The 462,840-nt window shown below is 33.1% G+C and overlaps 16 protein-coding genes and 1 long non-coding RNA gene across 24 annotated transcripts; 7 read left to right on the top strand and 10 right to left on the bottom strand.

The window, feature by feature from the left end:
* The first annotated feature begins 3,079 nt into the window (after window positions 1-3,079).
* On the top strand, window positions 3,080-139,200 carry LOC115885781 (TGF-beta-activated kinase 1 and MAP3K7-binding protein 2). Of its 3 annotated transcripts, XM_030904800.1 has the most exons (8): window positions 3,081-3,291; window positions 61,400-61,617; window positions 66,791-67,727; window positions 112,124-112,245; window positions 114,697-114,802; window positions 124,017-124,256; window positions 130,784-130,840; window positions 139,057-139,200. In XM_030904800.1, the coding sequence occupies exons 2-8, from the start codon at window positions 61,420-61,422 to the stop codon at window positions 139,080-139,082; spliced, it is 1,686 nt and encodes a 561-aa protein (XP_030760660.1). In that variant the 5' UTR covers window positions 3,081-3,291; window positions 61,400-61,419; the 3' UTR covers window positions 139,083-139,200. The 3 variants fall into 3 exon arrangements, with proteins under 3 accessions (XP_030760659.1, XP_030760658.1, XP_030760660.1); XM_030904799.1 differs by lacking the exons at window positions 130,784-130,840; window positions 139,057-139,200 and having other exon boundaries at window positions 3,080-3,271; window positions 124,017-125,143; XM_030904798.1 differs by lacking the exons at window positions 130,784-130,840; window positions 139,057-139,200 and having other exon boundaries at window positions 3,080-3,291; window positions 124,017-125,142.
* On the bottom strand, window positions 24,738-25,280 carry LOC115885711. The gene has a single exon (XM_030904698.1). It carries the CDS (start codon window positions 25,278-25,280, stop codon window positions 24,738-24,740), a length of 543 nt encoding a protein of 180 aa, XP_030760558.1.
* A 4,948-nt stretch (window positions 139,201-144,148) lies between the features above and the next one.
* On the bottom strand, window positions 144,149-145,176 carry LOC115885792 (pre-mRNA-splicing factor Syf2). Its single transcript, XM_030904815.1, has 3 exons — window positions 144,850-145,176; window positions 144,650-144,785; window positions 144,149-144,543 (listed from the first exon to the last, which is right to left on the bottom strand). The coding sequence occupies exons 1-3, from the start codon at window positions 145,067-145,069 to the stop codon at window positions 144,219-144,221; spliced, it is 681 nt and encodes a 226-aa protein (XP_030760675.1). The 5' UTR covers window positions 145,070-145,176; the 3' UTR covers window positions 144,149-144,218.
* Window positions 145,177-146,104: 928 nt separating this feature from the next.
* Window positions 146,105-199,913, top strand: LOC115885669 (centrosomal protein of 162 kDa). Its single transcript, XM_030904650.1, has 7 exons — window positions 146,105-146,728; window positions 146,823-147,286; window positions 169,202-169,688; window positions 177,933-178,437; window positions 181,337-181,547; window positions 183,617-183,892; window positions 199,423-199,913. Exons 1-7 carry the CDS (start codon window positions 146,239-146,241, stop codon window positions 199,603-199,605), a joined length of 2,616 nt encoding a protein of 871 aa, XP_030760510.1. The 5' UTR covers window positions 146,105-146,238; the 3' UTR covers window positions 199,606-199,913.
* LOC115885670 (carboxypeptidase B-like) lies at window positions 147,443-161,507 on the bottom strand. The gene is made up of 7 exons (XM_030904651.1): window positions 161,348-161,507; window positions 157,901-158,175; window positions 156,421-156,606; window positions 153,934-154,119; window positions 152,245-152,476; window positions 148,467-148,756; window positions 147,443-147,927 (listed from the first exon to the last, which is right to left on the bottom strand). The coding sequence occupies exons 1-7, from the start codon at window positions 161,434-161,436 to the stop codon at window positions 147,731-147,733; spliced, it is 1,455 nt and encodes a 484-aa protein (XP_030760511.1). The 5' UTR covers window positions 161,437-161,507; the 3' UTR covers window positions 147,443-147,730.
* A 13,349-nt stretch (window positions 199,914-213,262) lies between the features above and the next one.
* LOC115885766 (probable multidrug resistance-associated protein lethal(2)03659) lies at window positions 213,263-256,671 on the top strand. Its single transcript, XM_030904777.1, has 14 exons — window positions 213,263-213,518; window positions 213,571-213,804; window positions 217,208-217,416; window positions 221,698-221,919; window positions 225,488-225,644; window positions 225,724-226,060; window positions 230,255-230,573; window positions 230,631-231,189; window positions 241,563-241,905; window positions 242,033-242,183; window positions 246,620-246,850; window positions 247,010-247,155; window positions 250,655-250,961; window positions 256,155-256,671. Exons 1-14 carry the CDS (start codon window positions 213,442-213,444, stop codon window positions 256,607-256,609), a joined length of 3,747 nt encoding a protein of 1,248 aa, XP_030760637.1. The 5' UTR covers window positions 213,263-213,441; the 3' UTR covers window positions 256,610-256,671.
* Window positions 256,672-256,905: 234 nt separating this feature from the next.
* LOC115885710 lies at window positions 256,906-258,907 on the bottom strand. The gene is made up of 3 exons (XM_030904696.1): window positions 258,860-258,907; window positions 257,084-257,406; window positions 256,906-256,956 (listed from the first exon to the last, which is right to left on the bottom strand). The coding sequence occupies exons 1-3, from the start codon at window positions 258,897-258,899 to the stop codon at window positions 256,906-256,908; spliced, it is 414 nt and encodes a 137-aa protein (XP_030760556.1). The 5' UTR covers window positions 258,900-258,907.
* A 4,125-nt stretch (window positions 258,908-263,032) lies between these two features.
* On the bottom strand, window positions 263,033-278,703 carry LOC115885762 (UPF0193 protein EVG1 homolog). Its single transcript, XM_030904772.1, has 4 exons — window positions 278,510-278,703; window positions 269,819-270,027; window positions 263,433-263,583; window positions 263,033-263,227 (listed from the first exon to the last, which is right to left on the bottom strand). The coding sequence occupies exons 1-4, from the start codon at window positions 278,598-278,600 to the stop codon at window positions 263,082-263,084; spliced, it is 597 nt and encodes a 198-aa protein (XP_030760632.1). The 5' UTR covers window positions 278,601-278,703; the 3' UTR covers window positions 263,033-263,081.
* Window positions 278,704-292,696: 13,993 nt separating this feature from the next.
* LOC115885776 (sorting nexin-8-like) lies at window positions 292,697-319,260 on the top strand. The gene is made up of 9 exons (XM_030904790.1): window positions 292,697-292,859; window positions 292,926-293,039; window positions 293,162-293,428; window positions 296,941-297,211; window positions 302,919-303,159; window positions 309,550-309,794; window positions 309,853-310,069; window positions 313,407-313,595; window positions 319,177-319,260. Exons 2-9 carry the CDS (start codon window positions 293,018-293,020, stop codon window positions 319,249-319,251), a joined length of 1,527 nt encoding a protein of 508 aa, XP_030760650.1. The 5' UTR covers window positions 292,697-292,859; window positions 292,926-293,017; the 3' UTR covers window positions 319,252-319,260.
* Window positions 319,261-328,868: 9,608 nt separating this feature from the next.
* On the bottom strand, window positions 328,869-359,905 carry LOC115885728 (arginyl-tRNA--protein transferase 1). Of its 5 annotated transcripts, none has more exons than XM_030904718.1 (9): window positions 359,483-359,905; window positions 359,302-359,428; window positions 351,249-351,397; window positions 351,023-351,190; window positions 350,729-350,964; window positions 345,580-345,741; window positions 345,174-345,314; window positions 333,652-333,836; window positions 328,869-329,532 (listed from the first exon to the last, which is right to left on the bottom strand). In XM_030904718.1, the coding sequence occupies exons 1-9, from the start codon at window positions 359,583-359,585 to the stop codon at window positions 329,133-329,135; spliced, it is 1,671 nt and encodes a 556-aa protein (XP_030760578.1). In that variant the 5' UTR covers window positions 359,586-359,905; the 3' UTR covers window positions 328,869-329,132. The 5 variants fall into 5 exon arrangements, with proteins under 5 accessions (XP_030760578.1, XP_030760579.1, XP_030760580.1 ...); XM_030904719.1 differs by having other exon boundaries at window positions 350,729-350,961; XM_030904720.1 differs by having other exon boundaries at window positions 359,302-359,438; window positions 359,483-359,802.
* Window positions 359,906-361,464: 1,559 nt separating this feature from the next.
* LOC115885727 (THO complex subunit 1) lies at window positions 361,465-389,560 on the top strand. Its single transcript, XM_030904717.1, has 10 exons — window positions 361,465-362,022; window positions 362,135-362,600; window positions 365,539-365,744; window positions 370,221-370,432; window positions 371,987-372,159; window positions 373,102-373,219; window positions 378,682-378,854; window positions 378,932-379,080; window positions 388,945-389,143; window positions 389,199-389,560. Exons 1-10 carry the CDS (start codon window positions 361,969-361,971, stop codon window positions 389,396-389,398), a joined length of 1,950 nt encoding a protein of 649 aa, XP_030760577.1. The 5' UTR covers window positions 361,465-361,968; the 3' UTR covers window positions 389,399-389,560.
* Window positions 389,561-389,873: 313 nt separating this feature from the next.
* On the bottom strand, window positions 389,874-390,753 carry LOC115885729 (BLOC-1-related complex subunit 8 homolog). The gene is made up of 3 exons (XM_030904723.1): window positions 390,466-390,753; window positions 390,234-390,411; window positions 389,874-390,177 (listed from the first exon to the last, which is right to left on the bottom strand). The coding sequence occupies exons 1-3, from the start codon at window positions 390,509-390,511 to the stop codon at window positions 389,916-389,918; spliced, it is 486 nt and encodes a 161-aa protein (XP_030760583.1). The 5' UTR covers window positions 390,512-390,753; the 3' UTR covers window positions 389,874-389,915.
* A 1,213-nt stretch (window positions 390,754-391,966) lies between these two features.
* On the bottom strand, window positions 391,967-392,820 carry LOC115885709 (BLOC-1-related complex subunit 8 homolog). The gene is made up of 3 exons (XM_030904695.1): window positions 392,528-392,820; window positions 392,297-392,474; window positions 391,967-392,240 (listed from the first exon to the last, which is right to left on the bottom strand). The coding sequence occupies exons 1-3, from the start codon at window positions 392,571-392,573 to the stop codon at window positions 391,967-391,969; spliced, it is 498 nt and encodes a 165-aa protein (XP_030760555.1). The 5' UTR covers window positions 392,574-392,820.
* Window positions 392,821-393,252: 432 nt separating this feature from the next.
* LOC115885726 (ragulator complex protein LAMTOR2 homolog) lies at window positions 393,253-398,551 on the top strand. Its single transcript, XM_030904716.1, has 3 exons — window positions 393,253-393,549; window positions 394,769-394,878; window positions 398,198-398,551. The coding sequence occupies exons 1-3, from the start codon at window positions 393,482-393,484 to the stop codon at window positions 398,395-398,397; spliced, it is 378 nt and encodes a 125-aa protein (XP_030760576.1). The 5' UTR covers window positions 393,253-393,481; the 3' UTR covers window positions 398,398-398,551.
* A 5,162-nt stretch (window positions 398,552-403,713) lies between these two features.
* Window positions 403,714-407,406, bottom strand: LOC115885725 (BTB/POZ domain-containing protein KCTD5). Its single transcript, XM_030904714.1, has 3 exons — window positions 407,153-407,406; window positions 406,447-406,704; window positions 403,714-404,844 (listed from the first exon to the last, which is right to left on the bottom strand). The coding sequence occupies exons 1-3, from the start codon at window positions 407,345-407,347 to the stop codon at window positions 404,647-404,649; spliced, it is 651 nt and encodes a 216-aa protein (XP_030760574.1). The 5' UTR covers window positions 407,348-407,406; the 3' UTR covers window positions 403,714-404,646.
* A 20,448-nt stretch (window positions 407,407-427,854) lies between these two features.
* LOC115885797 lies at window positions 427,855-432,579 on the bottom strand. Of its 2 annotated transcripts, XM_030904820.1 has the most exons (3): window positions 432,424-432,579; window positions 430,725-430,772; window positions 427,855-428,264 (listed from the first exon to the last, which is right to left on the bottom strand). In XM_030904820.1, exons 1-3 carry the CDS (start codon window positions 432,424-432,426, stop codon window positions 427,935-427,937), a joined length of 381 nt encoding a protein of 126 aa, XP_030760680.1. In that variant the 5' UTR covers window positions 432,427-432,579; the 3' UTR covers window positions 427,855-427,934. The 2 variants fall into 2 exon arrangements, with proteins under 2 accessions (XP_030760680.1, XP_030760681.1); XM_030904821.1 differs by lacking the exon at window positions 430,725-430,772 and having other exon boundaries at window positions 432,424-432,573.
* Window positions 432,580-443,113: 10,534 nt separating this feature from the next.
* Window positions 443,114-443,453, top strand: LOC115885693. Its single transcript, XR_004050778.1, has 3 exons — window positions 443,114-443,193; window positions 443,256-443,354; window positions 443,415-443,453. It is a non-coding gene; the product is annotated as an uncharacterized LOC115885693 (long non-coding RNA).
* The last annotated feature ends 19,387 nt before the right edge of the window (window positions 443,454-462,840 follow it).

The following is a 462,840-nucleotide window of genomic DNA, read 5'->3' as shown; positions in this document are numbered from 1 at the left end:
GAAATGACTATAACTTTTAATTTTTAAACGGCACCCTCGGAATATTTCTACTTTATTCGATAGAAAATGACACTATGAATGGAATGACATATCATATGTCAACTTTTGACATTTTCGCATATGGTTTAATTGTAATTGTAACACGCGGTTCATAACGACAATTTGACTCGAAATACCAAGTGTGTGGTATCAATATATTCATAAAAAATCCTTTTTCCAAATATGCTAATGAGTCACCCTTGTTCCATTTGAAAAAATTGACATATGTATGATTAAAAAATACGATTTGTACATCTTTTAACCGGCCCAGACAAGACACGAAACCTATTAGACGATCAAAACTATTTTTCCAAGGCTCCTTGATTAAAACTTAGTGGATTGAAAAAAACTGGATTGAAATTTAAAATAGGATAAGTTTTTAAGCGACAATGTCAAAAGTTGACATATGATATGTCATTCTATTCAGAGTGTCATTTTTATCGAATAAAGTAGCAATATACCGAGGGTGCCTTTAAAAATCAAAAGATGTAATCATTTCGGTGAAACAGGAAGAGACCAAAAACAATTGAATACGTCTATAAATCCTAATTTATGTCATATACCTACTAACATACAAATCTGTTTTTTTATCTGAAAAAATAAAAAAGTTATAGTGGTGAGCCACTTTTGAGACGAACCCGGTATATTAAAAAATATTGTTTCATAATGTAATATCATTTTAAAATTCTTGTATGTTATTTTAGATTCTGAAGATAATTTTAGAATAAACCGGAATATATTTTTAATAAAAACATTATTAATTATTAACAGGGTTATAATTATGATTTTGTTACAATGTAAGTAAGTAAATAATGTAATGTAAAAGAAAAAATTCAGATTTTACATTTTACTAAAATATTATCTAAATAAGCGCCTTTCTACAACAACGCCACTGACTCCTAATGGGTAAATTGAGAGTTGCCTACCGGTCGAAAGTCGTTTCAAGGCTTAAATGGATTATTTAAGTCAAATTTCTTGCAAATTTTTCGATCATATTTTATAGTTCTTGAACAGAAAAAGTCAATAAAATAAACAGTTAAGAACTACAAGCTAAGAAAATGCATTAATACAGCCGGGGACATAGCGGCAACAAAGCTTTACCGCACACGTGCGACGCGTACTACAAGGTAATAAATGAATGAATAGGCTCCCTCGCCTCTAATCGGTGTTGTCATATTGTAAAGAACTTATCCTTATTAAACAGTATCCGACTTATAATTTAGTAGTATAAGGACTATTTAATACATCTATGGAATATTAAAACCTACTTTATTAAACTGTAGTATTAATATCTCAATATATGTGTATAACAAGAAAAAAAATATTGATAATATTAAAGACGTGACAACATAGGCTGGATGAGGAAGGCTCGGTCGACTGTACCCAGAAGTAAACATGTGTACAAAAAAGATTGTTTGTCCGCGTTGAGATGTAAATAGTGTAGTCTATATTTTATTTTAAGTCTATGGTACCAACTCTGTCTAGATAATAACGGGCAGTAGTCTGAACATTTAATGTAGTCTTTGTGTTTATATTTTTTAGTTATATATTAACTGAGAAGCCCGATTGAAGTAACCTCTTCAGTTTATATTAAAATATGTTTTTTTGTTTCTGTCACACTTATTTTTTATTTGCTTCGTTTTCAATTTTATTTAATTGCTAATTTATGCATTCGGCTCCGAGGACATTATTATATTGATTTTCTTCACGCGGTTTTTGAAAAGATCCAAAATTGATTAAACTATCTTCTAACCTTTTAAAAATGGCTGGGTTTGGTTGCTCGTGCTCTGGATACCGCTCAAATTTTTTTTCAAAAAAAAATTAATTTGCTTATGTTTGTTAGACTCAATATAACATTTCTATACCAAACATATTATATTTCTCAAAATTTACTCATTTTTTATTATTTAAAATACACACACTTCAATCTGTTGAAATGAAATGTCCCGCATCCGTCAAAGGTATGTTCCGATCGCCATAACATAAACTTTGTTACTCGGCGCGGCCTACTATCTGCTAAGTGGATATTTTATGAAAAATTTGAAATGTTGAGGTTAATAGTGAAAATAAATATAGAGTGTTATATATTTTCGAGAAGCCCATGACAAGCTCAACAAGAACATTTAAAAATATACAGCGGGTTCTATTTAAAAAAACATAAGTATAGTTAATATCTCAAAAAATATTTTTTTCGAAAAAGTCTGACTACGCCACTGCATTCTACACAGAAAAGTGCCTTTAGAATGTATAATTCATTTTTCCGTGGTTGGCTGAAATCAACAAACTATCGAACATCTTCAAAAAGTACAAATTTTGATAATCCCCCTGTAGCTTCGAAACCGATCAAGATATTCACGATCCGTTTGCGCCATTGTAATTTTTTCAAAAAAAGAACCCGAGACTGCAGTATCAAAATTTGAATATTTCTCACGGTTTCCTAGATACCCTATAGAAACAACCAAAATGGTCCAACTGTACACCCGTTCGACTTGTGGCTCGAGCCGCAGGCAAGAAACTGTCGAAAACTGTGCAAAACGTCATTTTCGAAACTCGTTGTTTAATATACTATTTTTTAAGCACAAATGTTTGAAGTTGACATATGATATGTCGTTCTATTCAGAATGTCATTTTCTATCCAGGAAAAATCGAGGGTACCTACTACTTAAAAACCAAAAGTTGTAGCAAAGGTTGTAGTCATTTCCGGTAAAACCGGAAGTGACCAAAACTAATTGTTTGCAACAATCAATCTTGATTTATGTCATATATTAACATATCGAATCCTGTTTTTTTGTCTCAAAAAAATAAAAAAGTTCTAGGGGTGTTAATTATTATTTATTTTATTATGTAATTATAATCATTAGAATCTGTGTGCACAGTATCATATAATTGAAATAATGGCGAATGCGCCAGGATAAGCCAATAAAGCTCAGCACAATCGAACACTGGGCATTTAAGTAAAGTTGTATTTTCAGCAAGTTAACAGATGGCTCTGAACTACAACACTTTCACATCCACGTGACGCTTCATATCTATTTGTGTCTGATCTTTCAGTTTTCAACAACACACGAAATAAAAGGTTGCCATGAATTTAAGTTAAAGCAAAATCTCCGGTTTTCACGCAGCAAAACGATTTGTCGCCTTCCTTTTTCGTACCCTTGTGTCGTGTGATAGTGTTGTGAGTGACAGAGTGACTGAATTGGATAAATCTAACCAGAAACCTCCATAAAACCATGTACGTTATGTGATTTCTAGGTACGTCTATGATGGTTTTGTAATTTTTCTAATAAATGTGTTTTTTTACGGTGTGTGATCGTGGTGGCTGGGTATGTCGATTCCGTTTCGGCGTTTGTTATCTAAAATAACGGCAAGACAAGTGAAAATCGCCCACTGTCGCGTATGTGGTATGGCAAACGTCAAAAGTGACGTCAATTTTTGACGCCCCCGCTTACACCGAAAAGAATAAAGGCAAATTTTTCGAATTGATGTGTTTTTTATCTTGCCAATATTTAAAATCGTACATATTTACCGATTGTTCGACTTTATTTTTCTAACAGGCGGCGTTGTTTTATTGGTAGAGCAGTAAACTTGATTTATTTAATGTGTTTTCGTTTTGTTCTTGAAGTTAATGCTCTTTCTTCTACATGTATAGTAGAGAGATAGGTATATCAAGTTCGAATTGCGTATTTTCAAACTAAACGAGATAAGAGGATGTTTTAAAAACATCTACTGATATATTAAGTATACAACTCTACAGTTATGATGCAATTAAAATAAAATTACGATGTATGTATAGTCACAAAGGAATAGTAAAACAATTATGTACCTACATGGATATGGCAGATAATGTTTGGCCGTTCTTTATTTTTCTGATAATTATAAGAAGAGCTGAAACGAGCGAACTTTCCTTACTTTTTTATCATAAGTTTCAGATTACGAAATTAATTTACAAAATTCCATATAGTTTATTTTTCAATAACCTAACAAAGTCATTAATTCTGAAATTTCTGGCATATGTTTATATTTATATTTGGATATTGACATATTTTGTAACCATCGAAAACTTACTCGATCATGAGATTTGTTTAATGTAGGCTTTCTTTATACTAAATATGTGAAATATTAACTATACTATATCTTTTATTATCACAATTTCAGACGAAAAATTCGAAAAATCTCAGATAAACTTCATAATTATAAATAAAGAATTAAATATTTGAAATAACTGTAACTTGAAGGACAATAGGTAAGTTTCAAATATAAATAACGTAGGCGAAATGAAAATGAATTCACTTTAGTTAATTTTATTATGCATCTATCTAATGCGGCTAAAATATTGACCCCGAACCCTCTTAAATACTTAAATTTAGTAGGTAATAGACCAGGTAATAGAGTACGAAAATAAAGAAATATAGTTGATGAAATTTGGAATAGGATCAAGAATATCGAAAAGATTATTCTTATACCTATATCCTCTAATACTCTAGTTCCCACCTAATGTAAGTACTTATTTAAGTATTCATGAGATCAATGTGTACTACCAGTCAACTATGCATGCGAAACCTGGACACTTAAAACGGACATTATAAGGAAACTGCAGGTCGCACAACGCTCGATGGAACGAAATATACTGTGAATAACAAATAATGACCGTGCAAAAATAAAGTGGATACAATAAAAGACCCAGATAATAGATGTCATCCACAAAATCAAATCCTTCGAGTGGCAATGGACAAGATATCTGGCTAGAAGGACCAACAACCATATGGGCCACAACAGTGGTATCCATGGTGTCCACAAGGAATTAAGAGACCAAACCTAAGATAGGGCCATGATATTATGAAGTTAGCAGAGATAACTTGGATCTGCATAGCCAACAATAGACCACAATGAACCCATATACAAACAGCGAGACAAAGACATTATCTAAATATGTGGGGGAGGCTCGAGGGGAGGTATAATATAGATTATAATTCAAAATGGTTGAATATGCTGAGAATGATGATGATGATACGAAAATATCAGTATTTATGACTTCAGAATAAAAAAAAATATGTCTTCAGTATTTATGCCTTCAGAATATACTAAACTACTAGAAAGTAGTTACTCTTACTGTATAGTATTACTTACTTAAACTAGTAATAGACAAAGAACAAATCGTTATGTGGCCATCTTCATAGACGGAGGTCAATTCTAGACTAGTGCGGGACTGAGTTTAGACGAACGTAGCAATATTACCTATTCAGGGGTTAGGGTACCAGGGCACGAGAGTCACAAGGGTAACGAAAAGGCACGCAAGGCTTATCAATGCCCATTCCCCAAGGCCCAGAACCCTTCTGTGGCGTTCCAAAGGCGGTCACGAAAATGGCCACGGAACGATGGGTGGCCAACAAATCTCTAGAATGGTGGACAAACTCACCAGGGCAGAGGCAGACGAAAAAGTTCATTGTAGAACATTTGCCAAAATTCACGGTAGACCTGATAAGCAAGGACGGAAAAACAGTCAAAACTGTAGTGGGTCTACTAACAGGGCATTGTAAGCTATCTAAAGCTATAAGGCATCTAAAGCTGATGGGACTGACAGACGAAGCTATGTGTAGGTTCTGCTAATCTAAAGAAGAAACGACACCTTTTATGTCGGTGCGACAGCCTGGTAAATGTGCGGTTCTCTGTAATCTCCCTGGCAATGATAGGCCATTGCCACGGAGCTACATGGAATCTAAGGATCAGAAGAGGATCACAATAATTCTGAGAAGGTCGCAGTGAATCAGGCCAAGAGCCATTTCTAGGAATCTAATCTAATCTAATCTAGTAAGAGTAATAATTAACAGAACGAAAATTCATAGATAGTCTGAAGTTTTCATGTCTGTCTTTTCCAAACAAAATGTTCTCAATTTATTTGCGGACATCTGGAAAGGCGATCACGAAGAACAAATATTTTCGATACTTGGTTGTTGTTTGGGTGATTCGATGTAATGGTTGTTCTGAAGATGGAGAAAATCGAGTGATGAGCAGTTATCAAATAATGTTTTTGAAAGGTAATACTATTAATAATACTGCTAAGGTGCAAACGAAGCACTCTTGAAGTCTCTCTTGATGTAGATGGAGAGGTCCTCGGCGAGGTCATACAAGATGAAGTTTAAATATTTGATGATAAATCTGTTTAAGATGATTAAGGCATCACGACGTTGAAGCGAAAGTAAAAGAACAATTGTCAAGGGCGTCGAGAGTAGCAAATTGTTTGAACCACTCCATTTGTAACATCAAAAACATGAATACCCAAGTTTACCAATTGAGGAAACTCAAATAACATCGATACGAAAATGAAAATACTTAGAAGAATTGATGGCAGAACCTTATGACACAGAGAAGAGCGAAGACCTAAGACCAACGGGACTTATTGTCAACGGGAGCTTCGGTGGGAGAAATGTGGATTCGCAAGAAGATAATGTAGGATGTTTTTTATGATAGATTAGAAAATTATCCGATTACATGTGAGCTAAAGACGAGCAGGACTTATAACCAAGCAATCTCTGATGAAAAAGTTAATAAAAATTTCCATGACAATGTTTATATTTTATCGTACAATGTATACGCTTAAGCATTAAAATTTTTGATCGTATCATCGTATCAGCTTCTTTGGTTCCACAGAATTATAATTTTCTGTAACTAAAGATTCTGAAACAATTACTTACAATAAATTTATTATGTATTATGATGACTCCATTTGCACAAAAGATTAACTGATATTTTATCTTATTAATAAACCGAGTAATAAACTATCATATCATTATAGATAGAAGTCATAAAATTTTCATGCATATAATCTGTATATGAGTTTTATCAGAGAACTAAATACCACCAGAAAATTAAACAATGGTTATGAAGAATAGAAAAACTGCTGTGGTTGATGATTCGATTGAATTTGAATTCTGATAAAACATTTTGGTAGCGGGACAAAAATTGGCTACACAAGTTATTCAACGCTTGCCGTAAAAAAAACAAATGCCAAAACTTTGGAGAGGATAAAAAAGTAGTGACTCTTCTCAAAATAAGAAAAAATCGGGAGTCTCCCAAATAGCTGCCATTTACTAGGCGATAAACGAGCAATCCGATCGAGCGATCTAGTCGCTTTCGATCAAATTGTCGAAAGATCTCCAGATTAGTGCGTCATTTCAATCAGATTGAAAGCGATATTGTGATTGCCAAGCAATCTTTTGATTTACAGTGCGGAAGGTGAATCGGGTTGCAATTGCTAGCAATTTAAAAAGGTTGTACGATGATCGCCCAATCAGTGGACGTCGGCAACCAGGTTGCTCAACTATATTTATTATTTAGTACGTGACCAGGAGAGTGTCGGAAATTCTCGATTTGGGTAATTTGAATTTCACAGCCAAATTGCTTGAATGTCGCCTTATAAATGGTCCGTTCGAAGAAGGTTCCAAGCAACCAAAAAATTTAGAAGCAATTTTATCGCTCAACTTGGTTGCTACAAAATCGCCCAGTGAATATGACCTATATCCTTACTGTACTACTGTCTCATCTTTTTACGTTGTATGGCAGGTTAATCTATCATAAAATCAAAAACATTGTGGATTCCGAACAAGTTACACGCCAAGCTAGTTTTACACCTAAGAAATCTTTAATTCGCACAGGGCAGTGTACTGGCCTTTCAACTTTCACGCAAGCAATCAACCTTTACACACGAAAATTCTAAAACGTTTGTTTATGCTGATGACTTAGCGGTAACAATGAAAGGTAAATGCTTCCATGCTGACATCAAGGAAAAGCCAAAATCCGCATAATGTCGGATTATTTTAATAAGCCTAGCGTTTGAAACCCAAAACTTAGGTCTTTGCATTCCCTCTTAAATCTCGCATTCCCTCTTAATCGAAAACTTAAACATGGGACCGATCATAGGACGGTATACATCTAGGGTAAACAGTATACTGTACATCTTATAGCGTCATCCTAGACAGAACACTGACCGACAAGTACTAATACTAAATCACACGAAATCAAAGCACTATTAAGAAACCTAACAGCCCGTAAATGGTGTTCAAAACCATGCGTAATACCAGACTTTGGTAATACGAACCAATGTTCGAGCTTTGTGTATCTTTTGAAACAGCTGAATCTGGTCTCTCGCATATGATCCATATCTAATCATGTTAAGTAATCAGAATCTGTATCACTGAGACTTGTAGGATAGAATGGTAGAATATAAAATGAGTGTGAGGGGGGTTGATCACCTCGACCTTAAAGATCTATTGTGTTCCCTTTTCTTGAGTTATAACTCCTCATGCAGCCTATAATTTATCATACATTGGAATTTTCCTGTTGTAGGGGGGACCGGGGTGTTTTTCACAGGTGGAAGCCAAGTATGTTAGGAATGAATAGCTGCCAAGTATCATATTTCTCCTATCAAGTTATCTAGTTCGAATGTAGATATATCGGAATCGAGATCGGAATGTTCATCCGTGTTAAGATTTGACACTCTTATTTAACAATTTACAGATTACAAAGTAAAAGTTACTCTGCATTTTATGCAAGTAATTGAAAAAAAATCCCAAAAGAAAATGCATATACCAGTCTCTCATAAAGTTAGCTATCATTAATTTAAGTTAAGCAACGATAGACGTTCTGGGATTTAGATGGGTGAACGATAGGAAAACTCAGTCGTGCTCTTTTTTAAGGCAAGAGTGTAAGAATATGCAGTGTTGAAATGCACTTCTCTCACGCATGTTATCAGCCGAAGGAGATCGGATATCTTGTAAGTAAGCTTTTTTTTACAATTTAGATACTCGCTAAGTTAGTATAGTTAGTGAGAATTTTTACAAATTATACTTCCTAACACTTTTAGAATAATTAAATAATAATTTTTTCTTATTCTCGATATTATTAAGTACTAGTTGCTTACGAAATTCTCCGATGGTAGCAGCACCGGCGGAGAATGCACCAAGCCTATATAAAACTGTGTCTTGTATGGAAAGAGTATTGGTATGGAGAGAGAATATATACTTAGTCTCCCAGCTTAAACTCCTATGATTTTTGATATAGCTGCTGTAGAATTAATGAAAACAAATTTGTAAACATCTCATCTAATACGGAACCAGTGTACAATTCTGTAATTGCTATATATACACATTTTCAATCCTACAAATGAATTGCCTCTAATTTGTCGGGGTTCAAACAAAGGAAACACTGAAGTTTTTGGATAACTGCCAAATCCGGTAGAAAATGCCGGATAAAAAAACAGAGTTTATATTTAAGAATCTGTATTTTTTTATTAGCAAGAATTTTATTTTTAAATATGTAGTTACAACCGTGGTGAAAATATATTTTAAAAATGTTGCCTGTCGCAATATAAATTTCATTTAACTAAAGATTTACAAAATTAAAAGTGTCTAGAAATATCGAGGGAATAATGATGGTACAAGCTATTTCTATTGAGTCTTAACGGATACAGGTGTTACGTGTTCTAAGCTTATAAATAATGTTTATACCGGTTATATTATATTGTGGCGGGTTGATTTCTTGGAAATAGCCTGGGTATGTTGCCACTGAAGGAGAAATCTAAAAAATGAAAAAAAGTATTTTTTGTAAAATACCACTGTGTATAGAATCCAATCGGAACCCAGTTTGTCAATAACTTTTATTACTCATAAAACAAATTTGCTAAACCTACAATAAATGTTTAACTTTTCAAGGAATATATCTACCCCCATAATAAAGCATAAAACATAAAAAAATTAAGAAAAAAGCTATTTAAAATGTCTAATTATGATGTCTATTCAGAGAGCACTTTTTAGCAGATACGTGTTTTAAAACCACTGACGTTCTATAAAGTGACATTACATCAAACTTCACATTAAGAATTACTACTTAAAAATTATTATATTAAAAATTATATTATTGATTAAAGTGTATAATGTATAGTAGGTTCGCCACTTTTAACTTTTAACTAGTATAGGCTTTAGACGCCTTATTGATGATCTGCCCCTAACGGAACTCGAAAACATAATTTTCCAGCAAGACGAGGCACCGCCTCAGAACGTTGAAGGTATCAGCTACTTTTGCAGCTAATTTTGAGAATAATTGATTAGCTAACCATGATCCCAGCCGTTGGCCGTCGAGGCCGCCGGACTTAATATATTAGATTTTTATCTTTAGATTTTTTTTATCTTTAGACCTATAGATTTTTATCTTTGCGAAAGAATAAAGGTTCTTATTTTTAAATTGCCTGTATAATCTAGTTAAGAATTAGAAGTACTTAGCGGTTATGCGAGAGTATCTTTCACCTCCAATGAGTTAATGAATTCCGCGAGAAATGTTCAAAAATGGTCCCGTCTGTCCATAAGAGTAGACGGTCGACATGTCGAACACCTGTAGCAAAATTCCATGTCTTGGTTTGCTATTAATTTTATTGTTATTAGATACAGTTTAAATGTGTTGATGTTGTTAAATATAGTTTAAATTGTTATAGAATTCTAAATATCTCATTGTAAATATTATTTTCGTTTTAATTGCTGCTCACAGCTCCAATTTTTTTGCATTACAGCCGGCGCGGTTCAAAGCCTACTTATTCAAAGTGGGCAAATTTTTAAAAACTCTATATCTCGAAGAGGAATCGGGCAAAATATCAAGTATGTTATATTTTTGGAAAAGTAATTTTAAATTCTTCGATGAATTAAAAATATACAGGGTGTTCCATATAAAACATCAAATTTTCTGTCGATAATTCTTAAATTATTAATTTAAAAAAAAAATATACTTAAGCCATTAAATTCTACATAAAAAGGTGCTTTAGAAATGTTTGCATAAAAATACAACATTTTCCATAGCGAAAAAGTTACAGCGATTTGTTAAAAATGCACATTTTTGAAAAAAAACTCCGTAACTCATAAACAGTAACAGATATCGACGTGCGGGTTTCACCATCATGTTTCTGATAAAAATTGAGCTCCAGATACCGACATTAGCTTTCGTCTACCTCCTATAGAAAAGAATGTTTCCCTTTAATGCAACCTTATCGATAGATTGCGTCCCCCTTTCTTGAGTTATAACTCATCAGACAGTCTCGTCAGACGCGCTTTAACAAAAGCCAGTATCTGAGCCGGTTTTTCAGAGGTTAGTTCTCCATCTCCGATATCAGTCCTATTAAAGTACTCTTGGCGCACTCAGTGATGGTGGTGTTCTGGTGTTTCCCCATTTTCCCCACAGAATCTGCATTCACCGTTGTTTCTTAGTTTCAATCTACTGAGGTGTTTGTTGCTCTTAAATTATTAATTTTAAAAAATATATACTTAAACCATTAAATTTTTCGTAAAAAGGTGCTTTGGAAATGTTTTCCTAGAAATACAAAATTTTCCATAGCAAAAAAGTTATAGCGATTTGTTAAAAGTGCATATTTTTGAAAAACACCCCGTAACTCCGAAACGGTAACAGATATCGATATGCGGTTTTCACCATCATGTTTTTGACAAAATTGAGCTCCAGACACCGGTATTAGTTTTCGTCTATCTCCTATAGAAAAGGGTGTTTCCATTTAAAAGCATCGAATTTGACCCACCCTGTACAGTCGTTAATAAACACCGCCAGGAATAGAGAAGCGATGGAAAATGTTATCGCAAACATCCATTAATGGATTCGCACTAGAAGAAGAAGAAAGGATATTTCCGATTGTCATTTTTCAAATTATTACTCTGCATACCGGGGCAGTATGAATTACCTACATTTGATAGGTATTATTTATTATATTACTAAATATCTGTAAACTGTGTTCGAAATTTTTGCAGCAAAGTGCAAGTGGATTTTATTAACAAAAGTATCGATTAGAAAACATTAATATCGTCTAGATATCATTTTCCTAAAACTTAATCCTGATTTCCCATCCAAAATTAAAAGAAAATTATGTAATGTTTGTAAGTTTCCACCACTACGCCAGACCAAAAATTGTAATATAAATTATAAGTTCAATTCCATGGCTTTTGTGTTTGGACGTCTCTTCTAAATATAGGTTGGGAACATAAATAACAGCCAGTTTTAATGAAATAACCTGCGATCTTTTATTGAAGAGAAATCTCAATTAAAATTATTCTCTTTTTGAATGGGTCTGAAAATGGAATTTATACCTGACTTAGGTCAAGTATTCTAATGGTCAAGGTCAGTTATAATGATAATGATATTTAATAGGAATTTAAAAAGATTGTGAGCTATCAAATTAGAGTTAATTTGTAATGAAATTTTTATATGGTTTATTATAATTGAACCGCAATCCGAACTCTTAAACATCCGCTTAGTGAATTTAAGTAATATCTTGTTTATATATTCTTACATATATAAGGGTAATATACTCGTATATATGTAATTGATAAGAATGTCTTTAAAGTGTAAAAACATACCTATATAAATAAAATATCAACAATGTTAACCATGAGCTCGACCAGTAGGTATTCATCGTCATCATCATTCTCAGCTTATTCAACCACTTCCAATTATGGTGTAGCCTCCCTCACATATTTAGATACTCTCTTTGTAGATGGGTCTATTGGTTGTCTATTGTTAGCTATGCGGGCCCAAGTTATCCCTGCTAATTTCCTAATATCATGGTCTTATCTCAGGTTTGGTCTTCCTCTAGGTCTCTTATTTCCTCGTGCTGTAATTTTTGTGGTCCATCCTTCTTGCCAGGTGTCCTGCCCGAACAAAACCAAACCAATTGAGGGATTTGATTCTATATCTATTACCTGGGTCTTTTGTCGTATCCACTCTATTCTTTTACGGTATTTCTTGGTTATTCCCAGCATATTTCGTTCCAGAGCGTTGTGCGAATCTGCAGTTTCCTGTATAATGTCCGTTTTAAGTGTCCAGATTGAGGACCCTGGAATACTCCATCCGTAACCTCGAATAGGAGCACTCCAACGGTCTAAGACACCTCTAAAGTTCCTCAGAACTTACGACCGAGAAAAATCAAAGATTTTCTTTGATTTAAGTAAGAACAATCTTTGGATTGTCACGGGGTTTCTAACAGGACGCTGCTCCTCGACGAACACCTCATTAGGCTGAAGCTGAGAAACAACGGCGAATGCAGATTCTGTGGGGAAAATGGGGAAACACCAAAACACCTTACCACTGAGTGCGTCGCGTCGAGACGACGACCGTTTGTGCCATGAACTTTGGTACGGCTGCTGTCGTGGATGGAGAGCTGGCCTCTGAGGAGCCGTCTCAGATACTGGCTTTTGTTAAAGCCCTGAGACTGTATGATGAGTTATAACTCGTTATAACTCAAGAAAGCGGAACACACAATAGATATGTAAGGTCGCGGTGATTAACTCCCCTCCTAAACATTCTACAAGTGTCCAGGTTTCGCATGCATAGGTCATGAGTAGTAGTACACATTGGTCGAATGTTTTCTTGTTTAGAAAAAAGGACATGAATTTCATTTTGCATAAATTATATATGTACAGGGTGGGTCAAATTCGACGCTTTTAAATGGAAACACCTTTTTCTATAGGAGATAGACGAAAACTAATATCGGTGTCTGGAGCTCAATTTTTATCAAAAACATGATGGTGAAAACCGCACATCAATATCTGTTACCGTTTCGGAGTTACGGGGTGTTTTTCAAAAATGTGCATTTTTAACAAATCGCTGTAACTTTTTTGCTATGGAAAATTTTGTATTTCTATGAAAACTTTTCCAAAGCACCTTTTTACGTAGAATTTAATGGTTTAAGTATAATTTTTTTAAAATTAATAATTTATGAGTTATCAACAGAAAAATTGATTTTTTATTTAGGACACCCTCTATATTTTTAATTAACTGAAAAGAATTTAAAATTACCTTTCCAAAAATATAGCATACTTGATATTTTGTTATAATCCCTTCCGAAATACAGAATTTTTAAAATTTTTCAGCCACTTTTAACTAGTAGGCTTTGGATCCCTTATTGATGATATGCTTTTAATGGAACTCGAAAACATATTTTTCCAGCAAGACGACGCACTGCCTCTGAACGCTGAAGTTATCAGCAAATTTTTGCAGCCAATTTCAAGAATAATTGAATAGATAACCTAGATCCCAGCCGTTGGCCGTCGAGGCCGCCTTGGATCTAATCCTATGGATATATTTGTGGAAGAATAAAGGTTCCTTATTCTTCCGTATAATCTAGACAAGAATTAGAAATACTTAGCAGTTATGAGAGGGTATCTTTTACCCCCACTAAGTTGAATTCCGCGAGAAATGTTCAAAAACTGTCCCGTCTGTCCATAACAGAAGACGGTCGATATGTCGAACACCTGTAGCAAAATCTCATGTCTTGGTTTGCTATTTATTTTTATTGTTATTAGATATAGTTTAAATATGTTGATGTTGGTTAAATATATTTTAAATTGTTATAAAATTCTGCATCTCTCATAGCAAATATTATTTTCGTTTTAATTGATGCTCACAGCTAGAATTTTTTTGCAATACAGCCGGTGCCGTTCAAAGCCTACTTACTTAAAGCGGGCGAGTTTTTATATACTCTATATCTCGAAGAGGAATCGAGCAAAATTTTAAGTGTGTTATATTTCTGGAAAGGTAATTTTATATTCTTTTCAATAAATTAAAAATATACAGGGTGTCCCATATAAAAAATCAAATTTTCTGTTGATAATTCTTAAATTATTAATTTAAATAAAATTATACTTAAACCATTAAATTCTACGTAAAAATGTGATTTGGAAATGTTTTCATAAAAATACAAAATTTTCTATAGCAAAAAAGTTACAGCGATTTGTTAAAAATGCATATTTTTGAAAAACACCCCGTAACTCCGAAACGGTAACAGAGATCGATATGCGGTTTTCACCATCATGCTTTTGACAAAAATTGAGCTCCAGATACCGATATTAGTTTTTGTCTATCTCCTATAGAAAAGGGTGTTTCCATTTAAAAGCGTCGAATTTGACCCACCCTGTACATTTTTTTATGATTTAATGAGTAGGTACAAGATACATAAATATCATATTTAGTTAATATAGGCAAGTTCTATAAAGATGGTTAAGCCGACAATTAAGCAATATTTAAATTAATAAAAATCTCGATAAAAAGATTTAGTTTCATAATTTCTTTGAACCTATATTCTTCTAAACGTAAAATTTAGTCACTAGATATAGATATTTTTATATAAGTTTCTATAAGTCATTTGTAGATCCGCATTAGTTTATAAGATCCGAGTGGTAATCTAAAGACATGTTTTCGACCTCCAAAATATTTTTGATACCGTATTTTATAAATAATTAATTAATTTTATTGTTAACAATAACATACAATTAGTATATATATATTAGATATATTTGTTAATACCGCAGTGCACTAGATACGTAAATCTACCAGAAATTTTAGCTGGCATATTAAAATTTCTATAGCCTTTTTTAGTGTGTCCTTTTACACTTTTAAATCTAAGGCTACCTGTTTTTACCGTAATTTGCTACCCACAATTTATGAGTAGAACCGGGGACTTTCCACCAAAAATACTTTTGTCACCTTCACCAAAGTCATGTACAAAATTAATTATTGGCCAAATATTTTTTCTCGTTAGTAATAACAAGATAAATAATATTTTATCTTAATATTAATTTTTATATATATAATATTTATTAAATTTAATACATAACCTACCTCTTAACGTAATACCGCTTTTGGATTTAATTTTACTTTGCTTATTATTTACTGTTCTTTAAAATGCTATTAAGTAAAATATAAAAAAATGTGTTGAATTAGTTGTTCTATTATATCCTTGTGGATATCTAATATATATTTAGTAACATTCCTGTAATACGAAATATGTTCACCAGCGTATAATAATATAACAGAGAGATATCGTATGAACAATTTTTTTTCAACATTGTTTTGCGATTTTCCTGAAGTGAAGATGAACGAAACTGGCTATACCTTGCAGGTTTATGAACATTGCACCTTGCTTTGAGATGTTTCGACAATGTTGCTGCATTAAAATATTGCTTGCTGGAATACATTCTATGTCTTCCACCAGCCCTATTTTCTGCATGTGTGATGTCTGCCTACAGTTGCCTGTTTAAGGTTGATTCTCACTATACCTTCCATATCAGCTCCGTTCCGTTTACATAAAATATTATATCACGTAAATGAATAGGACAATGTACACTATCCGTTCCGTTTCCCTTCCGTTCCATATCCTTTCCTTCCATACATTTTTTTAAGGACGGACTGAAGCATATCGGAAACAGCGTTGACATCTTCTTTCATTTGTACCAGCTCTGTTAACATTTTGCTGATATTTATTTGTTCTGTCACCTCTTAATTAAATCTATTACCTTTTTCAAAAGTTACAAATTTTTAAAATAAAACTTTCGTTATGATATAAATTGTACAATAAAAAGTATGGAACTGATACGGAACGGAAGCTTACGTATAGCGACAATACAATAAAAAATACGGAACGGATATGGAATGGATATGGAATGCAAACGGAAGGTATAGTGAGAATCAACCTTTATTCTGCAACTCGTTCTCTGGACTAAGTATACTCGGACTGGAAAAAGGTGCCCATGTAGAAGGTAGAATGTTTAGGAGGAGAGTTAATCACCGCGACCTTATAGATCTATTATATGTTCCCCTTTCTTGAGTTTTAACGAGTTATAACACATCATACAGTCTCAGAGTCTTAACAAAAGCCAGTATCTGAGACGGCTCCACGGAGGACAGCTCTCCATCCTCGACATCAGCCGTACCAAAGTTCATGGCACGAACGGTCGTTGCGTCGTCTCGGTGCACTCAGTGGGAAGGTGTTCTGGTGTTTTCCCATTTTTCCCACAGAATCTGCATTCGCCGTTGTTCCTCAGCTTCAATCTACTGAGGTGTTCGTTGAGGAGACAGTGTCCTGTTAGAAACCCAGTGACAATCCGAAGATTATTTTTACAAAAGATTATTTTTTTAAATCAAGGAAAATCTTTGATTTTTCTCGGTCGTAAGTTCTGCGGAACTTTTTTGTGTGTTTTAGACCGTTGGAGGACTCCCATTCCAGGTTACGGATGGTGTCTTCCAGGTTTTTCAGTTCCACCTTTAGTTGATTTCGCTTGAAAAACAGAACATTGCTCGTCCAGTTAGTAGAGCGTTTGCTCCTTTTCTAGCTAGATCATTTGCTTTTTCATTGCCTTATACCCCTTGCTGAGCGGGCACCCAGGGTAGGAGGACTTTATTCTTTTCTGCCTGAAGGATGCTGGGGTAGAAATCTACGCTATCGAAAGATGCATACAATTTATCTTGGGACAAAACTATCGGGAACAAGAAATAGCCATCTTGTCCGAAAGTCAAGCAGCACTAAACGCGGTCAACTCAGTAACCATCAATTCGAAGTTGGTAAAAGAATGTCTAGAGAATCTGAACAAATTACGCAAAGAAAATAAAGTCCTCTTACTATGGGTGTCCGCTCACCAAGGGATAGAAGCAATAAGAAAAGGTGTACCCATTCAGGCTGAGGCAACCTAGTTTACAGACGGCTCAAGAATGTCGGAAGGCGTAGGAACTGGAATAGTAGGATTGAAACAAGGAATATCTTTCCACGTAAGCCTACCTAAGGATGTCACAATTTTTCAGGCAGAAATAACGGCAATCCACTATTGTGTAGAAAAAATAATAAGGCACCAAAGAACACACGTTCAGTAGTCATCTTCGCAGACAGCCAAGCAGCGCTAACGGCACTCGGTTCCACGGGAGTTAATTCTAGACTAGTGTGGGATTGTGTGCGTGCTCAAAAATCATTTAGGGAAGCGTAGCATTGTTACGTTAGTCTGGGTACCAGGGCACGAATGTCACAAGGGTAGCGAAAAGTCAGATGAAATAGCCAAGCAAAACTCATGAGAACCATTCATAGGCCCAGGCGTTGCAAAAGCAATCACGAGATAATAGCCACTTAACAATAGGTGGAAAATACTCGAGAATGGTGGTGAAATTTACCAGGGCAGAAACAGGCGAAAAAGTTTATAGTAGAACATTCGCCAAAATTCGGGATATAAATTAACAGCATTGAAGCTGAAACCATTTTTAGAATTATTTATCCATTAGAATTGTTATTTATAAATTTCCTAAGACACTGAGAGAGCTATAGAGTATTATATTCACATAATTTGAAGACAATCATATCTATTATGGACATTATAGATATGGATTCGTCGTCGTCTAAAGCTTGATTTTCATGCATCCGTTGTCCGACGATACGATATTGATTTTATTGGTTGAATTTAAAGACTTCGATTGGATAACCGTTTCTAACCATTTGAAGTCTTTAAAGTCAACCAATAAAATTAATATAGGACCATCGTATCAACGGATAACGGACGCATGAAAATCAAGCTTTAGTCCGTACGTTGCAGCGTCGCGTATGACGTGTAGTGGCTCTGGTTCTGGCTCTAAGGACCTGACGGCCGCACGCTCCGCCCGTCTCCAATTTTCTCTGTTTTCTGTTCTTCGAACGGCACCGTCCAGGTTGGTATTCATAAGTTTTCAGCCATGTCCACCCACCTGGTTGGCGATCTTCCTCGGCGCCGGGATCCTGCAGGTCTTCCCTGCACTACAAGTCTCTCCATATGCCCGCTCCTGTTGACGTGACCGAAGAAGGAAAGGATGCGTTTATAGACAGTGATGGAAAGTCTTTATGGTAATTGGATTGCATTAATGACCGACACATCCTCCTCCAGCACCACATCTCGAAAGCGTCAATGCGTCGTCTGTCGGCTGCCAACAATGTCCATGTCTCAGAAGCAGAAAGCATAACCGGAAAGACAAGACTATTTACAAGATTGATTTTTGTCGATTGTGTTATGTGACTGTTCGACCAAACTTTCGTGAGCTGCGTCATAGCGTTACGGCCCAGTTGAATTCTGCGGCGTATTTCCATTTCGCAACTACCGGTATTAGATATAAGTTGCACAACTTCGCAGCGATCTATGTTTGTGATGTCTGGGCAGTTGTTGTTTTCGCGATTTACGATCATCACCTTAGTCTTTCTGTAATTGATGCGAAGGCCGAACTCTCTACTGGTAGTTTCCAATCTTGCTAGAATTGTCCTCAGTTCCAGCTGGTTTGCGGTTACCAATATCGTAGATATGGATTACTCGATCACAATACCAATATTCAGGCATACTTCTAAAAGAAAGGACGTCGTTTACCTAGAACATTAAAAATATAGCAATTATTTATAATACTCACAATTTTGGCATAAGTCCTAAAATTAATAAACCTTAATAATACACACCTTGTGTGTCTTTTTTCTTATTTTTTTTAATTGTTATTCCTAAAGAGGTTTTATAAAAAACAGATGTTTTATATTTAGAAACTATAATCGTTTCTTGATCGTCTAGCTGTCTATATTGGAGGCTTGATGAATCAACTTACATTTTCGATTGTTGTGCTTTGAATAATTTAATATAAATATTCTGGTTATTCACCAGGTCTAGAATAACACAAAAGAACATATAAAAATGAATGTTAATTAGTTTCTTGTTGTATTTTTAATATAGCTGTCGAACCAGCAACAACTTTCTCTATTAAGCAGGTACGATGTTATACACAAATTAATAGTATACTTAATTTTAAATATTTCTATTATTTCTTTTATATTCTTTATTCACTTATAGTTATTTAGTTGTTTATTTTTCTTACTTTACATACATTACATAAGGTTACACGGGTTATAAGACGACTCGTGTATAGCATTGGCCTACACCGAAGCCTACAGGGTCCGGCATCTGCAGTGTCCTATAACCTAAAGAAAAACGCTAAAACCTAAAAAAAGTGCAAACCTAATGTATTAGGATGTATTTTAGGAAACTATTTTAACTTCAACAGTGTGGCTCAAAAATGTCAGTGGATCGGGATGATTTTTTTTAATGGAATACACTGTATATTATTGCATTTTTGCTTCCTTCCTGATCATTAAAAAAAACATTTTTTCAGCCTTTTTAAAAAATATATTAAAAAAACAATAAATTTTCTGAAATAAAAACTATACGTTACATGCTTTAGGTTTGCACTTATACAAAATGTTGTTTATGATATATATTATAAAAGCTACAGATGGCCCGGACTCACTATCGCCGGATACGCCAGGGTATGTTAATAACAAATGGTTTGCCAAATGCATACGAGTCGTCTGAGCCCGGACATAGAAGAGCAGAACAATGATGATGATACTTTATTTTATATTTTAATCTTAGCCATATATTTTGTCATGGCCGTAGCTAGGTTTTGACTCAGGATGGAGAAAAATGTTAAAAGTCGGTACCAAAATACGCTGTATCTTATATTTTACTCAAAAAAATAGTATCTTGATTTTAAAAGTAATCTGCAAGGGCTCTGCTAAATCTTATATAAAGTTTGAATTCAAATTATTTTTTCTCTTCTTATACCAATTTTCTTTTCTTCTACAAGATTTAGGATATGATTATTTTGGACTCGATGTTGGAGCTGTGATAAATGATAAAAGTAAAGGTTCTAGAATTTTTAACTCTATGGCTTCTAGTTTCGGTACTAGTGTACGGAATAGAATGTTTCAATGTATGTGTTTGAAGCGGTAAGTAGTTCCACTCCTTTTTGTGGGCCAGCGATGAGAGTAGACAAAAACAAATGTTTATATTTCTATGCTTTTATTGAATCCATTTTTCATACGTTCCAAATAATATAAAAATATTTAAAAGTAATACCACAGATCATAGATTATAAACTTATCGTCAACAGCATTGTTTTTCGTGGTTCCAATTTTTGGAGTCGCGCACTAGTTAGGTTACTAGTTTGCGCACAAGCACGCCCACTTATGACCTCTAAAAAGGTGCAGAGCGCCTGACCGGCCTTGTGACCGGCCCAGTTATTATGCTGTTTAAACGGGACTTTATTTTTGCGCACAAGAAAATTTACTCGTTTGCTCATCGTCATAAAAAACAATTTTCGTACCACGAATTAGGGACAAGATTTTTATCTGTATCCTTATAGGATACCTAATCTGTTTAATACCTTGTATTAGAGGTGGGCAAAGATTGAACGAGTCGTTCATTTGAACGAGTATTAAAAATGAATCGTGAGAATTGATTCATTGCTTACAATACGGTTCTTTCAATTGAATCGTGGCCAGCAAGGATCCATAAGATTTGAACGACGAGCCGTAAAAAACAATCGTAAGAATTGAATCGGATCACAATGAATCGTGGCCAGTACGGATCCATAGGATTTGAGCGATGAGCCGTAAAAAAGAATTGTGAGAATTGAATCGGATCACAATGCCATCGCTCTTTCCGGCGCGCGACGGCGCCGGCGGCGCACAGTGTTCAAATTTTGCGAAAAACCGATCGAAATTGAAAATTTTTAGTTTATTTGAGAATCGTCAAATTTATGTACATGTTTCTTTACCTCATTTTACAACTTTTAATGACTGAATATCTTTATGAGCAAAAGCTAAAAAAATAATAATAATTTTATACAGCATATTTTGGCATTAAAATGTTTTCTTTTTTAGCCGCTGCAAGTCAAATTTTTCATGGAAATGTAATTATATCAGAAAAAAGTACATATTTTAAGGATTTAAATAACCTAAATACTACAATGAAGGTCGCTTTTCCTCTCAGGCATAATTCGCTGCCTATAACCCACTACAGTTTTTTGAAGAAATGTCATTTTATTGGTCTTTTATGTTTATTGCTAGTCCTTGCTCATCAATAAATTATACATTAGATAAAAGCCTATAAGTCTAAGGAATTTAGGAACATTTTGTTTTACCTGCGCAAGGTGCGCATCAGGCTTTTGTGATTCGGATTCATTTGCGCTGAGTTCTAAACATGTTTACACGCGACCGGGCGGCCAGTATTTAGTTTTTTATTATATGGTGTTCAGTGTAGTCACAAGTTTAGTTTATGTTATTTTGCGGTGTAGTAAGTCAAGAAATATATTGTTTTAAAGTGTGTTGGTTTATTTTTGGCATTTATTCATGATGGCAATTACACGTCTGCATCTACATGAGAAAATGATGGAAATACCTGGCCATGATTTCTCTGTGAAGAAAATTCATGTTTTGGACTTTTTAAAAGATCATTTTGAAACAAACGGAGATGAAATTGCAACTAACGCTCTCAATAACTTCATGAGGCAATCGTTTTTCCGTAATATTTAACAAAATGGAAAGCTGCTCGGAGGAAAGACAGAAATTTCTTGTCTAGGTATGCAGATTGGCTATACACACTATACAGGTTGATGTTATTTTTCCCGATGAAGTGTTTCATTGTCAACGACAACTTACGGTTCCTGGTTATTCTGCATCTACACGTGGAGGTAAATATGCAAAATAATTATTTATCTATAGGGATAAATTCTAACATTTTATATTATTATAGCAGGTCGGCCGTCAAAAACATTTGTAGAAAGTTCGGACGTAGAAATACTGAAAAAATTCGACGGCAAAATACAGCAGCCGAGTTATCATTTGCTGCGTTCATGAAATTGCGTGAAGAGGGAAACGTCTCTGCTTCAAAATTGGTAACAGAGGCAACTATGACCACGCCCACAAGAGCAACTAAAATTCTATAATGTTCACACAACAAAAATCAGCCCAGCTAAAATTAATGAGGATTTGTTCAAAAGACCTATATTGAGCTCGGTTAGGTTATCCACTCCTGAGTTCATTTCATTTCTCCAAAAAAGTTCATAGGAAAATAGACCAAAGCATGCTTCCTTTGCTGGACCTTACAGAGGAGGAGAAACATGAACTCAAAATTGATGAGCATAATGACAATGAAGATAATGATGGGCGAGAACAATATGAGGATTGGGATGATTAGTTTTTATACTATTAGAATTGATATATGACTGCTATAGACTATTTGCAATAAAACCTGTCAAAAATTAAGGAAAAAGTCGTTTAAATTGGCGCAATAGGGTTTACAGTTTGCACGTAATCAATTTTGATCAAGTTTTCATCAATTTTGAACACTGTGCGGCGGTGATATAGGCATACATGCAGGCACCAATATTTAGACTTGAACAAAAGCCCTAAACAAACATCATGGGCATAAAATGCAAACGATAAGAACGTTATTTACAAGAAAAAAATATTAATTCTCTGCTTAGTACAGGAGTATCTGTAAGGTATTTAATTTTCACGTTATATCACGTATTATAACAAAGTTATTGAATAGTTGCTTTCATAGACACTAAAGCTTCAATCAGAACCTCGCAATTAGTGGAATAAATTAATAGTTTCAATTAGCGTAGAAGTTTGTTCCTTTAATATCAACGTCAAAATTAGGGGTAGACATTTCCAATTAGTACAAAAGGTTATCAAACTTTTAACTTTTCCATTAATCATACTTCAAAATATGTCATATGAATATTATTTTAGCCTTTGAGTATCATCCGTCAAGAGAAATTGTTGTTATAAATCAAAAGTGTTTTATTTTATAAGGTAAATAAGGTAAATATTAGACATTCTCTATGGATACAACTCACTATCTCAAGCTGTTACTAGGATATCCTATTAATTTTAATTGTGTTTTTTAGACATTGTGAATGATCGTAAAGTAAAAAGTATAAAGCTTCATTCAGAACCTCCCAATTAGTGGAATAAATTAGTGGTTTCAATTGCACTTTATACTTTTTAGTTTACGATCATTCACAATGTCTAAAAACACAATTAAAATTAATAAAATATCCTAGCAACAGCTTGCGGTAGTCTGTTATATCCATAGAGAAAGCATAATATTTATCTTATAAAACAATAAACTTTAAAGAAAAAAATTTCTTGGCGGGTGATAATCAACGGCCAAAATGACATTCCTCGCAAATTTTGAAGCATAATTAGTGGAAAAGTCAAAAGTTTGTTAACTTCTTCCACTAACTGAAAATTACTACCACTAATTATGACGTTCTGAATGCTTACATTAAAATTAGGTGCACAAACTTCTACGACTAATTGAAACTACTAATTTATTCCACTGATTTCGAGGTTCTGAATGAGGCTTAACTAAAATAACTAACTGTTTTATATGAGATATTACAACTTTTTGTAGCGAAACAACTGTATTGAGAGACTTGGCATTTCTTTTCATTTTATGTTTTTGATGGAATTTTAATTTTCTTTTTTCCCCGCAAATTTCTTTTAATCGTTGATTTAGTATTACTAGCGAATAAATTGTCAATATTATATAGTTGGCAGAACGGGCGATCGTAAAAATATCTCGTATCAATATAAAAAGTAAAACTCCTCCTAAACACAAGTTATTTACGTCGTTTTCGAATCGCACTTTGTGCCACGAGACTTCGACCACCTGAATGCCGTCCGTTGCCAACTTTCGCAGTCCAGTGGCGTGGGTTAGCGCATGTAGATTCAGAAAGACAAAAAAGCTCATACACGTGCCTACGTCACGGTTGTACGCTTGAAACTTTATATATCCATTTCTTTTAATATGACGTCCGCATCTAAAAATATTCTTATTGTAAATATCGAGCGTTGAGGGTGTGGCTCCGTCGATCAACGACCAAAGGCAAGTTTATAAAAAGGAATTTATTATTACCAATGTGTTCTGTTCGCCGTACTAAAGTTGCGCTCTTCACTTTATCAATGAATTCACTTTCAGAGAGATATAATATGCGTATATTGAATTAATTTATTCTAGAATTTTCTTCTTCTTCTTCCTACTCTATATTAGGCAGATTGCCTGTTCATTCTTCACATCATGCCTACAGTTTGAATCGATGGTAAGGATATCACACCATCTTTTTCTTGGCCTTCCCGTGCTTCTTCTTCCCAGTGGTGATTTGTCTCGAGCTGACCTTACTATTCTTCCCTCGTCCATTCGGCCTATATGTTCATTCCATTCGCGTCTTCTGCTCAATACCCATTCATTAATGCTACCCACCTTGCATGTTTGCTTTATATTGTCGCTTCGTTCTCTATCTAGCAGCGTTTTACCTGCGATTTTGCGGAGGATTTTCATCTCGCCTGTTTCCAAGGATTTTCTTGTTTTTGCTGTAGCCGATCTGGTTTCTGCTGTGTAGGTCATTATGGGTCTGACGACAGCCTTGTATATTCTTGACTTGACCTTGACACCTATGTATTTATTTTTCCATATGTTGTCGTTCAGATATCCAGCCACTCTCATTGCTTTTGTTGGTTGTTGTCTGACCTCTGTTTCGATATCACCATAACCGGATAACTCTATACAGACATATTTAAATTTCATTTCTTGCTGTATTATTGTGGTATCTACGACAATCTTGCATCTGATAGGTATTTTTTATGTTGTCAGGCTCTTTATTTTGGATGCAGAGATTATCATGTTATAAGATTTTGCTACTAGATTGAAGCAATACACTAGTCTTTGGAGGTCGTCCTCATTTTCTGCGAATAGCAAAGCGTCGTCGGCATAACACAGAATTGTAATATTGGGATCTCCCATTTTGCATCCATTTAAATGGCGCACTTGTTTTATTATTTCGTCCATGATTACATTAAAAAAAGTGGGCTTAATGAATCGCCTGGTCGTATGCCTTTCTCTACAGGTATTATTGATTCAGTAAGATCCCCGTGGATATTAGCCTGGATTTTGTTAGCACTGTATATATTTTCTATGACTTTAATTAAGTTATGGGGTATTTGTCTGTCATAAAATAATCGGACATCTTCCAACTGAACCCGATCAAATGCTTTCTGCAGATCTATGAAACACATACATATAAGCTGGTCTGTTGTACTCAATCGATTTTTCTGCAATCTGTCTTATAACAAAGACCGCATCAGTGCATGGTCTACCCGTTCTAAATCCTGGTTGCTCATCTGATAGAGATATAATGCTGTTTAATTTGTTTGTTATTATTTTTGTTTTTAGTTTCAATGTTATGCTGAGTAGATTTATGCCTCTATAGTTTTCTGGCCTTTCTTTATCCCCCTTCTTAAACATAAGGATAGTGGTACTTGTTCACCATTCATCGGATATTCTGGTAGACAAAGATAGGTAGAGAAAGACTGGTAGACTGGTCGACAACTGGTAGAGAAAGATAGGTTTAATCAGTTTAGTTAGTTGTGGATTAGGTATTATCCTCCATTCTTAAGTAGTTCATTCGGAATGTTGTCTTGTCCAGGACTTTTTCTGTTTTTTAATTGTCGGAGTGCCATATCTATATCTTCACTTTCTATTTGTATGTTTTCGTTAGTGGTTATCTCTGGGGTATCATTCTGCTTGATTGCATCTTGCTTTTTGCTGTAGAGCCTTGTGAAGTAGTCAATCCAATTATCCTTTGTCCAAATAGTCCAATTAGTTCGTTAGTCTCCTTCTTTTTATTTCTAATTAATCCCCAGATTTGTTTTTGGAGGCCGTAAAAGTCTCCTTCCATTCTTCTTGAGAAAACTTCCCAGTGGTCGGCCTTAATTTTTCTTAGTAGTGCTCTCGTCTCATTGCGAATTGCCTTATATTGTACATATGCTTCTGGTGTCCGCAGTGTTCGATAGCTTAGATTTCTTCTTTTCTTCGCTTTTATTTTTGATTTCTTGATAGAACCATGGTGTTTTTGACTATTCTAGAATTTTGTATAGTTTAAAGTTTTATAGTATTTTATGGGTACTGGTAGGGTAAATATGCCAGTGGTCGGACAGTTTAGGAAAAACCGAAGGAAAAACTGAGTTTAAATTGTTGATTAAATTTTCTTTATTGGTTGCATGGAAATTAATTTTTATGAAATAGATAGTGTGGTTATTAGGCTTCACGATAAATATAATAGTTTTTTTCATAAACCTACCAATGATTTTAATGATTTTTTTAAGTGATAAAAGTGCTGTTTTGTCAGTAGTCGGACAGTGCTTGCCAGTGTCCGGCCGGGTAGTTACAATAAGGCGGACATTTTGTAATTGGCTGATTCTGCACAGGCCCATATTTAATATATGTATAATTTTAAAGCAAATTTAATCTTGAACATTATATACCGTTTATTGCCGTATGTTATCTATATAAAAAAATAATATCTAAACGATACCAACGCGGTTCATAAAACCATGCTTCCATTAGTTTTCATCGTATTCAATTTTTCTTCTAGATACAATTTTTTCAACTGTATTTAGTAACATCTGTTTTTTATTGCAAATCCACAAACGGTTCAGTTTTCAATCCAGATAATTTTTAATGCAATCAGACAACATTCAAAGCACAATCCAGCAACAGCTCATTTGCACAATTCAAAGGCAATATGACGTCGAAAAGGTGCTACTGTCCGACCTCTCAAATATATTAAATTTAGCGTTGACCAGTCGTCTGACAACTTTTATTTCCTTCGATCTGCGTTTGTGTTAAGTTTTTGCTGTCCGACCATTAAATACTACCAAAAACTCATGTTTCATTATATTTCAAACGAAAAAGACAGTAGATATTACATATCAAGTACCAAGAAAAATACTAAAACAAAAGAATTATTTTTCAAGTAGTCGGACACTCGTCCGACGACTGGACTTAAAACAAAATTATATACGAGTTTATCGGACACCTAAATTTAACATTAAAATATTAAAAAGTAATCTTTTTTGTTATTTGAAATAAAAGTTTAGACCATTCTACATACACGTAAAGTTGTAAGTACTTCATAAATTAGATACAAAATTTGTCGGGTCTACGATGCTGACACCAACTCTGGCAGCTTTTCGATTTCCCGTCGAGTGTTATAGACTTATCTTGACTTTGCCATAATCATTAAATTATGTTGGACGCAACAAAATTTTTAACTTACCTTACAAACTATCTCACCTCCATCAACAGGCAAAAATTAGAAAGCACAAACATGTGGTCACTTTCCCGAATTTTTAATGGTTTCAGGGTGACAATTTAGGCAAAGAAAATATTATAGAACATAGCGTGCGGAAGAATTGGTAGAATTGGATTTTTAATTATTTGAAGCAATACAAACCCATTTCCCAATAAATACGTTTTGTCCGACCATGGCGTATTCACCCTAACTGGTATGATCTCGGGTATGATTAATTTTTTGCATCTCTGGTATTTAGCCGCCTTCATACCAGGCCTGTCACAAAGTAATTTTTGATTGTGTAACACTTAACCATGAAAATATGTAGCATTTTGCACCCGTCCATGACTGTAAATTTTCAATAAGATGCACGTTCTCCAAATTTTAGATCACGATTAATATGAATAATCAGCAAATCAGCTGACTTTTTTGCTTTTGAGTTATCTAAGCTGGCATTTAAATGAGTACGCTAAAAGAGGTCGAAAGCGTACCTTAAACTTTGGATAAATATCATTTTCCATCATCAATGTTCAGAAAAGTGCGCCAGAGTATGAATTGGATCATGGGCCAAAAACGGTAAATAGAATTGCTTAATCCCATAATACGTAGGTTAGTCAAATTTTACTGCCTTATTACGTCACCATTGTTTTAAGTCCCACTTCCACTCGTGGTATTGTTCAATTCCCTATTTCACTCCCTCTCATGGCAGCAAGGACTGTAATCGAGTGAATGTCGATGCCTCGAAAATTCGGTGAATTCGGTGAATTAAACCATTTCTTTCATCCTCATTGCAGTTGGGTCAACCAAGTTGAACGTGTGTCTGAGTAGGCCGCTGATGACCAGTTTTTTTGCATAAAAACAAAACAATTCTAGCAAGAGTATATTTTGAGTGAAAATACGCCTCTCTGATTTTTTTGTTTCTAAGAAACCATAAGTACTTGAAAAATTTAAACTTTATTTTCAAAACGCTATTTCAAAGTCTATTTCGGACACTTGACCTAAGAGAGAATTGTATTATTTTTATCCATAATGTCTCTGTTTGCGTCTAATATATTTAAAGAAAAACACATACACACATCTAAAAAAGAATTCATATAAAAAGTAAGTTTAGTGTTTTTGATCTATTCTTTGTTCAAATCTTTATGATTTAAAGGCTAATGATTAAAGTAACCAGAATTTAATTCACCAATGGATAGGCATTCATGAACACGCAAAAACCGGTGGTGGACTCCAGGCAAAATGCTTAAATTATTTTTCAAGCATTTATTTAAGTTGGCGTGTAGTATGTTTAATGTGAAGGGTGAGCCCTGCGAGTTGCAAATTCAATTTGAATCACTTCCCAACATTTGATTGAGCTGAAATTTGTTATACCTGCATATTTTCGAATCTTGATCTTACAGAAAACACAGGACCAGAAATTTTGAAAGAAGAGACAACCGGGAAGACCTCCGAAAAGATGGAAAGACAGTTCGCAGTCCATCTCCCAAGAACTCCTACAGAGGCAACCTTAAAATTAACAGATCGAAAGATCACAAATAAGTAAAAGAAGAAGAAGAAGATAGGAATTTCATCTGGCTTGCTGGCTTTACCGGTCTTAGTATATTTTGTCATAGAATCTATGACAAAATATACTAAGACCGGTATAGCCAGCAATCCAGATGAAATTCCTATCTTTCGATCTGTTAATTTTAAGGTTGCCTCTGTAGGAGTTCTTGGGAGATGGACTGCCAACTGTCTTTCCATCTTTTTGGAGGTCTTCCCGGCAGTCTCTTACCCATGGGTTTCCCCATTGTCTTTTTCTTTGCCTACCCCATCTCACTACGTCCTGTATTCCACATTGTTGTCTGATATTTGTATTTCTAATTCTGTCTCTTGTAGTCTTCCCCATTATGGTTCTTAGGTTCTTCATTTCAGCGAATCTTAACATGCTGTAGGTCTTGTTTGTTTCCTCTCGGATTTCTATGCCATATGTAATTATTGGTCTGGTGCAGGTCTTATAAATTTTAATTTTGCTGTCTGCTCGCATGAAGGGGTTTGTCCACAATTCCTATCGAACTCCTAAAACTAATTGATGACGACTCAATTGACATCATTGTAGACTTCATAACACTGCCCAAAAAACCGAATGCTAGATACTGCGCTAATTACAGAACGATTTCACTAATGAGTCATACTCTGAAGGTTCTATTACGTATTATTCACAACAGGATATAATCAAAATTACATTTGGATATAAGCGATTCCCAGCTGGGATTTAGAAAGGGAATGGACACAAGGAAAGCGCTCTTAGGTTTAAATGTTCTTACGCAAAGATGTTTAGATATAAATCAAAATGTATACATTGGTTTTATAGACTTCGAGAAGGCTTCGACAGAGTTGAATTTACAAGCTAATCGAAATATTACAAAGGAAGAATATTGATAGTCGAGACATAAGATTGATAGCGAACCTGTATTGAGACAGACCGCTAAGATCAGATTAGATGATGGTTTTTCTGAAAATATACAAATACAACGAGGTGTACGTCAGGAACGCATCTTGTCTCCCCTTATTTTCAATATATATAGTGAGGCCATCTTTCAAGAAGCTTTAGCAAAGGGAGATGAGGGAATCAAAGTGAACGGTCAACGAATCAAGAATATCAGATACTCTGACGATGCAGTAGTAATGACACACAATAGTGAAGATCCGCAGAACCTACCTCAAAGAATAAATGTAACCTGCAAACAATATGGGCTGAATATGAATTTGAAGAATACAAAATTTATGATTATTACAGAAGACCAAAATGTAAATACTTCAATATCAATAGACAGCACGCCAATAGAAAAAGTGCAACACTACAAAAAATACTTGGGCACAATAATAACTGAAACTGCCGAACAATTGCAAGAAATAAAGTCCGGGATTGAGGTTGCCAGAAATTATTTTTTAAAACAAAAGAAATTTCTTTGCAGGAGAGAAATAAACTTAGATTTAAGAATAAAAATGCTACGTGTTTTCGACCTTATTGTATGGTGCCAAAGCGTGGACACTTAAAACAACCGAAATTATCAAACTGTTGGCTTTCAAAAGGTGGTGTTATCGTCGCATGTTACGAATTAATAAACTATATCGGTTACTATTGATAAACAGAAATTATCTTAAAAAATGTCTATATCTATGTGGCGGATTCATCTTTCCAAAAAAATCCTGTATGGGTATTTCGCCACTGCTGCAAGAAAATCTCTATTGATTTAAAAATAACAATTTTTAACAGAACGTCAACGGTTTCTTGTAGACGTATCTGTTTTAAAAAAAGTAAAGTGTTCTCGAATAGTTGAATTTAAATATTTTAAATAGTTTTTTTCTTTATTCTTTGTATTTTTTTGCTTCCGACGACGGAAAGAGATAACTTTCCGAAACGTTAAGCATTTTTTTTGCTTTGTTAGGCAAATTTGTATTACCGTAAACATAATTTCTGACAAGCAGCATCCGTTTAGGTTTAACGCAGAAGTGTTTACAAAAAATAATTATTTTATTTTGTAGATTTTCTTGCAGCAGTGGCGAAATACCCATACAGGATTTTAGGAAAGAAATTATCTTATCTATTGTCGAAAATAAGGTCTACATTGAATAAACGACTCTCAAAATTTGATTAGAATAAACGAAGTTGTGAAATCCTCTATACAACGAATAATTTCTGATATTTTCGTTCATCTGGATTAACGCATTCAAAGTAATTCTGTGAACGCGTAAATATATTATACCTATAGATCAATAAAACACTTGTGAATATTATGTTTACTGGTGCCAATGGTTTCTAAAAATTTTCTCTTGATCGTTTTCCAAAAATACTTTGCTTAATGACATTAAATTTAGAACTTTTAGTATATATAGCTTAAAATTTTATTTTATTTGCTATACCATTTATGTTTGCAGTTCCATTATAAAAAGTATACTATTGCAAAATGGAAAGGAATATATTCAAAAACAAACTTCTATTTTATATACAGGGTGTCCCAATATTCCGTGGACGTAGAACTACTACGTAATTTTGGAATCAAAATAAGTTCATTAGACACAATTTACCTCTATACAAAAACAAAAGTGCTTCGTTTGTCTGTTGGTAGAGGGCATCAAACTTTAAAAAATAAACACATCTTTTTAGATATTTTAAGAGTTATTATTTTAAGTTATTCCGGTTTGAATGAGATTTTTGGTGACTATGTTTTGCTAAGTAGTTTAACATTTTACTTTCACAAAAATCAAGAAAAAGTACGGGAAGGACGAAAACTACCCCCACCCCATGAATTTTAGTGTAAATATTTTTCAACTCCACCAATAACAGATTTTCTTTTCGTAAAATGGTCCCTCTAGTATTTACTACATATTTTGTCTCTTGTAAAAAAAAACGCCACATCGCAGAGTTTTTGAGAAAAACATTTTTGGAGAATTTTTTTTTCTAAACCAGACCTACATACCGGGTGTTGCATCGTCGAGCGGGACATAGAAAATCCCATGTAAATTTTAATGGGGTCAATTATTGGCTTCCCTAATTATTTTAGAGAATAATTCTATTCAGGTTTATTGAAGAGCACTAAAACCCACATTCAAAAGAATAACTTTAGATATTTTTGATTAGCCCGTTTACGAGTTATCGCCGATTTCTTTTTAAATATTTCTCCTTTCTTATGACCCTGTATTTACTTATGAGCACCTGTCAAGGTAAAAGTTAACTGTCAAATGAATTTGTCATTTCAGAAATTTATCTATTTAGTGCTTTATTATTATTATTAAAAACTACCTACTTATTATTAAAATACCTACATCGAAAATATTAGCTATGAATTACACTACCGAAGAAAAAGTATGATGATTAAATGGTATTATCAAGGAAATAGTTATCAAAAGGTGTCGGACATGTTTGCTGCTCTGTATCCGAATAGAATACCGATACCTGGAAAATCTACAATCGCAAGGAATATCCAGAGATTTGAGACCAAATGTCCCTTATAAATAAGTGCAGATGTGAAGCAAGGCAGGAACAAAGAGAAGATGCAAGGAATGATACCGACTTGGAAGTTTTATTGTGCGTGGTAGAGAACGATGGAAAGATCAGCACAAGGAAACTTGAGGATGAAATAGGAATAGATCACACTACAGCGTTTCGAATTTTGAAACGACATAAATACTATTCCTTCAAATATGAAAAGCAACAAGAGCTACGAGATGAGGACGAAATACGGCGGCAGGCGTTTTGTTTTGATATGATGGAAAGAACAAACACGGATAGGGAATTTTTAAAAAACATATGTTTCACTGACGAATGCACGTTTACCTTAAATAATGAACCCAATGTTCAAAATTATCGATATTGGAACAAAGAAAACCAACACAGGTTTGTCGAAACAAGGACGCAATATCCACAGAAAGTAAATGTTTGGGCAGGGATATTCGGACACAATATTATCGGGCCATTATTTCTTACGCGAAATTTAAATGCATAATATTATTTGGAATTTTCTCGAAAATCATATTTAACCTGCTTTACATGATGCCGCTAGGGAAAATCAGGAAGTTTGGTACCAAATGGATGGCTGCCCGGCACATAGTACCCTGGCTGTTCGGGAATATTTAGACAATAGCTTTAACGGAAACGTTATTGGCCTAAATCATACAGTAAATTGGCCAGCAAGGTCTCCTGATATTTCGCCAAATGATTTCTTTCTCTGGGGCCATTTAAAAAACAGGATATACAAGGATAAAAAATACCCAAATCTAGACGAGTTAAAAAATGCTATTTCTGCCGTATGCAATAGAATTTCAGTTTACCAACTAGTGTATGTAAGGAGAGAATTTTATGATCGCCTGCGTTATTGTCTAGCAGTCGATGGAGGAATATTTGAACATCTTCTTAAATAAGTTCTAAAGTCCTAACAATTTAATAGTACCTAAATTAATAAGTTATTGAATATTGTAATAATACTATAATTAACCTTGTAATTGATTGCTTTATTTTACTCTAATTCATATTAATTTGTATTTATAAATACATCTTTAAGATTTCCGATGTAGGAATGAGTTTTCAATAATAATAAAGCACTAAATATGTAAATTTCATAAATGACAACTTCATTTGACAGTTATCTTTTACCTTGACTGGTGCTCATAAGTAAATACAAGGCCATAAGAAAGGAGAAATATTTAAAAAGAAATCGGGCGATAACTCATAAACGAGCTAATCAAAAATATCTAAAGTTATTCTTTTGAATGTGGGTTTTAGTGCTCTTCAATAAACCTAAATAGAATTATTCTCTAAAATAATTAGGGAAGTCAATAATTGACCGCTTTAAAATTTACATGGGATTTCCATGTAAATCCGTAATTTTTTAGTCAAAATACTTAAGTTAATTGCGCATGATTTGCTTTTATACAAAAGTGCTTCGTTTGTCCGCTAGAGGGCATCAATAAAAAATAAACCCGAACGTTAATTAATTTAAAATTTATTAATTTTTTTAAGCTTTTTATGAAGCTTATTGTCAGATATAATTTGTGATGCTAGCATAAAATTCCATATTTTTGCCAACTAGATTATTAGAGCAATAAATTTTATGCGCCTCCATAGACAGTCTCAGCTTCGGAAAAATATTTTTTTTCCTCAAAAAGAATGCGCGGTGGTTTTTTTGCAAGAGACAAAAAATATAGTAAATACCAGAAGGACCATTTTACGAAAAAAAATCGGTCGTCGGTTGAGTTGGAAAATATTTATAGTAAAATTCATGTAGGAGTGGGGGTAGTTTTCACCCTTCTCCTATCTTTTCTTGATTTTTGTGAAAGTCAAGTGTTAAAGCCCTTAGCAAAACATATACCTACACCCAAAATTTCATTCAAATAGGAATAACGGTTCTTAAAATATCTGTAAAAATGTGTTTATTTTTTTAAACTTTGATGCCCTCTAGCTGACAAACGAGGCACTTTTGTATAGAGGTAAATTGTGTCCAATGAACATATTTTGATTTCAAAAATTTGTAGTAGTTCCACGGTATATTGAGACACCCTGTATACTTAAAATAAATATCCATACACAATAAGTTAATAATCTCATCGATCAATCACTTTTCAAAAAAAAGATTCATTCCTTTTTTCATTTTGCTAATTTTCAGACAAATTTTGTAATATAAAAAATACCTTTAACGTCATAAGAGAGGTTTAAAATAAACCCTATTTTGAAACATAATGAACATTTTTTATCAACTCATTTATTATAGTCAGAATATAGCTGTCAATGTTATCATTTACATGCCAACAAGTCAGTATATTAGCCAATATTTAAAATAGTTTGATACTTACGTACGTAACGCAACAAAGTAGATGTTTGAATACAATTTACAAACAATAGTTAAATAAGTCAATATTTTCTTTTTATAAAAACTGCATTATTTTAAGTTTTTTATCCTAAACAAAATTTCAAAAAATTCAAAATTCGTTTAATGAATTTCTATTGTATTTATGCATACTTAAATAGAGTAGAAATGAGAAAAAATGTAAGTATCTCTGATTCCATAACTACAACTAAAACCCCATACTCACTATGCGCTGATGCGGTTCGCCAATGCGTCGATGTGACGGATTGCGCGGCGGTTCAACCATATGTTGGATTTTGGGCGAACCATCAAAAGAAATATCACGAACACAATGGACGAATTTCGAAACGAACTAACGAATCGCATCGACACGCCACATCATACTATGCATATGCATGCATGGACACATGAACGCATCAGCGCATAGAGGTGTGCATCTGGGGCGTAACGCGTTCATTGGTGCAATAACAAGCAACATAACGATTTTGAAAGTATTTTTTACTACTATGTACAGCGTGGGTCAAATTCGACGCTTTTAAAGAGAAATGCCCTTTCCTATAAGGAGATAGACGAAAACCAATGTTGGTGTCTGGACCTCAATTTTTAGTAAAAACATGATGGTGAAAACCGCACATCGATATCTGTTACCGTTTATGAGTTACGGGGTGTTTTTTAAAAATGTGCATTTTTAACAGATCGCCATAACTTTTTTGCCATGGAAAATTTTGTATTTTTGTGAAAACATTTCCTAATCACCTTTTTACGTATTTAATGGTTTTTAAATTAATAATTTAAGAACGCCTGTAGCAAAATCTCATGTCTTGGTTTGCTATTATTTTTTAATTGTTATTAGATATACAGTTCACACCAAAGGTTCACACCAAATAAACTTTTAGTCACGTGATTAAGCTTGGCCGGCACAGCGTTGCCCACTTTTATATATTTTCTTTTAATCAAAATATTTTAGAAAACAAAAATAAATTAATAATTATAAATATATAAACAGTTATTATTTACATCAACAAAACTCACATTTTTAACAGCACTTAAGCGACATAAAGGTTTCCCGTTCAGAATATTCTAATAAAGTTGCGATGATTTTTTTACTATTATTAAGGTATCTTGTACACTTCGCACTAAAAGAGGTTATAAAAAGAACAATGTCGACTGCTAGTAAACATTTTCAAGCTTAAATAAGTAACACTATTTATTTAAACCAAAAACTCGTAATACAAAACTAAAGTGTCAAAACGAATGACAATGTCAGGAAATACATAAATAATTGTGGCAACTTGACATTTTTTACAGCAGAGCTACCACCTGAATCCACAGCGCGAAATTTAAATTCCAGTTAGTGAGCATGGCGCCGAATATTCCCATGGTTGGCAACAATGAATTTAAAAATCGTGCTCTCGATTACGTAACTAAAAGTTTAATTGATATGAAATATAGTTTAATGTGTTGATGTTAAATATAATTATAAAATTGTTATAAAATTCTTCCTATTACAGCCGGCGCCGTTCAAAGCCTACTTATTCAAAGTGGGCGATTTTTACGTAGAAAATAGCTAAAATATGTAGTTTTTTCCTTAGTAATGTAATACAAGTATGAACAAAAAGTTGTTACCCTTCAAACCAGTTAAAAAACAAGTGTGTATCCTATAAGACGACCCCTACAAGTAGGAATCATATTGATATTGAAATCAAATTTGTCATATCAAATAACAGCCATACACCAATTTTAATAGAAATCGACGTTAATTCAGATATTATTTGGAAAAAATCCAAATAAAAGCGAAACTTCTACACCCTGTATCTCCGAAACGAAGCTGAGTTTAGGATTTAAATTTATACGAACTTTTTTACTTATTTTTATGCCAAAGTTTCCCAAATACAATTTGGACCACCCTGTATATGTATATAAAATCAGAACCTACCTTTACTTCTACGCTACCTAGTTAAATCTCAGATCTGCGGTGCAAACCAAAGTTCAAACCTTTTTAGAAATGTATTTTCTGCATACTATATGCGGTACTATAGCAGAGGTTAGTGATGTTAATATTTCGGAAATTTTTGATTGTTGCAGGAAATTTCCGAAACTTTCAGAAATTTATGAAATTTTACAATTTTACGTATTTTTTGTTGATACAATAAAGGAATAAATTAGATAGGCATTTGATACCAACATGTAAGTGAAAAAAAAACAATAAACATAGTTAAAAAAAACATAAACATTAGTTGTTATATTTTTAATAAACAATACATAACTCATAAAAGTCATAAACATAACACATAACAAAAATCATTTGGTAACATTTGTACTTTGTAAAACTATGAACTATAACTATGAACTTAAAAAAAAGCAGAAGAGCACGAAATATAAATTTAAAAAACGTAAAACACAAATAACTGAATATTCTATTCCGGAATACTTTCAGGCGCCGAGCTGGTCCCATCTTCATAGGGTATTATAGTAGTAGTAGTACTGTCTTCGTCAGTTTCTATTTCCAAATCAGATATATTTGATGTATCATCTGGTTCTGATTCTGAAGGATGGACCTCTACCTCTACGGGTTCTAGTGGTTCTGGAGGAGTTTCATGTTGAATATCATGCTCCATATCCACTTTTTGTTTTTGTAGTAATAATTTATTGTTATGAGCTAAGAACATTATTTTGCCGGCTCTTTGTGCAGTTAAGCGATTCCTTTTTTTAGTATGGATAAAACTGTAAGTACTGAAACTTCTCTCAGTGGCTGCAGATGATGTTGGTAAAGACAGCAGAGCAACAGCTAAATATTTCAACTGAGTATTTTTATACACTTACGATAACGACTTAAGATTTGGCGCAATAATTTGTTACATCTGTAAAAACGGCTTCTTTATTATTGACAAACTGAGGATGTTTGTTGGTGATATTGTTGATACGTTGATAAATTCCATAAGCCATGTGTTCTTCATTGTTAAGGTGCTCTCCCAGGAAACAGGGGTCCAAGAGATTCGTGGCAAAATGCATTGGTTTAAGACCCATACCTTTTCTATTTTGTACGGCGGAGAAGCATTGTTTTTCTTCTGCTTTAAGAATAGGCATACTTTTCATTAAATTTTTAGTAAACCAAATTTCTTGCAAAATTCAGATTTTTGCGAATATTCGCGATTTTGTGACCGAATATTTCGGAAATTTCTGAAATTTCCTGCAAAATTCGAATGGAAATATTCGCTACCAACATCACTAGCAGAGGTAACATATATTCTATGTTATCTGTGCTAATAGGTATGTGGTATGCATTTGTAAATAAGAAATCCACTTGTATCGTAAGTTTATAAATCGAATTAGTGTATAAAGCGATAAAAACACACAGTAAATATAAAGTTAACCGGTTAGTTTATTTTCATTCATTTTATTTAATCAATTAAATAATTTAGCTGAGCAGTTCTGGCAACAAACCAAAATAAAACCGTCAATTTATGACAGGATCAAGGACATGGTATTAAAATGCGAGGAGCACATCGAAAATGAGATAAGCTAAATAATTTTGTAACGTCGGCGTCGACGTGTATTAAAACAGCAAGATAACAACTCAAATACATTGTTTGACGCATTCTTATACGGGGTGACCCACTGTTCCAAAGAAGTTCGATATCAGGTTTCTTGTTAATATTTTCAGCTTACGTATTTTTGGCAAAACGTTTAATTAAACAAAAATATCAAAATTGTAAAATGAATATTTTTGGAGCTTACTCAACCAGGTCTCACAATGCAAATTCACCTCAATATTCATTTAGTTGATCCTTGATAAGCAGACTCTCATTATACATGAAAATATCAAAACAAACATTTACTGATAAGGATAAAATTGACCATGACATTATTATACAACATGTCATTCCATATCTACCATCTCATTCAACTATTATTCGCATCTATTGGAACAACGCAAGTAAAAGTACGTCCATAGTGCACCGGCATTCCGCTTTTCGATGCCCAGCTTATAGTCTAAGAGCTAGCAACGTTTTCGAGAAAGTATTTTAAGACGCCTGGCTCTTTGATATACATATCTTTTCTGTGCTCTCTAGAACATCATGCGGCCCGTCTGGCTGCCGATACCCGTTGCGTTCACTACTCCGCATCGGAAGAAGATTCTATATTTTTTTTTAATTTAGTCCTATATATTCTAGTATTGAATATAAATCGAACATGTCTCCATAGCGCAGTGCGTTAGAGTTTCCGACTACGAACCGAGGATTCAGAGTTCGAATCCGGGTCAGAGCAAAGACTTTTTTATTTAATTTTATATTCTGATAGTAAAGTATTAAATAATTCTGGTGATTCAAGAAAAAACATATATTTAATACTTTACTAAATTTGTATCAGAATATAAACGAAAATAAAATTAAAAAAGTCTTTGCCCTGACCCGGATTCGAACTCTGAATCCTCGGTTCGTCGGAAACTCGCACTGCGCTATGGAGACATGTTCGATTTATATTCAATACTAGAATTTAAAGGACTAATAAAAATATAGGATCTTCTTTCAATGCGCAGTAGGGAACGCAACGTTTACCGGCAGCCAGACGGGCCACATGCTGTTCTAGAGAGCATAGTAAAAGATATATCAAAGAGCCTTTAAATCTTTTCTCTTAAAATACTTGTTTTTTCGACGTTGCTAGCTCTCGTTACTTATCTCGAGGCAGGTCTCATCGCTTTGTTAATCTGCGCAATTGAAGCAGGTAGTGGCCGTTAACAACCGCTTGCAGGAAGCGTGTATGTCTCAAGAACAGTTAACCTAATAGGACTGCTCATTCAGCCGGAAGTGTCTGCCAAGTGCATGCGAAAACTCCTCGCTTTGAGACGTCATTGTAGTCCTTGTCATGATAGTGTGTGTATTATTGGTTGCCGTATGCAAAATATTCATTACTTAGTTTGTTTATTTAAACACCTTATATGTATGCAATATAGAAAATTAACTGTATAAATCGTATTAAATACTCGGATAATACATTTTTAAGAACAGCAGTTCCCAGCATCACCTTCTGCAGGCATTCTTAGTTATATACATACTTAGTAAGTACTTAGTCACAATCTCCAACACAAAATGAACGTATTTATACCATTCTATAACTCTAAAAACTTTAAAAACATCTTTGTCATATTTGAAATCGACAAAATAATTAACTCAAAATTTCTCAGCTGTTATTTATATACGTTTACTATAGGCAACCAATAATACAGACTACCATGACAAGGACTACAATGACGTCACAAGTGTCTGCTGATGCGCGGGAAGGGACGAACGTACGTCTCGTAGTTTGCCGTTCTTGGGTATGTCTCATTTCGTTGAGAGTACAGTTATGTCTTTTATTAGCTAGATATCATATTTATATTAAACTGAAACAAAAAATAAAAACTCACGATCATTTTCAGCTTATTCAACAATTTTCGATTATGATGTAGCCTCCCTCACATATTAAGGTGCTCTCTTTGTAGTGGGGCCCATTGTTGTCTATTGTTAGCTATGCGAGCCCAAGTTATCCCTGCTAATTTCCTAATATCATGTCCTATCTCAGGTTGGATTTTCTTCTAGGTGTTTATTCGTGAGTACCATTCTGTAATTTTTGTGGCCCATGTGTTGTCCGTCCTTCTTACCAGGTGCCCTGACCATTGCCGCTTCAGGGATTTGACTCTATGGTATGACATCTATTACCTGGGTCTTTTGTCGTATCCACTGTTGCGTTGTGCGACCTGCAGTTTCCTTATAATATCCGTTTTAAGGTTGATCCTCGCTGCATATTTGGAATATGTACCTTACCACAACGTCCCTTCATGATGAGTTCGTGTATATTATCAAAAACAAAAAATGCACAGTGTACTTCATTAAAGTATACCTTTGCCTAACATTTGTGATCGGTTGGCATCGGGTGTTCTTTCAATTGCAGGTTTATGGGCGCGTAGGTATTTTAAAACATACTCGATTGCAACATTCCACTACATAGATACGGGGGTTATTTTTGTTCCCTCATTTTTACTCGCTGGAATATTTTGTTTACGTTTCATCATATTTTGTCAACATGTAGTATTGTTTGTTTGAGTTACTTATGTGTTTCAGTTCGGATAAGTTTAGAAATAAATAGTTTTAATGCAAAAACGGTAAATAAAGTGCAAAGGTGAAACAAAAGTGTATATTACGAAGTGATAACTTCATAAGCCTAAAGCAACCCAAAGATACACGTTATAAGACTAGAGTGAAATTACCCATCCATAGAATTTCAGCGATAATTCATATAAACGCTCGGACGGCCTAATACCTTTTCATTGGCTAGAATGCCTACTGCATATTTAAGTTTTTATTTTAACAAAGGGTTTTGACAGAATGAAGATGGTATGTACACTCTTCTCATGTTCAATGTTCCTGAAAAGTTCTGAAAAAGTTAGGAATATTTCTAAAATTAACGATTTCGAGTACAGTGTGGAATCAGTGGCAAGTTCAAATACTTTTTACAGGGTCATGATCGATGTAGTCATTTGCGACTGTGAGGCTGGAAAACGTGGAAGATTTTGCACACCTATGTGACATTGAATAAAAGTTCGGGGTAGTATTTCCCAATTCTTCTCGTCTACCTATACAGGATAGAATGTTACTAGCAAGAATTGCAATGAGGGATGACATAAACGAAGCTTTCTTCATGAATATGAAATTAGATGAAACACAGAACAACAATTTGGGCATTTCACAGTGCTCTTCCATACAAGAACCATCGCTGCAGCAAACACAGCATGATGCCAATCCTTCGTCATATTCACAAGAAATTACTATAGAATTTCCGGATCAATACAAAAATGTAGTTGCAGAGTTCAAAACTGAAATTCAACGCTTCACACACTTGTTTGAAATGAACCCCACTTTTCACAATCTAAGAGCTCTTACAAACTTTACAAAAATAATTAAAAAAATAAATACATCAGAGCAAGGACAACCAAATCTAGGATCAAGGTGGGCGGCCATCTAACACAGAACGAAGAACTCTTGGAAAATCTACAAGTAAGAAACGGAAGCATAACCTAGGACAGAATATTGAAATGAATGTCCCTAATGCACGCTAAATTGAAATTAGGTTTTATTTAGGTTAAAACTTGTTTTTGTTCTTTTAGTTTTTATTTCATATTACAAAAATTTCTTTTGCAAAAACGCTTCTTTATTATCCTCATGTCAACGCTCTTAATCCTTATAATAGCTCGATCTACCCCTATAGCGTAATTGCAACTCTGAAGTCACAAGCGGGTATATTATAGTAGTTCAGAATTGCACAATGCGCTGCTTGAAATTATACCCCACAAAAATGTTGCAATGAGGTATATTTTGAAAACCTATCCGCGGCATTGCATATTTTTATTGTATACACGAACTCAACACGAAGGGACGTTGTGGTAAGGTATGTATTCCAAATATGCATCCTCGCTATACCTTCCGTTTCCATTCCATATCCGTTCCGTATTTTTTATTGTATTGACGCTATACGTAAGCTTCCGTTCCGTATCAGTTCCATACTTTTTATTGTAGAATTTATATCATTACGAAAGTTTTATTTTAAAAAATTGTATCTTTTGAAAAATGTAATATATTTAATTAAGAGGTGAAAGAATAAATAAATATCAGCAAAATGTTAACAGAGCTGGTACAAATGTAAGAACTTGACAACGCTGTTTCCGATACGCTTCAGTCCGTCCGCCAAAAAAAGGTAAGGAAGGAAAGGATATGGAACGGAAGGGAATCGGAACGGAAAGTGTGCATTGTCCTATTCATTTACAGGATATAATATTTTATGTAAACAGAAGGGAAATGGAAGGAAGCTGATACGGAAGGTATAGTGAGGATCAACCCTTAAGTGTCCAGGTTTCGCATGCATAGGTCATCACTTGAGTTATGTATTTTATTGTAACTAACTTGTTTTTAAAAAATTTATTTTATTCAAGAAAATTACAATTTAATAATTTGACAATATAAAGTAACTGCGTACTGTACGAAAGTTAATCATAAAGTGAATAGGTATACCTAATATTCAATAACATGAAATATAATGTCAGCAAATTAATTGTTTGCAATACCAAATATGTTACAATATTATTCTTCTTTTATTTCCAGTGATTTGTTATTTATTAGAATGTCTTTTCTGCCCACTAGTTCGTTGTACATTACGCAGTTTTTTTAGTTTTTGCTAAGCTCATTTTGAGACCCACTTTATTGCTGGCTGTATTTAGTTCGTTAAATCCTGCTTGTGCTTCTTCAGGGCTTCAGGGTTTTTCACGGCTTCTTTAACACACACGTTCCCAATTTACACATTAAAACAACACTGAAGAATATGAACGTGTGTGTGGATTGACTTTAATAATTGTATTTTGTCTGATGATGCTCGTATAAGCTTAATATAAACGTTGAAACCGAGACTTTGAGTCTTTTTTCTTCTTATTTTTAATTTAAACCATTTGTCACTTTGAGAAGAATGGGTGCCTTCTTTATATTGCTATATATATCATAGTATTTTTAAACTGTACACTTCAATTCCATGTTTATTTTTTAAAAAAATCAATGAAAATACCAAATAGTAGACCTGATAGGGAGCTATTTCGGAACTCTGGGTCACCCTGTATAGATAGCCTAGGTAAATGCTGTAATAATAGAAAGTTAATGACAAAAGCATTACGTTGGAGCGAGGAATTATTGCCTCACGTTAAAACTTTGTTTCTCGACATTGGTTACACCTGGTTTTAAGTTAGAAATTAAACGATGCTGTCTATTAATAATTTTAAAAACAAACGTTGTATAAAATATTTTATATGTATAATAAGGGAACTAAAAATAGGATAGCTACTTTTACATGTGTTGATATTAACAATTAAGAATTCAAATTTATTCCGATTTCTTGGAATTCAATGTGAGTTTTTAAATTTCAATTTGATATTTCCATATACATTTTATCATAAGTACGGTATGATCGAATAAAAACGGCGTCAGCTATGGCTATGAAATGACAATCGATGACATTTCCCATATAAATTTACATATAAAATGACAGCGATCTTCATCACTATTTTTTAAGAAACTGCCTCTTTGACTATAAGTGTTATTTACCAATATATGTTATTAAATTAGAGTATATCTACATAACTACAATGAAATACAATTTCTTGTTTTATCAGATAACACAGAATGTACTTAAGTATGTCACTTGAAAAGTAACAAGTCTAGTCAAAACCACACGCACATTGTTCATAATTTATCTTCTGTTTGCTTATGTTGTTTCAAATTCCAGTGAATCTAAATTAAGTATACTATTTTTAATGGCTTTGCTTTAATAGGTTTATTATTGAAATTAGTATTGTGAAATACTCATCTATAAATTTACTAGTAAGTCTAATTGGAGGAGGGAAAACAGAGGAAAAATATGATAAGCGTCATTATACTAACTTTACAGGGGAACCAGAAAACGCTTCAGAACATAATAATGTGACAACTACTATACCCGTAATAATTATGTTTTTTAGGTTTACCAAATACACTAACAGGAAATGAAATAACTGAAAATCCTGAAAATCTGAAAAAAATTTAATGAAAATGTGAACGTCTAACAAATTAAAATATGTTTTCAAAATACACTCAGATAATAGGCAGTGTAGATCTTCAAGGGTACTTTCGGGAACTTACAGTTACATTAACTTGTTAACATACAGTTATATTAACATTGGACATAGTCTCCAGAAAGCTCACGGCTTGACATAACGATAAAAAAACTCTAATAGCTGCACAAAGCACGCCTAAAACAACTCAACAACAAGATTATGTCATTTTCCATTTCAATCACCAAAACAACACAACAAAACCACCAAAAAGAATAAGTAAAATATTTTTTGAAGGCGTCCTGCCACTACATAATACCAGCAAACATGTGATTCTCCCACTCCATCCAAAAAGCACCACAAGTATAATATAGTCGTATAAATAATACAATCGTTGGAAACACGATAGCATATTATTAAACAAAATTTGTTGCGTTCGGTGCAAACCTGCGTTATATTTTATATGACAGTTAAATAATTGATTCATTGCAAGGTAAAATGTGCTAAACTATATGTTTAATCGTTGTAATGGACAATGTTTTGCTGGAAAAAGAGCCTCTCCACTTGCAACAATGATATTAAAATGTCCCTGCAAAATATGTAATACTAGCATTAACTATTAAGTACATTACATTTAATTAGAGGGATGTTTTAATAAAATGTTCAATTTTAACAATATGTCTATATTTAAACTAAAATGATTATAATAGTTCTGCTAATTGCACTATTTTTGTATGAATGGGTTTGCTCTCAATAATAAGACTATTGTTGAAAATACCTTATTGTTTTTTCTGTGTAGCCATGCGGAGGTTTTTTGGAAATTAAATAAAATTTAGAGAATACTTTGGACATTCTGCAGAACTTTTCCAATATTTGTTGAGTTTTTTAAAGGACAACATTTCTAGACCCCATACGTATTGTTTTTCAATCCGATAAGAACATTTTTTTCATCATAATTATTTAATATAAAAATTCTTGATATTATATGAAAATACATATACAGACCAGACCACCGTAGTAGTAACATAGGCAGAACCGGACGAATTAGCGTATACCCGTCCGCCGGATAAAAAGCAGGCGAAAAAATGCGATAAAATAAAAATAGGTAGATATGTGATAAGAATGTTTCATTTGTATTTATTTGTGTTTTAATAGCCAAAACGAATACATAGATTCTCGCTACAGCTCTCGTGTAAAATATATTTTTAAGGAAAATAATGGATATTTACGAAGTTCGTGAGAAAATTCAAATTGTAAATTGTAAAATGGTATTTCCAAAATAGGTCTTATCGGGATATACAAACAATATTCCCACAAACTTTTGTAAACAGGCCAATTCCATCTTTATCTACTATATCAGGAGTTATTAATAATTATGAAACATAGGTGCGTGTCTCCACAAAAACACAAAAAGCCTGATGTCTTGATTAATGAAGAACAGGAGTTAAAGCAAGTGTTTGGGGTGATTTTGTAGGAGAGCATATGATTGGTCCATTTTTTATAGAGGGTAATTTAACTGTTGCAAAGTATTTGGACTTGTTACAGCAGCAGATTGTCCCTAAAATTTGTGAGTTATTGGGAGAAAGATTCCACAATGTCTGGTTTCAACAAGATGGTTGCCCTGCCCACAATGCCCGTATTGTTCAAGAATATTTGAACAATACTTTTCCCAGCCGTTTAATTAGTGGATATGGAACTATTTTGTGGCCCGCTAGATCACCAGATCTTTCTCCCAATGATTTCTTTTTGTGGGGTTATGTAAGATCCAAAGTGTATGGTCATAATAGGGCTAATAATCTGGATGAGCTTCAAGTAAAAATACGGGAGGCTTTCCAAACTATTAGCCCTAATATGTTAGCCAATGTCAGACGGGGATTTTACGACCGCCTAGGCTTCTGTCTAGCACAAGAAGGTGGTCTTTTTGAACACGTGTTATAACTTTTTTTTTATTTAAAGTAATATTTTAGTATTTTTTCGGGTTTAGAGAATTTATTTATTTTTAATTTTGGCTTGTAAACACACTCAAATAATAAATATTTAAGTATTTTTATTTTAAATGTTACCTTGAGTGAAGGTAAACACTTAAAATGAAAATAATAAATACTCGGCACTCCTCGCGTCGTATTCCTAGTGTCACGACCGACCCGTCCAAGCACAACTGCAACTGCGTACTGCCTGACCAGCCGAGTAGCCGGCATCGGCAGGGAATCTCTAGTACGAACGCAAATCGGGTAAACGTAAATTCGTCCGGCAACTTGCTATGTTACTAGTAGCCTGGTCTTCTCTGTATGATATTTACAACAAAATATAACGTAATAACAGAATACAAAACACGCTAAACGCTGCACAACCACGAGAACAACCAGGCTTCAGAAGCGGCTTCAGCACGATTGATCACATACATACACTAAGAGAAGCGATCAGCCGAACAAAGAGTATACGAACTTCCACCAGGCATAGCCTTTGTACACTTTGAGAAGGCTTTTGACTCGATATATCCTAAGGCAATAATAGAAGCCCTAGCGAAACAGGTATTGATAGGCCTTATATAGAAACTCTCGCTAATACCTATATACAAAGAAGCCAAAGCAAGAGTAATATACATAAAACAACCCCAGATTTCCCAACTGGCAAAGGAGTACGACAGGGACGCGATATCCCCAAAGCTGTTTACAGCAACATTCGAAGAAATCTTCCATCAACTGGACTCGACCAACAAAGGATTAAAAATAGATGGAGAATATTGTAGCATTTTCATTTTCCAAATGCTACTTTGTTTTATTATAGACTGTATTTTATTATTGTATCGATATTCTTTTTACATTTCTACAACACATAAATTTCGCTCTCTATCGAAAATATTGGATCGTACCCTGGTGTATCGACAAGACGGGAAACGTCAAAATCGTCACCTCGGATTTGGCCGTTACCGAGGTCACTGTGCTATTTTGAGAATTAAATTTATTTGGCTAATATTTTTCACAATATGGGAAAAATATTGTGATTTTGTTGTCCTATAGATGGATGAAGGTCCCATATAGATTTTGATTGTTGAGATTTTAATGGATCTATAGTTTTGGTAAGATTTTCTTTGACATTCCATTCGGTAGAAAAAATCTTCCCATGCCTTTCTTTTAGATTCCATTTTTTTTGATGAGAAGTGTCCAGCCCTTATTTGAGAAGAAATGTTAAATAATTATTGATTGTGTGCCTTCACAATGAGGTAAATTAATACCTTCGTAAATTTTTCGAATTTTTTAAAATGTACTGTTAACTAATACCGTGCATTTCTTTTTAGGTTTTTCTACAGATTTTTCTCAACGTTTTTCTCAGCATTTTTCCACGTATTTTTCTTCAAGTATTTCTAGACATTTTTCTAGACGTTTTTCTGCCAGTTGTTCTGCATATTTTTCTAGAAGTTTGTGCCAAGTTTTTCCACAAGTTTTTCCACAAGTTTTCTTACGTGTTCAGTCACCGAAGTAATCAGTAGCAGCCTATTCGGTTAGATTTCAGCCCTGCACCCCTCTGAGAAGAAGTTGAATGCTGTGATGTTTTTTTATGATTAAGAAGATCCTTTTTTAGTATAATTTGGTATACAAGGCCAGTATATTTTTTATAGTAAACTAAAATTTTATTAATTTGATTTTAAATAATCATTAGTGTGTTAAGAAATAAACTATTCTTAGCATTTTACATTTAACTGGTTAAGTACTTGCCTTCAGCATTACTTTAACCCTTAATTTATAAAATTTAACATTCTGTTACATTTTATATATATTTTTTTAACACATAAGTATTTGCCTTCAGCATTGCTTAAATTTTACTTGTATTTGATTATTAAAATAATCATGTTATATTGATTGATTATTCAGATTTAACATCTATTTATGTTCTACCTTTTATATCATTACGATGTTTGACCTGTAAGGGCAATCTTGGGTACAGATTTTAATCTTTTTCCCTTTAACTATATATAAACAAAAAGATTCATGAATCTTCGTAATAAGTCAAGTCAAATTTAAATATTTATTATTCGAATATAACCAAGACCGTCTCTAAAAAGTATTCCTTTTATATTATAATTGTTTGAATAATATTTGAAAAGATATAATTTGATTTTAAACAAGTTTTAAGATAGAGTTTCTTAAATATAATTCTTGTATATTAATGTACATAACTGCTGTGCCGAATAGGTACCGAATATTTCTAACAAGTAATAAATCTTATTTTTTTGGGTATTTGAATTGTTTCATTGGTTGATCCGGTCTCTCAAAATATTTAATAGCTATACTAATTTTAGTTTCTATTCAATTAATACACTTGTACAAATTTTCTTATTTCAGTTTGTACTATCCTTTGTAAGTATTAGCATCTTTTTGAAATAAGTGGCGCACTTTGGTATACAGTGTAAGGTATAGGTGGGTATCATATTTTTAGTCAAGTGCAGAAGCAAAAGCTTGTTCCCTCTACCTCCGATATAAGAGTAGCCGTTCGCAATATTTTGACTTAAATTTTCAATAAAAGGAAAGTTTACGTCACAATATCTTAACCATCTAAGATTCGCTGATGACATAGTTTCCTAATTGCCAATAGTCCTGAAGACCTACAAGCACAAATTAATGAACTAAATACAGTCAGCAATAATGTGGATCTCAAAACGAATTTAGCAAAAACTAAAGTAATGTACAACGAACTAGTGGAAAGAAAAGACATTCTAACAAATAACACGACACTGGAAATAGTAGATGAATTTATATATTTGGAACAACTAGTACACAGCTCGGGATCTCTACTACCAGAAATCAACAGAATAATTAAGTTAGCATAGAGTACTTATGGAGGAAACTCAATCATATTCAAATCTAGAATGCCACTCTATCTAAAGAAGAAAACATTCGACTAATGTGTACTACCAGTCATGACCTATGCATGCGAAACCTGAACACTTAAAACGGACATCATAAGGAAACTGCAGGTCGCACAATGCTCAATGGAACGAAATGGTCTGGAAATAATCTAGAGAGACCGTAAAATAATAGAGTGGATACGTCAAAAAAGATCCAGGTAATAGATGTAATCCACAGAGAATCCCTCAAATAGCAATGAGCAGGACACCTGGCAAGATGAACAGACAATAGATGGACCACAAAAATTACAGCATGGTACCCTCGAGGAACTAAGAGGTCTAAAGGAAGACCGAACTTGAGATGGGACCATGATATTAGGAAATTAGCAGGGATAACTTGGGCCCGCATAGCCAAGCATAGACAACAATGGGCCCATCTACAAAGAGATTATGTGAGGGAGGTTACACCATAATCGGAAATGGTTGAATAAGCTAAAAATGATGATGATGATATGAAAATACTTGTGGAGTGCATTTTTCCGTTGGTTTTAATAAAAAATACATATTTTTTTATAATTTGCCAAATATTTTGACAGCGATATTTATCATCTTAAATTCGATAACTTGGACAAACTGCCCACAAGTCCCCGGCTTATAGATTACAGTTTATTTTCATCTCAGTATTTGAAAGATTTAAAAATAGGATTCGTTTTGAAATAAAATTTGAATAGGCGTCTAATACATATTGAGTTTCAAAACATCTTGATATTTACAACAGAAGTTTAACGTACCAAACAAAATACTAAATTTTTACAGACACATAATTTAACCTTTTCTCGGATTGCGTAAAGTCATTGTTTTTCCTAGAAAGCAATGTTGTTTGTTACTCCTGTCCTTTACAATGTACTACCTGGCCCGACAAACTTCATACCGCCTAATAGTATCAGTCGTTGAAAAAGCTAGCTACTAGAGCGCTGAAATCATAGTTAGCGTTGGAAATCACGTATCGAGCTTTTTAGTCACAGACAAACTCATAAAAGAAAGTGCCTTGCGTAACCATCTTCTGATGCATGTCAAATATACGTCAGCGGGTAATGGCAGTAAGTAAGTAAGTGTTAAAAATTGCAACGATGGACGTCCCGTTAATTTCCTGATAAAACATCACCATAGGTTTTTACAAAAAATGTACTATACTATCTCCGATTTATTTTTATTTGCTTAACCTCCGGTCATTTTCATAAAAACCGAAACCGAAGGCGCTAGTACCGGTCAAATAATTAGTAGAATATCTGATGTCAACGTCATTTTGAACTGTTTTATATATTTATTATGCCCTCAAAACAGATATTTAATTCTATTTTTTTTTTAATTTTTACTTTTGATTTCTTAATTTTACGACAGACAATGAATGATGTGCGACTTATTATATTAAATAAAATTTTCTAAATATGTGGATAATGGATTATACTGGAGAACATCACAGAACATTCTGATTATGAGAATTTCAATAGTTTATTAGGTTTACCACTCAAAAAAAATTGACTATACGATTTCAATCTAGTAATTAAAGCTTTCGTCTTTCATAGCATTTACTTTTAAAAAGGATGAAATCAGTTTCAATTTTGCAATTATTAATGTTGTAGAATGTAGTAGAAGAGTGTCCTCCTTTCTTAGGTTATAACTCGTCATACATGGGAATCTTTCTGTTATAGGGGGGACATCTACCTCCTACGAGAGTATACAATACACCCTTCCACGGTTGGGCTTAAGCCCTCCGTGCTCTTCCTAGTCGAGGAACTTATCCCCGACTAAGGTACCCATGAGGTGGAGCTAAGATGATCTGTCTCCATTTTCTCCATACCTCTTTAACTTGGTCTCTGCTTAGACCTAATACTGGTGTTGTCCCGGATCTATAATAGAGGATATATCTCTCTTTCTCTATTGCCTCCTTGGATTTGAGGTTCCAATTCCTATTGTGAGAGCATAGTCAGGTTACTATGGCCCTCCTTGAGTTGATGACTCGCCAACTCGATGCCCTTGGATTTCTGGCAAAGCTGGTGATATGTCCCTACTTGCTTCCCGGTGCTGGAGGGCTTTCCATACTGGCTTCTTCTCTCCTTGTCGCAGTAGAGGTGAGAGGTTCTCGTTTTCTCTCTTGCCCTTTGGTGGAGATGCGCCAGGCTGTTTTTTGGTCCCTTTACTTTTCCCTTTTTCGAGGACTGTTCGCTTTTGCTTCCCCTGGAACAAATCTTTCGTTCAGCTGTCGGAAGTGACTCCTGCTTCGCTAAGATCTACTCTCAGGCTAAAGAACCGCTGAAGAGTTTCAGCGGTTCGTCTAGTCCGCCTGGTCCCACGCCGGATAGAGGATACGGTAGCGTGTGTACCCCGTTAGGTCTAGATGTAGGCTCCCGACCCTTACTAGAGGAGGTGGTAGCTTGTGTACCACTTGTGGGGGCTGGTGTCGCGCAAGTGTCAGCTGCCTCTTCTGTAGTTCCATTTGGTGTTTTACCCTTGGAACTTGCACTGTTAATGTTCTCAATGTTGCTAGGGGATTCCCGTACAAATTCACCGCAAAGGTTGTAGTTGGCTTTTATAGAGCCCCGCATGTAGAAATAAAGGGTAAATACAATGAGGTATCCACTGATGCCTCGAAGGTTGAGAGACTTTATTAGAGACTTTTTTCTTTCTAGCCACGCATCCCGTTGATCTGGTCCCGCCATCGTAGAATTTAGGTTTTTGGTGAGGTTGTCTCTTCTTAATCCGGGCGGTCAAGCCAAGACCCCCACACCCTCTGCCCATGTGACCATGACTAGAGTCAGTAGAGGGAGCCTAGTATGACGGACAGGGTAGTCCCATCCGGCATCGTTCTATATCTTCGTGCAATTCCCTGGCCACGACACTACATCCAGGGACAAGAGCTCCTTAAACCCAGCCAAAGTGCTAGAGGGGATTCCCCCTAGCACCTGACTAGGAGCTTCACCATCAACGAGAAGGTCTTGCATCTCCTAGAGGAAGAATTATTAATGTTAGAAAGTTGACTACTAATTATTTTATAAATATTTTTTATAATTTATAAACTGGACGTATTATTTGGATACAGTTTTGCTTTCAGGTCTATTAATTTATATTTATAAAACTTTTATACAATAAGTTTTTGACTGATATTTTCTTTGTTTTAATCGAAGTATCATTTTTGTGTTCCATTCCCAGTAGTATTTTTTTTCTATACTATTATTCCCTATACTATTAATTTCTAAGATTATTTTATAAGTTAATACATTGGTGTAAAAGTCAATTTAGACATTGGCTTGTCGTTTGGCTGAAGACTGCAATTTAAAATATTTTATAGGGAAAACAAGACCATCATCACCATATAGATACTTAAATGTCGTAAATAACATGAGGTATTAATATTAAATTTTATTCGCTGAGTTTATTATTACTTTACAGCAGATATTTAAATAATGTAACAATAAAGAGTTAATTATCATTGATTTTCTAGTAGCATAATTAAACTACTAACAATTCAATGACAATTATAAAAAACACATGTTAATTGCTAATTAACTTATTAACGCTAATTTGAAGCGTTTTTCAATATTATGTGGCGAGTTCATTGTGTTCTCTAAGGTCCTTTGATCTTTTACAACTAAAAATTTGCAGAGAACATGTTTATACAAAAAATTGTGTGGGCACTATGTGCGCATATCTGAAGTGAATCTTCTTACTAACAGCTATTAAATTGAAGGACATGTTTGAAAAAGTGTAGTTTGAAATGTTGAAAAAGTATACTTGTATTCATTTAAAACTTCCCAATATGGCGGACTTCAGTATGGGAGGCTTAAAAAACGAAAATCTCTAGACTGAAATCGACTGTAGTTCAAATTGATTATCTGTGGTAAATCTAATTGAACTCTGACAATTGGCTGACATTGACGTTTACGGTTCCTTTTTCTAAATCATTATTTTTTGAGTTTTTATTCACAAATTCTACTTGATTTTGTTCTTTTATTTAACCTGCAGCCTGCAGTACTAATTATATAGTTATAAATAATCTTTTCACCGATCAAGAACTGAGGAATAGGCTGGAAGATATTCAAAATGTGTAAAATGCTTAAAAACGTATTAGAAAACATTGACTCGTCCACAAATTCGTGAAAATAAGTTAGTCCAAATGTTTCTAAAAAGGTCTCTATTTATTTTGAGAAGTTTCCTCGTATCAGTAATTTTCAGGTTTGTAATATGTATATGATAATAAATAGATTAAAACTTATTATTCAGGAAACAGGGCGGGCATTACAGATTGTTGTAAATCAGTTTTAAAATATAAAGAAGGTTTAAAACAGGTTTAAAAGTTGAGTTAGCAGAGAAGACCTAAATAAGGTAATGTTGGTAATGGGTAATGGGACCAAAGATCAAATAACACTTGAAATATATAATATGTATAATAATTGTAAGTAGTTTTTATGAATCTGTTTGATATCTATTGCATTGTTTTTATACTTCTTGAAATATATATTTTTTTACTTTACAGGATACACAAAGAATAATAAAAAATACAGTTACTCACTAAAAGCACTTAAGGTTTGTAATAGATGTAGTTAGAATATCAAACACCAAATCAAACCAAAAATTATGTTTTATTTTACTGGTATTCCTCACATATGAAAGGAAATTCATTTCATAAATAAGCAGAAGGACATCATATAGTACACTCTATATTAATAATTCTTTTTTATCCTATACTTGTTAGTTGACGCATCACTTACTAAGTATAAAATTTAGTACTGATTCCAAACCTATAGTTGTGGTTGTGACATATTCTGATGTGTTTCTGGCAATTTAAAAGAAGTTAATATTTAAACAAAACTTTATTAATTTTGAACACAAATTTAATAAAGGTATAATGTGGATAATGTTCTGATTATTACAGTTTGCATGGATGACTGTTTTTGTACAGTACGTCTGTCCGTTCTATAGCTACGGGGTATCCGTGAGATGGGAAACGATAAAGACTTTGTAGTTGATACGTGTGCTGTTGCGACGTTGCCGATACGCCTTTTCCTATCAAGTAAAGTAAAATCACGATCGGAAACCGCTTATTTTTAAAAGACTTTTTTTTCAAGAGAATTATAAGGATATCGTTAGGGTGTCAATTTTTTTTAACGAGAAAACGTCAGTAATCACGATAATTTAAAAACTCAACTTTTTAACACATAACAGGCCATAACTCAAGAACCACTTTAGATATTGAAACTTTTTTTTATTTTCAAGATCGGATATTTTACAATATGTTTACATAAGAAAAATTCGATAAGGTTGTTCTTTCCATTCAGAAATTGTCAACAATCCATCCATTTACTTTTAGAGCATAGCAATTTTCAGCAATCGTGTAATTTTTTTATTGATAAAGATTTTCACATACTGTCTACAAAGAAAATACAGCAGAAATATTAACAAAGTTCTTGAAAAAACTACAATCTATTATTTATTAATAGATTTCGAGATATCGATTTTTGAATTCAGAGTTCTAATAGCGCGACCACTATCGAACACCCACTCAATTCCACTTATTTTTACCAAAAATGCAAGTGTTTCTAGCTTGCACTTAAAAAAATTCAAGCTATAGAGAAAATTACAACGACTCGTTAATAAATAAACAAATTAAGTATCACGAGACGTAATTAAATCGTGAAGCTGAACGCATGATGTACACCTTTCCCTAGAACTTTAAGTACTGACAGAGGTATTGATTGGGTCGACCGGTCAACTGCAAAAAATCTGCTATATCCCCTTGCACGTCTCTTAGCGATGTGCACAGTTTCTCGGTTTATTTCATATGTTTGACACAGTGTTGCCAGAACTACGGATTAATCCGTAGATTGACGGATTTCGGATATATTCTACGGACGTACGGATTTTTTTCCAATAATACGGATTTTCAGTTATTGAACAATTTAACATAATATTATATGTTTAAAAAAAACAGCGTCACAGTTGCCTTGGAAATGAAGATCACTGTTATTTCATATGTAAAATGATATGGTAAATGTTCATTTATCATATCACCATGCCTACTAAACGACTTTTATCATACGAAATATGTAGTACCTATACCCATATAAAGTAAACGCCACGAATGTTTGGGAGTGATTCATCGGTCGCTACCATGTGAACTAATCTGTTTAAGGTCACATAAAACTTAATTCCAGTGCCATGGTGTTTCAAGTCATATAATAATCAATATATAATCTGTTGTAATTTGTTGTTTTAACTGTCAAAGTCCTGTCAAAACATACATTTGGTTATAAATATAAACTGGAATGCCCCATTGTTCGCACTGCAAGCACACCAATGGACTGACGCACAAAAATGAATCAATCAAAGAAACGCGATATAGTATCGTCTTTGTCAATCACGCTAACATTTTAGAATAAGTAGGAGGAGCGCAGGCAGATGATTAGACCGGGCCTTTAAAAACCTACGTCTGCGGTAAAAATTTACGTTTTTAATGTAAAAATGATAGCGCGCATGTCGATTCTAACTTCATCAAGCGATTAATCACTCCCAAACATTCGTGGCGTTTACTATACCCATAAAAGAATATTTGCAAATTAAAAATTTTATCTATTACCATCGACTAATTGACAATCATACAAAGAAATAATAACTGATATTATTTGCCTGTCGGATCATATTTTTGTAATAATAAAAAATTGTATTGGTTTGCAATACTTGTTTGTCTCATCTATTCTTGTCCATGTAATACTACGTAGCTAGTACGTTGATATTGAGAAGTAGTAATGTTTTGTCATTTTTAAGATGTTTATTTTTGATATTTACTTTATGTTTAACATGAATTAATGATCAATAAAATACAGGTGTGTCTTAAATAAGTACAATTATTTTCAGGGGTGGTAGATCTCGATAACGTATTTTCTCTTAACGTTTTTTTCTATATTTGCACCCCTATGTATCGTGACTATGTAAGCGTAACCATATCAGAGATTATGAAATTTTTAAAAAATATACTATTTTTATCATATTTTTATGTGAAAAAACCTCATAGACGTGTTCCTGGGGTCGAAATATACCATCCCTGAAAATATTTGCACTTATTCAAGACTCACCCTGTATAAATACGGATTTTTTTATTCATCTACGGATATTTCGACCAACGAAATACGGATATTACATATTTTCATCTGGCAACACTGGCTTGACAACGTGTTTACTGTCCTCTCTTTGTTCAGTACATTATAAACGCATTGTACTCTTCTTACATACGGAAATCTCAACCCAAGACTAACCTTTGCCAGCTTCCTGCCAGCCTTTACTGTACTTCAAAATACTAAAATCACCGTAAAATAAGAAGAATTAAAGTGAAAACCAGAATATCTAAAATAAAAATCATCTGACTGATTAATTGGCTACCTCAATGTGTTTATATAAATCGTAGTATGTTGGCGCCAGAACGGATATACTAAATCAAAATTCTTTTGACAACAGAAATAAGACTTACAAATCGTATCCCACCAAACTTGATACATATATTTGATGCAAGCAAATATCAAGAGCAAGAACGATACTCCTAGGTAATATATTCAAAGTTAAAGCTGTCAGTTATAACACTCTCTGACAAAAATAAACTCTCTCGTTTCGTAAAAATTTCTTTACGTAGGTCGCCACCTAACTCTAAACAGGAGGTTGTTTACATTTTTTAAATAAATACAACGTGACGTCCGCCTCACCTAAAAATATACAATTTTTATATACGACAGAAAATATTTCATAGGGTTTTTATAATCGACGAGACAAGGTCGTAACTTGTATTATTATCATCTTGGCTAATAATAGATTTTATCTCTGTCGCCGTTACATACACCGCGAACAAATAAAAATATGAAATCAGAAATTAATTTTATTATTTAAAAAAATAAATTTATTTTAATACATATTGGTTTAAAGGGGTTGGTTGGTTGAAGTGGCGAATTCGACCACTTGTCGAACTTGTAGAACTTCGATCTAGTCCAATACTCTTACTTAAATATCTCCATCCCACATATCCCAATGTGTAATTGTGCAAATAAGTACTAATTTCAAAGCAAAAGTTTTTGTATGTTTGTGTATTAATATTATCAAATTATTCTTGATTGAATTATTTTTATTTTACTTTATTATTTTCTATAGTTAGCCTTGAAGATTAGTTAGTCCTGTAGCGTAGTTAGCCTTGAAGAGTAGTTAGCCCCGTAGTGTAGTTTGACTATTAACTTGTGTATTTTTTAGCCTGTGTGGCATTTTGATAGCCTGTGTGGCTTGTTTTTTAGCCTGTGTGGCATTTGATAGCCTGTGTGGCATATTTTTTTATAGTCTGTGTGACTAGCCTGTGTGGCCATTTTATTATTTTATTTAAACTTATATTTTTTGGTTGGACTATTAATAAATTATTCAAGTACCTGTTTAATTTTAAATTCACTTTATTTTAATAATAACTGGTAATATTGTTGCTCACACCAGGTTTTTGCTTTAATTGCAGGTAGGGCATCTCGGTAGCCAGGTCATACAAGACTTGTTGCTATACAACATTTGTCCATTTGCAGCGCCCAGATCAAAGTTCGCTATTACCGTTAGTAACGTACCATCTATTAGTATTGTTTTTATTTTATATTATTAGTTGTATTTTATTATACAATATTTACGCCCTTTAAATTTCTTTTATGGTTTTTATTTTTAAGTTTGAGTTGACCGCTTGAAAAAAAACTTTTTGGCCCTTACAGTAGGATGGAGATATTAAGATAAGGGTATTCGAGTAAATGGTAAACTTTTTAACTCTAAATTTTGACGCTATCTTTTCAAGCTATAGCATCAAAAAAGGAAATAACTTTTCAAGCTATAGCGTCAATAGATGACCCAATTAATCAATATTTCTAGGATTTATTCAAAAATCATATTTTGCCATCAAAATTGTCATCTCCACCCAGAAACCCTATAAAAAGACGTATTGCACTTGTTATAATGATTATCTTTTTATTAAAATAATGATGTCGTTGTGCGGCGCGGGCTCGGCGCACCGCGCGTTTTATGTTATTTTCGGGCCGTCTGTCGGCGTCGTTCTACTTTTTTAACATTGAATAACTTGCTGTACCTCCATTTTGATCTGGAATTCGGGATCCTTATCCATAAAAACATATAAATCGATGTACGACACGTTAATATTGAAAAAATATAAAAACCAACCCCTTTAAAACACCCCCCACTTCTCCAAAACGCACCCAAAAATATTTTTAACTAAAAATTTAAATTCAGAAGGAAGAAGTTTAGAAACCCTAAAATCGATGTGCTAGATGCCTATATTTCTAAAAAAAAATATTTTTTTATTTTTTGTATAGACATTTTTGGGCGCCATCTTGAATTTCTCAAAATGCTCAAGGGTGACAGAGTGGCATCAATCGGATTCTTAAAATAGACCTACTTAGTGACCTAAAACCGCAAAAAAAAAATTCACCGTACCTTACTTCCAGCATTTTCGTCTGGCTTCCAGACTAATACTAAAACACTAGGTACAGTCTGACAAACGGATCTGAAACAACGAGGCAACGGCAAGGGGATCGCAATTTTCTAAAATCATGATCGATTTCATTTATAAAATATCCACGAGCGTGCGGTGTTTCATAAAAATATATCAGGAATTTTTATAATATTTTCCAGTAATGTTTATAATATTATTTTACTTTAAATGTACCTACATTCTGTTTAGTCATTTGCCAAATATAGTAATATTTGTTAAAACGCGTGTACTAATTACAATAAACACAAATCAAGTTAAAGATATAAAACACAATACAATAACACCGCCACTGGATTTTTCAATAGTAGTGACTGTTTCTACTATTCCTAGAGAAAGGCATAAAGTTGGGGGTAATGGCGACAAGACGTGCGAGAATCTCGACCAATCAGACTGGTTGAATCCGGGATGCCATGATGAATTTTGTCAGCGTTGCCAGCTTACCCGAAGCAGATGTTATCTTAAGGAAATACTTTACCTTTTATAATAGGCAGAATGAACGAAATCAGTTAATTAGATAAATATACATTATTACAATAAGAACTACGTCAACATATTAGCATATATATAATTATATATGCTGAAATGAACTAAAATATATTCAATTTTTAGGTAATATCGAGCAACTTTGCTTTTCTATAATTAAACGTGACACCATCGACTTTTTTTGCCCGAATTCCTTCCGTTGTTTTAGATTCGTTTGTCAGATAATACTTGTAGCACAACTTCACTTTTATTTATATAAATAATTAAATATTTTTTATGACTTTTATTTGAGCCACTCTCTATTCTCGTTACGTTCCTTACGTATTTTTGGTAGTTTTGACGTCATGCCTGTACAAAAACTACGAAATTTAAAAATATATTGTTATGATGTAAATGTCACTATATTTTATGTTGTATTTTAATATGTATTTTAGCATGTTATATAATATCCAATAACTTTTCCAAACTTCCACACATGATAAAATATATATCTAAAGGCCAACTATAAAATATAAATTTTAATTTAAGGTGATATTTTTATAAAACATAACAGTTCTAAAGGTGTATGTTTTATTTTTGACTCTGTAAGTGGAATAACTATAGCTTCGTTCCAACTTCGACTAAAACCGTTCAATGTACGGTCACGGTCAAGCGCACTGGGTTAAGGGTAGTTACTTTTAAATGCATCAGCGGCCACTTGAGCGAAACTAAACGAAAATATATGAACGAAGATTCAAATCGTAGGTTAGTTTCGCTCGTTTTAGTTCGTGACAGGTTCCAGCGAATTTTTCGCAGCGATTAATTCTATGATAGCAGAGACACAATACCAAAACGCAGCTAACTTAGCTGACTACTAAGCATAAATCGTTCCCAGTGGCCGATGAAACTTATTTTCGTTTAGTTACCGTTTCTTTATATATTCTTAGCTTAGTTTAGTTTCGCTTTGTAGTATTTTATCGTAAGTTTAAATTAGTAGACCCACGGAATCCGTAACAATATGAATTTATACAATTCTTATATATATATATATATATATAATATTTGTACAACGCCCAAGAAGATGTTTTATTGTTAAGATATGTATTAAATAAATTTACGGACAACTTTCCAATTCAATAGTTAATCTTAAAAATAAAAGTATTTTAGTATAGTAAACGCCACGAATGTTTGGGAGTGATTCATCGCTTGATGAAGTTAGAATCGACACGCGCGCTATCGTTTTTGCATTAAAAACGTAAATTTTACCGCAGACTTAGGTTTTTAAAGGCCCGGTCTAATCATCTGCCTGCGCTCCTCCTACTTATTCTAAAATGTTAGCGTGATTGACAAAGACGATACCATATCGCGTTTCTTTGATTGATTCGTTTTTGTGCGTTAGTCCATTGTTGTGCTTGCAGTGCGACCAATGGGGCATTCCATTTTATATTTATAACCAAATATATGTTTTGACAAGACTTTGACAGTTAAAACAACAAATTACAACAGATTATATATTGATTATTATATGACTTGAAACACCACGGCACTTCAATTAAGATTTATGTGACCTTGAACAGATAAGCGACCAATAAATCACTCCCAAACATTCGTGGCGTTTACTATATTTGAGTAAGTTAAATTCCGATATTTTCAAAGTACCTACTATTATACCTATAGGACATATGAATTGATTTAACTTTTTTTAATAAGAATTATACTAAAGCGAATGATTTCTCTTGTTTCAGACTCACCATAATGGCCGGTAATGTTTGCCGGGACAAAACGGAGATCATCCAACGTTCGTGTCATGCAGATATTCCATGAGTTAAAAGCACAATTCCCTACCATTCCCGACCACATCCTTACCTCCTGTATTACGTCCTATGTCAGCTCAAATTCCAAAGAAAATCTCTACGATCTACTAGCCATACACCAAAATCAGATGGGACGTGCTTCACTTCAGGTAATTTTATGTATGGCAAAAGTATTTCTGCTTGATTTTTAATGTGTTTAGACAGGATATACCAAAAAATTTCTAACCAATACATTTTTTTTATTATCGACCCATTGGAAAGGAGTTTATGCGATATTTTTTCAGCAAACTCTATAACAATCTATTTAGTTCAATGCGGAAAAGCTGATTATAAATTTTGTGCCTCTTTAAGATTTTAAAATGAAGGAAAGCCACGGTGGAGCAAAGTGGGGTGATTGCTTTCCGCCCCAGCTTTCTGGCTCATGCATAATTATACAGTAGTTTGGTAGTTTCTTGTAGTTTAAATCAATATGCAATTTAATAGAAATTTTAATACTAAAAGATAACATATAATTTGAGTTGTCTGTCAATTCGATAAAATAATGAGTGGAGCACATTGTTATTGAGTTTAAAAAGAATAATATATGTGTTAAAAAGCAGAGGCGTGCGGTGAAATTTTAAGTTAGGGAGGAGATTTTTAGAAACTTACCTATTTGTAATGTAATTCGATTCTTTGATCACTTTTTGCAGATTCGTCACTTACGTCATCATAAAAACGTAGATGCTCCGACATGTTTTGGAGAAGATTATTTTCGATGGACAACTTGCGAAAGTTTCTCCTGACCCGTTAAATTTCTCACCAAATTTTTTATACGTTTAAGTGTTGAAAAATTGCGTTCTACTGATGAGCTTGTGGCAGGTATTATCAATACTCCAATTTCGACACTTGTCGGTGTAAGCATCTCCTAGCTCCTTGTCTTTTAAAAATTGCATTAGTTATCTAGCGTTATTTTTTTGCAATAATTTCATCAGTTTCGTAAACCACTTTTAGTTTAGATCGCAGTAACATTCGGTCGAAGAACTGGCATAATGAAAAAGAAGAGATTTAAACGCATCTTCTGGAAAGTTTTTCCTTTATATGCATCAAAATTGCAGAGCTCGAGGAATTTAAAATCATTTAAACCGTTAAATTTACAGTTTATTTGTTGCTGAATATCTGTCCGAGAAAACAAACGACATCGATAAGTCTTTTTAATATTTGCCTATTTTTATCGACTAATTCATTGTGTTGGCTGTGACTAATTTCCAAGTGCTTATTAAGGGCTTTTTAATTCTGGTTTTGCCAAAGACTTTTTCTTTTATGACGGCCTGTAAATGTACTTTGGACATAATGTCTCTTTTACAGCTCTACGGAAAATGTTTAAATTGGAAAAAACTAGTTTTATTCGAGAGATCCTTTTCGTTTTTAAATAATATTCAAGTTCTTATTGTTTTTCGGGATAAAAATGTGTAATACAATTTTTCATTTTTGTGATTAAATTTTTCATAGGCGGTTTTGCCCTATTTTTATTCATGTTCAAACGAAGTTTAATGTTGAAAATCGCTTTATTATTAGGACATACACCACACACTCTTCTTTAATTCTCCAACACTTTCAACGCTATTCCCGACACCCGAAGTTGGCGGTATTTGCATGTCCATGTCCATATTATTGTCTTCCATATTGCACGAGGAACTACGCACGTACGTATTACACAACAAACGGATAACCGACAACCATTCCAACAAAGAACCTATTCTAATGATAGCTTCCACGCCCGCTTACCGCACGCGACTCCGTGGCGGGGACCGGTGGGAGGTTCAATTGCCTCTCGATGCATATGATATGATAATATAAAGTAAAAGAGATGTCATTTCCATAGTCAAAAGTAGGCAACACGTTTAACCAGGACCGATAGTAGCGCACCCTTGAGCCCTAACTGAACTAATGGAAATATGACGTAATTGGTAAAATAGGTATCTGCATTGCCTACCACGAAAAAGGCGGCCAGTTTAAATGTGAATATAAAATTTTATATATTTTTAAAAATATTACGAAATTAAAACTGCCGAAAATATAAAGAAAATTTATTTTTAAAAACGGAATATTTGAAAAGTATAAACTATTGTACACTTTTCAAATGCTTACAGTTAAATGCGAAATTAAATTTGATAATATAAAACATATATGCTGAATTAACCTCGAGGGGAAACCGCTGACAAATTTCTGTACGCTAATGCCAAAGTAACGCCAAAAAATAACAGTAATGCCAAATAATTTCGTACTAATCCCAATAATACCACGAAAAAACCAAAAATGCCAACATCTTGTACACCAAAATACACCAGCGGTTTATCCCTCGATTAACCTATAGTAGTATAAAACGTATTTAACAACGCCCCTAACACAGCATAATATAAGATCGCAGGGTTTGCAATCTATGCTATTATAACAGATAAAGATTTAAATAAAACATCATCAAAAAAATTCACCTTTAAGTTAGATTTATAAACTCAGCAGTTGAAGTTCAGTTGAGGTAGCAAATGTTCAACACAATGAAATGAAGGCGCGAATTTATAGTCAGTTCGTTTTACGTTCACGGAGTTCAGAGATGGACAATGTCTTTATATATCGAACTTGCTTTGCATGATACCCTTTCCTGGATCGTGTGCAAATCACATCATCGGCTGAACAAAATATTACATTATGACGGCAAACACATAGCACAAAACATAAAGTTCAAATAATAGAGAAATAATATAAGGTCTCTGGTTCCTCGGAACTTCCTCCATAATTTCTGTACGCACAAACAAAAAACAAACAAACAACGAATATGCTACAAAAAATAATGACGAAATTCCAAAATTCAAAGTAAAATACAAATAATTTGCTGTCATGTCACTTGTCAATCTTGTCATGACATGTGACAGGTAGCAGGTGGCGACGCTTTGGAGCTCTAACTGAACTATGCAACATTATGTCCTAGTTAGACAACCTTTCAAACACTCTTTTATTTTAGTTACTTTATTGGCTCCAGATTCTATAGAATTTTCTACTGTTGCTCGGTCGAAGTCAAGGCCGCATTTGTTATGGGCTTGATAGTTAAGATAATGTTTTAACATTTTTAATATAAACCGTATTAATTGTTCCATATTTCAAAAATTAGATTACATTTTAGAAGATGATGTTTTTTAATTTGTTTAGAGGAAGCACTGCTTCCCTTGCTTCTATGGACTACGTGTTGGCAGTACGACGGTGTTTATGTTGGAATTCTGATAAAATATAAAAATATACTTTTAAAGCAACGAATTAAAGTTCATTTTGTATGCAAGTGTGTATAATGAAGATGTGAGTACTTCGGTACTTTTTTGTAGCCGATTGATGAGAGACAGCAAATAACAAATGTTTAGATTTCTTTACTTTTATCTCTGGAATTTTATATACTTCCAGACGAAAAAAGAAAGTCCTAAAAGCTCAATCTCAGTACAATGCAGAATATAGAATAATTTTTCAAGTTTCTGATTCATTGTGTAAGTGTATAAAAAATATATGGAGATGGAGAAAAAATTGTAGCATGAAAATTCACTTGGCATCATTAGCAATCTGTGTTTACATGAATATAAGAGAGGATCAAAAATATGATCTATTGTCGAGCCAAGTTTTTGTATAAACATTTCAGATAATTGGTTTGGAAGCTACAAAGTCTTCATATAATTGCATAGATTATGAGAGAATCACTTTTACTAATCTAAATATCTTTAGCGCATTTATACATCACTTAAGTTATTAAACTCATGTCTCTTACCTTAGAAAACATGGTGAGTTGGTCACTGGACATGATTGTTTTCAAGCCTACTTCAATAGATTTAAACTGGAAGGTACACCGAAATGGGTCTACTGCGGGGCTTTTGATGATGCAGAGCATACATTTTTCCAATGCTTCCAAAGAAATTTATTTTTAAAAAAGGTATTTCTAAACCAAACCATCTACCACAGAAGTGCAAAGTGCCAATAGGAGAAAAGATGATATTCCTGATATCTCCTTAGGCTCATGCTGTCAAGCGAAGACCACTGGAAGCTTATCTCTGATATGGCGAAAAAAGTAATCTCACAAAAAGAGCAGAACAGACTGGAGAGCAGGCAACGCAGCTAAGACAATGGCCAGAGAGTGAGAAGTAATACCACAGATTAGGTACACTATATGTATACAGATAAAAATCTTGTCCCTAATTCGTGGTACGAAAATTGTTTTTTATGACGATGAGCAAACGAGTAAAATTTCCTGTGCGCAAAAATCAACTCGCGTTTAAACAGCGTAATAACTGGGCCGGTCAGACTTAGTAAGTAGCCGGTAGATTGCTGTGTACAATTTTAGAGGCCATAAGTGGGCGTGCTATGTGCGCAAACTAGTAACCTAACTAGTGCGCGACTCCGAAAATTGGAACCACGAAAAACAATGCTTTTGACGATAATTTTATAATCTGTATAATCTGTGGTAGTACCTACCGGTGGTTCCTCACTCAACTGGCAGAACGAAACTAAAGGCAGTTTTTGAGTGGGTAAAAATCCCACACTTACAGCACGTCTGTCCGTTCTGTGACTACGGGGTATCCGTGAGAGGGGAAACGATATTCTCTCGATGTTTTTCGTAAAAAATAGACGACGCGTCCCATCAACAAAAAATCGACACATTTGCAAGTAGCCAATAAAATGAGTGGGCGGAGCGATTTGCGGTGACGTACTCGTCAAGTCGACGTATAAAATATATTGCTGTTTATTTAAATGTTTTTTGTCCGCATTCCTTTCATAGACACAGATCCAGCAGACGAACTGTACATTGTAGTGCATTTTACTGCAGTGCAATTCCTAACTGGTAGAAACGAGCAATCGGTGTCACATAGGAGGCATTGTAAATGTGTATATGGTACATAGGCTGTTCCATTAAAAAAAAGTTTATATTAACTGTAATATTTGACAGGGTATACCATTTTTAGTAATGTAACATCGAGTTATACATTCTATAATTATTTTTTTTTAATAAATGTACTCAAAGTAAAAAAATAAAAAAAAGGTAGTTAATGCCTTAAAATTGTGACAAAATAAAATGCTAACATTGTATACTGTATTTACTAAAGTTAAATTTGTGGTTAACTATAGCTATTAAATTTACATGTATACATATAATGCTTTCAAATATTTCTAAATCGACAAAATATCGTAATCCAATATATTATAGTTTACAGTAACTAATCTAATTATCCTAAACTTATTTTCTCACACGAATTGATATGGATTTTTTAGGAATGTAAATTTTTAAAACTCATTTTGTGTTGAACTTTTCAGCTAGAAACATCCCCTTTCGTCCCAACCCCCACAACGGAACATCACCCAATCGAGCTCGAAGAGGCCACCACGCCGGACTCAGAAGGCAGCCGCGGAGACTTCGAACGACTCCGAATCGGCGATATGAACGACAGTGTGAGTGACAACAACCACAATATAGTGAAAAAAGGTGACGCGCACAGTGATAACAAATTCGCAGCGAAACGCGCAGACAGCGTAACGGCCAAACGACCCAACACGCTAAACATCAAACCATCGGGCGCGAACGACAAAGAACGAAAGCTCCAATTATCGGGAAAATGTCCTGACGTGCACAAGTTACTCAATTCGCCGGTACTGGCTGACAAACCGCCTCGATCACCCGTCGGTGCGAAACGATTTTCCGTTAAGACACCCTCAAAGACCAGTTCCCCCACCTCAATCGTCCCGCTCAAAAAAGAAACGGTTTCCACACCGACCCAAACGACTGACACATTAGTTAATAACGCGGTTAGCCCTCAAGTCAATTTGTCCTTGAACGTAAACTGTCAAATGGGATTGGTACAGAGCCCCACCACCAAACCGAAATGTACCGCGAACGTGGAACTGACCCCTACGCAGCCCTGGTTGAGCTCCAATCCCTTCCTGAACGATCCCGCTACCTCGCCGCGGAGTTATACCAGTGTGAGCTTGACTTTAAGGCCGCCCTCGGCCATTCCGCAGGATCCCATAGACATTACTTCGCAGAATTCGAGTCTGACATATTCAACGAGTAGTTTCGATAAGCAAAAGGGGTTGCAAAGTAGGCTTCAAATTACCGTAGGACCTGGGAATGCGAGTAGCGTATCATCTATCAGGACGAGGCCGAGGAGTTTTCATATGGCGGAGAGTCCTACCGAGACTGCGCCAGTGAGGGCTGCTGGTTCCCTTAATGATTTAGCTGTAGTTACTTCCGAACGTAAGTAGATATTTTGTTTTGCATTGCTATTTGAATAGTAAAATAAAATTATTTTGAGTTAAATTCTACTTTTTGCTGCCAAGGCTAGCCGTTAGGGTTTCCGGAACAGGAGCTATTTTTCGGAACCATTAATTTCGGTACCACGCCTCTAAGGAACCGAAATTTCCCGGCTTTCTCGGCATTTTCAATACCAGTTAATTTTTACTCAATTTGTCAATTGGTGCAGTTTGTCAATCAGCAAGCAAGTGATGGTTTTGAAAAGCAAAATCGATAAAAATTTATTTATTAAAATAATATCAAATAATTAAATAATCAGTTTTGAGAAAAATGAAAAAAGATGAACCAGGGGCAGAAACAGGAATTCATTTTAGGGAGGGGAAGGGCCAAAATAAAAAATAATGTAGACTATGCTTCTTAGGACGTCATTTTTAACCAAAAGCATAATATTTAACACAATTTACAGATTTTAGGGGGGGGGGGGGCGGGTCCCATGGGCACCCCCTCTGAGATGAACACAAACGAAGAAAAAACATAGGTAACTTAAAATTCACACAACATAAACTAACTTTAAACTCAAATTTAATAAATTTGAATTAAAAATGCAAATGCTTATAAAAACATATCATAAAATATAAATAATGCATTGAACAATATTATGCTAAATAAATATCATATTTAAACTTCAATAATTGGTAATGAACATTATAGAAACTTCAAAAGTGAAAAGAAGTAAGCACAATAAGGAATAGGATCACTAGAATATTTAGAAGAGATGTTTTCCTCTTTGTAGTAAGATCTGTACTACTACTACTGTCATTACTCGCTGACGAGTATTTGGCACGCATCAGAAGATGGTTACGCAAGGCGTTTTCTTTCATGAGCTTTTCTGTGACTGAAAAGCCCGATACGTGATGTTATCTCTCTTCCGCACTCCGGGCATTCAAAAATCTCATTACTTTGTTGCCTCTTTACTTTTTGGTTGTCGTTGTTAACTGAGTTTGCAATTCTCCTCCATTGCGTTCTATTGTGCGCTGCTTCCTCCCACTGATACTGCATACTTATCCCCTTTAAGTTTTCATGAAAATATCTTTGTATCTTTTGAGTTGTCCACCCGGTTTCCTCTTACCCTCTAGAAGCTCACCGTAACGAAGAGATTTCGGTAGGCGGTTTTCTTGCATTCTGCATACGTGGCCAGCCCATCTTAAGCGGGATTTAGTAATAATGGCTTCAGCGCTCTCGCAGCTGGCTTTTTCAAGGACTGATAGTTTGAGACATGGTGGTACCATTTGATTCTTAACAGTGGTCTAAGGCGTCTCTGTTGCAACTTGTTTAATGCGCTCGTGTGTCGGCGGTACGGCACCCAGGTTTCGCTTCCATATTGCTCTGAAATTGAGCACAAAAACGAAACTTGCAGTGTACCGACCAATAATAATAATTTGTGCACGCATGATCTTAGTTTTATCGATGTTCAGCTTAAGGCCTAAGTCTCGTATGCCCAGATATATGTGTTCAGCATTTCCTGTAATTGCTGTAATGTTTTTGCAACTAGAGCGCAGTCATCAGCGTATTGAAGTTCTGTGATAAATTTTATCAAAATAAAAACACTAAATCACCACAATACACCAAAACACTTTTACTTTTACACTGGACGCGCGTTTCGCTAACCGTGTTAGCATCATCAGCAGATGATTATAAACTATTACTAGTTTATAATCATATATTATGGATATTAGCATCATCAGCAGATGATTATAAACTATTACTAGTTTATAATCATATATTATGGATACTAGCATCATCAGTAGATGATTATAAACTATTATGAGTTTATAATCATCTGCTGATGATGCTAACATGGTTAGCGAAACGCGCGTCCAGTGTAAAAGTAAATGTGTTTTGGTGTATTGTAGTGATTTAGTGTTTTTATTTTGCTGTGTAACACCAAAGGTTCCAACCCTCAACTGTAATAAATTTTATACTTGTTTTTGCCCTGAGTCTTTTTATGTTGAACAGACCGCCGCAGAGTGTAACGAAATCGAGAAACGCGGGACATTAGCCCAAAAAACAATAAATTTAATTCATCAAGTTTTTATATAGATGGATAAAGGACATCCCAGAGCTCCACCATGTGAGATATTCCTTGAGTTGACCTCTTAGTCGGGGAGTTATAGCGGGTTAAAGTTATGGTTTCCTTAATTTACCAAATCTGTACAAAAATTTCATACAATGAAATTTATTATTTTCAGAAGTTTCCTTGTGTTGTTCAATTCCAACAATTTTTTCCGTAAAGAGAGGTCTTTTACCAACAACAAATCTGAAAAAAATGTCCCAATTTTTTTCAAGTCTAGTTTCTACATGTTTATTAGATATGACTTTCAAAAAAAAGCTTACATTCGCGCAAGGTTATATATACAAAATATCATAGAGTGAACCTTCTAGTATACTGTCACATATAAATTTGATCCACCTAGATCTGAACCTGGAAGAAAAAAATTAATTTCTTCGGCAATAATTACGTTTTCCATTGATTCGACCGTAGTTTGGTGACATGAAAGAGACAGCAGAACTATTTGTTTCCCTTTACGGTTGGTATTATATGCCTTCAAGCATTCATATGCTTTTAATTCATAGTGCAGATATCTGTGAACGTTTTCAATTTATACCCATCGGCAAAATGTCCGAAGAAGCATCTGAATCAAGAAACAAAGAATTTCGATCGTTCCGCCAAAATTTTTCCAGGAAGAGTGGTCGTAAGGAAACTATTGAAGATATATTGCACAACTTATTGATATATTCAGATCCTCTACTTTCACATCTGCGACCAAAGCACTCTAAAAATAAAAAAGTAGACTTGTTTCCGGAAGCGAAAGAGCTCTTATATATGGATGGAGAAGAAATTGACAATGATTTTTAAGCATGTTTTATGTAAGTGCCTTACATATTATGTTATTTTGGAATAATATACACCCCGCATAAATTATCGCATCACTTATTAATTTGGAAAACTGCAAAGTAGTCTTAAATTCTCTTAGTTAACAATAATCTCAAAAGTTATTTGCATTAATAGCAACTTGTTAAGGAATGGAAAGTATATCATAACTCAGGCAGATCTTAGATTTAAGTTTTTCACATAAAAATGTTTGAAGCGTTTCAAGAATAAATACTACGAAAAATATAAGTATTGCGAAATTTTTTGTGAGGTGTGTATTATGGTTTCCTTTGTTGAAGTTGAATACGTTTTTTTCGCATATTATCATATTATTTAATACTGTTAAAAGATATTTGCCACTTGTGTCGTTCTCTTTGAGTTTTGCAGTCTTATTTAATTTATCCCTGATTATTTGAATATTTAGGAATGTTGATTGAGTTTTGACATATTAGCGGGAGATAAATGATTGTTCGACAGTAATTTGATAACGTTTTTGGTCCATTAGAGCTATAAACTCTTGGTAAAAAAAATATACCTGTAAAGTCCTTTTATAAAACTTCGTATTTTTTTTGAGCTTCCATTATGCGTTTTTTACTCTTTTCGCCCTATAGCAAAAATTCCTAGTCGTATTATTTAATTTCTGTCAAAAAATTTCAGCAAGAATAGTGATAACTGAAGAAAAATGCCAATGTCCCACTATTTTAGTTTTCGTTACACTGTGCGCCGCCCCGTCGTATCTGTATCTAATGCCCAATCCTCTCTCCTGCAGTTTGCTGTCCACTATAATAGAGAGCGCTGCCATGAATATGTCGACACTCTCGACTTGTTGTTATGGAGACTTTTACACACTGTAAGAAATTTGTTGGGTACTCCTAACTTTTGCATAATTGCCCAAAGTATATCTCTGTTTACGCAGAGTCGAAGGCTTTGGTCGATGAATGCAACATAAAGTTTACTCTGCTGTTCCTTTACTTTTTCCTGTAGTTGGCGGACGGAGTAGAGAGAATATGGAATCAACGGTACCGCGGTTAGTGCGAAAGCCCGTTTGCGATTCTGGGAGGATTTTTCTATATGTGGGTGAAGGCGGTTTGACATAATTTTTGCGAGAACTTTTCCTCCGATAGCCAGTAGCGAAATTCCCCGGTAGTTTTCGCAATCTGTTGCACTGCCTTTGTTCTTAAATATATTCTCTATATTCGTGTTGCGAAAGTCCTAATATGACATCGAATAGAGCCTTAAGGTGGCCAATAAGTTCTTTACTTGCACACTTATAGATTTCCGCTGGAATCGCGTCACAGCCAGCCGATTTGTTGTTTTATGGAGGCCTTTATTTCCTGTTCCGTTATTGGGACGTATTTTTTTAATGAAATACAAATAAAAATAAAAAAAAAAACTTATTTTTAATTGACTATAGATTACTTTTAAATTAATAAAATTATTACAACGAATATATCATGTATAACTATCTAAAATGGGATTTTTTATTAGCTGGCTAATACTCGAAAAATAGTTTGAGCTTTCTAAAACACATTTCCTTGTTTTGATTCGTTAGTGTAAACGAAATATGTAGTAGGTTAATCATTACGTTTGTCTTTGAACATTTCATTCAGTTGCATTATCATTTTGAATTACCTTATAATCAATGTATATTTGTTAATTTTTAAACCTTTGTCGTAACATGATGTTTTTTATTGATTAAGCAAGATTTATTTGGCATTAATGATCCATTGTAGATTATAGATTGTATGGGAGAGTTGAAGTTAATCACTGCGATCTTATAGATATATTGTGTCCCCCGATTCTTCAGTTATAACTCATCATACAGTCCTGCCAGAATCTGAGACGGTTTTATAGAGGTTAGTTCTCCATCTCCGATATCAGTTGTATCAAAGTTTATGGCACGAACTAGTTGAAGCCTGGCGCATCCGCCACGACATCAGGACAAAATGCTTTTTAATATTTTTTACGACTAGCCTAGAAAATGCAGTTTGACACAAGGAAAACTCGATCTGAAATTGGCGTTTTGCAAACTGTTATGTGCTAAGGATTTAGCCATAGACAAACAAATAGAAAGAGACTGATAAATCCCATGGTAAAGAGTGGGACCGCGTTCCCGTAGTGCAACTCAGAATAACAATTTTGAAACCAATTAGCAGGACCATGGCAGGACGTACGTCTTTATTGCTATCTTTCTTTTTTATGTGTGCTTTATATGAAAAACAAAGAGATAGGGCTGGCGGAAAATTTAAATTAGCCAGTATTAGTAGTATTATATAATTCTGAAACTGAAAATTTTCACTTAAACTGATTTATTCCCTATACCACGTAACGGGAACGTGGTGTAGGGAATAAATCAGTGTAAGTGAAAATTTGCAGTCTCTTTCAGAACGAAAGAATACTACTATTATAAGGGAAATTATAAAAAAAGCAAAAATTGTACTGTTTTATAAACATATTTGTTTATACATAAAAATAAATAAACTTTTTATAATATAATAGCAAAAAATAACAGTGTTTATTCCACCCACCTACCAATTTTAAATGCAGAAGAACTGACTGTTGCAGGAAATGATCGGCCAATTTTTTTAAAGGGCATTAAAAATCTCATTTTCGAAAAAACTGCCTAATTGCAATAACAAAGTGAATATCCAAGCAAAGAAGACTTTACGAGAATCATGATCCTGAACATTTTCAAGTTCAGTTTTAATCCTAAAACAAAAGTAAAATAGGGATATTAATAAAGTTTCTGGTTACTATAAACCAGCTATAAACTACCTACCCAAAAAATGAAAAAAATTACTTGTATTAATTTGTTATATTAAGAGAGGTTCGAAATATTTTTGACACTACTACTTCTACTTTTTTCTTAATAAGATGATAAATATAACTACTTACTTTTATTTTACCGGGTGTCTTTAACATATCTATCAGAGAAAGGGGGCACCAATACATATCAAAAATAAATGATACTGGCTCCTGCAGCAAATAAAATGACAAATAGTATAACCTAAAATTATAAGTAACAAAATATAAATACCTATATGGAACAAAGGAATTTGTTCCCTATCCATATTCATAAGTCAATAAAATGGAGAGTTTAGAAAAAAAGGTAAATCACCAAAAGAAAAATTAACAAACATGTCAAATTGTCATGATGTTGTCATCTTGGTTGTCATGTTGACGAAAACGAAAGGCGATTGTTCTAATTTCTATTTAGAAATGACGTTTTATATGGAGGCTTCTTTCTCTCTTGTTATATTAGAATGAGATAGTTGTCCCAATAGACGCAATGCGCAGATCAACATAAATAGAACGAAATTTTGCGTTCTGAGTTGCGCTACGGGAACGTTGTCCCTCTCTTTGCCATTTAATTTGCCAGTCTCTTTTTATTTCTTTGTCTATGGATTTAGCGCACGACATGTGTCATTTTGCAAATGACGTGCAAATTTTAACACTTTTAACCTCCAATGTTTAGCTCAAACGCCAAACGCAACGCAGCCGTCAGAGAAGTGTCATCATTGCGTCATAGATAAATGCAACAAGTTTAGATTGGAAAGCCCGTAAAAATTTTGGGTCGCGAAATAATTTTGGGTCGCGACCGTTATACGCGATCTGGCGCTGCTATAGCGGTCGCTAAGAACAACGGCAAACAAAAACAGAAATCATTTTCTCTTGTCAAAGTCAGAATCTTTAAAAATCATAAAATGATCTTTCAAAATCTAAACCGTTCTCATTAAATAAATTCCGATAAGTGTTTATAGCGTCCATTTTCAAAGTAATTATTGCTATCTTGTGAGTTTAATTCAAGTTTTATTTACTCCAACCGGTGATAATTGTGAAAAAGTGGCATTAAAAACTTAAAAAGCTGTGCTGTAAACTGTGAACTGCAAAAACCATCGTGGATCGTGGCATAACGTCGGTTTCCAATGTTTCATAGGTATTTCATACATGCGTCCTTATATAAAATAAAGTTTCTTGTATGCAACACACTGTATTTTATTTATAAAATTAAACGAAAATAATAATAAATTTGAATAAACAATATTTGGCGATATAATTCCGGAAAAAGCCGAACCGCTCCGAAATTTTCAAAAGTTTTGGGTCGCGACCGTTGCAAGAATAGCGCAAAATAGTGTTTACATTGTCCTTATGGGTACTTTCCAATCTAAACTTGTTTCGTTTATCTATGTCATTGCATCGCAAATTATTTCACAAAAAAGAGTCAATTAACTATCTTTTAGTAAAAATAGCAACTTTCTAGAGCAAGTCGTTACTTCAGTAGAGACGACACAGATAAACATTAGCATTTTATATATGTACCTATGTAGATAATTGTCGTCTCGGCGCACTTAGTGATGAGATGCTCTGGGGTTTCTCCATTTTCCCCCACAGAATCTGCATTCGCCGTTGTTTCTTAACATCAATCTACTAAGGTAGGTATTCTTTAAGGAGACAGTGTCATGTTAAAAACCCCGTGACAATCCGAAGATTGTTCTTACTTCAATCTTCCAGGATCTTAGTTCTGCTTTAAGATGGTTTCCACTTATGAAGCAGACCGGTTCTGATCCAGTTAGTGGAGTGTTCGCTCCTTTTCTAGCTAGATCGTTTGCTTTTTCATTGCCTTCTATCACTTAGCTAGAACCCTTGGTGGGCTGACACCCAGAATAGGAGGACTTTATTTTCTTTGCTTAATTTGTTCAGCTTCTCTAGGCATTTTTTGGCCAACTTTGTATTGTTGGTTACTGAGTTGATCAATGTTAAGGCCGCTTCATCACTTCGATTAATGTCTCTTCCTACTAACTCTTCCTTCCTTATTTATATTTGAATCCGTTTGCCTAACGTAAACATGTATCAGCTTCTCAAGAAAGGTCATCTCACACTTATCCACTCAGGAACGCGGAGCAAGATCTTTATCTACATACCCCACGCTCAGAGTTAGTTAAAAGTTCGAAAAATAACTCGAATTACAACTCGAAAAAAATGTACAATCACCTGCCATATGAAATCAAATCCATAACATCATTTTCTTCATCTCGCAAAGCATTGAACACTTATTTACTAGACAAGGCTTTCTATGCCGTAAATGAATTATATTTTGATAATCGAATTTGATCTTGTAAACACTGGTCTAATATTTGCTATTGCTATATTTACCAATAACACCGAAATAAATTTATTTAGAAGTCATTAATATTTACTATAAACTAACTAAATATTTATGAATATTATTTTTATTTTTTTTTATTCTTTGACATTGTAAACATTTATAAATGTTTATTTTAAACAATAAGACTGACGATACTATTTGTATAATGTTTTGTATTATCTTTTGTTTGTTTGTTTGTGTACCTTGTTTGTTTACTTTGTTTGTTTACTTTACCTTTGTCTACAAATTGTAAAATTTTTTGACAATAAAGGCATTTATTTACTGTTAAACATCACTGCTAAGGATGGCTATTTCTTATTTCCGAAAGTTCCTATCTAAGATAAATTGAACGCATCTTTCAATAGCGTAAGGGTGTTAGAGTAGTAAGTTCCTATTGGTTCGGAGTATTTAGTTTTCGGCCTAAGTACTCCTATCCTTGATTTTGGGAGCATTACTTTACCGCGTTATGGTATGGTCTGATGCTGAGCAAACGTTTCTCTCTTCCAATTATTTTTGTTGCTCAATACTACAGAGAGGTGTTTCTCAAAGTTGTTCATTTTTGGTATGTCATGCACTGGAAGTTGGAGGAGTGGAAATTTCCTTTTGAGGGTGTTCCAAGTTCTTGAGCTGATCCTTTACTGAAGTATAAAAATTATGTACCCTTATTTCTAATTAAGAATATAATCAGTTTTTTTTCCACAAAATATTGCGAAAAGGAAAATTAATCCTCATCCTCTACTAGTAATAGAAACGGAAATTCTAAGGATTAATTGCATGACACAAGGGGAATAGCGAAACCGAATATTTAAATTGACTATTTGCCAAGTTTAAAATAAATAAGAAAAGTCGAATAGACGCTACTCAATTCATATAAAAATATCCAAATTAACACGAAAAGTTAGTAACAACCTGAGATATATAATAAGAATGATAAAAGAATGATAGATACTTAACTGTTCAGTATATAAATCATATAAATATTTAGTAAAATTGTAATTAAGAAGTCGATTAAAAATAACAGTTTTCAGTATAACGCAAATTTTAGTATATCATCGCAATGTCAAGTTCAGCATTTCAAGATTTGTTCATAATAGGTAACGTTTAGAAAAACTTCAGGGGGTGATTCCTTGTTCAAAATAAAGGGTAGTTTGCTTCATAAACGTTGGGTCAAAAGTCAACCATTAGGGAGATATTGCGGTACAAAGATGGCGGAAAAATAATGTTTTTATTTTTTATCTTGAAAACGAAAAGAGATAGACTAATAAAATTTTATGGAAGAATTACTGTTACTAAAACACACTTTCTGGTAATTTTTTCACTTTTTTAAAATGAGTGGAAGGGGTTGAAATAAACTACCCCTATCATTCTTGTTAACGAAATTTAAAGAAAAATCTTATCAAACACATGCAAAAAAATTAATTTGGATAGTTTAGTTTGTTTAGAAACTTTTTTATCTCTCGTATTTTTTTTATAAAACTCACCGATTTGAAATTAAAAAATAAAATGTAAAGCATTACATGTCAGGACTAAAAATATTTTTAGATTAAGAATTTAGTGATAATAATGATAATAATAATAATCTAGATAATAACGTATTGCAGTAGGGTAATGTCAAATAAAACAATATTAGAAACATCCTAAAAAGTGACAGCGGCCGACTAGATTTTTTTCCTAAAAAAATTACAGCTGCCCACTAGATTCTTTATCTAAAAATGTTTTTTGTCCTGACATGTAATGCTTTACATTTTATTTTTTAATTTCAAATCGGTGAGTTTTATCAAAAAAACACAAGAGATAAAAAAGTTTCTAAATAAATTAAACTATCAAAATTAATTTTTTTGCATGTGTTTGATAAGATTTTTCTTTAAATTTCATTAACAAGAATGATAGGGGCAGTTTATTTCAACCCCTTCCACTCATTTTAAAAAAGTGAAAAATTACCAGAAAGTGTGTTTTCATAACAATGTGCTTCCGTAAACTTCATTAGTCTATCTCTTTTCGTTTTCAAGATAAAAAATAAAAACATTATTTTTCCGCCATCTTTGTACCGCGATATCTCCCTAATGGTTGACTTTTGACCCAACGTTTATAAAGCAAACTACCCTTTATTTTGAACAAGGAATCACCCCCTGAAGTTTTTCGCATTTGTTTTGAAACACCCTGTATATTTGGGTATAGTTTACACTATTAACAAACAAGTGTTGCACCTAATAAAACTATTATAAATATCAGATAGGTTTTGTTAAGTGTAAAGTGGAAATATATACTCCTAGTTTATGGTTTTCTGGATATCGTTTACTTTACTGACCACAGTGTACTACCTTAACCACAGAGATTACCTACTTAGTAATATTGCACTATACATATCATTAAACTAATCAATAGATACTTACCTCTTTGCTGCCATTATCCGCTGACGAGTAGTAACACGCATCAGAAGATGGTTATGCAAGGCGTTTTCGTTCATGAGCTTTTCTGTGAATGAAAAGCCCGATACGTGATGTTATCTTTCTTCCGCACTCCGGACATTCAATAATCTCATTACTTTGTTGCCTCTTTACTTTTTGATTGTCAATTTGTCAATTTTTCTCCATTGCGTTCTATTGTGCGCTGCTTCCTCCCACTGATGCTGCATGCTTATTCCCTTTAAGTTTTCATGGAAAACATCATTGTACCTTTTAAGTCGTCCACCCGGTTTCCTATTATCGGCTACAAGCTCATCATAAAGAAGAGATTTCGGTAGGCGGTTTTCTTCCATCCTGCATACGTGACCGGCCCATCTTAAGCGGTATTTAGTAATCATGACTTCAGCGCTCTCGCAACTAGCTTTTTCAAGGACTGATACGTTTGAGACACGGTGGTACCCTTTGATTCTTAACTAAGGTGTCGTCTATTCCGGAAACTTCAGCAGCATATTCTGCAGATAAAAATAAGTAAAAAAGTTCGTATAAATGTATGTTCTAAAATGCTTAGTTTGGGGGATACAGGGTGTAGAAATTTCATTTTTATTTCGATTTTTTCCAAATAATTTCTGAAGTAACCTAAATATTTGGATGAAAAATGGTGTCTGGGAGTTTTTTGACACGAGAAATTTGATTTTGATGTTAATATGACTCTTATTTGTAGAGGGCGCCACCTACATGTGTTTTAACTGTTTTGAAGAGTAATAACTTTTCGTCCGTACTTGTATAAAACTACTGAGTAAAAAAATATACATTTCCATGATTTTCTACGTAAAAAAAGTCTCTTGGAAAAAATCGCTTCGAGCAACCATTCTCAAGATATTTAGAATGGAAGCAGTCAATTCATGTCATTATTGACAAAAAATAAACATGTTGAGTAGATAGTTATTTGACTAAAAAGATAAATTTGGGAACTTTTTATTTTTTTAAATTAATCATAAATTTTTCGATAAAATGATGATAAAACAAGTTCTGTTGAACTTTTGGCACAAAAACAATTCAAATTTATGATTTCAGTCTAATAACTATTTAGTCAACAACAATGTTCAATTTATGTCAATCATGACAGGTATTGATAATTTCGATTCCAAATATCTCGAGAACCATTCTTCGTAGCGATTTTTTCCATGAGACTTTTTTACGTAAAAAACATCGAAAATGTATATTTTTTTACTTAGTAGTTTTATACAGGTACGAACGAAAAGTTATTACTCTTCAAATCAGTTAAAAATATGTAGGTGGCGCCCTCTACAAGTAGGAGTCATATTGACCTCAAAATCAAATTTCTCATGTCAAAAAACTCCCAGACACCAATTTTCATCCACATATTGACGTTACTTCAGAAATTATTTGGAAAAAATCGAAATAAAAATGAAACTTCAACACCCTGTAATTTTTCCGAAACTAAGCATTTTAGGACATACATTTATACGAACTTTTTTACTTATTTTTATCTGCAGAATATACTGCCGAAGTTTCTGATATACAATTCGGACCACCCTGTATATATGCACTTGTTCTAAAAGTATGTTATTAATGATTAAATTACCACTTAGTACTAGGTCTGTCACATTGTGTCTTTTGAATATGTATTTTTAATTATCTGATTATTACTACAAATTAAGTGCCTATATTAACTCCCTAATAAATTTTGATATAATTGTACATATTGTATGTAGAAATATGCATAATTCAAAAAACCGCGTATATTGAATATTAAACTAATTTTAGTGTTATTTCAACGATTGTATTTAATATAAATTAATTTTCTGATTCCTTATGTATTACTAATTAATCGATTTTGCTAATGTGATCGACATATTTAGCATACCGACTTTTATGATCAGCTAAATTTATTCATTTTCGTTTATTATCATAAGATGCAGACGAAACATCAAAACGTTTTTGTTAAATAGGATGCAGTTCGGCGAATGCATTTTATTATTAGTTTATTTAATTTATATATGCATCTAATGAACCGTGTACGTTTTTACTATAGATTATTCATAAATATTTAAGGGGATTACCTGGACTTAAGGAATTAAAAATACCTAATAAATATAAACTAATCAAAACGAATTAGCGATCACATATAGTGTATCTGTATTTACTATATTTATAGACCGATCTCCGTATATTTATAGCAGCATTTCATCAGAACAATTTTGTTTATTTTCATGCATAAATTGATACAAAAACTAAATTCTTTCCCGTCAAAAAAAAATAAAAATAAAGACGCACTTGAAAACGCATAAATTCCATAAAATCAATTTTTAATTTAGGCTGTATTCCGTTGCAAAACCAGGCGAACCAGACCGGTAAACTACGGTAAAGAGCGGTTCCTGAAAAACATCGGTTTGATACGGAACGGTTTGGTAAAATACTGGAAACGTCAAATGTTGACGTTTTCTAAATTTCAATACCTCTATTATAAAATTTATCTTTTATGCATTTTTAATGTACTTATTCTCTGCTTTTACGTTTGCATCTTCTTTTCGATGGAATTTAATATTGAAAAGTACTTTATTAATAAACTGTTAAACTCGTTCGACAGCTCAAGTGAAGATTTGCAGGTCCAATATTAAAAACATCAATAATAAATAAACAAATCTAATCAATATTTATATTTTTATAGCTTACAAAACATTCACGGTTACTTGTTGTCTCGTTTTTCATGTTTTCTTTAAATGTTCTTGACTTTAAGAAACAATGGCTGCATGATAAGTTTAAATAGTCCTAAAAGGTCATTTTATTTAGTTAATGAAATTTATTTACGTTTACTGCCTACCTCCATTGCTGTTGGGGTAATTAGGCAGTATAGGTGTTTTTCGTATTTTTAGAGATCTCTCAAAAATTCTTTTTTTACGTGAATCTAGAGACCAAATACAACAGAAATCCGTGTGCGCACGTTGAAATTTTTTTTTATATAATTTATAATTTACATATTTATTATGAAAAAATTATACTTACGGGACGGGGGAGAAAAAAGGGGTGTTTGCGCGGGGTACTGCAGAAGGCCGCCGGGAGACACTGAAAAAAGGATTCCACGTCACTAAGGACACTAAATCACTATAAAAATGTGCAAAAAAATTCTTAAAATATGGCAAATTTGAAAGTAATAAATTCAAAACGACATTTCGTCCGCCATCAATCAATTGACATTTGACTGTGACATTTGATACTTTGACACCGTCTCACAACTAAAAACCAATGTTGCCAAACGTTGATCTATCCCGTAAAATACAGTGACAAGCGCTACAGGTTCTAACACGCTTTCGTAGGTCAGCAGGTTTTTTCTCCCTTTTCCTTGATGTCCGTGACTGATGGGGCCATCGCTTCGTGAGCGAATGGTCCGTGGTTCTCACGCCGCGCCGAACCAGAAATTTGTTATATTTTTTTTTGCTATAAGCATTGAAATTTGATACTTTGACACCGTCTCACAACTGAAAATCAATGTTGCCAAACGTTGATTTATCCCGTAAAATATAAATAAGGGAGCATAGCATAAAAAAAAATATTATAATGCATTGGTTTCGCTCTTTTTGGTTAGATTGGTTTAGTTATTTGGCGGGTTGGTTAGCGTGGTTATTTGGAAGGTGTTAATTTCCTTAATAACGTTGCAAACCCAACCATATGAGCGGGGGAGTATTTGACATTTGCACCTAGCGGCAAATTTAATGTACAATTCCATCGCGCGACGTTTAACCAACTAACCAATGAATCAACACCCTCCAAATAACCACGCTAACCAACCTGCCAAATAACTAAACCAATCCAACCAAAAAGAGTGAAACCAATGCATTATAATATTTTTTTTTATGCTATGCTCCCTTCTTTATATTTTACGGGATAGATCAAGGTTTGGCAACATTGGTTTTCAGTTGTGAGACGGTGTCAAAGTATCAAATGTCACAGTCAACTGTCAATTGATTGATGGCGGACGAAATGTTGTTTTGAATTTATTACTTTCAAATATGCCATATTTTAACTATTTTTTAGCAAATGTTTATAGTGATTTAGTGTCCTTAGTGACGTGGAATCCTCTTTTCAGTGTCTCCCGGCGGCCTTCTGCAGTACCTCGCCCAAACACCCCTTTTTTCTCCCCCGTCCCGTAAGTATCAATTTTTTTATAATAAATATTATGTAAATTATAAATTATCTAAAAAAAATTAAATGAGAATTTCACTCGAACTTCCAATATTTGCTTGATTTCTGTTACATAAATGACATTGATTGACAAACCAAACCAGAAAAACCAGCCTTCTCGCGCTGGTTAGTTTGGTGACAGTTATAACCGAATTTTTCAGGAACCGTGTTCCGTAATAAGAAAACTTTCAGGAAACCGATAGAAACGGAACATAAAACCATAACCAAGGTAAGCAACGGAATACGCCCTAGTGTGATTTTGCCTTCTTGAGGTCTGTTCTCAGAAGAATCCCTGACTAATAAGCGCGTTTCTTATTGGTTGAAATGTGTAGAAACCAGACTAACAATCAGGTTTCTACGCATTTTAACCAATGAGAAACGTGCCGACTAGTGAGGGATTCTTCTGAGAACAAACCTTTGATCGTCAAAATTGGTGTCAAATATGACAAATTTTTAATGTTTTGGGAAGACCAAACGGCGTTAGAAGGCGTTTAAATACTGAAGAAGTCATCAGCGCTACAACTTTATTGCAGGAGGGTCGGTCGCAACGATACGTGTCGCAGCTTTTTCATGTTACACAATCGGTCATTTCCAGACTATGGAATCGACACAGAGAATATAGTTTTGATGTCCGCAGACCATATCCTCAACGAGTAGGGCGGGAAATTCAGTATCTTGTTCAAGTCACTCTTCCTAAAAGAATACTTACCGCAAGGAACTTACAAAATCTTCTTACGATCGCCAGAGGAACTAGAATTTCAAATCAGACTATAAGAAATAGACTGCATGAAGTTAACATTCGAGGCAAGCAGTTGTTATGCCGCATTTAACTGCTAACCACTAACCATCGTAGGGGACGAATGATATTTGCTTAAGAACATCTTCACTGGGTCGCGGATCAGTTTACGGACGAGTCCCGTTTTCGACTAAATCATAATGAAGCCTGGCGGAGAGTTTAGAAAATACCGAATAAACGGTATCTGGACACAACAGTCAGAGAAGCGATTCATTTTGGTGGAGGTTCCGTCATGGTATGATGATGTATATAACTTTAAATGGGCTGGCGTACGGACTTGCATGTGTTTCTAGACAGCATAATTAATCCTGAACGATACAAAGATGAGATTCTTGATGTTATTCCATTTGCAGTTCAGCATGGTTCAGAATTCATCTTACAACAGGATAATGCCAGGCCTCATAATGCAAGAGTAGTTACTCGATACCTTGAAAAGTCCAATATCACAATTATGGATTGGCCTGCTAATAGCCCTGATTTCAGTCCTATTGAGCACCTTTGGGACCTACTAAAGGAAAAACTACAAAGTCGTCCACAAGCACCAGTTCTTCAAACTTTGGGAGAAAATCTTCAAGAGGAGTGGAACGCCTTTCCTCATGAGATTATTCGGAGCCTCATTTAGTCTACGACAAATCGGTGTGCAGAAGTGCTTAGAAACCGCGGAGGACACACCCATTATTAGGAAAAAAAATATTTCCGTTGACAATTAAGATGAAAATTATTTAGCATTGTTTTCGATACGTATTGTAGTCATTAATAACCTAATAAAAATACAATTTTCAGCAGTTTGACAACTGTTTTCGTGATGAACACTAAAGTGCATACACTACATTCAAACTTAATTCCTAAGGAACATATTGCTAAATGAATATTTTTAAATAAATATGTGATGTATAAATAAAAGTAAGCCTGATAACATTCTATATTTGTTTATGAGCAGGATATTTATCAAACTGATCCCTAATTCGTTTTGACTAGTTTAGTTAGATAGTTTAAAAGAAAAAATATGATATTAAATAATGGTGTATAGGCGCTTCTGCATTTATTATCAGCATATCCAACAAAATGCTGTTACATCAACTGATTCTACGTACTTAAATATTACTAACTAACTAAACTAACTAAATTAAACTAACTATTCCAACGTACTTAAATATCTCTATAATCATTTGAACTATTCATTTGAAATAGATGTAACACCCTATATAATATATGAAGATTTCAACTAAACCTATTATTATATATTATTATAGTATAAGAAAAGGTTCAATTCTTATTCTATTCTTCTTATCATCAGTTTTTATTATTTATTTATTTATTATTATTCCAACTGTAAACCAATTTACATTCATAAATCCAAAAAGTAAAAAATACAAATATAAAGTAAAAAAATAAAATAATATAGACACTTCAACACTCTTAAAAACATTCAAAACTGTATGCAACAAGATATAATACATATACTTTTAAGACAAGAAAAATATACTTTTACACATTGCACTCCCAATCTGGTTCTAAATTTATTTAAGGGCACCCCCCAAAAGTCAAGGTCTTCATTGGCATTGACATATGAAATAAACCGATTAAGAGGCATATTCTGGGAATGCCTCGTGTTAAATCTACCACTAGCCAACACATCATTATGCCTAAAATTTCTTGGGTAAGCTGCAAAGTTTATTCGCTGTAGTAAGTGAGGAGAAATTATAATATTATTTAACAATTTGAACATAAAACACATATCTAAAAACACTCTCCTATCCTCCAACGAACTCAACCCAAAGTGCTCTCTCAATGCACCCACCCCCATGTCTGAATGTCCTGGCCCACATCTAGAATGTAGAATGTTTAGGAGGGGAGTTAGTCACCGCGACCTTAAAGATCTATTGTGTGTTCCCCTTTCTTGAGCTATAACCAGTTATAACTCATCATACAGTCTCAAGGCTTTAACAAAAGCCAGTATCTGAGACGGCTCCACAGAGGCCAGCTCTCCATCCTCGACATCAGCCGTAACAAAGTTCATGGCACGAATGGTCGTCGTCTCGGCGCACTCAGTGATGAGGTGTTCTGGTGTTTCCCCATATTCCCGACAGAATCTGCATTCGCCGTTGTTTCTCAGCTTCAGCCTACTGAGGTGTTCGTTGAGGAGACAGTGTCCTGTTAGGAACCCCGTGACAATCCGAAGATTGTTTTTACTTAAATCAAGGAAAACCTTTGATTTTTCTCGGTCGTAGGTTCTGAGGAACTTTTTCGAGTGTCTTAGACCGTTGGAGGACACCCATTCCAAGTTGCGGTTGGAGTCTTCCAGATTCTTCAGTTTTTTCCGCTTGGAAAACAGAACGGTTCTGGTCCAGTTAATGGAGTGTTCGCTCCTTTCCTAGCTAGATCATTTGCTTTTTCATTGCCTTCTATCCCTTGGTGAGCAGGCACCCAGAGTAGGAGGACTTTATTTTCTTTGCCCAACTTGTTGAGCTTCTCTAGGTATTCTTTGACCAACTTCAAATTGATGGTTACTGAGTTGAGCGCGTTTAGTGCTGCATGACTATCGGATAGGATGGCAATTTCCTGTTTTCGATAGTTCCTATCTAAGATAAATTGTACACATCTTTCGATAGCGTAAATTTCTGCCTGAAGAAAATGGCCCACATCTATATCGAAGATGTCTCAGAAACCTGTTCTGCACGGCCTCAATGCGGTTTTTATGTTATATGCTTTTACTTAGTTTTACTTAGTTTAACTTCTCAACAATAAATCTCAAAATACGAACGTCATTTTGAGGGTTCATATCTCGGGCTTCGACATTTTCTAAATGTGATCATGTCAGATATTTGGATATTATTGAAACCGGCCACTACAATCAAATATCATTATTTTCCTTCTCATTTTTCATAAATAGAATGCAATTTGTGGATAAATTATTTTTTATTATAATATTTGATGAAAATAACTAAAGTTTCATATGAAATTCCGTCAAGTACTAACAAACCCACTTTATATTGTTATTTTGATACCAACCTGACGTTCTTAGTTTACTTTGAATCATCTACTAGTAATAAGTTTATAGGATGTATTTGTATCAAAACCCTTTTCAAATCTATTAATAGAACATTCAAAATATTTGCAAATCTAAAATAAGAGCATAAATTTCTATATTTAAAGATTTGAATAATTCTACCGAGAAATTCAATCAGTGTAATTCACAATTGCTTACGCAACGTAAACCTCTTAAAATAAGTTAATTTAAAGCTAATTAATGGGAACGTTGCTACTATATGCTAACCTGGTTAGCAAAACTTACTTTAAGAATTTAAAATGAATTGTTTTAGTGCCGGTGTTAGTATAATACTGTAAATTAGTTTTATTTCACACACCCTTTCTTGAGTTATCACGAGTTATAACTCATCATACAGTCTCAGGGCCTTGACAAAAACCAATATCCGAGACGGCCCTACAGAGGCTAGTTCTCCATCTCCGATATCAGTCGTAACAAATTTTATAGCACCAATGGTTGTCATCTCGGTGCACTCAGTGTGATGAGGCGTTCTGGGGTTTCTCCATTTTCCCCACAGAATCTGCATTCGCCGTTGTTTCTTAGCTTCAATCTACTGAAGTGTTCGTTGAGGAGTCAAAAAAGAGTCGACAGTTCGAAAACCGTGACAGTTCGAAGATTGTTCTTAACTTAAATCAAGGAAAATCTTTGATTTTTCTCGGTCGTAAGTTCTGAGAAATTTCTTCAAGTGTCTTAGACCGTTGGAGGATTCCCATTCCAGGTTACGGATGGAGTGTTCCACGTTCTTGGATTCCGCTTTAAATTGGTTTCCACTTGGGAAGCAAAACGGTTCTGGTCTGGTTTAGTTCTGGTCTGCTTTAGTGTTCGCTCTTTTTCTATATAGCTAGAGCGTTTGCTTCTTGATTGCTTTCTATCCCTAGGTGAGCTGGCACCCAGATTAGGAGGACTTTATTTTGTTTTGCCTCATTTGTTCAGCTCCTCTATGCCCATTGATTCGGAGTATTTAATTTTCAGCCTAAACACTCCTATCCCTGTCCTTGATTTGGTTTTGGAAGCAACAGTTTACCACGTTGTGGTATGGTCTTTTACCCGCTGAGCAAATGTTTCTCTCTTCCAATCCTTTTTATTACTCAATACTACAGTGAGGTGCTTCTCAAAGTTGTACATTCTTGGTATGTCATCCACTGGTAGTTGGAGGAGTTTTTTTTTGTTTTGATTTGAGAGGTGAAGGGGGAAACCTGCAACAGGTACTCGCCTGGGAAAATCTACTATATGCCAGACGAGTTATGTGGGATTTTTACCTCACTAAAACCTAACCTACACCACTGTCCTCTCTCCAGGAACGTTCTTTCCCCGGCGGCACTAAAAAAAAAAAAAAAAAAAAAAAAAAAAAAAAAAAAAATAATAATAAAAAAAAAAAATGTAAATATATGTAAATACTACTTCGCCGGGGAGTAGGAGGAGTGGAATTTTCCTTTTGAGGGTGTTTTCCTTTAGTGAATTTTCAGCCATGACGGTACCTTAATTTGATTAAAAAAATATTTCAGGATCTATTAATTATTACAGTTATTAATTATGTTAGATATATTTTTTTTAAAAATGGTTATTTGAATAGTTGGTAAACCTAAAATGTGGTTTGTATACCGTGTGGTGCATCGGGACGCGGGACATAAGAAATCCCATATAAATTTTGAAGAGATCAAATATTATCTCCCCAGTTGATTTTATACAAAAATTGTATTAGACTATTTTGAAGAGGCGTTAAAGTTGTACTGTCGATGTCGTCTAGAATTTCGTTTTATTTGCAATAGGCATCTAAAAGTTATTTGCAAAAGTCTACCTTCACATTACTAATAATTTATAATACGGCCAAGAGAAATCTACAATTAAAATATCAACAAAATTATGATTTCTTCATTGTCAAATTCGATGTCACATTTTTTTACAAGAATTTATGTGGTTTGAAAAGGTGATCATTTTTTTCTGAATTGAAATGATCATCCACAAAAGAATTAGTTGAACTGAGAATAATATTCGCGGTATATGACTTGTTTGCTGTTCATTACTCGATCACTCGCCGGCCTTGCTTATACTACATACATCCACAATAATTTATCAAATAGAAGAAATATTTGTAACTAAAGGAACTTTATTAAACTATACTAAAATTAATCTAATGTTTACATAATCCCTCATTCACAGCCAAACACTACCCCAAATGATTGTGAAATTCACGCCTCCAATACAACTGTTCAGAGGGGAATCTTTAGCATTCCACAGAGGTGTCGTTCTAAGTTCATCTAAATTTCTGGATTTAATATGCCCATAAAGATGGTTTTTGAGTGTGTTCCGCAGGGAACTACTATCCAAGAGTAATCCAAAAACTCTAATAGCAGGAACAGCACCCAGTCTGGAAAAAGAAGATAATAATTTCGATAATAGAATTCTATTTAAAATAAGCTAAAATTTATAATTCTGGCAAAGCCTATATTTATGATATTTTTAAATTTTAAATAGGTTTTGCTGTTTTACTTTAAATTACATGTATTATGTGACAAAACTTTTGCAAATAAATGCATTTAAGCATTTTCATTGTTACCTCAAGGTATTTCAAGATTTCTTGACAAAAAATCTTGGTATTGACTTAAAATTTCTTGTGTGTGTCTTGTCTGGATATTTAAAATTACTTCTTGTCTTGAAATCAAGATAAGATCTTGAAATTTTCAAGAACTTGGCGACCCCTAGAAACAAGTAAACCTCGAAAATTTGAGTACTTTTAACTATTACAATTGAGGGTTGGAACCTTTGGCGTTACAACAGCAAAATAAAACACTAATTCACTAGAATACACCAAAACACTCTACTTTTGCACTGGACGCGCGTTTCGCTGACCATGTTAGCATCTTCAGCAAAAGTAAAGTCTCTTGGTGTATTGGGATGAATTAGTGTTTTATTTTGCTCCACTTATAATTAGATTGTCCATAAATCTTTTCTGCTCAGAAAAAAATAGTAATGTACAGGGTGGCGCCTCTCATACGCCGCGGAGGCTCCAAGGAGAACGGAAGTTTGTATGGAAATGAAATTTTGTGAACATATGTAGGTTAATTCAGCGCACTTTTTAAAAATATAGAGAGTTTTACACGGTGTCCCCAAAAAGTTACATACCAAAGTTGTCTTTTTTGTAATGGAACACCCTATATATTAATTGATTTTCGGATTCTGGGAGAAAAATAAAGGTGAGTTTTATAAGAGAAGTGTATGACTAAAATGTAAGGTTTTTGACATATTTAACATTTTCTAGAAATAAAGAACAATTTTTATATTACAATAAAAGCTACCTAAATTGGAATTTACCCGGTATAGCCTAATATGTAGTTAAATTAACTATTGTACTTTAAATCAAATTAAAACTTGATCCAAAAAGTTATACAGGGTGAGATCAAATTAATATTGAACATTGGTCACCTTTAAAAGCATGTTAGTCTTATATTTTAAATGGAACACCCAGTATATTATTCCGATATTCAATGGAGAATTCATGTCTCTTCAAAATACTATTAAGGTTGTCTACCCCTCAAACAAAGATTTTCCTAGATATTTTAATTTACATGATTTGATCAGAGTAGATCTTTATTATTTGATAAAATCTAGGTGGCTGTGATATGTCTGACGTTACTTCAACATATCTGTCTAATTGGTCCAGCTTTAACAACTAGTTATCATTTTGTGTCAGTTAAAACAAACAAAAAATTCTCAGAAATTTGCCGAAATCGCAAACCTATCCTACATCAGAGATAATTGATATGATTCTATTAGTTGGTGAATGCAGTGTGCGTTCACCAATTAATAGAATATTTAAATGCTGCTGATTTTATCTAGTCTGTTTTTTTTATGGGGATATGTTAAAGACAGTGTTTACAAAACTCGTCCAACTATTGTCAACAACATGAGAGAAATTATTGTAGCTGCTTCTCGACGTAGAAGTCCACATATGCCTTTTAAAATGAAAAGATCATGAAAAGATCCTTTTGAAAAGACAATCATTTCACGCAGTTAACAGGAATGAGCATTTGATTTCATATCGCTAATTTTTGCCACATAATTATAGGTTTATCTCTAGTTTTAATTCTGTAATAATTAAAAATATGTTTTAAACGTGTATCTTTTTATTACCGTTGAGTATTTTACTCTACAGTCTTTAATTTTTGTTAAATTAACAAAAGATATATCACACAGCCACCCCCCCCATTTTTTCAAATAATAAAGATCTACTAACGCAAAATCATAAAAATTAAAATATCTAGGAAAATCTTTGTCTGAGGGGTAGGCAACCTTAATAGTATTTTGAAGATATATAAGTTCCCCATTGAACACCGGAAAAATATACTGGGTGTTCCATTTAAAATAAAGGAGTAACTTGCTTTTTAAAGGGACTAATGTTCCATTTTAATTTTATCTCACCCTGTTTAACTTTTCGGGTCAAATTTCAATTTGGTTTAACATACAATGGTTACTGTAATTAAATATCACGCTATACAAGGTCAACTAAAATTTAGTTAGCTGTTATTGAAATTTCAAATTTATTCTTCATTTTCACAAAATGTGAAATATGTCAAAATCCTTAGATTTTAGGTATATGCTTCTTTAATAAAACTCACCTTTATTTTTTTCCTAGAATACGAAAATCAATTAATATATAGGGTGTTCCATTAGAAAAAACAAAACTTTGATGTGTAACTTTTTTTGGGGACACCCTGTATAATTCTATATATTTTTATAAAATGCTTTCAGTTAACCTACATATGCTGCCAAAATTTCATTTTAATAAAAACTACCGTTCTCCTTGGAGCTTCCGCGGCGTATGAGAGGCGCCACCCTGTATATACCGGGTGCATCTCAAAAGTGGCTCACCCCTATAACTTTTTTACTTTTTCAGATAAAAAATCGATATTTGGTATATTAACATATAACATAAATTAGGATTGATTGACGTATTCGATTGTTTTCTGTCACTTCCTGTTTCACCGGAAATGACTACAACTTTTGATTTTTAAATGGTACCCTCGGTATTTTTTTACTTTGTTTGATAGAAAATGTCACTCTGAATAGAATGACATATCGTATGTCAACTTTTGACATTTTCGAATATGGTTTATTTGAAATTGCAACATGCTATTCATAACGACAATTTAACTCAAAATACCAAGTGTGTGGTACCAAATTATTCGCAAAAAAATACTTTTTCCAAATATGCTAATAAGCCACCCTCGTTCCATTTGAAAAAATTTAGATATGATTAAAAATACGATTTGGGCATCTTTTAACAGGCCAGGAGAAGACACGAATAACATCAGACGATCAAATCTATTTTTCCAAGGCTCCTTGATTAAAAATTAGAGTTTTTAACACAGACACTCTAGATTGAAATTTAAAATGCAATTTTGTTTTAAGCAAAAATTTCAAAACTTGACATCAGATATGTAATTCTATTCAGAATGTCATTTTCTATCGAATAAAGTAAAAAAATACCAAGGGTGCCATTTAAAAATCAAAAGTTGTAGTCATTTCCGGTGAAACAAGAAGTGACCGAAAAGAATTGAATACGACAATCAATCCTAATTTATGTCATATACTAACATACCAAATCTCGTTTTTTTATCTGATAAAATAAAAAAGTTATAGGGGTGAGCCACTTTTGAGACGCACCCTGTATACTGAATATACAATAATTTAGTAATCTAAATGATAAATTCAAAATTATTTTTATGAAATATAGAACAACTTTAATTACAGCTATATAATTAAAATAAATACCTTATGATTCATCGTATATGTAGATCGGTTTCATTTAATTTAATCTCTCAAGAATAAACGTCAAAATAGATTTTTAAAAGTATACATTTAGATTTCTTTTACACCTCAATATACATAAACTAACGGTGTTTAATAAATTTTAAACTTTATGATGCTAAACTGTTTTTATTTTTTTTTAATATTAACACGCCTACAACTAGAATAATTCTAGTTGTAGCCTAACTAATATACTAATTTGGTTTTACTAGATATAAACTAATTATTAGTTTATATGTAGTAAACCCAAATTAAAAAATTATATTATTAAAAAAATGTACTATTTCATTAGCGTAGCTCGTAGTTCGTTAAAAAGATTGAAGTTTAAAATGTAAATAACCTCTGTATGAGTCATGTAATTGAAGGAAGTTGTGGTTACCTGTATGTATTGTTTTATTTTTATAGTACTGTTAATGGTGACTAGTAGAAGTAAATATACTTAATACTTAAATGCTATTAATTGTCATGTTATTATAGTACGCGGTTAAATGTAAGGAAATTACATTCCAGTATTGATAATGCTTGTGCAATCTTACCTGACTTCGGCTTTGGCAACTCCTAGCCAGGGTTGGACTGGCCATATAGTCAGGCTAGCGATTACCAGCTGGGCTCCTGTCTTAGGACCTACATGGAAAAAATCGAAATAAAAATTATACTTGTACACCCTGTACCTGCGAAACGAAGCATTTTAGGACATACATTTATACGAACTTTTTTACTTATTTTTATCTGCAGAATATGCTGCCGAAGTTTCCGGAATACAGTTCGGACCACCCTGTATACCGGGTACGTCTCAAAAGTTACTCACCCCTATTACTTTTTTATTTTTTCAGATAAAAAAACAAGATTTGGTATGTAAGTATATTATATTAATTAGGATTGATTGACGTATTCAATTGTTTTTAGTCACTTCCTGTTTCATCGGAAATGACTACAACCTTTGATTTTTAAATTGCACTCTCAGTATGTTTTTACTTTATTCGATAGAAAATGACATTCTGAATAGAATGACATACCATATGTCAACTTTTGATATTCTCGCTTAAAACAAAATTAAATTTTAAAATTCAATCTAGAGTGCCATGATTATGTTAAATTACACTAATTCTTAGTCAAGGAGCCTTAGAAAAATAGATTTGATCGTCTAATGTTTTTAGTGTCTTGTCCTGGCCAGTTAGAAAATGCTCAAATCGTATTTTTAGTCATATCTCAATTTTTTCAAATGGAACGAGGGTGGCTCATTAGCATATTTGGAAAAACCATTTTTGTACGAACAATTTAGTACCACACACTTGGTATTTCGAGTCAAATTTTCGTTGCGTACCGCAAATTATTATTTCAAATAAACCATATACGAAAATATCAAAAGTTGACATATGATATGTCATTCTATTCAGAGTGTTAGTTTCTATCGAAGAAATTATTGTCAATTCAATCTGTCATTTCCGGTGAAACAGGAAGTGACCGAAAACAATTGAATATGCCAATCAATCCTAATTTATGTCATATACTAACATAACAAATCTCGATTTTTTAACTGTAAAAATAACAAAGTTATAGGGGTGAGCCACTTTTGAGACGCACCCGGTATACATTGTTCCTATATTTGTAATTCCCTGATTTCAAACAGTAATATCAAATCAGTAGGAAAAAATTGACCCAAACGTAAAGCGAAAAAATACGCAAAAAAAACACCCGAGCCCCTCTGGATCAGTCCGACTCTGCTCCTAGCCATATTGTAAGAGAAGTATCTAGGAAACTATGCTATCCCGTAATAGCGAAGAGCATCATCTACTTATGATAATCAATAAAATAATCACTCATAAAGATCCTCCATGCATAATACCTGAAACTGGAGTAACATTAGAGCTGAATAACCTCATCGTCAAGACACCTGACCCGAAATATACCGACATTTCCAGAAAATCCTAGATTAATATAAAGGCAATCATTTATACCGATGACTCCAAAAACTCCTGCCGAGTGTGCGAATATTATCAACGGATCAGCCTTCCAATGGACTTTGAGACATGAAACAGCTTCATAGCAGCAACAAACATCAGTTTTTGTTGCAGTGAAAAGGGAAGTTGTGTTTTCGGACTTAAAACTTAAGATCTAAGTCTTTTTGTAAATGACTTGTTGCAGCTCTGGATGCATACAAGTCTAAACACTGTGTAAACTTAAAAAATTAGAGGCAATGTCAGTTCAAGAAGATGTTTCATGATTCACCATTGTTTACCACTTCCAGAATAAAGATGAAACAAGTTGTTAATTTTCTTGGGAACTACCAATTTATAATAAACATAAATATAGTTTTAACTAAGCACGTAAAGATTTGTTCTCCATACGATAAAATTATTTTCCTTTCAGAAGTAAAGTTTTCCACATGAAGGCGGATTTTAGGTATGTAGGTGGCAATAAATAATTAATGTCGAACATTGAGGTGTTAATTAAATGCGCGTAGGTTATATATTACATTCATTATCCAAATATAATATAGATATATTTATATTTACTTATTCCTTCGCTTATGAAGATAATCGCTTAATGCTTAATGACTAACTCAATTCCAGATGTTATCTCTTAAGTTAATTTCACGTGTGGTTAGGACTAGTTTAGTTTGGTTGGTTACCAACTTTTTATCTATACCTAAACTAGTGCAAGCAAAGACTCTATTTTTTAAGGATTCTATCATCCCCCGTAATTCTAATAATAGAGCAATCAAATTTATTATATCATAATATTATAATGCATTGTCATTGAAAATAAAATAAAAGATAATTTTTATAGAAACTTGAAACAAAAAACTAAAATAAAAATTTTTAACGTCACAAAAGAATTAATTTTTGCGACCTGATTGACGCGGACCGGATGGAGCGGAGCGTCCGCGACGGACCGTCCGCGACTTCGGGCAAGTACCATGAGTTTATATGAACAATTTCACATGGGTCGCGTATGCTCCGTCCGGATGAATTCGTCAACGGCTATCTTGAAAAAATATCCGCGCGGACGGTCCGCTCCATCTGAAAGAGCTGTAATCGTCAAACGTACAGCCTCGTCACAAAAAGTGTCATTTTTACTCCTAATAAAACAATATATACTATTTTCTGTTGCTATAATTTAATTGTGTTGCACTAGTTTTGTCATAATTATTTATATACTCAAGAACTATTTTTGTATAACCCGGAGGTTCACAAGGTTTATTGACATTATCTATACCATATTAAACATGTTGTACAAGGTTCTCAGAGTACAAGGTTAAGTTTACTTCCCACGTTTGCGTAATAATATCGTAATTCCATGAAAAATTCTGAGAAATAATCAAACTAATTTTACGCAAATAATAATAATCGTTAAAATTGAAGACGTGTATAAAGTTTAATATTTAAATATTTTCTTATTGTATGTATTTCGTCCGAATTTGGTTAAACTTATCATTAAAATTCAATAATGCAAAGGGTGACTATTTAAAATGTAACAATCGAAAATAAATGTAATAATCGAGTCCAAGTAGCAAAATAAGCGTTCGGCATTTAACAATTTATGGAAAACTGGCTAGGTATTTTTACACAAATGAAGAGAAAAATTAAAGATAAAGGATTATACTGTATCCGTATTGTAGCACATTTTTGATGGTTGTCACATCAACAAAATATTCTTTATGTTTGGACTAAATTTTCTCGAAAATAAAGACATAATTTAAAATTCCGTTACAACACGGAAATAGATGGAAGTTTTGTGATTACAGTGATATATAATTTATATAGTTTTGTAACAAATTGCTCGCTATTTTATGACAAATGCTGAAGCTCTGCAAACCTCAATCAAGCCTTAATCAAAGTACGTGTGTTTGGAATTTTGGGTGTGGCTTAACACGACAGGATCGGGCTAAGCCTTAGGCAGATTTTTGAAATACACACTCAGATGCAAAATAAAACTCAACGGAGAAATTTTTGGTCAAATTTAAACTGTTATATCTTTGTTATTTTTAGCTCTATTTTCATGAATATTTTAGCAAGTTGACTATAATTATATCAACTTTAATTCGTAAACTCAGTTTTTTAACCCTGTACAGGGTGAGTCAACGATAGAGTAAAGTCCATTATCTCATTTGTTTCAAGGTTTACAAAAAAATGTTTAATATAAAAGTTATAGGGATGGTTAAGATACACATTTTATAATTATTATAGACTGTACAAGGTGCTTCAAAAAAGTGTGGCGGCTATAACATATGTTTTTATAAATACAACACCCTATTTTTTATTTTATTTTTATATTATGCGTAAAATTCCATAACTTTTTTATATATAATGTTATATACCTAAAATTAATAGTTTTTGTAATATTTCAATTTATTTAAACAAATGTTTAATTGCAGTGTGGTAAAAAATTGTCAGTGGTGCTATTGTTTCTGATGTTGGAGTACCAATATTTGGTAGGAGAGTTTTATAGAGATGAAAAAAAAGATATATGTAAAGATATTTTAGTTAAATGATACAGGGTGTTCAAAATATTTTTCTGAATTTCAACTACTTAAAATTAAAAAATCTCAATTTTTTTAAATGGGACACCCTATATATTATCATTTTTTCTGATAGATTTTACAAAACTCTTCAACTTTTTTTTTTTAAGTATGTCATATACCTATTTTTAATTGTTTGCGATTTATTCCCATTTTTTCTATTTTTACCCATATTTTTAATACAATTACCCTATATAATCATAGTTGCCATGACAAAACAAAACTCTTTATTGCTTGCCTTTAACAAGTAGCTTCATAATTAGTTACAATTCCTGGTATTAGTTAAAATTAATTAACTTTACTCAAATAGACTAAATCGCAGTAGTGAATTTCTTGTGTATTTCTATATTATGATAAATGACACTTGGGATTTTTCGTCGAGGCGAATAGCCACAGATTAGCGTAATACTAGATTACCTAATTGCTAAAGACTACTGATATAGGAATTTTCTTCGACATACAGTAAAGTTTCTTCTCGTAGTAATTCTGGTTTATAAATTTGGTAAAGCCAATTTACTACTGCCGCAAAACCGTTCCATTACACACTGAAGATGTTTTCTAGATAATATACATCTATTCTTATAGTAGTTAGCAAAGTACTATATAATATGTAGTACTGAACCAAAAAATGTGGTTTTCTAGGCTTGTCCGTGTATATCAGTCACATTGACTAATTCATTTGAAGAAAATCTGTAACTATTATCTCTACCATTTATACTTATTACAAAAAATTAAACTAAAATTCAAATTTTGTTCTTAACTTGCTTAACGGACATGAAATTGTGATAATTATTACTTTTAGTCATGGCAACTATGTTGTTATAGCGCAATTGTATTAAAAATATGGGTAAAAATAGAAAAAATTGGAATAAATCGCAAACTAATAAAAATAGGTATATGACATACTTAATAAAAGTTGAAGAGTTTTGTAAAATCTATCAGAAAAAATGATAATATATAGGGTGTACCATTTAAAAAAATTGAAATTTCTTAATTTTAAGTAGTTGAAATTCATAAATATATTTTGCACACCCTGTAGCATTTAACTAAAATATCTTAACATATATCTTCTTTTTAATCTCTATAGAACTATCATACCAAGTTTTGGTATTCCAACTTCAGAAACAATGGTACTACTGGCAATTTTTTACCACACTGCAATTTAACATTTGTTTAAACAAATTTAAATATTTCAAAAGCTGTTAATTTTAGGTATATAACATATATAAAAAAGTTATAAAATTTTACGCAGAATCTAAAAATAAAATAAAAAATAGGGTGTTGCCTATAAAAAAACATAGTTATATCCGCCACACTTTTTTGAAGCACCCTGTATACTCTGTAATAATTTTAAAATGTGTATCTTAACCTTCCCTATAACTTTTATGTTAAACATTTTTTTGTAAACCTCGAAACAAATGAGATAATGGACTTTACTCTATCGTTGACTCACCCTGTAAAATATGACAAATACTAAAGTTTATAAAAAACTTAGGTTACAATTTAAAGTTGATATAATTATATACAGTTTGCTAAAAAATTCTGGAAAATACGACAAAAAATAACAAAAATATAACACTTTAAATTTGACCAACATTTTCTCCGTTGCGTTTTTTCTTTACATCTGAGTGTATATTTCCTTCGGCCACACACCCGCTTTACGCGACCCCTGAGACCGACCCGAACAGTACGTGTTAACTATAATATTCTTTGGTACAGCGTAATAGACTCTTAAGGCGGAGATTGTCTTGAGCCGAGCGCTGAAAAGGTGCGTCCAGACTTGAGCATTTTAGACCGAACGAACAGAAAGAACCGAGGGCGCAGGAACCAGCAGAACAAATAAGCTGAGGAATTCTGATTTGCCGACACGGTCCGGAAAACGTTTGGCGCAATCGGTTCGGCTCGGGGACAGGTCCAGATTTAGCGAATTCTACTCTGCGCCTTAGGTTCGTTCTACTCGTTCGGGCTAACATGCTCAAGCCTGGACGCACCTTTTACAGTTAATGAAGCCGAAGATTACTTTAGAATGGACTGTGAAACACCATTACCTTCTCATAATGGTACGGAAACTGAATCTTGCATAGGAATATTTCTTTCACGTGTGCTCTTGTTTCATTCCGATTATCACTCCAGGCCAGAAATTAAGCAGGTTGGAACGTCTCACTCCAGGCCAGGCGCGATTTAAAGGAATATCATCCCAGAAGTGCCGAAAAACTGTACGTGAAGGGCCCGCTTTTGGTATAAATGGATAAAGGGGCTCATATTTTACAAATTGAAGGATACAAGCAGTACATGCTCTTACATACTAATTTGTCAAAATATGGCAATGATTGATAAATAACAATAACACACACACACACACATAAAATAGTTCGTGAATTACTGGAAAGTAAATAATACATATCGCATACTGGAAATTCCCCTGATTTTCTAAAATGGACTAAAAAACTAAGAGGAATATTTCTGTATAAAATAATTTTACAAAACGAATTATAGGTAAGCAAAACCGCTCCATAAGTTTACATTCACTTGTCAAACACGTTTTATAGCATATTTATTTCTAATTACTTCATTCAATATGTGATTCACTGTTTGCAAGTAGAAAATTGAACTGGCATGTATGATATATAATTATGTATACCTTTCGATTATCTGGAATATCCAAATTTGATTTACATTGAAGTTTATATAATAGATCTAGTTAAATCTGGTTAAATTGGCGGATTTAATATATTTAAAACAACTGTGAACCAACCAAAACTATCAAACAATCAAGAAAAGCGTAAGAAATGAGTCTACATAGAAACTACATTACGTCGATTCATTTGTCCAAATTTTTATATTATTTATCTTGGTTAAATGAATGAGATGTGAAAAATTAAATGAAAAAAAAAATAAAATCAAACGTTCAAATGTAAACAGTGGCTGATACAGTGGGGGGGCATGGGGCCCGGGCCCCCCCCTAAAATTGATAAATTGGGTTAGATATTAGGCTTTTGGGTTAAAAATGGCGACCTAAAAGGCATATTCTACATTACTTTTTATTTGGGCCCCCCCCCCTAAAATAAATTCCTGTATCCCGCCCCTGAATGTAAATGTTATATATTACGAATTTCTATTTTCAAAGCATTGTTTATCTGAAATAATGAATTTATATAGTATTTTATTGTTTAATGGCGATGTGTAAATTAAGCAACTTGATAAAGTATTAAATAAATAAAATTATTTAGAAACTATATATATATATATTTTTCGATTTTTACTTTACGAATTTACGATTTATATTTTAATATAGTAAAAAATACTAAATTTAAAAAAGTAGGCAGCTGTTAATTTACATTTTGATCCAGCGAACTATTAAGAGTTTTTGATTTAATGTGAATTTATTATACAATATATAGAGTAAATTTCTGAAATATGTTAGAGCATTCACTAAAGTAAAATCTATATTAAATTCTATTCTGTCTTTTGGAACTATCCCCTGTTACCTTGTCACATTCGTTATATATTTCAGGGGTAATTTTAAATTATATATTTAATTATTACTTACTATAATTAATATTTTTTCATAAGTGTGTCATCAAATTGCAGTTCAAAGATAATAAAAACTGCATTACCTTGAACAGTGATTTATTCATATATTCTAGAAGTTTGTAAGAAATAATTATATTTTTCAGTAAATGGAATGCTAGTAATATACATTGTATAGTTATATCGTGTATACAGCGTTATAATATATCATATATTAAATTCTTTTTTATTTATATTAAATGCTTTTTAAACTTAGATAACATTTTATTGTAACAAACAGCATAATAAATAGAACGTTTTACTGACATAAAAAATTTGAACCGAAAACTAATAATTTATTTTATTGAAATCGTGGTGTATAAATATGAGCTTTTCTGCAGTTTCAGAACTTAGTCTGCACCTATTATTAACTTATACCGTGCTGGCAACTGTTACTCTTGGGTCGGTATTTACATGTGTGGAAGTAAACCGCATAGAGATCTTATTAAGTCAGAGTGAGAGAAATGCGACGGAGTGTTGTTGCGGCGTTGCCGGTACGCCTTTCCCTATCAAGTAAAGTAAAATCACGATCGCAAACCGCTTATTTTTAAAAGACTTGTTTTTCGAAAAGATAACTAGATAAAATCATTAGAAATGTTTCTGAGCATCTGAAATGGAATTATAAGGATATCTTTAAGGTGTCATTTTTTTATAACGAGAAAACGTCAGTAATCGCGATATTTTAAAATCTCAACTTTTTAACACATAACACGCCATAACTCAAGAAAGACTTTAGATATTGATTTTTTTTTTTATTTTGAAGATAGGATCTTTTACAATATGTTTACATAAGAAAAATTCGATAAGGTTTTTTTTTTCATTCGAAAATTGAAAGCAACCCATCTATTTACTTTTAGAGCATAGCAATTTTCAGGAGTCGTGTAATTTTTTTTATTGATAAAGATTTTCACTTACTGTCTACGAAGAAAATACAGCAGAAATATTCAGAAAGTTTTGGAAAAAACTACAATCAATTATTTCTAATAGTTTTCGAGGTATCGATTTTTGAATTCAGAGTTCTAATAGTCCGACCACTGTCGAAAACCAACTCGATTCCACTTATTTTTACCAAAAATGCAAGTGTTTCTAGCTTGCACTTAAAAATTTTCAAGCTCTAGGGAAAATTACAACGACTCGTTAATAAATAACAAATAAAACAAAGTATCACGAGACGTAATTAAACCGTGAAGCTGAACGCATGATGTACACCTTTCCCTAGAACTTTAAGTACTGACAGAGGTACTTATTGGGTCGACGCGACCGGTCAACTGCAACAAATCTGCTATATCCCCTTCCACGTCTCGCAATGTGCACAGTTTCTCGATTCATTTCATACGTTTGGCAACGTGTTTACTGTTCTCTCTTTATTCAGTACATTATAAACGCATTGTACTCTTCTTACATACGGAAATCTCGACCCAAGACTAACCTTTGCCAGCCCTTAGTATGTTACCAATTTCCTGAAATAGTATTTCTGAATACACACAATTTGCAGAGCTAGGTAGAAACTGCCTAACTATATTAATTAGACCAGGAAATGTTTAATGATGTAGTGTCCACTCAGTAGTGTTTGAATTTTTATTAATAATTGGCATTCCATATGTATATGTTGGAGGCAGATGCCGACTTCGGCCTATGTCCGAAATAATTAGACATATGGCTATTTGTCCATACTAAACTTGCCAGATGCGACTTCGTGGTTATAAATAGCCTTTATATAACTCCTTTGCGGAGGGGGTTAATCTTTTTTTGGTATAATATAACAACAAAAGATAGAAAATAAATGCAATCAAATCTCTTCCGCGTAACTTTGTGGATATAGGTAGGTATATTTAATTATAATCGCCATATGTCTAATTATATTATTTCGGACATAGGCCGAATTCGGCATCTGCCTCCAACATATACAGGGTGTTTCAAAACAAATGCGAAAAACTTCAGGGGGTGATTCCTTGTTCAAAATAAAGGGTAGTTTGCTTCATAAACGTTGGGTCAAAAGTCAACCATTAGGGAGATATTGCGGTACAAAGATGGCGATTTTTATTTTTTATCTTGAAAACGAAAAGAGATAGACTAATAAAATTTTATGGAAGCATTACTGTTATGAAAACACACTTTCTGGTAATTTTTCACTTTTTTAAAATGAGTGGAAGGGGTTGAAATAAACTACTTTTGGGTTTGGAGTACTTCCATTCCAAGTTACGGATGGAGTCATCTAGGTTGTTGATTCCTGTTTTAAGTTGATTTTCACTTTCCACGGGAAGCAGAACGGCATTCTGCATCAGTTAGTGGAGTGTTAGTCCTTTTCTAGCTAGATCGTTTGCATTTTTATTACCTTCTATCCCTTGATGGGCTGGCACCCAGAGAGTAGGGACCTTATTTTCTTTGCCTAATTTGTTCAACTTCTCAATGCCATTCTTTGACCAAAAATAAGATGGACCCGATATATACCCGAGCCCACTGAAATTCCTGCCTTCGATCCGGCTAGCAGCCAGTACATCCTTAGTAAGGTGTGTTTACATCGATTTATAGCTCATCACCCTGTGAAAAACTGATACCATACATCACAAATACAAATGCTGACTCTGAATACATGCGAAACATGATCATCTAAGCTAGAGGTGTGTAGTTCGTGAACGAACTAGTTCCAACGAACTATTCCGACCCCGAAATGAAAGGAACTAGTTTCCGGTTTCTCAAAGAACTAGTTCCTCAGGACCTATTCCGGGATCAAAACTGTGAGCGATATAATAATATGCGATGGCGACGGATCGGCCAGCGCGATCTTAGCCCGATGCTAGGCAGGAGTGGGGAGTGCCAGCAGTATATTATCGGATCCGGACCTAGAGGAACTAAATTAAAAGACTAGTTTACGTCCGAATCGGTCAGTACAATCGTAGCCCAATGCTAGACAGGAGTAAGGAGTGCCACTAACTAAGTAAAAGACTAGTTCACGGGAATCTATTCATTCGGCAGATCCGTGATTTAAAGAAAGCGACAACGATGAATTCGGCCTTTTCTATTGCCACAACCGGCGTAATTACCACAGAAAATTGTCGTGGATATTTTTTTTTGATTTTTAGTTTGTTCACTTTAGGTCAATAAAATTACAAAAAACTTGAAGTGAGGAAAAATGCATTTTTTCGTAAAAAATTTCATATTATTTCCTCCAATTAATTTGTGATATAGTTTTTTAAACTCTGATTTGAGTTTCTTTTTTATTTTTTTATCTGCATTAAAACTTACCTATATGTTTTTAACATACGCAATTACACGTCTCGTTATATTTTGTACATTATAAAAATTATACAGATCATACTGTGCATAGTTCTGACTGACAACAAAACCCAACAGCAAGCAACGGGATATCAGTGTTAGTCGGGAACTAATGTGAACTAAAGACCGAGTTCAAGGAAATATTCCTCTGGAGGAACTAAGGAACTAGTTAATCCTAAGGAACTAAAACTCCCACCTCTAATCTGAGCTTTGTGTAGGAAATGGCTCTCGAAGATCAGTTAGATCAGATGATTTTAAATCATATGATAATAGTAGATGGTAATATGTTTGATGAAGCGCGCGCCCAGAATTGAAAGTAAAGTGTCTTGGTGATATTATGGTGAACTTTGTGGTTTTAATTTGTGATGAGTACTTTACTCGAATTGATGTTGATATAGAATGTTTAGGTAGTTGGTGATCAGTTAGAGTAGATGATTTTAGATGTTAGGTGCCAAGAAGATCAGTTAGAGCAGATGATCTTAAATCATATGATGATAGTAGTACTTCACTCGAATTGATGTTCATGTAGAATGTTTAGGTGGCGGGTTAATCACCGCGACCTCACAGATCTATTGTGTGTTCCCCTTTCTTCAGTTATAACGAGTTATAGCTCATCATACAGTTTTAAGGCTTTTATCAAAAGCTAGTATCTGACCCGGCTCCACAGAAGCCAGCTCTCCATCTTCGCACTCGAATTGCTATGGTGTGTATCTTCACCACAAACAAATACCAACATGGGATATGGGAAGGGCCAGATTTTGCACATATATCTTGCCTTTTTAGGATTGAACATTGTTCCGGCCGCATGGATCCCCGTATTGATTGCGGTCGTTACGGTTTAACACGCCAGCGGCGGCAACGTCTTCGCGGTCCGTTAGAGCGGGCGAATGCAGTTAATTTCGCACCTCGCAGCCTTGTCCATACAAAAATAGTGGAACGCGCATTGAGTGGGTGAGCGCGTCGTTTATTTTCGGATGCTCCGCAGTGGCTGCGGCGCTATAAACACCTGCAACTATAGACACGATCGGAGAAGCCACCGTTGCCCGCATACCTGTAAAAAATATAATACCGACTCGATAGTCCGGGCTCAAAACCGCATCAAAAACTTCTTCTTCCGATGTACTGCACGTCTTGAGGCGTTGGCGATCTCTTCTTGAATCATGAAACAGCATTTTCACTCGGGGGTTTGAAGCTGGATTTATAAACTCAGGAGTTGGCGTTCACTTGAGGTTCAGTTGCAGTTGGATGTTCGCGGCAGTAGTTGAGGTTCAATATTTTTGCATTTATAAACTGTCAGTTTCGGTTGTAGGTTAGGTTTGGAATAAGGTTAGGTTGGAATCTTGATAAGCAAGGACAGAAAGACAGTCAAAGCTGTAGTAGGTCTACTAACATGGCATTGTAAGCTAAATAGGCATCTAAAGCTGATGGGATTGACAGACGAAGCTATGTGTAGGTTCTACCAATCTGAAGAAGAAACGTCAGAACACATTTTATGTCGGTGTGACAGCCTGGCAAATGTGCGGTTCCCGGTAATAGGCAATGATAGGCCATTGCCAAGGAGCTACATGGAGGGTTCAGTCTCCAAGTTGCTAAACTTTGTGAAAAGGATTGGACTGGAGAATGTAATCTAAGGATCAGAAGAGGACCACAATAGATCTGAGAAGGTCGCAGTGGATCAGGCCGAAAGCTACCCATCATCTAATCTAATCTAGGTTTGGAATTGTGAAAATTTCGAACGGTTTTCTTTCGATTTAAAAATACTGTTCATATTTGTCAAAGTTCAAACACCAGTAATCCAAGATTACGCAAAATATAAACGTTACATTAACAGAAATAATGAAACAACAATAAGGGTCATTTTCCAATGCATCGGCGTCGCCTCTCTTTACCGTGTTTCACGTTATCGACAGACGCTTGGGCTCATTCATTGGCTGTCGCCGAATGACGCGAATGGCCGCCAACCATGATACAAAGAATACAAGGTATGATATTGCGCAGGTTAGTCACTACGTCAGAGGTGATAAACGGCACCATTGGTCGGCAAGCCCCGCGCGCCAATTTCAAATTATCAAACAGATGACACATAATAAATGTGAAAATAATTTTTCACATTTATTACTCCGCTGAACCTAAAACGAACTGCCAACTTTTCGACCAACTGACTTTATGAATGCGCGCGTTTATTTCATAGTGTTCGGTCCTTTTCTAGCTAGATCGTTTGCATTTTTATTACCTTTTATACCATGGTGGGTCGACACCCAGAGAGTAGGGACCTTATTTATAAAATGAACTGCCAACTTTTCGACCAACTGACTTTATGAATGCGCGCGTTTATTTCATAGTGTTTAACGTTGTGAACCTCAACTGAACTTCAACTGCCAAGATCTGGATTTTTTGAAGTGAAACTTGGGAGCACGTTGGGAGTAAAAATTCAAAGCCGTTTCACTCGGCCTTGAATGATGGCCGCGGGACGGCCCTGAGGCGAGAGGAAAAGTGATAGCGGCAGTGTTGCCCCAGCTACCTCATTCGGGGTAGATCTACCACTTTGTAAAACAATTTAACCCCGCTATCTCGTGATAATCTACCCCGATGAAAAATAAGCTTGTGGCAGCACTGGCTAACGATCTGTGCCATACGCAGCTAAGAAAATCACTATAATAAACTTAATATTGTAACAACCTTTTGTGCTAGGAAGTAAATTTTCATGCATATTTTCATCGATAGGTTTGTAGCTTCTGAATAACGGTCTAGATAAAGTGTCTAGCTCATTTGCCAGCTCAGAATTAGAATTTAGAGTTAGTAACTCGCATTTTCATTCGAGGACACTGTCATATTTATGTCAACCCAATAATCAGCGAGAATATTCGTATAATTTAATAGAATTACTGTAAATCACTATAAATAATGAATAGTTTGAAATCGAACTGTAAATGATGGAGATAAACAATTGTGATTGATTAAAATTTTATTTTAAGATGAAACTTTTGTTAACAACATTCTGAGAATTCGAATATTGAATTCTTCTTCTTCTTTCTTCTCAAACTCTCCTTTTCAGGAGAGAGTTGCGTTGCCTAGGCTGCCAGGACCATTCTGGCAAAGTACTTTTCTGCTTTTCTTTTTTCTGGGGGGTCACGTTTTATGAACCCTCACCGATTTATCTTTCTTAACGACTAATAATTATTGTGGCTATTAAACAGGTTGCTTTAAGCTCTGCAACTATTCAGTTAAGTATGCATTCTACGAGTACTAAGCAGCTCTAAGTCCCAATAATTACTGTGCATTTCAAGAAAATGTGATTATGACATTTTAAATTTGCGGCTATTTTATTTTCTTTATTATAAAGTTAATGTTAGGCTTGTTATTAGTAAATATTTAGAGTTTTAAATTACTAACATTAAAAAACAAAGCGATTTGTTTTATGTGTTCTGTCTTGTTGAATTTGAAAAGGATGTCATGCAGGGAAATCGGTTTTTGCTCTACCTCATTGTCGAAATAGGAATATAAGATTTTTTCGTGATTATAATTATGTGGACAAGCAATTATCAAATGAAAAACATCAGCAACCTCTCCACACTGACACAAATTATCTCTATTAATTCTGATTTTATAGAGATGTGACGGGTATAAGCAATGGTTTGATCTGAGTCGACACATGGTGGTTATTTGTTGCTTTGTCAAGGATTTATATTGTTTGAAGCATGGAGTCCTGTATGGCAGCTGAACTGTAGTGCAATATTCTTTCCCTTTCGTTCTACCAATCACTACAAATCTTGCTTTCCATTTATTATATATGAATTCTTTCATTTTTGGTATAAAAGTTTTATAATCTACTAGTTTATTATTAGTATTAGTGTTAGTGTGGGAGGTAAGAGCCGTCCAGCGTTGACCAACTTATCTGCTTCCTCATTTCCATGAATGTTGGTATGACTTGGTATCCATGCTAATTATACGTCCCTTTTGTTTATTAATTTCCTTCTTGTGACCAGTGTTAGTTCGTCCGTTTCAGCGTCTATTCCAGTTTTGCTTATCTTCTTTAGAGCACTTGATGAATCAGAGAATATAATATAATAATATAAATATAACTGCCTTGGCGATGTCATATTGTTCTATTTTAAGTAGGGCAATGTATATAGCATAAACTTCTGAAGAACAGATATGAAAGTCTGACATTCGACCTGAGTGTCTCAGTTCGCTGACTTCTGAGAATACCCCCACTCCAACCTTTCCGTCTTGATCTTTTAAGCCATCTGTATAAATAAATACACTGTTTGGCCATTTCTCCTTTGCAAGATTTATAAAACTTTGTTTATTGTTAGTCTCCTTTCTTAAATTCATATATTCGACCTTAATAGGTGTAATGTGATCTTCCAGAGTGAATAAATAACAAGGAAGATTTGGGTGAACTCTTACTTACTCTTACTTTGGGAGAACTCAAACCAATATTTGAGTAGCATAATCTAGTGCTTTTACAAGAAGAGGGGTTGTCTTCCAACTGTCTGGAGCTTCATTATATCTTGCATACAGTTGTATGAGCATGTTTCCAATCGGATTTTCATACGATAAAACTTTCAAAGCCTGCTTGGTTCCCAGGGCCTCTGTTCTCAGATCTAACGGCAATTCTCGACTTTCAGATAAAAGGATGATAGTAGGGGTTGGCCGCATCATTCCCAGTGCTATCCTTAGGGCCTGAAATTGTATCTTATCCAGTTGATTTAGATCTTTTTTATTGACTCAGCTCAACAGGCAACTTCCGTAATCCAAATGCGACCTTGCCGTTGCCTTATAAATCATTAGCTGGCTTAAGGGATCCGCTCCCCACCACGTTTTACGTAATGCCCTCATGATATTGATTCCTTTTTGCACCTTGTTACATATATGTATTTTATATGACTTGTCCATTTCAGATTGCGATCCAGTACAAATCCTAGATGCTTGACTTCAGACTTCCATTCTATATTCAAATTATTCCATTCAATAGATCTCATGGGGTTCCTGCTAGAACGTCTAGTGAAAAATATAGCTGATGACTTCCCTGGAGAGATTGACATTTCGTGACCCGTTAGCCAGGTGGAAATGTTTCTTAAGGTTGCGTTTATTAGATCAATGTTGGTTTCAGTGTCCTCACCCATGATACAAAGAATACAAGGTATGATATTGCGCAGGTTGGTCACTACGTCACTGGTGATAAACGACACCATTGGTTGGCAAACTCCGCGCGCCAATTTCAAATTCTCAAACAGATGACACAATAAATGTGAAAATAATTTTTCAAATGTCAAACTCGACGATTTGACACAACTTTTGGGGTTATGTCCTAATTCTTCCGTATTTTAGGTCTTTTTTTATTAGTGGCAATTGAACAATATGGAAATTTTTTTGTATGACGCATGACGTCACAGGTGGTATGCGCAAACTTAACGAAATTGGAGCCGCTATCGATCATACCTTGTTTTCTTTGTACCATGGTCCTCACCCATACATAGTGTCATCTGCATACTGAATAATGAATTGAATAATGACAAGTGGCATCTGTCTAAAAAAGACAGCGATTTAGGGCGACAATTTGGTTATGAAAAATTTAGTGACAATTTTGATTATGCAAAAGAAATACAGATTCTATGAGTTTGCCTAACGATTCACATTAATTTAAAAATAAATTCCCAACATGAATAATGAACAAAACATTTAAACAAAAACAGACCACAAAACAAATTGTTGGTTAATAACAGTTAGAGGGTGGTAGTTAGAGATATAGATGTAGTAGCATTTTGGTTTAGTGGCCACAGCTGCCAGGCTATCCGGCCGAGTGATACAATTATTGTTTTTTAATAAAAATTAAAAAAACATTATAAAATTATAAAGCTAGAATCTTCGATGGTAGACAGTTTTATACTAGTTTTTTTGAAGTTTATAAAAAGCATTCGTAGAAAAATATATGTATATCCTTGAAATCCTTCAATTTAATAGCTGTTAGTAAGAAGTTTCACTTCAATTTTTTTTTAATTCGCTATTCAATGTTTTTACTTATCCAATACTTTTGATACTGGTTTTGAAAGATTCTATATAGTGCTATTCTCCTTTTTTACTATCATCTGACATTTTGACATTTGACGTTGTTGCCAATCTGATATTCATCTGATATTTCACCATTTCCCTTGGTAACCCAGAAAATGCGAGTCGGTTGGAGCGTCACTCCCCAAAGTGTTTATAACTAAAATCATATTGCTTCCCGCTTGCACCAAATCCACTTATTAAACAATGTTAGTTTCCTTATCTATAATATAAGGTATAATAATAGATTATTTAATAAACATATTAACTCAAACGGATTGAATATCATCATATTTAATTTTAGAATTGCGATATTAATTTTATGTTATAATCTGTAATCTTTACCGCAACTAGTCATTACGATGTGCGTGTAATTCTTTAAGCTGATACATATTTGCTAACAGAGTTATATTTTCATATTATTTAGCTTGATTTAAATAAGATATTGCATAAAAAATAAATGATGGAAGCTTTTACGACTTATTAATTAGTAGAAAACTATGTTTGCAGGTAATAACGCCTGTAAGATTTTTTTTATAGATTTAAAATATTAGTAGTCTAGTCAATAATAATATTACACAAAACAATAAGGTTAACGGTTCCCGATAGATTACCGAAGTTAAGCGACGTTAGATGAAGCGAGTGGATGGATGGGTGATCGTCTGGAAAGTCTGTCGTGCTCTTGTTCCATGGCATGAGTGTAAAATCTATTGACTCACACTGCTCATTCACGCAGCGCCGCGCCGCGCCTGTTCGAGGGCGTATGAGATTGGGATATCTCGTAGTGATGGGCATTACGATTCTTTTTAGTGAATCGAATCACACGATTCAATTTCTCATATTGAATCGGCTCCTACGATTCGTTCATTTGAACGAGCCACATGCACAATTTACCTTTCATAAAAACAAAAATTGTAACTGGCACTATCGGCAATAATTTGGTCGGACAATTACTTAAGGGGTCAGAAAAAGAAATATACAGTTCTTTCATTTGTTTTTCAACAGATTATTGATAGTTTACCAACAACAATTACAATACTGGCGTAATAGGATTGATTATTTTACCAATAATATTAAATTTTCAATCCAATTCATATATACTATTTATTAAAAACTTCTTAATACCAATTTAATATTTTTAGAGCCATATTTTAATTCTGATTTAATAATCATAATAAATAATATATAATACCGCATGATCGAAAAAAAAATGGCGTCCAGTAGGCTTGGAACATCGATGACGGAACATCGAAACATCGGAACATCGATGGCATTCCCATATTCCTATATAATTTTACATATAAAATGACAGCGATCTTCATTTTATAACTATCGCTGACGCCGTTTTTTACCATATTGAGCAGAGGCCAACAATATTTATTTATGTGTTTTAGTCCGACATTTAATGGTTTATAGCCGGTAATATTATTTTAACAAAAATATTAACGTAATAATATTAACCTTACAGATACTCCTGTACTAAGCACAGTGTGAGGTTCAAGTTAACGTCTCCTTTCTGATGCAATGGCTAAACTGGACGGGACCTACTTGTTTACGCGGAATCCGAACCGCGGTCCTCGGCCATATCATGGTCAATGGCCTACCGACTTAGGAAGTGTCTAAATTAACTCTTACTCACGAGATATCCGATCTCATCCGGCCTTGAACCGGCGTGAATGAGCAGTGTGTATCAATAGATTTTACACTTTTCCCTTTTTGGACAACAGCACGATGCAAAGTTTCGAACCGGTCACCCGTCCATCCACTAGCATCGCCTTACGTCGCTTAACTTCGGTGTTCTAATGGGAACCGGTGTTTCGACGTAGCTGGGCCGTTGCCCATACTAAGCACAGTATAAGTAAGTTTTTTTCTTGTAAATAACTTTCTTATCGTTTGCATTTTATGCCCATGATGTTTGTTTAGGGCTTTTGTTCAAGTCTAAATATTGGTGCCTGTCTCTATGCCTATATCACCGCCGCGCAGCGCCGTTGAAACGAACGATCGCATTGTGATCCGATTCAATTCTCACGATTCTTTTTTAAGGCTCATTGTTCAAATCTTATGGATTCGTGCTGGCCACGATTCAATTGAACGAACCTTATTGTAAGCAATGAATCAACTCTCACGATTCTTTGAACGAACGATCGCATTGTGATCCGATTCAATTCTCACGATTCTTTTTTACGGCTCATCGTTCAAATCTTATGGATCCGTGCTGGCTACGATTCAATTGAAAGAAAGAAAGAAAGAAATTGCTTTATTGTCATAAAAAATTTTACAATTTTGTTGACAAAGCTTAAAAAAAAGAATATAAAAAACATACAAAAAAAATTGAACGAACCGTATTCTATATTCTTGCAGTGAATCGAATCTCACGATTCATTTTTAATACTCCTTCAGATGAACGACTCATTCAATCTTTGTCTACCTCTAATATCTCTATCGTGATTAAGAGTCGATTTTTAAACTCGCCAAGTCCGTAGGCCATTGATAATGATATGGCCGGGGACCACAGTTTGGATTCCGCGTAAACGAAGTAGGCCCCGTCCAGATTAGCCTTAGCAGCAAAAAGGAGACATAACTTTAAATACTTTTACTTGTTTTACAAAGCAATATTATATAGTTATTTATTCTGTTCTAGCTCCAACGTTATTTAAACAACAAGCTCGGATAGATAGAATGCGAATAGAACTGACAACAGCAAATGCAAAATTAGTGATACTTAGACAAGAAGTAAATGAATTGGAACAAAATACGTTGCAGGTAAGGTTAATACATTGTCATTTTTTTTTAAAAGCACACAAAAATTGTATTGCTAGAAAGCGTTTGGACGTTGACTATCCACTATTTCTTATATTAAAAATAAAAGTCCTGAGCAGCAAAAAAATTAATACTAAAGGTTTATTTAAAATTTTCTACGGTCAAAATATTCGTAAGTGGGAATCACGTCCAAATGTGTACAGGGTGGGTCAAATTCGACGCTTTTAAATGGAAACACCCTTTTCTATATTAGATAGACTAAGACTAATATCGGTGTCTGGAGCTCAATTTTCATCAAAAACATGATGGTGAAAACCGCACATCAATATCTATTACCGTTTCGGAGTTACGGGGTGTTTTTCAAAAATGTGCATTTTTAACAAATCGCTGTAACTTTTTTGCTATGGAAAATGTTGTATTTCTATGAAAACATTTCCAAAGCGCCTTTTTACGTAGAATTTAATGGTTTAAGTATAATTTTTTTAAAATTAATAATTTAAGAGTTATCAACAGAAAAATTGATTTTTTATTTGGGACACCCTCTATATTTTTAATTAACTGAAAAGAATTTAAAATTACCTTTCCAAAAATAAAGCACACTTGATATTTTGTTATAATCCCCTTCGAAATACAGAATTTTTAAAAGTTCGCCACTAGTAGGCTTTTTAAGGCCCTTATTGATGATATGCCCTTAATGGAACTCGAAAACATATTTTTCCAGCAAGACGACGCACCGCCTCTAAACTTTGAAGTTATCAGCAAATTTTTGCATCCAATTTCAAGAATAATTGAATAGCTAACCAAGATTCCAGCCGTTGGCCGTCGAGGCCGCCTGACTTAGTGCCCATGAATCTAATCCTATGGATATATTTGCGACAAGGATATATAATCTATGGATATATAATCTAGACAAGAATTAGAAATACTTAGCAGTTATGAGAAGATATCTTTCACCCCCACTGAGTTAATGAATTCTGCGAGAAATGTTCAAAAATTGCCCCGTCTGTCCATAATAGAAAATGGTCGATATGTCGAACACCTGTAGCAAAATCTCATGTCTTGGTTTCCTATTTATTTTTATTGTTATTAGATATGGTTTAAATGTGTGTTGATGTTGGTTAAATATATTTTAAATAGTTATACAATTCTGCATCTCTCATAGCAAATATTATTTTCGTTTTAATTGATGCTCACAGCTAGATTTTTTTGCATTACAGCCGGTGCCGTTCAAAGCCTACTCATTTAAAGCGGGTGAATTTTTATATACTCTATATCTCAAAGAGGAATCGAGCAAAATATCAAGTGTGTTATATTTTTGGAAAGGTAATTTTAAATTCTTTGCAATAAATTAAAAATATACAGGGTGTCCCATATAAAAGATCAAATTTTCTGTTGATAATTCTTAAATTATTAATTTTAAAAAAATATACTTAAACTATTAAATTCTACGTAAAAAGGTGCTTTGGAAATGTTTTCATAAAAATACAAAACTTTCCATAGCAAAAAAGTTACAGCGATTTGTTAAAAGTGCATATTTTTGAAAAACACCCCGTAACTCCGAAACGGTAACAGATATCGATATGCGGTTTTCACCATCATGTTTTTGACAAAAACTGAGCTCCAGACACCGATATTAGTTTTCGTCTATCTCCCATAGAAAATGGTGTTTCCCTTTAAAAGCGTCGAATTTGACCCACCCTGTACATACAGGCTTCCACAAATTCGAGGAATGAGCACTGGTGTCTCTAACGTAATAGATACGAACATGGTTAAATTGGGGCAAAGTTGCGCATTTTTTACAGATTTAAAAATTTCAAAGATTGCCAAGTTTTTTGGAAAAAACGGATTTTTTTGAAAATCAATTTACTTTTTTCCTGTCGTTACTTTTCAGAAAATCAAAAAACTAACTGCACACTTTCATAATAATAATATAATATGAGATACCGGCTTAGATAATTCATGAGATACCGGCTTAACTGTTTAAATACGAACCTGCATTTTTTATTTCAGGTTTTGAAAGCACTCGGTCTCCTGAGTACAATAATATGCCACATTTTATTTTTTTTTTGTTTCGGACATTTGAACACAATTTATTTAAACTAATTTCAAGTCCGGCTCTGTTTTTTTAACATTTAATCTATTCATCGTTACAATATTGATGAGCTTTAAAACTTCACAATGACGTGGGGTAAAACATTAAATACGGAGATTTCAAATTTAAAAAGGGCTCAAGAGGTTCAATTTATTCCTCAGTTTGCTGCATACGATAACTATTCAACTTTTTAATTTCCCAGTTGTGGATTAAAATTTCCCTTTTCCCTCTGGATCTCGAAATTTCCCACGAATCGGGAAATTTCCAACGGATTGGCATCACTGGCTTGGACTGAATTCTCCCTCAACAATTTTGATACTACAATACGTACATTAACAATATTTTTTTAAATTTCTCCTTAGGTTGCACGAAGAAAAACCGAGGAAGAATTGGAAAAGCAATTAAAACTAGAAATTAAACACATGACAGTTCAATGTGAACAATTAGCTGAATTATTTGCTGACAAAGGTAAGTTTTGATATTTCTCAACTTTAACTATCATTAAATATTTACTTTTACCCACAGAAACTGAAGACATATTCAAATCTTATCACCATTAATTATACAGACTTTAAAATTATCTGATTAACAATCAAATACAGTAAGATCAAAGTATACTTTGACTATACCATTTAAAAAAATATATGTAATTTCCCATAAGAATTATTTATCTGTAATCAAATAAAGCATGCTTGATCATTACACTTTTTGATCGTATGGCATATGTAAGATATCTGTTGGCTGTAAATTGTTATGAATTTCAACAATAGACATAGTATACGTACCTCGAAGTCAAATATTATTTTTAACGTATATGCCTGTGATATACAGGGTCATACGCCGCGGAAGCTCCAAAGAGAACGGTAGTTCATATCGAAATGAAATTTTGGCAGCTTATGTAGGTTATCTGAAAGCATTTTTTAAAAATATATAGAATTATACAAGGTGTCCCCAAAAAAAGTTACACATCAAAGTTGTTTTTTCTAATGGAACACCCTATATATTAATTGATTTTCGGATTCTAGGAACAAAATAAAGGGGAGTTTTATTAAAGAAACATATACCTAAAATCATTAGTTAGTTACATATTTCAAATTTTGTGAAAACGATGAGTATATTTTAAATTTCGATAATAGCTACCTAAATTTTAGTTGACCTTGTCTAGCCTGATATTTAATTACAGTAACCATTGTATGTTAAACCAAATTGAAATTTGACCAGAAAAGTTATACAGGATGAGACAAAATTAATATGGAACATTAGTCACTTTTAAAAGCAAGTTACTCATTTATTTTAAATGGAACACCCAGTATATTATTCCGGTGTTCAATGAGGAATTTATATATCTTCAAAATATTATTAAGGTTGCCTACCCCTCAGACAAAAATTTTCCTAGATATTTTAATTTGTATGATTTTGCGGCAGTGATCTTTATTATTTGAAAAAATCTAGGTGGCTATGTACCTTTTTGTTAATTTAACAAAAATTCAAGATTGTAGAGTAAAATACTCAACGCTAAGAAAAAGATACACGTTTAAAACATATTTCAATTATTACACAATTAAAACAAGATATAAACCTATTATAAAATTAGCTAGTTGAAATCAAATGCTCAAAATGTTTCCTTTCCTGTTAACTGAATAAACTGATTGTCTTTTCAAAAGGATCTTTTCATTTTCAAAGGCATATGTGGAGTTCTACTTCGAAAAGCAGCTACAATAATTTCTCTCATGTTGTTGACAATAGTTGGTCGAGTTTTTTAAACACTGTCTTTAACATATCCCCATAAAAAAAACGATATCAGGAGCATTTAAGTATTCTATTAATTGGTGAATGCACACTTCATTCGCCAACTAATAGAATCATATCCAGTTCTCTCTGATGTAGGATAAGTTTGCATTTTCGGCAAATTTCTGAGAAATTTTAACCTGCATATGCTCACAAAATTTCATTTTAATACAAACTGTCGTTCTCCTTGGGGCCTCCGCGGCGTTTGAAAAGCGCCACCGTGTATGACCATATCACCATATACTTAGCGAAAAAGTATTTTAAATCTGTTTTGGTTTACATAAATAAAATAAAACTAATGAAATAGAAAATAAATAAATAATTAAATATCTATAGAAAGTGAATCAACAAACACATCACTGAATGTACAGGGTGGGTCAAATTCAACGCTTTTAAATGGAAACACCCTTTTCTAGAGGAGATAGACAAAAACTAATATCGGTGTCTGGAGCTCAATTTTTATCAAATACATGATCGTGAAAACCGCATATCGATATCTGTTACCGTTTTGGATTTACGGGGTGTTTTTCAAAAATATGCATTTTTAACAAATCGCTGTAACTTTTTTGCTATGGAAAATTTTGTATTTTTATAAACATTTCCAAAGCACCTTTTTACGTAGAATTTAATAGTTTAAGTATAATTTTTTTAAAATTAATAATTTAAAAATTATCAACAGAAAATTTGATTTTTTATATAGGACACCCCGTATATTTTTAATTAACTGAAAAAAATTTAAAAATACCTTTCCAAAAATATAACACACTTGATATTTTGCTCGATTTCTCTTCGAGATATAGAGTATATAAAAATTCGCCCGCTTTAAATAAGTAGGCTTTGAACGGCACCGGCTGTAATGCAAAAAAAAATCTAGCTGTGAGCATCAATTAAAACGAAAAAAATATTTGCTATGAGAGATGCAGAATTTTATAACAATTTAAAATATATTTAACCAACATCAACACATTTAAACTATATCTGATAACAATAAAAATAAATAGCAAACCAAAACATGAGATTTTGCTACAGGTGTTCGACATATCGACCGTCTTCTGTTATGGACATACAGAAGACGGTATGGTATAAGAAGACTCTTATAACTGCTAAGTATTGCTAATTCTTGTCTAGATTATACGGAAGAATAAGGAACCTTTTTGCAAATATATCTAAAGGATTAAATCCATGGGCACTAAGTCAGGCGGCCTCGACGGCCAACGACTGGGATCTTGGTTAGCTATTCAATTATTTTTGAAATTGGCTGCAAAAATTTGCTGATAACTTCAGCGTTCAGAGGCGGTGCGTCGTCTTGCTGGAAAAATATGTTTTCGAGTTCCATTAAGGGCATATAATCAATAAGGAGTCCAAAGCCTACTAGTTAAGTGGCGAACTTTTAAACATTCTGTATTTCGAAGGGGATTATAACAAAATATCAAGTGTGCTATATTTTTGGAAAGGTAATTTTAAATTCTTTTCAGTTAATTAAAAATATAAAGGGTGTCCCAAATAAAAAATCAAGTTTTCTGTTGATAACTCTTAAATTATTAATTTTAAAAAAATTATACTTAAACCATTAAATTCTACGTAAAAAAGTGCTTTGGAAATGTTTTCATAGAAATACAAAATTTTCCATAGCAAAAAAGTTACAGCGATTTGTTAAAAATGCACATTTTTGAAAAACACCCCGTAACTCCGAAACGGTAACAGATATTGACGTGCGGTTTTCACCATCATGTTTTTGATGAAAATTGGGCTCCAGACACCGATTAGTTTTCGTCTATCTCCTATAGAAAAGGGTGTTTCCATTTAAAAGCGTCGAATTTGACCCACCCTGTACACATCATTTTAGCGTAAATATACGGTATAAAATATTCATATTGTTTATATTTAGAAATAAAAATGATCCAATGTTATTACCGCTGCTCATGTATAAATAGACAATATTTAATTAAAAGTGGAAAAGGTGCGTCTGAATATTTTTATTGGTAACTTCTTTAAATCATTCGGAATCTCTATAACACTTAATTATTTATCGGAGACTATGAGGTTATTAGGTATAATTATTTATGATATACAGGGTGGTCCGAACTGTATTCCGGAAACTTCGGCAACATATTTTTCAGATAAAAATAAGTAAAAAAAGTTCGTATAAATGTATCTCCTAAAATGCTTAATTTCGGATATACAGGGTATAGAGGTTTCGTTTTTACTTCGATTTTATCCAAAAAAATTCTGAAATAACGTCAATATTTGGATGAAAATTGGTGTCTGGGAGTTTTTTGACATGAGAAATTTAATTTTGATGTCAATATAACTCCTACTTGTAGAGGGCGCCACTTACATATTTTTAACTGATTTGAAGAATAATAACTTTTCGTCCGTACCTTTATAAAACTACTGAGTAAAAAATATACATTTACGACGTTTTTTACGTAATTTTTTACGTTTCTCGGGATATTTGGATTCGAAATTATCAATACCTGTCGTCATTGACATACATTAAACATGTTGACCATAGATAAAAGAAAATAATCTACTATTAAGATGTTGACTAAACAGTTTGAAATATTTTTGTGCCAAAAGTTCCACAGAAACTGTTTTTTCATCATTTTTTCGGAGAAAAATGTATAATTAATTTAAAAATTAAAAGTTCCCAAATTTATCATTTCAGTCAAATAACTATCTAGTCAACATGTTACTTTTTTGTCAATCATGACATGTATTGACTATTTCCGTTCTAAAGATCTTGAGAACGGTTGTTCGTGGCGGTTTTAACTAAGAGCCATTTTTTAAGTAAAAAATCACGGAAATGTAAATTTTTTACCCAGTAGTTTTATACTGGTACGGACGAAAAGTTATTATTCTTCTAAACAGTTAAAACACATGTAGGTAGCGTGAAATCGAAATAAAAATGAAACTTCTACACCCTGTATCTCCGAAACTAAGCCTTTTAGGTCATACATTTATACGAACTTTTTACTTATTTGTAACTGCAGAACATGCTGCCGAAGTTTCCGGAATACAGTTCGGACCACTCTGTATAATTGAATTGATTGATTGTGTTATAAGTTTTGTCAAAACTGATGTCGAAACATTTCCCCAAACAATTCCAATAACAATAAAAAACAAACAACCAATTACGGCTGGTCTCGGTCGATTTCGATCTGTTTCGGAGTTTGCGACTGAGACAAGCCAAGATTCCCGACAACTAAAGAAAGCATTGAGTTTATTTTCTAAAGTATTTCGAGAAATGCTTCTCAAAATGTTTCACCAAATATTTCCAGAAATATTTCGTAAAACATTTCGGGCATAGTGTAGAGGGTGTTTTAGATATCCGATGCATTGATGTAAAAATATTGACAAAAGTGTGAAACCTAAAAAGTATAGTATGCGTGTTTTCACATAACCAACTCTACCTCTAGTATGTAATTCAAGCCCACCCACGTTAAAAATCTCACATAAAAACAACAATTATTAAGTACACCGACATTAGAATGGTTATTTTTATCCGAAAAAACAGAGGTAATAAGTTTTTCAACGCTCTTTTTGCTACTGAAAGTTTTTCAACAAATACAAAATGTTGCGCGCGGTGTATAGCTTTAAAATTAGTTGCGGACTGATATGAATATGTTGAACAAATTTGAATTATAATTTTAAACTTAATATGTTTTATATATTATAGTTTCAATATGTAGTTAATTTAACAATTCAGGGTTCAAGATATTTGGACTCATATTGGAAAGAATATTTTGAAGTTTCTCAGAATTTTTTAATGGATTGCATTAAGTGCAAATCAACAAGACGTATTTAATTAAGAGAGCAACGCTCTTTTCAACTGTTACTATTGACATATTATCCAGGGTTAATGGAGGGGTTGTTTTTTTACCCTAACTTTAGAACACCCTGTGCAATAATTTCGTGTGTAATTTTCCTAAAATATAATTTTACCGTCAGAACCATGTCTCCTGAGCATTCTGTTTTTAGATCATGTCAATACATGCCTTGGCTAATTTTTAAGAGCCTCCAACAATCTGCAATTTTTTCAATTATCATTTCTTTTTAAAGTTATTTTTCAATATGACAAGGCGTCTTTGGTGATTATTGTGAACTATATACTACTACTAGCGTGTACCAGCGACTTCGTTCGAATTAATCATTTGTAATGGTGATGATAAAGCAAAGCAAGAATTTCCATTGACATACAAACTGGATAAAATTTTCTCACATTTATGTCAGCATGAGAAAAAACAATATGGCGATATTATTATATAGCTTGGTAATATTTGGGGGGTAGTTTCGTCTCGTTGGAATTTGACTTTCGAAAAATCCGTTTGCCAAAAATAAGCTTTTTACGTCAAGCAGTTTAAGCAGAATCGTGGTTAAGAAATTACCCAACTTTTTGGAACACCCTGTATGATTTTATAAAAAAATTCAAAATATGTAAAAAACCAAATAAATTATGCTTGTCCAAGCGTTTTCCCGAAAGACTAACTGTTTTTTAAATGACAAATATTCTACTATTTGAGGGGCGTTTTCACCCTCTTGGAATTTGAGATTTGAGAAACCCCTCCTTATCGAACCTCTACATCCCACAGTCAATCCGTTTGCCAAAAATCAGCTTTAAACGTCAAGCAGTTTAAGCAGAATCGTGATTACTCAATGGTCATATTTTATGAAACACCCTGTATAAATTTATAAAAAATCTTAAAATATGTAAAACAACAAAATAAAATATACGTGTTTAAGAGTTTTTCCGAAAAACTCACCGATTTTTAAATAAAAAATATTTTAATATTTGAGGGATAGTTTCACCCCCTTAGAATTTGAGTTTCGAAAAATCTCTTTTTATCGAACCTCTACACCCTAAAGTCAATCTGTTTTCCAAAAATCAGCTTTTTACGTCAAGCGCTTTAAGCAGGATCGTGATTAATCAATGACCAGATTTTTCGAAACACCCTGTATACATTTTTAAAAAATCTTAAAATATGTAAAAAAACAAAATAAAATATACGTGTTTAAGCGTTTTTTCGGAAACTTGACCGTTTTTTCAATAAAAAATATTGTAATATTTGAGGGGTGGTTTCACCCGGATGTCGGTTCTGATCCCCTGCTATTTTGATGTGTAAAGTTCTTGATAGAAAAGTTTAATAGAGTGTAGGATTTCCTGTTTGTGTGTTACTATGTTGCCTGCATATCCTTGATCTTTTGTATTTCTTTTCTTCCCATTGTACTATTTCTCAATATCTTCAAACTTTGATTTTTATTAAACTTTTCTATCAAGAACTTTACACATCAAAACAGCAGGGGATCAGAACCGACATCCGAAAGGTAATAAATCAGGGGTCGGAAGAAATTCCAGAAATAACCGAGGAAGAAATTATCAGTGCCCTTAGAGATATGAAAAACAATAGAGCTGCCGGCGACTGGTAATAGAGTCAATCCAAGAAGGAGGACCAGAAATCATCAAAGCTTTAAATGTCCTATTTAATAAATGCATTGAAGAAGAAATAACCCCATCACAGTGGAACAACGCAACCATCATTATTGTACACAAGAAAGGTGACGTTACAGACCTTAAAAACTATAGGCCCATCAGCCTTCTTAGCCACGTATACAAATTATTTACTAAAATACTCACCAAGCGTTTGACAAATAAAATAGACTTTTTTCTTTCGAGCGAACAAGCAGGTTTCCGATCAGGTTACGGAACAAATGACCATCTTCTAACAGTCAAGGTCCTTATCGAGAAATGCATTGAGTATAATAGACCACTAATGCTTGTCTTCGTGGATTTCGAGAAGGCCTTCGATTCGGTAGACCAGCGGAAGCTTCTAGAGACACTAAGTGAGAGTCGCATCGATCATCGATACTCCTCAATCATAAGACATATATATGATAATGCCACGGCAAACGTCAGAATATCGACAAATCAATGCACAGATAAATTCAATATCGATCGAGGGGTAAGACAAGGCGACACACTGTCCCCTAAACTATTCGTTGCTGTGCTAGAAAGTATGCTAAAAATGATAAACTGGGATTCAACAGGAATTAACATCGATGGCAAATTGATAAATCATCTCTGTTTTGCAGATGACATTATTTTAATAACAGACAACATACAGGAGGCACAGAATATGCTGGATATGCTGAATGATGCTTCGGAAAAAGTCGGTTTGAAAATTAACTTGTCAAAGACACAATACATGACAAACCTAGTACTAAGTGGAAATTTAAACATTAATAACATACCTTTGGAACAAGTGCATATATATAAATACTTAGGGCATGAGATCGGTATTAGAAGGGATAATCAGACCCACGAAATTCTACGAAGAATAGGTTTGTCGTGGGCGGCATTTGGCAAACTAAGGCATATACTGAGATCTGATATTCCCATATGTTTAAGAAGAAAGACCTTTAACCAGTGTGTCTTGCCGGTCCTCACGTATGGAGCTGAAACGCTTACTTTGACAAAAAAGAACATACATAGAATACAGGTCATGCAACGGAAAATGGAAAGGTCTATGTTGTGAGTTACAGTCAGAGATAAAATACCCAATCATACAATACGAAATCGAACAGGAGTAAGAGATGCGGTGATATCTGTCTTACATCTTAAATGGAATTGGGCAGGACATGTGGCTAGGATGACAGATGGACGGTGGACAAAGAGACTTGTGGAATGGAGACCGAGACACGAGGCCTATAGAAGCAGAGGACGACCTCCTAGTCGATGGACAGATGACATTAAGAGGGTGGCTGGAAACTGGATTCAAGTGGCACAAAATAGAAGGAAATGGCTAGAGTTAAGGGAGGCTTTTGTTCAGCAGTGGACGGTATTAGCTAAATGATGATGATGATGATGATGGTTTCACCCTCTTGGAACTGGAATTTTGAAAAATCCGTTCTTATCGAACCTCTACATCCTAGAATCAACCTGTATGCCAAAATTGAGCTTCTTACGTTGAGTGGTTTGAGCAGGATCGTGATTAATCAGTATGTCAGTCATTTAAGGATTTTATATATTAGTATAGATGAACTGCCCATCATGTTTGACGTTTGGGAAGTGTTTGGCAGGAGAATTAGAGGTTGCGAAGCAGTACGAGCTTCATTAAATGAACCGCCTGATTCTTAAAGAAGAATGGAAAAGCATAACGCAATATGATATATGCAGGCTCAATGGCAGTATGAACGTATACACTACACTCACTACAAGCAGTAATAGCAGCCAAGGGAGGCAATACAAAATAATAGGGTATTTTTTAAAATTTTTTTTGTTTGTATAATTTAGTATTACAGATGTTTTCTTTAATATCGTTAGTTCTGTTATCGTTATTAATGTTTATTAAAACCAGGACTGTATCGTTAGTCTTTATCGTTTTTTTTTTTAATTTAGTATAGAGTATCCAATGCAGCATATTATGACGTTACGACAATAGTCACCAAAACCATCTAGTCATATTAAAAAAAATACATCAAAAAGCAATGATAATTGGAAAAATTGCAAATTAATTGTGATCATTTCATTATGCTCTTAAAAATTAACCAAAGCATATATTGACATGAATCAAAAAACAAAATGCTCAGGACTCAAATGCTCTGACCGTAAAATTTTAAATTAGGAAAATTTACACACAATCTTATTGCACAGGGTGTTTTAAAGTTAAGGTAAAAAACACCCTCCCGATTAACCCTGTATAATATGCCAAATACTAAAGTTAATAAAAAAACTTAGTTTGCAAATTAAAGTTGATATAATTATATACAGTTTTCTAAAAAATCATGAAAATAGGGCTAAAACTAACAAAAATATAACAGTTTAAATTTGACCAAAAATTTCTCCTTTGCGTTTTTTTTTGCATCTGAGTGTAATTAAATTTGTTTTTTTTTGTAGAGTTTTACAACAACATCTACACGGGACCAACGGGTCCACTGCTGACGCTCCCCCCCTCCCCCCAATTTTCACGGCGCCCGCCGCCCCGACGGCCACCGCCCAACCGACTGTTGTACCAAGCGCCGGCCCTACCCTTCCAGGAAGTGGAAGACCCCAAATGGAACTGTTCCGTTTGCACATTCCTAAACCATCCCGACCTGGACAAATGCGAACAGTGCGAGATGCCTCGGATCTATCACGGTAGGAGCAATCCCGGTTTGACGTTGGACGCGCTACGAAACATACCTAACCCCGCCGACTTCGACGTTGACTTTGACATGTTCCGGAAGTCGGCCAGCGCTCTCCAGAAAACGGTCAACAGACAACCGGTGGCCGGCGGCTTGCCAGTTTTAAGGCCCAGCAATTCGATGCCCGCGGGCGATATGATTCGAAGACTGCAGCTTAACAATAACAATAACAGCTCTAAAGACAATAACCGCTTTGCCGTAGTTCCTAGCGTGTCCGCGCCTAGCGTTATTGCGTTCTCCGCTAACCAAGACATTAACTCCAGCAGCGATGCTTAACATTTTACTTTAACATAGTGAACGTTTGAAACGTGTGTTGTGAAAATATCTAGTGTCGTTCGTTTGCTTAACACTTTTTTGTGGCAATTAAAGAAATTATAGATTAGTTTATAATTTATCTCTCCAAAAAAAGTTCTATGGGGATTTCGCTACTGCAAAGGCGCATTCTCACGACTCGTGTAATTGACAGACATTTGCAATGGGTATATAGGGTATACACGGTGCGTCGGGCATCTATACAGAAAGATATTTATTATAAGAACTATACCGCACTCCCGTCAGACGCTGTAGGCCAATAAAAAAATACTTGCCAAGTACACGAGTCGTGAGAACGCGCCATAATGCTGGAAGAACACACTCGCCGAGGCGACCCGAGGCGCGACAAAAAAATTAACAATATATACATTGTTATTGGCTAGGACCGTCCTTTTTTGTCGCGCCTCGGGTCGCCTCGGCGAGTGTATTTCTACCAGCATAAGAAAATCTACAAAATAAAATTGTTATTTTTTTTAAAACTGCTGCGTTAATCCAACCGAGACTAATTGTCTGCAGTGGTTTACTAATAAACAAATTTGCCTAATGGAAAAAAAATGCTTAACGTTTCGGAAAATATATCTCTTTCCATCGTCGGAAGCAAAAAAATACAAAGAAAAAAAATATATTTAAAATATCTAAATGCAACTATTCGAGAACACTTTAGTTTTTTACCAAACCAAACCAAAAAAGATGTCTACAAAAACCGTTGGCGTTCTGTTAAAATGACATTATATCAAGTTAAACTTCAAAATTAACAATTACTACCTGAGAACAAGTACTTAATAAGATAAAACCAAAAAGCTTCAAACTTTCTCTATGATTATTTTTAATTTTTACGTATGTTAGGTTTATTTATGTTATGTTCTTTAAAATCAAAGTAGCAATTGCCATACATTACTAACATCTACAGATGCATGAACAATACATTTATTTTATTAGATTGTATAAAAACAAATTAAAAAAGCCTCTCTTTTTTTTAGCGACTATTGCTTCTTTCATTATAATTTTTGCATTGTTAAAATCTATTTTGTGGCTTGTGTTCCATGAATGCTGACAAATCTTAGATTTTTGATAGTCGCCCTTTCTTAAATAATCTATATCTTCTTTAATTCGAACATTTAAGGGTCTAGATGTTTAGATATTACATTTTTTATTTGTCGTTCAGTGTTCATTGGTTTAGTGTGTATTCAAATGTGTATTTTGTATTTTGAAAGATGTTCGTATGTTATATTGTTTTCTTATCCTTTTTATTTATATATTACTTATTTTAGCTTCTTCTTTTTTTTTCTTTTTAAATAAGAAGGACAGGAAAATATATAACATACGAACATCTTTCAAAACACAAAATACACATAGATCCATTTTAACACACACCAAACCAATGAACAATGAACAACAAACAAAAAATGTAATATACAAAATACCAGGTGAATGTGATAAATTTTATATTGGTAAAACATTTAAACCCTTAAAAGATTATTTAAGAAAGGGCGACTTTCACAAATCTAAGATTTGTCAGCATTCATGGGACACAGGGCACAGAATAGATTTTAACAATGCAAATATTATAATGAAAGAAGCAATAGTCTCTAAAAGAAAAATAAAAGGGGGCTTTTTTATTACAATCTAATAAAAATAAGTCTATTGTTCATGCATCTGTAGATGTTAGTAATGTATGGCATACTTGATGTATGGCTTCTTTGATTTTAAAGAACATAACATACGTAAAAATTTAAAATAATCGTAAGCTTTTTGGTTTTACCTTATTAAGTAATTGTTATTAGGTAGTTAATTGTTAATTTTGAAGTTTAACTTGATATAATGTCATTTTAACAGAACGTCAACGATTTTTGTAGACGTATCTGTTTTAAAAAACACTAAAGTGTTCTCGAATAGTTCCATTTAGATATTTTAAATAGTTTTTTTCTTTGTTCTTTGTATTTTTTTTTTGCTTCCGACGACGGAAAGAGATATACTTTCCGAAATGTTAAGCATTTTTCCCGTTAGGCAAATTTGTCTATTAGTAAGGCACTGCTGACAGTTAGTTTCCGTTGGATTAACGCAGCAGTGTTTACAAAAATAACTATTTTATTTTGTAGATTTTCTTACAGTGGCGAAATACCCATAGAACTTTTTTTGAAGAGATAAATCCAACACAGAGGTATAGAGATTTTTTTATATTTATCAATAGGCCATCATGCACACTATTGAATTACAATTAAGGCCTACTTTACATGGACTCGATATTGGGCGATTTAAATCACATCATTTATAAACTACTTTTGTAATTCTACCAGATAGATTTTGGCTATGAATATTGTAGTTTATAATTTTCAACTCCTCAGATCTCCTTCTACCTGTAACCAGTAAATATTTTTTGCAATCTGCTCTATGTGTTACAACTGGACTTCTATCTAGGGTTTATCTTGCCATTCGCTACTTTGCATTCTTTGCACCTAATTCTTTACAATTTAACAAAACAGGATACTCATTTTGATTTCATCAATGTTCGCAAAACTGCTTATTTCTGATTTTCTCTTGTAATCTTGCCTTCAATTCAATTTTCAACTCTCTATTTTTAGATATCTGTTCAGATAGACAGTCAGATAGAAAAAATAGATATACAGGGTAAGTTTTCTACGATGTTCTCTATGGGTATCTCGGAAACTACTGGAGATAGAGAGTCGGTTAAATGCGGAAAGAGTTGCAGTTTTGTGGGGTCATAATCAGATTTTTGAAAAAGTTCATGGCTTACTAGATATTTCAAAAAAACAAATTTTGGCTATTTTAAAAATTGTCCCTAATTCGATTATAATCTATTTTAGACAAAAAGTTTTCAAATAAAAGTTGTAGATAATCACATCCCTAATGAGTTTATTTTCTCCGATTTTTTCTAAAGCCTGTCATTTTTGAAAGATGACTCAGACATATGTTTTTTTTTAAATGGAAACCATAATTGAGCCATGACTTCATAAAAAACGCCATTTTTTCAGCGATATAAGCTGTAATATGCTTTTTTCGAAAAATTACAGAGTTATGGCCAATTCTTATCTTATTTCACTTAGTTGGCGTTGTATTCTTATTCTATTATGATTTAAAACCGAGGGGTGTCACTATTGGAATTACATGTATATTTTCTTGGCAGTCGCTGGCAGTCATTGGCAGTCTTACGGCAGTCGCCTATAATAATTACATGGCAGTCATAGGCAGTCTTCTTCATAGTCATTGGCAGTCGCTTAGCAGTGAAAGGATATTTTGGCAGTACGTGTATTTTTTTTACCCGAGTGAGACACCCCTCGTTTAAAACTTATATAAAGACAGAATATGATATTAAACGGTTCTTTACAATTTACATTAAACAAATTAAAACTTAAAAAACGAATATCACCACATACACTTTAAGTTATTTTAGAAAATGTTCAAAAATCCGCCATTGTTTTGAGTTCATAAATGCATCTTCTTAAAACTGAATTACTAGCTATTCCCATAGAACGACCGACTTAATGAAAGTTCTCCCGTACCGCCTCTTCGTGTGCGTCTGTTAATTCATAAGTTTTTTTGTAAATCTTGTTGTTAACCATACCGTATAAAAAAATCTAAAATGGATAGGGTTAGGTGATCGAGGAGGCCCATGCAATTGGTCCACCTCTTCCTATCCCTGAGTTTGCATAATTATGATATAAATAAATTTTAACATTCCTTTCATTATGGGGAGGGGGTCATAATGAAGGTCATGTAGAACCACTCTATTGATGCGCGAATATCTAAATTTAACTTTTCTAACATGTCTTGAAAACCGTCCTCTAAAAAACGTAAGTTCACCGGTCAACGTATCATCAAAAATGTATGGTCAAGAAAAGTTGAACCAAAATAATCCCACACGCTGTTCTTCATCTGATTTATATTTATTGAAATTCATATTTACAATTTTTGTTTATTTTAAAATACAAAGTTTGGATGTGACAGTTTCACATTTCTGAGAGCAACGACGATTGAACTTGTTTCCATGGCTAACTAAGTAAAATTGTTTAAAAATGATAAGAATTGGCTATAACTCAGTAATTTTTCGGAAAAAAAACATATTATAGCTTATATCGCTGAAAAGCTTAAAAAATTGCACTTTTTATGAAGTCATGGCCAACTATGGTTTCCATTTAAAAAACATATGTTTGTATCATATGTCAAAAATAACAGGCTTTAGAATAAACGGAGGACACAATCTCATTAAAAATATGATTATCTACAACTTTTATCTGAAAATTTTTTGTCTAAAATAGATTATAATGGAATTAGGGGTAATTTTTAAAACAGCCGAAATTTGTATTTTTTTCGAAATATCTAGTAAGCCATGAACTTTCTCAAAAATCTTAAAGGCGCATATTTATGACCCCACAAAACTGCAATTTTTTTCCCATTTAACTCCCATACCCATAGAGAACACCGTAGAAAACTTACCCTGTTTAACCCTCTCAGACGTATATTCTGCCACTATTAGCTTGTTTTGCTAAAAAAAAATTCTGCTTCCTTGTTACCCATAACCATGTATTTAGATTTTCATTCATATATACAAAGGCCTTATTTTCTGAATTATTATCAGTAGTTTTAATTGATGAATCGAACGAGAACTCAACATAGTAATCTCTGTTGTTGATTTTTTTAAAACCAAACCAAACAAAACAAACATTTTGCTGCCAACTTAAACTAAAAATGTCTGTCATATTTATAAATAATTTTGTTAGAATTATCACGGTCTTTCGATTACTACTTTTGTCTTACTCGAGTTCCATGTAAACTAGGCTCAATAAATACACAAATTATCTTATAGATATTTTTAAGTCATTAAATTTTTATCGTGCAACCTGAAAAAAAGATGAAGTATATAAATTAATAATTATATTACAATTGGGAGTTAGAATTAAACACTAATTCTCCACAATACACCAAAACATTTTAAATTTGCAATGGACGCGCGTTTCGCTAACCATATTAGCGTCACCAACAGATGATTCGAACTAATTAGTAGTTAGCATTTTTTTTCACATTTAGTTTGAATCATCTGATGTGATAATAAAATCAGAGCAAAAGTAAAGTGTTTTGGTGTATTATGGTGAATTAGTGTTTTATTTTGCTGAATATAATTATTATAAACACTATTATTACAATATTCAACGTGTGTGTGTGTGTGTGTTAATAATTGTAGTATGTAGTACTTAATTAGGGTATATTTATAATAATTTCGTAATTGATTTTATCAGTTTATTTCTAATTACTATGTACAATTTTTTGTACGAGCAAATATTCCATAGTTAAGCAGTAACAACTGTGATTTTTGTGTGTGATATAGTATAAAACTATGGACTAATTAGTTAAACATTAATGTTTTATATATGTACTATAAAAAGTGAACTTATGAAGTGAACGTCAATATTATACCGATTTGGTCATTTAAGGAAGTATGGTCTGGATTTTAACGTGTAATAAAGAGATAAAATTTGGGTTGATACATTTCTTCTATGCCGTATTGCCGGATTTTGCATCAAAAATTCAAACCGCACAAGTAGGCGTTTATGAAAAATGTAGCATCTAGGGCTGGAACCTTATTTTTCACAATTAGTTACTTATTTTACTACAGATGTAATAGATTATATTTAGCTTAGATATATTATCTTCATTTCAGTAGTATACATGAAAGTTTTTAAAAGAGTTTATTTTTTTTCCTACACAACCATACTTTCACAACCAAACCAAACGTGAAAACCAGCAACACTGTATGCGGCTTTTGATTTTGTCTCTCTATCTGTCAACCGGTCAACCAGATATTATTCTCTGTCTTACACGTTAAAATCCAGACCACACTTCTAAAATGACCAAATCGGTATATAAATATAATATATGTATAATAAAATAACCACAAATAAAATAGTAAATTAAATATACCTACTATTTTATTTGTTAAAAAATAAAATAATATAAAATATTAACAAAAAGTTTTATGAGGGTGTTTTAACACTTGAAAATGACCTAAAATACTATTAACTGTCCAAGTCAAAGCACGCTCTTTAAAACTTTTTGATCCTACAGTACATGACGTTTTTTATTGTAATATGAACATATTTTTTTGAAGTCAAAAATAAAATCAAATTACAATATTTATTCTTTTCTTTTTAGTATCAGCTGCTCCCGGAGATAATATCCACATACACGTAACACCAAGACTGTCTAGACGTAAGACATACTTAGATGTATATGTGTGATTTTCGTTTTGTGAACATTTTTATATAATTTCGTTTGATAATACCGTAATATTTTGCTTCAAATGGCTGATGCTTCTTACTAATCCTTTATTATAAAGCAGCATCGACTACCATTACTTTTTGAACCGTTACTAAATAATAACAGTTAGTAGCCCAGAATTATGAAAGTTTAAGAAAATCAAATAAAAAAGCATGAAACTAATAACGTTTCGACCTTTTCTACCAAACGAAAATTTCAATCATACAGGGTCCGGCAATAATGCGTCGGGCATCTGTACTCCTATAATAAAAAAGTTAGAAATTTCATTTAAGTGCAAACTTAAAGTATGTATTAAAACATATTTCAGGAAAATATTTTAACTTCTACAAGGTAGCTCAAAAAAGTGTGAGTGGATCGGGATGATTTTTTTTTAAATATTTTTCAGGCTTAAAAAAATATTACAAATGTAAGAACTGCCCTGAAATCAAAACTATATCAGGTATTTACTTTGCTATAAATATCGTAATATTAAATCATACAGGGTGTCCTGGGGGCATCCGTAAGGGGGAAAACGATGTTTCTCTTCATGTTTATCGTAAAAAATTAGACGACGCATCCTATCAATAAAAATTCGACAAATTTGCAAGTAGCCAATAAAATAAGTGGGCGGAGTGGCGGAGTGTATTGCTGTTTATTTAAATGTTTTTGTCTGCACTCCTTTCATAGACACAGATCCAGTAGACGTACTTTACTGTTTTTATCTTGTATATCTTGTACCTAACCTAACTACCGATCGATACAGCAGCTGACTGAGACATTTAATTTATAGATTACCAATTCCCAGGCCAATACGTGCGCCAGCATATTGGCTAAAACACTGACCAACGTGCCCCTCTACAGGTTGGCCTTTACATTGACGCCAAGCCAACACAGAGGTCAGCGAAATAAAGATATAACGATATAACGAAATAAAGCGACAAAAAGCTAGTTATAACACGAGCGGGCATTCTGAAAACGTCACAATTAAGGTTGGTTCTCACTATACATTCCGTTTCCGTTCCGTATCCGTTCCGTATAATTTGAATGTACAGGATAGCGCCGCTCATACGCCGCGGAAGCTCCAAGGAGAACGGTAGTTTATATCGAAATGAAATTTTGGCAGCATATGTAGGTTAACTAAAAGCATTTTATAAAAATATATAGAATTATACAGGGTGTTTCCAAAAAAAGTTACACATCAAAGTTTTGTTTTTTCTAATGGACCTAAAAACACCCTATATATTAATTGATTTTCGGATTCTAGGAAAAAAATAAAGGTGAGTTTTATTAAGGAAGCATATATACCTAAAATCTAAGGATTTTGACATAGGTATTTCACATTTTGTGAAAATGAAGAGTAAATTTTAAATTTCGATAACAGCTTCCTAAATTTTAGTTGACCTTGTATAGCCTGATATTTAATTACAGTAACCATTGTATGTATGTTAAACCAAATTTAAATTTGACCCGAAAAGTTATACAGGGTGAAATAAAATTAATATGGAACATTAGTACCTTTTAAAAGCAAGTTACTCCTTTATTTTAAATGGAACCTAGTATATTTTTCCAGTGTTCAATGGGGAATTTATATATCTTCAAAATATTATTAAAGTTGCCTACCCCTCAGACAAAGATTTTGCTAGATATTTTAATTTTTATGATTTTGCGTGAGTAGATTTTTATTATTGAAAAAATCTAGGTGTGTGATATACCTTTTGTTAATTTAACAAAAATTAAAGATTGTAGAGTAAAATAGTCAACGGTAATAAAAAGATACACGTTTAAAACATATTTTAATTATTACAGTATTAAAACTAGATATAAACCTATAATAATGTGACAAAAATTAGCTAGATAAAATCAAATGCTCAAAATGCTTACTTGCCTGTTAACTGCATAAAATGATTATCTTTTCAAAAAGATCTTTTCATTTTAAAAGGCACATGTTGAGTTCTACCTCGAAAAGCAGCTACAATAATTTCTCTCATGTTGTCGGCAATAGTTGGTCGAGTTTTGTAAACACTGTCTTTAACATATCCCCATAAAAGAAAAGCAGACTAGATAAAATCAGGAGCATTTAAGTATTCTAATAAATGGTGAATGCACACTGCATTCACCAACTAATAGAAGCGTATCAATTCTCTCTGATGTAGGATAAATTTGCATTTTCGGCAAATTTCTGAGAATTTTTTTTTGTTTTAACTGACACATCATGATAACAAGTTGTTAAAGTTGGACTAATTAGACAGCTAAACATAACTGTCTGATTAGTAACGTCAGGCATATCACAGTCACCTAGATTTTATCAAATAATAAAGATCTACTCAGATTAAATCATGTAAATGAACATATCTAGGAAAATCTTTGTTTGAGGGGTGGGCAACCTTAATAGTATTTTGAAGAGACTTGAATTCTCCATTGAATATCGGAATAATATACTGGGTGTTCCATTTAAAATTAAAGAGTGACATGCTTTTAACGGTGACCAATGTTCAATATTAATTTTGTCTCACCCTGTATAACTTTTTGGATCAAGTTTCAATTTGTTTGTTTTTTAAAGTACAATAGTTAATTTAACTATATATTAGGCTATACCGGGTAAAGTCCAATTTAAGTGGCTTTTATTCTAATTTAAAACTTGTTCTTTATTTCTAGAAAATGTTAAATATGTCAAAAACCTTACATTTTAGTTCTCTTATAAACTCACACTTTATTTTTCTCCCAGAATCCGAAAATCAATTAATATATAGGGTGTTCCATTACAAAAAACACAACTTTGATAATATGTAACTTTTTTGGGGGACACCCTGTAGAACTCTCTATATTTTTAAAAAGTGCTCTGAATTAACCTACATACGCTTACAAAATTTAATTTCAATACAAACTATCGTTCTCCTTGGAGCCTCCGCGGCGTATGAGAGGGGTCACCCTGTATATAAAATGTAACAATGGAAACGGTACAAATAATGTGCATAATTCTATTCATTTAAATGATAATATAATACCGTATGATCGAAAAAAACGGCGTTCGCGATGACTGTGAAATGAAGACCGCTGTCATTTTATAAGTAAATTTAACAAACTAAAAACACTAAATCACCACAATACACCAAAACACTTTTACTTTTACACTGGACGCGCGTTTCGCTAACCATGTTAGCATCATCAGCAGATGATTATAAACTAAAGTACAATCTACAAGTTGAGCGTTTATATACTCGCCCAGTGGACACCGAGTGGGCGTGGCAAAATTTAGCCAACCGAGTCAGAGCCCACTGAGCGTAACAGTTAAGGCGGGTCCTCACTTGTCAGTTTCGCTGACGCAGTCTGACTGATTCATTATCAATGAAAAATAAAAAACAACGATTGTATTCACACGTTTCATGTTTTGCTACATTCAGTATTCAGTTGGTCCAAACATTTTAACATGGCGATTTCGTAGACATGAAAATGGTTAAAACAAAATTGAAACCAGGTGTTCGCGAAGTTTGTTTACAATTAGCAAATGAATTACAGAATATTCTGGTGAATCAGAAAAGAAGAAAACGTCGCGCGTCGTAGGTGGTGGGTCAGGTCCTGGGTATTGCGAAGAAATAAACGGGGTGCTAGTGAAACTAGATTTAAAGAATTGGCTTTGGAAGATTGTGATTCATATCGAAACCACTTAAGAATGAGCGAAGTCAAATTTCAAGAGATTATGAAAAAATTGCCCCAAAAATACAAAAAAACCATACCGTCATGAGAGAGGCTTTACCGGCTAAACTAAAACTACAAATAACACTTCGGTATTTAGCAACAGGCGATTGTTTTTCAAAACTGGTAAACTGAACAAATTACGAAAATGTAGTTCTCACGCTTCAGTTTCTATTCATTATTCGATAATGATCAGTCAAAAATGAAAATAAGTAGAACTGGTTTTCACTTTAACTGAAAGTACGAATGTACTGATCATTTAACATCAAAATGTGTTCTGACGTTCATTATTTGTTCAGTATCACTGAATCAGTTGGACTGAATCAACGAAACTGACAAGTGAGAACCCGCCTTTAGATTTCCGCCACTAGAGTAGTAGGAACAAAGAACTTGAAGGAATTGGACCGTTGACTCTGTTCATACTATCTTTACATTTATTAATTCTGATGCTTTCATATGCATCTAAGTGCCTGTAATTTGAGTCTTACACTTGCACGAATGAGTAACACCATTGCTTTTCTTTATTTATTCAGTACATCTTATTGTACTGAGCGTATTGACTGTTCTCTTCGTAAACACAAAAATCGGCACCCAAAGCCAGTGATGCCGACCCGCTATAATAAAAGAAAGGATAAATCTGAGACACTGAAAGGACTCAGACGTTCAAAATATATTAACGCAAGTTGCTTAATGTTATTCAAAGAACCACTAAAGTGTTAACCGAATTATAGCATTTTAGATGTAACTAGGAAGCGTAGGTTGGAATATCGATTGTTATGTATGGTAAACTACAACGTTCTTTTATAATTTCCAATTAAAATTTTATCAGTGAAAGAATTCATCGAGTTTTCATACTTGAAACAAAATGAATACAACTATTAGCTATTCAAAAATAAAATATCAAGCGGCTCTCGTTTTATCATTGCCTGCATTTATTGTATCCTGTAATATACAAGGTGTCCCAGAAATAAGTGCAAGTATTTTAACTGGTAGTATAGTTCAATCTCAGAAACACGCCTATGAGATTTTTTTCGAGAAAAAAAAGTGAAAATTCAGAATTTTTATAAAAAAAATTTGATTTTTTTTTAGTTTTTAGTTAATCAACATAATTTCTTGATAATATGGCAACATAGGTAGGTAATAGATTAAATTTACTAGAAAGAAAATCCAGAAAATATCCAGTGGTGCACAAAATTTTAGCAGAAATCATTTTTTTGTGAAATTTCCAAAGTAAAATAACTCCGTTATCCATTATTTTGGACTTATTTGAAAAACGATAATGAGAAAATATGTTTCTGTTATCGAGATCTACCACCCCTTAAAATACTTGCACTTATTTCTGGGACACCCTTTATAAATATCCGAATATTGTTTGCTTGGAATAAAAATTTAAGAGAACCCCAAATTTCAATGTTTATGCTTTAAACTTTTGATTTTCGATATTAAAAATCATATTTAGACGTCTTTCAATAATGAATAGATATCATTTTCATAATAGGTATTAATATACCTACAACCTTTATTGTCGTTGGCAATAAACTGTCAAGAAAAATACAATCTGACAGAATGCATGCTGTTAACGACCAAAATTTTAGGTTGCTGTTTTGTTTTTGTCTTGTTAGTTTGATATGGACCGGAAATAAAACGAACACAATATTCTGAAAAGCAGAAGACAAAGTAGAAAATAATGTTGAAATAATACCCTTTTTAGTTATTTAAGCAAAGATGTAAAAGTTGGCGATTGAAAAAAATCGATTAAAAATGTAAACAGTTAAAAATTGTAAACTTAGCTTTCTTTAAAATTTCACGGTGGTATTTGAAATACCCCTCCCTATAGGCGACGTCCTTGCATGCCATCGATGGTAAGCATCGATATTTTGCTATTGAATCATAGATGTGAAACATCTCTATTTTCAATGGAAAAAATTTAGTTCGAAATGTCGTTTTTTGTGTACTTACCACTAACAATTTTTCTTTATCTAACAGAAGTAGTTAAATAGAGACACTGCATTGTCTAGTTTCATAAACTCCACATTTGTAATTTTGATATTAACATCTACAGTTCACCACATACGACACGGAGTATTGTAGCTAAACGATTAGATTTTTACAAACTGTAAATTTTGGGTTCGTTGAAGGACTATAGAGCTACAATTTAAAAATATTTTTACAAGATACAGAGTGTCCCAAATAAATAAAAAATAACAAAGTTGTATTTTTTTAAATGGAACACCCTGTATATTATTACATTTTGTGTTTCTACAATTAAAATAAAGGTAAATTTGATAAATGTTTATTACACTTAAACATTACCGTTTTTGAAATATTTTCAATTTTGTGAAATTGCAGTTAAAATTTTAAGGCTTCATTTCTCCAAGGGTATCAAGTTTTTAATACTAAATATTTACTGAAGTTTATTTATTGATCAGTTATTGTATTGCAATAATAAAAATTATGCTACCTTATACAGAGTGTCTAAAATTTTATTTTAAATAATTACTAACTATAAACGGCAATAACGTGTTTAATTTAAATGGAACACCCTGTATATTTTATGAGAATCAGATGCACAATTTAATTAGCTATCAAATTGTATTATACCATTTTTTACCTATCTCATCAAGCTTCCGTAGAAAATGCATGTTCTTGTAATTTAGAACTCATTTATCAATATGGACCCATGGACATTTTAAATTATTTTTAAAGATGTACCAAATTTTTAAAGAATACAGATACTAATATTGTCGATAAAGTTTGTTTATTTCATTAAAAAATAAAAAAAAAAACTGTTTAAATATTTTTGTTAAAGAGGACCAATTAATATGATTCCAGTATTCAAACTACATTAATTGACTGTTTGCGTTGATTAATAATAATTGCTCCAAGAACTAAAAAACTGAATTTTGTATGTGTATTAGACAGTGTGGTAAAAAGTAACACCTTAAAAATGATATTTTATTGTTTGACAAATGCTTATTTATAACAGAGACATTCGTTTTCATAACTTATTATTATATTGATTTCTGATTCAAATGCACATGTATTTAGAATAATTTATTAACGATCATAATTAAGTATGTAATTAATTAGTATTTGGGCGGAAATAATGGTGGTATATTTAATTAATGGTATACTCTTTTATAAAGATTTAAATAGTTTTCTTTTTGCATACAAATGGGCTAGTAATATTATCATTTTGCTAAAAACGATAATATTATTAGCCTATACATTTTGTACATTTGTTGCTTTAAAAATAATCTAAAATGTCAATATTCCATGGGTATAAATGAGGTCTAAATTATAATAAAATATATTTTCTACGAAAACTTATTATGGCAACACAATAACTGATCAACAAATAGACTTCAGTAAATATTTAGTATTAAACGTTTTGATACCCTTGGAGAAATGAACCCTTAAAATTTTGACTGCAATTTCACAAAATTGAAAATATTTCAAAAACGGTAAGGTTTAAGTGTAGTAAACCTTAATCAAATTTTCCCTTTATTTTAATCGCAACCATTTTAAAAAATACAACTTTGATATTTTTTTTTTGGACACTTTGTATCTTCACTCCAAAATGTCAATAAATGAATATTACACATTAAATCTTAAAATATATACAGGGTGTTCCTTAATGACATGCTAATACTTAAGGTGATTCTTGAACCTATTCTAAGAAAAAATCTTCATATGAATGTATGTCCTAAACCTCTTAACTTTTTAGGTACAGGGTGGTAACATATTCTATTTTTTTTTCAAAATATCTTTGATGTTATATTTAATACACGTTTTCCATGAATCAAAATGCATATTTTATTATACAAAAAAAGTTTTTTTATTTCCTAATTTCCTTCCAGTCGATGCGCAAACAATTTACAACAGTCACCGTATCAGATTTTCAACGGTTTAACCCTGAATTAAACGGACTTTAATTTTTTTTGACGAAAAATATCGATATACTCGAAATAATCGAAAAAAAGATATAAAAATTGTTAAGAAATGAATGGATTTTTTAAATCATTTTTATTTTAAGAGAAGTCAGTGATGTACCAATTTTTTCTTCAAAAATATTCAATATAAAACCCGTATGGACGGCACTGGTCGTAATAAATAAAATTGTTTGTAAATCAATAAAGGTATTTTGATTCATAGAAGAAATGTATTAAGTTAAAGATATATGTCCAATAAAATCAGAGTTATTATGAAAAAAATATATTTTTTTAGGAAATTTTACCACCCTGTATCTCAGAAATTAAGATGTTTAGAACATACATTCATATGAGGTTTTTTTTCTTAGAATAGATCCAAGAACCACCCCCTTAAATATTAGCATGTCATTAAGGAACAACCTGTATAATTATGCTTAATTTTTTTTGTCAGTCAGGGAGATCTAGTTCCTTTTGAATCCTTTCCGGATCATCCCATTGCCTGTTTTTTTTAATAACGTATTTCAAATGTATTTTTCTTTTCAGATATTGCTCACTCTTGGATTCTATGAAACTGAGATATAAGAATGAATCTTCGTACTAAATAATTTACTCGAATGCTCATTAATGTAAGCAACTTGTAACATAGCGGTTTCTTTTTCATTTTAAGTGTATTAAATGTAAATATTGTATTATTATTTATTTATTTTCAATAAAAGCTTATTTTGATAGTAAATATTTTTGGTTTGATTTATATTTAGGTTGGCGAGTAGAGGAATGTAGATGTAGATTGTGTAGGAGGGGGAATGTTAATCACCGCGACCTATTAGATCTTATGTCCTCCTTTCTAAAATATTAATCATCAGTCATACAGTCTAAGGACTTTGACAAAAGCCAGTATCTAAGACGATTTTACAGAGGTTAGTTCTCCATCTCCGATATCAGTCGTACCACAGTTTATGGCACGAATGGTTCAATCACTTAGTAATGAAGTATTCTGGTGTTTCCCCATTTTCCCCACAGACTCTGCATTCGCCTTTGTTTCTTAGCTTCAATATACTGAGGTATTGATTGAAGAGACAGTGCCCTGTTAAAAAAACCGTAACAATACGAAGATTATGTTTTTACTTAAACCAAGAAAAACCTTTGATTTTTCTTGCCCGTAAGTTCTGAAAAATTTCTTCAGAATGCTAAACCATTAAAAGATTTCCATTCCAGGTTACAAATGGAGTCATCCAAGCTTTTGAGTTTAACAAGTAAAAAAAATATATACCGGGTGCGTCTCACAAGTGGCTCACCCCCTATAACTTTTTTATTTTTTCAGATAAAAAAACGAGATTTGATATGTTAGTATATGACATAAATTAATTAGTATTCAATTGTTTTTGCCTTTTGGTCACTTCCTGTTTCACCGGAAATGACTACAACTTTTGATTTTTAAATGACACCCTCGGTATATTTCTACTTTATTTGATAGATAAAGATAATGACACTCTGAATAGAATAACATATTTATCATAAGGCAACTTTTGACATTTTTACATATGGTTTATTTGAAATTGTAACATGCGGTTCATAATTAAACTTCATAAAACGACAATTTGACTCGAAATACCAAGTGTGTGGTACCAAATTATTCGTAAAAATGCATTTTCCAAATATTATGATGTTGAGCCATCCTCGTTACATTTGAAAAAATTGAGATATGATTAGAAATATGATTTGGGCATCTTTTATCCGGCCAGGACAAGACACGAAAAACATTAGACGATCAAAACTATTTTTCAAATGCTCCTTGATTAAACATTAGTCGTTTTAACACAGCCATGACACTCTAGATTGAAATATAAAATACGATTTTTGTAAACAAAAGTGTCAAAAGTTGACATATGATACATCATTCTATTCAGAGTGTCATTTTCTATCGAATAAAGTAGAAATATACCGAGGGCGTTATTTAAAAATCAAAAGTTGTAGTCATTTCCGGTGAAACAGGAAGTAACCAAAAGTAATTGGTTACGTCAATCAATCGTAATTTATGTCATATACTATCATACCAAATCTCGTTTTTTTATCTGAAAAAAAAAGTTATCGGGGTAAGACACTTTCGAGACGCACCCAGTATAATGAACCTTTTTACAGGGGAATTAGGGAAAGTCCATTAATTGAGTGAGGAGATCATGGAAGGGGTCAAGTCGAATCTCACTAAATGTCACGTGAGGAGGAAGGAGGTTTCGGAAAATATTACGTAGTTCTTTTCGGGCAAATATTGTGTACAAATTACAAATGTGAATAAATCAGATTAATTTCAAGTACAACTTTAAAGTAGAGATGCACAGAATAGCATTGCCGAGCTAGATTTGCCGAATAGCCGAATACCCAATATTCGGCGGATCTAATGTGCCAATTACCGAATAGTCAACTATTCAACCGAGGATAATAGTGGCGAGGTGTACAATCCAAGAGGGGGGCTCAGACAAAGATAATAAAGTAATTGACCAGCATTTCAGTTATTTGTCACAGTGGATACGAATCGTGGAAAAGTATCTCCCGTATGGAAATATGTTTGATCATCTAATGTTTTTTTTGTGTCTTTTATATATTCTACTAGATACCCAAATCGTATTTTTAATCATAACTCAATTTTTTTCAAATGGAACGAGGGCGGGCTTATTAACATATTTGGAAAAAACATTTTTTAAGAATAATTTCGTACCACATACTTGGTATTTCGAGTCACGATAATAATAATTAAAATACTACCGCATGATCGAAAAAAGGGCGTCAACGATGGCTATAAAATAAAGATCGCTGTCATTTTATATGTAAAATTATATGGGGTTATAACTATATAATATTATTTCGATGTTCATTTCCAAGCCAACTGGAGGCCGTTTTTTATATCATACGGTATATTTTTAAGCGAAAATGACAAAAATTGACATATATGTCATTCTATTCTGAATAACCATTTTCTATCAAATAAAGTAAAAAAATACTGAAGGTACCATTTAAAAATCATAAGTTGTAGTCTAGGGAATGTAATCCCGCACCAAAATCTCAATCCCGCAAACCCGCGGGATTAAAGCAATCAATCCCGCGGATCCGCAAAATTGCGGGATTGTAAACAATAAATGCTCTTCTTTTCTCTCTTTGATTTTGGGATGCGGTTTGGACCAGGTTTTAGACGCATCTATTGTGATTAAGATGCTATGTGGTTTTCGAAAATATATTTAGCGAATTCTCGTATACAGGGTGTACAAATTTGATCAAGAATTTTTTTTACCGAAAATTTACAATTTTTGAAGAATCGAAATTTTAACTATGTACGACTAATCTGTATTGAAATTAGAAAAAACAATTTGGTGTTTTTTTTTAGTTTTTTGTTTTAAGATAAATACGAGTTTTTTTCGAAAAATATGCATTTATAGTCCTAAATAATACATTTGGTCCTAAATGGTATAAAAGGCATTGTACATTTTGCATAGGCCCACAATATAATTGATATAGCGTGTATTTTCTAGCTGTACAGAAATTTGGACCGATGTATACAGGGTGTTAAAAAAATATATTTAATATTAAATAAACTTAAATTTGATTATAATTTATCTACTTATTTTATAAATAAAAATATTATTCTGATGTTGAAGATTTTTTTCAACTTGTGTTAGTTATCTGCTTTTAGATACACTCTATATTAATATTTTTTTGGCATATGCAAAATGTACAAAGCTATTTCTACCAATTAGGACCATCGTATGACTAAAAATGCATATTTTCCGAAAAAACATCGTATTTTTCTTAAAACAAAAAATAAATAAAAACCCGATCAAATTGTTTTTTCTAATTTCAATACAGATTAGTCGTACTTGGTAAAAATTTCGATTTTTTAAAAATTGTAAATTTGCGGTAAAAAAGATTCTTGACCAAATTTTCACACTCTTATAAAACACCCTGTATACGAGAATTCGCTAAATATTTTTTCGAAAACCACATAGTATCTTAATCACAATATATGCATCTAAAACCTGGTCCAAACCGCATCCCAAAATCTTTTTTAGTTCAAGAGATATTCAACTTTAAATTTACCCCAAAACTTTGCTTGTCCCGATAATTATGTCCGGCAGTTTATTTGACGAAATTGTCCACAAGTAGGTACTAGTTAAACGCTTTTCTTCACTTACGCACGCCAGAAAGAAATCTAACAACTAACCTGTTTGTTTCACTTATTTTTAATGGCCAAGCCGTAAGGGGAATCCCCTGGTGTCGATCCCGCAGATCCCGCACGGTAAATCCCGCAAATTCGATCCCGCGGAATCACAGAGGGATCCCGCGGAATCACAGAGGGATCCCGCGGAATCACAGAGGGATCCCGCATTTGCGGGATTGCATTCCCTATTGTAGTCATTTTCGGTGAAACAGGATATGACACAATCTAATTGACATAATCCTCATTTATGTCATATACTAACATACCTAATTTCGTTTTTTACCTGAAAAACTAAAAAAGTTATAGGGGTGAGCCACTTTTGAAAAACACCCGGTATAGTGAACGACTTTTTTCAGAAACTTATATGAAGATTGGGAAGCATATGAAGACAAGAAAAACAGATGTTTTTTTTTTTTTTTTTTTCTAATACAGAAAAACTTGTATTTCTTCATCATAATTTACCATTAATAAATTTCGAATACAATAATTAAAGAAAGAAGTAAAAAATTGATATGAATTAAGCTAATTTATTTCATTTATAGTAATTATAAATTTTTATAATTTAGAGTTTTATGGGCATTTTCTTAATTTAGTTCAGGGTAATTCTCAGGAGACCGAGTTTTTCAAAACCTGAAATAAAAAATGTACATAGGTCCGTATTTAAAAAAATTAAAAAAGAAGAAGAAAAAAGACTCAAAGTCTCCATTTCAACGTTTATATAATGTTAAACAGTGACAAGTGTTTCGCTCACATATGTTCACATTTTACATATTAAAACACAATTTTTTTTAATTGTATTTGTCTGATGACGCTCGTATGAGCAAAACACGTGTCACTGTTTAACATTATATAAATGTTGAGACAGAGACTTTGAGCCTTTTTTCTACTTCTTTTTTAATTTGAACCAGGACTCTTTGAGAAGAATGGACGCCTTCTTTGAATTTTAAAAAAATGAAGTTGGCCTCTGTATCTCACAAATTATCAGCCAATTTGAACTGCCGATGAGAATGTGCAATTAGTTTTTTGATTTTCTAAAAAGTAAGACAGGAAAAAATAAAATTGATATTCAAAAAAATCTTTTTTTCCAAAAAACTCAGTAATCCTTGAAATTTTTAAAACTTTCGATTGATAACTCTTGGTGAATATCCCAAAGCGGAACTTTGCCCCAATTTAACTATGTTCGTATCTATTACGGTTACCGAGATACCAATGCTCGAACCCGAATTTTTAACACCCTATATAGTCTTATCCAGCAACAAAACTATATTATGACACTGGAAACTGAGAGTAACAATTGTCTGTCAAAATAATATATTCTGTTACCGGAGAGACTATAGGTTATACATATATGTTCACACTGTATTTTGGTAACTAATGTTTATAAAGAAATTTGACTTAGCCAATAAAGCAATAAGCAAAAAATAATTCATAAATAAGCATAAAATTATATTATAAATCACACTTACAGAAAATAGTAACAAAGAATAAAAATGTGTGTCTAAACAGCGGTTCCCCTTTCAAGATTTTGTTTAATCTCTGCTGTATGTTCTCCATAAAACCTATCCAGTTTCTTATTAAACTTGGAGTTTCTCTCGTTAATGTAGTCGATATCTGCATCATCGTTATGCATTCTCCTTCTTGAATATTTGCTTCTTTTGGCAATTTGATCTTCAACACTTTTAACCAAATTATCAACAGCCTCTGGACGATCTTCATGTAAACCGTGAACAATTGTATTTGGACCTGCATAAAAAGCATCTCCGTACTTCTCCTTTTGCTCCTCATATCTTTCCATATCTTTTGGAGCCATAGTCTTGACTAACCTATTAAAATATATGTTAAATATACAATAACTGGTATACCCAATAACTTGACACATCACTACACAAAAGATCATTCAGCAAACAAGTAACAAGTATAACAGCTTACCGATTATATTGTCGAACTGTAGCAGCTTCAAAATCGGAAAACCCAGTGTCAGGGTTCTTTTTCTTTTTCTTCTTCTCTAACCTATCTGCGTCCAATGCAGTTACATTCAACAATTTTAATCGATCATAATCTTCACCTTCAAATATAAACAGAATTATTTTAAAATGCTGAAACATTTTCAATTTTAATTTATTACTAACCCTTTTGACTGGCTTCTTCGCGATCTTTTTGATCGTTTAAAATCCACTCCGCTCTACGCTTTCGAGCCTCCCAATTCTGAGGCATCTTATTTCTTGCATCTTCCGCAATAACTTCCTGATGGTTATGTGTTCTCGCTTCGTTTCTCAATCTGTGAAGTTCACGGAGTTTCTTCATCCGTTCTTTTTGTTGTTCGGCAAAGCTGGTTGTAGCTGTACTCATTTTCACGCAAAGTTTAATAAAAACAGATAAAAAGCAACTTTAAAAACAAAATTTCCCATTTATCAAACAGATTTTGTAAATATGGGATATGGGTGACAGTGACAACTGACAACTGACAAAACTGACAGATGTCAAAGATTAGAGACCATTGACAAGCCTGGATTATAATGAAGCAGCAAAAAAGAAGTTTTATTGGTTGCCTCCTTAGAAAACAACTGCAAAATCCAGGCGTCTGTTAAAGGAACTGAATTTGTAAAAAAGAAAGAAAATGTGTGGTAATTTTATTCTACACATTCTTTTAACTTACAAATTTATTATCTGCTGTTTAGAATGTATTAGATATGACCGCTGTGGCTGTGACATACAACATACAACCAGGGTTCGGAAGTAGTTAATTAAGACGTAATTTACCTGATTAACTACGTGTAGTTTTTCTTCAAAACTACGTCTTTTCCAGTTCATTAACTACATGAAAACTACGTTAATAAACTATGTATTGATATTATGAATAATTTTCCTTTGTATGAGGTGCAATAGAGATAATATGATGAAAATATTATATTTAAAGCCATATTTCTTCCGTTTTCTTAAATACATTATGTGTTTTTAAAGCTTCAACTTCTTATAACCTCACCTCAAACCTTTGATATTTGAAAGTTACATACATAGGTTACATAAACTACACCCTCTACATAAACTACATTAACTACATGTAATGTAGTTTATGTAGTTTTTAAAAGTAACATGTAGTTTTCCGAACCCTGCATACAACTCTCGCGTATATCTAAGAATACCTAATATACGAGTTTAATTGTTTTAAAAAGTCATTTTAAAAGTTGGTTTGTACTTGGCGTCTGAAGAATTTTGGTATACCGTTATTATACGTAGCAATCAACCTGTTAATAATTTAAAAAAGTTTTGTGCAATCATGTAAACACAGTGTAAACATATAAAATATATTTGTATCTATTTGATGCTTATGATTTATGGTCAAAATTAAACTTTTGCCGTTTGATCTGTGGTCCATATTGGTCCATATAGAAAAGTAATTAAACAGCTGTCAGTTTTTAAATAAAAAATTAAAGTTTGTTTATTCGATAAAACTAATTATATTTTACACTTTAGTAAATTGAGGGTGTTTCCTCGCACCTAAGTTAATCAATAGGAAAATGGAAACAAATAAATTTTGGTGGATAAAAACACCACAAAAGAGTAGCAATGACTCGCCAAAAGAATCCTTGATTGTACCCAAGCTTGATCTCCAAAGTCTTCATTCATCGGACATTTTAAGTGATTTTCTGAGAAAAGAAGCTCAATCAAACGAAAAAGAAGATATTGATGTTGGTAGTATAATTGAAGAAATAAATCGTGTTGCCGCACAAAGTCCTCTCGGTCCTTTTGAGAGAAGTGTCGGCGAACGTAGTATCGACGATATAATGAGAGAAGCAGAGAAAATTTATATGGAAAGTTCAAAAAGTTTTGAACAACTGAGTCAGAGATCTAAAACTTCACAGAATATATCAGATCTGATGTCTACAAATTCTAAGGCTTCCACTCCGACTCCTAAAAGTATTAGTCCATTGCCAATTGATTCGGATGGTAAAAGTGATTACAGTTCATATAGTGAAGATTTTTCACAGGAAAGCAAAATAGAATCAGGTAGTTTCTTAGAACATATAACTTGTTAAATAATTTTGCACTTTATAGAAAAAGTTCAAAAAAACTTCTTAACACAGGTATTTAATGTTTTTAGAACAGTCATCTAAGGAATCATCAAAACTTGAGCATTCAGGGCAGGAGTCAGGTAAAGTTGATGAAAGTCAGTTAAAGCTACCAGATTCTCCAAGAGATTACCAAAACTCTTTAGATACACCATCATCAAGGAGTGCAAAGTCTATCAGTTTAGTAAAAAATTCTTATAAACTATCGCCATCTTTACCAGTGCATGTACCTGTATCTCCTAAATATTTAGTAAATGATCAGGATATAGCTATAGTTCAAAAAAGAAATCAAGATGATAATGAAATAGTGAGTCAGGCTCCAATACTTGGTAGCTCAAGTAGCATTAAAAATCAACAGGAAAATGAAAAAAATGGGATGAATTCTTCTGATGAGGAAGTGCAACATTTGCATCAGGAGATCAGTCTTCGAAATGGAATCATTCAAACTTTAGAGGAAGATAATAATATTCTCAAACATGACATTCAGACAATGAGGGTAAGTTTTTACTGTTTTTTAATAGTTTCATAGAATATTTAGCATTGGATTTAATATGTTTATAAATTTGAATTTAATGAGACATATAATTTAAATATTCTTTATTGACATACAATAATTGATATAAACTTATAATATAAAAAATATATTTTTAAAAGTTTAATATAAACTGCTAGATAGAAAAATAATTGACTTATACATTTGTATGCTGTAATATAAGTAAGTCTGATAATATTTTCTTAACATAAATATATAGATAAAATATGAATATATTTTTAATGAAAAACTTCTATCAAGTTTGATGTAAAATAGAAAATTGATTTTATAATTACCTATACATTAAAAGCTATATCTAGAATTACTTAATAAATAATATCATAGTAAGTAAATAAATATGAGTATCACCACAAATAAATACATTTAAATATAGTATTAACACAGGTATTAAGCTTTATTGGCTGCTTCAGCAATTACTCTAATTGCTGCTAGTGCTTCTTTGGCTGTAGGTTGTATGTAGCTAGCGGGGAGGACAAAACCATACCTGCCATTATCTCTTAATTCAATTGTGTATGCATATTTTATTTTCATTGTTCCTTTGGCCCAATCATCTGAACCACCAGCAGCTGGGTATAGAGTGTTTCCTAAAATGATTAGGCACTTGAGTGTCAAGCAAATATCCATGTTCAATATACAAGGTGGTACAGTGTTCTCAAAAATCTCAATATCGATCTTCCTATTGGATATTTTCACTCCATCTAGTTTACAAAATATGCAGGCATTTGTAGCACCCATTTTAAAAATATTTGTTATAAATATACAGGATAATTCAAGTTTAATTTCATACTGAAGTTATACTTTTTTAAATGCAATGCTATGCATGTCCCCGGATTGCCCTTTACAAGAGGAAAAGTTTTTTATTACTGACATCTTTAGAAAAATGCATTCTTCATAAAAATGTTGGCTTGTTCTGAAATGGTGAATCCCGTTTATACTTTTCCAAATTTCCATAACGTTTTAGAGAAAATTATTAAAATCATGAAAATTTGGTTTAATTTTTAAAAATCGCGCCCTCGATTACGTAACTAAAAGTTTAATTGTTATCGCTTTGTATTATGTAGCTTTAACAACTTTTTTTTTTCGTTGGTTAGATAAAGTACATATAATAATAAATGTCAGTTACCTGCCGGCCCTACAGTATATGCTGGACCTCCAGCGTTTCGTATAGCTTGAGCCATCTTCTGCCCCACTTCTTCCAGTTCTTTATAATCCGGTGGCACGACCCTGTTATAACCCCAGGGATACAGTATGTATTGGCCATAAGAATGGAACGAGATATACGCTTTCCATTTGGCGTCTGAGTCACTAATGAACCGTTGAATAGCCATCGTTTCCGGCTCTGAGAACGGTCCTGAGCCCCCGTATGTTTCGGCACATGGATTTTTGGAAGAGCCTTGACCACCCCAGCGATATCTAAAAATGATATTATTTAAACATTAGAAGAATAGACCTTTATTAATTTTTCAACAATTATTTTTTGAAACCATAACAAAATCTCACACTTAAAGTTGTTGAAGTTATTTTTATCTACAGGCTTGGTCTCGGGCTTGGTGTACTTCAGTCGATTTTTTAAAATTTCGACAGCATCGCTCGGTACGGCAGAAATCAGAACTTTCCGGCTCTTTATTTCACGCAGTCTTGATTACCGTTCATGTTGATCGTTTTGAAATAATATTAAAAACGGGGCTTTGTCATATATTTTAAATATTTTAGTTTTTACTAGTGCAATTACTGAAACCATGATATTCTCAGGTACTATAAGTAGGGTTCCTTGTACCAAGTTTCAGGTAGTAAAAATTAAAACACATGAAAAAGAACCCAAACTGGGCGACTCGTTATGTTGTGAGAATTTCAAATGTCAACACGTAAACGATAGCATAATTGCGTGGTTGATGGGTGCAATAACACTCAATACAACTCTCCCGGAACAATATTTTACAACTTTTGATCCGATTTGATGAAAAATGAATTCAGGAAGTTCGACGAAACAAGTAACAAACAAAATGGCCATTATTCATAATCAAAAAATTAAATAGCATATATACTATGAGGATAAAATATAATTTTTAGTGATGGGAAAAACCGATTAATTTCAGTAATCGTAATACTCGAGTTTCAAGCGATTGCAATAACCGAGTGATCGCTCGAGCGAAATATCACTCGTATTTAAAAATACGGGTTTTCATCCGTCACTTGTTGTAAGTACTCGTTCTCGTTAACGCCAAGCGCCAAGCAGTAAGTTGCGTGCGCAGGGCACATATTCTTTCGGTGACGAATGGCAAGTAGCAAGCGGCGAGCGATTCGCTTGATCGCTTGATTTAGTTCAATTCAAAGCATTGTCGATGTAGGTCGTAAAATTTTGACCCTCAGATACGCAACGGATAAATATATATAATGCGTCGTATAAATTTGCTACCTGCAATGTATGTAGAAAATTTGCTCGGCTTTTTATCGAGTATGTCACCTTAAAATCGGATTTCAATTTATTTCACTCTAGGATCGCTTCCGCTTGTAACTCGTCACTTACATCGCTCGTTCATAATCGAGTGGTTCCATCCAGTGTTGGATATAGGCCTCTTCTAGGTTTTTCCATGCTTTGCGATCTCTAGCCAATCTTATCCATGGTCTTCCTGCCACTGTTCTGACGTCATCTTTTTTTTGGTCGGTCCACACTTCTTGTTGTTCCCATAGGTCTCAATAGAATTACTTTTGGGGCCATCGGTCTGGATCCTGTCTTGCCACATGTCCGATCCATTGTCACTTCAGATTTGCCACTCTTTTAACTACATCTATTAGTTTTTTTTGACGTATGTGGACTCCTAACATGATTCTTTCCATGGCTCTTTGTGTAACTCGTAGTTGTTCTGCTGTTTTTCGGGTAATTGCCATAGTCTCTAGTCCATACATAAGCACATGTAGAATGCAGCTGTCGTAAACCATTTTCTTTAGGTTGATGGGCATCTTTTTATCCCTGAAGATATCGTTCATATTTCCAAATGCTACCCATGCCAAATGGATCCTGCGTTTGATCTCCGCATTTTGGTTCTCTTTACCCACCTTGATTTTATGACCTAAATATAATGGTCTACGTTTTCAATAACAACGGTGTCTACGGTAATGTTATGGCTATTGTTGCTCATTATCTTGGTCTTCTTCGAGTTCATTTTAAGGCCAACTTTCTGGGATTGGTCATTTAGCTCCTTTAGCATGGTGTTCAGTTCTTGAATGTCGGTGCTCACCAAGACAATATCGTCTGCGAATTTTAAGATGGCTAAGGTGTATTTCATTGATGTTTAGACCTCTATTTTCCCATTCTAATTTCTTAAAGACATTTTTCAAAGTACATTAGCTTCGTTAAGAATAAGCAAGACTCATTTGAATGTTTGCACTTTTCTAATTTTATTTTATGTTGTTTCTTGCGTACTTTATTATTGGATTTATGTGCAAAGTATATAAATCTGGATAGACATTGTGTCAGTGCCTCTGTCAAATTACTTAGTCGATATGAGTCTCCTGGGGGAGGATCCATAAGAGTTCCAATGGCCAACAAATCTCTAGAATGATAGAGAAATTCACCAGGGCAGAGCCCAGGCGAAAAGTTCATAGTAGAACATTCGCCAAAATTCGCTGAAGACCTGATAAGCGAAGACAGAAAGATAGATAGTCAACGCAGTAGTGGGTAATAGGGCCTTGTAAGCATGTAAGCATCTAAAGCTGATGGGATTGACGGACGAAGCCGTGTGTATATAGGTTCTGCCAATCGGAAGAAGAAACGATAGAACCCTAGATCATAAATATATACTTACGTCGATAAATCAACGCCATAAGTTTAGCATTAAAAATTACGTCTCCAACATCACGACATGTCATTTTCAAACCTCCTTTATTGCACTTAAGAAACGTTCAGTAGGTTCGTCTTCCGAGAACCTTACTTTACGCATGCGCATTAAAAGTTGCACGTAGTTCCAAAATAATCACAATTTTATACGGTTTAGAAAGTACAAATTATACATTGTTATGTAAACCAACTTTTTATTGTCATAATTTTGGTCATAATCTTGTCGATCTTGTCCAATCTTGTCATAATGTTATTCCCATTGTGTAACGACGCTTGTTTTTTGCGTTTTTTATTTTAAAAATTGTATTAATTACTCTTTTATCGACCGCTTTTATATAGCCAAGAATGCAAGTGTGTTCGGTGAGAAATTAATTTTAAGTTTGTGCAATTATATTTATACTTTTTTTCATTGGACTTTCTAAATACTCGAAAAAAAAATAGAAAGTGGTGTGTGGAAGTTCTAATATCTAAGGTCCCCGATTATCTTTTTATAGGCAAGTAAAGTATTCAGTTGTTCTTTTATTTATATTAAACCACATGCATATTTTCTCGTTAGATTTTCTAACAACATTGATATTCGTACGGAGTGGCTAAATTTATTTTTTGTGACAGTAAACATTCAATTTATTGTTCAAATATTTGCATTTTACAAATTAAATTTTTAAAATTAATATTCAAATTTGGCGCGTGGACGATAGGTTCTCGACAAGGATAGATAGAGTAGAAGCACCGCGTGTGCAACAAAAAACGAACATAAATGGAAGTCGTTCATATGTTTGCAACAGTTCCCATCGTGATTTACTTATCCACGTAAGTATATATGATCTAGAGACAGAACACATTTTATGTCGGTGCGACAGTCTGGCAAGGGTGCAAGGGTGTGTTTTTTTGTATTAGGCAATGATAGTCCATTGACAAAGAGCTATATAGAGGGTTCAGTCTTCAAGTTGCTAGACTTTTTGAAAAGGATTAGGACTGAATAATGTAACATAAGGATGATCAAAAGGGGACCATAATAGAGCTGAAAAGGTCGCAGTGGAACCAGGAAAAAAACATATCTTACCCAAAGTTTCGGTTGAGGTCTGTGCCTGAACATCTTCCAGCTCCTCTTCTATTTTTACGCCACAGTCTATCAACAGTGTGCGTGTATTCGTAGCCATCAGGGTTTAGTAACGGAGCAATATACCAGTCGATATTTTGCACGTACTTTGGTTCATTTTCCCAATTACTGACGAAGTTATTGATTATAAAAGTTACAGTAGCAGGAGTAATCCATTCTCTAGCATGAATACCACCTGAAAAAAATATTTTATAATTTATGGAATAGATGAAACTTATCTTTTTCTTTTTTAATATTTTTATTTTTATAAATGATCCGGCAATAGTGCGTTGGGCAATTTTGTTTAAGTGCAAACCCATAATGCAAACCTAAAATGTGTGCTAGGACGTATTTCAGGAAAATATTTTAACTTCTATAGGGTGGCTCAAAGAAGTGTGAGTGGATCGGGATGATTTTCTTTATATGGAACACCCTGTATATTATTGCATTTTTGGCTTCCTTTCAGATCACTTTACATAATTCTCAGGTATGAGTAAATATATTTCGATAATTTTAGAGATATTAATAATTAAATAAAAATTATATATTTTCCAGCTTTTCTTAAAAAAATTATTAATAATACAAGAACTGTTCTGAAATCAAAACTATATTAGGTATTTTCTTTGGATGGTCTGTTCTTACTTTGCTATAAATATGGAAATCGTAAATCATACACAATGTTCAAAATTCTACGCCAAACTGTCGAAAATTAAAATAATTTTTCTTGTTTTTTTTTAATGGAACACCCTGTATATTATTTTTTCAATAGATGGAGAATTAAAAATGAACATTTTTTGCGTTTAGAGTATTTCAACATTTTTAACTGTTTCGCAGATATTCCCTATTTTATATTTCATATGGCATTTTTCACAGTAAATTGTTATGAAAGCCACACAGTGATAATTTTTTCTCTCGTATTTTACCATTGAAAGCACCATATGAAATAATACTGCGTGTAGCGTGTATCTGCAAAACTATTAAAAATTTTAAAATACTTTAAACACAAAAAATGTTCATTTTCTAACTCTCCATCTAATAAAAAAATAATATACGGGGTGTTAACAATTTTTAAAAATAAAGAAAAAATATTTTATATTTTAGAAAGTTTGGCTTAGAATATTGAACATCCTGTATGATTTACGATTACCTACCATATTTATAGAAAAGTAAGAACAGACCATATAAAATAAATACCTGTATAGTTTTGGTTTCAGAACAGTTCTTGTATTTAATTTTTTAAGAAGGGCAAAAAAATATATATTTTTGATTTATTTGTTAATATCTCTGAAACTATCAAAATATATTTACTCATATCTTAGGATTATGTAAAGTGATCTGAAAGGAAGCCAAAAATGCAATAATATACATGGTATACCATTTAAAAAAAGTCATCCAGATACACTCATACTTTTTTGAGACACCCTATAGAAGTTAAAATATTGTCCTGAAATACATCCTTGTACATGCTTTAGGTTTGTACAGAAACAAAATTCTCAAGTTTTTTATTCTAGGGGCTACCGATGCTCGACTCACTATTGCCGGACCTGTATAATTCTTTAACTGGCTGGTTAGATTAAAGAGTGAACTTTGTTTTTTATCTATTTTCTTATCAACCGGTGTATTTTTTGGTGTAAGGCACTAGTTTTACATTACCGTCAATCCAAACAGCTTTATTTCCACTTTGGCCATTGGATATTTTTAATAATTTTATTGGACGGCCTCCAACGGAACGGCCAATTTCTTGGAGCGTGATTAAATCAGGATAAGTTTCGACCAAGTGATCAAAATAGTCATGAATGTCTTCCAAGCGATGGTAAGCTTGCCATGTAAGACGATGACCTAAGAAAAAGACATAATAATTTAGGCGTTGATTGAAAAAAATAAGACGTGCAACTTTATATGTCAATCAGCCTAGCCTGTCCAAGAATTCCGATATTTAGTTTACCTCTGCACCGCCGCGCCGCCGCTGCGCGCTGATTGTCGTTTACAACGCAGCGGATAAAAAATACTGTACCATAGTTCTGCTTTTCAGCGGATAAAAAATACTGTACCATAGTTCTGCTTTTAGTCGACAGAGTGGTTGCCGGAGACAGTGTTGCCAGAACTACGGATTAATCCGTAGATTTACGGATTTTGTGTACAGTATGTTAATAATACGGATTTTCTATCATTAAACAATTTAATATAATATTATATGATTAGAAAAAGAACGGCGTCAGAGTTGGATTGGAAATGATGATCGCTGTTAATTCATATGTAAAATATTATGGTAAATGTCAATACTTCGTCATTTCCAAGCTAAATAAACGACTTTTTTTCGATCGTACGAAATATTCAGTACCTGAAAAGAATTTTTATTCTTGTTGTTTATTCTATGTTTAACACGAATACATTTTCAATGCCTACATAAACGCGGATTTTTCATCCAAAGATATTTTCGTCAAACGTATTACAGATATTACACTTTTAATATGGCAACACTGTCGTTTTCAGTTCCACACCGTTTACGATATGCTTGCGCTGGCTGAATTAGAGAAAATAAATGTTTTATGCGTTGACTGCAAAACGAGTAGAGGCTCCACCGTGCAGCACTTGAGACGTAAGGGGAAATCAAATTATCCTTGTCACGAATTTGCCCATCAGGTTGCGTATCCTCCCAATTCTTTCGATCAACGATTTAGGTTTATTATTTCAAACTGGCTAAATTACCGGCGGTATAAACAATTATAATACCGGCGGTTTTACATATTTATCACGTAGCATACCGCCGAACCACAAAGTAAATTTTTCCGCGGTTGTTGCTAAACGAAGTTAAAGTACCGCAGTTGTTGCTAAATATATAAAAAATACCGATACAAATACAAATACCGCCCTTATTTTACCAAATTTTATAATATTCTTTTCCCAACGTAAATTCCGCGATTAGGTACTGTTATCAAAATAAAACTATATTTTATTGCATACAAAAATAAACATTTTTGACATGTTAGATGCAAAATAACAGAGCAAACACTAGACTTGCAAGAATGCAAAAATTAAAGTTATTCTGTCATTTCGAAATGAGTTTGAATAAGTTCGGTTTTTGTCTAGCTATAGTGATTTCTTGAATATTTTTCATCAAAGTCATATTCATCTAAATACAATATCAAATATAGAATTTTTATTTGTGCAATAATAGAAAAAAATTACAAATAAGAAAAAAGTAAATAAAATTGAAAAAAAAAGGAGATTAATACACGGTTGTTATTATTACTAACAATTTCATCCGTATTTTTAAAAGATATAAATGTACCAGATGAAATTGAAGATGATTATTGATAGGATTGAATATGGTGTTATTTAAAACAATAACGAATATACATTTCAAGATCAATCAAAGTCAGAAGAGTCAATCAAAGAGAAACAATCAAAGATTGAAGAAGAAAATCACACATTAACATGCTCGTCATGCTTTTACATACTCTCGTATTTTTTACGGACCCCAATTAGCACTGGGCCGTAGATCCAGACGGTTTTGCGCAGATACAAGGCCTCTCCATACTAAATAATATCTAAAGGCCAGTTTTTTAGCTAAAAAATATGTATATATAAATATTTTAGCATTGGACACAGCTATTTTGAAATATTTCATATTCTAATAAAAAGCTTTTTTAACGTTTTGGTAATAGCATCGCCCTGTATATTTACAAAAATAAATTTAAAAGTGGACAGTATTTTTCCGTAATTTTATAAAAAAATATCAGACAATAAATCTGATATACAAGGTGGTAAAAATACTGTAATAAATTTATGTCCTAAAATGCTTTGATTCGGAGATACACAGTATTGTAGAAGTTTTATTATATCATTTTTTTAGAATATGATATGTCATTCTATTCAGAATGTCATTTTCTATCGAATAATGTAAAAAAATACCGAGGGTGCCATTTAAAAATCAAAAGTTGTAGTCATTTCCGGTGAAACAGGAAGTGACCAAAAACAACTGAATAGGTCAATCAATCCTAATTTATGTCATATACTAACATACCAATCCTCGTTTTTTTATCTGATAAAATAAAAAAGTTATAGGGGTGAGCCACTTTTGAGACGCACCCGGTATAGGTATAAAATTTTGAAAACATGTTTGCGTTACATTCTTACCATTCCTGTTGTCAAAGTCCTCCTCTTCTAATGGAGGATTTTCATCGTCTATAGCTTGTTGAAGATCGTCAATAGTCACGTAAAATTTAATATTCTTTTCGCTTAAGGCATTCCTAACTTTTTTGATCGAATCTGACTTGACCAAGATATCAATGGACGACGAATTACCTCCCCACATTGTTATATCTAAAAATTAAATTAAAATCTAATAAGATAATGTATATAGGGCGAGTTTTCTACGATGTTCTCTATGGGTAGACGGTAGACTGTTATTTTACTCTAAGTTGGAAATTACTGGAATTAGAGTGTCGGTTAAAGGGGAAAAGAATTGCAGTTTTGTGAGGACAAACATATATGGCGCCTTTCGGAGTTTTGAAAAGAAATGCTCCCTAATTTCATTACAATGTATATCAGACAAAAAAATTTTCAGATAAAAGTTGTAGATAACCACGTCTTTAATGAGATTGTGTTCGAAAAAAAATATACAGGATGGTCTAAACTGTATTCCGGAAGTTACAGGGTGTAGAAGTTTCATTTTTATTTCGATTTTTTTCAAATAATTTCTGAAGTAACGTGAATATTTGGATGAAAATTAGTGTATGGGAGTTTTTGACATGAGAAATTTGATTTTGATGTCAATATGACTCTATTTGTAGGGGGCGCCACCTATATATTTTTTAACTGGTTTGAAGACTAATAACTTTTCGTCCGTACCTGTATAAAACTACTGAGTAAAAAATATATATTTACGACGTTTTTTACGTAAAAAATGTCTCTTGGTAAAAATCGCTACGAGTTTTTGTTCACGAGATATTTAAAATCAAAATTATGAATACCTGTTATCATTGACATAAATTAAACATGTTGACTAAAGAGTTGTCAGACTGAAATCATAAATTTGAAATGTTTTTGTGTCAAAAGTTCAACAGAAACTGTTTTATCATCATTTTTTCGCAGAAAAATATATGATTAATTTAAAAAAAAATTTCCCAAATTTATTATTCCAGTCAAATAATTATGCCGAAGTTTCCGGAATAACAGTTTGGTTTGGTTTGGATCACCCTGTATTATAGCTTATATCGCTGGAGAGCTTAAAAAATGGCGTTTTTTATGAAGTCATGGCCAATTATAGTTTCCATTTAAAAAAACATATGTTTATGTCATATGTCAAAAATGACAGGCTTTAGAAGAAAAAAAACGGAGAACACAATCTCATTAAGGTATGATTATCTACAACTTTTATTTTAAAATTTTTATCTAAAATTAATTATACAGGGTGAGTTTTTAATAAGTACAAGTATTTTTAGGGGTAGTATTATTTCACTCGCAGAAACACGAGAGGTTTATGAGTTTTTTTTAAAATTGAAAATTTTGGAATTTTTTTGAAAAAAATTTTGGATTATTTAACTTTTTTGAAGAGATGTTTTATAAATTATTGTGGTTACAGCCATGTAACGAACAAAAGGAATATACATATTACCTTGTTCCTCTCTTAACTTGGCCAATACGTCAATTTTGTCCTCATTATCCACAATTGTTTTCCACAATTGGCTGCCTGTATAAAATACTCGGCCTTGGGGAAGTTCGTCTTCAATGGTATCATTATTGAAGGCAATTGCTTTTGTTAAGCCTTTGTCTATCGACTGATCGGTTTCTGTTTGTTCGGTACCATCGAAAATGTCCTCAATTTGGAACGTTGATTCCGATAATGGATTTTCGTTTTTCTGTAGAGGGACACTTTCTTCTGTGGTTAAGCTATAACAATACCAATAAAAGATTAATATAATATATCGTTTTTGCTGCATACTCTGTGCGCCAAAAAGTTGGCAAAAAATATTAATTTATTATACAATGTGGTACCGAGGATACTCAAAGTTTTGCATTGATTATACAACTCTATGTATATTTTTCCTATATAGAAGGATGTGATTAATAAGTGATAATCATTTAAGTGATTATTGCTTAGTGGCCATATTGCAATTGTCATTTTTTGAAATATTAATTCAGAAGTTATTTCTGTCAGTTCCACAAAATATACCGTCAATTCTTATTACAAAATGGCAAAATAAGAAGGATATACATATGTATGTACTTTATTTCGTTGTATAATCTTTTGAATACAACTCGATGTTTCGGGATTACTTAGCCCGCGGTTACATTGGACGCGGGTCCGTGCGTTTTTTTAAACGTGCGGGCACTGACGAAATTTACTCGCACGACTATTTTATTTTAGTGGTTACATTAGATGCGCGTTCATGGTGTCATGTGTGTCGAGTTTGTCAAAATGGACTCCACTACTTTGATGCTGTCTGAGAATTTAATGTTAAAATAACTACTTATAAACAGAAGAAAATGTTAGATAAATGATTTATATACAAGAAAAGGGGAAGACAATGAATATGTAAAATATTTGGTGAATTAAAATAGGAACCGGTCAAATTTTTTGAACGTTTTAGAATGTTTCCAGCAACATTAATATATCTAAAATAAAAATAAACCTGGTATTCAAAAATATTCAAATTTTTAAGGAATGTATTGGGACCAGAGATATGAAAATTCGAACGCTCGGACGTGCACGTATTAAAAAAACAAACCAGTTTGTTTTCATCCGACCAACGGAAATTGACGTACGTGCACGGACGCGCAAACTCCGATGCAATGTAACCGCCTGCGTAGATACCGTTTGTTTGTTTTTTGCTGCGTGCACGTCCGAGCACCTACGACCAAAAAACGTACGGACACGCATCCAATGTAACCACGGGCTAATACTTTTGCCTGACACTCAATGCGATACCGGCAACACTACGACTCCGAAGGAGGAGGGTAAAGGTTGATTCTCACTATACGTTCCGTTTCCATTCCATGTCAATTCCATATTCGTTCCAAATTTTTATTGTATTGACGCTATACATAAGCTTCCGTTCCGTATCAGCTCCATACTTTTTATTGTACAATTTATATCATTATGAAATTTTATTTTAAAAATTTGTATCCTTTGAAAAATGTAATAGGTTTGATTAAGAGGTGGAATGTCAGCAAACTGTTAACAGAGCTGGTAGAAATATAAGAACTTGACAACCCTGTTTCCGATATGCTTCAGTCCGTCCGCCAAAAAAAATGTATGGAAGGAAAGGATATGGAACGGAAGGGAAACGGAATTCCCTTCACACACACATTTACATGATATAATATATTTTACGGAAACGGAAGGGAGCTGATACGGAAGGTATAGTGAGAATCAACCTTAACACATTTCATGTCAGGTAAAAGTATTATTCGGTAATCCCGAAACATCTTGTTGTATTACATTCGATAATAAAAATGCTAACGGATGGACTAATAAGGCAGCTATACAGGGTGGTCCAAGGTTTATTCTTCGGCAGTATATTCTGCAGATAAAAATAAGTAAAGGGATCCGTATAAATATATGTTCTAAAATGCTTCGTTTTGGAGATACAGGGTGTAGAAGATTCACTTTTATTTCGATTTTTTCCAAACAATTTCTGAACTAATATCGATATTTGGATGAAAATTGGTGTCTGGTAGTTTTTTGACATGGGAAATCTGATTTTGATGTCAATATAACTCCTACTTGTAGAGGGCGCTACCTACATATTTTTTAACTGGTTTGAAGAATACCTAATAACTTTTCGTCCATAACTGTATTAAACTACTGAGGAAAAAAAGAATATTTCCGCTGTTTTTTACGTAAAAAAGGCCTCTTGGTAAAAATCGCTACGAGTTATGTGGCTAGTTATTCCGATTTGAATGAGATTTGGGGTGCCTATGTTTTGCTAAGTGCTTTAATATTTGACTTTCACAAAAATCAAAAAAATGTACGGAAAAGCTGGAAACTATCCTCACCCCTACATAAGTTTTACTATAAATATTTTCCAAGTCAACTAACAACTAAAGACCGATTTTTTTTCGTAAAATTGTCCTTCTAGTATTTACTACATTTTTATCTTTTGTAAAAAACGCCACATCACATAGTTGTTGAGAAAAATATTCCGTGGACATAGAACAAATACGAATTTTTTGAATCAAAGTAAGTTAATTGCACATAATTTACTTTTATACAAAAGTGCTTCGTTTTTGTCCGTTAAAGGGCATCAATAAAAAATAAACACGTTAATATAATTAATTTAAAATTTATTAATTTTTTTAAGCTGTTTATGAAGCTTATTGTCAAATATAATTTGTCGTACTAACATAAAATTCCATATTTTCGCCAACTAGATTATTAGAGCATAATAGATTTTATTCGCCTCCATAAATTAATCTGACAAAAATATTCTTTGAAAGTCACCCACAGAAATATATTTTTTTCCTCAAAAAGTATGACGAGAGACAAAAAATGTAGTAAGTACTAGAAGGACCATTTTACGAGAAAAAATTAGTCATCGGTTGAGTTTAAAAATATTTTTTGTACTAAAATTTATGAAGGGGTGGGAGTACTTTTCACCCTTCCCGTACTTTTTCTTGATTTTTGTGAAAGTCAAATATTTCAGCACTTAGCAAAACATATCAATCTCATTCCAATATAATTCTTAAAATATCTTAAAAAATATGTTTATTTTTTCAAAGATTGATGTGCTCTAGCGGACAAACAAAGCACTTTTGTATAGAGGTAAATTGTGTTTAATGAACTTATTTTGATTTCAAAAATATGTAGTAGTTCTATGTCCACGGAATATTGGCACACCCTGTATATTAGTATTTTTATCGTTTTGTTCTGACATTATTTCATATTGTTTTTTTTTAATAAAGAAAATTTATCATCTATCTATTATTAAAATAATTACGTTCATTGTACTGCTTCAAAGAATTAAAATGTCATAAAGTCTTAAAAATTGAAAATTTGCCCTGAAAACCCTGTTTTCGCTTATTGCTTTTAAAACGTGGAAAATCTTAACAGCAACTTTACCTGTCAATTTCGCGTACATTTCTGGAAGAAACTTGTCCAAGCCATGCCAGCGCCACGACGAGCACCACCGAAACAACCGCCTTCGACATTTTCGAATGGGAACCACGCGAACGGTCGCCCCGGTTTTATATCGATTATACCGCCTGACCTGGATGGAACCAACGGTACCGCTAGTAAAAGCCGAAATGGTCGTAAATCTTGGACTTAGCGCCGGTTCCTCGTTTATTATTATTTCTTTTCCGTTGTTTGTTGTTGGTGTTGGTGAACGAGTGGGCGAATCGACTGGCCCCTATTTATGGCTTCCTTCGGACGATTTTCTCTTAAGGTTTGTCGTTAATTTGCAACGATGATGTACGGTATGGTCGATCTAGTTTTGCAGTTATACACTGAAAAAATTAATTTGTGAATTTAATAACAATATTAAGGGGTTATTTCTTGCCATAGATTATTGTAGTAAATTTTAGCACCCGTTCTTTAGTTTTACAACTCGTTTGTAAAATCACTGTACCCTGAAAAAATTAATTTGTGAATTTAATAACAATATTGATGGTTATTTCTTGCTACAGATTATTGTAGTAAATTTACCATTTGTTTTTTAGTTTTAAAACACGTTTGTAAAATCGCTGTATGGCTAATTTGTAGCATGTATGTAAATATGTTACAGTGGCTTAACTATCGACGTGCCGTGTGTGAGGCCCGAGCCGCCATTCCCATATCTATCACATGCTATCGCGAATCAAGCAGAATCGGGCGATCCCGAACTAAGTTCTTATCTATCACATGTCTTCTTAACTAGCACACGCTATCACTAAAATAACTTATTACTTTACACTTGTTCTTGTGCAATTTTGTAACTGTGTTTTCCTTTTTATTTTGCAAAATAAAAATAACTGGAAATATGTGATTTTTCATTAGAGCATTAAATTTGACAAAAAAAGGAAATTTGTTGTATTGTCACTGGATTTCATGTATCATCGAATAGAAATAGAACTAAGCTCGTTGTAGCATCAAAAAGGGCATGAAAAATTATACTGGCCAAACTAGTTAACTCAAAATCACAAAAACTCTAGTTATCTAATGGTTGTATTAAGGGGACACTAAGACAGCTGAATTACGGGAGGTGCCCGAAACTGCCACTTTTTTTGGCTATTATTTCAGTAGAAAATGAAGTTAGTTGTACAATAGATATTGGTAATATTGTGTCAACTTTCGCCCATGCTAAAGCAAGGAAAAAAGAATTTTAACATGTTCATGTTCTTATTTACATTGTTTATTTTAATTTAGTTAGTTTTGTTGTTGTTTTTTGTTTTGTTTTTATTTATTTTTTTATTTATTTGATATTTTATATGTTTTGGGTTACATATTCTGTGTTGCAGTAATAAATAATACTATATAAAAATTAATTTGATAATATTATTTCTAACCTAAAATATGAGTGCATATTATTCAGATTAGTACATAAGTATCGAAATATGTAGGTGTAATAGGAGGCCCGGTAAAATTTTTGCACACAGACCCTGACTCCGTTGTTACGCCACTGATATGTGATATTGTATATTTGCCAATATTCTTTGTGAATTTATGTAAAAAATATCTATCTCGTAATAAATTTACTTATTCATTGTAAATTTATCTTTTAAAATCGCCAACTTTTTTTTACTATTACTATAGAGTAACAACAAATTTAAACATTTTATTATAGTGAATTTACAATTACTATTGTAAATCCACCAAGCAAATAGTTAATAAATATTAATAAATTTAATAAAACACGTGTTTATAATTATAATATTTATTATAAAGGTTAATAAAAAGTCACAAAACAGAAATTATGTATGTAAGATTAGGCCATAACAAAGGGCCGTCCTCTGCCGGAAACACTGCGACCTGTGAGGCCTATTGTGTTTGTCCCCTTTCTATATCTGCGCCCATTCTCCTATCCCTGTGCCCTTCAGTAGCTTATGCAGGTCCTTGATAGGATGGGAGCATAGTTCCTCTGGTTCTAGCCTAGCTTTCCCAAATAAAAAGTGTCGTTTGCGATCCAGAGCCTCGCAATGACATATTATGTGCCCCGCTGTTTCAGGATCTTTATCGCTGAGTCTGCAGCAAAGACTTCCTTGATACAGGTTGAGCTTGTTCAGGTAACACTTGACAGCCATGTGTCCTGTCAAGAGGCCTGTTGTAATCCGCACTTTATTCCTGCTAAGCATTAGCAGTTCTTTTGCGATTTTAGAGCTAGGTCCTTGGATAAAAGTCTTGCTGTGCCTATGCCCCTCTCTGTTTCTCCAATGGACATTCTGCCTTTCCCTGATCCAGAGTTTTAGTGCCCTACGGGCCATACATTTGGGTATTCCCAGTACTGGCTCTGGACCAAGATAGGATCCTGATCCCTGCCTAGCTAGCTCATCAGCTTTATCGTTGCCTTGGATGCCCCTGTGGCCCGGCACCCAGAATAATTTAATTCCGTTCCTTCGTGCCAGAGCTCCCAGTTTACCCAGGCATTCCCAGACGGTCTCGACGATACCTTTGGGCTCATAAGCGCCCCAAGTGCCGCCTGACTGTCTGAGCATATATTGATGAGCTTACCTGAATAAGCTCTTCTATTGTTTTCTCTCGCACATTGTAGAATGGCGAGGATTTCTGCCTGGAATACGGTTGAGTGTTTACCCAAGGAAAGGGATAAGCTTGCCCTTGGTCTTTCCCCAAATACTCCAGCTCCTGTTCCTTTAGCGGTATGTATGTAAGACACTCATTGCCATCTTTTCTTGTCTAGAAGAAACTTACTGGAATTCTGCGCCTAACTAAAATAGGAACAACATTGCCATTGGATAGGTTTGACTCTGACCTCTACTCCGGTCCTCTAGAAAATTTGTCCCCCGAAACACAGTCTGAAAGAGTAAATAATACTTAGAGATATGTTTCTATAAAGAGATCATGGAACATTTATGTTAAAAAATGTCTATACCTATGTGGCGGATTCATCTCTTCAAAAAAATCCGCTACTGCAAAAAAATCTACAAAATAAAATAGTTAATCCAACGGAAACTACTTCCGTACGATTCTGTAAACAAATTTCCTGTTTAGTGACTCATCAATCGTATACAAATAACATAGGCTAGGCAAGAAATTTCTTGCTACGGAGCTTACATAATCCCACTGCTTGTCAGCAGTTAGGTTTACTGATTAACAAATTTGCCTAACGAACAAAAAACTGCTTAACGTTTCGGAAAGTTTATCTCTTTCCGTCGTCGGAAGCAAAAAAAAATTGGAGTGTTTTGTGAGAGATAAACTTTCCGAAACGTTTAGAATTTTTTTGTTCGTTAGGCAAATTTATTTATAAGTAATCCTAACTGCTGATAAGTAGTTTCCGTTGGATTAACGCCAGCAGTGTTTACAGAAAATAACTACTACTATTTGTAGTTAAGAGTAGGTGCTTTGTCGAAATTAATTCAAAGTATAAGAAAACTTTTTTTTTACTTTTTAGTTAGGCATCGCTTATACAGTGTGGCGCACATCATTCGCCTCGGTTGATTATACGAAAACGAAAAAACGTAGAAACTGTTTTATGGGTATATGTAGAGAGGCAATGTGTATAATTTAAAATTATTTTCAAATATACAGGGTGTGTCAGACTAAGATCCATACCAAAGTTATATTTTTTCTTATGGAACACACCCGGTATTTTATTTCATTTTGGATTCTTGGACACAAAATAAGGCATTTATTATAAGGGTTAAATATATTTAAATGCTTTGGTTTTTAAGATATATAAAGATATTTAAATATGCATGCTATAATAAAAAAGTTTGAAGTTTGTCAACACCCTATACTTTATTTTTCAGAGTTAATTCTTGTGCTGACTTTGAAGCCAGAGAAATAACTGTTATAAATTTAAATAAAGTCCATAAATTAATGTCGCCGATACGCCGTTCCGCTTTTTCTAGGATGATGTGGATGCACCCTCAGCTTCACAAGAAGTCACGTGACATGGCGTCATTTTGGCGTATTTCTGATTTAAGTTTAATTTTTAAACTCAAAAAACTCCTTGTGAAAATAATATGGTTTAGTAATTTAATAATCATTTTGTAAAATCGCTGATTTCTGGGGCTTACTCAACTGGGTCTCACAATGCAAATTCACTCCAAATATCCATTTAGTTGGTCATTGGCAAGTACTCTCTCATTGTAGATGAAAATGACAAAACAAACATTTACTAATCTGGATAAAATTGATAGTTAAATAGTAAAACTACCCCGGAGGTACTCCGCCCCCTAGCCACTGACATCACTAACATTCTATTTAATATATCCCATTCCATATCTTCCATCTAATTCAAATATTATTCGGATCTATTGGTTAATAATCTTAAACTAGCTAGTTTCACCTGAAATAGTATAGGGGCTTCCCGCGGACGCAAATCTGCCGCTAAACAGATTCGCATCCCAATCGAATAGGCTAATTGGGGTACCTCACTACCCCAACGCCGCATCGTCAATCGAAAAGACATTATGGAGACCTCAAACTCTCAAGACCAACTCGAAGGCAGGACGTCACAAGAGGTTTTCTTCTTGTGGTCAAACGACCGCGTTGCCTTACAGTCAAACGACTCGCAACTATGATAGTCAAAAGACTCGCAACCCTCAATTGTCAGCTCTGTGACAAAACACAACACAACACAACAGCCGGCCGGCCCGTCTACTTCTGCCTCGCCGCCGTGTTTTTCCGAAGAAATGCATATTCTTTATTAGAATAGTGAATAAATAAAAGCATTATTATGACGAACTTATTTTCCAAGTTTTACAATTTAATATTAATAAAAAAAAATTATTTATTATTAGTTTTGCAAAATTACATTTTTTTATGAAGCTATTCAAAAATATCTTATTTTTACAAATTTCTTATTAAAAGTACTCTTTATTTGTAAAATTACTTATATTTTTTCAGTCCACATAAAGTTTTGTTTATTTATCGCTTAATAATAAAATTATTTGTTGGAAACTTTTTTGCGAGCACCTCTACCGTCGCTATAATATAATTGATTACATTAATTATGGAAAAGGCTGAAGAGACACCTATCAAGACATCCAATCACGTTTCTCATACACATACTCATTTGCATACAAATGCAAATGTTCAAAAGAAAGTTTGCGTTTTTAATGACCTTCTTTCTCCAGTTCGTTTAAGTTTTTATTATGGTGTATTGTTGTTTTAGATATACAGGATGTCCCAGTTCAAACGAAACAAGGCAATTTAAAGGCATTTCTGGTGTGAAAAGGACAAGGAAATAAGCTATTTTTGAAGCCCTTAATTCAAAATCCACGCGGGGGTGACATCCACCCTTAAAATTTTAAATGTAGAGATATTATAACTTTTACCCTTAAAATTTCATGCGAATAGTCTTGGTGCATTCTCCACCGGTGCTGCCACCTTCGGAGAATATTGTAAACAACTAGTACTTAGAAATACACGGGTTTAAATAGCGAGAATACTAAAAATGTATTATTTAATTATTCTAAAAGTGTTAGGAAGTATAATTTGTGAAAATTCTAAAAATAAAAATAAAAAAGTAAATATTTTGATATCTTCAGAAGGTCTAACCTGTATTAAAATTTATTATTCCAGTTAAAAAACTTTTTAGATGAGTTCAACTACGGTAGCGAGCATAGTTTTAATCACCGGTTTTGCTAGTGGGACATAATTGGGGCAAAGATTGGGGCTATTTCGGCTATAACGAAATTTTTTAAAGGTACATAATTATAATTTTAGAAGATGTTCATAAAACATTTAATCACTAGTTGATTAAAAAAAGTATACGATTTTAATATTGCAAATTATATTTTATCTCATAGTATATGTCTATTTAATTTTTTGACTATGTAAGGAGCACTTGGTTTACTCACTTGTTTCGTCGAACTGCTTGAATCCATTTTTGCTTTTAATCTAATCGGTGTGAGAAACTATGAAGCTATAAAATGTTGTTTCGGGAGATTTGAATATCCGGGAAAGTTGAGTTGTTGAATGTTGTTGCACCCAACAACGCCCTCATTACGCTCTCCTTTAGGTACCGTAGTTTGGGGCGAAATTGATAACCGGCGGCGAAATTGATAAAATTTTAATTTTAGTTAATTAATTTTAACCGCATTTTTTGCAAAAAATAGATAAAAAATGGCACACCCGACTAAACAAGACTGACGCACACCACTGCTTCTAGTTGCATAAATTTGGCGCTAAATTTAAAAATGTGACTAAACCATATAATTATCAATTTCGCCCCCGGTTATCAATTTCGCCCCAAACTACGGTACGCATTAACATTTTTTCGGCAATTTATTAACATTTGAAATTGTCACAACACGATTTTACTACCCGAAACAGCGTTACATCACACAAACCTCGTAACCAAGTGTTTTATATGCTGCCCTCCATTCGCGAATTCCAAGTTCCAGAGCTTTACGCCCTGGGGCGCTATTCTGTAAAATCGTCGGTATCGGTAAGTTACGACAGCTCTCGATACGTATTTGTATATAGTAAAAATGTGTTAATTGTTGTTGTCATAGTTGCCGATCGGTCCTATGGCAGATATCGCAAATTTGTACCGACGAAAATCGGTATCTCTACCGTGCCCTTGTCATGGGGCGCCGAATACGCCCCTGGGCTACTCAGAACGGTTCTGAAAGGAGCTGTGCGCGATAGCCTGGTGCCTCCATATGGCGCGGAACAGTTCTGAACTTTATGACTCGATTGAATGAAGTGAGAGTATCGCGTTCTTGAACAGTTCAGAGCTCCACAACTGCGTAAATGGAGGGCAGTAATAGTCTCAATAACTGCACTAGCAAAAAAACTAAAACACGTATTATGATAAAACCACGATTATTTTAATGCGATCAACATGACGACACGCTGCGGCGTGAAATAGGTACTGACAATTTCTGATTTTTGCCGTTGAAGCGCTGCGGTCGGAATTTGTTGAAATCAACTGAAATGCACTAAGTCTACCGGGTGCGTCTCAAATGTGGCTCACCCCTAAACTTTTTTTTTCAGATAAAAAAAAACGAGATCTGATATGTTAGTATATGACACAAAATAGGATTGATTGACGTATTCAATTGTTTTTAGTTACTTCCTGTTTCACCGGAAATGACTACAACTTTTTATTTTTAAATGGCACCCTCGGTATATTTCTACTTTATTCAATAGAAAATGGCACTCTGAATAGAATGACATTTCATATGTCAACTTTTGACATTTTCGCAAATGGTTTATTTGAAATTGTAACATGGAGTTCATAACGACAACTTGACTTGAAATACCAAATGTGTGGTACCAAATTATTTGTAAAAAATTGCTTTTCTCAAATATGCTAATGAGCCACCCTCGTTCCATTTGAAAAAATTGAGATATTATTAAAAAGACGATTTGGGCATCTTTTGGCACCCAGGACAAGACACGAAAAATACTAGACGTTCAAAACTATTCTTCCAAGGCTCCTTTACTAAAAATTAGTGTTTTTAGCATAGTCATGGCACTCTAAATTGAAATTTAAAATACGATTTTGTTTAAAGCGAAAATAGAATGTCATTTTCTATCGAATAAAGTAAAAAATATCGAGGGTGCCATTTAAAAATCAAAAGTTGTAGTCATTTCCGATGAAACAGTAAGTGGCCAAAAACAATTAAATAGATCAATCAATCCTAATTTATGTCATATACTAACATACCAAATCTCGTTTTTTTATCTGAAAAAATAAAAAAGTTATAGAGGAGAGCCATTTTTGAATCGCACCCGGTATAGTGAACTTAAAAATTATTTTAATTGTGAACCAATTCAAACAATTTCACTAACTTTCTGTTTCAGACTGATCTTCAGAATACTCAGACTCTACTTGAAAAACTGAAAAAGGAACTTAACACAAAAGTTCTTCAATCGCCTGTTTTAAACATCGAACTAGAAAAAGCTCTGGAAGATTTAAAGGATACCAAAGAGATTAACACGTCCTTGCAATTGCAGCTCGACACCGTCAATAAAACTCATCAGCTGCTTAAAAGTTCGTACGAGGATCTCGTCTCTTCCAACAAGAATCTAGAAAGAAAAGTTGTTGAACTCGATTCCACGTTAGGCAAGTACAAGGGTGAACTGTTGAACGCCCAGCAAGTGAAGAGCAAACTTATCGAAAACGAAATCAACTTAAATAAGCTACTAGAAATAGAAAAATTACAAACGAAAAGTTTAAAATTACAAAACGAAAAGGATTCCAAATGTATTCAGGATCTGAATAGGCAAATCAAAGAGATGGAAAGAATTATTGCTAGAAAACATCCTGATTCTGTGTCGGCTTTAATAGGTAAGCATAATATACTTGGCAGTTGTAATACTTGGCAATAATAAATAGTAGAGTTGAGCAAAAAATATCAAACTGCGATTCACTCACAGCGATTTTAAAATAACAATCGCAACCTGCGATTGGCTCTCATAGGAAACTGCTATTGCGATTTCTTCTATTTGCGAGTTTCAATTTAGGCAACCAGTTTACCTGCAAAATACTTTACTTATCAGAATATAAACGAAAATCAAATAAAAAAGTCTTTGACCTGACCCGGATTCGAACTCTGAATCATCGGTTCGTGGTCGGAAACTCTATGCACTGCGCTATGGAGACATTTTCGATTTATATTCAATACTAGAATTTATAGGACTAAGTTAATAAAAATATAGATCTTCTTCCGATGCGCAGTAGTAAACGCAACGGGTATCGGCAGCCAGACGGGCCGCATGCTGTTCCAAAGAGCATAGTGAAAGATATACCAAAGAGCCAGACGTCTTAAAATACTTTCTCGAAAACGTCGCTAGCTCTTAGACTACGTTGGAAAAATAAATTCGATCGTCTATTGTTTTTCGCGTCTTATCCTGGCAAGTTAAAAGATGCCCAAATCGTATTTTAATCATGTCTCAATTTTTTTCAAATGGAACAAGAGTGGCTCATTGACATATTTAGAAAAGGCATTTTTATACGAATAATTTGGTTTGGTAAATATTAAAATCGCAATCGCAAGTTACAGTCACCACTGCGATTTAAAAATTGCAATTGCAGTTTAAATTGCGATTGGAGAAGTTTTGCTCATTTCTAATAAATAGTACGTGGCAATTGTACGGTATGATATTCTACTAAATAAATTACTTTATTCTTAAGAGCACTGTTTAGATTTACTAAGTAATTTAAATGGTAGATTATTCTTTTATAATTATGGCGTCGTGCAGTTGGCAAGTTATTATAATTTATATACAAGGTGTCAAAAAAATAGTGTATCTAACTTCGGTGGGTGAATCTACAGGGGTAAAAATAAAACAAAAAGTTCCTATGAACACATCCCTAAAATGCTTCCCGAAGAAGTTACAGCCCTCGAAAAGGTAAATAAAAATAATATATTTTGTTTATTTTTAAGAACAATGGGAAACCGTTTTTCTTGAAATTTGGTACTTTTAAGCCGCGGCCAAGCTAGGCGAACAAAACGTTCGCGGACATAATATAATTAACACAGATATTAAAAAAGCCAACAAGTACAGCCAGCCTAGGCCTATTAGGAGCGCGGAGCGCCGAACGGCTAGCTTGTACGCCAGTTATTGACTGGGATCGTGAAAAACATTTACAACTAATTTGTTTATACAAAGAAAAGATTTTATAATTTTAATTTTATTGTTGGTTGAGTGTGAATAGCTATGTAACTAGATTTTGTCCATCGTTCATTTTTGTTAATAAAGACCTTTATGATTATTTTTATTTCAAACCGGAATTATGGGATTCTGAAATTAAAAATTCGATTTGGGCATCTTTTAAGCGGTCATGAAAGGATACGATCAAATATATGTTTCCAAAGTTCTTTGATTACAAATTAAGAGTTTTAACACAGTCTTGGCACTCTAGATTGAAATTTAAAATGCTATTTTTATTTAAAATGTAAATAAAAATAACCAATATTTTAAATTGAAAATGTCTAAAATTAACGTATAATATGTCACTTTATTCAGAATGTCATTTTCTATCAAATAAAGTAAAAAAGTACTGAGGATACAATCTAAAAATCCAAAGTGGTAGTCATTTCCGGTCAAACAGGAAACGACCGAAGGTAATTGAATACGTCAATCAATCCCGATTTATGTCATATACTAACAAACCAAATTTCGTTGTAATATCTGGAAAAATAAAAAAGTAAAAAAGGTGAGCCCCTTTTGAGAAACACCTGGTAGAATCGGCTGAAAATGAATACAGGTCTTAAAAATACACTATAACGAATAATCTACCAAAAGACCCTTGATTCTTCAACGACAAAAGTTCTTAAACTGTTTACCGGTTAAGTTATTTAATAAAATGCTTGCACTGTAGTTTTCTCGGCTTTGCATCAATTTTGTTTTGCTACAGAGTTTCTTTTTTTGTCTTTTTTTTTGCAAGCATCAGCCAATACAATAAAAGCAGCTGCCGCAATTTTCACGTTGTCATCCATATTTATTTTTTCAACTCACATTAAGCCGGGCACTCGAAAAAACAGCAACTATAGTCTGTGAAACGAATAACTTTGAATTTGACAGTTCCCGCGCGCTTTTCTAGTGTTAATTTTATTAGGTTAGCAACTTGCGGCCATGCTGACGCAATGCCGTCTCTAATAGAACAGCCCCGGAGTGAGATTTATGACGTCACGCTAGTTAAATACTACGGATTAATAAATATGTTGTAGAATACATGGAAAAAATTTCCTCGTATTTTTGGTTCGTATTTTAAAACTGATATAGTTTACATGAAATATACATAATATACAGTTAATAACTTTTTTAATAATATTAATTCATTATTATTTATTGTTTTTGTTTATTTTTAATATTTTGTTTATTTTTTAAAATTATTATTCTTAACACTAACTATCTACATTGACTATGGCTGAAATCGTACTCCATCCTAACCTAAATCCCAAGAAAATCAAAAATTTTAGAATAATTTTACATATAAAATGACAGCGATCTTTATTTTATAGCCATCGCTGACGCCTTTTTTCTATGATATTGTATTATTTGCAAATATAATTTTTCGAACATTGATACTTGCAAAATATACATATAAATTTTGTGAATGCAAATAATAATACATCACTATTAGTAGATATTGAATGTTTTTTGTTAAATTAGATCGATTTTCAAACACCAAAATTTAAAATATATTTTACATTTTACCCATTATCTTACGTACCTATTCATTATTTGTATATTGTAAAACATTTGCTGCATTTGTATGGTTTATAATTTATTTGCCAAAGTATTTATTACTATAAAGAGGTATATATATTGTATTTATTAACTGTATATTATATATATTTCATGTAAACTATATCATTTTTAAAATACAAACCAAAAATACGAGGAATAATTATGTTTTCCATGTATTTTACAACATATTTATTAATCCTTAGTATCTAATTAGCGTGACGTCATAAATCTCGCTCCGTGGCTGTTCTATTAGAGACGGCATTGGTTTGATATTTAGAAATGTCAAACGCTGATGACATTTTACTTTTGGCAATTATGACATTTCGGGTTGATTTTTGCAGAAGAGGAAGAACTGTCACTTGTTTTATTATTTTCCTTTTCTATTTCACGAAAGTAAAAAGAGTTACCTATCTGATTCGTTCAGGTACTCAATTTAAAGAATATCAGTAACTTTTTTGACAGAGGGATTTTATATTTGCCATATTGGTAAAAAATAACGGTCAAAATTCAAAGTTATTCATTTTATAGACTATACCTAAACGCATCCTACTCGTAGATCTATAGAGTGAACTGGTTGTCGCATTCTTCCCCGCACCTCAGTCCTCGGTACCGATGGGCTGTGCTGTCGTTTACGACTTGCTGCTATATAGTATCAATTATATATATGTTCACGAACGTTTTGTTCGCTTAGCTCGTACGTGGCTTTACACACATTTTAATGTCGGAATGAATGGCGACTGTGTAAAATTTCGTAACAGCCCTGAAAGGGTACGGTACTTTCCATTAGGGCAGATATTACTACTGGTGGTACTTCTTTTATCCTTATAGATACAGTAATTTTAACAAGTGACATAAAAACCTAGGTCTTTTTTACAAGAAGGTAAAAAAAATCTTCGGCATTAAAATGTGTATAAGTGTACCAAATTTCAAGAAAAACGGTTTACCAATGTTCTTAAAAATAAACAAAATACATTATTTTTATTTACCTTTTCGAGGGCTTAAACTGTTTACCGGTTAAGTTATTTAATAACATGCTTGCACTGTAATTTTCTCGGCTTTGCATCAATTTTGTTTTGCTACAGAGTTTCTTTTTTTTGTCTTTTTTTGCAAGCATCAGCCAATACAATAAAAGCAGCTGCCGCAATTTTTACGTTGTCATCCATATTTATTTTTTCAACTCACATTAAGCCGGGCACTCGAAAAAACAGCCACTACCTAAACGCATCCTACTCGTAGATCTATAGAGTGAACTGGTTGTCGCATTCTTCCCCGCACCTCAGTCCTCGGTACCGATGGGCTGTGCTGTCGTTTACGACTTGCTGCTATATAGTATCAATTATATATATCTTCGTGAACGTTTTGTTCGCTTACCTCGTACGTGGCTTTACACACATTATAATGCCGGAGAGAATGGCGACTGTGTAAAATTTCGTAACAGCCCTGAAAAGGTACGGTACTTTCCATTAGGGCAGATATTACTATTGGTGGTACTTCTTTTATCCTTATAGATACAGTAATTTTAACAAGTGACATAAAAAGCTAGGTCTTTTTTACAAGAAGGTAAAAAAAATCTTCGGCATTAAAATGTGTATAAGTGTACCAAATTTCAAGAAAAACGGTTTACCAATGTTCTTAAAAATAAACAAAATACATTATTTTTATTTACCTTTTCGAGGGCTGTAACTTCTTCGGGGAGCATTTTAGGGCATATGTTCATAGGAACTTTTTGTTTTATTTTTATCTGTAGAATCATCCACCGAAGTTAGATACACTATTTTTTGACAAACTGTATATAATTTATACAAGGTGTTCCTTATTGACATGCTAATATTTAAGGGGGTAATTCTTGGACCTATTCTAAGAAAAAAACTTCATATGAATGTAAGTCCTAAACATCTTAGTTTCTGAGATGCAAGGTGCTAAAATTTTCTAAAAAAAAAATATTTTCATAATAATATTTTATTATAGATACCTTTATGGGGGGAAACTTTATACACGTCTTCTATGCATCAAAATACCTTTTTTGGTGTACAAAGAATTTTATTTATTTCAACCAGTGCCATATTTTAGGAGAAAAAAGTGGTACACCACTGACTTCTCTTAAAATAAAAATTATTTTCAAAATCTCCATTAATTTGTAAACATTTTTTATCTGATGATTTTTTTCTTCCGGCGCATAGTTTTTGCTTAAAAAATTAACGTCAGTTTACTTCAGGGCCATTACTTCATCGCTGAAAATCTGATGCGGTGACTGTTGTGTGAAATAATTTTTGCATCGGCTAGAAGGAAATTAAGAAATAAAACAGTTTTTGTTTATACAGAGTTGTTCACCATACACGACACGGAGAATTGCAACTAAAGGATTAGATTTTTACAAATTGTAAGTTTTGGGTTCGTTGAAGGACTATTACAGCTACAATTTAAAAATATTTTTACCAGATACAGAATGTCCCAAATAAGTAGAACATATTATAGTTTTTTTTAAATAGAACATTCTGTATTTGATTCTATTTTTAGATTCTACGATTGAAATAAAGGTAAATTTGATTAAGGTTTATCACACTTAAACCTTACCGTTTTTGAAGTATTTTCAATTTTATGAAATTGCAGTAAAAATTTTAAGGCTTCATTTCTTCAAGGGTATCAAAGTTTTTAATACTAAATGTTTATTGAAGATTATTTATTGATCAGATTTTGTGTTGCAATAATAAAAAATATACTACCTTATACAGAGTGTCCAAAAATTTATATTTAATAATAATTACTAGCTTTAAACGGCAATAACTTGTTTAATTTAAATGGAACTTCCTGTATTTTTTAGGTGAATCAAATGCACAATTTAATTGTCTATCAAATTTTATTATACCATTTTTTACTTATCTCTTCAAGTTTTCGTAGAAAATTCATTTTCTTATAATTTAGACCTTATTTATCACTATACTATGGAATATTGACATTTTAGATTTCTTTTAAAGCTGTTAAGCTGCTTTAAAAAAAATGTACAAAATGTACAGGTGGTAAAAATAAAAATTTTGCATGCCTATTTGTTTACAAAAAGAAAACTAAGTATTTAAATCTTTGTAAAAGAGCATGGGCGCCGGACAGGGGGGGCAAGAGGGAGCATTTGCCCCTCCCCCCCTGGACACTGAAACAGTAAAAATAAAAGCTATCTTTTTACATCCATCTGTAAAAAAATAATCATTATTATGAAATTTTGGTAATTATTGGGAAAACTGGAAATCGTCAGATTTTCACCAAAATTGGTATACACCCTATTTTGAGGTCGTAGATTACGAATCTGAAGTTTTTTCTTGGCGGTCTCTTACCGGTTTTCAGAAAAACGGAAAATTATTTCAACATCGAATTTTTCTTAATTTCTCATATTTTTAAGGTTTTCTAGCACATATTTTGTTAGGTATTCAATAAACAATGATGTTATTGCTATTTTCTGTTACTTTTTTAACCAATTCTATGCATAATAGAGGAAAATTTGCTAAAATAAATTTGTAAACAATCTGAAAATGTTGAGTTATGTGTTTCTGGCATTTAAAGCAACGTTGCCAATGCTAAACCTAAATTTAGCGTGATTTTTTCGCTCATTCTGGGATTACGAAAGGCGGTCGCCAGAAGAACGGCTCCTTCCCATAATTGCTATTTTACCAACGAGAACTGACTATTTATAACCACGAAGTTGCACGAAAGAGATTTGATTGCATTGCTTACAACTTCCATGCGGAGGGTGTTAATCTTTTCTTGTTATATTATATCAAAAAAAGATTAACCCCCTCCGCAAAGAAGTTAAAACCAATGCAATCAAAACCCTTTCGTGCAACTTCGTGGTTATGAATAATATAATATAACAAAAAAAAATTAACCCCCTCCACATAGAAGTTGAAACCAATGCAATCAAAACTCTTCCGCGTAACTTTGTGGATATAGGTAGGTATATTTAATTATTTGTCGATGTCATAATAGGAAATTTATTTAAAATCCCTAATCACCCGAAAAATAGAAGATATGGCAACGTTGTAAATTTTCAAATTTCTAGATTAGGTTTAGAATATAGTTGTCTCTCTCATTACATAGGAGAGCGAAAGAAGGATATATCAAATGTCAAACTTCCGTCTGGTCTCAATTTTCTTTGTTATTTTGTTAAGAAAAGTGTTTTTCAGTAAAATTTTGGACATTTTTCTATCCCCAATCAAGTGCAGCTTTTAGATAAACTATAATATAACGGAAATATAGTGAAATTATTACTTTATAGGGTCGAAATAAAGAAAAATTCAATGTTGAAATAATTTTCCGTTTTTCTGAAAAACGGTAAGAGACCGCCAAGAAACAAGTTCAGATTCGTAATCTACGACCTCAAAATAGTGTGTATACCAATTTTGATGAAAATCGGACGATTTCCAGTTTTCCCAATAATTACCGAAATTTTTAGGTGTTACCTGTAAAATAATAAAAAATGTATTTCAATTTTTTATTTATTTTTACCTTGCCCCCCCCCCCCTAAACTTCATTCTTCCGGCGCCCATGTAAAAGAGTATACCAATTAAATATACCACCATTAACTCCGCCGAAAAATTAGTTAATTACATTGGTACTGAATCGTTTTACTTAATAAATTATTCTAAATAAATTGTGGATTTGACTCAGAAATCAATATAAAATTGAAAATTTGTTACATCTTTAAAAATAATCTAAAATGTCGATATTCAAGAAAATGCAAATTTCTACAAAAACTTGAAAAGATAGGTAAAAAATGGTATAATACAATTTGATAGACAACTAAATTGTGTATCTGATTCTCGTAAAATATATAGAGTGTTCCATTTAAATTAAACAAGTTATTGCCGTTTAAAGCTAGTAATTATTTAATATAAATTTTTAGACACTCTGTATAAGGTAGCATTTTGTTTATTATTGCAATACAATATCTGATCAATAAATAAACTTCAGTAAATATTTATATTTACTTTTATTATTAAAAGAGTGTGATAAACCTTAATCAAATTTACCTTTATTTTAATCCTGGAATCTAATAATAGAATAATATACAGGGTGTTCCATTTAAAAAAAATACAACTATAATATTTTTTACTTATTTGGGACACTCTGTATATTGTAAAAATATTTTGTAAATTGTAGCTCCAATAGTCCTTCAATAAATCCAAAACTTACAATTTGTAAAAATATAATCGTTTAGCTACAATACTCCGTGTTGTACGTGGTGAACAACCCTGTATATGAAAATAGGGATTTTAATGCATGGAAGACGTGTATCAAATCGTGTATCATCAGAGATATTTTGAAAAAAATCTGTTTTAAATTGCAGTAGCAGCAAAGGAGGATGCCGTGGATACGAATCTTTCAGCCAGGCGACTGCTCGAAGATAGAATCAAAACATTAGAACAGGAAGTTTCCAATAGGGATTCCCAGTCATCTAGAGTTTTCTTAGATATTCAAGAGAAGTTTAACCAAATGAAAAATAAATACGAGAGTCACATCGAAGACCTCGAACTTCACGTCAGCGATTTAAAAGCCCAATTAAAGACGAAATCGGATACTTACGATGTTTACACACAAACGTTTCTTGAAGATAAACTTCCCCAAAAGGAAACATTCAGCGTTGCAATACAGACAGTTGCTGTGACAACTAAGCCGAAAAATGTGATGGCAAAGAAAACGTCTGATAGGGAGTCTATCAAAGAAGATGCGCATTTACTAGCGACAATTAGAGGTTTACAAACAGATTTGTCCAATAAAGAAAAGGTCATCGTTAAGCTCCAAAAAGAACTTGAAGAAAGTAAGAAAACAAACCGAAGGTTGCAAAAAGAAAGGTAATGTATTCTCCGCAGGGTTGGGTAACGACGCGTAGAGAATTAATTTTCTACGTGTATTTAGAAAAGTGCGTAGAAAATGTAGAATATTAAGTGGAAAATGTATAAAATCTGAAGAGGTACAAAATTAATTTTATATATTTAAAACGTTTTTTTTTTACTTTTCAAGTTTCTTTCTTGGTATTTTCTTTAAATTCTATAAGTGTTAAAACTCTAATATGTGCGCGCGTATCTACCTATCTCTCTATTCTGTGACGGTACTAACTCCCTCAAGATAAGAGACACTAATCGATCTGAAGACTATTAGAATTTTTTTTATTTAATCTAAAGACCATACAGAAAAGTCTAATTTTTTCAAAGGCTCACCCCTATAACTTTTTTACTTTTTCAAATAACATAACGAGATTTGGTACGTTAGTATATATGATTTAAATTAGGATTGATTGACGTATTCAATTGTTTTTGGTCACTTCCTGTTTCCCCCGAAATGACTACAACTTTTGATTTTTAAATGGCACCTATGATATATATTTTTACTTTATTCGATAAAAAATGACACTCTGAATAGAATGTCATATCATATGTCAACTTTTGACATTTTCGCTTAAAAACATATATTTTAATTTTCAATTTAGAGTGCCATGGCTGCCTTAATCACACTATTTTTTAATCAAGTAGCCTTGGAAAAATATATATGTTCATCTAATGTTTTTCGTGTCTTGTCCTGGCCGATTAAAAGATGCCGAAATCTATGCCTTACTATTGAAAACTTTTTTGTTAAATGTTAAACATACTATAGCAAAGTTTATAGAATTAAAAATATCTGTAAACTTCGACTATAGTGTATCTAACAAGTCAGGGAAGATTTCGACAGACAACATCCAAAAAATTACAGAAAATACGATATGCCTGTAAATTATAATAACACAATTGTCACTGTCACGAATTCTTCCATTGTAGGTGCATATCTATTTAAAATAATATGGAACTTAATAGTTAAGCTTTTTTTAACATACTATACAGGGTGCTACAAATTCGAGGTACGAGCATTGGTATCGCGGTAACCGTAATAGATACAAATACGGTTAAATTGGGGCAAAGTTGCGCTTTGGGATGTTAATACTAAAATACTGTCAAAAAAGTTTGAAAAATTTTAAGGATTGCTGAGTTTTTTGGAAAAACGGATTTTTTGAAAATCAATTTTATTTTTTCCTGTCGTTACATTTTAGAAAATCAAAAAAATAATGGCAAATTCTCATAGCCACTTTATAGGGCTATCTGATGGTATTTTTAGATTTTCAAATTGGCTAATAATTTGTGAGATACAGAGGCCAACTTAATTTTTTTAAATACGGACCTGCATTTTTATTTGAGGTTTTGAAAGAACTCGGTCTCCTGAGTACAGTGATATACCACACTTAATACTTTTTTGTTTTTGACATTTGAACACAATTTATTTAAACTAATTTCAAGTCCGGCTCTGTTTTTTAAATATTTAATCTATTCATCGTTACAATATTGTGAAGCTGTCAAACTTAACAATGACGTGGAGTAAAAATGAAATCAATACATTTCAACATTTAGAGTACAAAAACAATTAACGAGCAATAAAGGACAGCTAAAGCATTATTACAAAATGCATTCGGAAGTATAAGAAGAAGATATGTTCAAAGAGCTATAAATAAAATTGAACGAAAAATAAATTTGTGCATTATGGAGAGTGGTAACCCTGTCGAACATGTAGAGCATTAGAAACTAGTTTGTAGAAGTTGATTTATTTATAATAATTACGATTAATATTATGCATATTATAAGATCGTACACTGAGATTTCAAATTCACAATAGAAAAAGTTAAAAATAAAATCTTTAATAAATTGTACTGAAGCTGTGATTGGTTCCTTGTGAAACATCGTTGAAATATTAGTATTTTAATAAAGCACGCTTTTAGATGTTTCAAAAAACTAAGTTTAGAGCTAGTTTAGTGGCTAGTTTTTTGAAACATCTAAAAGCGTGCTTTATTAAAATACTAATAAAATCTTTAAATTGCTGACCTGGATATTAATTATTTGAATCTTTCAATTGGCTTGATTTTCCTTATTCAATGTTAATTAGCGCAGATCGATAATTCAAAAACCAGAGTCGGACTTGAAATTATTTTAAATAACAATTAAATAGATTTGTTATTGTTAAACTACCCAAAACAAAAAAAGTATCAAGTGTAGCATATCATTGTACTCAGGAGACCAAGTTCTTTCAAAACATGATATAAAAAATGCAGGTCCGTATTTAAAAAAATTAAGTTGGCCTCTGTATCCCACAAATTATCAGCTAATTTGAAAATCTAAATATACCATCAGATAGCCCTAATAAAGTGGCTATGAGAATGTGCAATTAGTTTTTTGATTTTCTAAAAAATAACGACAGGAAAAAATAAAATTGATTTTCAAAAAAAAATCGTTTTTTTCCGAAAAACTCCGAAATTGTAAAAACTTTTTTGATTGCATCTTGGTAAACATGCCAAGAAACAACTTTGCCCCTTGATCTTCGTATCTATTACGGTTTCCGAGATACCAATGCTCGTACCCCGAATTTGTAGCACCCTGTATACTATCTATATATTTATTAAATTGGCTATATATTTGCTACATAATAAATAACGATTAGAGATATCATTATTAGTTTGTTTCTTGTACAAATCGATTAAAGTATTTGAAATAAATACAAACTCAAAAAACAGCTTACAATATACACAACCAATTTTCTACGTCTGGACATGTAAAAAATGTAGAAAATTAGCTGGTGTAGAAAATACGGTAGAATATATCAAATTTTCTACCTCCCCAACCCTAGCTCTCCGTGATTTTATCTGCTGAATTTCACAGTCATTTTTATTTTCAGAGAGGGCAGTTTAAGAAACTTAAGTGAGAGAAAGGACTTCAGAAGCTATCCGGAAAAATTGGCATCCCAATCTATGAGATCAGAAAGTATACAAGATTTTCGGAAGGAGGAAGAAATACAACAAATGAAATTAGAGAGAGATCGATTGAAACACCAACTTGCCAAGCTAGAGGAAGATTATCAGTCATTAAAAAAGAAGAGATTAGATGATGTAAGTTTTGCTTAATATTATTTCTATGGTTTCCATACGTCCGGATTTACCCGGACATGTCGGAGATTTTAAGGTGTCCAGTGAAACAACTTAGCCTTGTTGAATATTTTAGGAACAGAAAACTTAAAAAATATTTATGATTTCGTTTTACGATCTCGTTTCTGCCGATGTCATTTATTTTTTTAAGTATACACAATGTAGTAACAATTTCGATGCTCAACATTGGCATCTCTGAAACTACGAGAGATACGAAATCGGTTTAAATGGGACAAAAGTTGCGTAATTAGAAGTTTGACAAACACCCCTGTATCTTGATTAGTTTCGGATTTATGCCAAAAAAATGAAAATAATACGTTTATTTTAAATAAATGAGAATATCTTCAGAACTATTGTATCTGTTGCAACGTAAGTTGGTAGTTTTATATTTTTGACCTAGGCCAATTAAATGCCGTTTTCAGAAAATTTCTAAGCCTTCTAGATTTCGCACAACAGTCAAGTTCTTGTTTTCTTATGGCCGCCATTTTGGATTATTATATTATTAGATAGAGCAAAAAATAATCTATACCGTGGTATCTAATATTTATACATTATTATGTAAATTCACCAAAAAAATTAGATTTTTTTAAAAATTCGCTCAAAAGATCAAGTCTGCCTTGGAAATCCAATTGACACTTTATATGACATCAAATTAATTTTTGTTTACTCTATTAAGAGTCAAATCTGGACACAAAAAATTATAGTAGATAGTGTAAAGTGTATTAACAGTCAACAAAATATTCACAAGTGAGGAAACACGAGCAATTCCGATATGGCATGCGCAAATTATAGTCCTGAAGGACACAGCCTCATCGTAATATTTTCGCAAGGATTTCAAGAAATTTAGCAGTTGCCGGTAGCTTTAAAAAACAAGAGGGCTATATTTTAAAAGGCTTAATGATATTAATGTGCCAGCTCAGATTAAAATAAATCCGGAAACTTCTAGCCATAAAATAAGTCGCGAGTGTTGTATAAGTGATTCTTATGTAGGGAAAATTATCAAAAAGCATAAATATCGCAACTTTTAATTTAAATGTGTACCAAGTTTACATTTTTTACATGCTGGTGATCACGAGAGGCGATTACAACTTTGCAAATGGTTTCGGGAAAGTATTCAAGTATTCATTTCCCTTTTTTCTAGAAAAATATTATGGACGGATGAATCTTTAGCTCAATTCGGGTTTCTCTTATTACCGATTCTGAACCGTCCTAGAATTGTGATGCGTATGCGCAGAAGGAAATATGAAGACATTATTTCATTTACGCATGCGCTGTAGAGTTCTAGGACAGTTCTGAATCGGTAATAACAAGAACCCGAACAAAGCTTTTATTTACAAATTCTGGTACATTTAGCAGAAAAAAAAATTACATCCAGATCACAAATAAGATATTCTTTGGGCATCTGGGCTGGCATTCTTGGCAATAAAATTTTAGGTTCTGTATTAACCTGTATTGAGCTCTGCTATACAATTTTTGTGCGTCGAGAATTGACAATTAATAGAATAAACAAAAAATAACTTGCTGACATATAAAGTGTCAACTGGATTTCCAAGCCAGACTTGATCTTGCGAATTTTTAATAGAACTATTTTTTAGTGAATTTACATAATAATATGAATAAAAATTAGATACCACCGTATAAACTTTTTTTCGCTCTATCTAATAGTTTAAAAATACAAAATGGCGACCATAAGAAACCAATAACTTCACTGTTGTTGTGCAAAATCTAGAAGGTTTAGAAATTTTCTGAACACGACATTTAATTGGCCGAGGTCAAAAATATAAAACTACCAACTTACGTTGCGATAGATATTCTGAAGATATTCTCATTTAAAATAAGCGTATTATTTTCGTTTTTTAGGATAAATCCGAAACTAATCAAGATACCGGGGTTTTCTTCATAGGTGTTTGTCAAACTTCTAATTACGCTACTTTTGTCCCATTTAACCGATTTCGTATCTCTCTTACTTCCTGAGATGCCAATGTTGAGCATCGAAATTGTCGCCACCCTGTATACCTCTCTATTTTTTGTAGTTAACTGCTCTTCAAGAAGCCCACGAACGAGAAATAGCTAACTATATGACAAGTGTTACGCCTCTGAGGGAACAACTCGAATTACAACAAGTTACTATAAATACTTTACAGACGCAGTTAACAAAAGCCAAAGAAGAATTGGCCGTTATTAACGTAGAAAGAGATCACTTGAACAATCGCCTCTACAGTTCTGTTCACGACAGCAAAATGTATATGAAAAATGCCCCTGAACGTGTAGAGCAAGATAATGTGGAAATCGACGCTTTATTAAAAAAGGTATGTAAAATTTTAAAAATATAATATTCCGGGTGCGTCTCAAAAGTGACTCACACCTATAACTTTTTTATTTTTTCAGATAAAAAACGAGATTTGGTAGGTTAGTATATTACACAAATTAGGATTGATTGGTGTATTCAATTGTTGTTGGTCACTTCCTGTTTCACCGGATATTACTACAACTTTTGATTTTTAAATTGCACCCTCGGCATATTTCTTCTACTTTATCGGATAGAAAATGATACTCTGAAATAGAATGGCATATCGTATGTCAACTTTTGACATTTTTGCATATGGTTGTATTTGAAATTGTAACGTGCGGTTCATAACGACAATTTGACTCGAAATACCAAGTGTGTGGTACCAAATTATTCATAAAAAATGCTTTTTCCAAATACGCTAGTGTGCCACCCTTGTCCCATTTGAAAAAAATGAGATATTATTAAAAATACGATTTGGGCATCTTTTAACCCGCCAGGACAGGACACGAAAAACATTAGACGATCAAATCTATTTTTCCAAGGCTCCATGATTAAAAATGAATGTTTTAGCACAGCCATGGCACTGTAGATTGAAATTTAAAATACGATTTTTTTAAAGCGAAAATATCAAAAGTTGACATATGATATGTCATTCTATTCAGGGTGTCATTTTCTATCGAATAAAGTAAAAAAATACCGAGGGTGTCATTTAAAAATCAAAAGTTGTACCTAGCCATTTCCGATAAAACAGTAAGTGACCAAAAACAATTGAATACGTCAATTAATCCTAATTTATGTCATATACGAACATAGCAAATCTCGTTTTTTTATCTGAAAAACTAAAAAAAGTTATAGAGGTGAGCCACTTTCGAGACGCGCCCGGTAGACCTAGATATACGGTTATAGAATTTTGATTTGATTGTTTTATATAATTTTTATTATTTTTTTTTATTTAATAATGTTGATTGTTTGAGATTTTTTGTTTAAAAATATACTACTTCAGTTTTTAGATATTCTCTAGTAGTCTAGTTACGCGGAATCCGAACCGCGGTCCTCAGCCATATTATTGTCAATGGCTTACCGACTCGGCGAATGTCTAAATCGTCTCTTACTCACGAGATATCCGGCCTCATCCAGGAATCGAACCGCCCAAACAGGCGTGAATGAGCAGTGTGTGTCAATAGATTTTACACTTTTGCCATGGAACAACAGCACGACAGAGTCTCTAGACGGACACCCGTCTATCCACTCGCATCGCCTAACGTTGCTTAACTTCGGTGATCTATCGGGAACCGGTGTTTCAACGTAGCTCGCCCGTTGCTCCTCTAAAATTTGAATAGCATAGGGCGCGGTGGGGTAAAAATGGGACATTTTACATATCTTTTTATTTTTTTCCCATTAAAAAAACCTTAAAGTAAATAAAAAAATACCTAAAGTGGGTAAAATTTCACGGGAAATTACATTATATTCACCAAATGTCATAAAAACAAGTATTTCTTTAATAAAAAAAAATAAATCTCTGTCTCATTTTTTTCCTGTCGTTGGGGCAAAAATAAGACATGCTTGGAAAAAAATGAGACAGGGTGTAAAACGAAGGTTTCCATCATATTATTCGATCTGGGGAAAGACTGATACAGGTAAGTATAAAAATAAGACACACAACATTTTGTGAATTATTAATTTGTACTGTTTTAATTTCAAAAAATGGGAAAAATCTCATAATACTGTTTAACAAAACAAGTCAAAGTAAACTAATAAGTAAATTCTACTTAAAAAATAGAACGTAGGGTAAGTATAATAAAACATTTAGCTAATTAACAGAAAACTTTTGAAAGTCTATCGGAAAAGCAAGCTTTTGGGACATTCTAGCGGTTCCTCCTTGGCAACTAGGGGAGGGTAATTTCATTACAATATCGTCTTTGTCCACATTATAATTTTCAGGCACGGTGGGAAATACAAATTTGTTCACTTGTCGACGCATATACGATACGCAGTACTCACTTCCCTTGATATTTTCTACTAACGCAACGTAATGTACCAGTTTCTTTTTTGTAGCAAACTTTATTAAAACATAGTCTCCGGAATGTATCTCATTTGAGCAGGTGTCAAATTCGTTATCTGAATTGGATTCAACTAGATCAGCTAACGTCATATCATCCACATCACTTTCGTCTTGAAGAATAATGCCTTCGGCTTCACTTTCTGAGGAAGAACTTGGAACTCGATCTATTTTTTGAATATTTTTCTTTTGTACCTTTTTTGTTTGAACTCTACCTTTTTGAATGACTTCTTTTTGTTTAATGCTTTCTAAATATTCAGCACTCGTAAGAACCGCAGAGTTTGAATTAATCTTACGTCTTGTCTTAGTCTCAGGATTTGTTTTATTGATTTTGGCAAGCAAAATTTCTTCGAACGTGGTGGACGATGAAGCTGTGCCCGCGATTGAAATATTTGATGTGGATGCCAAATTAATTTCATTTATTATCTGGTTTTCCTCGGGTTCTGTTATCTTTTCTTCTCCCTCTCTGTGTTTATCTTCTCTATTAGGTTCTTCAACTGTTTCAATTTCAGCCTCTTCGGCATTTAAATTATACATACTACTATTTAGTACAGTATCTCGTTGTGCACATTCGTTATATCTTTTTAGCTTCACTTCATTAAGTCTTTCTTTTGGGTATTTTTCCTTAGAACAGGGATACAGACCAGTAGTTTCAAACGATCGTTTTATGACATCTCGTGAAATTCCCTCATTCCATAGTTCACAGATCATATTTGCAAACTCACATTTGGTGAGCTTCCTTTGGTTTAATCTTTGCCACTCTATAAGTTTTTGATTCCATTTTAATTTTAAAGGTCCAAAACAGCATTTGTCTAATGGTTGCAAAAGGTTAGTCGCATGTGGTGGTAGTTTAAATAAGGTAATGTTATTCTGGATGGCAAGCTCTATGGTCCCTGTATCCAAGTGAGAAACATGCCCGTCCATTATAACAAGAAGGGGTCTTTGCTGGACCATCTTGCAGAACTTTTGAAACCAAGAATTAAAAACCGCTGTTGTCATCCATCCCTTGTCGGATACAGCATAGCATGTATTTTCAATGTCTTGCGTTCCTTTCCAAGTGCTCCATAAATTTTGTTCTTCATATATTATTAAGGGCGGCAAGAGATCTCCGTTTGCCGAAATGCAGGCCATTGTTGTAACATTTTCTTTTCCGGAACCTTCGATACTCCGATGAACCCTTTGTCCTATCCAAAACAAGTGGATTAGATTAAAAAATAGTTTAAGTATTACAATCCTAACTTACCTATCGCTGAGACGCCCTTTACTCTACCGGGATCTAAATTAAAACTAGTTTCGTCTAGATTAAATATATGTGAGGGTTTATCTTGTTATCCCAGTTTCTTAATTGTTTCCCCAAGTTTATCATAAAAGGAATAGATGATAAAGGGGTCACTGGTTGCAGTTCTTCGGCACTTTTCCAACTGTTCCATCTTTTTTTGACTTAGTCCATTTCTTTTGCAGAACGTCCGAAACCAGTCATCTCCGGGTTTTCCATTATTAAAAACGGGTTTTAAATTATTTTCATTGACGTAAGTTTGAACAACACGATTAATTTCTTCTTTGGATAGAGCAAATCCCCATTTAGCCATCACGGTGATCTTTTGGGTTAGATCCATAAAATAATTAACTAGAAAGAAGTGTCAACTCTGTGTTAAATCGCGGAAACATGATACGCCACCGAAAGCCTTCGTTGTCGTCTGGAGAACTAATTTTCCAATTGACAGGTTGACATGATAAGGACATGATGGCTTAATTCTCATTTCCGTTTCCGGTTATACAATGGCGGGTCCTCTTTCAGTTCAAATGTATTTTGTATTTTTTCTTTTCATAAATAAAACCAAAAAATTATTTATTCACATCTATTTATTTGAAATATGGAACAACGTGACTAAATAAATATAAAAATATAGAGGATTGTATTGTTTCAATACCAATTAGTTAATTATATGTACTTTTAACGTAAATTAGTTAAGGTATAAGCATGACTTACAGTAATTTGTAAATAAACACACGTATTCGCAGACTTCAAGGGCAGAAAACGGACACAGGAACATGAAAACGGGAGCCTTATACAAAAACCTGAAAACAGAAAAACAATTTTTTATATACTAAAATTAACAATGTAAAAATATCAATAGGTATAAAATATAAATATACTGTTTAAAAAAGCGTCCATTATTCCCAAAGAGGCCTGGCTTATTAATCAAAAAGAAGCAAAAAGAGACTTTTAGTCGGATAACATAATCAGATTATCAGTCCGATTTATTGCATTATTGACGATAAATCGCACATACTGGAGATAACTAATGTTGGCTATAGTTAAAAATGATCTTACCTTGCTGTAAATTGCTTCCATTTTCAGAAAAATCGCCGATCAAAGATATTATAACACCATTTTCTTGCATCTAAAAAATGTAAAAACAGTGTTTATTTACTACCTATTTTTCATATACATGGGACATACCTACTACTGCAGAAACGTCATTTTCTCCAGGATTCTTTATGTAATATATATTATATATACTTTATTACCATTATATTTATAAATTTCAGCCGAAATATTAAATTGAACTTCCAAAACGAAACTAAACGGAATGAATTAAAATGGCGTCGAATATTTTCGAATTTGTTCTAGAACAAATCTGAAGTTGTCTCTGAAACTGAAATCTGTCAATTCTAAACTGTGAAGTTAGACAATAGTTAGACAAAAACAATGCTGTCCTTGTCTAGGCGGCCATACTTGTCGTGAGGAGAATGACAGGAATGACACTAATGACTGTTTCCAATTTTCCTATTTCACTGTCACCCCCCTGGTTAGATCAGCTTCTTGATCCACTGATAAGGCTTGCTTTCTACCTTGTTTCGACTTATTTTTGTTGTAAAGCGACCTACTAAGCTTGGACTTGTCGATTCTAAATTGTCGTGCTGCCTCTCTTACCCCAAGCTTCCCTTGTTTAACAAGATTTATGGCTTCTTCTAAGTCTTTTGCTGTATATTTTTTTAATTTAGGAACGTATGTTCTAGGCATTTTGAAAACAATTCCAGTTATCCTAGAATAATAATAAGTTACTAGTAGAAAACGCAAATTTTACCTGTCTCATTTTTACTCCAACAGGTGTCTCACATTTACCCCCACACAAGTCTCAATTTTACCCCAGTATAATTTTACGAGCGCTCGGGTCAGGTATCAAAGAAAGACTGTTGCACATGGTTCCAACGCATCACAAGACAAACACATGGTACAAAGAATACAAGGTATGATATTGCGCAGGTTGGTCGCTACGTCACAGGTGATAACAGGCGCTATTGGTCAGCACTCTCCGCGCGCCAGTTCAAATCGTCAAGATATTGTTATAAACCTGTTTTTTTGTTTATATACCGTCATTGAATTATCGCTAAGCAAGTTACTGTGGAGCAGTGCGTAAGGAGTCGGGCTAGGAAGCGAGAGACCGGAGTTCGATTCTCGGCCAGGACATAACTTTTTATTTATTTTTTAAATACTGTTGTATTCTATAGTTTATTTTTGTAGTATAAAAAAAAGAACTATTTATTCTGTTATTTTTTAATCTCCGGTATTAATATAAATTGATTGTTGGTACAATACCTCATTTAATATAAAATAATATTCTACTTTTTGAAATGTATCGGGCCCTAATTGTACCTAAAAGTAATATATTTTTTAGTGATATACCATATTGTAAACTATTTAATATTTCAGTCACTTAAAAAGTTAATTTGCATTGAATAATTGCCTACCATTAAAGGAAATTTGAGCTATATAATCCTTGATGGGCATATTCTGAGTATGCAAATACTTCTTCTAAATTTTGGGTTTCGTTCAACCGATTTATTCTCAAAACCTGAAACATCTACATATAAAAAGAAGCACAGGTCACTAATTACTTCCACTAATTATAATAAACTTCACCCTTGGAATTACTTCTATCAGAATTACAATACATTCAACTGCATTGGCATTTTCTACTTTTTGATGGGAAACTTCAACTTCCCAACATATTTTAAATGATGTAACAATTCCTCTTGTGGTTACTTTTCCATAGATATCCTCATCTCTGTCCTCATGTGAATTCAGAGGCAATGAACATGAAAATTATTTACCATAAACATCGCAAACTAAAAACCTAATAAACAATTTTATACCGAATATAGAAATAAATTTAGTATTCTTACCTATTATTATCGTCCAAATCCATGTTAATAGATAATTATTTTTAAATATATTTCTGCTGGTTTTAGTAATTATTAAATTAAACGAACTAAAAAGTCTTAAAAATAAACAATTCTTAACCATAACCCCAAAAATGCAGATCTCCTGTCAACTTTCTTTATTTTTTATTTATTCATTATTTTCCTAGTGACGTCACAGGTGGTATGGGCGAACTGAACGAAATTGGAGCCGCTATCGATCATACCTTGTATTCTTTGTACCATGTGTTTGTCTCATAGGAAAATGAGGAATAAATAAAAAATAAAGAAAGTTGACAGGAGATCTGCATTTTTTGGGGTTATGGTTAAGAATTGTTTATTTTTAAGACTTTTTAGTTCGTTTAATTTAATAATTACTAAAACCAGCAGTTCCAAAAAAATATATTTAAAAATAATAATTATCTATTAACATGGATTTGGACTTTGGACCATAATAGGTAAGAATACTAAATTTATTTCTATATTCGGTACCTATAAAATTGTTTATTAGGTTTCTAGTTTGCGATGTTTATGGTAAATAATTTTCATGTTCATTGCCTCTGATTTCACATGAGGACAGAGATGAGGATATATATGGAAAAGTAACCACAAGAGGAATTGTTACATCATTTAAAAAAATGTTGGGAATTTTATTGTTTCCCATCGAAAAGTAGAAAATGCCAATGCAGATGAATGTATTGTAATTGTGATAGAAGTAATTCCAAGGGTGAAGTTTATTATAATTAGTGGAAGTAATTCCAAGGGTGAAGTTTATTATAATTAGTAACCTGTGCTTCTTTTTATATGTAGATGTTTCAGGTTTTGAGAATAAATCGGTTGAACGAAACCCAAAATTTAGAGGAAGTATTTGCATACCCAGAATTTGCCCAAGCTCAATTGCCCAGCTCAAATTTCCTTTAATGGTAGGCAATTATTCAATGCAAATTAACTTTTTAAGTGACTGAAATATTAAATAGTTTACAATATGGTATATCATTAAAAATATATTACATTTAGGTACAATTAGGGCCCGATACATTTCAAAAAGTAGAATATTATTTTATATTAAATGAGGTATTGTACCAACAATCAATTTATATTAATACCGGAGATTAAAAAATAAATAGAATAAGGATAAATAGTTCTTTTTTTTTATACTACAAAAATAAACTATAGAATACAACAGTATTTAAAAAAATAAATAACAAGTTATGTCCCGGCCGAGATTCGAACTCCGGTCTCTCGCTTCCTAGCCCGACTCCTTACGCACTGCTCCACAGTAACTTGCTTAGCGATAATTCAATGACGGTATATAAACAAAAAAACAGGTTTATAACAATATCTTGACGATTTGAACTGGCGCGCGGAGCGTACTGACCAATAGCGCCTGTTATCACCTGTGACGTAGCGACCAACCTGCGCAATATCGTACCTTGTATTCTTTGTACCATGAGACAAACACAACAATATTCCGACTTTAAACGAGTCGCTCCGACAATTTAGGCTGCCGTGGCGGGAAAAGTTGGCGCCTTTTATTTGAAAGTTTTGCGAGTGTTTTTTGTGATTCCTTCAAATACATCATGTTTGATATTTTCTGTGCCATAATTGTTTAAATTTAATATAGGCATGCTCAACTTAAAAGAAGACTTAACGTTTTTACTTAATCAGAGTTTAGAAAAAGATGTTTAATAATAGAAAAAACTCACTGTCTCATTTTTACCTCAAATTTTTACTGTCTCATTTTTGCACCGCCGGCGCCATGCCCTATAGTTTTTTTTTAAATTAGAAACTTGGTATTGGCTACAGTTATATAACTCATCCTGTGTAAAATGTTTAACAACCGACTGACTAAAAGAACAACAGACTTGTCCAAGCATTTTTTTAACATATGACCATTATTGATTATAGTATTATCTTATTTGGCTGATACTAAGTTTTCTTATAGGGTTGGTGCATTCATTCTCTGCCGATGCTCCCACCATCGGAGAATATCGTAAAACTAGTACTTACATATACACGGGTTTAAATAGCGAGAATACGAATAATTTATTATTTAATTATATAAAAGTGTTAGGAAGTATAATTTTAGGCCAGTCGGTACGTCGTTTTAAATAGACCTAGGTGGAAATAATTAGGGGCAAGCTGAATTATTTTTTATTTTCTTTGTTTTGATGTGCTGAATGATATATTCATTTTGCACGGTCTGTCGATCCCGGATTTGCCCGCCATTTTGAAAAAGTCGATATAAAAACTACATTTTTACGGATTTTTTAAAATATCTCGGTCTAGGTGCATTGTAGAAAAAAATATAGGTAACCAAAGATAAAGCAAATTAAATTCTCTACAATAAACGTTCTATTAATTATTCTTGTAAACTTATCAGTTCTAAAGTTATAGCATTTAACATATAAGGCTTATTAGCCGACTATACTAACAGCTAGGTATGGTAGGCTATTAAGATCGGCAAAAAAAAGTTTTTTTAATTTCACTCAAAATGAGTTATTTGGGTCATAAATAACCTAAATACAAAATATTTTTATGGTGTCTGTCTGTCTGTCCGTCTGTAACACGATAACTCAAAAACCGCTAAACCCATTTTAACCACATTTGGTACAAAAATACTGTGGCACCCGAGAATCTGGCCATTAGATTTTGGTGGGGGTGGGGGGTTGGTAAGGGGGTATGGGAGGGGGTTAGAAATTTAAAAAAATCGTAACTCCAAAATTACAGTAGCTAGTGAAACGCGGTTTTCAATTTCAGATTAGGAATAATATTTACAACAAAATTTGTATTAACATCAAAATCAGTCAAAGTCGCAGTTTTTTAGATATTCCGTCTTTCCGTAGTCCTTTTTTGAAAAAATCCGTGTGGAGAACTCCAAACTCCCATCGGACGCGACCCCAGGTGGCGGATAGGGGAAATAACCGCGGACTAAAATTGGAAAAATTCCATTACTTTGAAACTAAAAGAACTGCCTACCAACTTTTTATTAACATATTTTAATACGTGCCTCCCGGCGCCAATTTCTTTTAAATACATCTTAATGTGCGCTAACGTTAAATTTGATACTTGATCTATTCGACAACAGCGCGAGACGGCAGCCGGGGTGCGGTCAATTACGCAAACCAGTTCGGGCGACTTTTAGTTTTAGTGTTTCATTATATCATTATACTATTCCGAAGTAAGACACAAAGATTAGGATTAGGCCTATAGGGGAAACCACTAAAAAAAGTGCGCCGAGTGCTCTACCACCAGGTAGTGTGGAAACGAGCACAAGAAAAACATAAATTTGTACTGGCAAATTATTCAAATTTACATAGAATCAGTTTCTCATATTAAATAAACCACTAGAAAATATATGTGGTGAATAAAAACGCACAACGGCAACGTCGCTTCATTTCCTTGTGACGCGTGCAACACCCCTCCACCGTCGGCGACCAGCACCGAAAGACGAAGACGAAGAAGCCGCGGCCATTCCATTACACATTCGCCTCTACTGTCAGACAGGGCGCATCATTTCATATTACTTATTTACGTAATTAGTTTTATATTGTTGAATATATTATTAATAAAACCACACACAAAAATCAGCGTTTTAGTACGCAACAATATGCTTTGTATTTAAGCGCTTGTATCTTGTTAACCTGTTCATGGACGAAATCTGTGAATAGGACATTTTTGTAGAGAATTTAAATAGCTTTCTTTTTGGTCTCTTTCAAATTTTCTGTACAGTGCACCCAGACCGAGTTATTTAAAAAAAAACATAAAAATGTCATAATTTGACAGTATTTTCCAATATGGCGGCCAAATCCGGGATCGATAGACCGTGCAAATTTAGTAGAGTATTCAACAAAGCAAAACAAAGAGAATAAGTGTTATTGCAGCTTGCCCCTAATTATTTCCACCTAAAACCACTTGTCGACTGGTCTATTTGTGAAAATTTGAAAAAAAAAATAAAAACTAAATATTTTGATATCTTCATAGTTGTTTCAAGTTGTTTCCAGTTAAAAAAACTTTTTAGATGTGTTCAACTACGGTAGCGAGCATCGTTTTAATCACCTGCCAGTGGGGCATAATTAGAGGTATTTTGGCTATAACGAAATTTTTTAAAGGTACATAATTATGATTTTAGAAGATGTTCATAAAACGTTTATTATATAAGCCTATTCATACCAACTTTATTTAAAATAAACTCACCAACTTTGATTGCCTTATTGACATACAGGCCTGGTCATGCTATTACTGTGTATAGGATTTTAACGTGTAAGACAGAGAATAATATAAATGACCGGTTGACAGACAGAGAGACAGCATCAAAAGGGGCCGGTGAGGGGCCGGTGCGACCGATACAGTGTTGCCGGTATTTACGGGTGTGGGCAAGGTAAAGCATAAGTATGGTGGGAGTACGCATTGAGAGGGGCGGTGCTTTATGTTAAGGTTTGTATTCACTATCCGAAAGAACAAAGGAATGAAATTCGGTATATTTGGACAGCAAACCGAATGCATGCGGCCGTTCGCCATTCGGTTCGCTCCATCATCCGTTTCCAGTCGGTATATCAGAGACGTTCGCAAACGAATGAGAATTTGTTGGATAGTAGCATTCGTTCGTTCGGATAGTGACTACGCACCTTTATGTAGATGAAAAGGTGGGGAAAGGAAATAGATCACCTGAGATCCAAACTATTTTTGCATCATTCTTTTCACCTAGCTGTTTCGGTGTGTACGTTAAGTGTTTCAAAAATGGCTATTTATACGACCGAAGAGAAAGTGCATATCGTTAAATGGTTTTACATTTCCTCAAGTGTGGAAGAGCGATTTGTGTTCACCTTTCAAGAGCGCCCTGTGCCTTGTGCCACAACTGTACGCAACATTGTCCATAAATTTGAGCAAACAGGCTGCATTGCGGCGTGCAGAAATTGTGACAATAAGGAAGGCGCAGAGAAGGTGATTCCCGACGAGGAAATTAATATTTGTGCCGCGGTCGAAACAAGCGAACCTTGTTCAAGCCGAAATATAGCCGAACAAGTTGGTTGCAATGCTCGAACGGTGCGCAGGGTTTTAAAAAAGCATGGATACAAGTCCTACAAAATCAGTACCACGCAAGAAATTTTTCCCGCAGATTGTAACAGACGTCTGGAGTTTTACGAGGCTGTAAGAGAAAGAGGCAATCGGAATAATTTATTTTTGGAAAATATATTATTCTGAGATGAAAGCTCGTTTCCCTTACATGGCTACCACAATCCTTCGATAGTACGTTATTGGTCTCGAGAAAATAAGCACCTTAGTATGGCACTGCGGACACAATATCCACAAAAACTAAATGTTTGAGCTGGCATGCTGCAAAATCATATCATTGGGCCTTTTTTATTGATGGTATGTTAACAGCTGCCAAATATTTGGATATGCTACAAAACCAAATTGTACCAGCAGTTCAAAATTTGCCAATCAATTTTGAGGAAGTGTGGTTTCAGCAGGATAGCTGTCTTGCGCATAACGCGCGGAACGTAAATCTGTTCCTTCAAACCACATTTCCCAATCGGCTAATTTCCACACAAGGCACAATTAATTGGCCACCACGTTCTCCTGATTTGTCGCCCAATGACTTCTTTCTGTGTGCATAACCATGAACGACCCATGAATATGGACGAGCTGCGATTAAAAATCGTTCAGTCGTTAAGAAATATCCCCGTTGTTATGTTAGCTAAAGTTAGGTCAGAGTTTTATAACCGTCTTGGCTATTGCGAAGCACAACAGGAAGGCATTTTTGAACCTTTGATTTAAATTATTTTTTATAATTATTTTGCTAATTGTCCTTTTTTAAAGTTGATTTTTAGTCATTTTTTTATTGCTTGTTTTAACTTATGCTGAAACAGCAACAAAAACATGAGCAGTGTAGATACAACCGGACGTTTAATTATTTTTATTGTTAAAAGATTAAACGTCTCGAGATGTATGGATAACCTTCAAAATCGTAAATATATTGTAGAATGATGTACACCCAACCCCTTTCAAAATCCGACTGATTTGATAAATTTGTGAAAGTATGTCTACCGTTCTACGACTTCGATACTATCAGTGTTGCCATATGAAGTTTTGAAAATTTCCCGAAGCCTGGTTGGCACGGTCAATCTACCAACAAAAAATATTCTTTTAAAATATTTATCTGATGATACTTTTAGAAATGCCAAGTTTGAGAAAACAAATTAAATACACACACTAAATTGTGTCCAAAAATATGCTTTCTAAAAATGTATTTCCTCGAAAGAAACCTTAATGTTAGGGAATATTTCCTAGACCTGGCATCTATGGCCATATTCTTTCCCACCACTTGATTTTTCTTAGCTGATTGGTCTCACCCCGCCTCTAAAATTTGGAAGCCATGCATTTCTCTTCGCCACGTGTCGGCACCAAACCAAACCAAACTCTGGAGTCATAGGCGTACTAATATTTTATTTCCATTTAGATTTAGTATTACAGCCAATTTTAGTTTAAAAGTTTTGCTTATGAATTCTGGAAAATTTAATTTATTAGAATTTTTATAAGAATATTTTTATGACAGCTGACAATGTTTAAGATGGGAACAGTGGAACAACGCCTTCACCACGCTGCTTCTTAAGCCCCATACATACTCAATATAAAAAAAACTCATCGACATGATCAAAAAATTTTATGATCAAGCGGGTTTTGTATCATAAATAAAAACAGATAAACAATTTTTATGTAAAACGACCTTTAAAATTAACATTATAAACATTATAAAACTGTTAATTGTGCTACCCTTTAAGGGGTGTGAAATAAATTACTTATTTATAATAATACTGAATTTATGCGGGGTGGTATAACTAGTGTTATAACGGTTGTAGCTATAGTATTACGGGCAACCAACGGTCCAGCTACGTCGAAACACCGGTTACCATTAGAACACCGAAGTTAAGCGACGTAAGGCAATACTAGTGGATAGACGGGTGACCAGTTCGAAACTCTGTATCGTGCTGTTGTCCAATAAAGGCAAAAGTGTAAAATCTATTGACACACACTGCCCATTCACGCCGCGCCGGTTCGAGGCCGGATGAGATCGGATATCTCGTGAGTTAGAGTCGATTTAGACACTTGCTCACTTGTTTAGGACCGCGGTTCGGATTCCGGGTAAACAAAGTAGGCCCCGTCCAGATTAGCCCTGGCAGCAAAAAGGAGACGTTAACTTCAAATCTTTTACTTTACTTTATAGTATTACATTATAACATTATCATGTCATAATATTATGAAATAATATTTTCTACTACCAATTTTTTTAATATTGGTACAGCAAACTTATCAGTATAAAGTTTTACTTATCTTTATCTTTTTTATTGCTATTTGTAATTCTGAATACGAGGATAAGAAATTTTAGTTTTTTTAGTTTTAAGTACGCCTATGACCGAAAGCGAACGTCTACCTCCCGCTTCTAATCAGCGGCCATAATTGGATGGAATCAGGGATGAGTAAATATAAAGGACCCTAAAATTAATAAATTTTGCTTGTCTGCTCTGTTCAAACACGTAAGAAATATTTATTGATGGATCATAGCAGAGAAGTAATAAAAAGGCCGTTTTTATGAATAACAAAATGGTATTTGAACATCATATTATAATCGAATTGAATTGACAATAGATTAATTTATAAGCTATCCGCAGAAAATTGACAATAATAATAAAAACATGACACATGGCAATTAATATAATTCCAAATTAAAAATCGATAAGAGTTCTCATTCATAATAGTAATAGAGATATATTTCAAAGAACTTTACTTAAAATTAACTTTTTTAATTTTGTACTAGTTTATAGCACTTGGTGGTATAACTTAACAAAATAATATCAATCATTAAATAAAGCATAAACGAACCAATAAATAAACAAAAAGGTTAATTTATTTAATAAAACGTACAACGTACGGCTTTGGATGCCGATTGTCGTGTGTATGAAGAATACAGTCAACGTGTGTTCAGTACAGTACGATATACTGAAAGAGAAAAGACTATAAAATACGGGAGAAAAATGAGAAGTTTATTACCTATCCACTTAATCCGGATCGGTCGACAATAGAATTTGTGATATTTACAACATTATGTAATTAATTGATTATCGGTCCTATTATGTAACTGAGGATGATAACTACGTAATAGAGCATATCTTTTGGTTAGTTTATTTAATGAAGCGTACACACGGCTTTGGTTGCTGATTCTCGTGTTGGTAATTTTCGTGTTCAGTATAATACGATATACTGAGAGAGATGCTGATGCTCTATTACGTAGACACGTACATCCCTAGTTGCATAATAAGACAGATAATCTATTAATTACAAACCGTACTAAAAGCGCAAATTCTGTTGTCAAACGCTGTAATCAGTATAAGATTATGTATTAGATAATTATGGAGGTGCATATGAATCATTAAACGAGTCATCATTGTGTTTGGTTTAACAAAAAGATCAATCATTTAATGTCTCACTTCACACTGTCTCACTCCATTATTATTTAATACTGATTAGAATGGTCGACAATAGAATTTGCACTATTTACTACGTAATACAGCATATTTTTTGGTTAGTTTATTTAATGATATAACCGATAATGTACACACGGCTTTGGGTGCCGATTGTCGTGCACAGAGTCTATAGACTCTGTGATTGTATAAATGAACAAAGAGAAAAGAGCAAGAACTTTCCCAAGCGCATAAAGTTGAGGTCCGGATTAAGTGGATAGGTAATAATTTTCTCTCCCCGACTTACAAGATTGCCATAGCGATTCACTTCTAGACATGTAGGTAAATGATGCCTAAAATAAATGACCCAAGATTTTCTCTTGCCTACTGAAATGAAGATAATATATCTAAGCTAAATGTAATCTATTACAGTTGTAGTAAAATGAGTAACTAATTGTCGAAAATCCAGATCCAACCCTGATGCAACATTTTTTTGAAAGGTCTACTTATGCGGTTTGAAATTTTGATGCAAAATCCGGCAATACCGCTCAGAAGAAATGTACCCACCCATACCCACCCAACTTTTTTCTCTTTTTAATACATTTGATTTGCCATTAAGCTGTCTACATCACTGTCTTACACGTTAAAATCTTGACCTGTCCCGATCGGTATAGGGTTTTGCTATATTCGGAAAAGTCACGTGAGAAGAACTTTAGAGTGTGTTTAAGTGGCTATAAGGCTTTTACTAGTTTAGCTAAGTGGTAGTATATAATATGGTGTTTAGATTTACAATATTTGATTGGTGTTGTTTTTTGTTTCTAGATTGCTTTTTTGGAGAAACGGTACGAAGACAGAGAACATCGTTTGAAAGCAGTAATCCAAAGTATAACACAGAATCCCATGACCAGTCAAAGTTGCGATCAGTGCGCTGAACGGCAGAGAGAATTAGTGGGGTATAAAATTGAATTGGACCAGCTTTTAGCAGCTGTTAGAGCTTTAAAATAGACTTATTGGTCTATTATTTGACAAAGAATAATTTCAGTGATATTACAATTTACTTGAAACCTAGTCATTCCAAATTTACATTTCCTAATTTTTAGTTTGCTGTTGTAAATTAGATTAAGATATAGTTGAGTATAAAATATTGCTTAATTTACATAAATTTGACATGTTACAAGATCTGTATATATTTAGAAATTGAGTGAATATTGGTAAAGAAGTGTTAAGTAGAGATAGCAGTTTCCGTCCTTAAATTTTTATATTTCACTTATTTATTGTACTGTTTATTGAAGAAATTAAACTTGTTTTATCTATTTTCTTTTAGTTTTCTTTTAAATAACCAGCTTCGCAACCAGACCAGAGCTGTATAATAATTATACATAATTCTAATTATAATATTTATATATAATATATTATATATAATTCTAATTATAATTCGAATTAATCAATAATTTGAACTGAACAATACTCATAGAGAAAAGCAACGATACAACACTGCATTGTGCCTGAGCCGCGTTAAGGTGATTTGGTACTCTAGGTACCATTGATTTTGCCTGCCCGTTCGACTAATAAAAATTCAAGTAAAATTCATGGAGTTTTAAAAAAAGTTGATGTTTTTTTTTAAATGGCATATGTTATGGAATATGGAATAACTGTCATGCAAATTCAGAAAGCCCCCTTTAGTAAAATATGTATTTTCTTACAGTGTTTTAATAACTTTGAAACTAAGAATTCATATTCATTATTCAGGCATTCGGACGGAAACTTCGGCAGCATATATTCTGCAGATAAAAATAAATAAAAAAGTTCGTATAAATATATATCCTAAAATGCTTCTTTTCAGAGATACAGGGTTGTAGAAGTTTTATATTTATTTCGATTTTTCCAAATCATTTCTAAACCGACGTCGCCCTAAACTAACGTCAATCTTTGGATGAAAATTGGTGTCTGGGAGTTTGTTGGCATGAAAAAATTGATTTTGATGTCAATATGACTCCTATTGTAAAGTTTCTGTCCGTACCGGTATAAATATACTGATCGAATCGATTACGAATCGAAATTATCAATACCTGTCATCATTGGCATAAATTAAACATGTTGACTAAATAGTTATTAGACTGAAATCATAAATTTGAAATGTTATTGTGCCAAAAGTTTAACAGAAACTGGTTTTATCATCATTTTTTCGAAGAAAAAATTATAATTAATTTTAAAAAAATTAAAAGTTTCCAAATTTATCATTTAAGTCAAATAACTCATGTTTATTTTTTTGTCAATAAAGACTTGTATCGACTATTTCCATTCTAAATATCTTGAGAACGGTTAGACGTAGCGATTTTTACCAAGAGACATTTTTTACATAAAAAATCACGGAATTGTACATTTTTTCACTCAGTAGTTTTATATAGGTACGAATGAAAAGTTATTAAAGGATATCACTCTTCAAAACAGTTAAAACAAATGTAGGTGGCGCCCCCTACAATTAGGAGTCATATTGACATCAAAATCCAATTTTTTCATGTCAAAAAACTCCCAGACACCAATTTTCATCCAAATATTGATGTTACTTCAGAAATTATTTGAAAAAAATCGAAATAAAAATGAAACTTCTACACCCTGTATCGCCGAAACTAAGCATTTTAGGACATACGTTTATACGAACTTTTTTACTTATTTTTATCTGCAGAATATGCTGGCGAAGTTTCCGGAATACAGTTCGGACCACCCTGTATGTAATTTTTAGTAGTGGCAAAGAGCTTAAATATGGCGACCTTCTTATTAAGATATGTTTACCTCATACACATTAAATACATCATTTTTAGGAGGCACACTTAGTAGAAGCTCATGTCTACGTCTATATTTACTAAAAATTAAAAGTAATTAAATTGTCACATTTTAGACTTCATTTTGTTTATTATCCATTGTTATAGTTTATTTTAGCAGAAATATTTAAAAAATAAAGATAATGTAGATATGTACCGGGTGTCCCACTAAGAATAGCTCTCGGCTGTATCTCGGAAAGTATTAGCCGTAGGGGCTGCGGAAAAAAATATTTATAACTAAAGAGGCTATGAGAAATTGCTGGAAATTATTTTCAAGTTTGTAGAACGACCGGTAGGGGGCGCAACTGCAACAAAAAATATGAAAATGGAGTTTTAACACAATTTTGCCTAGATAAGGTGTACTATAAGTAAGAACTTCATAATCTTCAGTAAATTTTGAATATTTTTTGTTAGAGCCATTTTTCTCTATCTACCAAAATAAAGTGGTGAGGGAAGGTTAGATCTGTTTTTATTTATATATTAATAACTCTGGACTGGATGATCGAAATCCAACAAGCAAGGGCTCGTTTAAAAGAGCGTTTCTTGCTCTATATTATGCCATATAAACAATAATAATAAGCTTTTGAACGTAGACGCTAGGGGGCGTTGTCTTACAATTTAACAAACATTGCGCGTAATGCAATAGTATATGTAATTTTAGCTGATCGTAAAGAGTAGTAAAAGCAAACCGAAGATATTAGCAAAATTATAATAAATACCAAAAAATAAGCCTTTAATTAGCTTATTTTTACAACACGGTATCAGTAGCCCTCTTGATTATGCCCATTCTAACAAAAAATAAGATAGAAACAGTTAGTTTATTTTAAAATCGACGAAATACCAGAATACCATAATACCAGAGGTTGTATATATCTAATAATTAAGATATTAATGTGGACAAGAAACGATGATTCAGTGAAGTCATGGTAGGCTTTGGAAAAAAGTTGCTTTTGACGTAAGAGTATAAACGTCAAATTGTTATTAGATCAACATTTTGATAGCCTTAGCAGCGTTTTTTATTGCCTTTATTATTTGAAGTAGTTGAAGTTTTTGGCATTTTGAAAAAGCAATCAAAAGATAACAAACGCTGCTATGACTATCAAAATGTTGATCTAATAACAATTTGACGTTTATACTATTACGTCCAAAGCAACTTTTTTTCAAAGCCTACCATGACTTCACTGAATCATCGTTTCTTGTCCACTGTTATTAATATCTTAATTATTAGATATTAATACCTATGGTATTATGGTATTCTGGTATTTCGTCGATTTCAAAATAAACTAACTGTTTCTATCTTATTTTTTGTTAGAATGGGCATAATCAAGAGGGCTACTGATACCATGTTGTAAAAATAAGGTAATTAAAGGCTTATTTTTTTGGTATTTATTATAATTTTGCTAATATCTTCGGTTTGAAAGAAGATATCAAGATGCGGTTTTCGTTGACTTTTTAAGCTTTTACTACTCTTTATGATCAGCTAAAATTAAATATATATTGCATTTAATTTTTTTGAAAAAACGCGCAATGTTTGTTAAATTGTAAGACAACGCCCCCTAGCGTCTACGTTCAAAAGCTTATTATTATTGTTTATATTGTATAATATAGAGCATGAAACGCTCTTATAAACGAGCCCTCGCTTGTTGAATTCCGATCATCCAGTCCAGAGTTACAATGGCGAACAAAAGTATTGAAACATTTTATAAACCTTTAATATTGTACATAATATGTATATTATTATGTTTTTTTTTATAAAATACTATTTTTAATTTAAGGGACGGGGTATAAAATATCATACATTAAAAATATAAGTATACACTTAAAAATATTTAGAAAATAAATTTTTATTAAAAAAAATGGTTAACAAAAGTATGGAAACATTTCTAAAGCATACACAAAAAAAAAATATTATTCAATCAATAATTGAAATATTTTTTTAATATTTAGTCGGCCATCCCTTGGCTTTAATGACTGCTTGACATCTTCTCCCCATCGAGTCTATTAGCTTTGCACAATAATCAATTAAAATTTTATGCCACTCTTCCTGCAAAACTACCCATAAATCTTCTCGGTTTGTGATTTGTCTTTTTCTGATTTGCTTTTCTAACTGCATCCAAAGATTCTCGATGGGACTTAAATCGGGCGATTGAGAAGGCCAATCCAAAACCCGAATTTTTTCCCTTGAAAGCCAATTCTTCACAAGTCGAGAGGTATGCTTAGGATCATTATCCTGTTGGAAAATCCATGACAAAGGCAGATCATCTTCGTATGGCAACAAGTTTTTCTCCAATATCTCAACATACTTTTGAGCATCCATACGCCTTTCTGACCAACCCAATTCTGACTAACGGACCAGTACCAGATCGTCTAAAACATCCCCACACTATCAGATTTCCTCCACCATGTTTGACAGTTGGAATTAAATACTTCAGGTTAAATCTTTGACCAGGAGGCCTTCTCACATATCCTGTAGAACCACTTCCAAATAAATTAAACTTGCTTTCATCACTGAAAACTACTGAAGCCCACTGATCTTGTGTCCAGTCTTTGTGATCTCTAGCAAACTTTAATCTTGCTATTCTGTGGCGCTTCGTTAACAAGGGCTTTTTGGCGCGTCTACCATAAAGGTTCTCCTTTAGTAGGCGCCGTCTAACAGTCATGTCAGAAACGTTTACATCTGGGTATTCCTCCCTAAGTTCCTTGTTAATATCAACGGCACTTTTTTTTGGGTCGCTTCTGGCTTTTCTTAAAATTATGTGGTCCATTTTTAAGGAAGTTTTTCGCGGTCTTCCACTTTTAACTGCGGGATCTACAGTCCCTCTTTGTAAATAACGCTTAATAATCTTACTTACTGTACCCCTTCTGATGTCCAACCGCCTAGAAATATCAATTTGCTTCACACCCTTTTGATATAATGCAACTATCTTCTGTTTAAAGTCAGAGGCATAATACTTGCATTTCGGCATTGTATTTGAAAATAGTACTATTACACCAAGTCACTAAGGCAGACCACTAACTAAAGTAATTTTAAATAAAAATATTTAAAATGTTTCCATACTTTTGTAAACAACCAAATACCAAAACACCATTATAATCGACAAAACCTTGTCAAATGTTTTTTTATATTTTATCAGTAAAATTCTTGAGGTTAATCAAGAATAGATAAAATACAGTGTTACCAGCAAGTGAGATATTCCTAAGAAATAGTATAAATTAAAATGTTTCCATACTTTTGTTCGAGACTGTAATAGTATTTAAATAAAAACAGATCTAACCTTCCCCCACCACTTTATTTTGGTAGATAGGGAAAAATGGCTTTAACAAAAAATATTCAAAATTTACTGAAGATTATGAAGCTATTACTTATAGTACACCTTATCTAGGCAAAATTGTGTAAAAACTCCATTTTCTTATTTTTTGTTGCAGTTGCGCCCCCTAGCGGTCGTTCTACAAACTTGAAAATAATTTCCAGCAATTTCTCATAGCCTCTTTAGTTATAAATATTTTTTTCCGCAGCCCCTACGGCTAATACTTTCCGAGATACAGCCGAGAGCTATTCTTAGTGGGACACCCTGTACATAAAATATGATTAATAAAACTAAATAAGTAAGTATAACTACTAATAAAGTAGGTAATTAAATGTGTACTACAATGGGTATAGTCTTAAGATAATTTTCGTATGTTATAACACATTATTAACATAAAGGAAATGATCTCTTGCAATATTTATTAATTTATGTTTGAGCTTAATGTAATGCACTGTTAGATAAGTAATTTTTTTAGTAATAAATGATTTATTGTTCAGCACAATATAAATACAATACATATTTGTGTTGCCAAAAAATAATATATAAATTGTTAAACAAAAGACCTTTAAGTGCAAAGGTCTCAATCAATAGTTGAGAGTCTGTTTGGATTGGCTGTTCTGTAAAATAATGCTTCTAGTATTTACTACATTTTTTATCTCTTGTAGAAAAACGCTACATCGCATAGTTTTTCAGAAAAAAATTTTGGAGAATTTATTTTTCCAGCAGACCTATAAAATATACAGGGAGTTCTAGGGGCCATATTCCGTAGACATAGAACAATTACGTATTTTTTGGATTAAAATAAGTTAATTGCCCATAATTTACCTTTATACAAAAGTGCTTTGTTTGTCCGTTAGAGGGCATCAGTAAAATAACCTGAACGTTAATTAATTTAAAAACTATTATTTTTTTAAGCTTTTTATGAAGCTTATTGTCAAATATAATTTGTGATACTAACATAAAATTCTTTATTTACGCCAACTAGATTATTAGAGCATAATAGATTTTATGCGCTACCATAGATCGATGCGACAAAAAACATTTTTTTTAAGTTAGCTTTGGAAAAATATTTGCACAGTGGCGTTTTTTTACAAGAGACAATATAGTAAATACTAGAGGGACTATTTAAAAAAAATAAAATCGGCCGTGGGCGGAGTTGGAAAAAGATTATACTAAAATTTATGTAAGGGTGGGGGTAGTTTTCACCCTTCCCGTACTTTTTGTTGAATTTTGTGAAAGCCAAATGTTAGAGCACTTAGCAAAACATAGACACCCAAAATCTCGTTCAAATCGAAATAACGGTTCTCAAAATATCTGAAAAAATGTGTTTATTTCTTTAAAGTTTGATGCCATCTAGAAGACAAACGAAGCACTTTTGTATAGAGCTAAATCATGTCCAATGAACTTCTTTCGATTCTAAAAATACGTAGTAGTTCAATATCCACGAAATATTGGGATACCCTGTATGCATAATAAGCTGCTAGATAAAGCGATCGGTTAGTTTTATATTCCCATACTAGTTGAAGCCTGGAGCATCCGCCACGACATCAGGAAAACAAATACTTTTTTTAATTAAATGAAAAACAAAAAATCCGGCGACGACAGTTTTTAGAAGAGCCAGTTAGCTATCTTTTAGTAAAAAAAAGCAACTTTCTAGAGCAAGTCGTTACTTCAGTAGCGACGACACAGATGAACATTAGCATTTGATGTAGATTCTACACAATTTGACATGTCCGGTATAATGTCTCATTAATCAATTAAATAAAATACTCCTAGTTCTTTATCATTAATAAATAACAGTATCATCAATACAATTAAAAATATCTGTAACGTATTTAGGTCTTCCCTTGAAACAATTAACTATACCTATTTGTGTAAAATGCATAATAATTGATAACAAAGGCCTTAATTAACTCAGATTTATCAGTAATATTTCAACCGCCAACATGTTTTCATTATACAATGAATAACTATACATATACTACGAGAGAAGTTAATCCAAGAGAAAAAGCAAACGTTTTAAGTTTATTGACATTTTCGTAAGTAATGCATGTGTAATTATGTAAGAGTAATTATGAAAGTAAAGCAAGAGATCAAAAATTAATAATTCCATCTAAATAGGCGGTGTTTCCTTATGTAGTGTAAAAAAAATTAGGGTGATTTTTCATGTTTTTAAGAAAAGTAATCGTTTTTCTTTTCTGATCTACAGGGTGTTAAAAAAAGTAAAAATTCGAGTTCTTCGCAATATTTCGGAAACTACTTACATATTTTCTTCAATTTTGGTACATGGTGTTCATGTATAAAGGTAATTTATTTCTATTAACTATTGTTTACATAATTGAACCACTGACTTTCCTATGCCACTCCGTTTTTTCGAAAAAAAATTTTGTTTTTCTTGATCGTCAATACTTTTTTAATAAAATTGATCTCTTGAGTTTTTCTTGTACAGGGTGTCCCATTTTGGTTGAAATCATGCGGTATCTCCGTTATTCGTGAAGATACAGTTTGACAAATATAGGAAGAGACTTGGGGATAGCACCGGTCGCGCACACGATAGAGAGAGAACGCATTCGGCGGAAGAGAGATGCAGTTACGCTACGACAAATCTGATTAAAACAAATTTGTGTGCTGTCCACTGCGCATCAAGGGGCGTCTAGCTCTTATTTTATATTTCTCACGTCTCTAGATATACTTGTTAAGTTGTAGAAGGGTACGGTTTGCACACCTGTGCCACTTTTTTGTCAAACCAAAGGTGCCATAAACAAAATTTTTAAAGCCCTCTTCGTTTCTGAGCTACTTTTTGAAAATTTTGCAATTCTGGACATCCCCTGTATCTCTGTTATTGTTAAAGGTATCGAGAAGGTGAAAACTGTTTATTGTAGAACTTTTTACGTAATACAGTGGCGTAGTATGTTATTCTACGAAAAGAACATTTTTAAAGATATGAACTAAAGTTATGTTTTCTTAAATGGAACACCCTGTATATTTATAAATTATATGATCTGGCTTGCAATAAGCTTCTCAAAAATGTATATCACTCTATATTTATTTTCAATATTTAAAAAATATATTAAAAGATAATATTTATTAGTAGGCCATGATTGATAATAAAAGGAACTAAAGAATTATTAAAGTATACTGCTACTTAAATTATTAAAGTATACTGCTACTTTCAGCCCCAAGATGGAACTCCCATTCACAACTTAACTTACAACGAAAATATTAGAATTTTGTTAAATTATTATTTCTCAAATCAAAGAATAATTGGGGGGAACCAATGGACCCATATTATGGCCTCTCTGAGTCCTGGATTTGTTTTTTCTCGATTTCTGATTTTGGGGATTTTTGAAATATGAAATATATCGTGGCAACTAACACATGGCGAACACCTGGAAAATTTTTTAATACTGCAATCTTTTAGATATTTTTTGCAAAACCATCCCGTTATAATAAATTTCGTTAAAAAAAAGAAAAATATATTCAAACGGCCTACATAACACACGTAACGATTTATCGTACTGCGCGTTGAACTGCAGATCGTAAAGAAAATCGTACGGCTTGCAGTACAGCCATTTTTTGTACACACGATGCAACACATTATACTGCCGCAGTTCAGATTATTCACTTTTCGTCGAGAAGGGCTACTGTTATGTCGAGAATTTCAAAGAAAAAAGCTGCCGTGCTTGTAGCTGCGGTATTGCTGATAGATGAAGATGATGAACAAAAAGAAATCAGAAAGCGAAAATGGTGTAAAAAGTCCCATAGGCATCTATTTTCTCTATATAAATCAATAAAGTCTTCCCAGAACGTCTTATTTTTTAAATCCATAATATTGATTAAACCAAAAATAAAGAAAAATTATATCTTAACTAGCGTGTACCAGCGACTTCGTTCACGTCGAATTAATCATTTGTAATGGTGATGATAAAGCAAAGCAAGAATTTCCATTAACATACAAACTGGATAAAATGTTCTCACATTTATGTCAGCATGAGAAAAAACAATATGGCGATATTGTTATATAACTTAATATTATTATATATTTTGGTAATATTTGCGGGGTAGTTTCATCTCGTTGGAATTTGAGTTTCGAAAAATCCGTTTGCCAAAAATAAGCTTTTTACGTCAAGCAGTTTAAGCAGAATCGTTGTTAAGAAATTACCCAACTTTTTGGAACACCCTGTATGATTTTTTAAAAAACTTCAAAATATGTAAAAAAAAACAAATAAATTATGCTTGTCCAAGCGTTTTCCCCAAAGCCTAACCGTTTTTTAAATAACAAATATTGTAATATTTGAGGGGCCTTTTCACCCTCTTGGAATTTGAGATTCGAGAAACCCCTCCTTACCAAACCTCTACATCCCACAGTCAATCAGCCCCAAACGTCAAGCAGTTTAAGCAGAATCGTGACTACTCAATGGTCATATTTTATGAAACACCCTGTATAAATTTATAACAAATCTTAAAATATGTAAAACAACAAAATAAAATATACGTGTTTGAGAGTTTTTCCGAAAAATTCACCGGTTTTTATATAAAAATTATTTTAATATTTGAGGGATAGTTTCACCCCCTTAGAATTCTAGTTTCGAAAAATCCCTTCTTATCGAACCTCTACACCCTAGAATCAACCTGTATGCCAAGATTCAGCTTCTTACGTTGAGTGGTTTGAGCAGGATCGTGATTAATCAGTATGTCAGTCACTTAAGGATTTTATATATTAGTATAGACTGCGCGCTGCGGCAGGGAATACACTCCACACGTTCAGAGTTGCGTTCAAACCCCACCCCAGACACGACCCGTTAATACGATATTTTACGGAGGCTCCGTACTGCAAACGATTTGACGACTGCATACTGCAAACCATCCAATTTCCCTACACACGCTACGATTTATCGTTAATGCGGCAATTTCGATGGATATCGTACTGCATGCAGTACGATAAATCGTTACGTGTGTAGGCCGTTCCAGAAATTAAGTGATAACAGTTCAAAAGTAAAATATATCAATTCCAAACAAAATATTAATAAGTGTATGACTATTTTAGTAAATACCATTTTGATTTTTTGTTATTTATCACGACCTACTTATAAGAAAATGATATATTTTAAATATTGCCGTAAATTGTGAAAATAAATATAGAGTGATATATATTTTTGAGAAGCTCATAGCAAGGCGGATCATACGATTTATAAATATACAGGGTGCTCCATTTGAAAAAACATAAGTTTAGTTCATATTTTCAAAAATATCTTTTTTTGTAGAAAATAGACTACGTCGCTGTATTCTACCTAAAAAGTTCTAGAAGAATCAGTTTTTACCTTGTTGACAGCATCTTCCGTTTGACAAAAAAGTGGCACAGGTTTGTGCAAACCGCATCCTCCTATCTTTACTAATAACGGAGATACTGTATGATTTCAACCAAAACGGGACACCCTGTACATCGAACAGTTACGGGCATACATGAATATCAAGGCGGGCTATATTTTATTTTTTCTCTAAAACCGTTCGATGTACAGAAACATTTAGGAGATCCATTTTGTTTAAAAAGGATAGACAATCAAGAAAAAAAAGTTCTCTCGAAATAAGCATTGGGTACCATTAATGTTACAACCAAATTCAAATGAAATAATCTAGGGTGTGAACGTAAGGACAAACTGGTTCAAATAGGTTAATGGAAAGAAACTGCCTTTGTACCTGAACACCACTTGAAAATCAAAACCACCAAAATTGAAAAAGATATCTAAAGTTGTTTTCGACATTTTTTTTTTATTATTAGGTTTTCGTGTATTATAACAAAATATAATAATGTACTGACCCATGTTTTTGCGCTAAGTGAAGGGAACACAAGATGTCACCTTTAACTTGTGTTGCAAAAGCATATATCTGAGTTTAAAGATGGCGAGTTTCAAGCGGGAGCGAAGACAGGCAAGACGGACATATTGCAAGAAATTCTATTTTTTTTTTTTATTTTTCAACACCCAAACCAAAAAGAAGTACCTACTTGAGGTCTAATGTTCTTATAAACTTTTTTTCTTAAAAACATAATTTTAGAGTACTTATGAAAGACCCTATATTCGTTAGTTAGGTACTTCATTGCCACCAGTTCATAGAATATTTTTTAACATATTTGTTGTGTTTTGTGTAACTTGAAATATAGGATTCAAAAATTTGTATATTAATAAAACAGTTACCTTAATCCGCAGTGATCTAAATACTTCCTTTCTATTTGTATTTCATTTTTATAATTAAAACTATTGATTTTTTTAGAGTAATTATTCTATTATTTTATTTTTTTATCCCCTTGCATACACCTGTATTAATATTAGACATACAAAATTACTTGAATACATATTTACTTTCTGAATATAGTCGCCGACGATAAATTACATACAAAGATAATATTAGCCAAGTTAAAAGTCTTTTGTTTAATTGTTTTCCGACTTTGGTGCAACTTTTTGCGGAGTATAGAAATTTGTGTTTCATAATGTTATCCTGAATTCTCAAGAATTACATACAGGGTCGCTTATTAGGTAAAATATACAAGGTACCGCAAAAAGTCAAATACAAAAATTATAGGGTTTTTAAATGTCTATTTGCGAGTAACAAAATTTATGTATACAGGGTCGGTCATAAAGTCGTGGCACCTCAAAGTTTCATTTTTTAAATAGAACCCACTGTATATTATTGCATATTTCAATTCTTCCTTCAATTCTAAGAAAAAATGGAAATAAACACAATGTACCTCAAACCAACCGTTTCCGAGTTATTGACTTTTGAACATATCACTCAAACAATTTGATTTAATTCATTTCGATATGTTTATTTAATGATGCCATTCTGCCGAAATTGTGATATTATTGTAATGGGGTTTTAAATACCTATTAGCTACTAGTAAATTTAAGTATACAGGGTAGGTCATAAACTTGTGGCACATCAAACTTTATATTTTTAAATGAAACCGCCTGTATATTATTGCATATTTCAATTCTTCCTTCAATTTTAAGCAATAATCGTAATACACAATAAACATAAATTGAAGAATTGAAATGTTAAACGAAAATTTTGTAATTTCCAGACTTGATATAATCTCATTTTATACATCTATAAATGCTAACTTGAGAACTAATGTCAAATATTATTAAGTATCACAGTTTCGGCAGAATGGCATCGTTAAATGAAACTGAACATCGAAATTAATTAAATCAAATTGTTTAAGTGATATTTTCAAAAGTCAACTTGGAAACGGTTGGTTTGAGGTACATTATGTGTATCTCGATTTTTGCTTAGAATTGAAGGAAGAACCGAAATATGCAATAATATACATGGGGTTCTATTTAAAAAAATGAAACTTTGAGGTGCCACGACTTTATTACCGTCCCTGTATATTTAAATTTATTACTCGCTAATAGATATTTAAAAATCCTATAACTTCTGTATTTAACTTTTTGCGCTACCTCCTATATTTTACCTAATAATCGAGCGTTTCCATACTTGACAGCGACCCTGTATATCCTGATCATTATACAGGTGGAAACATATATATAGATGTCTTTATCATTAAAATTTAACGTAAAAACAACATATATTTGTTTACCCTTAAGGGTAAACAAATATATGTTGCTTTAGGAATGCACTTATTTCTGAGACACCCTGTATAAATATATGATCCAGGAATTTCTCGAAAATGTGTGTCTATTCTTCTATATGCTCGAATGAACTGGAATATTCAACGGACTTCCAACAACGGGCTAGCCATTGATACATTTGGACATGAGACATTTCATCACTCTACTGTTTATGATCGTCGACAAATCTTAAGTAATTGATAACAGATATAAAATTTATGTTATTCAAAAGTCCTGCAAAAATCTTTTTTATTTCAAATTTTTGTATCTATAGTAAAAAGAAAATCTACTACGAACGTCATGTCTATACACGGGTCCACTCTGAACATTGGCTACCTTTTACTTTTACCCATTCTCTATGCATTCAATATATAGGTTTTAACACTTTTTATGTCATTTCCCCAACTTGGTCTTTCTTTATTTCGGAAAGCTTCGGATCTCGGACGCTAGAATGGGGTATCTTATAATGTCTTGTAAGTCATCTTTAAACTACATCTCAAATAAGACGTTCAAAATACATAGAAGCGCTCCTATTTTATCCATAATTATTAAAATGTAACACTGTCATTTTATAATCCAAGGAAACAAATAAAGTTATAAGCATGACTAGCATATTGAAGAAGCTACTTGTAACAATTTCTTAGCATAATACCATATATAACAGAGTAAATATTATGATTTAAAAATGACTCGACTTACTTTGAGTAAAAATCTGCAAGCCACCGGTTACCTGCGGATATAGAATCGACAGAAAAATTAGCAATATCTTTTCTAAAACAATGTAATCGTCTAGATAGATTACTTTAGTAAACCTTCTACAATATCATATATTCGGCATATTTACATTGTTATTACTAGCTTTATTGCTTTATTCTTTAAAGGTTTAGCTTACCAAGTGGCAGAATTAGTTTAACTTAGTCCCCCATTCTTTCAAGTAGTTAATAATAGTATTAGACGGTAGGCGCAAAAAGACAATTTAATTTAATAAAATAAGCAATGCGCGAGGTTTCCTGATACAAAAATATCTTTAATTTAAATAAATACATTGTAATTAGGTCAAGACATTGACATAGTTATTAAATTATGAACAATTACGATCATGTTTCCAGAAAAATCAATCCCCGAGAAAATGCTAATGTGTTGAGTTTAATAACATTTTCGTAAGTACCTTATTTTATTCTAAGCGTGTTTCTTTTAAAAAAAATGGTTTAGGTACACAGGGGGATTATTTAAAAAAGCAATAAAACGGGATCTTGAAGAAGAAGATATATACGAGGTGGTCGATAGTTGCAGATCCGACTCAAACGGAGATAGATTCGAAAGATCATGGAGCGTAGAAAAGGAAACAAAAGAAAAAGTTTCTCTGACCAAATTATTGTGGAAATGTTTTGGTTTAAAATTCTTATTTCTGGGTTGCATTCACTTAACTTGGAAGATTATAAGCAGGTAAGTCAGAAAAAAGCATGCAAAAAAACAATAAAGTCGTAAAGTTTAAATAGTTTTTTTTCCAATAACATAAGATAGATAAATACTTAAAGATGTTACTTTGAATGTGGTAGACAGTGATCCAGTATTAAAACTAAAAGAGTTTCGGACTTTCATTGTCTTTATTGATTTTGCTTACATAACGTTCCGGTCAGAAGTAGAATGTAGAATGAGTGAGAGGGGGGGTTAATCACTTCGACCTTAAAGATCTATTGTGCCACCCTTCATTGAGTTATCACACAGTCTATAACCCATCATACCTCTGTTGTAGAAGAGACAGGGTATTTCCCATCCTCCTCTGACAACAGATGTTCTTCCTCCGAGGGTACACACCCTTCTACGATTGGAGTTTGGCCCTCCGTGTCCTTCACAGTTGAGGTACCCGTGAGGTGTAGGCTGGAGGAACTGTCTCCATTTTCTCCGCCTCTTTAACTTGGTCTCTCCTTAGACCTGATACCGGTGTTGTCCTGTATCTATAATAGAGGATATGTCCCTCTGTCTCTATTGCCTCCTTGGATTTGAGGTCAATCCTATTGTAAGGACTTGACCATGATCCTCCTCCCTCGAGTTGATGACTCGCCAACTCAATGTCCTTACATTGAAATTCTGACCCTGGATATTGAGATTCTTGAGATACACAATCTATGAGGATCATGACCACCCGAAAGTGTATCCCTGCAAAACGCAACTGACCCACATTTTGTAGATCGTGGTGTTGCGATCCGATCGCCACTACTTCGTCCAGTATAGCTTCTTCGTTTGCTGGTCAGTGGTCAGAGCAACCTCTGGGAAATCATTTGGCAGCACCGCCATTTTCACTTGTCCAGCAATAGCAGCAAAGCTGGTGATATGTCCCTGCTTGCCTTCCGATGTTGGACGGCTTTCCATCCTGGCTCTTTTCTCTCCCTGCCGGAGAAGAGGTGAGGGGTTTTCGCTCCCTCTCTTGCCTTTTGATGGAGATGAGTCAGGTTGTTTCTTGGTTTCTTTTCTTCCCTTTTGCCTTTTCGGAGGAGTGTTTTCGCTTTTGCTTCCTCTGGAGCAAGTCCTTCGTGGAGCAGTTGGAGGTATCTCCGTGCTTCTGCTCCGCTAAGACCTACTCTCAGAGGATCGTCTAGCCCGCCTGGTTGACCCAGGCCGGGTAGACGAAACGGTAACTTGTGTTGCTTATTGGGTCTAAAGCTCCCGACCCTTGCTGGAGAAGGTGGTAGCTTGTGTGCCACTTGTGGAGGATGATGATCTCAAGCAAGTGTCAGCCGCCCTTCTTGTAGTTTCCTTTGGATTTGGTCCCTTGGAACTTTCATTGGTAATGTTCCCAGTGTCGCTAGGGGCTTCCCCACAGCTTAACCGATGGTGTTTTTAATACTAGATCTTATAGTGTTCCCGCGAGTTGCTAGGGATAATCGGTCCACTTCTACAGAGCCCAGCATGTAGAAGTAAGAGGTAAATACAATAGGGTACCCCTGGTGCCCCAAGGTTCACAAGGTTGAGACCAGTAAAGGCTAGTCTTCTATCTAGCCACGCCTCCCTTTGACCCGGTCCCGCCATCTTAGGATTTAGGTCTTTGGTGAGGTTGTCTCCTCTTGGTCCGGGCGGTAAAGCCAAGACTCCCCCACACCCTCTACCCGTGAGACATGACCACAGACAGTAGAGGGTGCCTGGTATGACGGACAGGATAGCCAGGTCCGGCATCGTTATATGTCTTGGTGCAATTCCCTGGCCACGACACTACAGCCAGGGACAAGACAATGAGATGCTTCTTAGACCAAGATAAAGTGCTAGAGGAGACTCCTCCAGCACCTGACAAGGACCTTCCCCACCAACGACAATGTCTTCCATCTCCTAGGGGAAGGATCACTGACCGTTATCAAGTGTGTACTAAACTAAATCCTAAAACTACTAAGCTTATAAACTACAGCCATATATTCATCCGTGAATTTGTTGGGTGCAATCAAGCATGACGTTTTCCACTAAGAACACCTACATTGGAGCGTTTTATGTGCGGTTGCTTTATTGTTGAAATTTCCATACTTAGATTGCTAAAGATTTTATTATTGTTAGAAATGAATACGGCCTCTTTTTAAATTTACGCTTTTTCCAATCGGGCTCTTTGTGGACAACCCGGGCTTCCGACTATTTTATGTTGTGGTGCTTGGACCACACATGATCTGTAATGTCCTACTTTATTGTTTCACCTCCTTGCGTATGTTTTTTCATGTTCGTCAAGTCGTACATGTAGAGGACGTTTTGTCGCTCCAATATACGACTCACCGCACTCGCAAGGTACCTGGTAGATGCACTTTTCTCTTGGTTCGATGATTCAAGTTTTGTTTTTGTTAGGACACTTGTTAGAGAAACAAAAATCTTCTTGAATACTATTTTAACAATATATTAATGCAATATTTATTCATTTCTTATTTAAAAAAAAAATAAAACATATACCGACTGAGTCTCAAAAGTGGCCCACCCCTAAACTTTTTTATCTTTTCAGATAAAAAACGGGATTTGGTGTGTTTAATATAAATTAGGATTGATTGACTTTATTCAATTGTTTTTGATCACTTCTTGTTTCACCGGAAATGACAATACGGAATACAAATGGTGATTTTTAAATGGCACCCTCTGTATTTTTTATTTTATTCGACAGAAAATGACACTCTAAATAAAATGACATAACGTATGTCAACTTTTGACATTTTCTCTTTCAAAAAATTGTATTTTAAATTTCAATCTAGAGTACCATGGCTGTGTTTAATTTAAAACATTAGTTTTTAATTAAAGAGCCTTGGAAAAATAGATTTGATCATCCAATGTCTTATATTTTGTCATGGCCGGTTAAAAGATGCCAAATCGTGTTTTTAATCATATCTCATTTTCTTCAAATGAAACGAGAGTGGCTCTTTAGCATATTGGAAAAAAGCATTTTTTTATGAATAATTTGATACTACACACTGGATATTTCGAGTCAAATTGTCGTTATGAACCGCATGTTACAATTTTCAATAAACTATATGAGAAAATGTCAATAATTGACATATGATATTATGTCATTCTATTCAGAGTGTCATTTTCTATCGAATAAAGTAAAAAAACTAGAGTGCCATTTAGAAATCAAAAGTTGTTTCGGGTGTAACAGGTAGTGACCAAAAACGCCGTGACCAAAAATAATTGAATACGTCAATCAATCCTAATTTATTTCACCAACATACCAAATCTCGTTCTGTAATCTGAAAAAATAAAAATGTTATAGAGGTGAGCCACTTTCGAGTCGCACCCGGTATAATACACATATATTTTGAAAATATCTTTATAATAATTTATTATATTATATAGGTTATAACTAGTTAATATAATCTATTTCTTTCAGCATTTACGAACCAGAAGCTATAGGAAAACTGGTTTCTTACTTTGTTCCTAATCAAACCAAGCTTACGTTACAAGATGCTATTTATTATGGATGTTTAATGATCGGTTTGAAATTTGCCCAAGCGTTATACTTGCAGAACTATCACATATACTTGCAACAACTTGCCATTCAAATACGAACTTCATTTTGTTCGTTAATTTATAGGAAAGGTAAACCACCGGTGATGAGAAACTTTTTTTGTTTAAAATTTGTATTTGATGTGTATCAGTATAATAACCAAATTTAGAACTACTGTTATGAAAAGAGACTTACTTCTTCCTTATTTAAATAATGATTCGAATGCAGTTTTTCAATTATTAGGACGAAAAAAATTAATTATAAATTATAAATACCTATGCAATAATATAATAAAATACATGTATCCACTGAGCTGAGCGCAAACTAGACTTGCGCAAGTTTCGGAATTAAAAATTGAAACTTTCTTGAAACCCGCAAAAATCTAGATACTTACGTATATAGTTCATATCAAATAAACTTTTAGTCACGTGATTTAGCTTGACCGGCACAGCGTTGTCCACTTTTACATATTTTCTTTTAATCAAAATATTTTAGGAAACAAAAATAAATTAATTATAAATATATAAACAGTTATTATTTGCATTAACAAATCTCACCTTCTTAACAGCACTTAGGGGACCTAAAGAACCATTACTACCGCTTTCCCGGTCAATATATTCTAATAAAGTTGCGATGAGTTTTTTACGGCTATTAAGCTATCTCGTACACTCACAGTAAAAGAGGTTCTAAAAAGAACAATGGTCGACTGCATGCAAGGTCTCCTAATAAAATTTTTTAAGCTTAAAGTATCACAACATAATTTATTTAAACCAAAAACTCGTAGTACAAATATAAAAGTCAAAACGCATGACAATGTCAGGAAATAAATAAATAAATGCGGCAACTTGGCATTTTTTACAGTAGAGCTACCACCTGAATCCCCAGCGGGAAATTTATATTCCAACTAGTCAGTCCGGCGCCGAATATGTTTATTATTGGCAACAATGAATTAAAAAATCGCGCCCTCGATTACGTAACTAAAAGATTAATTGGTATCAAATACAGGGTGAGTTTCCTACGATGTTCTCTATGGGTATCTCGGAAACTACTGAAGATAGAGAGTCGGTTAAATGGGCAAAGAATTGCAGTTTTGTGGGGTCATAAATATGCGCCTTTCAGGTTTATGAAAAAGTTCATGGCTTACTAGATATTTCGAAAAAAACAAATTTCGGCTATTTTAAAAATTGTTCCTAATTCCATTATAAGCTATTTTAGACAAAAAGTTTTCAGATAAAAGTTGTAGATAATCACATCCTTAATGAGACTGTGTCCTCCGCTTTTTTCTAAAGCCTGTCATTTTTGACATATGATACAAACATATGTTTTTTTTAAATTAATTTAAATTTAAAATAGTTGGCCATGACTTCATAAAAAGCGCCAATTTTTAAGCTTTTTAGCGATATAAGCTAAAATATGTTTTCTTCGAAAACTTACTGAGTTATAGCCAATTCTTGACATTTTTAAACAATTTCACTTAGTTAGTCATGGAAACAAGTTCAATCGCCGTTGCTCTCAGGAATGTTAAGCTGTCACATCCAAACTTTGTAAATTAAAATAAACAAAAATTGTAAATATGAATTTTTCAAATGAAGAAAAGCGTGTAGATACTCGCGCTTCAATAGAGTGGTTCCAACATGAGTTTCATTATACCCCCCATAAGTGAAAGAAATGTTAAAAATTATTTATATCACAATTATGCAAACTCAGGGATAGGAAGAGGTGGACTAATTGCATGGGTCCCCTCGATCACCTGACCTATCCATTTTAGATTTTTTTTTATGCGGTATGGTTAACAATAAGGTTCACAAAAGAACTTATGAATTAAGAGAGGCACTCGAAGTGGCGGTACGAGAGAAGTTTAATTAAGTGGACCGGTCCTTCTGTAAGAATAGGTAGTAATTCAGTTTTAAAAGTATGTAACTCAAAACAATGGCGGATTTTTTGAACATTTTCTAAAATAACTTAAAGTGTATGTAGTGATATATTTTTTTAAGTTTTAGTTTGTGTAATGTAAAGTGTAAAGAACAATTTTAGTAATATATTCTGACTTTTTATAAGTTATAAAATTTATAACAGAATAAGAATACCATGCAATCTAAGTGAAATTAGTCAAGGAAGATAAGAAATGGCTATAGCTAAATTTAACTTTTCTAACATGTCTTGAAAACCGTTCTCTAAAAAACGTAACATTCACTTGTCAACGTATCCTTGAAAATGTATGGTCAAGAAAAGTTGAACCAATAATCCTACACGCTTTTCTTCATTTGAAAAATTCATATTTACAATTTTTGATTATTTTAATTTACAAAGTTTGGATGTGGCAGTTTCACATTTCTGAGAGCAACGACGATTGAACTTGTTCCCATGGCTAACTAAGGGAAATTGTTTAAAAATGTTAAGAATTGGCTATAACTCGGTAAGTTTTCGAAGAAAACATATTATAGCTTATATCTCTAAAAAGCTTAAAAATGGCGCTTTTTATGAAGTCATGGCCAACTATGGTTTCCATATAAAAAAACATATGTTTGTATCATATGTCAAAAATGACAGGCTTTAGAAAAAAACGGAGGACACAGTCTCATTAAGGATGTGATTATCTACAACTTTTATCTGAAAACTTTTTGTCTAAAATAGCTTATAATGGAATTAGGGACAATTTTTAAAATAGCCGAAATTTGTTTTTTTCGAATTATCTAGTAAGCTATAAACTTTTTCAAAAATCTGAAAGGCGCATATTTATGACCCCACAAAACTGCAATTCTTTGTCCATTTAACCGACTCTCTATCTTCAGTAATTTCCGAGATACCCATAGAGAACATCGTAGGAAACTCACACTGTATACGTGCGTATACGTGCTCCCACACACGTTCTAATATACTTGTGCAAGACCTGTTTCTGCAAGTATACTGGAACTTATGCGGTAGGCATTAAAATGATCCGCTAATGGGATAATAGTATATTATTCAACGAGCATATAATGGCGGCTGTTATTCACGCGGATGAAGTTTATGAATAATAATAATAATAATTAAATTATATAAATCATTCAAGTGAATAACAGTCATTATATGCGAGTAGAATACTATACTTTATCCAGGACTATGAAAAAAATTAGATAATATTAATATAAGTTTTTATTTTTAATGTCAAAAAAATATTGAACGAGTATAACGAGTAAGTAACATGGAAACAAAACATTGAAATTTTCTTTAACTAGGTAGCTAACTAATTTAGCTTTAACTAATTAAAACAAAAATTATTTATTTACATTAATGGTAATGTTTGACAGCTCTTGTTTGGAGTTTGGATCGAGATATCCGTGGAAGCGGTGAATGATGAATTTTTAAGTGTATACTTTCTTGATTATGCGGTAACAGAGGACGTGGAATTATCTGAGATCCGGGCACCAATCCATAATTTGGATTTTTTTTTTGTTGCCATAATTTTTTTAAAGTTTCAAAATTAAATAACTCGGTTTATTTTCAATTTATTTTAAAAATGGTAAAGAGAAAATATGTTTCTTTTGACCAAATTTACCACCCCTTAAAACATCTGCATTTATTACTGGAACACCATGTAAATAAATAATTATTTATATTTTGTAGGTTAAATGCATTATTATATACAGGGTGTCCCAGAAATAAGTGCAAGTGTTTTAAGGGATCTAAGGGTTTTAAGGGTGTTTTAAGATCTCGATAAAAGAAACATATTTTCTCTTTATCGTTTTTTAAAAAGTCCAAAATAACGGAGTTATTTTACTTTGAAAATTTCCAAAAAATATATTTTTTGCTAAAATTTTGAGGACCACTGGATCTTTTCTGGATTTTCTTTCTTGTAAATTTAATCTACTACAGTACGTCTGTTCGTTCTGTAGCTACGGGGTATCCGTGAGAGGGGAAACGATATTCTCTCCATGTTTTTCGTAAAAAATTAAACGACGCGTCCCATCAATAAATATTCGACAAATTTGCAAGTAGCCAATAAAATGAGTGGGCGGAGCGATTTGCGGTGACGTACTCGTCAAGTCGACGTATAAAATACGACGTTGTTTATTTAAATGTTTTTTTGTCCGCATTCCTTTTATAGACACAGATCCAGCAGACGTACTGTACCTATGTTGCCGTATGCTCAAGAAATTATGTTTTTTAACTAAAAACTAAAAAAAAATCCTATTTTTTTTTCAAAAAATTCCGAATTTTCAAATTTTTTTTCGCGAAAAAAAACCTCATTGACGTGTTTCTGGGGTTGAACTATACTCCCAGATAAAATACTTGCACTTATTTCTGGGACACCCTGTATATTCATATTTATTATTTACTGAATCCATTATAATATATTTTTGTTCATATTGATTTTTTCTGTTTATTTTTAGCATTAAGACTTACCCCATCAGCTATGAACGAAATTAGCCTTGGAAATATAATAACAGTTATAACAAAAGACGTGGTAGCGTTTGAAGGAACCCTCATGCTATTTAGTGATCTATGGGTAGAAAGTATTAAATTATTTGTAACTTGTTACCTGATCTACAATAAAATGGGACCAGCCGGATTTGTAGGAATTGGTTGTCTTTGCTCGGTACTTCCTGCCCAAGGTAAGTATAAGTATAGCCCAAGTGGCACAAATGTGCTTAAAATGGTTATATAGAGTGTTATATAACAATTCATGATAAATATGTACTATTTTTCAAGTGCTTTATAAACCCTAATACGATAGTTATAAACACGAAATAGGCGCAGGTTTATAAAACAATATACTTATTTAGAAGTACGTTAAAAACTCTCCGATAACGCTTACAAAATAATATTGAGTACATTACAAAATATTTATAAAACTGTTTTATAAAAGATTTATAAATATTTTAAAAATAACATATTTGTCTCAGTTAAAATATTTTTGTAGCATGCATCTGCATTTTTATTTTTTTAGTTATCAAGAATAAAATTATAATATCGTGTATTTATAGTGACCAAGACAAAACTGATTTTAAAAATGGCAAAGTACACATATATTCTATTTAAATGACAAATATGGCTAATTTAAAGAAATATGTAAATTGTATAAAAAGTAATATCTCCTAAAACGCTCCAGGAGTTAAATTTTCCTGCGGAGTAAATTTTACTGATATTATATATTCATATTTGTGGAAATATTTTAAGGCGCATTCGTTTTAATAAGATTTTGCAGTTATAATAAATATTTAATTTTTAGGAAATTACTGCAATGTTACCTGTAAACTGAAAAATCGACATTATCCAATATCCGATATTATTGTAAACTGATTGGTTTCTTATAAGTACGTTTATTTTGAATTAAATTTCGATTATTTTGTTTTGCAAATCCCGAGTCGGTAAAATGGCCGACATACAGTCGTCCAAATTCAACATAAAATCATGGCGTCGACTAACAAAACATTTTTGTTGCTCAGGGAGCAGTTATATAATTAACTTGTTTTACAATGATGCTATACGGAACATATTGGTTTTATTACTTAAAATAATGTCGGCAAAATAAATTAAATTTGTCTATATATTCCTGTGCTGTCACATTTACAACAATAAAATTATGGACGTGTGTTTTTAAATTCGCAGTAGGTTCATCAATACTTAAAACATAGGAAGACATTTAAAAAAAATTAAATTTTCATCGATTTTTCTACGGCAAATAATTGGAAAAAATACATAATTAAACACAAATTTGACTTTCAATTATACTTGCAGACTTTATTTTTATTCTGGCAACATTGGATGACTTTCTTTCCTTCACCTTTTTGATACGAACGCCACAGAATAATAACGTAGAAATGGGTCTCACTACTATGTAGTCGAACCGGGTTTTAATATAGCAGTATTGTTGCACTTCACGTGTTATCCCGCTATTTCAAAACCTGATTATTTTTTATTCATTTTGCTTATGTTATTTATTTTTTGTTAGCTACACTTAAACACAAATATGTTTAATATCAAAAATAAAATCTTCTAGTTGTTTCTTGAGGTTAGTGCTATAGTATGTTTATAAGGTTTCCTAAATAACATTTTTGTATTTAGGGAAACACTTTTGTTTTTTAATCGCTTTATAAGTATTTAAATTCGTTTCTTTAACAGCAATTATAAAATTGTTTTCTTAGAGTAGCGGTCGCGACTAAATTATTGCGAAGATCAAATTTTTTTATAAATCAGTCGTAAAAACAGCTATAAAACATGTCGATAATGTTTTAATAAACTAAAATGCATATTTTTATAGCTCTTTTGTAAATATTTAATAATTGTTTTAAATTATATTATAAATCAATTATAAAATATATCTAGCTCAAGCATAAATAGTTGTATAATATTTGTTATATAAACGTTCCTGAGCATATTAACGAATATGTTTATAAAAATGTTTTATAAATTAGTCGCCAAAACATCTATATAACAAAATAATAAAACACATTTGTCTCTATGATAAATTTGTGTTCTTTGCGTTTATTATATAACAATTCAGTGTACGAGATCGCTTTAATAAATCGTATATAAAACACTTCACGCTCATAATAATTTATTGTGCTACTTGGGAGAGAATAAGAGTGTTGATAAATAATAATAAAGGTGTCAAGATAAACAAAATAAAACACTGGATTACCACTATAGGTATACCAAAACACTTATCAAAACGTCTTTTTAACACGCCTTGGCCCCGTGGGCCCCTCTCTATATCCGCCATTGGTTGTCCATAAATGTTGATTTTGTTTCTAAAATTATGTTTTACCCTACATTTTTAATACAACCTCCAAAATACCGTGTGAATTACCTGTATATTTATTCTAAATCCTAATGGTTTTCATGTTTTCTTGGTTCATAATTTCGAGGTTAATGTCATATGTCATAATAAAGCAAATGACGTTTGACGATAAATTAATAAATATAATAATGTACTGATAATTTAAATATTTATATACTAATTCAACATGTTTCACGTTTGTAAATTACATAATTTTTAATTTAATATCATCCTAAATAAAAGGAAATATGAAATATATTTCGATAAAACGTTTGACAACGGCGCAAACAAAGTTTTGTAGTGACATCTGTGCGGTAGAGGTGAAACCTAAACAATTACGAAAGTATTCTGCAATCAACCTAGTTTATTTCAAAACTTGAGTGATTTCGGGTCCACAATTTTTAACGCGTAAGGAGCCATCTGGTATACTCTGTGATAAAATTTTAAAATACATAAAAAATTCAAGGTGCCCGTTTTTCATGCCGGTGAATGTATAAATGCCATATACTTATAAACTTTACTTTATAAATATACAGGGTCTGACAATAGTGCGTCGGGCATGTATACCTCCTAAAATAAAAAAAAACTTAGCAATTTTGTTTAAGTGTAAACCTAAAGTATGGTATTAGGATGTATTTCAGGAAAATAATTTAACCTCTACAGGGTGACTCAAAAAAGTGTGAGTGGATGAGGATGATTTTTTTTAAATGGAACACCCTGTATATTAGTATATTTTTGGCTTCCTTTCTGATAACTTTACATAATTTTAAGATATTTTTAAATAAGTTTTGATAGCTTCAGAGATATTAATAAATAAATAAAAAAATATTTTTTTCAGCCTTTTTAAAAAAATTATTAAAAATACAAGAACTGTCCTGAAATCGAAACTATATTAGGTGTTTACTTTAGATGGTCTGTACCTACTTTGCTATAAATATCGTAATCTTAAATCATACAGGGTGTTCAAAATTCTACGCCACACTTTCTAAAATATAAAATAATTTTTCTTCGTTATTTTAAACGGAACACCCTGTATATCATTCTTTTAATAGATAGAGAATTAAAAAATGAACATTTTTTGTATTAAGAGTATTTCAAAATTTTTAACGGTTTCGCAGATACCACTCACACTTTTTTGAGCCACCCTTCAGAAGTTAAAATATTTTCCTGAAATACATTCTAGTACATACTTTAGGTTAGCACTTAAAAAAAACTTCCAAGTTTTTTATTCTAGGAGCTACAGATGCCAGACGCACTATTGCCGGACCCTGTAGGATGAATACAGTCGCCCCTAATTAGTAAAGTTATCGAGACTCTACGGTAATAAGAAAAAAAATCAATTTGACCCTATGGATTGTTGCAATGGACGAACTTAAAGAAACTACAATTTTAATTTCTAGTGTATGTTGGCAAACTTATAAGAAACTTAAGATTGGACTTGGGAAAGAAAACAGATGAACGGTTACAAGCTACTCAAGAGACTCTATCTGCCATAAAAATAATAAAAATGTACACATGGGAAACAGTATTTTCGAAAAAAGTTGAAAGTAAACGTGTGTAAGTAATATTAAGTTATTATTTGTGAAATACGATTATGAAATATTCGTCTAGGTAACTAATTCAAATTATCTTCCAGAAAGGAAATGGGATATCTTATGAAATCATTTTACTTAAGATCAATGAACTTCATGGTTGGCATATTTACGTCAAAAATTGGTTTGTACGCCTTGATGATGACTTACATTGCCGTCAATGAGGTAGCTGACGCCGAAGTAATTTTCTATGTTATGAAGTGCTTCAAAGATTTAAAGCATTCGATTAGTATATTAATTCCTATTGGACTGGGAAGAGGTGCAGAACTTCTAGCATCTGCTAAACGGATTAGTAGAATCCTCAACAGCGACGAAATCGAAAACGACGACGACTACATGAATAAGAAGTCAAAGGTTAAAGCTAGTAATGTCAATGTCAAAGTAAGCTATATACAAATATTAGACTTCATAGTATATTTTTATACAATATGATCGAAAAAAAAACGGGCGTCAGCGAAGGCTATGAAATGAAGTTCGCTGTCATTTTATATGTAAAATTATATGGGGAATGTAATCGATCGTCATTTTCAAGCTAACTGGACGCCGTTTTTTCGATTATACGGTATTTTAGTGCTAATTAGACAAACATAAAGTTATGTACAGGGTGGCCCGCATTATAATCGAGAAACTTCGACAAACTTCAACTGTTTTGAAGAGTAAGAACTTTGTGTCCGTGCTTGCACTACTGAAAGGAAAATATATATTCTCGCTATCTTTCGTATTGTCGATGTATTGATTATTTCGACTCCAAATATCTTGAAAACGATTGCGTGGGGATTTTCCTATTTTAGGGGGGACGGGGTATTCTGACAACAGATGTTCTTCCTCCGAGGGTATACACCCTTCGACGGTCGAAGAGCTTGCCTCCGGCTGAGGTACCCGTGAGGTGGAGGCTCTCTCTCCATCTTAATCTATCTCCATTAACTCCGTCTCTCTCGATTTTCTCCACCTGTTTAACTTGGTCTCTCCATAGACCTGATACCGGTGGTATTCCGAATCTATAATAGAGGATATATCTACCTCCTCTATTACCTATATTGGAGGTCAATTCCCTCCTCCCTCGAGTTGATGACTCGCCAACTCCATGTCCTTAAATTGGAGTTCTGGGCCTGGATAAAAAAAAAAGGCTCAGCAGGTCAACTCAGACCATCGAGTCCACACCCCAACTTTGGGATAGCCAACCGTGTAATGTTTGGCAGGACTTCTCTCAGTTCAGTCAGAGCCTCCCACAGATTGAGATACCTTTTGGTGACCCTACGTATTAGGTGACCCTACCCTACGATCGTAGCATCGGAGATATAAACTTGAATATAATTTATATTTGGTGACCAGGTCGAAGTTGTGTCTCGTTTGACCCTGTGCATTGTCGGTTAGTCTCGAGACGCTTCCTACGAGTATATCCGGATCCTGTTGATCCTGGAATATATCCTGATCCTGAATATTCTGAGAAGCTAATTAGAGTTGCAATTCTTGGTATATCCAGCTCCAAAAAGGATAGGATATCCATCTCATAGGATATTTCATAGTCTCAAGACAGATCTTTATGATACTGATTTTGTAACATTGATCTGACAGGATGTAAATCTCTATGGTGTAAATGAATAAGTGCTTAAAATTTTGGGACATGGACTGCTAATTTAAAGGATTAAAGAATGTTTTCCAAATGTTTATTGTGATCGGTTTTCGAAAAAGGTTACAAATTTGTGATTTTATTTCACCCTATACAAACAAAATATCTTTATGGGGAAGGACGAAATCAGAAATTTTTGTTTGGAAAAACTTTTGTATTTTCAAAAAAAAAATAACTTGATTTGCAATTATTGATTTCAGTTCTCTTGATTGGCAGTTGTGTCTGTAATTTTAATTTACATATAAATATAATTTTTTGTTATTTTTCATCTGTCAAAATCTTCCATGACTCATTGAACAGACAGATTATGCAAGGTGTCCCATTTTCGTGTCCGTTTTTTATTGTTAAGAATTTTATAACATTTTTTGTGTTATTCTATATTTTATAATTTAGAACACATTGACATTGTACAGGATGTCCCATTTTCATGTGTTTTGCGAGGTTTCTCTTTTATCGATAGAGCTACAAAGATACGGTTTTCACATTACTTTGCTACTTTTTTATTAATATATCAATGACCCCCTTCGTATCTTGTTTTTTTTATATCTAATCAAAAAGATGAAAACTAAATCCGTAGATTTTTTGCGTAGACTCCAGGGGTGTAACTAGTTTTTCGCTGTGAGCTGCCATTTTCGAAAAATGACTCACCCTACCAGTATTTTTTGTATTTTTGCACCAGAATATCATAGTTAATACAACTCATACTTATTTTTTTATGGAACAGCCTGTATATTATTTTTTTAATTTTATTTGTTTTGTTATGACATTTCTAAAAATATAATACACTCTATACTTATTTTTATAAATAAGGTAAAGGTATGCATTATTTACTTTTACATAAATCTACCTAGTTTAAAAGAGTATTATTATTTTATTTTATTTAATTTAAACAGACAATTTTGCTTTTCATCGTGCGTTCAGCGTTATCTTAATAAACTGCACTGAAAATGAACTTCCGCTACTTTTGAATAATACGCTGTACAGGGTGGGTCAAATTCGACGCTTTTAAATGGAAACAACCTTTTCTATAGGAGATAGACGAAAACTAATATCGGTGTCTGGAGCTCAATTTTCATCAAAAACATGATGGTGAAAACCGCACATCAATATCTGTTACCGTTTCGGAGTTACGGGGTGTTTTTCAAAAATGTGCATTTTTAACAAATCGCTGTAACTTTTTTGCTAAGGAAAATTTTGTATTTCTATGAAAACATTTCCAAAGCACCTTTTTACGTAGAATTTAATGTTTTAAGTATAATTTTTCTAAAATTAATAATTTAAGAGTTATCAACAGAAAAATTAATTTTTTATTTGGGACACCCTCTATATTTTTAATTAACTGAGAAGAATTTAAAATTACCTTTCCAAAAATATAGCACACTTGATATTTTGTTATAATCCCCTTCGAAATACAGAATTTTTAAAAGTTCCCCACTTTTAACTAGTAGGCTTTGGACCCCTTATTGATGGTATGCCCTTAATGGAACTCGAAAACATATTTTTCCAGCAAGACGACGCACCGTCTCTGAACACTGAAGTTATCAGCAAAATTTTGCAGCCAATTTCAAGAATAATTGAATAGCCAACGAAGATCCCAGCCGTTGGCCGTCGAGGCCGCCTGACTTAGTGCCCCATTGATCTAATCCTATGGATATATTTGCTGAAGAATAAAGGTTCCTTATTCTTCCGTATAATCTAGACAAAAATTAGAAATACTTAGCAGTTATGGGAGGGTATCTTTCACCCCCACTGATTTAATGAATTCCGCGAGAAATGTCCAAAAACTGCCCCGTCTGTCCATAACAGAAGACGATCGAGATGTCGAACACCTGTAGCAAAATCTCATGTCTTGGTTTGCTATTTATTTTTATTGTTATTAGATATAGTTTAAATGTGTTGATATTGGTTAAATTTATTTTAAATTGTTATAAAATTCTGCATCTCTCATAGCAAATATTATTTTCGTTTTAATTGATGCTCACAGCTAGATTTATTTTGCAATACAGCCGGTGCCGTTCAAAGCCTACTTATTTAAAGCGGACGGATTTTTATATACTCTATATCTCGAAGGGGAATCGAGCAAAATATCAAGTGTGTTATATTTTTAGAAAGGTAATTTTAAATTCTTTTCAATAAATTAATAATATACAGGGTGTCCCATATAAAAAATCAAATTTTCTGTTGATAATTCTTAAATTATTAATTTTAAAAAAATTATACTTAAACCATTAAATTCTACGTAAGGTGCTTTGGAAATGTTTTCATAAAAATACAAAATTTCCATAGCAAAAAAGTTACAGCGATTTGTTAAAAATGCAAGATTGAGCTCCAGACACCGATATTAGTTTTTGTCTATCTCCTATAGAAAAGGGTGTTTCCATTTAAAAGCGTCGAATTTGACCCCCCCCCTGCTTTTTATAGTTTTTTTTGTACATCCGAGTTATTGATATTTTAACCAATATTTGACGTCGAATAAATTATTCCATTGTTTTTATTATCTAATTTATACCGGCCGCCTATGTTAAAAAGTTAAATAATGCATTTTTGTACCTTGTTTATGAAAAGAAGTATAGATTATATTATATTTTTAGAAAGCCTCATAAACACGGCAAATAAACAAAAAAATAATATACAGGGTATCCCATTAAAAAAAAAGCAGCATAAGTTTGGGTCATATTTGGATATTGGAAGTTATAGGATAACCGAGATACAAAAAGTGTCGATAAATGCAACATTTTCGACAGTTCGCCCAGTATATATCTATATGTAGCATCTTTAGTTTCGTAAAAAAAAGTAGCACGTGATGTGAAAACCGCATCTTTGTACCTGTACTCAAAAACGGAGAAACCCTGTAAACACACGAAAAAGGGACACTCTATACCTGAAAAATATTCAAATGGCATTGAAATTTTATTGAAATATTACAAACCACCATTAAATTTCAGATTAAAGACCGTGATATCCTGAAGAATATTTCGACTGAAATTAAACCAGGACTTACAGTTGTGACCGGGCCTCTGGGATGTGGAAAAAGTTCCCTTCTGAAATTATTTTTAAGAGATCTACCGGTATCTGACGGAAAGCTTGTTAGCGAAGGTTCCTTTTCATATTCCTCACAAGATCCGTGGCTATTCCCTTCATCCATTAAACAAAACATCTTGTTTGGAGAAACTTATGACCCAGTTAGGTATAATCAAGTGGTCAAGGTATGCGCCTTGGAGTATGATTTCGAGTTGTTCGAACAAGGAGACGAGACTATAGTAGGTATAACATAATTTGACAATGATTGTCGTAGAATTGTAACTTATAATATATTTTTAGCTGACGGAGGTAAAAATCTTAGCGGTGGACAACAAGCTAGAATAAATTTAGCGCGGGCAGTGTACAAAAAAAGTCACGTGTATCTATTGGACGACCCTCTACACGCTTTAGACCCCAACGTTCAGGATTTTGTTTATCAAAATTGCATTAAAGACTTTTTAAAATACGAATACTGCGTCTTGGTTACACACAATGTTAAGCATCGGCAAGGCGCTGATAACTTGATCCTCATGAAGGAAGGTTCCATAAAATTTGACGGTAAAGGAACAGATAATAAAGCAGATTTATTGCGAGAAACAAGTTTAGAGCCGGAGATATTGAGTTCAGATTTCCAAGAAGACATTGGAGATATAAACGAAACTACACAGCTTATTAATGACGAGAGAACTAACCAAAAGAAAGTGTACAGTGAAGTGAAGAAAATAGGAAAAGTAGACTTCTCTGTATATAAAAAGTATTTCTCATTTGGAGGTGGAATTTTTATGTTTATGGTCATATTTTTCCTGTTTATGATTACGGAAACGTCAGAAAGTTACTCTGCTAGATTACTAACAAACTGGTATGATATTACATCTTCTACAGGATACTACAAATTCGAGATACGAGCATTGGTATCTCGGAAACCTTAATAGATACGAAGATGGTTGAATCGGGGCAAAGTTGCGCCTTCGGATGTTCGCCAACAAGCTATCAAAAAAGTTTTAAAAATTTTAAGGATCCCTGAGTTTTTTGAAAAAAAAACGATTACCGAATTTTATTTTTACCTGCCGTTACTTTTAACAAAATCAAAAAACTAATTGCACTTTCTCATAGCCTTTTTAACTTTACTAGATACAGAAGCCAACTTAATTTTTTTAAATACGGATCTGCATTTTTTATTTCAGGTTTTGAAAGAACTCGGCCTCCGGAGTACAATGATATGCCACACTTTATACTTTTTTTTGTTTTGGGTACCTTAACAACAACAAAACTATTATTTAAAATAATTTCAAGTCCGACTCTGGTTTTTTAAATTATTTAATCTGATTATATTCATCGCAACAGTATTAATCAACACTAATTAACATTGAATAAGGAAAATCGAGCCAATTGAAAGATTGAAATATATAATATCAGCGATTTAAAGATATTATTTTCGAGGGGTAAACACATAGGGCAAAAAGTGTACACCTACATCCTCTATCCTTAGTACATCCCCTACATCCTCCAGTACATCCTCGGTACATCCCCTACATCTTCGTACATCCCCTAGTACATCCCCTACATCCTCGGTACATCCACTACATCCCCGGTACATCCTCGGTACATCCCCTACATCCTCTGTACATCCACTACATCCTGGGTACATCCCCGGTACATCCTTTTAGTTCTTATTCATATTATTATCAATCATATAGGTATAGATATCAATCAGAATACCGGGTATTGCAACGGCAGACCGTCTATAGGAAATCCCCTGTAAATTTGAAAGTCTCAGAATATTATCTCCCCCGTTTATTTTAGTGCAAAATTGTATTGCAACACTTTTATGAAGGTCCATATATGATAGACGTACATAAAAAATATGTACCTGTAGCTTACATCGAGGTTTACATTTAGCAGATTAAGATATATTTGGAAACGAAGTTCCCTCAAATTTGTGAAATTTGTAAAATTAAATGTCAATAACGATGTTGTAAAATCATTTGACATATTATTTGTATTCAAATTTCACAAATTTTAGAGGACTTTTTTCCAAAAATATCTTAAACTGCTCATGCTAATGGAAACTATCCATATTTTGTAATTTAATCTGCTGATCTATTATATTTTTTTTTAAAGTAATATAATAAAATCATTGCTAAAAAGTTAGGTGGCACAATTATTGTACTTTTTTCATAGTGATGACGATATCCATTTCTCGATATCCTTCAGGAGATTAATTTTAAACTACTAGTTTTTATCCTAGCTTTTTTATAGCAAAGGTACCTATTATCAATGATTTAACACGCATTGATATTAATATTCTGTATAGGACCAGTGATGATGTTATATGAACGGTGTTCATATGGGATTTACTCAAGGATTTACTGGTGACAATGTTGTGGAGTAACATCATCTTGCTCAAAGCTCATAAATAAGGTAGACTTAGTTTCAAATATGATTGCTTTATTAGATATAAAAAAATCGACACATTGATGTGTTTTTAAATATTTTAAAATATTTTCTTACACAATGTCCCTACACCTACAAAAACTGAAAAACAAGTAAACCTAGATATAAATACAATTTACAAAATATGCAAGTTAAACATTTGGAGTTACATATTTCTTTGTATATATAATAATATTTTACACTATTATGATATTATGCAAAACTAGGTACAGTGAGATGCATTACAATTTCGACACGTGTTTTTGAATACCCGTCGTGAAATAATGTCAAACAATAAATTTTTGAAACATGAATTGTGTCGAAATTCTGACATAAATGAAATCAGTGGTAAGAGCATTAACTTTCTATTTTGTTTATAGTTTATATAATTCTGTCTTGTTATTCTGTTAATCATATTATTCTGTTCAGTTCTAATTCATATTTTAAAGTTCTGGGATTGCTGTGGTATTATGATTATGTAGTAGAGATACGCGGCACCTCGCGCGGCACTGTATTTGACTGAATTGTTTATTGATTAGGATTTGTACTTAATACCGATTGTTATTAAAAACATGTGTCCGAATTGTAATGCTTTTCAGTGTATACACTCATTATGTAAATTAACAAAAGTAAATCATATTACCTAGGAACAATAACGTAACAAACTCAGTCTTATACTCGTACAATGAATAAAAAAGAAAAACATTTAAAAATCCTTGAAAGGAATACAAAAACCTCGATTAAAAAAAACAAAAAGTTAACATTGTTCTCTTTTCAAAAAAAAAAATTATCCTAGGAGGGCTACTTCTTTTGAGAATAGGCAAAAGATATATTTTGATAATCATCATTTTTTAACTGCAAATTCCCGTCCAAATCAGGCGATAAACAAACAGGGCCGAAAAAAATAAACTCTTTTTCGACCTCCGCTGTGTCTGCTTTTTTGGGCCAATAAAAGAAACCCCCATTTTTTTTTTCTTTGAGAAATTTCATTCTGAAAGTTTTTCCCATTTTTGCTTCGATCTCGCCGATGAACCACCCTGAATCGTAGTAAACCGCATAAAATTTGTTCAATTCAACTTCTGGCTCAAGTCTGGAGTCTTGATCTCCATCTTGATCTTGATTTTTTGAGTCTTGGTCCGATCAATGACTGCTGTTATTGCAAAAACTCTCAGTATCACTACTGTCATCATATTGAATATGAGTATCATCCTCCGAAGATGTTTCAGATGAAGAAATTCTTCTACCTCCCTTTTTTTTGTTTTGCCTGGCAATTTCTCTTTTTTTATTATTTTTCGACTGCACTCTGACGATTTTTTTTGTTTTTTTGACACGAGTGTTGTCCGCTTTAGGATTATTTAAAATAAATCGTCTTAGGCGATCCACACTGATTTTTTTTTTCGTCAAGGAGCCAACACAATGAGGATTTTTTTATAACTGCAGATTTATTTCCTATGGTTACCCGAACCATGGGTCCCTGCTCATTTATACCCGCATTATTTCCCTCGACAAACTTCGCTGAAAAATCTTTCATCACAAGTTCTTCTCCTATTCCTGCCGATGAAATGTTGCATAAATCTATAAATAAGCTACTTTCTTGATTATCCAGGTTATCTGAGTTTCCTGACTCAACTGGTAGGGCACTAAGAATGTTTGGTACAGTTTCTTCGTCTACGAAAGTTGCCATATCACTTACCGGGTCCCCGACAACTTCTTCTGTTTGATTGTCGCTTTCATTTTCATCGGTAGGGTTTTTTAATACAGGTATAGATATGATATTCCAACTGTTATCAACAACTTCAATTCCCAAGTCGCACGTAGTTTGTATTGCATCATTTAGAGCATTTAAACTACATTTTATAAACAAGAGTCAGAAAGATCTTGAAATTGTGAGTGTGATTCAGTAGATATTTTTGCCCTTTCTCGAGGAAAAATCACATCTTTAAGATCATTTAAGATATTGTTTACTGCCTTGATCCTTGATCCTTGAGAAAGTGATTGATCTTGTAGCCCGAAACATCTTCTCGCACGTTTGACTAGAAAATAAAGAAGGAAGAAACATGTCTTGCGTAAGAGTGGTATTTTCACGGAAATTGCAAACTAGGTTAATTAATGCATGAGCATTAAGCTCTAAGCAATTATAACAATTGGCTGTTATGAAATTAGCTTCAATTTTATAGTTTGGATGATTTTCAAGCCAGTTTCGCCAAATCCTGAGAAAAAAAACAACATACCAGATATTATATATTCTTCTCTTTATGTCAGAGCCCGTATCTAGATAAGACGATATGGCTAGATGCATTATATTGAAGTAGGCTCGGGTACCTTCACTACCAGCAACATTTTCAAGCAATTTGATTACTTGTAGAGAACATATTTTTTCGGCAGCGGAGAAGTTCATCTTATCCTCAGCTTTTAGGTCTGACATTGACAGTAAATGTTTGTCTTTTGAAAAATCTTCAATTAAACGTTTAAGATGATCCGGGGATGCAACAAAATTACCTATGGGTAAAATAATATTATGCTTTAAAAACCTCGTTCTTAAAATTCTAAATATTTTCCATGTAAGTGCTGTACCCAAATCCAAGCTTTTTGGAGTTATTCTTATTTAAAAATTAGAAAGTGAAAAAAAACATCAGAAAAAAAACTTTTTTAAGAGGATACCGAGGAGGATACCTTCTGGAAAAAGTATTCAAAAGTCAACCCACAAATTTGGATGACTTGAAACATCGCATTCGGCGAACTACGCCCCAAATAATTCGAAATACATCCCCGGTAAATCCTCGGTACATCCTCTACATCCTCTAGTACATCCTCAGTACATCCCCTACATTCTCGGTACATCCCCTACATCCTCTAGTACATCCTCGGTACATCCCCTACATCCTCGGTACATCCCCTACATCCTCGGTACATCCCCTACATCCTCTAGTACATCCTTGGTACATCCACTACATCCTCGGTACATCCCCTGGAAATCCTCTCATGTGTACACCATAAATCCCTAAGTGTTCACCCCTCGATTATTTTTAACTTTTTTTATTGTGAATTTGAAATCTAATTGTGCGATCTAATAATATGCATAATAATCGTAGTTGTTAAAAATAAATCAACTTCTAGTAATCAACTAGTTTCTGCTCTACATGTTCGAAAGGGTTACTACCTTCCCTATTGCACAAATTTTATTTATAGCTCTTTGAACATATCTTCTTATACTTCAGAATGCATTTTGTACTCTTTATTATAAATATTGAAAAATATTGATTTCTTTTATTTTACAAATGACGTCAAGTAATGCCCCTTCCCCTCCCCTCCCCTTGGCGACAGGTCCAGGAACCTCGCTGGCCATTATACTGCTCTATCATTTCCAATCCATTTTTCGTGGAAATGATTTGATTGTTTATATTATATTTATATTATTTATTTTATCTTATTTTTTATTATTTTATTGCATTTGATTTTCCGTATTCAATGTTTTACCCGGCGTCATTGTTAAGTTTGAAGGTTTATCAATATTGTAACGATGAATAGATTAAATATTTAAAAAAAAAACGAGCCGGACTTGAAATTAGTTTAAATAAATTGTGTTTAAATGTCTGAAACAAAAAAAAATTAAGTGTAGCACATCTTTGTACAGGGTGTCCCATTTTGGTTGAAATCATACGGTATCTCCGTTATTAGTGAAGATAGAAGGGTGCGGTTTGCACAAACCTGTCTTACTTTTTTGTCAAACGGAAGATGCCGTAAACAAAATTTTCATAGCCCTCTTCGTTTCCGAGCTACAGGGTCTTTTTGAAAGTTTTGCAATTTAGGACACCTCCTGTATCTCTGTTATTGTTAAAGCTATCGAGAAGGTGAAAATTGTTTATTGTAGAACTTTTTACGTAGAATACATTGGCGTAGTCTGTTTTTCTACCAAAACAATATTTTTGAAAATATGAACTAAAGTTATGTTTTTTTAAATGGAGCACCCTGTATATTTATAAATCATATGATCTGTCTTGCCATAAGCTTCTCAAAAATATATATCACTCTATATTTATTTTCACTATTTACTGCAATATTTAAAAGTTTTTATTAAAACATCATATTTATTAGTAGGCCATGATTGATAATAAAAGAAACTAAAGAATTATTATAAGTATACTGCTATCTGTCTCTTATTTTATTTTGGGAGCCGCTAATAAATTCTTTATATATTAGGGAAACTTAACTCTCTACCGCTATTTTTAAATCTTGGAATACGTGTATACATAAGAATAATCTATCGTATCGGAAATTTTAGATATTCCTTTAGCTAATTTACGTGAAATATACTTTCAGCAAGATGGGGAACATTCCCCCTCATAACTATGGAAATATTAGAATACTGTTAAATTATTATTTTTCAAATCAATGAATTGGTACCAATGAACGCATATTGATAGCCTCCTCGATTCCCGGATTTCGCCGTTCTCGATTTCTGATTTTGGGAATTTTTGAAATACGAAATATATCGCAGGCACTACAACAATGTCGAACACTTGAAAAATGCTTTAATAATTCAAGAATTTGCAAACCCGTCCCGTTATAAAAAAAAGAAAAATATATTCACAGTTTCAGTGGTAACAGTTATTTCAAAAGTAAAATATATCAATCCCAAATAAATTTTAATATGTGTATGACTATTTTAATAAATACCATTTTGATTTTTTGTTATTTATCACGGCCTACTAATCAGAAAAAGATATATTTTAAATATTGCAGTAAATAGTGAAAATACATATAGAGTGATATATATTTTTGAGAAGCTCATAGCAAGACAGATCATATGATTTATAAATATACAGGGTGTTCCATTTGAAAAAACCGAGGAAAAAACATAACTTTAGTCGAGGGGTAAACCGCAGAGGAATTATGGTGTACACTATGAAGGAATTCTATAGGAATTCCAAGGAATCACGAGGAATTCCAAGGAATTCCATAGGAATTACTAGGAATTCCAATTATTTCCGTAAGAATTCCAATGAATTCCAAGGAATTTCTTAGAAATTTAGAGGAATTCCACAGGAATAAAGGGGAATTACAAGCAACTTTATAAAAAATTAACGAACATTAGTAAACCATGAATACTATAATAGGTAGTACTAAATTTAAAGAAAAACGTTTGCAGGCGATTTTTTACTATCCGTTTTTCGTTTTCGAATCGCTTCCAAAATTTCCCAATATCAAATATCTACAGGTTAGATATTCTTTTAATTTAATATTGTACCCTCGATTATATATCTAAAATATATTCCAATAGTACGGCCGAACCACCCCCGAGAGATTACTTATAACGTTCCCTGATTTCGCCATTTTAAAGAAATCCTCATAAGATTTTTTTATTCAGTACTCAGAAAGTGTAAAGTTGATTTTTTCATTTCCTCGGAATAATAGGTACCTATATACTATAGGGAAATTAATACAACTTTGGGTGCACTTCATCAATGATACCATGCGTAATCTTATGAAATTTGCTGGTGATCGTATTATGACGTGCAACTGAAGTTTTATTAATTTCCTTTCCTATAGATACGAGTATACTAGGTACCTATCATTTTCAAAAAATCTCGAGAAAAAATAATTTTAATAAGTAAGTTCCGACATATTTCCAGTATTTTCACCTCATGATCCCCTATTAATCCTAAAATTTAACTAAGAAAAACGTAAATCTCGTAAGAGTACTTTTTATTGTTAGATCTAGTACTTATAGAGACATTAGACATTTATAAAAATCACCAGAAAATTCATAGCGGAACTGCGAAACCGAGGTGGCAACGCTGGTTCAGACTGAAAGAGTTACCGAGTTCGTATCAAGGAATTCCAAGGAAGACCTTGAATGATTTGCCTTGACCTTGAAGACCAGGAATTCCAAGGAATTCCTGAGGAATTACGAGGAATTCTGAGGAATTATTTGAGTAAAAGGAATTACGGTGTACACTTTTCCCTCTGCGGTTTACCCCTCGACTTTAGTTCATATTTTCAAAAATATTTTTTTGGTAGAAAAACAGACTACGCCACTGTATTCTACGTAAAAAGTTCTACAATAAGCAGTTTTCGTCTTCTCGATACCTTTAACAATAACAGAGATACAGGGGGTGTCCCAAATTGCAAAATTTTCGAAAAGACCCTGTAGCTCAGAAACTAAGAGGGCTATGAAAATTTTGTTTGCAGCATCTTCCGTTTGACGAAAAAGTGGGACAGGTTTGTGAAAACCGCACCCTTCTATCTTCACTAATAACGGAGATACCCTATGATTTCAACCAAAATGGGACACACTGTACTCAGGAGACCGAGCTCTTTAAAAGCCTGAAATTAAAAATGCAGGTCCGTATTTAAAATAATTAAGTGGGCCTCTGTATCTCACAAATTATCATCTAATTTGTAAATCTAGAAATACTATCAGATAGCCCTAATAAAGTGGCTATGAAAATGTGCAATTAGTTTTTTGATTATCTATAAAGTAACGATAGGAAAAAATAAACTTGATATTCAAAAAAATCCGTTTTTTTTGCAAAAAACTCAGCTAACCTTGAAAATTTGAAAACATTTTTGATGGCATCTTGGTGAACATCCCAAAGACGCAACTTTGCTCCAATTTATCTCTGTTCGTATCTATTACGGTTACCGAGATACCAATACTCGTACCCGGAATTTGTACCACCCTGTATATTTTACGCTAAGTAAATAAGGGGCTGGGAGTGAAAAATCAAGATCGTGACACACAAGCTAGCTAGATTATAAGATATATTGGTAGAGGTAGTATATTTTGACCTCATAAATACGTTTGAAATTTTTCGCGATTTTTTTTTGAAAGTTTGGATTTATTAAGAAAACAATCTGTGGATACCTAATATGACAACATTAGGTAGTAGATTAAATTTACAAAAAAGAAAACCCAGAATAGATCCAGGATCAAAATTCAAACAAAAAATCATTTTTTTTTCAATTTTCGAAAGTAAAATAACTCGGTTATTTTGGACTTATTTGAAAACAGTAAGGATAAAATAATGTTTCTTTCATCGAGGTCTACCAACACTGAAAATATTTGCACTTATTTAAGACTCACACTGTATAATAACATAAAAGTTGTAGATAATCACATCCCTAATGAATTTGTATTGTCCAATTTTTTCTAAGGCCTGTCATTTTTGACATATGACTTAAACAATAAACATATGTTTTTTTAAATGGAAACCATAGTTGGTCATGACGTTATAAAAAGCGCCAGTTTTTAAGCTTTTCAGCGATATAAGCTATAATATTTTTTTTTCAAAAAATTAGTGAGTTATATATATATATATATATATATATATATATATATATATATATATATATATTATAGCCAATTCTTATCTTTTTTTGGCTAATATTTATGCGTATCTAACTTTATGCGTATAGGTTAAAAATCACCCTGTATAGATAAAAGTAATTACTAGCTATTTCTCACAGAACGACTGGTCCACTTAATTAAACTTCTCCCGTACCGCCTCTTCGTATGCCTCTCTTAATTCATAAGTTCTTTTGTAAACCTTGTTGTTAACCACACCCCATAAAAAAAATCTAAAATGGATAGGTTAGGTGATAGAGGAGGCCCATGCAATTGGCCCACCTCTTCCTATCCCTTCCTTAACATTCCTTTCATATTGGAGGAGGGGGTGTCATAATGACGGTTGTGTTGGAACCACTCTATTGATGCGCGAATATCTAAATTTAACTTTTCTAACATGTCTTGAAAACCGTTCTCTAAAAAACGTAAAGTTCACCGGTAAGTAAGTAAGTAAGTAACGTTCACCGGTCAACGTATCCTCAAAAATGTATCGCCAATGTACATATTATGTAAAAAAACATATTATAGCTTATATCGCGGAAAAGCTTTAAAAATTGCGCTTTTTATGAAATCATATCCAACTATATGATTTCCATTAAAATAACATTTGTTTGGGTCATATGTCAAAAATGACAGACTTTAGAAAAAACGGAGGACACAATCTCATTAAGGATATGAGTATCTACAACTTTTATGTGAAAACTTTTTGTCTAAAATAGATTATAATGGAATTAGGGACAATTTTTAAAAGATGCGAAATTTGTTTTTTTTTCGAAATATCTAGTAAGCCATGAACTTTTTCAAAAATCTGAAAGGCGCATATTGATGACCCTACAAAACTGCAATTCTTTCCCCATTTAACCGACTTTCTATCTCCAGTAGTTTTTGAGATAGGTACCCATAGAGAACATCGTAGAAAACTCACCCTGTATATCTGTAAATGCCGGTGGAAAATTGAATTAATTTGACGTAAACGACGGCATGCGTAACCTGGTAGGTAAATGCCGTCCAACAACGGCATATCGTATTATAAACATCAAATGCCGCCGAAATCATAACATGAATTGAGCTGTCGTTGATATTTGATAATTGTAAAAAAATCAGTTTTAATATAAAATTATTCAAAGCAATCAAATGCACATTAATCAAAAAGAGAGGAAAAAAAGACAAAAGGGTGAAATCAAAGCAATCAAAACCCGCTGTAAAGGTTAAAAAAATAAAAATAAAAGGCCACTGATATAAACCGGAATTCAAGTCAGCCATATTATTAAAATACCGTCTCGGTCACGCCCATTTTGCTGATCGCGAATTTTGCCTCCTTAGTATTTCTGTTCAATGATTTTATTTACTCAAAGTTTATTTTTTAAAAATATCAATTAAAACAACAAATAAAAAAACTAATCTCAGAAGCCGATCTTTTAGATGTTAACTAAATATAATATCTTTTTCAGGATAAACATACAGCAAAATATTTCTGTACTAAAATTAGGACAGCAACCTGTTAGTAATGCCACTGTGTTTGTTACAATGGAAAATACGGCAAGTTGGACATTAAAATTGTATACTGGAATGATCGTGTCATCTTTAATACTGGATTTAATAAACCAGTTTATTTTCATAAATTTCTTTAGAAAAGCTTCCGTCAATCTACACAATACTATGATTGAAAGATTAACTACAGCGGCCATGCCATTTTATGATAACTACTTCATTGGTAATATCTTAAATAGATTTTCGCAAGATTTAGGAATTGTTGATGAACACTTACCACACACAGTAAACATGTTCATGATGGTAAGTTGAAAGTAATTTTTAATACGTTTAGCTATTTTTTTAATAATATATTAATGTAACAAGTGTTGAAAAACATATTACGCTCGAATGGAAAAGTTGCTGTGTATTGTCTCCTATTTCATTTAAGGTGTTTTTTGCCTGCATCGGAATTGTTGCACTAGTAACTTCAGTAAGCTGGACATTTTTGGTACCAGCTGGTGTTTTGATTGCTATAATGTTTTTGTTAAGAATAATTTATATGCCAACGGCAAGAAGCTTAAAAAGATTGGAATCAGCAAGTAAGTAAAAAAAATGAAATATATTTATCATATTTTTATAACATTATTTATATCATTATTTATAATTTACATAACGTTTTTGGTGCATAAGGTTTATGGTTTATAGTCTAAGAGCTGGCTACATAAAAAACCTTATCACCGTTACATGGCTAATTTTTTTGTGCTAGGTATCCTTTTGTGTAGCGGGGGCGGCCAATCAAAAGGGTGAAATTTAGACACTAAAAATATTATAAGGTACACGAGTTATAATTGCGAAAATAGCTTTTATTTATTATTAAGAAACGCGGAAAATTGTCGACAGACATTTTTCTGGTCGCTAAAATGCCGACAGACAACGCGAAAGAGGTATGAAATTTTAAAAATGATCTCGAAAATTATTAAAAAATTAAATTTGGAGAATGAAAAAAAAATATGGCATACTTGCATGCCTATTGGTGGAATACCATATTTCTTTATTTTAAAAGCCCTATGCAAAAGGGCAGACAAAAATATCGTGGCTAAATCAGCTGCAGATAGTTATCACACACACACACACACACACAAAAGCGCTATATTACTCTAGCGCTGTCAGGACCTCATCCATTTAAGTATAGATAAATCATGTATACGATTATAATATTATAAATATATTTTTTTATTATTTCAAAACAGATATCATACATTTACTATTCTGTCTCACTATTTGTATCTGACTCATCGTAGTGCAGATCCCCGCTCTCACAAACGAGTCTTCCCCTGAGTCGATATCTGCACCGTAAATTTTTTATAGACTTACAGGTATTATGTTTCAATTGATAACGCGGCCAGCGTTTCCTGAATACGCTTATACAGGGTGAGTCTTAAATAAGTGAAAATACTTTTAAGGGTGATATATTTCGACCCCAGGAACACGTCTATGTGTAGAAAATCGTGCATTATTTTTAATTTTTCCTGTATATATTTTAGAAAACTTTTTAGAACTGCCGGTTCACTGCAAATTACAACGGTATAATTATTTCTTAACCTAGCATGCTTACGGCTTTACTCTATGGCTACGACACTAAAATAATGGATGCAAGTACAGAAAAAAACAGGTGTCTCACAAAATTATTTAAAAATAAATCAATTTCTTTTTAAATTTTCAAACTTGAATAACTCAGTTATTTTGGACTTATTTGGAAAACGGTAAAAAGAAAATATGTATCTTTTATAGAGATCTACCAGCTCTGAAAATATTTGCACTTATTTAAGATTCACCCTCTAGAGTAATATTGCGTTTTTTATAACTGTCTACCGCTGATTGAGCCACGATTTTTTTGTTTGTCCTTTTGCATACGGCTTTTGAAATAAGTAAACATGACATTCCACCAATTGACATGCATGTATGCGATGGGTTTTTTTTGTCAAATTCCATGCCTCTTTCGGGTTGTCTGCCGGCATTTTAGCCACGAGAAAAATGCCTCTCAACAGTTTTACACGTTTCTTAATAATAAATAAAGGCTATTTTCGCAATTATAACACCGTGTACCTTAAAATATTTTTAATGTCAAAATTTCACCCTTTCAATTGGCCGGCCCCGCTTTAAGCCCCGGGATCGCGCTGGCAGACATGACTATTTCATAATGGCTACACAAAAGGATACTTCACTTCATGTAAGGTTTTTTATGTAGCCAGCTCTCCGTCTATTATGCGTTAGAAATAACAAATCAAACTCCACCGAAACACTTGTTTTATAAGAATACGTGTCATCACACTCTTTACAGCTATAAAAACCAGATATTCTATGTAGTAAAAAAATTGAACACACAAAAATCTGCGAGACTGAAAACCTTTTCAAGAAAAGGTTTTCAAGAAAAGGTTTTAACTTAGGCTATGCGCTGACATGCAATTTTCGGTCAGCCGACTATTTAGTTGCAGATGTATTCTTATGGACCCGCGCTCACATGCAATCAAATAATCGGCCGATCGGCTCCATAACAATATATTGCTTTCACTTTTGCAACTACTTTGCCACCGCGAATTTTGCGTTTTAATTTTTTTTTATTCTAGCTGAAATAAATTCATCTGTAAAAATAGTGTTAAAATCAAATAATTATTACCAGGTTTTCTTATTTCTATGTCACTTCATATAGGCTTGGTGCATTCTTCGGCAGTGCTGCCACAATCGGAGAATATCGAAAACAACTAGTATATACAATTTCACGGGTTTAAATAGCCATATACAATTACACGGGTTCAAATATATGAAAAAAAATTATATAATTATTCTAAAAGGGTTAGGAAGTATAATTTGTGAAAATTCTAAAAATAAAAATAAAAAAGTACATATTTTGACATCTTCAGAAGGTCTAACTTGTATTATAATTTATTATTCCAGCTAAAAAAAACTTTTTAGATGAGTTCAAATACAGTAGCGAGCTTAGTTTTACGCGCCGGTTTTGCCAGTGGGGTCTTATTGGAGGCTATTTCGACTATAACGATTTTTTTTAAAGTACAATTATAATTTTAGAAGAAGATGTTGATAAAACATTTAGTCACTAGTCGATTCAAAAAAATATACCATTAATACTGCAAAATTTTATCCTCTCATAGTATATATATTTATGTCTATTTAATTATTTATTTGATTGTGTAACGAGCACTTTGTTTACTCACTTGTTTTGTCGAACTGCTTGAATCCATTTTTGCTTCTGATCAAATCGATGTGAGAAACTAAGAAGCTATAAAATGTTGTTTCGAGAAAGTTGAATATCCAGAATGCTTAAATATTATGACAAAGCCACGATTTCAATATTACTTTAATTTTTAATTCGATTAACTGCGATTATTTCCTTCATCGTGAAATGGACCAATCAGATAATCTAATTTTTCGAATAAATTTTCTTTAGATAAGTGATTAAATCCCAAGACCAGTTTAACCGCGATTATTTTTTCGGCTTCCTTTTGGGTTTTCTTTTTGTCGTTTATCACTAATTCTGAGAGATTTTAGCTACAGTTCATTTAAAAACATTGATTTACAACTTATATGTATGACTTAATAACGATTTTAATCGGTGAAACCTCCTTATTCGATATTATTTTGAACAAATAAGCATAGATAAATGAAACAAGTTTAGATTGGAAAGTGTTCATAAGGACAATGTAAACACTATTTGGCGCTATTCTTGCAACGGTCGCGACCCAAAGCTTTTGAAAATTTCGGAGCGGTTCGGCTTTTTCCGGAATTATACCGCCAAATATTATTTATTTAAATTTATTATTATTATTTTCTTTTAATTTAATAAATAAAGTAAAGTGTGTTGCATACAAGAAGCTTTCTTTTATATAAAGACATGTATAAAATACCTATGAAACATTGAAAACCGACGTTATGCCACGATCCACGATGGTTTTTGCAATTCACAGTTTACAGTATAGCTTTTTAAAAGTTTTTAATGCCACTTTTTCACAATTATCACGGGTTTAAGTAAATAAAACTTAAACTCACAAGACAGCAATAATTACTTTGAAAATGGACTTTTAAAGATTTTTCGGAATTTTTTCAATGAGAGCGGTTTAGAATTTGATTTGAGCGGTTAAGATTTTATTTTTTTTTTGAAGATTCTGATATTGACAAGAGATATGGACAAGAGAAAATTATTTCTGTTTTTGTTTGCGGTTGTTCTTAGCAACCGCTATAGCAGCGCAGCGCCAGATCGCGTACAACGGTCGCGATCCAAAACAATTTCGCGATCCAAAATTTTGACGGGCATTCCAATCTAAATTTATTTCCTTTATCTATGCAAATAAGTGGAGAAAAATACGTCAGAATTTGATATGTTGACATGCGAAACGGTCCTCGATGCTCTGCTCGATGCATTGTTGGGATGCGTAACCAAGGTAGCAGAAGCACAAACATTACTTACGAGACATTTTGAAACGTCTTTAAATTTTATTTACCGCTGTGGTGAGAATGAAATTTGTTGTTTGTAAAAAAAATGTTGTCCGAAAATGTTAAATTTTATAGTTAATAAAATTCTTATAGTTATTTGCTTCATTCCTAAGTCATTCAGGAAATAATCTAGCCGTATATCACTCAACATATAAATTTAATTGATTAAACTACCCAAATAATTTTTTGCATGATTTTGCTTTTTAGAAAATAGTTTCATGCACAATAATTTTAGAATAAAAACGCTCGGTCTCGGGTTTTTACTAAATTATTGTGCATTCAACTATTTTCCAAGCAAAATCACGTGCAAAATATATTTGAATAGTTTAATCGATTAAATTTATAGGTCTCGTGATATAATATATGATTAACTGCGTAACCAGGACGGCGCGTGAAATACATACTGATAATTTCTGGTTTCCGCCGTTGAAGCGCTGCGGTCGGAATTTTTTGAAATCAACTGAAATGCACCAAACCTATAAACTATAATTATGTATATGTTTACATAAAATGACTTATATTTCAGCCCGTAGTCCGCTAATTGGTCATTTAAATGCATCAATGGAAGGAGTAACAACTATAAGAGCCAGCAGAGCAGAGAAAATATTAGTTCAGGAATTCGACCGACATCAAGACCTTTATACTTCAGCTCATTATATGACATTTTGCATCAGAAGGGCGTTTGCGTTCTTTATGGACATATTATCGGCTACATTTTTAAGTCTCATTGTTGGAAGATTCCTGTTCTTTGCTTCAGGTAGCTAATAATATGGAATATTTTAATTCTATAACTAATATAGAACAAATTGACAAAAATGGTCATAAGCTATTATGACCTACCTTATAATTTAAGTATCTAATAATATCGTGTAATAAAATATTGCTTTAGTCCAACTTTATAATACATAAATTTTAGAACAAGCTTCAGGAGATGTGGGTTTGGCCATTACAAAAGCTGCAACATTAGCAAGTTTAGTTCAATGGGCATTGTTGCAGTGGTCAGACCTGGAGAATGATATGACTTCTGTTGAAAGAGTACTAGAATATACTGAAGTGCCACAGGTAAAGAATATGACTGATTATCGAGTAACTATATTGGCTAACGTCCTATATAGTACATACACATATTCACAAAATTATTGCATATCCATAAATAGAGCATCTTTGTATATTTAGAAGTAAATATTCAGTATGTAGGTATTGTTCACATGTTTTGCACAAACTTTAACAAAAAGTAAAGATAAGAAATGTTAACTTATATTTCATTAGAATTTATAAATTTCCTGCTGTGCGGATTAGTAGTATAGCTCTCCTGCGTAGTAACTTTGCTACAACAAAGTCTATCACCAAAAGTGGCAGAAATTATAGGTATCAATCAAAGTGATGTTTTAAGAATTAATAAAAAGTTTCGCGAAACCAATGATGTTAAGGACCGACTAAGAAGAGGTCGCAAAAAGCTCACTACTGCAGCACAAGATCGTCAGTTGCTAGTCAATAATTGCTAGAAGGAACCCATTAAGTACCGGGTGGCCAACTAAATGAGAATGGACGTCGCATCGGCTGTATCTCAGAAACTACTTATAGTATAACTTTGGAAAAAAAATTCTAATAAGTAAATCGACCAAGAGAAATCGAAGGAAATCATTTTCAAGTTCGAAAAATGTCCGCTAGGGGGCGCTTTTCTGATAGCCAATCAGAAAACAGGGTTTTTTTCAAAAATATGCAGGTGAACAGGTATTTTAAATATTATTATTGTAATCATCGAGAAATTTGTATTTTTTTATATAGAGTATTTTGCTCTATCTCGTAAAATAAAGTGGTGGGGGAAGGTTAAACTTGCTTTTATTAAAATAAGGATAACTCTGATTTAGGTTAGCCGATTTAAACAAACTAGGACTCGTTTAAAAGAGCTTTTCTTCCTTAATGATCGCCAGTATAAATTTTTTTTCCGTAGATTTTTTCGTGGTAGCTAGAGGGCGCTGTTTGACATCATAACAGTTATTGCGCTTTTGCGTAAAAAATTAAATAGGAGGCTATATTTCTCTTTGCACAGTTAAATAGAGCACAAAATTTCCAAAATATCAACGCCAAACCGCAACTTTCTATTTTCTCTCTAATCGGGGATATTAAGAGAACAAATCATGTTAGGCTGCCGCTTAGTAATAGGCTAGGAAACAAAAAAAAGTTAATTGGTTATGTAAAAATATCAAAATGTTTAAATTTAGATTGCATGCATCCGAATTTTTGGCGTTTTCTTAAAAAAAATACGTCATAAATTTTTGAACGTGTTTACGTAACATTATCATCCATCCATATAATTTTTACGAATTTCTTCATTAATTATAGGTAGGTTAGGTTAGGTCAGATTAAAATGTCCGAAAGTCGACAAGAAGGACAATCAATAATTTTATTAAAATTTCTAGGGATTTTGTGCCGCCATATTGCTTTTAACAGAGAACGGCCGAATTTCGTATAGCCGAAAACTAGGGGTTTATTTCATGTAACGTAATTTAGTTATTAATCCAAGTTCGTCCTTGATTTCACTTGTTTTCGTGTTTTACCTGTTATTTGTGTTATTTATTATATTATACAGTTTTTGTCGAATAGGTCACTTTTCATGTAGCACTGAATATGCGAATCTTAACAAACTATGGTCCAAATCTACCCTTGATACAAGTAGTTCAGCACCAAGACCGTTAGTCAGTAAATGTTTAGGCAGGAATTCTAGCATTTGACTTTTATTAATTATCGAAATGAAACGACCTATCCATAATTTGTAAGAGATGAATTGCCAATTCTGTTAGGGGATCCATCATGATGAAATTGCATTTGTTGCAATTTCATCAGCATGATGGTGCAGTTGTGCCGCTTATTTTGCTATGAATGTGTGGGGCTTCTTGGATACCACTTACTTTAGTAGACAGAGACGCTTGAGCGGCATATTTCTATGGCCAGCTTGGTCATCGTATTCTATATACCTGGGTTTTTATTTATGGGGCCGAATCAAGAACGAACATGGATAAATAACAAGTAAAGAGTTAAATTTAAATAATAACACCCTGTATAGAGCTTGCACGGCTTAGGACAATTATATCAAGACAAACTGTATCATGTATCACGTCGATTAAGGTCTTAATTTTCCATTATTTATTAAATTTAGTTACAATAAAAGTGTATAATACAGAAATAGCTTTTTCATGTAGGCCAAACTAACTCATGATTAACTTTATAAATTTATATTTCCTGGAAAGTCTTTTGATTTTACCATACATTGATATGCAATAATTTTGGACATTGTGTGTATGTGCTTGCTTCACCAAAACTATCACCAAAATAATGTCTTCAAACTTATTTTTATTACCTCTTCATCATTTATGATAATTCCGAAATTCCCTATCTTAACCTATTTGAACATATTATATACCAAAATATTGGAAACTTAGGGAAATGATTGGGAGTACATTTTCTGATTATTATACTTTACCTAATGGCGATTTGGTTGTCAATAACTTTATAATATGGTTATATCTACTAATGGGATAATTCAAATTAAAATTCATTCATAATTCGATTATAAGAATAATCATCATCGGATTATCGAAAAATAATTCGATTTTTTTAATGAATGATGAAAAAATATAATCTACTTATTCGCAATGACTCACGAACACAAGAGATCCATATATTTTTCTTTATCGTTCTTAAGAAACTAATAGAGGGTGAAAAAGACAAACAACCCTATTCCCGATGAATAATTCTCGTGTTTTACCCTGTCTCAACTAATGTGGTGATGACTACACTGCCAATACTGCCAATTCGAGTGATGAATGATGGGATGACATACTTGCGATGTTGCAAATGCGATCTTTATACTTATTATAGTATGAGTGATTAATCATTCGAATTATAATTTGATTTTTGAAATTACTCCGTAACCTGATAATTTTATTATTGAAATAAGTCATCATATAAGCATAACCATCACGATAATCTACTAACAACACACACTACGCACTACTCGAAAGAACACCATAAGGTTTGTTCTAAAGCGGCCCATACATTATCAAACAAATTGAGCAACAAAGCGATGCGCAACGTTGTGTTGCACAACTGCATCACCCGTGCTCTTCGTAAAATTTTGATCAAACTTTTTATTAAAAGTTGTGCATTGTTCGAGAAATAATCATGTCTTCATCTGGCATTGCGTTAATTATTATCGTACATGCCCTAGATGATGTCGATGATACCAAAAAACGAAAAAGAAAACAAAGAATTTGGATAAAAGAACTAAAATATTGCACAACGAAGCGCAACACACATATACACTACACAACGCGTTGCGCAAACAGTCCTGTTGCACAAAAGAATTTAAAAATTATTGAAACTTATCAAACAATTGTGCAACGCATCAAACAGGACCATACATTGGCAACTCGTTGCGCAACAGCCTGTGTTGCGCAATTTGTTTGATAATGTATGAGCCGCTTTAGTCTTTTCTTGTAGCAAATATATTACAATATAATTTGCATTTTATTTGCGAATATTTATTTTGATTTTTAAGGAGGACTATGAAGGCCAGGAATTACAACACTGGCCGACTAAGGGCGAAGTAGTTTTCGAGAATGTCTCTTTAACTTACAAGCTTGAAAAGGTCTTGAAAGGCATAAGTTTCAGAGTGAAACCCAAAAACAAAATTGGCATTGTCGGAAGAACCGGAGCCGGAAAATCGTCCATTATTTCTGTGCTGTTCAGGTTATATAATTACGAAGGAACCATTTTAGTTGACGGTGTCAATATTCGAAATCTATCGCTGAAGTTCCTGCGTAAACAAATATCTATTATTCCCCAGGATCCTATGCTCTTTCAAGGTAAGGTTTACTTGGGAACTATGTAATAATATAAATAACTACAGCTACAGTTCATACCAAATAAACTTTTAGTCACGTGATTAATCTTGACCGGCGCGGCACAGCATTGCCCACTTTTATATATTTTTTTTAATCAAAATATTTCAGGAAACAAAAATAACTCAATTATAGATATACAGGGTGGCGCACCTCATTCGCCTCGGTTGATTATACGAAAACGGAAAGATTCAGAAACAAAATATTTTATGGGTATATGTGGGAAGACAATATGCACAATTTAAAATTATTTTGAAATATACAGGGTATTTTAGAACTAAGATCCATACCAAAGTTATATTTTTTCTTACGGAAGACCCGGTATTTTATTTCATTTTTAGATTCTTGTGTCCAAAAAAGGGCATTTATTATAAGGGTTAAATATGTTTAAAATTTTTATTTTTTGAGATATTTAAAGATATTTAAATTTCCATGCTAGAATAGCATAGACTATTAACACCCTGTACATTACTTTTCAGAATTAATTCTTATGCTGAGTTTAAAGGTAGAAAAATAAACTTTACTGAAAAATGGTATTGGTTCCTTAAATTTATACAGGGCTATCAAAAGTTGATAGCCCTGACAAGCTGATTTATTTAAAGAATATATTTTATATAAAAACTTCGTTATTTCAAATGCAACACCCTATATTTTTTAAATAAATCGTAGCAGATTCAAATGCTCTTTCAAACTATATTAGGGTATCCTATACTTATTTAGCTCAGATTTTGAATAAAGAGCGATTTCTAAATAAAATTGCAATCAAGATGGCTGGTGTCGCCATGACAATTTTCTAGTAACAGTTAGTAACTATTTTCAAAGTCGACATTAGTTTATGGACATTATTATTTATAATTTATAACAGTTTACTTAAATTTACCTACAGTAGTTTAATAAGTAAGTATTCATTATTTTATCAAGAAAAATAAAGCAGTATCTGCTGGCGGAATGAATAAATATGTTACTAGTGATATTATTTTGTGAGGAAAATTGCTTCTTGACCTCAAGGGCTTATGCTCAAAGATATACAAATAGGAATCTTCCTGATAAGCGTTTCTTTGAAAAACTTCTTGTCCTATTTCGCAGAGCTGGTAATGTGATTTATAAAAAAACCTATTAGTATATACCTATTAGTAACCCTGTATACATTTAAGGAAGAAATAACATTGTTCTGTAAAGTTTATTTCTCTACCTTTAAACTCAGGACAAGAACTAATTTTGAAAAGTAATGTACAGGGTGTTAATAACCTATTCTATTGTAGCATGCAAATTTAAATAACTTTAAATATCTCAAAAACCAAAAATTTTAAACATATTTAACCCTTATAATAAATACCAAAAGCCCAAGAATCCAAAAATGAAATAAAATACCGGGTGTTCCATAAGAAAAAATATAACTTTGGTATGGATCTTAGTTCTGAAACACCCTGTACATTTCAAAATAATTTTAAATTGTGCACATTACCTCCCCACATATACCCATAAAATATTTTGGTTCTACATCTTTCCGTTTTCGTATAATAAACCGAGGCGAATGAGGTGCGCCACCCTCTATATCTATAATTGAGTTATTTTTGTTTCCTGAAATATTTTGATTAAAAAAATATATAAAAGTGGGCAATGAGGTGCGCCACCTTGTATAAACAGTTTTTATTTACATCAACTAAACTCACCTTCTTAATAGCACTTAAGAGAAATAAAGGGTCATTACTACCGCTTTCCCGTTCAAAATATTCTAATAAAGTTGCAGTAAGTAACACAACCATCATGGCACTCTGATTGAAATTTAAAATATGATTTTTCAAGCGAGAATGTTAAAAGTTGACATATGATATTATGTCGTTCTATTCAGTGTCATTTTCCAATTTTTGTAAATATAAAATTTGTCAGCATTCATGGGACACAGGGCACAGAGTATAATTTAACAATGGAAAAATTATAAAAGATATTTAAAAAAGTCTCTATAAGATATAAAAGATACTTAAAAAACTGTCATTTGTTTATTGTTTAGAGGATATTAGTTCGTTTATTATAATTTTTGCATCATTAAAATCTACTCTGTGTCCTATGTTCCATGAATGTTGACAAATCTTAGATTCAGATAAAAACGTTTCTTTTAAATAATCTTTGTGTTCTTTAATTCAAATCATTAACGATCATAGGTAAGTATATACAAAAATATGATAAATAAAAGTAGTTCTCTAAAAGAGAATAACATTATCACGTGTTGTATTTAAAATTAAAGAAATTCTGCTACTCTTCTAATGAATCGACAATAACGCAATTGAAGGGGTGGCTACAATAATCAGCTCCATTTCAAGAAATTAAAAAAAACTTGCTAAAAACAGCTCCAGGAGCTACCCTGGTTCCTGCATCAAACCAAAAGCCAGGCAGCTCCAAATAACGTTGTGTACTGTTAAATGGAGGTATCTGATTGTTGCAGGGAACGATTGGACTATTTTTTAGAGGGCAATTCGGTAAAGATCTCAGTTTCGCAGAAAAGTGGAGCTGCTTGGTTTTTGCAGCCACTACTTCAATTCTGAAAAAAAATTTGAAGTCGGCGAAACAGATGTATTATAATCTAAATTAAATAATAAATCCACAAATAATAATCTAAATTTAAAATAATAAATCCACAAATATCATCCGATCTCCATAAACGACTAATCTACTACCAAGCGTACATCACCCTTAAGAATTAAATATTTTATTTTTTATAATAAATGTTTATTATCTACAGGGCTCTTCGCCATATTCGATACGGAGTATTGTTGGCTGGGAAATGACGATCGATGACATTCCGACATTCCCCATATAAATTTACATATAAAATGACAGCGATCTTCATTTCATAGCCATCGCTGATGCCGTTTTTTCTCGATCATACGGTAGCTAAACGATTGCATTTTTAAAAATTGTAAGCTTTGGGTTGCTTTATATTTTTACAAGTTCCAGAGTGTCCCAAATAAGTAAAAAATATTATAGTTTTATTTTGTTAAATGGAACACCCTGTATATTATTCTATTTTTAGATTCTACGATTGAAATAAAGGTAAATTTGATTAAGGTTTATCACACTTAAACCTTACCGTTTTTGAAATATTTTCAATTTTGTGAAATTGCAGTAAAACATTTAGGCTTCATTTCTCCAAGGGTATCAAAGTTTTTAATTCTAAATATTTACTGAAGTTTAATAATTATTAATTAGATATTGTGTTGCTATAATAAAAATACCTTACACAGAGTGTCTAAAAATTTATTTTAAATAATTACTAGATTTAAACGGCAATAACTTGTTTAATTTAAATGAAACACCCTGTATGTTTTAGGGAAATCAGATGCACAATTTAATTGTCTATCAAATTGTATTAGACCATCTTTACCTATCTCTTCAAGTTTTCGTAGAAAATTGATTTTCTTATAATTTAGCCCACATTTATCAATATACCCATAGAATATTGACATTTTCGATTTTTTTAAAGTAACAAATGTACAAAATGTACGGGTGCTAAAAACGATAATATTACTAGCCCATTTGTTTACAAAAGGAAAACTATTAAAAAACTTTATAGAAGAGTATACCATTAATTAAATATACCACCATTATTTCCGCCCAAATATTACTTAATAACATACTTAATTTTGTTAGTTAATAAATTATTTTAAATAAATCTTCATTCAGAACCTCCCAATTAGTGGAATAAATTAGTGGTTTCAATTAGCGTAGAAGTTTGGTCACCCATTTCTAATGTAAGCATTCAGAACGTCATAATTAGTGGTACTAATTTTCAAATAGTCGAAAAAGTTAACAAACTTTTGACTTTTCCACTAATTATACTTCAAAATTTGCGAGGAATATCATTTTGGCCTTTGATTATCATCTGCCAAGAAATATTTTGATTAGAAATCAAAAGTTTATTGTTTTATAAGCTAAATATTATGCTTTCTCTATGGATACAACAGACTACCGCAAGCTGTTGTTAGGATATTTTATTAATTTTAATTGTATTTTAACATTGTGAATCATCGTAAACTAAAAAGTATAAAGTAAAATGCAACCACTAATCTATTCCACTAATTGGGAGGTTCTGAACGAAGCTTTAATGTGGATTTCAATTAGAAATCAATATAATAATAAGTTATGAAAATGAACGTCTCTGTTGTTATAAATAAGCATTCGTCAAAAAATTAAATACATTTTTTAAGGTGTTACTTTTTATTATTTAGTTACTTGTCTAATACCACAAACTAATTTAGAGTAGTTTGTGCTAATACACATACAAAATTCAGTTTTTTAGCATTTGGAGCAATTATTATTAATCAACGCTGTTTGCGTCAATTGATGTAGTTTGAATACTGGAATAATATTAATTGGTTAACAAATATTTAAACAGTTTTTTTAAGGAAATAAACGAACTATATCGACAATATTAGTATCTGTACTCTTTGAAATTTGTTACATCTTTAAAAATAATCTAAAATGTCAATAGTCTAGAGGTATATTGATAAATGAGGTCTAAATTATAAGAAAATCAATTTTCTACAAAAAACTTGAAGGAATAGATAAAAAATGGTATAATACCATTTGAGAAACAATTATATTGTGCATCTGATTCTCATAAAATATACAAGGTGTTCCGTTTAAATTAAACAAGTTATTGCCGTTTAAAGCTAGTAATAATTTGAAATAAATTTTTAGACATTCTGTATCAGGTAGTATTATTTTTATTATTGCAACACAATAAGTGATCAATAAATAAACTTCAGTAAATATTTAGTATTAAAAACTTTGATACCCTTGGAGAAATCTTAATCGAAGTGAGAAATGAAGCCTTAAAATTTTTACTGTAATTTTACAAAATTGAATATATTTCAAAAACGGGAAGGTTTAAGTGTGATAAACCTTAATCAAATTTACCTTTATTTCAATCGTAGAATCTAAAAATAGAATAATATACAGGGTGTTCCATTAAAAAAAATAAAACTATAGGTAATATTTTTTACTTATTTTGGACACTCTGTATGTTGCAAAAATATTTTTAAATTGTAGCTCTAATAGTCCTTCAACGAACCCAAAACTTACAATTTGTAAAAATCTAATCGTTTAGCTACAATACTCCGTGTCGTACCTGGTGAACAACCCTGTATATCATTTTAGGAACTATCCGCCAGAACATCGATCCTTTAAATCAATTTTCCGACAAGGAAATCTGGGACACTATAGGAAAGGTCCATATGACTGGTAATATTCCAACTCTAGATCTTTTAATCACCGACCACGGTTCTAATTTCTCTACCGGCCAGAGACAATTGATCTGCCTAGCCAGAGCTATTATCAGAGAGAACAAAGTGGTGGTTTTGGACGAGGCCACGGCAAACATGGACCCCGAAACCGAATTCCTCGTGCAAAAGACGATCGCCGATAATTTTGCCAGTTGTACAGTGTTCATCATCGCTCACAGATTGAAATCCGTTTTGGACTGCGACAAAATTCTTGTTATGGAGAAGGGAGAAGTTGCCGAGTTCGACGAGCCCCACGTTTTAATGCAGAACGAGAACAGTTTCTTTGCACAAATGATAGCAACGGATAGTAGCCATTTATTCGAGGAATAAGCTGTGATATTTATTGTATTTAGTTATGTGTTTCTTACGGTTGCGATATATTTTAAGAAGAACTAGGCTCTGATTCTAAGTCTTTTCAACGGTCGATTTATTTAATTAGCGTATGGCGTACATAGATTTAATTACACCCCATCAAATGTATATATTCATACACAATATAACATGTAAACAGATTGTCACAAATTGTAAAAATAAAACTAGAAGTCTAAAAATTTATAAAAAAGTTATACATAAAACATATTACAAAAAGTACACTTAAATTTTAAAATCGAGGCTATTGATCCAGTTCAACAAGGTGTCTGTGGCTTCAAAGAAATCACTCGCTTCTCCTGCATATGCTATAAGAGGGCATTCAGTTACAATGTGATGAACAGTTTGACGTGGTTCTCCGCAGTCACAAGTCGGTGACCCCGTCAGTCCCCATTTATAAAAAGAATCACGACATATGCCATGAGACGTTCTTACCCTGTTGAGTACCTTCCACTCGTTGCGGGGCAGCTCCATCCCTGGTAGAGCTGCTGTAGGGTCGATGACATAAGCTGCTTGATCTGGTTTTAAAGAGTCCCAGTACTCCCTCCATTTATCATTTATACTGAAGTTTTCTCCCAAAAGTTGTTCTGCTAATAGTAGTGGGCGGGATCTAGACTTCAGTCTCCGCAGACGAGTATCTGGCAAGTCATTGTGGACTGGAAGGTGGTGATTTGAGAATATTTTCTGATATTCCTTAACGAGTCTTTCCTGTCTTCGAATATTGCGAGGTGCAATATGACTCAGAGTGGGCAGCCAAGGTCCATACAGCACACTTCGTCCCAGGGACGTACATTTTATGTCTATTTTACGTCGGTACGTCCCGGGACCAATTAGGGACGTACTATTTAAGTACATTGTAGGACTTCACTACGGACGTACATGCGAGTACGTACTACGGACGTACATGCGAGTACGTACTACGGACGTACATATGAGTACGTACTACGTACGTATCTTCAAAATTTTTGAAAACGCATTACAAAATGTTATTTAATTTTAATATCATAACTGGATTATTTTGGTCAGACATACCCAATAATAATGAATGGACTGGATCAGTGGATCTTTTCTAGGCTAACGTTCCGAGTTACCTCTACTTCTTTTATTAATAAATCTAACCCGACCGCTATAAAAAATGATTTCCTAAATTATCCAATGACCATAATGCATGACAGCCTTTGAAGAAATCTGATGGGTTAAAAATGCAATATATTATGCATATTATGCATTCAAGCCTAACAGGAAAATTATACAGTCCTATGTTTAAATTTCCCGCTAAGTTATTCGTTCACATTCGAGTCTTGTCGGAATCGGAAGTCGGGCGTTTCTAATGGCGTTTTCGATTGGCAGAGCTAGAGCGCACGTGCGCACTAAGTGTAGTTCCATCTTTTATTAATCAACGTAAAAAATAAAAACAACAATACACTGTGTGCGCACCTACTCCGATCCAGTTTTCGATTGTGTTGTGTGTCATGGTGGCCGTAGGTTGTTTGGCTTCCACCTTGTTTTCTTTTGTTGTTGCCTTCGTTGCTCGTTGTTTCAAGGTAAGTTAAAGTGTAATAATATAATGTGACTATTTCACCTAGCACAGTCACAACCTCGAATGATTGAGAATCGGCTCATTCAATTTTTTCAAAACAGAGGCAAGAATTAGATATTTGAATGCTTAGTTTTCTTTTTGTATTTTTTAGTTAGAAGCAGTTCGAGAATAAAAAAATAAAATATCTCTCAACATCCAATAAAAGACAGAGTGCGCTAAGGGTGTAGTTGCCGGACCGAAGCCAGACTCACGGATGTATCAAGACATAAGGGATGACCCTGTACCTGAGTTTTTATATTAATAAATATTTTAAGCTGACTTCCATTGAATTATTTCTAATTAAATTGCTAGGTCGTATACGTCGTTGAAAAATGTACGTCCATAGTATGTACATTGTACGTCCATAGTACGTACATTGTACGTATTTTCGATCATTTTACGTCCAGTTTTGGTCCGGAACAAAACATAAAATATACGTACCTGGAATGTACGTACATGCGACGTACATAGTACGTACTTTACCACATCCCAGGGACGTACATAGCGTTGGAAAATGTACGTCCCTAGTACGTACACAGTACGTACCTGTACGTACTTGTATGTACCAGGGACCTGACGTTCGTCCCAACATTACGTACCAGGTACGTACATAGTACGTACCGTGGCTGTATGTAGAGGTGTGCTTTTTAAACAGCCACTAACTATTCTCATAGTCTCATTAAGTTTGGTGTCAATTATCTTGGCAGCTGTTTAGCCAAACTGGAGCGCAATATTCAGCAACTGAGTAAACTAGGCTGAGAGCTGATGTTTTAAGAGTGGATGCGTTTGCGCCCCAAGTAGTACCGCAAAGTTTGTGTATTATATTATTTCTAGTATTTATTTTAGCTGCGGTATTCTCTAGATGCCTTTTATACGAGAGTGTTCGGTCAATTGTTACTACTAGATATTATGGATGAGGATTATAACGTAGCAGGCTGTTATTGAAGTATACTCGGGGCTCCAGGCGTGATTGTTTATTATTGAGATGAAAGCACGACACTTCAGTTTTATTCATATTTGGGATTAGTCTCCAGTTTGCGAAATATTTTCCCAGTACAGACAGGTCTTCTGATAGTAGGCTAATGAGCTTCCTCTGTAGTTTTACTGCGGATGGCAAGAGCTATATCGTCAGCATACCCAAATTTTGTTGACGTTGTATGTGGAATGTCGGATATATATACATTAAACAGTACCGGTGCGAGTACCGATCCTTGAGGGAGCCCATTATTAAGGGGTCTTATTTTACTCCTGCTTTTTCAACGGTCGAAATAATTCGAAGGAAGTGATCAATTTATTCAAAATAAGAAGAAAATTCATCAAAATAAAATTTTAAAAAGTAATTGATTGCATTTCCAACCTATTTTCTTTTATAGACCTTCTCTTTCTTTAAGATGCCAGAGCCATCAGACATAACTTATTTTCACAAGGATTAAACCTTAGGCTCTCAGTAGTGCCACAGTTTAAAGTATATATACGTAGTGCTCTCATGTGCTTTGAATATCGGTGTGTTTGTGGGGTTCACCCTGTGACACCTTGGCAGATACCAGGTGGTAACTTAAAGATAGAAAGGTAACTAAAAGAAATAAATGACTTTTACTTATTTTGACATGTCTGATTTTTACATCTTATTAAGACAGCTATTATAAAGTTATATTTAATCAGTCAGACAGATTGTAATGACCAAACATCCTCTAAACACAAAAATTATTCAGCCGTGACTATGAGCGTGGGAGAACTACCTATGCGTTTCCGAGTAAAGTATTTAAATATTTTAAAAATACTTACTGCTTTCGATTTAATATTTTTGCATCTCTATTTAAACTCTATTTAAATAAGATTAGTTGTAAAAGTGAAAACAATACATACTTATATAGCCGATCGGCCGACTATTTGATTGCATGTGAGCACGGCTCCATAAGAATTATATTGGTTACCAATCTGCAACTAAATAGTTGGCCGACTATGAATTGCATGTCACCCCCAGGCTTATTTTCCAATATTTTCTCTTACAGTATCCAAACTATTTAAAAACGTAAGTCAGAGAATTCAAGGTGTCTTGTTTTTCAAATTAATATTTTTTTTAGAAGATATGCGATAATTGTTTTGAGTAGTTTATATGCAATAAATTAATTTAGTTTATTAATTATTACTTTAATAAAAAAAGCTCATCTTATTTAAATAGAGATGCAAGAATATTAAATCGAAAGCAGTAAGTATTTTTAAAATATTTAAATACTTTACTGGGAAGCGCATCTCCCGCGCTCATAGTCACGGCTAAATAATTTTTGTGTTTAGAGTATGTTTGGTCATTACAATCTGTCTGACTGATTAAATATAACTTTATAATAGCTATCTTAATAACATATATGTAAAAATCAGACATTTAAAAATAAGTCAAGTTATTTATTTCTCTTACCTTTCTCACCTGGTATCTGCTAAGGTGTCACAGGGTGAACCCCACAAACACACCGCGCCGGTATTCAAAGCATATGAGAGTACTATTGAGAGCTTCATCCTTCTAAAAAAAAGTTATGTCTGATCGCTCTGTGATCTTGGACCATTATGTTTACTTACAGTTGCAATATATTTTAAGAAGAACTAGGATTGTAAGTCTTTTCAACGGTCGAAATAATTCGCGAAGGAATTGATCAATTTATTCAAAATAAGAAAATTCATCAAAATAAAATTTAAAAAAATAATTGATTGCATTTCCAACCTATTTTTTTGCACTAGTTAGTACAGTTAATCTGGCACTTTAACTCGGCACTTAGCTTAAATTCAAAAATTCTTAACCTAACCCCACCGTTTTTGAGGAAAAAAAATTGGATTAAATTTTCTGGCTGAACCGTAGATCCCACAAATTTTATGGAACAAAAAATGAAGAGAATTAAATTCTCTACATTTTCATCTCTAAGTAACAAACCTCTAAAACCTACGAGGACCAAGTTAGAGGGCGCCAAAGTCACTCAAGCCATCACTATAGTCGCAGTTTTTTGTATTTTTCCGGGTGACACCATTTTTTTACTGTCGCAAAGTTTTTAAAAGTAAAGAGCATAAAAAACCTATCAAATTGATGTGTAACTTTTTTTCAAGTTTTACTGTTTACGAGATATATTGCATTCATTCCCGCGATGTGTATGCAACTTTCATGAAATCAATGACGGTCGATAGGGCACTGCAAGTTATAGACCGAGAGCTGGCTACATAAAAAACCTTATCGTTACATGGCTAATTTTTTGTGTGCAGTATCCTTTTGTGTAGCCATTGTGAAATAGTCATGTCTGCCAGCGCGATCCCGGGGTTTAAAGCGGGGGCGGCCAATCGAAAGGGTGAAATTTTGACACTAAAAATATTATAAGGTACACGAGTTATAATTGCCAAATAGCTTTTATTTTTTATTAGGAAACGTGTAAAATTGTTGACAGACATTTTTCTCGTGGCTAAAATGCCGGCAGACAACGTGAAAGAGGCATAGAATTTTGACAAAAGAAAATCATCGCATACATGCATGTCGGTTGGTGGAATGTCATGTTTATTGTTAATTAATTTAAAAAGTCGTATGCAAAAGGGCAGACAAAAAAATCGTTATTGAAATAATAAAAAAATACATTTATAATATAATCGTATATTATATGATTTATCTATACTTCAATGGGTGAGGCGGCCAGCGTTCTCTGAATAAAGGGCTAGAGTAATATCGCGCTTTTGATAACTGTCTGCAGCTGATTGAGCCACGATCTTTTTGTCTGCCCTTTTGCATACGGCTTTTAAAATAAATAAATATGACATTCCACCAATCGGCAGCAAATATGCAATGATTTTTTTCATTCTTCAAATTTCATTTTTCAATAATTTTTAAAATTTCATGCCTCTTTAGCGTTGTCTGTCGGCATTTTAGCGACTAGAAAAATGTCTGCCAACAATTTTCCACGTTCCTTAATAATAAATAAAAGCTATTTTCGCAATTATAACTCATGTATCTTATAATATTTTTAGTGTCAAAATTTCACCCTTTCGATTGGCCGCCCCCGTTTTAAGCCCCGGGATCGCGCTGGCGGACATGACTATTTCATAATGGCTATACAAAAGGATACTTCACACAAAAAATTAGCCATGTAACGATGATAAGGTTTTTTATGTAGCCAGCTCTTAGACTATTACCATCGCGTGGATTACGATGTTCACTTGAACTGAAGATCGTTATAACATTCTCTGATCGTTTTTGGATACACTGAAGGTCGGTAGCGTTTTTGAGAAACTGAAAAAAAATTTTGTATTCTATTTTCAGGCTAAAAAGAAAATTTGATAGAACAGAAAATGGAGAGAATTCAATTCTCTACAATTCTATTTTTCAGTAGCAAAGCTGTAAAACCTACCGGCATAAAGTTTTTATTCCGCACACGAAAAAAATGCTTACTACGTCAAAACCATGTCAAAACCCTCGCATCTACACTGCCGAAAGACGTCAGCTGATCGACTAGTTAGTACTGGAATGCGGACCAGAGGTACTGGAATGCGGACACGACAATAGATCGAGCGGCATGCAGCTGCGCCCTCCAAGCTCGCGCAGTAGCCCGCGACATTAGCAACGTTATATCTCATAAACAGTGAAACGTAAAAAACATTATATATCAGTTTGGTAATATAATAATGGTAGAGTCAAATGAGGTGTTTTTTTTTACTCTGTAAGAATCCGACATTACCTCGACAACTAAACACCAGTCGTGATGCCTTTGCAAGATTTTTGCCCTCCAACAGAAGACAAGATAACCAGACATATTACTAAAATAAAATATCTTTGATAATTTTCATAATATATTTAGATATAAAATCATAAAAGTTACGATGGCAATATTAGTCCAAAGCAGATAATTTTAATCTATCCATTTCCCGAACTTTATTCTGAATCTGCTGTTCAATGATCAATTTATATTTGTTACCTTCGCCCAGCTCATCCATTTCTTTCAACCATTCTTCTCTTTCCTTGATTTCTTGCACCACTGAAAAGAATAAAACTTGACTAATCTATTTATTTCATGCTGTAAAAATACCACTTCATACACATGGTGAATAAAATCAAAATTATGAGTATGAGATTATTTATGCATTTTACTTAAAAATTTTACTTCAAACTTAAACTCAGTGATATTTTCATTAATATTGTATGTAAAGTTTTAATAATGTCTTAATCCATTAATAACTCACGTTGATCAAATCGATTTGCAGCAAGCTCGACCTTTTCTTTTTCTAATTTCTTTAATACTTTTGATTTTGTAACATGTACGTCTTCTCTATAAGCCATTTTGTTTGCCAGTTTTTCAATTTCTCGTTCTCTGTCCATACCTGGTTTAATTGGCTAAAATTCAATAATATATTAAAAAAAAAGTTATACAGAGTGTTTCAAAAAACGTGTCATCTCTCGTGCGGAGATTCCTCACGTATAAATAAGTTTTATTTTTTATACCAACATAGGGCCGATTATGCTTTGTTTCGTAGCTACAATGGGTTTAAATCTCTACTCATAAATGAGAAACCCCATAAAACACATAAAAATTGGACACCCTGTACAAAAGACATGAAGACAATTTACGAGAAATAATGACAATTGATGGCACAGGGCCGACAAAAGAGGACGATAATAGCACAGTTTAAGGAAGTATAAACTGTGATAATAGTAAACGCAGCAGACTCACGAAAAGTTGTTAAGTTCTCACGACTCGTGTGCTTGACAAACATTTGTTATTGGAATATACTCGCCATGTCGTCAGAACGGTTTCCTTGTGTAATTATTTGTCACTCGTCGCGTTCTCACTCTCTGTCGGTAAACCTAGCCCGAGTCAAAGCATCACAATTATTCGGACAAAGTGTAGTCTTAGCTATACTTGCCGAGACGCTCAAACGACTGCGCACATAATTGTACTGTTATAGCGTATGTCCCGTTTATTTCCAGATCGTAGTGTTTTTCGAGTTAATTGCGGATATTTAAAACGTTAAAATAATAATAGATTATATAATATTAAATTTACATTTATAACTTCGAGATTGGCAACATACCTAAATCGTTCCTTCAGCAATAAATGGAGTGGACAAATGAAGGCTCCACGGGAAAAACCAGATATGTCACATTTTTATGGAAATTAAGATAGCGATACAACTTTCTAGGCAAATGTCAGCGTCATTCGAGAAAAAAACAAAACAATAACACGCTTAGTCCCAGAGACATTACAGCTTGGTTATTTGCTAGACAAGGGAAAAACCAGATAGTCGACGCGTAAATGGCAAAAACCAGAGATGTCCTTACGCATGAGCGACAAGCATCGGCACCGACGAAATATCAAGCCCATCCTCCTGTGACGTAAACGATGCGTGACGTCATCAACTGGAGGCGTAACTTTAGCAGCGTTGATAATTACCAGATAAAAGTTCAAATTGGGGATCTTTTTCACTCAGCTATTATATTTCGAAGTTTTAAAATGCTTTTATCCGAGTTTTTAAAATTATGATATTGTAGTATATAAAAATAAATTATTATTACTTTTTTATATTTTTTGAAAATATAACTAATTGTCACTAATAAACTTGCCATGACGACACTAACCCTCTTGGTTGCCATTTTATTTAAAAATCGCTTTTTATTCAAAACCTGAACTAGATAGGTATAGGAAACCTTAATATAGTTTGAAAGAGCATTTGAATCTGATTTGAATCTGAAGCTACTAACTGTCACTAGAAACTTGCCATGATGACACTAACCCTCTTGGTTGCCATTTTATTTAAAAATCGCTTTTTATTCAAAACCTGAATTAGATAGGTATAGGAAACCTTAATATAGTTTGAAAGAGCATTTGAATCTGCTTCGATTTATTTTAAAATATACAAGGTGTTGCATTTAAAATAAGGAAGTTTTTATATAAAATAAATCAGCAGTTAATAGTTAAATAATCAGCAGTTTTTGATACCCCCGTATAAATTAAGGAAAACAGTACAATTTTTCAGTAAAGTTTATTTCTCTGACTTTAAACTCAGCATAAGAATTAATTCAGAAAACTAATGTACAAGGTGTTAATAATATATTCTATTGTAGCATGCAAATTTAAATATCTGTAAATATCTGAAAAACCAAAAATTTTAAACATAATTAATCCTTATATTATAATAAATGCCTTTTTAGGCCCAAGAATACAAAAATTAAATAAAATACCGGGTTTTCTATAAGAAAAAATATAACTTTGGTATGGATCTTAGTTCTGAAACACCCTGTATATTTCAAAATAATTTTAAATTGTGCACATTGCCTCTCCCATATACCCATAAAATATGTTGTTTCTACATCTTTCCGTTTTCGTATAATCAACCGAGGCGAATGAGGTGCGCCACCCTGTATAGACCCATAGTGTAACATGTATCATATAAATGCGTAGTGTGTTGTCGCGATCTCTGCGTATCTTTTTAGCAGCCGCAAAAAAGCGCAGTGTACCACCGGACTAAACTATACTGCGCCGGCGCCGCGGCATCAGTGCTGCGACAAAAAAGCATAGTGTGCCATGTCTCATATATAAAGTCATGTGTTGTGGCCATCTCTGCAACAGTGTACACTGTGCGTTTACATATATATTAGCAGTCGCTAATATATAAATTTTAAACTTCAACTAGCGTGGTGGGTACCTAACCAAAACCAAACCAGACCCCAAGCACTATTTAAACCTCTGTAAGATGTTTACGTTTAAGAATTAGGCCTCGCGCGCCATTTACCTTTAAGTTAGAGTACCAATATGCAACTGTTAAAGATGCATTTGATTTTATCAAGTATCGTTCCTACCAGCGCAGCGGAAGCTAAAGCTTCATGGGGTCTGTGTGGCACCACCACGCCAAGAGTGATTCATTATTAGGATAGTGCGTAGTCTAAAAAGTGTGCCTCGCTGGGACGCTAATTTTGAGAAAGCATTAATTGATTGGTTTGATGAACTTAAAGAGGCTTAAGTGAGATGAAGATTATCGAGACATTGATTTTTCTCCGAAGAGTAACCTTAACTCCGATTCTGAATCTGTTATTTATAGAAGAGAGAAAATTGAACAATCAATATCAGAAGAGGAAAAGATATGGTATATGTCAACCATATCTCAACCAAGAAATGACAAAAAACAAAAATTTCATGAATCAAATGTGTACGATCCATGTGCGGCAAATGCAGATCCTATATTAGCATGAACTGTATTTGAAAAAGTGATGTACATTCAAGGTTTGCAGTTTTGTTGAAAATAATTTATGTTTATTACTTTAGCTTCACATTTCAGTTGTTTGTATTTTTAATAATAATAAAATATATATGTTTTTAATTTCTATGGGTTTCCTAGCCAAGTTATATTTCCCCATACAGCCACGGTACGTACTATGTACGTACCTGGTATGTAATGGCGGGACGAACGTCAGGTCCCTGGTACGTACAAGTACGTACAAGTACGTACAGGTACGTACTATGTACGTACCGGGGACGTACATTTTCCAACGCTCTGTACGTCTCCGGTACGTCTCTGGGACGTGGCAATGTACGTACTATGTACGTCGCATGTACGTACATTCCAGGTACGTACATTTTATGTTTTGTTCCGGACCAAAACTGGACGTAAAATGATCGAAAGTACGTACAACGTACGTACTATGGACGTACAATGTACGTACTATGGACGTACATTTTTCAACGACGTATACGACCTAGGAATTTAATTAGAAATAATTTAATGGAAGTCACCTTAAAAAATTTATTAATATAAAAACTCAGGTACAGGGTCATCCCTTATGTCTTGATACACCCGTGAGTCTGGCCTGCTTCTAACTAAAAAATACAAAAAGAAAACTAAGTATTCAAATATCTAATTCTTGCCTCTGTTTTGAAAAAATTGAATGAGCTGATTCTCAATCATTCGAGGTTGTGACTGTGCTAGGTGAAATAGTCAGATTATATTATTACACTTTCACTTACCTTGAAACAACGAGCAACGAAGGCAACGACAAAAGAAAACAAGGTGAAAGCTGTGGTGAAAGCCAAACAACCTACGGCCACCATGACACACAACACAATCGAAAACTGGATCGGTGTAGGTGCGCACTCAGTGTATTGTTGTTTTTATTTTTTACGTTGATTAATAAAAGATGGAACTACACTGAGTGCGCACGTGCGCTCTAGCTCTGCCAATCGAAAACGTCATTAGAAACCGCCCGACTTCCGATTCCGACAAGACTCGAATGTGAACGAATAACTTAGCGGGAAATCTAAACATAGGACTGCATAATATTCCTTTTTCGTCATACTATATTGTTATATTATTATAACATAAGCAAAATCAGAATGGAAAAGATGCATATAACGTCCGCCGGACGTTATCATAACGGCCGGCGGCCGTTAAGTTTCTAAGGTAATCGTAACGTCTGTCACCTGCAACAATGACTATTTATTGTCAGTTGGACTTTTCAAAAATTGGGAAAATAGACCATAGCGAGATGTCGCGAGAAATTTCGTTGGAAATACAGGAGGAAGCGGCTGCGGCTACTCAAAATTTACTTCCGACTATAACCAGAGAGAGATATCAGCAGGAATATGACAATTTTTTGAAGTGGCGGCAGGATAGAAGTATAAACAGCGTAAATGAAGCGGTATTGCTGGCTTATGCTAAAAAGAATGTCTGAAATGTATTCTCCTACATCACTGTGGACAAAGATATCCATGCTGAAGCTTGCGTTGAGAGTATATGAAAACATCGACATATCAAGGTAAAAAAGCCATTATATTCTTCGATATTTAATCATACTCATCTAAATTATATTTGTTCATAGATTTGGTAAACTGTTCATGTTTCTGAGGCGCAAAAACGAAGGTTATTCACCAAAAAAGCCAAAGTTCTGTCGGAGAATGACATAAATAATTTTCTACTGGATGCCGATGATTACACCTGGTTACTCGAAAAAAATTGTATTGGTGCTTGGTATTCTTGAGCTTGTAGGCGCAGCGAGCTTTGGTCACTCACAGTTGATGATTTCGAAGATTCGGAGAAAAATATTCTTGTCTCATTAAGAAATACTAAAAATAAGAAAGATAGGAAATTTCTTATTCCAAAAACGGGCCTTTCGTTTGATGCCTATGGTTTATACAAAAAATACATCAACCTGCGTCCTCGTAACTTTGACAATCCAAAATTTTTCATTGGTTACAAGAAAGGCAAGTGTGTTAAGCAAATCGTCGGTATACATACCATCAGGGGAGCGTACCGCAGAAAATTGCAAAATTTTTGAACTTGGAGAATCCAGAACGTTATACAGGGCATTCATTTCGTAGATCATCAGCAACCATGCTCGCCGAAAATGGTGGTGATTTACTATCGCTAAAGGAGCTAGGAGGATGGGAGTCTTCAACAGTGGCAGAAACTTACATAGAAAAATCAGTTTCCAAAGAATGAAAATAACAAATCAACTTTTTTCATGATAGCTCCAAAAATAATGTGTCTTTAGTGGATACAAATATTTGCCATTCTTCAGTAGCATCATCTTCTTCTATAAAATCTGTAAATCCCTGGGAAGGATTACAGATTTCTAAGAACAACAAGTGCACTTTTAATTTCCATGTTCATTATCATGAAAAATGAATTTTAGTATAAGACATTATGTATTTTTTATCCTTACTTGTGTTATTGTTCAATAAAATTTGTTATTAAATAGTAGTGTTTATTGCTCTAAAAAATCTGCAGTATGACGAAAAATCTAGAACGCAACACGGCCGATAACAAATAACGGCCTTGGCTGCTTATGATCCTCGGCTATCGCCTCGGATCACAAACTTCAGCCCGGCCGTTATTTGTTGTTTATCGGCCTTATTACGTTAATAACTATAGGCTTGATTACATAATATATTGCATTTTTAACCCATCAGATTTCTTCAAAGGCTGTCATGCATTATGGTCATTGGACAATTTAGGAAATCATTTTTTATAGCGGTCGGGTTAGATTTATTAATAAAAGAAGTAGAGGTAGGTGAGGTTAGAGTGACTTGAATTAACGTTAGCCTAGAAAAGATCCACTGATCCAATCCATTCATTATTATTGGGTATATCTGACCAAAATAATCCAGTCATGATATTAAAATTAAATAACATTTTGTTAACAACACATGTACGTCCGTAGTACGTACTCGCATGTACGTCAGTAGTACGTACTCGCATGTACGTCCGTAGTACGTACTCGCATGTACGTCCGTAGTGATGTCCTACAATGTACGTAAATAGTACGTACATGGGGCACGTACTATGTACGTATACTTTTGTACGTACATAGTACGTCCCTAATAGGTCCCGGGACGTACCGACGTAAAATGGACATAAAATGTACGTCCCTGGGACGAAGTGTGCTGTATGGGTCTGTTGTCAAAAATTCCTAAAAAATGCGTTTTACTTAATTTTTGTGTCCGTTCTTATTAATTTGTTGAAAATTAATGAAATTGTTTGTTCACAAAAAAAATTGGGGTCCGTCGGATCCCAGCACGCCATAAGCGGTACAAAAATTCACCACGAGAAAATTCACCACCAGTTAAGTTAAATCTTACCCTAAATATGTCTTTCTCGTATGCCCCAGATAAAAGAATAGCTTCTCTGGATCTCCTTTTGGAAGAGCCTGGTCGTATAGTAACCTCTGGTATGTTGTTTTTTGGCCGCGACATTTTTCTTTGTAAAGGTGGCAAGGGTTCCCCATTCCGTAATATATAGTCTACCTTTCGTCTTTGCATCGCTGACATTCTACTTTCTTCCATCAAAACTATTAAAAGTAGATATTTAGATTTCGAAGATTATCATAACAGTTATTTTTTTAGAGTATTAAACGAATAAATATTTAGAGGCCGGTAGACCTAAGTTAGGTTGATGTCTATTTATAGCTCGAGCAAACAAAAGCAATTTTTTTACCAAAGCAATCAAAACATGCTATGAGTGTGTTTTGATTGCTTTGGTTTCATTCTTTTGTTATTTTTCTTTTTTATCTGTTAACAAAAATTTTACAGATGATTCAGTGAACATAGCAACTTTGTCTTTCCTACTGTCTCTGTCATGTCAAATCATGAGTTAATAATTCTCTATTACGTCAAATATACATCAAATAGTATCAATATTAAATTAAAATACTTTGAAATTCAGTGTATAATCAATTTAAAATTTTTGATAAAATAAAAATGCAAATATCCTGTGTCTGTGTGGATAGTTCATTGGACCCAATTTTATATACAGGGTGTTTCAAAAAACATGTGCCATCTCTCGTGGGGAGATAAATAGCTACAGGGTGGTACAGTTTTAATAATCTTTCGATTTATTATATAATTTTCTTCCAAGTACTTTTTCTGATTCGAATGAAATTTTGAGGGTAAAAATTACTATAAGTCCTACATATTTTAATGTTAAAATAGTGTCGATTAATTCATCAGGGACGAGCATATAAAACGGCCAAAAAAAAACCTGTGCGCCACTGATTTTTTGTCTTTTGATATCAGAATTGTGTAGTCCCTTTAATGCCATTTAAATGTTATCTCTTGATATTTTGTCGAATTCGGCCTCGTTGATGAGATAAACGCAATTTTATTATCACAATTAATAAAATTAAAATAAAAATAAAATTTATAAATTATATATTTTATCTCATTTATTATTAAATATTATTACTATTAGTTATTATTACTATTAGTCCAACCTACAGCAATTTCAAATAAAAAAATAATGGTATTTAAGATAATTACAAAAAAACGAATTTTAAAAAGTTTTAACATCCTGTAACTCTAAAACTATGCATTTCCATACCCATATTTATAGGAACTTTTTTGCATATTTTTTGATGGGGAATCAATAAGTACTTATTTAAAACTTTCGCAAGTTAATGATATTGTTGCGGGCCGGTGTGGACTCGACCTAACCTCACAATATGGCCCGCCCTCGGATGACCTTAACATCGCATAGACACCGCAATGATTCATTCGTTCGAGAAGAATCGAGTCCCACTGGAATGGACTAGTACATACGAGAACATTCGAAAACCTTCTCTACGCACCTAACGATCTATGGACAATTCTAGAGTTCTTTACCTGTCGGTATAAAAGCCGGCGGCGGTGGCCTACAGGGGGCAGTTATAAATATACCAGTGCAGTTGACGCGCTAAAATTCAAAATAAATTCGTAGTTATAAATCGTTTGTAAATAGTTCTATAAGTCTTTTATCGTTATTGTTTTTGTTAATTAGTGTTAAATAAATAGTGTTTAAATAAATGGTGACTTTCTATCCACACGGAACCGACGAAAAACGTAACAAATGGTGACAAGTGTGGCGTGTGTGATAGACAAGAAAAATAAAAAGACTGACCATGGCTCTGAAAAAATTGTTGAAAGACTTGAAAGTGTCCGAACTGAAATGTATATTGGAAGAGAGAGAGTGCGAGACAGATGGAAAGAAAAGCATTTTGCAAGCTAGACTGAGAGACGTTTTGGTGGAGGAAGGTGAGGATCCTGACACATTTTGCTTTGAGTTGGAAGGTGACCTTGACTCGTGCCTACAAAATTAGAAAATAAAATGACAGAGAATTCTCAAAAATTAGACGACAACTTGAACAATTTGAATAGTAAAATGATTAATTGGAAGAGAATTTGAATGATAAAATGACAGAGAATTCTCAAAATTAGACGACAACTTGAACAATTTGAATAGTAAAATAATTGACTTGGAAGTTAATTTAGAAGAGAAAATCAGTGATAAAATTAATATTTTGGAAGATAAGATCGCAGAAAATTCTAAAGACATACAGGCCAGCTTTAATAATAAAATACTTAATTTAGAAGAAAAGATAACAGAAAATTCCAGGGAATTAGAAGAAAAGATTATAGAGAATTCTACGGAGCTACAAGACAAAATAACACTTCAATAATAAAATATTGAATTTAGAACAAAGTTTATACAACAAGATAACAGAAAACTCCAGGGACTTAGAAGAAAAGATAATAGATACACAAGACAAAATAGCACAGATTGAGGACGATGTAAATAAAAAAATCGAAATTTTAAAACAAGAAATAGAAAAGGCCAATTCACCAAAATGTCAAGAAACATCAGAGGCACCGAAACTAGTCGAAAATAAGTATATCTCAAAGTCAGTTATTAAGCCTCCACAGTTTGACGGAAAAACCGCTTGGGCCAATTATTTTTGCCAGTTTGAGGCCGCTGCGAGCGAACGGATGGACAATCGCTGAAAAGGCTACCGCTTTGACTGTCGCACTGCGAGAGATGCGACTGATATTCTGCAGACATTGTCACCATCGGAACAGGGAGATTATCAGCAATTGGTACGACATTTAGAAATGAGGTACGGCCAAGCTCATTTGGAACATGTCTATCATTCACAGCTAAAAAATCGCATTCAAAAGTCAAATGAGTCTCTGCAGGAGTTTGAAGCCGACGTAGCCCGCCTGGTTCGCCTTGCGTATCCTGCTACGCCCGAGAATGTTATGGAGCGGTTGGCAGTACAGACATTCTCCGATGGCTTACGTGACAGGGAGACAAGGCAAGCGCTTCTTCTAGCCCACCCAACGCGCTTGGTGGATGCTTTAGCACGTGCCCTAGAATTTGAGGCCGCGAAACAGTTCTCGGTCTCTAGTGAGAGTACGGGCGGTCAACCAATGTTCCGACAAATCCGTGGAAAGCATTGTACGGAAAGTCATGGAGGAGTACATGGGCAAGAAAGGACCGACTTGTTGCTGGAATTGCGGCCAGGCAGGACACGTAAGAAGTCACTGTCAAGAAAAAGACGTGGACTCGGTTTCGCCAAGTGTCGAATCAAAGGGACACATATGGAGCAGTACCCAACAGGTTCCAACGAAAACTGTTCAAGTCGCATCGCTACAACACAAGTTCAACAGCATTTTTGTGGCTAGTTTCGTGGATGGAGAGTTACGGACCATGCTGTTGGATACGGGTGCGACCAAAACGATCATCAGGCCGGATATCCTTAAAACATCAAAAAGGATTAAAACAACACAATGGCGACTACGTACAGCTACAGGAAGCTGCGCTCTCATCCATGGAGAGGTAGATCTTAATTTTGTTATCGGAAGCACCTGTTTTAATCATCGAGTGTTAGTAGCAGACATCGAAGATGAACTTATTCTCGGAATGGACATCGTGACCACTAGAGGTTTTGAACTAAACCTCAAACAAGAAATTTTGAAAATAAATGAAGAAGAAGTGGTTCTACATCGAAAATGTGAGGAGACGCTTCGCGTGGTAGTAGCAGAAGATGTTTCGATCCCTGAGCGCTGTGAGATATTTTTGGATGGTCGCCTGGAAGGTAAAACGAATAATGGGAGTATTATTCTGTTGGAGCCAAGGAACCATGACAGCGAAATAGGACGAGGGGTCGCTGTTGGAAAACCCCTGCTACGAGCGAAGAAGTCTGTACCGGTAAGAGTAATGAACACGAATTATCATTCTGTATCCTTGAAGAAGGGAACCCTGTTAGGGTACTGTTGTTCGGCCTCCTCAGTCATTCGAAGCGTGGAAGCCTCCAAAGTTTCGATTTCAAAAATTCCGGACAAAATGGTTAAGGAGTTAGTAAACGTTAAGGGATTATTTCCCGAAGATAGTAGAAAATTGAGAAACCTGATAATCAAGTATCAAGATGTGTTTGATAAAGGAGAAGCAGGACATAGAGGTCGTACCAATTTAGTACAACATAAAATTGACACCGGAGATGCACGACCAATCAAACAAAATCCGAGTAGACTGCCGCTCGCCAAACGTGAAGAAGCTGACAAAATCCTTCGAGAAATGAAAGAAGAGGGTGTCATCGAACCATCTAACAGCCCGTGGACATCGCCGGTAGTACTAGTAAAGAAGAAAGACGGTACCACCACGTTCTGTGTTGATTATCGGCAGCTCAATAATGTTACAAAGAAGGATAGCTATCCCCTGCCGAGGATAGACGATACTCTAGACACGCTGGCGGGGTCGACGATATTCTCTACTTTGGATCTGAAGATATTGGCAAGTCGACATGGCGCCAAGACAGAGAGGAAACAGCGTTCTCGGTGGGCTCCGGACTGTGGCAATTTACTGTCATGCCTTTTGGATTGTGCAACGCGCCAGCTACCTTTAAGAGACTAATGGAGTCTGTGTTAAAGGGACTATCCTGGACTACCTGTTTCGTGTACCTGGATGACATCATAGTGGTTGGGAAATCCTTTGACGATCATCTGAAGAATTTGGAAGAAGTTTTCAAGCGACTAGGGAGCTCTGGTTTGAAACTTAGCCCCAAGAAATGTCATCTGTGTCAAGAAAAGGTACACACTACTTGGGCCATGTAGTCTCCTCCCAGGGAGTTGCGGTAGATCCACAGAAGACCAAGACAGTGGAAGAGTGGCCGATACCCAAAGACAAACATGAACTACGAAGCTTTTTGGGACTATGCACATACTATCGCCGCTATGTACAAGGTTACGCCACCATCGCAAAACCATTGACCAGACTTACCGAAGACGAAAGGCGTTTCTCTTGGGACTCAGATTCTGACGAGGCATTCCGAAGATTGAAGGCCCTGACTAGTGCGCCCATACTTAGCTATCCTCTTGGCAACGGAAACTTTATATTGGATACCGACGCTAGCAATGTTGGGTTAGGCGCCGTTCTGTCTCAGATCCAGGATGGTCAAGAAAAAGTAATTGGTTATTTTAGTAAGACCTTGTCAAAACCGGAAAGGAACTACTGTGTAACCAGACGAGAATTACTAGCAGTAGTTAAAGCAGTGGAACACTTCTACAAGTATCTCTATGGAAGAAGTTCTTGTTAAGAACAGACCATGCTGCTTTGAAATGGCTGTTGCAGTTTAAGAATCCTGAAGGGCAGGTAGCTAGATGGATTGAACGATTACAAGAATTTGACTTCGACACAGAACATCGAGCTGGGACCTCTTTTCCGTGCCTCTGATTATTCGCTCGCTCATTGTGTGGCTCGAGATTTGCGGATGTCCAGAGGAATCGCTGCGACGTTCAATGAGAAGTTTGGGCGGTGATCGAGGAGAACTACGCCGACAGGATCAGAGGTTGGAAGCACGTCTTGAGGCTAACCGACAATGCACATGGTCAAGCAAGACACATCTTCTACCTGGTCACCAAGGAATGGTCCCCGAGTAAGCCGACTTATCTCAATCTATGGAAGACCCTGATTGTGAACTGAGAAGCCCTGCTAAACAACAACTTGCACGATTAGCCATTCCGAAGCTGGCGTGTGGACTCGATGGTTTTGAGGATTGTACAATCCGGAACATGATTGAAGTCTTGTTCAGATTTACGGGAATCCGAATCCTCGTTTGCTGCTCCAACCCAAAGCTGAGATCGAGGAGAGAAAAACTGTAGACTGCTATTTCTACCAGACTTCACCAATGTACCAGGGGCCAGCTTTGCAAATACCTTCATTCACCAAGCCATCTCGGGACAGTATTGCCCCTAAGAAGGGGGCAGTGTTGCGGGCCGGTGTGGACTCATTGCCTCACAATATGGCCCGCCACTCGGATGACCTTAACATCGCACAGACACCGCAATGATTCATTCGTTCGAGAATCGAGTCCCACTGGAGTGGACTAGTACAAACGAGAACGTTGAAACCTTCTCTACGCACCTAACGATCTATAGATAATTCTAGAGTTCTTTACCTGTCGGTATAAAACCGGCAGCGGTGGCCTACAGGGCAGTTATAAATATACCAGTGCAGTTGACGCGCTAAAATTCAAAATAAATTCGTAGTTATAAATCGTTTGTAAATAGTTCTATAAGTCTTTTATCGTTATTGTTTTTGTTAATTAGTGTTAAATAAATAGTGTTTAAATAAATGGTGACTTTCGATCCACACGGAACCGACGAAAAACGTAACAATATTATTTTTTTTAATGGTTGCTATTAGACTTGGATCAAGGCAAATTAATAAAATTGCATTTATTTCATCAAGGAGGCCGAAATCCACAAAATATCAAGAGATAACTTTTAGTCGGCATTAAACCCCTTACACTATTTCGCTAACAAGAGAAAAAAAGTCAGTGGTGTACAAGCTTTTTTTTAGAAAAATATTCTAGTGATAACTCATATGCACCTCCCTGGTGAATATGTCGACACTTTTTTAGCTTTAAAATATGTCGCATTTATAGTAACTCTTACCCTCAAAATTTCATTCGAAACGCTAAAAGTACTTGGAAGAAAATTAATAATAAATATTATATATAATAAATCGAAAAAATATTAAGACTTCCAACACCCGGTAGTTACGTAACAAAGCAAAATCGGACCTATGTTGATATGAAAAAAAAATCATATTTTTACGTGAGGAATCTCCCGTGGGAATCTCCCCATTTTTTGAAACACCTTGTTAATAAATATAAAATGACAGCACGGTATATGTTCAGTCAATTTCGGACGAGTCAGAGAAGATTTCGACAGCCAACATCCAAAAAATTACAGCAAATCAGGGGTGGATGGGGAAGTGGAAACCGACCCGGGAATAACAGGCAACCGGCCCGAATCCACAAACAAAATGATCATAACGAAGAAACATATTTGATTTATTAATATACAGGGTGTCCCAGAAATAAGTGCAAGTATTTTATCTGGTAGTATATTTCGGCCTCAGAAACACGCCTATCAGTTTTTTTTGCGAAAATTTGGAATTTTTTGAAGAAATTTTTGGAAATTTTTTTTGTTTCAAGTTAAGGAAACATAATTTCTTGATAAACTGGCAACATAGGTAGTAGATTAAATTTACATGAATGAAAATAGAGAAAAGATCCAGTGGTTCTGAAAATTTAAGTAAAAAATCATTTTTTGTTTAAATTTTCAAAGTAAAATAACTCGGTTATTTTGGACCATAAAGAGAAAAAATGTTCCTTTTAGCCAAATCTACCCCCCTTAAAATACTTGCACTTATTTCTGGGACACCCTGGATAAGGGTCAAATCACCCCAAGTAAGGGTGATTTTCGCTCGGGCGAAAAAATCTCTTTTGCCTCCGATTTTTTGAAAATATTGAAATTGTCTTGATCAAAATTTTTATAAAAATCAATATCGGGTCGGCCATGACTGAATTTTTACTAGAAAATCACTCAGTTTCACAGGGTTCTACCTACTGTTTTATTTCCATTATCGATAACGGTAATTAATTTGATCTTGAATATGCTACGATTTTCAATCACGGTTTTGAGAAACTTTAAGACTTCCTGATTCATTCAGTTCAGCTGGCCCAATGTTGCTGGCCCCAAGCAAGCTGTGAAATACATTATTTTTAGCTTTTCAGGTATATACTTTCTTACAGATTGTAGAAAGAAATTCTCTCTTTTCTCGTACAGCAGCAGCTTCGTCATGTATACGTGTTTTAATTTTGGTATAATTCTCATCGCGTAACTTTTCCTAATTTCTACATTTGGCATCTTGTATGATAATGCCATGACTCAAACGAAAAAAAAATAGGCAATACCTAAGCAGTGGATATAAATGTGTTTTAATAAAAGAATAGTGGTAAAACTATACAGAATGAGTCTTAAATAAGTGCAAATATTTTCAGGGGTGGTATATTTCGACCACAGGAACACGTCTATGATTTTTTTTTGTAAAAAGAGATGTTGAAAATCGTGCTTTTTCGTTTAAATTTTCCTGTATATTTTAGAAAAAATTTTAGATACTTCCTGTTCACCGCAAATTTTCCCACGATATAGTTTCTTAATATTTGATATTACGGCACAAAAAGAGATGCAAATACAGAAAGATTTAGGTGGCAAAACTTTTTAAAAATTTTAAAAATAAATCAGTTTTTTTTAAATTCAAACTTTAATAACTCGGTTATTTTGGACTTATTTGAAACACGGTATAGAGAATATATTATGTTTCTTTTATTTATCTCTACCAGCCCTGAAAATATTTGCACAAACAGCACAAATAAGGTGCACTTATAGACTCACCTTGTATAATAAAACATTTTAAATGGAAGAACAAACAACAGATGTTTATTAAAATTATGTGTCTCAGAGGAAGACATCTAACAATAGTTATTTTACAAATTGATGTTTATGTGTTTAAAAGCAAGTAACGATTATATTGATGCAAATTGATTAGTTAGTTAGTCAGTCACTAAGAATCTTACTTAATTTTAGTTAGAAACGCAAACAATGACATATAAATTCGATGGAAAAGTAAATAGTTATTCACCAAACTTAAAATTTTATAATAATGAAGCATACCTTTAAGAAAGTTGTGTGTTTCTGGACTATAGCTAGCTCTGGGCGGTTGTAAAATACCCCCTTGAGGTACATTTTTACTCTGCCACTGCATTTCAATTGAAAATATTTAATAAAGTTTATTTAATAGGTAGGAATATATAAATGTGACACATGAGTATTTAACCAGAGATTTAACTGTTAAATCGTAACAAACGTCATAGCAACTTCAAACTCACCGTTTGAGAGGGAAGCGATAGTTCCTAAGGTAACAGATCAATAAAAATAAAACTGAATAAAACTACAAAACTACTAACTCATACTTGCTCACTTCGCTGTGCACAAACATTTGGAAAGATACCATATACGATCGAAAAAAACGGCGACAAAGACGGGTGGAGAAAGACAATCGATGATAATTTTGGCAAGGTCAGTCTCTAGACGTCATTTGCTAAAAACTGACATAAAATTTGTCAAAAATTAGCACTAACTATAGAAAGATTGAAAATAGATAAAACGTTTCCAGACATACAAATCTATTTCCAAAAAAATATATTTTTTCTCGAATTTTAAACTACACAATTTACAACTCATTTTTACTAAAAAATGTAAAAATAAATTACACAACCTTCTTAAGACCAAGTGGAAGTACGGGTCAAGTAATGATGTCTAGGGCTTGACCTCGTCAAAATTATCATCGATTGTCATTCCCCAGTCATCTTTGACGCCTTTTTTTCTATCCTATACTATCTCTTGCAGTATTGGTATAGAGTAGGGATGTTCGATTTAAATCGATTCTTCAGAAAATCGATCTTTTGACATGCGATTCCCAATTTTTTGAATCGATTAATCCAAAACCGATTTTTTATAGAATCGATTCTAGAGATCGAGATTAGATTGAGATCGAATTTTTTAATTTATTGCTAAGAAGGAAAATTCGAAGTCTAAAATTGAATTAAAATAATAGATCGATTCTCACTAAGATCGATTTTTTCGCTTGCGATTTTTCTTGTATCGCGATGATTCGATCTAGATCGATCCAAAAAATCGATTCTTTTATCGCACATCCCTAGTATGGAGGGTAATTCATGGAAAATTTAAATATTACAGTACCTATTGAGGACCCAAAAATCAACATAAAAGCTTATACAGGGTGTCCCAGAAATAAGTGCAAGTATTTTGAAGAGTGGTAGATCTCGATAAAAGAAACATATTTTCTCTTTATCGTTTTTCAAATGAGTTATTTTACTTTAAAAATTTCCAAAAAAAAAATATTTTTGCTAAAATTTTGAGAACCGCTGGATCTTTTCTGGATCTTCTTTCTTATAAATTTAATCTACTACCTATGTTGCCACATTATCAAGAAATTGTGTTTTTTAACTAAAAATTAAAAAAAAATTCCAAAAAATTTTTCAAAAAAATCCAAATTTTAAAATATTTTTTTTTCGTGAAAAAAACCTCATGCGCGTGTTTCTGGGGTTCAACTTTACTACCAGTTAAAATACTTGCACTTATTTCTGGGACACCCTGTATAATAGCCTACTATAAGCGATACCAAATATTATCTACTATAATATACCGGGTGCGTCTCAAAAGTGGCTCACCCCTATAACTTTTTTATTTTTAAAAAAACGAGATTTGGTATGTTAGTATATGACATAAATTAGGATTGATTGGTGTTTTTGGTCACTTCCTGTTTCACCTGAAATGACTACAACTTTTGATTTTTAAATGGCACCCTCGGTATTTTTTTTACTTTATTCGATAGAAAATGACATTCTGAATGACATATCAAATGTCAACTTTTGACATTCTCGCTTAATAAAAAATTGTTTTTTAAAATTCAATCTAGAGTGCCATGTGTATGTTAAAAACACTAATTCTTCATCAAGGAGCCTTGGAAAAATAGATTTGATCGTCTAATGTTTCTAGTGTCTTGTCCTGGCCAGTTAGAAAATGCTCAAATCGTATTTTTAATTGTATCTCAATTTTTTCAAATGGAACGAGGGTGGCACATTAGCATATTTGGAAAAAGCATTTTTTTACGAATAATTTGATACCACACACTTGGTATTTCAAGTCAAATTTTCGTTACGAACCGCAAGTTATAATTTCAAATAAACCATATGCGAAAATGTCAAACGTGGACATCTATTCAGAGTGGCATTTTCTATCGAATAAAGTAAAAAAATACCGGGGGTGCCATTTAAAAATCAAAAGTTGTAGTCATTTCCGGTGAAACCGGAAGTGACCTAAAACAATTGAATACGTCAATCAATCCTAATTTATGTTATATACTAACATACCAAATCTCGTTTTTTTTTCACTAAAAAAATAAAAAATTTGGAGGGGTGAGCCACTTTTGAGACGCACCCGGTATACCAATTTTAGTTGAGTCATCGAGGGCGCGATAATTAAATTCATTGTTGCCAACCATGGACATATTCGGCGCCGAGCTGACTAACTGGAATTTAAATTTCCCGCTAGCGATTCAGGTGGTAGCTCTGCTGTAAAAAATGTCAAGTTGTCACATTTATTTATTTATTCCTGACATTTTGATTCGTTTTGACACTTTAGTTTTGTGTTACAAGTTTTTGGTTCAAGTGAATTATGTTATGAAACTTAACGATATAGAACCGGTCGTAATACGAAGTGTACAAGATGCCGAGCAGCTTAACAGCCGTTGCAAAAAACTCATCGCAACATTATTAGAATAGTTTGAACGGGAAAGCGCTAATAATGGCGCTTTATGTCCTTTAAGTTGTTAAGGAGGTGAATTTTGTTGATGTAAATAATAACTCTTTATATATTTATAATTAATTCATTTTTTTCCTAAAATATTTTGTTTAAAAGAAAATACGTAAAAGTCGGCAACGTCGGTCAAGCGTAGTCACGGGACTAAAAGTGTAATTGGTATGATCTATACCTAGTTTAACACGTTCAATTCTTGTTAATGATGACATGTATTGATTATTTTGATTCTAAATACCTCGACAGGGGCGTATACAGGTATTTATTTTAGGAGTGGAGCCAAATCAAAAGTAATATAGAATTTGCTTTTCAGGGAACCATTTTTAACCCAAAAGCATAATATCCTTGTTTATATATTCTTAAAGTTGTTCAACCGACTAGACAAAATGTGCTGCTAACTGGAGGACAAATCGTGAACCTTTCGGGGCGGAGTCAAAAATATCGATTATTTTCGTTATTTTCCTCAGAGTAATGTAATAATATAGCCCCGGGTTTCTGCAAACTTTAATAATGATCAGCTGATTAAGAAATTTAAACGAAACTTTTATTTTATTGTAAATTGTGGATTATTTTTGCCTGTTATTTTAAGAATTCTAAATCGTATTAACAAAGAAATTATTATTTCGATATGTTGGTACATTATTTATAATTTATGATAATGCTAATTGCTGTTAATATTTAAAAAAAAAGTTACATACCTATTTTAATTTGATTTAATGCAGGTTTATAAAAGAATCATTTCATTCTTAGATTATTTGATTCTAAATTGAGTGCTTTACGAATTTTACGATATTTTTTTTTGAAAACATAAAACTTTTTACATTTTTTATGCCAACTTATTGGCATGGTATTATTGGTATGGGAATTATCCAAGAAAGAAAAGAATTGGCTATAACTTGTAATTTTTCGGAAAAAAAAACATATTATACCTATATCGCTGAATAGCTTAAAGAATGGCGGTTTTTATGAAGTCATTGCCAACTAGGATTTCCATTAAAAAAAACATAATGTTTGTGTCATATGTCAAAAATGACAGGCTTTAGAAAAAAAACAGAAAACACAAACTCATTAGGTATGTGATTATCTACAACTTTTATCTGAAAACTTTTTGTCTAAAATACCGTATGATCGAATAAAAACGGCGTCAGCGATGGCTATGAAATGACGATCTATGATATTTCCCATATAATTTACATATAAAATGACAACGATCTTCATTTCATAGCCATCGTTGACGCCTTTTTTATTCGATCATACGGTAGATTATAATGGAATTAGAGACAAGTTTTAAAATAGCCAAAATTTGTTTTTTTCGAAATATCTAGTAAGCCTTGAACTTCTCCGAAAAATCCGAAAGGCGCATATTTATGACCCCACAAAACTGCAATTCTTTCCCCATTTAACCGACTCTCTATCTCCAGTAGTTTCCGAGATACCCATAAAGAACATCGTAGGAAACTCATCCTGTATAGTATTTAGAAACTTTAGATTAATTTTATTAATAAGACTCGATTAATTTAATTTAAAATAAATTTGATCAGATTTTTTTTTCGTATATTCTACTACCAGAAAACCAAAATTATGTGATAACGCACTTTTCAACGAAGTTGAAGGAATATATATAGCGTATCTATCACAATACTTAATAGAATTACTACAATTAGAAGAAAAACAAAACGAAAAAATACTCAAATACCTTCACCTACTACTCATCTACAAAATAAACAAATATAATCTCTTATAAAAACACTACACAACTACTACTTGTATTTTACACTGAAAAAATTATAAACTTACTAATTAATCAAACAAAAAGAAAAAATACTTAACTACAAAATAAATAAACTATAAAAACACTACTAAACTATTTCTGGTATTCTACACTAAACATTATAATTAAACTTAATAAAATTAATCTAATTTTACACTACAACTATAAAGAAATAAGAACATTTTTTAAAACTAGAAGAAACAGAACTTCGATACTCGATACGTGCGACCAGTATAATAGATCAAGCGGACAAAGAATATAAAATACTTTAAAAATGTGCATTCAGAAAGAAAAAATATCTCGAAAATTATCTAAACAAACATTTTTTTTCTTATCAGTGAAAAGCATCGGCCTCGTCGGCCTTGCGGAATTTGTCGGGTATTTACAATGGTCGAATTGTATAATTACCAGCTTTTATAGCATATCTAATAGATAAAAGTATCTGGTCGATTAGTAACCAATTGGCACAGTCCGAAAATTATCGATTTTTATTTTCTCTGTTTTTATTGGTCGCTTCAAAATTCAGAGTAACAAAAAATATTTTTCTGTAGTAAAAGACTGTGAAATACGCCCCGCCATCTGGTGCTTTACATCCATAAACGTCTTAGGTTGAGCTACTTTAAAAATTCATATACAAGGATAATATTTAACCCAATTTACAGTTTTTAGGGGGGGGGGGCGGAGCACCATGGGCCCCTTCTGTATCCGCCACTGTATCTCGAGAACCATTTAGTCGTTGCAATTTTTACCAAGATACCTTTTTTACGTAAAAAGGCGGAAATGTATTTTTTCACTCAGTGGTTTTATACAGGTACAGACGAAAAGTCATTACTCTTAAAACTAATTATGTGTCCGCAATTCGCAACGCCTTCGTTTTTGAAATACAGGGTGTTAAAAGTTTAGTTTAATTTTTCTATGTAAAAGATAACTCAACTCTTCACTCCACATCTTTCGTGCTAAGATCCGTTTAAATTTATTATTTTCACTAAATAGCAATGGTATGAGAATGCCCATAATGGACAAATTAACAAACGTTTAAAATTTTCCGAAAAAAATCATAATACAGGGTAGTCCGAATTGTATTCTGGAAATTTCACCAGCATATTCTGCTGATATAAGTACGGAGTCGTTTCGGAGATACAGGGTGTTGAAATTTCATTTTTATTTCAATTTTTCCAAATAATTTCAGAACTAACGCCGAGATTTAGATGAAAATTGGTTGTGACCTACCCTAAGATTTTGGCAGAATTTAAGCGATTTATTACATTATATTATTTACTATTAAATCCTATAAAAAATGTTCAACGTTCTGATTTAACAAACTTGTTATATTGATACATTTCCAACTTCCAAACCATTTAATAATGATTTAACAAACAAAACATGTTATTGACCAACATAAATTAATGAATAAATTGCAGGTGTTAATAATAAATATAATAATTTCGATTATAAAATAATTTAAGGAGAATAATCCTGGAAATATATTTCCAGAGGCTTTCAAATTGTTTGTTTTGTTTGTTACTATACCATTTACAAGTACTTGGGTTGAGAGACATTTTTCATGTTTGAAATGCATTAAAATTTATAGTAGAGATTCCATGAAAAATAAAGGTTTATCGCCACATGCCTTACTTTCAATCTAAAAAGATCTGTTCACAGCTCTTCAACAATCTAATGATTTTACTGATATAATAATAAATAACTTTCCTTTATTAAGAGACCGACTCATCAATTTAATATATAAAACATAATTATTCTTTCCCGCAATATTACCAATAATTTTTAAGTTTGCGTAAATAAATAAAAATAAAATAAAATTCTATGTTGTACTCCACAGTGAATCCATAGTAATAGACAAAAAAAATAATAGATAAAATAGATTAATAAAAGCTATACTTGTACATTATGTCAATCATTATGTCATTACGTTGAACGCTGTTATTTTTGCTTTAGTTTTGTCCTAAATATTTTTGAGCTTTGTTTTTAACCCAGAGATAACCAGGGGCGGCCTGTCCTATGAGACAGATGAGGCAGTGCCTCACCAATACATTTGAAGAATTACACGTATTAATCGATACATCTTTAATCACAATTTTATATTTTTTTCCCTATTTGCATCAATAATAATTGTATTTTTTATCCGTCATTCTACAATAAATTACGTCGATGGCATTCCTTTAAACGCGCTTCCTTTCCCATATGCGACAAACTCGACGATATATATATCCATCTCATTTGTTCTTTAAGAAGTATATGTGCAGAGGTTTGCCTCTCGCCTTTCCTTGTCTAACGTATTGTGGTATATCGCATTGACGGAGCGACAGCGTTCACTGGAATCTTAAATCTATAGAATGATGAAAAGAAAAGCATAGGCAAAACCTTTAGTTGAAGAGAGATAAAATGTATGGAGTAGTAGCGCGTAAAAGGCCGTATTGAGGCGAGCCTCAAATGTAAATTTAAACCTTAAAAGCCGTTCGTTAAAAATATGTATCACTTCCCGATCAGCCCGAGAGATTTTAGGCGACAGGCTGAAAATGCAGAATTGCATTATTTGGGAATTTGTATTAGTTTGAATCACAGTTTGAATTAACTCTGCCGGTTATTGCACTGTTTTGTCTCTAATTGATTAATATATACGTTTTTTAATGTGAATTGCATGTTTAATTACTCGTCTTACTGATTACAACGTATTAAGTTAATACCTAAAAAGTGGGCAGTGACTTGTTGATTGATATGATGATTTAGAGGGACCATGCATCATCAGAGGACTTCCCCAGGTAAAGTTTTTCGAATTCGAATCATTTCTAGATAAATTGTGTACTCGTATAGTCAAAAAGTAAAGCAACCTGTTACAGAGATTTCATTTTGTTTTATTTTTATAGGATGGGTAGAAAAAAAAATTTACCATACAGAGTAAAATATAAGACAAAATATCCTGAGATCGCTTTGATAAAAATTTACTGTTGCAATAGCCCTATGTAATAGGTACCATATGATCGAAAAAAAACGGCGTCCAGTTGGCTTGAAAATGACGATCAATGACATTTTCCATATAATTTTACATATAAAATGACAGCAATCTTCATTTCATAGCCATCGCTGACGCCGTTTTTATTCGATCATACGGTATAATACTGCGAATTATATTACATAAGGCTTAAGGCAACTGCTAAAAATTTAGAAATATTTTAAATACAAAAATGTGCGCTTTTTAAGTCTGTAGGGTATCTAAAATATATTAAAAATAATATACAGTGTGTATTGCATTTAAAAAAATTGAGATATAGCATTATAATATTGCAATGTTGGCCGTGCCATAAAAAATCCCTGTATAAAATAATGTAAATTTTTCTTGGATTTCCTCTCTCTTTTGTCCTACATACCTCGCTATATACCGTATGATCGAGAAAAAACGGCGTCAGCGATGGCTATGGAATGAAGATCGCTGTCATTTTATATGTAAATTTATATGGGAAATGTCATTGATGTTCATTTCCCAGCCAACTGGACGCCGTTTTTTTTCGATCATACGGTACATACTTAAGCAATAATATATCAATAAGTTAAATTCACTCCAGGTTTTTACCACTTTTTAAAAAATGAAATTTTTTAAATTATCATGGAAATCCCGCATATATAGTGCTTCAAATAAATCAATAGTGTGATGTATGCTGAATTTTATGCTGAACCCAATTCTGTACAGAAAAATGGTAATGCGATTGCAATTTTAAAGAAAATATTTTTTTAGGATATGCACTTTTTTATATAGAACTTTTTTTTCATATATTTGTCAACTACGAAGATATTGGACTTCCTCGTACTAATGGTCATCCTATATACATACTAATAAAAATTCTCTTCTAATGTGCCTCACCATCTTCCAGTACTACGAGCCGCCCCTGGAGATAACATATATTTACAAACTGGGCTAGGGTATTATGTATATTAGGGGGGGGGGGATAAATAGACGCAACTAAAATTTTGTCGCCTACCCAGTCACACGGGTCACGAGCCGCCACTGTTTTTAGACAACTTCTTTGTTTTTAAGATTTAGATGGTCAAACATCAACAATATTCCTTATGTATGGACTAAATTTTCTCGAAAATAAAGACATTATTTAAAATTCCGTTACAATACGGAAATAGATTGAAGTTTTGTGATTACAGTAATATATAATTTATATAGTTTTGTAACAAATTGCTCGCTATTTTATGGCAAATGCTGACCTTAATCAAAACACGTGTGTTTGGAATTTTGGATATGGCTTAACACAACAGGATTGGGCTAAGCCAGGCAAATTTCTGAAATATAATATATATTTCCTTCAGCCACACACCCGCTTTATCCGACCTCTGAAGGTGCGTATTCATTATCCGAACGAACGAACGAATGAAAGTGCGGTATATTTAGACGGGGACCGAACGCATGCGGCCGTTCGTTCATTCGTTCGCTCGACCATCCGTTTCGAGTCGGTACATCAAAGGCGTTCGTCAAGAAATGCGTCCGGTCTTCTCGTGCGGTTCTATCGTACTGTTGCGAGCCGGTGTGGACTCGACCTAACCTCACAATATGGCCCGCCCTCGGATGACCTTAACATCGCATAGACACCGCAATGATTCATTCGTTCGAGAAGAATCGAGACCCACTAGCATGGACTAGTACATACGAGAACATTCGAAAACCTTCTCTATGCGCCTAACGATCTTTGGACTATTCTAGATTTCTTTTACCTGTCGGTATAAAAGCCGGCGGCAGTGACCTAGAGCCAGTTATAAATATACAGTTGACGCGCTAAAATTCAAAATAAATTCTTAGTTATAAATCGTTTGTAAATAGTTCTATAAGTCGTTTATCGTTATTAGTTTTGTTAATTAGTGTTAAATAAATAGTGTTTAAATAAATTGTGACTTTCTATCCACACGGAACCGACGAAAAACGTAACAGTACGGTCCCCGTCCATACCACTAGCGAACATTCGTTCGGATAATGAATACGTACCTTGAGAGCGACCACAACAGTACCTACAGCGCGCTGTAGGTACTAATAATAAATATGGCGCTCTCTTAAGAGTCTATTACCACAAATAACACAGATTATGTGTTATCTGTGCTATTACGCTGCAGCGTGTGTTTTAATTCTTCCGGTAATTAAACTATTTTTTGTTAAGTAATTGAGTTACATATTAACTAAGGGAATTGCTTGATAATAATTGAAAAGTTTATAAACTAATTAACTATTTTTGAGGAATAATATAATTTAAACTTAATTTAATTATCAAGAATTGAATATAATTTTTCAATTATTTTCAGCTCTGGTTACATATACCATTACAAATGATTATATTCCTTAACGAAATAAATAAAAGTTAACTAAATTAAATTATTTATTATATCCGGATTACAAGCAATAGAGGATTCAGTATGTGACAACAGCGGTCAGGTACGACAGCTTAGAATGTAGTGTTATATGTGTGAAATTGTACATATGATGATAAGAAATAACGTAGTCTTTTTGTGCATTAGTTTTCTGTTAATATACTGTAACCTCAGCGTAGCCGATTGTTGTAGAAACTACAAAAAGTGCAGTATAAAAATTTTATCCGTTGAATTATGCACCACTAAGAAAGAAATTTTATAGGAACCCGCTAACTAACACTTTACATAAAACAGCGTTAATTTTAGCGAGAGGTGGATCAAAGGGTATTAAATTAAAGAATATACAAACGGTAGATGGCAAAACGCTAATAGGAAGATCACTTGAGCAAATTAAACAAGTCGGTTTTGATTCAGTTTGGGTTTCTACAGACAATTATTTAATAGCGGATGAAGCAAACAAATGTAAGTATATACAGGGTGTCAGGGTGAGTGAACGATAAAGTTAAGTCCATTATCTTAGTTGTTTCGAGGTTTACAAAAAAAAAATAAATATAAAAGTAATAGGGTAGGTTAATATACACATTTTAAAATTATTATACAGAGTGAGCCTTAAATAAGTGCAAATATGTGTGAGTGGCTTTTTTAGCCAGACTTCGCCCATTTATTTATTAAATACAACCATATTATTATTATTATTATTATTATATTATTATTTCAGGGCTGGTAGATCTCGATAAAAGAAACATATTTTCTCTTTACCATTTTTCAGATAAGTCCAAAATAACCGAGTTATTTAAGTTTGAAAATTAAAAAAAATTATTTTTTTTTGAAAAAATGTTGAGAGCCACCGAGCATTTTTTCTGTATTTGCATCCCTTTTATTGCCGTAACCATAAAGTAAAGCCATAACTATGGTAATATCAGAGATAAGAAATTATACCGTGGGAAAATTTGCGGTGAACAGGCAGTTCTAAAAAGTTTTCGAAAAATATACAGGGAAATTTAAAAGGAAATGCACGATTTTCAACATTTTTGTTAGCGAAAAAAACCTCATAGACGTGTTCCTGAAATATACCACCCCTGAAAATATTTGCACTTATTTAAGACTCACCCTGTATAATATGCAGTTTATAGAGTATTTATGATAGTAGATTAGAGTTTACAGGTATATTAGATTATTTAGAGTATACAGTGCTTCAAAATAGCGTGACGAATATAACATATTTATGTTTTTTTTAAATGTAAAAACACCCTATTTTTTATTTTATTAACTTTTTTCTATGTAATGTTATATACATAAAATTAATAATAGTTTCTGTAATAGGTATTTAAGTTTGTTTAAACAAATGTTAAAAAAAAGCGAGATTTGGTATGTTAGTATATGACATAAATTAGGATTGATTGACGTATTCAATTATTTTTGGTTACTTCCTGTTTCTCCGGAAATGACTACCACTTGTGATTTTTAAATGGCACCCTAGGTATTTTTTTACTTCATTCGATAGACTATATTCTGAATAGAATGACATTTCATATGTCAACTTTTGACATTTTCGCATATGATTAATTTGAAATTATAACATGCGGTTCATAACGAAAATTTGACTCAAAATACCAAGTGTGTGGTATCAAATTATTCGTAAAAGAATGCTTTTTCCAAATATGCTAATGAGCCACCCCCGTTCCATTTGAAAAAATTGAGATATGATTAAAAATATGGTTTGGGCATCTTTTAACCGGCCAGGACAAGACACTAAAAAGATTAGACGATCAAATCTATTTTTACAAGCTTCCTTGATTAAAAATTAGCGTTTTTAACATAGCCATATGGCACTCTATAGATTGAAATTTAAAATACATTTTTTTATTAAGTGAGAATGCCAAAAGTTGACATATGATATGCCGTTCTATTCAGAATGTCATTTTCTATCGAATAAAGAATAAAAATATACCGAGAGTGCCATTTAAAAATCAAAAGTGGTAATCATTTCCGGTGAAACAGGAAGTGGCCAAAAACCATTGAATACGTCAATCAATCCTAATTTATGTCATATTCTAACATACCAAAACTCGTTTTTTTATCTGAAAAAATAAAAAAGTTATGGGGGTGTGCCACTTTTGAGACGCACCCGGTATATTCCTTTTATCGAGTCCCACCAGCACTGAATAATATTTGTTCTTATTTGAGACTTACCCTGTATTTAAGATAATTATGGTAGATATTTAAGATAATTATAAAGCAAACGTTTTTTTTAAGAATTTATTATTCCGTAGCTTTAAAACTATTCCTATACAGGGTGCTACAAATTCAGGGTACGAGCATTGGTATCTCGGTAAGCGTAATAGATACCAACATGGTTAAATTGGGGCAAAGTTGCGCTTTAGAATGTTCACCAAGATGCCATCAAAAACGTTTTAAAAATTTCAAGGATTGCAGTGTTTTTTGGAAAAAACTGATATTTTTGAAAATCAATTTTATTTTTTCCTGCCGTTACTTTTTAGAAAATCAAAAAACTAATTGCACATTCTCATGGCCACTTTATTAAAGCTATCTGAGAGTATTTTTAGATTTTCAAATTAGCTGATAATTTGTGAGGTACAGAGGCCAACTTATTTTTTTTTTAAATACGGACCTGTATTTTTTATTTCAGATTTTGAAAGAACTCGGTCTCCTGAGTACAATGATATGCCACATTAATATTTTTTTTTTGTTTTTATATTCGAACACAATTTATTTAAACTAATTTCAAGTCCGGCTCTGTTTTTTTTTAAATATTTAATCTATTCATCGTTACAATATGTTGATTAAACTTTCAAACTTAACAAGGACTTGGGGTAAAGCATACGGAAAACCAAATGCAATAAAATAATAAAATAATTAATATAAATATATATATAATATAATATAAACAATCAAATCATTTTCCCAGAAAAAGTGTGGCATATCATTGTACTAAGAGACCGAGTTCTTTCAAAATCTGAAATAAAAAATACAGGTCCGTATTTAAAAAAAATAAGTTGGCCTCTGTTCTAACAATAAATTATCAGCTAATTTAAAAATCTAAAAATACTATCATATAGCCCTGGCTATGAGAATGTGCAATTAGTTTTTTGATTTTCTAAAAAGTAACCACAGGAAAAAATAAAATTTATTTAAAAAAAATCAGTTTTTTTTTCAAAAAAACTCAGCAATGTTTGAGATTTTTAAAACTTTTTTGATGGCAGCTTGGTGAACATCCCAAAACGCAACTTTGAGCTAATTTAACCATGTTCGTATCTATTAGGGGTACCGAGATACCATGATACCAATGCTCGTACCCCGAATTTGTAGCTCCCTGTATAATTATTCATTCATATTACTATTCAAAAATTTAGCCGTACATTCGAACACCCTGTATACGCAGTGTATATCCCTAATATTAAAATGAATAAGGCACTATATCTGGATAATTATAACTTGAAACTTGAAACTCGTTACATATTTATTAAGAATAATATATTTTTTTTAAACGTAAATTATATTTTTTAGATAATGTTAACATCCATTGGAGATCTCCAGATACAGCTACTGATGAAGCTTCTTCACTAATGGCTGTACAAGAGTTTGTAAAAAGTCATCTTATTGTAGATGTGGTCGTACTGGTTCAATGTACCTCGCCTTTTCTAAAGAAACTGTATTTGCAAAAGGCACTCGAAATATTAAACTATCACGAATGTGTATTTTCCGTTACAAAGTGCGTAACACATCGCAATGGGTACATTTTTTGCATAAATGGATATTGATTAATTAGTTTTTTTTCTCATACTAGATCAACGAAACTTCGATGGAAAGTTTTTGGGCATTTGGTAAAACCGATTAATTTTAATGTATTTAATCGACCTAGGAGACAAAATTTTGAAACAGAATTTGTCGAAAACGGAATGTTCTATGTTTCTTCAAGAAAGTTGATCGAAAAGGGCCTCTTACAAAATAATAAGTACGTAGAAATGTTTTTTTTTTCAGAAAACAATAATTCTTATGCGAAACTAGCTGGTTTGAGAAATATGTCTCTTATCCTGTAAGATTATGCAAGGTTATTTAAACTAAATATCATCACAAAGATCTTAGATCTTATACAAAACACAAGACTCTTTATCGTTATCAAAAAGCTAGGGCTGCTGTAATTTTGAACCTAAGTTTTAAACAATCACATAAAATTTTAAAATTCCCGCGATGGATGGAATTACTATATATCTTCTATAGCTACACTTTCCATCTCTGTCTGTCGGCTGTCATAAAATTTGTCAACAAAAACCGGAAAGTGAGGTTATGGGGTTAACATATGTTTACAAATCGAGTGTTTGTTAAAACGAAAGTATTAACTTATTTGCCCTGGGGGGAACGATTATCTTATTACGTACCAGTAAATATACCAAACGCCTACTCGCATCAAATGTTGTAACAAAATGACACTGTTATTCTTTTCTATAGTCGGTACATAAAACAATAGATGATAAATAACGGTTTAAAGTGAAAATGTATATTATTTGTGGTTTCTAGTTGTGGAATAATAGAAATACCGCAGTATGATGATTTAGAAGTAGATACGTCGATTGATTTGTTTATTGCAAATATGTTAACAAAATTTAAACATGACAACTGATTTAAGTTCAGGTAGGTTTCTTGGTTTCTATTGCAAAAAATTAGTCATTTTTATGACATCAACATTCTCAGAAAATTAATCTCTTTTAACTTCTTTGCAATAAATGCTCTAACAATGCCTATTTTAATTTTAGCTTCTATACCTGTAGTGTACAGGGAACTTTACAATAAATGCTCGAATAATGACAACTCTATACAAAAAGAAGTTTATCAAGCTTTTTTATCACAATGTAATCTGGAATCTTCAAGCTTAAAAATTATTTGGAATTTAGTTGGCCCTTCTAAAGATTCACATGGTACAGTAAATAGAACAAATTTTTACAAGACATTGGCACTAATTGCCTGGGCACAGCAAGGAAAATCTATATCTAATAAATTATTTGATAGCTTTACTGGGGATGGTAAGTTGGATTACTGGTATTAAATAAGCTACGCTAAAAACTCTAGGTTACTATCATTTTCTGATATAGAGTTCTCTTCATTCTATTTTTATAAACTATGCAGGATGCAACAAATGATAGGCCACATTTTAAAAATATCACAGATATGCAGGATGGTTCGTATATATTTTTAAACTACAGTTAGATGTACAAAGTGTCTCATTTTTGTGTGTTTTAAAGGGTTTCTCGTTTATGAGTAGAGATACAAAGATGTAGTTTTCACATCACTCAGCTACATTTTTATGAAACTAAAGATGTTATACACAGATATTGTTCTAACGTGGTTCTAACCATCTTAGTTTCTGAAGTACAGGACAAAATTGAAATTATTGCACTTTTGACTTTCCTAGTATCTCAGTGATATTTTCACATATTGAAAAAATGAAAACTGTTCCATAGGGATTTTTAAATAGAATTTAGTGGCGTAACTAGCTTTTCATTGGAAGCTGTCATCAGAGATGTCATTCTTTAGATATGGCCAAAAGTTATGTTTCTACTCTATACTTATTCATAAACAAAGTAAAAAATTAACTTTTTAACATAATCGGCCGGTTTTTTATACGACGTCAAATTTGGGTTTAAAAAAACAAGTCCGCGTTAGTTTCTGTGTATGAAATTATTGCACAAGTGCATCAAAAATCAAGGATACAGGGGAAAACTTGGTAAGCGCCAATTTCTTAATTTTATGATTTTACAATATTATATTAGGTCTAATTGGTCCCTTTAAAATGTATAAAATCTGCAGGGCAATCAGTTGTTAAATCCTATGATATACCGGGTGCGTCTTAAAATTGGCTTACCCCTATAACTTTTTTGTTTTTTCAAATAAAAAAAACGAGATTTGGTACGTTTGTATATGACATAAATTAGGAATGATTGACGTCTTCAATTCTTTTCGGCCACTTCCTGTTTCACCGGAAATGACTACAACTTTTTATTTTTAAATGGCACCCTCGGTATATTTTTACTTTATTCGATAGAAAATCACACTCTGAATATAATGACATATCATATGTCAACTTTTGACATTCTCGCTTTAAACAAAATTGTATTTTAAATTTCAATCTAGAGTGCCATGGCTATGTTAAAAACACTAATTTTTAATCAAGGACCCTTGGAAAAATCGATTTGAGCATCTAATGATTTTCGTGTCTTGTCCATAGACAAACTAACAAAAGCAAGACGCGTCAACGCTGTACTGCAAAACGGTAACAAGTTTGATAAGAGTTTATTACCGCGCTTGCGTCAACTGGCCTTTTAGACGAGGACGGTTTACTTATGGATTGTGTATTTTGTAGTAGCCTTTTAGACAAGGATGTTTAATTAAAAAGCGTTTATTAAAATCAAATAAATTTATTTCCATCGGTAAAATAAACAATAATTTCTGGACATAACAGATATAAAAACAAAAGTTTAATAAACGAAAACGTATTCCTCTTATTAAAATAACAAAAAAGATGATAAAAAAACAACAGTTATGGTAAACGAAATAAAAGCATTATTCTTCAAAAGGTACAAAAAAATTATTATGTATATTATAATATTAATAATAGGAACAACAAGAAACATCTTAAAAATATACAACTTTTTCAAATATAAAACATAAACTTCACATTTTCACAAGAATTTTCAAAAATATTAACATTTCGAGTCTATTATAAAATATAAAGCACAAAAATTCAAATCATAAAAAGATTAAAAAGATAAAGATTCTTATAACTTACAGTCAATTTGTAGGACCTTCGTTTTGTCTACGTTAGCGATGTAACCACAATAATATGTATAATCACAGTAATTATTATGTTCTTCATAAATGTAAAATGTATTAAATTATTTGTTTTCGTTTTGTACGTAATAAAATAATAGTAATAATCAAACAAAACGCAAAATCAGGAATTCAACAGTTCGTTCAAGGATGGTTCAAGGCAAAAACGTTTTTCGTTTTATTTAGGTTAGGTTTGACGAGTGCGACTGCGCGATGATTTCTGACTCAACTGGCCAGCGCAAAAACAATAATTCGACTTCCTCAATCCTTTGAAAAGTCTTGCTTTTGTTAGTTTGTCTATGGTCTTGTCCTGCCGGTTAAAAGATGCCCAAATGGTATTTTTAATCATATCTAAATGTTTTCAAATGGAACGGGGGTGGCTCAATACCGGCACCACCCGGTATATAGTCTTAATATGATTTCGATATATTTTTTGATACAATATATCGATATATTTAGTCTTAAAATCGGAAAAATGCAAAAAACTGCGTTTAAGTGACTTTGGCGCCCTCTAACTTTATCCCCGTAGGTTTTAGAGGTTTGTTATTTAGAGATGAAAATGTTGAGAATTTAATCTCTTCATTTTTTGTTCAAAAAATCGAATCCAAATTTTTTTGGAGTTTATCAAAAACGGTGGGATGGGGGGATACGATTTTTCGAATTTAAGATTTTCCTGTGGACCATTTACGACTAGCAAAGTATGAGAGCGGAGGTAATGTGATGGGAGTTAAAGTGCCAGATTGACTGTACTATAACATTTTAAAATAGCAAAATATTTGATGTTAATCAAAAATAATAACCATCTAAAAAAAGACGGCGCGGGCGTCCAAAAAAATTACAGAAAATACAATGCGCCTGTGAATTAAAGTTAAAGACACAACTGCCATTGGACAGTCTATAAAAAGAATGAAAACGAAATGATATACCATAGAAACGCGTTGTGTTTTTTGGGACTTTGGAGCTATATTTTTATTTTTCTCTAAAACCTATAATGGTTTTAGTTTTTCCTTGTTCTATAATGAACAAACAAAAACTTTTATGAACACTCTAGTAATAACAATCCCTGAAGGGTACTGTATAATAAAAGTATTCTCCAATAATTATTGCTTCTTAAATATATTTGTTTCCATTAGGGTAGAGAATGGTGGTACTTTTTTATCCTTACAGATACAGTAATTTCAAGAAATTACATAAAAAGATAGATAGGGCTTTTTTACGTATGGTGCTCTTCGCTTAGTTTGAAACGTGTCGAAACGGTATACTACCAGTAGTACTCTACCCTAATGGAAAGTACCCATTCAGGGTTGTTAGGGAATTTTCCGCTATCGCCATTCGCTTTAGTATTAAAATGTGTCTAAGGGTGCCAAATTTCAAGAAAAACGGGTTTTCAATGTTCTTAAAATTAAATAAAATATATAATTTTTATTTACCCTTTTGAGGGCTCTGATTTTATGGGGGAACTTTTTGTTTTATGTTCATATGTAGAATCACCCATCGTCAAGTTAAATACACTATTTTTTGACACCCTATATAAAAAACTTCGTTGTAAGATTCATAGTTTTTAAAATGAAAGTGCAAAGTGTTTATTGATTTTTAGAGCTACCATGAGCATACATATTTTTATTTCTATTTAGAATAATTCGCCCTTGCGTCACACAGCTGATATAATTTATTTTCTTCTCTCTTTATTGTATGATTTTTTTTGCAGAATATCCTACCCCTAGAATTAGTAACTTGAATTCGGTGCTAAGTATCAAACAAAAGTTAGTCTTAGAAGATACAGCTTCAGTCAATAATAATTACCAAAAACTTGTGTCTATTGATATAGTAAATGTACAACTAGTACCTGAAAAAAAGGGGCTTTTCTTAAAGTACTCAGAATATATAGTTACCTCAAAACGCTTTGGATATAAAGTGACTAGAAGGTATAATGACTTTGTTGCATTGCAAGAATTGTTGTTAAATCGATTTCCTTATAGGTAAGTTAACCAATAAAAAATACATTATTTAGGTATCTTCAGATCTTCACAGTTTTACAAACTATTGTATTAAAAATACTAAGGAAAGAGTATATTAACAGAATTAGCGAAACCGCGAAAAGGTGTTATTTTAATATGGCACTCCGGAATTTCAGTACATGTTAAGATATAAAGTAGGGTAGACTTAATGATTTGAGCCGTTGAAAACCAGACTGGTCTAAATCAATTTTTTGGATTTTCTAATTTCAATATATTACGATTCCTGATGTAGTTTTCTATCTACTAACGAGGTTTTAAAAGTGTTAGTCTATAAGAACAGAGTTCTTATAGACTAACTGATGAGCATATATCAATGAGAGCATTTATCTCACTCAAAATTGTAACCGTAAAGACGCAACGAGTTACATCAGAAAGCCAGAGTGATACATGTCATACTTAATTACATGTTAACCACTCTGGCATTTTGTTAGTACATGATTAACAGAACTAATTTTACTTCAAAAAGTTGGTTGGCTAAGGCAGTTACTCGTCAAAAATTCGTTTTTCGTAATAATGATAATGAAACGTTTTTTCTCGAAAAAGTGCCTTCGCTCGAAATACAATGGTTACATTTTAAAATGTCTGACACAAAATTTAGATAGAATTTCTATTTAGAAATTGAGCAATTTGAGCATACATCCAGCTGGTAAATAAGACAGAGGCAGATTAAAAATATTCTATTACCTGTCGTTCATGAATTTTGGTTGCCTGTAATGCAAAAAAGTAAAATATCTATCAACTATCTCAGTTTATACCGCCAGTACATCTAGGGTTTTTAAGAACCTAAAGCTGTAGAAGCAAAAAATACACCCTTTCTCTTTCTAAACCAGGACAAATATGACACAGAACTTTTAGAAAATAATCTACCCTATGAAGAGCTTAACTAGGGTGTGTTTGATAATTCTGATACTCTCGGATATATTTCTTAACTTGTTAAACCATTATATTATCTTATTAACATTTGTAAAACATAGATACAGTTCTTTTTTAATATATTTTTTTTTATTTAGATGAAGACTTATTTTAGATTATGCACTAATAGTCTCAATCAATTGAAAGCCAGAATGGTCCAAGTCAGAACATTCAAAAATACAAAAAAAACAACAGAACATAATATATCAAACATAATACATATGTATATAATACTTTTATGCGAAAATTTAAGTTGGTCCCATTTTGTTACAATACCAAAGTTAGAATGTTAATATCTTATGTGAGTATTTTACAGTAAGCCGTTAACTTTGAAGCCATATATCTCAAAACTACATTTTTTGACTTAGACCACTCTGGTTTTCAACCGCTCGTTTGTTGGTTTTGTTTTATTTTAAGAATAAAAAAAATATGCCAAAAATATCGTAAAAACAGATACGCCACTGAAGGCATATTATAAATTATTCTCGACAAGTAGTAATCCCATCAAAAACATGGAATGTAAAAAAAATCCAAGTCTTGCAAACACAGTCCTTCCACTATAAAAAGTTGTGACATCTCATGCCAAACCAAGTCAGTTTATTTTATTTAGTTTCTTTTTAAGCATCTATTCAACAATTTTGTTATAAATTGTTAGTATCAATATTAGACATCTTTATTTCTGTAATAATTATAATAGCTTCGCAATTGCAGGATATGATATATTCTACTAATTAAAAAACTTTATTCTTAAGTGCACTGTTTACATTTATTTAGTAATTGGAGTTCAATTGCCAAGTCATAATATACAGAAATAAAGATGTCTATGTCCAATTTATAACAATATTGTTGAATAGGTACTTAAATAGAAATGAGATATGTACAGGGCGAGTCTTAAATAAGTGCAAATATTTTCAGGACTGGTATATCTCGATAAAAGAAACATATTTTTTCTTTACCATTTTTCAAATAAGTCCAAAATATCCGAGTTATTTAAGTTTGAAAATTTAAAAAAATATTGATCTTTTTGGAAAATTTTTGAGAGCCACCGGCTTTTTTCTGTATTTGCATCCCTTTTAGTGCCGTAACCATAGAGTAAAGCTGTAACTATGGTAATATCAAAGATTAAGAAATTATACCGTGGAAAAATTTGCCGTGAACAGGCAGTTCTAAAAAGTTTTCGAAAAATATACAGGGAAATTTCAAAGAAAATGCACGATTTTCAACATTTTTTTGGCGAAAAAACCTTATATAGTCTGTCCAACGAGAAGATCCTTGACAGTGATAAATGTGTCTGTCATTTTAATTTCAAAGTAGTTTATTTTATTTTACAAAGAAATAAGTTGGTACAACTGGAACGCATAGCAGGAAATATTTAAAATTTGATTGACAAGATGACAAGTCATTACTTCAAAATATTGTGAAAAAAACTGTATAAAACTGAACAAATGTAATCGAGTTATTTTATTTAATAAAAACGGTATGTGTTAATACAAAACAAACAAGAACAAGACACTACATACCAAAAAAATATAAAAAAGAACTATTATTTACTTTCAAGCTTTATGAAACTACCCGCATTTATGATTATATTTATCAATATAACTTATGTACAAATACAAATTTGTAATAATCCACAGGAATAAATAAAACAACATAGGTAAATAAAACAAACTATTTTATTAATAATAACACCTACCAAATTTTATACCTTAAAGGTTGATTAATTAACTTTAATCTTAATTTTTTTAAACCAGTACCTTTTGACATTATTTTTCTGCAGTACTAAAATCCATTATTTACCTATCGTGTGATATCGATATTTTACAGCTACTCCAGTTTTTAGTATGTGTTTAGTTTGATCCTTCTACCATATACAAGATGCACTTATCTACGACGAAATGGTATACAAACTTTATCGATAGCAACTTCATTGGTGTATAAGACTTTCTGCCCTGGCAGCGAGTATTAACCATAAACTGTGCTCTGGGTCTACAGTTAATTTTCACTCGATTTTTCCTCCACTTGACTTCAAAAGACACAAAACACACGTAATAATACGAATCAAAATGCATCATATTCCAAAACGCAGGGTATTTAACAAAAGTTGACACAAAATTATAACCTAGAATTTGGCAAGACTTTGACAAGCGTCAAAAATGACAAAAATCTAAAGGCGAGTTCATACGCATCGGCGTCCGTTTGTCGTTCATCGTTCCGTCAAACCAATAAAATTGAAATACGATCTGTCATTTTTTAAATAAACCAATAAAACTGGTTAAAAACAACAAGACACGACGCATGACGGATTTATATTTAAACCCATCCATAGATAACTTAAAAATTATTAGAAACTTTTTTTAGTAAAATAAATAGATTGGTATGGGACGTCATCTGCTTTTCTTCTGTCATCGTCTGTCGAAATCTTACCTGAGAAAAAAAACAGAGTATAGACATGTTCCTGGGGTCGAAATATACAACCCCTGAAAATATTTGCACTTATTTAAGACTCCTGTATAACATCAGATAATATGAAATGGATTAATTATAGTTTTCTGACGACTTTTGATTTTGACTTTCTTTATAACCCAAATATTTCAACTTTAAAATATTCAAATCATGATTTTACCAATACTTATTCAAAATCATGTTTTTGTCAAAACTTTACACATATTTTATTTTTTATCTCGAAAACTATATGAGATAGGTATAGGTTAGTAATAGAAAAGAAATAATAGAATTATAAATGAAAGTGATTTTCAAAAATGTAATAATATACTGGTTGTTCCATTTAAAATAACAAAGTGGTAGCATACTTTTCAAATAGTCCGGCAACACCGTAACACTGATAATATTTTAGATAGATGGAGCAGGTGCCTTTATATAAAAAAAACAAATTTTCAAAACAATCCTATTACCAGTTCTCCTACTACCATCGCGGGAATGTAAGTTACCGGTAGCGGCTAGCCAACTTCTAATCCATAACAATATTTCGAGATTTTTCATTTTTTCCCGTCCTTTATAAGCTTAATGCTACCTAAAATTCAAAATTGTTTTGCACCTTAAGCACCTTAGACTTTTGATGAGTCAGTGACAAAATTAAAGAAATTTGACAAGCGATAATTCATTAACCATGAAGTTTATTTACTAGATATTTTGGCGATCTAGCCAACTATAGTGTAGGTCCTCATGTTTAGTAAGACAATAATATTCTCGCTTTATCCACAACGAACTTCACTGCCGTGTCTCAGATAAATTTGAAAATGCAAAGAAAAAAGACATAAATACTAGTTAACTCCAAACGAATTACTTAACTTATTGTTTTGCTACTTGTGCATACAGAGTGTAAATAATTAATTGCGAAAAAAATTCAGTTGGTGATAAGGGTTTCTTGTATGTTTTTTTGATGTAACATTTGTAGGAAAGTTATTTGGTTATACAGGTTGGGTCAAAATCACGATGTTCTTATTAAACTTATTTGAAAAACGGCTCACCCTAGAAGATTGAAAGTTGACGTGTGCATGGCTCTAATCAAATTGAGTTTTTAGGCGGAATTTTTATTTAGTACCTGAGAGATCGAATTCGGCATAATATCAAGAGACAACTTTTAATTGGCATTAAACAATCTATACAATGTTGCAAATTTTGCAACAATTTGCAACAAGAGTAATAAAAATCAGTGGCGCACGTGTTTTTTTTAGAAAAATATTCCAGTGATAACCCATATGCATGTCTATTATGCATAATCTTTTCCAGTGATAACCCATATGCATGTCCCTGGTGAATCTGTTGACACTGTTTTAGCATTAAAATATGTCGCACTTATAGTAACTTTTACCCTCTAATCCCTAACATAACTCCTCCCACATCCATAACCCCCTGTAACTACGAAACAAAGAAGAATCGGACCTATGTTGATATAAATAAAAATTGTCAAGTGCGAGTCGGACTCGCGCACGAAGGGTTCCGTACCATTCATTATCTATACAACAATAGACACTATATTATTATAAACTTTTTTCCGATTTAGCTGAAATTTTGAATGCGCGTATAAGTAATTTAAAAAAAATGAAGAAACACATTACTAAAAATTGTATTAATCAATAATATATATGTAAAAAGTAAAAATAAATATGTAAAAATTTAAAAAAAAACGATTAAAAAAGTCGCCTTGACTAGGATTCTAACGGATTCGAACCTGCCTTACTACGGCTCCAACGTCATAGCAGCGTAAAGTCGTAACGCTTTAAACCACGCGGTCACCGAGGATTCTTACTTAAAGATAATGTTTAGTGAAAGTACTTTTTTATTTATAAACATTTATTTAATTCTGTTTTTAGTATTTGTTCTTATAGCAGCAACATAGATACATTATCTTTAAAAATTTCAACTGTCTAGCTATAACGGTTCATAAGATAGACCTTTGTGACAGACGGGCGGACGGACTGACGGACAGCGAAGTCTTAGTAATAGGGTTCCCGTTTTTACCCTTTGGGTACGGAACCCTAAAAATAAATCTTATTTTTACGTGGAAAATCTCCCCACGAGAGAAATCTCCCCACACTTATAAAATAAGCAACGAAAATCACACTCACACACAATCATTCAAAATTGTCAAGAGAAAAGTAAAACAAAACTAACAATAAAGAGGTTTCAATGATATCCCTTTCGTCTTTGAAATAGTATTTTACTCCTTCCTTAGTATTTTTTTGATGTTTTATAAGACGATCAACAAAATAAGTAATTGCTTTTTTAACAGGTTAATTCCAAACTTGCCCCCTAAGAAAATTATTATCAACGATAACCAATTTCTAGAGGAAAGGACTAGAGGTTTGCAAAGATGGCTTACCTTGGTGTGTAGACATCCTATTTTATGTCATGACAGTTTAGTCAGTTTCTTTTTAACAGATGAGGCATCTGATTTACAACATCGCATTCGGAATATATTTCGCAAAGTTCCAGACGAATTTATGACATCAGATTTAGCGGCTACAGCTAAGGTTTGTTTTAAATGACTTATTTCATTCCTTTATTTTTTTTAGATTATTTTTTTTTGTTTAAAACTTTGATTCAATTCATGTCTATTGTTAAATTAACCAGTATAAAACTTCATTTGGAACTTCGAAATTAGTGGAATAAATTAGTGGTTTCGATTAGGATAGAAGTTTGTTCCTCTAATTTCAGTGTAAGCAATCAGAACGTCAAAATTAGTGGTAATAATTTTCAATAACTTTGGAAGTAATGTCATTTTGGCCTTTGATTATCATCCGTCAAGAAAAATTGTGATTAAAAATAAAAAAAAATGGTTTTATAGGCTAATTATTAGAGTTTCTCTGTGAATTTAACTGACTACAGCAAGCTGTTGCTAGGATATTCTATTAATTTTTTAATTGTATTTTTAGACATTGTGAATGATGGTTATAAAATATAATTGAAACCTAAATAATTTCGTCTTTATTAATAATTAATAAATTACAATTAATTAATTAAATAGGCTTAAGAGTATAAAAATCTCAGATCTTGCTCTGTTGTGGGTGCAGAGCAAATGCACAGTCAAATTTTTGGAGGTTCCTCATTCAAAAAATATTAAGTAATTGCAAGAATAATAATGCAAGAAAAGTCAGTGGCAATTTTTTCTAAAATATTTGATACGCCACTGAAGTTAATACCTTACATAGAAACTCTCGCCAATATTCCGGGTGCGTCTCAAAAGTGGCTCACCCCTATAACTTTTTTATTTCTTCAGATAAAAAAACGAGATTTGGTAGGTTAGTATATGACATAAATTAGGCTTGATTGACATATTCAATTGTTTTTAGTCACTTCCTGTTCCACCGGAAATGACTACAACTTTTGATTTTTAAATGGCACCCTCGGTATTTTTTTTACTTTATTCAATAGAAAATGACATTCTGAATATAATGACATATCATATGTCAACTTTTGACATTTTCGCTTAAAACGAAATTGACTTTTAAATTTCAATCTAGAGTGCCATGACTATGTTAAAAACACTAATTCTTAATCAAGGAGCCTTGGAAAAATAGATTTGATCGTCTAATGTTTTTAGTGCCTTGCAAATACACCATATGCCCGGTATATTTTTACTTTATTCGATAGAAAATGACACTCTGAATAGAATGACATATAATATGCAATACATGCATATGTCAACATACATACAAAAAAATATAATATTTTAAATTTCAATCTAGAATGCCATGAATGTGTTAAAAACAATGATTTTTAATTAAGGAGCCTTGGAAAAATAGATTTCATCGTCTAATGTTTTTCGTGTCTTATCCTAGCCGGTTAAAAAATGCTCAAATCGTATTTTTAATCACATCTCAAGTTTTTCAAATGGAACAAGAGTGGCTCATTAGCATATTTGAAAAAAGCATTTTTTACGAATAATTTGATGCCACACACTTGGTATTTCGAGTAAATTGTCGTTATGAACAGCATGTTACAATTTCAAATAAACCATATGCGAAAATCTCAAAAGTTGACATACGATATACCATTCTATTCAGAGTGTTATTTTCTTTTGAATAAAGTAAAAAAAAATACCGAGAGTGCCATTTAAAAATCAAAAGTTGTAGTCGTTTCCGGTGAAACAGGAAGTAACCGAAAACCATTGAATACGTCAATCAATCCTAATTTATGTCATACTAACATACCAAATCTCGTTTTTTTTTCAACTGAAAAAATAAAAAAGTTATAGGGGTGAGCCACTTTTGAGATGCACCCGGTATACAAAGAAGCCAAAGCAAGAGTAATGATATATAAAACAAGCCCAGAGTTTCCAACTGGCAAAGGAGTACGATAGGGAGACGCAATATCCCCAAAGTTGTTTACAGTAACACTAGAAGAAATCTTCCGTCAACTAGACTGAACCAACAAAGGATTAAAAATAGATGGAGAATATCTTAACCATCTAAGATTCGCTGATGACATAGTTCTAAAAGCCAATAGTCCTGAAGAAGTACCAACACAAATTAATGAACTAAATACAGCCAGTAATAAAGTAGGTATCAAAATGAATTTATCAAAAACTAAAGTAATGTACAACGAACTAGTAGACAGAAAAGACATTCTAATAATTAACACAAAACTGGAAATAGTAGAAGAATACATATATTTGGGACAACTAATACACAGCTCGGGATCTCTACTACCAGAAATCAACCAAAGAATTAAGTTAGCATGGAGTACTTATGGAAGAAAGTTAATCATATCCAAATCTAGAATGCCGCTCTATCTAAAGAAGAAAACATTCGACCAATGTGTACTACCAGTCATGACCTATGCATGCGAAACCTGTACTCTTAAAACGGACATTCTAAGGAAACTGCAGATCGCACAACGCCCACAGGAACTAAATATGCTAGGAATTACCAAGAAAGACCTAAAAAAATAGAGTGGATACGACAAAAGACCCAGGTAATAGATGTCATCCACAGAATCAAATTCCTCAAGTGGCAATGGGCAGGACACCTGGCGGAAGGACGGACAACAGATGGACCACAAGAATTACAGCATGGTACCCACGAGGAATTAAGAGACCTAGAAGAAGACCAAACTTGAGATAGGACCATGATATTATGGGTCCGCACAGCCAATAATAAACAACAATGGGCCCAACTACAAAGAGAATATCTAAATATGTGAGGGAGGCTACACCATAATTGGAAATGGTTTAATACGCTGAGAATGATGACGATGATGATCTTTAAAACTACGTATTCCTGGACCCACGTTTCTAGAAACATTTCTCCATATTTTTGATGGGGAATCACCTCCTGAAATTTGACCGTGCATTGCACACCCTGTATAATAAATATCTTATTATCTCGAATTTTAATACGAGTTAAGTTATACAAAATTTATACAGGGTGAGTTTTCTATGATTTTCTCTATGGGTATCTCGGAAACTACTCAAAATAGAGAGTCCGTTAAATAGGGAAAGAATTGCAGTTTTGTGAGGTCATAAATTGCAGTTTTGTGAGGTCTTTCAGATTTTTTTCAACAATTTCCCTTAGTTAGCCATGGAAACAAGTTCAATCGTCGTTGCCCTCAGAAATGCAAAGCTGTCACATCCAAACTTTGTAAGACTGTTTGTCTAACTGTTTTCAAGACATCGAAAAGTTAAATTTAAATACTCGCGCATCAATAGAGTGGTTCCATCATGACTTTCATTATATCATAATTATGCAAACTCAGGGATCGGAACAGGTGGACCAATTGCATGGGCCTCCTCGATGTCCTGGCCTATCCATTTTAGATGTTATGCGGCATGGTTAACAACAAGGTTTACAAAAGAACTTATGAATTAAGGGAGGCACTCGAAGAGACGGTACGGGTGAAGTTTAATTAAGTCGAGAACCGTTTAATAATATATTCTGTCTTTTTAAAGTTATCAATCATAACAGAATTGAATACCATGCCAAATAAGTGCAGTTAGTCAAGAAAGAAAAGAATTGGCTATAACTCAGTAATGTTTCGAAAAAAACATATACAGGGTTGTTCGCCACATACGACACGGAATATTGTAGCTAAACGATTAGATTTTTATAAATTGTAAGTTTTGGGTTCGTTGAACGACTATTAGAGCTACAATTTAAAAATATTTTTACAAGATACAGAGTGTCCCAAATAAGTTAAAAATATTTTAGTTGTATTTTTTTAAATGGAACACCCTGTATATTATTCTATTTTTGGATTCTACGATTGAAATAAAGGTAAATTTGATTAAGGTTTATCATACTTAAACCTTACCGGTTTTTAAATATTTTCAATTTTATGAAATTGCAGTAAAAATTTTAAGGCTTCATTTCTCCAAGGGTATCAAAGTTTTTAATACTAAATATTTACTGACGATTATTTATTGATCAGATATTGTGTTGCAATAATAAAAATTTTACTAACTTATACAGAGTGTCCAAAAATGTATATTAAATAATTACTAGCTTTAAACGGCAATAACTTGTTTAATTTAAATAGAACACCCTATATATTTTAGGTGAATCAGATGGACAATATAATTGTCTATCAAATTGTATTATACCATTTTTACCCATCTCTTCAAGTTTTCGTAGAAAATGCATTTTCTTATAATTTAGACCTCATTTATCACTATACCTGGAATGGAATAATGGAATATTGACATTTCAGATTTTTTTAAAGCAACATATATGTACAAAATGTATTGCAAGCCCACTGGTATACAAAAAAAACTATTTAAATCTTTGTGAAAGAGTATAACAATTAAATATACATATCCATTATTTCCGACCAAAAATTAGTTTTAGTTTAATTAATAAAGTATTCTAAATAATGTGTGTGTGAATTTGGCTCAGAATTAATATAATAATAAGTTATGAAGATGAACGTTTCTGTTTTTATAAATAAGCATTCGTCAAAAAATGAAATAAAATGTATAAAGTGTTACTTTTTACCACACTGTCTAATACACACACAAAATTCAGTTTTTGAGTATTTGGAGCAAATATTATTAATCAACGTAAACAGTCAATTAATGTAGTTTGAATGCTGGGATCATATTAATTGGTCCTTGTTAACAAAAAATATTTAAACATTTTTTTTTATTTTTTAATGAAATAAGCGAACTATATCGACAATATTAGTATCTGTACTCTTTGAAAATTTGTTACATCTTCAAAAATAATCCAAAATGTCAATATTTCATAGGTATAGTGATAAATGAGGTCTAAATTATAAGAAAATGCATTTTCTACAAAAACTTGAAGAGATAGGTAAAAAATGGTATAATACAATTTGATAGACAATTACATTGTGCTGTGATTCATGTAAAATATATAGGGTGTTCCATTTAAATTAAACAAGTTATTGCCGTTTAGTAATTATTTAATATAAATTTTTGAACACTCTGTATAAGGTAGTAATATTTTTATTATAGCAACACAATATCTGATCAATAAATAATCTTCAGTAAATTTTGTATTAAAAACTTTGATACCCTTGGAGAAATAAAGCCTTAAAATTTTTAGTGCATTTCATAAAATTGAAAATATTTCAAAAACGGTAAGGTTTAAGTGTGATAAACCTTAGTCAAATTTACCTTTATTTCAATCGTAGAATCTAAAAATAGAATAATATACAGGGTGTTCCATTTAAAAAAATACAACTAAAATATTTTTAACTTATTTGGGACACTCTGTATCTTGTAAAAATATTTTTAAATTGTAGCTCTAATAGTCGTTCAACGAACCCAAAACTTACAATTTGTAAAAATCTAATCGTTTAGCTACCATACTCCGTGTCGTATGTGGTGAACAACCCTGTATAGTAAACGCCACGAATGTTTGGGAGTGATTCATCGGTCGCTACCATGTGAACTAATCTGTTCAAGGTTACATAAAACTTAATTCCAGTGCCGTGGTGTATCAAGTCATATAATAATCAATATATAATCTGTTGTAATTTGTTGTTTTAACTGTCGAAGTCTTGTCAAAACATATGTTTGGTTATAAATATAAACTGGAATGTCCCGTTGTTCGCACTGCAAGCACACCAATGGACTGACGCACAAAAACGAAGCAATCAAAGAAACGCGATATAGTATCGTCTTTGTGAATCACGCTAACATTTTAGAATAAGTAGGAGGAGCGCAGGCAGATGATTAGACCGGGCCTTTAAAAACCTACATCTGCGGTAAAAATTTACGTTTTTAATGTAAAAGTGATAGCGCGCGTGTCGATTCTAACTTCATGAAGCGATGAATCACTCCCAAACATTCGTGGCGTTTACTATACCTTATGGCGCGTTCTCACGGCTCGTGTACTTGGCAAGTATTTTTTTAAGGCATAGAGGGTCTATAATAAATAACTTACGAATTCTGTATAGATGCCCGATGCACCGTGTATACCCTGTATACCAATTACAAATATTTGTCTAGTAGACGAGTCGTGAGAATGCGCCATTATATCGCTGAAAAGCTTTAAAAAATGACGATTTATGAAGTCATGGCCAACTATGGTTTGATACATATGTTTGTGTCACATGTCAAAAAAAACATATGTTTGTGTCACATGTCAAAAATGACAGGCTTTAGAAAAAATCGGAAAACATAAATTCATTAGGCATGTGATTATCTACAACTTTTATCTGAAAACTTTTTTTCTAAAATAGATTATAATGGAATTAGGGACAAGTTTTAAAATAGCCAAATTTTTTTTTTTCGAAATATCTAGTAAGCCATGAACTTTTTCAGTCTGAAAGGCACATATTTATAACTCCACAAAACTGCAATTCTTGAGAGAAAAGAAACGAGAACATCGTAGGAAACTCACCCTGTATTTGATAAACTGAACTGACATATAAAAACTGTTATAAATAACAATTTGCAGGACTTGGTACCAAGTGAAAATGGACAAATTGCCTCCAATCGTGAGTGTATCAGATCTCTCGTAAATGTTATTGGAAGATTGAAGCTAGATATTGAATCATTGATTAGTCATAATCACGATACTGCCAGAGAGATAGAGGATATTTCAATGCAACTTAAGCATATCAGTTCCATGAATATTGGCTCTGACCAACATTTTGTAGAGAATTGGGGAAATGTACAGAGAAATTTTGATGTAACATCTAGGTGTGATGAAAATTATTTTACAATTTTGCCATTTAAGTATAAAGCTTACTTTTTTTAGCGAATTACATGCCATATCTTCAGCTTCACTAAAACAAGCAGATACTGAACGAAAAATTGTTTGTGAAAAACTTTCACTTATTTATGACATTTTAGTTGCTCACAAAGAACTGTGTGAGAGATTAGAAAAAGGGCTCGCGCACGATCATCAAATGGCATTGTCAAAAATGCTAGCACTAAAAAAGAAGAAATTACAAGGAGCGATTCGAGGTACCAATGTGAGTTTTTATGGATAACTTATAAATAACCAATTTTTAATATAATTCTATAAATCTTATCACACAACTTTTGATAATTATTGGAAAAACTGGAAACCGTTCGATTTTTACCAAAATTGGTATATACGAATGTGAACTTTTTTCCTGGCGGTCTCTTACCGCTTTTCAGAAAAACTGAAAATAATTTCAACATTGAATTTTCCTTTAGTTCAGCACTATAAAGTAATAATTTCACTATATTTTCATTATATTATAGTTTATCTAAAGCCACACTTGATTGAGGATAGAAAAATATCCAAAATTTTACTGAAAAACGCTATCTTCATTTCATTCTTAACAAAATAACAAAGAAAATTGAGACAAGATGGAAGTTTGACATTTCATATATCCTTTTTCTCTCGTATGCAGTGAGAGAGACAAATATATTCTAGATCTAATCTAGGAATCTAGGGTTAATCTGTTTTTTTTATATACAGGGTGGTCCGAACTGTATTCCGAAAACTTCAGTAGCATATTCTGCAGATTAAAATAAGTAAAAAAGTTGTATAAATGTATGTCCTAAAATGCTTAGTTTCGGAGATACAGGGTGTAGAAGTTTCATTTTCATTTCGATTTTTTCCAAATAATTTTTGAAGTAACGTCAATATTTGGATAAAAATCGGAAGTTTTGTGACACGAGAAATTTAATTTTGATGTCAAAATGACTCCTATTTGTAGGGGGCGCCACCTACAGGTGTTTTAACTGTTTTCAAGAGTAATAACTTTTCGTTCATACCTGTATAAAACTAGTGTGTAAAAAATATACATTTACGACATTTTTTACATAAAAAAGGTCTCTTGGCAAAAATCGCTACGACTAATGGTTTTCGAGATATTTGGAATCGAAATTATCAATACTTGTCATTATTGACATAAATTAAAAATGTTGACTAAATAGGTATTAAACTGAAATCATAAATTTGAAATCTTTTTGTGCCAAAAGTTCAACAGAAACTGTTTAATTATCATTTTTTCGCAGAAACATTTATGATTAATTCCAAAAAATAAAAATTTATTATTTCTGTCAAATAACTATACTCAACGTGTGTGCTCATTTTTTGTCAATAATGACAATGTATTGACTATTTCCATTCAAAATATCTTGAGAATGGTTGCTCGTAGCGATTTTTACCAAGAGACATTTTTTATATAAAAAGTTATGGAGATGTATATTTTTTCAGTCAGTAATTTTATACAGGTACGGACGAAAAGTTATTACTCCTCAAAGCAGTTTTAAACACATGTAGGTGGCGCCCCCTACAAATACGAGTCATTTTGACATCAAAATTAAAATTCTTGTGTCACAAAACTCCCAGACACCAATTTTCATCCAAATATTTACGATACTTCAGAAATTAGCTGGAAAAAATCGAAATAAAAATGAAACTGCTACACCCTGTATCTCCGAAACTAAGCATTTTAGGGCATAGATTTATAGAAACTTTTTTACTTATTTTTATTTGCAGAATATGCTGCGGAAGTTTCCGGAATTCAGTTCGGACCACCCTGTATAAAAAAAATTAAATTTTAATATATATAAAAAAAAAGAATAACCCCCCCCCCTCACGCGAAAAAGTTGAAACCAATGCAATTAAAACTCTTTTGTGCAACTTTGTGGTTATCTGATCTCGTTGGTAAAATAGCAGTTATGGTAAAATAGCAGTTGGTAAAGGAGCCGTTTATCTGGCGACTGCCTTTTGTAATCCCACAGAGGGAGAAAAAAAGCGCTAAATTTAGGTTTAGCATTGGCAACGTTGCGTTAAATGTCAGAGACACATAACCCAACATTTTCAGATTGTTTACAAATTTATTTTAGCAAATTTTCCTCTATTATGCATAGAATTGGTTAAAAAAGTAACAGAAAATAGCAAAATCTTAATTGTTTATTGAATGCCTAACAAAATATGTGCTAGAACACCTTAAAAATATGAGAAATTAAGAAAAATTAATGATTAAAGATTATTAATTACGAATACAGAAGATTTAAGTTTTTATATGGGACACCCTGTATATTTTTAATTCATTGAAAAGAATTTAAAATTACCTTTCCAAAAATATAGCATACTTGATATTTTGCTCGATTCCTCTTTGAGATATAGAGTTTTTTAAAATTCTCCCACTTTGAATAAGTAGGCTTTGAACGCTGGCTGTAATGCTTAAAAATTCTAGCTGTGTGCAGCAATTAAAACGAAAATAATATTTGCAATGAGAGATGTAGAATTTTATAACAATTTAAACTATATCTAATAACAATAAAAATTAATAGCAAACCAAGATATGAGATTTTGCTACCGGTGCTGGACATATCGAGAATCTTCTGTTATGGACAGACCGTTTTTTGAACATTTCTCGCGGAATTCATTAACTTATTGTCTTAGTCTAATTTTTGCCTAGATTATACGGGCAGTTTAAAAATAACATGCTTTATTATAAACATCCATAGGCGTTAAATTCGGCGGCATTGATGGCCAACAACTGGGATCTTGGTTAGCTATTGAATTATTCTCGAAATTGGGAAATTGGCTGAAAAATTTTTCTGTTAACTTCAGCGTTCTGAGGCGGTGCCTCATCTTGCTGGAAAAATATGTTTTCAAGATCCACTATCATCAATAAGGGGTCCAAGGCATACTAGTTTAAAAGAGGCGAACTTATAAAAATTCTGTATTTCGAAGGGGACCATAACAAAATATCAAGTGTGCTATATTTTTGTAAAGGTAATTTTAAGTTATTTTCACTTAATTAAAAACATACAGGGTGTCCCAAATAAAAAAATCAATTTTTCTGTTGATAACTCTTAAATTATTAATTTAAAAAAATATACTTAAACCATTAAATTCCACGTAAAAAGCTGCTTTGGAAATGTTTTCACAAAAATACAAAATTTTCAATAGCAAAAAAGTTACAGAAATTTGTTTAAAATTCACAATGGGGTGTTTGGAAAACACCCCGTAACTCATAAACGGTAACAGATATCGATGTGCGGTTTTCACCATCTTGTTTTTTATAAAAATTGAGCTCCAGACACCAATATTAGTTTTCGTCTATCTCCTATAGAAAAGGGATGTTTGTTTCCCTTTAAAAGCGTCAAATTGGACCCACCCTGTACAGAACTGTCGTCAGTTCTCTAGGACATCTTTCGTTCTAACTGACAAGTAAAACTTGTTATGTGTAGACGGAGCTTAACACGATATTAAAAGCAAACTAGAAAAAGGTTTAATCACCGAACAATAATATACCTCAAAATAATAATTTGATGTAGTCTTGAAATTATTTAATAATCGTAAATTTTTTGTTTCAGTCAGAAAGCATTGAACAGTTAGAAGCCAAGATGTTAGCTCAAGAAAATATAATTTCGAACATTGATTTGAGAACAGATTTTAGTCTATATTGTGTACACACGGAAACTCAATTAGTATTTACGTATCTAGGTACTATACCATCAATAATCTCAAACTTTATTGATTTAAAGACAAAATCACATATCGAAGTAAGTGCAATATAAATACATGTTTTTTATGTAGGTATTATAAAGTCCAATCCATAAAGTAACTAAAATAAAAGAGTGTTTGAAAGGTTGTCTGTCTAACTTGGCCATAATGTTGTGTGAGGCTCCCCCGTTTTTGAGAAAGCTCACAGACGCCGAGTTGCCTTGGTTCGGTTTCTCGGGCGCCACCTCCAACGTTTAAAGTGTTTGAGAGACCACTAGTGCCAATACGGGTATAGCTTTTATACAGTGGAGATACCAGGGAGTGATGAGATGAAAAGAAAATAAAACACACAATTAACTATAACGTAACACTAGGTTTTTATTTAACTAATTAATTATGTACAAAAGTAATCAAGGAAAGTTCACGTCCTCGAATTGTAACAATAGTGAAATAAAATGTATATTTAGAGACCCAAACCAAACCAAACCAAATTTACAATAACAACCGTGTACCTCTTGAGTTCTGATCGATTATTCCCGATACGCAATTCTCTGACTGATTCTATCACACGAATTCAAAGCGCGTTCCCGAAGTGACGTTCTATTAAACACGACGACGCGAGTTCCTGATCGGCGTCGGATTTAGCGGCGTCCTAATGAACACAGACACATAGGTACCGGAACAACACACTCTACCACGACGGGACTCTCTAAACGGCGGCGACGTCGTTACAGGCGTCCCGATGGTCACAGCTAAATATTTATCGGAACGGCGTCCGTTTTGACAGCGAAACACGGACCTCTGATCGGCGTCCGAGTTAAAAGCGTCCCGCGAGTCCTGGATCGATCGCGAAGTTAACAGCGTCCCGTGGGATACACAAACGCGAGTCCCGGAGTGACGTTGACGTTAGCGACGTCTCGGCGAGTTGTACGTCGTTCGGATAAGCGCAGCCCGTACACACACCGCCCGGTCAGGACAGCCTCGGGATTTCGGCGAGATCCCGTCCAGCGTCACTGTTGCAGTGCCGCTTAATAATTATAACAAGGATACGACCTACCTTCGAACACTTCGGCGGCTGGTGCTTACCTAGCGCAGTACGGCGGCGACCGGCAGCTGGCAGCAGGTCACTTGGCAGGCATTCCGGACTCGACTTCACTGTTTCGCGTGCGACCACAAACTCACTGTTTGGAACGGCTGCAGCTAAGGTACTCGACTGACGCTCCCCTCCACTCAGCCTGCACTAGCAGAGTAGGGCGAGCGGCGCAAACGGTTCGGTTTTTCGCATTAAACTATAACGACCAAAACCGATCAAAACTCTCTTACAGTATGGCAATTAAATATTTAACTTATTTAGTTCAACAATAGGAACACTAATGAAGTTCATTACAATAATGATTTAACAATAAAATACATTGACTGTCATTATTAAAAGAAAATGAAGTCCCTATTATTCTAGTATAATATTAATTAACACAATATACAGGGTGTCCTAGAAATTTTATGAACTTCATTACAGTTGCATAGTTTAGTTAGGGCTCCAGAGCGTCGCCACCTGCTACCTGTCACGTGTCATGACAAGATTGACAGTGACATGACAGCAAATTATTTGTATTTTTATTTTGCAATTATTTACAATTTTGTTTTGAATTTTGTTATTATTTTGTGTAGCATATACTTTGTTTGTTTGTTTTGTGTTTGTGCGTACAGAGATTATGGAGGAAGTTTTATTTCCCTAGGAACCAGAGACCTTATATTTCTCTATGATTTGAACTTTATGTTTTATGCTATGTGTTTTGCCGTCATCATGTAATATTTTGTTCGGCCAGTGATGTGATTTGAACACGATCCAGGAAAGGGTATCATGCAAAGCAAGTTCGATTTGTAAAGACATTGCCCGTCTCTGAACTCCGTGAACGTATAATGAACTGACAATAAATTTGCGCCTTCATTTCACAGTGTTGAACATTTGCTACCTCAACTGAACTTCAACTGCTGAGTTTATAAATCCAACTTACAGGTGAATTAATTTTTGATGATGTCCTATTTAATTCTTAATCTGTTATAATGGCATAGATTGCAAACCCTGCGATCTTATATGCTTTGTTAGTGGCGTTGGTAAATACGTTTTATAATACTCTGATACTATAGGTTAATCGAGGGGTAAACCGCTGGTGTATTTTGGTGTACAAGATGTTGGTATTTTTGGCATTTTCGTGGTATTATTGGTATTAGGAAGAAATTATTTGGCATTAGTGTACTGAAATTCATCAGCGGTTTACCCCTCGGGGTTAATTCAGCATATATATGTTTTATATTATCAAATTTAATTTAGCATTTAACTGTAAGCATTTGAAAAGTGTACAATAGTTTATACTTATCAAATATTCCGTTTTTAAAACTAAATTTTCATTATATTTTTTGCAGTTTTGATTTCGTAATATTTTTAAAAATACATAAAATTTTATAATCACATTTAAACTGCCCGCCTTTTTTGTGGTAGGTAATGCAGATACCTATTTTACCGATTACGTCTGTCATATTTCCATTAGTTCAGTTAGGGCTCAAGGGTGCGCTACAATCGATCCTCGTTAAACGTGTTGCCTACTTTTGACTATGGTTTTGAATAAGAAGACTAAGGAAGGAGCATAATGCTATCCATGTATTCATGCATGGTGGGCGGAAAAAGGACTCTAGGGTGGGGATCCTTGACAGTTCTGTTTGACGATTCATTTGACACATTTAAATTTGATTTGAAATTTTGTGGATTTGTCAGTCTTTACGGAGCTTATTTTATGTTATTTATTATTTAGTCTACTACTGATAGTTGTATAAAGGTAGTAACTCTAGATGGAAATTGTAGCAGAACTTAAATTAACAGTGACACTATCGCGATTTATCGAAAAAGACTCTAAAATAGTTGGTTGTGTAGCGTGCGGTAGATCTCGGCAAAAATCGAGTGAAATAATGGAACAACTTTTCGCTAGTAAGTAACTATATAATATACATACGTGTAGTAAACCGATCATTTATGAAATTCACTTAAATTAACTAATTATATATTTTTTCTTGCATTTTTGCTTTTATTTACTACTTGTCAAAGACTAGATGTCAAAGAATTTAGATACGTCAATTTGACTTACCTGCTTCAGTAGCGTATCGGATGTTTATGTTAATAAATAAAACGTCTACCCTACATCATAGTTTTGCATTTTTTAAATAAAATTAGAACGGTACTGATAAACCGGAATTTAAGTCGGCCATATTTGAGGCCCATCGCGGTGGACCTAAGATTTTTACAAATATAAATAAATACAAAAAAATGTTAACTTTTTAATTCTGCATCTAAAATGAAAATAATATACAAAGTATTGCATTTAGAAAAATTACATATAGCATTCTAAATATTCCGATGTTGACACCATAAAAATTAACCTGTATAAGGTAATGTAAATTTTCTTTCGCGGGTTTATTCCTTTATCTTTGGTGTTTAGGAAAATAAACGGTCGATTATTAAGTAAAATATAGGAGGTACCGCAAAAAGTTAATACAAAAGATAGGATTTTTAAATATCTATTAGCGAGTAATAAATTTAATTATACAGAGTCTTATGAATGACCCTGTCGTGGCACATCAGTTTTATTTTTTTAAATAGAACCCCCTGTATATTATTGCATATTTCAATTTTTCCTTCAATTCTAAGCAAAAAGCGAAATACACACAATGTACCTCAAAACAACCGTTTCCGAGTTATTGACTTTTGAAAATATCACTTAAACAATTCGATTTAATTAATTTCGATGTGTTTGGTTTGATTTAATGATGCCATTCTGTCGAAACTGTGATACTGTTGTAATGGGTTTTTAAATTCCTATTAGCTACTAGTAAATTTAAGTATACAGGGTTGGTCATAAAGTTGTGTCACATCAAACCAAACTTTTTTTTTTAATGTAACCCCCTGTATATTATTGCATATTTCAACATGTACAACATTACAATGTACATAAATTGAAGAATTGAAATGTTAAACGAAAATTATTTTATACATCTATAAATGCTAACTTGAGAACTAATGTCCAATATTATTAAGTATCACAGTTTCGACAGAATGGCATCGTTAAATTAAACTGAACATATCAAAATTAAAAAAAAAATCAATTAAATCAAATTGTTTAAGTGATATTTTCAAAAGTCAGTAACTCGGAAACGGTTGGTTTGAGACAAGAACGGTAAACTAATAGGATTGCTCATCCTCATAAGACGTACGTTCGCCTCTTCCCGCGCTTCAGCTGACAGTTGTGACGTCATTGTAGCCCTTGTCAAAGCCTTCGTGGCCTTGTCATGATAGTGTGTATTATTAGTTGCCTATGGTAAACTTATAAAAATAACAGCTGAGAAATTTTGAGTTAATTATTTTGTCAATTTTAAATGTGAAAAAGGTGTTTTTAAAGTTTTTAGAGCTATAGAGTGTATAAATACGTTCATTTTGTGTTGTGGATTGTGACAAAGTGCTTACTAAGTGCCCACGATTTTGTTTATTAATTATTTTAAAGCAAAATATGGAAGTACTCTAAGTGATGCTGGGAACTGCTGTTCTTAAAAATGCATTATCCGAGTATTTAATACGATTTATACAGTTAATTTTCTATACTGCGTACATATAAGGTGTTTAATTAAATAAACTAAATAATGAACGTTTTGCATTCGGCAACCAATAATGCACGTGTGTGTATTATTGGTTGCCGGATAAGGACTAATAACCATGACAAGGGCTACAATGACGTCACAAAGCGAGTAGTTTTCGCATGCACCTGGCGGACACTTTTGGCTGAATGGGCAGTCCTATTAGGTTAACTGTTCTTGGGTTTGAGGTACATTGTGTGTATTTCGATTTTTGCTTAGAATTGAAGGAAGAACCGAAATATGCAATAATATACAGGGGGTTCCATTAAAAAAAATGAAACTTTGATGTGCCACGATTTTATGACCGACCCTGTATACTTAAATTTATTACCCGCTAATAGATATTTATAAACCCCATAACTTTTGTATTTAACTTTTTGCAGTACTTCCTATATTTTACCTAATAATCGACCGTTTCCATACATAACAGCGATCCTGAATATAGTTAATTATTAATAAAGTTAAATTCACTCTAGTTTTTAACCACTTTTCGGATATAGTGTTTTTAACCAAAGTTTCAGTAAATGAAAAATAGAATGGCAACACTGCGCATAGTGATGGAAATAAAAATAGCGTACTATAGCAGAATTTTATGCTGAATCCAAATCTGTACAGAAAATTGGGTGGTGAAATAAAAAAAACTTAAAACTTTATTATAACTTTTTTTGACACACCCTGTATACAAAAAAATATTTTTAATATATGCCCCTAACGACGACGATATTGGACTTCCTCGCACTAACGGGCACACCCTGTACGTCAGATTTGATAGATACCTACCCGAGAGGAATAGACTATATTTTATTATGTCATTTTAATCCATTTGAAAGCAAACACTAATGGCGTCAAATTTCAGCCAACTTAGTAATTAATAAAAACACCATAAATATGGCCTTTGTCATTGACACTGTGTAAAAAGTAGATTTATATTTTACTAATTTGTATGACTAACATTTTCAGTTCTTGAACCTTTGGAGGAGTTTACAATCACACTATACCACTGGAGAACACACTAATTCAAATGGGATAAATTAACAATACCTACCTAAAGAAAATAAAATATGTGGCCTTATTGAATATAACTTTGTATTATAGAGATAGTAATCTAAGTCTACCATATAGTCAAAAACATTTTATGATCAAACTGGCTCTGAACACTAAACAAAATTTAATAGTTTTCTATAAAAAAATATATGTCAATATCTCTAAGCATATAGCATTCATATAATTTTTCCATATACCGATCGGGTCGTCGTAAAAGCGTGGTATGGATTTTAACGTATAAGACAGCTTAATGAAAAATCAAATGTATTAAAAAGAGATAAAAGTTGGGTTAATACATTTCTTCTATACTGTATTGCCGGATTTTGCATCAAAATTTCAAACCGCACAGGTAGGTGTTTACGAAAAATGTTACAGCTAGGGTTGGAACTAGTGATGGGCATTACTATTCTTTTTAGTGAATCGAATCACACGAAACAATTTCTCATATTGAATCGACTCCTATGATTCGTTAATTTGAATAGTCACCACATGCACAATTTGCGTTTCATAAAAACAAGAATCATAACTGGCATACATACAAGAAACATACACTTTCGTTTATTTTTTAAGACTTTATGGCACTGACGTAATTGGATTGATTATTTTACCAATAATATTAAATTATGAATCCAATTCATTTATACTATTTATTAAAAACTTCCTAATACCAATTTAATATTTTTAGAGCATATATTAATTCCGATTTAATAATCATATAATGAATAGCACATAATAACGCATGATCGAAAAAAAATGGCGTCCACTTGGCTTGGAAATGAACATCGATGACATTCCCCATATAATTTTATATATAAAATGACAGCGATCTTCATTTCATAACCATCGCTGACGCCGTTTTTTTATAATATTGAGCAGAGATACGATTTGGTCTTTTAGACCGACATTTAATGGTTTATCGTGAAAACTAAATGCATTACAGATACTCCCGTACTAAGCACAGTATAAATACGTTTTTTTTTTCTTGTAAATGTAACTTTCTTATCGTTTGCATTTTATGTCTATGATGTTTGTTTAGAGCTTTTGTTCAAGTCTAAATATTGGCGCCCGACTCTCTCTATGCCTATATCACCGCCGCGCCGTAGAAACGAACTAGTATTTTGATCCGATTTGATTCTTACGACTCTTTTTTACGGCTCATCGGTCAAATTTTATGGACCCGTGCTGGCCACGATTCAATTGAACGAACCGTATTGTAAGCAAGGAATCAATTCTCACGACTCTGAACGAACGATCCGTAGAAACGAACGATCTCATTGTGATCCGATTCAATTCTTACGACTCTTTTTTACAGCCCATCGTTCAAATTGTATGGATCCGTGCTGGTCACGACTCAATTGAACGAACCGTATTCTAAGCAGTGAATCGAATCTCACGATTCATTTTTAATAGTCGTTCAAATAAACGACTCGTTCAATCTTTGCCCATCTCTAGTTGGAACTTTATTTTTCGCCGTTAGTTATTTACTTTACTAGAACTGTAATAGATATATTATCTGCATTTCAGTATATTCATATACATTTCAGTACATAGTTAAGTATTCAGTACATGAAAGTTTTCAAAATGGTTTATTTTTTTCTACACACGTAAGAACCGGCAACACCGTATGCCGCTTTTTATTTTGTTTCTCTGTTTGTTAACTGGTAATTTATATTTATCTTTGTCGCATACATTAAAATGCAGACCACGTAGATAAAGTGTCCAGGATGGTATACCATTGTAAAATCTTTTCATTATATGGTAACAGTCATTTCAATTATAATCAATAATACAAATGTATAATTCGCTAAACTCTTCTGTGATATAAATGGGATAAATCTATTTAAGAAGACACTACAATAGATCACGTATAATTTAAATTTATGACAAATCATGACAAATGTACATTAAAAATAAAATAAAAATAATATAAATGGATATTTACAACAATACTTTTTTACCAAAATTTTACTATATTTGAAATGTTTTTAGATGTATTTTTCCAGGCAAAAGAATATATGATATTAAAAATAATTTATGTCATATTAATTAAAAATTAGTATGGCTTCTCTGTGATTTTTTGGATCACGTTTATCGAATTAATCTGTAGTGTAGGATTAAAAAAAATTATGTTGTATGTTATCAAGTCGGTTTTGACTTTGACAGTATAAAACATTATAATTTTTAATAAGAACTATTTGTGTCATCATACAAACCACTTTTGATTTTAAAACTCATTGATGACATAGTACAAGGTGTATTATAAAGTTAGCAACAGATCAAAAAGTTTTTGTTATTGACAATGGAATTTCTTCAGCATGTTGATTGACAAGAAACATTTTTGACATTCAAAGAGTGACAGTAAATAGAATTTATTGTCATTCTTTGATCGAAAGTCGTCGGTGCAAAGTAAAAATCAAACGTCAACGTTTTTTTCAAGTCAATTGTATTTTTTATTCGTTAGAATGACATAAAACAAATCTAATTAAAAATAATTTCTAATTCTACAATTTAGTTTCACTCTCCCACAAATAAATTGTGCATAGACTGAAAATGTTAATTTTCAGACTTCCGACTTTGTTGCAATGACCAGCCTTTAGTGTGGGTTTATATGCATCCGTAATGCGTCGTCCGTTTCTCCAATCACGGTGAAATATACCGGGCGCGTCTCAAAAGTGGCTCACCCCCTATAACTTTTTTATTTTTTCAGATAAAAAAACAAGATTTGGTATGTCAGTATATGACATAAATTAGGATTGATTGGTGTATTCAATTGTATTTGGTCACTTCCTGTTTCACCGGAAATGACTACAACTTTTGATTTTTAAATAGCACCCTCGGTATTTTTTTACTTTATTCAATAGAAAATGGCATTCTGAATAGAATAACATATCATATGTCAACTTTTGACATTCTCGCTTAATAAAAAATTGTATTTTAAAATTCAATCTAGAGTGCCATGGGTATGTTAAAAACACTAATTCTTAATCAAGGAGTCTTGGAAAAATAGATTTGATCGTCTAATGTTTTTAGTGTCTTGTCCTGGCCAGTTAGAAAATACTCAAATCGTATTTTTAATCATATCTTAATTTTTTCAAATGGAACGAGGTTGGCTCGTTAGTATATTTAGAAAAAACATTTTGTAACGAATAATTTGATACCACACACTTGGTATTTCGAGTCAAATTTTCGTTCCGAGCCGCAAGTTATAATTTCAAATAAACCGTATGCGAAAATGTCAAAAGTTGACATATGATATGTCATTCTATTTAGAGTGTTATTTTCTATCGAATAAAGTAAAAAAATACCGAGGGTGCCATTTAAAAATCAAAAGTTGTAGTCATTTCCGGTGAAACAGGAAGTGACAGAAATCAATTGAGTACGTCAATCAATCCTAATTTATGTCATGTACTAATATATCACATTTCGTTTTTTTATCTGAAAAAATAAAAAAGTTATAGGGGGTGAGCCACTTTTGAGACGCACCCGGTATAGGTCATTTTTAAAATAAACCAATAGAGTTGCATAAAAACAACGATGGATGATGCACGACGAACGCATATAAACTTACCTTTAGCAAACAAACTAATAAAATTTTATAAACTTTCTAAATTATAATCTGACACTCAAAGAATTTTTTTTAAGAACAATGATACTCGTATATGTTTAAATGATTTTTGTTTGTTATTTGTTTATATGATGAAATAATTCCCCATAAACTTTGTTCAATATCCCATCCAATAACAAACATTTTCCCTTTGTTGCCGACTTTTTGACACACACTGTATCTATAGAGCACAATTTATACATGATATTTGTAGGAAATTTAAAAATATGTACTTATTTGGTAAGTTATACAGGGTGTCCCAGAAATAAGAGCAAGTATTTTAAGGGGTGGTAGATCTCGATAAAAGAAACATATTTTCTCTTTATCGTTTTTCAAATAAGTCCAAAATAACGGAGTTATTTTACTTTGAAAATTTCCAAAAAAAAATATTTTTTGCTAAAATTTTGAGAACCACTGTCTTTTCTGGATTTTCTTTCTTGTAAATTTAATCTACTACCTATGTTGCCATTATCAAGAAATTATATTTTTGACTAAAAACTAAAAAAAAATCGAAAATTGTTTTCAAAAAATTCCGAATTTTAAAAATGTTTTTTTCGCGAAAAAAACCTCATAGGCGTGTTTCTGGGGTTGAACTATACTACAATTATAATAATTGCACTTATTTCTGGGACACCCTGTATAAAAATGTTTGGTTTGTTACTCATATTTAGATCTATTCATGAAATGTCCAGAACTCATTGGATTAGACTGGACATATAAAATATTTGTACCCTCCAGCATTTGCTATATCCAGATTTTTGCATTATACTGAGATGAAAATTGTATACATTATTTTTTATAAAGAATAGTTCATTTGTTCGTGTTTATAATGCAATAATTTTAATTTATACTTTTATTTTTATATATTTTGTATTTAGCTGCAAGAAGTTACTATACTGATATTGTTAATATGAAAAATATGTTTGCGTTTTGCATTTAAGTACTACTCCTATAAAGCTAGTATATAATAATACATAACACAATTCGTTCACAAACACGAAGACTACAGCTTCATTCGGAAACCTCGCAATTGGTGGGAAAATTAGTGGTTTCAATTAGCGTAGAAGTTTGTTCCTCTAATTTGAATGTAAGCATATAGAACGTTAAAATTAGTGGTAGAAATTTTCAATTAGTGGAAAAAGTTAACAAACCTTTAACTTTTCCACTAATTATGCTTTAAAATTTGCAAGGAATGTCATTTTGGCCTTTGATTATCATATGTCAAGAGAAAAATGTGGTTTGAAATCAAAAGCTTATTGTTTTATAAGCTAAATATTAGGCTTTCTCTATGGATAAAACTGGTTACCGCAAGCTGTTGCTAGGATATTCTATTAATTTTAATTGTGTTTTATAGACATTGTGAATGATCGTAAACTAAAATGTATAAAGTGTAATTGAAACCACTAATTCATCCCACTAATTGCGAGATTCTGAATTAAGCTTTAGAAATAGAAAACCATATTAAAGTGTGAAAGCAAGAGATAACAATGTCAATGTTCAACATTGGTATTTCGAAAACTACAAGAGATACTAATTCGGTTAATTGGGACAAAAGTTGCGTACAGACGTAATGAGACGAGCGCGAGACATCCCAAAATTCCCAGTGTGGACGGGTCTCGCGAGACACCCCATGGGGTTTCTTTGCTATCCGTCCTCTGTCGGTTTTTCGACGGCCGATCAAAGATCGTTCGACTGGGAGATATCGGTGCAGGCTATACATAGCTTGCTTGACTCGTGGCAGGCGTATCTAGAAAAATGGATGGAAGAAATCTCGCGTTGGTCTCTCGCTCGTCCCGCGCGCGTCTCGCTGGGTCTGTACGCACCTTTAGACGCTTGACAAACACATGTGGAGAAGATCCCGTTATCTTGATTAGTTTCAGATTTATGCAAAAAAATGAAAATAATACGTTTATTTTAAGTAACAATACCTTCACACAGAACTACTGTATCCATTGCAACGTAAATGGGTATTTTTATATTTTTGGCATCCGCCAATTAAAGCCGTTTCAGAAATTTTCTACGCCTTCTAGATTTCTCACAACAGTCAAGTTTCATTTTCTTATGGCCGCTCCCAATCTTTGAATTTTTATACTATTAGATAAAAATAATATACATGACCATATCCAATTTTGATCCATTAATATCCCAAAACTCTAGTAATTTAAGCAGAAGCAAAAAGCTTCTAGAAAATAGAAGTGGTTAATTTTTATTTTTCTACCACACAGGGCACCAAATTGTGGTTGCGAGTTATAATTGTATAATTAACACACCCTGTAGAAATCTTATACTTTATATTCATCAGCACTTATGTTCATATTTAAGCCGCTGCACGACGCAGGCACAGGGTTCCTTCAGAATCCATCAACGCGTATTGTACTCCCGCTTGTTTAATAAATGTTTTTAAAAACATCTCCACAAAAACCTCAAAATTAATTTCATATTTAAAGTTATTAAATATCTAGAGTACTGCAATTACATCCATTGTGATTCAATTTAGGATTTTAAAATAAAACAATATTAATTTATAAATAGCAGAAAAAAACATTTAAACAAGGGTAATAATTCACAATTTTTGTAAAATGTTAGAAATATATTTATAATTTGGTAGATTTGCATCCTTATAGATGAAATGGCGTTCGCAGGTTTAGAACCAGGAAATAAACAACCTTTTATTTAAAAAATTGCCGACGTTTCGACGTGTACTTTCGTCTTTAACAAGGTTATTTTTTATACTATAGAAATATACAGGGTGCTACAAATACGAGGTACGAGCATTGGTATCTCGGAAACCGTAAGAGATACGAAGATGGTTAAATTGGGGCAAAGTTGCGCCTTTAGGATGTTCACCAAGATGCCATCAAAAAAGTTTTAAAAATTTCAAGGATTGCTGAGTCTTTTTGGAAAAAACGGATTTTCTTGAAAATCAATTTTATTTTTTCCTGGCGTTACTTTTTAGAAAATCAAAAAACTAATTGCACATTCTCGTGGCTACTTTATTAGAGCTATCTGATACTATTTTTAGATTTTCAAACTACCTGATAGTTTGTGAGATACAGAGGCCAACTTAATTTTTTTAAAAACGGACCGGCATTTTTTATTTGAAGTTTTGAAAGAACTCGATCTCCTGAGTACAATGATATGCCACACTTGATACTTTTTATTTGTTTTAGGTACCGTAACAGTAACAAAACTATTTAATTATTATTTAAAATAATTTCAAGTCCCAGTCTGGTTTTTTAAATTATTTAATCTCATTATATTCATTAATGAATAAATTAAATATTTAAAAAAAAAACAGAGCCGGGCTTTTTTAATTATTAGTTTAATTGTGTTCAAATGTCCGAAACAAAAAAAAATTAAGTGTGGCATATCATTGTACTCAGGAGAGCGAGTTCTTTCAAAATCTGAAATAAAAAATGCAGGTCCGTATTTAAAAAAATTATGTTGCCCTCTGTATCTCACAAATTATCAGCTAATTTGAAAATCTAAAAATACTATCAGATAGCCCTAATAAAGTAGCCATGAGAATGTGCAATTAGTTTTTTGATTTTCTAAAAAGTAACGCCAGGAAAAAATAAAATTGATTTTCAAAAAAATCCATTTTTTCCAAAAAACTCGGCAATCCTTGAAATTTTTAAAACTTTTTTGATGGTATCTTGGTGAACATCCCAAGGAGCAACTTTGCCCCAATTTAACCATCTTCGTATCTCTTACGGTTTCCGAGATACCAATGCTCGTACCTCGAATTTGTAGCACCCTGTATACAAGGTGTTCCTCCATGTAGTAACATGCTAATATTTAAGGGGGTGATTCATGGTCCTATTCTAAGAAAAAAACTTCATATGAATGTATGTCCTAAACATCATAACTTTTCAGATACAGGGTGGTAAAATTTTCTAATTTTTTTCAAAATATTTCTGATTTATAGTTATATTTGATACGTCTGCTTCCATGTATCAAAATGCAAATATTGATAGAAAAAAGAAAATGTTTTATTTCTTAATTTCCTTCCCACCGATGCAGAAACAATTTCCACACAACAGTCACCGCATCAGATTTTTAGCGATTTGACCCTGAAGTAAACTGACTTTAAATTTGTTTAAGTAAAAACTATGCCTCGGGCGAAGAAAATCAAGAGATAAAATTTGTTTTGAAAAAAATGTAATTTTGAAAATAATTTTTATTTTATGAGAGATCAGTGGTGTACCAATTTTTTCTTCAAAAATATTTAATGTAAAACCCGTATGGACGACACTTCATAAAGATATCTGTAATAAAATTAGAGTTATGAAAAAACTTTTTTTAGAAAATTCCACACCTGTAATTTTTAACCAATCAAAACGTGTTTTTTTGATAAATCACCATGGCAACGGATAAATTTTAGTGAAAATTTTTTCCTTGTGGGCACCCAACAGCGAATTATACTGGAAATTTTTTGACGTTTATAATGACAGAATATATTTTTGAGAGTCTGGTTTTTATTTGTTTACATGATAATTTTGATACATTTCAATTACAAAGCTGAGATGAAAGTTTGTAAACTGCTTCCATACGCTTGACTTCGATTTCCTAGTATTCGCGGGTGTCAACTGCTTAATCACCTGGCGAATATTTTCTTTTGCTTTCATGACCGAAGCGAAACATTTTTTTTAAGCCGTGCCGCTTGACAGCTTCAAAACTGAAATAGTTTTTAAGTTTGGGTGTCTCTTAGTTGTCATAGTAACTAAATAATCAATTCGACCAAAAAGCGAAAAACACATTTTAATTATTTGATTTTCAAACACAATTTGGTGTGGAATTTTCTTACCGAATACCACACGAGATCAAATTAAATCCGGACATTTTTTCTCGCTCATGAATATTTTTAGAAAATTATCCCTCGTCTTCGACTCGGGATAATTTTCAAAATATTCATGGGCTCGAAAAAATTTCCGGAAATAATTTGACCTCTAGTGGTATTACTAGTGAAAATTTTACTCTTTACCCTGTATCACAAAAATTAAGACGTTTAGGGCATATATTCACCCCCCCCCCCTTAAATATTATTAGCATATCATTAAGGAACACCCTGTATATATACTTAATTTATTGAGAAAATAGAAAAGTTATTATTTTAGATTTTTCACAAAATAGTATAGTAATTCGCTGAAATTGAGTAATATGGAAATTATTTATTCTATGATCTGTGAGATTAAGGGCTCAAACGCACTAACGACCAGGTTGCAGCGACCAACATTTGATTCAATGTTACTGGGAAACGCAGCTGCGACCAGTAATAACATTGAATCAAATACTGGTCGCTGCGACCTGGTCGTCAGTGCGCTTGAGTCCTAACGTCGATGTCCCAGTACTACAATCACCTCCGAAACAGCGCCATTCGATGCCGCGCCGAACGTGGTTCTGTATTAAAAGCCTCTAAAGTGCAAAGGGTTGTGGCGGTGGGGGTGACCAACCGCTGCGACGAATGGAGATTTCCAAGCCATTGGAAATTTTAGCGATGTTAGATGGTACTTATTATTACGTTATGAAAAAGGCGGAACTAAGTAATGCCTAATTGTAGCCTTTTTTTCACGTCCGGCTAGATGCAAGCATTAATCTAAAATCGTTTTTTTTTTTCGTAAATATCGTAATATTCATATCCTTTGTCTTTTCTTCTTTCAAAAAGGTGAAAACAGGCAACGCTGCAAACAGTGACCATCTGCACTTTTGACGCTTGTGTTCTGTATTGGCTTTATACTTAGACAAGACTTTATTCAAGAAATATACTACGTGACACGAGTATATATTTTTGATTTGGATGCCCTCTACTATCCTTGTTTATAGCATTATGTACGTTATTGCCGTCGCACTCTCTTGGCGTATGCTTAAAGTCTGTACTAGCCTTATAGGAATATTACTTATATAGTGGTATGTTACCTATTTTATTTTTTATGTATAGAGATATTATTTTTATGTATATATATTTTATCATTTGTTGGGAAATATATTTAATATATGCATGGTGTTTTTTTCTCTGGGTTGTTTTATTAAATATATAAAATCATACATTTTTAAAACAACATTAAATATTAGTAGGTATACAATCACACAAAAAATACAAATTAATACAGTCTACACAATGGGCATTAAAACATGTATGTGTAAAATCCTAAAAGCTGCAATAAACAGTAAATTAATTTTTTTTTAAATTATTTCTTAAAAATGCCACATTCAATAAATAAATAGATAAAATTATCACGCTATTTTAAGCTAAAAGAATAGATTAAAATTACGAAATCCAAAAAATTATTTTATATGCAGCCCTTTTCCCTATTAAACTCGCTATAGTTTGAAAAACATCATTGTCGACTTTATAGAGCGTTGTAAAAGTTTGCACATCATATAATTTTAAGTTATACATAACCTTAATTCTTTTAGTATCTTCAGCACTGCACAAGTTACAATCTGGGGCATTTGGGTCTTCAGTAAGCCGTGAATATTTATTGTCATCTAGCTTCGTTAAACATTTTTCAATAGGCTGCCAAATATAAGTTTCTGGGCAAAGTAGAAATGATGGCTTCAATCTTCCTTTGTAACGCATTTTAGGACAGGAGTGAATATAAAATCCCATGTAATAATATTGTAAGTCTGGTACTTTGGAGCACAGATCTTGAACTAACTGCAGTTCTCTGAAATAACGTATAATTCAAGTTAAACACCTAAAAACTACAACATTCAATAAAAAAACTAAGGAAGGGGCCTCATACTAGTTTGATATCCATTTATTAGAGACGGAAGCGAGACGTCATGAAAACATATTCTTTTGTTTATTTTGTTTAACACATTTAAATTGGGTTTGGTGGTTTGTATTGTTATTTGTTAATTTTAATAATTGGTTTTCTGCAAAGTGTATAAATCTGGAAAATCTATATGCCATGACTTGAATTACAGTGAGATTATTAGAATGTAGAATGTAGAATGTTTAGAAGGGGAGTTAATCACCGCGACCTTATAGATCTATTGTGTGTTCCCCTTTCTTGAGTGATAACGAGTTATAACTCATCATACAGTCTCAGGGCTTTAAGAAAAGCCAGTATCTGAGACGGCTCCACAGAGGCCAGCTCTCCATCCTCGACATCAGACGTGCCAAGGTTCATGGCACGAATGGTCGTCGTCTCGGCGCACTCAGGGATAAGGTGTTCTGGTGTTTCCCCATTTTCCCCACAAAATCTGCATTCGCCGTTGTTTCTCAGTTTCAGCCTACTGAGGTGTTCGTTGAGGAGACAGTGTCCTGTTAGAAACCCCGTGACAATCCGAAGATTGTTTTTACTTAAATCAAGGAAAACCTTTGATTTTTCTCGGTCATAAGTTCTAAGGAACTTTTTCGAGTGTCTTAGACCGTTGGAGGACACCCATTCCAAGTTACGGATGGAGTCTTCCAGATTCTTCAGTTCCGCTTTCAGTTGGTTCCCGTTTGGAAAACAGAACGGTTCTGGTCCAGTTAGTGGAGTGTTCGCTCCTTTCCTAGCTAGATCATTTGCTTTTTCATTGCCTTCTATCCCTTGGTGAGCAGGCACCCAGAGTAGGAGGACTTTATTTTCTTTGCCTAATTTGTTGAGCTTCTCTAGGCATTCTTTGACCAACTTCGAATTGATGGTTACTGAGTTGATCGCGTTAAGTGCTGCTTGACTATCTACTATGATAGGATGGCAATTTCCTGTTTTCGATAGTTCCTATCCAAGATAAATTGTACGCATCTTTCGATAGCGCAAATTTCTGCCTGAAGGATACTGGGGTAGGTGCCCATTGGTTCGAAGTATTCAGTTTTCGGCCCAAATACTCCTATCCCTGTCCCTGCTTTGGTTTTGGAAGCATCAGTATACCACGTGATGGTATGGTCTTTTATATGCTGAGTAAGCGTTTCTTTCTTCCAATCCTTTTTATTACTCAAGAGATAAAAAGGATTGGATGAGATTATTGTGAATTTTAGCTATCGTTCCGAGCCAAAAAAAGCACTTAAAAAGTAATGAAACAACTTTTCACTACTAACTAATTATACCGATTGGTCATCGGTACAATAACTAATTGGTCATCGTCTGAATTTTAACGTATGAGACAGTGATGTAGACAGCTTAATGGAAAATCAAATGTATTAAAAAGAGATAAAAATTGGGTCGAGACATTTCTTCTATGCGGTATTGCCGGATTTTGCATCAAAATTTCAAACCGCAAAAGTAGGCGTTTACGAAAAATATTGCATCTAGGGTTGGAACTTTATTTTTCACTATACTCATTTTACTACAGCTGTAATAGATTATATTTAGTTTAGATATATTATCATTTCAGTAGTATTCACGAAAGTTTTTAAAATAGCTTATATTTTTCTACACACATTTTCCTACAAACGTAAAAAACCGGCAACACTGTATGCCGCTTTGGATTTTGTCTTTCTGTCAGTCAACCGGTCACTTATATTATTCTCTGCCACACGCATTAAAATCCAGACCGCATAAAAGATAATTTTTTTTAAAAGCCTGTCTCCATTTGATACCTACAATTTTATATATGTAAGAAGGCTTCTTTTGCGTAGCTATATATTCTGTGGTGTTACTAACAAAATTAGGGTTTGATTAATTTTGATACGTTGTAGACAAAAGTTTCTGAATTGACTGTTTTACAGTAATTTTCATTTATTTAAAAATTAGTTGGGGATAAATACTGCAAAGTAGCAGTTTGAACACCCTGTATATGACATCCTGATAATTATTCTTCCTAAAATACGAATTCATTTATGAAATCCACACGCCAAATGCCAACTCTTTAGAAAGAACCATTTAAGAACGATGTCGATAATATTGAGATTTTGGAGGACACAGACAATAGATCAAGCAAATAACTTTATAGGGAAACGGCAAATCGAAAAAATTCTATGACAACATTCATTTATTTACACTCTGTATAAACTAAATTAAAAATTGAAAAATATGGGAGAAAAGGGAGAAGAAATACTAACAAAGATTTGGACTTTAGCGTGGAACGAAGGAAAAATCCCAAATGATTGGAAAGTAGGGATCATGGTACCAATTTTCAAAAAGGGTAATAAAAGGGATTGTAAAACTATCGAGGAATCACACTTCTTAGCATTGCCTCTAAAGTTTATGAGCGAATACTGGAAGCACAACTCGTAAATCAAATTGACAATCAGCAAAGTGGATTTAGGAAGGGCCGTAGTATACACGATCATATATTTACAATTAAACATTTAACAGAAAAACATTAGAAAACAAATGTCCAGGTTTACCAAAAGATCTGAAGTTCAGAAAACCCTAATAAATAAAAACATTGGCGGATTGGAAAAATTCTACGGATGATAACAGACGCACCATGAGTCTCCAATCACACTATACATGAAGATTTAAAAATTCCGTACGTCAAAGAAGTCATCCAAACTCGGAGTAAAAAACATTTCATTAGACTACACGATCACACCAATACCTTAGTTCAGCCTCTACTTGAACCAGTACCTACAAGAAGACTTAAAAGACAATGGCCATCTGATATGAAAGAATATTAAGGAGGATTTTTCACTGGAGAAGACCTCATCACGTTAAATGGAGCGTCATTGCTCTCAAGTCATTAAATTAGCCCATAGAATTTCCTTGCAAATATTCTGATTGCTAATAAATCATAATAAAAAAAAAATTTTGTTATGGATGATGTAAGGAAAGAAACCAGACGAGAGACATCTAAACTTCTTGTAGGGTACCAAAATATGCAACTTGTGTGGATCAATGAATGCGCTTTCGCTGACGGCATTGTTATGAAGGAACGAAACAGAACTTAAAAGGAATCTCAATACATGGAACAACAAATTATCTACCAAAAACCTTAAATTAAATGAGAACAAAACAAAAATAATGATTAACGGAAAGAGTGAAGCAATAGTCAACATAAAAATAAATGATCAAATGATAGAGCAGGTAAATTCTTTCAAATATTTGGGACTCCAAATAGAAAGTCAGGGATACCAAAACCAAGAGATAACTGCAAGAGTTCAAAGCGCTACAAATTTATACCATAGAATAAAGAACACCTTTCTAAGTAAAAAAGAGGTATCACTGAAGACCAAAATCAGCGTGTTTAATTCAATAGAGAACAACGGCATACGGTCGAGTCGGCCTAAAAACACGTAAACGTTTACGTACGCATGCGCATTTCTGATATTTCTTATTTTTTATACACGTAAAAGATTCTTTACGTCTACGTATACGTGTCAGCAGCGGCCGACTCGACCGTATGCCGTTGTTCTCTAGTATTGGTACTAATATTAATATTCGGTAGTGAGAGTTGGATTCTCACCAAGAGACAATAAAGCTTAATACAAGCAGTAGAAATGAAATACAAACGAAAAGTGCTAGGGGTTACGAAGATGAATAAACTATGCAATTCCGATATTAGAGAGCAGCTGAAAGTCCAACCTGTACTAACAACTATCGAAAACTGCTAGTTGACCAGTAAGAAGAGTATGGGAGGCAAAAAGGCAGGAAAAGAGGAAAAAGGGTAGACTTGCAACTACTCGGGATCAAAATGTTGCAAAATTAATTAAAACTAGACGGATTGGCTGCGCCGAAGGAGCAAGCACGGCACTGGACAAGAAGAAATGGCAAAATTTTGTTTATGGAAAGTAGCTACTAGAAGCCTACATCTTTGGGGAGAAGGCCTTCGATTATATGTAAGCTAAATTAAAACAACAGTGAGTTAGATTGCTCTAAATAATAATATAATATTGTTATTTAACAAAAACGTACCTCAGAGATCCGTATGTGCCTAGAGTCAGGCTTCGATAATCTGGATCATAAAAAAAGTACACAGAGCTCACAGCTCCAGGTAGAATATCAATAACTCCAACTGCTATTAACTTGTCATCTATCCAATACTGTTGATGAAATGAACCATATCCAGGACCTTCCACACCTTCCGGAAAAGGTTTTGGCTATAAATGAAAACAATTATTGATATTTAAATTAACCTTACAAATTTCAAGGATAAAAATATATATTTTTTTAAATTTCGCAATTTTTTAAATTTGAAATGGAAATCTTGCGTTCTATAGCCCCCATACCGTTTATTTTACACAGTAGGACAGTTAAAAACGTGAGTGTATGTAGGTGTTCCGTCCAGTTTTGCCCGTTCGTTCAATATCTGCCTTTTTCAGATAATTTAACTGTACGGTACGACCCGTTCGTTCCCACCCGATAGTGTATGGACATAAACCTCGTAGTTTTAATCAAGCCAGTGGATAGGCGTGGTGCATTGAAATGAACTTGACATTGAAATGAACTTGAACTGAAGTTGACTTCAACAAATTCCGACCGCAGCGCTTCAACGGCCGAAACCAGAAATTATCATTATGTACGCCGCCGTCGCGGCGTCATGTTGATCGCGTTAAAATAATATTGAAATCGTTTGTCATAATATTTAAGTATTTTAGTTTTTTGCTAGTGCAGTTATTGAGACTATAAAACACTCAGGTACGAGGTTTGTGTGATGTAACGCTGTTTCGGGTAGTAAAAAATAAGTGAAAAATAATTCGAACTAGGCGTCGTGTTGTGACAATTTCAAATGTTAATAAAATTGCCGAAAAAATGCTAACCCGTAAAGGAGAGCGTAATTAGGGCGTTGTTGGGTGCAACAACATTCAATATCTCAACTTTCCCGGATATTCAACTCTTCCGAAACAACATTTTATAGGTTCATCGTTTCTTACACCGATTTGATCAAAAGCAAAAATAAATTCAAGATTCAAGCAGTTCAACGAAACAAGTGAGTAAACAAAGTGCTCGTTACATAATCAAAAAATTAAATAGACATATACTATGAGAGAATAAAATATAATTTGGCATTATTAATGGTATACTTTTTTTAATCAACTAGATTAAATGCTTTATGAACATCTTCTAAAATTATAAGTATGTGCCTAAAATTTCGTTATAGCCAAAATAGCCCCAATTATGCTCCACTAGCAAAACCGGTGATTAATACTATGCTCGCTACCGTAATTGAACTCATCTAAAAAACGTTTTTAACTGGAATAATAAATTATAATACAAGTTAGACCTTCTGCAGATATCAAAACATTTACTTTTTTTAATAATAATAATAATAGCTCCCGTATATAGCGTTTAACGCCTTGGGAGTAGCAAGGTACAGTTTGCCATGCTAGAGCCGTTCGGTATACAAAGAAGGTAATGTGGCTAGCACTACGCTTCAACCGCCTATTATTACCTCACATTTACTTTTTTATTTTTAAAATTTTCATAAATTTTACTTGGGTACCTTAAGTCATATTCTTATTCCGTCGGTGCTGCCACCATCGGAGAATATCGTAAACAACCGGCATATACGACAATACACGGATTTAAAGGAATCGTTAGCCATCGTCGAAGCTAAATTGAGGGATGAACGTTTTCCGAAAGGACTTCGCTGCCTCTTAGAGGAGTGAAGGAGCTCTTGAGATGTTGTCTGCATAATTCTTATTTTCAAGTTAAAGAAAAGTTTTATGCTCAAAATGATGGTTTACTTATGGGCTCCTCCCTCTCCAGTGATAGCGAATATATACACATCGGGACAGGTCAACTCTGTGTATAGGATTTTAACGTGTAAGACAGTGATGTCGGCAGCTTAATGGCAAATCAAATGTATTAAAAAGAGAAAAAAGTTGGGTGGGTATGGGTGGGCACATTTCTTCTGAGCGGTATTGCCAGATTTTGCATCAAAATTTCAAACCGCATAAGTAGACGTTTCAAAAAAATGTGGCTAGGGTTGGATCTGGATTTTCGACAATTAGTTACTCATTTTACTACAACTGTAATAGATTACATTTAGCTTAGATATATTATCTTCATTTCAGTAGTATACATGAACATTTTTAACATGTTTATTTTATTCTAATTTCTTTAAGACTACGATAATATACTGGTCGGCAAGAGAAAATCTTGGGTCGTTTATTTTAGTCATCATTTACCTACATGTCTAGAAGTGAATCGCTATGGCAATCTTGTAAGTCGGGGAGAGAAAATTATTACCTATCCACTTAATCCGGAGCTCAACTTCATACGCTTGGGAAAATTCTTGCTCTTTTCTCTTTGTTCATTTATACAATCACAGAGTCTATAGACTCTGTGCACAACAATCGGCACCCAAAGCCGTGTGTACATTATCGGTTATATCATTAAATAAACTAACCAAAAAATATGTTGTATTACGTAGTAAATAGTGCAAATTCTATTGTCGACCATTCTAATCAGTATTAAATAATAATGGAGTGAGCCAGTGTGAAGTGAGACATTAAATGATTGATCTTTTTGTTAAATTACGTGGTATAACTTAACACAATGATGAATCGTTTAATGTTTCATATGCACCTCCATAGTTATTTAATCTGTAATCATACTGATTACATTGTTCGACAACAGAATTTGCGCTTTTAGTACGTTTTGGAATTAATAGATTATCTGTCTTATTATGCAACTAGGGATGTACGTGTCTACGTAATAGAGCATCAGCATCTCTCTCAATATATCGTATTGTACTGAACACGTTGACACGAGAATCAGCAACCAAAGCCGTGTGTACGCTTCATTAAATAAACTAACCAAAAAATATGCTCTATTACGTAGTTGCGTACATCCTCAGTTACATAATAGGACCGATAATCAATTAATTACATAATGTTGTAAATATCACAAATTCTATTGTCGACCGATCCGGATTAAGTGGATAGGTAATAAACTTCTCATTTTTCTCCCGTGTTTTATAGTCTTTTCTCTTTCAGTATATCGTATTGTACTGAACAAACGTTGACTTTATTCTTCATACACACGACAATCGGCATACAAAGCCGTACGTTGTACGTTTTATTAAATAAATTAACCTTTTGTTTATTTATTGGTTCGTTTATGCTTTATTTAATGATTGATATTATTTTGTTATGTTATACCACCAAGTGCTATAAACTAGTACAAAATTAAAAAAGTTAATTTTAAGTAAAGTTCTTTGAAATATATCTATATTACTATTATGAATGAGAACTCTTATCGATTTTTAATTTGGAATTATATTAATTGCCATGTGTAATATTTTTATTATTATTGTCAATTTTCTGCGGATAGCTGATAAATTAATCTATTGTCAATTCAATATGATTATAATATGATGTTCAAATACCATTTTGTTATTCATAAAAACGGCCTTTTTATTACTTCTCTGTCATACTGATCCATCAATAAATATTTCTTACGTGTTGCAGCAGACGAGCAAAATTTATTAATTTTAGGGTCCTTTATATTTACTCATCCCTGATTCCATCAATTATGGCCGCTGATGAAGCGGGAGGTAGACGTTCGCTTTCGGTCATAGGCGTACTGAAAACTAAAATTTCTTATCCTCGTATTCAGAATTATAAATAGCAATAAAAAGGATAAAGATAAGTAAAACTTTATACTGATAAGTTTGCTGTACCAATATTAAAAAAATTGGTAGTAGGAAATATTATTTCATAATATTATGACATGATAATGTTATAATGTAATACTAGAAAGTAAAGTAAAAGATTTGAAGTTAACGCAAGAAGTTAAGAGCAAGTGTCTAAATCGACTCTTACTCACGAGATATCCGATCTCATCCGGCCTCGAACCGGCGTGAATGAGCAGTGTGTGTCAATATATTTTACACTTTTGCCTTTATTGGACAACAGCACGATACAGAGTTTCGAACTGGTCACCCGTCTATCCACTAGTATCGCCTTACGTTGCTTAACTTCGGTGTTCTAATGGGAACCGGTGTTTCGACGTAGCTGGACCCGTTGCTGGACGACGTAGCTGGACCCGTTGCTGGACGTAGCTGGACCCGTAGCGTTGCCCGTAATACTATAGCTACAACACTAGTTATACCACCCCGCATAAATTCAGTATTATTATAAATAAGTAATTTATTTCACAGTGTAGCACAATTAGAATCATAAATACGATGCCACTTAACAGTTATATAATGTTAATTTTAAAGGTCGTTTTACATAAAAATTGTTTATCTGTTTTTATTTATGATACAAAACCCGCTTGATCATAAAACTTTTTGATCATGTCGATGAGTTTTTTTTATATTGAGTATGTGTGGGGCTTAAGAAGCAGCGTGGTGAAGGCGTTGTTCCACTGTTCGCATCTTAAACATTGTCAGCTGTCATAAAAAGATTATTATTAAAATTCTAATAAATTAAATTTTACAGAATTCATAAGCAAAACTTTTAAACTAAAATTGGCTGTAATACTAAATCTAAATGGAAATAAAATATTAGTACGCCTATGACTCAAGAGTTTGGTTTAGTTTGGGGGCGACACGTGCGAAGAGATATGCATGGCTTCCACATTTCGAGAGGCGGGGTGAGACCAATCAGCTAAGACAAATCAAGTGGTGGGAAAGAATATGGCCGTAGATGCCAGGCCTAGGAAATATTCCCTAACATTAAGGTTTCTATCCAGGAAATACATTTTTAGAAAGCATATTTTTGGACACAATTTAGTGTGTGTATTTAATTTGTTTTCTCAAACTTGGCATTTCTAAAAGTATCATTAGATAAATATTTTAAAAGAATATTTTTTGTTGGTAGATTGACCGTGCCAACCAGGCTTCAGGAAATTTTCAAAACTTCATCTGGCAACACTGACAGTATCGAAGTCCTAGAACGGTAGACATACTTTGACACATTTATCAAATCAGTCGGATTTGAAAGGGGTTGGGTGTACATCATTCTACAATATATTTACGATTTTGAAGGTTATCCATACATCTCGAGACGTTTAATCTTTTAACAATAAAAATAATTAAACGTCCGGTTGTATCTATACTGCTCATGTTTTTGTTGCTGTTTCAGCATAAGTTAAAACAAGCATTAAAAAAATGACTAAAAATCAACTTTAAAAAAGGACAATTAGCAAAATAATTATAAAAAATTAAATCAAAGGTTCAAAAATACCTCCCTGTTGTGCTTCGCAATAGCCAAGACGGTTATAAAACTCTGACCTAACTTTAGCTAACATAACAGCGGGGATATTTTCTAACGACTGAACGATTTTTAATCGCAGCTCGTCAATATTCATGGGTCGTTCATGGTTATGGCCATAAATGGAGTTTTTTACATATCCCCACAGAAAGAAGTCATTGGGCGACAAATCAGGAGAACGTGGTGGCCAATTAATTGTGCCTTGTGTGGAAATTAGCCGATTGGGAAATGTGGTTTGAAGGAACAGATTTACGTTCCGCGCGTTATGCGCAGGACAGCCATCCTGCTGAAACCACACTTCCTCAAAATTGATTGGCAAATTTCGAACTGCTGGTACAATTTGGTTTTGTAGCATATCCAAATATTTGGCAGCTGTTAACATACCATCAATAAAAAAAGGCCCAATGATATGATTTTGCAGCATGCCAGCCCAAACATTAGTTTTTGTGGATATTGTGTCCGCAGTGCCATACTAAGGTGCTTATTTTCTCGAGACCAATAACGTACTATCGAAGGATTGTGGTAGCCATGTAAGGGAAACGAGCTTTCATCTGAGAATAATATATTTTCCAAAAGTAAATTATTCCGATCGGCTCTTTCTCTTACAGCCTCGCAAAACTCCAGACGTCTGTTATAATCTGCGGGAAAAATTTCTTGCCTGGTACTGATTTTGTAGGACTTATATCCATGCTTTTTTAAAACCCTGCGCACCGTTCGAGCATTGCAACCAACTTGTTCGGCTATATTTCGGCTTGAACAAGGTTCGCTTGTTTCGACCGCGGCACAAATATTAATTTCCTTGTCGTGAATCACCTTCTCTGCGCCTTCCTTATTGTCACAATTTCTGCACGCCGCAATGCAGCCTGTTTGCTCAAATTTATGGACAATGTTTCGTACAGTTGTGGCACAAGGCACAGGGCGATCTTGAAAGGTGAACACAAAACGCCCAATGACCTCTTCCACACTTGACGAAATGTAAAACCAGTTAACGATATGCACCTTCTCTTCGGTCGTATAAATAGCCATTTTTGAAACACTTAACGTACATACCGAAACAGCTAGGCGAAAAGAATGATGCAAAAATAGTTTGGATCTCAGGTGATCTATTTCCTTTCCCCACCCTTTCATCTACATAAAGGTGCGTATTCACTATCCGAACGAACAAATGCTACTATCCAACGAGCGAACGTCCAGTCTTGTTCGCGCGGTTCTATAATTTTCATTCGTTTGCGAACGTCTCTGATATACCGACTGGAAACGGATGATGGAGCGAACCGAATGGCGAACCGCCGCATGCATTCGGTTTGCTGTCCAAATATACCGAATTTCATTCCTTTGTTCTTTCGGATAGTGAATACGAACCTTAACATAAAGCACCGCCCCTCTCAATGCGTTCTCCCACCATGCTTATGCTTTACCTTGCCCACACCCGTAAAAACCGGCAACACTATCGGTCGCACCGGCTCCTCGCCGGCCCCTTTTGATGCTGTCTCTCTGTCTGTCAACCGGTCATTTATATTATTCTCTGTCTTACACGTTAAAATCCTATACACAGTAATCAAATGACCAGGTCGGTATATATATGGAATGGTTCAAGACCAATGCCATTAGTACCGCGGTCGTCAAACCCAAAATCTGGCTTCGATATGTTGATGATACCTTTATAATCTGCAACGGAAGCGATAGACAGTTGAGTTCCTTTCTTAATCATCTTAATTCGCGATATTGAGTTATTACTCAATCAAATTCACGATTGAGAAAGAGAAAAACTTCTGTCTGCCGTTTCTGGATGTTCTTGTCAGTAGAAGCGATGGATCCATTAGCACTTCTGTATATAGAAAACCAATAACACACAGGACAATATTTAAATTCTCAGTCGAACCATTCTGAAGCTACCAAAAGAAGTATAATTAAAACACTATGTAGTACTACTAGTACACTACTATTGTACTATTGTAGTACACTAGTATTGTACTACCAAGAATCTGGTTTATCAATAGAGATGTGCAGATTATGCACTTGGATAATTGCATAATTTTTAAAAAGGCTTTAAAACGGTTCAAAGTTGATACCTGAGTCATTACTAAACCTTCCTGAGTACATAATACACCCCGCATAATAACGCATAATCGGGTCGTTTTGCAGCATAATGCACAAAGTGCATAATTATCGCATAAAGTGGCATTTTTTCCTTTTTTCTGCAATTTAAGAAGACTATTGTTTGAGCCAATTAAAATTGTTGTGGCGACTTGTGACGATGTTGGAAAAGATTCATCTGTTACACAAAGTACCTACGGCTGATTTCAGAGTTTTACATGGTATAATGTTGAGGTGAAAGAGGCAGTTCAGAACTCCAAAACAAATAAAGATAACACAGATTTTGTATGCAAGATACTGTTAGGATTGAGACCAAATTATCCTGAGTTTTTTACATACTGCATGCAAGTTTTGCATATCCCGGTGGCAAATGTCGATAGCGAACGAGCTTTTTCAGCCTATGGAGATATTCTCTCCCCTAGACGTTGCAGACTTTCTCCTGAAAACGTTGAAGTTATGATGTGTATGTATTTTGGAGATGATTGTTTGGATTGGGTTGTCGAAGATGATGTTGAAAGTTAGCTTTTTATTTAGCTTTTTTATGAGATTAATATTTGATAATATTATTAAACTTTTGTTATCTTGTTAAGATGTTTTATAGTTACCAAAAAATTACATTCTTTAAATATAATATGTTGCGTTTTGTGAAATCTTGTGTGTTTTTTTCTGTTTTTAAAAAACTAACCATTTTCAACACCTTTATCAACACCTTTAACGAAAATACCGACCTTTATGCACTTTTTTACGTAAAAACATAAAATTACTTTTCTTGGAGCATTTTTTCGCATAATAAGTAACTTTTTAATGCATAATAGCCGCATAATGAGCCATTTTTGGGGCATAAAAGCCCCATAATATAACAAAATTTGCATAAAATAGGGGGTGTAAAATGCATAATTTGCACATCTCTATTTATCCAATGGTTTATCAATCAAAATCCAATATACAATATTATATCCAATTTACACGTTTGTATATTTTTTTGTTTTTACACCAATAACACGTTTAAATATTTATGACGTCATTTTTTTAAGAAAACGCCCGAAATTCGGATGCATGAAAACTGAACTTAAACGTTTTGATATTTTGACGTAACCAATTTACCTCTTTTTGTTTCCTAGCCTACTACTATAATTTTTAGACCATATAATCCTAAGCGGCAGCCTAACATTATTTGTTCTCTTAATATCTCCGGTTAGAGAGAAGATAGAAAGTTGCGGTTTGCGCTGATATTTTGGAAATTTTGTGCTCTAGTTAACTGTGTAAACAGAAACATAACCTACTATTTACATTTTTATGCAAAAGCGCAATATCTGTTATGATGTCAAACAGCGCCCTCTAGCTACCACGAAAAAAATTATGGAAACGAAATTTATACTGGATATCATTGAGGAAGAGATGCTCTTTTAAACGAGCCGTAGTTTGTTTAAATTGGGTAACCCAAACCAGAGTTATCCTTATTTTAATAAAAGCAAATTTAACCTTCCCCCACCACTTTGTTTTATGATAGAGCAAAATACTCACATACTAACACCTGGCAATATCTGTTATGATGTCAAACAGCGCCCTCTAGCTACCACGAAAAAAATTCTGGAAACAAAATTTATACTGGAGATCATTAAGGAAGAAAAGCTCTTTTAAACAAGCCCTAGTTTGTTTAAATCGGCTAACCTAAACCAGAGTTACCCTTATTTTAATAAAAGCAAGTTTAACCTTCCCCCACCACTTTATTTTATGAGATAGAGCAAAATACTCTGTATCAAAAAAATTACAAATTTCTCGATGATTGCAATAGTAATATTTAAAATACCTGTTCACCTGCATAAATTTGAGAAAAACTCTGTTTTCTGATTGGCTACCAGAGAAGCGCCCCCTAGCGGACATTTTTTGAACTTGAAAATAATTTCCAGCGATTTTACTTGGTCGATTTACTTATTAGAATTTTTTTCCCCAAAGTTATACGACAAGTAGTTTCTGAGATACAGCCGGCGTCCATTCTTAGTTGGCCACCGGGTACATAATTACAATTTTAGAATGTGTTGATAAAAAATGTAAGCACTAGTTGATTAAAACAATTATACCAATAATATTGCAAAAAATTATAATTTATCCTCTCATAGTATAGCCTATTTAATTTGTTGATTATGTAATGGGCACTCTGTTTATTCACTTGTTTTGTCGAGCTTTTTGAATCCATTTTTGTTTTTGATCAAACAGGTGTGAAAAGTTGTGAAGATATAAAATGTTGTTTCGGGAGAGTTGAATATCCGAGAAAGTTGAGTTATTGAATGTTATTGCACCCAACAACCACGTAATTCTGCCCTCCTTTACGCGTTAACACACACGTTGTTGTTGACAATTTTATTAACATTTGAAATTGTCAAAACACAAAGCGATGCCTAGTTGGCAGTTCGGGTTCTTTTCCACTTATTACAGAAACAGCGTTACGGGTAGTAAAAATTAAGTGGAAATCACACAAACCTCGTACCTGAGTGTTTTATAGTTCCAATAACTGCATTATTAAAAACTAAAATACTTAAATATTATCACAGATTATACAGATTATAAACTTTGTTTTTCTTTATTGTTTTTCGAGGTTCCAATTTTCGGAATCGGGCTGTAGTTAGATTACTAGTTTGCGCACATAGCACGCCCACTTATGGCCTGTAAAATTGTGCACAGCGCCTGACCGGCACAGTTATTAGAGAGATATCGGAAAACCGAATAGCGTCATGCAGTATTTACGCGTACCTTATCATGGTAACGATATACGCGAGTCAATTTTTAACGCAACACCCGCTAATAACGTTCCGCCTGACGTAATTTGCGGATCAACTACACCAAGCGCTATTTCTAAATAACGTTTAAAAATTGCTTAAATGGACATGTGCGGGTATTTGACAACCAGGGCCGGCCGGCGAGATCTTTTATTTTAGGTTACGTTTGAATTGTTTTGAATTATTACTTTAGTTTTATTAGGTAATTTGATATTTAAGTAGTTGGGATTAGTTTTAATTAAATAAATATGGCCCAAAATATGGATCCACCTCTTCCAATATTAAAGAACCTATAAAGAGGCTTATGTTTACAGCAGATGACGACTTAGCCCTTCTAAGAGAATTTGTTGCTTGTTGCCCTAAACCCACTGGCAGACGTTGAACAATAAAGCACTGGAAATAAGCACTTTAGCCCTTTAGTTTTAAAATACCTAGTAAACAAAACAATTTTAAAGTTTTAAATTCAAAGTTAGGTTAAGTTTAAATAGCGGACGCGACGCGAACAGAATTCTTTCCGATCCGATAACTATAAATGAAGAGAGTTAATACCACCTCACGTAAAGGAAATAACACCTGGCCTTATTAACGTCCATGCACGCTATTCGGTTTAGCGATATCTCTCTATTACGCTGTTTATTGTTATTTTACGCGAGTTTATTTTTGCGCACAGGAATTTTAACTCGTTTGCACATCGTCATAAAAAACAATTTTCGTACCACGAATTAGGGACAAAATTTTTATCTGTATACTTATAGGATACCTAATCTGTGATATTATGACAAAGCCACGATTTTAATATTATTTCAATGCGATCAACATCGGAACTGCGTGAAATACTGAGCGAAAACTTCTATTTCTGCCGTATCGAGCACTGCGGTGGGATTTTTAAAATAAACTGAAATGCACCAAGCCTATACTCAAACTCACGATATCACGTAATAGTTTATTAAATAACTAGAAATTACTGACGGTAATACCGGTTCCACATACATATGTCGCGTTGCATTAGCGACTGTTCCAAAGAAATACCGCGACAAAATACTACAATTTTCTCTGGCAGACGCAGGACACCCAGTGGCGTAACTTGACAACTGGGGGCCTCAGTGCAAGATATTTTTGGGGGCCCCGAATAAAGAAAAAATCCATAATAATGTATATTTTTTATTAAATATTTTTTTTGAAGTGCTCTGAGGGGCCCCAAGTTCCTGTGGTTCCAACCGCCCTATGATAGCTACGCCACTGCAGACACCGATGTATAGACCACGTTTTGGTTCAAATGATCGGTTTTCGCATAAAAATTTAACATGTAATTTTCTTTGTTTTTAAAGTTTTGATAATTTCTTTAAGAATAATCATTAATTAAAAATGTCATCAAACGTATAAGCAGAGGAAAAGATACCTTTAGTGGTGTTGTAACGAGAAAATCACAAAAGTCAGTTTCATTGCACTCATCATTATGAACCAATTTCTGATATTTTATGTACAATTTCGCACTTTTACTAAAACTTGAATGTCTTTCTGTCATCATGATGAGTTCTATCTACAAAAATTATCAAGGTCATTATTACTAGACTAATAATATGCAATCATATAGTTACTTTTTATTTTTTTATAGTTATTCTTTTGCTCTGCTCATTTTATTAATTTAAAAATATACCTATGGATAAATATTGTATGATCAAAACTCATGTGTAAATATAGCAGGACTTTTAACGTTGACAGCCAAATATTTTTAGCCAAGTATCAGTTTTCTGTCACCTAAAAGTCATGCTTCATTCAACATTTTGACCATTCAGAATCAATACCTTCAACGGCGAACTAACTAAAAATCTTGTAAAACTATTGATGCTTAATTTCCCAGGTGGGTCATTATGTATTGTTGTTTGGTATTTCTTATATAATTCATATTCGATGTCTTTTACTGTTTCCCATTGAGATCCACATATACTAGTTGGTATTAATTTTAGCTAAAGAAAAAGAATAACTATATACATATTGGTCAAATGTTATTTTTCATTTGTGGTCAATAATAATAGAGGATATCGGCTGTAACTCGCAAACCGATCATCAAAACAAATATTTCAAGTTAAATTGGCCAAGAGAAATTGCTTTAAATTATTGGGTATATCCCTAGATCATATAAACTCACGTGGATACGTAAATCACTATGGAAACTGTCGCAAACATATCAACGACTTATATTTAGCTTCTTTCTTTGTTGCACACGCGGTGCTTCTACTCTATCTGTCCTTGTCGAGGACCGAACATGTTGATATGAAAAATAAATCTTATTTTTACGTGATGAATCTCCCCACGAGAGATGACACATGTTTTTTGTAATACTAAATCTTTTTTGTTACGTGCGAAATCGAAATCACACTCTTGTACGTAATTAGTGATCCTATTTCTTATTGTTCTAAGTTCTCTTCTCTTTTGGCGTTCCTATAATGTTTATTAGCAGATGGATGGAAGATTAAATGTCATTTTTTTTATTTGGCATAACATTGTTCAATGTATTTGTTATACTTTGTTATGTTTTATAGGCATTTGACTCAAAATTTTTAACTCAATTATCTCTTTAACAATTTTTTTTAACTCAAAAATGTAAGGCTTTGTTAAAATTAAGTTAAGTTAGTTTATGTCATTTGAGTGGCCGGTCGTAGCTCCAGCGGTAGTGTGTCGATCTGCGGAGCGGAAGGTACTGAGTTCCATCCCCAGCCAGTACGGTCGCTTAATTTATTTAAATAAAAATATTTATTTATCTAAATAGAGGGACCAACAAACCGCCACACAGTGTAACGAAATCGGGAAATGCGGGACATTAGCCAAAAAAACAAAAAATTTAATTCATTAAGTTTTTTATATAGATGGATAAAGGACATCCCAGAGCTCCACCATGTGAGATATTTCTTCAGTTGGCCTCTTAGTCGGGGAATTATGGCGAGTTAAAGTTATGGTTTCCTTAATTTACTAAATCTGTACAAAAATTTCATACAATGAAATTTATTATTTTCAGAAGTTTCCTTGTGTTGTTCAATTCCAACAATTTTTTCCGTAAAGAGAGGTCTTTTACCAACAACAAACCTGAAAAAAATGTCCCATTTTTTTTCAAGTCTAGTTTCTACATGTTTATTATGACTTTCAAAAAAACGCTTACATTCGCGTAAGGTTATATATACAAAATATCATAGAGTGAACCTTCTAGTATACTGTTATAAATAAATTTCATCCACCTAGATCCGAACCTGAAAGAAAAAAATTAATTTCTTCGGCAATAATTACGGTTTCCATTGATTCGACCATAGTTTGGTGACATGAAAGAGACAGCAGAACTATTTGTTTCCCTTTACGGTTGGTATTATATGCCTTCAAGCATTCATATGCTTTTGATTCATGGTGCAGATATCTGTGAACGTTTTCAATTTACACCCATCGGCAAAATGTCCGAAGAAGCATCTGAATCAAGAAACAAAGAATTTCGATCGTTCCGCCAAAATTTTTCCAGGAAGAGTGGTCGTAAGGAAACTATTGAAGATATATTGCACAACTTATTGATATATTCAGATCCTCTACTTTCACATCTGCGACCAAAGCACTCTAAAAATAAAAAAAGTACCTGTTTCCGGAAGCGAAAGAGCTCTTGTATATGGAGCTCGGACCAAATGACCCCTCTTTATCACTACCACAAACCATTCGAGGCGAACAAAATAGATCGAGGAATGTGGACAGATATAACATTCCTGCAGGATGGACTAACCTGGTATACAGACGGGTCAAAGACCGCTGAAGGAACAGGAGCTGGAGTATTTGGGGAAAGACCAAGGGCAAGTTTATCCTTTTCCTTGGGTAAACACTCAACCGTATTCCAGACAGAAATCTTCGCCATTCTACAATGTGCGAGAAAACAATAGAAGAGCTTATTCAGATAAGCTCATCAATATATGCTCAGACAGTCAGGCGGCACTTGGGGCGCTTATGAGCCCAAAGGTATCGTCGAGACTCGTCTGGGAATGCCTAGGTGAACTGGAAGCTCTGGCTCGACGGAACAGAATTAAATTATTCTGGGTGCCGGGCCACAGCGGCATCAAGGCAACGAAAAAGCCGATGAGCTAGCTAGGCAAGGATCATCGGCATCTTATCTTGGTCCAGAGCCAGTACTGGGAATACCCAAATGTATGGCCCGTAGTGCACTAAAACTCTGGATCAGGGAAAAGCAGAATGTCCACTGGAGAAACAGACAGGGGCACAGGCACAGCAAGGCTTTTATCCAAGGACCTAGCTCCAAAACCGCAAAAGAACTGCTAATGCTTAGCAGGAATAAATTGCGGATTACAACAGGCCTCTTGACAGGACATATGGCTGTCAAGTGTTACCTGAACAAGCTCAATCTGTATCAAGGAAGTCTTTGCTGCAGACTCTGCGATAAAGATCTTGAAACAGCGGAGCACATAATATGTCACTGCGAGGCTCTGGATCGCAAGCGACACTTTTTATTTGGGAAAGCTAGGCTAGAACCGGAGGAACTATGCTCCCATCCTATCAAGGACCTGCATAAGTTAGTGCAGGGCACAGGGATAGGAGAACGGGTGCAGATATAGAAAGGGGACAAACACAATAGGCCTCACAGGTCGCAGTGTTTCCGGCAGAGGACGGCCCCTTACTGTAAAGAAAAAAAAAATATGGATGGAGAAGAAATTGAGAATGATTTTTAAGCATGTTTTATGTAAGTGCCTTACATATTATGTTATTTTGGAATAATATACACCCCACATAAATTATCGTATCACTTATTAATTTGGAAAACTGCAAAGTATTCTCTTGGTTAACAATAATCTCAAAAGTTATTTGCATTAATAGCAACTTGTTAAGGAATGGAAAGTATATCATAACTCAGGCAGACCTTAGATTTAAGTTTTTCACATAAAAATGTTTGAAGCGTTTCAAGAATAAAAACTACGAAAAATATAAGTGTTGCGAAATTTTTTGTGAGGTGTGTATTATGGTTTCGTTTGTTGAAGATGAATAAGTTTTTTTCCTATATTATCATATTATTTAATACTGTTTAAAGATATTTGCCACTTGTGTCGTTCTCTTTGAGTTTTGCAGTCTTATCTAATTTATCCCTGATTATTTGAATATTTAGGAATGTTGATTGAGTTTTGGCCTATTAGCGGGAGATAAATGATTGCTCAACAGTAATTTGATAACGTTTTTGGTCCATAAGAGCTATAAACTCTTCGTAAATAAAAAAATATACCTGTAAAGTCCTTTTATAAAACTTCGTATTTTTTTTGACCTTCTATTACGCCATTTTTTTCTCGTTTCGCCCTGTAGCAAAAATTCCTAGTCGTATTATAAAAAATTTCAGCGAGAATAGTGATAACTGAAGAAAAATGCCAACGTCCCACTATTTTAGTTTTCGTTACACTGTGCGCCACCTCAAGGAAGGCAATGGCAAACCACCTTGCCTTGTACAGCCTCTCAAATAGTGCCGTTCGGAAGTATGGCACTGTAAGAAGAAGAAGAAGAATGTCATTTGATGTGAATTTTAAGTTACCAATGATTTTCTTCGTTTGCGTTCATTTGTGTTTATCTTAATGTTCATATTAATTTTCTCGTTCTAAGTAATCAACTTAATAATTTTATATTATTTTCATGAAAAAACTCAATTATCAATTTTACTTTGGAAAACCATCCCTTAGCGAATTGTAGCCTCAACTTTTGTGAGCGTTTTGGTTTTTTAATCACCATATTATCTCTTTTTGTATTGGAGATATGCTGTTTTAAAACGAACGCCTCGGAAAAATTCAGAATTCATTTCCGAAAAGGCAGAAAGTTTTATGTGTAAATAATCAAAGCGACATAGGCGAAAACGGATTTATGAGTATTTGCAATATGAGAAAAACGGTTGTCAAATTAAAAAATGCTATTATCTGTAACAGATGTTGCTCGTATTGTGGCTTTAATTGGGGATGGCAGAAGTCAACGTTATGTCTCCGATACCCTGGGTATCTTTCGAACAGCAGTCCAGGATGCCTGGAATCGGTATATGGAAACGGGAGATTTCACCAGGCGAGTGGACACTAGATATTAGTCCTTTAAAATTTCTTTAGCTGTTTTTTAATTTTCTTGTTTTAGTTAGTTTACGTCTACGTTCTGATGTTTGATTTGATTTTAAAGCTTTTTTCAAAGCGTTTGTTTTAAAGCAGCGTATCTATACAATACAGAGATAATGTTAATGATTAAAAAAACAAAATGCTCAAAAAAGATGAGGCTACAATGTGATTTGATTTAGCAATAGCTACTACAGCTGCTGCACCCTACAGGATGTTACAAAGTTTGAGCAAAAAACTTCGTCTTATTGTTGTGCCCTGTATATGCTCTAAATAAATTCGGAATAAAAATTGCTGACGTAGCATCCGTTAAGAAGGAATTAATTTACAATTTAAAAAAAAATCATCAAAATCTAATAAGTGGTTCGCGAGAAATCTAATTTTGAAATTGGGACTAGTTTTTATTGGCCGGTTTTTTTGCTGGTGAGTGTATATTATTTTTTATATATTTATATTTTCTATTTTATGACATAAAAATGACATATACACAAAAGAAAGACAGAACTATTGGTCAGTCAATGTCAAAGACAAAGGTAATCAGATAGCCGAATGTCGCTGACGTGTCTTCAACAAAAATGAAGCGAATTTACTTATCCACGAAGTTTATAAGATCTAAACTCCAACCCAAACAGAGATACTATCTACATTTGATTGTAAAAATGTTTAATCCTTTCCTCGCCACTTTATTTTTGACAAAAAAGTATGTAATTTACTTTTTTTTATAAATACGTTTTTCCTTAAGCCCTTTCATTGACGGTTCCCGAGTTATAACCGGCGTTCCATACTATTGAACCACCCTTTGGAAATAACGAATTAATATTGTATAACGATATATGCTCACCTTTAATTTATGTTGTGAGGTAGAGGAGATATCGTTTAAAAAATCAGTTAGGGACTTTTGTGTACTAACAGAATTAGTAACTTCATAATTTTTATCTTGCTGTAACATTTTCTCCCTCTTTTTTTCTAATCTTAACAACTTAGCTTTTTTACAGGGAGGTTTATTAGGATCTGCCCCAGATCCCAGCTTAAAAGACTTCTCGAGTTTAATAATTTCTGAAGTGTTACCCATGTCTTCTAAATGATAAAATTTATAAATTTCAAGTTACGCAACAATATTCTACAATGAATTTACCTTTAGTATCTGATTTTGATTGGCCGGCTGGAGACATCCTATCATCTTCTGTCGGAAAATATTTATCAGGTTCTTTTTCACTAGCACCAATTTGAACAGCTGTTTCAGATGCAATATTATTTTCTTGTATTAATTGGCTTACATTTATACTACAAGGCTTATTGAAACCTACATAAAAATTTAACTTTAAAAATAATCATCTTTATTTAAAAAATACAAATATTACCTTGGAGTTCAGTCATTCCTATTTCTTCAGTTTCATCCTGTTGGTTCAATGAATCATTTTTATTATAAATTCCATCATTTAAGAACTTGTTAAACTTTTTAATAATCTTTTTATGAGACTTATTTAAACTGAAATCTAGTGCATTACACCTAAAAATAGGCAACATAAATATTAATATTTCTTATGAGAAAATGCCATAATCAGTTATACTACACTTTAAAATAGAGATGAGCAAAACTGCGATTCGCCAATCGCAATTGACACTGCGATTGCGATTTTTAAATCGCTGCGACTGTTTAACATCTGCAACACATCGTGTGTAATCATAATAAAAACATTTTCCAATGCACGTCATCAATCATATCGACATTGACACTAATGTCTATAAACCTGACTATATAAATGAAATGTTGGCAAAAATGTTTAAATTTGTTGTATAATTTAAGATATCGAGCAGCTCTTTATTTTACTTTATAGAGCAAATGATTGTAACAGATATTTTATTTAGATTAAAGCTGCAAAAATTAGTTTAAATCGAATTTTATTATCGCTATGTTGGTCACATTGCGTCGTGTTCACCAATGTTGTTATTTCATAATTATCCTAGTGTCAGTCATTATTTTGTATAATATCGTGTTGTTGTTGAATCTTTGTGAGTAATTCTCGTTTTTTGCCTATTTTCATTGTCTTTTTTTGAAAATTGCTCTTTTAAGCACAAACAGTTCTTTTAAGAACTAAATTGTCGAGTTTTTGTATTGCATTTCTTGAAATTGTGTGTTGAAAATATGCCGAAGCATTTAAACTGTTGAAGCAAGGAGCTTGTAGCTTCCCTGTTTTTTCAAACTATTTTGAATGAGAACGTGACAATAAAGGTCGTAAAAGTTTGATTGATTATATATTACTCTATGTATATTTTTCCTATATATAAGGATGTGATTAATAAGTGATAATCGTTTAAGTGATTATCACTTGGTTGCCATATTGTAATTGTCATTTTTTGAAAGTCAGCGGCTGAGTGGCTGAGTAAGCGATTTCCCTAAACGGTCTATTCTGACGAACAGCAAGTCAGCCGCTGTGCAAAATTCTCAGCGGTAAATATTTAGGCTGAGACAAGTCAGCCTTAATCTATTTCCTTATCTGTGGTCAACTAATGTAAAATAACTTTAATTTTCTCAGTTTATAGTTTACTTTTTATGGTTTATTGAAGTTCAATCGTAGTTAATCGAATCTTTAAAAAATAGGAGATATTTGTTGCCAAAAAAGTTACAAAGCGGCAGGTTAATCTAAAACGTTCGAAAAACACTTGTAAATAAAGATCGAAGAAGTTAAAGAAATAAAGAAAATTCAACTTGATTTCCATCTCATGTTGAATTTTCTAAATACAATAAATTTAAGAAAAAATACTACTTTTTGAAAAAATCTAAATCAGCATAAATAACTTTTGATTGTAATTATAATACCGTCTGATCGAAAAAAAATGCCTGCGGGAATTATAAATAACGATCGATAATATTCCCTATATAAGTTTACATATAAAGTAACAGCAATCTTCACCTCCACATCACCCCTGACGTCGTTTTTTATATTGTAGGGTATTTACACCGTCAGTAATTTTATTTGTACCATGCCATCGAAACAAAATGTGTAAAAGGTGACTTGAACTGCCAGTTCCTGTTATTTTAAGTTGTTTTGTTTAGGTGTATAAGTAAAATTATTTTTATAAACTGTTATTTTTTAGAAATTTAATGTTTAATACTGTATTGTCAAATAATATATTTTCAATTATTAAATGATCAGCCAGTAATAATAATTCTTTTTTCAAAATAATTTTTATTCTAAAGACTAGAGATCGATTATAGACCGATTTGACGCAGACGATTTATTTAATTTCTGTCAAATTTTTATAGTAGACAGAGAGCGTATGACACAGCTACTGTTTCTTGTTCTTTCTGCTGCTTTGTGTCGTTTAGGGAATATCGTAAGCTGCTGGTCAGCGAATTCTACGCTGAATGTCAGCGGCTGTGTTCCCTAAACGCGCCTATTAATTCAGAAGATGTTCAGAAGTCATTTCTGTCAGTTCCACAAAATATCCCGTCAATTCTTATTACAAAATGGCAATTTTTATAATAAAAATGTTTAAGATAAGAAGGATATATGTACTTTATTTCGTTGTATAATCTTTTGAATACAACTCGATGTTTCGGGATTACCGAATAATACTTTTACCTGACACGAAATGCGTTACCCGGCAACACTACGACTCCGAAGGTAAAATATATAGTACGAGAGCTAGCAACGTCGGAAAAACAAGTATTTTAAGACGTCTGGCTCTTTGATATATCTTTTACTATGCTCTCTAGAACAGCATGCGGCCCGTCTGGCTGCCGGTAAACTTTGCGTTCCCTACCTATTGAAAGAAGATCCTATATTTTTATTAGTCCTTTAAATTCTAGTATTGAATATAAATCAAACATGCCTCCATAGCGCAGTGCGTAGAGTTTCCGACCACAAACCGATGATTCAGAGTTCGAATCCGGGTCAGGGCAAAGACTTTTTTATTTTATTTTCGTTTATATTTTGATAGTAAAATATTAAATATTTTTTTTTTAATCACCAGAATTATTTAATACTTTACTATCAGAATATAAACGAAAATAAAACAAAAAGTCTTTGCCCTGACCCGGATTCGAACTATGAATCATCGGTTCGTGGTCAGAAACTCTATGCACTGCGCTATGGAGACACGTTCGATTTATATTCAATACTACAACTTATAGGACTAAATTAATAAAAAATAAAGGATCTTCTTCCGATGCGCAGTAGTGAATGCAACGGGTATCGGCAGCCAGACGGGCCGCATGCTGTTCCAGAGAATATAGTTAAAGATATATCAAAGAGCCAGACGTCTTAAAATACTTTCTCGAAAATGTTGCTAGCTCTCAGAGTAATAGGAGGTACTACAAAAAGTTAAATACAAAAGTTATAGGATTTTTAAATATCTATTAGCGAGTAATAAATTTAAGTATACAGGGTCGTTCATAAAGTCATAGCACCTCAAAATTTCATTTTTTTTAAATGGAACCCCCTGTATATTATTGCATATTTCGGTTCCTCCTTCAATTCTAAGCAAAAATCGAGATACACACAATGTACCTCAAACCAACCGTTTCTGAGTTATTGACTTTTGAAAATATCACTTTTGATAATGACAATATCATAATTTGATTTAATTAATTTCGATATGTTCAGTTTTATTTAACGATGGCATTCTGCCGAAACTGTGACACATAATAATATTTGACATTAGTTTTCAAGTTAGCGTTTATAGATGTATAAAATGAGATGTTATCAAGTCCGGAAATTACAAAATATTCGTTTAATATTTCAATTCTTCAATTTATGTGCCGGGTGGCCAACTAAGAATGGACGCCGGCTGTATCTCAGAAACTACTCATCATATAACTTTGGGAAAAAATTCTAATAAGTAAATCGACCAAGAGAAATCGCTGGAAATTATTCTCAAGTTCGAAAAATGTCCGCTAGGGGGCGTTTCTCTGATAGCCAATCAGAAAACAGGGTTTTTCTCAAAAATATGCAGGTGAACAGGTATTTTAAATATTACTATTGTAATCATCGAGAAATTTGTAATTTTTTTGATACAGAGTATTTTGCTCTATCTCACAAAATAAAGTGGTGGGGGAAGGTTAAACTTGCTTTTATTAAAATAAGGGTAACTCTGGTTTAGGTTAGCCGATTTAAACAAACTAGGGCTTGTTTAAAAGAGCTTTTCTTCCTTAATGATCTCCAGTATAAATTTTGTTTCCAGAATTTTTTTCGTGGTAGCTAGAGGGCGCTGTTTGACATCATAACAGATATTGCGCTTTTGCATCAAAAATTTAAATAGGAGGCTATATTTCTTTTTTCACAGTTAAATAGAGCACAAAATTTCCAAAATATTAGCGCAAACCGCAACTCAGAAAATAAATCATATTAAGCTGTCGCCTAGGATTATAAGGTCTAAAAATTATAGTAGTAGGCTAGGAAACAAAGAGGTAAATTGGTGACGTCAAAATATCAAAACATATATTTTAGTTTTATTTTAATATCATTTAATTGTTATTATTGTTTTATTGTTATTGTCGCCCGCTTCTGGGCAAAACATGTTTAGTTTCCCGTCTCAAATGATGTTTATACATGCTATGTTTGTTTTATATCTATGTTTTAATGTACTGTGGTTTCATGTATAACTTTTATGTTTGCAATTTTACTTATTATTATTATTCGTTTGCGCACGTATTTTTGTACGGTATAATATGTAAGAAACGGCGGTGATGCAAGTTTCTAACACTCTATTGGTTTGTTAAAGATTGAGGTGTCGTCTTACTATTGCTGCTGTTTGAAGAACGACAGCCTTCTGGAGTTGTATATAGAGTAACGGTGGAAGATCTAACTTTTTTAAACTATGGTGGAGGGCCTTTGGTATTACGCCCGTTGATGAAATTATAATGGGTACGATATTCACTTCGTTTTGCTTCCATAAACTTTTAACTTGTTCAGCTAGTGCGGTATATTTACTTAACTTCTCACTCCATGTAGACTGCAGATTATGGGTGTTAGGAATCCCGACATCTATAAGGTAAGTTAATGCCCTCTCTTTTATGGTGAATGTTAGATCTGGTCGGTTATGCGGAGTTATTTTGTCAGTAAGTATACTTCTGTTCCAGTAGAGTTTAAAGTGGGCATTTTCTAACACATTTTCAGGTTCATATCTGTAATAAGGTGTAATATCTTCTTTTAAATGACAAAGGGTTGCTAACTTTTGATGAATGATTTTCGCTACTTGGTCGTGTCTTTGGAGGTAGGAGGTTGGTGCTAGCACTCGACATCCAGCTGTCACGTGCTGGATAGTTTCACCAGGTTCATGACATCTTCGGCATTGATCTACTACATTCGGCTCTTTTAGGATGAATTTTCTGTAGTTCCTCGTAGCTATGACCTGGTCCTTATTATTATTATTATTATTATTATTATTATATGTAATTATTGTTGTTATTGTTGTTGTATGTGATATTATATGTATATGAAATGTAATCTTGATGATGCTTCTGACACGAATAAATATATATAATTGTTATTTATCCATATTCGTTCTTCATTTGACCGCATAAATTAAAACCCAGGCATATTGAAACCGATGAACTAGCTGGCCATGGAAATATGCCGCTCCAGCGTCTCTATCTACTAAAAAAATTCTGGAAACAAAATTTATGCTGGAGATCATTAAGGAAGAAAAGCTCTTTTAAACGAGCCCTAGTTTGTTTAAATCGGCTAACCTAAACCAGAGTTATCCTTATTTTAATAAAAGCAAGTTTAACCTTCCCCCACCACTTTATTTTATGAGATAGAGCAAAATACTCTGAATCAAAAAAATTACAAATTTCTCGATGATTACAATAATAATATTTAAAATACCTGTTCACCTGCATATTTTTGAGAAAAACCCTGTTTTCTAATTGGAGAAACGCCCCCTAGCGGACATTTTTCGAACTTGAAAATAATTTCCAGCGATTTCTCTTGGTCGATTTACTTATTAGAATTTTTTCCCCAAATTTATACGATAAGTAGTTTCTGAGATACAGCCGGCGTCCATTCTTGGTTGGCCACCCGTACAGGGACATCATTTTTAGTGTCTCACTCGATTTATAATTTTCCAGTTTCGTATTTAAAAATAGTAGAAAGATTTTCTAATATAATTTTTCGCTAGGATGCCGATTCTCTACATCAATTTTTTTTAAAACGTCAATCTTGACAGTTACGATGCCATCTTGATTTTTTTTAAATGGAAACCCGCACATATTTTAGCATGGTCCGGTAGACATATTTTTGCTAATTTCAAAAATATATAGTTTAGCATACTTTGCACTTACCGTTTTCGATATACAGTGGATTTAAGAATGAATTGTTCCAGAATCATTTTAAGTGTCTCACCCAATTTAAAATTTTCCTCTTTTCTATTTTAAAATAATAAAAAGATATTTTAATGTAATTTTTCGCGAGGGTGTCGACTTTCTACATTAAAATTTTTTAAAACGTCAATTTTGACAGATACGACGCCATCTTGATTTTTTTTTAATGGAAACCCGCACATATTTTAGCATGGTCTGGTAGACATATTTTAGCTAATTTCAAAAATATATAGTTTAGTGTACTTTGATGTACTTGTTTTCGATATACAGTGGATTTAAAAATGAATTGTTCCAGAATCATTTTAAGTGTCTCACCCAATTTAAAATTTTTCTCTTTTCTATTCTAAGATAGTAAAAAGATATTTTAATGTAATTTTTCGCGAGGGTGTCGACTTTCTACATTAAAATTTTTTAAAACGTCAATTTTGACCGATACGACGGGTTCCCATTTAAAAAAAAATCAAGATGGTGTCGTATCTGTCAAAATTGACGTTTTAAAAAATTTTAATGCAGAAAATCGGCGTCCTCGCGAAAAATTACATGAAAATATCTTTTTACTATCTTAAAATAGAAAAGAGGAAAATTTTAAATTGGGTGGGATACTTAAAATGATTCTGGAACAATTCATTTTTAAATCCACTGTATATCGAAAACAGTAAATGCAAAGTATACTAAACTATATATTTTTAAAATTAGCTAAAATATGTCTCCCGGACCATGCTAAAATATGTGCGGGTTTCCATTTAAAAAAAAATCAAGATGGCGTCGTATCTGTCAAAATTGACGTTTTAAAAATTTTAATGTAGAAAATCGGCATCCTCGCGAAAAATTACATGAAAATATCGTTTTACTATCTTAAAATAGAAAAGAGGAAAATTTTAAATTGGGTGAGACACTTAAAATGATTCTGAAACAATCTATTTTTAAATCCAATGTATATCGAAAACAGTACCTGCAAAGTATATATTTTTGAAGTTAGCTAAAATATGTCTACTGGACCATGCTAAAATATGTGCGGGTTTCCATTTAAAAAAAATCAAGATGGCGTCGTATCTGTCAAAATTGACATTTTAAAAAATTGTGATGTATAGAATCGGCATCCTCGCGAAAAATTACATTAGAAAATCTTTCTATTTTTAAATACAAAACAGGAAAATTATAAATCGAGTGAGACACTTAAAATGATGTCCCTGTACATTGTGTATTACGATTATTGCTTAAAATTGATATTGCTTAAATTGATTATTGCTGAAAAATTAAAATATGCAATAATATACAGGGGGTTTCATTTAAAAAATATAAAGTTTTATGTGCCACAACTTTACGACCGACCTTGTATACTTAAATTTATTATTAGTTAATAGGCATTTAAAAACCCATTACTACAGCTTCACAGTTGCGGCAGAACGGCATCATTGAATGAACCTGAACATATCGAAATGAATTAAATCAAGTTGTTTAAATGATATGTTCAAAAGTCAATAACTCGGAAACAGTTGGTTTGAGGTACATTGTGTGTATATTGACTTTTGCTTAGAATTGAAGGAACAACCGAAATATGCAATAATATACAGGGGGTTCCATTTAAAAAAATTAAACTTTTGAGGTTCCACAACTTTATGACCGACCCTGTATACATAAATTTATTACTCGCCAATAGACATTTAAAAACCCTATAATTTTTGTATTTAACTTTTTGCAGTACCTTGTATATTTTATTTTTATTTTTTTTATGTATAATCTATTATGAGTGATTAGAACTTTTAGAAATCTTACAAGATCGCAAGCCAGGCGGGATCCGCGGACTTTGCCTTTCACAAAATCTGGTATTTTGGGTGAAAGGCTGGGTTGCAAGGCCCGGCCTCAAAGGCGGGTCCGAAGGCCGGGCTGTTTTCAAATACTGATAAATTAGACTGATTGACAAATACCTGTTAATGCAGCTTAATAATTTTTTGGCCACTCCAAATTATTACGTACAAATATTTTTCCACCACTAGGTACTTACAAATAATTTTTAATGATAATTCTCTTTAAATACTTAATAAAGTATTTGAATTAGAGTATATCCTTTAGATATTCCGCCTTACCTAATAGTATACTGTGGACAACATGTTTTATTCATTGTAGGTTTATAGCAATATTTTCCTGATCGTCTCCATCCTCGATCAATCAAATCTTTATAATCTTCTACTGTCAACTGTTCAGTCATCATGCCTGTAATCTTCTATATAACTAGTGCTTATTATATCGAATTTTAGATAATCTTACCATAAGAAATACTCCCTGAAGAATTCTTGCAATAGCCGCACCTGAGTTGTTCTTGGTCTGCAAACCATTGTGCTAAGCTATAATTACTGAAGTTCACAGTCATATTTATTAAAAAGGCAAATTACGAAGCAAGGTATAACTAAGACACGAAAGGTATAGTTATATCGTCACCGTTCAAACATATTTCTTATTTTATATTAAGGATATTATGTCTAAACAGAGGTATAAATAAACAATGAATTTAAACAGTCTGGAAGTCTCGAATAACAGCTCAAACAGCTGTGAACTGTTGTTCATCTGTTGTTGTCGCTTGTCAGTTGTCGGATCACTCCATAGATTACAGGCACAGGTTCTAGTTATAGATCATATTTTTAAACGGTCTAATTTTACACACAAAAACAGTCAGCTGCTGAGCAGAATACTCAGCGGTCGGTTGGCCGCTGTGTTCCCTGAACGTGCACAATGTATAAATTTAAAACCCCTTCAATTTATTATCTCTGTACAACGAGTTAGGGAAGATTTTGACCATATCTGCTGATATCTGGCAACAGTGACAACCCTGGCCTGTGGACTGGACAACCCATAGATTAAGAAGACTGCCAACCCATAGATTCATTTCTTAAATCAACCCGCCAACCCTTTTTTCCACTTCATATTTATTTTTCTATGGGCCAACCGGGCTAACCTAACCTAAATAGACATTCATTTGAGGGTGCAGCCACACTATCCTAAAAACGGCGTATCGGCGTAACGGCGTAACGACCTTGAATCGATTTCCAGTAATTCTATTGGCTGAAATTTTTGACAGATGAATTTGACAGATAAAATTTCTGACAGATGAATGTTTCAGCCAATAGAATTACTGGAAATCTATTCAAGGTCATTACGCCGTTACGTAGAGGTGGGCCAGTCTGCGATTTTTGTGGAGCTGCTACGCTCTGCGACTGCTCCAATAAAAGCACTGTGACAAGTAGCAGCGATTTTTCGGAGCAATTAACCTATAAATTAAAAATGTAGTTTTATAGGTTAATTGCTCCGAAAAATCGCACTCGGTGTTCGGCACCGTGCGTTGCATTTACTAAAAAAGTACAGGACTATAGGTGTGATTATGATAGGCAACATCATCGTCTAGTTTTTATTTATTTATATCGTATGATCGAAAAAACGGCGTCAGCGATAGCTATGAAATGAAGATTGCTGGCATTTTATATGTAAAATTTATGGGGAATGTTATCGATTGTCATTTCCAAGCCAACTGGACGCCGTTTTTTATTTCGATCAGTAGTGGCGATTTTAACGTCTGTGCAATCGGGGTAAGTCACCGACGGGCCCCAAGCCTCCCGGGCCCTTGCGAACAAGATTCGAACTTTTCCGAACTACGGGCCCCTAGAGCTCTTAAAATCGCGGCTGTACGGTACTATACTGATGTCTTAGTTTGATAGATGTTGCTATATTTTTTTAGTCTATTCAGAAGAATTTGAGTGTTTCTAAGTACCAAGCACTTTGCTATAAATATCTTAAAGAGTCTGTTCATTTTCACAGAGTGGTGGCCCATGGTAAAAACTTAATGTTATATTCAATTCAAAGTCGAAACTGTCAAAAAAATCTTTATTAGTGACCGGTTTCGGCTATTTAGCCATCATCAGACCTTAAAAATAGATATAAATAATAAAACTTATATGAATGTATAAGATCAAATAAAAGATTTAGGATATACAACAAAACACAGATACAAAATTAACTAACAAATAAACATACTAACAAGTTAAAAATTACCTTTGTCAAAAACATCTGTTTGTGATTAATATATAATACATAAATATCTTATTTAGATTCATGAAAGAAAAAGCGAACGCTGCTACGTTTCCCGTTCCCAAACTCCCAACAGCTCCAGTACACAGAATATACTCAATATACTATGCTCCAGTCGACTGCGACCTGCGACGACTGTGACTGGACAGTCTGACCGGGCGACAGGGGCTAGGAGCATTTTCAGAATTTACACTATTGCCTGCTATTGCTCCTATTGCTACTCACGAGCGCAGATGTCCTAAACTTGTAAACTGCTCCGAAATGTCACTGCGATTTTCTTGGAACTGGAGCAGTCACATACTGCGACGTTGGTGGAGCTGTGACAAAGTAGCGGACTGCGATTTCACAACCCACCTCTACCGTTACGCCGATACGCTGTTTTTAGGATAGTGTGGCTGCACCCTGAGAAATTTAAAAATTTTGAGAACTAAAATTAAAGAAATAATGAAAGTAATCCATTAAATAAAGACTACAATTAAAGAATTTATCTAAAAACGCCATAATCCTGATTCTAACGAAGGCACTAAAATAATGCGAAGTGTACTATTAAGGCTTGGTCGGTTAAAGTTCCATAAATCATGTTTTTAAAATAGTTTTTCATAATTTATTTACAAATTTAGAAAATTCTAAGTTTGTTTAAATCTCTAAAGTAATATTGATACTAAATAATCAACATGTCCGCTTCAAAGAGCAGTCCTAACTTTAATATCTTGCGTTCGGAACTTAAGGTAAGTTTTTAAATTCATTAATGTTATTATAACAAGTGAAATAAAAATAATAAAATGAGTATCATTCTATCTGTATAAGTATACAATAATATATATTTTTTTTTTATTTCAGGAAGTTTTGAAAAAAGCTTTCAAGGAAAATAATATAAGTTTGTTGGAAAATAAAATATCACAGTATAAAAGGACCGAGCTTGATTTAAAAACTCCATTAGATCAAGCTTTTAGAGACATTTTGCTTGATTTGTTAGCAGAGGAGGTTGATGTCTTAATTCTTAAATCATTTGTTGAATTTTCTATTGAGTCGTGTAGGAAATTCTTAAGCACTCCTACTATACCAGTTATACTGCTTGGTGATATTTTTGATACACTAACATTAGATACTTGTCAGGGTATGTTTGGTTTTATTGAAGACAATGTTCATGTATGGAAAGAAGAGCTATTTTTTACTGGTTGTAAAAATAATTTACTACGTTTGTGTAATGATTTGTTAAGAAGATTGTCACGTACAACTGCTACAGTATTTTGTGGAAAAATTCTATTGTTTCTGGCTAAGTTTTTCCCATTTTCTGAGAGATCAGGTAAATTACTTAATTATTTATTATCTTGAAAATATATTTCTAATCGGTGCCTGGTGGCCTAGAGATACAGCTCTCGTCTACCAATCTAAAGGTTGTGGGTTCGAATCCTACAACCGGCAGTTTATCAGCCAACTATTTTTAATATAATAAAATATTAGTAGTACTAGAACCTTCCTTGTATACCGAACAGCTCTAGCATGGCAAAATGTACCTTACTACCCCCAAGGCGTTAAACGCTATTATACGGGAGCTATTATTATATAAAATATATTTCTATATTAGTTTTCATTTTAAAATAATATAAAATGGTTAGATACTAATATTTCTTGATATTCAATAGAACTTGAATTAGGTATCTGTATTTATTCATGACAGAAATTGAATTTGGTGATCTTATACATCCATAGCTTTTTTCACATGCCCTACTTATTTTGACTATTTTCTAATCTAACATAATCTAAAGTCTGTCCAACGAGTCAGGAAACATTTTGACAGACAACATAGAAAAAATGGCAGTGTGAAATAAATGGCAGTCATAACTGTCACTGTCATAGATCCTTTCACTTCCTTTCATCTTACCACATATTTTAATTTTTTACAATAAGTAGTTATTTGTTTATAGGCAACTACCTATTAGGATATACCAGGTAAATTCGAAATGGTAGCTTTTATTGAAATTTAAAATGGTTCTTCATTTTTAGAAAAAGTTAAATATGTCAAAACATTTACTTACTTACATGAACTGAACTTACATTTCAGTCATATACTTCTCTAATGAAACTCACCTTTATTTTTCTCCTAGAATCCGAAAACCTATTAATATACATATAGGGTATTCCATTAAAAAAACAAAACTTTCATATGTAACTTTATTTGTGGACACCCTTTAGAATTCCATATATTTTTATAAAATGCTTTCAATTAACCTACATATGCGTCCAAAATTTGATTTCAATATAAACGCCTCCGCGTCGTATGAGAAGCGCCACCCTGTACATATTATGCTTTCTCAAAATTGGCGATATTAAACTGATCATATGAAAGCCCCGTTCTCAGAACTGCGTCATGTCGACAGCGACACTGATTGACACTTCAAACGACCAATGGGAGCTGTACTAAATTTAAAATTGACAGCTGTTTGAATTTTGTACAAATCTGATTGGTTCTTTTGTCGTGTCGCTGGCGACAGTCGCAGTTCTGAGAACGGGGCTTAAAGCCCCGTTCTCAGAACAACGTCGTGTCGCGGGCGACACAGTTTGACATTTCAAACAACCAATGGGAGCTGTACTAAATTTAAAATTGACAGCTGTTTGAATTTTGTACAAATCTGATTGGTTCTTTTGTCGTGTCGCTGGCGACAGTCGCAGTTCTGAGAACGGGGCTTTACAGTAGGCTACAAGAACGATGTTCTGTCGCTGGCTACACTAATTGACACTTCAAAGAATCAATGAGAGTTGTTTAAATTTAAAATTGACAGCTGTTTGAATTTTCTACAAATCTCATTGGTTCTTTTAACGTGTCTGGCGACAGTATGAAGTTCTGAGAACGGGGCTTAAAATAGATGGTATAAACAGGGCGATGAAAATTATTTGTTAAAACATAAGGTGGAATAAAAACTATGGCCATTTATGTTATAAAATACCGATTGTTTAATTTAAAATAATGGAGAAAAATACACCATTAAAATTTTGAGTCACCCTGTATATATCAGGGTGCAGCCACACTATCCTAAAAACGGCGTATCGACGTAACGGCGTAATGACCTTGAATGGATTTCCAGTAATTCTATTGGCTGAAACATTCATCTGTCAGAAATTTTATCTGTCAAATTCATCAGTCAAAAATTTCAGCCAATAGAATTACTGGAAATCGATTCAAGGTCGTTACGCCGTTACGCCAATACGCCGTTTTTAGGATAGTGTGGCTGCACCCTCATGTAATACAATATAGTCTAGTACAATTAGTTTTGAAAATTGTACTAGTATACATACTGTAAAATATTTCCAATTAATGAAAATAAAGAATTTGCTATTGTATCATTTTAAGAAAGCTTTAAATGTACAGATAATTCAGTTCCATTCAAAAAACTACAACTTGAGCTTAAAAATAGACCATGCGATCGCAAAAAAACGACGTGAAACACGGCTGAATAATGACAATCGATGATAATTTTGGCGAGGTCAAACCCTAGACGTCGTTAATTGCCCGTATTCTTAATATTTTAATGGCGTTTATTGCCGGTTAGCCTGAAGAAGATTGTATTTTATTTTTATATTGAATAAAAATGGGTTTTAAATGGTATAGTTTAAAATTCGAGAAATAATTTTTTGGAAATAGATTTGAGTGTCTGGAAACGTTCCATCCTTTTTCAATCTTTCTAAAAATAAATGAATAATGAATAAATGACATCTAGAGCGAAACCTCGCCAAAATTATCATCGATTATTATTTCCCAGCCGTCTTTGAATTCGTTTTCTTTTCGATCATACCGTATTTGATCATTGTAATTCAGTAACAGGTAATCACTGTTTATTTAAATGTTCTTAAAGCGATCAAAGATAGTTGAAAGATTTCAGATAATTGGAGTTTAGATTTATAGTAAATGTTAGTACCTACCATATATAATCGAAAAAAAAAAACCGGCGTTCATTTGGCTTAGAAATGACGATCGATGGCATTCCCCCATAATTTTAGATACAAAATGACTGCGATCTTAATTTCATAGTCATCGCTGACGCAGTTTTTTCAAATTTTTATAGTAGACAGAGAGCGCATGAGGCAGCTGCTGTTTCTTATTCTTTTTGCTGCTTTTTGCCGTTTTTTAGGGAATATCGTAAAATGTCATAAAGCAAGAGTTAGCGAAAATCTACGCTGAATGTCAGCGGCTGTGTTCCCTGAACGCGCCCATTTAATATATTATTAATTTATATATATTTTAGGTTTAAACATTGTAAGCGAATTTAATTTGGAGAATGTAACTGAATATGGTACAGATTCAACGGATGACATTGTTACAGAAATCGTTTCAGGAGATCAGAAACATGTAATAGATTTCTCATTTTATTGCAAGTTCTGGCAATTACAAGATTTTTTTAGAAATCCGAATCAGTGCTATGACAAAATCCAATGGAAAACATTTTGCTCAGTATGTTTTTTTTTTAATTTGAAGATGTTACAAGTAGACATCAGATGATGTGCATTTGCATATTTTCTAGTGATGGGAAAACCAATGAATTTCGATAATCGAGTACTCTAGTTTCGAGCGATTTCAATGATCAGAAATCGCTCGAGTTAAATTTGACTGGCATTTATAAAATTAAAAATACTGTCAAGGTCAAGGTGTATTACTGGTTGCATAACCGCAACGTGCATTGAGAACCTGGCGAATTCGATAGAAAGTAAAAGAAAATTACAGAATTCTTTAGAAAATTCCAGAAACAATCGCCAGGGGGTATATAAGGCCCGCGCTTTGACAGTTGGACCAGTCGGAAGACAGTCTGAAGATAGTCTGAAGTCGAAGTTTGAATATACCGCGCTTTAAATTGTGAAATACCGTTAGAGTAATAGTAGTTGCATAAATTGTGTTGTAAATAGTATAAGTTGTGTGTACAGAGTGGGACAAATAAATTCGTTAAGTATTTTATCGTGAGTTTAAATAGTGGACCCACGGAATCCGTAACAATTGGTGTCGGAAGTGCGATTCAAGAGGATTTTAAGAAGAAATTAAGTGGATTGGAAGATTTTTAGACCTAATTAGAGTATTTTTATGGTTGGTACAAGAGAACAAGCGAAGAAAATGGAGGAAGTAAGCAAGTTATTGGGCGATTTTATGGAGAATATGAGAAGAGAGAAGGCAGAAGAACAAGAAAGACTCCGTAAAGAACGAGAAGAGGAACGAGCTTGATTGGAAAGAGAAAAAGAAGAGGAAAAACTACGACGTCAAGAAGAACAAGACCAACTACAGAAAATGCTTATGGAGAATCAAGAAATTAGACAAGAACGGTTGGAGAAAATTGTAGAAAATCTAGAAGTGCGTCGCCAGAAAGATAAACAAGAACAGAACCGGCTTGAGAAAATATTAGGAAATATAGAAATTCGTTTGGAGGAGCGACGTCAAAAAAAAAAGACAAGAAGAACAGGACCATATTCAGAAAATTTTAGAAAATCAAGAAATTAGACAAGAACGGTTGGAGAAAATTGTTGAAGATTTAGAAGTGCGTCGCCAGAAAGAAAAATTAGAAGATCAAAACCGTTTTAAGAAGAACTTTGAAGAACTGGAAAAAAGGCAAGACATCCACCTTCAAGAAGCCGTAGAAGATCTTGAGGAAGGCCTTCAGCAGAAAATGGAAAAATTAGAGATGGGCCTACAGAAGACCAAGGTACAAGTAAGGACACCTAGCGTTCATGGAACTGCGAACCTCAAGACCCCGACCTACGATGGACAAACCACCTGGACGATGTACCACCGCCAGTTTGAAGCAGCGGCTGCTGCCAATGGATGGACTGACCAGGAGAAAGCAGCAGCACTTGTGATCGCGCTGCGAGGCCCTGCCCTGGAACTGTTGCAAACTATTCCTGCAGCCCAACAGCAGGAATACCAAACTTTGGTCGCTGCACTGGACAGAAGATATGGCGACCAACATCGATGCCAACTTTACCAGGCCCAGATCAAGACACGCCTGCAGAGGTCCGGAGAGAGTCTGCAGGAATTCGAAGCAGACTTACGTCGGCTGGTACACCTAGCGTATCCTGAAGCACCGGAAGGATTTAGGGAGGAACTCGCTGCTCAGTGCTTTATTAGTGGATTAAAGGACAACGAGTTACAGAGGGCGCTGCAAATATCCCGGTTTTCTACCAGCAGCGAAGCACTGGTCAGGGCGCTGGAAATTGAAGCTGCTTTTAACGCCATCCCTAAACCGAAGATAAGATCGGTAACGGTCGAGGAACAACCCGAAAGCACTCACAGAGGTTTGGAGGAGATGTGTAAGAAAGTCGACAAACTATGTGAGCTACTAATAAACAAGAGAGTCAACAACACCCAGATAGAGAACCAGAGAAGATCCCAGGATATTAGGTGCTATAGATGTGGCAGGAATGGCCATATCCAACGGAATTGTCGCATCCAAATGCCATTCCGTTCATCAGTAAGAGAACATCGGCATATCGGAAGATCCCAGGACATAAGTTGCTACAGATGTGGCAGGAATGGCCACATCAAACGGGATTGCCGCGTTGAAATGCGATTCCGTTTACCCTTCAGAGATCATAGGCACCAGGAAATTAATACCAACGGGCGAGTATTGGCTGAAGAAAACAGAGACCCTAGGATGTTTTCCATTCGGAGTCTAGGAAAAACCGCTGACAGTTTGGTGATCAACGGGAAGGTCATAACCGCAACGTGCATTGAGAAACCTGGCGAATTCGATAGAAAGTAAAAGAAAATTACAGAATTCTTTAGAAAATTCCAGAAATAATCGCCAGGGGGTATATAAGGCCCGCGCTTTGACAGTTGAACCAGTCGGAAGACAATCTGAAGATAGTCTGAAGTCGAAGTTTGAATATACCGCGCTTTAAATTGTGAAATACCGTTAGAGTAATAGTAGTTGCATAAATTGTGTTGTAAATAGTATAAGTTGTGTGTACAGTGTGAGACAAATAAATTCGTTAAGTATTTTATCGTGAGTTTAAATAGTGGACCCACGGAATCCGTAACAATACGTTTTTTACCGTCGCGCGTCACTTGTGGTACTCGCAACGCAAAGCATTAAGCAGTAAGCTGCGTGCGCATTCGAATGATTGCAGAAAAGTTATGCAAAAATGTTGATATTTTTTCTATTTAGATATGGACAACTTATACTGGAGACATGTAATTATACAGGGTATTTTTAATATTACGTAGACATTGGAAGTCAAAATAATTTTTTAAAAACAATTTACCTCTATACAGAAGCGCAACAGTGATATATTATCGTGAAGCGGTCTGTTCTAAATCAAACTGAATTTATTCTATAGCTGTATATTTCGACATGGTTAATGTCTTCCTCGGGAGCGCAAAGAATTAGAGTTATAAAGGTATAGGTATAAAGGTAACATGAAAAATCGATTTGACACCCGTACTGTAAGTAGTATATATATTTCATATCAACTTTCTTAAAATTCTTGTTTTTCCGACGTTGCTAGCTCTTGTACTATTATTTTTATTATGGTTAGATTAAATTTGTGAAAAAGTGTCAAAACGTCCGCTATCGTACTATTTTTCTCCGTTAACAGGCTGGAGTAAAAAATTTACGGATGACAAGTGGCACGAAAACGCTATGACCGATCAAAGCGCCGCGCCGTCGGACCATCGGCATCGTATCAACGGATAACGGACGCATGAAAATCAAACTTAAAGCTTGATTTTCATGCATCTGTTATCTGACTGTATCTGTTATCTTATTGGTTGAATTTAAAGACTTCGATTGGGTTAGAAACTTACGCAGTTTTTAAATTTATTGCAATTTCATGCCTCCGTTCATCGGATATACGATTTGCTTGTGATTGATGTCATTTTATATTTTCTTTTCCATAACGATTTCGCTGTTTTACTTATAATCTAAGAGCTAGCAACGAATGTTTTTGAGAGAGAATTTTAAGAAAGCTGGTTCCTGAATATATCTTTTGCTATGCTCTCTTGAACAGAGTGTGGACCGTCTGGCTGCCAGTAGACATTGCGTTCACTACTGCGCATCATATCTGTATTCAACATCTGTTCACTACTGCGCATCACAAATTCGCCCTCTATTTCAGAAACTACGGAGGCTAGGACAAACCAATGTGTTGCATATTTAGTTTCATAAAAAAGTAGCAAAGTAATGTGAAAATCGTATCATTGTATCTCTACTCTAAACGAGAAATTCCATAAAACACATGAAAATGGCATACCCTGTAAAGATGTGATGCGCAGTAGTGAACAGCAGTAGTCTACCGGCAGCCAGACGGCCCGTACTTTGATCAGCAGAGCATAGCAAAAGATATATGAAAGAACCAGATTTCTTAAAATTATCGTTTTTGTCGACGGCGCTAGCACTTGTACTATTATATTTTTATTAAGGTTAGATTAAATTTGTCAAAAAAGTGTCAAAACGTTCATTAACGTACGATCTTTCTTCGTTGACAGGATCGAGTAAAAAATTTACGGATGAAAAGTGGCGCGAATATTCTATGACCAATCAGAGCGCCGTCGGATCATCGCATCGTATCAGCGGATTAACGGACGCATGAAAATCAACCTTTTGGACGTCCCTTACGTCAAAACTAACTGTCACAGGGACACGTGTCATACGGGGTCAAGTTGACCTTGGTCCAATCTATCGACATGCCAAATTTCGTTTAAATCGGACGATTTTTTCGCCAGTGATGATGGGGTTTCATATTCCGACTCGCACTTTTTTTAGTGCATATTTTGGCAAATTGATAATGCACGTAATCTGATGTCTAGTTATTGTATTACTAAAATGTTTAGTCAAGAATTAGTCTATACTATCCAAAATATGATTGTTAGTTCTTAATGAACTAACAAAGACAAATTATGTCTTTGTTAGTTTATTAGTTACAACTTTATTATTTTATTTTTTTTCAGCATTCTATGAATATTTTAAATACATTCCAAGGCATTAAATTAGATTATGTAACACCTTCTGATAACAGTGCTAATGTTGGATACTTCGCAAAATATTTGACAAGCCAGAAATTATTAGACTTGCAATTACATGATGTTAGTTTTCGACGTTCCGTTTTACTACAATTCTTAATAATATTTCAGTATTTGACTTCTTCAGTTAAATTTAAATCGTACGTATTTCTCTCAGTATTGGTACAGGGTGTCCCATTTTGGTTGAAATCATACAGTATCTCCATTATTCGTGAAGATAGAAGGGTGTGGTTTACACAAACCTGTGCCACTTTGTTGGCAAACGAAAGATGCCGTAAACAAAATTTTCATAGCTCTCTTCGTTTCTGAGCTACAGGGTCTTTTTGAAAATTTTGCAATTTGGGACACCACCTGTATCTCTGTTATTGTTAAAGGTATCGAGAAGATGAAAACTGTTTATTGTAGACCTTTTTACGTAGAATACAGTGGCGTAGTATGTTGTTCTACGAAAAGAAGATTTTTAAAGATATTAACTAAAGTTATGTTTTCTTAAATGGAACATCTTGTATATTTATAAACTGTGTGATCTGGCTTGCCATAAGCTTCTCAAGACTATATGTCACTCTAAATTTATTTTCAGTATTTAGTGCAATATTTAAAAAAATATTAAACGATCAAATTTATTAGTAGGCCATGATTGATAATAAAAGAAACTAAAGAATTATTAAAAGCATACTGATATCTGTCTCTTGTTTTATTTTGAGAGCCACTAATAAATTCTTTATATATTAGGGAAACTTAACTCTTTACCGCTGTTGGTAAATCTTGGAAGCTATCGTATCGGGACTTTTAAATAACCCTTTAGCTAATTTACGTGAAATATACTTTCAGCAAATATACTCACAACTTAACTTATAACGAAAATATTAGAATTTTGTTAAATTATTATTTCTCAAATCAATGAATTGGACCAATGGATCCATATGATGGCATCCCTTATTGCCGGATTTGTCCGTTCTCGATTTTTGATTTTGGGGATTTTTGAAATATGAAATATATCGTGGCAACTAGCACAATGTCGAACACCTGGAAAATGCTTTAGTAATGCAAGCTTTTAGATATTTGCAAACTCATCCCGTCATAAAAAAAATATATTCAGAGGTTCAGGGGTAACAGTTCAAAAGTAAAATATATCAATTCAAAATAAAATTTTAATATTTGTATGACTATTTTAGTAAGTACTATTTTGATTTTTTGATATTTATCACGGCCTACTAATAAGAAAATGATATATTTTAAATATTGCAGTAAATAGTGAAAATAAATATAGAGTGATATATATTTTTAAGAAGCTCATAGCAAGGGGGATCATACGATTTATAAATATACAAGGTGTTCCATTTGAAAAAACATAACTTTAGTTCATATCTTCAAAAATATTTTTTTCGTAGAAAAACAGACTACGTAAAAAGTTCTATAAGAATCAGTTTTCACCTTCTCGATGTCATCCATAATAACGGAGATACGGAGAATGTCCCAAATTGCAAAATTATCGAAAAGACCCTGTAGCTCAGAAACGAAGAGAGCTATGAAAATTTTGTTGACAGCATCTTCAGTTTGACTAAAAAATGGGACAGGTTTGTGCAAACTGCGCGCATCCTCCAATCTTTACTAATAACGGAGATACCGTATGATTTCAACCAAAATGGGACACCATGTACGTTGATCGATATATTAAAGAAGGTAAATTTCAGTGACAATTACGAACTAAAACCAGATCAAAAAGAATGGGTTACTAATGCTACAGAAAAAGTGTATACTTTATTAAAGGAAACTCCACCTGATGGCGAAAGTTTTGCAGAAGTAACAAAAAGTATACTGAAAAGGGAAGAGTTATGGAATGCATGGAAAAATGACGGCTGTCCAGGTTGGTATTTTTTATTAGTCTGTGACGTCTTACATGTTATAAATAAAGCTTGATTCACAACCTCGAAATCAGTGGAATAAATTAGTAGTTTCAATTAGCCGTAGAAGTTTGTTCACCTAATTTTAATGTAAAGCTTCATTCAGAACCTCGAAATCGGTTGAATAAATTAGTAGTTTCAATTAGTCGTAGAAGTCTCTTCACCTAATTTTAATGTAAGCATTCAGAACGTTATAATTAGTGGTAGTAATTTTCAATTATTGGAAAAAGTTAACAAACATTTGACTTTTCCATTAATTATACTTCAAAATTTGCGAGGAATGTCATTTTGGCCTTTGATTATCACCCGTCAAGAAAAATTTTTGTTAGAAATCAAAAGTTTATTGTTTTACAAGCTAAATATTATGCTTTCTCTATGGATACAACAGACTACCGCAAGCTGTTGCTAGGATATTTTATTAATTTTAATTGTGTTTTTTAGACTTTGTGAATGATCGTAAACTAAAAAGTATAAAGTGTAATTGAAACCACTAATTTATTCCACTAATTGGGAGGTTCTGAATGAAGCTTAAGTATTCCGAACGTCATAATCAGTGGTAGTAATTTTCAATTAGTGGAAAAAGTTAACAAACTTTTGACTTTTCCACTAATTATACTACAAAATTTGCGAGGAATGTCATTTTGACCTTTGATTATCACCCGTCAAGAAAAATTTTGGTTAGAAATCAATAGTTTATTGTTTTATAAGCTAAATATTATCCTTTCTCTATGGATACAATAGACTACCGCAAGCTGTTGCTAGGATATTTCATTAATTTTAATTGTGCTTTTTAGACGTAGTGTGAATAATCGTAAACTAAAAAGTATAAAGTGTAATTGAAACCTCTAATTTATTCCACTAATTGGGAGGTTCTGAATGAAGCTTAACATTTGCTTTTCTTTTAGAGATCAAAAAATCTTTGCCTCAGAGTGAACCTGTAAGTGAAAGAATAGAAAATGTGCAGCCAATGTTAGGCGATCTAATTAGACAAGCCAATGAAAAGGGAAAATATTATATGGGAAAGTATGTTAATATTAAAGTCTTAATATTTTATATCTTAATTGATATTTGATATCTATTGGTCACTATTGTGTTTTTTCTTTCAATTTCGTTGTTTTTTCAATTCGGCATTATGTGGGTATTTGGACGGATGAACGTCTAAAAATTGTTTTTTGTTAGAGGGATGAATTCTAGTTCCTTGGGAGGAACTAGTTCCTCCAAAGGCATAGTTTCTAGATCTTTAGTTCCCGACATTGACATCCCCGTTGCTTGCTCATGGGTTTTGTTACAAGTCAGAACTATTCATAGTAGTATTTGTATTTGACCGGGCATTTTTTGAATACTCTGTATATCTTGTACAATCTTTTATTTGTTCCCTGTAGTGATGGGCATTGCGATTTTTTTAGTGAATCGAATCACTCGATTCAATTTCTCATAATGAATCGACTCTTACGATTCGTTCATTTGAACAAACTACAAACACATTTTGCGTATCACAGTATAAATAGATATTTTTTTGTAAACAACTTTCAGATCGCTTGCATTTTATATCCTACTACATAAATACGCATTCTTCATAAATATAAAGAAAATTAAATATACAGGGTTCCCAGAAATAAGTGCAAGTATTTTAAGGAGTGGTAGATCTGGTCAAAAGAAACATTTTTTTCTCTTTACCGTTTTTCAAATAAGTCCAAATAACCGAGTTATTTTATTTTGAAAATTTAAAAAAAAAATATTTTTTGCTAAAATTTTGAGAACCACTGGATCACATCTGGATTTTCTTTCATGTAAATTTAAGCTACTACCTATGTTATTATTATTATTATTATTATTCCAACGATAAACCATTTTACATTCATAAATCCAAAAAGTAAAAAATACAAATATATAGTAAAAAAATAAAATAATATAGACACTTCCCAAACCAAACACTCTTAAAAACATTCAAAAATGTATACAACAAGATATAATACATATACTTTTAAGACAAGAAAAATATACTTTTACACATTGCACTCACAGGATACTTCTTCCCAATCTGGTTCTAAATGTATTTAAGGACACCCCCCAAAAGTCAAGGTCTTCATTGGCATTGACATATGAAATAAGCCGATTAAGAGGCATATTCTGGGAATGCCTCGTGTTAAATCTACCTCTAGCCAACACATCATTATGCCTAAAATTTCTTGGGTTAGCTGCAAAGTTTATTCGCTGTAGTAAGTGAGGAGAAATCATAATATTATTTAACAATTTGAATATAAAACACATATCTAAAAACACTCTCCTGTCCTCCAACGAACTCAACCCAAAGTGCTCTCTCAATGCACCCACCCCCATGTCTGAATGTCCTGGCCCACATCTATATCGAAGATGTCTCAGAAACGTGTTCTGCACGGCCTCAATGCGGCTTTTATGTGTAAGATAATAGGGGCACCAAATGGTTGAACCATACTCCAACACTGAGCGCACCAGGGAAGTGAAAAGCACAACCAAAGAGCGCAAATCCCTAAAATCCCTAGATGTTCTAATAATTAATCCCATCATTCGACATGCCTTGGCAATAATATGCTGGTAGTGGTCCGAAAACTTATGTTGTCATATTATCAAGAAATTATGTTTTTTAACTTAAAACTAAAAAAAAATCCAAAATTTTTTTCAAAACATTCCAAATTTTCAAAAATTTTTATCGCAAAAAATACCTCATAGGCGTGTTTCTGAGGCCGAAATATACTATCAGTTAAAATACTTGCACTTATTTCTGGGACAACCTGTATATAGCATTAAATTATAGTTTATTTTACTACTACATAATACCGTGTGCGTCTCAAAAGTGGCTCACCCCTTTTATTTTTTCAGATAAAAAAAACAGATTTGGTATGTTAGTATATGACATAAATTAGGATTGATTGACGTGTTCAATTGTTTTCTGTCACTTCCTGTTTTGCCGGAAATGACTACAACTTTTGATTTTTAAATGACACCCTCGGTAATTTTTTACTTCATTTGATAGAAAATGATACTCTGAATAGAATGACATATCATATGTCAACTTTTGACATTTTTGGTTAAAACAAAAACACTAATTTTTATCAAGCAGCCTTGGAAAAATAGATTTGATCGTCTAATGTTATTCGTCTCTTGTCCTGGCTGGTTAAAAGATGCATAAATCGCATTTTTAATCATATCTCAATTTTTTCAAATGGAACGAGGGTGGCTCATTAGCATATTTGGAAAAAGCATTTTTTTACGAATAATTTGGTACCACACACTTGGTATTTCGAGTCAAATTGTCGTTATGAATCGCATGTTGCAATTTTTAATAAACCATATTCGAAAATGTCAAAGTTGAAATATGATATGTCATTCTATTCAGAGTATCATTTTCTATCCAATAAAGCAACAAAAACCCGAGGGTACCATTTAAAAATCAAAAATTGTAGTCATTTCCGGCGAAACAGGAAGTGACAGAAAACAATTGAATACGTCAATCAATCCTAATTTTTGTCACGTATTAACATACCAAATTTCAATTTTTTATCTGAAAAAATAAAAAAGTTACAGGGGGTGAGCCACTTTTGCAACGCACCCGGTATATAGGGTGATTCGCGGCGATGGCACGTTAGACGTTTATGGAGAACTGGTCTTAGAATGTTTATGAAAATTTGGATTTTTACATAAAATATTAAAATATTTTCAGCATTACAGTGTTGCCGCATCATTTGAAAAATGGTAGCATCATTCTTATTTTAAATGGAAAAGCCAGTATAATATTACATTTTTGAAAGCTACTTTCATATCTCATATTATTTCTATTATACTAACCTATATCTATGTCTAATAGTTTTTGAGATAAAAAATAAAACATGTGTAAAATTGACACAAACATGATTGTAAATAAGCATGGGTAAAATCATAAATTAATCATTTTTAAAGTTGAAATTTGGGTTATAAGTTAACGAAAGTATATTCGATCTGTCTAAATAAACCGATTGGTTATTACACAGGAAGAGCAAACATATTATTTATTTCCGTTTGTTATAAATTTTCTCAAATCTTTTTTATTTTGAATTCAACCCTTTGTATATTATTTAAAAAATCAAAAGTCTAATTAAATTGCTTTCTAATGATATATCATGTTCCTATACCTAAACCTTCCGGTTTCTTAAGTAGAGCTATTTAAAAATTAATAATCATATTATAGTTTCATTTCAAGAATTTCATTGCCATAACAATTTTAGAAATTTAGCACGTAAACTCTAATAATTGATACTTATAAGTTTGTATATTTGTCATGGTAACGAATTTCTTTAAAGAAACAATTATAATAAAGTTATTAACTTTTAAATGGTTTTACTGAAGAAATCAGAAGGACAATTTTGTCTGGGTTTCGATTTATTAAATAAAATACATAGGCTTGAATTTAAAATATCGATAATTCGAACGATTTTATAACAAACAGAAATAATTATATTTGCTAACCTCCCTGTTTGATATCCAATCAGTTGATTTAGGCAGATCGAATATATCGACTTTCCTTAATCTATAAACCAAATTTCAGCTTTCAATATGCCGAAATTATGATTTAACCAATGTCTATTCAAGATCATGATTTTGTCAATATTATACATGTTTTATGTTTTATCTCGAAAACTAGTAGATATTGGTATAGGTTAGTGTAATAGAAATATTTTGAGATATGGAAGTAGTTTCGAAAAATATAATAACATACCAGATGTTCCATTTAAAATAACAAAGATACTACCACTTTTAGTATGAAGCGGCAACACTGTAATGCTGAAAATAATTTAGACAGATGGAGCAGGTGCCTTTATGCAAAAATCCAAATTTTCAAAAAAATCTTATCACACCGGTTCTCCAGAAACGTCTAACGTGCCATAGCCGTGAATCACCCTGTATAAAATTGGTATAATAGAACGTAAAATTTTATTACTACGATAATAATTACTTATCTATATTTTCATTATTGCTATTACCTATATTACAAATTACTTATATTACATAAAAGTTTGGGTACTCAAGCTCATAGTATATCGTTCTAATATTTATTTTTTAAACAAACCGTATTGTAAGCAATGAATCAATTCTCACGATTCTTTGAAAGAACGAGCCGTAGAAACGAACTCGCATTGTGATCCGATTCAATTCTTACGACTCGTTTGTTCAAACCATGTTCAAACTTTATGGATCTGTGGTGGCCACGTGGCCACTAGTGATGGGCATTACGATTCTTTTTAGTGAATCGAATCACACGATTTAATTTCTCATATTGAATTGACTCTGAACGATTCGTTCATTTGAACGAATCATATGCACAATTTACGTTTCATAAAAACAAGAATCGTAACTGGCACTAGCAGCGATAATTTGGTAGGACAATTACTTAAGGGATCAGAAAAAGAAATATACAGTTCTTTCATTTGTTTTTCAACACTTTATGATACTGTCATCGTAATTGGATTGATTATTTTACCAATAATATTAAATTATCAATCCAATTTATATATACTATTTATTAAAGACTTTTTAATACCAATTTAATATTTTTAGAGTCATATTTTAATTCCGATTTAATAACCATAATAAATAGTATATAATACCGCATGATCGAAAAAAAGTGGCGTCCAGTTGGCTTGGAAATGAACATCGATGACATTGCCCATTACTTTACATATAAAAATGACAGCGATCTTCATTTTATAACCATCGTTGACGCCGTTTTTTATCACATTGAGCAGAGGCCAACAATATTTATTTGGAGCTGCATAAAAACACGATTTCCTCTTTTAGTCCCGACATTTAATAGTCGGTAATATTATTTTAACAAAAATATTAACATGAAAATTAAATACCTTACAGATACTCCCGTACTAAGTACAGTATAAATAAGTTTTTTTCTTGTAAATAACTTTCTTATCGCTTGTTTATGGCTTTTGTTCAAGTCTAAATATTGGTGCCTGCATTTACGCTTATATCAGCGCCGCCGCGCCCAACGCGAAACCAACGATCATGTTGTGGTCGATTCAATTCTCACGATTCTTCTTTACGGCTCATCGTTCAAATCTTACGGATCCGTACTGGCCACGACTCTTTGAACGCATGACCGAATTCTGATCCGATTCAATTCTCACGATTCTTTTTTACGGCTCGGCGTTCAAATGTTATGGATCCTTGCTGGCCACGATTCAATTGAACGAACCGGATTGCAAGCAATCAATCAAATCTCACGATTCATTCTTAATACTCGTTCAAATGAACAATCTTCAATCTCTGCCCTCCTCTAGTGGCCACGATTCAATTGAGCGAACCGTATTCTAAGCGGTGAATCGAATCTCACGATTCGTTTTGAATACTCATTCGATCGTTGCCCACCTCTAGTTCCCTTTAATGTAAAGTTATTCATTAATTTCATCTCTTTATAATAATACAGTAATTCATCTCTTTATAATGTCATTATATTTCAGCGCTGAACTAACGAAGCTTTGGAATATGTGTCCAAATAATTTAGAAGCATGTAAAGGTAAAGAAAGGGACATTATGCCCTCGTTAGACGAATATTTTGCGGAAGCGATGGCACAAATAGAATCAAATGCTGTGGTGAAAGATGAAGATAATATTCTAAAAGATAGTAACTTTGGTATGAACACTACACTAATACTTATTTAATAATAATTAATGTAATAAAATCTAATGGTAATTTTGTATAATTGATAGGTTGGAGAGCATTGAGGCTGCTAGCAAGAAGAAGCCCACATTTTTTCTCTCTTAATACTACGCAGTACCATCCATTGTCAACATATCTAGAAGTAATGGTTCAAAAAATAGCTCACGAGAAACCAGGTCGAGTAGATGAAAATAGTCAGGTACAAAATACATATCCTGTCGGCTACATTGACTCTTGGGTCCAAATATATTTCAAGACTATATGGTTAATAGCCCATTTACACAATGAGTGGAAAGTGAAGCCAAACAAATGAAATGGGAATATCAATCTTGCATCAATCTATTCTTTTGGTTCAACGCGATTTTTATGCGCACGCCCCAAATAAAACGATCTGATTCGCGTACTTCATCGCTGAACTCTGTCACTGGCTGTTACATGCCCTCGCACTATTTTAAACTCTAAATATTAATAATATATTATAATATATTATTTTTTTATTGGTAATGGCATTATTTCAACCTGTTATATATTCTTGAAATATAGACAAATCTATCCGTTTCTTATTTTTGTTTAAATATGTCAGAGATTAAATTTAAATTTATAAATAAAGGCGCGAACAGTAAGACGCTAACTTGATTTACGTTGTATATAGAAACTCTGAAAACTACTTGTATTGGTCAGTATCAAATAAATCATCTAATCGCAAAGTACTTCTCACTCTTGCATAGTTCAAAGCCGTTGAACCAAAAAGACCGACTTATAGCGATGTTGTAAGTCGGAGAGAGAAAAATGCATTTATTATATAACCATTTCATCAGGTGCTCTGTTTCATGCGCTTTGAAGAATACTTGCTTTTCCCTCTTTGTTCGGTACATTTTATTGTACTAAACACATTGACTGTACTCTTCTTACCCTAGATCATATACAATATACTTACGTGGATAAATCAACGCCATAAATTTAGCATTAAAAAATATGTATCCAACATCACGACATGCCATTTTCAAACCTTCTTTATTGCATTTATAAAACGTTCAATAGGTTTGTCTTTTTCGAGAACCTTACTTTGCTCATGCGCATTAAAAATTGCAGGTATTTCCAAAATAATCACAATTTTATACGGTTTAGAAAGTTCAAATTATACCACAGATTAGGTATCCTATAAGTATACAGATAAAAATCTTGTCCCTAATTCGTGGTACGAAAATTGTTTTTTAGGACGATGTGCAAACGAGTCAAATTTCCTGTGCGCAAAAATAAACTCGCGTAAAATAACAATAAACAGCGTAATAGAGAGATATCGCTAAACCGAATAGCGTGCATGGACATTAATAAGGCTAGGTGTTATTTCCTTTACGTGAGGTGGTATTAACTCTCTTCATTTATAGTTATCGGATCGGAAAGAATTCTGATCGCGTCGCGTCCGCTATTTAAACTTAACCTAACTTTGAATTTAAAACTTTGAAATTGTTTTGTTTACTAGGCATTTTAAAACTAAAGGGCTAAAGTGCTTATTTCCAGTGCTTTATTGTTCATCGTCTGCCAATGGGTTTAGGGCAACAAGCAACAAATTCTCTTAGAAGGGCTAAGTGGTCATCTGCTGTAAACCTAAGACTTTTTATAGGTTCTTTAGTATTGGAAGAGGTGGAATCCATATTTTAGGCCATATTTATTTAATTAAAACTAATCCGAGCTACTTAAATATGAAATTACCTAATAAGTAATAATTCAAAACAATTCAAACATAACCTAAAATAAAAGATCTCGCCGGCCGGCTCCGGTTGTCAAATACCCGCACATGCCCATTTAAGCAATTTTTAAACGTTATCAGAGGTTATTTAGAAAGAGCGCTTGGTGTAATTGATCCGCAAATTACGTCAGGCTGTAACGTTATTAGCGGGTGTTGCGTTGACTCGCGCATATCGTAACCATGATAAGGTACGCGTAAATACTGGATGACGCTATTCGGTTTTCCGATATCTCTCTAATAACTGTGCCGGTCAGGCGCTGTGCACAATTTTAGAGGCCATACGTGGGCGTGCTATGTGCGCAAACTAGTCACCTAACTAGTGTCCGATTCCGAAAATTGGAACCATGAAAAACAATAAAGAAAAAATAAACATTATAATCTGTATAATCTGTGATTATACGTTGTTATGGTAACCAACTTTTCATTGTCATCATATTGTCATAATCTTGTCATAATCATATGTCATAATCTAACTTCCATTGTATAACACAATTGTATAATAACGGCTTGTTCCGTCAAGGATGCAAGTGTGTTCAGTGAGAAGTTTTTTAAGTTTGTGCAATTATATTTCTATTTTTTTTCGTTGGACTTTTTAAATACTCGTAAAAATGACTAGAAAGTGTTTGGTGTGTGGAAGTTCTAATATAAAGGTCCCCGAATTATCTTTTCATAGGCAAGTAAAGTATTCAGTTGTTTTTTTATTTATATTATACCACATGCATACTTTCTGGTAGATTCCTAAGATTAGATTTCCTAAGAATATTGATATTTGTACGGAGCGGCGAAATGTATTTTTTAGATAATTTAATTTTTGTGACAGCAAAACATTCAATTTATTGTTCAAATACAGTACAAGCTCGATAGTTCGACACCGGAAAAATTAAACTATCGTCGAATTAATGAATGTGTCGAATAACTGGATTAGCTGTGTAATGATTCTACGTAACGCAATTTGTACAAACTGGTATGTACCTAACTGCGACTAAAGTTTCTACTTTTGCACGGTTCTTGATTATAGAATAAATGGTGAGCCGAGGAACTTTATACGATTTGGCAATGTCTGTTACTTTTAAGCCGCTGTCCACTTTACGTAATATTTCCATTTTAATTTTAAGGGTTAACGTTTGATGTTTCCGTTTTGTTGAAGACATAAGGCTACAAACAAGCCAAAATTCAACAAATCACGGAGCAAACGATTTAAGTACGTTACTTGTACACAGACGCTGAAAGACAACTGTCGAACACTGATTGCTTGCATATTTGAGTCGAACTACAGAGCAGCAATTTTATATTTTTGTCGAACTACAGGGTTTAGTCCCGATTCGGAAAAACGTCGAACTAGTGGGCGTGTTGAATTATCGAACGTCGAACTATCGAGCATGCACTGTATACAGACCGGACCACCGTAGCAGTAACATAGGCAGAACCGGACAAATTAGCGTATACCAGTCCGCCGGATAAAAAGCAAGCGAAAAAATGCGATAAAATAAAAATAGGTCGATATGTGATAAGAATGTGTCAGAATTTGTATTTATTCGTGTTTTAATAGCCAACACGAATACGTAGATTCTCGCGACAGTTCTCATGTAAAATTTATTTTTTTAAGTAAAATAATGGATGTTTATGAAGTTCGTGAGAAAATTCAAATTGTAAAATGGTATTTCCAAAATAGGTCTTATCGGGATATACAAACAATTTTTCCACAAACTTTTGTAAACAGGCCAATTCCATCTTTATCTACTATATCAAGAGTTATTAATAATTTTGAAACACATGGGTGCGTGTCCCCACAAAAATACAAAAAGCCTGATGTGTTCATTAATGAAGAACAGGAGTTAAAGCAAGTGCCGATTTTTGTACTACCGCGGATCAAAATCCCACGTTTTCAAGTAATCAAATTGCTGAGGTGGTTGCCCTGCACAATGCCCGTATTGTTCAAGGATATTTGAACAATACTTTTCCCAACCGTTTAATTAGTGGACATGGAACTATTTTGTGGCCCGCTAGATCACCAGATCTTTCTCCCAATGATTTCTTTTTGTGGGGTTATGTAAAATCCAAAGTGTATGGTCATAATAGGGCTAATAATCTAGATGAGCTTAAGTAAAAATACGAGAGGCTTTCCAAACTATTAGCCCTAATATGTTAGCCAATGTCAGACGGGGATTTTACGACCGCCTAGGCTTCTGTCTAGCACCAGAGGGTGGTCTTTTTGAACACTTGTTATAACTTTTTTTATTTAGAGTAATATTATAGTTTTTTTTTGGGTTTAGAGAATTTATTTATTTTTAGTTTTGGCTTGTAAACACACTCAAATAATAAATATTTAAGTATTTTTATTTTAAATGTTACCTTAAGTGAAGGTAAACACTTAAAATGAAAATAATCAATACACGGCACTCCTCGCGTCATATTCCTAGTCTGTCACGACCGACCCGTCCAAGCACAACTGCAACTGCGTACTGCCTGACCAGCCGCGACTAGCCGGCAGTGACTCTCGAGTACGAACGCAAAACGGGTAAACGTAAATTCGTCCGGCAACTTGCTATGTTACTAGTAGCCTGGTCTTCTCTGTATACATTTTACAAATTAAATTTTTAAAATTAATGTTCAAATTTGGCGCTTGGACGAACAGTCCTCGACAAGGATAGATAGAGTAGAAGCACCGCGTGTGCAACAAAAAGAAGGTAAATGGAAATCGTTGATATGTTTGCGACACAGTTTCCATAGTTATTTACTTATACACGTAAGTATATATGATCTAGGCTTCTTACACATGAAAATCGGCATCGAAAGTTACACGTTGCGGACGGTGTATAGGTTGACCAATTAATATTCTAAATAGGCTCTGCAGGATTTAAATGAATATTTGCGGAAAAAATAGGAGGGTATTTTACATAAAATTTTTCGATGTGACGTTTTCCTACAAAATTGTTTGGTTATTATACAGGGTGAGTCTTAGATATTTGCATATATTTTCAGGGCTGGTAGATCTCGAAAACAGAAACATTTTTTTCTTTACCCTTTTTCAAATAAGTACAAAATAACCCAGAGATTTTACTTTGAAAATGAAAAAAAAAAAATTCGCTTACGTTTTGAGGACCGCTGGACCTTTTCTGGGTTTTCTTTCTTGTAAATTTAATCTACTCTCTATGTTGCCATATTATGAAGATTTGTATTTTTAACTAAAATTTTAAAAAATTTCCAATTCTTTATTCAAAAAAATTCCGAATTTTCAAAGAAAATTTTTCGCAAATAAAAACCATAGCAGTGTTTCTGGGGTCGATATTATACAGGGTGGCGCACCTCATTCGCCTCGGTTGATTATACGAAAACGGAAAGATTTAGAAACAAAATATTTTATGGGTTTATGTGAGGAGTCAATGTGCACAATTTAAAATTATTTTGAAATATACAGGGTGTCTCAGAACTAAGATCCATACCAAAGTTATATTTTTACTTATAGAACACCCGGTATTATATTTCATTTTTGGATTCTTGGGTCCAAAAAAAGACATTTATTATAAGGGTCTATATATATAAAAGACATTTATTATAGGGTTATATGTTTAAAATCATTGGTTTTTGAGATATTTAAAGATATTTAAATATGCATGCTACAAGAGAATTGATTATTAAGACCCTGTACATTACTTTTCAGAATTAATTCTTGTGCTGAGTTTAAAGGCAAAGAAATAAACTTTACTGAAAAATATTATTGCTTCCTTAAATTTATACAGGGGTATCAAAAAATAGTGATCTATTTTAAGGATTTATATTTACATAAAAACTTTGTTATTTCAAATGCAACACCCTGTATTTTTTTAAATAAATCGAAGCAGATTCAAATGTTCTTTCAAACTATATTAGGGTTTCCTCTACCTATCTATCTCAGATTTTGAATAAAAAGCAATTTTTAAATAAAATGGCAATGAAGATGGCTGGTATCGCCATGGCAATTTTCTAGTGACAGTAACTATTTTCAAAATCTACATTAGTTTATAGACTTTATTTAAATCTATACCAGTTTACTTTTATTTAATTGACCTACAATACTTTAATAAATAATATTTATTAATATGTATTTATTATTCTATCAAGAAAAACGAAGAAGTAGTTCTTTGTTTTATTTTACGATAACTTGTAGATATATGATTTTTTTATAAAAGAGCCAATTACGGCAAATTCAATTTCTTTACTTCCAACGACAGGTTTCTGCCTAATAGGTTTTGTTATAAACATACACTACCAATTCTACGAAATAGGAAATAGGACAAGTAGTTTTTCAAAGGAACGTTTATCAGGAAGATTCCTATTTGGATATCATTGAGCATTAGCTCTTGCTCTTGAGGCCAAGAAATATTTTTTCTCACAAAATAAAATCACTAGTAACATATCCATTCGTTCCACCAACAGATATGGCTTTATTTTTCTTCATAAAATAAATAATACTTACTTATTAAACTATTGTGGGTAAATTTTAGTAAACTGTTCAAATAATAATGTCCATACATTAATGTTGATGTTGAAAATAGTTAATAACTGTCACTAGAAAATTGCCATGACGATACCAGCCATCTTGATTGCCATTTTATTTAAAAATCGCTTTTTATTCAAAACCTGAGATAGATAGATATAGGAAACCCTAATATAGTTTGAAAGAGCATTTGAATCTGCTTCGATTTATTTAAAAAAATACAGGGTGTTGCATTTGAAATAACAAAGTTTTCATGTAAAATAAATCCTTAAAGTAGATCACTAATTTTTGGTACCCCTGTATAAATTTAAGGCGACAATAATATTTTTCAGTAAAGTTTATTTCTTTACTTTTAAACTCAGCACAAGAATTAATTCTGAAAGGTAATGTACAGGGTGTTGATAATCAATTTTCTTGTAGCATGCATATTTAAATATCTTTAAATATCTCAAAAACCAATGATTTTAAACATATTTAACCCTTATAATAAATGCCTTTTTTTGGGCCTAAGAATCCAAAAATGAAATAAAATACCGGGTGTTCCATAAAAAAAATATAACTTTGGTATGGATCTTAGTTCTGAGACGCCCTGTATATTTCAAAATAATTTTAAATTGTGCACATTGTCTCGCCACATATACCCATAAAATATTTTGTTTCTACATCTTTCCGTTTTCGTATAATCAACCGAGGCAAATGAGGTGCGCCACCCTGTATACCACCCCCTAAAAATATTTGCACTTATTTAAGATTTCCCCTGTATAGGGTGACCCAAAAATACAATATCATCAACGTATTGCAAAAACAGATCGCTCTGGAAGAAATAATTTTGGTATGCGAATGGCACTAATTAAATCTAGTTTTTAGGTTGAATGCTTATTTGAGTATATTATATACAGGATGCTCAATAGGGTGGGCCAAAAAAATTGACTATTTTTTTTCGCTTTATACTGTGAAAATGTTGGTAGACACCTCAAAAAATTCTCTCCAAGTATGAACTCTTAATTTTAATAGGAAGGTGTCCTCCGCCTTTCAGTTTTCTATTTTTTTTAAATTTTATTATTAGAAAGAAAAATTCATATCTCGGTATCTACTATTTAGAAAAAAATATCTCTTCTCATATGTTTGTAGGAAATGGAATTCTCTACAAAAAAGGTCTCTTACATATTTTTTTGTAAACCTCACCATTCGAAAGTTATTAAAGGTTGAAGATTTATTATTTTAAGGTACTTTTCTTTTTTCTTATGAATTTTATAACTCGTTAACAAAAAATCATTATGATACGCGCAACACATGGTTTTGTAGGAAATTCACTGCTCTACAAAAATTGTTTTTTATGGTAAGTCAATTAAATTAACTGTTTAAAAGATAGTCATCGTCAAACTTCAATGCACAATAATTTTAATAGTTTTCGATTAATAATTCGAAAAATTTCAATTCAACTTATGAGTTTCGGGGAAATTTTTACAAATTTAAGTTTCTGTCGTGAAAGTAGAATGTAGAATGTTTAGGAGGGGAGTTAATCACCGCGACCTTATAGATCTATTGTGTGTTCCCCTTTCTTGAGTTATAACGAGTTATAACTCATCATACAGTCTCAGGGCTTTAACAAAAGCCAGTATCTGATACGGCTCCACAGAAGCCAGCTCTCCATCCTCGACATCAGACGTACCAAGGTTCATGGCACGTATGGTCGTCGTCTCGGCGCACTCAGTGATAAGGTGTTCTGGTGTTTCCCCATTTTCCCCACAAAATCTGCATTCGCCGTTGTTTCTCAGTTTCAGCCTACTGAGGTGTTCGTTGAGGAGACAGTGTCCTGTTAGAAACCCCGTGACAATCCGAAGATTGTTTTTACTTAAATCAAGGAAAACCTTTGATTTTTCTCATAAGTCCTGAGTCATAAGTTCTGAGGAACTTTTTCGAGTGTCTTAGGCCGTTGGAGGACACCCATTCCAAGTTACGGATGGAGTCTTCAGATTCTTCAGTTCCGCTTTCAGTTGGTTCCCGTTTGGAAAACAGAACGGTTCTGGTCCAGTTAGTGGAGTGTTCGCTCCTTTTCTAGCTAGATAATTTGCTTTTTCATTGCCTTCTATCCCTTGGTGAGCAGGCACCCAGAGTAGGAGGACTTTATTTTCTTTACCTAATTTGTTGAGCTTCTCTAGGCATTCTTGACCAACTTCGAATTGATGGTTACTGAGTTGATCGCGTTAAGTGCTGCTTGACTATCGGATAGGATGGCAATTTCCTGTTTTCGATAGTTCCTATCTAAGATAAATTGGACGCATCTTTCGATAGCGCAAATTTCTGCCTGAAGGATACTGGGGTAGGTGCCCATTGGTTCGGAGTATTCAGTTTTCGGCCCAAATACTCCTATCCCTGTCCCTGCTTTGGTTTTGGAAGCATCAGTATACCAAGTGATGGTATGGTCTTTTATATGCTGAGTAAGCGTTTCTTTCTTCCAATCCTTTTTATTACTCAATACTACAGTGAGGTGTTTCTCAAAGTTGTAAATTCTTGGTATGTCATCCACTGGGAGTTGGAGAAGTGGAATTTTCTTTTTGAGAGTGTTCCAAGCCCCTGACCTGAAAATTCTCCCAGTACTGTTTCCGTCAGTACAGTTTCCGATCATTCTAATCAGTCGCATTGGCATAACTACCGACGACAATGTGCAGTGGTGTTAGGTCTAGAATGACCTCCATTGCTGCTGTTGGACATGTTCTCATGGCACCTGTGATGCAGATACATGCCAATCTCTGTACTATGCACAGGTTTTGCCTTGCTGTACGTTGCTCTAGTTTTGTATACCAAGCAACTGCTCCATAAGTAATCATGGGTCTTACTATCATGGTATACATCCAGCGCAAAATGTTAGGGGCGCACCCTACCTATTTCCGGCCAGTCTTCTGCATATCATGAGAGCCTTTGTGGCTTTGCTGGTAATGTTCTTAATATGCCTGTTCCAGAGAAGTTTACTATCCAAGGTTATTCCCAGATATTTCACTTCCTGTGATGGCAGTATTTCCTTTCCATCTAGATGGATTCTTTTCAAGTTTTTCAAACTTCGCTGAAAGTAACTCGTCGTGAAAGTAACTACTATGGAAGTTCTACCGTCTCAAATACACATTCTACTACAAACTCGATTTAATTAGCGCCATCTACATACTAAATTCCAGTTTTCTAGCACAAACCGTTTTTTTTTAATGATATCATGGTCTAAAGTGCAGTTCTAGTGCTATTTTTAATTTTTTACCTTATTAATTACTATAGTAACATCATAACTTTGTAAGGAAGGAAAACATTTCAAGTTCAGCAGTGGACGAAATACGCTAAATGTAAAAATACAAAAGCCTTCTTTAATTCTTTAATTAACTGGAAACTTCCTGAACATTAATTTGATTGACTGTAGTTTTAATTGTCACTTCTTCTGCACTACAATCTCTAAAAAGATTATATAGATACGGTAATCGCAAAACATTTTCCGATGCACGTCATCAATCATATCAAAATTGACACTAAAGCCTATAAACCTGACTAAATGAAATTTTGGCAAAAATGTTTAAATTATTTTTATCTGCAGAATATGTTGGCGAAGTTTCCGGAATACAAATCGGACCACTCTGAATAAATATATTTGCAAGAGCGTGATTTTTTCATCTTTGTACTTGTCAAATGGAAACTAACTGCGTCAAGAGTTCCGACTCTCTCTTTTTTTTTAAATCTAAAGTTATTTGGCTATAATGCCTTGAATCCTATCCAGATATACTTTTTTCAATAACAAGATACTAAAAAAAATCTGATTTGTTGCAAACTTTTTGGAACATCCTGTATAATTTAAGGAATCTCAACAAGAGCCAGAAATGGAGGAGAATATTCTGACCGAAGAACAAACTGCGGAAGATTTTAAACAAAACGACCAAGAGATGTTTGCAGATGATAGTAACCCAAGAGTAGAAATCAAAAACATAAGTGAGGAGAGGTTGCATTTGATTATTGAAAAAATTGAACCTCAATGGGAGAAATTGGGAACTAAGCTGGGTTAATATTATTGAATGAATAAAAAATATCTTATAAATATTTCTTCTAATTTTAGGATATAAACCAGACGAAATAGAATGGTTTAAAAATGAACATCAAGGACGTCTTGACCAAGCTAAACACATGATGCAGCTTTGGTTTGAAGATGACGAGGACGCTAATTTTGACAATCTTCTATATATTTTAGAAGGATTGGAAATGAGTGAGGCCGCTGAAGCTGTTCGAAACGAATTGAATAATACTATGGAAACTTGACAGAAGGATTTCTCTGAAATTTTATTTCCTAACACACCTTAATATGCATGTTAAATATCTTATTGACCCAAATAGTAATTATATTAGTTATTCAGTTTCTGAATTAAACAAATATATTATTTGTGTATTAAGTTGTCAGAGTTCAAATAAATATTATATTTTCCAGGAACTATATTTTCTTTAATACAGAATATTGGCATTTGCGCGCAGATTTATTACTAACTTTTTTGGATCTAAAAATTTAGATATAAATTTGAATATTTTAGATAAAATTATTTCCAGGTGTACTTTCTTTTTAAAATATTTTTCACTTTCTGGCACTTCCAATTTACCCCGAGGTAAGTTGCCAATTTCCTTATTTTAAATAGAATCTATATATTTTTTAAGTTTTGTAGTCTACATGAAATTCTAAATTAGGCATTTTTGCCTACCCTGCTTTGATTAGCACTGCACAATCCTGGTAAAAAAACGCGTCTATGTAATAATACATATATTAAACAAACTAAGTTACAATGCATTAAGAATTTGACGAGTGTGTGGCTTTACTCATCATACTTTCAACTTTGTTAGCTGTTTCTCTAACAACATCTGATAGTTCTGGTAATTCAGGTAAGTCCAAAGTAATATGAGCTGAAAGCCTTTTATATACTGAACTTGAGTCTGACTTCTTCCTTCTAGATTCTTCATACTTTAATTGTTGCTTTAGGAATATCGCATTCTTTAAACCTTCACGTATATTATCAAAAGTTTCATTTGCACTGCTGGTAGATTTTAGAGCTCTTAAAAATAAATATTTATTTGCAAAATTGTTAATTATGAAATACTGGCTAATTACCCTACTGCATATTCCATATCGTAACATCTTCCTTGTAATTCAACGTGCAATTTATTGACGTCCGTTCGTCTATCTACCATAGGATGTAATGCTTTCCTCACATGTTCTTGTAGTCTATAAAATGCTAAAGAGGGTTCATTAGCTACTATATGCATGTTTTCCGATATTCTCTCAGTAGCTAAAAAATATCTAGCTAGTAGTGTTTGTCAAGTTAGTTATAATTTAGACTTACCCTTACGTACTCTTACTTCTAAATCCGAATCAGAATTAAAAGACATAGCCTTTTAGAATTAAATCAAATTCGTCGTATTCCTAATTACATTGCTTCACAAAGAAATTTTTAAATAAACTGTTACTTATACCTACTTGCTTATACCCTCGTTTATATATTTATATCGTTTATATCTAGCTGACATAGATTTTCATAATAAAAACAAAGTTTGTGTTTTCTTTTAAAGGTAAATTAAGGTAAATAAATAACACAGACAAATAAGAAAGAAGAAAGTACCTATTTTGGGCATAGCTAAATTTTATTTTGACAGAGAACTACCATAGATAATAGGTTAATTAATGTTCTTTTTGTACAAGGGTAGTAAATTAGTAAGTATATCATGGATGGGTAAACGTAATTGTTTCACACTTCACACAGAGAATAGGTACATTAGTTTAACAAGAATATATCAAGGGATATAATATGCATAAGATACGATAATAAAAACCTATAAAATAAAAATAGTAGTAATTGCAAAGATTCTTCTATCTTTACAATTATATTTTACATCAAGAAATATATATGTAAATAGTTCAAATATCTTGTTAGCCAACCCTAGAATGATCATTAACTTCAAGAAGAATCAGGGTGCAGCCACACTATCCTAAAAACGGCGTATCGGCGTAACGGGCGTAATGACCTTGAATGGATTTCCAGTAATTCTATTGGCTGAACATTCATCTGTCAGAAATTTTATCTGTCAAATTCATCTGTCAAAAATTTTAGCCAATAGAATTACTGGAAATCGATTCAAGGTCGTTACGCCGTTACGCCGATACGCCGTTTTTAGGATAGTGTGGCTGCACCCTCAGGTGGATCCTCGATCCATAAAATAATTAACTAGAAAGAAGTGTCAACTCTGTGTTAAATCGTGGAAACACGATACGCCACCGAAAGCCTTCGTTGTCGTCTGGAGAACTAATTTTCCAATTGACACGTTGACATGATAAGGACATGATGGCTTAATTTTCATTTCCGTTTCCGGTTATTCAATGGCGGGTCCTCTTTCAGTTCAAATGTATTTTGTATTTTTACTTTTCATAAATAAAACCAAAAAATTATTTATTCACATATATTTATTTGAAATATGGAACAACGTGACTAAATAAATATAAAAATATAGAGGATTGTATTGTTTCAATACCAATTAGTTAATTATATGTACTTTTATTTATTACTAACTTTTGGATTCAAAAATCTAGAAATGAATTTGAATATTTTAGATAAAATTATTTCCAGGTGTACTTTCTTTTAAAATATTTTTCACTTTCTGGCACTTCCAATTTACCCCGAGGTAAGTTGCCAATTTCCTTATTTTAAATAGAATCTATATATTTTTAAGTTTTTGTAGTCTACATAGAAGTTCTAAATTAGGCATTTTTGCCTACCCTGCTTTGATTAGCACTGCACAATCCTGGTAAAAACGCCTCTATGTAATAATACATATATTAAACAAACTAAGTTACAATGCATTAAGAATTTGTGACGAGTGTGTGGCTTTACTCATCATACTTTCAACTTTGTTAGCTGTTTCTCTAACAACATCTGATAGTTCTGGTAATTCAGGTAAGTCCAAAGTAATATGAGCTGAAAGCCTTTTATATACTGAACTTGAGTCTGACTTCTTCCTTCTAGATTCTTCATACTTTAATTGTTGCTTTAGGAATATCGCATTCTTTAAACCTTCACGTATATTATCAAAAGTTTCATTTGCACTGCTGGTAGATTTTAGAGCTCTTAAAAATAAATATTTATTTGCAAAATTGTTAATTATGAAATACTGGCTAATTACCCTACTGCATATTCCATATCATAACATCTTCCTTGTAATTCAACGTGCAATTTATTGACGTCCGTTCGTCTATCTACCATAGGATGTAATGCTTTCCTCACATGTTCTTGTAGTCTATAAAATGCTAAAGAGGGTTCATTAGCTACTATATGCATGTTTTCCGATATTCTCTCAGTAGCTAAAAATATCTAGCTAGTAATGTTTGTCAAGTTAGTTATAATTTAGACTTACCCTTACGTACTCTTACTTCTAAATCCGAATCAGAATTAAAAGACATAGCCTTTTAGAATTAAATCAAATTCGTCGTATTCCTAATTACATTGCTTCACAAAGAAATTTTTAAATAAACTGTTACTTATACCTACTTGCTTATACCCTCGTTTATATATTTATATCGTTTATATCTAGCTGACATAGATTTTCATAATAAAAACAAAGTTTGTGTTTTCTTTTAAAGGTAAATAAACACATATAATAAACAACACAGACAAATAAAAGAAAGGAAGAAGAAAGTACCTATTTTGGGCATAGCTAAATTTTATTTTGACAGAGAACTTCCATAGATAATAGGTTAATTAATGTTCTTTTTTGTACAAGAGTGTAGTATATCATGGATGGGTAAACGTCATTGTTTCACACTTCACACAGAGAATAGGTACATTAGTTTAACAAGATTATATCAAGGGATATAATATGCATAAGATACGATAATAAAAACCTATAAAATAAAAATAGTAGTAATTGCAAAGATTCTTCTATCTTTTCGAATTTGTTCTAGAACAAATCTGAAGTTGTCTCTGAAACTGAAATCTGTCAATTCTAAACTGTGAAGTTAGACAATAGTTAGACAAAAACAATGCTGTCCTTGTCTAGGCGGCCATACTTGTCGTGAGGAGAATGACACTAATGACTGTTTCCAATTTTCCTATTTCACTGTCACCCCCCTGCCTCGATCAGCTGATGTACATGTCAATTTTTATTTTTAAAAAATATGTTTATTGTCAAAACTATTTTCATAAATGTTCCATAACAATAAAATATTGTCTTTTTTTTATTAATATTATAGATATTTGATTATATATTTTATCAACAGTTGTTGACATTCTTTTTCTCATAACACTAAAACCCGTGATTTATCATAAAATTAAAAATTGTAAATAAACTGTGCGGCTAGATTAAAAAAAAATGTTGAAACCTAAAGTTCTCACCCAAGTTTTAAGTCAAGCTAATACAGGTGGAGTTGAAAATACTTTGTAAGTTTAATACTAAATAAGTAGGTATATTATTATGTTCCTTGTGTATTTTCAAGAACAAAACTTTCTTAAAGAGTTTACATATTAAATTATTCAATATATTAAATAGTAGTATGCCTATTCAATATATTAAATAGACACAATAAAATACAAAGATGAGAGATCTAAAATCTATTTTATATTATAAATATTTATAAAGATTTTATATTGTTTTTTAATGTAGACATCTACGTTCCTTATATCATAGTAGAAAGATCCAAGTTCCTTATACTGTGATGTAGATTTACCAGAGTAGATTAAACACAGTATGAGTATGGTATATACTGTAAAGAGAAATGTTGTACTTATAAGAAAAAATATATGTATATTCACATTTCATTTAGTTCCAATAAGTATTATATTTTCTGGAAAAGAATTAAACAAAGGGTTTTGATACAGTTATGTACTGTTAAGTTCCTATAAAACACATCAAAATAATTGCAGAATGCTAATATCAAATTACAACTTTGTATAAAAACTTGGAAGGAAAAATTTCGTTTTTTAATGAAGGGAGGGTATATCAGTATATCTTCCAATTGTAAATGTGCCAGTTTACAGTTAAGTAGTTTCTATTAAGTTTTTTAGTACTCTAAAGGGATAGCTATATCTCAGAATACCTACTAAAAGTTAAAAAAAACTTATATCTATTGCTTTATATACTTAATAGTAATATAATACATCAATACTTATAATACAACAACAGCATTGTCCACCATTATTCAAATTCAGTATATCACTCATTATGTTTGTTTTTTAATCTTTAGATAGAGCAGGTGTCATGAAATAAAATTACCTAAATTTTCACGTTGCAAACGTTTAATGGCAATTGCTGGGTTTTTATTTCCCTGGTTCAATTTCTAGACCCTTACGGGTATTTATAATGTAGTAAAAGCTTGGTGATACAATCTGAGAATAAAAGGCACTGCATGCTTTATTTTAATTTGAAATGTCTGCATCACATTTAGATTTCACATCTCCCAAGTTTTATACCATGTGTTCAAGTTGATTTTAATAGGTGTTAAAATTCCAATTAAATATTTGTGTAAATAGGTATTTATACAAATATATTATTTGTTAATATAAATTTAAAATAAGACTGGATATTCTTCTATACACTATTATTTATTTTCTAGAAGGGAATTGAAAATTCCATTCTTTATTCTATTGTTCCGTTTTGTAGACTTGTAAACCAGGAAGGTTTGCTTTTAGCCTATAGTGGATATGGTGATAAAGATGCAAGAGTAACGGCAGCAATAGCAAGCAATATTTGGAGTAAATATGAAAAAAATGGTGAGCCCTTCAAAAATTAAATATCTAGTGGAAATAATTTGGTTTATACAAGGTGTTTCAAAAAACATGTGCCATATCTCATGGGGAGATTCCTCACTTAAAATTAAGATTTATTTTTCATATTAAAATAGGTCCTATTCTGCTTTATTTCGTAACTAAAGGGTGTTAAAGTCTTAATATTTTTTCGATTTATTATAATTATCCAAGTACTTTTAGCGTTTTCAATTAAATTTTGAGGGTAAAAGTTACTATATATGCGACATATTTTAAGGCTATAAAAGTGTCGATGGGACGTGCATATGGGTTATCACCGAAATATTTTTCTAAAAAAAGCATGTACGACACTGACTTTTTTCTTTTGTTAACGAAATAGTGTAAGCAGTTTAATAGTCTCTTGATATTTTGTCGGCCTCCTTGATAATATATATGATGAGATAAATGCAATATTTTTAAATTTCCTTGATCCAAGTCTAATAGCAACCTTTAAATAAATTTAATATCATTAACTTGCGAAAGTTTTAAATAAGTACTCATTGATTCCTCATCAAAAAAAGTTCCTATATACATGGGTTTGGAAATGCATCATTTTAGAGTTACAGGATGTTATACCATTATTTTTTTATTTGAAATTGCTGTGGGTTGGACTAATAATAATAATATTTAATAATAATAAATTAGGTAAAATATATAATTTATTAATTTTATTTTTTTTAAATTTTATTAATTGTGAGTAATAAAATTGCGTTTATTAAGCCGCGTCCAAGCTACTCGAACAAAACGTTCGCGAACATATATGTATAATTCACACTATATACTCGTAGCAGCAGGTCGTAAACGACGGCACAGCCCATCGCATCGGTCCCGAGGACTGAAGTGCGGGGAAGAATGCGACAACCAGTTTGCTCTATAGATCTAGGATGCGTTTAGGTAGTCTCTGTTTTTTCGAGTGCCCGGATTTCGAGTGCAAGCATTTTATTAAATAAATTAACCGGTAAACAGTTTAAGAACTTTTGTCGTTGAAGAATTAATATTTAGCAGGCGGAGGGTTACAGGGGTCTTTTGGTAGATTATTCGTTATAGTGTATTTTTAAGACCTGTATTCATTTTCAGCCGATTCTACCAGGTGTTTCTCAAAAGGGGCTCACTTTTTTACTTTTTTATTTTTTCAAATAATACAACGAAATTTAGTTTGTTAATATATGACATAAATCGGGATTGATTGACGTATTCAATGACCTTCGGTCGCTTCCTGTTTCACCGGAAATGACTACAACTTTGTATTTTTAGATTGTATCCTAAGTATTTTTTTTACTTTATTTGTGATAGAAAATGACATTCTGAATAGAATGACATACCATACGCAATTTTAGACAATTCCAATTAAATAAAAATAGCATTTTAAATTTCAATCTAGAGTGCCAAGACTGAGTTAAAACTATTAATTTGTAATCAAAGAACTTTGGAAACATATATTTGATTGTGTAATTTTTTTTCGTATCCTTTTTTGGCCGCTTAAAAGATGCCCAAATCGTATTTTTAATGATAACTCAAATTTTTCAAATGATACGAGGCTGGCTCAGCATATTTGGAAAAAGCATTTTTTTACGAATAATTTGGTACCACATACTTGGTATTTGGAGTAAAACTCTCGTTACGTTTATTTATGGCCATTTTTAAATTGAAAATGTCAAAAGTTGACATATAATATATCATTCTATTTAGAATGTCATTTTCTATCATATACAGTAAAAAAATACCGAGGGTACCATTTAAATCAAAAGTTGTCATTTCCGGTGAAATACGTAGTGACCGAAAATAAATGAAAACGTCGATCAATCCTGATTTATGTCCTATACTAACATACCAAATCTCGTTTTTTATCTAAAAAATTAAAAAAGTTATAGAAGTGTCGTACTTTTCAGAAACACCCGGTATATTTATTTCTAAAAATGTAATGGTAAAATTTCATTTCCGGTGTCAAACTTCCTATTAAGTAGTAATTTTTAATTTCAGAATCCCATAATAATTCCGGTTTTTAATAAAAATAATCATAAAGGTCTTTATTAACAAAAATGAAATTATATGGACGAAGTCTAGCTACATAGCTATTCACACTCAACCCTCAATAAAATTAAAATTATAAAATCTTTTCTTTGTATAAATAAATTAGTTGTAAATGTTTTTCACGATCCCAGTCAATAACTGCGTCTCCCATTGTCGAATACTCGGTAAAAAATAAAAATCACAGATGGACGCCCGAAATTAAATGAGACCCTTCCAAGTGTCCGGTACAATGTCCGCCGAAATGCACGCCGTTCGCTCCTTTTGATTTACCGACACTCGTCGGAAAAAGAACGCGCGCGCTCTAGCATAGGCAGACGCACGCTCTGGCGTACAAACTAGCCGTTCGGCGCTCCGCGCTCCTTAATGGGCCTAGGCTAGCTGTACTTGTTGGCTTTATTATTTATAAATCTACCTATCTCACAATTTTCACTTAGTATCTGTTTAATTATATATGTTCGCGAACATATTGTTCGAGTAGCTTGGACGCGGCTTCAGGCTCATCAAGAAGGCCGAATTCGACAAAATATCAAGAGATAATTTTTAATGGGTATTAAACGGCCTACACAATTTTGATATCAAAAGAAAAAGTCAGTGGCGCACATGTTTTTTTTAAATATTCCATTTTATGGTTTTGCACAAACTGCAAAACCAAGACCGACCAGTGCAAGACTTCCGAAAGGTCAAGCATGCAAGAATCATGCGGATTTGCATTTTTTCACGTTTATATGATATAAGAAATTACGCATTTCTTCAAAATTATTGTTTTGATTTATTACAAATATTCCCGACTATTGCATAAAATTTTAAAGAAATGCTGGTTCAATATATCGAAAAACAACAATTTTCGTCAAATATTCTAATAATTTCTTCCTTTAAATTTTATTTGCATTAAATTACTAAAACTACTATTTATTTAAAGATTTTCTATGTAGAAAATACCTCTAGTAAAAATCTATTAAAAACATGCAAGACTGGCAAGAGTCTTGAGACTACTACTGTTACATATTTAAATATAACAGGTTAAAATAGCCAGGTTACTGTTATTTATTGATTTTATTATTACTTTTAATAATTTTTCTTAAGTGAAATTATTTTTCAAAAATGTAAATATGTATTAAAAATATAATAAAATCTCATTATCGACCATGAATCTCTCTGTATTGAATCAACTTGATTATGTTGGTGAAGTTTCTATAAACCTTTCCGAACTTCATATTCTCTTGGTAGCATTTCATATATGAATTGTTAATTCTAGGTGAAAATGCTCTACGAGAAGACCAACCCGAAATTATACTAATGGAATTTCAAGAGGGACGAATAGCTATCACACAAGTATCCAATGTTTTATTATGCCTATATGCTAAAAATACAGTCGGATTTGGAATGCTGAAGCAAAAGGCTCAGGCTTTGGCCACTTACCTTGAAGGTCCTTTGAAGCAAGTGGCAACATCCTAGTCTAGATATTAGTAAACATTAATGAACTCTTTATGTCTGTTTGTGTGTATAAATTTATATATCCATATTAATATTAATTATATCTTTCATAATTTTTAAAATCAAAGCTTAGCTAAACAATAAAACTTATAGTTTAAATAAATGGTTCTAATTATATTGCTTTTAATTTTTAATTAGGTAGACAGTTTCAAAAAAATCGACAATTTTTTTTCTTAAATATATCGAAAATGTTGTTGAAAATGACGAAAAAAAATACTGTGAAAGTAGGGGTCGTCATTTTTTTGACAACTTCTTGATCTTGTCTTGATTTCAAGACAAGATTAAGACAAGAAATGATATTTGGTTTTTAAGACAAGACAAGAAATTACTTCTCAAGATCAAGATTTCTTGACAAGAAATCAAGAAAATCTTGAAATTTCTTGAAAATATAAAATAAAAAAGAAATAGTCATTTACTTAGGTATTTGTAAATATTGTAATTTGGTATATTATATCAATATCCATTAATTGATGGATACAAAAATTATTAAGCAAAAAATATTTGTACGAAGCGGCACTTTTTCGGATGCCCAATGTCCAAAGTTGACATAAGTACGTCCAAAATCGAATGTCCAAAGTTGGCATACTGTGGGCCAAATTAAATTGAAACCTTTTTTAATGCCTAATAATTTTTTAATTTTTAAATATTTTTTTTATAATTTTTTCGATATGTTATGGCCTACGATATTAGAATAGAAGAAAACTTTGCAAAGCGGGTCTACTTCAGTACCATACAGACTTTTTGAATTAACGTAAAATTTTTAAAATAAAAAAATAATACATTTTAATGTACGCCACTGAAGTAGAGTAGCTTTTATTTATTGTTAATCTAAGGCTTTTATCATTGTTGTTTTGACTGTTTTTATCTGTAGTAGTATTATCACCGTCACTACTGTCAAAATCACTAATTAAACTTCTACGTCCAGGTGTCTGAGGTGGTAGGTATTCTGAACTAGATTCAATTACGAACGGCTCAGATTTGCTGCTCAACGAACCATCGCAATCACTCATTTTAATAATAGATAATAATAATAATTAACAAAATTATGTAAATCTGATGATTTTGGCTACTGTAGTATAATGAGCCCAAAGTTTTTGAATTTTTTGAAAATTAGATACCTGACCCTCGATTTTACGCATAAAGCATAAACATCACATTAACCAATCTCACCGCGACTTTTAAACAGGGGGTTCCCCTTTAATAAACGAATTTTAAACGGGGGTTCCCCTTTTGTCAAGATATCAAGAAATTTCAAGATCTCTTGAATCAAGACAAGAAATCAACTCTCAAGAAATGGTCAAGACAAGATTTTATTTTAATTCTTGAAAATATTTCAAGACAAGACAAGAAATTGCTTGCCAAGACAAGATTTCTTGTCTTGCCGATCCCTATGTGAAAGTTTCAGCTCTTATTATAAAATCCATACATTTATACGAACTTTTTTACTAATTTTTATCTGCAGAATATGCTGCCAAAGTTTCCGGACTACAGTTCGGACCACTCTGTATACCATCAAAGGAAAACATTTCATTTGAACTGCTCCCAGCAACTACATTTGTTGTGCCAAATCTTTAAACTTCTAAATATAGTTTATGCCAATCAATTAAAGTAGGCGTTTCCCAGTGTAAATTACTTTTCACAAATTTTACGTTTCTCTATTAATTTAAGTTTTTATTCTATTATAGGTATAGAAATTAGTTTAATAAAGAAGCCGATACATATTACTATTATCTTTATTTGATAGCTTTTAAAAAAACTTGCTTATAATGAACTTATTAAATCTATCCTTAAAGTGTGTTTACAAAATGTATTTTATTATAAATAAAGCTAACACATAAATAGTTATTTCTCACAGGTAAAAAAATGATTTTTCTTAAACATACTACTGTGCTGTGTTTGTACAGATAGAATGAGTAAAGTCATCAGCATATGAGTAAAATTTCCGAAATAACAACTGAGTGGGGATCTACATCTAACAGTAATTATATGGTGACAGGAGATAAATGGTTAATATTAATCTTAAAATCCGTAATGTTAACAGTACAAAACGAGCACTAACTTTTGTTCGATCTTAACTGTTAAAAAATAATTGTCATAGATATAACAAACTATTACATAGCTGTTTATAAGTCTTTAGTACACGATTGGTGATTACAGTTAAAATAGATCAGTAATAGTTGCGGTTCTCTTTCAACGACAAATTCTGTAATTTCTGATATTTTTTTAATAACATATCATTATTCATAGAAAATGATAAACATTATCTTCATGTTATTTAATATTTTTTCTCATATAACCTCTTAAATAATGACTTTAAACAGCGAGATAAAATAAAATCATATAAAAATGTTCGTTGTAATGCAACATCATAAAACAAAAAAAATATAAACAAAAACTGCCAACAGTTTTGACTATGTTTCTTACTAACAAATAGTCCTACTAATAGTCCGCCCGGCGCCTTATTCACGCTATTCGACACGGAGAATAATTGTAGTATAGCCAAATGATTAGATTTCTAGAAATTGTGGGTGATAAAATAATTTAAAAATCATTGTCAAGGTGTGTGTGGCGCCATCTGTCGGAGAAGCGAGTAACTAAAACAGCATTGCTGGTTGTCTACATTGTCAGGAAATCTCAAATACGTTTAAATAAAATATACGACGGCCTCCCCATAAGAGCAATGAGAGGATTTACGTCCCAGTATTGAAGGAGGACAGAAAATCGAGTCGAATGGTTTCAAGACATAGGTTCATCCTTATTTAGTCAAACCTCCTACAAACCAAGGATAGACTTATGTAGGAAATGCATTGAAATTCTATAGCCATCCTTCAATATCGGGACAGAAATTTAAGCGGTACCCTCCGTATACTTTATTTTAAACGTATTTGGGAAATCTGAAGACATTTTGAGGAGGCGCCATCTCTTAATCAAGTCGACAAGTACGCGAATCAAGCAATAGAATTTACTGGTAGATGGCAGAAAAGTATCGAAGATTACAGAAGGTTCGAGAAACAGTCAGTAGGGGTATATAAAGGCCCGCGCTTGGGCGGTTGGACAGTTTGAAGTTTGAATATACCGCGTTTGGAAATTGTGGACGGAATTTTATAAATAGTTAGTTGTGTGTTTAATTAATATAAATTAAAAATAAATAGTAAATTTAGAAGAAAAATAAATTCATCAAAAAAAAATTAAATTTATAAAAAATAAATTAAAAAGTAAATAGTAAATTTAGAAGAAAAATAAATTCGTTAAATATTTTATCGTGAGTTTAAATAATTAGTGGACCCACGGAATCCGTAACAATATTCAAAAAGTACAGTGTCCCAAATAAATAAAAAATCATAGAAACTAAAAATGTAATAATCTACAAGATGTTTTATTTAAAAAATACAACTTTGCCTTTTTTTTATTTCGGACAGTGTACATTTTGAAAGTCATTTTGAAAAATGTAGCTCTAGTAGTCCTTCAAAGACCCCATCACTCATAATTTCTAAAAACACTAATAATAAATAATTAAAAAACATAAATAATTTCTAAAAACACTAATTCACTAAATCACCACAATACACCAAAACACTTTTACTTTTACACTGGACGCGCGTTTCGCTAACCATGTTAGCATCATCAGCAGATGATTAGAAACTTTAGTTTATAATCATATAGTTAGTTATAAACTTTAGTTTATAATCATCTGCTGATACTACTACTACTTATCATATAATCATCTGCTGATGATGCTAACATGGTTAGCGAAACGCGCGTCCAGTGTAAAAGTAAAAGTGTTTTGGTGTATTGTGGTGATTTAGTGTTTTTATTTTGCTGTGTAACACCAAAGGTTCCAACCCTCAACTGTAATCTACAATACTCCATGTCAAATAGTGTGAACAACCCCTGTTTAATATAAATTTATAATACAGGGTTGTCCGAACTGTATTCCGGAAACTTCGGCAGCATATTCTGCAGATAAAAATAAGTAAAAAAGTTCTTATAAATGTTGTAGAAGTTTCATTTATATTTTGATTTTTTTCATATAATTTCTGAAGTAACGTCAATATTTAGATGAGAATTGCCGTCTGGGAGTTTTTTGACATGAGAAATTTGATTTTGATATCAATATGACTCCTACTTGTAGGGGGCGCCACCTACATATGTTTAAACTGTTTTGAAGAGTAATCATTTTTCGTCCGTACCGGTATAACACTACTGGGTGAAAAAAGCATTTCGGTGATTTTTCCCGTAAAAAATATCTCTCGGTAAAAATCGCTACAAGCAACCGTTCTGAAGATATTTAGAATGGAAATAGTCAATACATGTCATTATTGACAAAAAATAAACATGTCGAGTGGAAAGTTATTTGAATGAAATTATATAAATTTGAGAACTTTTTTTTAAGTAATCATAATTTTTTCTTCGAAAAAATGATGATAAAACAGTTTCTGTTAAACTTTTGGCACAAAAACATTTCAAATTTATGATTTCAATCTAATAACTATTTGGTCAACATGTTTAATTATTTATATCAATGACGACAGATATTGATAATTCAGTAGTTTTATACAGGTACGAGAAGTCATTAATCTTCAAACCAGACAAAAAATATGTAGCCTTCTACAATTAGGAGTCATATTGTCAAAATTTATCATGTCAAAAAACTCCCAGACACTAATTTTCATCCAAATATTTATGGTATTTCAGAAATTATTTGGAAAAAATGGAAATAAAAATGAAACTTCTACACCCTGTATCGCCGAAACTAAGCATTTTAGGACATACATTATTTATACAAACTTTTTTAATTATTTTTAACTGCAGAATATGCTGCCGAAATTTCCGGAATAGAGTTCGGACCAACCTGTATATTATGAGCTGGAATAACTAATACTGTAAAATAATAATAGACTGTAAATAGTAAAACTACTAAAATCATTACACTGAATTTTTATGCAACTTCAGTGTTCTGCACACGAGTAAATATTACCGTATGGCCGAAAAAAAGGCGTCCAGTTGGCTTGAAAATGAACATCAATGACATTTACCATATAATTTTTCATAGAAAATGATAGCGACCTTTATTTCATAGCCATAGCTGACGCCGGTTTTTGTCGGAAAAAGAAGAATAGTTATTTTATAAAATTATATGACTAATGTCTTCAACTATAATATCCAAGCCAAGTGACGCCGAGGGGGGGGGGGGGGTTATAATATTTCATATTTAATTTTTTTCGTTGGAAATAAGTGCCTTATTGGTCGTTTTATTTCAATTTTATTTTATTTTGCTGTTTGAACCTATCTTGAGAGTATGTAGTTAGTTCAAATTTTCTTTGTGTGAAAAAATAAATTAAAATACTAAGATAGTTGACTCTTTATTTTGATAATTTTTTGTCTTAACTACTTATTACCTGTGACCACATAATTCTATAATCTATATTATTATAATTCATTGACACAATATTCATAATATTAATATAATAACCTAAAATCGGTATATACAAAGGATATTTTATTTTGAGTCTCTAATATATACCTACACATAAAACAGACTCATAATTGATTCCACGAAATAAGTAACTTAAAGTTATCTGAAGGGTAAAAATTATATATGATATTGTGACTGCTTTATGCTTTACAAAGTAATTTTATAAACATTTAATTATAGGTTCAAAAATCTGAATAGAAAATAAAATTATTATAAGTATTTCTGAAAAATTAATTGAAATGCATTTTATTATCAGATTAAAAACCCTGTATTTTGTTAGTGTTCAGAGCACATTTAATAAGTATGATGTTAAAACATTATTCCTTTTATAGTGATAAAATAATCCTTTATATTTATTTAATTTCACTAACAAAACGAAGAAAAATGAGTAGGTGTGAGTATGTTTAGTTAATAGACAACAAAAAACAATAGAAATATCAAATTATAAATAGTACTGAATACTGAGTATTGGAATATTATTATTTAATACTCACACTTAGAGAATATAAAATATGATGCTTTGCTGAAGTTTTAACAAATAGTATGAATAAGTTATACTTCAGATAATTTGATTATTTTAGCAATAGACAACTTATGATTTAGCATATTTTCATTATTGAAAATTAGAAAATTAAATTTATTAAATCACAGTTGAGAAGACCAGTAATTAATTGAAATATATCTTATTCAATTTAGAATTGACAAAAAAAAGAATAATAGTTATCACATAGAATCTACATTCTAGAGCCCTTTTGTTGTAAAACTTTTGCTCTATCCTCTCGCTCACCTCTAATTTCTGTACTTTCTGGAATACCAAGTTCTCGGCTAACAACACATAAAAATTCTGCATGTTCATCTTGACCATAATTGTACTGTGATCCTATATTTACAAGTTGTTCAAACTTCCAACCGTCTGACATAGTAGACACCATCTGAAAATTTTTAGACTAATGTGATCCTCATCCACCTAATACCCCAACCTAATTTAATGATAATATAATATTTTTGAAAAAGACTTTTGAAAAAGAAATTTTTACCTACGATTTTTGAAATTTTAAAAAAGCGGCAAGTGACAACGTCACTATTTTTAAGTAAAAAGACGGCAAGTGTAACTATTTAAGTTAAAAGGCTACAAATTCGAGGTGTACCAATGATATCTCGGAAAGCCGTATAATAGATACGAAGATGATTAAATTAGGGTAAAGTTGCTCCTCGGGATGTTTACCAAGATGCCATCAAGGATTGCTGAGTTTTTTTTTAAAAAAAAAAGGATTTTTTTGAAAATCAATTTTATTTGTTCCCCTCTATATTTTTTTAGAAAATCAAAAAGTAACGAGGGGAACACATAAAATCAAAAACTAATTACATATTCTCATAGCCACTTTATTAGGGCTATCTGATAGTATTTTTAGATTTTCAAATTAGCTGATAATTTGTGAGATACAGAGGCCAATTTAATTTTTTTAAATACGGACCTGCATTTTTTATTTCGGGTTTTGAAAGAACTCGGTCTCCTGAGTACAATGATATGCCACATTTAAAATAGTTTTTTTTTGTTTTGGGTATCTTAACAATAACAAAACTATTTAATTATTATTTAAAATAATTTCAAGTCCGACTCTGTTTTTTTAATTGATTTAATCTGATTATATTCAACAATTTAATCTTCATCTCGTAAACCTAAGACTACTGCAAGATCTGGTCAAATTGCTAAAAGAAGGCAACATAACACAGTAAGTTACGGAAATATTAAAGGAGTCATTTGAGACTCAACCTTCAACTTCATATGAAGAACCTTATTTGCAATCTTGAACTAACAAAGAAAACCAAGTATCTAGTCATAGAGCCATGATGGCTAAATTAACCAAAACTATAGAGATTAGTCTTACTGTGAAAACCCCCACCAGAATTAATAATCCTGAGTAAGTGTAACTTTGTATATTTAAAGCAGTTTTAATGAAAAAAAAAAGGTCTTTTTAGGTCAAATGGACTTGATCAGTTTAAAGATAACATTAAAATGTTAGAGAAGCAAAATGAAGAGCTACGGGAACAAGTTAGGGTAATGAAGGATACTCTCCAAAAATATGAAAATGCGTGTTGGGGGATGTCAATAAAACTGTTCCGTTGTAAATTGATTATATGTGACATTAATGATGTAAATAAATTATATTATTAGAGTAATTATATGAGTATCCACTTTCATTTTACATTATTACTCAAAACTGTTCTCTTATAAATTTCTGAAAATTCAATGTTGAAATTATTTTCCGGTTTTCTGAAAACCTGTAAGAGATCGCCAGGAAAAAAGTGCAGATTCATAATCTATGACCTCAAAATAGGGCGTGTACCAATTTTGGTGAAAATCAGACAATTTCCAGTTTTTCAATAATTACCATAATTTTATTTAGAATATAAATAGTAACAGTTATTGTCACTATATTGTCATAATTAAAAAGTTTGTTGAAGATATAATTCTTTGTATTTGATTGACCAGCCCAATCTTAACAATACCACTACTAATACTGAATTAATACCTGAGTAAGTTCATCTTCATGGCATTGCAAAACTCTATATACATGTTTTTTCCCATTCTTACTAAATATATTATCTCTCTGACCTATTTTTTCTTTCACTAAATTTATTAATTCTGCTATATTATAAAATTCAGCTTCTTCTAAAACTCCTTCTTCAGCAAGACCTTTATTTATTACTAATTTACCATGTCTCAAATAATTCAAAATTGGCGAAAAATAATTTGGATCCCTGTCAATTAAGTAGGCACCCGTGTCATCCTAAAAAAATATCAAAGTTAAAATTTATTGCTAATCATTAAACTACATTTTGTTGGCTTAGAATTACATGGTTGTATGTAATATTCAATAATAATGTTACATACAACAGAACTATGTAATATGATTATAAGCCAACGATTTATCATTAAAGTTAAAATTATTTTATTAAGTTACATATTAAAAACAAGTATAAAGATCTAAGTGTTATAATCAAAGTATGTTAAATCTTATATATCTATGAAAAATACTTATCGAATTACATCAATACTATTTTTTTATAAGTACCAATAATTATCAATAAAACTAGGTATAAAAACAATGTTAGGGTGTTCATTAGAATCTATACCCAAACTTTAAACACAAATTAGCTTTAATAACTAAATAATCAAACAAAAAAATTACTAATATCAGATATTCATATAAAATATCTTTGTTTTAAGAGACTCACTTTATCGGATTCTAAATCACTATCCTCTTGAACTAATCTATATAAAAAAGAATTTGGATCTCTCGCCAATGTGGTTTTTGTAGTTAAAAAATATGTTCCGCCTACATTTAATTTTATCCATTGCTTATTTCCATGTTTTAAAAATGATTGTTTATTATCAGGTGAATTTGTTAAATCCTCCGCCATGTCTTCCATCCTGTTTTGGTTTACTAAATGATATGAAGTTAGCTACTGATGTGGTCAAGTGTCAAAAATTACATTTATCAGCAAATAATTAATCTCTGGATATAGGGATGGGTCGTAATTTGGTCGAATAAAGGGTTCGGAAAACTACATGTTACTTTTAAAAACTACATAAACTACATTACATGTAGTTAATGTAGTTTATGTAGAGGGTGTAGTTTATGTAACTTATGTATGTAACTTTCAAATATCAAAGGTTTGAGGTGAGATTATGATAAGTTGAAGCTTTAGAAAACACAATGTATTTAAAAAAACAGAAGAAATATGGCTTTAAATATAATATTCACACATCATATTATTTAAACCCCTCATACAAAGCAAAATTATTCATAATATTAATACATAGTTTATTAACGTAGTTTTCATGTAGTTAATGAACGGGAAAAGACGTAGTTTTTGAAGAAAAACTACACGTAGTTAATCAGGTAAATTACGTCTTAATTAACTACTTCCGAACCCTGGTCGTATACAATGAGGTTATATACAGGGAGACGCTATGAGCAGGGTTCGGAAAACTACATGTTACTTTTAAAAACTACATAAACTACATTACATGTAGTTAAGTGTAGAGGGTGTAGTTTATGTAACCTATGTATGTAACTTTCAAATGTCAGAGGTTTGAGGTGAGGTTATAATAAGTTGAAGCATTAAAAACACATAATGTATTTAAGAAAACAGAAGAAATATGGCTTTAAAAAGCTGGGAAAAGACGTAGTTTTTGAGGAAAAACTACACGTAGTTAATAAGGTAAATTACGTCTTAGTCAACTACTTCCGAACCCTGGCTATGAGCATTTAAAGCAGGGTTCGGAAAACTACATGTTACTTTTAAAAACTACATAAACTACATTACATGTAGTTATGTAATTTATGTAGAGGGTGTAGTTTATGTAACCTATGTATGTAACTTTCAAATATCAAAGGTTTGAGGTGAGGTCAAAGGTGAGGTTATAATAAGTTGAAGCTTTAAAAACACATAATGTATTTAAGAAAACAGAAGAAATATGGCTTTAAATATAATATTTACATCATATTATCTCTATTACACCTCATACAAAGGAAAATTATTCATAATATCAATACATAGTTTATTAATGTAGTTTTTATGTAGTTAATGAACGGGAAAAGACGTAGTTTTTGAAGAACCCTGGTTACGACATCCGTGCTCCGTCATTTCTTTAGATACATTTCTTTTTATCCCTAGCCTATAAAAAAACTCAGTTTATAACCAGATTTGAACGGCGCCAAATCTGTCCGAGCATTATGACCATAAAATATTATGACATGATTATGACCGCTGAAAATCCGGTTAACGGAAAAGGTCTATTAATGCCTGTATTTTTTTTAATTGTAAAGTAATATATTACATTTAAATGGCATATGTTATCGACGCCTATGATCCTTATGATAGGCAGTCATTTTCACGCCGTGACTGCACCCCGTGTCCGCTGATGTTTGCGAGTAGCGGAGTAGTAGGCTTTGGAAACAGTTGAATGTCGGAGATTGTTGATTTCGGCCCAGAGAAGACATTAGCTTTGTTCGGGTTCTTATCATTACCGATTCTGAACCGTCCTAGAACTCTGCAGCGCATGCGCAAATGAAATAATTTATCCATATTTCCTTCTGCGCATGCGTATCACAGTTCTAGGACGGTTCAGAATCGGTAATAAGAAAAACCCGAACAAAGCTATTGTTTGTCAAGTTAGTTAGAATTACATTTTAAATATCAATTTCTGTTAAATAATATCCCGATTACATCAGAAGTGGCGATGAGTTTAATCCAGCGTTCTTAGGCCGTACAGGCGTATTTCTGACTTACTGACGACTATTGACTTGACTTTGACCTTTGAGACTATCGTTTCGTAAAGGCGTCGCGTCGCGTCGATTTCGAGGATCTATTCGGTCTCAGATACGGGTACCCGTCGGCGTCGGATTTCGGATACCGTCGTCGGATCGGCGAAGCGCGAAAAGAAAACCGGAGGGATCATTCTGCTGGCTCTAATGCTCGAAGATATTAGCGGAAAAAATGGAGTGCTGGAAAGAAGCGTCATATCACCCCTGAAAGTTATAGACTCCGGAAGATAACAGGAAAAGGTAGTGAGCCAAAACATTATCTGAACAAATCTCTTCTAAAAGGTATTTTAAAAATGGCTAGAAAAAAAAATCGAGATAAATTCTAAGGTAATTACGAGATAAATTCTAAGGTAGTATTTTTATACAGTAAAAATTGTTGCCATGGAGACAGATTTGATCTGATTTGAGTTTAAAATAATTGTTCGGATTTTTCGATTTCGATTTCGGTGATATGAATCGCCTCGTGGTTCAAGAGGTCTCGAAGAGAGGGCGCTACCGTAGTCGGTTGATAAGGGTCGATTTCGCTTGAAGCACAAACAGACAGTTTTTCACGTAAAAAGTAAAAATTAAAGTTAAAATTAAAAGTTAAATAAATATCTATCTATTGTCCTCCTGAGAAATAAAATTTCTAGAGTTATGTGTTATTTATATTTAGTATATTAGTTATGTTGAATATGTGTTATTTTATTCTCATTAAACTTCTTGATCAAGCCCGGCAAGCCGAAAGGGAACGGTGGTTTTCAAACATGATTTTTATTTTTTGTGTGTTGAAATATTTTGTTGCGCTTTTTAATTAAAAATATTAAACAAAAGTCGAACAGTAATTTAATAACTTCATTGTTTATTATGTAATAAAAAATATATCAGGTGTATACAGGTATATTCAAGGCATTTTATGTGGAAAGGTAAAAAAAAGTCTTCAAAAGTTTTTCAGTTTTTCAGAGGTACCTCTATAGATTGTTTCATAAATGTATAATTTATATTTTTCATATATACATTTTTTTAATTATACCCCATTTTACTTATTACTTATTTTATTACTTTAAGTTTAGTTATAGATGTTATTAATATTTCAGCTATATTTTTAATTTTTCTTGCATTTTACTGAAACTTTCAACTTTAGGTAGTCTAGTATTGCTATATCAGTAATATTTATACTAGGTATTACATGAAACATGAGACATGAATGTACTTGGTAATTATCTTTGGTGAATACAAGAGAGAAATAGTAGATATGTAAAATTTAAGTTGAACATTTACGAAATCAAACGTTTATTAAGGCATAATATTAATTTATTATAGACACCTCATAATCCTTCTAGTATACACGCAGTTTCGATCTAATATTTGAAAATTCATTTTAAGATGCTGTTTTTAACGTAGTCTTTAAGAAAGTTATTTTGCTTTGTACCTATTTATGTAGTTGAATAAATACATGGTGGTAGAAAAGTTAAATAGGTTTCGAACTTCAGGTTTTGCAAATTCACTTGAGAATTATATCAAAAATTCACATAATTTATAAGTATTACATTAGTTTTTCAATTATTATAATATAATTTTAACCACCTCATTATATTTCAGAGTTTTTCAGTTTAATTCAGTATTTCACTAGTATTTCAAGAAATTTATTCTTCGTATACGCCATATTTAATAGCAAATAACCCTTCGAGTAGTGTTGTAATATATTGACACATTGTGAATGTTAAAAAAGTTGTGTAAAATTTTGCAGAAGATGAGAACGAAGCGCTTATTAAAGTACACAGGGCTACTTTTTAATAAAAGTGTAATTTCTTTTAGAAATACATGTACATGTCCAGATGGGTAAAATTCTAGGCGCGAGAGTACTATTATATAGTAGATTTCACAACACGCTGTAGATATTTTGCAAACAAACTACTAAAGCACGACATAAAATAAATATTCTCGGAAATAAAATATTGTTTCGGTAAAAACATGTTTAAATAGTTGTTAACAAAAATGTCTAATGGTTAATATACAACTAGCAAATCCGATTATCTTAATCTTATATAAAATGCATACACTTTTCATATTATGCGTAAACAAAAATAAATAAAGCGGTACTATATTATTTTAATTTAAAATACATAAACTAAGCTACCTAGGTATGTACTTAAATCTTTATGCGACGTTAATATATGAGTTTTACAACCCCGAATAAAGTAATCATTTAGGGATACCCTTTCACCTAAAAAAACGAATACTTTCAATATGAACTAGCCATTCACTACCTGAATACTGTTTGACATCCACGTGGAATTATGCCTCTCCACGTGGGTGGAGAGGCATAATCTCTAGCATGTTTAACGACTTGCATGACGATATCTAGGTTGAAAATGTTTCAAACATTCAGTTTGGATTGTGTGGAATCTAAGCACTAGGAGCAAAATGAGCGTATCTGGACAAGTTGCGTTTATCCCTCCGGGCGTAAATGATCGACGTTAGCAAGTTTCGGCGTAAATTAGTAGCGAATTATACGAAATATCAAGCGGAAAAAAAAAGAAAAATTGGCGAACTATATTCAGCGTTAGATCTACTAAGGATCTGCTAAGGATCACTTCGACATGGCTAATAGGATCCAATCAATCTCCAAGGTAGACAGGTTCATTTGAATTTCTAAGCAACTGACGATTGGTTGATATGAAATTAGAAACATCCTAGGATGGCATGCACGGTCAAAGAACAAGTACTGTGGAATAGCTAGGTTTGGCAAGCTATGAATTTGGTTATGGTAGATTCGAACGTGTATTAGGATAGGAAAAAGGAGTAGGGTTAGTTCTACCCGGTACTCTCTTTTTCAAGGTAAACGTTAGTATGATAGCTGGAAAAGGCGCGTGGTGGTTACTAAGGTATGAGGGTATGAGTTTACCACCTGGGCGCTTTGTGAGTAGAGCGGACAAGACTTGCGAATAGGGATGAGTCCCGGTATTCGGTCTGGTTAGTTCGACCCGGATTGCTCTCTTTTCCAGTGGCTGGAATAGGCGTGGGCCCATAGTTATTATTATTTTAAATTTTGAGACACTTCTCAACATGAGAAGGTAGCTAACGGTTTTTGCATTTAACAGGGAAGAAATTCAACTTAACCTATCAAATGCTTAAAAATTTTCTCACAATGTGGCACGTCTGGAGAATAGCTGCATTCTGAATTGTTACAATAAGTCCTTTAGGTAGAGCCAACCGTTCTAGATTTCCCGCAAAGCACCTTGATACGATTCCAGTTGAAGATATAACGATGGGGATAATTCGTACTTCTTTTAACTTCCAGGCATGTTTGATTTCCACAGACAAATTTTGATATTTTGCTATTTTTTTTCCTTTCTGTTTTTGTAAGTTGGCACTCAGCGGGCAGGCAATATCAACAAGAATGGCATTTTTGTTTGCTTTATCGATGATGACGATGTCTGGGCGATTGTAGTCAACTGTTCTGTCAGTTATTATTGGCCTGTCCAGTATAAAACAGTGTTGTCCGATTCCAGCACTGCAGCAGGCAGATACTTATAGTATGGTGGAGGGTTATCTATTAGCCGGTATTGAATTGCCAGTTGCCTATGGATAATTTTTGCAATCTGGTTATGCCTTCCCAAGTATGCAGAGTTTGATAATCCTGAGCATCCCCCAATTACATGCTCTATTGTTTCACCGAAGCTATGACATACCCTACAAACATCCACAATCTCTGTATTTTTGAGAATATATCTTTCATAGTTCCTGGTACGGATCACCCCATCTTGAACAGATATGATGAATCCTTCGGTCTCTGCATGAAGATTTCCCTTAGTTAACCACAGCAGCGATGATGCTTTGTCAACAGTTGGATCGTTTAAGGCCGTAGGATATTTTCCATGTAGCACTTTATTTTGCCATTCTAGGTGCATTTCTTCTTTTCGTCTGTGGTCGTCTATAATGTCTTCGGGACAGTGAAGGTTAAGTGGGGTAAAGTTTGTGTCACATTTAGCGATTTTTCTCAATAATGGGTGGTTAGAACAATGGAAGTACTCTCGCATCTTTTTCTCCTGTGATCTACATAGTTCAGTTATATTAGTTAGTCCCCTACCTCCCTCTTTTCGAGGTAAATACAACCTCTGAGTGGCACTTTTGGGATGATGTATTCTGAATTTTGTGAATGTGGTTCTGGTTAAGATATCAAGGTTTCTCAGGTCAGTGTCTGAGTATTTTAGTATACCGAAAGAGTAGGTCAAAATAGGAACAGCGTAGGTATTTATTGCAGTAATAAGGTTTTTTGCATTTAATTTGGTATTAAGTAACTTAGTAAGCCTGCTCTTGTATTTGATTTTGAATTCCTTTTTTAAACGAGTATGGTCGATTCTCTTGTTTTGTTGTATCCCTAGATAATGGTAGCTTTCATCTGATGTCAGTTGGTGGAATAGTACTTCTTCATTTGGTAGTTCAGCAATCTTACCCTTTCGTATATGTATCTCAGCGCATTTATCCATTCCAAAATCCATCCTGATGTCATCGCTAAATATTTGAACAGTTTTAAGTAAGTATTTCAAGTTGTTGTTGGATTCAGAGTATAACTTTATATCGTCCATAAATAATAGGTGGCTGATGTTGATGCTATCCTTTAAGTCAGGTCTATATCCTGATTTACATTGGTTCAACAGATGTGACAGTGGGTTTAGCGCTAAGCAGAACCATAGTGGGCTGAGTGAATCACCCTGAAATATACCCTTTCTGATGTTTATAGTTGTCATATAGCGGTTATTTAAGAGTATTTGCGATTTCCATTTCTTCATGATGTGACTAAGGAATGTAATTATATTTGGGTTGATTTTATATAATTCAAGGACTTTCAAAAGCCAATCGTGAGGAACAGAATCAAAGGCTTTTCTGTAGTCTATGTAACCCATGCTGAGATTTCGACATTTTGTTTCGGCTTGCTTCATAATAATGGCGTCAATTGTGAGTTGCTCCTTACATCCAAGGCTATTTTTTATGCATCCCTTTTGCTCGACAGCGATCAAGTTGTTCAATTGGCAATGCTCGTAGATTTTCTTATGAACTATTGCTGTGAGTAGTTTATAAAATACTGACAGGCATGTAATTGGTCTGTAGTTTTTTGGATCCTTCATGTCACCTTTTTTTGGTAACAAGTAGGTGATACCTTGCGCAAGGAATTCTGGGAATTCATCTGGATCTCGAAGAACATTGGTAAAAAACTTGGCCAAGAGAGAATGGATACAGGTAAGATGTTTTAGCCAGAAATTATGTATTTTATCTAGTCCTGTTGCCTTCCAGTTCGAAGTTTTTACGATGCATGACTTAATGTCATTTTCCTCAATTTGGATATCCACCATTTCCTGATAGTCATTGGTACTTTCTTCCACCTGATCAATCCATGGTGCTTGCTGGTTGAAATGAGTTGGGTTAGACCATATATCCTGCCAGTATTTTTCAAATCTCTGTTGGTCAACATGCTCCTCGCTTGAGATTCTGTTAGTGGTATCAAAGTTTCGATAAAAAGCCCTCTGGTTTGCTTGGAAATTTCTATTCTGTTGTTTCCGCTTTGATGCTTCATTATAACGACGCAACCTTGCTCCCTTGACCTGAAGTTTTTGTCTTAATTCGTCTTGATATGTTATTAGTTTTTCTCGAAACTCTGGATCCTGCTTATTCAGTTTTGCTGTACGGATAATGACTTCAATTTTAATTTTGACTTTTTTACTATTGTTATTGTTAAGGTACTCTCGTATTATATTATTTCGTGTTCTTAGAGTGTTAATATCACTTTCAAGGCGTCTTTGCCAGGATGGTTTTACTTTAGTTGGTTTTGGTGGAATTGAAGTTCTTTCAAGTATTTTTTGGCCATTGAGCTCAATGACAGTAACAGCTGTCGCATATATAGCGGTGTGAATATCCGTGAGATTTTCAAATCTATGCAAATTACTTTGTAGAGAAAAGTTTGCATTTGTTATGTACCTGGAAGTGAGGTTATTGAATTTTAGTTTAGGTATTGAAGGCCTGTTTGATGGATCAGAACCTCGGAATAGCTCAAAGTTGCTTAGGAGTTTTTGGGTGACCTCTTCTTCTTCATCAGTTGGGTTGTTTTGACTGGGCAAGCTTTGTCGCGTTGTGTCTGTTTCAGTTACGTCTAAATTTTGATATTCGGCGACCTCGTTCATTAAATTTAACTCGTTTCCCACATCTCTACGTAATTGATCTATATCGGTCTGTGTAAGGTAGTTATTTCTGATTATTGTTCTTTTTCTGTCCACTAGATTTTGTTCTGTAACGTTAATATCGGGATATCTGTAATTTAACTGTAATTGTTTTTTTAAATATCTGTAATTCTGTAACGTTAATATCTTTGATATATGCACATACCATTTTAGGTTTCCAGTAACTGTAATCCCTAGATCTTCCTGTTGTTCTACATGTCTTAGACTTAATTCATTTAGGGTGTAGGTTTTGTGCGTACAATTCATTCCAATGCTAAGAACAGTACATTTGTCCTCATTCAGTTTCATTCTCCATTGTTTGGCCCAGGATTCCACCAACTTTAGATCATGCTGAAGATTGACGTAGCTCGTTTCGGGATTTGCATATAACTTTGTATCATCCGCAAAAAATATGATATTCGTTTTTATGCCTCTTGCCAGATCGCTGATATACAGGAGGAACAACAGTGGGCCCAACACAGAGCCCTGAGGAACACCGCTGGTCACTTTGTGTTTAGTTGAAAGAGATCCGTTTATTCTGACTTGGAAGTAGCGTCGGGTTAGGAAGTTTGATATAAGTTTGAATAAATTCCCTCTTATGCCGTAGTGGTTTAGTTTATAAAGAAGCATCTTGTGGGGTACTTTATCAAATGCCTTTTCAAAGTCAAGATAGATGACGTCTGTTTGTTGGTTTCTATCAAAGGCTGCTGTCCAATCGCTAAGACAAGATGTCATGTTCGTTATTGTGGATCGACCAGGAAGAAATCCATGCTGTGTGCTGGGTAAGACATCTTTTTCCATTAGGTGTGGAGTAAGTGTGCGGATGATTACCTTTTCCATGAATTTACAGATGCAGCTAGTTAGACTAATGGGTCGGTAATTACCAGCTAACTGTCTGTCTCCCTTTTTGTGAAGCGGTGTAACGAAAGAAAGAGACCAAGTATCTGGAAATTTGCCAGATATTAGTAAATCATTAAATAGACATGCTAAAAGTTGTGCGAGGGCATGACAACATTTCTGAAGAAAAACAGTCGGTACACTATCTGGACCCGGGCTGCTGTCAGTTTTTAATGATTTTATGGCTTCGCTAACGTTGAGCTCTGTAAATTCTATGTTAGTAATCTCTTGCAGAAGCCCAGAACTCTGTGAAAGCGTTGGAATGTAAGAGTCATTGGTTGTCGTAAAGACTGATGCAAACTGGTGTGCAAATTCCTCAGCAATGTCACAGTCGTCCATGATAGGTAATCCATTGTTGGGGTTTTTAAGAGTGAAACTGGATACTTTTGTAGACAGAGTCCTATTAATATATTTAACAAATTGTTTTGGTGAGCTGGAAGAGGCGATAGATTTTTCGGAGTTTTGTCTAGCACTTGCGATTATGTTTTTGTAGAGTGTTGTTTTCCGTCCTGTATGCAGTATAGTTTTCGGGTGTTGGCGATTTAATATATTTATCCCATCATTTTCGTTTGTTAGTAATTTTTTTAAAAATATTCTGATTTATCCATGGTTTTTTAGAATTGATTATTTTAGTTGTAAATGGGACAAATTTTGTAATAGCTTCGTCAATAATTTTGGTGATTTTTTTCATATCTGTTTTCTTCCAAATGTGAAGGGTCAAAATTCAAGTTTTCTGCAAGAAATACATTTATTTGTTCATAGTTGGCTTTCCAAAAGTTTTGTTTTCGTATTTTATTGGTAGATCTAGTTGGATATTCGAGTTGAGTTTTTCCAGTAATAACCAAATGGTCACTGCGGCCCAATGGTGAATCATTTTCTATGTTGTAAATCAGTTTCTTATTATTTACTAGAAACAAATCCAGAAGCGCATTCTGATCACCCCTGAAACGTGTGGAAAAATCTATTATTTGATAAATATTCGTTTCATTAAAGCTGTCCAAAAACAGTTGATTTAGTTTCTCAGTTCTATATAGTGTTTTATTGTTCCAGTTGATTTCAGCATAATTGAAGTCTCCAGTGATGTAGACTGGTACGTCCTCTGCACACACCTCAGCTAATACATTTATCATATTCCTGTCTGATTCTTCGTTCGAGTGTGGTGGCCTATATATACATGCCACAATAAACCTTAAACCAGCAATTTTGATGTTCAGCCATACTGATTCAATAGGACTTATGGTTCTATATTTTTTGGATACACTAGAGTATATTTTCTGTCCATTCACTTGTTCCTTTACAAAAACACACACTCCACCGCCTCTTTGTTGATTGCGGTCTTCCCTAAAAATATTATAACCATTGATATCTATCAGACTGTTTCTAATGTCAGCATTCAACCAGGTTTCAGTTATTAATATGCATAGAGGATCGTGTTTTTTAATTGAGATAAAGAATTCGTCGACCTTATTTACTATGGAACATACATTGCTATACCAGAACGACGCCTCTAGAATTTGTTTATTTAGTTTTTTGGAGTTATACTCTGATTAACTTTTACAAGCTTTGGTGTCGGATCGAAACCTTGATATCTAATTTTATAATTGTTTCTTTCTTCCTTGGTATGTTGTTCCAATTCCTGCAGGAGTTTTTTGAGATGGTTTCTTTGCATTGGTGTTTGGTCTCTCTTTATATATATTCCATCATTGTTCTGAAGTTTGCTTTTTTGCTTCAAAATCGCCAAAACCGTCTCCTTGTCTTCAAACTGGACTTTTATTGGTCTTTTTTTTATTGTGATCAATTTTTCCCAAACGATACATTTTAATGTTTTCTTTCGAAATATTTAGCTTAATGGGCTTAAGTATTTCAACTACTGCTTCCGCGTCTGGATTCTGATTTTCAGTATCGGTCCCAGGTTCAGAAATACCAAATATAACAAGATTGTTTAGACGCTTTTCTCTCTCGTGTATTTCCTCTATAGTGGGTGCGATATTATCTTCCCTTCCAAGATTTATCTCACATTTAGTGATATTTTCCAGTTTTTCCTCCAGTTTCTGGAAATTTCCATGAACAGCGTTTGATTCATTTTTTATTTTTACTATGTCAGCAAACGACTGCTTGGATTGAATTGATTTTTCCTTTAGTTCATTTATTTCCGCTTGCAAGTCAGCAACCTTAGCTTTTTATCGCAGGTAACTCTCGAACTACAGTTATACAATCTGTACAGAAATAAGGGAGCACTCTGGATATCATTGACAGCGCCCGTATCTCAGTTGAAGAAAATCCTGCACAATTTCTGCACAATATGACTTTGCACATATCGCATGGATAGCCAAAAAGATCACTTTTAGTTTCTTTAAAAATACAAGCGGCACTACATTTCGAACAAGATCCAGTCATACTTGTTTATATTTTTTGTCCTCTGTTGTAAAAATAACCCGAACGCGGAATTTTATGAGTTGTTTGGAATTCCGTTTTATTGCAAGTTTTTTTTATTATTTGGTTGATTTTTTGTTTAGATTTATTTGCAATTTAATATAATATAAATGCACTTTTCCACAAGTAGGCACCGTTATTAAGAACTAAACTTTATTCCAATCAGTTCAAAAAGTAACACCATCTGTTCGACGCGAAAATCGCGAAAAAATACGCTCGGAAAATGTCCAATAACAGTCCAAATACCGGGAGTAAACTCGACACGCAGCTATCTCGACGAATATTTTTACTTTTCTAAAGTTAGATTTAGATTTTACATTTTAGATTTTAGAGTTTAGGTTTAAGATTTTAGAGTTGAAATTTAACTTTATTTTGTTGCACGCAAGCTGCAGATTGCGTGTAACACCAATATATAATAAGTAATTCCTTTATTTTACCTTTTTAAATTTTCTTTTGTCCCTGAATAATTTATTTGTCCATCATGAGTTTTTGAGTATTGTTTCTGAGTGAGTTACGATATTTTATTTTTATTTATTTAAGTAGCAAATAAGGCGTAGCTCCAGTATGACCAGTGAACAATCTAACATATATTTTATTTCAGCTTTTAAAAATGTTCTTTAAACGATTCTGATTATTTTTATCCTTTTAGTGTGATGTAACAATGGTAGCAAGTAGCTGATAAAGATATGGCTCAGCAGCAATTAATTTATTTCTATTTTGTATTTGGGGTCGCACCACTCTGGCACTTTGTGCCATTGTATCTGTTTTTTAATCGCGGTGCGATCCCTTTAGACACACATTTATTAATACTAATATTATTCTGTAAAACTTAATGAGGTCTAATAAAGAATTGAATTTGAATTTGAAGTTCTATTGCAATTTTCTATCCCGTGTAAACTACGCTTTAGGATCAGATTGCCTTGAACATTATCAATGCACAGTTGATTTAAAAAATAGAAAATTGATAACAAATTTTAAAACGGTGCCTTTATTTAAAATTGAAGATACACTGAGAGAACAAAATTTAAATTTTGAACAAATTAAAAATCAAATAAATATTAATGGAAGAACAGAACAAATTTTTAAATTAAAATGTAATTTACAAAATACTGATGCAATTTTATCTAAACAAGACAAAGAAAAAGTTTATATTCCAAATGCGTTAGTTCATGTCAATGAACATGGAGAATTTTTGACATCAATAATTAATTGTAATGCTATTCCAAAATCAATTAATTTTTCCGATATTCAAATTGAACCTTACATTTCACAAACAATTTTAAATTATCAAACAAATAATTATTTTCCAAATTCAAATCAAATTGATAGAATTCAAACAATAAAATCACAACTTAGGACTGATCATTTAAATGACAAAGAAAAAGAACTTATAACTAATTTATGTCTCGAATTTCAATATATTTTCTATTTAGAAAATGATGTCTTAACTTTTACAAATGAAATTAAACATTGAATTGATACAAACAATGCTAAACCAATATACACTAAATCTTACAGATATCTACAAATACACAAAGAAGAAGTTAGAACACAAATCAGTAACATGTTAAAGCAACGTATTATTCGTCCTTCAATTTCTCCTTGGTCCTCTCCAGTTTGGATTGTTCCAAAAAAGTTAGACGCTTCTAAAAAACAGAAATGGCGTATTGTTATTGATTATAGGAAGTTAAATGAACTTACAATCGATGATAAGTACCCCTTACCTAATATTTCCGATATTTTAGATCAGTTAGGTAAATATGAATATTTCTCAACCCTTGACCTTGCTTCGGGATTTCATCAAATTGAAATCAATCTTTCAGATATTTCCAAAACGACTTTTTCTGTAGAAAATGGTCATTACGAATTTGTCAGAATGCCATTCGGACTTAAAAATGCCCCTTCGACTTTTCAACGAGTCATGGACAATATTTTATTAGGAATTCAAAATGAAAGATGTATAGTATACATGGATGATATAATAATTTATTCTCCAACTATTCATGAACACATTTCCAAACTTAAAGAAGTTTTTCAAAGATTACAAAAGGCAAATCTTAAAATACAACCAGATAAATGTGAATTTCTTAAAAAAGAAGTTGCATACTTAGGACATTTAATAACTCCAGAAGATGTTAAACCCAATCCAGAAAAAGTTTCATGTATTCAAAATTTTCCACAACCCAAAAATCAGAAAGAAATAAAATCTTTCTTAGGCTTAGCTGGATATTACCGTCGATTTATCTCAAACTTTGGAAAATTATCAAAGCCTTTAACAAGACTTTTGCAAAAAAATGTTCCATTTATTTTTATCAGGGTTGTCTAGATTCTTTTGAAGAACTTAAGAATTCTTTAACTTTAAATCCTATTCTAATATATCCAAATTTTGAAGAACCTTTCTTATTAACAACAGATGCTAGTGCTTTTGCTATAGGAGCCGTTCTTTCACAAGGACACATAGGAAAAGATTTACCTATTGCTTTTGCTTCTAAAACCCTTTGCGGCGCTGAAACAAAATATTCCACTATAGAGCGTGAACTTTTGGCAATCGTATGGGCAGTTAAACATTTTCGTCCATATCTTTTTGGTCCTAAATTTACTTTAATAACAGATCATCGCCCTTTAACATGGTTATTTTCTATTAAAGACCCTGGCAGCAGATTAGCTCGTTGGCGTTTAAAACTTAAAGAATATGATTATAAAATTATTCATAAATCTGGAAAAGCAAATAAAAATGCTGATGCTTTATCTAGAATTAAAATTAATCATTTCAAAAAATGCGCACAATTTATTTCTAAAACAAATTTTCCTATTTTTGCCTCAAACGAAAATACACCTGATAGTGAACATGAAAATGAAAATGAAGAAATTGAAAATGAAGATTCTGATAATGATATTGATATCGATGATAGAATTAAAAATGAATATAATAAATTTGTCACTTTATATGACTCTCAGTCATTAATTGATTATTCAAAAATAAATATTACCAATTATTAGATAAACAACATAAAAATATAATTACATTCTTTTGGCAAAATAAAATACAAGAATTTCATCACAAAATAATTGAGGACATATTAGAAGAAAACCCAGACTTTCATTTAAAAAGAATAAATATTTTTAATAGTAAAACTGTTAAAAACAGGAAATACTATATAATCCCTCTCGATTTTGATCCAACTACAGTAGTTTCTCTTTGAACAAAATGAATTTAACTGAGCAGAAACCTACTATGTTGAAAATCAAATAGAGCTGCCAATATTAGAAATATTTTCTTATATTTTCGCAGATAAAGAAATTAAATTAACAATTTGTCAAAATATTGTTAGAACTCCAGTAGACGATGAAAAACTTCAAATACTAGATTATTCTCATAATCGCAAGAGAATTTTTTACCGAGTAAGAATCAAAACATATTTAATGGACATTTTGAAAAAGAAATTTTTTAAAATTTTGCGGGTTTAATAGAATTACCCTGACACTCAAACATCTAAAATTAATTTTGTTTTGAAAAAAAAAATGTTTTAATTAAATTGGTTTTAATCTAATCGTGATATGGTTAATCACGAATAATTTCTTTTCAGATTTATTGGATTGCTACTATCCATAGTATACTCCCAGTATGTTATTACACCAATCAACAATACAGTCGGAGTGTACCTACATGAAGACGGACAAATAAAAGTATCCAATGATAAATGGACACTATTAGTTTATAAAGATTTAGAATTAATCAAAAATACTATTTTAAATAATGATAAAATATTAGATAATATTTTAAGCACCTTAGAAGAAGATGCACCACGAATGATAGCTTTTAAATCAGAAGTTAAAACGCATATAAGTCTTTTATTACAAATATTAAGATCAATTAATACAAAATATAATGAAATAACACGCGATACGAATAAGGACATTTATAGAGAAAAGCGTGGTATATTTAATGGCATTGGGACAGTATGGAAATCAATAACTGGTAATTTAGATGCTTCAGATGGTGAATACTATAATGATTGTATAAAAAAAATAACTAAAGATGAATATCAAATAGAAAACTTATTAAACAATCAAATATCTGTAACGACATCTGTAATTAAAAGTTTTAATTCTACAATTCAAAAATTACAAATCGATGAAGAGACTTTTAATAATGATATAAAAGAAATAAGAAAATCAATAATGGATATTTCAGATCAATTAAATTATTTCCAATCACAAATTGATATTTTAAATATTTGTGAATCTCTTATGGAAAACCAAACCTTTTTAGAAAGTCAGATTGATGATATTATAAATTCAATAACTTTTGCAAGATTAAAAATATTGCATAGTTCTATAATTACTCCAAATGACTTGGTTGACTCGCTAAAGCATATATCTCAATCATTAAAGAGAAATAATCTTCCATTACCAATTTCTGCCACATCAATATCCCAGTATCTAGATATTATCGAATTGAAAGCTTATCAATTAGATTCTAAAGTAGTATTTGTCCTAAATATACCTTTAGTTGAACCTGAAGAGTATACTTTATATCGAATTTATCCAATTCCTTTGTTAGATCATCGTACTGCTTTACAACATATCTTAAGTACAACTTATAAATATATTGCGCGTAGCGATGATTCATTGTTGTACATAATAATTGAAGATCCAGAAGCTTGCAAACCAACAGGTAGAAAAACAAGAATTCCAATGTTCCAACATATTGTCCATATCCAATCGATAGTGATGCTATATGTGAAGCTCAACTATTGAAGCAACAAGATCACCTGCCAAGAACCTGTCAATCTTCTTTGATCATGGCAAAAGAATACAACACAAACAAATTAAGTTTAAACTTTTGGTTAATAATTATCTCAGATCCTTTACCATTAACAATTAAACGTGGAAATAGAGACATTATTACAAAAATCTTAAATAATAATACTCTTTTAAAGTTACAAAGTGAATGTATTGTTTTTGCTGGCAGTACAAGAATTCAAGGTCAAAAAGACATTATTGTTTATGATAAAATAACATACAATACTTTTCCAATTCAAATATCAGATAGTTGTTGCAGTAATATTCCTGAGAAGATCAAGATTCCAAATCAGAAACCACTGAAATTGAGCAAGCTGAATCTAGAAGATTTAAGTGTTGCAAATCACAAGTTAATTAATTAATCAATGAACCTTTTGTGAAGAAACACCATGGTTGGTTTACAATTTTAACCATAATTGTAATTGTCACCTTGGTCCTGATTTACATCTGCAAATGCAAATCCCGTAGAAGATCACGAATTGGAATTGCAATTTCTCATGATGACCCACCATCACCTCCAAGAAATCAAGTTGAATCCACTCTCTCCAAATGGAAGAAAATACTGCCTCGTCGAAGACCCAGTATCCATTTAGAAGAACCTATTGAAGAAGAATCTTTTGAACTTAATCCTAATCTAACAAGAATTCAGTCTAAAAGTTATCTCCACGCGTTAACTTTTATCTAAAAGGGGGAGTTATTATATCCATATTTAACCTTCAAATGACCTTATTTACTCTTTATACTTATTTATTGTTATTCATTGTTTATTACAAAGTTAAACGTATAAGTTCGTTCTAATATAACTCATAAAGAATCATATTATGTTTCTTGTCGCAGTTCCATGATGTGATGGGAAGCGAAGACTCAGCAACTTTAAGAGTATTTAAACCGATCTCTTTCCCAGGAGGAACAACTCTCGAACGCAACTCGTATCCGTGTCGTATCGAAGTTCATATAATAATTTTGTATCTTTATTACACTTTCTAATTTTTTTTTAAGTATTTTAATGTTTTTTTTGCATGTCATGCATTTGCAATGCATTGTCAAGATTTGGCATTATAGGAAACAATTAAGAAATTACAGTAAATTAAGAAAAGAACATCAAAGTACACGATATTAAATACTGTAATGTATTCTACGATACAAACCATCTCCCTTCTAAAGAGAAAAAGATAAAACATAAAGCTTATTTTAGTCTTATCAACACACTCTTCAATGAAATATATGTCTAATGCCCACTTGCACCGTTTGTATAAACTTTGTTTAAAGGCTAAACAGTGATTAACTATATAATATTTTATTATAGTTAATCAATGTTTAGCCTTTAAACAAAGTTTATACAAACGGTGCAAGTGGGCATAAAATTGCTATTAGGCCACTAATTTGATATTTTTAAGAAATTATGATACAAACATTATAATCAAAGTATATTATATTAGTAACATTATAGGTAGAATGTTACCTCTATCTCCCATTGACGTGTATTGTTCTATAAGACTCGTCATGCGGTAGTATTTCAAAACATCAATACATATAATTAAAACTATTGTTGCTTGTAAATAACTAGAAATTAAATAACTTGAAAGAAATAAAATAATTCTAATAAGTTTAAAACCATTAAGAAAAAATCCGTAAATGATATAATTTTTAATTCTAATGTAAATATATAAATAAATGTTATTATTATTACAATTTTATATATTCATAATACGAGTAGTATATATTCGTAATACGAGTCGTACTTTCATTTCACAATCTTCATTATCCTTCTTACCTTAATTTTGGATATCAAGATAAATTTAAAATTATAAAATTAATTATAGAATTTGTATTATTATTGATTAACACTGAAAAAAAAATTTCAACTGCAAATAATTCGAAAATAAACTGCAATTTGGCAACATCGACGATGTGCGCTTGCGTAGTATCGATGATTAAATACAGCAAATATGGGCTTCAAGGTCAGCCACCGGATCCACACCTTTACCAAACTTCCACTGTTAGTTTTGCAATCCAAACGCAATATTTCTATTTCACAAATAAAAATATCCGACAACACTAAAATCACTGAAACTTTCGGGGGTGACAAAGAAAACTGAAAAATAGAACGGCACTTTTTGTTTTGGACCTGCATATCAACATTACGCTGTACCATTATGAAAATATCTAATTATAACTTGTAAATTTTAATATTTTAAGACGATTTTAACTATTTCTGACAATAACTAACTTTTTGTTATCAAGATGACATTTTAGACGGCAACTGACATATATGTCATGGTCATAATATTTGAATTTTAAATATGTATGTAATATAATTTATATTAATATAATGCAAGTTTATATTAAGAAAACATTTATACATTCACGAAATACAACAAAGTCTAATAATATAGTTTGAAAACAATGAATATTGAAATAAAATTAAAAAAGTTAAGCGCGACCCCTTGTGCCAAAATTAGATGATTAAATTTTCGCAATTTTTACACCATTTGATGACCGGTGGTGCCTCTAGTATTTGTTCGGGCAGTTGATCTTTTACTCCCACTTATGGCCATTAAAGAAAAAGTTCTAAAGGGGGATGTTTTGTGGCCATTTGGCCATGACGACATCAGCCCTCTTTGTTGCCATTTTATTGAAAAATTGCTCTTTATTCAAAATCTGAGCTAGATAGGTATAGGATACCCTAATAATAGTTTAAAAGAGCATTTGAATCTGCTTCGATTTATTTTAAAAAATACAGGTTGTCGTATTTGAAATAACAAGGTTTTTATGTAAAATAAATATTTAAAATAAATCATCAATTTTTGGTACCCATGTATAAATTTAAGGGAGCAATACAATTTTTCAGTAAAGTTTATTTCTCTATCTTTAAACTCAGCACAATAATTAATTCTAAGAAGTAAAATGCACAGGGTGTTGATAATCTATTCCATTGTAGCATGCATATTTAAATATCTTTAAATATCTCAAAAACCAAAGCTTGTAAACATATTAATATATAATAACCCTTATAACAAAGGCTTTATTTTGTGTCCTAGGATCCAAATATCAAAATAAAATACCGGGTATTCCATAAGAAAAAATATAACACTTTGGTGTAAATCTTAGTTCTGACATACCCTGTACATTTCAAAATAATTTTAAATTATGCACATGGTCTTCCCACATATGCCCATAAAATATTTTGTTTCTAGATATTTCCGTTTTCGTATAATCAACCGAGGCGAATGAGTTGCGCCACTCTGTATATAGGTGTTCCATTTAAAAAAAATATTCGCGATCCACTCACACTTTTTTGAGCCACTCTTTAGAAGTTCAAATATTTTCCTCAAATACATCCTAATACATACTTTCTGTCTGGGCTACAAAATTCATAAGTTTTTTTATTATAGGAGCTGCAGATGCCTGACACACTATTGCCGGACCCTGTAGAATCAAGGTGATTACATTGTTGGTGATAAATTAAATACTAGTATTGTGAACATTTTATTCCACCCGACTCTAGTTCGACATATGCTCCACGAATTGTGATCCTAAACAGACCAATCAAATGTAAAGTTTCTTAAGTTTCAAGCATCCGCGTCCGCTTCTCGCAAAAAACAAAAATTTTGTTTCCTAGGAAGCATCGCGCTGAACATATAGGTGCGTGGCGAGGTGCGAGGCTCCAGTATGTTTTGACGCAAGTTTGTACATGTTTGATTCAGCATCGCCGGAAGGACGAGGTGAATGGCGCGCATCGCGTCGGGAAGAATTGCCCCGCACTATGTTTGTAGTCGCGATGCATCCTACGCGCACCTATTCGCCGTTTTAAAACAGTGCGCGTAGGATTCATCGCGGCTAGCATCCTGGCGAGTAGCGCGGCCAGCATCTTGGCGAGCATCGCATCGAGATGCCTCACTATGTTTGTGCCCTAAGATTATACCGTAGGAAAATTTGCGGTGAACAGGCAGTTTTAAAATGTTTTCGAAAAATATACAGGGAAATTTAAAAGAAAATGCACGATTTTCAACATTTTTTTTGCGAAAAAATCCTCATACACGTGTTCCTGGGGTCGAAATATACCACCCCTGAAAATATTTGCACTTATTTAAGACACATCCTGTATATTTTAATTGAAACTGATTGTTTTATTGAACTTTCACCTTTTTATACACCCGTACTTGCAACAGTGGGCCTCTAACCATTCAAAATAATAGAGGTGGTGCTCGACACAGAATCAGAAATCATAACACCGGGCGTCAATAACGCTATTCTCATAAAAACAAAGAAAAAGCGTTACAACAAGACAACAGGATAATTTTAATACAGAAATTTAAAGTCTAATTGATAACGGAAAAATAAATATAACAGTCACATATGAAATTTAGTTCTAGTGACAGATCCTGCATAAGATCCCTTAGTCAAAGGTGGTCTAATTGTCCTAGTTTCAGTACCGACAGGTTCTCCAAATCTACGCTGCTCTTGGTTTCTTTGATCTCCGCTTTGAAGATCGGCTCCACTAGTAACTCTTTGTCCATTACTGTTGGACCTAAAGTGTTGAGTAGGTGTGGGAAGGTTCTGTTTGTCACTAGTGTCTCGGAATTGACTGGGCACAAACCCTTTTTCACCCCCGGATCCTGCGTAAAATGGCCGCATAGCAACAGTTGATGCTATTATTGTAGTTATTATAAATACCACTTTCTAGAAAAAAAAATGAACTTAGAATATGACTAGTGCAACGAAAGGGCTTGCATGTATACCGGGGGTGCAACTTTGTTCATGTTTCAAAGCGATAGCTAAGTAATTTTGTAGCTTGAGGCACTATGTTCAGTAGCAACATCGATTCGTAGCGATATTCTGATTTCTCGCTTTGTGGCGAGGCGAGAGTCTAGACCGTGTCGCACACGTGTGCAAGAGTGTGATAGTGATACCATAGTTCGCAGCATTTGAGCGACAATAGTTTTGCAATGAACATAGTACCAATCTGGCTTCGAAATCGCTTCTAAACGATCGGTTGCTAACTTGAACAAAGTTGCACCCCGGGTTTGTCTCAAAACTGGCTCACCCTCATAACTTTTTTATTTTTTCAGATAAAAAAAAACAAATTTGGTATGTTAGTATAGGACATAAATTAGGATTGATTGACGTATTCAGTTGTTTTTGGTCACTTCCTGTTTCACCGAAAATAACTACAACTTTTGATTTTTAAATGGCACCCTCGTTATTTTTTTACTTTATTCGATAGAAAACGACATATTATGTCATTCTATTCAGAATATTCAGAATGTCATATGTCAACTTTTGACATTCTCGCTTAATAAAAAATCGTATTTTAAACTTCAGTCTAGAATGCCATAGTTATGTTAAAAACACCAATTCTTAATCAAGGAGCCTTGGAAAAATAGATGTGATCGTCTAATGGTTTTAGTGTCTTAGGCAGGGTTCGGAAAACTACATGTTACTTTTAAAAACTACATAAACTACATTACATGTAGTTAACCTAATACGTATCGAGAGCTGTCGTAACTTACCGATACCGACGATTGTCGATGCTGTGTACAGAATAGCGCCCCTGTACAATCGTCGGTATCGGTAAGTTACCGACAGCTGTCGGTACGTACGGCCAATGAGCGTCGTGTTAATTGTCGTTGTCATAGTTTTAGCTGTCATTAATAGAACATATAGCAAATTTGTACCGACAACTATCGGTATCTCTACCGTGGGGTTAACAAGGGCACGGTAGAGATACCGATGCTCGCCGGTAAACATTTGCGATATTGGCCATAGTGAAAAAACCAAAAAACCAAAAAAAAATGCCATAAGTGAAAAAAGTTTAAGTTAAAGCGTCTATCAAAACATAGGCACTCCAAATCCTATTCAAATCAGAATATCAGTTCTTAAAATAATTAATTAACTTAAATAAATAAATAATAAATTAACTTTTAATGGACAAACGAAAATTTTATATGTCTAGTAAACTTATTTTCATTCTAAAAATACGTAGTAGTTCTATGTCCACGGATATTTGGACACCGTTGTATACAGGGCGGTTCGAACTGTATTCCGGAAACTTCGGCGGCCATATTCTGCAGATAAAAATAAGTAAAAAAGTTCGTATAAATGTATGTCCTAAAATGCTTAGTTTCTGAGATACAGGGTGTAGAAGTTTCATTTTTATTTCGATTTTTGCCAAATAATTTCTGAAGTAACGTCAATATTAGGATAAAAATTGGTGTCTGGGAGTTTTTTGACATGAGAAATTTGATTTTCATGACAATATGACTCTTATTTATAGGGGGCATGTATTTTAACTGTTTTAAAGATTAATAACTTTTCATCCATATCTGTATAAAACTACTGAGTGAAAAAATATACATTTCCGTGACTTTTTCACCCGTACTCAAGATATTTAGAATGGAAATAGTCAATACATGTCATTATTGACAAAAAATAAACACGTTGAGCAGATAAATAGTTATTTGACTGAAATAATAGATTTGGGAAATTTTCACTTTTTAAATTAATCTTAAAAATTATGATAAAACAGTTTCTGTTCAACTTTTGGGTACAAAAACATTTCAAATTTGTTATTAAATAATAAATAGTTATTAGACTGACATTTTCAGTCTATTAACATAGTGATTTTTACCAAGGGACCTTTTTACGTAGAAAATGTCGTAAATGTATATTTTTTCACTCAGTAGTTTTATACAGGGACGGACGAAAAGTTATTAATCTTTAAAACAGTTAAAATACATTTAGGTGGCGCCGCCTACACATAGGGGTTATATTGACATCAAAATAAAATTTCTCATGTCAAAGAACTCCCAGACACAAATTTTCATCTAAATATTGACGTTAGGTACTTCAGAAATTATTTGGAAAAAATCGAAATAAAAATCAAACTTCTACACCCTGTATCCCGAAACTAAGCATTTTAGGACATACATTTACACGACCTTTTACCTTTTTTTTATCTGCAAAATATCCTGCCGAAGTTTCCGGAATACAGTTCTGTAAGATTTTTTTTTGTTTACTTTCTTTATAAAATAATAAACAATCTAAACAACTAACAAAACCATAACTCGTGACAGGATAATTAAAATGTTTTAAAGTATTATATTGTCAGGAAAACAAATATATAATAAATCACAGACTCACCAAATAATCCCTGAAGCATTGACCCTGAGCGGAGGCGTACTTTAATACCTGTCACAATTAAAAGTAAGGATAAGTGTCCAGTTTATAATTCCGACCTACTTAACTGCTATGTGCCGATATTGTTTTGCCCTAACTACCTATTATTTATTTCCTATTTATCTTACTAGATGGACTAATTTATCTCTGTCTCTCTCAATACAAGATTTACAAACATATCTATGCAAATGCACTGCTTGGCCTTCCGCCCACGCACCCCCTGATGGCGCGGACTCCAGAGTAATCAGCCGCACGGGCAACAGAATAAACACAACATATCGATCCCGAGATTCGAGGACCCTGGGGGCCTGTTCCCGCCGCTGAAGACCCGGAGGTACCGTCCCAGACATAATAATAATGTCCGTTGTCACACGGCGTACGGAATCCCAGATCCCTGCCGTGTGCGACGTTGCGACATTACGAGGATTCGCGTCCCTGCTACTATGACATTACGGGATCCCAGATCCTGCCAAGCAACATTAACGGGCCTATCCTTGCGCTTCCTCAAGCTAAGCAGTACTAACTCTACTGAGAACAGAAATTCACTAATCCACCTAAAGCTTACGTGGCTATCATATTAACTAATTAGGTACTTTATAAAAGAACTATCCAATCTCTCTCTCTCTCTTGATTACAAATTTACTTATCTCATCAAATACTAACGTACTGTCTTGCCCCCGTCCACGCCCCCCCGTGGCACGGTCTAGACGAACCAGAAGACCCGGATACAGCGGCTGAATCTCTCGGGGTCCCGCTCCCGCATCTGGTTACGCCCAGAGGCACAATATAAAAACCGGTGATAACCAGGATTTTACTCCCTACACCGTTGCGACATTACGAGGAATCGCGTCCCTGCTACTATGACATTACGGGATCCCAGATCCTGCCAAGCAACATTAACGGGCCTATCCTTGCGCTCCTCCTGACTAGACAGCACCGACTCTACAGAGTAAAGAGATTCAATAGCCTATCTAAACAAAGCTCACGTAGCTGCCGCATCGGTATACCGCCGCATTATTTAATTACTAACCCTATCTAACTTTCATATTCTATATTTTGACCTAGCATGTATACGGCGCAGTTATTTAATGTAATATTTAATAATATGTGTACGCAAATGATATCTAACAAAACGTATCAATATATTTATCAAAATATTCATGATCTAATTAATTAATAAACTACGACACTTAGTGAGATGTACTCCCCTGCTTTCTGCTTATATCACTGCACTAACTAACTAATTAACTTTACTTTAACTGACACACTATTCACGCCACCGCACTCAAAACTGTACTGTGCGTCGGAATATGTGTATTTTTTCATTAGGTAATATTCCCAAACTTTCTTTTTCGAAACAGAATTGTTTCGACCAATCATCGTTCGATTTTGAACGCTTTTCTAGGAATACTTTTACCCCTAAATCGGAGCGCAGGACGCCCATAAAATCAGATATGGCGTGACATGCTTGAGACGCAGAAATACTTAGCAGGCACAAACTCTTAATATGTGTCGTTTTAAAACCTATGTTAAAAGAAATATTATTGGGAAAATAAACTCACGTTATAGTTCGGACCACCCTGTATTAAAAAAATAACGAAATAATGATAATTTTACTATTAAATTGAACAAAGGAACGCCAATTCATGATATTTTAACTTACCATTTTGATATTAGACTGAAATTAATTGAGTAATAATTACTATAAAATACAAAGTAGGTAGGTAGTGTTCGTGGCTGTGAATAACGCTATCGACTGATGATTTGAATTGTTTTCGTTACTAATATTCATTTGTAGGTAGCCTAAATATACACAATAAAATAAAAAACAAGGTAGGCCTGGTCATATAAAGAAAATCGGCGTTGACGTTTTTATTGTAATTTTAAGTGTTAATTTAGGTCCACTGATATGGTTTAACGACAAACAGTATTATGTAGTGTTTTATGGGCGAAGATTAAAATAAATGCAAAAAAAATGAGAAAATATTAAAATAAATTTTATGCGTCAGTATACAGGGTTGTTCACCACATACGACACGGAGTATTGTAGCTAAACGATTAGATTTTTACAAATTGTAAGTTTTGGGTTCGTTGAAGGACTATTAGAGCTGCAATTAAAAATAATTTTACAAAATACAGAGTGTCCCAAATAAGTAAAAAATATTATAGTTGTATTTTTTAAATGGAGCACCCTGTATTTTATTCTATTTTTAGATTTTACGATTGAAATAACGGTAAATTTGAATAAGGTTTATTACACTAAAGTTATACCTTACCGTTTTTGAAATATTTTCAATTTTGTGAAATTGCAGTAAAAATTTTAAGGCTTCATTTCTCCAAGGGTATCCAAGTTTTTAATACTAAATATTTACTGATGATTATATTTTGATCAGATATCGTATTGCAATCATAAAAATTATACACTATAGCCATGGAATATCACTATAGCCATGGAATATTGACATTTTAGATTTTTTTAAAGCAACATAATATGTACAAAATGTACAGGTTGTAAAAATAATAATATTGCAAGTCCATTTGTTTACAAAAAAGAAAACTATTGAAATATTTGTCAAAGAGTATACCAATCAAATATACTACAATTATTTCCGCCCAAAAACTAGTTAATACATACTTAATTGTTTTAATTAATAAATTATTCAAAATAAATGTGGATTTGACTCAGAAATCAATATAATAATGAGCTTAGAAAATGAACGTCACTGTTGTTATAGGTAAATAACCATTCGTCAAAAAATAAATAAAAATTTATAAAGGCGTGTTACTTTTTACCAAACTGTCTAATACACATACAAAATTCAGTTTTTTAGTATTTGGAGCAATTATCATTAATCAACGTAAACAGTTAATTAATGTAGTTTGAATACTGAGATCTTATTAATTGGTCCTTTTTAACAAAAAATATTTAATCAGTTTTTTTTTTATTTTTTAATGAAATAAGCGAAATATGTCGGCATCTGGTACTCTGAAAATTTGTTACATCTTTAAAAATAATCTAAAATGTCAATATTCCAAGGGTATAGTCAGTATAGTGATAAATGAGGTCTAAATTATAAGAAAATGCATTTTCTACGAAAACTTGAAGTGATAGTAAAAGATGGTATAATACAATTTAATAGACAATTAAATTGTGAATCTGATTCTCGTAAAATATACAGGTTGTTCCATTTCAATTAAACAAGTTAGCAAGCAACATAATATCTGATCAATAAATAAACTTCAGTAAATAGTAGTATTAGAAAACTTTGATACCCTTGAAGAAATGAAGCCTTAAAATTTTTACTGCAATTTCATAAAACTGCAGATACTTCAAAAACGGTAAGATTTAAGTATGATAAATCTTAATCAAATTTACCTTTATTTCAATCATAGAATTTAAAAATAGAATAATATACAGGGTGTTCCATTTAAAAAATACAACTATAATATTTTTTACTTATTTGGGACACTCTGTATCTTATAAATAAATAAATAAATGCCTTTATTGTCAAAAAATTTTTCAATTTGTAGACAAAGGTAAACTAACAAACAAAGTAAAAAAAACAAGGTACACAAACAAAAGATAATACAAAACATTATACAAATAATATTGTCAGTCTTATTGTTAAAATAAACATTTATAAATGTTTACAATGTCAAAGAACAAAAAAATAAAAATAATATTCAAAAATATTTAGTTAGTTTAGAGTAAAATATCAATGACCTCTAAATAAATTTATTTCGATTCATTAGTAAATATAGCAATAGCAAACATTAGACCAGTGTTTACAAGATCAAATTCGATTTTCAAAATATAATTCATTTACGGCGTAGAAAGCCTTGTCTAGTAAATAAGAGTTCAATGTTTTGCGAAATGAAAAAAATGATGTTATGGATTTGATTTCAAATGGCAGGTGATTGTGCATTTTTTTCGAGTTGTATAATATTGAACTTTTAACTAACTCTGTTTTGGCAAAAGGATCTAAAGTCAGACCGCTTTGCCCTTCTTATCTCCTTCTTATACTCAGTTAATTTCTCGCTGTAGAGCTGCCATTCGCGAGAAATTAACTGAGTATAAGAAGGAGATAAGAAGGGCAAAGCGGTCTGACTTTAGATCCTTTTGCGAAAACATCACTTCTACTCCTGATGCAGCTAGATTACACAAAGCTATGGCCAAGAGTGGATCTATCCCCAACATGGCACTTAAGAAATCTGACGGAAGCTACACGGAGGGAGAGGAAGAGAGAGCAAATCTCCTACTTTATACACACTTTCCAGGTAGCATACCTATTGATACTTATGTAGCTCCCACTGAACCCCACAATCCTTGCAGGGAAGATTGGGAAGTGGCCAAGCTAGTAATAACAGAACAAAAGCTGAAATGGGCGATCGACACCTTTCAGCCCTATAAAGCAGCAGGAGTGGATGGGATCTTTCCTGCCCTTCTAAAGGAGGGTCAGCAAATAGCTACTCACCATCTACTAAGCATTACAAGAAGCAGTCTAGCGAGGGATATATACCAACCACATGGAGAAGAGCAAAAGTAATCTTCATACCCAAAATAGGCAAAACTGACTGGACAAATCCCAAGTCATTTAGGCCTATTTGTCTCACATCGTTCATACTAAAAACGCTGGAGAAAGTAGTTGACAACCATATTGGAGAAAATCATCTAAAGGTTAAACCACTGCATGATAGTCAGCATGCATATAGAACGGGCAGATCCACAGAAACTGCTCTGTACCAATTAACGGAGCTAATACAGACAAGTCTGGATAGCAAAGAAACAGCAATTTGTGCCTTCTTGGATATTGCGGGGGCGTTTGACAATATACCACATAAGGTGGTCAGGCGATCTCTAGAAACAAGAGGGGTGAACAGAACTATTATTCGCTGGTTTTGGGAAATGCTGTCAACACGAACAGCAGAGGCTCAGATGGGCACCAAAACTGTAGCTGTTAAAACAACGCAAGGAACTCCACAAGGTGGAGTAACCTCCCCTTTGCTGTGGAGCTTGGTGGTGGATGAACTACTAGATGAATTAACTCTAGCGGGAATACACTGCATTGGGTATGCAGATGACATAGTCATGATCGCTCGGGGGAAACATGCAGGCACCTTGTGTGATATTATCCAAAGAGGACTCCGTATCACTGAGAGATGGTGTAGGACTGTCGGGCTGAGTATCAACTCAGAAAAAACCGCGATAGTGCCATTCACCAGAAGGCGAAGTCTGAAAACCTTGAAAAGAATCCAACTAGATGGAAAGGAAATACTGCCAACACAGGAAGTTAAATACCTGGGAATAACCCTGGACAGTAAACTCCTGTGGAACAGGCATATTAAGAACACTACCAGCAAAGCCATAAAGGCTCTCATGATATGCAGAAGACTGGCCGGAAATAGATGGGGCTGCTTCCCTAACATTTTGCGCTGGATGTATACCATGATAGTAAGACCCATGATTACTTATGGAGCAGTTGCCTGGTACACAAAACTAGAGCAACGGACGGCAAGGCTAAACCTATGCAAAGTCCAGAGACTAACATGCGTTTGCATCACAGGAGCCATGAGAACCTGTCCAACAGCAGCAATGGAGGTCATTCTAGATCTAACACCACTGCACATTGTCATTGGTAGATATGCCAATGCGACATTGATTAGAATGGTCACTAACGGAATTAGTACTGGGAGAATTGTCAGATCAGGGGCTTGGAACACCCTCATAAAGGAAATACCACTCCTGCAACTCCCAGTGGACGATATGCTAAGAACGTACAACTTTGAGAAACATCTCAATGTAGTATTGAGCAATAAAAAGGATTGGAAGAGCGAAACGCTTGCCCAGCAGTTAAAAGACCATACCATAACTTGGTATACTGATGCTTCCAAAACCAATACGGGAACAGGGATCGGAGTGTTTGGGCCGAGAGCTAATTACTCCGAACCAATGGGCACTTACCCTAGTATCCTACAGGCAGAAATCTACGCTATCGAGAGATGCGTACAACTTATCTTAGATAGGAACTATCGGAAACAAGAAATAGCCATCTTATCTGATAGTCAAGCAGCGTTAAAGGCGATCAACTCAGTCTCAATCAATTCGAAATTGGTCAAAGAATACATAGAGAAGCTGAATAAATTAGGCAAAGAAAACAAAGTCCTCCTACACTGGGTGCCTGCTCACCAAGGGATAAAAGGCAATGAAAAAGCAAATAATCTAGGTAGAAAAGGAGCGAACACTCCACTAACTGGACCAGAACCGTTCTGCTTTCCAAGTGGTAACCAACTCAAGGAGGAACTCAAGAACTTGGAAGATTCCATCCGCAACCTGGAATGGAAATCTTGCAATGGTCTAGGACACTCGAAGAAGTTTCTGAGGGCTTATGATCAATAAAAATCACAGATCTTCCTAGGTCTGAGTAAGAACAATCTTCGGATTGTCACGGGGTTTTAACAGGACACTGTCTCCTCAATGAACACCTCAGTAGATTGAAACTAAGAAGAAACGGCGAATGCAGATTCTGTGGGGAAGATGGTGAAACACCAGTACACCTCATCACTGAGTGCGCCGAGACGACAACCATTCGTGCCATGAATTTTGGTACGACTGATATTGGAGATGGAGAACTACCCTCTATAAAACCGTCCCAGATACTGGCTTTTGTCAAAGCCCTGGGACTGTATGATGAGTTATGATTCAAGAAAGGGGGACACAATGGATCTGTAAGGTCGAAGTGATTAACCCCCCTCCGACTCATTCCAACTCTGAGCGTGGGGTAGGTAGATAAAGATCTTGCTTGGCGTTCCTGAGTGGATAAGTGTGAGATGGCCTTTCTTGAGTAGCTGATACATGTTTACATATTAGGCAAACGGATTCAAATATAAATAAGGAAGGAAGAGTCAATATTTTTATAATTCAAGTCAATATATTTATTAAATCTAATCGTATAGTTACAATACTCCGTGTCGTATATGGTGAGCAACCCTATATACAGGGTGGCGCACCTCATTCGCCTCGGTTGATTATATGAAAACCCAAAGATGTAGAAACAAACTATTTGATGGGTATAATAAAATTATTTTGATATGTACAGGGTATGTCAGAATTAAGATCCACACCAAAGTTATATTTTTTCCGCGAGAAATGTTCAAAAACTGCCCCGTCTGATATGTCTGGTTGATATGTCGAACACCTGTAGCAAAATCTCATGTTTTGGTTTGCTATTTATTTTTATTGTTATTAGATATAGTTTAAATGTGTTGATGTTGGTTAAATATATTTTAAATTGTTATAAAATTCTGCATCTCTCATAGCAAATATTATTTTCGTTTTAATTGATGCTCACAGCTAGAATTTTTTTGCATTACAGCCGGTGCCGTTCAAAGCCTACTTATTTAAAGCGGGCGAATTTTTATATACTCTATATCTCGAAAAGGAATCGAGCAAAATATCAAGTGTGTATATTTTTGGAAAGGTAATTTTAAATTCTTTTCAATAAATTAAAAATATACAGGGTGTCCCATATAAAAAATCAAATTTTCTGTGGATAATTCTTAAATTATTAATTTTAAAAAAATTATACTTAAACCATTAAATTCTACGTAAAAAGGTGCTTTGAAAATGTTCTCATAAAATTACAAAATTTCCCATAGCAAAAAAGTTACAGTGATTTGTTAAAAATGCCTATTTTTGAAAAACACCCCATAACTCCGAAACGGTAACAGATATCGATATGCGGTATCGATATACCGCATATAACCATCATGTTTTTGACAAAAATTGAGCTCCAGACACCGATATTAGTTTTTGTCTATCTCCTATAGAAAAGGGTGTTTCCATTTAAAAGCGTCGAATTTGACCCACCCTGTACATTGTTTTTCAGAATTAATTCTTGTGCTGACTTTTAAGTCAAAGAAATAAACTTTACTGAAAAATATGATTGCTTCGTGTAATGTATTCAGGGATATCAAAAATTGCTAGTCTATTTTAAAAATTTATTTTACATAAAATCTTTGTTATTTCAAATACATCACCCTGTATTTTCTTAAAAATAAATCGAAGCAGATTCATATGCTCTCTCGAACTATATTAGGGTTTCCTATACCTATCTAGCTCAGATTTTGAATAAAGAGCAATTTTTTAATCAAAGGCAACCCAGAGGGCTAGTGTTGTCATGACAAGTTTCTAGTGACAGTAGCTATTTTCAAAATCGAAATTAGTTTATGGACTTTATTTAAATTTATACCAGTTTACTTTATTTAATTTACCTGTAATAGTTTAATAAATAATATTTATTAAATATGTATTTATTATTCTATCAAGAAAAACGAAGAAGTAGTTCTGTGATTGATTTTACAATGACTTGTAGATATATGGATTTTCTATCAAAGAACCAATTACGGAAAATTCAAAGCTTTCGGTTTTTCAAAGGAACATTTATGAGGAAGATTCCTATTTGGATATCTTTGAGCATAAGCCCTTGAGGCCAAGAAGCAATTTTCCTCACAAAATAAAATCACTAGTAACATATCCATTTGTTCCGCCAGCAGACACTGCTTTATTTTTCTTGATAAAATAATGAATACTTATTAAATTATTGTAAGTAAATTTAAGTAAACTGTTATAAATCTAAATAATAATGTCCATAAAGTAATGTCGATTTTGAAAATAGTTACTAACTAACACAAGAAAATTGCCATGGAGACATCAGCCATCCTGATTGCGATTTTATTGAAAAATTGCTTTTTATTCTAAATTTGAGCTAGATAGGTATAGGAAACCCTAATATAGTTTGAAAGAGCATTTGAATCTGCTTTGATTTATTTAAAAAAATACAGCATGTTGCATTTGAAATAATGTAGATACAAGTTTTATATATTATTAATACCTAACCTTTACTACAATGAGTACTTTAAAGCTTTCGCAAGTTAATGATATTAAAATTTTTTAAAGGTTGCTATTAGACTTGGATCAAGGCAAATTAATAAAATTGCGTTTATCTTATCAAGGAGGCCGAAATCGTCAAAATATCAAGATACAACTTTTAATCGGCATTAAACTGCTTACACTATTTCGCTAACAAGAGGAAAAAATTAGTGGCGTACATACTTTTTTTGAAAAATATTCTAGTGGCAACCCATATGCACGCCCCTGGTAAATATGTCGACACTATTTTAGCTTTGAAATATGTGGCATTTATAGTAACTTTTACCCTCAAAATTTCATTCGAAACGCTAAAATTACTTGGAAGAGAATTATAATAAATCGAAAAAATATTCAAAGTTTAACACCCTGTAGCTCCGAAACAAGAATCGGACCTAGGTATACCTCGGACCCTATGTTGATATGAAAAAATAAATCTTATTTTTACGTGAGGAATTTCCCCACGAAAGATGGCACATGTTCTTTGGATCACCCTGTATATTACATTCGGTCGTTGTCGATACGTCGCAGTTACGAGTGGTAGCCGCCAGACGCACCAGCGAAACTATCATTGGCGGCTCGTGAGTATACAAGAATGTGAGGCTACACGAGGTTAATAATTTTATTTAAATACATATAAATTTTCTCACCTATGAAGTATTATTCTGCGACGCGTTGTCCTTTTTTTAATGGTACGAAAACCATTAGGTTTAGTACCAATAAAAGTTCTTATATACCTATTGTCTACCTTGCATCTTATAATTAAATATAGCGGAAAAATAAAAAAATTTTTTCAGTTTCATTTCGTCTTAAAAAAGGAGTTTTAAGTACAGAAAGAACAAAGGTATGAGTAGGATTAATCTTAAAGAAAACACTAAAATGCAACTCCTCTCCGATACTTTAAAATAAATAATACCGGCGAAGAAAAGTCTGACCTTCAAATTTCAACAATATTTGTTACGTTGAATTTTAAGAACTGCTAGAATTCTACCTTACCTGTGTGTAATCTAGTTGATACTATATCTAATAGCCATCAAATAATTTATATTTAGAAACACAAGCAATCTAAATAATTCTAGCTCTAACATAACCAATTAATTCACCCACGCTATGAACGTACTTCATGAGTCGTGCCATAAAACACATACACAATCATCCACCTGAGTCGTGCCTTCAAGATCGAGACGTTGTCCACCGTTGTCGCAATAGTCAATAGTCAGATTATTTAAACTACCAATGAAAACACACCCAAGCGCCAAAAATCTCGCCTCAATCCTGCGATAGGGTACGAACATAGTGGAGGCAGGTTTCTGCTTTCCGGCAACCAGCGCCGTCTCTGGGGACCTATTCTTGACCACATATCGCTCACATCTCGCATCTCCGAAAAAGCCATATAAACAATACACGTGATGCGTAACTTTGCGTATATGCCGTGTATTGTTATATGGCTTTTTCGGAGATGCGAGCAGGGTTCGGAAGTAGTTAATTAAGAGGAAATTTACCTGATTAACTAACCTAACCTAACCTAACCATATCCAAACGCCGCTCCCGCCGCGCCGGCGCCGCACATAGGGGTATTTGGTCTATAAACCTGGCCAAAAGTGAAATATTTTTATTTTATTTTTTATCTTAACTCAATACAAATCTATAAATACTAAATGTAAGCGCGTTTATTAGTTTTTTTTTAAGTTGTTAGTTGACTATCAAATAAATAATATATTTCAATTATAAGTATGAATTATCTTGAGTGTATTCTGAATATTTCTAAGATTATAAAATAGTGGAATTGTTTATAGTGCTTTTTTGCAAATTGTTTATAATAACTGTCATGATGGATACAGAGCCAGCTGTCAAGTCCTGTTTTATGCCATATTTTTATTTGGAAACGTTTCCTTCTATTCTATTTCTTTATAATGTTTTATATTTAAAAAATCAGAGGCATTTTTATAAGGTGTAAGACTATTGGGCAATATTCCGCATAGAAATTAGTATCCGTTCAATGCTTAAAGTCTCCAGCTTTGGAATATGTACAAAAATCTTGCGAATATTTGCCACTGCCAAAAAAACATTGATTTAAATAGATTCTTAAAGGAAATAGTCTTTACCCTATAACACCCATCCTCGCTCAAATATCGTCTATAATATACAAATTACTTTCTTGTTCTAGCATCCTCATCCAATTGCTTGGTTTTGCACAGAATGGCCTTATTTGATCGTGGCCTTATTTGATCGGAGGGTTTCAGAGTAGAGGAAAAAATATTGTGTAGGAAAAACAAAATGAGGTTCCATATTAGCACCCTGTCCTCTAATAATTAATATTACTAGCAAAAAAGCAAAAAAATCATAAAACATAATTTTGGCCAACTTTTAGTTCTTAACACCCTCTGTGCGCCGTCGGCGCCTGCCAAAGCAGAAATAAATACATTTTCGTTCCGGTAAAAGCGAGAACGCCGACGAACGCTGGTTGACGGCTCCTACCTGCTTTTACTGTGAACTAACCGATTTGATAACACGCTTTAATTTCTCAAGGTTATAAGCGCAAGGCGGCGCGGCGCGGCGCTACTATGTAACCATATACAGGGTGTCCCAGAAATACGTGCAAGTATTTTAACTTAACTGGTAGTATAGTTCAACCCCAGAAACACGCCTATGAGGTTTTTTTCTAAATATTTTTTTTGAAAATTCGGAATTTTTTGAAAATATTTTTGAAATTTTTTTGCAATTTTTTTTTAGTTTTTATTTCAAAAAATAATTTCTTGATAATATGGCAACATAGGTAGTAGATTAAATTTATAAGAAAGAAAATCCAGAAAAGATCCAGTGGTTCTCAAACAAATATCGAAGTATTGGAAAGAATATGTAAGGACCAAGAACTATTGACTACAATAAAACGATGGAAAGCAGCATATTTTGGTCATATTTTTCGAAATAACAAATATAGTTTCTTACAGCTGATCGTTGAGGGAAAGATTGAAGGACGACGAGGCATCGGGCGTAAACGGTTTTCCTGCTTGCGGAATTTGCACCAGTGGTTTAATATAGGAGAGGCAAGTGCAATTATCCGTTTGGCTCAGACAGGGAGGAATTCCAATTGATGGTCGCCAACCTCCGATGAGGAGAAGGCACATGAAGAAGGTTCTCAAAATTTGAGCAAAAAATCATTTTTTTTGGAAATTTTCAAAGTAAAATAACTCCGTTATTTTGGACTTATTTGAAAAACGATAAAGAGAAAATATGTTTCTTTTATCTAGATCTACCACCCTTTAAAATACTTGCACTTATTTCTGGGATACCCTGTTTATAACAATACACGTGATGCGTATACGCAAAGTTGCGAACGATGTCAAGAATAGGTACCCAGATTGGCGCTGGCTACCAGAAAGCGGCAAACCTGCTTGCACTGTGTTCGCACACATAGAAATGCGTACTGCGTTCCCCGTCGTTCGACGCGTCGAGTCCACAACAGTCCACAATCGAGTCTCGTGATCTTATCGTCGCTGATAATAGGTAGGCAATACCTGGCAATACCAAAGTTTACAGACAATACGAACTTTCCTTCTTCTTTTTAGGATGGGTTTACGCGGTTTATGTTGCGCCTGGACCTGGATGTATTTATAAAATATTTCTTTAGTTTTATTATGTTGAATGTGTTGTAGAATTGTTATAAGGTATACTGGGATAAAATAAAACGCTAGATACAAAAAATAAATTGTTCCTTCATTTTAAAGGTGAGGCGCAGCCTCAGAGGCCTACCTTGAGGAGCCGCCACTGGAAACCATACCTTAAGTAAGTTAAAATAACTTGCTATTAAATAATAAAGTTGTTTGTTAATCCTTTTCCAGTTTGTTTCTATCCTTACTTGTATTATATTGAGTCAATGAAAGGATATATATAAATTATACTAAATTACCATAATTTTTTTAACTGCTATTTAAATACTAGACTTAAATGTTAAAGTACCGTAAAATGGGGTGAATAGAAACATAGTGGTGAAAAACAAAATTTCTGAAAAAAATCAAATCACGATTAAAAATATTCAAAGTAAAAAGAGTTGACATATCTAATTTTTCTATCATTGGTAATACCACGTAATACACAATAAATGTAAAAACTATATTTTTATCTTTGACAGCACTGTTTCTGTCAATCAGCTGATCAATAAATGTGAGATCACTGCCGTTCTTTAAAAGATCAGCCTGGGGGCGGACTTTTGTTTACTTCATCAGCTGTACATACTTAGATATTGGGTTAGATTCCGTTTCATATTTTGTCGGTTGATTTTTGGTTTTAACTCTATGATTTTTGGTATTATTTATTATTGTAGTGCAAAAAACTAATTATTTTGGTGTTTAAGTGACATAAACTAGTACCAGATATATGGTCACTCTCGGTTTCGCATAAAAAAATAGAAAAATTGAAAAATTACACGTTGTGTAAGTGATTTAACCTAAAAGTGCCCATACATTTTTTACTCATCGTGATTTTTGTGTGTGTTTTTAAGACTCTAACAATTCATCAATAAAGCTTAAGTGGAGTGTGTTTTTGGTGCTATGCCTCATCTTTGTTGTGTTCCTGGTGGAAAGGATAGTTATACTAGGCAGCCTAAAGTGTCCGGAAGAGCAAGAAAAGTGGGTACGAGTTATAAATCAAGAGAATTCTATTGAAAATATCTTTAATAAATTTAAAAATAATATTCTCCCATGATGGTATTAATGAAAACTGGACAATTATGTTATTATTCATATAGTGGAATCTCCACTCCAAGTGTTGTTGGTTCAGCTTCGATAGATTCAAACACGTAAGTAGGTATTATGATCTAGGGAAAAATAAAGAATATGTGTATTAAAGATCATGAAAAAGATTATTATTTTGAGTTCAAATTGTAAAAAAGATTTTTGTAAAGACAAGACTGATACAGTTTAAAAGAAGAATGTGTTTTTGTTTGATAATATATAATGTATGTCAAGTTGTCAAGCATAACATATATTTTTGTTCAGTAATTTTTAATGAATAGTGTTGATTATTTATAATATTAAATTAATATCAAATATTTAAGTGATGGCTGAATACAATATGAATAAAATAACAATAAAATTGGTATATTTGCATAATACAAAATTAAGTTTTAAGAATAAAGGTGTTACTAGAAATACTAAGAAATTCATATTTCTTTGTTTTAATTGGAATTGGTCTAATGTTATTTACATTTTACGTACGAATTACCGTAAAATGGGGTGAATAGAAACATAGGGGTGAATAGAAACAAAATTTCTGATAAAAATCAAATCACGATTAAAAATATTCAAAGTAAAAAGAGTCGACATATCTAATTTTTCTATCATTGGTAATACACAATAAAATGTAAAAACTATATCTTTATCTGTGGCAGCACTGTTTCTGTCAATCAGCTGATAAATAAATGTGAGATCGATTTATCACCTATTTTGAATGGCGCGAAAACTTTATAAATAAAATATTTATTTTTAAAGTAATACTTAAGCTGGTACATGTAAGTTGTTATATTATATGTATTGTTAATTATTGCTAAACCTACTTAAATATGTAATAATTATCTGTTTCTAATCACCTTGTTGGAAATAGAATAGATAAAAACCTTAACATCAATGTGTGTTTCTATTCTCCCGAATAGCAGGTGAATAGAAACACAAAAGTTATTTTTATTTAATATTTATATGCATATTTTTAAAAAATCAAATTATATGTATACGCAAAGAACAAACAAAGACCCATGTTTTAAAATATTCGGGAACATAATACCACATTTTTATCAACCGGTATATCGCTAATAGCCTACGAAACTGTTTCTATTCACCCCATTTTACGGTATACCGTATCATTGAAAAAAATCGGCATCTAGTTGGCTTGGAAATGAACATCGATGACATTCCCCAAATAACTGTACACATAAAATAATTAACTAGAATTTTACAATCTTGGAAAATTTGATATTCTTGAACCTTGTTTCTAAATATTCTAAATTTTTTGATTTTCTTGGGATTTAGGTTCGGGAAAAGCGCTGATTAAGTTTTCATTTGGTTTTTCATTATTTTTATTTGGTTTAAAAAAAAACATTTCGGCTAACATTATAGCCTTCATCAGTGTTGTGTCATATGAAAAAAATAGTGTCGAATATAGTCCAAAAAATTACATATAATATATTCACACCACACACATAATGTTTACTGCGTACTCCATAGTCAATGTAGATAATTTTAGTGTTAGTGTTTAGTGTGAATAATAATTTTAAAAAATATGTGGTCATCTTTTGTTGTGTCAAGTTTATATTAGTTTATTAATTGCAGTAAACATTATGAGGTGTGAATTATATTGTATATGTAATTTTTTGGATTATATTCGACACTATTTTTCTCATATGACACAACACTGATGAAGGCTATAGTTAGCCGAAACGTTTTTTTAAACCAAATAAAAATCATGAAAACCCAAATGAAAACTTAAATCAGCGTTTTTCCCGAACCTAAAAATCCCAAGAAAATCAAAAATTTTAGAATAATTTTACTTATAAAATGCCAGCGATCTTTATTTCATACCCATCGCTGACGCCTTTTTTTAGATAATATTGTATTATTTGTAAATATAATTTTTCGAACATTGATACTTGCAAAATATACATATAAAATTTGTGAATGCAAATAATAATACATTTTTTTTTTCTTTATTTATTTCCAATGTTTACAATAAAAACACATAAAATAGCCCAAACAGGCATGGAAACATTGTCAAATAAGAATATTTTACACCAAAATAATATAATTACAGTTAAGATAATATTACAATTAAACTAAGATCTTAACTAAGTAAAATAAGCAAATACATAGAAGAAATAAAAAACGATAGAATTAATATATACAAACAACAAATATTACACATTAGATATCAGACTTATAAACACAGCTTTATCGGATCTGTAAAATTCTTCTAATGAATAAAAGGCTTTCTTTGCTAGAAAGATTTTTAATGTGGCTTTTAACTTGTTTCTTGCCAAACCTATACATCACTATTAGTAGATATTGAATGTTTTTTGTTAAATTAGATCGATTTTCAAACCCCAAAATTTAAAATATATTTACATTTTACCCATTATCTTATGTACCTATACATTATTTGTACATTGTAAAACATTTGCTGCATTTGTATAGTTCATAGTTTATTTGCCAAAGTATTTATTACTATAAATAGGTATATATGTTGTAGTTATTAACTGTATATTATGTATATTTCATGTAAACTATATCATTTTTAAAATACAAACCAAAAATCTGAGGAATAATTATGTTTTCCATGTATTCTACAACATATTTATTAATCCGTTATATCTAACTAACGTGACGTCATAAATCTCGCCCGTAGGCTGATCTTTTAATAGAAGGCACTGGTGAGATCGATTTATCACCTATTTTGTATGGCGCGAAAACTTTATAAATAAAATATTTATTTTTAAAGTAATATATAAGCTGGTATATGTAAGTTGTTATATTATATGTATTGTTAATTATTGTTAAACCTACTTAAATATGTAATTATTTACTGTTTCTAATCACCTTGTTAGAAGTAGAATAGATAAAACCCTTAACATCAATGTGTGTGGTTCTATTCTCCCGAATAGCAGGTGAATAGAAACACAAATGCTATTTTTATTTAATATTTATACGCATATTTTTCAAAAATCAAATTATATGTATACGCAAAGAACAAACAAAGACCCATGTTTTAAAATATTCGGGAAAATAATACCACATTTTTATCAACCGGTATATCGCTAATAGCCTACGAAACTGTTTCTATTCACCCCATTTTACGGTACCCATGTTTTCGGAAAGTATAGGTCTGTTATTTAACCCCCATTGAAAGCTAAGGGAGGATGATTGTTAAATTTCGTATAAGTATAATTGCCAATAAGACCGTTTTCAACAGTCTATGGCAAATTTGTTACCTCTCAGGTAGATCTAGAATTTATTAATTGTGGGTAGTTTATGGTTATAAGTTTATAAGTATAAGGTTTTCTTTTATGAAAACCACCCGTAAACTCAAATTTAAATACATAAAATACATACCTATAGGTATATACAGGGTGGCCTATTAGTGTAAGGAAGTCCAATATCGCCATTGTTTGCGAAGTTATGAAAACAAGTTTTATACAGATGTTGTATATAATGGTGCACATCTTAACAATAATTTGTTGTATACAGGGCCCTACATATTCGAGGTACGAGCATTGGTATCTCGGTAACCGTAAATAGATACGAAGATAGTTAAATTGGGGCAAAGTTGCGCCTTGGGATGTTCGCCAACAAGCTATCAAAAAAGTTTTAAAAATTTCAAGAATTATTTGGAAAAAACGGATTTTTTTGAAAATCAATGTTATTTTTTGTAGTATGTTTTATGTGTAGTTAATGTATTAATTATTTCTGTGGTTAGTTTTTAGAAAATGAAAAAACTAATTGCACTTTCTCGTATTCATTTTATCAGAGCTATCTCATGGTATTCTTAGATTTTCAAACTAAATTACAGTGTCTGAGATACAAAGGCGAACTTATTTTTTTTTAAATACGGACCTGCATTTTTTATTTCGGGTTTTGAAAAAACTTGGTCTCCTGAGTACAATGATATGCCATGCTTAATATTTTCTAGGTTTCGGACATTTGAACACAATTTATTAAACTATAATTTCAAGTCCGGCTCTGTTTTTTTAAAATATTTAATCTATTCATCGTTACAATACTGAGAAGCTTTCAAATTTAACAATGACGTGGGGTAAAACACTGAATACGGAAAATCAAATAATATAAAAGAAATAATATAAATATAATATAATATACACAGCCAAATAATTTCCCCGAAAGATGGATTGGAAGTGGTGGAGCAGTATAATGGCCAGCGAGGTTCCTGGACCTGTCGCCAAGGGGACTTCACGTTATTTGTAGAGGTGAAATCAATACACTTCAACATTTACAACAAAGAGTACAAAATGTATTCGGAAGTATAAGAAGATCTGTTGAAAGGGCTATACATACATAAAATTGAACGAAAAATAAATGTGTGCAATAGTTGGGCAAAAGTTGATATATTTATAATAACTACGATTAATTTTATGCATATTCAAAGATATTATTAGATCGTACATTGAGATTTCAAATTCACAAAAAAAAGTTAAAGATAATATATCTTTTAAATTGTTGACCGGATATTATTTATTTGAACCTTTCAATTGGCTCGATTTTCTTTATTCAATGTTAATTAACGCTCATCAATATTGTTGCGATGAATATCATCAGGTTAAATAATTTAAAAATCCAGAGTCGGACTTGAAATTACTTTAAATACTAATTAAACAATTTTGTAGCTACAAATAATTCTATACCGGGTGCGTCTCAAAAGTGGCTCACCCCTATAACTTTTTATTTTTTCAGATAAAAAAACGAAATTTAGTATGTTAATATATGACATAAATTAGGATTGATTGACTTATTCAATTGTTTTTGGTCACTTCCTGTTTCGCCGGAAATGACTACAACTTATGATTTTTAAATGGAACCCTCGGTATTTTTTTACTTTTTTCCATAGAGATTAACACTCTGAATAGAATGAAATATCATATGTCAACTTTTGACATTTTCGCATATGGTTTATTTGAAATTAGTAATAATTAGTATTTGAAATTGTAACGGTTCGTAACGAAAATTTGACTCGAAATACCAAGTGTGGGGTATCAAATTATTCGTAAAAAAATTATTTTTCCAAAGATGCTAATGAGCCACCCTCGTTCCATTTGAAAAAATTGAGATATGATTTAAAAATACGATTTGAGCATTTTGTAACTGGTCAGGACAAGACACTAAAAACATTAGACGATCAAATCTATTTTTCCAAGGTATAAAGCCATATAAATTAGTGTTTTTAACATAGCCATGGCACTCTGGATTGAATATTAAAGTATGATTTTTTATTAAATGAAAATGTCAAAAGTTGACATATGATATGTCATTCTATAATATATCATATACTAACATACCAAATTTCGTTTTTTTATCTGAAAAAATAAAAAAGTTTTAGGGCTGAGCCACTTTTGAGACGCACCCGTATATATAGAAGGGGCATTAAAAATATGAAAGTACATTATTAAATAAACGATGTATTTGAAATTTTTTGTGCGAGGAAACCTAAAAACAAAGATTTGAAGACAAAAAAATTATGGCGGAGGTCGACGTTGTTGATTTGTAGTTGTTTCCATTTTAAAATCCACACACAGACATACATATACTAGAAAATCAAAAAACTAATTGCACATTCTCATAGCCACTTATTAGGGCTATCTGATAGTATTTTTAAATTTTCAATTAGCTGATAATTTGTGAGATACAGAGGCCAACTTATTTTTTTTAAATACGGACCTGCATTTTTTATTCCAGATTTTGAAAGAACTCAGTCACCTGAGTACAATGATATGCTACACTTTATACTTTTTTTTGTTTTGGGTACCTTAACAGCAACAAAACTATTTAATTTTTATTTAAAAAAATTTCAAGTCCGACTCTGTTTTTTAAATTATTTAATCTGATTATATTCATCGCAACAATATTGATCAGTGCTAATTAACATTGAATAAGGGAAATTGGGCCAATTGAAAGATTTAAATGAATAATGTCCAAATCAGCAATTTAAAGATATTATTTTTAACTTTTCTTATTGTGAATTTGAAATTTTCAGTGTACGATCTAATAATTTGCATAATATTAATCGTAGTTATTATGAATAAATTAACTTCTACAAACTAGTTTCTAATGGTCTACATAGTCTACATGTTCGAAAGGGTTACCACCCTCCCTATTGCACACATTTATTTTTCGCTCAATTTTATTTATAGCTTTTGAATAGATCTTCTTCTTAGACTTTCGAATGCATTTTGTACTCTTTATTGTAACTGCCGAGATGTATTGATTTCAGTTTTTTGTAAAATTTGGACCTGTCCCATTACTTGACGTCGTCAGACGGTTGAGGAGCCAACCAAAGCGCAACTTTGCCCCAATTTAACCATGTTCGTATCTATTACGGTTACCGAGATACCAATGCTGGTACCTCGAATTTGTAGCACCCTGTATATATATATTTTTTTTTGTTTTGTTTTTTTGTTTCGTTTCTTTGGCCTGGTATACTATATATTCTATATATTTTTTTTCTTTTTATTCTTGGCTTTAGGTCTTTGGGGTTGCAAAGACGTTACTAGATTTTGTTCATTATTTTATTTTTATGACGACGTTTCGACAGTATATGTCTTTTTCAAGTCTCTTAAACGTAGATTTTTACAGAATTAAAATTGTTAAAAACTGGACCAAAAGCACTAAAGCACTATAACACATATTAAAACTATTATTTTAATTGTTTAGGGACATCACACTTTAGAATATAGCACTTATTCTCTCGCAGACCGTTTTGTATAAAACATATAGACCGAGAGCTAGCTACAGTACGTCTGTCCGTTCTGTAGCTACGCGGTATCCGTGAGAGGGGAAACGATATTCTCTCGATGTTTTTCGTAAAAAATTAGACGACGCGTCCCATCAATAAAAATTCGACAAATTTGCAAGTGGCCAATAAAATGAGTGGGCGGAGCGATTTGCTGTGACGTACTCGCCAAGTCGACGTATAAAATATATTGCTGTTTATTTAAATGTTTTTTGTCCGCATTCCTTTCATAGACACAGATCCAGCAGATGTACTGTACATAAAAAACCTTATCATCGTTACATGACTAATTTTTTGTGTGAAGTATCCTTTTGTGTAGCCATTGTGAAATAGTCATGTCTGCCAGCGCGACCCCGGGGCTTAAAGCGGGGGCGGCCAATCGAAAGGGTGAAATTTTGACACTAAAAATATTATAAGGTACACGACTTATAATTGCCAAATAGCTTTTATTTATTATTAGGAAACGTGTACAGTTCGTCTGCTGGATCTGTGTCTATGAAAGGAATGCAGACAAAAAACATTTAAATAAACAGCAATATATTTTATACGTCGACTTGACGAGTACGTCACCGCAAATCGCTCCGCCTACTCATTTTATTGGCTACTTGCAAATTTGTCGAATTTTTATTGATGGGACGCGTCGTCTAATTTTCTATGAAAAACATCGAGAGAATATCGTTTCCCCTCTCACGGATACCCCGTAGCCACAGAACGGACAGACGTACTGTAAAATTGTTGACAGACATTTTTCTCGTGGCTGAAATGCCGGCAGACAACGCGAAAGAGGCATAGAATTTTGACAAAAGAAAATCATCGCGTACATGCATGTTGGTTGGTGGAATCAGGGGGGGGACAGTGAAATAGGAAAATTGGAAACAGTCATTAGTGTCATTCCTGTCATTCTCCTCACGACAAGTATGGCCGCCTAGACAAGGACAGCATTGTTTTTGTCTAACTATTGTCTAACTTCACAGTTTAGAATTGACAGATTTCAGTTTCAGAGACAACTTCAGATTTGTTCTAGATCTAGAATCTAGAACAAATTCGAAAATATTCGACGCCATTTTAATTCATTCCGTTTAGTTTCGTTTTGGAAGTTCAATTTAATATTTTGGCTGAAATTTATAATTATAAAGGTAATAAAGTATATAAAATATATATTACATGAAGAATCCTGGAGAAAATGACGTTTCTGCAGTAATAGGTATGTCCCATGTATATGAAAAATAGGTAGTAAATAAACACTGTTTTTACATTTTTTAGATGCAAGAAAATGGTGTTATAATCTCTTTGATCGGCGATTTTTTTCAAAATGGAAACAATTTACAGCAAGGTAAGATAATTTTTAACTATAGCCAACATTAGTTATCTCCAGTATGTGCGATTTATTGTCAATAATGCAATAAATCGGACTGATAATCTGATTATGTTATCCGACTAAAAGACTCTTTTTGCTTCTTTTTGATTTATAAGCCAGGTCTCTTTGGGAATAATGGACGCCTTTTTAAACAGTATATTTATATTTTATACCTAATATATCAATATTAAATAAATTTAATATTGATATTTTTACATTGTTAATTTTAGTATAAAAAAATTTGTTTTTCTGTTTTCAGGTTTTGGTATACCCAGGTTTTTGTATAAGGCTCCCGTTTTCATGTCCCTGTGTCCGTTTTCTGTCCTTGAAGTCTGCGAATACGTGTGTTTATTTACAAATTACTGTAAGTCATGCTTATACCTTAACTAATTTACGTTAAAAGTACATATAATTAACTAATTGGTATTGAAACAATACAATCCTCTATATTTATATATTTATTTAGTCACGTTGTTCCATATTTCAAATAAATATATGTGAATAAATTATTTTTCGGTTTTATTTATGAAAAGAAAAAATACAAAATACATTTGAACTGAAAGAGGGCCCGCCATTGAATAACCGGAAGCGGAGATGAAAATTAAGCCATCATGTCCTTATCATGTCAACCTGTCAATTGGAAAATTAGTTCTCCAGACGACAACGAAGGCTTTCGGTGGCGTATCGTGTTTCCACGATTTAACACAGAGTTAACACTTCTTTCTAGTTAATTATTTTATGGGTGGAATGTCATGTTTATTGTTAATTAATTTAAAAAGCCGTATGCAAAAGGACAGACAAAAAAATCGTTATTGAAATAATAAAAAAATATATTTATAATATAATCGTATATTATATGATTTATCTATACTTAAATGGATGAGGCGGCCAGCGTTCCCTGAATAAAGCGCTAGAGTAATAACGCGCTTTTGATAACTGTCTGCAGCTGATTGAGCCACGATCTTTTTGTCTGCCCTTTTGTATACGGCTTTTAAAATAAATAAATATGACATTTCACCAATCGGCATGCAAATATGTCGTAATTTTTTTCATTCTTCAAATTTCATTTTTTAATAATTTTTAAAATTTCATGCCTCTTTCGCGTTGTCTGTCGGCATTTTAGCGACTAGAAAAATGTCTGCCAACAATTTTCCACGTTTCTTAATAATAAATAAAAGCTATTTTCGCAATTATAACTCATGTATCTTATAATATTTTTAATGTCAAAATTTCACCCTTTTGATTGGCCGCCACCGCTTTAAACCCCGGGATCGCGCTGGCAGACATGACTATTTCATAATGGCTACACAAAAGGATACTTCACACAAAAAATTAGCCATGTAATAAGGTTTTTTTATGTAGCCAGCTCTTAGACTAATATTCATCGTTTCAATAGCCGATGTCTACTGAAACAATGAGTATGTTTTATACAAAACGGTCTGCGAGAAAAAAAACTAAACGAATACGTTCAAGAGACTTGAAAAAGACATATACTGTCGAAACGTAGTCGTAAAAATAAAATAATGAACAAAATCTAGTAACATCTTTGCAACCCCAACAACCTAAAGCCAGGAATAAAAAGAAAAAAAAAGTATATATTTCTAGGTATTCTTTTAATAAAAATCACATTCTTTAGAAACAATTCGTTGTTGAGTATAAATAAGTTGGTGTATCTTTTTACGTTTTTCAAAATCTATTTTTGCAAAGTATTTGTAGAACAAATCTGATCCTAAAACACCATAAAAATCATCATGAAGACTATTAACAGATAAGCAAATATATGTTTTGTGATCAATATCTACGTTATTTATTTGAAACGAAATATTTACAGAGCTTTGAGATTTGGTTGCTCTATATATTCTGTTAATTGTAATTTGTGGTGAATAATCTATTTCATCAACTATTTATATTATATTTTATTTTTAAAAATAATATTTAGAAGCACTTGTATTAGATATAAGTGCTTCTGAATATTAAGCGCTTATCATAAAATCATAAATGTTAATGGTCTTCTATTATATGCTATTGTTATAAAATTTAAAACAGGGTGGCGCACCTCATTCACCTCGGCTAAATATACAAAAACGGAAAGATGTAGAAACAAAATATTTTATGGGTATATGTGAGAAAGCAATGTGCATAATTTAAAATTATTTTGATATGTACAGGGTGGGTCAAATTCGACGCTTTTAAATGGAAACACCCTTTTCTATAGGAGAATTACGAAAACTAATATCGGTGTCTGGAGCTCAATTTTCATCAAAAACATTATGGTGAAAACCACACATCAATATCTGTTACCGTTTCGGAGTTACGGGGTGTTTTTCAAAAATGTGCATTTTTAACAAATCGCTGTAACTTTTTTACTATGGAAAATTTTGTATTTCTATGAAAACATTTCCAAAGCACCTTTTTACGTAGAATTTAATGGTTTAAGTATAATTTTTTTAAAATTAATAATTTAAGAGTTATCAACAAAAAAATTGATTTTTATTTGGGACACCCCCTCTATTTTTATTTAACTGAAAAGAATTTAAAATTACCTTTCCAAAAATATAGCACACTTGATATTTTGTTACAATCCCCTTCGAAATACAGAATTTTTAAAAGTTCGCCACTTTTAACTAGTAGGCTTTGGACCCCTTATTGATGATATGCCCTTAATGGAACTCGAAAATATGTTTTTCCAGCAAGACGACGCACCGCCTCTGAACGCTGAAGTTATCAGCAAATTTTTGCAGCCAATTTCAAGAATAATTCAATAGCTAACCAAGATCCTAGTCGTTGGTCATCGAGGCCGCCTGACTTAGTGCCCATGGATCTAATCCTATGGATATATTTGCGGAAGAATAAAGGTTCTTTATTCTTCCGTATAATCTAGACAAGAATTAGAAATACTTAGCAGTTATGAGAGGGTATCTTTCACCCCTACTGAGTTAATGAATTCCGCGAGAATGTTCAAAAACTGTCCCGTCTGTCCATAACAGAAGACAGTCGATATGTTGAACACCTGTAGCAAAATCTCATGTCTTGGTTTGCTATTTATTTTTATTGTTATTAAATATAGTTTAAATGTGTTGATGTTGGTTAAATATATTTTAAATTGTAATAAAATTCTGCATCTCTCATAGCAAATATTATTTTCGTTTTAATTGATGTTCACAGCTAGAATTTTTTTGCATTACGGCCGGTGTCGTTCAAAGCCTACTTATTTAAAGCGGGCGAATTTTTATATACTCTATATCTCGAAGAGGAATCGAGCAAAATATCAAGTGTGTTATATTTTTGGAAAGGTAATTTTAAATTCTTTTCAACAAATTAAAAATATACAGGGTGTCCCATATAAAAAATCAAATTTTCTGTTAATAATTCTTAAATTATTAATTTTAAAAAAATTATACTTAAACCATTAAATTCTACGTAAAAAAGTGCTTTGGAAAAGTTTTAATAAAAATACAAAATTTTCCATAGCAAAAAAGTTACAGCGATTTGTTAAAAATGCATATTTTTAACAAATCGCTGTAACTCCTAAACGGTAACACATATCGATATGCGGTTTTCACCATCGTGTTTTTGACAAAGATTGAGCTCCAGACACCGATATTAGTTTTTGTCTATCTCCTATAGGAAAGGGTGTTTCCATTTAAAAGCGTCGAATTTGACCCACTCTGTACAGGCTGTGTCTTTTGTTTTTAATCTAAGGCTGTGCCTTTTATTCTTAATCTAAGGCTGTGTCAGATCCATACCAAAGTTAAATGTTTTCTTATATGTAGAATACCCGGTATTTTATTTCATTTTTGGATTCTAGGACATAAAATAAGGCATTTATTTTAAGGGATGTCTAAAAGCTTTGGTTTTTGAGATATTTAAATATGCATGCCATAATAAAAAAGTTTGTTAACACCCTGTACATTACTTTTCAGAATTAATTCTTGGGCTAACTTTTAACCACAGAAATAAACTTTATTAAAAAATTTAATTGCTTCCTTATATGTAAAAAGTGCGGGTTTCTTTTGAATATTTATTTTACATAAAATCTTCGTTATTTCAAAAAAATCAATTTTTCTGTTGATAACTCTGAAATTATTAGTTTTATAAAAATTATACTTAAACCATTAAATTCTACGTAAAAAGGTGCTTTGAAATTGTTTTTACAAAAATATGAAATTTTCCATAGCAAAAAAGTTACAGCGATTTGTTAAAAATGCACATTTTTGAGAAAAAAAACCGTAACTCCGAAACGATAACAGATATTGATGTGCGGTTTTCACATAATGTTTTTAAAAGCGTCGAATTTGACACATTTCAAAATAATTTTAAATTATGCACATTATCTTCCCACATATACCTATAAAATATTTTGTTTCTACATCTTTCCGTTTTTGTATAATTAACCGAGGCGAATGAGGTGCGCTTCCCCCTGTATATCTTACTACAAAGTGGTCTAATGCACAAAATATGATTAGTATCAGCTCATTATATTTTGAATGTGAAATGAACACAAATAAAAATTAAAGTGGCTTAGGAATTTTAGTTGCTTAAAAATAAATTTGTATTTGCAGATTAGGCACCCATTTTTTTTTGAAACAAACAATATCGAAAATGTCCAATCATTGTAAATCAGCGAGTTTGCGTGATATCAATAACAACATCTATCGAGCCCCTGGAAATGAGAACATCATTGACAAAAATAGGCCGTGGCCAAATCCAAGTAGTGTTCAAGTAAAGCACGTAACCCATTACCAGTATAGCACCGGCCAAACTCATCTGTCAGTGGAAGTGCTGTGCGGACCCGTCCATGCCATCAAAGAAGCCGAAAATGAGAAAGTGAATGAAAAAGCCAATTCAATTCAAAGTAAGAAACTCAAATATTCAGGGTTGTTCACCGTATTTGACATGGAGTATTGTAGCTTGATTGTAAATTGTAAATGATTAGATTTTTAGAATTTGTGAGTTGTGAGTCATGGGATCGTTGGAAAGCACTACTAGAGAGCTACAATTTAAAATTATTTTCATACAGCCGTTACTCGCTGACGAGTATTCGACACACATAAAGAAGATGGTCACGCAAGGCGTTTTCTTTCATGAGCTTTTCTGTGACTGAAAAGATACGTGATGTTATCTGCCTACCGCACTCCGGACATTCAAAAATCTCATTGCTTTGTTGCCTCTTTACTTTTTGGTTGTCGCTGTTAACTGAGTTTACAACCCTTCTCCAATGAGTTCTATTGTGAGCTGCTTTTTCCCACTCATTCTGCATGTTAATTCCCTTTAAATTTTCGTGGAAAATGTCCTTGTATCTGTTCAGTTGTCCACCCGGCCTCCTCTTACAGTCTACAAGCTCACCGTAAAGCAGAGATTTTGGTATGCGGTTTTCTTGCATTCTGCATACGTGACCAGCCCATCTTAAGCGGGATTTTGTGACCGTGACTTCAATACTCTCGCAAATAGCTTTTTCAAGGACCGATACGTTTAAGACATGATGGAACCACCGGACTCTTAAGAGTTGTCTAAGGTGTCTCTGTTGCAACTTGTTTAATGCGTTCATGTGTCGGCGGTAAGGCACCCAGGTTTCGCTCCCATATAACATGGTGGGGATTACAATTGCTCGGTATACTGCAAGTTTTGTTTTTGTACTTAAGTCATGATTGTAGAAAACCCTGTCTTTTAATTTCCAGAATGCTCTTAAGGCGCTACTAATCCTGTGCTGAATTTCAGAATCAATATTGGCCTTTTCCGAAATCAAACTGCAAAGGTAATTCAATTCCGCCACATATTCCAATAGTTCTTCTCCGATTTTTATAGCATTGTTGTGATCTTCCGGGGGAGTGCACATGATTTTAGTTTTGTCGATGTTTAGCTTAAGGCCCAAAGCCTCGTATGCCCAGGTATATGTGTTCAACATTTCTTGCAATTGTTGTACCGTGTTTGCAACTAGAGCGCAGTCGTCAGTTTTTGCCCTGAGTCTTTTTATGTTGAACAGACCGCCGTCATATCTGTATCTAATGCCCAATCCTTTCTCCTGCAGTTTACTGTCCACTATAATGGAGAGCGCTGCCAATATGTTGAATAGGAGAGGCGCTAAGACACATCCCTGTCTAACTCCTGTATTTGTTAGGAATGGGTCGCTCGGTGATCCATGATGTGACACTCTTGACTTGTTGTTGTTATGAATGCTTTTACACACTGTAAGAAATTTGTTGGGTACTCCGAACTTTTCCATAATTGCCCAAAGCGCATCTCTGTTCACAGAGTCGAAGGCTTTTGTTAGATCGATGAATGCAACATAAAGTTTAGACTGCTACTCTTTTACTTTTTCCTGTAGTTGACGGATGGAAAATATGGAATCGACGGTGCCGCGGTTGATACGAAAACCCGTTTGCGATTCTGGAAGGATTTTTTCTATATATGAGTGCAGGCGGTTTGACATTATTTTTGCAAGAATTTTTCCGCCGATAGCCAATAGCGAAATTCCCCGGTAATTTCCGCAGTTTGATGCACTTTCTTTGTTCTTAAATATATTCACTATATTCGCGTTGCGAAAGTCCTGAGGTACCTCTCCGCTTTCCCATACGACATCGAAGAGAGCCTTAAGACGACCAATAAGGTCTTTACTTGCACACTTATAGATTTCCGCCGGAATCGCGTCACAGCCAGCTGATTTGTTGTTTTTAAGCTGTTTTATGGATGCCATTATTTCCTGTTCTGTTATTGGGGTATCTAATACATCGAGGCTGTTATACTGAGGTATTGTGTTTAGTGCTTCCATATTGGGGTTGATTTCTTGGTTAAGGATATGGCTGTAATGTTCTTTTCAGCGATTTCTGATTTGTTCTTCCTCTTTTAGAAGTTCGCCATTTTGAGCCATGATTGGGCAGCTTACCTTCGTAGTTGGACCGTATACTTCTTTTACAGCCTCGAAGAATTTACGATAATCGTGATGCGTGGCGTACTCTTGAATCTGATTCGCTTTTTGTGACCACCAGTTATCCTTTACTTGGCGCAGTTCTCTTCGAAGCGTGTTGTTGGCTGCTTTAAAGTTGTCTACCAGTCTTGGATTATGTGGATTTGCAGTGACTGCGTGATGTGCTCTATGCTTTTGTTCCAACAAAGCCTGTATATGCGGTTGATTTTCGTTAAACCAGTCTGGTTGTTTCTTTTTGTCCGACTTTCCCAGTACTGCTTCGCTGGTTTTATGAATCGCATCCCTTAATTGTGTCCAGCCTTGTTCAGCTTCCAATATTGAGATTGAAGTTATCGGTGGAAGTGATTCTTTGATGGCTTCCCGGAGGGCGTTGGCGGTATTGTTGTTCTCTAGACCCCGTACGTTTAATCTGGTCATGTTATTTTGCTTTTTACAGTGTGGATGTTTGGGTTTTAACTGGATTTTCATTTTTGAAATTAAAAGTCGGTGGTCAGTGCCGCATTCGGCATCTATTCTAGCTTTTGTGAGCCTAACATCTTTTAGATGCGTCCTTCGAACGATTATGTGGTCCAATTGATGCCAGTGGCCTGATCTAGGATGTGTCCAGGTACCTTTAAACTTGTCCTTCAACATGAACCACGTATTGGTGATGCAAAGATTATACTCTGCGCATGTTGTTAATAAGCGTTCACCATTGCTATTTACGTTTCCTATTCCATGTTTTCCCAATACGTCAGGCCATACTTCCTGTTGTCAGACCATACTTCCGTTGCCAACACGGGCATTAAAGTCACCTATAAGATGATTCGTTCGTGCTTTGGAATTCGTTGAAGGGCATTTTGTAAAGCCTGGTAAAATTTATCCTTATCCTCAGTTTTAGCGTCAAGGGTGGGAGCTTAGGCACTAATGATGTTGACGTAAGTTTTGTCTGATATGGGTACCTTAGGGTCATAAGACGTTCGGAGACACCAATAGGTACTTCTGTTAACTTGGTGGCGATTTCGTTTTTGATCGCAATGTGCTTACACCATGAATTCTTCTGTGTGTTGCGGGGTGACTTTTCCAAAAGAAGGTGTAATGCTCCTCAGTGAGACTACCTTCATCTGCAAAGCGTGTTTCGCTTAGAGCGGCAACATCTATATTTAATCGGTGGAGTTCCTGTGAAACCAGTGCTGTTCTTCTCTCTGGTCGATTTGAATTTATCTTGTCCAGTAGAGTGCGGACGTTCCACGCCGCGAACGTGAAATATTGATGTTTTTTGTTTCTCCGATGATAAGCTCGAGTAGGCACCCCCTCCCGGAGATCCGATTGAGGGGGTATTTTACCTCCGGACGATAATTTTGTCCCACTCGAATGTTCCATCATTGCTGTGTAAGCTGCGTGAAAAGGTTTAACTGTGGCGGTTTTAGCTGCAACTGTAGCACGGGATGGCTATGGCACAGTGAGGACTGCGACGATAGTTCCCTTGTGCTACGTTCTCGGCCAGCTAGGTGTATTTTATTACTCCTTTTCCCCAGAAGATGGTAGGTCTGAGGGTTGTATAAGGTTATACCGCCTATATTCGGTCGTCAGAGCCTCGTTTGTGTAAACAGGGTGCACCACGTGAAGGTGAGGTTGACTTTTGGGTAAGCTAGGCTATATGTACCGTTTCAGTACCCCTTGCACCCCAATTATTTTAAAAAGGTACAAAGTGCCCCAAATAAATAAAATATATTTAAGATGTATTTTTTTAAATGGAATATTATTGTCGCGACCTAGCTGGGGGTTGTTTGCTAGGTTCGCTATACCAGGTTCTCTCTCTCAATCAAAACAACCACCGAATAAAATATACATTTATTTAATATAAAGTTCACAGTATAATACAATTTTGGGGAATGCCAAGACTTAACGGTTTACTTAACTAAGTACTTACAGGAACATCTTCAGTCTGCGCTGTCTTCTACTAACGGACTGATAACGCGAATTACTGACTGTATAATACGACTCACATCGATGGTCTAACTAACTGCTCCTGTCTTCAGCACACCATTTTATATTTTTCCGCTCGTCCCAATTATCGGCGGGTACGTGCTCAAAAATCTCCTTTGTATATTTCCAGCACCGATATTTAGTACGAGCTAGCCCTGAAACATCACGCTTACATCGACCTGATTTTAATTGTTTAATTAACAATGTTTATTATAAGAACATATTCAGGTCAACGTATACGCGAACGATTCCCTTGAATCTACATCAAATTTGTTTACTAGAATTATTTTTTACATGAATTTTCCCAATTTGATGTAAACCCAAGTTGGCCTATATTTAAGTCTTGACATTATATGTAGATATATTATTACATTTTTATCTATACGAATATTGATATAAGATTAATAATGGTTACTTCTGTTGCAGATTTCTCATAGAAAAGTTGCCTCATGTATCCAATATACTGCCACGCATCGAGGTGGCCTGATTTACAGAGTCACCACCAATTAAACTCCTTACAAATAGGCAAATAACCATTTTCATCAAAACAGAAGGAACCATTATATGCATCAATCCTTATTATTATAATTATAAAAGAGTGGAAAGTGCAGTATTAGCTCCAGTCTTAGTACCACAGATGAACAGCTTATTTTCATTTACAAGCCCTGCAGTTAAAAAACTTTTGGGATAGAAACAAGGTGACCAGGAGGAATAGTGGGACCAGCGGTAGATAGTTTAGTAAAAAAGTTGAAAAACGTAAAGGTGCTATAGATGATTTAGAAAGGACTTCTTCTTGCCATTCCAACAAATATTGGAACCAAATATGCCTATAATATGAGATATTTATGGAATGGTTTTAATTCGCCCCACATCAGCCTTAGCTCTCACATATCTAATCTATATAGTCCAGGAAGTGTTACCAGTTTCCTATAACTAGTAATGTTTCTTCTAACCATACAAGAAATATTTGTGGATGCGATTAAGAAGAATACAATTACCTACAATTAAGAAGATTACAATTTTTATGTTTACATACTGTTAGCTTATGTTTTAAATAAAGAGTTTTGTAGAATTTTAAAATTGGAATTTAAAAGAGTGGAAAGTGCAGTATTAGCTCCAGTCTTAGTACCACTGATGAACAGCTTATTTTCATTTACAAGCCCTGCAGTTAAGAAACTTTTGGGATGGAAACAAGGTGACGAGGAGGAATAGTGGGACCAGCGGTAGATAGTTCAGTAAAAAAGTTGAAAAAACGTAAAGGTGCTATAGATGATTTAGAAAGGACTTCTTCTTGCCATTCCAACAAATATTGGAACCAAATATGCCTATAATATGAGATATTTATGGAATGGTTTTAACTCGCCCCACATCAGCCTTAGCTCTCACATATCTAATCTAT

This window comes from Sitophilus oryzae, unplaced genomic scaffold, assembly GCF_002938485.1.
Source record: "Sitophilus oryzae breed Bouriz unplaced genomic scaffold, Soryzae_2.0 scaffold_41_pilon_pilon, whole genome shotgun sequence".
NCBI lineage: Eukaryota > Metazoa > Arthropoda > Insecta > Coleoptera > Curculionidae > Sitophilus > Sitophilus oryzae.
Note: the sequence above shows the minus strand (reverse complement) of the source record. Positions and strands in the feature narration are given on the sequence as shown.

Coding starts and splice junctions, on each gene's coding strand:
- LOC115885711 (XM_030904698.1), bottom strand. CDS start 25,280: ATGAAATTTAAATATGTCTGTATAGAGTTATCCGGTTATGGTGATATC.
- LOC115885670 (XM_030904651.1), bottom strand. CDS start 161,436: ATGTCGAAGGCGGTTGTTTCGGTGGTGCTCGTCGTGGCGCTGGCATGG. Junction 158,176..161,347: donor AATGTACGCGAAATTGACAG/GTAAAGTTGCTG, acceptor GTATTGTTATAG/CTTAACCACAGAAGAAAGTG. Junction 154,120..156,420: donor GGACTTTGACAACAGGAATG/GTAAGAATGTAA, acceptor TCTTTTTCTTAG/GTCATCGTCTTACATGGCAA.
- LOC115885776 (XM_030904790.1), top strand. CDS start 293,018: ATGACAACTGATTTAAGTTCAG. Junction 309,795..309,852: donor AATTTTGATGTAACATCTAG/GTGTGATGAAAA, acceptor TACTTTTTTTAG/CGAATTACATGCCATATCTT. Junction 310,070..313,406: donor GAGCGATTCGAGGTACCAAT/GTGAGTTTTTAT, acceptor TTTTTGTTTCAG/TCAGAAAGCATTGAACAGTT.
- LOC115885792 (XM_030904815.1), bottom strand. CDS start 145,069: ATGAGTACAGCTACAACCAGCTTTGCCGAACAACAAAAAGAACGGATG. Junction 144,786..144,849: donor CGAAGAAGCCAGTCAAAAGG/GTTAGTAATAAA, acceptor TTATATTTGAAG/GTGAAGATTATGATCGATTA. Junction 144,544..144,649: donor ACAGTTCGACAATATAATCG/GTAAGCTGTTAT, acceptor ATATTTTAATAG/GTTAGTCAAGACTATGGCTC.
- LOC115885781 (XM_030904799.1), top strand. CDS start 61,420: ATGTTTGCCGGGACAAAACGGAGATCATCCAACGTTCGTGTCATGCAG. Junction 61,618..66,790: donor TGGGACGTGCTTCACTTCAG/GTAATTTTATGT, acceptor TGAACTTTTCAG/CTAGAAACATCCCCTTTCGT. Junction 67,728..112,123: donor AGCTGTAGTTACTTCCGAAC/GTAAGTAGATAT, acceptor ATTCTGTTCTAG/CTCCAACGTTATTTAAACAA.
- LOC115885797 (XM_030904820.1), bottom strand. Junction 428,265..430,724: donor AATGCTTCAGGGATTATTTG/GTGAGTCTGTGA, acceptor TTTTTTTTCTAG/AAAGTGGTATTTATAATAAC.
- LOC115885728 (XM_030904718.1), bottom strand. CDS start 359,585: ATGACTGTGAACTTCAGTAATTATAGCTTAGCACAATGGTTTGCAGAC. Junction 350,965..351,022: donor ATCAAAATCAGATACTAAAG/GTAAATTCATTG, acceptor TTTATCATTTAG/AAGACATGGGTAACACTTCA. Junction 329,533..333,651: donor GGCACATACGGATCTCTGAG/GTACGTTTTTGT, acceptor ACGTTATTTCAG/AGAACTGCAGTTAGTTCAAG.
- LOC115885727 (XM_030904717.1), top strand. CDS start 361,969: ATGTCCGCTTCAAAGAGCAGTCCTAACTTTAATATCTTGCGTTCGGAA. Junction 362,601..365,538: donor CCCATTTTCTGAGAGATCAG/GTAAATTACTTA, acceptor TATATATTTTAG/GTTTAAACATTGTAAGCGAA. Junction 378,855..378,931: donor TCTAAAAGATAGTAACTTTG/GTATGAACACTA, acceptor TATAATTGATAG/GTTGGAGAGCATTGAGGCTG.
- LOC115885710 (XM_030904696.1), bottom strand. CDS start 258,899: ATGAGAATAGTTAGTGGCTGTTTAAAAAGCACACCTCTAC. Junction 257,407..258,859: donor TTTAAAAAGCACACCTCTAC/ATACAGCCACGG, acceptor TGCTGTATGGAC/CTTGGCTGCCCACTCTGAGT. Junction 256,957..257,083: donor AGTGGAAGGTACTCAACAGG/GTAAGAACGTCT, acceptor GCCCTCTTATAG/CATATGCAGGAGAAGCGAGT.
- LOC115885726 (XM_030904716.1), top strand. CDS start 393,482: ATGTTGAAACCTAAAGTTCTCACCCAAGTTTTAAGTCAAGCTAATACA. Junction 393,550..394,768: donor GGTGGAGTTGAAAATACTTT/GTAAGTTTAATA, acceptor TCCGTTTTGTAG/ACTTGTAAACCAGGAAGGTT. Junction 394,879..398,197: donor GAGTAAATATGAAAAAAATG/GTGAGCCCTTCA, acceptor TGTTAATTCTAG/GTGAAAATGCTCTACGAGAA.
- LOC115885725 (XM_030904714.1), bottom strand. CDS start 407,347: ATGGAAGACATGGCGGAGGATTTAACAAATTCACCTGATAATAAACAA. Junction 406,705..407,152: donor GTGATTTAGAATCCGATAAA/GTGAGTCTCTTA, acceptor ATATTTTTTTAG/GATGACACGGGTGCCTACTT. Junction 404,845..406,446: donor ATGAAGATGAACTTACTCAG/GTATTAATTCAG, acceptor AAAAATTTTCAG/ATGGTGTCTACTATGTCAGA.
- LOC115885729 (XM_030904723.1), bottom strand. CDS start 390,511: ATGTCTTTTAATTCTGATTCGGATTTAGAAGTAAGAGTACGTAAGG. Junction 390,412..390,465: donor AGAAGTAAGAGTACGTAAGG/GTAAGTCTAAAT, acceptor GATATTTTTTAG/CTACTGAGAGAATATCGGAA. Junction 390,178..390,233: donor GATATGGAATATGCAGTAGG/GTAATTAGCCAG, acceptor TTTATTTTTAAG/AGCTCTAAAATCTACCAGCA.
- LOC115885709 (XM_030904695.1), bottom strand. CDS start 392,573: ATGTCTTTTAATTCTGATTCGGATTTAGAAGTAAGAGTACGTAAGG. Junction 392,475..392,527: donor AGAAGTAAGAGTACGTAAGG/GTAAGTCTAAAT, acceptor AGATATTTTTAG/CTACTGAGAGAATATCGGAA. Junction 392,241..392,296: donor GATATGGAATATGCAGTAGG/GTAATTAGCCAG, acceptor TTTATTTTTAAG/AGCTCTAAAATCTACCAGCA.
- LOC115885762 (XM_030904772.1), bottom strand. CDS start 278,600: ATGCAGTGGCAGAGTAAAAATGTACCTCAAGGGGGTATTTTACAACCG. Junction 270,028..278,509: donor AACACACAACTTTCTTAAAG/GTATGCTTCATT, acceptor TACTTTTAATAG/TTTTGATGGAAGAAAGTAGA. Junction 263,228..263,432: donor TGCAAATCGATTTGATCAAC/GTGAGTTATTAA, acceptor TATTCTTTTCAG/TGGTGCAAGAAATCAAGGAA.
- LOC115885669 (XM_030904650.1), top strand. CDS start 146,239: ATGGAAACAAATAAATTTTGGTGGATAAAAACACCACAAAAGAGTAGC. Junction 169,689..177,932: donor TTCTGTGTCGGCTTTAATAG/GTAAGCATAATA, acceptor TTTAAATTGCAG/TAGCAGCAAAGGAGGATGCC. Junction 181,548..183,616: donor AAAAGAAGAGATTAGATGAT/GTAAGTTTTGCT, acceptor TATTTTTTGTAG/TTAACTGCTCTTCAAGAAGC.
- LOC115885766 (XM_030904777.1), top strand. CDS start 213,442: ATGAACAATTACGATCATGTTTCCAGAAAAATCAATCCCCGAGAAAAT. Junction 213,519..213,570: donor TTGAGTTTAATAACATTTTC/GTAAGTACCTTA, acceptor AAAATGGTTTAG/GTACACAGGGGGATTATTTA. Junction 247,156..250,654: donor AATATACTGAAGTGCCACAG/GTAAAGAATATG, acceptor TTGATTTTTAAG/GAGGACTATGAAGGCCAGGA.